This window comes from Vespa crabro, chromosome 11, assembly GCF_910589235.1.
Source record: "Vespa crabro chromosome 11, iyVesCrab1.2, whole genome shotgun sequence".
Lineage (NCBI taxonomy): Eukaryota > Metazoa > Arthropoda > Insecta > Hymenoptera > Vespidae > Vespa > Vespa crabro.
In genome coordinates, this window is record NC_060965.1 from 88919 (window position 1) to 580000 (window position 491082).

Here is a 491082-nt window from a genome sequence, read left to right on the forward strand (position 1 = left end):
TGGAAAAGTGTACGCGAAGAAAGACAGACGATACAGGTGGTTATGGAAAAGGGCCACCTGCGCTCGAACGACTTCCAGGAGCAGAGTAGTAGCTCTCTTCTTATGGTGCATACGTACTCGCCGGCGTGCCCGCATTCGCGTTTTGCCCTTTTCTCTCTCTCTCTCTCTCTCTCTCTCTCGTCTTCTTTTCACGTACTCGCACGCTCTTCCGATTCCAAAGGTATTATCTGGATTTCGCTCGAAAACGGCAGCCGTTTCTTATGAACTCGATTACGTATCTTGGAAACGCGATTATCCTCTTTCTCGATTTACTTCCTCGGTGGAAAGGAAATTCGTCGATGAACGGAGAATTTCGTTTCGTTTCATTTCAATTCGTTCGAGTAATCGTCGCGTTTGTTGGATTATCGTTGTGCTCGTTAAAAATTAACTTTGCCACCGGGGATCCGCAGTAGTCGTGGATGCATATGTGCGACTTAAAGTTAAAAATTACGTGTCCGTAGTTTATTTCCGCGTCATCTCTCGGGTAGAACGGTATTAATCTTACCGTGGCACTCGTTACCAACGTAACGAGCCGCCGACTAATATTGCGTCCTTAATTTTGTCAGTGTTCGAAACGTAAGATTAAATTTCGCCGGCGAACGGTGCAGATTGCTTCCATAACGAGCAATCTCTCAGTCTGCCGTACGAGCGAAGAAACGCGCGAGACAGGCTATTATGTAGCTTTGAGAAAAGAATCAAAACAGGTGCAACGGCTGCACTCTTCATTTAGCCACGCTTTATTTCATTCTGATTTATCGGATCGCGCTAATTGCATACGATATTTTCTTACAGGAATAACTGTATCGCCTCGAGACAATATCAAATTTGTCAATGGCCGATTAAGGGCAAGATCTTTTCTTGTGTTATTTTATAACTTAAAGATCGATCGTTCTTAATTATCGAGCATTTTTAAGTTTTTATTACAAACGGGCTGGACGCCGTAAGTCGGGTAAGCGTGGCGCTTCGAGGTGTCGATTAAACGTCAAAGACGAAGGAGAGAACGAACGAAGATTAAAGGACTGAACGAGATAGAGGGAGAGAGAGAGAGAGAGAGAGAGAGAGAGAGAGGAGCCTGGCAAAATGTTCTCGCATACAATTACGAGCGCATAAATAACGTCGACATACGAAACTCCCTCGTATCGCGCATAAGTACATTACATCTTATCTGTCGCATTTTGAAAGTATGAGTCAGGGTTACGTGCATGCGTAAATGCCTACGAGAGAGGAAGACAGAGATACGTCGCGTGCCGTTACGTTTGCCAGCCTAAATTGTAGTCGGCGCGTATTTCGTGCATGCGTCTTTAATTACAACGGGCCGCGACGTTTTTTCAACACGAAATGTGTGGCAAGTAATGTAAAGCCATTTGCAATGCAGGAACGTGCTTTCGTTGGGACGCGCTTAATTGGTAAGTTAGCTTTAGGAAGTCAAGCGTTACGAGTGCTCACGTTGTGCACCCACGTCGTTCACTGTGCTACCTTAATATATTTATACGTTCAAATCAACCCTATGGTTTATCATTATCTGATAGCGCTCTTTCGAAAACTCAATCATTTTGCCGCCCTTTGTATCGCATACGATAGGAAAAATGGTTTGCGCTTTAAGTCATTTCCCTGATACGAGACTGATTTATAACGAGCTAATTTTTTTAGCTGCGTTAAAAAGTTCTGCTGTAGATAATTCCCCGTGACCGTCGATTATTTCGATCGTATATTATTCTCATATTATAGTAAAGATACAAGTCGAAATCTGCTTGACAGGTTGTTTGACGAAAATATTTTTTAATGTTTTTAATCTTCTCTCGCCTTCTTTCTTTCCCAGCAAAATCTTAAAGGCAAGAAGGAAAGATAGAGGCCGTACGTACGTCAGCGTCGAATTTATCACGCGACACTTCCTCAGCGGATAATCGTAACGTCCGACGCGTTCGCGATCTCTCGAGTAACATTAAAAAAGCTACTTTATGCGTATTGTACCGTGCGTAAGGATTCACTGTCGTTGCTGTAGTCGAGAAGATCGAAATCGCAGCTATTAGCATATCGAATGAGCCATCGAGAAAGAAGGTAGGAACGATTCAACGCAAACGGAATCAGCCCAAATTTGCCATAATCTCGATAAGCCCGTAACTGGTAGCAAATCCTCATTTCGATCGGTCTTCCTCCGTGCCGATCAGATATATGCAATTAAAAAGAGAATCGCGCTTCGAGCGAACGCTATCTTTTACTTACGTTTATATCCTTTCCCAATATCTTAATGACTAATCCTCGATGCGACATTTTCAGGAGTTTCCTGAAATGCAATTCCATAATTATCAATACTTACTCTCGATAGTACGACGTAAGAAAAAAGAAAAGAAAAATAGCTAGGTCATTGCTTTTGCACGGCACGCGTCTCGCCGTTGCTTCTCGAACTAGGCCAAGTGTATTGAAGATAATAAATAATTCGCGCGACTCGAAAGATCCGGTTTGTCACGGGAGCGCTTGGCGAGTTTCGCGTGTGCGTTAAGCACGTGCGCGAATGCTTCCGTACGTTTGTATCGAGGCCTTCATAGAGAGGATCCTGGAGGTGGGGTGTGGGTGTGCGGGTTGGATGGGGAGGGGAGATCGCCCAGGGTAAATACGTAGGTGTGCGTGTGCAAATACGCGTTCGTGTTAGTGTCCGCAGGTGTATGTCGTCTCGAGTAGTAACGCTGTCGCTTCGCGGTCATGTCGATATGCATGTCGGAAGACAGATTCGATTTCTCCAAATATATTGGTCCAGCAGCATGGTAGCGGTATGTCGGCCGCAGCTGATCGATTTCTTGCGATAACGACGACGTTCGTGGATGTAAAAGCGAATAAATCGAAGACAATTCATGATACGTTTCACGAGGGACGACTATCTCTTGTCCCTCAAACATTTATTGCCCGAACCTATTGCTGTTAGCTTCTTGTAATCGACTTTTTTTCTTGGCCATCGAGTCTTTCTAATTGGAAAATATTCATTTAATATTTTTTAAGAGACTTTCGACTCGGTTGCCTTTGCTTTTATGACTTTGTCATTTTCTCACGCAGGCATAATTCACTCATAGATATACGAGATGTTTCTCGACGTTCGACTAACTTAATGTAGATAAAGAGGTGTCCATTTATTTTAATAGCCGCTCATTTGTGCCCGCTTATGGGAAGACAATGTGCTACCCGGATGGCCGTTACGTTGTCGTGCTGGCACCCACCGCTACTACAAATCGTAAATCGACTAGGTACGAATAAAAAAAGATATATATATATATATATATAAGATATGTATATATATATATATATATATACATACATACACACACACGTGTCTCAATTTCCTCGTGATTCGCGGATACTTGGGGGACGGTTTAAGGACACCGCGCACACGGAAGCCGGAGGACTCGCCGAGGTTCTTACACTGCGCAGCTGCACTTTCGAAATCTCTCTCTTGTCCGATATTTTCTCGACTCTCTTTTCAATGTCTGTCCGCCGTCCCTCTCAAAAGTTCTCTCTTTGTTCTTTGCGTACGTTGTTCTTACATAATGTTTTTTACCCATTTACAATATTATATTGGTGGCTCTCGTTACCATTATAACGACACGGAAAGTAGTATAAACGTAACAAAATATGATCGAGAGAAATCGTTCAATAATGAATAGGACGAACTTGTGGCTATATTCCGAAAACACGACAGATTTATTTTCTAGACAACTTTTATTACATATCAGAATACGATCTACGAGATGATGTCAGTTTGTAAATTAGATACTTATCGATATACTCTTAAATATATAAGTAACATTCGGCGTGCTTAAATAAGAGACATTGCCATTTGTGTCTGTTAAAAAATAGGAAAACTGACGTAACTGGATAAAAAATAAACTCGAAAGTCGTAATGCACGTCTATCTTTCTCCCTGCTATGTTCTTTATATTATCGAATAGAAAATGTTTTCAACCTGTGTATGTACGTGTATTCTATGTGCGTGTGCGCAAATTTGTGTACGTGTGTGTGTGTGTTTCGATGTGTACGTAAATGAACATCGTAACGACGACGTAAACTCGATAATCGCGGCCAATTGGGTACAATGGAGTACCTCTCCCTCTCTCTCTCTCTCTCTCTCTCTCTCTCTCTCTCTCTCTCTCTCTCTCTCTCTCTCTCTCTCTCTCTCTCTCTCTCTATCTTTTCTATCAATCCAAAATCACGATGTGTATGTCTGTCTTTTCTCAATTATGTCGAGGAAGAGCCCGTGGCAGTGAACAGAATGGGTATGTAATATAGCCTACGATTTATAGAATATGCAATTTGATACATTGGTTTTTATTATTTTTTTTCGCATGCATTGTTAATGATATTCTCGCGTACGTGTGGTTTACTCGTTCGTGTGTGTGTGTGTGTGTGTGTGTGTGTGTGCACGCGCTTGTTTGTATGTTTGTTTGTTTTTTAATCGTGTTACTTATCATAATTCATTATATTTTCCTCTCGTGTAAGTTCAGCTAGCAAGCATATAACGATTGATTTCTCTTCTTCCCATTAGTTCTTCGTTACGATTGAATTCCTTTTTTTTTGCTTTCTCTCTTTTTCTCTCTTTTTTGCTTTCCATGATATGACGTATCAATATGTATGTAGTTAAAGTTTCACACTTTTCAGGAGATCGCCAAAGCCAAAGAACCCATTAGTAGTAACTTTATTCACAAAATTCAGCTATACAATGGTATATATCAAAACTTATAAAATAGAAAAAACCACTATGGCGAGTCTCCTGGTCCTGTGTTTACGCGACAAATCGTTTATATTATATACCATATGCTCTTGTCTTTTGTGATATGCATTAGAGCCAAAAATTTGACGATATCGATCATTCGTGCTTATGATTATGTTTTCTTGATATTGTAAAGCCGATGATATATCAGCGCTTGATAACTAATATCTTCCTTTTTTCTATTTTCGTGCGTATCGAGATGCCGATGAAAATAGTTTAGCACAAAGGTTTACATCCTCCTTCGCTACTTGAAAGCCGGAGGTGGTGCACCCTGACCATTTGTCTTGGATGAATCTTCACTGGTCATCACTGCTACTAATTCCCCGACTGCCTTTCCAAGGTCACCTTTGATAATGAAATTGACAAACGTGAGTAATAATGTCGATCGATTCGATATACATATATTATATAAGTAAGACAATGTTATTTTCCTTTTTGGCGCATACCATATTTAAGCGCAATATCTTTAATAATCGTTAATAATGTTATTTCTTTAGAAAGAACGAAAGATAATTAAAAAGGATTTACTTTTAATTACCCCCTTACCTTACATCCAGGCTGTAGCGTGAAAGCAAAAAGGTTTTGTTAATGCGACACTAAATCTCAATGGAGTATAAGCGACGCATATAAAGATCGCTACTTATTAATTATTTATCGAGGATTGACCAGACATGCAAAGTTGCTATTATGCAGGGTGCATCGAAAAACGTATACGTATACGTATACGTATAATAGAAATAGGTACTGACGGTAGAGTACTGAGAATCAGACGCATCAATGAATGGGACAGACAACTTTGATAAATGGTCAAAGCCTCCAAAGATTGAAAAGCAAAGCTTTGCGCGATTATCTTTCATACCTACAAAGAGATAGAGAGGGGGAGGGGGGGGGGGAGAGAGAGAGAGAGAGAGAGAGAGAGAATGTAAATGAAGATGACGAAATTTGGAACGAACCTGCCATGTTCAAGAGATTACTGTGAGAATGCGGCGGGGGTGGTGGTCTCTCTAAGCTGCCCACTCTGCCCTCGTTCGAGCCTCCACCACCTATATACCATATACCCAATGGCGATAAGCAGAAACTTAAGAAATGTCTTGGTCGTTAAATATTTTGGATTGTATTTGTACGTGTGAATGATATCGACTATCTTTTGCTAGGTACCACATATTGGGTGATATCGATGTACTTAAAAGTTACAATATAGGCATAATAATGTGTTAGTTGTGAATATCGCCCAGTGTTAATAATTATCGATATTGAATATGGGTTTTGTAGAATCGACATCGTTTAAGACTAAAACAGTACGTATAGATCGATAAAAGTACCTGGAGAATCGTGATAATGGCCATTTATTTTTCCTGGCGAATCGGTCGCTAATTGAGACGCGGTAACGCTCCGAATTTGTAGAGTACCCGTCTTCGAAGGCGAAGATGCGTTTGGCTGTTAAATAAAAAGTTATCCTTTTCTTTATTAAGACAAACAATAAGAGTAAGCATAATGTTATTATCGTAATACGCAATTCTAAGGGAGCACGTGATAAGTGCAAAGTGTTACCTCGTCCAACAATTGCCTGAGTCTCTGCAATTGTGCTTCCAATTGGCGATTGTGATCTTCGAGTATTTGCATACGAGCCTCCAATCTTCCTTTGTGCTGCCTCAACAATTTAGCCTCGGCGATCATATCGCAATCGGGCTGTCTCGTGCCATGGCCATCTTCGGGAGTCGATCCTGGTGTCTGTTTGGAGCGCAGCCTCTCGTATTCGGCCTGCAACGTCGCATTTTCTTCCTCGAGCTCGCGTATCATAGCTTCGAGTTCCTCTCTTTGTTCGGCATCGATTGCCGCCATAACTTGTACCGGGCTTCTAGGTACGTTAACGTTGTCACCGCCGTTCAAACTCTGACAGTAATGGGCTATCAACTGATGTTCGTCGTCGCTGTCCGGAGTGGAATTGCTTCTCGTACGGGACAATTCAACCTCGGCTAATCTTGACGCGTACATCTCTAAACGAGAGTGCATATCCTGGCTGAGCGAGCTGTGCTGCGGCGAGGGCGCTGGACTTTCCAAAGCGTCGCCCTCGAGCACGGTTTGTACCGGCAGATATCCGACTCTGGGATGTTTCTTAAAGTATCGCTTCGACTTGAATTTGTTGCGCAATGCTCTCGTAAAGTCTCGCACGTCCTCGCCCGAGGTTGTCTGTTCCAGAAAGAAAATAATTAGGATAATCAATCATCGTATGATTGTATCGTATATTACATTATATGCAATTCTAATGCTATATGGTGCTATATAATATGAATCAATTCATACAATGTACATATATATATATATATATATATATATATATATATATATATATATACGCGCGCACGTACGTATATGCATATGCACACTACTTACAGCCGTGCAATATTCCTGCATCGGATGGGTCAATTTATGGTTCTTCGCTTTTCGACCGGAGAAGAAGCAATTCTGGCACATGTCAAAGTTGAAGCACTTTAAGCATCGATATCTGCGAAAAGTAATCGAAAAGTAAGAAGGTTATCTTTAATCCTCCTACAACACGCAGCCACCACTCTATAGGAGGATAGAGGTCCGCTTACCTGAAACCTATAATCGGATATTCCTTACAGATGTTGCATTTTGCCTGATGCTTGGCGCTCTCGGCAGCGGAGAGTCGATGAAGTACAGGCAACCATACCATACTCTGCGGTTCTTGTTGGAGCCAACTGAGAAAGTGTACGGCCTCGATCTCGTTCTTGTCCTTTCCTGCTTTCTCGAAACAACTGCGTACGCTCGGCTCGATATTGGATCCCCCAAAGGCTGCCACCTCGCCCAATTGTCTCGGTACTTGTATGCAATCGTGCAACAGCAATCCCAATTTTCGTTGATCCACCAGTCTATTAGGATCGGCGATTAGTCGAAATAGATCTGCGAAATGGATAAGAATTTTTCAAGGATGTTTCATCTTTGGTGACGCGTGCCGCTCGTCGTTAGACTAATGACGAATAGGATGTACTCACATCTGTACTTTTCTTCTAGGTGGCCCTTGCAAAGCAGCACCAGACCAACTTTGAAGGACAGCACACGAATTTGGCCGGTTCGTTGGCTGAAACGAACATATATTTGTAATCAATCTTTTTTCTAATCAGAGATTTCAACGATGATCAGACGAATAAGTTTTCGATACTTTTCTTTTCGGATAAAAAAAAAAAAAAAGATTTTGTTTATCTTGTTCTAATTAACTATAGTTTTTTTATCAGGTGCTCACCTGTCGTATACGTTAAGGAGCCAATTTATCGCCAGATCTATGCACAGAGGTACGGATACTTGAGTCGGATTGTCCGCCGCTATGATCTCATAGAGCGACGTCAAAACGGTGACCATGTCGGGAATGTCTATCAGTTTGTCGTTTTGCGCCCGTAGTCCGTGCGAATCGAATTGTTCCAAAGCGGTGGAAAGGCTCAAGAGGTCCACTGTGAAACGAAGGTGGAAATCGTCGTGATCAGTGTGACCGACGACGAGCCAAATTAAATATTTTTCATCGGCGTTTATTAATTAATCAAGAAAAACACCACCGTACTCACGGCACAATCGTTTCTGCACGGTGCGCAATTTCATTGCCGTTCTGTACGCCGAGAAACGAACTTCGTTCAGATCCGCGAGCGAGGACATCAGCTCGATCATTTTCGGATGATCCCAATGCGTTGTCTCCAGTTGGTGGCTGGCAATTACAACGACATTAGATTCATCATTACTCCTTCGGAAGAATATTTTACGGCCAAAGTAATAATAAAATTAAAGGAGAGAACATTCTTCGACAAAAGGATTCTTTTCCTTTTTTCAAAAGATTCCTCGTTTGAAATCAAGCAGAGATTTAAAGGAGGCGAAAGGTACGTAGCATGCGTTCGATCGAATAAGAAAGGAAAGGTAAGATTACTTGATATAGTAAGGCACTTTGGCGGGCGTGAGGGCTCTCTCCCATGGTAGTTCTACGCTGCTCGCAAGGAAAGCCTGACTACCAGGAGTGCTGCCGTCCTTTCCAAATCCGCTTAGCAACTTGTAACGCTCGTCAACCGCCACTTGCAGCACCTTCCATCTACGAAAACAGGGAAAATGAAGTAATAACGTTAACGCGCGATGATATCTTACGCGTAGAAATTATATTACGAGAGGAAATAATCAGGAGATAGGTATGAATTGTAATTGGAAACGTCATTCTATAATCGATATGACATTACATGTCATATTTATGTAATATCTCAAGTTTGAAAGGGCAATTTGGAAAGTTTCCAAATGATACATTGACACGAATCACTCGAGACGAGTGCGATAGGATTAGTTGATAAGTTCATTTGCACGTATGTATGTATGTACCTGCTATTGAGATCTTCGAGTTTAGCCAAAAGGGCGTGAGAAACGATGACGCTGCTCGACGCAAAGACGCTAGCTTGATCGTTCGTATCCTCGATGTTCCTCTGAATGGGTACCAATCGTTCGCCAAACTTTTGCAACTGTTCGAGCATTTCCGACGCCTCGTTCGCATCACTCGGATTTTGCCAACCGCTTTGGATCGCCTCGGCTGCTGCCATGCGGGACGAGAGATCCTCAAGACACTTTTGGAAGACACATATTTTCTGAAAAGAGAAGAACGATTAGCAACTGACTATTGCAAACTTGTCCTTGCTTTGCTACGTTCGACGTACGTAGATACTGATATTAATTCTCCTTTCAAGCTCTTTTAAGGAGTATTCTTTTAAGAAGGTGGGAGAGATTAATGATCGTGAATGCAAAGGCAAAAAGTACACGCGCGACCTACATAATTAACTTAAATACCTTCAGCTCCATTCTTTTCTCTTTGCCATCGCTCTCTCTCCCTCTCCCTCTCTCTCTCTCCCTCTGCCATCTCAACGAGTAGGATTAATTTAATAAAGTAATATCTGTCGAAGAACAAATACTTGCTTTATTACTTTGTAACGATATCGAAGAAAGAAGAAGGATCGTTCTCCGTGTACTCAATTAAAAGCATTGTTCGGCCGTTCTTTTTAATACGTATTTCATTATCCTTAAAAGCAACAATTTTCCTACCTCTTTTCTCTAATATAATCGGAATGAAATCAGAAGGCGTACTTTGTTCTACTCCACGTGAAAGTAATTACGCCATCGAAGTCGTTAGGTAAAATCAATAGGGACTCTTTTGCAAGATTCTTAATATCGAACGGCACCGGGATAATAATATCTATTAAACGAAGGAAAAAATTCAATGATTTTAGCCGCGGGAAGTGAGGCGGGTAGAGTCGAGGAGGTCCAATTGAAAATCGTCAGGGGAGAGAGAGAGAGAGAGAGAGAGAGAGAACGGGTGGTCGAGTAATTTTTCTTCCGACTTGGCACGGTGTCTGCGATGTCATTTATTATGTAGCCAAGCAAGCAATTAAAGTTCACTCGTCCGTATTCACCCTCCTCCTCGGCCGAAACGAACTTCTTCGAATTTATTCAAGTTAATTGTCTGGCGCCGTCCAATATCCACTGTTGCACATAGACCGTGGTCCATTAACGGCAATTAACCGTTACAAAGGACCTCCGAATCGTTTCTTTATTTGTTCGGTATTTTATCGCAGCGAAATCATGCGCAACGAACCATCTATAATAACCGTTTTGGAAGGGGGAAAAAATAAAAAGGAAAAGGAGGAAAATTTTAAGCGATATCCAACGTTTGCGCGATTATACGGGAGTGTATCTCGTTAGACGATATATCATCCATCTGGTGGCAAATGAAATGATCCTCTACGTGAAGGTCATTTTCGCGCAATCACGACATTGAGAGGACAAATGAATTCGCGTAAACCGATTTTGCAATGTACGATAATGTCCCGTGCGAATTTCTATTCGAACGCGTTGATTTAAACGCGATAAAGCAATTACATTAAAATATAACCTACGATCGAGTGGTCTTGGAGTATTTCGTCGATCGAACTTTTGTGTTTTGGTACGTTATTCGGCGCGTTATTTATCAGAACAATTTGATGGCCGATTCGAATCGAGCGCACAAATGGGACCACTTTAGCAATTGTTTTTGTTACAAGTTTATTTTTCAGCTAAACTCATACGGCGAGAACATATTTATATGCGTCCTTTTTCGCATTGGACCATCTTATTTCGAAACGAAACAAATTGTTTTGAAAATGATTTTAACGTTTCACATCAAATTTATTCGCTTTTGACAAAATCGTCGATTATGCAGTTATTTCGATGGCCGAGAGAGAGAGAGAGAGAGAGAGAGACAAAGGACGAAAAGGAAGAGCAGCGGGCTGGCGGGGACTTGGTCGTAAATAGTGGCCGAATCTCGTGGCGATTTTCCGTTATTTATTGGTCAGCGGCGCCTAGTTTTCTGGCAACACGCCATGCGAATCTATTATAAGTCCGGGCTCGTCGCGCTAAAACTCGCCACCAGATTCGTTCCTCCCGCGAATCAACGAATTTTACCCTAGACCTTAACCTCGCTTAAATCTCGCTCTTACCTTGGAAAAGATTCAAAGTCACGTTAGCCAAAGTATCGTATCGAACGATTTTTACGTTTGAGAACGATCATATTTGATTGGTATTAACGTTACGTTTACAAGATATATCGAATATGTGCGAATAGTAAAAGGTTTATAGATTGAACTCGAGTACGGATAATTACGATAAGACGAAGAGTAAAATGAAATAATTAAGATCGAGCCAACAAAGTTTATAAGGCAGAAAGTATATTTTCGAAAAGAAGTCTTTAAGATCAAGTCCGACTCCAGAATTAATTGAGACGTCGAGGTGTGCTCTTAAAATTACCAATAAAAATCTCTCTTCCCCAGTCAACCAGATTTAAGCGTGGACTATAAATGAATCGATGAGAAACCGAGATTAATATTAAAAAGTTGCTTAGATCGATCCAAAGTTGAAGCGAAGAAAATTTTCGATACTTTACTTTCTTGAGAGAGAAGTCGGATTGAAGTGCTCGCGAAAGAAAATAGGTAAAATCAATAGAGCAAAGAGAATTATATTTGACTATTATATTTTGCCAAACTTTTAACCTGATTTTCTTCCGTTATTCTCCTCTTCTCGTGCTCTTAATATTTTCTTTACTAAGATTCCAACTTTGGAACGAATTTTATTCGAGAAGATCTCTTAATTTATAAAATCAATGGGCGCGCGCGCGGATCTACGTAAGAGCTTTCCAGTTGCCATAAATAACGAGCGTGTCGTAGAAGGGGAACACGCAAGTGAGTTAACCAAGAGAGCTCATCTTCGATTCATGGAAGCGCCGCGCCGATTTGAAAACGATTCGAAGAAGAGAAATAAGAAGGAGTGCAGTAGTAGAAACACGAGCCGATAAATCATCTCCTTTTCTAGCTCTCTCGCTCCCTGTCTCCGAGATCACACTCTCCTTCCTACTCCTCTCCCTCTCACTCGGGATCGAAATCTCTTCGGCAGCGATCTGGTTCGCATCGGCCACGGCCGCCTTATTTTCTCGCAACGTGGCTCGTCTTAGCGAGTTGTTAATGGCTTCTCGTGCATTCGATCCATAATTAACGAAGCTTCGTTAAAAAAGAAGCGGTGCCGGATCGCCGCTAGAGGACGAAGCGAAACGAAGAGAAATAAGAGAAGAGCCATGGAGGGCCTTCGATAAGAAGGACGATGAAAAAAGAGGAAGGATAAAGAAAAAGAGTCCAACCGGTCGGAGGATGCGGGTGGGGGAAGGGAGAGAGAGAGAGAGAGAGAGAGAGAGAGAGAGAGAGAGAGAGAGAGAAATTGGAACGCACGCGGTTGTTGCGCGTGTCCTAAAGAAGAAGAGACCGCTATAAAGAATTAACATTACGATGATTTCGCGCTTTTTTCTTCGCGTATATTATTACAAAATTAAATTAAGTATAAATATAATAAAGCGAACGAACGCTTGTGGAGAGAAAATTGCTCTCTTCTTCTTTTCTTTTTTTTCTTTTTTATTTTTTTTCAAGCGTCCGTCACATGGATGGACGCAATAAAAGTATATCGATATTTTTAGCGTTAATATGACGGCGACGCGAGGACGGTGTCATTCTCAAACGATAAAAAGGACGATACGCGAGGATTCATGAAGCCATAAACCGCTGAAATATTGGACGAATTTGCGGGCGATCTCACGACAGATCGCCGTTTATTGTTATTATTATTATAGCTTTTCGACGAAGTAATATGCAAAATAGCTCTCGACGACGTTCTTTTATCGTAATCGTTAGTTTCATTTCTTTACGAACTCGGACTCGATTAATTCGAGCGCATTTGTCGATCGTACGTAAGCCATCCGTGTTTCCTAATATTTTCTATCGATCGAACGTGACGTTACGTCGCACTATTACATATTTTCCATTTCTAAATTCGATAAATTTCAAGCGGAATGTACCGCACGTACTCGTAAGGATATCCCATTTCGCACGTTTGAAGTCTGTCTCTCTCGCACTATCGGTCGCATAAAGCGATGAAACATTCCGTACATTTACGGTATAAAGAGGAGAGAGGCGCGGAAAAGAAAGATATTTCAACGGATCATCTCGTATCGTGGAACATCCGTCAGAGCGATAGAATTTCACACATGAGAATGGGTGATGGCATCGAATATGCAGGCTCATCGATAAAAACTTGCCATTGTTGCTGTCGCTACATCCAAGTTCTAGATGCATTTCTCCTCCTCCTGATCCTCCTGGTTCGACGACATCGAGAAAGGACGGAGAGTAGGAAACGTTATCGAGGCCGGCCGCATGCCGAATACGATTTACATAGATACAAAGGACGAGTCGCGAAATTATTTCCGACAATGGAGCTCGATCGTATTTCTCTCTAATGTACGAGAGAAAGCGATGAAACTGTCGATATACGTTGCGCGGAATGATCTTTCTTAGAAATAACTGCATGGAATAACCGCGAGAGGTAAATAACAATGCGTGTAACAAGACGCGATGTATGCCCTCGAGGCAACGGCATTAAGTAATAATCGCGCGTTATCTCGCGCATTTTACTCTTTCGTTTCTCTTAAATCGAGTGAGTAGAAAAAAGTATCGATAACAACGCATATATATATATATATATATATATACACACACACATATGTGCGCGTAGGCACCGATGTACCGATATAGAAAGGAAACTGTCCATCAGAAATGATAAGAGAAACGACCATAAGTAGGAACGTACCATTCAGCGCGATATATCCACTGAATAATCACGAAGCGTGAAGACGGAGGGCATGCATATTTCAAGATAATTTTCCAGTTAGAATACTTTCTTCGTCTTTTCGTTGTCCCGTTCACGTTAGCTTATATCTATGGTAGGATATAGCTCTGAGCTTAACTGCACCGAAATAAAGAGACTACCTCTCTCGCCTTGTGCCGCGTGAAGAATCGAACGCGTCGTACGCGAAGTATCGGATTTGTAGTCGGAGATTAGTCGTAGAGCAATAGTCGGAGAAACGGTAAGAGCAATTTCCTCGATAGGGCCGGTCGAGAGTGCGCGCGACCGAGAAGGACTAACAGGAGATGAGAGAGAGAGAGAGAGAGAGAGAGAGAGGGGCTCGAGGAGAGACAAGCCCGACGCGCTTCGGTGGCTTTGCTCTCTGCCGAACAACGAGGCCGACTCCGGTGTTAATTACCTGCAATTGTCTCTCTGCGTCTCTCGAAAGCGAGCCCTCTCGAAAGAGCTCTCTATCTATATCTATCTTCTATGAGAGAGTAGAAGCGCGTTCGAACAAGTACAAGCGCGTCGTCGGTAAATACGGTAGCAATAATAATCGCCCCCCTTTTTGTCGACTTTCCATAGATTCCGCGTTCCCTCTGGAAATTAAACTTTATTAAACTTTAGGCACGCTCGAGGAGACACCACCTATCGAAAATAATAAATAAATTCGAAAGATACAGATCCGTTATTTCCTCTTTTTCTCATTTAACCGATCTAGAAAAAGCTAATCGTCGACCGCGCGCGATTAAGAAAAACCATGTAGAAATCTCGTAGGTTGAACGCGACGTCTCTAATCGAGATAATTCGAGTACACTCCAGTTAGCTCGATCGAAAACTAGTCTGACCATTTTTCTTCGCCGATCGTTTCTCTCTCCTCCGTTTTTGCTTCTCGTTACGCGAATAAATTGCCTACGAATCTGTAGATAGGCCTTTGCCAGTTACGATCATTTGTCAACTGGAAAGTAGAAAAGGAAACTCACGAAGAAGAAGAAGAAGAAGGTAGGAGGGAAAAAGGTGCGACTCGTCTCCAGAGGCGCAATCTCGAGTAGTAGGTATTTCCGATTGCACGGACGTCTTTCTCCTGCATAGTTTGCATCGCGGCTCGTTTGCTGTAAGCGCGTTCTTTCGACGAAGAACAAATTACATTCCGTGCGTGCTTCTCCTCGCGCTCACCCACGTTACGATCCTCGTTGTTGTTGTTGTTCTTCTTCTTCTTCTTATTGCCATACTCTCGTCATTTTCCTTCGCATGCGAGGACTTATTTGGGAAATTAGAATCCGGACCTCGAAAGCGGGTCAAGATGCAACGCGATGAGATTCTCTCCTTATTACGAGGGAAGCAGAAGAAAGAAAGAAAGAAAGAAAGAAAGAAAGAAAGAAAGAAAGAAAGGAATGGAATGGAAAGGAAAGGAAAAGAAAAGAAAAGAAAAGAAAAGAAAAGAAAAGAAAAGTTGGAAAGAGAGTTCGAATAAAGAATCCTCCTCGAAGAAGGCGAAATGCGCTATAAATGCGGCGTTCGCCGAGCCAGGCGCCATTTCTTATTGACGTAATTAAAACTCTCACGGCTAAGTAGAAAGAACGTTAACGATCGTCGGTTTTGTTAAATCGTCTTCAGGCTAGTCGTGCTAGGTAATTTGATCGTTAAGCACTTGAAAATATGGAACTTGGATTGAATCGCAATTGGGTATATCGTGAGAAGGAAAAAACACTCTTTTTAGAATTTACGCTCTGTCCATCTATGGCGTGACCCGGTTCGAGAGACTTTTCTCGTACATACGTACGTACTTACGTGAGTCCTGTTTCGCACTTAATGGGCCTTTAACCCCTTGCCGGTAGAACGAACGAACGAACGAACGAACGAACGAACGAACTCGTTCCACGGCGCACGGAGACTTCCGGTACAATTTTCCCATTGAGCGGAGGCCCGTTGCCCCATTAAAACGCCCCTTCTTCCTTCCTCTTGGCTCGTACACGAGCTCCGGGAGAAAGAGAAAGAGAAGAAGAAGGAGAAAGAGAAAGAGAGAAAGGCTCGTTCTCGTTCGTTTCGACCTCGAGACGACCATGATGAATGGGGCTGAAGGATCGGTACCCCGCTGCCTAAATCGAGCGACGGCGCACGGTTCATTGATCTCCACCTTTTTCCAAGCCGTCCAGTTCGGTTCAGTTAGCTCGACGCCGGTCGACTCAACGGAAATTACGCAGAAAGCGTTTCTGCGCTCTAACGAAAGAGGGAAAAAGGGAGAAAAGTTTTCGTTACGGAAAGGGAAATAATAAAGTGGATCGAGAAAATAGTGCATATATATATATATATATATATATATACTTTCGGAAGGAGGTTTGCAGAGTCGCATGTAAAATATTTTGAGGAAAAGCACACGCAGAGGGGATTGTCGTTGGCGATGCAGAAACAGGTCGCGAGCAAAAGTAAAAGTAACGCGACGGTGAATGGAGTGGACGCTTAACCCTTCTCCATTCTTATTCCATGTTCATCTTCTGTATTATTTAGAGCAATTTCTCCCATATACATGTACGTATGTACATCGTCCGAAGGGGGCAACGATGGAAGTTACGCCGGCAAATACAAGATGGAATCTAAACGCAGATGTTACGATATTTGCATGATACGTAATCTTGATGCATCTTGTAAAACCATGTAACTCGCTCTAACGAGCCATTTTGAAATGGATCTCGTGCAAGAGTTTAGTTCGTTGTTCGAACTAAATCTCATAGTAGGCTACCGCTAGATCTCGTGGTAACCGCGTAAGACGAGGTGAAAGGCCATTTGAAATGCGAGACCCTTGGCACAGCTGTCCGTTTCTATAATATCTGCCTAAGCTCTAGCCTTCTCGCATATAGAGTTTAGGTATATGTGTGCCAAACGATAGAGGAGTCAACGAGGACTATGTACTCTTGATAAAGGAAGCGTCGATTATTAAAACCCGCTTTGATATTTATCCAATCGTGGTCTCTTCTCGGCTCTGTACTCTTCGACCGCTCGACAATACGTCGACCTTTTCTCTTGATTCACGATTAATTATCAATTTTTCTCATAAATTATACCACATCATACTTATCCTATGAATTATACATTTTCGGAACGACGAAAAGAGGTAAATTATGCGAAATGATATATGTGTGAAGCGGTTATAATTCGAGCGAATAATTGAACGCGTCCAATGAAGTAAGACGTAAAAGTTGAAAGAATAGTTTTGCAACGATTAATCTTCCACGTTCTAATCGACGAAAGATATAATCGATTACAATTGCCTCGATTTCTTGTCTCGTCGTCATAAGTAACAGTAAGGCTAGAACGAAATTGACTCGGAGCATTTCGTTTTTTTTCTTTTTTGGCAAATGCCTCGAAAAGAAAAGTGCTTCCTGCCCGGAGTGGATTAGAGACGATTACACCGACGGGCAATTTTCGTATCGTTGACGTTCTCCCGATATAGCTATTTACTTTTATATTTTCGTTTCGTTCTACATAGAGTACGATAAGGATCTAAAGTAGCCAGATAACAGAGTCTCGCGTTTTGTAAGTTAAAAGAAAAATGAAGAGAAAAAACTCATTTTCACTCTCGGTACGTTTTTTCTTTTCGTTGGACATCGCTGCCATCGATGCTACGGGGATAATTGACATTCGAGTAGTTGGGACTCTATTGTATTTCGCAGACTGCACTTACTTCGAACGTCGCCCTCGTAATTGTATTATTCGATATAAACTGGCAGCGCTCGGCCCTTAATGGAGCAACCTTTTGCCAACTCGTAGGTTCTCGTAGTCGCGGAGAGAGAGAGAGAGAGAGAGAGAGAGAGAGGGCGTAGCGCGTTCACAAGAAAGCGAAAAATGGATGCGAAAAATGGATGCGAAAAAAGCAAATGTCACTCGTGACGCGTTTTAGCGACGTGCGTTGTTGATCGTCCGCCAGGTAAAAACGGCTCGGTCTGAGATGAGGATTCTAGGACGGTCTTGCGCATACGTTCTTCCCACGGATCGAAGGATGCGTTGTTTTAACGGGCAACTGTGTTTTATTTGCTCGGACGATTTTTCTTTTTCGACGTTGTTGTTTCAAGGTTTTCCTCGATAAGGTAAGAGAAACGTGGTATTTACCATTTTTACGCTTGGAATAACATAGCTACGCTCGAAAAGAAAATGTACTTGCCGCGTTACGCTTCGGGATGGAGGAATTTTTCGAAATAACATCGATCCATGACGTTCTAATAATAATAATAGAGAATCCTTTTGGAATCACCATTATGTTCAATGCGCGGATATATCGTGCCTCGATATACCTCACCAAATGGCCAGACGCAATTATGCTGACGTTGATTATTACTTTTGACTAATTGTAAGTTATTTCTTCTTCTTCTTTCTCCTCCTCCTCCTCCTCCTCCTCTTTCTCTTGCTCCGACGACGAGTCGAGGGAACGAGTCGAGGCGATATTCGTAATTGCAGCTGCGCCCGAAATCCCTCGGTACTCGAGCCGACTATAGCTTAGTTAATTATTTACAGTTATACGAGGACGATTACGGCATTAAATTCTATATACCTTTAGCGCAGCGAGACCATTACTTTAGAATATTTGGAGAGGAAATTCATTCGGTATACGTGTTTCTGGCCACGAGAAAGGTTGGTTCGATCCGTTGCGACGATGGTCATACGAATTGTCGCGTTGCAACCCGTAGGTGGCATATGCGCCAGTAGTGCACGATAACGCGGACGAAGAAGGTGTAACCGTTCGTGCACGAGCGTGCACAATCCGCGCGCGTACAGCGGGATTCGTGTCCCCACTGTTGAACGAATATTACATTTATTATGATTTATGATGATATATATATATATATATATATATATATATATCTTTTATCATTTCATTCAAATTTATCGACTCGACCGTAGAAAAATATTCTTTTAGCTCGAATGATCACTGTACGGGAGGGAGAGAGAGGGAGAGGACAACGCAGAGAGAATCGATACGAAATGGTTTCGTCCATTCGCATTTCTCTAATTAAAAACTATTATGCAAATAACGATAACGGAACTGGGGAATAATTAAATCGCACTTTAACGCTATCCCGAGGATGGACGTTGTTATACAGCAGGTGCGACGTACCGTCATAAAATCTAGAATTCGCCAAGGAAATTTCACGGGTAAGAGAAATTGCTGATACGAAAGAAAAAATGTGTGTCAAACTGGCAAGTCCCTTGTAAATATTCCTTATAATCGTTTTCGATAACCATCGATTCTGGTATTCCAATACGCTAAGAGATATTTCCATGAAATTTCCTTGTACCAAGCGAATTACGCTTCGAGTTTATTCGATATTTCGACATTTGCGCGTCGCCGCGTTATACTTTCATCGAGTAATCGAGAATTTTATGCATTTTCGTTGAAAGTTATGCATATCGTTGGGCAGGCGGGTGAGAAAGGGGAGGGGGGGTAGAAAAAGAGGAGGACGAATATAAGATAGTCGAAAGTACGTGAAATGACTCGAAAAGGTGACTCAATTTCGAGGATGGGCGTGAACAGGCTTTGTTACAGGCAAGAATTAATACGGTGATCCTATTAAGGGGAGCCTATTAACTAACAATATTTATTGCGTCGTTTTATCGGGCAACTGGTTCGCCTTGAGATCTAGGAGAGGCGGTCATCCCGAGATCGAGGAGGGAAAAGGCCGACGACGGCCGGATCCGTCCCAACGTACGAGATTCCGCTCTCGTATTCGAGATAAAAGGGACGCCAACCTCCGGGTCCAGCCAACCACCAAGATTATTCATAATGCTGGCAATCAATTTCGTAGATTACGGGGAAACGACGACAGGTCGAATCCCGTCCCCTCTTTATTCGAATAATAATCGCTCGTCTCGCGCTCTCCGTTACGAGCTACGCCGTTATTAGTTATAACCTAATTGAAATTAAATTTTATTACTTTTTCCACAAAGCTTTTTTTATTTTTAAATTCATCGAAACTTTATCGAGCTCATTTCGAAATATCTTTCGCACGTCATATCATTTTAGTTTCTTCGATCTATTTGAGATCTATGGCGTTGTTACGTTTAGCGTAATAACGACACATTTAGCCATCTCGAAAGTTGCTCATCGGCGTTATTCGCCGACTCGTAATTCGAGAAAAATCATTCATGAAAAATAATACCTCTTCTTGCTCGAAGGACGAAATAACTTCGTAGTAAAACTGCTCGGCCATCGAGAGATCGATCTTAAGAGAGGTCCGATCTTCTTCGTCTCGACGATCCTTCTCTTCCCCATCGTCCTCGTCCTCTTCACCTTCCTCGATCTTGTAATCCTTTATACCGGTCCCCCGACGAGGCAACACGCTATCGGTCACGCTATTCTTCATCAATTCCATTCTCGAAATTATTGATCACCGTGACACGTCAATCCACATTGACCCGACTTTAAATCTCTTTATCTTTTTTTCTCCAACTTTGCTACGTCCACTCGTTTTCGAAATCATCGAGTAAAGATCGCCGATTCTTATCGCTTATTTCTTATAACAGCCGATTCGCACTTTATGTAAATCGTAGAAGAACTTCCACTCCGCGTATGCGTTCGTCATTTTCTCCCTTGAGAAAAATTTCTCTAGTTTGACCGTCTTCGACCCGAGACCGCTCGACTCTCTATGCGATTATCGATCTTACGGATCGCGAGTGACTCGACGACGATTTAAGAATTCCTTCTCGTACTCTTCTCAAACACGTAGACTCGAAGAGGAGCGACGAGCACTCGACGCGTATCCACCAATCGTTTCGAAAGCCATCGAAAACAGTCGCGCGTGCTCCTTGCGATTGTTTGCGCGTCTTTTCTTTGATGCACATGGATGAAAATTTTCAACTTGACTCTATTTTCTCCCGTTTTTCGAATGGCTATAAAACGTAAACGAGTAAGAAAATCCAATGAGATAAATATTCGTTGATGGCCTGGAGCCGAACGCTATCTCGTGTGCACGCACGTTGGCAAGCGCGAGTGAACTGAAGCGAAGTAACGAAAGAGCACGTACAACCAAGCTGTCTTTCTCTCTCTCCCTCTCTCTCTCTCTCTCTCTCTCTCTCTCTCTCTCTCTCGTGCCCTGTGTCGGTTCGTTAACGCGGTGTCAACCTACACGCTAGATAAGCCCTACCACGAGTCCTCCTCTTTGTAATAGAGGGGACAGACGTAGAGGGGAGAAGAGAGAAAGAGAGAAAGAGTTTCTTCATACAAGGTGACCATGAAAAGAGGAACGTTTTTTCATCCGGTGACTCTTTTTATGCGATCAAGATGATTTTGGTTCATTCGATATAATTCGGTACTACCGGTTATTCGTCGAAAGATTAAAAGTCTTGTAAAGATTGTAAAAAGATATAATGATAATGGACTCTGTCAATGAGATTGCCTAATTAAAGGCATGCTTCAAGAAGATGTAATTAAAAGATGTGCCTAACATCGAAGGCTAAAGATAAAAGGAGCGTGCGTGAGAGAGAGGCTAGCGAAACGATAGCTGTTTCAAAATAGAGAATAACGCTAGTAGGATCGTTTAACCGTGAAAGAGAATACGACGACGCGGGCGTTGTCGAAAAGCTTTGCTCCGATTTCGTTGCTTTTAATAGGCGAACGTAGAGACAAAGGAAGGAAAATATGTTGAAAAAAAGAAAAAAGAAAGAAAAAAAAATTAAAGAAAAAAAGAGCTTGCGCTTGGACGTGCCAACAAAGATTAAAAGAAAAACATCGAGAAACGTATGTACTCGATAGTCGTATCTCGTAAACACTTTTAACAAGGATATATTTATAAAGAAATGGAAGAAAAAGAGATGCGAAAACTAAACGCGTCTGGGCTTGGCTTCGTTCTCGCTCGGCTTAAAGTCGCACCGCATGGAATTTCTATCCTGCGAGAGTACAAAGAGGATAACAGCGAGGTCCGATCGTAGCAGGAAATAATAAAGCGTAATCTATACGCTGATATAGCGGTAACCACGCGAAACTGGTTTTCACTGCATGCGAAAAGTGAAAAGAGATTCGATCTCTCTTTAGCCCGACTCTTTCGTTCGTAAACCGCGTTAGCGACTACCAAATATTACGCTCCTGCCGTATTCTTCTTCCAAGAATTTCCGAAAATAATCTATTTTATTCTTATACTTTTAGTAACTAGTAGAAAATTCATTTCCTACTCTATGATTTTAATAATATCTCTTTCTTATGAACTAATACACGTAGACCTATCATTCGTAGCATGCTTATAAGAGACGGTGGAAAGGGAGTCTAAACGGTTTAGAGGAAGCCTCTCCTAGCATGCAAGTACACGCGATCGGTTATGACGGTAACTCGATACACGCACTCACGCTGGTTGGTTGATCGACGACAAATTTGTCGACCCATCGAAAAAGAAAAAAATGCAACTCCGAAAGTCTCAACATTTTTACATTTCTTATTTAGATATATTCTCTCTTTCTTCGGATATAGCAAAAGGAAGAATGAGATAGGTGCGAAGAGAAGGAAAGAGAAGGGCTCGACAAGAGGTCGTTGAGAGTCGTCGAGTCGTGTCGTCGAGTCGTAAAATCGCATATCTTCGATTCGATGTGCCGCGTACGTGCGTGTCTATCCACGCACGTATACATACGCATACACAGATACACACACAGTGGAAGCATGTGTGTATGCGACACGTGTGCACTCACGTGCGACGATAAAACGACCAGTGTTCCTCGAGAGGCGCAGGATACGAGTCGCTGCACCTTGCATCGCGATAAAACCTTTTCGCGAACGAAAGCGTACAAGGATGCTCGCAGCGTGCTCGTTTCTCGTTAAAAAAGTGTCATGATTGGGAAAAAGTAGGAAGAGTATTTTCTCTCACGGCATATGCCAGTTTTACTATCGAACGATGCCATCGAGCTATCGATCGATGAAAAACGGTATCGAACGAATCTTCAATTTCCCTTTTATGCACCATTTTTAGAAACTGATCAAAGCCGAACGATAATCGTTTGCTTGAAAATATAAAAATAAGTAGGACGTTGCATCGCATCGTTGTTAGCGTTTAGATCGTGAAAAAATATCCTTATGGAAGAGCGTTCTTTGCGTAATCGCGAAGAAACGACAAAAGACAACGATCTCGTTAGGATGGATCCAATTGTTTAAAACGACAAAGAGGGCGGCAATCGTGTTAGCGAGCAACTTGCAAGCGAGATTAGCAGTAGAGCCATTTATGATCGCGAACGAACTCGAAACGATGCTCTTTAACCGCGTCGGACTTAATCCAATCAATTTAAACGAAGCTCGGTAGTCCACGGAAGTGGAAAGTGACCAACTGGGGGTCAACGGGCAATTAGATCTGGAAAGAATAAAACGATAGAAGCTATATCGGGAAGACGATATCATAGCGTACGAGTAACGCGACTTTCGTAAACCTCGTTTCGATCGTGCCGATTGACCATACCAACGTTGGAAATTTTTCCGCTTAACGACGTGCTACGAAAAATCTAAGATACGTATAAACGAAAACCTTGTCCAGCTTGGTTAACTCGCAACGCTTTCAAAGTGCTGATTCCACGAAAGCACTGAGATAAAGATAGAGACAGCTAGATAGAGAGGGGTAGAGAGAGAGAGAGAGAGAGAGAGAGAGATTATTAAAAGTTCGCGCTAGTTCGTAGAAACGCCAACGAAACCGAGGGAGGATTCGATGACCCGATTCTTATGCATCGTTCAATCAAATTAATCCGACAATATCCGCTTTCTCGGAGGTTCGAAGAAAAGAGCTCGCCTCGAGCGTTCTCTCCGAAATTGATTACGTTTCCTCGTGACCGAGGTGAATGGAAATAAATGTTTCAAGTGATGGCGAATGTACCGAGTAGAAGGTTTATCGATCGATCGATCGATCGATCGATCGCTAGATCGATAGATCGGCTGGCTAGGAAAGAAGCGACGTACCGTCGAGTGCCACGGAAGGATCGTAACGTAATTAAGATTCCAATGGTGGGTGGGTGGGTAGATACGCGTGTGCGTGCGTCAGGGTCTTTTGCTCATTCAAGACGAAGATAGAGGAGAGAGAATCGTGACGGTGAGTCGTGGCTTGGCACGGTACAATCTCTTCCTTTGTCTTTTCTTCGTTGGAATTTAGTAAAGAGGGTATACTTGTGTGCGCGCGTAAGAGAGAGAGAGAGAGAGAGAGAGAGAGAGAGAGAGAGAGAGAGAGAGAGCAGCGCGTGCATACACGATGCTTCGAAAGTGTCTTTACATATGCGTCGCAAAACGAATGCGGCCGCGATTGCGCGCCTCGCGAGAGAGCAAGCGCGCTTCGAAATAATCCGAGCTCGAGTCTCGACGAAAAAGGAAGGACGGAATCTCGTCGCGACGCTTCTGTATTTCTCAACGAGAAGAGAGAAATACTCGGTTCGCCGAATATACCGGTAGATAGGAACTTTGCCAGAGTGGCTCGAGAAGTGGCAGCGGAGATGTATTCGTAAACGGCACGAGGCAAAACAATTTAAAGGATATACTTGGAACCGTCTGCCTCTTTCACGCCACCCACACCAACTACCCATCTACCCATGATTCATCGTTGAGCGGTGGTCGGTGACGTTCTAGAACGATTCGACCGTGACTCGTTCTCCGACCGATCGATCCTTACTAAGCGATAACGCATGGCGGACGCTTTTATTCTGTCCTTTTTTTTCTTTTGTTTTCTTTTTTTTCTTTTTGTTTTTCAACGAACAACGAATCAATGAAATATGCGCGAATTCGAGAAGATACAATTATACTTAGCGAGGCAAAGTACGGTAGACGGACCGTTATGCTTGCGGAGCACATTGCGAAACGACACGAACGAGAATGAATGAGAAATGGGTCAAACGATTCAACTTGTCGAGCTCGCATGCTTCTCGCATGCCTCCTCCGTCCTTTTACTCTTCGACGCTCTTTTCTTCTTCGAGCCGGATAAGAGAAGATGCATTCAATGACTCGGACGTTCGTTCTATCGAGGCAACGTGCCTGGCTCTGCAAGCTGGGACAATTGATATCTATGTTATTTAGAAACGATGGTCAAAAGTAGAAAGAGATTCGAGCAAGTGTATGAATCGCTCGGGCGATACTAACGGAACGGAAATAAAACTTCTTCCTCGGGAGGTCTATCTATTTTTACGATGATTGTGCCAGTACGTAAGAAAAGCAACTCGAGACGTGCCTTTCGGACGTTCGACCATGTTTACATTCAAGTCCCACGTTCCAACGACTCTCGTAGAAACGTATGTAGGAGCACTCTTCGTGGATAGAAACGATAGAAAAGCTCGGTGCGCTAGTAGAGTCGCGCTAGGAACGCGAACTGGGTCTAGGTCCTATGTAACGCGTGCGAACGCAACTCGCTCTTTTTCTTAAGAACGATACGAAAAGAAAGAGAGACGGAATAACGTTTTTCCTTGGAAATAAATCCTTCCTTTCTTTTCTCATTTTTTTTCATCACGGTCGACGGATCGCCCGAGAAGTGGCTCGATATTAAGGAGAAATTCAAGTGGTTGCGAACGAACTCGAAGGAAAGACGACCAAGGACCGTTTACGACTTGTAAAGTGATCCATTTCGACGAGTAGATACGAACATCGACAAATATCTTTGAGACGGTGAAACCACGAACCGCGCCCTTAAGCGCGCGTCCTAGAATGCTCGAAGCCACGAAACTTCTCTTCCTGTCGGTCCTTCAACCATGCCAAAGTCACGAGTGTTCTCGAGGAATTTCTCTCTTTCTCTCTCCCCCTCTACCTCTCCTCCCCCCTTCTTCCTTTCGTACGCGCGCATAGTTTTTTGCAAAAGGCTCGAACGAAGGTCTTCTCCCTTTAGCGAGTTTTTTCAAAAATAATATCCTCTAGGTATTATTTGTTGAAATAAGAATAACGAGAAAGAAGAGATTTCTCAGCGTTTCGTTAACTTCGAGGTCACTTTTGTTTACCAGAGTCAACCAGGCTCGTCAAAGTTTTTTACGAGAGAGCTATTGCGAGATAACGAAGCTATAGCGGATCGAGCGACGCGTTTACAAGGGCAAAAAAAAAAAAAGAGAAAAGCTAGTGTGCTCCGAAGGAGAGTCCATAACGAAGTAGTATCCTTTCCAGCGTTCCTTTTATTCTCATAAAAAAAGGGCTCGGTGTGTGGCCATAAGAGATGCCTTTGATTGGTGCAACGGGTATATTCGAGTCGCTGAAAGGGAGAGAGAGAGAGAGAGAGAGAGAGAGAGAGAGAGAGAGAGAGAGAGGGAGGGAGGGAGAGTACATAAAAATAATATCTTTTCCGGTACTTGATATAATTTCCTCTCTGTTTCAACCTAGAACGAGCTCGTTATATTAAACGCTTCGTAGTAATATATCGTAGCATGACGCAGTAACAATTGCCTTTCTCACAAATCGCCCTCTACATTTATTAATATCTATACAAGTATAATAGTATCTATTCTGTAGCTTTGCCTTTTGGGTTGCTAACCGTCAAGGACCATAGTTCGGATCGTACTTCTAAACGCTTTTGTTCCCCTGGGTCTACTTACAAAGAACGAAAGGTTCGTGAGAACCTTGTGAAAATACAAAGGTACGATGGGACCAATGGTGCGTCTCATGTGAAAAAATCCTCTCAAGTACACATACGTATAGATATGACACAACCTATTACGATTTTCAATGTTTCGGAAACGCAGAGAGATTTCTTCGTGAAGGATTAAATTTTGAATACTTTCTACGGCTCCCTCTTTCTCTCTCTCTCTCTCTCTCTCTCTCTCTCTCTCTCTCTCTCTCTCTCTCAAGGCCGCTACTCAGACAAACACGCACGTGTAAACTGCATAAAACGTTTGCGCAAAAGAGTAATAAAAATAGATTTTCTTCACTGGAAGGCGTAACGTCAGCGACGAAAAGAAACGAAAAGGAACGAACGAAGAAGAAAGGACCCACTTTGAAATACACGCACGAACCGTCGGCACAAAGTGGAAGCCGTCGCGCGACTGGTCCCCTCGTGCCGACTTGCCGGCCGCTCGGCATCTTTCGTCTTTCTTCGTGCGTTCTCGACTGCCTCTCTAGGCAACTCGTGCTTTTTATCCGTCTCCTCCTTCTCCATTCCTTCCCGAGTTCCGAGCATGGTATTTTTCTCTCTCTCTCTCTCTCTCTCTCTCTCTCTCTCGGATCTACGCCCGCGTAGTCCCCCTTTGACCCGTGCACGCTTTTACGACTTTTCAAGCATGCGTATTTAACACGAGAGAAGAACAAACTATCAAAATGATCCGTCAAGAGAAGCTGTTTTTCTAACGATAACTGTTTATGTGAAAAATTAAATAAATTAGAAATAATGAGTAATCAAAATAGGTACTTTTAGAGAGAATAAAAGTTTGAATAAAAAGCCCGTAATCGAGGCTTGATTTAATTTTACTGGGCGATTGATCGAACATCTATACTATTTATAGTAATGAAATTTTTTGAACGAGTCCGAAATGGTAGAAAGTCGAGTGAATTCGAGGGTAACGTTTAAAAAGCGTTACGTTTAACAGCCTACTATTCGTGCAACGAATTTTCCCTTTTATCGACCGAAGCGATGCGCGACGCATGTGTTGCCGATCAATCGGCGATTAATTAAAGCCTCGATTGCACGCGAATTTGCAGTTAAGGCAATAAGGGTTAATTAACTATTAATTGGCGCGCCGTGAACGAGCCAATTAGCGGTATTTTATCGTCTTATGTGCGGCCAGTGCGTTGGTCGACGGACGATATACGACGAGTATTCTACATACTCGAGGGTCGCATCGTTACGATTATTAGATAAGGGCCGTAACTCGTGCGACTTTCGTTATTGAAAAATTCGTGCGCGCGAAGGAGCAAGAAAAAGAAAAAAAAGAAAAAAAGGAAATACTCTTTACGACGAGAGCCATTGGATAGACGTGTTTAGATAGACGTAATACGTGTTACCAATCGTTCGAAACGAGAGGGCAATTTCGATAATAACTCGTCGAATCAACGGCATCGATTATCGAAGGAGCAACGTTTAACGTCCTTCCACGATTCGTTTATCGCGCATCATACGGCACCGCTTTATATCCATATATCATACTGTATGCCACGATTTATCACCCCGGCCAATTGATTGGTTATACCTATAGTCATATTCGAGATGCGTGTCTACCGTAGGTACGCTTACGGTATATTTCGCGCACTTGAATTTTCTCCTTATTTATTTACTTACTCAATTAGGATGAATTATCTTTTCAATATATCTTTCTCTCTTCGATGTATCTTTCGCATAATCGATTTGTTCGAGATGAAAATAGTCATGTTTTCGACGTGGTGGTCGCAAATATTTCTCACCTGAAACGTAACTAATGACAATCCCATCTGTGTTACCGATCTCTATTTATTCGAGGCAATAGCGCTAAAAGATTAGACTTTTGAGACGTTGATACGAATGAAGCGAATGAAGATAGGTGTATATCCCTATCCTCCAATGAGCTAATTGCTAGGACGAGCATCGTATCCAACGATTACAAATCTTTCTTTTGTTCGAACGGAGATATCGAATCTTTCGGGGCAGACGTAACAATCCGAATGCGATCTAGCGATTCCTATACCATGCTCGCGACGTATCAATCTTAACGCCGTCTCGTTCAATTACCGAGCACATAAACATAATGTAAATTTAGGAGTAACGTGTCAGGAGTAAGAGGTATAGAGAGTACATATCGGCATATAACTCATGTATAATGCAGAAACACATCGGATACGACGTTACAATGCGATATTGCACCGCGCACCCGTATCGATCTCGGTTTCCAAGTTTCCCTCGGATCTCGTACGAGTATCTAACGACGAAATCCTTCGAAGCACGATATAACTCGAACCAGCTCGTAGTACCCGTTATTATTATCTATCGTCTTTTAGCTCGCTAATCGATTTGAACGAACGAGTAGAAAAACAAAAAAAAAAGGAAAAGAGAAAGAATATTGAAGGATCATTTTCAAAATCGAGCCAATACGAATCGTCACTTAAGGAGACTCTAATTTAGGCATTAATTTTTTCCCATTGATTTTCGACTTTATTCCTATCTCGGATGGGAAGAGGGTGGACGGATTATGGTACGCGATCGATCGCAACCATAAGAAAGGGCCGCACCTTTCGAGATCGACGATATCGATGGAATGCAGCTTATCTGATTATCGATGGAATCCAAGGCTTTCGTCGTGTCTACGCGTAGTAAACTCGCGGGAAGGTCGTCAATCGCGGGAGCGAGTGCGTCGGACTCTAAACAATCACGTGCGTTGTTGGATTCGTTGCGCTTGAATTAAAATTTAGAATTGACCTACCTTCCAATCTTTCTCCTTCGAGTTTTACCTTTACATAATCTATTGTACGATAGCGAACAAAGTTGTTTACGTTTACGTGGAATGGGGTTTAGCTCGTAGCTGATATTATCGGGGGTAATATAATAACGGGGCAATAGAGATGATGATGATGATGATGATGATGATGATGACGACGACGACGACGACGACGACGACGACGACGACGACGACGACGACAAGAATACTGCTGCTGTTAGTGACGGCGATTATAACGTTAACAGCGAACCATCAAGAAGATTATACTACCAGCCCGTGTATTCAGAATTTCTTGACCACTTCGTTTCAAAACGAAATAAGGCCATTTATACCATATAGATTTACGTATATGCGTAGAGTGCTCTTAAGTCTAAGTCTAGTTTGCTCTTAAAGGATACCCATCGATGGGTCGCGTCAATGTAAACACCAATATAAACTTTGGCGAACAAACATGAAAGGAAACATTACCTAGGCTTTGATCGTGACCCAAGGAAATTATTAGTTTCTCGACGAAAGGAATAGGATAGACTCGTACGAGTTCAATAGGGTAGTACATTCGTAGATAGGACAAAGGGAATTACGCGAGTCTATCCTTATCCCCCTGGTGGTGGTAACCGGTACCACGATATTACTCACTTTCCCAGCTACAAATTTACTTAGTAATTAAGCAATTAGCGGGCTACCGCTAATTGACTGATTAAGTAGCCCATTCGCGTCGGTAGCTAGATTGATACCGATGGGGCCGTCGAAGCGGATCAACGTCGCCGGAAATGCTGTGTCGAGCCAGGGAGATTGAGACTGGGACGCGTCATCGTCTCGTGTACTTTGTCTGCTGGCTCTGTATCTGTGCTTGTATATGCTTGTATATGCTCGTATATGCACACCAAAGGTTCGCGGTAGCGTTAATTAGCTATCATCGATCCGAAAATGAGTTACCGTTCGTTAGTGCGATCGTCACTGAATTTCTATTTTGCGAAATTCATCGAAAGAAATTTGCACGAAGCATCGATCATGCGTCGCAAATCTATCTCGATGAGATATAAGAACGTTATCCGAATTTGTTGGAACGATTGAATTCTGATAAAACGATGTAATTCATCGATTTTACCTTAATGGAAAATGCAGAATTTCATATGATATTACAACTTTGTGATTTTGATCAAATAAACGTAGAGAAGAATCGTTTATACGTTGCTTAATACTTGCTCACACTTTTACGTCGTTTCTAGCTACGATCAGGATTTTACGGGGGGTAAAACGCGCGATTATACACATATAATACCGAGAAAGATAATCCGATAGAGCACGGATATAATTCGAAAGGCGATGTTTGAGTTCCCACCGGGGCCTTGGACTCGCATATGCATTTCCGTTCGTTTGGTCTGGCTCGATGCGAGAGAGAGCCCGTGTGTACGGACACACACACACATTTATACATAGTAGATATATTCTATTTGCGAGTGCACGCATACACACGTAGAAAACAGACAGAGGGATGTGCCAAGCTATACGGGGCGCGCTGCCTGTTGGCAGTATTCTCTGATTGGGCCGAGCCAAGCTCTCTCTCTCTCTCTCTCTCTCTCTCTCTCTTACCTTGCTTCCTGCTTAGCATACCTAACTACGGAGGAGAATTCCTCGGCGGGACGACTAGAATCGCTCCGATTCGGTTTAATTCCGAGCTTAAACCAGGATATCTCACGATCTCGCCTATCTACGACATCTGGACGTTCTTTCGAGCTGCCAGGAGGTGTACGTGTTCTCCGTACGTTTCCTTTTTCTCTACCCGTTCTAGTATCTTTCTCTTGCGAGCTTAATGTACTTTAAATATTCTCGATGGAGTAGAAACTTTAAATATTCGTGTCACATTGAATATATAAAAATATTACAAAAAAAAATAATGCCTTAAAGGAATATTCAAGTATAAGAAAGAAGGAAGAGAAAGAGAAGCTATGCGTTTGTTCGTGAAAAGTGAAATAAGAATAATAAAAAGAAAGTGTTGCTGGTAATTACTAGATAGCTGATAATTAAAGCGGTGGAAGAAGGGAGGTAAAAGGAGCAGGAATGGAGCATCGCACGCCGACGAATTTAAAAGTTAAATTGTGTTTCGCTCATGAATTATGCATTCCGAAGGAAAGACTTTTGATTGCGCGGAAAGTTTGATCTTTCGGATATGGTATATCGTATTGGTCAAATAACCCTACGAGAGACGATATGCACTTTTAATCGGCCAGATCCCTTTTCTCTCTCTTTATGGTCCTCCAACTTTGGACTCCCCTCTTCTATTATACCTTTTCGCCGAAATTTCCAGCAACGAGCGGACGAGAGAACGTTCGTTTCGTTTCGTTTCTAAGCGACCAACGGAAAACTCGTGGCCGTCGTCACCTTTTTTTTTCGTCGACAGAGAGGGAGAGAGAGGGAGGGAGGGAGGGAGAGAGAGAGAGAGAGGGAGAGTACGGCGACGTCGAAACGGGAAATATTTTTTAGCCGGCTGTCCATGTCGCTTCGACGCAAGCGACGAATTGAAATAGCGAACTGGGATTTAAATTTAGCTGGAAGTTCACGCGTATGTATGCACGTACATAAATATATCGCGTGTGTTTCGTTTTATTCTCGTCGAGATATATCAGAGGATAGATAGATTTCTTTCACCCCGCTAATAGTACGATAATTATTTAAATGATGGGTCAACCAGGAAGAAATAATGAAAGTTGGAAAAATCCCGTCACGACAGGGACTGACGTGTGCCGATCTAGGCTGACTTTAGTTTTAATTCTAAGATCAAAGAATCGTATTACGGTACGATTCTTTACATCGCTCAAGTCTTAGGTCAAACGAACGAGGCTTGTCGAGGCATATGCCGTTCGTTAGAAAAGAAAGGCAATATAAATGAAAAATTGAAGGAATATGCTAGAAACGCGAAAAGCTCCTTCCTTCCTCTGATCTCACGTTTCCCCGAGTCTCTCTCCCTCTATTTCAAGCGACATCTCCAAGAATCGAGGCAATAAATGCGTTACCACAAAGTCGTTACCACAAATGGAATGGCCATGCGATAGAGAAAATTGCGCGGCAATAACAAAGCGATACCAAAGGGAACGAATCGAGTTCTCGAATGGACAAGAAACCCCTACTCTCCTATAATTCTCTCCCCATCTATCTCTAGTACACATTACTCCTTAACAAAATACTTTTCTCATTTTTAATAATTTCTTGATAAGGTAAAAATATTACTTATTCTATTATGCGCACAGAGAGACGCGCGCTTTCTACCGAGTTCATAATCTTGGTTCGTATTCGGTTTTTCTGTATCGGAAGGTACAGGAGATAGATTAGGAATATAAAAATATCCAGGGAGATATAATAAGGTGAGCTTTTCTCCTTCAGATAGATCTCGATGTCTAACTGTATTAGCTGTCACTTCTCCGTGAAAAGGAAAGAAAAAGAAAACGTTGTACTCACGTTTGCGGTGTCATCGAGTTTCCGTTTCCACGCATCGCTACGCTCGATCAAGGCGTTCCATTGCTCCGAAAGTTTGTTCACTTCTCGACGAATGCTGCGCGTCAATTCTCGAGCTTGTTCCTCGGCGCTTCTGTAACCTCTGGAATCCCCATCCAGCTCTCTTCCGGCTGCGAATCGAGAAAAATAAATAATTTGAGCGGATAATGCGTGAGTAATGTTCAAATTTGCGGAAAGAATAGCGACGAATTAAGAGGGATCGCGACTTTTCTTTGGATGGTTGCAACGATACCGGTATATGTATATATATATATATATATATATATATATATATATATATATATATATATATATATAGTAGAGCAGAGCTGCTGCTGCGTGTCGATAAAGTGCGCATTTAATCGCGCGAAAAAGCGATAAAACATAAATCAAAATTACGGTTGGACGAATGGAGAGGAGGAGGGCTGCCTAATCGGGTAAAAGCGATGGTTACCTAAGCCGTTATCGGTGTTAAAACACATGCGCGCCGACGATAAAAAGTGTTGTCAGCTGCCATCGCCGACGATTAATATCTCGCGATAGTTCTCGCGTCCTGTGATTTTCGGCAACGCGTTGCCATTAACTTTAAAAGTCTCATCTGCGTATCTTTCGTAGACTCTATTTGTAGATTTAAACGGTTTATAAGAATTACAAAGTTACGATGTAAAGATTGTTGTACGCCATGCGACAATGCCGCCGTGCACGTTCCACGATTCTCTATGGTGCGACCGTAAGCATGCACCGAGGGCGTTAGCGTTGCCTACGTTCCGGCTCTCTCGACGTTTCCTTTGAACGCGTACGTTGCGAGGAGCGGTACAACCATCGTGACTAACTAATATCTTACCTCGTCCTATGAATAATAATTGAAAATGAAAAAACAGAGCGCGTTCCTAGAGGACCGTCAAAATTATATTGCGATTAAACTTTTTAACTTTGACTTTTCTTCCGGTAAACTCGTATTATAACTTTCTAATTGGATATTAGATATCAAGTACATCTACGAGTTTGTCATCATTTATTCGCAGAAAGCACGTAACAGTTTCAACGAATCTTTCGTTGATATAGTTTCAAGAAATTCAATCCCTCGAAAGTTTGAAGGATGCTCTTTGGTTGATTAATAATACGAATCTCAAAGTTCCTCGGTGAGCGGTTATTAAAAGAGAAACCTAAATAAGAAGAGTAGTAGTAAAGGGGCTGGGTAGAGCGACTGTACCGTTCGTTCTCGAAGGACTCGGTAAAGTCCTAGCGTCGAGTTTTCGGAGCCCTCCGGGACGTCTTTCTCTCTCTCTCTCTCTCTCTCTCTCTCTCTCTCTCTCTCTCTCTCTCTCTCTCTCTATTTCTGGTTTAAAGCCTGCAACTTTCCTCGGTGCCTCGAGCTCCTCGTTGCTGCTCTTCGATACCAGGTAACTCGATTGAGAGCACGCTCGCATGGGATAGAGTTTCTTATCCATCAAAAAGTTATTTTTATTTTTAAAAGAGCCGTCCCAAAAAATTTTCTTCTTCTAATCTTCGTATAAGGGCAAAATACGTCAAGGTATACGCGTAAATATGAGATACGTGAAGCTTTATATCTTACGAATAGCGAACATATTTCATCCGCGAATATCACAGCTGTCTACCGCGAAAGTAGCTAAATTCGAAAGAGACTTTTTCTTTGAAATTCCAGTCGCGTCAAAATGTGTGCGACGAGCTTCCGGCTTGTAATACGCGTTATAAGTTAAACCGCGGCCATATCGCGCGAGCGTAAAGCGTAAAACGCAATATTGTAGTAGTGAAATACGCGTGGAAGCTCGTTTTCGCGTGGAACCTCGAATAATGGTGGGGTACAAGCTTTGCGCGGCAAGCTTATCCTCCAAACGGTGCGAAAAATCAAATGGATTCAAGGGTATGGAAAAGGCACTATTTCTCTCTCTCTCTCTCTCTCGATCGTCAACAATTTCATTAATGTTTTCAACGGCGTCCTTCACGAAGGATCAACCAACTGGTTCGTACCTGCAGAGAGAGAGAGAGAGAGAGAGAGAGAGAGGAGGAGGATAACCGACGTAAAAGAATACATTTCTATTCTAGGCGAGTCTCGTTAATGCTAATGGATAATGGCACCTCGAAGGGAGATGGCCGAGGAAATAAATTATTCATCTTATCACGGAATTCTCATAAGTCGGCCAAAAGTTTCCTAAGATGTCCAAACTTGGATTTAAAGTAACGTTCGAGAATATCGAAAGCGCAGCGCTCGGATCATTCAAGTTTCTCTTAATTCTTGTGAAAGAAAATTGAAGCGTAAATGTCAAGTTCATTCGGCATTCTATTTTATTCGGAAAATCGTATATAAAGATAGCAATTGGTTTACCCTCGGAGTCAGAAGTGTCGGAGAGAGGTGGCTCGTTGGCGATATACTGACGACCGCTGACCAAATTGTTCTCAACGACCGGTCGCTTGTCCTCGAGCTGCCTTCTGAAGCCACGATGGTCGTCCTGCGAACGTAGAAAGAAGGATAAATTAAGAGGAGAAATCATAAAACCCTCTTGTGAGAGCCACGATTTCGAGACGGACGAGTAGTACTTTTCGCGTTATTTCGCACGAGCTACGCTCAACGAGATTATCTCCGCTGTCCTTTGCGGACGTTTTAAAAAAACGTCTTTGCAAGAAAGACGACGTTTCATTCTTTTTCCCCGTTCGTTCTCTTTTCCTCGCGCGTTTCCTAAAGCTACCGTTCTTTACGATTTTCTTCTACCAAAGTAGATCCCCTTTCACGAAAGTTCCTCGGCGAGGTACGCGTCGAAAAAGCACCCAGCACTTCTTCCTCGGCTAAAATCAACGCGCGACCTCCTCTCGTGAACGAGAAGCAAAGCTTGTGCGCGTCTTCCCTTTTGCCTCGTCCCCGTTCCCAATATTGGCCTCTAAACACCCGCCCCGTATCCGAAAGATGTTTAGCGATAAAATCCCTCAAAATTCCGTCTCCTTTCATCGCATTCGAACTTTCCCTCGCATAAGCGTTAAAAGCTCATACTCGAATTATTGAAATATTAACGTTCCATATTTTCCTCTTGCTTATTACGCGTGAATTTGATTTAAAAAGGAATTAGCGCGAAAGAAGTCGCTAAACATTGGAGCATTGTAAATAGTTGCTCGTCTTCTCAGATCGTATCGAGATAATTGCCTTGCGAATCGAAAAGGGAATTAATGACGTTCGATAGGAAAAGGTTTTAAATTTTGTTAAACGTTTAATAACGTTTACCATTTTCGACATTTAATGCGTTTTCTAAGGGATTTGACAATATCTCGGATGCAATTACGATAAGACCTAATATATATTCTACTATTATCTCAAGAGAGAGATCTATCATCGACGAAGCCCAATCTTGGTTTAAAGTGAATGCGTGACCAAACCGTTTTTATTCACGCAAATAAACGTTATCGTAGATTCGTTGAGGAAACCATAAGAGAATTGGAGATAGAGACGAGCAAACCGAGTTACGTCAAGGTAAAGGTAAAGATAACGATAAAGATAGGTGTAAACGTAGGAGACAATGGAACAGATTATCTGGATACAGAGGCGAAATGCACCACCTTATCGTTCTCTCGCACTCGCCCCAATCTACGGTACAGGGATATAACTCCGAGACGGAGGTACGCACGTAGTACGTAAACGTGGACGATTTGCGCGCGTGGCACCAGCAACATGCGCGATCTAATCTCGATTAGAACACGAGCGTTGTGCATCGGGACGCGTCAGCATTTGGGAGAGCCTCTGTCCCCGTTGGTACCACGATGTATCTTAATATCGTAGATTCGCGCTGGCCCCGAGACTTAAGAAAACGATCAATAACGAGAACGATCGTCAATATTGCGTCTGGGTTGCGAACTCGACGCGTAATAATAATTCTCTATGTCGTTGTTGTAGTAATTTTGTATTTGCTTACTTGTTGTTTCTGTAACGCAGCAACATCGCCGCAAACAGGTCCCAATCCTGTAAGTTCGGTGTCTTTTCTAATAACCCATTCGATTAATTCGCGTAACGATAACAGTAGCGCGTTCCAATGTTCCGTATTACTTTCCAGTCGATTTCTGCAACAATAGTAAAAGAACATTATGACAAATATTTTCTCTCAATTTCCTAAAAATCCGTTAAAAGTAATAAGAGATTGAAACTCATAAATCGCCGCTTCTATACCTTACGCTTCTGTCCCGTCCCATTCATTTTTCTCCCGCGTACGTACATTCGCCGCGTGTCCTTAGAGAACCAACAAAACTAACGTCGTCCTCGTATCAGGCAGAAGCAGACGCCGCCCGGCAGAATTTATTTCCGTAATTATTATCGTCGATGGAAAGTTCCCGTAGTTTTGAAATAAGAATAGTTACTCGCTAACGGCTATAAAAAAAGATCAGAGAAGAAATAGGAGTAACGTGAAAAGTTTACTTTCCATGGCCGAAAGAAGGTACTCGAAAGGTTCGACATATGAAACATTTATGTTTCGCGAACTTAACATCGGCCTGGAGAAACGATATTCCCTTATGAGTTTAGAAGGATAACGCTAAGAAAAGAGCGATAAATTCCTAGTCGGAGAAGTCGAAAGGAACGAGTACTATCGATATCGAACGAGATCGACGACGTAAGTTGAATCGAAAATCGGGCAATTTGGTCTGCCGGCGAAGGGAGCTCGTCTGGGTCGTTCTCCCTGACGCGACGTCTATCTCTGTTTAACGGTCTAAACGCAATAAAGGCGGAAAATGAAATTGTCGAGAACGAGAGAGAGAGAGAGAGAGAGAGAGAGAGAGAACGGGTTATAATTCAACTCGAGGGGACGATTTAACGGGACAATTCCAGTCTAAACGGGCGCGCGCAAACCCGATTCAAAGTTGTACCATAAACAAGAAGCGTACCGTTGGAGCCACCGAGGAGTCCGAGGCAATCGTAGAATGTTGCCAAGCTGGCGTTCCTACGTGTTGCCCTTTCTCTCTTCCCTTAAAATCTACCCTTGGAAGAGGATACGCCGGCTAGGGAATAGACGGATACCAGGCGCAAATCGCGCCACGGCGCATCGATAGATAGATAACCTCTCCTTCGTTTATTCGTTATATATATAAAAAAAAAAGAAAAAAAAAAAAAAAGAAAGGAAAGAAAAGAAAAATGAACACCTCTCTTTGAATATTTCTACTCTGATAATTTCGATGAGTCCTTATTTCGATATTCTCTTCTTCGAGGAACGAGTATTATCGTCAAGATACCGTATGCTACTTGGGTATACTTCGAGGAATCCATCTACCATCTAACTAGATCCCAGAGTCCGTGGTTCTCTCGTAATTAATTCTCCGATCGCAGCCTCATTAGCGTGCAACCGTTCGGATTAACATCTCGCCTCGCGGAGTACTTCTTGATACGGAACGCATACATCTCGGTAGCATTGATTATATGCGATGTAGGTACGTGATCAATCCACTTTATGGGTCTGCAGGGAAACCAAGACCCTTGAATCGGCTTGCGGCATTGGTTAATGAGAACGCAAATATCGGTCGAGACTTACCAACCGAGCGAGCCTGCGTTTACCCCTTGACTTTATCGTGATTCGCAATAAATACCCGCACACTTTGTTCCTCTCTCGCAATTATCGTGATATCTCCCGATAGAGGACGAAAACTGAGAGGAAGAGACCTTTACTCGACATATGTACATGCATATATATATATATATATATACATAATATGTATATATGTATATGGGAGCCAAAGTCATCTTTAATGCTCCGCGAAAGTCGGATACATTTTCGCTACAGTTTCTAAGAAAACGCCGATGTTTCTTTGTTCTTTCGCTCATACAAAAGTCTCTCATTTCGCGAATACTCCTCCTCCGAGATTCGAGCCCTCGAGATGGAAGACGTCTTTTGGATTCTCCGACTTTCTTCGCATCCGTCATCGTCGAGCTTTTGCCAGTCGCTCGTAGAAAGGAATCCTTTTTGGGAAATCGTACGACGGTCCGATCGGAAATTAGAAAGCTGACGTAGTCAACCATTGACAGGATCGTCATCGTCGAGAATCGAGATGGAAATCGTGCTTCGATCAAATTTCAGCCGGCACGATACGGCACGATGTCGAACGAAACATTATCCGTGAACCAAAGAGCACGAATATTGGGAAGCCGATGTTGGACGGTCGGGCCTTCCGATCGACGGTGCACCCCGTCGTCCTTCCGATGCGATAAAGCGTTACCGTATTTACCCGCCAATCGCAAAAGCTTTCATCGACGGAACTTGCCGCATTAAACTTCAAATTTTTCATCCTTTCCATATTATCTCGGCTTACGTTTTTACGTTCCACTGGAACTTGATTTTTCTCTTCTCTCTATCCAATTTTTTTTCTTTCTTTTTTCCTTCAATCAAAATACATGGAAACTTGCTCGCACGTAAACGTGCCAACGATAACGATCGCCGTTCGAATTTACGATACCACCTGGACTGTTATCATTTTGCGTTACCGGGATACGACTCTCGTAACTCTTTACTTTTTTACCCACGAGCTAGTTTCCAACAAAATTCTGTTATCGTTATCGCCTCGCCGTTCCTTCTTATTCCATGAAAAGTCTATTCCGAAGAAAGAACCGTCGAATTGAAAATTTCATATTAGCTACGGTATGTACGTTACTTCGTAACGATTGCGATGGCCACCACGATCTATCTCGACGATTAGTCGATCTTAAAAGATCGCTCGGTGAAGGAAAGAGAAAAGAAAATAAATAAGGAGAGAGAGCCCGTAAAAAGGGTTTCGACGAAGAAGGGTTTCGGCGAAGCCCGAAGAAGGGGGTCGACGATCGGAACGAACTCATGACGCAAACCTACTTCTTGAACCTTCCACATTTCGTCGGCCGCATTCTTTAAAGTTCTTTCAGCTATGGCTGCAAGAGTAATACGTGCTTATATTCGTATAAAAGTGACAACGCAATTGGAATTATCGAATGCATGACCGTCGAATCGGGTCCGACGTAATTCATTTTTGTTACGGGCTCGTGACTAGCTTGGGACGACGCGTAAGGATAAAATAAACGACGGGACGCATCTGGCGCGAAGGATGCGTAACGAGCGTCGAATATATCGGGCTCGCGAGAGAGGATAAACGCGAGCATTTAGTAGATTCAGAACAGACGTAGGATCATGGAGGAGTAGGGCTCGACCTATCGACGTTCTCTCTCTCTCTCTCTCTCTCTCTCTCTTCCCTCCCCCCCCCCCCCCAACCCTCCGAAGGGCATTCGCCGTGCAAAAGCTTTTCCCAGAGATTAACGCTAAGCTACACCTTATCATACTTTAAGCTTGTATTACTGTTACGTACGGGGAACGATACGAGCCTTGGAATAGGTGCAACAACGTAACTGCCGGACAGTCGTAATGAGTTACGATCGGCTTGGGGATTCGTCGAAAGTTTCGAGAGGCTCGCCAGCACTAGCAGGAAGCAGAAACTAAACTCTGCTCTATTCTATCTCGTCCGGTATTCGATGCGCGTTTCGACTTTGCGCGTTTCGTGGCAATAGAACATGTAGAATAGAATCCGACGCAGAGAAAATGAATTGCAAACTCTTTCTCGAGAACTTTTCGCAGAGGACGGATTAATCGATCGTTCTTCTCGGGGGAAACTTTTGAAACGGAAATAGGAGAGGAAGGAGAAAGAAAGAGGCGATTTCAGTGACGAAGAGGCGAAAGTGCCGAGGGATTCGGCTGAGCGTGTAGACGGAGGTCCGCACGCGTGAACGCACGGCTGCGCTAATCCTCGAGTCGGGGAGTGTAATGGCGGCCGGTGTGCCGCAGTACTAGGTCCCAGCCTCGAGACACCTTTAATTATTCCTCCCGATTCCTGCTTCGCAGTTGACAGGCATTGCTTTGCTCTCGCAACCGCGAGATGCGCCTTTGGCTCTGTTCGCGCGCGCGCATTCGAACCGCAGCTCGCAAGTACACATCTACAATGTACAAACACCTATACGACGTATTCTCTGCGTGGAACCGCGTCGCATAAACTCCCGCCATCTCGCTCGTTCCTTAGACCTTATTCTCCGCTGGATGCATGCGACTTTCCGCGTCTGAATTGCGGCTGTGGATTGCGTCGACGGTACTCGCACCTCATAAATAAGCCCCAGGTGTTGCTATAATTTCCATCTCCTCGGACGAAATATCGTTGCTTCTCTTTAAATCGATAAATGAACTCGCCCCGTCGACACTGCGGCTTAGACTCTCGAATTAAATTCGTATAAATCCAATGTTACGCGGTGATAAAAAAGGAAGAAGAAGAAGAAAAAAAAACTGCGGGATTTAATTTTTGTCGCGCTACAAGCGAAACGCGCGATGGAAATACGTACGAATGAGGTTAAATGGCGATTTATACTATCGCATAATTTTCCCTTTTATACGTTGGAGAGCTTAGACATGCGTACGCGAATGCGGTTCGCATTTGGGGACTCGCTCGTAATTGCGTATACCTTGTCCACGATTTGATAGAGCTTTTATTATATGTATGCGATTGAATAATGGAACGTGAGAGATAGGAAAACTACGAAAGAAATGAGATCGAAAAAAAAAAAAAAAGGAAATAAATAAAACGAAGCGAAGAAATATATCAAATATGTATGAGAGAATCGTGACGGAAGCAAAAAACGCATTCGAATAAATTGTACGGAAAAATATGCTTGCTTTTAACGCCTGGCGTATTATAGACGCGCGTCACTTCGACGGTTTTATAGTAGAAGACAAAAGAAAAAAAAAAAAAAAGAAAAGGAAATCGTTCCAAGAGGGAAGAGAAATTGTCGCGTTTAACGATATTACTCGTTTTTAAGAATCTTTCCGTCTCATCCTTTTCATTCTCTCTCGTATAAAAGACTACCAATTCATTCGCTTTCTCATGCACGTTGCGTTCACGTTTCATTCATGCCGCAACGTAAAGTAATTCCCCGGGTCCATAGTAAGACCATCCTGCGTCAAACCCTGTACGATGGAAAACTGTGATGGAATATAAACCTCGATAGGTCCGAAACTTTCAACGCGACCGCTTTTGTTCTTCTTAACCTTCATTCATTAGCCATCCCGTCCACGTTGATTGATTACGATCTTATGAACAGCTACAAGATGATCCTACCGGTATCGCGACGGATAATTAATGACGCGTGTGAGATTGGAATATCCGATCGTATTAACTAAGCTTCCGCAAGAACCTACATCCAGAGACGTAGCCCAGTAGCTAAAATACTTCCATTGTGTGACGATGAAATATTAAATAAAATTTGTTATAATGCTATTTTCCACGCAAGCTCTCGTATACTTTTCTCTTACGTCTCTCTTATTAGAGAGAAGAACTTTGATCTAGCCTCAACATATGTCTCACGGATAACGTTCGAATCTATATCGTCTGTATCGTCTGGGTCAATTGCATCCCAGCCCATATTCTTCTATCTCTATATTCCTCTTCGCGTTTCGTGCCAGGAAGGATCGTCGGCTGAATTATCAGGATCCCTGTTTCGAACCGGTATTTGTGGCCTGATTGCGGGCCGACCTCCCGACATAAAGAGAGGAAACGTTTGAAAAGAGAAAGAAGTCCAAAGGCAAAGGGCCACACGAGGCTTTGGTTACCGATATGTGTGTGTGTGTATACACACATAAGCGCGGTTGCGAATTCTTTCTCTCTCTCTCTCTCTCTCTCTCTCTCTCTCCCCTCGATCGCTTCCGCCTATGGATTCCCTCGATCGTAATCAAGCTATACGGATTTTGCCAGCAGTTTGGTCTACGATATAATGCCGGTTGATCGATTCTATCCCGAGAAATCGATTGCTGATTCGGCTAGATTGAGATATTTAGTCGACGATAAGTACGACAACGTTTCATCTTTTCACTAGGCCGTTTGTTCGTTCGTTCCACCAATGAAGATACAACTATTACATAGAAATGGTAATAAGATCCGAGAGAAATAAATATAATATTTTCGAGATATACGTAAAGTTAGTAAAAGATGCGAAAACAGGAAGCCCTTCTTTTTACGCGTGAAAAAGTATCGTCCAATGGCCTCGATTTACTTTCAGATCAATTTAACACCGCGATACTCGTTGAATTTAATGCCGTCCGACGTTTTTCGGCACAAATCACGGGTAAAGAATGCAAAGCACCAGGACGCTCCGAAACGTCGGCCCAGTTTTATATTCGCGCGTATCCCCCTACATATTCCTATTTGGAATATAGCTAGCGCTATGCTTGTATATTTTTTTCACGTTATTTTTTGATTACGCCGGAGGAAAATGCAATATTTATGGGAGTTGGAATCAAGGTTGCATAAATATTGATTTATTCCTCGACGGAGAGGTGTCTAATAAAAAATGAGTAAAAAAGAATGAATAATAAATACAATACGTATTTATTATGCCGAGCGTCGATTCTCGTAGGAAACGTTGATCTCGTTGTTCTCCTCTCTCTACTCTAAGAATAAAATGAGCTAATCGATTTCGACAAGATAGCTACTTATATCGTATGCCTGTGCATTTTTGCCTGAAAGGGAGGAAGAGAGAAAAAAGAAAAAAGGGAAGAGCAAAAGCACGCTCACCTGATGGCCATGCTCTTCGCTTTAAGATGATGCCATCTCTGATTCATCTCGTCCAATCGACGTTGAAGCATAACCGCGTCATCCTGACTGGCTAAAGAGCTCAACAGCTTGCGCCCCGTGCCGTTCAACGAAGCGTACACGTCCCGGTGCGTTTCGATTTCCGACTGGAGATCCTGCAACGATAAACGTAGAGTCATCAAATGGCACGTCTCGTATTAAATTTTCTTTATTGATTTTATACTCATTAATCCATATGTAAATGTATAACATTACAATAGATATCTACTCCCTCGAAAATAAATCGATAGAGAGATGTTTGATTTTTGTTCAACGTCGTTTCAATCTTCGATTCGTCGCAAATAATCGAGGGTCGATCGGGTTACGGAATCGACTTCGGTCATGAATCTCGTTCGGTTGACTTTTATGATAGGAAGAAGGGGAGACACGAGAGGTGACGGAAGATAATAGAACGATGTGACCGAAGGAAAGAAGAGAATAAATTTAACGGGAGTAACGTGTAAAAGGCGAAAGGAAAAAAGAAAATCGTCGAGGTGGGAATAATAATGAGGAAATATATAAGGTAAAAAGAAAAAAAAGCGAAACGCATTCAAGCCCTTTCCGTCATCCCCTAGGACGCGTATCGCGGTTAGAGCGCGTGGATGGAGATGATTTATGCGGCAGCTCGGTCTTGCCTCGGCGTCGCGTCCGTGTGCTAGAATCTCGTTTGCGTTCGAAAAGCAGCCACTCCCTGACACGGACGCGTGGTGCCACGCGCTTCCAGGCCGACCAATGAAAATAAATCGTCGACGATGTCAGTGAATTAAGAAATATTCGTCGCGTCGAGTCGCGCGGCGTTTGAAAACCCGACGAAAGTGCGTTTCTTATTTCCCTCGCTCTTGCGAACTCCTCGCGCGGAACGTAAATTTCAATTCAATAATTGACATTTTGTCTTATCTATCCGCGTAGATGCGGAAAAATTGGCCGGATCGCAATTCGAATCTTTTCCCTCTCAATCTCTGTCGCTTCTAGTTCTCGCCGATTTTGCCGATTTTGCCGGAGTAAATATTTTTTCCGACTTTGGAAACATTCGTTTCTTAAATAACAAATTGTACGAATATAGAATATCGTTCCGACTGACGACGAGAGCTGGGATATTGAATAACGATACCCTAGACAATGTGGAAACGCGATAATGTAACGGAATCTCATTTACGTTATCTTACTTGCATATTAAGCATATAATCAAGGAGTATCTCATTGAAACGTTCCTCTTTGAATAGAGGAGTTCTCTGAGATAAGCTCGAGCAACTTTGAGGATAAACACGTCTCGTGAATGTCCTTTAAGATGCTTTGGATTACACTAGACACGTGGATATACACGACTAAGATCCTTCGAATCGAGATATCACGAATGACGATTGATTGACAAATTGAATAAAGTTTGCTTAATATTTCAATTTTCTCCCCCCGACTCGAGCGACCTAGAAGGTAACGTCGATAGCGTAGCGCGGTGACAGAGCGCGGCGTTGTTGGCCGTCGAAGGGATGTCTCTTTTAGGCGTTATTCTGGAGAATGTAAAACGGGCAAAGAAAGAGGGAGGAGGAGGAGGAGGAGAGAGAGAGAGAGAGAGAGAGAGAGAGAGAGAGAGAGAGAAACGATAGAGGACCGATCCTCGTGCTTTCCGATTCTGTCAAATTTGTCAAGGCTGTCCAAGCTCTGTCACTAAACGTCGACAATTTCCTTTCCCTTTGATTTTTGCAACTCTACGGATCGACGCTTCCAAGTTGCGCTCTCTAGCCAGCTCTCAGAGCCACCATTAGCCGCACCCTTCGACGCATGACGCCCGTTATTTCCATCTGTTTCGCGGTACGAGAGAGGGAACGAATCGGCTCGCGATATTTTCCAACTGCGGCTTCCGCAAACGTTGACACGGTTGACAGTCGATGCGAATCGTCGAGACGAACGCAATAAAAAATAAAAGAAGAGAAAGAAAAAAGTTAGCGTGCATCGCACCGTGGCTGGGTCTACTCGATACGACGTAGCAATTTTCGAGCAGCCGTGACAGATCGATCAAACGGCTACCCTAACATAACGCTTCTCTCTCTCTCTCTCTCACCGCGTATTGCGCTCGCGTATTACGAAACCGTGTAACACACCGCGTGCACCATGTTCGCTCGAGAGCTCTTTTCTAATCCTTCTCGACATTAATGAGTCTACTTTCTTAAATCTTTAAGTCATCCGTAAGAAATTTTGCCTCAATAATACGCCACGAGTATATATAGAGATAATATCGATGCTCTAATTAACGATCGAAAGTTAAAACGCAGAAAATTTCTATCGAAGAAATCCTGGATGGATCGTTTTAAATGAGTCGAAAGTCTTAACGACTTTTGATAAAGGAAGGAAGCGACAATTGAAAGATTAAATGACTAGGATAAAATTATTATTCTGCAATTGTTTGCGTGACAATTATGTATCGCATCGGATATACAAGCCCTTTCAGTCCTTTAATGTCGCAAAAGCGATGGTGGAATAAATAGATCAATCTGATGTAGGTTGCGTAGTACCGAAAATTCAATCAGAGACGCGAATCCCAAGGCTGGTGTAAACTTTTGGCTCTCTCTCTCTCTCTCTCTCTCTCTTACGACGTCTCGAATATCCCAGAGTTTTCCAGGTTGTGGAATATACCAATGACACGTATATAGAACTAAGGATCTTACTAAAACTTTCGAACGGTCCAATTTATCTTTCGAGTACCGAAAATCTAGTTTCGAACGGTATCTTCTTTATTCGATGAAAATTGAAATTGTTTTCTTTGTATTTTCATTGTATTTTGCAGGTATTGTACACGTGGACAATTTCTGTTATGACAGAAAATAATTCTACGAGCTCGGTATACGAGATAGGTATTCGCGTTGGCAAGCATACGATTAATCTAGCTAGGATCGAGTAAACTATTTCTCATCGTTCAACCTGCAACTTTAACAAACTTTAACTTTGATGTTCGATCGAGCGCAGAAGCGTTAACGGGAAAATTTTCACCGACTTCGACTCGTATTATACACATATTATCCCGTTAAAATACTTTGTTCCTAGTTGCTGCGAATTTAACGATATTCGCTCAAACTTTGATGCTCAATGATAAATTGACTGAATTTCTTTCTATTTTTCCCGTTCGTGATACTTTATTAATATTTCACAACCGTCCTAACGACTTTTCTCATCCACGATGATGAAGTTCGCGATGAAGTTTACGACGCTGGATGCATAGAACGAGTCGAACTTTTCTCAAAGATGTTAATTATGAAATCTTTGTTGCATCCTAGACAAGGGAGATCTAGGCAGCATTTGCAACGAGAGCTCACCGTATATGTAGGTACATTTAATGAGATACTTTGCGTGTATAATGATTTTCCAACGATTAATATCTTTTCGATGGAATAATCGTTAACTCTATTCTTACAAACTTACTTAATTCTAACGTCTCTTATACTATGTGTGTGTGTGTGTGTGTGTGTGTGTGTGTGTAGAAAAAAGATATAAAGTTTAGTTGAAAATCATTGGGGAGATTCTTTACCTGTTCGAAGAGATGCAGCTCGGCTAGGAGCGTGTAGGATATGTAGATGTAGCGTGCATCGTCGGCTTTCTTTCGGGTACGTACCCCCCGAGGAAAATTCCCCTGTAGGGTGGCACGCCCCCCGGGCCAAGTGCCCCCCCTCGGTCCGCGTTGACGATAATCCACCGTAATTAAAAACCCTAGACGCGATCCAAAGCGCTCTCATCGGCTCACATTCACTTTTCCTTCCCTTCTCTTGGTAGTCTCTTTCTCACTTAATTTTTATCATCGAAGATCATATTTGTTCACAAGGAAAGTTCGGATCGCACACTTTTTCATCGAAGAGCTAGCTTTTTTCTCGAGCATTGTGAAGAAAATTTCCTTCGAAGAGAAATACTTTTATTCGAGATAATGTATTACATCTTCATCTAGTTTATCGCGAGTTTAACTGAAATTATGAACGCACTTGAATTAAAGTTGGCGAAAGGATATTGAAAATTTTCTCGATAAATATATCGTAATCGTCCCGTCGACGACAAAGAAGAAGCGAGTTTACGTAAACCACAGATAACGGAGATCCAACGAGCGAAGAGTAGGAACTTTTCATTCGCCTGACTAGGCTAATTAAGTCCAAAGATACTCGATACTTGAAATTCGTCGTTTCTTCGTAGGATGAAGTATTGGTAAAGTTTTCTCGCTCGATTTCGATGCATCAAAGAAGCTACCGGTGTATTGGATTGGCCGGAGAAGTTTTCACGAGATACGACAGTCGTCTCGGCCTTAGCTCGAACTTGAATTCCAAAGTCTTCCCTTTCCCTCTTCTCCCTCTCCCCTATATATACATATACGCATAATTATCTAGACGTGTGTGTATATATACATACATGCATATATATATATATATATATATATATATATATATATACATATATATACACATACATATATACCTACACACGTAGGTACGGGCATATAGATACCTCTTGGTATGTATGTGCAGGATGACGTGCAATGCGATTTCCAATTAAATTCAAAGCTGAAACTCGGGATCCGGCTCTTGCCACCAACGACGTGCCGTATTCAACGTTGTTAACGAACTTTGCTATCGATGTTAAATACTAGAAAGCGGCTCTGTTACTATGCTATAAGCCGGGTTAAGATACGCGTTATGAATATATAATAATTGCTAAAATTATAGAGAGCGCTTGATATTTTACATTTCGGATCTCGACCAAACGACGGAGCAAAGAGTAACAAACTTTGATGGATTGGTCTCGTAGCTGTACGCAAAAAGAGAAAGAGAAAAAGAGGGAGAGGGAGAGAGAGAATAGATGAACCTAAGAGGCTTGCGAATGCATCCTCTTACGTAGTTGATACCCTGATTTTCGATCGATTCTGATCTTCTAGTTTATATCTGCTTTACTCCATCGAAAATCTCTAGTCGTGAAATAATATTTAATTTCAACTCGAAGATAAATTCGTAGTTTATAATTTTTAAAGCGATAGGCCAAACTTGGTTCGAGTAATTCTATTGCGACTCTTATCTTAAACGTTCTCTCTCCTTTTTAGATGACCAAAGCAAATTCAGAATAGAGTACTCTAAAAGCTCTCTGAATACGAAGAAGAAGAAGAAGAGGGAGGAGAAGCGATTCCGGGTAACTTGATCAGCAACACTAATACCATCAACTTAGGAGCAGCGTACCGTTTGGTAAAAGTGTCAACGATATTTATTGTTCTTTCTGAAGACGATTGCTCTTGAAGCAAGAAGGGTAGCTCACCAGAAATGTCCCGATGATCTTTTATCGAGCTGAGAAAGCTTTTAAAGCCATTTTATACGATTACTTTGACCCTATTCTACCTCTTTTCTCCTACGAAATAGAGAAATTATAATATTCTTCCTTCGAGTACTATTATCTAGCACTTTTTTAAGATAGTATCAGAACTTGACGAAGAATCTTTTAACTTATTATCGCGATGAAAGAAGAACAAACTACTATGGATGAGGTTGAAAATTGATTCGATAAATCGATCTAGACTTTCTTTTTTACATTTCTTTCCTTTCTCCCCCCCCCCCCCTGTCTCCCTCTCTCTCTCTCTCTCTCGGGTCCTCGCGTTTCTTCGGTCAATCTCAAAGATTCATTAGATCCATCGAAGAAAACGCAAACGCTTGCATCTCCCTTGACAATTCACAGAGTCATCAGTCTTACACAGGGTCTCTATTTTTACGATCGACGAAAAGAGACCTTGCTATTCGATCGATCTATCCAGGAATCCGTTCTAACGGAGATTGAAAATATATTTTCCACATTTATATATCTATTCGTATGTTTTCTTTTTTTTTTTTTTTTTGGTTTTGTTGCGTGTGCGTAAAACTGTAATATTTGTGACGAATAAAAGTAAAGAGGGATTTAAACGCGGACCGTTTACGATAAATCATTAATTTGAAATTTAACCTAGTAACTTTGTTGAACGAGATAGAGGACGAAAGCACGCACGAGTCGAGTGATGTACGTGGTAGGTATCTACGTACGTACGAAGCTCATTTATCTCATTGTAACTCGCTCGCGGCTAGAAATAATGAGGATAATCCGTGATAAATCATCCGCGATGCGTCAACCATTATATTTACGTGATTTCCACCGTCCGAATCAATTTCGAAAGAGATAAATGCTCGGGACCTTTGAAACGAAATTATGGACTCGCTTACTAAATACGTTCGTGTGCTATTTCGACGTGTACCTATAGATATAGCGCATCGTGTAGCCGGGTCTCTTTTGAAAATTCTCCTGATCGACTGCGTAATCCACAGGTCGTGGTGACTTTCACACCGAGTCGCGATTTTAAATTAATACGTTTATTGGAAAAATTTATACGAGGGATCACGATCAAAGATGAACTACTATTGCTTTTCCTTTCAAAATGGGCACAAAAGTTTATCGCTTTGCTTATATTTCTGTTTATTCGTCTCTGGTGAAATCGAACTATTCGACGGAAGTTGTCTCTCTCTCTCTCTCTCATTCGTACTTCCGTACAGTTAGATAGGCAGACATAATCGTACGTGCGTACCTATTCCCGCTAATGTAGTTACACACCTGTGCACCACGTCGTCGAGTTCCGGCGAGTTCCTCGTTACCTAGCTACCTACATACGTTTACGTATGCACATGTATATGTGTATGGAGGATGAGCGATCCTGTTTGTTCCGAACAGTCCTAGAACATCGCCATCGACATCGCCTACCGATTATCGTATAACTAACACATGCGTTCGTCCTTGTCCGACTCCACCCACTTGGATTATCTCGTCCCGCCTTTTCTCGTCCATTCTATATATATATATATATATGTATGTATATGTATATGTATATGTATATGTATATGTATATGTATATGTATCTATATACATTGTATACATGTCCATGCGTATGCCTTGGTGTAATAAGAGAAGCTCGTATTTTCATTAGACGAAGAAGATTTGAATAATTAATCTTCCAGCGACGCGACGCTGGAGGAAGGCGTCGTTTGAGATTGAACAAAATAAAAGGCGATATTGAAAAATAGGTAGAGAAATGGCGAGACTGGGTAAACCCTTTATCGAAATAACGGGCTTTGAGGAAAACGTCGAGGATATGGACAGGGAAGGAGCTGCGTCGATTACTCGATCATCGATCATTGCCGTTTTCTTTTCCGTCGGCTCGTTCCGCGCCAGGTAATAACGTTGGAGCTTTGAACCCGTTGTAACATTTTCGTACACAAGGGTATCGTAAACTTAATTAATTACGCTCGCCTCCTACTCTCTACATCGATCTTCGGGTACGAACGCAGAGGATAGAGAGTAAAATCCTCATAGATGTACACCATTGTATGTGTACATCTTGAAAAAGACCGCTTAAAACAGTATTTGATTTACGAGGCTTGTTCGATTCGGCGGCGATCGAAAACTTCCTCGCTATCCTATCCCGTGTAGATCTTTTATATAAATATATTTCAATGTATTTTACGGCTCTCCAATTGACGCACGTTTTGCGACGATAAAACACAATTTTAGAACGTTACGACGCAATTCTGACGATTTGTTCTTTCCTTCGGATACGATATTATTGCATTATAATTTTATAATTTCATCTCCGTCGTCTCGGCATATTTAATCGAGTTAGATTATTACGCGACGGCGTTTTCCAGCCGGCTTCTTCGTCTAATGCCTTTAATTTGTATCCTTTGCTTCATCACAACTGTACCATCTCTTTTTACCTTGAAGCCTTAACGCCACTACGATTAACGTTCATTCCACGGTTGGAAAATTCTCGACAGGTTAGAATTCGATATAACGACAAATTCCATTCTATCGATATTTCGTTCTAAGAGGAAATTAGAGTTTGTCGTAAAAATCCTTTCTAAATGATAGAAAAACGATAGAAATGTGTGGTTTATAAAAATAATAACGCACCGCGGACGACGATCACCTTTTATACGTACAGTATAGTATAGTTAGGATACGCAAGTTGTCTATCTAACTCTTAACGATTGGAATTAATCAATCGTTCGATAGCCGTAACGAAACAACAGCCTTAAGGTATATATACCCAACGTCGATAAGCGTCGATCTTTACGGTGTAAAAGAGAGGAAAACTTTGGCATTTTCCTACGTTTCCGCGTCTCATTCTCGTCTATATTTTTTGTCTATACTTAATGGTTTATCGGGGGAGAAATTGTTTGTCTGAAAAAGATAAAAAAGATTCGACGTAAAAAATTTCTACGTATTTAGTAAATTCTACATATTTAGGAAATTTAGCGTATTAGGAGAACGTGGTAAACGCCGAAAGGCGAGAAACCGGAGACGATCCGTCTCGGCGAATCGACGCCCAAGGGCTAACGCTATTCTCCTCGCGCATAATTGCGATCGCAACGGTCGACCCGTATCAGTCCCGAGTGCACAAACGGTCAGGTGCGCTTCGGGCGAGCAAACGGGATGCGCATCGAGCGCGAGAGCAAGAGATAGCGTGTACGTATAGCGTGTGCGCGTGCAAGCAACAAGGGGGACAGAGAGTTCCTATTAACACGGATAGCTCGCTATCGGAGATGGGAAGGGAGAGGAGGGACGAAGGGGGAGAGATTTGGCAGGGCCAAATCTACCCTTGCCGATAAAGGAGGGTCGAGAAAGGAGGGAGGAGAGGGCGGTTGCCGATGCTCGCCGCATCCATTTCGGTACCGCAAATGATTACATTGCGGCCATCCACTAACTGGCCAGTGACCCTATATCCCTATCCCTCTTCGCGCCCTCGCTCGCACTGTCGATCAACAACAAGGGGGAATGCCGAGTTGGGTGTTGATGTCTGCGGTTGAACCTCTTCGGTTCCGTTGCAGCACCGTCCTTCGGTGCAAAAAGAAAAAAAAGAAAAAAGTGAAAAAGTGGTAAACGAATCCACGAGAAAACGGAGAAAAATTTGTCGGAAAGTTTTGAAAAATTTAACTTAACGATATATCGTTTTAACCGAAAGCTACGGATCCGATGGATTATCGTTAATTACCGTTAATAAAAAGTGTCACTTAAACGTATGACGCGAGTAGATCTACTTTAACGGTTCAACTGTCTTAATAAATTCGATGCCATCGAGTTTTTCGAACAACAAACGCGATCCACTACGTAACGCTCGTCGTTGTTCTATTTGCCGGTTTATCTCTATAACGGACTAGTAAGAATAAGGAAAAATAGTTTCCAATGTAATAGGAAATCTAATTTGAAAGCACCAATTCGTCGTTTCTCGCAACGATTCCAAGTTACGAAATACTACGCGAGAGTAAAGTTCCGAGGAATATGATCAAAGTTGTATAGGAGGGAAAACCGACATAAGTACTTGGATAATTCAGTTTGGGTAACGAATGTAGCGCTCTGTAACGCGCGTTCGGGAATTCCGAAACAACTACCTTTTGCAAATATCTGTTGCATTTTCGACTCCATGTTTCGCGGCTTCTCAACACAATGGATTTGATAATTTTCCATTGAAAATAAATCTCGACTTTATAATCGATTTACGACTCATTAAAATAAATTAATCGAATGAAAGGGCATTCTTCTTATTCCAAGGCGAACAAAGCGAACGAAATAATATCATTATTACGACTCTTTTGATCGAGCACGTATCCTGCGATAAGGAAGTTACATAGGATACGTGCTAGTCTTTAATTAAAATCGATACTTAAACGGATTGCTCCGTACGACGCTTTTAGATAACGACGGTATTCCCGAGAGTTGAATGCATTGATATATCGATAAAATTCTTTCGCGTCTAACACCTGTCTACACACCAACGAATATTATGACAAAGGGTGTACGGAAGCTAGCCGAGAAATATAGCCGTGGGTAGACAGAAGTAAACTAATAAACTTGATAAGATACGTCTAACGCGACCGATGCAAAGATCTTTTCTCTTAATGTTATTATCGCCAATAAATCTGAATATACTAGTGAGTCACCTTGATAGCGCCAATATCTCGATAACAACAAATATCTTTCTTTCGAAGAACCGTATGTACACACACACACGCACACACACACACACACACACACACCTTCGACGTTTCTCCGATTTGGCACTTCTCTTCTTCTTTCGCTTATGCCAAAATCGTTAAGTAAAACGTGCGTGGCATATTTCTTACTTTAACCGTACAAGCGTGACTATTATTAATAACAATCTACGTTCAAAGAGTATAAGGGATTACATTGCTTGAAAGAAAATTGGTGTTTGAAAGACAGCCGCAATCCTAGAGGAGACGTTGGGAATAAGATAGAGAGGTAGCGCTAGAGAGAGAGAGAGAGAGGGAGAGAGAGAAAGAGACAAGCTGATGGATCGTCAGTGAATCTAGCACTCGGAAACGGCTAAGGAATGATGGATCGCTAGCTGCTTAACTAATTCATAAGTAACTGCTGCTTTGCTGGCAGCTCGTACGTACTCACGATTCTAACTGCAATACGCTTGCCGAGCGATAAAAGATAAAGGAGATTATGGGAGATGCGCGTACCGGAAGCTGCGTCTCTCGCAAGATTTCATCTGCTACTTCTAGACGAACAATAGAACGTTATAATGGCGTTTACGATGAAATTAGAAAAACTTTACATTTTTACCAGCTATCTTATCTGTATGATTTATCATTGAAACGAATTCAAGAAAGATTAAAATTAAACGAATTTTTACGAGCTCTCACGAGTGCTTACGAGAAATGATTAAAAAATTTAATTGTTACTATTACAAAGAAACATTTAACGATAAAACTGATGCTCACCCATTTCACTAGTAATATCGTCGAAAAGAAATAACTTTGAATATTTTCCGTCGTAGAAAAGCTCTCGTAAATTAGAAAAATGGTTGGATAAGAATTTTTCCGAGTTATAAAGAGAGGAAGATGGTCTAATAAATCGATGATTTACGGATACACGGATATTTACCGAGGTAGCAGGTTATCTAGCGACCGATGGTGGCTCGATTTTCTCCACGGAAAGACGATTAAATCGGTTCAGCGGGCGCATGGACGACGTTAGCAAATCGTGCAAATCTATGCGACCGCAGGTGTTTTCTATCGATCGGTCGAAATAACGATGAGTTCTCGGACATCCAGTCCGATTGCCACTTTGCCTCCTTCGTAAGAGGATATGATGGTCGTATAAAAGAAAAAAAGAAAGCAAAAGAAAAGAAAATCCAAATAAAAATATGAAAGAATACCATCGATATCGAATCGTTGCAAGTTCTTTTTTCCATCTCTTTTTAGTCCTATTTTCTTTTCAAAATACTTAGAGAAAGAAGAGAGAGGATGCGCGCGCGCGCGCGAGAGAGAGAGAGAGGACAGGCGCGGGATAATCGATAATGTTAAGCGGATGCAAACGTGGCAAAAATTTTTCACCGACGAGCTTTGAATCTTGCGTTAAAGAGAACTCTTTGAACAAAAGCCGCACGGTACCCTTCTCATCCCTCTCTTTAATGGTCAAGATCTCTGTCTCTCTCCTTTTAAACTCGAGAAAGAGAGATATTGCAGATACCTCAGAGTTAAAAGACCGAGGAGCAACAATGTTAACGGCAAGAGGTAGAGAGGATCTCGCGTACCTCTATCGACGATTCCTTCTCCCTTTGTCTTGCGCAACCACAAAGTACACACCAAAGTGCTCGCGTTAATTGCCACCACTGGTAGGTTCGTCTTTGCCGTTAGAATATCTCTCGATTCGCAGCTGGAAAATACCTGGGTGAAATGTCGTCGACTCTCACATAGTAAATTATTACGTAGTCTTTAGAAGCTTTGAAATTAAACGGAATAATTATTTACGAAGTGAAATAATTATTCCAGTTAATGTTTTGTTATATTTTATACTTATTTACGTTGAATGAAAATATGTCAAGAATCGAGGGAACGTTCTTTGATGAAAACGTTGGAAGGTAGCAACGATTTTGAAGGGTTCATCGGAAATCGAAAGCGGTAAAAAGGTTTGCGCGAAAATTCTGGCCATTATCGTGACGCGACGTACGTGCGCAAACATTTTTGTTTAATGCAAATGTAAAACAGGCAGTTAGATATAATGAAGAAGATTACGCGGCATGTGGTCAGCATAGATAACGAAGGTAGGAGAGTCGACGCACAGCTCGTTTCTCTGGACACCGAATGTGTCCATGTACGTGCGCGTTCGAATCTCTCTATGGGCGTGCTGCGTGCGTGCGCGCGCGCGCGCGCGCGCGTGTGTGTGTGTGTGTTTCTCTGTGCACGAGCACAATTTCGCTCGTAAGCGCTATGCTAATGCGCCCATAATTTTATATATTATCGTATACGATGTTCCATTTACGCGATGGCACCAGCCGGTACATAAGCGTGTTTCTAGCGCGTATCGATCTTATATCTCTCGATGGCCGCGATCAAAAATACGAGCTGACATTTCGTAAAAAAATGTTTCTTGTTTTTTTTTTCATAAACGAGAAGTCGCGATACGTGTAAAATGGTTCATCCCATTGCGCTACAAATGTTAATATCGAAAAAAGCTTGAAGAACGATCGCGATGATCCGTGTTCATCCGAGAGATAAGCAAATACCAGAGTAGAGAGTAATTCGTTGTTCCATCTCTCAGCTCGAAGAGTCCAATAAAACGAGGAAAAAGTATCGACACCAGTCGTCGTTGAAAGGAAATCTTTACGGCGCGCGATCCGTAGTCGATCGCGGAAAATGGAAGCGAATGTGAAAACAGGAATTGCCATCGAAAAAGAAAAGCGTCGAAGAAGGAGAGGCGCGTAAAAAGATAGCGAGGGAGATCGAATCTATCGAATGTCTAACGGGTAAGAAACGAATCGACGTGAGATGGAGAGAGAGAGAGAGAGAGAGAACGTCCCATCAAGAGGCTCTGCTACGAATCTCGTAAGAGTAATTATCGGTGGAAGAAGAAGAGAAAAGGCTTCGTTCAAAATCTGAAATGGCAAGAGAAAACGTTTGCTCTGGAAAGAAGCAATAAAAAGACAAACTCATTTTCTTTCCCTTTCATCCTTTCGCGGATCATTAATTATTTTCTTGAACGATGTAAGATAAGACTAACAATAAGACAGATTCTGAAAAATGCAAGATCTCGTTCTAAAGCCTAATAATACGGTGATACATAATTAAGGAGCAAGAAGGAAAGCTCGCTTTAGCTCGTTCCTGCATCACGATAAATCGCAAATCGAGAGCGATTTTGATCCGGGCAGCTGCGTTTCATCCTGTAAATTACGCGCACACGTGTATCGCGTGATATAACGGAAAAAAGTAGGTAGGATGGAGAAAACGTACGTAAATATCTTGTTCGATCGAGAAGGAGGGAAATATACTTTACGTCGTACTTGTCGACATACGTTCTCTCCCTCTCGCTTCATCTCCTTCGCGTAGTTCCTATGGAATAACATTATTACGTCACGCTGTGAATCTTTAATTCGAGAGCGTAGGATCGACTGGCACTAACTACATAACAAATCTTCGTAAAATTCATTCCGTTCGATATACGTAGCTGCTATATGTGATGTTAGTTTATATTCAATTTACGTTACGGCCTTTATCAATGGATCTTTTAAGCGATATAAATTAAAATACGGGAGGACACGTTTCTACAAGCATAATGGTGCTCTCAAGCACCATTCCAATACGCTCGTATTTTTTTTCTTTTTCCTTCAAATTTCTTTGGACTCGACAGAAATGAAAATATTTGAAAGATTTGACTGATTTAAAGGGAACGAAGCAATAGTTGAAAGCGATTAAGCGATCCATTCGTTGATGTACCACCGCCTTTCTAGGATTGATGAACGAGATGAAGGGAGAGAAAAAAATAATGCGATTCGAGGAAGCTCCAGGCTAGAAAAGTTTCTCCTTGTAAAAATCCAATTTCCAAAGTTTCGCTCTCGTTCGCTACCATTCTTATCGAATGGAAAATGCATTTTCAATTTGAGCTAATTTTATTTTGAAATTGACAATTAAGTGTATATCCATATCGGTAGAAAAAGATTAGATAATAATTATAAAATCGTATATGGAGTATAAAACAGTCGATATAGCCAGCAGAGTATAATGAGTGTGTATCGCCAAAGAGAGAACGATTATTAACGTCGGTTGTGAACAAACGGAATAACTAATTCTCGCGATGGCACGACGTAAATGAAACGCGCATAGTAGCTGCGTCGAAAATGACGTAGTTTTCGGCTTGAAACGTGACAATTTGATAATCTGTGCGCGAGGGCTCTAAAGGTCTCACCAAATGAAATTCATGGTAAGATCACGGTTCTATGATTTTACAGACGTCTACAATGCTTATCTTGCTTGATCTAGATCATTTTATTAGTCTTAGCTTATCTCATCGAATGGTAACGTCTCCGTTAGGGCACATTTCTAAGGACACGACAATATAATAATATATAAATGAAATATGGAAACGATGAAAAAAGCTAATGCTCGCTCACTCGTTGATAAAAAGTAAACTTTGTGCGATCGAGAGGTATGGGGTCTAGAATAACGTAAAGACTATATGTATATAGAAAGATGATAGAGAGGAAGAAGCAGCGAACGGTGACCAAGAAGAAGCTTGGAGAAAACTTTATCAAAGCTATTGTTTTCTAACCTTTTATCGACACAATGGCTCGGCGGTGGCGGCGGCGGCGGCGGCGGCGGCGGCGGCGACTCTTCCTTACGGAACCAATATTGGTTTTCTTCGAGCAGCCGCCGTACTACGATATCAAAGTTCATCCAAGAATTCAGAGAAGATAGGACGGCGTTGGGAGAAACGTTGGGAGGATATATTTACAATAGAGATGCTCTGGGTCTCTGTCGAAAGTCTCGATATTCGTAGGAGGCAAGGAAGGAAGAGTAACGAAAAAAGAATCAGACGTCCCTTTATTCGAGAAAGAGCGTATCGTCGGACGTGTGGACCTTTTCGATCGTCTATAAATAAAGGATCGTTCGCTCGAAGAAGAAGGTACTCTGTACGTTTACTTCGGTACATGGATAGCGAGCGTTCAACACGGTGGATTCCTCTTATATTACGTACAAGGAGAGAGGAGAGCCGCCTAGAGCGTTTGATTGAGACGGATAACGTTGCTCGATCACCGCCGCCGGGGCTATACCTCGTCCAATTGCCCGAGAAAAACCGATACCATCCGGGATGAAGGTGCATCGCTGCATCTTCCTTTGAAATTTCTCTCTCTCTCTCTCGCTCGCTCGCTCGCTCGCTCGCTCGCTCGCTCTCTTGCGCTTTTTCTCTGGCTTCGTCCACCTATCAATCTCTATCTTTGTTTCGATCGCAAAAAAGCAACAGCCAACTACGATGACGATATATCGCGGAATCCCTTCTCGAAAAGTCTATCTCTCTTTTCCAGTCTTCGTCGCATCGAACCTTTTTACGTTCGTTTTTAGTAAGAGAAAGAAGAAGAAGAAAGAAATCCACGAAAGATTCTTTCGTTCTCGTCAATGACCGGTAACAAGTTGGAGCACGTTCGAAGAATCTCCGATAAAAATCTATCTATCGTTTCTTTTCTTAGGACGATGAAAAAATTTATCTAGATATCGGATCGATAAGATGTCGATCTCGTTCAGAACACTTCGAAATATGACGGTCTTCAAACGAAGAGCTAACTGAATTTATTGAATCCACGTTATTGGAAAACTAGGGTCATTTTTTCGTATCGATTTATGTCCGCGAAGCACAAAGTACGAAGATAGGTCCTATGTGGATACTTTTTACGAACGTCGACTCGATGGAGTACACGCCAGAAAGATATGAACCAGCGCTCGTCTCTTTGTACATCGATGACAAAAAAGTCTTTAGAAAGAGAGATCCAAGAAGATAGGAAAGAGTCGAGGAGTCAATGATCTAGCCTCGCCCAAAGATATTTGAGCGTCGCGAATTTAGTCCGTAACGTAAAATTCAAAAGAGAACGGCCGAGAGGAACTATAACGACGAAGAGATCCGTCATCCGACAGATTCCCTCTTAATACCGATCGATATAGAAAAAAAAATTTTTAAATCCTTGAAAAATGATCGTTTCATCCTCGTACGAGGGAGAAGGTTTATTAAAGCGGATATGGGATATCGAGGGGAGGGGGGAGGGAGAGAGAGAAAAAGTTTGATAAGCGTAGGTAGGATGAAAATGGGAGTTTGGTAGCGAGCGCGAGAGATCGGCCCAAAAATGCCAATCACAGCCTCGGAACAATCGCTTCCGTCGATAGAACGAACGATGGACGACGATCCGTCATCGTATAGCGTTTCTACAAGAAATTGCTACTTTCCGACCTTCCATCTCCTCTTCCATTCTTACTATTTTTCGTCAATCCTTATATGTAGCAAGGCAAACCGTTCAAACTTACCGAGAATAAATATATCGATCGACGATAGTCAAGAGCAAATGCGAATCACGTCGATCGTTTTTGGAAGTATTAGCTCTCTCTCTCTCTCTCTCACTTCACATGGCGAGCTGACTTTGGAGATACTTTGGTCTTTTTCTTCCTCGTGACCTCGAAGGACGAAAACTTTGGAATATTTTTCAAACATCAACAACGTAAAAGTCGTGGAACATGAGGAATTCTCGTAACGCGCATAAATCTATATTATCTCCATCAAGGGGATTCAATTTGATCAAAAATGAAAATTAATTCTGGATCCATAGAAAAAAAGGATCGTGAACGAACTTATTCAAATCCATCGCCTTTTGTTTTATCACCGAGAGAAACTTGGTATTTAGAGGGTTAGCTCCCCCCTCTCGTTCGGTTCCGGTTCGACTTAATAAGAAAGTTATCGGTTATCGAGCTTACTAAATCCGGCAGTTAGCGAGCGTCACGGGCCATATTGGCTCGTTTATCTTACATGCTCGACCGTCTACTACCCCGGGAGCTATCGGTCTATTTGATATTCTACTCGCGAGCCTCGCCGCATCTACGACGCGACGACGAACGAACGTCTGCGAAGCTCTCGACGAGAAGAGAGGGGAGAGGACCATAAGTGTGTCTCAAGCTATTACACGAGGGAGAATTGCTTCTCTCGTTTACCGCTTTATCATTCCGTCGACTACCGTCGGCTTCCTATTTTCTCGCCGATTTTCCTTTGCGCTCGGATATGTCGCGACCTAGAGAAAATGGTCTTTTCGTAGGATAGGTCTGAATAAAATTCGATTGGAATTTTTCATAAAAATTTGTCCAATCTGTATTGCGGGGCTGATCGAACGGCTAATACTCGTAGGATCGCTTAAAGACCGCGGGGCTCTTTCGAAAGTCGTAGGAGCAACGATTTTAAAAAGAGTTTTCGAGCAAGAGCTTAGAAGAGGCGCTATCGAAATTCGAAAGGAAAAAGGACGAGTGCCGACGACGACGACGAGCCAGGCGGAAAGAAGGAAGCTTTAAATACGAATAGGTATATGGATTTTTTCCGCAAACTCTCCACTCGTCGGACTAAAGAGCTCTTTTGCGTTACGTTTGATCCCTCGCGTGCGATTCTGCCCATATCTACTTACCAATGTAGGTAGAGTACGTTTGCCATCGTCGAACAATCGAGAAAAGGATCGTTCGTTTTTCCACAGCGTTCGACTATTCTTTTTAGCCCTTATTACATACGACGTCGAAAAAGCCCAATCCTAGTAGGTTATTTTTTATAAGTCCGGAATGGCGAGCTATAACGTTTCGCTTTTTATTCAGAAAAACGATGTGTACTCTCGGAAAATGTGGCGTTCTCGAAAGAGGAGGAATAAACGATTTTCGATACCGATTAGAAATATTTTCGATTGATTCCGCTTTTAAGCGAGATGTCGTTAAATTACGATTACATCCTCGATAAAGGAAAAGTCACGTACGAATCTAGCGCGGAGATCGCGCAGATGGAAGATGTGTTCTCGGTAGAAGATTAGCAAAATGAGATAATGGAAAGAAAATAGTGCCAAAGTCGTAGAGATAGAGGAGAGAGGGAGGAGAGCTAACCTTATCGCTTTTATGTATCGGTGGAAACGACCAAGCCAAAGTGTACCACTTCCAAGTGGTAAGCTCGAGAATAACAAGACCTTGCGGTTGGATTAATTGAATCGAAACCCGTACGTATCGCACACCGTCGTATCGATGTCTCTTGACTTTCCTTCTCCAACTGAAAATAGAAAAGCATTAAAAACGAAGGGCTATTGGTTCTTAAAAGAAAAGAGAATTCTCTTGAAATCGTTCCGGCATGACAGCGATACTCTTTCTCTATGACGGGTAAAGATATCAAAGACGATATACCTTTATGTGGTATATATTTCTTTACAAACGATCCATTAGTACGACGATAAAAGAAAAGAAAAGAAAAGAAAAGAAAAGAAAGTGGTCGAGCGATGCTTCTTATTTTTCCCCCTTGATCCGTCCCCGTCTATCTAATTACGTTTTATAGTGCTCTTAAAGGAAACGAAATTAAAAGTGCCGATATTATTCTTTCTTATTCTTAATTATATCGCATGACTTTTAATTGATTATCAATATCATCTAGAAACAATGCACTAATGAAGGTACTGGATACCGATCGGAATAATGAATATTTCAGCGCGAATCAACAGGAGCGAGCGATCAAGGAGTAGGGGGCCTTACGTAAATAGAAATCTCTATTTAATTCGATTGCAATATGTGCCAAAACCCATTAAAAGCGATTACACGATGAGCGTGAACGCGCGTCAACTGCGAAAAGGTGTCGATGACGGAGGAGAGTACGGCCCGAAATGTTCTTTTTTTCTCTCTTTTTTATTTCTGATCGAGTTTACGAGGCACTTTGCGTCGGCTTTAGCTAGGAAAGTACATATAAAGGAGGAACGATGACGATTCGTTCGGCTTAAAAAGAGGTAAGTAAAGAGGTAGGTAGGAACGAGAGAAGGATCTTATAAATAAATCGTTCCGGTGAGTGCTTCTCGCTGTTGGACTATCTCGCGAGCGTCGATTCGCGAACGACGTTAGACGTTCAAACTTTTATTATTTCCCGAAATATCTTTATCTATCCGTATATGTATATAAATATATATATATATATATATATATATATATATATATATGTGTGTGTGTGTACATATCGACTACTTATCTTCGTTTCTTGAAATTCTCTCAAGGATTCTAATGAGGAAACGTCCCTTGACTAGAAATGACTCTCGTTGGTAACGTTATTATACTTGGCGCACGTTCTCTGGTAACGATACTCGAACGATAAACGTCACGAAAACTTTGAGCTCGGCTAAATCGCCACTACCTGTCGTACGCCACTACCGTTCGATCCAATAAGGATGGCTACTTGAAAAGCACGCGGATGTTAATTACGAAGAGATACTAAAGTAATTGCGTCTCGATATCGGACGGATATGATGCAATTACGGACGTTTCTTGTCTCGATTTCCAATATAAGTCGACGATATGGACCACCCGTCAAAGCGATACTCTTGTTAACCCGACTGATCATCTTTATCGCCATCGTCGACGTAATTACGCCGACGTCGTCTCGAAAAAGCAAAGGATGGAACACGACGAGACGCTGCTTGAACCTGATAATCGATCAACACGATACCACCACTTACGATCTTTTATCGTTTGATATTTTCTAATTAATTAAATAACAAATTCGTACCGAATCACCAAAAAGTTGGAATCTAAACAAACTGTCTACAAAATTTCATCGATTTCTAATACACCAATATTTTCATCCATTGATTATATAAAAGAAAAAAAGCACGTTCCATTCGGATTTGTCTATCCTCTTTCCGACATTTGGTCTTCTAAAAGGAGGTCCGACGTATCCTTTGGGACTGTCGCGAGGGAGGAAGAGAGAGAGAGAGAGAGAGAGAGAGAGAGAGAGAGAGAGAGAAGCACGGTCTCACGGTAGGAGCTGCCACTGGCTTCTCGTCGAACTGGTCGAGAACAACGTTGAACGCCTCCGCTTCGTTTTCTCACCGTTGGTCCAGCGAAGCTACGCTGAGCGTCGTTAAACGAGAAAACTAGAGAGAGAGAGAGAGAGAGAGAGAGAGAGAGAATCATTGTTTGCGGCCTAGTTCTGCCCATCCAGCAGCGGCTTTCCATGCCAAAAGTCCTATATACCTGGACTCCTCTGTCTGTTTGCTTACTTGCCAGCCTACTGGCTCGTCTGTCGATAACTGCCATACTTTCAACCATAGGACGTTGTTCAAGTATTACCTCGTTACGTCACGTAGCGACCGTTCCTGGACTCGGCCCTGTGTATTCTCCTTGTTGCTCGTTCTTCTCGGGTTTAATGGACAAACATGAGGGAGAAAAAAAAGGAGAAAAAGGGACGAAGAGACGTATTCACGCACCGTCAAACACGTTGCTCAACGAGATAAAAGTAGTTTTGATGTCCGTTAATTAGATGAGAAATAAATAACGTAACACAGCTGTGTCACTTTGTGCCGATAATGGACGAAACAAATTCGTATTACGTTTGGGTTGCTTCCTTTTAATACTTTCTTCTTTTTGTCCTTTCTTTTTTCTTTTTTCTTTTTTTCTAGCAATTACGTAAAACATCATTTCTTCGCTAGAATCTTTGGAATGCTTTAAAATAAAATTTCAAAAAAATCTACTTTGAACGTAATTTTTCACAAGCCGTATCTTTCCACCGCAGATTTCATCTTCGTATATCGATTTTGCTCACGCGAGAACATATAAGAAGGGACCCCGATGCTCTTCTCTGCAGCAGCAAGTCAAACGTTACAACATTTAAAAAACATTAATATTATAAGGATAGATACAACGTAAAAGAAAGTTTTATCCTCGAACGAAAGATGGAAAGAGAAAATGGAAAGATCGATCGTCTAAATTCTTTTTTTGATTTCACCGTTCGAACTCATTAGTCTATCGCGGTCGTTTACGGTTTTGTCACGGGCTATTCATCGAGGAATAGCACGCTCAACGACAATGGCTCGACGTGCACCAGCTATTCGTACCAACTATGATTTCTCACGGGAGTCCACTCCGCGAGAAGTGCTCTCTCTCTCTCTCTCGCTCTCGCTCTCTCTCCTAGTCGACTACTCAGGAAGCGGTTGCGAGCATCAGCAGATACAAATCAAGTTCTGACTCTGGCTGTCACGCATGTCGGGGATTTAAGTGCTACGCCTGTCGAATTAATGACGATGGAAATGGCGACAAGGGAAATGCCGCGACCCCGACAGAGAGAAATCTCTACTTTCCTTTTCGTTTCTTATCCTTTCAATCCTCTTCATTTCTTTTTGTTTTTTCACGACTCTTACGAATCTTATATATTTGCACGTAGGTATCAACGCCTTCTATTGAAAAATTAACAAATGGCTACATAATTATTTTTATGATTATACAGATATTATTGCCTTGGAAAGTAGAATTAAATAGAATTCTTTATCATAAGCGATAGTCAGGATATTTCTTAGATTCGATATATTGCGCATATCGAGAATGTATACCAATGGATTCAGGATTTCATCGACTACGAGAGAGACAACTTATATCTTAGAGACTTGAACCAAGGATCGTTGATATCCTTCGGGGATTGGTCTGACTGCAATATTAAAGGAGAATCCACGTTTCATTGTGCGGCTTTGGTCTAAGCTCTAAATCGCGTGCCACGATATCGTACTTTTCTTTCTCGAATCGAATCGGAAAAGAATATGGCAGCAGCAGTATCGTGCGAAACACCCAAAGACTTTATTTATTTTTCCGACTCGACGTGCGAGATCGTATTTCCTACTCGGTCTATCTGCAAATTAATTCAAAAGAGGAAGAAAATAATTTAGTTTTAGGCTTTCGCGTTTCGCTCGAAAAGAAAACGGGGAAAAAACGGGGAGAAAAACGAGAGAGAGAGAGAGAGAGGAAAGGAAGGAAGGAAGGTGTCGCGAAGGGCCGCGTTCGTAACGGTGCACGAAATATCGATTGACGTTCTTTAAAGACCACAGCTCTTTCGTTCTTTGTTTTCGTCACCGAACACGTCGTCGTCGTCATCTCTCTCTCTCTCTCTCTCTCTCTCTGTCGTGTCCTTTATCTTGCTCGAGCAATTCCTTCTTACCCGTAGAACGCAAACCGGTAGACGACTCGCGACACTCGTCCCCTCTCTATTTCCCTTACGTTTGCATGGTTTTCACATCAAAGAAAGCTATTTGTTAATGAGGCATAATTATACGCCGCGTACAACAGACGACGGCGACACCTCGTCGTGATACAATCGATCGAGGGACATGCCGAGGATGCGTAAAAAGGGTAGAACGAGTCCGCGATGAAAAGGAATGAAAAGGATGCTGAGGATGAAAGAATTGGAAAGAAAGCGGAATTACCCCGGTCGAGTTGACTATACTTGTATATTAATATTCGATGAAAACAAAATTGACAAACTAATTTTATTTCGTTGTAACGACACGGCATCTATCACTGCCGGAAGCGTATCAGAGAGATGATACGAGGAATCGATCGATCGAGATGTCTGATAATCACCGAACACTTAAATTAACTAATCGAAGATCGTCGCGACAGCGTATAATAAGCGAAGCGTCAGATTGGGCCGCAGGTGATCATCGAGCGATAATGGTATTAATACATCATCGCCGTGGCATAGCTCGACGCACGCTGATTGCTCGCGAACCCGGCTTGCAATCTGCGCTTTCTCACCCGAAACAAGATATAAATAAGGAAGTAATAAATATGTAATCGCGCGTTTAAAATCTATCGAGTCGCGAGACAATTAAAGTACCTAATTTTATGTGATATTATAAAAAAGATATATAAACAATTTTGAAACAAAAAATTTGCATATGCACGTAAAAGGAAGCGCAGGGAAGAGGATTTGGTATATCTTCTCGTCAAAAGAAGGAAAGGAAAGAAAGAAAGAAAAAACAGAAAAAAGCTTCGATCCGATACGGACGCATGCGCGCACGACTACATCGAGTAATGGATTAGCAACGAGCCGGCAAAAGAACCGCATAGCAAATGACGACCGTGCGCGACTCGTTCCCCTTTTTTCTTTCTTTTCATACATACACACATCCAAACCTACATGCATGTGTATATATATATATATATATATATATATATATATATATATATTCTTTATATATTTACACACACATAGCACTGCATGTATAGACGCGCTTTAGTACGGCGTTACAGGGTGCAGTGCAGCATCGGCGAACGCGTTAATATCCGATATCTACGGCGATCGGACAGTCGTTTTCTACAAAAGGACACCGCCAGAAGCGCTGTAGGACACCGAGATTTCCGACTTCGACGTGGGTATCCTTGCACGTGCTTTCGACGAGGAAGGGCAATAGAGAGGGGGTGGGGAGAGAGAGAGAGAGAGAGAGAGAGAGAGATATTATCCGAAGGAAGAATCGGGAAAAAAAATAGGTACATAGACTTTCTCTATCTCTCTTTCTGCGAGCCAAGCTTCGGGATATAATCTTGCACAAGATCGGAATTCCACGGCTACATCTTCGAGCCTCCTCTCTTTCTCTCTTTAATAGAGATTCGCTCGCGCCATCTCGGTCTTTCTCGGCGACGTTTTGATGCCCCTAGCAAACGGCAGTCCTGGCGGCAACGTTTGTAAATCGCTCGGTTCGGATTATCTGAGGTACACACACAGATCGACTTGAGTTTGCCCGACCCACGCAAACCTTTATTCCTCTCACTTCTTTTTCTGTAAAATTGTATTTTTATGGGCGAATGTAAATCTCTCGATTGATGTATAATACATATATATATATATATATATATATATATATATATATATATCAGAAATCGATTAATTATTGAAAGTCATTGAGACGCTCTGGCAGAGCAACTACACGTCCATGCGCATTCGATGGATTTTGCCTGACATAGAGCGTAAATTCAACGCTTTTTCTGCATTAACTCCTAATTACATTAACGACCCGCGCCACGAATCGGCAACGTTCGCGTCAAATTCGTCCCGCAGGAACGGTTGTATCATTATCGAATTTATACCCGTTATAAATCTTTAATCGGCTTTCGATATGCGTGATGCCGTGTGGGAGGGGTATGGGACGAGGAATGAACGCGAGGTACTTCGCGCATGTACGCTCGATAACATTCGTTCGGCAACGAGGAGCATGGCAAAAAGGATCGTTCGTCGATCGTTCGTTCGTTTCTCGGCTTTAACAGAGGCATCGTTGTCGGTGATCTGCAAAGCGTTAAATCTCGTTTCGAGGCCAAAAGTTAAAATAAAAAAGATTAATGTTCCGTTTTATAAACATCTCAGAAGAGGAAGTTCTCTAACGTTCTTAATTTTATTCAATCGACTGCTGCTGCTCAAGTTATAACTTTAATCTTCAATTTTTACTTCTCGGTTTTCGGAATATTCTACGTTTTTACAGAGGATCATCACATTTCTCGTTTTTTCTTCTTTTTTCCCTTACGTATCTATAGAAATATGTAGCTATGGTTATATATGTAACTACGGTTGCATATATAAAGCCACCGTTGAAATTTACAAGAAAACGAAATTTACAGGAGGTTAGAAGAGAGGCAATTAATAAAAGATAAGGGAGATGAATAGAGTTAAAGGCACTGAAATGGTGCCAGAGACAAACGGCGGAGTGAACTAATTGCAAGTACTTCTTTCGATTATCGGAGTCGAATTAACGCGATTAGTGAGTGAGATGGTTCTTGACCGATTCTCTTCTCATTGTTAAATTACCCTTTCGTTTTTCTTTAATACATATGCCACCGTTGGAAAATCTAAGAGAAAATAAGATCTCGCGAGATCTTAAATCAAATGAAATGATTCCTCAAAAAGGGGCATAGGTGAACGAGTTATTAAGAAGGAAATAAATAAAAAATAAAAGAAGAAAAAATCGATACGCCGCAGCTTCGCTGCTTAGACGTCTTCGCGAGGTTGCAGATATACATAGAACGTGCGTAAAACGTCTGGTTAATTTCAGATGGCACGTACCGATGATACTTGAAAAAGTCTGATACGAGACGACGCGGTAAGCCGCCGCGTCTCGAGTATGCCTTCGACCAGAAATAAAAAGAAAAGTATGGAAGCGACGAGAGCAATTGTATTTGGTGGTGTATCTCCTAGTCACTTCGAGTAGCAAGGCAAGCTAAAAAAGAAAAATAATTCTAAATTGATCTTTTCTTTTATTTTGTTTCTTTTTTTCTTCTTCTTCTTCTTCTTCTTTTCTTTCGAATTCGAGAGACAAAACGGAAGGAAAAAAAAAAAAAGAAAAAAAAAAAATCAATTCCTATGTTCCCGCGGGAAGCTTTAATCGGAGAGCGAGGAAGGTCGAATTACTTACCGCGTGGGCGCCCCTTATCGTCCTAGAATTTTCCGATAGAACGACTGATTGCGAAACTTTAATTAAGGCCTACACCGTGACCTAATCGTATGGCAGCGACTATCGACGCACCGTAACACGAAACGATAGAACGAAAGATAGAAAAAGATGGAGAAAATCAGCCCCTGTTCTAACCGCAAAACTGACACGCGCCATTAGTCGAATCAAGATTAATTCGATACTTCCGCGCCTACGCGAAAGCACGTTAAAAAAAGGCGTACAGGTGTGGAATAGAAAGTAGGCTTGGGGAAAAAGTTTTTCTCGTCGACGAAGAAAAACGTAACGCGTACGTAATCGTGAGTCGTAACGATTCGCCCGTTTCCCCGAGATCGACCTTTTTCATCGGACTAGATTTCTTCAAGACGCAACGACGACGACCCTTTATATTCAGCATCTATTTGCTCGTTGGTTCGTTCGTTCGTTCCAACGGCCAGAAACGCAAATGTTGATATGCATGTACATATATACTTGGGCTTTGCTGGAGAAAATGAAATTTGTACGATCAAACTCTGTCGGAAAGTTCGTTAACAAAACTTTGTCCATTCGTAGGGTGCAACTACTTTTCTAACTCGCCGGGTACAGAGTTTAGTATGTGGTTGGTAATAACAAAGATTAACCACCTCGTCCCATTACGTAGAATTTTATCTTCCTGACCGAAAACTTTTCTTCGTTAAACCCTGGCTAACGAGTTTATGCTCGTAATGCCTCGTAAATGCCTCGAAACGTATAGAAGAAACTGTAGCCTGTCGTTTAAATCGATTTCTTCGTTGTCATTGTTGTATGACGTTTCTACGATCTTGTCTCTTTCATTAAAAAATGAAATCTCTAACGATTTTCTACGTGAAAATTTGTTACGAATATTTCTCGTCGAGGATACGAGAAATAAGCAGACGAAGTCAGGGCGATTCGTTCGATAATTAACGTCCAGATTCCATTGCAATGGAAGCAAAGAGAAAGAGAAGGCGCGCAGGTGTCGACGACGAATCGCATCAATTTCTTACGCAAGTTTGCCGGAGACGTCGGTGCCTTTTATTCTTCGTATCAGCTTCTAGACTAGATTACATCATCGGCTAGCCATTTAACAACGTTATGCACCTGCTGTCCCTAAGATAATTCCGACGGACGCGAATGCATAATAATGAAGTAAATTGTAATAATAGTGATGTCGTTTCGACATGTCTGAAAGAGAAAAAACAAAACGAACGAACGAACGAACGAACGAACGAACGAACGAACGAACGAACGAACGAACGAACGAACGAACGAACGAAGAAAAAATCAACAAAGGGAGATAAAGATTTTAGTAAGCAAAAGATAAGCAAAGAGTGGAAGGCAACATGTCGGACGACCATTGACGAGTAAAAGAACGTGATCGGAATTCGAAGGCGAGACCGCACGACGAATTAGCTTGGTCAAAAGTGGGTGGACTTTGAAATGAGTCGACGAGGAGAGCCGAGTATCGATCGAAACGGATTCCGATAATCGAGATACGATATTAATAACTTGGACGGGATAAGCGTGGGTGTGTGCTCGTATTGGCGCGTGTACATTCGCAGAGAGTCAAGTCCAATATCGACTTCGTTCTCGATAAACGTGATGTACATCCGAAACTTTTTCGCTAACGGCGCGACTAGCGAATAACGGCTAGCGACGATTTCGTCTACCATTTTCTTTCCTCCGAAGTGGAAGAGCGCTAAATTTACAAAATATAGATAGAAATCGAAGAACGTTCATCCGAGCAAGATTTTCCTCGCGAGGAAAGAGGCTCTCTCTGTACTCCGGAAAGGTACTCTCTCTCTCCCTCTCTCTCTCTCTCTCTCTCCCTGAGAAACTCGGAGCAAGATAAACCGATCTATGTTGGCGAAGAGCACGACTTGGCTCGTCTCGGTCTCTCGAAAGAGGCTAGAAAGACAAACGTATCCGAACGGCGATACTTTCTCGGCCGAGTCATCCAAATTTTCTAAACGAATCGATTTCTACGTCCAACATTGCGTAGCGTCAAACACGTATTTGCAGAGAGCAAATGTAATTTCTTCTTCAACGAGTGGAAACGAGTTAAGTCGATCTCCTAAAGTAGGAATTCACGCGGAACCATCGATCGTTTCGAGACATCGTTAGTCACATGCCGCGAGGTTAATATCGAATGCATTCAAAAGTTAGTCAAAGTGGGTTGGAATTCTGTCAAATTTATCGGTGCTTCTCTATAACCATCGGAATAGAAAGGAAACGTCTCTCAACGGGGGTTCAAACAATGAACTAATATCGATCGCGACCCTTTCTGCGCGTTAATCCTACCAAGCTTTTGCACGTAATCACGTGCAGCAACGCGAGTAAGAACGTGCGCGCTGGCTCTTTCGACGTTGAATGCTCCCGCAGTACAGGCAGTAACAAAAAGTTTCCCGAGAGATCTCGTTGCACCGGCTCCATCCACCGGTTCCAAGAAGACGTCGTCGAGGTCTCGTCCCGAATATCGTCAAGTTATCGAAATTGGCGCCTTTTAAACGAGGCGCCACCTTCGAATCGAACATTTCAAACGTTTGTCGCCGCGCGCACTCCCAGACGCCTATTTTCAGACGCGTCATCGTGCACTTTTCCTATTATATCTTTTCACTTTGGTGACATTTCAACACGATCGATTTCACGTATCGTTCCTTCCTCCAGCTCGCAGACGAAGCTTCAACGACGAATCCACAGACTTTTCCGCTCGACGACGTCCCGCTACTCGCTTCGTCCTACCTCCGTTGATCTTCCCGTTCATCTCTCACCCCTATAACTTGGTTCCCTCTCGAAGCAACCCCCTACACAATTTCCTATAGTTTGGTCACCTCACGAACGGGCTCCGACGGGTTTCACGACAAAGTCAACGTTCGTTTCTTCGATCGATCGATCGAGCTCGTCTTTAAATTCATCCTCTTTTTTCTCTGCAGAAGAGAAATACGACCCAACTACTAAATCTTTGATCCTTTTAGGGATCGCGCGCTCCCTCCCTCTCTCTCTCTCTCTCTCTCTCTCTTCCTTTTTATTTCCGATAAAACTCACAATCCTATCCCAATGGAAGTAAAACCAAGTAGAGCGTTTTTTCTCGAGGAAAGGTTTGAGCGGCGGAGCGAAAAACGCGACGCAACGAGACGAAGACGGCACGACGGACGGATAAGAAAGAATTCTAGAGAGAGAGAGAGAGAGAGAGAGAGAGAGAGAGAGAGAATGTTTCGTTAGAGAGAGGAACGCGAGAAGACGCACGACGCAACACTCAACGCTCGTGTTGAACGGCGTGGTGTGTACGCGGCACTGTCGTCCGTACCCTCGGCTCCGTATGTACTCCGCATCCGCACTCCTCCGAACGAGTGCGCCTTTCTGTGTGTTACACGCTGCGGCCCGACACACATCTAACTCGAGACACACGGGCACACATTACGTGTGTGCGTCTACGACTACGGTCGTACTTGCACGCCGTGCAAGTTACGTAGGCGGCTACGTGTTTACGAGAGAGAAAGAGAAAGGCTGCTTAGGGGAAGGTAGAGAGATAGGAAAGCGAGAGTGAGACGAACAAAGACGATGATCCAACTTGGAGGATACGAGGGATTGCCAGCCATGGAAGGAAAGGCCGCGGGAAAGAGAGGGGAGGCATAGAGAGAGGGAGAGAGAGAGAGAGAGAGAGAGCTAAAAAACGACGTTACTACGTGGTCTCGCCACAGAGACGAGAGATCCTGAGAGAGGTGGAAAAGAACGCAAAGCGTGCTTCCTCCTTTTGTGTTTTTATACGCCTATGCGAGCGCGCGCGCGCGTCTGTGAATAGAGAAAACGTTTAACTGGCTGATGTTCGACTCGGAATTCTTTGCTCTTCCTCGATCGATATCGAAATAATCTCTATCGAAATTCTTTTCTCGAGATCACGTGAAATACAGCTGTTATATCAATTAAAGATAAAATTATAATATAAATGTCCTTATCGATAGACACGATGTTAGAGAATGTATATTCAATTCTTCTTCACAATTCTACGAATCTCACGCGATCTTGACAGTGATAAGTTAATTGATCGTACTTTTATTCATCTCTTTCTCTCTCTCTCTCCCTCCCTCCCTCCCTCCCTCGTCGTATTCTTTGTCGTCTCTGAGAAGTACTCTTCTTGCATGCGTTTACATTTGACGCGCAGTTGGAAACACGCTCAAGCTGTTTCACCATTCAGGAGCGACGGATTCTGAATGAGGGACGTACGAAAAGAAGAGTATGAGAGAATAAAGACGCGTCGCGAAGAGTAAAAGAGAGCGCAAGGAAAGGAGAAACGCGTATATTGTGCTCTAGGAGACGAAGAGCGTTGCAATCAGTAGTTGTCTGGACTCAATTTGTAAAGAATAAAGCGCGTCTAGCAAAGTCGATATACGACTGCGATGCTTAAAGTCGACCTATCCAAAGTCACGCTCGGATGTGTCTACCGTCGAAAGCTTATTTACGTACTTCGATAGTTTTCGATAAGTATCGGGCAATATATTTCTTGGAAGGATATTTTTCTATTTCGATTTTAATGAAAAGAAGAAAAAGACGACTACAAAAGCGTATATACGAATGAGATGGAAACTCGAAAGATCGAAAAGTTGGAACATTAGAACGAAAACAACGAAAATACGATTTGTATAATGCGACTTGTTTTTTTAATACTATAAAATGACATGAAAGTGGATATAGCGAGAGAAGGAGAATATAGTTTCTCTAGTAAAAGATAGAGAGGTCCGATGCATCGGCATGATTCCGCTTAGATCGTAATTCCGTAATACATGAGTTATGCGCATAATCGTAAAAGTGGGATCATGCGCAAAGCGGAGCGACCGGTCGATCGTGTTGTTACGCTCCGACCAAATTCGACATCAACGACGAGTAGAAGATGAGTAAAGTGTTGCGTAATTTATAATCGATCATTTCCCTCTTTTCTTCCTTTTTCTCTTTTTTATTATCTCTCCAGACTTATCGTAAATCTATCATAAATATGTGTAGACGAAAAATAGTTATATATGCGTCGCATGAAATTAGCGGTTTGCGATAATAAACAAATCGCTTTCTCATATTCAGAGACGTTAATTATTATATTTCTAGCAAGAATCAGGTCCGGCGTATCGACCATCGGTCGTTAAAACTAATATATACGCTATCGGCAGAGAGTAGAAGAACGAAAAAGAAGATCGAAAATAAGACAAGTTCGCCGAGGCGACGAGATTTATTTACCTTTTGCCCTTCCCGCGCGACCAACGAAGAAGAATTTTTCTCCTCGTGTCGTCCCGTTAGAACTCGTTTCGCTTCCCTCCTTTTTCTTTGGCTTTTCAACTGCCCGTATATTATACGAGGACGTACAGCATTATGCTACACTTTCGACTGTCTATAGGTTGCACTAGGAGCTGCCAGAGAACAGAGAGGAGAGGGAGGATGGTGGCGTACGGTGTATTATGCCACACCCACGCGGAGCGTCCTCGCGTTATTTACGCGTCTCTCGTGGTACCATTGAAAAATAAACTACTACGTCGAGAAGAGAACCTGGCGATACGAAAGAAATCCTTTGTTACGATGGGGGACAGGTAGTAGCTAGCTCTCCTTTAGAAATCTGCTCTATGACGAGAAAAACTAATATTATAATGATATTATATCAAAGGAATAAGAAATGTTTATGAAACTTTTTAAATGCTCTTTTTAAATTCGTGCCTTCGTACAATAAAAGCATTATATTTATATTCTATGCGTGAACGTAGAACGCGATTTTCTTCCCATTTATATCCTATAATATCGATCAATGTCAAAAAATCCGACCACAAAAGCTTTATCGAACACCAGGTAGCGATCGCCTGCGAAAACTTTGTTATTCGTAACAGGAAGTAGGTACGGCGAGGAAATGATGACTCTTGCATTTAACGGTTAAAAATCGCTAGAAGGATGAAGGAAACTTGTAACGAGTATTAATTCATTGATTTACGCTGTTAGTTTCTGAGTAAACTATTAATTTTACAACTGTCTCGTTGTCGTCTCGGATGAAAGCATCGTCGAGTAACTCGTCGAACGGAGGCATGGCTTTCGCCGTGAATGGAACGGCAAGATTTACGAGTGAGAATAAAATTGTCGAACAAATTTATTACCGGTCGTGGCGATTTAATTATTTTAGAAAAGGTAACTAGTATATATTCAAAACGTTATACCGTCCTAAGCCGCAAGCATCCTCCCTCCCTCTCTCTCTCTCTCTCTCTCTCTCTCTCTCTCTCTCTCTCTCTCTCTCTCTCTCTCTCTCTCTCTCTCTCTCTCTGGTTACTCGCAAATTGATAAAAAGGTGGCACTCTAGGTCCGAGTTCTCAGGAGCTTTTAGTCGGCAACCAGAGACGCAAACCACCGACGTCATCACGAGCATCGCTGGTAACACGACTACGAGCAACCTCCCTCCCCAACGACCTTTAATTTCCCTCTCACAGACCGTTTCTTCCTTTTTCATTGTCATCCACCGGAGTGAATAGTGGATAAAAGGACTCTACTCGAGAGATGGTCGAAAAGTCGATCGAGACGAGAGGAGGTCTAGTTAAAAAGATTACTAGAAGGGGAGAAGGTGAGAGTAATCACGAGGAAAAATACGAAACGAGCTAATTCAAGTTGCACGAGGAGTTTTCTCTCCCTCCCCCCCCCTCTCTCTCTCTCTTCTTAAAGCTGACTCTTCTCTCCGGCAGTTTAGTAGAAAACGACGAAACAAATCCACCCACCGATTCCGTCTAATCGAGTAAGAAATTCCTTTTCCTCTTCTCATTTCTTTTTATAGAATCACCTCTATTCTTTGTAACGATACCAAGATCGCGGATCAACAAAGACGAATCGACAACGTTTTTCAAAGGATTGTAGATTTTTTTTGAGTTACACCGGGTGTCATGATTTTAGATCCAACTTTACCTATCTCCCTTCCTTCTTTCTTTCTTTTCATTCTTTCCCACCTCGCAGCAAGTTTTCATCGTCGCGCAACAAAACATTACACGGAGAATTATTACGTCGAGTAGGTCAACGAGGAGATCATAAAGATGACGAAAAGAAATGGTATATCGTATCTTATTTCGATTAATTCGCGCATACCCTTCCTTCGTACGTGATATCAAAGGAAATAATTAGTATCAGGGTGAAACGATTAAAAGCTATATTAGGGGGATTTTGCGTCCGAGGAGAAGTCCGGACGATAATTTGCTCGATTAGGCCTCCGAAATATGATGCAATACTGTTGCATTCTCGTTGAATCGTATTTCTAACGATATATATCCTCGGAATAGGTCCCAGCAAGTATTATTCATAAAGCAGATCGTTCGTTGACTTTTACGAAAAGTTAAAACTCTAGACTTTTCGTCGCGTGGAAAAAAAGAAACAAGATAATTGTCGGAGCAAACACCCTTGCGATGACACTGGAATTGTAAAAGAGTCGGATGAATAAAAGAGGAAGGACGACAAGGGTAGGATGGTTGTGAAGAGGGGAAAAAAGAGAGGATCATTACAGTGTGATTTGAATGCTAAGAGTGAAGCGCTTCGTTAACGGGATCCACTTGACCCGGTAACGAAACGTAACGATCCTCAATGTCTTTCGTTTCTATTCTTCGAATAGAACGGAAGCGGTAGAGTAGCGTTGTTGATGGATTTCGAGAGGTCGGCGTGCTTGCACGTATGTTTCTAACTTTACGCATTCTATAAAACGTATCGACGTCGTCGACGAAAATAAAACCTATTGCCTTTCCTCTGAGAAGATGAATGAAATAGCGGAAAGTAACATCGGATTGACGAAAGCTATATCGATCGATTAGAGAAATTCATTTTTTGCTCTCTATTCTTAGAGATCTTTAAGAAGTCTTTTGTCTTGTTACCTCTTATTTCGGAACATTCTCTATATTCGCGTACACCGTGGGAGTGTATGTAACGCGTAAGCGCGTTATACGCCAGTAGATCGGTCCGCCGAGCCACTTGACTTTCTTATCCGTCTCTGTGCCGTATAATTCATCGTCCCTGAAGTACACCGATGCAGATATCGGCTCGTTATGCGGCCGACTCGAAAGCACCCTTCGCTACCCTCTCCCGACTCTAACCACTCTCGATTCATTCGACTTCTACTTTTGTTTTATGCAGTTTTCCCACCACGGAGAGTTCTCTGGGCTACATCGGGGAGGGGGGGGGGGAGCATTAATTAATCGAAATCCATAGAGGATAAGATATCGTCTCCTCGGCTTTATATATTTTCCTGTTTTCTCTGTTTTATTGAATTTCCTGCTCTTTGGAGGATAACTAGTAATTTTTTAATAACGCCGTGATAAATGATTCGTTTGGACGAACGAAAGCAAGTTAACGAGGGCCTTGCGTCTGGTTATGCATCAAAGTCCTTAGTCTTTCGGCTCGATGAAAACACGAGAACGAAGACCCTAGGAGTCGATGAGGGGAAAAAGAAAATCGTGCACGCACGACGTCTAGCTTGTTCTAAAAGAAAAAGAGAGAGAGAGAGAGAGAGAGAGAGAGAGAGAGAGAGAGAGTTGATTATAATATATGAATATTCAGTGGTGCGAGTCCGCCTTTGCTATTTCTTCCCATTCTCTTCTAGGTAAGTCTGCTAACCACGTAACCCCACTCTACCACCGTAGGCTACCCTTCTCGAGGAACTTTTGAAAGCAAGCTTAATTAATTTTCCCAAAAGATAAAATTCCTCGTTAACGCTGTTTCGTATTAATACGAAACAAAATAATACGAGGAAATGGACGGGCACCTTTATATCGATGCGATCGTAATCGTTTAATAATCAAAGACAGACGGGAGACGTTAGTACGGGTAATGATGAAAGAGAAGGATTATGTATGGAGCCGTGTATACGTCGGCGGCTCAGAAGGATGCTGCGCGCCAGATAAACGGAAGTTCGGAATTCAATCAACGTTTGTCGCTGGTTCGTCTGCCTTTGGTTTACCTTTGTGCCTTTGGGTTTATGTAACTTACGCCGGACAAGCAAAGTGTACGTAGCTGGATAAACATTCCAGGAACGTTAAATTTATGCGATAACCTATCGAGCTACTTGCTTTGATCGCAACTAATAGTAAGAATTTACGCGATATTAAGAATTTTACGATTCCATCCAGGCTTCTTTTTTCTTTCCTTTTTCCTTTATCCCTTCTCTTTTTCTTTTCTTTCTATTTATGTTTTCCTCTCTTCTTTGATTTCGCAGGAAACCATAATTGTATGACTTTGGTCGAAACGATTTGTGAACCATTTTACATTTATCTATCCAAGTTTTGAAACGATAACGTGTTTACATAGTACATAGATAGGCGATTAGATACTCCATACCGGTAACGCTGTTTGCGAAACAATCGGAATGCTATAAATTCGCAGCGGCTCAATGACAAGCTTTGTATTTTCCGTCGAAAGAGGCTATTGGCTATTAACTGTGTATGCGTGCACGCGACCGGCGCGCCGGAGAGATAAAATACAGGTAGGTAGGTAGGTAGGTAGGTAGGTAGGTAGATATATACATACATGCATACATATATATATATATATATATATATATATATATATATATATATAGGATATCGAGGCCTTGTTAGTAGAGATACCAGATAGGCGATACGAGAGCGAACCGAGGCAGTTTCGTTTGCGAAAAAGACTCTTCGAATCTGTACCTACTACGCCTAGTTCCGAACGAAGCGAAATGAAACGAAACGAAACGAAACGAATCGAATATATTTGAGAGGCTAGACCTCATTTCCGGGCGATGCGTTTAAAACCGACAAGGAAACAAAGCGGCTATTGTATCGTTGCTACCTTTTGTCAGACAACGACGCGCGTCAAGCGAACTTTAAATTACTCGCGATCTTGTACTCTCGTCGAGTACAATCGATTCGTTTGAAACGCGCGTCCGGGGTACGTCTTTTTATAGGAGCCACGTAGAACGAAACGAAATACAATTGCACTAGTTGGTAGCAATGTTTGGTAGGAAAAAGTGAAAACGGAAAAGAGCTACGGGTTGGAATGGCACATTAAAGTTAGCTTGGTCTTAAGGACGAATCCTACAGTTTCCTATCCCAAAGGGGAAACGCGTATAAGCTCGGCCAACAGTGCTTTGTTCCTTTGCCGTCGGCCTTTTTCTCGTTCACGAAGCCGTTGATTCTGTGCGGCATGCGTAAACGCATCGGGAATGCTAAATCTATGCAATAATCTATTCCCAGAGACAGAGGTGCACGTAGGCGAGGGGTTGCGTCGAAGCTAATGCGCATTGACGTAGAGGAGAAGTCTACATCGAAAGCTCGCACAAGCGGCTAATCCATGCAAATGAGCATACACATGCCTGACGGACTTGTGCGGTAGCCGGTCAAAGGACCTTCCCTAGATACTACCTCACCCTTTCGCGATGCTTACGGCAGGCACGCGCGAATGCACATGTATGCTCGCTCGTACGCACCTACACGAGCGGGCACCTTACAACTACAGCAAACTCGTATTACTCCTCGTCGGTAGTATTTTACTTGGAGAAGGTAGATAAGTATCCGTCGAGATCATAAATCTCCTTGGTATCGATAGTCGGACTTTTCGACGACCTCAGTGTCTCTTCCCGAGTACAAAAATTTCCCTTACTTTTATTACTCTTTAATTTATTTATTTTTTCTTCTCTCTCTCTCTCTCTCTCTCTCTCTCTCTCTCTCTCGGCGTTAAAGAAAAATATTATGCTTAAAAGATATGCAACTTTGGGAAGCACAGCGGAAAGTTTTTAAGAAGAAATCCACTCGTACCGAGTAGATATTCGGTGTTATTTATTTCCCTCGCTCTCTCATTCAATTCTGCTTTAGAACGATCCTCTGCAGTTATATCTCACCAACTTGAATACACTCTATGTACGGGTATATACAATGTCCACAAAAGGATCATACATATTCAGAGCAACGTTACATTTATTAACAACGATGGTGAAAAGGACGAAACTAAATTTACGGTCGAGATCATGGCGACGTAGACGTCGTTAAAATTCTTCCTCCTTGCAGACTTTTTATTCGCAAGACTTTACGGACGTTCGATCGTTAACTTCTGACCACGTTTTAACATTCTTCCGGGACTCTTATCGCTTTATTATAATCCAATATGACATCGTAAATCGACTAAGGGGGAAAGTTTAATGCAATTGAATTAAAAGGATCGACTTTGCAATTCCACCTGGTGTGCTCGATAATCTCGTTCATTTCGTTACGATATAGATCGATCGATCGATAACTATTCGTTCATACGAATTATTTGATTTTCTCGACTCTTTTACGATACTATTTCCACGCCGTTGGAATGGGATAGACACCTGGATAGGCTTGGATGGACGCGCGCACGCACGCATAGAGCCATGCTTGCTCCGAGAAAGGGCAACGAGGGAAAGCTTTTTAGCAGCGGCTTTTTCGCAAGAGAGTAATTATTTCGTGAAAGAACCGACGGACCGATACGGGTTCGATAAGGGCGATCTTGTTGCGTGTGGCCGTACACGTACAAATCGCGCGTCTCTTACAAATTCGTGAAATATCCAAGCTCTCTTTCGTTCTCTTTCGAAAGTGAAAGGGGGAAGGAAAATAGAAAAATAAGGAAAAGGAAAAAGAAGAATAATCGGAAGGAGGAGAAATAAGATACAATAGAGAGCCGGAAAAGCTGAATTCCGGTGAATGAAACGAAAAAGGGCGTTTGTCCATAGGTAATAATAGTACCACTCGAGGCAATAATTCTTTTAAAACTTTCGGGATATTGAAAAAGCGAGGGGAGTCTCCAAATCGATGACAAAAGCGTCGAGGTTGCGGACGACGATCGAAGAATCAAAGTTTTCTTCTAGTAAACCAAACGAAAACGGAAATCCGATTGATACTTATCGGTATTTGTAGATCGAGGTATTTGTAGATCGACGTTTCAACATTTGGTTTCGTCTATCGACGAAAGCGCTCGTAATTGAATCTACCGAAAGGATTTCCTACGTTCCGAATCCGTAAACCTTGCTCTCTCGAAAGAGGAATAGATTCGGTGAAAAAGCATTGATCGCGTGCGAAACGACCGGCTTCGCCTGATTTCGAATAAATGCATCGAGTCTCTTGGGTGTGAAGAAGGGAATCTTCTAGTGGAGTTTAGGTAGCGAAATTGGGCGATATCGTGTTAGCGAGTGGGTGGGGAAGTAGGAAATAAAAGGCAGCGCAAAGATCTCCTTTCGATCTCCTTTTTCTTATCTTCGCTCCGTGTCTCCTATCGTCGCCTTGGTTAGCCCCGAGAGCGAGAAAGTAAAATAGCTTGGGTTAGAACACACTAAACCAGTCTCGGGGCCAGTCCATTACCGTTGGACGTCACGTATATCCGAGAATCGAGCTACAAGTTGTTTCCACCTAAACTACGCGCGTTCGTTTAGTTTTCACCCAACGAACGATCGGCGGTTTGTAGAAGGAACCGATAAGGACGTCTTAGGTGTAATTTCCTCCTTAGCCGTAGCGCCTTAGTCCTTTACCTTCGCCTCGATAATCGATAGACGATAGAAAAAAAGTCTCCGTCTTTTCTCGATATCGTTTCCCCCACCTTCGACCGTCGCGGGGCTCCTTATAAATCGATCTTCTTTATCGCTATTGCACGCGCACACACACACACACATATATAGGTGCGCCCTAGTCGTAAGAAAGAGAAAATTTTCTTTCTGCTGGATTCGATCGCACGAGGAGAAAGAAAAAACTTTTGCTTGGTCGGCCTAAAATGGGAGAGAAAGGTGAAAGAGAAAAGTCGAGATCGCGAAAGCCGGTATATTACGTTTGCATGAAGTTACTCCGCCGTTGGAGTTTATTCACTGTGGTACAGGTTAATGGTACTCTGCAATTTAGCGTAGCGCCGACGTTGAAAACTCGAAAATTGTTTAGAACGTCTGCCTGGGTTAGCGGTGGCACAGTTGCATGCGCACGCTTAATGCCAAACGCGACGACGTTGTCCACTCGCTGCCGCTCTTCTCGCTGATTAACCCCGTCCACAATTCGAGTGGACAATTTTATTCGAGTTTTCGCCTCTCCTAGCCGAAATAGAGTCGCCGCGGTCGAGCCTTTTGCCCGTGACCCGCGATCCTCCTTGTCCGTCTCCTCTTACTCCCTTCACAGGGGCTACGTTATAGAAGAGAGCGTGAATTTACAATGCAAATTCTTCTGTTTAAATAAACATTGACCGAGCGGATCGTGACTGAAACACCAGAACGGCGATGCTTAAACGCCGTACTCCTATTGCAGTGTATCCCACCACATAACTCTCCGACTTCTATTCCCCGAGTAGAAAGGGGATATTTTTATATATGCCCCGGGGAAACGCATCGAGAAATTTTACGCCTCGATGACGACCGACAAATCTCTATAATGCATATTCAACTTCGTAATGTCCCCTCTACGTTCGATTCTCGCACGTAAAGAGTTCTTTTCCACTTTCATCCACTTCGTTCGTTTCTATTTTCTCATTTCGCCGAATCGAATCACTTTCCTCTATTCTTTCGTCCGACGTACACCCTCCAACAACGTTTCTACCTTTCTTTTGCTCTTTGCATTTTCTATTACCGTTTTCTCAAACAAAGAGAAACAAATATACTACCTTTTCTCTTTGCATTCGCAAACCGTGCTGCTAAGAAAAGTGGATGTGCTATATTATTATGTGGATGTGTGATTTTCGGGCTGCGATGCGCGTTAGGTAACGCGTTCGTTAAACGAGTCATCGTTAAAATGATGACACACCGTACAAAAGGGAGAAGAAGAAAAGAAGTAATTATCGAAAGGACAGGCACATTGATGGCTGATTAGCCTGACGTAATCTTGTTACTTTGTAATTGAGAAGGAAGCAGTGTTTTCGAAGACGCACCAAGCTTTAGAATATCGTTGTTAACGAGCAAGCGGGATGCGTCCGCGTCAATTAAGACGCCTCCCGTTGCGTCGCGTAGTCCTCTGCTAATAGGATTCCTGTCACTTTTCGACCAAGGTAAGATATATTTACCGCGATTATGACAATGGGAGTCTTGAAAAAGATTAGTGGAGCAACTATGACTTCGCGCATAGCGCTAACGGAGATGGATGTTGAAATTAAAATGCCTATAAAATTTTCCAAACGAGATTTATCGTTGATTTATAATCATTTAATTCGAATTCATCGTCTTCTTTGTACTTATCCAAAAGTGGACGCGCGAATAGAAGAAATCCTAGACAAGGATCAGTAAATCTAAAGGCACGTAAACCTACTCTTCGACGCGGAGGATAAAGATGAGAGTACGAAGAGGAGTAGAATGAGAGTGCCGGAGATAATAAAAGCAAAGGAAGAGAAGTAGAAAGAAGAGAATTCATTCGTTAGACCTCCGATTTTCGCTATAGAGGTAGTCTAATTACCTTGGAGAAGGTAATTAATGCGCGAGAAAAAAGCTCGGCAATGAAATAACGAGGGAAATGGCAGGGGCAGAGGGAGATGGAGGGAAAGACAGAGAGAGAGAGAGAGAGAGAGAGATTCGTGCGGTTTTCTCCGGGATTTTTGCCACTGTCACCGTACCAGCGTTAACAACGGTGTACTTGGAAACGTGTAACGACCAGGATGTCTCGTTTGCACGATTCCTCCTGCTTTAAGCGCGCTACTACAGGTAGTATAGAGTACGGCAGCACAGGCAACCCCTATTCGACGGCTAAAATATCGTCCTCCATAAATCGCTCGACCGGTCAGCCGAATGGCGATGGTATTATAAAACGATGCTAAATTAATTTTGATTCTAGCAGAGAAAGTAGTCTTTTCTATCTGTCCCTCTTTTCTACCCACCTCTCTCTCTCTCTCTCTCTCTCTCTCTCTCTCTCTGTTGGCAATAGTATCCATCTATCTTTATCTCTCTCGTTGGTTTCGACACTTGGTACGACGCACGCGCACGGTTATTAATTACCTTCGAGTGGATATTGAAATAGGGATTTACGAGCAACAGGGAGCAATATCGTATCGTTCCTAGTACGTATATACATATGTCTATGTACGCGAAGAACGACATCCGCGTATACAACATACCTGATACATATATATGTACCTACCGCGTATTCTTCATCTCGCTTTTCTTTTTTCTCTTTTTGCTTTGTTGCATTCTTCTTCTTCTTCATTTTTCGAAACACCCTCCGTATACACGTGAAACCACTTTAATTCGTCGTTCGATCGTTCCTCCTTTTCCTCCTCGGCAAGCTCGCAACGCGTTGTGAATTATGCAACGAATCGCGAACGGAAAACGACAAGAGAGAGAGAGAGAGAGAGAGAGAGAGAGAGAGAGGAAGGAGAAAAGTCGGTATTACCATGTACTCGAGAAGGTGTCCTAGTTGCCGAACGTTGAATATCGAGGAGAAACGACGAATCTGGTTGAGGATACACCGAATCTCCAAATCTTATCTCGCAATTTTGTTTATCGACGAAATCTCTTCTGGTCGAATGGAAAATTCTTTTTTTTCCCCCGCCCTTATTCGATCTTTCTCTCAAATTGAGAGAGACGTCTCAATAAAAGGGTTCGCGCGAGCTCGGAATCGATCCTGCCGCGAGCGAAACGTAAATCGACGAATAGCACTCTCTGATGGAGTCGTCATAGTTATCAAGAATTTCGAACAGCTCGTCCTTTTGCCTTGAAACGTTCGCAACCCGATCGATCGAAATCGTCATAAACTCGTGTCGTTTCGAAGCTTTTGTACCTTCGACGTCAGCGAGAGTAGGGAAGGGGAATAAGAAGCCCGAGGGCAAACGATTCTATTCTCCGTCCTATCTCACATCGATTCTATATTGTGTCGAGGGATGGCACAAATATCGCTGATAGCTTCATTTAAGAAGCTAAAATATGATATAATCCTACTTTCTCTAAAAGTTTGATCTTGAGAGGAGACTCTAGATACGATGTCTGACTGAGAATATCTTGCTTTGTGAGAAAAAAATGTGTTAACCGACATTTAATTGAACTTTTCTAGTTAGCAATTTTAAGACGACAAATTTTGTGTTTTAGATTTTTCTTCAAACTCGTTTAATTGGAAAACTTTCTTAGCGTCGATTCAATTAATTTTAAAAGCATTTTATACGTATGCCAAAGTGATCTTCCATTTATGAGGAATTACTTAACGTCGAAATATTAGAAAGAGAAAAATGTCTCGAACGGAGTGATATTCCCTCGAGAAATACGACATATTATGTGAAATTCGGATTAATTCGTTTTTTCTTCGGTCAGCTTCACTCATCACTGTGTATTCGTCTATAATCATCGAACGAATTACATTGTTTAAGTGCCGCGCCCTCTCTTCGGTTTGATTATTTTTTCTTTTCCCTCCTCCTCCTCCTCCTCCTCCTCCTCCTCCTCGAAGAGAAATCGACTTTGCGCTCCGACCAACCCACGATTCCACGACGATGGAAATCTCTGTCGCGGCCAATTTCACTCGCCGAGCTCGTAATTCTCTTTTCTCCTAGTTTTATTATCTTCGTAAACCCGTCGACGTCAGGTGCATGTAATTTCTCCGAAATAGGATGTCGAGAAGGCATTACGCCGATAGAGAAGCAACGGCCACCTTTCGATTAGCGAAGAATGTCCTAATGACCGCGATATCGCGGCCAATGTCCTTTTTATTACGTCCCACTTGTATAACGAGGTACGTTGTAAAATGGCAGATATCGGCAGATATAGAGGATAATTATAAAGGTGGTATACGTACGCGTACGTAGAACGACGCGACACGAGAGTTCTTTCGTCTATTCGTCTATTAACGAGGAATCCCCTTCCGACGGGAGGAGAAAATCGCAAGTGTTTGTAGTATTTAAACGTGTATAAAGGAGAATTTATATAACGAGAGAAAAGAGAGGGCAGGGCGATTTCCCGTTGACAACGATCACAGCCTGATTCAACTCGCTAAGAGGAAATCGTTACGCACGAGCCGTCTCGTTCCATTCGAGACGCAACGATTTACCATCGGGCATTACGACAGGAAATATAATTCTAGATTGAAACTGACAAAGCAATTTCGGCTGGCCATTTCGCGGAGGACCGCTCTTCTGACCGAAATATGACCGAATGGGGATTTATTATCGGTCATTATAAACCATAATAACCCAAGTAAGTTTACTATTCGGCACGTCCAACGAACACACGCTCAGGACGAACGGATATCCGTTTACGTCGTTCAGCTTCGTCGTCTTTGTTATATAGGAGGGATGAAAAAAGGGATGAAAAAAGTTTCGAGGAGTACAATACGAGGTTGTAACGTACCTACGAAAACGAATATAAGTGGTGATACTTCGAAGGTACGATTTCGAGACATCGGTGTAGTCTCGATAAAATCGATCCAAGCTCTTCTTTTCAAACTATTATCAGCCACCACGCTGGTAGAATATTCCCTTTGAAATCGTGCCCTCCTTCACCGTTTTCAAGTTTTTAAATGCGCCCTGTCCCACATATAACTACTACGATACGATTCGGTGTTTTACCGACGACATTTATAATAGATTTTCACTTTGTGAAAGGTGCTCGATGGGATGAGAAATGCATTGTTACCAAGTGCCAGGCGACAGAAGGACTTCGCTAAAGTAGATACCCCAAGAGGGATGCAAGGTGAAGATGAAGGGCCTCGAGTACGATTCTAGATGATGCGAGAGGGAGAATGAGCGAGGGTGGACCTTTCGAAAGAGGTTGCGATATCTCGGCCGGCTTCGAGTGCCATCGAGTGTCTCTCGCCAAAAGATGATACGACACGGCAGCTCGACCGATTTTTTAATAATCTCTCTTTCCTCGTCCCATCGATTATATATAATCGAACGAAAGAGAATTTATTTAACCAAAAACGAGACGAAACGAAGCGAAACGGACGAACGTACTATGTTTTATCGGTCGGAATAATAATCAAACGAGAAGGATGCTTTCGATAATAAATTATCTGAAATTTCGATCACGCTCTTTATTTCGGAAAAAAGGCTACTTTCAGCGGTACACGATGCATACGCATACACATCGACATTAATTCTCTCTAACTCCTTTTTAACCCACTTAAATACATTCGTACGGTCTGAAATCGTTCTAGGAATGAATCGTCCCATGAATGAACTGATAATGCTACGCGTTACCAGTACAGATGGTTAGATTCGTTAACTCATCGGCGTTTCATCGGCGAATTACGGAACCGCTTTGAATACGGCAAAGATCCACTTTCATATTTACAAATCTTGTTGACTTACCGAAAACGGCCAAGACGGTCGGACAATCTCTCGTTTACGTACCTGGAACAAAGAAGAACGATACCTTTTTTTAATACGACGATGAATGGTCTCAAAATTGGAATGAGAATGAAGATGAAATTTTCATAGTACGTAATTGTAAGCCACGCGTTTGAAATATCAAGCATGGCGTTTTATCGATGTCGCGCGACAATAGATCGCTGATTGACAATGGTACATGGGTAATCGAGTTTCCACCGAACTGAGAAAAGTGAAAAAAAAGAAAAGTGAAAAATTATTATTTTGTGGACGGCAAATGTCACGTGGTGTAATAGGGTACAAGATTAATAACACCAGTGATATCAGTTTATCGAGTAGATGGAATAAAAGAAGAAGAAAAAAAGTTCGACGAAAGGAAACACGCTCGATGGACACCGGGGTGGGGGTGGGGGGGGGGGGGGGTCGATCGCGTTTATATAGAAATTTTATCGATGAGAAGCACTCAATGGCGAACGGAGAAGGATATTCCCCTTTTGAAATAAAAATTACGGGGACGATTAATTAAACGGATAAAGTGATAGAAACGCGAATTATAACTATAAACTCTGAACGATTCCAGTTAAGCCGTAACCCAACCAAGTAGATACACGTAGGAAAGTCATGCGATCGATCTGGATTGTCACGTTTGCCATTTTATCGATTCTATCCGACGAGAGGACAGGTTTGAGGCCACAAACTCGACTCGGATTACTCGGGGGTTCGAGAGCGCGAACACACCGCGCGAGGAGAGTTTCAACGAGCGCGAACACATCGTTGACCCCTTATCGTTGTTTAATGCTCGTTGGATCTCGTTGCAATAATAATGTGTCTACAGGTTCGCTAACCCAAAGACTCGGTTTGTAATTCTAGTATCCGGCAGGTAGCTTCAAGTACAACAAGAGTTAGAGAGGACCGAGCGAAAGACGCGTTAAAGCTGAACTAACATCTCGGAAACTGTGTCATAGTTCTCGTCGATTAAAACCAACCTTCGTTCTTCGCCGTTATCTCTCTATCATCGTGAACGTTATCCGCGAAGCATAGACCAACTCGAACCATAGCTCGTGTCACGATTCGACTAGAGATCGTTCGGACGCATAGCTGGTCAGAAATGTCATTGTACCGGTGCCATTTTCCTTAATGAAAGTGACACCGTCGAAACGAGCATGAACTTTCCTCCTACTTGCGAGACAAACGTTATCGAACGTTTCTCTTCAGAGGCACTTCCAGTCAAATAACGAAGCTTTAGCCTCTCGTACCTACGAAATTCTATTGAAGATAGGGGAGGGGGGTGGTGGTGGTGGAGGGAGAGATGCGTCGGAGATCTCGCAAGCACGCTCGGCGAGCGAATCCTGAAATATGCGCAACGGGCTATCATAGTCGTGTATACCATCCCGAGCTCAAATCCCGTGACTCCCCCATCTCCTCCATATATCTGTCTCTGCCTCTCCTTTTGTTTCTCATACCACTCGTCCACTCGAGTGGTGCAATCGCGCTACTCTCGCGTTACTCGGTGCGTCCTACGATGTGCGCGTGCCTTTCTATATAAGCATCTACGAAGAAAACGACGAGATATATTATAAATATCGCGATTCCCTCGATCGGCCATCCATCAAAATCATCCGGTGAAGAATCGCACGCTGTATTACCAGGCTTTCCTTACGAAATTCAAAGTGTATAATACTTTGATGCTGTCGGCTAAGAAAATAATGTCTTTTCTCGGACGTCAAAACCGAAAGAAGGTGTCTATGGTAGAAACGTTAAAAGCGAGGAAAACTAGGAAAAGCAGTAGCGACCGACTTTTGAGCTCGAAACGGTCTAACTCGACGCTTTGACTCGTTATATTTTTGACACGAAAAACGTCGTCGTCGTCGTCGTCGTCGTCGTCGTCGTCGTCGTCGTCTTGATGGGCTGAATTACACAAGCGTGCGTTTGCGAGACGCTCCCGCGGTTCAGGTAATTGCAAATTTCTGCGCGAGTCGGTCTTTGTCCTGTGAAAGAAGAACTTAATTAGAGCATTTCGTTCGAGGGACGACGTCTATGTGAGTCTAACGTCTATGTGCATCTTTGTAAGCGTACATACGCGTTCTCACGTTCACTGGCCGAAAAGCGTGATCGACGAAAATTTTCACCGAATAAATTGTCTTTCGTTTTGTCACGTTATTCTAATTATTATCCATTATTATCAATATTAATTGCATCTTTTTTACGAAAACGTGTCAAGCCGACGGATATGGATTTCAACGAAATGTATTAAGGCGAAGAAAATTCTTTCGAAGAAAAAGTATACTCGCAAAAGTATACGGCGACGCTGAGAAGAGACAGAAAGTTACTTTTCCTGTTCGCTCGATCGATAGGAAAATATTATATAAAGGCCACGGTGAAAAACGAGGCAAGAAATGTAGGAGGTTTTGTGAAATTGCTCAAGCGTGTGTCCCTCGTGCGAATCTACATTCGATATTGCTAGCAGACACGACGACCCGTAAAATGCGATAAAAATCTTTCTCGTGGTTTCGTTTTGTAAAAGGAGGCAACTTTTTCTCTCTCTCTCTCTTCCACTAATAAGATTGGACGCATTTGCAAGAACGCGCTAGCTTTGTTCTCGACGACGATGGCCGACGTCGCGCCGGGGTAACATTATTGTCGACATTCTCGAGTCGAGTGGGAATCGCCTAATGGCTGGAGTTAGAGGAGCAGGAAGGGACAGGAAAGAAAGAAGAAGGAGAAAATAGAAGGATAGAGCAAGAATGTCCTGTCCTTGCCACGAGATTGCTTCCAGTCGGAGAACGAGATAGGTGGATGGGCACTTAAGATGAGGAAACCGTCATTTCGAAGGTTCGCGCGAGCTTTTCCGGGAGCCCGCGGCTGATAAAAACTCGGATCTGCTTTCTCGATACGAGCGGCGTGTCGAGGAAATGGCGGAAGAGCTTTCTCTTCTTTCCTAACACATTCGAGGAAAGTACGATAATGAAATCGGACGGTACTTTGGCTCTGCGAATTAAAATCGAAGACATTTCGTTATCGATACGTAACGACGATCGTAATGAGACACAACTCGAGAACGAGTTAAGGTTTAGCAAGAAAATAGAAAATGGACGATCGATCGAAACAATTAGACTTGGAAAATATCCATCGTCGATATTCTAATCGCGACGAATGGCATGTAAATATAATGCATTGGTGCATCGACTCCGATCGTTCGACTTTTTCTATCGCATCTACAAATGTTTGAATGCTTTTACGACGTATGATTGTAATAAAAATAAAATAATGAAAAAGGAAAAAGAGCAAAGTTTAGAATTGCTATTGTCGATGGTCCAGAGGTACAGTCGCGAAACGCGTAAACGCTTCGACGTGTACCTCCCCGCCATTACCGTGTGACAAAGCTCCGCTAGCACTCGGCGCTACCACCGACGACGCGACGGGAACATAGCCTCCGGTGGCGAACGCTCGGACAATGTTTGCTCGTTTAAAAGGCCGATTCTGGTTGGCGTTATAATCAAATTTGTGCACGGAGAAGATATCACCGTATTGAATTTCAATACAAAAGATGCGGTCGAACGAAACCTGATGCATGCTTTTTTCTCCCCTCTATATCTTTCGATCGCAAGTTATAAATCTCTTTTCGATTCGATTAAGAAATTTCTACTCGAGTTATTCTACGTCGGTACAAAGATGAAAGTTGAGTTTATTAAGTTGAATGAAATTCTTCACGTGCTCTCGCTCTACGTCTATATGACTCGCTCACGGTCTATTATAAAACAAAGCATCCAACGATGACAAGACTCCGTTGTATTATCTTGCGTCTAGTTATCAACGTCTTTTATAAGTCGGAGTCTTCCGTTGCATATTAATTATTAAGATCGGACTTAATTCCAGTCGATAGCACGTACAGAGTGCGATAAAAGAAGGAACGTCAACGCGAGAGTCTTTACGGTACAAGTGCTTACGATTGAAAAGAAAATAAAAGCAAAGAGAAAGAGTAAAAAAAGGCAAGAAAGATATGGATAGTCGCGAAAATTTCATTTCACAATGCATGAAAGAAGATCGACGCAAACTGTGCTGCCACCAGCACAGTACCAGCAGTAGCAACAACAGCGGCGGCGGCAGCAGCAGCAACAGCAGCAGCTCGATATTTGGAATCGAGCGAACGAGTAATTCGCAGCTCGTCGAATTACGCAGGAGGATTCTATTACCAAATTCTATATAATGACGGCAACGGTCCCCGACATCGATCAAGTTCGCGTTCTTTCTACCTACGCGTGAATCCATAGAAAATCCTTTTTCTTATCATTTCTTCTCTTCGAGATCACATAGGGCGAAGCTAATTGTAAGCGATATCGTCTCTCGAGAATTTCTCGGGCAAATTTAAGGAAGACCGAGGAAGGAGAAGCGAACTTGGCGCGAAACTTTCGCGAACGCGATAATCTCGCGAGAGATATTTCGATCCCATTTACGTCGAATTAATATTACGATTCTTTAGAAAAGTCTCCTCGAAGTCATTGAAAGTTTAATCGAACGCGCAAAAACGTTCCCTTCGTATTTTATTAAAAATTGTATATTTATCATCTCTTTCGATAACCACTGCTACTACCACTAGTAGTTGTTTTTATATCTCGAGGAATGGCAAGGTTCATAACGAAATAAATAAAGCAATCAGACGGACTTATTATTAGAAGATAAATCGTGCAAGTGTCCAAAAAAATAAGTCCTTTCGTTGCACTCGTTTCACTTCGCGTCGTCTTTCTCGTCGCAGATGAGATGAAATCGATGGAAATAATGAAAATGCGATGAGAACGAGGTAACGTCGAGTATAGGCAGGTAGGTAGGTGTAGGCGACTCTTTCTCTTTCTTTTTCTCCGCGTCTTCCGTCGCAGCCACAAAACCGATACCGAAGAAATGGTGAAAGAGTTTGGGTTTGAGGAAGAGGAAACTAGGGCACACGCAACTTCTCGATTACTTGGATTTTTAAGGCCTCAGCGTGTTCATGCACACACGTCAAACATAGAGAGAGAGAGAGAGGGGGGGGGAGGGAGGGAGGGATAAAAGAGGCATGTGGAAAAAGAAAGAAGAGAATTCATTCTAGTTCTCTTTCCCTCCCTCTCTACTTCAAGCCTTTCATCGTCTCCATTTCTCCAGTTCCCAGGGCATCCCTCTCTCCAGGCCACCGGAAAGCTTTCCTGGCGGCAGTACTCGAATGTCGTTGACTTTGATCGATCGTTCGCATTGTATTAATTAGGAGGCAAGCTGCCGACGAGTGGCAAGCCGGCGCGACGTTCTCGTCGTACCTCATCGTCTAAAGCGGAAAGCTTCGTTTTACTTTCGTCGTCGTCGTCGTCGTCGTCGTCGTCGTCGTCGTCGTCGTCCATCGTCCGGAGCGCGTACACGCTCTCTTTTCCTTTTTTCTTTTTATCTTCCTGGAGCTTTTCTAACGAAAGAAGACGCACTTAACCTGGTTAACCAATTCGCTCAATGGAAGAGTCGCTTTGGACGAGCATGCTCGCGCACGCGTCGGAGAGTCCGTATTTTCTATGGTCCATGGAATTGGACCGTTGCCGAGAGCAGGCAGAAACGTTGAAAGATATTTCTTTCTTTATTACTTGTTACAAAAGCTCGACTATAATCGAAGCTCTCGGTTTGGCCAAGCTCTCCGTTCGGATCGCTCGAGAATTGTCTATGGTTTCGTTTTACAAATTCACTCGACGTTGCTCGATTTTACTTTACGAATCGAATATACCGAATATATCAAATGTGGATCAACATAATAATCTACGCTACGATAGTTAAACGTAGCTAAGAAGGAATTAATATCGAAGTTGATCGAATCGCAGTTAAGAAGAAAGGATAAATCAAGTTATTTTCTCATCCTCTATAATGTTACTCTCGCACTTTCATATCGATAAAAATTGGAAAACGTGCGCGCCTCGTCTAAAAAGCTTCCTCTTACGATTCCAAGCTCGTTGTCGCGAACCATTCGTCATACTTTTTGGCCGGGAACCAATTCTAGCCGATAAGAAGGCACTTAGTTCGAACACGAGGAATCAATTTGCACCTACCCGGTTGGTAGTTTCCACGAAATGCACCGACAAGGTCCTCGTCATTTCGAGACGAAAAGGACGAAGAGATCTTCTTTAAGATTTCCGTTTCCTCTCTGCTAAGACGTCCTCCGAGATCCCTCGAAGAGTGATCCTTCGAGTCCTCTTTTCGAGTTCTCTTTTACCACCACCTTTTTCGTGCCACGAATCTCGTCCCTCGTAAAAACGGCCCCAGCTTGTGTCGGCGATAAACCGGCGAAGAATAATGTTTCGTCGAAATTATAGAGCCGATTTTGAGAGAGAGAGAGAGAGAGAGAGAGAGAATTCAAACTCGCGACTTTGTCGTTTCAATTATTTTCAATTATTATTTCGACGGGCACGAACCGGAACGAATTGTACCACGTTTCATCTCGCTCTCGTCCAAAACCATTTTTCTAGATCCGCCTAAAAGAAGCGGGAGAAGAATGAGAAAAACAGCGGTACGACGAAAGGATGATTATATCGCGATGATTACGCGATTGGACGATGGTACGCAACCACCGTTCCTTCTCGCGCGCGTGCCACGCGCTAAATCATAATGGTGCTTGGTATTAAGCCCCAGGCTCGAACCAATGGTTTAGAAAGCGGACGAGATGATACGCCCGGATAGCTACGCATTATTGTACCGCGGAACACGCATTAATAAAAACGAAGCGTAGTGTGTACGCGCGGATCCTAGCTGGCGCAGTCGTTAATAAATTAAAGTGCTGTTAGCGGATACAGGGAGAGCGTTTATCTATTATGTCGCCGTTCCATCCAGAAAGTGTCTACATATTTATAAAAGCTGCGTCGACTATGTCGCTCGGGTGTTATCGATATTTATGACATTGTTATTAATGTTAACGACAAGCCTATTCGTTGTCTCTGCGATAACGAAGGGAAAAATAAAAGACCGTCGTCGCAACACCTAATTTCACTATGGCGAGCGCAATTGTTTTTTCTCCTAAAAAAATTCGAGTGGGAACGTCAAATATACGTGCTAACTGCTGTTTCCATTTTTTATCGTTAATTAACAGTATCCAAGAAAATGGATCGACCGAGAGAAAAAAAGAGTAACCGCCTGGAATGGAGAACAAACTTTTCCACTCTATTCTTCTTTTCCTTTTTTTTCTTTTTTTCCTTTTTTTTTTTCTTTTTTCTCATGATGACAAGCGAGCGGGAGGTAAATATTATCTCGCAAAACGATATACTACTTTGCACGATTCGACGAGGTTTCCCTTTTCGTTTTTCTTTTCTTTTTTTTTTTCTTTTTTTTTTCTGTGAGACTGTCTTCGTAGGAAAAAGAAAAGAGAAAGAGAGAAGCTCGTGCACGATAAGGACGCCGGCGAAGTAAAAGACGAATCTTACGACTTTACGATCTGCTGCTGCGTGTAACGGAGAAAGAACGAATGAAAGAATGGAAGACGGACTGATAGAAAGATAAAGAAAGGGAGAGAGAGAGAGAGAGAGAGAGCGGGGATGGTATGAATATTGTCAGATGCGCGCGAACACGGACAATAGCGCAAACTATCGGTGTCCTCTGTCCTAGAAAACGCTATTATATTGGGATGGAGCCCGCAGGCTACAATACGCTAGGAGAAAGGGATTTTTGTAAGCTCGAATACCCTTTCTTCCTTGCGACTTTATCTCTTTCTCTCGTTTTCCATCCCCCATCCTTTTCACAGGTCCTTCTTCTCACGAACGACGCCGTCCTTCTCGTTAAGATAAACGTAGCAAATTTGCCAAATTTCCGTAAGTTAGCTCGATAATGGTAGACGAAAAAGCTGGTCGTACTGATGACCGTTTTTCTCTCTTTCTCTCGTAATTTTCTCGAGAAATCCGTTTAAGACGAATATCCTACATTTGACGAAACAAACGAAAGAAAATTCTAGTTCCATTTGTCTTGTCATGCATTCGCGGCCGACTCGAAGCAGAGTCGGCGTTGAATATCCGCAGCATATGGCCGCCACGAATCTTTGCGAGGAAACTTGCAGCGAATTAGTACCGCTTTGTTGGCTGCTCTCTTCGATCCGACCTTCTAGACTTCCCGTTTCCGTTTCTACGAACGCATCGAACCATCAACGTGAGCTCGCTCTCTCTCTCTCTCTCTTCCGAACTCCTTCTCGTGTATCTTTCGTCGTTCGACGACCCGAAAAAGACGACATGGTAGACGAGTAAACGATTACAATGATACGATTTATTTTGATTTCACAAATTTCCAACTTTTAAAGGGAAATTGAGAAGCGAACAAAGTACGTAGAGTAATTCTGGTCCCTTCGACCAGAATCCCATTTCTCGTAGTTGCATCATCCATCACGCGAGACACCGCGTTATCAAAGATCTTTCCTCGACTTATCTCGCGACTCATCGTGAAAGCGCACGTAGGAGGGACCGAGATAACGAGAGAGAGAGAGAGAGAGAGAGAGAGAGAGAGAGAGAGAGAGAGAAAGGAAGCTTGTGATATTCACGAAAGCTCGATTGCATCGGTATTATAGGCTTTTCCTATTCACGCTCAGCCAAAATGGTGGTACTGCTTGTTAGAACGGGAGTTGTTGGAGTTTCGAAGGGGTGTAAATGACGAATTAGCACTGCTTTTGAGATTACTTAACTCCGAAAGCAGAGAACAGAGAGAGAGAGAGAGGGAGACGTCAAAATGGGACGCGCACGTAAAAACGACTGAAATTGCTCTCAAATGGATTTACTCTGGAAAGTCGCAGAGACTGACAATGAGAAAAGAGGTTGAGAGAGTAAGAAAGCGAGAGCCGATCTCTCGAGCCGCCGCTACCACTCGACGACGACGACGACGACGACGACGACGACCATTCGAGCGTGAACGAATCTACCCTGTGCCGAGACGACGAAGACTTAACGAAAATCTAAATAAACACTGACGAATTTATCGCGAAGGAAAGACTACTCCCTTTCCTTCAAGAAAGCCAACAAAATTTATACGTTACTTCTTCGCGCGAGCCGATGAAGAGACAAAGAGAGAGAGGGAGAGAGAGAGAGAGAGAGAGAGAGAGAGAAATAAATACAAACGTTTCGGTTAACTTTGGTAAAAGTCACACGGATGCGCGAACAATGTCCATTAACTACATTTTAAAATCGGCCTTCGGCGCTCGCTCGGAATAAAGTTCTCCCGTTGCATAAGCTATGAACTCGGCAGTAGGTAGGGCTTTAAGAAATAAGAAGTGATTATCTTATATTCAATTCCGCGTTCGTGAGAGAACTCGAAAAGAAATCCGAAAATTGTGGCAAAACTCGCTCAGAGTTATACGAGGCTGGATTATCATCTTTCGGACGAAAGTTTTCTTTCTAAGAAAACTTTGAGCAACTAATCGATATATAGATCGCGATTATACGTTCTTTTTTGTACCAACGTCTTCGATACTTTTTACGATTAAGTCGACGTCGATGAGGAAGATTTAAAGACCGACCGCCGATCGTCGTAGCCATAAGAGAGAAAAAAAAAGTCCATTTTCTTTCTTTATACTTTTTTTTGTCTTGTTTTTTTTTTTTTAAGTTTCTTTCTTCCCTCTCAGAAACTCGATTAACTCGTTTAAAAAGACTTTTTGCCCTTTTCGTCGACACGCGCGAACTCATCCTCGACGCGATGGCGCTTTAAAGGTATTTAGCCGAGGGTCGAGCTCTCGAAAGCGTTTTGCAGAGAAAATAGCGAAATGTCGCGACACTTTCGCGATTCATCGGAAATAGATGAAGAGACGGGATATGCCGTTCCGAGCAGGAAACGAGCAGCTTCCATTAGACTTATTGGAGGAACTAATTCCGCGGCAGACTTAACAGTCTCCATTTCTGTCCCGGATTGTTCGGTATATGTATTCCGAGTGACCGAGTGCAAGCGCGAATGAATGCAAAACGCTTTAACCGGTATCATCCTGCAGCATCCCTAGAGAGAGATATGGGTCTGCCCATCTGGATAACGAGTGCTTCCTGTTTTGCCCTCATCCATCCAGGCACTAATGATGCTCCGCCTCTTCCAACAGCTTCTCTCTCTCTCTCTCTCTCTCTCTCTCTCTTTTTTCTGTTTCACTCGGAGCGTACGCTCGGTAACCAGGCTTCATTTTGCACCAGAACCGATGAAAAGTTTCTTAATATCCGATGAAAATGGAACCGTTAAACGCCGAGGAAAGTTCACAGTCGAATCGAAGTCGGTCTTTCTCTCGGTCCCCGAGTCTTATATATGTCAGGACAATTCCAATATCTCATCAACGTCATATTAGATATTTATATCGTAGCTCCAAAGTATTTCGTATCTATCGTACGAGGTATTACTCCTTTCGAGTAATATTTCTTTGGCAAGGAAACGGAGAAAAGTCCTTTCGTTTTTCCTTCGAACGATTCTACGGGCGACGATTACCTCGTAATTTTCTGCACGGTGCTTCGTCAACGTGAAAGAAAGCTGAAATAGGAGACGAGGAGAGGAAGGAGTAAAAGTAGAAAACCGAGTAATTCGATTTCGAAAAGATGGTTTGCGAACGTGACGATCGTTCCAGAAGAAGAAATCGTTTCGTGCTCGTACCCAACGATAAGAAAAAGACGAACGTTTCTGCGGGCCCTCGTAGAGAGGACGTAAAACTGGTTACAAGTAGGACAAGTCTCTTTGTCCGTCCTCTTCTGAGACGACAGGGAAGGCTCGTCGACGCGTAAAAGTAACAACGGCATAAAACCTTATCGCCAGCGGGCCAGACGGTCGCGGCCCTGCTTCGGAAACCTGCTCGTTGACCCGAATCATCCGTCAACGCGACGCCTTTTATTACGACGACGAGGAAGGAGTTTTTACCCTAAACACGATATATCCACCTGTATATATATATATATATATATATCGAAATGAATTTCCGTCGTCGACCATCTCTCATAGATTACCTCTGGGCTGCGTAGACGTTTCCGACGTGACAGAGAGACCGGTCCCTCCTCTTCTCTCTTCCTTTTCTTATGAAACTAGACACGGACCGGGGATATCTACCCGAACGAATATCGTTGTTTTTGAAAAAAGAAGTTGGATCCGAAAGAAAAGTTAATCATTGAACGAGCGCGAATCGGGAGAGATCTATTTTGGGATATCGGTTCGAATATAATGAAGACGCGTCAAAATTCCTGGCATAGAGCAAACATTGGCGATTCGGTCGAACGAGCGTCAAATAAATTCGTTCATGAATGACCGAAGCGATAACCGCATAAATAACAAAATTTTCGCTCCTATTTGAGATTCGAATGCGAATTATCGATACGGAATTATCAGCGCGGAATCCATCATCGTTTGGCATTACGCAGAATCGTTTACATGGAAATTGTAAACCGTCTCGTCGACGAATTCGACCTATTAACAAGGATTATCCGACATCGTAAGATAATATGAAATATATTTTATAGATATGAAGGCGCTAGGATGGAACGAATGATCCCGATATCGCGCTACGATCGAACGGAACGCGGACCCCGTTCGAATTTAGAAGGATTCGCGTTCGCGCCAACATAGAGGGCATCGTCAAGATCGTCGATAAAACGACGGCTGAGCTCGGGTTTTACTCGGAGCAGGCCGAGTGAAAGCCGGTCTTCTTTTATACGCTTTGCCCGACCCTTCCTAGACGTTTCTCCTTAGATGCTCGATAAACGAGAGAAAAGCTCGTTTCGAGTCGTCCGCCGCTCTTCTGCGAAATCTAGGTCAGTTTTCTGAGACGACGTCGTATAGGCCACTCGAAATAATTTAGTGGCGATCGATGTTACCTGGCTGAAAATAGAGAGACGCTACCGGTAGAGCGAGGTATAAGGGAGAGAGAAATGGCATTGTTATTTAATCCTATGTCGACAAACGTAGCCCACAGGGATGCGGTCGGACAGCGCGTCGTGACAGGGCGCGCGTCTTCGAGGCGTTTCCAACCGCTAACCATTTTCCTCCTTTAATCTCGAATTACCGTGCGAGAAAATTGCGAGAAAATTGCGAGAAAATTGCAGTAACGGTCGGCGACAACCAACATCGTCGCAATTGCATTCGCTTTAAAGTAATATTACCAAACGAGTAAGCGATCAACGAAACAAACACGCCGTTCGAGATCGAAGAATTGAGACGAATCGCCGCCCTTAAGAAGGAAGGAAGAAAGAAAGAAAGAAAGAAAGAAAGGAAGGCCCCTTTAAGTATCGAAGGAATGAGACGACAAGATAAGCGTGGACCTAAACGTGACTAATTGATGATTTACTACATCCACGATATCATCCCACTTAACTCGAACTTGAATTTTTCGAGAAAGCGATATCGGATCGGCGAGAAAGAAAGAAATTTTAGCAAAATTCATCGCGTCTATTTGCAAAGATCGTCTCGTTTCGTTACCACGAATCGGATTATTTTTCTTTTTCTCCAAATTTCGTTGGGTGCAATAAGAAAATGGCCGTTACGAGTAAAGCGCCACAAGCAACTCGACTGGCCACTACTAGGCTAATTTGCAATAAAAGACTCGTTAGGGGAAGTGGCTAGCGAAATAAACGGCGAGCATCGTGGCTAGCCGAAATCGCGATTGAATATTCATCGGCGTACGTGCGCCACGGGACAGAAGAGCCGGCCCGCCCGCCCGCTTATTACGATGCAGTCGTCGTTTTGATTATAACGAACACGCTAACGTCATCATTATCGTCATAACGATGCTCGCGATGCGACCGGTTTATCAATAATTGCGTCCCATCTCTATGTCCCCTCGCGTCTTCGCTTATTCCTCTTTCCTCCTACGTCCCATTCTCGTCGTCTCCGCCAATCGGTTTATCGATGCAACGACGACACAGCGACGACACGTGGCTGGGTAAAAAAAAAGCGCAAAGTAGGGGTATACCGCAGTTTGAAGGAGAAGAACCCAGAAGAAGAAGAAGAAGAAGAAGATAAAAGGACGACATTTCTGAAGAAACACGTTTCATTGGGTGGTTCTCGCTTTGGTGTGATCGTTAGCGCGAACGCTAACTGTTTAAATCTTCGACTAGAAAATTTTTGCGCACCCTGTATAAAATTGCACCCTTCTCCCCACGCCCTACTACCCGAATACTATCCCCCACCATTTCGAGCGTGTCTCTCCCCACTACCTCGATCGATACGTTTCGTTCGTTCGTTTGCCTCTTTCTCTCTTCATGCCGAGAGAACCTATAACTGTTGCGCCCCGTAATTTTCGCAGCCGAGAGGGCACGTATATACATATGCCAATTAGTGGCAAGGGTCCCTTGCGAACCTTAAACCATCCTAATTATGTAACACCATCGATCCGCCGCTCGAGAAACGGCCAATGTGTCGTGGATTACAACGCGCAACCACGATATACGCGTACGTGTATTCTTGCCTTTTCACCTTTTCTTCTTTTATCGGTAAATATCAAATTCGCCGCATCGGTTATAATTACTTCAACAGGAAATTTACAACGAGTATTTCATTATATTGAAATGAAATGTTAATGGAGAAACGCAAACAGCTAATTCCTTTGGTCCTCTACAATTTCGACTATTTCGCTTATTATATTTAATATCGCCGTAGAAGAAGAGACAGAAGTGTATCCGAAAAAAGTGCGGCGGCACATGTATGCACACGACAAAGTAATTGTCCTTTACGAGGCAGAAAATAAGGTATAGCCGATGAAGAAAGAGAAATACAAAAGAAAAGAAAAGAAAAGAAAAGAAGAGAAAAGAGGCAACGCGAAAGAGTGAAAAAGGGAGATGAAAAAAAAAAAAGTACGGGCGATAAAGAGAGAAATTCCATTTAAAAGCCTCCGTGCGATTCGACACGCTCGACGAGAAATTTTTGCGCTCTGTTACGAGATGCGCTGGCGCGCACTGAAAATATATATTCCGTTGGAGATCGTCGCCGTGGTCGATATTTGTGTGCATTTTACATGAAGCGACGCATTTCTTTCTTTTCTTTTGTTGTTTTGTTCTTTTCTCTTCTTTTTTCTTTTTCTACAAGCCACATAAATCCAGCACGTCGTATTTAAATCCCGGCCGAGCGGCATTCATTACTTTTCGATGGTAGTAATGCCTTTAGTTTTCTTTCGATACAAAACTCCAAACGCATCCTTCTTCCTTCTCATTTATCTTCCTCAACGTTTCGATATTATACGTATCGATCTATAAGCATACAAACGTACGAACGAAAAGGATTTCTTTGAAATATTAAGGGTAAGAGAAATCCAATTTTCCAAGGGTACATTTATAAACGTTAAGACGGGTCTAGAGACTCGTTCGTCGAATGCGAAGAAAAGCGAACACACAACGGTCGAAGGTGGATCATTTTCCTCTTCGTTTTTTTCTCTGTTTCTCTTTGTCAGCGAACCCGGTAGAACGGGATAGGAGGACGCATCAATACCGCGTGGTAAAAAAGTAGTCGAACTAGCGAGAGTCTCGCGTTTCCACTTCCCGGAACCCTTTTCCGACCACCCTGCGCGACCGCCGTGCGATAATAAACACGCGGCTCATTATCGCACTCGTTTATGGAATATTCTTTGTTCGGGATAAATATGCCGACGGTGACTCTTTGCTTACGTTGCTCTGGCAAGGATCCAGAGATTGAGCGACCAAGGTTGCGCTGCTTCCGACGGAAGCTGTCCTAAGATTTATACAGATATTATATTTCCATTTAGCCGCGATTCGCGAAGTCGCGTTCGGCTTTCTACTTTCAACTTCGGTAACGTCGTTTTCGTCCTTCACGACAGCGAAAAGGTAAACTCTTACAGAAACTTTTTGATTAACTGTCCTGCGAGACCGCGTAGACGGTTTGCACGAGGAATGGAACCGACAAAGGAAGCTCGTGCAAAACCACGGTGGTTCGCACGGGATAGAAAAAGAATCGACAATTCGCATTTTTACCACGTTTACGTTTTCCAATAGAAAACGACAAAATTTCTCAAACGATGGAAACGTCGGTCCAGCCACGACGAAAAGTTATTTCATAAAATTCCTAGTAAACGTCTGCAAAAGGAAATCCTTGAAAATAATTTATTTAGACGCTTTTGAATAGCATCGGATAAAAATTTTGTTCAGCGACTCGTATCGTTACGCTTCGTAAAGCTTCCGAAACATTAGCGAGGTACTTAACGGGTTCATTCTTTTAAGCGGCCACCATCTCGAGCGACCCGTCGAAATGAAAAAATAATTTCTCGTTGCCGCGCGATGCGGGGGAAGAAATTTTGAAGAAAGTCCGTTTGGCGATTGAAACACATCGACGTAACGTAATTACCAAGGGGAATATTTTCGACCGATTAAAAGTGAGAGTGCGAAATGAAAAGAATAAAAAATGGAGAGAGGGAGAAAAGCAATGAAGGTATTAATTCGCAAAACTCGCGTATTTCAACCAAACTCTCAGAATTTCCCTTAATAATTTGCGAGCGAGCTGCGAAACCTATTGCAACGTGCAACCCCGTGCGCCGGAAAGCCCGTCGCGTTCAGGCACACTTGCTACGAAAGCAAAAGCCAGGGCTTCGTTAGGCCGCGATATTTGTAACGTTTTATGAGTTTAGATTTAGTGCGAGTCGCCCCGGCTTTGCGACTACAAAAGCAAACCCGTTTATATCCGAGTTCGTGTTCGGTTAATGATCGAGCGTTTTATCACCCTCGCGAGTATCACGTTATAGGAACGTTCTCCAATCCGTGAAACCGAACGTTACTCATAAATCCTGGATAGGATATAATAAAGCGAAATGTTACCTTCCCACCGTATATTCCGTGACGACGGATACGTTTTTCTCTCCGTCTCTCTCCGACAGAAACAGGCGTTAGTGCGCGCGCGAGAGTGAAATCAATAAAAGCATATGATAAAGTTGAGGACGATCGTAGAAAATAGATACGACGAATGGAGCCATTGAAAATGATGGGCTCGCGAGGAATATCATTGGCTCGTTTTACCAAATTTACGAGGCTCGCGTCGAATTCGTATTAGAACGGGGATATAACGTATTCTCGATCGACGAGTCGATTTTACGTCGATCGAGTCACGCTTTAACGTGAAAATCGAATTAATATCGCGAGTCTTTGCGAATTTGAAGGAATCGTCAATACGTCGGGTAATTTTATCGTACGCGAGAATATCGAAGGAAGGAAGATCGTCGTCCCTTTGCTACCTTAGAAAAGCGAACAAGACGAAGTTTATCCGACGACGACGACGACTATACGACGGGCACGAGCCACCGAAACGTTTACGATCGAAACTACACTTTCAACTGACACGACGTAGTAATTGCCGGTGCATTATTTCTCTTATTGCTCCACGCTATAATTCAATGTTATGTCCTGCAATTTCCATGCTGACCGCTTACGACACGGACCTTCCGTCCGTCTACGGGATCTACATCTCGTTGCGTAATTATGCGCATCCAGCCATTATTTAGAATTACGTCTATCCATTTTCCGCGAAAGGAAAAGAAAAAAATTTCCTTATAATAGCTACAAAAGATACGGAGGGAAGATAGTTTAACCGACAAAACTTTTCCCTTTTGCGTTCGTACGAGGAGAATGGGGAAATTAAATAGAAAACTTTCGACGATTTTAATTAAAAGTATAACAAGCGATCGACAAGGATAAGAGAGAGGGAGGGAGAGAGAGAGAGAGAGAGAGAGAGAGAGAGAGAGAACGGGGAAGAGATAATGGTATGGCTCTCGCTTATTCGCATACGCGTGGCAAGAATCCAGAGCGATCTCGCCGAGCAGAAGCGCACCACGGAATTCGTAAGGTTCGGTCTTCGTCTTCCACTTGATTCCACCGTAACGATCGTTCGTGCTTACGTAAACTATTTCTCGGTTGGAACAAAGAGCGAATTCCGATCGACGTTCGACCGCTTTCGCTAGTATTTCGAGACGTAAGAAACGATTGATATCGATATTCTCTTATTTCTCTCTTTTCCCTACTTCTCTCTCGCCTACATAAAATAAGTAAAGCGTATAACCGTATCTTTGAAAGAAACATAAATTTCGATCGAACCTACTTAAATTTCGAATTCCAATTCGCTTGCTGCCTGCCTTCTGTCGAATCGACGTGGGCAATAAAAAATGCTGGTGGACACGAAATGGCCAAAAGTCGGTGCTAAAAAATTTTCGAGTCCTGAAAGTTACAACTCTGTGACGTTGAGAAAAGACGACTCAGTCGTCGGTTTGTCAACTCCCCTCGGTGCTACCAGTAAGCGAATTATTCCGCGAATATGGATTTATGGTAAAGATCGGAATAACTTGGATAGGCGATGGCCACAGTGGGCCGTAGTGTGGAAAAAACAAGATCGTTTGACTTAACGATAGTTCGAAATGAAAAATTAAAAAAGAAAAAAATATATCATAGAAAAAATTTAATATACTCGTACCGGAAAGGTGACTTTTATATATATATATATATATATATATATATATATAGAGCTCGATTGTAAGGGAAGACGCGAGTACTATGGCCGCGCTGGAAGACCGACACTCTCCCGAGAATTCAGATTACTGATTTACGAGCTTCCGTTACCGGTTAGAACCGATCCCTCGGTTTTCGAGAAGAGGCCAGAGCAGTAGCAGATGCCACGAATGCGCTTCGAGAGAGGTAAATCCTATCAGAAGTACTTAGAGTTTGGCATTGCCACCCTCTTACTCCGTGCTTCGTCGTCCGTAACTGGCAGAGCGGTTCTACCCTAGTTAACTCCTCCTCCTCCTCCTCCTCCCCCCGCAGGATCGACTTCTATTTCTCCCTATCGCTCTTGATTGGGATATGACCGAGAATTAACTTGCTCCGATGCGTTCTCCCAACCCTTTTCTACTTCAGCTACTGCGATCGTCGCGAATTCAAACTCCAAACTAGTCCGAGAGATCGACTATTCATTACTGCCCATAGATTATCGCCCGTTATTTGCATCGATTCTGCTCAAATATTAGGGAAGAGTTGAGACGAGTTGCTTAGAGGTAATAGTTTTACCGTTGTCGTCGTCGGTAGCACGCGGCACGAAGAAAAGATGGAAAGACTATTAAAGCAGGGCGATAGGAGAATGAGTGCATCGGTCCGCATCGAGATACGAGTAAATGGTGCATCGCGTTACTTAGCTTTTACTATGAGATTTATGCCGAGCGCTCGCGGCGACAAAAGTGCTCCGCACGAGCGTTCAAATTTACGCAGATTATTACGAAGAATAATGCACGCTCGTACCATCCCAGAGGGTTGAGCCATCCTCTTTCCTTCTTCCCCCCTTGCCCCCTATCCCTTTTTTTTCCTTTCTTCTTCTTTTGCTTCTGTGATAAATGTGTTGTGACGGACGTTTTAAAGAATTAAACGTTCGTGAAAAGCTAATCCTGGCGAGCGAGCGAGTCCGGTCGTCATCTCTGCTTGACCGCCTACAGTCACGAACGAACAGCACGTATTAATAAACGTCAAGCGCGATGCAAATACGCAATTGAGTAAATACGATGATACGATAAAGAAAGTTGTAGAGAAATTTTTATTAATAACGTGATTCGATTTTATCGACACTGGTTCGAGCAAACAGACGTATCGTAGGCTTTCATTTAATCGATCGCTTTATATCCCAAACCGTCCGTCCCTCGTAACACGATAGAAAAATCTAAAATATCAGAGAGAGAGAGAGAGAGAGAGAGAGAGAGAGAGAGAGAGAGAGAGAGAGAGATTGTGGAGTTGGATTCGGACGATTCGCGATAGAGATTGCAAAAAGTATGATCACGTGGCAGTCCATCACGATGCCAGGGATATCTCTTCGCGCCTCGACGTAACGTCTGCGACGTAACGCCTGCGACATTCCGTTCGTATTGCTAGCTAACACAGGTAATTCCTCTCTAGCTAGCGGCGAGACGTGACACGTTCGACTGCGACGTTTCGAAAGTTCCTCAAAAAGCTAGCTTCGCGAGATAAAGGAATATCTAAATTCATCCTCAATCCGTAAATGTATCTAAGCCGACTTTACAAACGACTCATTATTTCCATCGATAAGCCAAACTTTATACATTCTCGATTAGTAGTGTATTGACGTATAACGGGACTTTATTAATTACCAACCAACTAGACTTATAATAAATAATTCGTTGAAAATATTCTTGCTTTGATCGCTCGTTTGAAACGAGCTCGCCGCCAGTCGATAAGAGCATTTAAAGCACGCAACGGGGCAATGCGATTTCTCTAATTTCCCGTGGGTACTGTTCGTCGTGCTATTTTACCTAGCTATTTCAAAATCTAAATTATTATAGGAAAGAGTGCATTAATTTAGCTTTAATCAATCGGCGATCGAATCGCCCAGGTAGTAATAAACTTTCGATCGGTAAAGCTTTTTTCGACCTATTACTTACTCCCTCGTCGATTATGTTTCTTGGCCACGCGAATACGTAACGTTAATGCGGTATCTTACGTAAATGAGGTAAAGAAATGAGGGACGAATGAGGCGTTGAAAGCAGTTTAATTTCGCCGAAAATATCGCGGACATATAAATTAGCGGAATAAAACGAAGAATCGCGGCAGATAGAAATGTCAGCGCGTTGGTAATTAATTGGAGAACGGCCGACAATTCCGTCGGTTAAAGGAGCCCCACATGATGCGGTTTCGAGAGTGTAAAACTTTGAATTTTGGCGGTGAACGCGGTTGATCGATCAGTAACATTGATACGTCATTTTCGGCGAGCCCGAGCAAACGAGGAAGCAAGTACAAGCACGGCGTCTATACTCGCTGCTGTTTTACTCGATTCCAAGCGAACGGAGAACGAACAAACGAGTTTTTTGTTTGTTTGTTTGTTTGTTTGTTTGCTTGCTTGCTTGCTTTTCTCTGCAAATCGCTCGAGCTCGAATGAAAACGCGAAAGCAATTTCTGTTCTTCACAAAACGTACAGTCCAAACAACGAACAGTTGAAAGACTCCTGCTCGTACGAACGTGAAATCCACTACGATTTGAAAGAACGCGAGCGAAAATACAATGGTATTTTCATCGAATTTGTTGCGCGATATTAATTAGACCTTTTCGAAAGAAGCTCGTCGTCTCTTATCCTCTCTTATATCTCTTTTCTTTAGAGACCCTACCGACGAATTCGAGTTAGTTCGGTTAGAAGAAAAAACAATGTTATTATCGTACGTGCGGAAAAATCGGAAATGACTGAAATACCTAGCACCTGAGTTACTATAACTCGTGCTGACCTCGCTCGCGATATCTAATTATATCCGACTAGAGTCCAACGCTTTAATGACTTTAATAATAACAACGATAATTAGGAGGAGAACGGTCCAAGGGTTCTTCTTCTACGAACCGGACTATCGTGGCTGTTCGACGAAAACGATGAAAAATCGTTGGCAATGTCAAAGAGATCGCGTTAAAATTTGTTGCGAAAGAACGCTTTGGGAAGAATCAAAGTTCGGAAAAGTCCCTGTGGGACTCGGAGAGTTATATCGCTTCGATTCGATGTATCGATAATTTTTCACTACGTTGCGGTCTTGGACGCAGCACGAAGCCACCTTTTTCCTGCCATTATCTGAAACGCGGAAAAACGATGGAGCAGTGCCATTAACGCTATCGATAACCGTTATTTAAGAGAGAGGGGGAGAAAGGATCTTTTGCACGAAGCAACGAGACAACGTTCGCGATGCAGAAATGGAAAGAGAGGAAAAAGATAAACGGACGGATTTCGCTATATAACATTTTGCGATGATTTTTTCCTTTTTCCTCGCGGTTATCTCTCTTATGAAAAGCTGAGTCACGAGTTGGTTCTAAAACCAACGAAAAGAGAGTAAGGTGCTTTGAGGTATTTTATTCAAACGATTGTTTGAACGTGCAAAATCAATCTACGAACATTTTTTAGATTTCATCGTTAACTCGTTGATTAATTCGTTGAAAAATTACGCGATTTACATAAGAAATTGTATTCGAACGGATAAAAAGAAAGAGAAAAAATAGAAAAAAATAAAAAAACAATAAATAGTAAAGCGAAACGATCGAGTTAGGTAGAACGCATAGATATGGTAGACCGCAACAGCGGCTAGAATTAATCACCTTGATAAATAATAATAACCAACGGCGTTCTCGCACCTAGTTAGTTCGTTATTAATACGCAATTCATATTAAACGTACCCTTTGACCGCGAGCATATAACTACGTAAGTGCGGTGAGAACCTACTTCTCTCTCTCTCTCTCTCCCTCTCCCTCGACCAGTTCTAATCTTCAACAGCATAGCCCTTATTACTGCACTTTGTTTCCACGTTATGCACGTTCTTCTCCCGTGCGTGTACGCGTATATTATACGTATGTCCGTGAAGTCGTTACTCTGCGCTACTTTAGACGTACCTCATAATTAACGCCTAATAATTAATCAACGACGAGTGAGAAAGTTTCCCCGAAAGTTTCTCGTTTGCACGAGTTACTCATACGTCGTACGATCTCGAGTGTCGTAGAGAACGTCGGATGAACGCACGCTTATCGTATTAATCGATGCCTGAAATGGGGGACTGCCCATGGAGATCGAAGAGAAAAGAAAAATTAATAAAATGAAGTTCGTAACTTTTCTTTTTTCTTCGTATCAATATCGCATTCGTAGGAGCGAGACCAAATATGATTTACGACGGAGAAGCAAAGATCGAAAAATGGATCGAATTGGATGGAGCGCCGAGAGAACGGTGAAAAAGTGTAAGCGTCAAGAGAGACATCGCCACGATATTTCGCGGCGATCCGACAAAATTTACGATACCGAAGAGGATAGATACACGTTCGTCGTAGCTTCGAGCCTCGAATGAATATTACGTCCTCCTCCTGTTGTCATTCGTGGTAATGAAGTTATTGACGTTTAATTACGGGTATTGGTATATACATATCCAATTATACTTGGATATGTATATGTACACGTACGTATACATGTCCGAACGACGATATAGATATGCTTAAGTCTTATTAACGACTTACGTCTTGTTACGTTAAATTTTTGTTTTCGTCCTGAATCGAATAGAAATTGAATGAAACAAAGAAACGTAGGAGAGAAAAGAAGTTCGATGACAAGAGAGGAAAGAAGAGATGTGACGAGCAAACAATGGCCCGGAATCAACGTTCAAACAATTACTATTACTGCAAAGTCGGTGGCAGTGTACTCCGACGTTGTTGATAATAATTCCTCTGGTAGACAATGCCTCGAGCTTGGCACGAGCAAGAAAGATAGACAGCTAGAGTGTGTGTGTGTGTGTGTGAGAGAGAGAGAGAGGGAGAAACAAGCGGTAGAAAGCGGTAGGAGCAGGGTGAAGGCTTTCTAGGAAAGGACCAGGCGAGATAAGCTTTTAATTTTCGCTCGGGAGCAACTTCCCATACCACCAGCTACCACCCTCTCTCGACAATGCCTCCAAATTAAAGCACCCTTCGCTTACGCTCGTCCTCGATGTGAGCGACGCTACGTTTTGCATAATCATTTTACGAGCGGACAAAATCCGCAGGATAGCGCGAGCTCCCTCGGAAGACTTTTCCTGCGAATAAGGCTACCTAGGAGGCTAGCGTGGAAGGCGAAAATCCGTGCGACTTTAAGACGGTATACCTGGCTCAATCGCTGACGATATCGTTCGAGCGTGCAACGTCGGCGCTTCGAGGATATTTTTATAACTGGATGATAGAGTACTGGATCGTTCGTCGACCACTACCGAATAAACTTTAAACTTTATATAGCCATTTTAAAATTCTCACTTTAGATTTTAAGCTACCTTTACCTTTGAAATAACAAGGATCAATGAAACAATAGCGATCGTGCGAATTGATCTAATTGTTAATTTGTACTTGCGAGACGAGAGAGAGAATACGTTCTTACACATGCTCGATCGTAGAATCCGCTTGGTTACAAAATCAATGAGAAAAGAAAGAGAGACGAGAGTACGCGAGAAGAAAGAACGAGTTAACAAATATAAAAGACGCCGGATAGGGAAGGTTTCATTTTTCACTCGACTCTCGACGACAATGGACTGGAATTAAACTGAGGCATACCGAGCTTGCGTAATTGTTTTACGAGCGGATAAAATTCATGAAGGTACGGGGGGACAAATGCGGGACAGCTATTTTCTTCGGGGACGAAAAGTTTGCGGTAAGGAAAGCATTTTTAACGTATTTACGTTCGATTCTACGCTCTCGTCGAACCATTAAGTATCCACCGATGAAGCCAGCTAATACGCCTCATTTCGATTTCGATCTTGAGAATCTTGCTAGGCATTTTTATTCATTCATTACTATGGATTATTACGCAGTAACGCGACGATAATTAACAAAAAGAAGGGCCTCGATAAGAGTTCATCGAAATGTTTCTCAACAAAAGAATGCTCCACTCAACGAACGCAATGCCAGAATTGGTAGTGCTTTGCGTTCGTCTCTTCTTTCGTTTATTTGGTCCATCGCGAGGGCATCACAATGTAATTATCAATTTAATTAAAATGCGCCCCAATTATCATAAGACTTAATTGTTTACATACCACGATGGTACGGTCTAATAAACGACGCGGTTTTGTCTAACGCTACGGATATACAATCATAAATCTGCATTCCGTTACAGTCACACAAATCACGAGCGAGATAACTTCTGGAATCTACTGCGTACGTTTTTATGTAAACCGCCAAAATATGTTGGGTTAGTAAAAAGAAAAATAAAAAGAAAAAAAAACAAAAAAAAAAAAGAACACGATGAAAATTTATTTTATAATCGATGACTAAAGCCGTCCGCGCGCGGTTATCCTGATTAATCTTTTTCCATTTACGCACACGGAAAAAACTTATTCCACGGCAAGACAATCGTATAACTTATCTTTTAGAATAATTAAAGTCCCAATTATTTACACGATAAATACATTTTCTGGAAAGAGGACCGATGGTGGACTTCGATTCGAATCGACTAAATTTGAATAAATGAAAGCGTAAAGTTTCCCGGTTGACGGTAACGCAGTGAATGATATAGCGTCGTATCGTAAAAGTTGGAGCTAATAGGACAACGAGAAGAGGTATAGGTTTTGAAGGGAAAGGAGAAGTCTCGGGGTAAAATGTGTCTAAAGTTTGGACGTCGGCACGGCGACTTTAAGAAGTTGTTTCGAGAGAGAGAGAGAGAGAGAGAGAGAGAGGCGGAGGAAAGGAGAAAAAGAGAGGTTTCATTTTCTTTCGGACGGTTTCGCTTCTTCGCAAGATGAAATCCATCGTCCCATACGGTAGCTTTGCTAATAAATTTCAACTGCAGCGAGCTACGAGATCGGTAAAGACCGAATAGCAAGAGAGAGAGAGAGAGAGAGAGAGAGAGAGAGAGAGAGAGAGAGAACTCGTGAATAGCTCTCTGACAACGAAGCAACGCATTAGCTTTTATCAAAAACTTGCTCGCACGAGTTTAACTCGGCGTATATTGGCTTAGTTCTCAAACATCTTGTCCGAATAAGAGAGACACACGCATAAACTATAAAGTTAGCAGCGAGCCACCTTTCAAAAGCTTTCTCGTATGCGACGACATCCTTACAGAGAGGAGAAGCTTCTCCTACATTGTGCGAAGAGAGGAAGAGACAAGCACCCAGCCAACTGACGATGGAGGAGGAGGATCGTCTTCTATCGATCGGTCGATATCCACAACGCACCGGCTGTTCGAAACAGCGTTCTCTACTCAAGGCGGTCTTTCAATGAGATTCAACGGCCACGATGTTTACGCGAGGAAACAACCGGGTGTTTCAGAACTACTACACCTCCGAGTCTCGATCGTCCTTCTCCTCCCTCCATTCTGGAAGATCAATTCGAACACCATTTCGTCCTCGTAGTACTCTCGGTCGTATAGTCTCCTCCCTTTCTCTACCAGACTATTAAATTTAACTTTTGAGATAGGACATTTAACCCCGCACGATAATCATCAGCACGATAATTTCTTTTCCGGAAAGATTTCTAAAGCAAAAAATCAGATAAGAGTTCTCGATGATATTAATGGCGAAAGAATATAAAGATCTTAAGGGAATCGTCTAAGCGACCATATATTTTTCGCGAAACGCTATTTCCGAGATGCGGCGCGTATCAGCTGGTCACGACTGCTAATTTCCTTTCCGTCTGTTTATTCGTAGACGTTCGTTTATTGAATTCAACGGGAGACTTCCTTCGCAGCATCTATACCTAGGTCTTACTTTCACGGTAGCTATTTTCTTTCATTTACATTAGAACGTTGCGAATCATTTAATCGACGAATCGGTCTTCTCTTAACCTTTGTATAAATAAGTCGAATTATTAAGTATCATGTTTCTAAGAGAGTTCATAAATAAATGACCTCGTATCGATCACGTAGAGTTAACTGTGTCAATACTATCTCTTTACTGGATATATATAAAAAAAAAGGAAAAAAAAAGAAAAAAAAAAAACGCAAATTTTAATGCAACGCGAGTGACCAGCACCGTCGTTAGATTTTCCAATTCCTTTGCTTCATTAGATCGTTTTTACTCTTCCAAAAGGAAAAGAAAAAGAAAGATCAAATTTGGCGACAAAGAAAAGTGCATGCAACGTCGTTATTTCGTTATGCATGCACGAAGAAAGATATTGGAAAGTTTTAATGACTAAAATTGGCTGTTTCGCAATAAATTTTTAACATGGAAAAGAAGCAGCTTTTCTCACTTGGTTTCAATTCGATCCCGTGACGATAGAAATTTTCACGGAATTTCCATCAGCCTGGCAAATATGATTCTGTACTCGATAGTGTAGCACAATCAGCCAGTGTGTGTTGTTTCGAACTAGCCAGCATCGTTGCTACCTCAAACTTTCTCTCCTCTCGGTCATCTGCCTTGCCAATTATGGGAAATCGAACCTTCCAAATTTTCCCAAAACTTGTACAAAAATTCGAATCGATGTAAACAGTTATCGAGCATCCTCGCGAAGGAAATATTTCCGTTGAAATCTCGTACGAGTTTTACGCTCGCGTAAAACTATCGAGCATATATCGAACACTTACTCCGATATCGCTGAGAATTTGAATAAAAAATCTAACGAAAATAGACCTTTTCCTTCGAAGAATGAAAAATAATTTATATCAAAGAATATTAACGTTCTCACTTGCACAGCACCTATGCAACAGGACACGAAAAACGAACTAAACTAAATTCTTTGAAACCTATTACGTGGGAACGAGAGATTATTAAGAGAGAGAGAGAGAGAGAGAGAGAGAGAGAGAGAGAGAGAGAGAGAGGGAGGGAGAGAGACAGAATCGCATAGAGATTCACGAGACACGTCATTTCATTATTCATTCATTGTGACCGCGGATACACCACGCGCATCATGACAAAAAACATTTGGGTCTCTTTCTTCTCTCTCCCTCTCTCTGATTTCCTCCAACCAAAATCTAAATCTGGTTTACATCTGCATTCGAGGTTTGCAAAGCACCGCAGTATTTTTTTTCTCTTGTGGATCGTAAACCGAAAGTCCTGTCTCTCGCGCTTTGAAGCACGATATTAAGGCTTCCATTAGGCTTATATACCAGCTTGAGAACTAATATCCTATTCGGTAGCTTCAGGACATTCAAACGTGTCTACTCTGTCTGGTTGACTCGTTCTAGAGTCGTGGTCGCACACTCCGAAAACTAGAGATATCGCTACATTCTACGATAATCAAGAGAGAGGGAGAGAGAGAATCTTAGCAAAAGCTTCTAGCATCTATCATCGTTCTTTGAAACGACGAATTGACTTAGGGATATACTGCTATTAGAGTACTTCTAAGTGGCTAGGAAACGCGAGCTATGAGCAATGGGAACGTCGGGTGAGCAAAAGACAGAAAGCAGTCTAGCCGGAGCTTAGAATTTAATCTTCCTTTTACCACTAATTTTCGCGGTACTTAATACTTCATGACTCACGCTCGTTGCACTTTCGTTGCGGCTGGAAAAACTGCCTCTCTAGATTGCAGGTGAATTAGAATTTTCCTAAGCATACTTTCCTCTCATTGCGAACCGCGTAGACGCGATTTTAATAAATTTTAATAATGCTCGATGACGATACGTATAGTTTCGATTAGATCAAAATAAAATCATTGTGATAGATACGACTTTAAATTAATCGATTCAAAATCAAACAAAAGAGTATTTAGAAAACAATTTATTTATCAAAGATTCGCGAATTAAAGTTTACCATTTTAATACTTATACATAGTCGTCTAGTGGACTTGGACAGAAACTCGGAGATAATAAAAAAGGATTGCGTCTTGGTAGCATAAGACGGTCGCGTGAAAGGTTTTACTGAGAGAGCGTAAAGAGTGTCTCACGTTTCGTGTCTCGAAGCGGAAATATATTTTTCAAGGAAAAGAAACGACTTGTTTTTCTTTTCGTCGACATCATCGCAAGAGGAACCGAGCTTCGGACAAACTGCACAATCTCATTATAACTCTTTCTGCATCCCTCTTTCCAAAAGAAAGCAGGATGCAAAGAAGAGTGCGAAAAGAGAAACAAAAAAAGAGAAGCAACGAAGGAGAAGAAGAAGAAATCGGGTAAACTCGTGTAAGTCTTTCCAGGTCCTTTTGCAAGCAGCCTGCTCTCTCTCTCTCTCTCTCTCTCTCTCGCTCTCTCTCTCTCTCTCTCTCTGCTTCCCTCTTTCTCGGCGAGATATCCTTTTAAAAGCGTTTAAACGACCGAACGGGAGCGACGAAGATGCTACGAAAGTGTAATCTACAAAATTATTTGCAAAGGATGGAAGGGACGCATGAGGCTTTTCCTTGCGTCGTGAAAAAGCACGAGAAAGCATATTCTCGGAGAAAGCGTGGGTACTCTTAGTCGACAAATGGTCGGCAATTTGTTTCGCAAAATATACAATACACGTAGTTTGCGTGAATGCGAAATATGAGTTAAGGTCCGTCTTGAATTTTTTTAAGATTCTACAAAGTTAGATAAAATATTCTCTATAAATCGACCCTACCTGTAGAATTACCGGTGAATATATAAAATTCTTAATTGGAATATAGATGCAATGTATGAAAAATAGGAAAGAAAAAGGGAAAAAAAGAAAAGAAAAGAAGGATAATCGAGCATGTTCCTTCCTTGCTCGCAACCATGCTAGATTCGAAACTAAGTTTTTGCATCGACTACTTCATTCGTTATGCATTGTGTGTGTATGACACACAGTCGTACAGTCGTTCCAGGTAATAGTGTCGGTACATCGGCACGAAACTTTTGTTGCTACGAGAGTTTCCATCCTTTATCCCGCAGCTGGTAGTATCTCAAAAGATGGCCAACGTCGAAATATATAAGCTATCGCGAGGAGAACAGCAAATTCCCGTTTCCTAACAATTTTTATTATACCTACTAAGCTATTTTTATAGGTTATTTATTATAGGAACTTTCGAAACGAGTTCCATTAACTTAGCTCGGCTTCTCCGCAAGACTTTCGGAGATGCGGTAAGGATCGATTGGCCGATCGATCCCCATCGATTGAGCGTAAAAATAGAGCTACGAGGGCCCTGTCTCATTTATTTTTCAAAATCTCCAGATTTATGTATGACTCGCCATCGAAGTTGAGACCTAGTCATAGGGGTGGTTACCCCTAGATAGGATTATTTCTCGTCTTACTCGTGAACGCTGCGTTACAGAGCTAAAGGATGAAAGTAAGTTAGCCCGTAGTCGAACGAGCCTCGAATTCGATAAGGGCCCGACGCTCGCCCTCGTATAGCCGACGCTTTAATCTCTTTCTCTCCTTTAATAGATAATTTATATTCGGAAGCACGATAAAATTCATGCTCGTGATACTGGCGTGCACGTGTGCGAGTCTCGAGAGCCGTCCAAGTTGCGTATCGATAGTCGATACAAGCCAGCACCGAGGCGTCACGATAGTCGCCCTTTGATTTATCCGAGGCAATATTTTTAAACGATCAAAAATAACTCGTCTGCCGAGCTACGAACACGGCGAATAAGAGAACATCGAGATGTACTGGTACGAGGTATGGTTCCGTACTGCTTAACAAAAATAAAAGAAAAAGATAAAGGGGGAAACAAAAAAAAAAAAAAGGAAAAAAGGGAAAACAGCGTTATATTTCGTTCGGTGGATGTCATGGTATCGAGCTAGCGAATATATTTCTACTCTCAACGCTTGAAATGTCTTAATCGTTTTACTTGTTGCCAAAGAAAGGATATGTCTTCTTGGCCTTTGAAATTCGAATATATACGGGCATTGATTAAATATTTCTAGCGATATTTTCGTTTAATTCTCTGTGTAAAAACAGTAAAACGAAAAAATAGAAAGAAAGAAAGTTTCGAAAAGTTTCCTCGTTAATAAGATCAGCAAGAGATATCATCGTCGTATAGAGCGATTTGCGCTCGTTAAAAGCGGCTCGTCAAAGCCGTGGACCTTTACCACTGACCTTAGCGAATCGTTCTTGCGTGTCGAGGATCTCGATGAAGAGCGATACCTTGTCGTCGACGATTTTGAAGCCGTTCCGTGGTTGTGCCAGGAGCTGTTGTATCGCTTGCGACGTGGTGAGAGGCGTGGCTGGACTAGTGGCCGGCGTGGACGCTCTCGTACCAGTGCTGCCGCTGGTGAAGCCGCTGCCGGAGCCGCTGACCGAACCGCTGCCTGACCCACCACCATGTAGATGAGTGCATCCCAAGAAAATTGGATTACCGTTAGGCGAAACTCCGCAGGTAAATGGTCGAAATGGAAGGCCGTGGAAAGTCGGGCTCGGTCTTGGTGCGGTGGTACGAAGAAGAGTTTGGGCAGATGGAAGAGAGAGACGCCTGACGGCACTCTGTTGTTGTTGTTGTTGTTGTTGCTGCTGCTGCTGCTGCTGCTGTTGAGTCGATTTGTTGCGTTGTTGAGATCGCGACGGGGATTTCAATATTTGATAATCACTCGAAGCCGAGGGTAAAGATCTATAGCCGGAATCGGAGGGTGAGGCAGGTGGAATCGGTGCACCCTGTGGAGTGGAAGCTATACTATGGGGTCTGGCGCGAAGTCCAGCACCAGGTGTCCAAGTGTTTGAATTTCCAGGATTGGTGAGAACGCTCAAGCCGGGCCCTTGTGTCGTGGGCGTTGGTGGTTGTGGATGTGGAAGGGTCGAGGGATACGCCCTGCGAGGTATGGGTTGATGCAACACCATCCCTGAGGAACCCCATTGTATGAGCTCGCCTGGTATACGAGTGGATGAGGACAAGCCGGCTGGTGTAATTGCTGAAGATGAAACAGGCGTGCCTGTTGAACCTGTAACGGGTGTGGAGGCGATGCTGTGTGGCCGCCTTGGTACGGGCTGTTGAAGTTGACCGTTCCACAAAGATTGGGGTGGTATAGCGCTGCGACTCGAGGATACCACGGCGATGCCGTTCTTATTAACGAGCGTTGTTGACCCGTTGCTTCTTGAGTCCTGCTGAGCTGTGAGGCTGCCACCGTCATTGTCGTCGTTGCAACCGGTGGATAAAGATACTGGAGTACCGGCGACCGAATGGGCACGCCGTTGTACCATCCCGGATAGACCGTTTGTTGATGATGGGTTTGTTGAACCGATCGTTGCCCAAGATGTATCTGTTGCTGTTGCGGTTGCTGTTGTTCCTGCTGTTGCTGCTGTTGATGATGACGTTGATGATGATGATGATGATGATGATGATGATGATGATGATAATGTCGACGATGTTGTTCTAGAAGGGAGCTGACCGTATGACTGGTGGAGAGAGGCGACTCCGTGATGGTATGGTGGAGCGGCAATACTATGAGGACGTCTCGGTGCTGTTGCCTGTGGTAATCCGTTGGGAGTAGAGCGAATTTTATTTGCCCCGGATGCTGGTATTGGAGCTGGTGGAGTGTAGAGGGGGAATCCGTGACCATTGTGACTCGGGCTACGGGACAGCTGACTGATTGCGGATGATTGTAGATTGTTGTGTTGCTGTTGTTGTTGTTGTTGTTGCTGCTGCTGCTGCTGTTGTTGTTGTTGTTGTTGTTGTTGATGATGATGCTGTTGTTGCGACTGTTGCTCACCGAGTGAATTCGTTCTGGTCGGTATCGCAGGGTGTGATGGAGCAGGTGGGGGCGGGGGCTCCAAGAAATTTTCAAGTTCCGCAGAGAGAGTCCAAGCTGGGAGCAATACTCCTGTCGAGTGTAGACTCGTTGATAATTGCTGATTGGTACTCGATGACGTATCCCCAACACCGGGCTCGTTATTAACGAGAATGGGACTCGGTGAGACGGGTTTCCCAACGCGTGCCGTGTGTCCACCGCCGATGATAGCGGTAACGTGCTGTAGATGACGATCATTCAGGCTTGCTCGTCCATTAACGTTCCGATAGAAAGTTGGACCGGGCGCTAGATTGAGGCTCGTCGGCTTTTGCTTTACTCCGCCGTTGGGCTGCGGAGACGAAGCGGGTTTCGGTTCGCCCATTTGGATTAGATACCCGACTTCGTGATCCTCCGAAGCCGGCACGTCCGATCCATTCGATCGACGTCCAAACTCCCTTCCTCCCCCCCCCCTCTCTCTCTCTCTCTCGCCTCTCGATCGGTCGATCGAGTTTTATCAGTTGTCTCTTTCGCAGACGCGCATCATTGAAAACAAGGACGAAACGAATCTCCGATTAGAGAGGAAACGTAGTTGGCTATGTTTAATCGCGTATTTCACGATGCCACTCGACGCGCGCAGATCCTTACATTCTCGTCGTACTTGTCGCTGTACTTATCGCGATATTTCGGGACATGTTGCACTTGTTTAAGATCGATACGTTCGCGGCCACTTTACCGTTTTTATCTTACCGTCGTTTCTTCTATACTTTACTTCGACGAACGTTCTATCTCTTTTATTTACTACTCATCACGAGTTCTTTTTATCAGGCACTCGATAAAACTCTTCTTTCTCGCATATACCAAGATGAATACGATAACAATGGAATACGATCCTTGACTAGTAACGTGCGTCGAATATCCAACATTAAACTGTAAATAACACTTTTATTTGTGTATATATATGTATGCATATATATATATACATGTTTGTGTATATATATATATATATATATATCATCTATACTTTACTAGTCGAAAAAGCTAGTGGTCCGTTTCTTCTTTCTTCGTAAATTTGCAAGATTACTAGAGATAAATTTGATTTCACTAACCTCAACAACGTTTATTAACTAAATTTGTTAAATATTTTCTTCGTTAGAATAAGAGAACAACAACGTGTCTCGTCGATGTACGCGTAACAACGGAAGGCCCTTGTTTTCGATCGTTACATTAATCGCATCGAAAAGAGATAGAGAAGAAATGATTGAGAGTAAGAGAAAGAGAGAGAAAAGTGCCGGTCGCGAGGCGAAGTCTACGACTTTTCTATCTTGGCACGTGGCCGATAGACGATTCACGCCGTACTGCCGTTCGAACGTCAGCTTTAATCTACCGCTTAATACGCTTCTCTAACGCGTAGCACTAGCCGTTCTATCTGCGATTAATACGAAAGATAAAAGAAACAAAAATATAAATAACCTTGATACTCGACAAAAGTCGATCACCCAACACGGCAAACCATATAAATTCTTTGAAACACGCACTGTTTACGATTCTCCACTGCTCGGTCGATCGTTTGTTTCTCTCTCTCTCTTTCTCTCTCTCTCTCTCTCTCTCTCTCTCTCTCTCTCTCTCTCCCTCTCTCTCTCTCTCGTCCTCTGGGAGATGAAAGAAAGAAAAAAAGAAAACAAAGTAAGAGAGAACGAAGACGGATGGCCCGTCAAGCGCGAACGAAGAGTCTATTGAGTCACACAATTCCTTTCTATCTCATTATCGCGTTGCTTCTAGGACTCTCGGTTGAAACTCTTGTAGAGGATTTTGCTCATAGCGAGTCCAAATTGGTGAGTCGGAGCTCATTGGTCTTCTTTTTCCAACGTTCCACCGTTCTATTCTCCATCCTCATGTCTCCTCCCTTCAAGACGACCTTCCAAATCATAGAAAGCAATGGCAGATCGGTAGGGCGTCCCTAACCGAGTTCGAAACAATTCAATCGTTGATCTTTCCTCGCGAACGACGATCCAAGTAGATGCGAAGCTGTCCCTTCAGATCGTGCGACTCGAGTTTTCCCGTTTTCTTCTTCTTCTTCGATTTGGTCGTAGCCGGCATCTCGAGTCGAGTCTCGAGAGATGAAACACTCACGAGGAGGACTCGTCGAGCGCGCGCGCGTCCGCGCGCGCGCTTGAAAGAGGAAGAGGGAGGAAGGGAGGGAGAGAGAGAGAGAGAGAGATTCCTGTCCTAGCTCGAGGTCGACGTGCACGTCGGTTAGCTCGCCGACTGACTCACGGCACAGGGCACACGTCGCGAGGAATCGAAGGAGCAAGTTAGGGACAGGAGGTCAGTCGGGTGAGAGTGACGCGTGGCTGCCGTGCCGGGGGCGGAGTGGCGTGTTCCTCTTTGGAATACGGCGGGATTCGAGCCGCGAGGAGGCGCACGCCTGCGCTCCGCGCACCGACTACTCCGTTCTCGCGAACGATGCCTCCTCCTCTTTCCTTCTCCCACTCCCACTCGCGCGTTCACCTCCCTCCACTACCATCCCCCAAGAACACCGGTACCTCTCTGCACCCTCTCCTCCTCGTCTCCCACCCCGCGCCCCCACCTTCTATGCAACCCCCGGCGTTCACTACCAAGACGACATTCCGCGCGGTCGTTCTCTCCTCGTAACAATACTCCCACCACCTCTCTCCCTCTAACGGCGTTTCTATGATACATTTTGTGATACAAGAATCCATGGTAAACGAACTTGACAAACTTTCCAAGCGAACTGCTTTCTAGATAAAAAAAAAAAAAAGAAAAAAAAAAGAAAAAGAAAGAAAAAAAAGAAAAAAAAAGAAAGAGAGAAAAGGGGGAAAGTAAAAGGAAGAAAGAAAGGGAAAAGAAAAACTATGTCGAAAGAAAGAAAGTGTTAACTCCGTAGCCAATGGAAATCACGCGAGAGCGTTTAATCGATTTTTCTTGAGATTCCTTCCCAACTATGTTTTGAATTCGATTCAATGGAGAGTTTGGAAGAGAAAGTTTCGAGCTCGATAAACGCGGAAACAAAAAAAAAGGGACGAGATTATTCGCGAAACGCTCTACGAGGGCATCAACCGGCAGCAGCAACACGTCGTTGCGTTGCTGCTTCCCATTCGTCCACATTTGATATGGATGTTTCTCTCTCTCTCTCTCTCTCTCTCTCTCTCTCTCTCTCTCTCTCTCTCTCTCTCTCTCTCTCTCTCTCTCTCTCCATCTACACACTCTATTCGCCTTCTCTCTCGCTTCGCTAATCCCATCCTCTCGCGCATCCATTCCTGGTGGTTTGGCAGTAGGTAACGCGTACGGCAACAACAGCGTCGACCGTCAGCCTCGTATTCCCGATTTGGGTATATAGAGCTCCCGAGGTGATGACTGTGACTACAGGTCGATGACGAGTCCAGTCTCCAGACTGGCTGGACGTTTATGTATTTATGTTAAGGCCGTACTCTCGGGTCTGCTACCATAACGAATATCGCTCTCTAGACTGGTCTCGATATGGAAAATACAAATTTTCCTTGGAGAATAATCTACATTTTATGAATTATAGAAATAGGAAGAAAACTAATTTATTTTAGTTTCTTTGAAGAACAATTTTATTTTTCTTTGAGATATTGATTCGCCATAGTCGATTCTACGGTTCTACATCTCACCTCGCATTGCAAATTCGTCCGCGTTGCGTTTGAATAATCGATACCTACGTCCCGTAGAATTTTCGGACGGTGGGTGACATTTTCTATTTAACGATTACCGCCACCGACGGATTTATATTCGGCAGAAAAATACAAACCGTCGGTGGCGCTGCGTTGAATAATATAAAGTAGACCGTGTGCACTGTTTCCTCTCATCTTGAAAGGGTGAGGCTGTGGGAGCTTGAAATGTTTAAATAAAATTCTGACCCTTCGCCGCTATAATCAACGACGCCTCTTAGACGGCGTAAAAGCAACCGCGAGGAGTTTCCACGCGAAACGATGAAAAAGAACCTTCTAAATACGCGCCTGAGAAAAATAAAATTCAACCTCGTATCTTAGTTTGCCTTTCTTCATTCCTTTTTCTTTCCCACGATACGGCCGCGTATGAAAATATTAATGCACCCCGACGTAACTTGCCCTCGATTTATTCTCGGTTACTCGCGACGTTCCCCTATATAATATTCGACGTGAAATAAATATTCGGGAAAGGAACGAAAGAAGGAAGAAAAACTAGAAGAAAGGTGAATTATTCAGCCGTTAACGAAATTTTTCTTACCTCAATCGAAAAGGATTGAGAAGGAAAAAGTAAAAGGAGAAACGGTACGATCTGGTAAATTGATCAATTCAATGAAATCAGTGAATACGTAGATTTGCAATTAGGTTCGACGAGAATCGAATGCATAGATGAGACGTATCGGGTATAATCAACGTAGAGACAGGAATTATTACAGGATGCGCACAAGTCCCTGCGCGTTGCTCGTTAATGACTGTGCACGTACGGGAGTTCGATAATATATATCGTTGGTATAATCTATACAAATGGAATCAACGTATCATCTTCGTTGATACACCTACGTTGAGATTTATTCGATTAATTTATCAAGCGTAGTTGGATCGAACGAGATCACGGCGAGTTAGGACGCTGAGACGCTGAAGACTTCGTTGATGCAAGTAAGATAAATAATAGTGCCTATGTGTAGGTAGGGTTAAAGGGAAACAACGGATAGGCTCAATTCTACAAAAGCGAGAAAATTCTGAAAAATAAAGGAAAGACGTGTAAAATTTATCGGAAAGAGCATAGATGGATAAAAGGTCGTCGTCGTCGTCGTCGTCGTCGTTGTATACGTCAAAGTATTCGACGCGAGGTATTCGACGATGGTTAAGGGACAGGAAGGATTAAAACGGTATGCCGAGCTTGTACGAGACAGGGTAACGTTGTAATCCATCTAGACGAGCTCGCATGACTGCCGACTACCTTGCTCTAACGGTTTGCGGTTTTCGATCGTCGGCTATCCGAGCTCGGTCGGTGCGACAACGGTGTTCCTCCAAAGATCCTACGGACTAAATACGTAATAAATATAAATTATAAAGTACGATTTATTTCGTCCCAATCGTTAATATTTCGAAAGTCTAGTTTGATGTAACGCTCGTCGTATCGATCGTTGACGGACGATTAGAATCTCCTTCGTTAGAATCCACAGAGATAAAATAATGCATAATTTAAATTTAATAGAAATCAGTCGAGAACGGAACGGTGAGGAGAAATTAAACGAATGTCAATGCGACGAAGGAATATCGACGGAAATTAGGGAAGTAAACATTGATCCTTCCACCGCAATGGGTTCATTAGCGGATTCCTCGGAACCGCAAAGATAGACGAAATGAGGAAGGAAGAACGTTACGGGTATTGGTGGCTAGGGCTCTCTTTACGAGGTTGCGATTCGACGGGCAGTTTCTAAGCTTCGATATTCCGTCGAGTCGGACGGTCGGAATAGCCACGAGACGGAAGAAACGAGAGCGTCCATTTCGTTGAAAGTTCGGTTCTAGGATTAAGGCCGGTAAGCCGTGGATAGTAGTACGGTGCATTTGCCCGCCAGCAACATGCAAGTTGTTCGGCACGAGTTCACCTACGCTCCCAGCGCTTTCTACATCTCTGTACCGCGTTTGTGATCGTAGCTACTTGATCGCTATCTCGCACGCGCACGCGTTCTCTCTCCTGCGCTCATATCTCCGCACAAGATCGTCATTTTAAGTAAAATATTACTAATTATTCAAACGGCGGAACAGTTTCCTCTCGAGTTTCGAGGATAAGGAAACGAAAAAGGGAAGGCATTCGTCGTTGATCGCGCGTTAGAATTCCGCCGGTACCTCCCTCCGGAGGTACCTTCTTTTCCTAGAATAACAAAGAATCATGTATTATTGTCGCGTTGGATAAAAGAAAAGCCGGAGCATACGACGGCCGAAACTTTTGTTCCCGAGATTTCGCGTCTTTTGACCCTTCCTTTGTGTGGGACTAGAAGAATAAAAAACTCCATGAACGCGAAAGAATAGAAATTTTATTTCTACGGTCTAAATATGTAAGTATACATGCATTTCTTACGCACTCGAACGACAAATTTATGAGTAGCCGAGGATGAAAAAAAAAAAAAAAACAAAGAAAGATAATTAAATAAATAAAAAAAGAAAAAGAAAATAGATCGTATAGGAAGAGCGTTACGCCGCCGCGATTCTTCGTAAAGTTAAGAGTGCCCTGGGCTCTGTCGACCTCGTCCGAGTATTTTTGTGCGGAACGAGTGGCTTTGTGAAGGAAGAATGGCCGAAGTAAGTGCTCCCGTGAAATATGGGTTACCGAGTTAAGGGGTAGAGATGACAAGGAAGGAAGGAAGGAAGGAAGGAAGGAAGGAAAGAGAAGGGAAAGCAAAGAATGAGAAAGAAAGAGAGACGCTCGCTTTAATGATACATCCGGGCTCGCTTCTTTTCGCGAAATCCCCCTCAATTAAATTTGAAGCCGTGCTTGGTACTCCAGAGAGAAAAAAGACGAGAGAGAGAGAGAGAGAGGGAGGACGATAAAGTGGCGGGAACGAAACTGCTTCGTTTCTCGATACGACTCAATGAAATGCGAATCGTGTCTTATAGGATGACCCTTACATTCTTTCCTCTTTTACGAATTATAATATAATATAAATATATTTGTATAGTCGCTCTCCGATGTCTACTCGAGATTCACTGGGTCTTTCGGCCGTCCCTAGACAAGAATCATCCGCGTGCACGTGCACACGCGCATCCGTCGAAAGAAAACAAGCGATTCTTTGTAACCACCAACGGCATGCGCGCGGCCCCTCAAAAATGCATGGCCGGGAGTATTAAAAGTCTTACAATACTCGTCTCATCTCGTTAGCTTCAAAGACAAACGATAGAAGCTCTTCTCTTTTCTTTTACACGTTCGTAGTACGTGATATTAGACTGGCAAAATTAAAGTACGCACGGTCAAGCTATTCGCTCGTAACGAACAACGCACAGCTGCAGCAAATTTTTCGCGTTTTGCAAGGAATTAACGGGCTGGCTATGCGTTGGCGCGCTACGAAATATACGAGGGTGGCTCGAGTAAACGAGGGATCGCTTGTTTGGAAACAAAATAGCCGGAGATATCGATTTGTCGAGAGACGCCGAATACGAAAGCGCGGACAGCGAAGGGCAAACGAGTTCGTTTCAAGCATACGAATTTATATTTTCTAAAGGACAACGATATATAATTAGATTTGTAATAACATACAAAAAAAAAAACAGAAACAAGAAAGAGACTTGCGCTCTCTTGGTTCATTCGACCTTAATTCCAGAGAGTGATGGGAGCGGTGGAGGTGGGGGAGTATGGGGGGGGGGGGGAAAGAAATATCTCTCATATCGTCCATTAGCGCCTAATTGAAATTCTCTTTCATTGGACCAAATCGTAAAGCGCTTTGCTATCGAAAGGACGAGGGCGTTCCGACCGAGGGACGACCGCGTATTTTCGAAACTGAATCTCAGGTACCTTTCAATTACCACCGAATGCAATTAAAATTCACGAGACTATCGTAAAAGTTAACGATTCGCGGGGAGCCTACGAACGTTTCAACTTATTCGCACGGGCGAACGAACGAACGAACGAACGAACGAACGGACGAGGAGAAAAGAAACAGCAGTATCGAATCCAGACGCGAGAACGCGGAAGGAAATTTCGCCTACACGATCTATACCGATGAATTATTTCGATCGTAAAGCGCCGGCGCTTATCGCGTATCGCATATTCATAAATCAAATGTAAAACGATCTAGGTATTCTAGTCTCGGTGATAAATCAGAGTGCCTCGATGAGGAGAGAATTCCAGGACTCGTCGATAAGAATTCCAGGATTAAAACTCTTCTTTTCTCTTTCCCTCTTAAATATATAATTAAGAACGTTTTTCTTTCTAGATCACAGTTAATTATTAAATCGTTGCACTTTCGTTATTTCTTATATCTTAGGATTAGTGACATTCAATTTCTTAAACGACAAGTCGAACGTTATAGCAGGACCATAAATGATACCCTTTCCTACGTTATTCGTTCGTTTCGAATTAGTAGGATATTGGAATAATACCGCGATGGGAGAAAAGTAAGTGGAACGACGAGACTAAATTCGGAATGAGCTTCGTTACACGCGTTAGGAACAATTAACGGAATTGGATATCAGAGGGACTGTCGGCATGAACAAGAAGAGAGAAGAAATACGTCGTTACAAATTTCTAGAAAAAGATGAAGATGGATCGACTTACCGCAACGTCCTGTCAATTTGAGTGAACGGTACTTACCTGTAACAAAAAATCGAATTAAATGAAATAAAAGTTTATTAGAATTTTTTAAGTAATTAATACGCGTTAAGTCTAAATCTTTGGCGTACAGGTGCCTCGCCGAAGCCCAGCAAAATCGTGAGAAACGAAAATTCCTGCTCGATTTACGGCTCATAAAATGAAATATTAAAGTCGTAAAAATGAAAAAAAAAAAAAAAAATGAAAAGGTAGACTATTCCGAACTCTACGATTAAACCACCGCAATTATAAGTTTTACGTGACCGTCGGTAGTCGCTCGATGGATTTCGACATTCTCCGAGGATTATAAACCAAAATCAATGGGAGGAAAAAGCGATTCTTGTTAATCGTTCCGAGTTAAAAGAAAACTGTAGATAGATAGTCGAATTTTGCACTGAAAAGATATATATGTATATATGTGGAAAGAGAAAGAGAGATAAGGACAGCTCGTTCGAAAGGGTCGAAAGTCCGATGGTTGAAGAGGACTTCCGACTAGCCGCAAAAAGCAAGTTCTATCCATTAGGCCTCGATCGGAAAGTACTTGGAGGTCAGCGCTAACTTTTTCCATCGTTCGAATCGATATTTTCTTCCTTCGTCAAGTCATTTCCTAGAAATTGGAAAGAACGTTCGAGCGTGCATACATGCACGTGTATAAATTTCGTTAAAAAAAGATGAAAGAAGGATAAGAAAAGAAAAAAAGCGAAAGAGAAACAATCGTTCCAGAAGGACAACTTCATTCGACGAATACCGCCGCATCGGTACATTCCATTCGATTCTAGAAGCTTGCATAAATTCCTAGCGGAGATATGCAACTAGATAAGGAGAAGAGTTCTTGCCTGCGACACGAGTCTCCTTTGGAATTTTTCATTTCCTTCGTGGCGATCGCTTTCGAGCGAGCACGTTTCAAGCTATCTCGCTGTCTCTTTCTCTATTTCCGTACAAAGCCACCCAAAGTTCAAGAATGTATACTATATATATATGTGTGTGTGTGTGTGTGTCTTATGAATATGTACGTCTATACGTACCTATTTATATAGCTATACATATACATGCGCAGACACGCGTTCTCTTTATACCCCCGTCTGCAGAAATAAAGAGAAATTCGTAAGACAAGTTTTCCTTTCTCGTCGCGACATCCCTTTGCAATATCACTCTGGTCGAAATAATCGAACGTTTTGTAAAAGGTATGATTAAAAGCCAAGTTTGACCGATCGATTTTGTTCCTTTCAACGCAACGCCTCTTTTCCCTTTCTCGACATTTACACATTTTGTTCGTTTACTCGTAAAACTTTATATACGGCTTCATTTGCCACATTAAATGTAGGCTATGCGCGACGAAAAAATTAGAAGCTTTGTTAGCAAAGGGGAAAGGCACGCGAAAGCCGTGCGCGACGCAGGGAGTTTTTACGGAGCAAAGTTATCGGGCTTTTCCAACATGTCCGACGTGATAAGAGCGACAAAACGATGTTCAGGTATGTTGCAAACATGTCACGTTGTCCGTGGAAAAAAAAGTAGAAAAAGAGAGAAGAAAATATAAAAACAAGTGCAGGACGAAATAGCAGGAAAACGAGCTTTAAAAAGCGAACCTCGCGTTATCGCGTGCAAGTGCTAGCTGATAACACGAATGTTCTTTTTTTTTTCTTTTCTTTTTTCATCGATATTCGAGCGAACGATCGTTCGACAGTGTGGTTCGTAGCCAACGAACGCTGATTTGACAACATTTCTGGGTCTAGTGAAATTGTAGCTCTTTGCTATCCTCTCTCTCTCTCTCTCTCTCTCTCTCTTTCTCATCTATTTTCCTAGCTCACGCGTGCTCGTTCTCGTCGAGCAACAGGCCATTGTGAGGATTCCCATTGTGTTAGGTTCGACGTGTTCGCCATTATCAGCATATATTTTCAACTGCACCGTCGACGAAGAGGAAGTCCTTTTCGACGTGAATTTATTATTTTCCACGAGAACATTCGATGCTTCTAGTTGCTAAATTTTATCACTGCTATATGCGTTCTAGTTCGAAGAAAATTTCGTGATGAAGGTACGAACTCGTTATTCTTCGATTAAAATCGAATGAAGGTGCGAGAAAGAAAGTTGAAAATCCGAGAGGAAGGCGACAAGGTTGGCGAGGCATCGTTAACAACAGTACATCGAGAAGCGAGTGCCATCGGTTCCCTACTCCGGTCCGGGAGTTATTCGAGTTGACGACGTGCGTTTCATTAAAACGAAGCGAGAAAAACTCAAGTCTTTGTTTCGATATTAATTACGGCTAATGCCGTCGTCGCGGAGGACGCTGGACGAGCAACGGTATTAAACTAATCCTTTGATAAGTTTCCGTCGATTTAGAAACGATTTTCCTCCAGTTTGAAATAGCTAATTAGAAATTTTAAAAGCGTTTGAAGTTTGATTTCTCTTTTATAAGGAAAACCTCGATGAAACAGATAGCATATGGGAAAAAGGTAAAAAATAAAGGGGGAGAAAAAGAAATTTAATAAAGTTGAAGGTTTTTAAAGAAAATTAGCATCGCGGCCATGTAAGCATGTCGCGAGTTTGTTCATTGGAATAACATTTTCTAGATGAATTTCATACCGGTTGAGGCTTTTCAAAGCGCCTTAAAAACGCGGCTTAATTACGACTCTTCTCGAAAGAAAACATTCATAGAAATATTTCTATATCTTTTCCTCTCTCTCTCTCTCTCTTTCTCTCTGATTCTCGCGCGCGCGTCGAGTACCATAGGACGGTGTCAGAGGGATCCTTAAAACGACGAGCATCGAGCAAGCATTCGCAAGATTCTAATTAAAGAGCTCCTTTAAACGTTGCAAGACGATATCTCAACTGCAAAGTCTCGTCGGAAATATTTCTAAAAATATTTATTCCTTAAACGTAGCAAATGCTTGAGTGCCTCTCGCGGGAATTCGTCGTTTATCAAAGTCCGCCTTCGTGCAGCTGAAGAGAATCGCTTCGGAGGAACTGAACGAATTTATCCTGAAAATTTTCCTATCCCGCATTATTAATTCATGATCCGTTTTCGAACGAAGCGCTCGAGTAAACGAAGCTTCGCTAAATCTCTATCGAAGCTGGCAGAGGACTTGGTCACTTCGTTTCAAGTCATAACTGACCAGTCATCATGTGCGGACTTATTTTGCGACTACAAACACGCATATATATATATATATATATATATATATATATATATATATATGCATACGTGCATGTATATTGGAGAAAATCGGAGAAATTAATCGACGTTCTACGTTCTATCGTACTTTCTCGTAGGACGACACCGGTTCGAAGAACAATTTGTCGCGGCGAAGAAAAGCCACGGGACGAGAAAAAGGAAGGGATGGAAAATGGGAGATGTTTTTCAATTTAGCGTACAGGAAGGTACACTAAAAGAAGAGAAAACGAGAAAGAGAGGTGGAGGGGAGGGAGAAAGAGGGAAAGAGAAAAGAAGGAGAATCGTTGAACCCACCACTCGTCGTCGGGAAGATAAACGACGGAAGGGCTTTAAACCTCGCTCGAGAGATAAATTAGTCTATCCGGCAGGTGGATCCGTTTTTTAGAAGCTGCTGCCCACGAAAAGGAACTACGGAAGCGACTCGGCATTTCCATGAAACTTGATTCGCACGACGATAGATTATGTGTACACGACGGACTGGTTTGACATATATCGGTGTGAATAAATTTATGGACGACCATTTAGATTAAGTAGGTAAATAATGTCAACGATGAGGAGGATCTTTTTCCTATAACGGGGAAAAAAGAGAAGGAAAAAGGAAAGAACGAAAAGTAGAGACAGAAAGATCGTTGAAAATGTAACTAACTAATACGAAGAAGGAAAGAATTGGAGAAAAGATGACGACTTTGATATCGAAATAATCGAGTTTACATTTCCTTTCGCGGTGCAAGGACTCGCGATTCTTTCTTGCTCCATAATGAAGTCCTTAATGGCGCGACAGCAGGATCGTCTTTTCTTTCGTTTTACCGTTTCTTGTAATTACACGATAATGAGGAAGACGGCCGGTGTGTGTGTGTGTGTGTGTGTGTGTGTGTGTGTGCGCGCGCGTGTAATATAAATGGTGAAAGAATGAGAAAGGAGAAGAGAAGAAAAGCGCGGCGCGGTAGAAAACGAGCATAAAGTATGAATGGGTTTCTGGAGTGAGAATACGCGTAAAGGAAAGGAATGGAAAATAAAAGACGATGATACGTGAAGACTAAAGAATAAAGATTTTAAGACTGGACAAAAAATTCGACGTAACGTTCGATCCAATAAAATAGTTCTATTAAATCGAGATTAATTCTAAAATGAGAACCATTGATATTCCTACAAATAATATCTTTTTATTTTGTAATTGAAAATAAATACTTTTCAAAGAGAATATTATTCCTAGAAAAAGACCAAGCTGCAGTGAAACTTTGAGCATCTGCTTGAAATTACTTGAGAATTTAATTTCCTCTGTTATACCCACGATATTGGGCATCTTGGATTTGAAAGAAAAAGATGAAAAGTTTTCAGGCACGCGTTTCTCGTCTCTCTTAACGTCTTGCAAAGCGATCATTAATTCTTGGCGCCGCTGAAGCGCGCGCTCTTATTTCTCCGCGTTCTGGTAAGCATCGGCTCGATGAAAAACCCCGAGGAAGAATCCTGGGAGAGAAAAAAGAGAGAGGGAGAGAGAAAGAACGGGGGGGAAGCGGAGACAGAGGAAGATATCTCGAGAAACGAACAAAAGCTCGAAATGCCGAGCGCGATGAAACGAAGTATTCAAGGGGCGTACCGGCTCGAATAACTGAATCCGATCCTCTTGAATATCGTGATTTCGTTATGCTCGAATCTGGCGCGAGAATGTACACGGTTAAAGCAGCGGCGCGAGATACATCGATATGCCGGATATTCCTCCTCGGAAATAATTCGCATTCCGAGCCGCAAGAGAGAAACGGGAAAAATATTAATTCGCCGTCTGCTCGAAGCTACGTACCCATCCCTCGTACCCTTCTCTCTTACCTTCTTTCTTTCTCTCTTTCTCGACGTATCTTTACAATACCAAAGATTCGTATTCGCGGAGAAAATGAACTACATTCAAAAATATTGCCCGATTTAGCGAAAAGAAACGTTTCGTTAAACGGATCTTAGATAAATATAAAATATGAAAATTGCACTCTGCGTGAATATAAATAATATCGATTATAATGTAATTGCAATCTTATTATCGTTAAGAAAAATTTTATGACGATACGGAATGTCCAATGTTGAGGAAAATCGATAATATCTATCAAATATGTACTCGAGTACCGTGGCTATGAAATATTTACGATAACGATTGCACGGTGACACGATAGCTAGATAAAATGAGAACATTTTTCCCTCTAAAAGGATTTTTGTTTCGTGTTTATACGACTTCCCGTTCCGAAGATGAAACGTATTGAATTTTGTCATTCATAAACTCAATTAACAGCTGTCGGGAGTATGCAGCGTAGTAAATAATGAGAATTGTTTACGTCGGTCAACTGGCATGCGTAAATTCCAAGAATTTATGTAGATCAGTGTGTATCGATGATTTCATTCAAAAAAGATTATGTAGGTCAATGAACTTTGCGATTTTTTTTTATTGCGCGTTTCTTCTGCCTCCAAAAAAGTATGCAAGGAGAAACGCGCGTATGAATCTCACGGTAGCAGACTCGCATCGATTTCTCTTGTACATTTAAGAAAAGCTTTGCCAAGGTTGAACCACTCGAGAGAGAGAGAGAGAGAGAGAGATGTCGCGACAATGGAGTCGTCAAAAAATGGCAAAGTCATTGAGTACGCCTAGTTGTAAATACGCAGTCTCCGAGTAAAGAAAAGAGAGTACCAATCTCCGGCAAAAATACACAACCTTCAAGCTCACACTGACCTCTTCCGATAGGAAGTAGGTTGCAAACAGTATTCCACGTCAGTCGTTCGCTTTATAGCAAGGGGTAATGATGATACGCCGTAAAAGCTAAAAATGAGGCTTCGAACATGCGCCTCTCTTCATTTTCACCGCAATTTTTGTCTTTCGAATTCTTTCTCTTTACCGAAAAATATTACACTCTAAGAATAGCTCTACGAGTTATTAAAAATTCGACGAATGGACGAAGAGAAGGAATAAAAGTAATGATCAATAAGTGAAAATATGCGTATTATTATACTACTATAATTTATTCTGGCCCGAGGAAAAAGAGACGAAGCGAATTACGTTCTTTTCTAGATAACTTTAAGACGAGTCTACGTATTTTCTCCTGCGGGTCTTCGCGACGTCGTATAAAACGATGATGCTCGCGAGGTACGCTCGTTATACCAACGAGAGGAAAGGGGTTAAAGGGGAGAATGGAGACTAAAGGACCACCGAGAACGCACCCGACCATTCGTACGCGCTTCTCCGCAAGCGCGAACATCGCTCCGATCTTCCGCCTCGATTTTTCTGCGGAAAAAATTCATCTTCTACGAGATTTTTCTCGCTCGAGAAAAGTATTTCTCGCTAGAAGCACATGCATATTTTGATATATATGATTCGCGATCCGAATGAAAAGGAAAGATGGGAAAAAAGAGGAAAAAGTTCGAATACATCCCCATAGATCTTTCAGCAATAAAGGCAGAAATAAAGAAAGTTATCAAAGATAGGATGACGTAAAAGTATGCACTCCCAAGAGATACATTCTCTTTTGATTTTTCTAGCGCGAACGAGACGTTTAAATCCTCAGCTCAGCCACGTTTTAATTTATTTTCGTCGTCTTCGTCGACGTTAAGAAGAAGGGAAATGATACTAGTAACGCAACGATACGCAGACTGGAGTAATAAGAGAATTCTCGAAGCGATAGACGCGAAGGGATATATTATATTATCAATACTGACATATTCTTTTCTAAGCCCAAGGAAGCCCATCCCTCATCTTCGTATCTATCATCTAATGTCCTATAATACGAGGCATTCCAACCTGGAATTTAAATAAAGCATCAAGTTTATCCTAGAGCGAAACTCAAGGCAAGAGGCCGCGGAGCTTGCCTTCGGCGAATAACTCGACGAATAGTTCGAGCCGCATCCCCTCCCACCGCATTCCCTTCCTACTATCTTATACCTCAATTTCCTTCCCTCCTGGGCCTTCCTTGTCGTTATGTTTATAGTAAAACATTTGTTTTTGACTCAAAGACATATATATTAGGTGTTTTATTGTTACACATAATGCTTACCCTTTGTATCGTCGAAGGAAGCTTTTATCAATTCTCTTCCCAAAAATGACATGAATTCAACACGTCGAAGAGGAAAAATTTAAGAAGGATTTCAAAACGCGGCTCTTTAGAAAATACTTCCCTGTGCTTTTTACGTTTACTCTGATAGCAATCAAAGTTTTGCTACTGTTATTTTGTGAACACGGTTACAGTTTGTGTTGTAAAAGAGATCCGAAAGAAAGCACGATATCGTTAACAAAGCCCGATTCAAAGGTTCTTTTAATGCCGTTTCACAGGCATGAACGAGATCGCAAGCGTCGCATTGTTTCACCATTCGATACTTCCCACAGATAGAGATTTAGATCTCTCGCTTTTAAATTCAATGAACGACAGCGCGCTTTGCTCTGTCCAACGAGATTTCAACGGACATCGTACAATTTTCAATTCGTTAAAGTTCGTTCGCGTTTAAAACACGTCTTTTGTTCGAAACTAATACGAGAGATTGAAGTAAGGACTGGTATTCGGGCTCGTCGAGTCTCTCTGATTTTTCCAAAGAAATTCTTATCTGGCACGTTTGAAACGCGAGAAAATCGTCATGGGACTCGGAACATCGGCTTTTCAAAAAGACGAACGACGAAACGATCACGATGTGCGTCTGCCCTGTCGTTGGTTGACCCGTTTTCTTACGAGTGGAAATGATAAAGGAAAAAAAAAGGAAAAAGAAAAGACGGATTCTCCTTTGATCAAAATCACTTTGTTTTTGTTTGCAAATTTCAAATTCTATTTCGTATCATTTAAGGTTCCTCTTTCCGAGTATCAAGAAAAATCTCCTCGAATGTTCGTTCATTATATCAAAATTAATCTGTCCCTAACGTAAAATAGGAACTCTCTGATCATTTTTCGTTTCTCATTCGTAAACAAATATCGAAATTGTTCAAAACCCCTGGGCAAATTGAATTTTTTTTTATATATTCGAGCTTACGATGAAAAGAACTTTCATAAATTCGGTGTGCTTTGATATATTTTAATATTTCAAATCCGATATAATTGTAACCTTTGTGATCTCTCGTACTGAAATTTCTCACCGAGTATATAAAAATGAAAGGAACTAATTCGGTATTAACTAAGCTCCTCCAACTAGTACACGCTACACACCTCTCTCTCTCTCTCTCTCTTCCATATTCGCCAGAAATATATGTGCGTAAAGTTTGAATGCCTTTAGAGAGCTTTTCAAAAAGGACCATTGTTTCTAGGACTAGAACTTATAAAAACATTTTCTCTTGTACGCTTTTATATACGAACAAAAAAGGCGAATTGGAAAGTTAAAATTGTTAATATAAAAATCATAGATACATTTTATCGACAACTTTTACATATTCGTTCAACGTGCATATATCATAAAACCAATGTCTCGGCGAAGGACAGAGAGAGAGAGAGAGAGAGAGAGAGAGAGAGAATAACGAGACCGAAACAAAGAGAAAATAAAGAGGGAAAATAAAAATGGGTCGAACTTTTGTCCAGGATTTTTTCGAGCAGAAAGCATGCCATTCTCGCAGAGAACGCAGTTGGCAACGAGAGCCGAACATCTTCCAGTCTTCGCAAGCACAAATTAATCCTTCCTCGGAGCATACGAGACAGTCTCTACCACGTGAATACTAAAACTGTTATCCGTCGAGTTAGTTCGAGGTTCGCGTCCCCATTTTCGAATGTTCCCGTACAAAGAGAGCTTCTGTCCCGGACATATGGCCTGATATCGTCCAGAATACACCAGGAGTCACGTTACCTATCCTTTACTTCGTAGTTATACACGGCACAATCTCGATGCTACGTGTACATCCATGATATACATAGAATTTGGCTTGCGGTATTGTAAAGTTAGCGGTAGAACCGCCAGGCGGCGACATCTGCTCGCAACGTTATCTCGAAGGTACTCCACCCTTTCGTGCAAACCCCATCCTATCTCACCCTTCTCCGATCCTTCTCCTACCCTTTTGTCGAAGTCTGATTCGAAACTACAAACTATCGGATTTGTTAAGCCATCGACTGGAGATGCAGACAGTGAGAAAGTGGCAGAGAGAGAGAGAGAGAGAGAGAGAGAGAGAGAGAGAGAGAGGAAGATTGACGGAAAGGTACTACATCGATAAAGTGAGAAAAAGAGGTGACGAAAAGACGGGACTCGAGAGATATTCAATCTTTCTTTTTTATTCTAAGCATGTTTGAATTCATCTAACGTCTTTTTGTTATTTCTTGAAAAAACGAAATTACGAAGAAAATAGCGAACAAATTTGAAAAATGTTAAAACATCGAAAGAAAAGTTGGTCGAATAAAATCGAATTTCTTTCACGATTGAAGAAGATAAAATAGAAATGTATAGTAGCCAACGATCAATTAAAATTCCCGGCGCTCGCTTGTCCGTCGCGTTATTTAATCAGCTAATCGAGACGCAGCGGACAGCCGTTAATCGATCGGTGTACGATCGTCCGACGACGTGTACGACCAAAAATTCGACGAAAATTTAATCAGAACAGAATTTACAGGTTATTATGGATTTATCCAACCGTCATTCTCGACGCGTTTTTACGAAAGAAATAAGAGAGGAAAGGGGTTAGTAATAGTTGACGCGATCCCATTAAAAATCTCTTTACGTTCGAACAATGCTCAACTATTAACCATGTCATCATCGAATTAAAGAGAGAGAGAGACAGAGAGAATCGCAGCGTCCGTTAAATCGGGTAGGCGTTATTTACGATTGTCGAGAGGATGCTATTGTTAACAAGAACCATCTCGTTCGATAAGGGTAATGCGATAAAAAATGCGACTAGCAGAAAATTAATAGCTCGCAAGAATGCGAACGATTTTGAGTATTTTTTCATTGGAAACTTTACCGTTCCATCGGGCCGATCGTTCGCATACTTTCGCAGGAGATACTTCGATAATTGATTTTCAACGCGATGTGAAATACGAAACGACGCAAAAAAGAAAAATTGCAATATCTCGACGACGCGTGCCTGAGGAAAAAAATCAGTGGTCTTGCGATCAGAAAAGTACATGCTGCTATTGTTCATCGATAACATTATAAACTGTGACATTTCGATTCGCAAAAATGATTAAAAAGAAACGAGTTCTATTTAACACTATATCATAAGACTATTATAGGTCGTATTTTTTTGAAAACATTATTTTATATATATATATATATACATTTTAATAATATCTTAATCTTGATAATCAACGGACAGATCGACGTACGATAATAACTTGAAATGCGGTAGGATATCAAACGAGTTTGTCAAGATGGATAATACCACCCTTCTCGGAATAAATAAGACGGATGATAAAGTAGACATCGAAATATAGCAAGCAGCGAAATAACTTATCGCACATCTTCTTTTATCGACGAGAGCTAACGTTTTATAACAGAGCAGATATCAAAAGCAAGGGGAAAGAGACGATTAAGCCAGTCGTCGATAAGCAAGGAACCGCTTAGTTCTTAGATAGAAATATCGAAAGGGACGAAATCATCCCCTCTGCAATACCGACATTACCGGGGGTTGAAAATAATCTGCAGCACGCTGGTGCCACCTGGACGAACTGAGAGCGCATGCGCGTACCGTTTCGATCGAGAACACCCCATCCTTCTATCGAATCGCGGCTACCACCTGAACCATCCACTGGCGGCTGACCGAACACAAATAACTGACATGGATTGGACGGCGGCTTATTTGTATGAAGAAGGGGAAAGAAGTGGACCCTGGAAATTCGAATTATACTCTTTAACGCTGAAGAACAAAAGCCGAGGATGGCTTAGTTTCGTTATTTTTCTTTGGCGAAGAGAGAAAAATAGTAGTTGGCGCGAAGATATGAGAGATGAATCTGCATGACGAAAACGAAAGCTGCGTTCGATCGTAAAAAAGGGATGAAAGGAGATCGGGCCGAAGTCTACGGTATTCGTAGACTATTCGTCAATTACGAGCTTATTTGCCTCCTTTCTCTCCTTTTTTCTTTCCTCTATCTTCAACGAGAAACACCTGCGACGTGAGATAATTGCGAGTACACATGAAGAAGTTCACGTGACGATTCAAATTTCTAACTGTTCTACATAGAGGGAGGGGCGGTAAATTGAGGTCACACGATCGGACGAACAGACTTTTGTCCGAACGATCGATTAGGCATCGTTCCGAACGATCGCGAGGTGGCATCTTTCGATTTCCCATAGGTTAAAATTCACGTCGCATAATTCATGACGCATCTCGTTCGATTCGTTAAAATTCATGAAACTCGAAGGTCCTCCGCGGATTTCGAAGAGCACCGCACAGATTGGTGGAACAATGTCTATCGAAGCGAGAGAGAGAAAGATAGAGAGAATGGAATATTATCGGAGTTGCTCGATTCCTCCGCGCGAAGGGTGTAACGAGGGGTGAAGGGTGAACGGCGGTGGGTTGGCTATTGATCGTTTGGCTGCGTTTACCGCGATGAAACCGGAAAGGGAAAGTGGTCGACGACTGCGTTTGCCCATTCTTCCGCATTTCTCCTTGACCTTCGAGTAGGGCCACCTCGCGAGGCGTTACCGTTTTTCCAACGGCTCGCCTTCGATCCGGTTTACCCTCCCTCCTATATTCTCCGCTCCTTTCTATTAACGAACTAACGAGAAAGATATATAGATACCTCCTACCTATTCTATCACAATATGTAATTTTAACGTAAAAAAATATATATAATATAATATAAATGGTCTATCTATCGTAAAAATCGCAAAAATTTGGCTTATTCGAACGTAAAAGCATATTAGTGGTTTAACGAGAGGGAAACGTTTCTATCTTAAATGAAGAACGCGTCGGAAAGCGAGCGAGCGGGCCGTGACTGCTCTCTCTCTCTCTCTCTCTCTCTCTCTCTCTCGGCGGTCGTTGTGCCGTTTGCGCACAATGATTTAATCGTGATCGGAAACAATGCGGAAGGGTGCGATGCCTCGTCTCAACGAGGGTTAACTCGCTGTGATTCGATGAGAAAAAACAAGTGAAATTGCGTTAAAAAGGATTAGCCACGACAGGCTTTATTTAACGAAGCGGAGCATGCTCCGCTACGTTTACCACGAGTATGAGAAAGGGCTGCTCGTCCCTTTGGCTGTTCCCCTCCGGTACCCTCTCACTTCGTCTAACCACATATAGTAGACGAAACGAAAGTTCAGGTCACGCTAAGCGCAACCCCCGAGTTCTCGCGCCAACGCTCGATGAAAGTCCACTTTCCGTGTAAATGCTTCCTAAAGGCATTGCCGTGCCGATAATACGAAAGGGAACGAGTAGAAGCCTAAATAAAGGCATTTTCGCATCGAAACCAGTTACGGGACCGTCGTCTCTGACCTAATTTCAATTATCTCCTTTAGTTCCACCCTCCTTTTCCCTTACTCGAACGACATCCTCAACACAGGTACCCCGATTTACTTTCGTTTATCTCTGGAGATAAGCGATCGCTGGAGAGTCAGTGACTTCTTCGATCCCCTCGAATGTTTTCCACAGATCATTCCTCTCGTCTTACTAACGAACTTGGTATAATAAATTCCACAATTGATTTCTCTTATTTCGTATATAGAAGAAAATGAGCAAAGATCCGACCATAGAGTACCGTCTAACCATTCGAAAGGACATTCATCGTTCTTGCCTTTAGCCGTCTAATGGAGAAAAGTTAAAGGATAAAATGTGTGACTTAGATATACTTTCTACCGAGCGAGTATCGGAGCGAACTTCGTTCGACACGTTCCGCTTCTACTTAACCCCTTCGAGGGTAATTCGAGCTCGTCGTGGAAGACCACCACCCCTAGCTTTCGATCGTGTTCGCGCCTCTACACTCGTCTTCTGAGAAACTCTTTGCCACTAAGCCCCCTTTTCTAACGCGACACGAATAAAGATTTTAACGCGACGCCTTTAAATATTCCGAGATCACTTCATAGGAGAGGGGAGGGGGAGGGGTAGGCAAGTAACTAACTGTACGTTCTAATTAACTCGCTCATCGATCGACCTCTCGCAGAAATTTTATAAATTCGATTTTACGAATTTGACGTTGCAAAGAGACCTATAGACTCAAAAAAATCGAAGAAAAAATACAAGGTAAAAAAAAAAGATAGAGGCTCGGAGAAAGACAGGCGATGACCGATCGAGTGGGGTTCAATATCCGTTCGATGTTAATCGTTGAAAAGTGGGTCACTGAATGAAAATGGAAAAAAAAAAATGAAAAAAAAGGAAGAAAAGGAAAGGAAAAAAAAGAAAAATTGTTCGCACAAAAGGAGCCCAGGCGCATCGTTAAAACGTTATTATACGGGAATTGCTCTCGTTAATTTTCCATTCAGCGTCCATACCCAAGTATTATACTCGCAATCAGTCTCGTAAAGCATCGGGAAGCTTTATTCGATCCTCGTCGTTTCTTCGAGGATCACTCGATACACCGAATGCCGTTTGAAGTTCAACGGCGACTTATTATGAGAAGCTAACGAAGAAATTTCTACGAGGAATAGAAAAAGCATCGAGGAGGATGGAAAGGTGGAAAAAGGTAATCTTCGTCCCTCCTCTCGACGTTTGCTCCATTTCCATTTCTATTGTCGCATGTAAATAAGCGCATAAATAAAAGTTCTGCGGCAACGAGAAGGAGAACGAGAGAAAACGAGAAATAGAAAGAAAGAGATTGTTCTACCGTTCGCCTATTATTTCCCGGCTTTAATATCTTCGTCCTCGAATCTCATTTTCCCTCAAAGTCAAATGCGTTTCAATGGATTCGGCAAATAGGCACATGACTAAAGAAAAGAAAGAAAGGAAGGAAATAAAGAGGGCCAGAGAGAGACAGAGAAATTGGAGGAAAATAGTAGTCAACTCATTGTCGGTTTCGGTCGCGTCGATAGATAGGGTTTCACGCCTGGGGCGAGATCGTGATCTATGATTTTCCACGGGGTCACGAGATTCGAGCGTGGGCTAAAGAGAAGCGGATTACGGTGAGCTCGACGCGACGTCCGGAATGTCCACGATGTGCATGATTTATCGTACGATTGATTTCAATCGCTCATTCAATCGCTAAACGAACACACTCGACGCATCCAACCTTTCGACCTTTTATTTTCTTTCTATGATTTTTAAACGAACAACATTGTATAATAATATCGTCAGAAACTTATGGTCTCTAAACAAAATAAGTATCGTTTCTAAATAAGTTTCTTTTTATCTTCACTCAAAACGCGTACTAACGTAATAACGATCAAATATCATTTGTGTAAATGAATTCCATCGATCGTGGGGTGGGTCTATTCTCCTACAAAATTCACGGGAACGAAAATTCCAAATTAATTCGATGTCGAGATTCGAATAATTTATACGGGTTCGGATTAAATCAACGATTATTATAGAAACGTAGACGAGTATTCATTTTTTTGCCAACAACTTGCACGCCACGGATCGATAGATCGATAAATTGTAATGTGTAACTTTAAAGAACCCAGGTAGACGCGCGAGATAAAGAAAGAAAAAAAAAAACAAAACAAAACAAACAAAAAGATGAAAATAAAAAAAGATAACGTTTAACCGTGAGAGAGCAATGATGCAAATTAACGCGAATGTATTCTCTCGATTATGCTAACGCACCACGATAAATACAATATTATAATCTAATAAAAACGAATATGCGCGAACGTTTGATACGATTATTCGTTATTCCATCACTGCACGATCGCAAAAATAAGTTGATGAAGCGAGGAGGAACGATTCTGCAATGGCAATTTCATAAACAGAGCGCTCTTTGCCGCTAACACCGTACCCAAGCAAGACCCAAGTAGTAGATTTAATATGGTCCCTGTTGACCACTCCTGTATAGTCAATGGTGCACTTCAATCAATTTGCTCTCTCTCTCTCTCTCTCTCTCTCTCTCTCTCTCTCTCTCTCTCTCTCTCTCTCTCGTGGTAAACCACGGCGGTCCTCGATTCGTATTTTGAACGCGGTTGTCGGGTGCATAAACGACGACGATGATTTAACGAGGAGCGCAAAGGAAAAAGAAAATACATAGACAGAGTTTATCCATCTTACCTTGAGCTGATGTTGCGGTCGTCTGAGAGCGCCCTGATCCCGTCGTCCACCGAGTCGATCCGCTTCCGCCTCCAATCCTTCCATCGAAGACTCGGCTTCGCTCAGCCAGGCCAAGAACTTGTCTAGAGACCGGTCGAAGTTGTGGAGGGAGTTCATCGCCGAGTGCAGCAGTTTTCCTCGATTGATGATGCTAGGAAAAAGAAGTGTGGATCGTTGAACGTCTACGAACCTGGCTCGTACCAAATACGGATGATATCGCGGACGCGATCGTCCGACGTGACGAGAAATAAAAGTAACTAGGTCAGACGATGAATATTTTGCAACGTTCGACTCGATTCCTTTTTATCAAACATTGCAATTAATTAAAGATTATCATAGAGTTACAATTTCGATTAGAACGCGTACGATACGTCGATTAGAGCTTTATACTTTACTTACCTGGTATTTAAATTGTTGTATCGCTGATTAATCGTTTCCGTCATTTTCTTCACGCGAGTCGTGTCATCCTGCTGATAGACTGCTATTAACTTTTGGGTAAGTTGATTGAAGAGCTCGATCTGATGCTTGTACTGATGTAATTCCGCGTGGAAAGACTGAAACGAATGACAAAGGCATAGAGAAGGAGGCGAGAGAACGAGATGAACGGCTAGTCGTCTGGCTCGCACTCGTCTTTTACGAGAAAGGGGGAAACTTCTTCCATCTAATTCCAGCCGCGGAGATATAGAGAGAGTTAGACGAAAGTCCTTTGCTACTCGAGAGCTCCGATAACTTAAGGAAGTTAAATCTTTCTGGGTAGAAGGCAAGTTTTATAAGCGTATATCCCGTCGAAACTCTCTAACCGAAGTTTCGTCCTTTTCGTTCGATACGCTCGATCGACTGCCATATCGCCGGCTCCCATATGCCATCGAACGAATTACGCGATCGGATTTTTTACTCGATCTTTGTACTTACCTAGGCTATAACTTATGGAAACGTTCGCGTCATTTAAAATTAAACGAGACATTATGAACGATCTCTATGTTCGAGAAGTATTTCCATTGAAATACATTTTCACGATGCGCTACGTGTGCGTGGCGTACGCCTAAAAATATAATGAAGAATAGAACGTGACACCGTATTCGCGATATCTAGGATATAAGGGGATAAAAATGGATTGATCAACGTGCCTCGCAGGAAGAAGAAATTACGAGACACAGAGAAAGATAGAGAACGATCAGGGAAATAAATTATTTCTCCTCGGATCCTGGCCCTCCCCGTTTGATCTATTGCCTGCAAAAATCTCTAGGAAATTCGACGCTACCTTTTTATGAACGATCATTTGTTTCTAGTGGTTTCTCATATTACGTATTTTTTCGATAAATTGAGAAAACGTGCCCCTCCTCGTTATAGGGCGGCTCCGACCGGCGTAAAATTAAGCGTGCGAGCGTGTGGAAAAAAAAGGAAAGGAAAAGAGAAAAAAAAGAAGAAAAAAGAAAAAAAAAAGAAAAGAAAAAGGAAAGAAGAAAGACGATGGTCTGTATACATACCTTTTGTTCTCTAAGTTGCGCCTCGAGAACGTCGGCCGTATGGCCGACGGCCCGCATTATTTCCAGTCGAGTTTCCATTCGCGCGAGCCAGACCTCCACCTCGTTTCTCTTCGCCTCGTATCGCTGACTATCACCCAGCATAGCATCCAACTGCGTCTTCCTTTGCATCACCTTCGAGTTCGTTTCGTCCCAGTGCTCCCGCAACTTCGTAACTGCAACGAGAAAAAAAAATTTACGCTAAAAGAGTGTCCCCCTCTTCGTTCTGTTTCTTCTGCTTGCACTTTCATAATTTACCCCATAGATTTTCTTTTAAATTTTCCCTTCAAGGGAGACTCTCGTTTCGAACGTACGTTGCCAACAATTTCTTTTCTTTCTTACTCTTTAAACCCGACGAATTTTTCTTCTTCGCGTCGGGTATACATACATACGTACATACACGCACACATATATAGATATAGTCTAATATGAAGGAAGAAACGAGTCGAAGGAGCGCTTAGATAATTCTCTGCTCGAAGAGAGAAAAAACTCTTTAATCGTGTTTTACGCGATCAAGAAGGAAAGAAGAAAAGAGAGAAAAGCATTGTACGTGCTCGTTGTTTCAAGGAGCACTCTTCTCGAAATGGACGAGACTAGAAAGCTCGCGTTGAAATTCGCGCCGAACAGAATCAGACGGGGAAACTCTGGAAGCTGTCCAAGCTCTTACTGCGGGTGAGCGTGCAGCTGGAAAAGCAGAACGTAAAACACTGCCAACGATTCAACCTTTTCAGACAAGAAAATCCGCAAGCGCGTGCAAATATCTTCGTCTATCTTTAAGACGGATATTCTTATGCGTTAAATCCAACGATACGGCTCGTCCTCCGACAGAAAATTATTCGCAAAACAATATATATATATATATATATATATATATATATATATATATATATATATATATATATATATACACATACAGCAATCGTACGTCACCGTTATGATTTCCCCATAGAAAGAGCTCACGATAAGATTTTCTTTCTTTGCGGCAAATAAGAAATGATATCGATACAGAGGAGCTTACGGTGGACCGAACTTTAATCTCAGGATATCTATCAAAGGTGTATTCATACAAGAACGTATTCCTGGAGAATAATTCCAAAGAGGACACGTCGATAGGCAATCGGATCGAAATCGATATATGGGAATATATTTGGACGTTTTACCGCAAGCATCCCCACATGGCCCCCGTTAATATCGATTCGCTTAATATGTTCAGGAAAGCTGCGTATGTTGTGCAAAGGGGCACATAGATCACAAGAACCTGATGAGATATGATTAATGTAACGGCACAATTAATCCCATCCCATACTAGAGAACAACCTCTAAATTTTGAGGTAGAGAGAAAGAGCCGCTCGTTTCCTCGTAAATCATCGACGATAATATGACTCTGGCGGAAGAAAACGGTCGACTATTAAAAAGTGAAACGGAGCAAACGAGGAAGGCGAGTCAAAGTTTCCAGGAAGAAAAATATGAAACCTCTCGGAGGCGAAGGTTCTTTCAAGAATTTAGATAATCTGCATAGGAATTATCCAAGTATTTTAATCTCGATGTAAATCTCGACTCGAGACGAACTTTGCCTTGCTTTTGAGAGAGAGAGAGAGAGAGAGAGAGAGCTCGAAAAATGACGCAAATGACGCATTTTCAAGGTCCAACCGTTATCGCGATCGATAACAAAGCGATATAGTCGTTAAGCATAAAATCGTTGGAGACACAATTTACAAATTTTCGCCTCTTAAAATATAGCCTGAGAATTGACGAGTATCAGGACTCGCGTGCTACGCGCATACGCGTGAGTTCGACGGATGCATCTTAACGGTAGACGTCGTATCGTGCAAACTCGCATAATTTTCTCTCCCTCTTCCTATTTCCTTTCACGTTCTAGCATAATTATTCAACGCATGCCCGTTGATAAATGCACGAGTCCTCGCGATATATATTTTTCATTCGGTCCCAGCGGAGGAGTGACGTCGTTAAAACTCTGAACGGGAACTTTGAAAATTTCCAAGAGTTTCCGTTCCGTTATTCTCGCGATGATATAACGTTTCGGATATTTCTCGCGGTAAGACTCCTACTATCGAAGGGTACATCGTTCGGACTCGTTTTATTACTTGGACTAATCACGAGATACCGTTGATGACGAAGAGCAGAGTATAAATGGTGTCGTACGAAGGACATTAAAAATGCAATAACGTTAAAAATATTCGGTCTAACTTTGTTCGAGGATTAACCTCGACACGATCAAATTTAACAAATATACATCCGAAAGAGCAAACGTGAATAATGGATACTTCGATGAAGAAAACTGCGATAAAAATCTATATACATACCGAGAAACAATAAGGAAAATAAAAGATCATACTCCGTCCTCCTCCAAATCGAGTATAAAATCCTCTTTCGCATTCATGCTCGACCTTTTCGATGGAATTAATCTATATTTATACGTTAATCTTAGTAAACGTACCTGTACTCGGCAAACTGATGCGATTACGTCGACTAATCTATCTGTGAAATGAAACTTGCATGACGTAAAAACGATCGATAATCTCTCACGATAAAGCTCTCAGTTGCATGCACTTTCTATGCTCTGTAAACTCGCACGTAACATCGTTTCGCGCGATAAAAACGAGAGCTTATAAAGAGAGAAATATTATTCTTTGCAACGTTTACCGTCCTCCACATAGAATCAATCCTCGAAGATGTTATTCTCATCGGCGATTCCTTCTTTTCGGCGTTAGATTCTTTGCCATAAGATATGCGTGAAAATGAAAAATTCTATGGCAAGGGACGAACGTCAAAGGTAAGAGAGGACGATCGATTAATCCATGATGATCGATTTTGTTTTACCAAATGCCTCCCGCGGTCGTCCTCAAGGGATTCTGCCTCTCGTATAATTCCGTAACACGTGAATCAATAAATTTCTCCAATCTAGAAAGATTTAACGCAATGCCGCCGGCGAGCGAGTTATCCAGGTCGTTTGATATTCGACGGCGGAAGGCAACGGCAACAGCCTGAATTACGAATAACGACGAGCGAAGCATCTAGGGAGAGAAGAACCCCATATACGTATATACCTATAGTCGCGGTCTAACGATAAGAAGAATGCCAGATCGATATTCGGTCCGCGTTCCTTCGGGTACGTTCGCCACCGCCACCGCCACCGCCACCACCACCACCACCATCTTCCATGGCGACTTTGTCCTCGTCGCTGTCGTTTTACTCCTCGACGTCCAGCAACAAGACACTGGCGTGCACCGCGACGCGACACGGATAAGATCCGTTCGCGTGTCCTTCCGTGTCTCTAGAATCCCCTATTAAATCGAGATGGATCGTTTGCTAGATCGAAATTGATGCCTTTCGTTTTGTGCCCTCGTTTCGACGAACGAAGAGTTATTACGAAAGGATACTACGACACTCGAAGTCGAAATAAATGCCTTATCAGAGTTTTCATCGTATCATATTACGGAATTCGGCCCGAAAAGGGGGACTTTTTTTATGGGCGCGGACTGTACAAAAAAGAAAAGTGTAAAAGGAAGAAGAAATCAAATTCGTGGATATGTACGATTAAATGATGATTCGAATTTGCAAATTTAGAAATCGCGCGTACCACGACGAGAAGCGCACGGCTCGTTTAATTTGCATGTGAAACTGACCGTATGTCACCACCGCGACCACGAAAGCTCTCGTATTCGGAGCGCTGAAGTTTCTCTTCCTCTGGGTGCCATCCTAGTCGGAGGATAGTCCGACACCGTACAAATTCCCGATGTCTTATACGTCCGTAGATGCTAACATCCAGATCTTTCGTGTCTTTTAACCACATTTGTCCTCTAATATCGCGTCACCGATCAAAACGGCAGAAGGAACGCATAGCCAAGAGAACCGCCATCCGCGGGTATTATATCTCGATATTTGCGAAGAAATAGAAGCCGACAGAGAATGTAAAGCTGGGACGGATCGACGATGAGAAAAGATTGACAGTGATAGAGAGGAACGCGAATGAATGGAAGCAATAAGCTAACGAGAGTGTGCCGTGATTAGCGAACGAACGTGAGCGCGACGTGAGAGAGACCCTGAAAAAGAGGGCATGTTTGTGAAACGTTTGAAATAGAGAATCAAAGAGGGAGAACGATTATCTATCACAGATAACTATGTGGGAAGATAAGCTACATAGACAGCTCTGTGTGCCAAAGGCTTGGAACGATGAGCTTTCTTTGTGTTATATTTGCACTACGCTTTTGCGCGCGCGCATGTGTTCGTGTGCGTGTGTGTGTGTGTAAATATAATACCATAATATAGAGACTGCGGAAATGCGAGTGCGAATACTTAAACGTCCGATTGGACGAACGGAATAATTCCTAGGTTCCGCTCCTTTTATCTCTTGTCGGAGAGAAAAAAAGGGGGAAAAAGAAAAAAAGAAAAAACGATAACGACGTGGATAACGGAGACAGCAAACTATCTCTCCATTTCGCTTTATTCTTTTCTTCACCTCGAGTAAAGCTAAACTCTCTCCAAACTTCGTTAGCCTCGACTTCCTTCGAAGATTTCCACGAGACCATACAAGTGGATTACCTTCGAATGCGACCGGACAAAAGTTGTCCGAAAGTTAGGCGCTTTGTTGTCCTTTATGGTCGTTGAAAGGCGTGAGTATTCCGATATTACGTCGGCTAAAGGAAAATGCCGTCGGAGTCGATCGAACGAAATCGCTCTTTATGTGCATCCGTTCGGATAACCATATAGACGATCTGTCTTCTATCTATCTATCTATCTATCTGTCTATGTATGTATGTGCGCGTGCATTCCTATTCGTATATATCTTTAATACTTAAAATAGTACATCAATTGGCGTGATATTAATTATTAAAGGTATCCAAAACGATTCGGAGAATGAACCGGTTTATGTTCCATACGCCGAGATTTAATCAAAACTTTATTCAAGAATCCTCCGGTTCAATTTTAGTTCGATGTCGTTCGAGAACGACGGGAACATGAGCGATTTCTTTTACGCGATGACGACGCACCGTCTCTACATGAGAAGACGTTTGATTTCGCGACAACTTTTGAACGAGTCCACTCTTTATCTCGCTTTCGCGCGTACGTCGATAATTACGAAAAGATATTGTAATTTAAACATAAGAAATTATTTCATGATTAAACTATAAAAGATAGTGGATATATCGACGTCCAATTATCGAAATATCAGCGCAAAGTAATTTGGCAGGACATTACGAAAGGACACAAAGTTCGAAACTTTTAATATAATACATTTAGAGAGTTTATTGTTTCCCTGGAGTGTAATGCTTCGGAAGGGAAGTTGTACGAATATGCAAAGCACGCGTTCTCTTTTTATAACCTCCCATCGTGAACCGTATTCGCAACACGCTGTTGCCCCTAACGACGCTCCCTTGTCCTTAGCTCTCAACGGTATCAACAACAAGCCTGACGTTTCCATCCTTTCTCCCTTTCCTTCTTTCTCTTTCTTACCACGGATGACCTCCGGAACGGGGGGGGGGGGATCTACCTCTCTTGTTAGCTACTCGTATTTCTAACAACGTTTGCATATATCGTAACTACTTACTCGCAGTGATCTCCTTCAAAGGTAAATAAAATATGAAATTTCTCGACGACGAGAATCCTTCCGTTGAATGTACGTAGTAGCTACTTTGAGAGAGGATCGAAATAGGGAAGGAGAAAAAGCAGAGCATAGGATACTTTGCTACGATCGAAATGGAATTTCCGATAAACTTGAAACGACGACTCGAAGTCATCGTTCGCTTCGTAAGATAGCCTGGTTCCATTAGCGCGCGACTCCTCCACGATTCTCTTTTTCTTCTTCCTCCCCCTTTTCCCTTCCCCTTTTTCCCTTCCTCTGCTCGGTCGATTGCTTTTTCCGCCATCGCGTTGGAAGAGGAAAGAAAGGCAAACGTGGTAAGAAAGGGAAAATAAGGCAAGAAAAGACTATGGCGTATCTTGAAAGTCGAGACAAGAAAATCGTGAACTGAAAACCGGGGAAGTTGCCCTCGTAGGCAAGAAACGGAAAAAGACCGAAAGAAAGACGTGCGGCGAGTATATATAGGTGAAACATTATATTCCCATGACGAACACGGTTAAATGCATTCGCCGGTGAGGTGAAGCTACGCTGCGAATTACGGCGATATAACTTTAATTTTTCGCGCCATCCAGCGTCGTATAAATTTTCTCTTGAAATTTTCTCTTGAAATTTTCTCTTGAAATTTTCTCTCGCGTCGCACGAGAAGACACACTCGAGCCAGGAGAATGAGGAAAAATGCTAAGAATTTTGAAATCGCTTCAACGCGAAGAACGAAGAAAGACGACGATCAAATTTTGATCCCTGTTTGTCCCCCTCAGTGCGATCTATCATACATATTAATTTCACGTTGAACATAAGGGACGAATTTTTTCGAATATCTACGAGCCGACGGATCTTACGAGCTACGAATATATATGGCCGAAGAAGAGCTTCGAAATCATTTCTGTTCTTTCCCATCTCTTTGAATTAAAATATCATCCCTTTTCGTCTAAGCGCCTCTCTCTCTCTCTCTCTCTCTCTCTCAGCGTTACTTTGAAATGCTTTCTTAAAAAATCAGATTTTAATCCTTCATCCATCTTTTTCCATTACTCAAACCCCAGAGACGCGAGGGTTTTCTTGAGTCGCATATCTCAAAGATTTCGAGTTTCTCTTTTCCGGCCTTGAAATTTCACGTAGGCCGATAATTTATCTCTCGTCGGGAGATAATCTAGAATTTGCTTTTTAGAACTCGTCCGTATCCTTATATAACAAGGAGAGGACAGTGTTTCCAGTTGAAAAGGGGAATATAATATTAGAGAGAGAAAGAGAGAGGTGAGCGAGCAGCAGGAAGAAACTTTGGCAATATTATTTCACGAGAAGATTTCATTAAGCGTGCGTACGCGAGCTCGGAATCTCGTTACGCGAACGCTCGTGTTATCAGTGACGAATTGCAAGGGCACGCCCATTTCTTTCGTGGCACACCACAACCGTTATTAACTCCAAATCCAGGAAACTCTTTTCCACGCGCGGAATCAACGCTCCGAATACTTGAACGAACAACGCGAGGTACGCTTTGCGTTTTTTACGCAGCCCCGTATTTTCCCTTTCCCCTTTCTCCAGAGTCCAACGACGAGTCTTAAAGGGCGCGCCATTCGTCGACTTTTTCCAATTAATTCCATTAATTAAGTAAAAAAGTTATTTTTGTGGATGAAAAAAAGAATATGGAAACGACGAAGGAGCCTGATTTTCATTTTCATGATTTTTATTTTCTCGCATTAAACGTTTCATTATCGCGTAATTAAATGATTTTCGATGTATGTACCCTGCGCGTACCAATCGATTAAACCATCGCGCCTAGTATCGCATTTCGTATTACATAATTCGATCGAGCGATTTAACAAAAACAATTTGTTCGACCGAATGAATGAATAAGTAAAAGAGATAGAAAGGATGGATTATCCTTGACCGCGCGGAATTACTTTTTACAACCCTAATAGCATTCATTCTCGCAAGGAGCCGAGTAATCCTCTTGGATAACGTTTCTCATTTTTTCCATGACATGATTCATCGAACCCGCTCGTCGTTCTGGCGCACACTACTCTCCTAAATTACCTCTGCAATCCGTGCAAATTGTTTGCAAATTGCGCTCCGTCACGTTACACGATACGAAAAGAGAGAGAGAGAGAGAGAGAGAGAGAGAGAGAGAGAGAGAGAGAGAGGGAGAGAGGGAGAGAGAGAGAGAAAGTAAAAGAAAAAAAGCCTAACTTATTTCCGCTTTCCTTCTAGGACGGGGAAATAATTGATACCAGTAAAACACGAATCGGCACGAAACATTCGAATGCGATTATCGACAACGAGTGAAATTATCGACAGGAAACTTGTTAACTTTCTTGAAGATAGGAAACCTTGTCGTTTCTGTTTTTCCAACCAGGATTCACCATTCCAATGGCCTCCGGCGGCTAATCACGAAACGTCGATACTTTCCTCGCTTATACTCCTTTATTCTTGTCTCTTCTAATTTATCGATGCAAAAATTTTATCAACAAGCGTATCAAGAAGAAAATTACAAAGAAAGAAAATTCCGTGCAGCGAAAGAAATTGACTCCTTGGTTTATAGTTTCAACTTTAAATTAACCTTCAGAACTCCTTTTTCCACGTTTAACTTTTTCCGAAGAAAATCGGATAAAAGAGCTTATAAAGTTTTAAACGTCGGGAGCATTAGAGAGACAAGAAAAAATTGGTCATGCCTTTTACGTTACGTTTAACTTTCTTTCCTATTTTCTGAAGAAAATTTGCAACGACGCAAATACATGCGTGTAAATAGAATGTATATATATATATATATATATGTATATATGTTTGTAAAGCTACGTAACTTTTCGCATTCTTTGACAAACTTTTCAAGATCTTATCGGTTATGGCATTTCTCGATGTTGCAAAATAATCGCACTTTGTGGCGAAAACTTTATCGAATCATTGAACCAGTACAAAATCGGCATATGGTGTCTCGAAGAGCCAAGTTTTTCATTTCTATTGAATAAAATAAAAGGAAGCAACCACTGTTTCAAGTCGGTACCGACGTTCGACGTAAAAAAATTACCATTCCTAAAAGTTTGAATCCTACTACGAAACGTAATAGAAAACGGGATCGATTGCATCCTTCTCCTCCTTCGAATGAATTTCGTCAAATTAAATAAATCAAGCTATCGCTCGCCGAGATCACTTGATTTATATTTTTATATAAATTCTTCTTCGTTATACTCGAAATTATTCTTAAAGCTCCAAATTCAGAGACAATTCGTTCAACGTTTATTTGCTTAACAACATCTTCGAAACTTGCAGAATTTCGAATTCGCAGGATAGAGGAGGCTTCTCTGTCCTTGGCAAACACAAGAATTCGAATGCCTCCTACTTCGAGCGATCTTTGACCGAGAATTGCTACTTTCGAAAACACCGCACGTCTTTTCCCTCCACTTTTTCAGTCTCCTCGAGAAACGGAGATCCATCCTTCTTTGGAACCTCATAAAGTCAACTCTTTTTTCTCTCCTTCCCCCCTGCCCCTCCCCCAAAGAAAAAACACTTCTTCTATATATTTCGGATTAAAAAGAAATTCGTCAGTCCAGCTAGGAAAATTCATGTCGGTCGGGAAAACTTTGATCGATATTGGTACAAAAAAGAGAGAGAGAGAGAGAGAAAGGATAAACAAGATATAGGAAGTAGAGACTTGGTATTAAAGAGCACACACGAACGCGATGAACGTATTTAAAGCATGCATTCGACTAAACGCATGCGTGTGACAAGTTCCTTTGATAGTAACTTTTAGCCGCATATAAGTAATACATAGCTCGAGCATGTTACAAAGCCACAGACTGTCAGATCAAAGGGCAACGCGAGGTACTATGAGGTTTTGAAAGGACCTCACGAATGAGAGATAAATACAGCAAGAGAGAGAGAGAGAGAGAGGGAGAAGACTGTTCGTTTCAGATGCTTTTGCGATCAGCTCGATCGAGAACTTGTTCGTTAAATTTATAATCGCGAAGCAAAAAAAAAAAAGAAAAGAAAGGAAAAGAGGGAATCCGTCCAAACGCCTCATTCAAGGCGAAGATATAATTAATTGAAATAAGAGGATAAAGTAAGGAAATATAAGGGAAAAGAGGAAACGTACCCTGATGAGGGCTGTAGTCGGATCGTCGTCGTGCACGAGCACCAGGTGATCCGGAGGGATGATGGTGACCTTCCTGGATCGAAGAAGGCCCAATAATGACGTCGGTAGAGCCACGTCTCGACGATATACCACCGATCGGTGACGACGAAGACGAATGTTCCGAGTCTCTACGGTGTCTCGTCACATGCGGCGAATCCTGTGGCGTCCCATGACCAGAACTCATCGGCGTTCTCATCGGAGAACCGTGCGAGGAATATGGCGAGCCCGAGGACGACGAAGTCGGTCCCCCCTGTTGCACGACTTTATCGCTACCTTCAAGCGAACATCCGCTGGATGATGATCATGGACCGTTCGTCATCCGGAAACGAGACGAAAGACCGCTGGACTATGATCGTCATCGAATTCGAAAGATTCGAATTCCAAGGATTCCACTGGTATATATAAGTACGGGATGGAAAGAGGATGGTTAATCGATACCCACGTTGAAGATCAATAAATGTCATTCCGAAAGACTTCCGCGTACTCGACTCGCGACATCCCATCGACCACGTTCTCGGGCGACAGCTCGAAATCTCTTTTCTTGGCAAACGGCCTTATTTTTTTTTCTCTGTTGCGCCAGATGCAATAAAGTTTGGTAGTTGCGTCTAAGAGACGAGAGCTAAGAGAAAATTCAATCGCCCTACGCGATGGAATTCTCTTAGTACGCTTCCGTCTCGTTAAACGGTCGAATGCTCGATTAATTTCTCAAACGAGTTATGGCGTCAAAGCTACTTCGACCAGACGTTCCTAGGAATTTCATGTCGACCGTGCTGTAATCGTCTCTTCTCTCTCGCTCTCTTCCCGCATATATACATATATACATATATATATATATATATATATATATATATATATATATATAAAATATACGCATACACACACACAAATCGAGTTATCGCGGTAAACGATTAAAGTACCTTAAGGATATTTTCAATTGGAGAGAAATCCGAGTCGCGTTTTGTAACGTTCGGGACACGCGTAGAAAAATGATTTCGCAGTAAGGTTAATATCGGGTAGCTCGAACGAAGAATCGATCGCTATTCGAATCGATTATCAGGACGCAAGTTGTTGCTCCCCGAAGAATCGAATAAAAGCGTCCGTACAATTTGCTTCGAGATAACTATTCGACAAAAAAAATGTTTGACGTTATAAAGAATATTTTATTCGGTTAGCTTATTCCTAATGTCCGATTCGATTCAGTCGTCCCCTGAAAATAATGGGCGTATTTCCGAACGTCAGGTATCTATCGATCGAAAATGCAAAGTTGCAAGTCCATTTGTAACATTCCCTTTTCCAATAAATTTCAAGAGAAAGGAGTATCGATAAAGGACTAAAGAGAACCGACAAGAGAGGATAAAAGAGGTAGAGTCCAGTGGTCTTTCGCGTATCCTGGAATGAACCGGCAATCAGAGCCGGCGTTCCGATACCTTGATGCGCGGTCTCTCCCGGACGATGAGAAATTCCGGATACGAGCGCTGTTGGATGCGTGGGAGGTGGATGAACGATACCGGCTGGTCCGAGTGGATTGACAAACCCATGAATTGGATTGCCATGCATCGGGCTGCCGTGGATCGAGCGCGATGGTACCATTCCGGGCAAAGGTATCCCTCTCGTTTGAATCTCATGAGCGGAGATGGGAAGATTGTTAGCAGGAGGATGACCTGGAACGGGACTAGCTCCGTGTACGGAGCCTCTTCGATGTTGCGACATAATTGGAATTCGATAGCTACGAGATGCTCTCTACGGCTGAGGGAGGAAACGAGGCTAACGGAGAGATGCCGGGATGGATCTTAATACTCCCACGAGATCGACCACATCGATGAGAGCTATATATATATATATATATATATATATATATATATATAAAGAGAGAGAAAGATAATACTATCTCGAAGGACTCCTCTCGGAAGCTTTTCAATTAAGGCCCGATCGAGGTCACCAATGATCCCCGTCAAATATACCCCCTTAAGCTTCCTTATTTTATACTCTCTCTATCTTCCTCCTTTCGTATAATTCGTCTTTCATTTGAATTCGCCGTTAATAAAATTTCTTTCTTTAATTTTTCTCGAGCTCAGGTAATTCGTTAACAACGAAAGGCAATAACGGAGGAAAATCTATTCGAAAGTGCCGTCTGGCTGGCTCCGGTCCGATCGTTGCTATAGAATAATCGACCTCGTTGGATCCGATGGACAGTCCTTCGAGAGATGGATCGTTAGGAAACGTTCATGCGTTATTTTTTCCTATCGTATACCCGGACGAATTTATATCGTTATTTTTATTATTAATAACAAATGTTCAATCATATTCGATACGCGAGATAGATATTCTTCGTGAAAAGAGAAATTTTTCCGATGAATGGTGTGACTCGATCGTCGAGAGAAATACGATAAATACGTGAAAAAGTGGAAAAACGTGTTCTTTTTTAAACGTGATATACTTCCTCTTCTTCTCAAAACAATCGACTTTCGTGACTCGTTTGAACGCGATACGAAGAGCACGTTTCTCTCATCGATTATCGGGACCGATCGCGGGAGGAGGATCGCCAGTATCTTTCCCCTCGTAGAAAGGAGAACGTTCTCTATTAGCAGCACAGCAAACTCGCTCGTCTAGATTTCCGCTCGCTACGACGACCTTGGCAGCTCGGACTTGTTGATTTAAGACACTTGTTGGTTTTAGTCGCTCCTCATCGGTAAGGCTTCTTCTTACAAGTTGCGATATGCGCGTCGATAAAAAATGATATCTCTCTCTTTTTTACCCGATCCCATTTCGTTTGATATGTCTAGGACGTTGTTTGATATCAGGACGAGTATTCTGGCCCTTGAAATTATAAAGCTCGAACAGAATATTGTGCGATAGGGGTAGAAATTTTCTTCAAACTGTTCTCTGTTAACGATCGAAAACTTTGTCACTTCGTTTTTTCTTTCGTCCAAGAAACTTCCTGCGGGAGAATACGATAGAACGTCGATAATCCGTAATAGGAGAGCCCTCGGCTTAGGTAACTGTCAAGTAAGATCAGAATCAAGCCTCAATCTCTCTTAAAGAAAGGAAACACGTCGCGTCGCGTCGCGTCGCGTCGCGTCACGCACCACGTCAGGTTAGCACGGAAAACGTACGGCCAAATTTTACATATATATCGGACGATCTCGCACTATGTCGCTACGAAAGAAGAAGGGAAAAAAGGGTAATAAGGAGGAAGATAAAAAGTGAGACGAGCGAAGCCGGCGGTTGATCGGTGACGGCGCGCACCGAGCACGTTTTCGGCGACGACAGTTGGAGCGTCGCGACGCCGGCAGCGTCGGGGTGAATAGTCCGTGTGCGACAGGGAGCGGCCGCGCGAACACTGGAAGCAATCCATGCCACCACCACCACCACCACCACTAGCACCACCCACCACTACCAGCGGCAAGAGCAATACTACGAAACGAGAGTCAACGTCAACCACGTCGGACTCTCCTCGGCAGCGCCCTATACCATCCCCTCTCTGGGTCTCCCTTTCTCTTCGCGCCGGCACGTCGATGTGCGTCTGCGGCGGCGGCGGCGGCGGCGGCGACGACGACGACGACAACGACGGCGGCGGCGCAACCCTCGTCGACTATCTCCCCGCCGACTATCCTCTCGCAACTAGCGGCAGATAGATACCGACTATGCTGCTACTACTACTCGCTCTTTTCCACCCTCCCCTTCTTCCACTATCCTCTATCTTTTTCTCTTTCCGTCCTATCTCTTTCACCTTTCTTCCCGCCTTGCCAACTTCCTTCGTACATACCCTTCGACCACGAGTCTACTACACGCTACTACGCGCTGTAACGTAGGCGCACCGCACGCGTTTACACTCGCGCGCATGCACACAACTTTGTTAGTCGGCTACACAGGCGCGTTAGGCGTGCGTAATTACTCGTCGGCGTCGTTACACCCACGACTATACCAACGACGCTTGTATGTTAATGAACGCCCGGCTGCATTAGTTTCTCGCTTTACTACAGGTCGATAGACTTTACAAAGTATCTCTCTTTTCGTTTCCTTCTCTTATATGACCGATCTCGATGGCGCACTCATTTGACCAACCGAAACCAAGAAACAACGACGTGGAAACTTTTGTCCTTTCAAGAGTACGTCGAAAATGAAAAAGAGTAAGAGTTTGAAACGTCTGCGTGAATGAAATTCTCGTCGTCGTATTCTACAACATTTTTCTCAATGATCTACTCGATCCTATGTCGACAATTCGATCCTATCCTTTTTTTCTCTTTCATCGCAGACTCGAATCGATATAGTGTATGTTTCGATAATACCTCCTTGTCAAACGAGAAAAAGGGCAGAGAGGGAGAGCACTTCACTCCGGTGCGAAAGAGAAGCTTCTAAGACGCACGAAATCCCTGAGGTCGTTTATTAGTCGGGGTAGAACCACGTGGAATGACTGCGAACTTGAAACGTGAGGACGCGGATAAGAGAAAATGTGGCTTCCCTTGGAATGATTGCGTGTGTATGTAACTGTGTGAACTAAGGTTAAGAGAGAAGAAAAGGAAAAGGCGCAGGCGCACGACGATAAGAACCAAGAGGGACCGATAAACGAACAAGTGCTTGGTCCACGGTAAAGAGAAGAAGGATGAGATAAATGGGCGAATTATCTAGATCGTACCATACCGTGAATCGTATGCTCGTTCTCACCTTTTTTCTTATCTTTCTCCTACGCGTTCTTCTTCTTTAATCTTTTTCAGCTTCCTCCAATCGCGTGAAATCTTACGCGAAGAGATACACGCGTAAATCATGGTAAGTTAGTAAAGTATGTTATTCGATCGTTCGATCGAGCGGCGCTTTTTTCCATCGATAAACGTTAATAAAATTTCCACGTATTCGTGAAATAGTAGCAAATCGTTGCCGATCATTTCATGCGCTAAATAGATCCGATGATAGTCATTAACTTCGTTGGGTAAACCTACGTAGCGGAAATGCGGTGTAACAAATTGCTTTCGCTCGGTGTGTATGTACATCATTGTAATTTCGCATCGAACGTGGTACGAGAACCTTCAAAATTGAGGACGAACCGCGGGCCAACTCGTTGCTCGTTGTCGAGCATCAACGCCGCGACCTTTTCGCCTCTCTTCTCCTCTCCCTTTTCTCCGATCTATCCCCATCGTAACGTCGCGATAACGTCAATCAGCAAGGATTCTACGCTGTGCAATGGCGATTGTTACATTTTCACGCGCGTCTCTTTCCGCTCGATCGATGGATGGATAGTTTCCAAAATCCGATTCCATTGCTCAATTTCACATTCGATGGGTTTTATGTTGGACGAGATATTATATGAACGTAATGCTTCGACGTTGCAATTTTTCTTTGCAAATCTACCGCTAATATTCTTAATACTTTAATTCGCATTTAATTGCCCTACGTAAAATTTCGTAAGGGAAAAGATTTTTTTTAAATTAAGTCAATTTCTTTTTTTTTTTTTTTTTTTTTTTGTTGTTCACTACTCTAACTTTACGCTCGCGTCCTCGTAAGTAATAAACTTTTCGCTATTTATGAAATGGAATTGGAGGAAGATGGAGAGAGGAAGAGGGAGCGCGAGTCCAAAGTTACAGGAACACAAAACGCTCGTCACCGGTGGTAAGATTTCTAAAGAATTCTATTAATTCACATTCAACGACAGAGCTTGCTTTCCAATCAAGTATGATTGTAACTTAACTCATGGCTTTGCGATTAATTACTTATTCGACGTTTCTCAAATATCGCTCTTATTTGAAATAGGTAAGAAATTTTACTATGAAGCTTTTTCTAGTATAACAAAAGAAAGGGAGGCAAAAGGAAAATAGACGACATTTTTGAAAAATACTTTCTCAACAAAAGTGTTCTTTTCTCTGGACGGAATCGCTTTTGGCACTGCCAAGGATATTCGGATGGCGATACAAATACAATGTGAATAAAACATTGCGCGTGCCTGTGATACGTGCACGCGTGGATCGAATTCAAAAGCAGCAGCTAGCTAGCATGGCTGCCTTGTCTACGATGAATCTCCTTGCGAAAGCCTTTTTTCCTTACCTAAAAATCGTCGCAATAAAGTTTATCTCAAAGATCCTAATATACAAGAAGATCCCCCATGATTGCGGCGTCCCTTTCAACGTGAGCAAACTTCCAACTTGATCCTAGGATCCTAGCTTTCATTTTATTTGACTATGAGTTTGATCGTAGTTATTTCAAAAGGTACGTTAAAAATATGGAAGAACGTTCGAAATTAAATCGGATTTCGCTATCCAAAGGTACTACCTTGGCGCTACTATCTTGAATTTTCATACCCATGATGCATTAATTCTCTAGTGCCTGCGAGCAATAATGACTGTCTCGGTCTCCTTAATAACGTAATGCAACATCCCGATTAATTTATCTAATGCCCTTGCGTACGATCTCGTTTCGTTATCACATAGAGCCTATTACGAGCGAGCGCCATTAGACAGTATTAGTAAGTATTGTCTGTCTTCTCGCAACGGAAATCCTTTCGATAGCCAATCCGATGTTTGCTGCGCGCTAAACAAAACCGCTTATATCCACTTTCGTAATATTTTTTGTTATCGTCAAATATCATTTGCCGATCTATATATATATATATATACACACACACGCGCGCGCACACACGCGCACACATATATAGTTAAGAAAAATCTTGGTGCAAACCTAATGGACTAAAGAACCGTAGGAAAGATAAAAAGCTCATGGTAGACAGGATGAGAGAGAGAGAGAGGGAGATAGGGGAAGGAAAAATCATGTTCCCACCTTCCCGCAAAGCATTACACCGGAAGCGACGAGATAAGCCTTTTACGTGGGATGTGAAAAAGAATGATCGTTGCTGGATCAAAGTAGGAATATTAGCTCGGGTCTTGTACGCTGCTTCTCGACAAATGGAAAAGAGAGATCGTCGAGTGTCGCTTAGTTAGGAAATAAGACGAAATCTAATGGTGTCGTAGAAATGTAATTGACGACAAGCAGGATGTACATGGATAGATTAAAATGAAAGTCATAAATCTCGAGGAACATTGAGCGCTCTTGAACGTTCGAAGAAAAAAGGAATAGAACGTAGAAAGCGCATTGATACGCTCTGGGACGGATTCCCTTAAGAGCGCCGCAAAATCCCGTTAGTTCGCCTGTACGACGATGGAGAGATTGCCGAGAAGAAATGGGAAGACACGATATTACAGCATCATATATAAATCATTCGCAAATCAATATCCAAGCACGCACGCTGGTCCACGCTGTCCGTATGAAATTGAAAAATCTTCGTGTTCGACGGCGATCAAACCCCCGCTCACCTCCGATCGTTACGCTAGAATAAATTACGCTCGGATAATCGAAAGAAAACCTAAACGATGATGTATCGCCTCTATCTACACGTACATTGTTAGTTATAACAAATTGTTTTTAACGTATATTCGCGTATTTACCTATACAAAGATTATGCGCCATTAATAATATTAACGAAACAATTAATAATTATAATAAAATTTATTTATATCCATATCGTAGTGTTCATTTAAGAGAACAAAATTTCCGACGAATTATTTCTAACAAATTGCTTGAACAATCGTTAAAAATACAAGGAGAAAGGATAAGGAAACGATTATCCTTTACGAAGGTTCCTTTTTTTTCTTCGAATCTCTACGATTTCCGATTCCGAGAAAAGATATTTCAATGTAAAGTTACCTGAGCTACATAATTTTTTTCAAGAGGTCTCATCGACGCGCTTGGAATTCATAAATTCTTGGAATTACAGCTAGCTGATGTAAACAATTTTCTCTATTTACTACGAGGCGTACACACGTAATATTTGTACTCCGTGTTTACTCGAATTATGAATTGCGAATAACAAAGCTGCATATTTTTGGAACGAAAAGTCGTAGAAAATTAAAAGAAACATCGTTTTTTCCCCCTCCCCGGAGAAGAAACTCCGCTTTTTGTCTAGCGTATTTGACAACATCTTTATAGTGCAATCGTTGTCGTAAATCTTTCAAAGCCACGTTTATTCTATGTCGATTTTTCTAAATATTGGACACTCTATCTTCGCTATACTATTTTTTATATTAACGATCCAACTATAAAAATGTAATTTTTTACGTGATAATAAAGAAAAATTCTAAATAGAATATAAAATAGGAGGATGAAATAGTCTATCTTTATATTAAATTTTGTTACGTTCTGGCGTCTTTCTTACCTCATAGCTGGAAACATTCTGAAATAAATCATTATCAACTTGCTGCATTCCTTTGATACTAGATCGGACACGGAAAGCATGTGCATCGTTTGCCAACAACAAAAGGGGATTAACTTCCGACGTGATAGGTCCTAGTCTCCTTGCAGAAAAAGCGGCTTTCTGCAAGGAGACACGCCCTTTATTGCCCGTGGAACAGCTTTTCTCCCATCGCGTGTAATGGAGGAGGCATAATGTCTCCATCAACGATTTCCCATTATACTTTCGGACTCTGCTCCACTTATCCTCCTTCCCCCCCCCCCCTCCCTTTCCTACCTTCGTCTTCTTCTTCCGCCTTGATCCAAACGTTCTAGGCCTTCCTGCGATACGAAATAAAGACTTCTCTTTCTTCCTCTTCTCCTTCTTTTCTCAAATCAAAAATTGCTTCTGCCCTCGACGTACAACTTTTTAGAGCCCTCGTTTCAACTCAGATAAAGTAACTTGAAAAAAAGAGAGAGAGAGAGAGAGAAATAGCTCGCAGTAAAGAGAGTTAAAAGAGACGAGCCATTAACCGTCCAGCTTTTATCTTTTCGCGAGACTAATTAATTATACTCCGTTTACTCTCGGTAACTCCACTGTTAATGTACTACGAACGTGGATGTGCGAAAACGCGTTAATTATAAACTAAAGATAAAAAAATATCTCTGTCGCACCATAAGACCAGCTTATTTAAGATGACTTTTTCGCAATTAAAACGAGAATCTGAACTTGTAAGATTTGTTTAGCACACGGTCGATCCAACTTGACCTAATTGAACAACGGCTCACGGTCTAATTACGAAACAAAATTGCGAGAAAATAATTAGTAGTGCGAGTAATCGCCAAGCTATAACTTTAGAAGATAATTCTGTCAATGCGATGAAACATGTTATCGAGGAACTCGTCGATACAGCGAATCGTTTTCGTATTTAATTCGAAAAACTTCCATCGTTCACTCGTCCTATCTCGTAATTTTATTTACAGACGGGAGGAAGAGAGAGAGAGAGAGAGAGAGAGAAGAAAAGCCGGCCGATCTTAATGCGATGCAAAGTACACAGACGAGAAAAAAAAGAAAAGTATCCCTGTGGCTGTCTTCTCAATTCTTCTGAAAGCTTCGAGTCTTTATCATATTATTTATCCCTCGACACGCACACCATCCGAAAGCCAACAATAAAACGGTGCAATTTTATTCGGGATGAGCGATGCCGTTTCGCTCTGCTTCCAAGATTTCAAAGTAAGACGAAGAAGAATGGGAATAGATAAATGAAGAGAGAGGGAGAGAGAGAGAGAGAGAAAAGAGAAAAATGAGAAAGGACAAGTGGGAGATAAAAAAAAATTGGTCGAGGAAAGCCAAATTCTAGTCGGTCGATTTTATATTTGCACAAAAGTAACGAGAGTAATGGAAAGTTTCTCGCGATGAATGAGAGAGATCACTTATCTCTCTAGTCCGCTCATTAATTGACATAATTAAGCAATTACGGGAGGAGTTAGGGATCCTCGAGTCAGGCGCAGTAAGTCAGGCCTAAGTGCGTGCAATTTGGAACGATATGCAAAGTCCTAAATTGCAACAGATTCGAGGTAATTGCAAAATGCCAAGGAGCGAGGATGCATCGTCGTTAACGAGAACGTCCCGCACAAACTTTTATCTCGGTTGAATAGTTCTTGTATGAATCTATCCAAAACGAAACAACGTTCGGCTTTAAAAGAAAGATAATTATTGCGCTATTATTATGAACGAAACTTATTTATCTTGCTTCGATGATTCGACGAGTCTCTAGTTTAAAAACTATTAGCAACGATTCGATGCGAGGGCGAAACGAACGACGAGAAGGAATAAGCATATTTGGGCATTGTCCAAAAGGAAAACACTTGGTTGGGCGATTGTCAAAAGGGTCAAGCGTCGAGCGAGAGTGATATGGACGATGCACCTTGGTAACGTGACAAGAATGGGCTGCATTATTGACATAGTTTAACCCCTGGGGTAACATATCCCTAACCATCGAGCCATAATACATACGAAAGTACTTGCATAAGAGCTCGTGTCCGGACCTTTAAAATGTCCTTTTCATTGATTCCTGCCCATTGTGAAGGCCGAACGTTATCGCCTCGCATCGTCATCGCGTTCCTGTCGCACAAGGGCTGCATATACAAAATGGAAAAGCTCCAATTTTAATGACTCTCCGGACAATGCCCTCAAGATCGTGACTAGTTTGGCACCCTCGTAGCATCGAAAGATTCGTCTTTAAAAATCGAACGACTAACTCTTGAAACTCGACAATTTCATTGAAAATTCGGTGAATTAACCAAGCTCAATTTGCTACCCCGTTGGAAATCCATGAATCCTTTAGCCCTTTCAAAAAGAAGGTCGCTTTTTGAAAGCGAATCCGTAATTACTACAAAGAAAGATCTAAAAAGACGTATAACAATGTAGATAGTACCACTTTGGTCTCGAAGACGAGAAACGTCAGTCTCCATTATCAAGAGGAATGTGCTCCGTAAAAGGAAAAAACGTTAATTCGACATTCCTCGAAAACTTCCGATCGAAGAGACTTCTCGTCGCGAATCGCTGAAACGATGATCGTGAAAAATGTCGAAAAAAGAAAACTGGTCTTGTACAAGGTGGATCAACCAGCGTGGAAAATCAATTTCCTTGTCCAATTTCGTTTCTGACCGCATATAGACCTTTCTACTTTCTACTCGATCACCTTGCAACAGATCCTATTGTTCGCTTTAACGGGAAGCGTGTTAAGCCAACGACGGATTGCGAAACGAAGTTGTCGCGTTACCAGACGCAGATGAGTGAGAGACTGGCAGAGAGAGAGAGAGAGAGAGAGAGAGAGAGAGGATACGTTAGCTACGACGACACAACATATGTCGTGTATGTGATCTAACGCGATAACGTCGTTGAAAAAAAAGCAATTTAACTCTCGATTCGATGGAAATACATATTTCCATATTTCCAGTCTCGAATATTTTTCAAATCACGCGCATCGAGTAAAGTGTTTCGATAATCGCGTGACGGACGATCTACGCGTGAAAATCTACATACGAATGATAGATATCTTAAAACGGTGTTGTCTGAAATTTGTTTCTGAGCAAAAAAAAAAATAATCGGGTAAAGAAGCGTGAAAGGGTTGAAGAATAGTAAGAATAAAGGGGGCATGAAGAGAGGGAGAGAGAGAGAGAATAAGGGTTTCAAGCCTGACCCCAAACTCGGCCCTCGAAGCGAGCTAGCCAAGAAATTTGCAGAGGCGAGCTCAAGACCGTGGGCACGAGTTAACGCCACATAAAACAAGCACTCGAGGAGTCTTGGCAAGCATATAACTTGCCGTAGAATCCGTGACAAGACTGAAAGGGTTACATTGAACGCGCGCGCATTTTAGCATGTCCCATATGTTTCGTGCACGTAATTAAAGTGGCCAGCCATAGGTAAGACTCCGCGCCATCGAACGATCTTTTTTCATTGCATTCGTGTTCCCGTCGTATTTCGATGGTGCGATTAGTTGCTCTACGAGTAAATATTTCTACCGCGTCAATGCAACCAAGACACTTACGTATTCCAAAGAATACGTCGTCTCAATTTTCTAACCAACCTTTCGGCTCCCTAAAGCTAGACACCGAACAGACGCTCGGTGGGAACAATGAACGAAAGAATCGTCCGACTATAAGATAACAGGCACGAAACAAAACGAGAGTGCCATGTCGCTAATACAGAACGAACAATGCCAGGCATTGAGGATGAGAATTTTCCAAGATCCTTGAAACAATTAACGTCACCACCGGTAGGTAATATCCTGCTCAACTTTGAATTTCGTACCGGTACGCGTACGAAAATTCAAACTCGCTCGAATCGATATCGCGATCTGCTTGACGCATCGTCGAGAAATTTCCTTGATTGCCTCTGATACGCGCAGATCAAATTGAAATAAAAGTATTTGTAACGCGTTACTACGACGAGGGAAATGTAAATTTTCGTAGAACGGCGTTACACTTGAAGGCCGTAATCGATATCGATGATTGAACTTGCGAAATTCGTTCGTATACTGGAAGTGCTCGGCAAACGAGGAACACGCCTGCACCGGTAGTATCAATTATGACGACAGAAACTCGTTAAGATCGCGTCGATTAAAGTTTGGATGAGCTAAGTAATGGAATTTGTTGCTTCTTGTTTCCGATCCGGCAGCAATATCGCCGGCGTCTTAGAAAAATAATCATACCTGAATGTATTATTTTGCGAAAGAAAAGAAAAAGAACACTTTACCTTTGCCATGTAATTGTTGCCTGTTCGTATCGGCACGAAGATTTTCCGCAGTGTGAACGAGTTCGTCCAATTGTGGCTTTTTCTGCTCCAACTCTCGCAAGACGTTCTGGAAAGGTTGAAAAGTAGTTATGTTAAAACCCATTAAAAATGTAAAATTCCTCGCATAAAGATCTTGAATAAAGATTCCTTAAAGCGGCAATGTCCTTCCAAAATATCTCCCCGGTCCGATCGTAAGGATTATTTTATTCTCATGTCGGTGTAATATTCAAAAGCACCGAGGTGAGAAAATGTGCGCCGCGCTGGAAGATTTAAGAGGATCGGGGAAACAATAATAGTGCGATGTCTTGTTGAACCTCGGTAATACGAGATAAAAGAATAGAGAATGGAATATATTCTCTTTGCCATTCGAAATCTCTTGTCGGTCCTAATGCCATTGCTGCATTCGAAGTAGGCTTTAAATTAATCGTCGTGGGATTTGGCATAGTTTAATCTCGATTCTCTCAATGCTTTTTTCCCCCCTCGGCATTTTCTCTTTCCCGGCGTCGCGTGATTTCATTCGCATAAGTAGCACATAACGTAACGATAAGGGTAATCAAAAGGAGTAAGTATAAACACGTGGATACGTCTGTAAAACTTCGTCGTACATGCATATAATAGAAAGGTAGATTCGCAAGTAGGTTTTTTAAAATGAAGAGCACAACCTTTCAATCTCGCTAATGCACTTGAAAAAATGGTTGGCGAATAATATCGGAAGTTGATTAGATCGAAAATAAACGCGTTCGAACGTTCGCGTTAATTTTTTTCTCTAAAGAAGAAAATTCGAGCGAAAATACTCGGTCTAATGACTCTGATAAATCGAACTCGAAACAAAATGGGTCGGTAATCGATCTATCGATGTCTAGCGGAATGACGGTGCGGGACGCTTGGTTTTTACTCGCGGCGGTGTAAGCCGCACGCGTATGCACACACATTGTGATCTCGACTACTCTTCTCTGCGGTATTCCACGCTATACTACTTGCACAGGAGGGTATATGCATACTCTCGCAGCACGGTACTCCAGGATCTATGCAAACTGCCGGTGGAATATCACCGAGGCCACGTTAAGCGCCGTCCTTTGAACGTACGCATTTTCAAAATCAGATTCTCTTTTCGTTTATAACGAGAAACGTAGACCTCTCCCTCTCTCTCTCTCTCTCTCTCTCTCGCTCTCTCTCTCCCTCTCCTTTTCGTCCGTACATTTGTTCTTACATCTTTTACAAATTCGTTCTCGCGTCTCACGCTCTTGTTCACTTATTACAGCTAAATTGACTCGATGGTAAGCGCGTTAAGAATCAAACGCGAACATGTTTCCAGGGCGATGTAGTACGCTCGAATAGACGTGAGTTATTTACGTACTACTCCTATCATCGATCGTAGAGTACTTCCGTGTCACAACCACTCGGTGAGATGCACGCGCGTCGTTCTATAATAGTCGACGTCGTCGTCGTCGTCGTCGTCGTCGTCGTCATCGACCGGGCCACCCGCTATATAAACGTCTCGTAAACTTACTTTCAACTTCAAGTTAAACGATAAGGATTATTAATAGTCCCTATAATTATTATCCTTATTGTTATATTTTATATAAGATTATATTCTGAAAAGAAAACGATGCAATTTTAATAACGTACTTCGTTATCTCGAACGATCAAAAGAAAGATTATATTTTATTACTTGAAACGCGAACTTTGAATGTATCCTTTGAGTGATCAAAACGCGATGACAGTCTTGTTAACCTTTGGCAGCAATAAAGTTGCCTCTGTAATCTAAACTTTTTCTTCGGCCAAAGATATCATAACGAGAAGAGAGAAAAGGCAAAGACCGGTTTTTAATGTCCGAATCCAATTAAAAGGGTAATTGAAAGGAGACCAATGGTGTCTTATATCTTAACGCGAACTTCCTCCGAAGACCATGGGATACACTTTTCGACTATGCGGTTACCCAGATAAATGGTTGCAGATCACTGGAACAGGCCAACTCTCACTTCCGCTTTAGCCCTAGAACGACCGTTAACTACTTCTCCGACTATGAAAAATATTCTCCCATAAGCGAAGACTTTTCGTAAAATCACAAGACTTTTCGTTACAGACACGAGGTAGAATATATCAGGTAAGAGAAATGAAGGAGGACCGTAAGTAGTTGGTTTCTAAGTCGGGGTGAGTTGGCGAAAATTATACGATCGCCTAATGTATTATTCAATACGTTCTTGCATCTCGGTAAAACTTTCGTCATATCCATGGGAACGTTCGTGCGATAGCACGCTAGCAAAAATCGTTGCGTAGCTCCAAAATGGGATATAGCGAACGTATCGATAGGCAAGTAACGAAACGCGCATACGCGAAGATACGTGTAGCTATCTATCTGGCTGGATGGATGGATGGATAGAGAGAAGAACTTGTATCGGCCAGGATTTCGAGGTAGCACGCGTTATCCCCTTCAAGATAAGAAAGATATAGGTACGAGATCCAAAAGAAATGCAATACCTTTTTGATCAAATTCGACGCACGAATCGATATTTGAACGCGTCTAAGAAAAGAAAGGAAGAAAGAAAAAAAAAAAGATCCATTCTTATGCATCTTTCGAATCCATTAAAATTTAAAGGAATTAAAGTTTTAAAGTTTCTTCCATAGGATTATCCGTAAACGTCATCGTATTTTCGTTGACGCGCGTGCATTTAGACGATAACGAAGGCCAAGATTAAGCATTTAAAGTGGTGAAAGTGAAAAAAGAAAAAAAAAAAATATATATATATATATATATATAAAAATTGCAATTTGCGAGACACGAATGTACAACTTCGATCGCAGAATGGACTACTATTTGAAGCAATTCCTTGGCGTATATTTTCTATTATTGTAACAAAGTCCAATAAAAAGAGATAGAAAATAAAAGTTTGTTATTCTATTTCTTTCTCTCTCATGTTTCCTCGTATAAAGTGTCAAAGCGTACCTCGACCGCGAAAGAATTGCCATGTTGCGGCGAACAGAGCAAGGAGAAACGAAATTATTGAACGACAAAACTGTCTGAATTCTTTTAGAGAGGATACGCCGTCTGAAGGACATGCGCCTGGAAGAGATGAAAGAGGAATCGCGAGAAGGATAGGATAAAAAGAATGGTAACAGTTTTTTCCATGCTTGTATAGCATAGAACGTGGTACGAGCAGCATTGACGACAATTTTCCCACAATTTTTCTATGCTTTAGCAAAACGCTTTGGTTCAAAGAGTCGTCTGCCTTACGCGACTTAAGTTAAAATCACTTGAGAATCCTTGAGTTTTCTTTCCCTGCCGGTACACTTTTTGCGATATCAGAAAAAAGGTTAGGAGAAAGAAAAAGAAACGGCTAAGAAAGTGTCTATCGATACGAATTATATGTCCTTCGAGTGGTTCGTTTCTACTTTTTTTTTTTTTTTCTTCTTCTTTACAATATACTCACGTTAAAGCGAAGATGAAGTGTCCCGGTATAAGGAGATCCAGCGGCCATACTAGGCTCCGAATTTTTTCTATCCATGCTCGAATAAATTAACGCGATTTATGCGCACTACGCGATAAAAGTTATCGAACTTTCGTTAAGTCCCGCTCGAAAACGTGTGCTTCCTCGATTAACGAAAACTTCGTCGAAGGAAGCAACACGATATGGTATACCGATACGCACGTGTTTCTTCCATCATCCTACATCTCTTTATATCATTTGTCCTTGTCTTGTAAAATGCATAAATAAAACTAAACAACGAACGTTCGATTGCGAATCGTATCAACGAACATAAAAATCAACGATGTAAAAACGGAAGGAGAAGAAAGTAGTAATAGAGTGCCTTTCTCTCGTGAATCGTTTCGATCTTATTTTCTTCCTCTTCTTTTTTCTCTAAAAATAAGAGAGAGAATTTTTAACTCGCGGTGAAACGGTAAAGTATATCGATGCACCCTCTCGCGATTCTTTATTTACGAATAGAAAAAGGAATCCTCCTAACGTAGAGAAAAGTCTAAGAGAAATCTTTTATTAACATTCGTTTCGACTTGTCCTTCGTGTTTACTCTTCTTTGCTGCCTCTTTATTTTTCGACCGTAAAACATACGACCAAGTTTTTTCGAATTTAATAAAAAAAAAAGAAATATGTTCGAAAGCTAGACATAGGTAGCTCGAATGTAAGCCTAAGCGCAGAATACTTCGATATTTATTATCAGCACTCTATTTATTTATATTTATTTCGGAAAAGTCTCTCAGACGCACGTTTTTTTTTTTTTCTTTTCATCGTTTTCTGTCCTCGAATGGCTGCCATGCGGAACATCGGATTAACCTCGATGGAAGAAGAAAATCGAGAATGAAAAGGAAAAAGAAGAAAGAATAAAAAATAAAAGGAGCAGGGAAAAAAATAAAATTAATATAAACAATGAAAAGGCATGAGAAAAAGAATGAAAAGAAAGGGCGAAAGAAAATATCGATTTTCATTCGGTTCCCACATTTTCCAAGCTTCCATTACTGATTTTCATCGCGGTATCCTCCCATGAAAATCACATTATCAGAGGGTCGCGCCTGGTAATTTGCTAACCTTTGACACGTTCGTTCACCGAGATTAACGACGCATAGCACTCGACGACGCGTCTAAAAGCATCGAATAGTACGGGCTAAGCTGCTCGATGAAATCGATGAGAACACGTTTGCTCGAAAAATTTAAAACGATCCTGTCGCACAAAAGATCTTTACAACTTTATTTTTTCTTTTTTTACTTTTTTGGGCTTTATAAAAATTATGCAAAGGGAGAAGAAGAAGATTGTAAATAAAACGAAAAATACGGAAAAGAGAAGAGCCACTCGAGATAAAGATAGATACAAATTTTCCTGATAAATACGCGGGAAAAATATTTCCAGAAGAAAATTCGAAGAATATTAAAGAACAACGTCGCGTCAATGTCCGTGCTTTATCGCCTTCATGTTTCTTCTCTCTCTCTCTCTCTCTCTCTCTCTCTCTCTCGAAAAAGAAGAGAGTAGAATAGATAGAGAAGAAAGAAATCTTAGTTCGTTTCTCCTCCCAGAAATCAGGAGAAGAGGACGGAGCAAGGTGCACAGTCAGCAACGTAAAGAACGCACGGCATTCAACAAAAGCACCATCTACTTGAGTTTCGAAAGGGATGCTATACCAAAAAAATATTCTCTCCCTTCCTTCCCTCCGCTTAGCTCTTTATCAATTATTTATTACGATTTCGCGAGAAAACTTAAAAATGCGTCGTCCGCGTCGATTTCGATCAAGCTACGTCGAGAAACTGAATTGGACGAAATCGACTACCTCATGGCTATCCCAGGCTTGGCCGGGTTAGCCATAGTATATATATGTATATATATATATATATACACCATCCTATGGGGTAGGCCTACGGGGGTGCAAAATTCTCCCTACCGCGTGAGTGCCGTCTAGTGTTTGCTCTCGACGAGCCACGAGTCCGAAATAATAATTATCTGTTACGCGTGTACTCTTGGCGGTGCTCTTACTATTTTCCTTGTCTCCTTTTTTCTATTTTCTCTTTTTCATTTAAGTCTTCTCTTCTGGCAATTTTTGGCAGAACGATACGGCGTTATATCTCTTGTCGGCGTATTTCGATGCGTTCGTTCAAAGTTTTAAATGGAAAATGCTTGTCGCTCGAAATGTTTCGCAGCGAAACATTCGAAGGATCTGTCGTATTTAAAAAAATTTCGATCGAAAAAGCGGCTCGGCGGTAGAACGAAATTTTACGCACGTTCGAAGCCTTTCCTAGCGTTGTATCTAATCCGATGGAACAAGGGTCGAAAGAGAGAAGATGCGCACTGCGCATACGCAATACACCCCACCAATATAATTGCCAAACTCAAGAAAAGTCTTCGTGGAATAATTCTGCTGGGCTTTGCCCTGAATGTAAAGGAAAAAACCTGTTAAACAAGCGTTAAACGGAAAGCTTCCTTCCGATTCTTCGATGATATCAATGAATTAAATTAAGAAAATTTTCGGAATGATTTCATTTATACATTTGTTTTATAATTTTTACGAAACGAAGAGGAACGCGAGTACGAGTCGGTTTCTTATCCAAAGTCGAAAATAATTAAGACGAGAGTTATATTTAACGGAACATATCAATCGGATTCTGTTCTAGTTTCCGTGTCAACGTCGGGAATGTACTCGTATTTTCACGATGACCGATCGATGTTCAATTTCCAACGTTATTCCCGAACAGGAAATCAAAGACGAGTAGTGGTCGATTTACACGCAGTGCCCGCTTAAAGACAAGAGTCATACGAATAGTACAAAATAGAAAAATTCTATCTTTCGAAAAGTTACTTTTACACTCGATCGATTTTATCCTATTCGTTGCACACGAAATCAATTTCGGGGAAGATCCTCGAAAGAGAAAAAGGGACGAGATTTTCGAACGATTACGAATGAAATAACGAGGAAAAGGTAGGCGGTGGGAGAGGGGGGGGGGGGGAGAGAGGAAGAAAAAGAGAAGAGAAAAGAAGTCAATTGGCCAGATGAAAGCGTAACCGTGAAATTGCGAGGTCGACTTGCGACGAAGATGAGGCAGGTTAATTCTTCCTAACAATCCGTAGACGGAGCAGCCTGCTTTGCTTGTTATTATTACTCGGTGAATCCTCGACGGAACGATGTTATAGTAGACGGACAAAAGGGAGAGAACGATTTTGGCTATCTGATCCCAGTCCAGCGCACTCAGGCCCCTTTGTAAATTCCACGAGCGAAATATAAGGAGAAAGCGAATCTACGATGCGAGGCTGAGACTCGAAATGCAGCGTTATCGGAGGGACAGGGAATAAAGGGAATGCCTCGTGTGCACCCTGAAAATCATCTCTCAGCCGAGATTACGAGTTTCTCCGTGTTTAATGGTTGACACGAGAGTTAAAAGATTACCCGTGAGAAGGATGGGCCGTGCACGAATTGTAGCAACGGAAGACGATCGGCATGTGCAAGGTAAACTTTGTGCCTTCGAAATTTCTTCTGAAAGCGCAGGTTAAACGAAATTCGAAAAAGAAAGTCAACGAACGCGCGTCCTATCAGCGCGCATAGACGCGCTAAAGAGAGAAAGTCGAAGCAATTAACGCTTACGTATAATCGCGTCTAGTGTATTTCGTTTGCCGTGCCCTCTTTTTTCGTGAACTTCCATTTTCCATGTAAATTTCACGGAAACCGAACCCGTCGTCCTAGCTCACGCTTCTTGCTAGGAAAAAGGAATAATTTCAAGTTAAAACCAAAAGGAAGAAAAGGGGAAAGAAAGAAAGAAAGAGAATTATCAACTACGACGAGATTAAAAATAAAGTAACTTTCCTTTCATTTCTCTTTTTATTACGTTTCTTTATTGTTTTCTTTTTCCTTCGTTCTTCTTTCCTCCTTTCTTTTTATTTCAAGCATGTTATCGCAAAAAGATCCTCTCCTAGGTCGTGTCCTATAAATCCTCACTTATTTCACGTTACATCGATTTCCTTTTTCCAAAAGAAAAATACACGAGAAAAATACTCACATTTCATAAACGATATCATTCCGTGAAAATAATTCGATCGATTTTTATCACGGCCGAATTTAACGATCTCATTATTATTGGCCGCTAATTGGCCAATTGGTTCGCCTGCCGCTATTTTTCAAGGAGTTCGCAAGGACGACACGTGTCCACATTCGTTGTCGTTGAATCAATTAAAAACGATCTTTCTTCCTTGATGCTTTCCTTCGGCCGTCAAGCACAACGTCGAGACGCTATCGATATTATTATATTTTGAAAAAATGTTTTCTCGAAAAATCTCTTGATCCGTTTTCACTCGCGCATTCTCTCTCGACTCTTCACATTTCTTACTCGGTCTTCCCAATCGGAAATCAATAGCGACACGGCCGTAACAAGCCCATTGTTTCCGGTCACTCGCGAGTCGCCTCAAAGGCGAACGATTTTATTTTATTAGTCCAATTATTGTCATTCCAATGATTTTAATGGAAATGCGACACGAACGACGAACGAAACGAACAAAGTACGACGAGAGAGTTTCGTCAAAGTTATAGGAGAAAAAACGGTTCTATGCTCGAGCGCGAACATTGCGAATTTTCACGGGATAACAAAAAGAAAGGCAAACGATAGTGCGCTCCTCCGGTTAGGTTAGCCTCGAGGAAATTTACGATAGACGCTTCCATGTTATTCCTACGACAATATTTTTTTTCTTTTTTCGAAACTTATCTTACGGGGAAAAGTGGTAGAAAAGAAAATATAAGCAAGGTAGAATTCTGCTAGAAGACACGTAATTCTATTAGGAACGAATTCTATTAGGAATTATAAGTAAGAAAGAAAATACTAAATTTATCTATGTAGATAAATGTCTGGAGGGAAGAAGGAATATATATTCATATTGTGTTTAGAAGAAGCGTTCGAAAAACTCAACGGAGAAAGGCGTGGCATCGTTCGTCGTACCTTAACACCAATGCCAATGTGCCAATGTCAGGGTCTTCCGCGGTCATTAACCCCCAACCCATCCCCCAACAGTTGCAACCCCTTTAGACGACTAAAAAACGACAGAACGCGCTCTACTTTCTTCAAGGACAAACTTATCTTTTCGAGATGAAATCAATGTCGCTAGGATGATAGAGCGTTTACCATCTGTTAACTCGACCTGCTTACACGCGGGATAAGTGACGTGAAATTATTGCACGTTGGTACCCTTTGTATCGTGAAAAGTGGGTAAGGTAGAGATCGATTCCTTCAAAAGGGGCTGACTATCTGCCTTACCTACCTACGGATTTTCAACCCCTTATTGTTTTTAGCATTAACTTCCATCCAACTTCTTTACCGACTTTCAACGAATTGGATCGATAGGGAAAAGGGAGGGAAAAAAGAAGGAAAACTTCACGAGAAAGATGGAGAGCGAAAGAAATAAAACGAGGTAAAGATTTTTGTTTGCCGTGTTCTCTAACAGTTTCTCGTCGTACTCTATGACGGTTTAATTTTGCTTCCGTACTTGTACCGGCTGCTTTCTCGTTTCCTTTTCCCTTTTTTCTCTTTTATATATACGTGTGCGCGCGTGTGTGTGTGTGTGTGTGTATACATATACATATACATATACATGTAAAAGTAACGAGAACGTGGTTCCAATAACGTCGCGCGAGGTAGTCTCGTCGTACTAGATGGAAACCGAGGCTCGAACCTTAAAGGTCGCCTTTCGCTCGAAAAATTCAAAATTCACAGGCATAACGTCGACAATCGAAAATGACGAAAAGTTCATTACAAAATTATTATTCGCGAAAAGAAAAGAGAAAAGAAGACAATCGATTGAATCGATTTCCAAAAGCTTACTTTCTGTTTGTCAATGAGCTGTATGATTTCGTCGACATCGCCGACGACCACTGCCTGCTGTCGTAGCATCTCTTCCTCGACGATAAGCCAGTCGCGTATCTGAAAATCAACGATTCTCATTATTAATTATTTATTTATGGGAGTAGGGAATGAGGCGAAGGAAGAAATTCGAAAGGAAGCAAGGTGTGCCCCGATTAAAAGAGTCCTTCGATTACCTATAGGAACCTGATAGAGTTGTCGTTGTTAAAGGGTCTAAAGCGAAGCGTGACTTTGGTCGCGAAAGAAAATATCAAAGTGACAGAAAGAACATCGATAGCTCAGAGAGACGGAAAGGGGAGAAAAAGAAAGGGATGGGGAAGGGGGCAAAGGGAAAAAAGAAAAAAAAGGCAGCCCGGATGAGTAGTCTTCGATCCGTCACACGCTTTAATAACAGTTATCGATCAAAGAGCGACGTTGTATCGTCGACGTTGAAAGGCCGCTGATTGCAAAACGAGAAGAGAGATATACGTGTCCGTTCGGCAAAACGTGCTCTCAAATGAGATGGAAAGGAGAATCGAGGAGAAACAGAGGAAACGGGGATGGGAACATCGCGAGGAACCGGAATTGGGGATGTTTACTGGCGGAAATTAGCTGGGAGTGTCCGTTCGTAAAAGGTCCACTTCGATTTGCTGCTTCGTAAACGCGGAATGTCGAGCTCGGATGAAGGATCAAAGACATACATATATACATATACGATTGTTGGCTAAATAATCGATCCGCGTTAACGTGTGCCTCGGGCAACGTTTTAGTTACCCGCTGGATCAGCCACCCTTTCGAGAAGTCTCGTTACAATGGAACGTTTTTTTTTTTTTTTTTTGTCGACGCTTGTAAGTAGTACCAACGAACGAGAAAAAAAAATAAACGTAGGAGAAGGAAAATTAGTACGTTTGGATTTCGATATTTGTCAGTAGAAACTTTGCGATGCCAGAAAGACTCGTGCCAGAAAGAGGACTCCGAAGCTAGGAGAAGAGTCGATAAATCGCGGAAGAGATAACCCGGGGGATGTTGCAGGAAATGAAGGTCTCGTCGTTCCTCTCGATGTTCTCCGAGTTTGCGCCAAGTTTCATGCTCGAGATGTTAGAAACGTCGTTACACGCGTACCGGATGTCTTTTCTACATAGATCTCGAACGAAAGAACGGAAGCAAACGTCCGCGTCCGATCGTGAAGATTATTGTCGAGGGATAAACGAAGATGAATGAAATGTGCCGCGTATCATCGTGAAATATTGCGAAATAAACGATCAAATATCGACGGTATATAACGTACGTTCGATAAAACATTTATATTTCGCAGACACCGCGCTATTTTCCAACGTCCTCCATATTTCACGTATGGTCGAGATGGATAGAAAGTAAAAAAAAAAACGCCCCCTCCCCCCCCCCCCTCTATACGCTAGTATTTTTCCGAGATTCAACTCGCGTATCGACAAAAAACGAGCAAACAAAAAAGGAAAACTAGAAAGAGGTAAAAATTAAAAGGGGGTATAAAAAAAAAAAGAAATAATGGGACGACGATATCCTCGGAGAGTCGTAAGATCATTTTCAAAGGTAGATATTCTCAAGCGAGTTTCAATAAGTTGCACGAACGTAGACGCGGAACGACTACGTTGAATATTCGTAAGTTGGGAAAATGACGAAATTACTTAACCTCCACCGGTATTCTCGAACGGATGGCAAAATATTCGATAGATGCGCGGACATTTTTTTCCCCCGAGGACGATAAACACTAGAAAGTTGGTGCATCGAAGACGCACTTTGAGTAAACTTTTCAACTCGCTCGAACTCGAAGCGTTCCAAACGATCCGTCGGAGCTTCCATTTTCATCCTGTCCATTTTATACTTATACTTTCTCTCCCCTCCCCCACCCCCTCTCTCTCTCTCTCTACTACGTACGCGCACCTGACCATCACGTATAAACAGTTTCGCTCGCTGTATCGTTTAACTTTCCTTTAAATCTACGGGAATTTCTAGTCGATCTCTCTCGTTTCTTACTACGCGCGACTATTAATTAGCCAATAATTGTCACTGAGGAAAATTCTCTGAGAAGACTATGGAAAAAAGCGTCGCGTATCGTTCGATTACGAATTTTTAATTCAGGACTCGCTCGTGGTGGAATGTAAAAGGGCAAAGATCGGTGAGTTATTAAAACGAATAAAAAAATACTTAAATAATTGGAATTCTACGGACGAGACAACGCGTTGTTCGGCAGGAAAGAGAGAGAAAAAAATAGAGGATCAGGAGGGAATATTCTCATCGCTCGATAAGTAATAATTAAAATTTTAACAAGTAAACAGTTGGGAGACCCAAACAAAGCGATTTCTTCGAACGAACGAAGCTCTGCTTATACTATATCGGACAAGAAAATCGATAAAGTAAGCAAAATCAGCAAAACTATTCGACGTTACCAAAGAGGTATTACTCGAAATACTATCCTGCAGGCGCGCGAGCGCTACGTTTTAATAAAATTTACTTCTCTTCTCCTCGTCTAATCGTCGTTTCGACTTTTAATCAACGAAGTAATTTAATGAAGCTCGAAAGGACGAAACTTTCCGTGACGTAGCTTTTAAAAAAACTTTCCTCTTTGCGTCACCTTCGCGAAGATTAGGATGGCTGGCTGCTAGTCGGGAAAACTACTAACCAGTAAATGTTCACCTTTTCATGGACGAACGCAGAAAGGATTTGTTCGAATCAGAGGGAGATGGATGGAATCGTGATCGTTTCGTCATCTTTTTCTCTCAAGGTTTTCAATTTAATGGGTCGAGATCTTAGAACGAGCGACTGGTTATCGCCATAAAACGCGGTTTACCACCGAGGAGAAAATAGAATTTCATCGGGAACTCGATTCCTGCTCCAGTCTCGTTACCTCGAGGCCTCTCATCGCTTTATGCAAACAGCACAATACTTGTCAGCGAGACAGCATAGCCGGAAATGGAAGCAGGGAGAGATAGCTGTTATGACGTCGGTACTGGCTGCTGCAGTCCTAACTGTTGACTCGGCAAATAGTGAAAGCTCACCCGTCGAAGCTGCGACGCGAGGAGACCAAGAGAGGAACAAAGATAAAGAAAGAATCGGGAGAAAAAGAAAGGATGGAAATCATTCTTGGTAGTCCGAGAAGTGCGAAAATTCAGTAAAAAGCGTAATCGTAAAGGGCAAAGCTACCGTTGTATCTATCCTTATAGGAAAAAAAAAAGAAAAAAGAAAAAAAAAGAAGAAAAAAGAAAGAGAAAAGAAAGAAAAAAGAATTAACCTTTCCGTGCGTGCGCGCGCGTAAGCAGGAATACTCGTTGGTGAAAATCGACGATAACCTAATAGATGAGAAAAAGATTCGACGAACCGAATGAAATTCACAAACGCAAAGACGATCGCCGCGGGGAAGCGGATACGACCAACGATCAAAGAAGCATCATCGAGAGAGGAAAGAGAGAGTAACTCGATAAAATTGACCAAGTTAGCGCGAGCTCTTTCCTTCTTTCTCATTGTTCCCTAGTGTCAACGCAAATCTAATTCCTGTCTTTGATAACCGCGAGCTCATGCTCGCTACAAGAATAAAATATTCGTTCGAATTCGCTCCCTGTCTCTCTAAGATATTCGATTTTCTTCCATTTTAAGCAGGTAAAAATGTGAGAGAACTTTTTTTGGCGAGTAGAAGGACGATGGACCGGAGTGAAACGCGTCGCGCTCGCATTCCATAGCACCGTCCCCTCGCGACATCCCCTCGGGCACGTCATCCCGCACCCGTTGCCACATTCTCGTCAGAGTCTCTTTCCACGTTCCCGTAATTTATGCGCTTTAATTAGCCAACACGGCCGCGAGCGAAGGTGCTCTAGCAGTAGCTTTAACTCTCTCTTCTCACTTCTTCTTTTCTACTCTTTCCTTCCTGGTCTCTCCTCTTTCGCGAATATTCCGATGCCGAGACGATAAATTCCATAACTTTTAATCATATCTTAATTTTATTCCCCGTTCAGAACAAAATTGGATTCTCCGGCAGAGAGAGAGAGAGAAACCCTTTGCCCATGAACGCAGCTTTGGGAGATTAGCGAACGCGTTTATACGTTCCCATCCCGTATTATTTATTTCATCCCTCATTTCTTCGAGGATGCAAATAACGATTCGATTTGGAGAAAATGCAAATGAAATATTGCAGAGCAGGTCGTTGTTTCGCTCGACGCGAAAAAGGAAGGGTAGAATATAACAAAGGCTGATCTTACCTGAAGCACCGATTTATCGAGTCCCGCAAGAAGGGCGGAGGTCGGCGAGGAGGAGGGCGAAGGTGAAGACGAAACCGAAGAGGCCGGAGACGAGGCAGAGGGGCTAGTCGCGGCAGAGGTCGTGGGTGTCGATGGGGCAGGAGAGGGGCCAGGGGAGGGGGCAGGGGAGGCCGCCAAACCCTGAGGGCCCCCTACAGCTGCACCCGCCGACCCCGGTGCTCCACCTACGCTCCTTTCCGTTTCTGCAAAGAAAAAACAAAATGTCATATAAATGTCGGCCTTGCGCTTATCGTCTCTCGTTATTTCTTTGCGGACTAGGAACGTGTCTCTCGGCGACATTAGAATTATATTTCCATATTTTGATACGCGTATGCGCGTACGAAATTGTGCACACAATTTCTATGAAAAGTTCGAACCATCATACGTCGCAAAATACAATAAAAGGAAGCCCCTACCTATCAGCTTTATATTCCTTTAAAACGCGTCGCGTGCATCTCCCTCGATCTCGCGAAAAAACTTGTAATTTTCCGGTTGGTTTGCGCCCTCGTATTCTTTCTCACATAGACCGAACAGGATAGATAATAGAAGGGAGACGATCCGAAAGTCGATCCGAAAAAAGAGACTCGATAGCCCGAAAGCATTCTCGGAGCACGTTTCTGCCAAAAAAGGCGCGGTCAATTCATTGAATAAGAAACTTAGTTTCATAGTTTATAACTTTGCTCCTTTCATTTTTTTTCTCTCTTACTCTTCTTCTTCTTTTTGCTCGATCGTGGTAAATCGTTCGCGGTAAAACGATCGAGGCGAATGGGGAGAAAGATCCAAAAGGTAAAAAACATCGCAAAAGGAAGAGGGAAGAGGAAGAAAGTCCCCGATACTCGACTCTAATGTAATTGAAAAGTTCCACAAATACGTTTTTTCTTTTTTTTTTTTTTTTTTTTTTATCAACGTTTTCTAATGCTCTTCTCGGTCGCAAATAAATTCTACGTCATATCATATCTGCATGCTCTTCTCTTTAATTTTCCTTTTCAGATCGTTCAGCGATAATACGAATCGTACTTCGATGTTATTTTCCGACGTTTGACGCAGACAGACAGAAAGAGAAATAGAGAAACAGGAAAACGGAGAAATAAAAAGGAAGAGAGTAATATCGTTGCTCCACTTTGTTCTGTATTGCCGTGAAAAGTGAAAAGCAAGACAGTTCCCTCGGCGTTACATTGTTACTCGGAGAATTTCAGCGAGAATTTCCGAAGTCGGTCTTCCGTGATTACGGTCTTCGTGTCTGCTCTCGCGTTGGCGCGTATTAATCTCATTAGCGATTATACGACGTGAGCTAGCGGTCTCGACGGTGTCCAGCACGTGTTATACTTTCTCGTTTAGTTTGAAAGCACGACGCTTAAACTTTGATCTATACTAATCCGACCTTTATCATTTCTATCTTTACCTTTTTCGACGAGCAAGCAAGATAAAAAAAAAAAAAAATGCCTCCTCGAGGAGATGCCGAAGCGTCCGTAGCTCGTGCATAAAATACCGAGGTCAACTTTATACGAGACATTAGAGTTCTCGGGAGGACAGGAACGTGGCTGACATTACCTTAACAGCTGGCACTGCTTCCCGTTTTATCTCTCCTCGCTTCTATCCTACACGTTTCCCTCGCAACAATAACGCGAAGCAGGAAAGATATAAAGAGAACGGGAAAAGAAGAAAGTGCCGCTGGAAGAGGTTTACTCACGAGTAATTACTCACGGAGTCGGAGGAACTTCCTTGTGAAAGTAAAAATATTTCTTCGGCTCGACGATATTTCTTAATGCATTCGGCAAAAGTCTAGCGGAGTCTCCTTTTATAAGAAGATCCTTTTCTTTTAATTGACCTCGAGCGAATTCCAAAGTTTAAGAACGCCACGTATCGCTAATAATAGTAATAATAATAATAATAATAATAATAATAATAATAAATGTCCGTTTGAACAATTCATTCTTTACTTCGTTAAATCGAGTTAACAATATTTACACGCGCATTTACAAATACGTTCATACGTTCGAAATAGAAGGACAATAGTCAAGAGTTTGTCGTGACCTGTAGATAATTTCAGAGTTATTCCCTTACGAGTAACGAGATATAACTCGGGTGAAAGACATATAGAGTCGCCATCTTTGTGTGCCTACCTACGAAGGAGGAGCCAACGAATCTGCCCCGACGAATTTCGGAACGGTCCTGTATTAAAGCGTATAGTCCTTAGAAAGTTCTGGCATAAGTTGTACGGACTTCCTGGCAAAGTCCCTTTCACGAAGGGATGACAACTCGGTTGGACAGCCGTTACGCGTTAACACACATACTAATATCTACTTATTAGGTATGCTAACAGATAGCGAAACTTCAATATTATTCGACAATGCGCAATGTGTATTGTTATGTATTCACGAGGGTAGATTATTTGCGAATGACAAACAAGCGATTAACTTTTCATCAAAATGGGATGGGACTCTGTCGTCCGATTTATTGCGTAAACCAAATTTAATGGTTACTAATAACGTTTACATCATGTCCGTACGTACAATGGCGTACGGACGAATTTCACAAAAGCAGGCACGCACGCGAAAAACAAGCGAAAGGATGAGCTTTCATTGTATAAGGCATAAAAAGGCGGCTATCAGGGCCAAGTTCGTATCTCGGCATGGCACAATCTCGATGTACATTCCTAACGGACCAGTTGCAATATCTTTTTTAATTTGAAAGATATAAGGCAAATGACGATGCGCAGAATAGTACTTGACAAAGGGAAAGAAAGGCGAAGGATCCTGGAGAGGACATTCGTAACACTTGTCGCTGCAGCAGATGTCGAGAGGGAGTTATTGCTCTCGCAATACCGACAACGGCAAGTGGAATCTTTCCAAAGGAGCACAAAGGGAAAGGGGTTGGGTCGCGAGTTGAATGAAAATTCTTCTTTAACAAAAATTATTACCATCTTTCTAGATAACAAAGCAAAATATTTCAAATTTCAAGTCGTTATTGTAAAGAGTCAAAGGAGAAACGTTTGTTCGATATGAAAATACAAGGGGAAGTGTGATTTCTCCGTGAGCTCGAACGGATATGCGAATCACGTTGGAGTGACGAAAATTATGCCGTACATCGAGTATAGATATACCATAGAGGGAATACGAAATGACGAATTCTCAGACAGTCCGGGGAGTGTTTTAAGCGCGAATCGACACGAGTAAGTAAATTTTATGCGTCGTCTGGTAATATCAAAGATAATTGTTAATAGTCGAACGATTAGCACGATGGCTAATTATCAATTATCAATTTTAGGCAAAGCAAATGTTTCCTTCAAAGAAAAGGATATATTTCTGAGAAAGAATTCATTATTCTTCCAAGACGAGATTTATTCTACGTCCAGTGGCGATAGGACAATAGTAGTAGCTCGGCAATATCGAGGGGAAAATCCCTTGTTAGCAAGGGCATTTTCGAGCGAGCGCGAAAAACAAAAGGAAAACCATCGGTGAAGAGAAATAGAGAGAATATAAGAAGGTGAAGCCACGAATGTCGGACCGTCTACCGAGGATAAGCGATGTGACAGTGCGAACGGAATTGGAGAAAATGAGACATCTTAGCGAGGGAAGAAGACTAGAATCAGGGAGAAAGAGGGAAAAAACGGCTACCGCCGCGGGGGCAGTTGGCTTCGAAGACGAGGCCATTCGGTCGGAATTATGCGGAGGAAGACTGATAGATTGCGCGCCATCGCCCACTGACACACTCTTCCACGGCAAAGGGCAACCGAGGCTATTGTACTGCACGAGACAAAATGAAAGATGAAAGACCCACATATATTCTTGGCCTTTTCATCTTCCCATGCAAATAAAAATCTTCGTAATATCTTTAGAACCTCCCCACCACCCCCGATAAAATTCGCGAAATATGTCGGATTAGACAGGTAAAGATGTCACCCTTCCCCAACGGAGCTATCACGCCGTAGAACGAATTAATCTGGCTTCGCCCAAAGAGCGAAGGGCCCCTCCCTTCTGTCCTACATTTTCGATGTAATTGAATCTCTCGTCTTTGCCAAGGCAATTATTCCACCTTCCATTTCCTCGTACTTCCATTTGCCCCCACCTCTCGTCCGTCGGATACTACCAATAATCCCAGGGGCCTTTCTAATACCGCGCAAAATTAATCTTTTCTCCTCTTCGGTAGCATTTTCACATCAATGAGAAAAGGACAATAATACGATTCTAAATCATGAATGAAAGATTTTTCGTTAAGGCTATCTTTCCTAATCGTGTTATGCCGCCTTCAACAGGAAGAAAAAGCAAGTATCTGGCTCGTAATAATTCAAAGAAAATCGAAAGGACGGCCTGCAAAGTTTCCAGGTGGTTTAAGTGAGAGCTTTGATCTAACTAATACAAGTGGAATTAGAGGGCGATTAATCGCTTTCGAGGATTAGATTCCTTAAGTATCTTAAACCGATCGATCGCAAACGGGTCTCTCGCGTACTATCTTACTCCTAATAAATAAAACAATCTTAGAAGAGGAGATATCCCTTTACTCGTTCGCACCGGCTTCGCTTTGCATTGGCTATGGGATAAATCGCACAAAGGACACGTAATAGGATGATAAAGCGTAGAGTTAGCCGCGGTACCTCGCTTATTTTCGAAGATGAACGTCGAAGATGAAGCAAAAGAAGGTGGAGCAGCCGCCAACGAAACTCCATTAAACCTGACGATATTAGGATAATAGGATTGCTTTTATTATGGTGTCCTCGAACAAGGATTTCTTTTTATCAGCAGGAGACACTCCCTTCTTCTTCTTCTTCTTCTTCTTCTTCTTCTAGTTCTTTTAGCGAGCTCGAAGGGCGAACTCAACGACAGACGCGATGAAGATAAAGAAAGGAACGAGACGAAGACAACAACATTTCTTCGTCGTGCAGAACGAATTTAATTTCCCTAAATGTAACCAACAACTCCGATCACGAATCTTTACCTCGTTATTTTTCCAAGACACCACCACGACGTCTACATTAACGTATTATATCCATAAAATATTCGCATTTCTTATTTTCTTTTTTTTTTTTTTTTTTGCGATCCAAAGAAAACGATGATATAAATGAAAGGTTCCTATTAAAAATCGTCCAATCTTAATTATGTTAATTCGAGAGCAGGTAGAGAGTCGAGAAAGCGTTAAATAACAAATTAACATGAAGGATACTAACACTCGGAACATTAGCATATTCATAAAATATTTATCAAGACGGTGTTTCCGAGCATCCTTCCGAAAACACAGGGGCCAAGCCGAGATGCTAATGAAAGTTGCTAGACGTAGTTGCTAGAAGCAGGTAGAGAGGAACATCGTTTACAACGTCGAGCCACGTTAGCGGAAACTGTTTGAAAGCTGTCGAATGGGAAATACCAAAGTAGAGCCAGTTTTAAGCAAATTTAACACATGAAAATTCTTCCAATTCTTTCTCGCTAATAACGAACTATTTCGTATACGTATACGTAATACGTAGTACGTATATACGTAAATATTCACACGTAGGATAGGTACGTAGTAGTTTTCTCCGGATTTCATATGTGATCCAAAGCGGAAACGTTCCGACGTTCATTCCCATCGCTATACATCATCCCTCTTCGTTTCCTTTCCGCGCGAATACGTCGACGTTCTATGCATAATTCAGAAATGCGTATGTCACCGTCGATACAACGGAGAACGGCACAACGTATAGTTATGCATATGTTTCGCGAGGAGAGAAAGAGATGGATGCTGCTAGTATCAACTCTTCCTCTATTTTCTCTTTCGTATGCACTCGAGCGATTTTCTGGCCCGTGGCCAACTGACACGAGAAAAGAATGTGACGTTCTTTTTACTATCTCTCTCTCTCTCTCTCTCTCTCTCTCTCTCTCTTCCTCCTACCTCTATGCTTCTATCAAAGAAAGCCATCTTTTGGACGTCACGTGATTTCGAATAGGAGGGAGACTCTATAGTGGTCTGAAAAGAAGAGGGAAAGAATCGCGAGTAATTAGGATTGTACGTGCATCGTCACGATTCATCGTGTTTCACCCTTGACTCTCTTTTCGAAAGTCTCTACTCTTTGAAAAATCTTTACTAATTGCAGTTATATGAGTAATCAGGAAATAATCGGGTTCCTCGTCTAATCCTAATCCTCGAGGAACGAGGGATTAAGTATCAGCAGACACTCGTATCGCGGTCGATGCGCGCTCGTCTACGTACATATCTATAGGACACCGTCCACGTTGAGTCGTACTACAAAGGAAACGCTCAACCACGCCACTCTGGTAAATAATTAACAGTATAGCCAGAGCTCGAGTGTTAGCTCCTCGAGTGAAAAGGATTCTCCCTCGTCGGCAGACGCGAAGATACTTATGCGCATTCCAGGCTCTAATTAAAATTATCGCCTATGTATTTATTTATATGTCTACTTGCATCTATAAGCTAGTGTCAGCGTATCGTGCAAGTCTAATAACTCGGAGTAACGAAATTCTATTCTGGACAGATCGGAAGGAAGACCTCTTGGGAAGACCAACGTGTAGAATTTTTATGGTTGCAGCCAGTGGCCGGCTGACACACGACTTATATTTTTACGAGACAGCTCGACGACGCGATTTACAAGCTCTCGATTCAACGCGATTTATTACGTATGACCTTGTCAGTTTCTTAGAAAAACGAAAAAAAAAAAGTAAAATTATAATATTTTCTATGGTCTATACATAAAACGTAAAATTTGTGATTTAAAATCGGCCCGATAAAATATTCACGTTCGAGCGTAATATATCCGACGATACCCTTCTTTGATCGCAATTAATTATCAATTGAAATCATAATTAGATTATCGTGAATGACAGAAACGATGTGAATGCTCAAAGTCGTCTCGAGAGCGAAGAGTTAATATTACTCCGTTAATAAAGTTAAGAAGCCATAGTCCTTAGAGGATGTTATATGGTCTCGAACGTCAGCTGAGATGAAATAAATTCGGTACGACGATCCTCTCTCTCTCTCTCTCTCTCTCTGTCGACGAGGAACAAAGAATTGTGGAAATTTTGTATCATAAGCTCCCGACAGAGCAGGTGGTGCTTTTTAGTTTACGAGCCTCGCGTTACTATTTTATCGGGTGTGTCGAGATCGATAACGTCCTCGCTATAACGATATATATTTCGCGACGTTGATCCGACCGGTAGCTTCGATAAATCCCACACCAAGGAGAACCTTCTTCTTTTTCTTTTTACTTTCTTCCTATCATCCCTCCTTGCCGCCCCTTTTTAAACCCCCAATACACCATATAGCCGAGCGCGTGCTCGGAATTTAAATATTTCCTTTCGTTTCCTTTCGAAGATAACGTAAATTCTGGAAACGCGTGTAAATTAATAGTGACTACTAATATGTCAAGGATCCGTTAATCATTCTACCGAAATAAGGACAGGCATATATGCACGGATACGTGCCATACGCGACACGTATAGGTGGGTCCTCTTGGTACGTTTAACGTCAACGTAAAAAGATCGGAGAGGAGAAAAATCGATCGTAAAGTATGTAACGCGTGACGTCGTAAAACCGTCCGGGTAACTTTACCGCAATTGATTCGAAACATCGATAGCACCAGCAACACGTTTCGTATAAAAATTTCATCGTAAAACGGTCCGGTTTAAATTTGAACTTTTTAAATATATAACAGCGAGGCAACAATTTGCTCTCGACCAATTCTTTTCTAGAATCGAAGAAAAAGATATTCGAAGGTACGAGAGACCGTATACTACGATAGGACGAAAAGTTAGGAGAAATTCCGTAATACCGTCGATGGCAGGGCAACTCGATCTAATAACGTTCATAAACACGAGCCACTAGGTGCGCGCACGTGCGCCTCTCAACCATTAGCATTAACGCACTTTCATGGTTGGTGTTATTACCGTAGTCGGGCAAGTAACGCGCGACGACGGCCAACGTACGGCATCCCTACCTATCGCAATCGTTGAAGTGATTATCGACGTTTACTCGTTCCACCATCACCCTCTGCTATTTCCTATATTATGACGCCTATACATAAGCAAATCCGTTCTAACGTATTAGACTTAGACACCTATTCTCCTCTTACGTATCCATACGAAACGCGTTGCGCAAATTATTTCGCATAAAGGTACACACTCGCGTGTATCGTTCCATCGCGGCCAAAAGTGACGGACGATTCGATGACGACCGATCGTTATTCAAAGTCTTCTCTTTGTGTGTATTCGAAATGGTAATAGTCGTTAAGAAACGACGATTTACATGAGAGCAAGTCATCGAAGAAAACAATATGGTAAAGAAAAAATGAGGAAAGAGAAAAGAAAAAAAAAGAAAAAAGAACCAAAAAAAAAAAACGCAGTAGGTCGTCGAACGTACAACCATTCGTCGCGATCGAATTGGCTCTCGGGATTTCTAACAAAGTAACGTACGTAGGTGTATGTGCGTGCGTGCATGCGTGCGTGCATGCGTGCGTGCATGCGTGCGCGCATCTACGAGACGGTGGATGCATTCAAAGCGTGGAGTCATCGTGCAAATACTGATTCCAAAGGTATACCTTTCTGTTTGCACGACTTCGAACACGCCTATTGCATTTCGTTTCCCTCTCTACTCTGCGATTTCAAATTTCTACTTTAAATTACGTGAAACGCGCCAAGGATCGCAACGCGTCTCTTCTCGTATATGAATAAACTTCTTTTGATCCTACGGAACATAGGCGTTTATCGTACCGTAAAGTCGGAGAGAAATTAACGTCGATTGCGACTGCTGGGAGTCGTCATGAAAAATATTTACGTACTTGTGTGACGCGTACGAATCGATGAAAGAGGAGAAGACTTTTTTGACAAAACACGGCAATTCGTCTAAAACGAGAACGAACGAACTCGTTGAGGTAATGTAATAGGCAAAATATATAACGTAATAGAGAGAGAATGTAACGAAGAGGATCGAGGATAAATGATGGTCCCAAACGTTCCGCGAAAGAGTTACAAATACGGAGATTTATAATATTGTCATTCGTCTGTTACACGCAGACGTTAACTATCGAGCGAATAGACGCAAAGAGGTGGAAGGATACACGTCGGCTAGATTACCATTCTAGCTGCGTTATGCCACAACGTTTTGTTCGTAACAACCCTTCCTTCCATCTGTCACGGGCTAATCAGCGTAACGGATGTCGAGAGGCTGCCGAGAAGATGCCGAGAGGATGCCGAGAAGATGCCAAGAAGATGCCGAGAAGATGCCGAGACACGTTATCCCTCCGTTGAATGACGGATGGAGACGTATCTCCCGTTAAGCTCGTTCGTTCGATGGAAACGGAATCTTCGCTTCTTCCAGTGGATCCGACTTTATCGTTCGCTCGACAAGACGAATCGTTGCTCGCTAGATCAAAACTAGTTTTACAGAGATGAAAAGAACTACGCTAAACCTAACCTCCAACATTTTCTATCAGAACTGTTTGCCGTGCGTTTTCGCTAAAAAAAAATAAAAAAAAAAAAAAAAAAAAAAAACAATAGAAATGAGAGAGCTCGAAAAAAAAGCAAATATCCAAGGTGCTTTTCTCGCGAGATCGCACAGCATCCGTTTCGTTCTTGTTCTTTCTAGCGAGGAACCGCCATTAGAGAAGGTAGGTACAGGTCTACCGCATGAAAAGGTAGGTATTCTCTTTCTTACCGACGTAAAAGCAGCTCGCGTTGGCTCGTACAAAAGCGCGAAATGCATATTTCAGGAAATCCAGCGAGCAATGGCACGGACGCGAGAGAAAGAAGCGAAAGGAGAAGGGGATGTGGAGAAGAGGCAAAGAAGGACAAGAAAAGGCTCGCAAACCTTTTCTTCTTCCCTTCGGAGATGCCGGCCATAGTAGACACACGAGCACTTTCGTGTCCTCGTGAATTCTCGTCTTTCGCCTTCCACACTCTTCCTTCCACCGGTCGTCGCGACGAGACGAAAGAAAGGGTTGCGTCTCGCTACGAAACATATCAAAAAGAAGGGGAGACGATGCTTAAGCTCCCACGATCCTTCCTTCTGTGTGTGGTTTTTCGGTAAGATAATCTCCCGTGGCTTCTCTTTTCCCGAGAACGAGAACAAGCGAGCGGGGCTTGGTGCATCGAGTAGAATCCAATCGTATCGAATCGAAACGTCGTTGACGAGACTCGTTTGGCTTCGCGTCGAGAGAGAGAGAGAGAGAGAGAGAGAGAGAGAGAGAGAGAGAGAGAGACAGAGAAAGAATCTCTTTTATCGCTAATCTATTATCTGTTCGTGCTAACTCTCTTTCTCCCGTCGCTGCTAGAACATTGAGAAACGTTCATATACGACGTGTTTATGCAAATTTACACTGAAAGAAAGACGAACGTGAATATAATGTATACAAAGTGAAGAAATGCGTTAGAACGAGAGGAGAGAGAGCGATAGAAAGAGGGAGAGCATGTTCATCCGATAGATGTATGAATAATGCATATAGTACATTTAATATACAAACGTATGATAGATGAGACTTCCGCTCTACGCAAAAGATACAAATGCATAACTCGATATAACCAAATAGATACGCCGTTACTTTTGCTCGTGTATTTGTACATTTACCCTTCCAAAGAGGATAACGCTCGTTTAAAATCGAGTCGACGTCGGGAAGTTTGCCTATTTCTCTCTCTCTCTCTCTCTCTCTCCCTTTTCACTCTTTCACATCATCTCTCGATCAATGCGCGTCCTAAATAAATTTGCGAGACGCGAAAAGGAGGGGATATATAGGCCGTCGATAAATTAAGGGCGAAAAGTTCAATTTCGTAGGAGGCAATGTATATGTGTCACTTTGTATAATACTATCCTTGAATCTATTCAAAGGAACAAGACCATTTCGATGCACGTACGTAAGCAGCGGTTCCAATTTCTCCCAATAGATACATTTTCGCATTTAATACGACGCAAAAGATAAAATGTAAATGACAACAAATAATAATAAATGTAGATATTATTTGAGAAAGAATTTGAGAAAGATTTAAGCTGAGGTTTTGAGAACCTCACGAGAAAGACGTTTTCTATTCTTGAACGAGGAGCCTGATAAACACTGGCGTTGTCTTCGACGATTCTTGAAAACGACGCTTTAATGCACCCTTCGGGAAGGAGGAGGTGGTACCCCGTCGCTCTATGGTTCTATGGAAAGTAAAAGCGAGGTAGGGGAGACCGGAAGGCGGTGCATCTGGCGCTATTAGTCTCTGACATCGTTCTTACGGAAGAAAAGTCTTGTTCCTGGCACTCCCGGTCTAAGCTCCTTCCCTCGGCTGCCGAGCAAAACGACCGGGCGTCGTTTTATCGTGCGTAAAGAAAGCCATCCACAACGAGCTATCGTTTTTTACCCAACAACGCTAAGATATCCGCCAGAAAGTCCACGTCGCGCGGATTTTAGATGACACCTTGACCGATACTACCTCCATTTTATAAATCTCCTTTTCTCTCCGAGACAGCAGCAATCTTTTCGCGAAGAAAACGTTTTCATGTTTGCGCTATCAAAGAAACGATTCTTTCTAGTCAGATTGATTATCGACGCGAGTTTTATATCCTTCCAGTATCGAACCAAAGAACGCGCTTGAAACTAGCGCTTACTTTTTCCCTACAATACTTATCTCCACCACCACCACTCTACTACCATCACCTACAACGAATTAAAAAAGAAGAGAGAAAATTCGTGTCTGGCTTACCGAAGGTAAACAATGAAAAGGGGTTCGTTGGGTACTTTTTGCGAGCTACAAGCGTCCGGATTACGGGTCGAATGAAACATCGGCTCTGAATATGTAGCTACCTACGTACGCAGTATGTAGTGCGCATGTAACAAGAAAGGCAGATAAAACCAGTGGATCATGAGAAAGGCACTTTTTATCGGTCTAGCGAATATGGACTAAGTTTTAATTATGCCCTATTTACTTGTTAAATAAATTCCATATCAAATGCCTCACCTCACCGAACTAGATAAGAGTCTTATCCAGTTATTATTTAGCTGAAAACGTACTAGGGATCTAGTAATCGATTAAGCATATAGATGAAAGAAATAATAAATGACGGGCAAGTTTTTTCTCGGCGTATCTTTCGCAACGACTTCTTCTGCCCAACTATTTGCAAATTGATTTGTACGAGCGCGTTCTATTTTGCTCGCATCTACGCATAAAGGAGATCCAATTTACTCGCATTATTCGTGAATACTTTCAATAACTTTTTCTCGGATTAATTATAGCCCTACTTCGATTTCGTTCTGAAGGCAGGGATTTTAGATTCGAAAAGGGAGACGCATCAAATTATCAAGTCCAACGTTGCGGAAATATTTCGACGTAAAAACGTATAATTCGAATTACATCGAGCGTGAATTTAATACGAGCAAAAGCAGCTTCGAGTGAAAAATAATTAAAAAGCGACGGTTAAAATATTTCCGTGAAAAAAATTTCAAGTTGTTCCCTCTTTAATGGCTTACTTTTACTAGCTGGGTAACGTACGCAAAGTTAAGCGCACGAGATTAGAAGCAACCAACGGCGGATAGCAGACCTCCAAAATTCTCGATCGATATCGGTTGAGTACGGTCAGCTCGTATTTCGTCTCGTCTTACTTAACGGTTAAAGTTAGCCTCTCGTGTATTCGTATCGATCTCAATTAGATACGTCGCCGGAGGAGGGGGAGGGGAGGGAACCAAAAGAAAGACACGACGACCCGTGTCTAATAACGCATTTACTGGCTACGAAAATGCTCATCGATTATTGATTAATGATAACAATTAAGCTCGAGGACAAAAAGATACACGATGTTTCTCATATTTTTGGCTGTAAAAAGAATTAAAAATCAATTAGAGATACGTTTTACGTTTCTACCTTAAGTTAAAAGCTTCAATTATAGGACGAATCGTGTCAAAAGAGAGAGAGAGAGGTGTGTTCTTTCATATTTTATTCTCAAATCAAAAAAAAGAAAAAAAAATGAAAATAACGTGGAAGGTTTTGTAATTACAATGCCTTTCGTTGAAATACAAGAGAAGAGGAGGACAAACAAAGTAGTACAAGCGACTCGTACTACTGGCAAAGACTGAAAACAAGGGCGGTTCATCAACTAAAAGCAACAGGGTGCCAGCTGTTGGCCCACATACGAAGCGAGTCGAGAAAACTATCGTTTCTACCGTTCTCATTGTAATCTCTTCGTTCTTTCTACGGATAAAGAGTGTGTATGTGCGCGTGTGTGTGTCTAGATGAGAAAGAGAGAGAGAGAAAGAAAAGTAACCGTCGAGGAAATAAGAACAATATGAAAAATCTATGCTGGAATGCTTCCTCTTTCTATCATCGTTCAAAGTTTTCACCATCTCTACACGCTTGTTCGCTTTTTTGTGTCACTCGTTGGAGGAAAACGTTTGAAGCGAAAAAAAAGGAATGAACGGTTCTAAGAAAAATAATGAGGAGGTTGGATAACACAAACGCTTATATATGTGTATAGGTAAATTTTTCGATATAAAGAAATTCTTGTGCATTAAATTGGAGTGCGCGCTTAAGTATTTACGGACATCTTTTTGTTTCGCAATTAAAATTTCTTTTTTTTTCTCGCTCGCTTTCTCTCTCTCTCTCTCTCCAGTTTCGTGAAAAAGCGAATAAAAGTTCGTCTTTTCTACGTACATAACCGTCAACGTATTACGATCGAGATTACTGAAATCGTTCTTTTCGAGATTTAACCCATTCTCCCTCATCCTTGAATATTTTTTTCTTTCTTTCTTTCTTCCGACCGAAAGAATTTTCTGAATCGCTAATGGACCGTCTCGCTGTACATCGATCACTAGAAGAAAAAGACTTCTTATCGTATTCGAGATAGATCGAGACGATCAAGCTCGAACGAATAAGTCCGAAAGGGCGAATATTTTCTTAGAGGACTAAGTACGCATTATATAAACAATTTGACAAGTGTCCGTACGATATCGCTTCGATTGTCGTCCGTAAAAAGTAATTTCGTTATTAATAATAAAATAAAATAAAATAAAATAAAATAAAGTAATGTTAAAACATGTACGTACGGGTGAAATAGCCTTCGAGCGAGAGCAATCTTTCAGATGCGTTGTTACTCGGACGAAGGTTAAGAGATTACTAAACTATATATATATATATATATACACACGTGAAACTAGAAGCGTAGAGGAAAAATCGATGTACACAGAACTCAAGGACGCCTCAAAGCATAAACGGAGAGTAATAACAGACCCTCGACGGACGAACAAATACTACATAGTCATAATAGATCAAGACTCTCGAGTAATCGTAAAGAGGAAAATAATGTCTTACAAGCACATTAGTGACGTATCAAATGCTTATTACGCTCGTACTTTTTACAACTACCAGCATTACGTATGACTTATTTTTGAAGAAATTACAGGACATCTTTATGGAATATCCTAATGGAGATCGTGCATGGGGTTTCTCATAAGAACGAACTCCATCGAGTCGCAGGGCGTACGTTCGTTGAACGACTCTCGAGAGAAATCATTACAACGTATAATACTAAGTTACAGTAAGCGCAAAGTACCCTTCGATATTCGCGTGGGATCACACAGACGTATCGACGTTATTTCGACGAAATTACATTTGGCGATTTTCCTTCGCCGTATAAAAGGCATATCTCTATCGTCTATACGAAAATGATGTCGTGTATAAAATACGCTCATTGAGGCGCATAAATAAGATGGATATATCTTGTCCGATAGAGAGAAAAAAAGATGACTTCTTTATCTCTGGCGAATAGTTCGAAAAATTAAAATATTCGATCATTGTACCTTCAGAGAAAGTAAGTACCTTCGTTCGCTTTGGTTTCGCCGAAAGATGTATCGATGTTATTCGATGATGCAAAAACTACGAACGAATGCGAAATGAAAGGGAGAAGAATTTGGTTGTATCTGGAATTAATCGACACGGGACATAATCGATGAAAGGAAAGAAATTCGTCGATGGAGATGAAAACAATTGGAAAAATACGTAAGGGAGAGGAAGAAGGGTATGGAAGCGTGCAAGAGATAGACTGTACGCGACAATGCGTGTACGGTCGTATCAGATTAGAAAGCACGCGCGTCGGAGTGGTTTACGAGAAGCAAACACGACCGAATGTTTCGCACAGTGGGGTCGTCGTCGGTTAGATAGACACTAGGAATCTCCTTCCATTTGACGTGCATTCTCCGTGGTTGCATCCCGACATGCATTATCTGCCGAACGTAGAGATAACGCCTGGCCGAACTCACCCTCCAAAAATCTACCCTCTGAGCGTACGAACACTCCGGCAAACCGATTAATCCGTGTTCCCCCGGAACAAATCCAACCCTAAAAACGTACACCGCGGATGCGGCTGGTATAGGCGAGTAACGCGGATCGGTGATTAAGAGATATTTCAACGGAGATCATTGAACGAAGCTCGTTATATACCTTTACGTCTTGAACGTATTAATCATTGAAATTATTAAAATTGGAGAGAAATATTATTTTCTCCTCCGTGTCCCAGCAGTCGTTGCTTTTCGTTTCGTTTTACACACACATATATATATATATATATATCTCGTATACCACATGTATTTCAGGGAAGAACGAGTTTTCGCCGTTAAGGGAGTAATCGTGCATTGTTCGAATCGCGTTTCGGATGGCCGATTTTAGGGAAGAATCGAGCATTGTTTCGGCCGATGGTGGAGAAGACGCGAAGGGATTTGTCGGCGCATTGTCTCCGAATTAGCGGTGTGGACACGGTCGAACACCGTTTCTGTTTTCAACCTAAATTACTTAGTTCCATTAGACGCGACGAGTCGGCCTTACGTGAGACCGATTCGCGCTGGAAACTTTTCCAATGTTAAAATCCAATAACAAATCGAATTACGGATACGAATACTTAATTAACGAGCTTGCAACTCGTTTCGCTAATTTCACAGGGCTAAAGTTTCACTCGATCTATCGTATCGGCAATCTATTTGATATATTATTTATCTCCCTTTATAGACAAGTCGCTTGATAGACACCGTGCTAGTGGACGTTGATGGAAATAAAAAGAAATAAACTAATGGGCACGAGAAACGACTAATCGAGTAATTTGCGAATTAAGAGGAACAAGGCGCGAGTATATACTCGTAACGATATCGTCGAAATTTATTATCGAGAAAGATCCCGTTCGTTAGGCGAGTAGAGCGGCAATACCAGGAACGATACGATACCAGTATCGTACGAGGGAGAATTTCTGGGATAAATCGAAGCTAAATACCGGGGCGCAGGTGACCGAACCACGGTCAGATGGCTCTGCGCACGATCGAAGTAAAATACGGAAAGGTCGAATTAACGAGGCTGGTGTAAGTTTAACAAACGCGTAATTCAATGGCCCGGATCGATGCCTTTTGTTTCTCGCTCTTCGTTTAACGATGTTTCTGTGGTTTCCATCAGCGAATGAATTTTCACAATGTATTCAGTAATAAAATGCTATCCTAAAAAAAATCTGAAAGCTTCCGCTTATGAACGCGTTCGCAATTAAATGAAAAACAATGAATTACTCTACTCCAATGTACGACTATTTGTAACATCTTACTCGAGCCGATATAAGATAGATAATAGACAAGATAAATGAGATAATATTTCAATGAGATTTTCTAGACATTTGTCATCCCCGAATTCTCTTTCCTGAGAAAAATCACGAGAAAAAAAGGACGAAAATAAAAGGAGCTAAAAGATAACGTGATATTAGCTTTCTCTATCGCATTCGCGTTTTATTCCATTAACAAGTATTTAACCGCGGAATTTATGAATCCATTTTCTTCACCGAAAGAAAAAAACGAAAAAGAAAATCGTCAGCTTTCATCGAAAAATGTTGCGATAAAATTGCACGACAATGTACCTTGCGAGTAAGAGGCTAGTCTCGAAAGCAAGGGAGCAACTACAATGTCACGTAAATAACGTTCCGAAGGAGAGCCAAGAGTAGAAGAAGAAAGTCAGTCGGAATATTCGTAGGCGGCGTGAACGCCACGTGCGAGCAATTTTACCCTCTCTTTCCTTTTTTTACCTTCGATCCACACACAACAAGCGAACTTGTACTTCGAGACACGTGCCATCTTCTCGCGCTGCATTCCACTCATCCTCAACAAAATCCATTCGTGATTGCGTCCTCCTCCTATTCCGTCCTACTCGATACGCCCACGTATCGATGAACAATCAATATTTACCGGAGAAATCCAAAGTTTCAAACCGGTAGGCAAGATTGCTCTCGACTGTCTATATAGTATACTAGAAATCCATGAAATTCCATTTCTACTTCGATCAACGGCCACTGGATTCACTCCACACTCTCGTTACCGCCGAAAAAACAATCTAAATTTCGTCCGGGAAACAAATTTACGTTGCATTGCGAAAAATAAAAATTTTTTTTGTCTATTTCTAAAAACATTTCCTGTCTATTACAAAATCGGAAAATGAAAAGGCAACTGATAGAATTTTTATCTAAAAATGACAATTAATTGTTAAACCTTAAAGTATCGTCAAATCTACTACGATCGATTACGATCAAAATGACAATGCCAAATAAAACGTTCTAAATTCGTTTTATTACACTTGTCCAAATGCTATATGACCGACGAATTCCTATTTTTCGAGGGCGTTCCCCCTTTTTTTGCGAAGTAAAAAGAGAGAAAGAGAAAGAGAAATGATGAAGAGCAGGAATTCAATGGAAAGGATGTATCGCGTAGAGTGCGCGTGTATGCGCGTAGCTCCTACACGAATACGAGAATATACGTGTAGAGAAATGCAAGATCGTAAATGTGTTGCGTATGGATAACGGCGACCGTGATCCGCTCGGTTTTTAGACGCTTTTGCTGGTATATCTAGGACAACATCGCCAGAGCCTACCGTTTTAACGGCTAGACTCTGGCCAAAAGCTTTTCATCAAAAACTCTCATCTTTTCTACCGTTTAATGAAGCTTACCGCTTTTTCACGACCTCGTTGTTGCTCTCGTCTTAAATTTTTCTCTCCCTTTCGAACGGCATATATCCCGAAACAAATGCATTTGCGTTTCGCTAACTTGCAAAGGTACGTTTATCTCGGATAAGTAAGAAGAAAGAAAATATCTTATAAAGTTCTATTTTTTTTTCTATCTTTCCTTTTTTTTTTTTCTCTCTTCGAGCCGATAAAAATGAACAAGCGAGTAAAGTTCCTTCGTCAAAGATGTTATGAGAAAAATAGTTATGAGGTGGAATAGAATTCGACGTGGTTGGAAATTATTCTACCGGAAGAAAGTCCACGAGAGGGGAAATCAAAACTTGAATCATTACTATACCGTTTCCTTTTGTTCGATTAATTTCGTATTGCGAAGGAAAGAAAAAAGGATCAGATTGTAGGACGAACGAATGGTCTATTTTCAAATTAATAATGCCGTTCGAATTAATCTCTCGACTCGTAGAACAACTCGTTTTTTCTTTTTTGTTTGAACTATGACTGGTAAATTCTGGCCTTATTCTGGTCGATACAAAGCTAGCTGACTTCGACTAAATCCACGCAGTGATCAGCTATGAAACTTGGTCGAATCCTAATTAATATCACGGTTAATTCGATTAGAACGTTAAGTGTTAAATTAATTAGGTACGCGTAATGGGTAGACATGTCGAGCGGCTCTCTCTCTCTCTCTCTCTCTCTCTCTCCCCTATTCCTAGAAAAGAAAACAGGAAAACAGGAAAACGGATAGGGTGCAAATTCGCAGTATCTATATTGACTCGGTAATTAACGATTTAATCAATATGTGCTGTTCATTCGATCTGAATCGTCAAATAAATGAATTCAACGTTGCTGAATTACGAGAGCGTGTGCTTGTGACGACATTAATAAAAAGGGGCATAGCAATAGAACGATGCTCGATAGATGTTCGGACCCATCGCGAAAACTATTCCATTCCACGTGAATTTCCAGAACAGTGTACTCGAAAATGCGAACGACATCACATTGTTGTTGGAAGAACTTTCGGTGGCCATACCACGTTTCACTTAGGGAAATTCATTGGCAAAACGGAGGGCAATGGTGAAAATGCTGACGTCGACTGTTAAGAGAAAACGAGGCCATTCGCAATCGTTCTTGAAATCGATCAGGAAGATGGGCATTTTCGGAATATTCGCTGAAGGCGGATGTATCGCTACTCGACCTAATCCTCGATTGACTTTTCGATCGAGTAGTAATAGTAACAAACTATATATTCACGTATGTATATTACGTATATGTACGATATAGGTACGTAATAACATCTAAGGATAGCCGAGAAAATTGATTAAAAAATAAATAGGCAATAAAATATTTGTTACAATGAAGAATAGATTCGTGGGATCATCTACCGTTATCGCTCTCGATAAGCGAGAAAGATCATAGTTATCAACCGAGAGTAGACTAATCGAACGATCGATAGAACGAATTCGTCGCGTAAGAATTTACGATTATGGCCGCGTACTTGCCGTAAGATTAAATAAGGAAACTATAAATACGTAAAAGTTTAGTTTTATCGATAGAGAATTTAATTAGAGAAAAGGACATGGAAAATATACGAATTGATCTGCTTTTAACAACGAAACAAGAGGAAAACGGGTAAGCTTTAGAATCCTGACGAAGTAAAGCACCTTTGCTCGTGACACTTAATATTAACGAGGAATCCTGTAAATCTTTAATGAAACACGAGCTTTCGCTTAGGCCGCTAACAGCTTAATGCACTCCGGGCCAAACCCTCGTGACCAAGAGCCTTTACGTATCTTTCACGACTTAAAAAACGGGTGTTGCATGCACGCACACCCAAACAGGCCCGCAGAGATATTTATTTTCTTAATACTTACACGAGATATTTCATATCATCGAATCCATGTAAAACTCCACGCGTGATATATCGGAATTTCTGACACGTAGCTGTTACACTGTCACCCACTAAAAAGATAAATACGACGAGGAAACCTCGTTACACGGTTGACACGCGCGTTTCAAAAGTAATAAGACATAATATAACGATCGGTTTGTATCTTGTCGCGCGCTTCTCTCACCAAGAAATTCTTTTTCTATCCTCTCGTCGATATATCCCTTCTCCCTTTTTTTTCTTTTTTTGTTTCTTTTTTCGAAAAATACGAAAAAATCACAACTCGATAGAGAGAAATAAAAAAAGACGTAGATATGTATATAGGAGTTAATGGAAAGCGTCAGTACCGGTCGTCGACGGAAGAAACATCGGTGAACCGTCGTTACCCCTTGATCGTCCGGGGTCGTACTGTGTTTTACCCCGTCGCCCCTTCCTCGAGCCACCCGGCTATACGAGAGTGGTCTTCCAAGCGCAAGCGCCGTTTCCACGCGCCAGCGAAAACCTTCGCGAGTCGAGCCAGCACCAACACCACCGTATCACGGCCACCTCGTAGCCGGCATCATCACGGGGGTGCTCTCCCGCGGTCAATGTCACCCAACATCCCTGACTCGGGTTCCTGACACGGAGATACAGCCACTTTCGGTCCGTTCCGGCCGTTGGGACGTTTCTTTCTACGGCGACGTCAAACGTCGAAAAAGAGAAAAAAAGAAAAAGATGGAGGAGAACAAACTGCTACTCTTTTCGATTTCGACGAAATCGATAAGAAAAGTAAAATGGAGATAGATCTATCCTTTTTATTCGATTAACATTTCTCTCGTTACTCGAATGCTTTATTTCTTTTCGTGAAAGATTCCTTTCGCTTTCAACGTCTTACGAATTAATTAAATAAGCTCTGTTTGAATATAATTGAAAGTGAACATTTTTACGATCGTCAAAAGTAAAATGTGTGAACGAAGCCGTGTTCCCTCCCTCCCTCTCTCCTCTACTACGACTTTTGTTTCATGGTTTAACGATAACGCGATTTTTCTAGGATTTCCTTGGATTTCGCGTATGCCCGCATGAGAGAGAAGAAAACGCTAGGTCTCGAATGGAATTGGAGGATTTACGACGCGTCCCCGAGGAACACACTGATTTCAAATGTTTCTCGGCGTCTTTTCTTTCACATCTTTCTCTTCCATACCGTTCTCCTCTTATATTCTCCTTCCTCCGTTAGACACCTTCGACGATATCTGGTCGAGAAAACTACTAGTTCGAAGGATTCGTCACCCTCCGGTTATGAGCTTCCTCCTACCTACCTCTACCTATCTAGTCGCAATACCTATATATCTATTTCCCTTCGCATCCTTCTGTCTTATACTATAGTCTTATCGGGACTTTGATATCTTCTTCTATTCCATCCTAAGTATTCCCTCGTCGATCGATAATTATATCTTCCTTGGGAATAACGTGATCGATCACTGATCGTACCAGGGATGAGTCTCTTTTTTCCTTTATTTTTCCTTCTCTTCTTTTGTTGTTTTTTTCTTTTTCTTTTTCTTTTTTTTCCTTTGTTTTTCTTTTTTACCCAATTCAAATCAGAAGCGACGCTGACAAGTCAAGCACTTCGTCGCGATAAATTTACGTGGCGCACCTGCTACCATCCGTGGAACCCTCGCATATTCATCCTGAGGTAACACCGACGAGGGGACGAACCGTGAAAGAGTAAAGAAAGAAAACGCGGCGGAAGGAAAAAAGAAAAGAGAGAAGAAGAGAGGATGTCAACGAAAGTCAGGGATTTTTCAATATCCTATTATTCGTTCCGTCATGAGAGAGTGTAAGGGAGCCATACAGTTATGGAACAAACGTGTGCACGTTCAAACTATGCACGTCTGGAAATTAGAAATTGTCTTTAAAAAAGATCAAAATAGAATTATCGATTTATTTAACTAATTGGTTATCGAAATTTTATCCCTGAATATTCCTTTCCTATTTCTAACGAGTAAATAATAGTAAAAGTTTACAAAGTATTCCACGGCGATGCTTTATCTTTGCCTTCTCCTATCGTACCTGTATATCTACTCGCTTTGAAAAGATAAATAGATAGATAGAGAGAGAGAGAGAGAGAGAGAGAGAAAGAAAGGGACGGTCTCGCCATTAGACTATCATAAAGCACGCAAGTATAATAACGGTGAAAATGAATTAAATCTCGGCACGCAAACAAAACGGCCATCCGACTTTTGTCTCGTAGCAAACGTGTATAGACACAACGGGAACAATCGGCTGACAACTCTATCAATGAGAAAACGAAAGATCAGAGAGAGCTGGTCGTGGAGTTTGTAAATATCACATATTTTCGATCGTTTGTCAAGAATTCGTACCAAGACCTTCTCTTCCTCTTTGTCTCTTGATCAGCGCATGCGTCATTTACCATTAATCTTGTTCATTGTTCCCCTCTTTAGGTGGAAAGCCCGGATTCTGAAACTGCCTCGTACCGTTCTCTCCCTTCTCGCGCACCCTTCTTCTTGGCTTCGACTATTACGAGGGTGCCTTGTTCCAAAGTTTCTAGCGACAGAGAGAGAGATTCTTGGGATCTCGTCTATTAAGGATCGTATTTTCATTCACATTCAGAAGCATATCGTACGAAATTTCGCGTTGACCTGACGTCCGTGTTTAAATTTTCGAAGGAAACTTTCAAAATTTAATAACCGATTGATTTCTTTGAGAACCACTCTTTTTTCCCTCGTAAAAGATAATAAATAGAATGCTGATGTAAAAGGGAACGATTCGAATCTCGTTTATCGTATAAACTGTTAAGACCGACATAGAGTAAAATCAATGAAAAACTTGGCTTGACAAGAAAGGTAAATCGCCAAAGTACGACAAAGTACGACAAAGTACGTCCAAGTTTAAATGGTACAAAAGAGGGGGGGGGGGGGCGAATTTAAAGGAACAAAGTCCTCAGAGAAGCGGACAATGCACGAGTTTAAACGGAGCCTGATTAAACTAAAACCCTCTACCAATGAGATATTTCTCGAAGAATGTTCCACTCGGCAAGAGACGAAAGGCGTAGTCGCCTGCAAAAGTATCCGCGTAAGCGCAGAATCAAAGTTTCCCGAGCGCAACTAAGATATATCGGTGAGAGGAGAAAAATGTATATGTATGTGCGAGAACCAAGGGAAGAGGAGGTGATTGTACCTCTTCAGGAAATATCCTTTTTCACCCCGGTCCAAGAAGTTTTCCCCTGGGGACACGAGAGTCTCGAGTTAATTACGCCGCTTGGAACGTAGGAAGAAGGGAAGAAAAAACGAGAGAGGAAAAGACTCGGCGGCGTAGAGAACGAATACATTTGTAAAAAAAAAAAAAAAAAAAAGAAAGAAAGACAAGTCTAAAAAGAGAACTAATAACCGATAAACGATGAAGACGAGCAAATAAGTAAAATCGAAGTAGATGCGACACGCAAAACGATTCAAGGTTGGTTGTTTGGCAAACGCAAAGTCATCCCTGATGCTGACTTCCTTAACGGCTCTTGCGGGGGTTCCTCGGACCGCATTAGCAAGCTGGTTGCTTCCTATAGCGTGGCCACTAACTGCTTGCCCGTCTTAATGGACCGTTTTACTCTGACCGACCAGACGACCGACCACCGTCAGATTACAAGCTCGACCAACCGCCCGGTAGCTTGTGCCTGCGTTGAACCGACTTCTACCTCTGCTACCAAATCCCCCTCCGTCTCGTTCTCTTTCTCCCTTCTTCTACGCAAAGTTCAGCTTGATTGTCAGTATAGTAATGAACGTGGCTTAAACGCCAGCTACCAAATCAAGAAGCAACATACACTCTCTCTCTCTCTCTCTCTCTCTCTCTATCTATCTATCTATCTATCTATCTCTTCTGGTCCCTCGCTCGCCTTTTCTTGTCATTAGAGTCTCTAACGTAACAATCCCCTTCTATCCTTTTTCTCTTACCATGCTCGTAATTGCTAGGAATAATGTTGCCGAGTCCGCAATTGCTCGTAACCGTATTGATCTACGATGTTTACGGTCCACTGTATTCGCTCGGTGATCTCTTTGTGTTACGTTCAAATAATTTCCTCCCACAATGGTAACGCAAGCTAGTACACCTAGTAATTGCATCGATTTATCTCAAAGGTCTATGAGGATTCGTGCGTACAATGTTTACAATTAAACGTACTATATGCGCCTGCATGAATGGAAGGGATATGCGTTCGAAGTGATTTAAAAAGCTCATAGATTTCGCCGTCGACGGAAAAAAGATCCGCTGTATAATCGAGCGTGAGATAAGTCCTCGAGGAAATGATATAAAATGAAATTCTCTTTCTTTCGGCGAATTGGAGATCGGTTTTCTCGGAAATCCGATAAAAAGAAGAATCGCAAATGCAAATCCTTCGGAATAATAACAGTAACGCGCGTAGATTCTCGAATCTTTTTGTTCGCCCTTTTAAATATCGACACCAGATTCGATATCCGATCGAGAAAGAGTTCCACGCGGAGGGATTGGGACATCGAAGTCAAATAACGCATCCCATTTTCGATCGGTCAATAAAACTCGTTCGCTCGCAAACCAAGTTACAAACCAAAGGAAATAATCTATGTATAAGAGAAAGGAAGAAAAAAAGTTAATCCATCGTGCAGCACGTTGAACGTAACTTTAATCTTTTGGCTTTTCATTAAATTAACGCACGAAAGGAACTTTTGCGTATTTATTTCTCTTTCTCTCTCCCGTTTGTAAAGTTTCCAAAGTGATCGAACAAAATCATTGATACAATGGTTCCAATCGATATTCAAATTTTCTATATCGACGATCAATTAACATATAATTTTTTCGTCTTATCGGTCCTGAATAGAAAAGATCTATCTATTATTCTATTTTTCGCGCTTGCCTTTCCTCCTCGCAAAGCTACCTATTATCGTTCCCATTAGACAGAGCGAACGAGACTATAAAAACGTGATTATCATTGAAAACGTCATTATCATTGAAATCGCATTAATGAGAAGGGTTCATTGTTTATCGAGCTCTCGGCGATTCTATGATGAATCGGTAGAATGAGAGGAGGGAAAATAAAGAAAGCTGTGTCTGTCGCCAAGTGGATTTAGGTGAATAAATTTCTTCCCGTCGCATCCTCGGTCTCGAATGCCTCATTATCAGCCGCAATAACACCATACAAAAGGGGCAGAGAGAAGAGGAAGAGACTGTAAAATACGACGAAGAGACTTCAAATTTAAGGTCGATAAATACGATTAATAAATGCAATCTATTAGTAAAATACTTATTAAACGTTGCATGGTTGGCCGTAGAAATTTCATTCGATTGAATTTTAATAATACGTGCAACTTCTTGGATGAGTTCGAAACGGTTAAGCTAATTGCAATGGGGTAATGAATTCTCTCAGCGAGAGAAATAACCGGGAAATGAAATCGACTCAGTGAGTTGGAAACATCGAGTTTTGCTGTACTTACTTTCTACCTCGTCTTTCAACTTTGTCTATTCTTCCTTCTTCTCCAATATCGTGCACTTTATCATAATACTTTTTAAACACGAACACGGACACATAGTACTTTCAACGACGTAGTAATACGTTTCACATTGAAATATATTCGAGTCTACGATTGATTACTATTATAATTATCCTATATGCAACATTTTCTACTGAGTCGTTAACGTTGCCCCTAGTTGATAGACAACTCCTTCGCGCGTATGTATTAAAAAGAATCTCGAGGAAAGTTTCTTACCGACAGGTGGCGCTTGCTATCAACATTATCGACAAAGTATGGGGTGAGATCAACTTACAGGGGCAAAATCTTATATTTGTATAAACGATTTGAGAAAAATTATAAACGAATAGTATGACACCAGAGAAGAAATATATATATACATATATTTTTTTTTTCTTTTTTTCTTCTACTTTGAATATAGTCGAAGAAAAAAGGTTAAATATAGTAGCATGGATAGAAAAAAGGGATAAGCGAGATTATTAAGAAACATTAAGCATTCACACGTACGATCCTCTTAGATCTCGTTCTTCGTTGTTCTTCATCATTTTCCATCGTATTCCGAGCCACGCGCGCATGCAAAAAAAAGACGTCGTTAGGGTATTGAAGAATCGTCGTTACTCGTGACAACGTAAAAAATTACTATTAATATACAATTGTTCGAAGGACGCACGTATGATCGAATTATGAATCAGTTATTAATTAAAATCAAAAAGTTCGCGAAGCGAAAAGAAAAGTATAATCTCGTAAGCTCGGCACGGGCTAAGTGTGGCCACCGTTTGAGAAAAGCTTCATTGAGAAAGGGGCCACACACGTACAGAAAAACATTATTTCGGCCATCCTTCCAGCCCCTGTCTTTTGGCCCCCTTTTCTTCCATCAACGCCCGAAACCACCGTAACAAATTAGGTAGAGGCGTACACGTGCGACGTGCGACGTGCGACGTGCGACGTGCAAAAGGAAACAGCGCGTACGACGCGTCACTAATGTATGGCACGACAACGAAACATGCTACCCACGACTCGATGGAGGCTTTCTTGCGGTACCAATGAAATTTCACGGCTGTGAGCCTGTGAAATGGAGCGAGAGATGAGAAGCGATAAGGAGGACAATAAAAACCACAAGAAAAACAGCGACGACATCGTCGTCGTCGACTGGAATGAGACACGTTTCGACATAATCAAAAAAAAAATTATATATATATATATATATATATATATATATCGTCTTTTTGCAAAATATAAAATAACCATCGCTTGCAATGTAATACATTCGTAGAAATAAAAAAATCTTGTAATCACTTACGTTTAGGTTCTACCATAGTTGGATCCGGTAAAGTAGTAGTTACAACTTCTCGATTTTGACCGTCGCTAAAGTTCTTCACAAACTGCCAATCTTCTCTCAATTTCTTTAACTTTTCCTACAACGCAAAAATTGTATTAATAACAATGCTTAAGGTCATCGTTATTAGTACTAGCAGTTATTAAACTCACTTGAAGTTCAATGGATATTGGTTGTTTGGCCGCTTCACACTCCTTTTCCAAATTGGTATAATTCTCCAAAACGTCTTTTACTTCCATCTCGCGATCCACGACATTAAGCTATAGACACCATCAAAACGAATAATAATACTTTTGTAATATTTCTTTCGTTTTCTCTCCAACGTTCTCAAACACGCGCAATTAATAAACTTACCCTAATATTATCAACTACTTCGGTTCGCTCGTTCTGCGGCAGCTCCTGCGCGATATTTAATCTCGTACGGACCTCCATAATCCATGTCATTACGGTGTCCAAACAGCTGATATATTTCTTTAAAGAAGTAAGCTTACTTTCGACATACTCACGATGGCTCGAAAGATTCGATTTTGCCTAATAAGGAAGAATATGATAAATCGATGGATAAATCGATGGATAAACCATAAACTGACTATTAGAATCGACTATACCTTATCCATATCGGCTAAAAGTTTACCATACACATCTTCCCCTCGATGATTACTTTGCTGATTCATAAGTACCTGCGTATCCCTTTTCCGCGAAGAAAGTTCTTCTTCTCTCGCCTTAAAAATAATTTTCACGCGTGAAACGATCGATATTTAATATACACGTTATAATTAATAAAACGAGACAAATATGAAGAAACTACGCGCATCGGAACGTGCATACGTAAGATAAACAGGAGTGAGAGTTTAATGCTATTTATATCTTGGCACACTTTCGCCTGCGCAGTCAAGTCATGAAATTTGGCGATATTATTAGGACGCATCGTAGTTCTTTTAATTGTAATACAAGATGAAATTTTGCATCGTTGTTGGAGAAAACGTCAAACATTTCATTACGGAATTGCAACGACCTTATCCATTTTCCCGTATTTAACGATTTAACGATTACGAGGTAAAAGAGACAAGTCATCGGTGAAAGATAATAATCGTCGTTACGTACCTTAATCAAGGACAATCTTATTGAAAGGGACGTCTCGTCCGATGGATTAGCCATAGATAGTAGCAACGAATTCACTTGCTCTATTATGTGATAAGTAGCCTTCGTAATCCTACTCTCGCTTGAGACCTTTCTTTCCATTGCCAAGTTTCTTCAAAATAGATCAATTTTGTCAGTACGATTGATAAGAATGTTTAAATGAAATAATTGCAATCGCCGCGAAGACGTTTAATCGAACGCAACATTGTCCATTTCAAATCGAATCGCTAAAGGGGCAAATAAGAACGATAAAATGATTCGAGCTATTTTGTGCCGAGGGACATTGAAAAAAAATCCTACGTGTCAACGTGGATTTGTTATCGAAATTACGTCGACATATGGTGCACGTATGAATATATTCGTAAATGAAAAATTATTTATTTCTTATTCCTCGCGGATTTATTCGGCGAATGAAAAAGCGGTTCGAAAGGAAAAACCTGTTGCGTACCTTTCTTTGTATGCATTGATTTCAGCCAATAAACGATGCCATTTATGTTTGATATTCTCGATCGTATTATGCAATTCTGCAACATCTTCGGAAGAGGCTCGACTCGATATATCCGCATACGAAGCATTTATGTTGTTCTTGGTTCTTTGCATGCGCGAAACTTCTTGCTCTAGCTCGAACATTTTCGTTTTCGATACCTTGGAATAGGGGAGCGAAAGTAATTTTTTTAACGCGTCCTCGCTTTTTTCCAACCACTCGGAAAAGGCGCGACACATATTTTGAAGTTCGTTCCATGTTTCGAAGCATTTACTCCAACGATTATATCTCTCGATATAACGTTCGTTGATGCTACTCCAATCGCCGTACAATTTTTCGATCAAACACTTAACGTGCTCCACCTGCTCCTTTTTCGATTGGCGAGCAATGCTTTCCGACGCAGAACTCAATTCGTCCAAGTTCGTTTTGAGTATATTTATCGCATTACTTATCTTCTTTAAACACTCTTCTTGATTGCCAAATAATTCGTAGTCCTTGCCATTCAATGGAGCAGAGTTTAAAGATCTCGACACGGTCGACGTTGCATCTTTTATTTTGTTGGCTCTCGCTATAATATTTTGAGGATTGGGTCCTCCTACGTCCTGAGAGGAAAAAAGGAAAAAAAAAGACACATCACAGTTAGTATTACGCCGTGACGATACACGATTTATATATGTGTGAAGCACTTGATCATCGTATACCTACCAATTCCATCTTCTTATCGGTCACGTGCTTATCCTTATCCTTGCTACCACTGTATCTTTTAAATTGCGAACTGATCTCTTGCCACTTGCTGTTGATGTTATAACGAGTGCTTTCGGAAAATGCAACGTTGAATCGTTTCAATTCTACGCTGAGCTCGTTAAACTTATGAATCAATTCTTGCTTCGCATCAAACTCGACGGTGAACGATTCGAGCTGTCCCTCGTAATTATTAGCCTCTTCTAATTTTTGCGGTACGTCTCTGAACCACTCCTCGAACTCAACGAGTATTCTATTGTACTGTCTCAATATTTCCTCGGCTCTTTGAGCTTGGTTACGCCGTGACTCGGTTTCCGTCATCACCTGATGCCACTTGCTTCTTAATTTATCTTGAAGTTCGTTATTTATTTTCTCTGCGCGTACAGGATCCAACGTATGGACCGTCATAATTAAACCGTCACCCTTGCTAATCAATGCCGCGGCGTCGGGAGCAAGCATACTAATTTCGCCCTTAAGTGTCTGCAATTCGTTTGATGAGTAACTTAAATACGATCAAATTTTACTTTGATCATCAAAGTTTTAATATAGAAACGAACCTCAAGACGTTTCGTAGGATCCTTTTCATTGCTGATACTAGTAATAGTCATCAAAATGACGTCCATTCTGTTCAACATCAATTGCGCCGATCGTTCAAATTCCAAAATTCTTTTTTCTAAATTAGCTCTAGACGAATTTGAAAAATTACTGTACGACCTTTTCTCACCGTAAGCTCTCTGCTGTTCCGTTTTCTGTTGCAATACATGTTGCGAGTTTTCGAGCTTTATCTAACAAAAAAGAAAATGTTTATTATATGAAATGAGGATGTATCATTGAATGAAAATGATATGAAGAAGGATATCATCTTTGAGAGTTAAATCGTATTAGTCAACCTGGAAAATGTCATTGATTAAGGGAGAAGAGGAAGAGCTAACGTAAATCGTTATGCGATAGTATTATTTCTGGCCTAACGATACACGCGTCATATTTTTTTTTTTTTTTTTTTTTTTGCCAAAACCTTCAAAATTTCTTTTGCCGACCATTAAAATTACCTTGTCCAAGAGGTGCTCAACATGCTCTCCCAAATTAGGATCTTCTCCTTCGGAACTAGAACTAGCTACATCGATTTCTGTATCGTCGGAAAATATCAATGCATCGTCCGTCTCCTTGTCGCTCCCGTAGAAGCTTTCGCAATCCTCCAGCGTATCGTCTTTCGAAAAACTCTTAACGCGCTTTAACAAAGGAGATTTTTTATATAGCCTCTCTAGATCGTAAGTCGGCGCTCTCGTTGCTGTCTCCTCTCGTTCATCCTTCTTTTTAATCGTATTCTCGTGAAAATCGGCCATTTTATTATTTTCATTTTTTTTCAAAATCGAACAATTGGTCTTCTTGTCGTCTAAAATCAAATATTCCGCGACACTTTCCTTATCCCTCAAGGGACGACTAGCCGCCGTTGTTTCCACCTTGTGCGATTTATTATCCGATACGTGCCTCGGACTTTGCACGCGATCCTTGATTCTAGATTCTAAAGCATTGTGAACGTTCGACGTAGTCGAATTACTCTCGTCATTCGTATCCAATTTAAGGGTAAGCTTTTTAACGTTCCACACGTTGCATGGCTCGGCGACCGATATCTTCTTCTTCAAAATCGGTATCAGTTCTTTCTTCCTACCAACGATCCCGCTATTAATACCTATCGCCGTGGATACTTTATCTCTGCTATCTCTATCCTCCGTATCCGTGTCTATAGATTCGGGCTCCGTCTCGGTATCTTCGACAATTTCTACCCTTTCCACGGCTAATGGTATAAGACCTACGCTGACATTAGCGCTCGGTAAAATGACATGATCCTCGGGAGACGCTACCGATTTGACTATTTCCATTTCTTTCACTTCTACGATACGAAAAGGATTCGATTGTACGTTCGACGCATGAAATGGTTTCGATTCCGTAGCAGTCAACGTATTGGTGGACACTTTAAAGAACAAAGTACTATTTTTCGACAAGAAAAATTCTTCCTCGTCTGGCGTACATGTTTGCGCCATGTCGCAGGACAAGAAACGAGTATCGCGCATATCGTCGATGCGTACGCTTTGAGGCTGAGAAGTTTGCACGACGTCGGGTATCGAGCTCATGTCCAATTTACGTCTAACAGCTTTGTTAACGTCTACGATTCTAGTTTTCACCTTGTCCGACTTTGTTGAAGATTTTCTACTTCGATGCGGGATCTCGATGGGCGAACTTTCGGGCGTCCTAATGATCGCACATTGATTGTCATCGAATGCTGGATTAAGATAACCGATTCCGTATACTTCATTGTTCTCATCCAATAAACTTTTTTCCTTTTTAACTAAATATACCGAAGTCTGTTCCGATTTCTTAGTTAACTTTTCATTCCCGTAATTGTCTCTCCCCTTATTATTGTTCTTCTTACTTCTCATTAATAAATTCTCTTTCATTTTGTAGATCCGTTCCTGTGAAAATATGATACGTAAAATGGTTTCATCGAGAGATGACGGTTAGATGTAGTAGCATGTTAATGAAGTGATAATATCAAGCATGACCAAGTGTAGGAAGCGACAATGCGTTTCATTGTGCAAGTGTAAAGCCGAAATCCTTGCGTTTATCCATCACCGATGCAAGAATCTATATGTTCACTTTCATAATCTCTTTTATCGTAGTCTTTCTTGAAGCTTCTTCGTGAAATATAAAAGTCCTGATAGAAGGGGAGAGACAATATATGTATATATATATATATACACATACGCGCGCACACACACACGCACGCACACACGCACGCACACGCACACAGACACATATACAGAGAAAGAGAGAGAAAGAGAGAGAGAGAGAGAGAGAGAGAGAGAGAAAATAATGATGGCAAATACGTGTAATATTGTCCATTCACCAAAGAATTGTACAAAGGATTGTACAAATCGCGTGATACATTATTTACATAGGCGGAGCCACCTCTTGGACGGTACGACATTAAGCGACTTGATACATATGTATTTGCATACGATCAAACAAAAATTATTACAATGTCGATTAAAGATCTTATATACAATATACGAAAGAAAGGTCGAAATATAAATCGTGATCGAAATGAAACGTAAGATACGCATAAACGTTCTAACCTATAGCATAATATACGTTTGTCTGGTACGAAAAAGTCTTTGAACGATAGTACGCAAGCCAAGTTATCCTTTCATCCTACATACGTATGAGGGTTCTACTACTAGTGATAATATAGAGATTTATGAATATTAATCGGAAAAATTCTTTAAAAAAGATATACGTAATGGTACTATGAAGCACAAGCATTACATATACCAAACGTTAAAAAGTGTATAAAGCAAAGGTACAAGCCATGAGTGAATAAGCAGTGCATGATAAACGTTCAAATTCAAAATTCTAGATAAGAGATTATATCATTGTACCGTATCATTATTATAATATAATATATCACATACTTGGATTTTATTAGAAATTTCTTCCCACTTATCACATACTTCAGCTATTTTCGGGTAAAAGGCGTAACGTTGAAGTTGACTAACTTTAGGCTTGGCTTCTATTATTTCACTTTGTATAGCCTAATGGAATACAAGAGAATTGTATAATTCCAATCATATTAAACAAGTGTACACGTGTTTTACCTTGCATTGTTCGAAGTGGTATTCCGTCAATTGTTCCATTGGGATCGCGTCTAATCTATTTAATTTCTCTTCAGCTTGTAACAACCACGCCTTTATCTCGTCGACATTTGGTTCCTCCTTACGCGAAACAAATAATTAGACTAAGATTAGGGTACAAGATTAATGTCATAAAAAAAAAACATATACCTCTGAACTATTGCAAAGACGTAATCTTCTCTCTGTATTCGCTAATTTAACCAAAACGTCCGATAATTTTTCCTTCAGTTGCTCGAGATACGAAGAGTCGCAGAGCTTTAAGAACTCGTCCTGCGATCTTAACAATTTATCTTTCACGACGTTCAATTTTGGTATAACCTCTGTCAGAGTTTCCTAAAGAAGCGTAGACAATAATTCATCAAATCATCCCGACAAGCAATTATTCGAATACCAGCTTTTATAGTTATTCCGTATATTTTCAATCCCATACCCGCACGTATATCGCATTAACAGGTAGATCAGGCATATTCTTTTGTGCATCCAATTCCTTGTTGATACTATCCAGTGATATATTCATGTAGGACAAACTTTTATATATATCACGAGACAAATCTAACGCTGTTTCTAATATCGACTTTGACTCGGTTATCTGTAGTCCAAGCTATAATAATGACAAAAGTAAGTATTCGGTTTCAATTCTGGAATAAACCTACAAGTAATTGATTATACGTGTGTATATAGATATATATATATATATATATATATATATATATATACACGCACACGCGCGCACACACCTTGTTATACAATTCTTTTAAAGTGTCAATTTTTTTCGAAAACTTCTCCGGTTCACTGACACTTCTCTCTTCGACTAATTTTCTACCAGCAACTATAATGTTCTCGATCTCGCTTTTAATTTCGCTTAAAGTTTGATAGAATCTCTGCAAAACGAAATATGACTTTACAATTTCTAAACCGACTACTCTAGAAGAAACATTCAAACCGATGAACGAGTAATGATCATGTTACCAGGCAATGTTTGAGTTGTCCTTCGATAACTTCCGGATCTTCTGATGATAATTCCAACAGACACGTTGCCTCTTCTATACCTCGAAGTTCTCTCAAAGCTCGAGAAAGTCTAGGTTCCAAATTGGTGGAACAACGAAAACGTTGAAACTTTTTCTGAATTTCGGAGAATTTTTGCTCAATCAGAGTCATTTGTTCTTCGAGTCTGTGCGCAGCCTCCTCTTTGCCGGACGATTTATACGTTTCAATTTGCACCGTCATTTCCTTAACCGTAGCACTTTGATGTTCCATTTCTTGCATCAATTTCTGCGAGCATGTTACGAGTAGACGTATAAAATTGATGCTCGATACTTAACAATTCTCCTTGTAACGCGTTAACGGGTCTTGTTGGTATTGTATAAAACTAACGAACTAACTTAACTATAACGAGGCACAACAACTTTGGCTAAAAATAATCGTAACGTCATGCTATCTATGAGTAAAATCGTCCGTAAAATTTGACACACGTACATAAGTATTGCGTAACATGTATGTATTAAATTTGAAGCATTAAAGGAGATCGTGATATCTTGTTAAAACACACCTTTTCGATTAGCGGGGAGGGGAGAAAATGTAACATAGTCAAACGTGATTTGAACGTGATACAAAAAAAAAAAAAAAAGAAAAGAAAAGAAAAAAAAAGAAAAAAAAAAGAAAAAAAGAAAACGTGTCGAGTAATATCACATAAAACATATAAAAAAAGAAACAAGATAGAACAGACCTGATAATCATGTGGCAAATCATCGGCAGTGAGATCGCAGTCAAGGCGTGCAGTTAGTACAGAGTCTACTTGCGTTAGGGAGTGCTGAAGAGCAAGAATTCGCCCTTCCGATTGTTGCGCTTGCTTCACCGATCCTTCCAACAGCTTGGCTCGCTGACCTGCCTACTCAAAAGAAAACTCTATCTTTCTGCTTAACTTCGAAGAAGCTGATCTAATTATTCTCAAGTTTTTCGTTATTACGAGCATCAATCAATTATTTTCTTAACATAAAACAACGATATCTCTCATTAGTACATACATATTATTCCATGCGATTGTACGTATTCATGTTCGATATGAATTCATATACGAGCTAAATTTTGTTTACAACACAATTTCCTTGCACATATTTTCTTTTCACATTCCAAGCTTTTTTCAACGTATACAATTCATTGAATTACTATGAGCCTCCGATGATATTGATCATCAGGCGCATATGTACCGCAAAAGATAGAAAAAGAAAAAGAAAGAGACATACCTGTCCGTTTAGATTTTCCCAACGATTTGTTAAATCTTCTACATCCGTTTGTATAGACTGTGTCATGATGTTACTATCGATGAGTTGCTTACCAATTTCTTGAATTTTTTCTTGTCTAGACTCTGGATGATTTCTTATATAATTTTCCAAATCCTTTTAACAAACGTTTATAATTATTATAACGCTCCAATTTGAGGATAAATGAATATTAGATAATTGTAAAATTCATTGAAACTCACGTCAAGCTCCTCCGAGATTTCCTCCGCGTCGGCGGCACACTTGGTCGATTTTTTTAATCTTTTCTCCAACTTATCCAACCAATCACTCTCCTGAGCAACCAAGGCACGAAATTCTCCGTACTCGTGTGTAGCATTCTGCAGGTGTCTATAGCGCTCATAAATACGATCCGTGACGTCCGTCCAACGAGCATTTAAGAAAGTGAACCGCCTTCCTAGTTCTTTCACGGAGGAACCTTCCGAGCTTAGAAGTTTATCGTTTCCCATTTCATTTAAATTTCTAAATTCTTCTACCCGTTTATCGATCTTGTCTTTTAACGTCTGATATCGGCCACGAACTTGAAAAAGTTCAACCGACGAAGTTATTTTAATGTCACCTGGTATATCTTTCTCCAACTCCGATAACCACTTGGTAAAGTCATCGATACCGTTTACAATCTGATCATTTAAAATGATTTCAAAGATTAATGTAACACAAGAGTAGACGTTATCAACGAGCAAAGGAAAGCTAAGGGATCAGATCAACTCACCTCGTCGTTCTTCTTCAAAGCGGCTTCGTATTTATCAATCAAACTTTTAACATCGTCCGTAACCGCGTTCCACTTGCACGAAATATCTTCAACTTTGTTATTCAATACACTGGCAAAGTTAGGCTCCGAGTTTTCAAGCAACTTGTTCGTAGATATCTGAAGAGCCTCTACTTTCGGTTTCGTTTCGTCTATTTCTCGAGAGAAAGCCCGTAACTGTTCTAATTTATATTCCGTCATTTTGATGTCGTTCAAATCAATATTTTTCGATATTTCTTCGAGATGCGCCATCGACTTGTCGAGCCAGCTTTCAAGTGTACTAAGCTCCTTGTCGAACGTCTCTAACAATTTTATATCTACGAAACATGTTATAACATATGTTACAATATAGATCGAGATATCTACAATTTTATTAATGGACATCGGTACTTATAATTTTGACTACCTCTTAAAAGATTTTGTTGTCTTTCTTCCAATATTATAGGAATATCGCTCCATTTTGTATTAAGATCTTGCAACTCGTTTCTCAATATTTGCGCTTGAGAATCGTCGTTCGTTTTCGTTATTAGCTCATGACCGGTTGAATTTACGTAATCAAACGTATCTTGATAATTTTTCAAGGTATTATCAAGATCTTGAAATTTTTTAACTTGTTCTTCCATAGTCTTTTTGTCAGATATAATCGTATGTTCGGATAATAATACACTCTCGATATTGTTGACGAACGTTATAAGATTCGTGATAGATTCGGTATATTTCTTTGGTGGTATTTTTTCAATCTTATCAGTTATTTCGTTAAGCCGATCGGACAATCTAACATTTAATATACTTGCGTGAATAAATAAAAAGATATTCCAATAATAAAATAACATTTACTCACAATTTCTGCACTTTTTCCCAATCAGAGAACAACGTTTTCGTGTCGGCCTCTAATTTATTACTTTCATCTACTACCGATTGATTCTTCTCTAAGAGTTCTTTGGCTTTGTCAACTAATTTTTTAACACGCTCGTCATGAGATTTCATCGATTTCATTTTTACCTAAATAAATTGACAAAAACACGATAAAAAATATATAAACGATTTCAAACGAATAGATGAAATCTTCGAGAACGTAAACTACGCTCCCTCCTTACCCTGAAAATATCTATTTGATTATTCGCTTTATTCGTCTCGAACCATTTGGTATAACTATCTAACATCATATTTAAGCTATCCAACTCGTTACGAAATTTCTTTATTTCCTCCAAGTAAGCTATGCGATTTCTTATTTCTTGTAGCCGATTACTCGTTGCCGACCAGCAATGTTGTATATCATCTAATTTCTTTTTCGCGTCCTCGCTCGATTCATTCGTATTTTCCAGTTCTTCCACGAGCCTTTTTCCCAACTCGAGAACCTTATCGTATTCGCTTTTGTGAACCTCTATGTCTGCCAATGTATCCTCGTAAACGACTTTCTTCTCGTCGACGCTCAATTCGTCGAAAACGCCCTCGGATCGGCCAATCTCCAAATCGATGTAATCGAGCCATTTGTAAAGTCCAAGAAGCGCAGATTCGAATTCGTGTTTCGTTGTATTATCTAAACGTCGTTTTTTCATATCGCTCTGAGGTGTCGACTAAAGTAACAAAGCTAATGAGAACGATCTTATATTAACGAGATAGAACGAATTTTTATTATTTTTCTCTATGACGTACCGTTGCGGCGATCTCTTCTTTATAAGCGATACTCGTTACTGTCTCCGACATCCATTCGTTATTACTGATAATAGTCGTGTCCCTCTCGGACTTTAAATCGAATTCAAAACCGGAGCTAGTGATCTAAACGCGTTATAAAAGAAAACAAACAACACGTATTTACGTTATATTCCATCGAAATCGGAGAGCAACGTAGAACGATTTTTGCGCTAAACGTAGCTACACCTGTTAATTAAAATTAAATAATATCTGCTCGGAGATTCTCATCGCAATAACTAAGCATCGATGAGTATTACTACGATTACTACAAGACACACAAAAATTAAAAAAAAATTAAAAAAAAAAAAAAAAAAAAAAAAAAACAGCCTCTAAACCACAATAATTTTATTATAAATGCAATACAAAAATCCGATTTATATTTTTTAGATCAACGGTTTCGTGAAATTCTCGCTTTGCTCAAGTGCAAAAGTGACGGTTATACAAGATATTGATTACATCGTTCACAAATATTTTCTTCTACACAAAATAACAAACAAGCAAGTTCCATTTTAACGTCCGACCATCACGAAGAATCAAAATATATCATTTCGATCACAGTGTGCATCATGTAGATCGTCCTAAATGGCTCCACGACATAAGAATATAATAAAAAAATATTAATATCAATAAATTAAAATAAGGCAGAAAAAATCGTTTGCGTATACTTTCTAAGATGAAATAAATATCGCAAAGGTTGGATCAAATAATAATAATAACAACAACAACGATAGTAATAATGATGATGATGATGATGATGATGATGATGATGAAAAAAGAATGAATCAAATTGACTGTTTAATTGTAATATTCTGCAGATGTATTCTTTACCCTTTGGCTCTGAACTTCCATAATTTGTCCAACAGCGTCCCATCGATCCTGCAAATTCTCAATTTTTTCTAACATATTGACGCTATCGGGAGAAGATCCTTGATTATCCAACTCTAGCATGGACTCTTGCAAGGATATTACTTTCTTTTGATTTAGATCCATCTCCATTTTTAATATTTGCAATTTTCTTATTCTCTCTAGTACCTCGCCGATCTCACTAGCTGGATTAGCTTCCATTTGCTTGAGCGTAATCTCCGTTTCATTTAACCAAGCAACTAACTTTTTATGATCATCGATAATAGTTTGCCAGAGCAAAGAAAGAGACTGAAGTCGTTGACGTCTCTCCTCTTTCCATTGACAAATGTGAGCCCATCGTTCTCCTAGAGCCGATAATTGATCTTCCATTTCCGTATAGACTGCCTCCGAGTTTTCTTCGTCCACGACAACCACGATATTTCTCATACTATCTACGACATCCTGTTGCGCCTTTATATCCTGTTCTAATTCATTCAATCGCTTTATCTGTTCATCTAGACTAGATTGATTCAATTCGATCGCAGCCATTAAAGAAATTCTATCTTCGGTTTTCGTCAACCATTGTCTCAGCGCATCGATCTGCGCCTGCTGCATTTGCATCAAGACCTATATCGGAAGATCGTGTCATATAAAAAAAAAAAAAAAAAAAAAGAGAAAGAACATCTAAAAGATGATCAACATTAATGGGAAATGCAAACCTCGTGGATTCTGGTCTGCGTATCCATCGCTCTCATTCGAAGTCCCTCCCATCGCGAATTGAGAAGCGACATTTGAACGCGTACCTCGTGCTCTTCGTCCTTGTGCAAACCACCCTCCGCTAACAATCTCGCACCTTCCTCCAAAACGGCACCGACGCCATCCTGATGCCCCGTCAATTCTATCAAAAAGGCTTCGTGATCGTGAAACTGTTGCTTCAACGTTTCCAAACTCGTTCCGAGTTCTGGCGCGTGATTCAACTTATCCTCAGCCTCTAACAGCCACGTTAAAACTTCTTCGAGAGCAACCTGATAACCGCCGAGTTCAACTGAAACGTTCGTCGCTAGACTCATCGGACGTGACGTTGGCATTCCAAAAGTTGACAAAGACAACGTGTTCTACAATGGAGATAAATTCAAACTAATCGTTTCTCCTGACAGGACCCCGCAAATCGCGTTTTCTTAGGCATACCTCCGCGCCTGGTGTCGTCGCAGGGCTATTATCACTCGCGATCGATAGATCCAAATCACCGGCATCGTCTCCGGATTGAGTTAAACATTGGAACAGGCACATAACGTACATCATTATTGATTTCTTGTCCGGTACCGACGTATTGACATCTATAATTTACGATTAAAAGAAGAGAAAGATTCACATACATACATACATACATACATATATATATATATATATATATATATATATATATATATATATATATACACACACACATATATATATATATACACACACACACACACACACACACACATTAGTGAGGTAAAGTCGTAGGAACGTAGATACCTTCGGGGTCCAAAAGTCGTTCTATCCTAAGGTGTTCTTCGGCGAAACGGAAAGCGTGGTCTAACCTGGCATTGGGATGCTTTCGGGATATAGAGTTGAAATCGAACAAGTGCGGTTTGCACCGATGTAAAAGTGCATTGAACGCTAGTCCATCGGACCAAGAAGTTGTAAAATTCTTTATGTCAACGCCAGGATAACTCTAAAAGCGAGACAACATGTCTATGATATATCGAAGTATCACGATCCGTATGTTCGAATGATGTTTTACCTGAGAGTTTTGTCGGCACCAAGCGAGAAGAGTTTTTTCTAAATTCGTTTGTTGCAATTCCGTCATCAAGTCTTTTAGATGATAATGTACCTAGGTAAATATTTTAGTTAAGCAAGAAAAAGTTCGGCTAGAATTGCGAAATTTGATAACAATAACGACATACCTGCCAATGCAAAATAATACTCCATACTAAACCAAGTGACAACTTTGGATTACCATCTACGATATCATTGCTACTAATATTTACAAGCTTCACCTAAAACACAATTGCAACGACGGCAATTATTTGTCAAATTCTTCCAACGCTCGTGTTAATTAACTTACATTGTTCTGTTCGAGGATTTGCAATGCTTTATTAACATTATTAAGATGGTGAACCCGCATACGACCGCGTTCTCTTTTCTGAAAACAATGGTGCGCATATATTAATGACATAAATTTATATGTTCTGTCATATCGTCCCAAAGTCGAAAGATCTTATCTTCTTTTTTTAAGGATACGCATAAAGATAAGACTCAAATGCATTCCTTGATCCTTTTGTAAAACACGATGCGCTAACCGTTAGAGCGCATCTACCACGAGACAATAAGATCAGCTATGCCACGCTTCTTATGTTTACTCACGCAATTGAATGGAGAGAAACGACTAGCGCGTACAGTCGGTTAGGAAAATTTTCCTATTCTAATTAATAAGACGATTTGTTGGCGTCTATCGGTACATATGGAGAATCGCCAGTTATTACGGCTGTGCTAACAAGTACAGAGTATTCTAAATAATCTATACGAAGACGTAGATTATTCTCCACGAGCGAACGATTTCAGGTTTAACTTGAAATTACTGGCCTCTGGTCTGGATCCACGTGCGTACTATACACCTGCGAGGTAGTAGTAAACACCTGCATGAACTAGAAAAAGATACAGGACGGCACGTATCTTTCTTTTCTCTTTTTTTATTCTCTTCTTTGTTTCTCCTCTTTGTTTCTCCTCTTACGAGTACGCATAAGCATTAATAAACAAGTGTCTTTGATGGACGGAACTCATCTCCCTTGTAACCCTACATGAACGTAATTAAACGTGCCAGCGAACGTCGGGATAATAATCGTCGAGGCACGGATAGTCATTTACGATAAGAGAAACGAGGCGAAAGCAAATAAATCCAAAAGGCATGGAGAAAAAGAGGATGATTTATCATGAGAAAAAGGCTACGTATGTAGGTATTTCAGTCGGTGGTACGTGCATCGGAACCGAACGTCGTGTTGGCACGAACGGTGAGGTGAAACGATTCTTTCACGGACAGGTAATACAATCGATGTACTTACGTAAACTTTCGACGTGAGTACCTCCAGGAGGGACAGAAGCCGGTTTCCATCTCTTAAATCGACGAACAGGTCGGATATCGGTTCGTGGTGATTCTGGAAAATAAAAAGAAATATGTAATTCAAGGTCTCTTATTTTCACCGAGTCAAGTACGTATTGACAAGTTGCGCTTGTTCATGATCGATCAAAGAAAATTGTACACGTAGAAAAATATTTGAGGAAAAAGTAAAATCCGCGTCTTTCCTTCGGCGTTATAATTACAAAATAGAGAAAGAATGTGTCTCTCACTCTCTCTCTCTCTCTCTCTCTCTCTCTTTCTCTTCTGCACATCGAGCGCGGTCTAGCCAGTAATTCACGAATTATGATTCTTAATTCGCGACAGTAAGATTATCACGTGACTTTCAGAAGCAACATTTGATTTTCTATCTTTTCAGATTACGGCAGTGGCGTTGGCGGCCTTGATAAACGAGGCCAACAACCAGTCGCTAGTTATTGCGTCCATGATGTTAATTAAGAAAAGAAAAATCATTCTGAAAGAAGATGCTCTTCCGACGATCACCCACTCAAAAATCGTTCCTTATGTTTCAATCTAATCGAAAATTAAAGTTTTGAGAAAATACCCACCTTCAAGAGCTGCGAGTTGATCCATTTCGTAAAGGTTTTCTTCTGCACGTCTTCTCGTTCATCTGAAAGAAATATACGACGTGTCATCGTGAATATTCACTTTAGATAATATCAAATAATAAAAAAGATATCGACTTAACGAGATCGACGAAAAACCAACGTTTTTCCCCGGCGGATAAAACACGCAGTTGTCAATAATGAAAAAAGTTTTAATCATCCGGAACGAAAGTTAGACCCTAACACGCGTTGAGTTGATTGTAAACTTCGTATCTCGGCAACCATTTGTCAAGAATTCTAGCTGCAACGAGAGCAAGCCGTGCTTCGTTGTAGATAGATACCGTCGTATATAGGTATACGTCGTATATATACGTATGTATATACGTCGCTGCGACGACTTATCGAGATAATTACGATCGTATTTCGAGAGTACCCGTCTTATTAAAGTAACGTTCATCGAACTCGGATAAAACGATATCAAACTAACTATTATCGTCGATGCGAGAAACGTCGAAATTCATTAAAATGTTCATTTTATCGCGGAATTATTATTACCAACACCAATAGGGCCGATTCGTCATCTTCGAATTGACACTCGTTGACCCTGCTACGGTTCGCAGCAATAAACTCACCGATCGGTTTAAATCGTACTTTTATTCGAACAGAGAGGCGAAAAATACGGCCACCTGCACGTACGAGAATCGGATATCATTCGTTAATCAATAGATTATCGTTTTTATTTAATAGCACCGAAGAAGGTTCGATGTCACGAAGATCTCGCGGAGAATTGCCATGCAAGGGATAGAAACGGCTCGTTAAATATGTAAATGTAAACGCATTCGCAAATAGAATAGAACGTGCCTTCAACGATCTACGACGTCCACGATATAAAACGACCACCGTCGTATTCTTTTCCTAACGCAGGAAAAGAATTTTCCAGGTAAATTACCCGCGGCCGATCTTAACGATATCTTGTATGATAGAACGATAAGATTATTCGGTGAAAGAAAATCGCACAGGTGCCAACGCAGCTCCACATCGGGGAGCTGATAACTTCCGCATTCTGATTAAGATTGAATCGCGTGAACGACACGTCGAACGCCACTCTCTGACTTTCTGCTAAATCTAAGCGATCATCGCGAACGAGATGCTTCTCTCGTTGAGAGGCGATAATCCGTAAAAAAGAAAAGAAAAGAAAAGAAAAGAAAAACTATCCATTTCGATTTCATATTGTTCTCCATTAAAAGACAAATTACGACGTAAGGTCTAATTAATGGTATCGAGAATGTTATGCATGCGGTTATGCAAAAACAATTATGTTACTTTCAAATTGTTACTGCAATTCGATTATTTCACATATCCCGAAATATGTACGTGTTGCCGACGAACTGCTGCTGCTTCCTAGAACGTATTCTTCTTTTCCTTCTCTTTACTCGATTCTATTCGTTTAATCGGTTCGCGTTACATCAGCGACTGTATCGTTTACTATATGCTACCGCATTAGTATTATATCGCATTCATTCACGTTATTACCACGGGAGAAGTGGTAACTAGAATGCTGCAGGTACTACACACATACGCAAAGACTTTGAACTTAGGCGGTATAGTATAAGTTCCTTTGGCGATCCTACGTTGGAACGGTGGAACATACAAAGTATCGCGTTTCATTAGACGATCCTGATAAAACTCTATATAAACATTTTCTACCTTATGTATGATCTCGGAATAATTGAAATTAACTCTCTGGTAACGATACCGAGAACATCTTTATCAGGCACGATATTAACGATCGTGTAAAAGCTATCGGTAGGTGTTTAAACGAGTTTCAAGGAATTATTCCTAATACGTTATACTTCTTTAAATCTTTGCGATTTAAAGTCTAAACCAGCAGAATCGGACGGAACGGGTATGTTGCTCGGGTATGTATACCTAATGGAATTGGATCGATCTGACAAAGAATCACATGCCACACCTATCGATCCTGCAGCCATCTAAATGCGAGCTATTTCGTCGATCCGACGACCTACGTGTTGCTTTATCCTTTCCATGACTTTGGCTAAAAAGAGATGGGCATGATGTCAGTATATTGTGTTACATCATCGATCGTAAATCCGGCATGTGACATGCATGCTCCTTACAAACGATGCTTATTTTTACGCTTCGTGATTAAAATCGATATCACCTTTTATCGTAATTACATATATCGATCCAATTATTAAAAGTAATTGACCTCCCGAAAAATATATTTTATATCGCTTTTATTATAAAAAATGTTTTATCACTTTCCTCAAAGAGATATCCACCAACGTATATATTATAAAAGTGATCTAAAGTAAATAAACAATATTCTCGATAAAACCTTCACGGTAGAAGATTACAGGAATTCTTTTCTCGAGTTACGGAAAGCATTACGGAAAAGCACGAGGAATTCAAAGACAAGTAATATCATTTCTTAGCTTCCCTTACGTAATATTTCGTCGTTTGAGTATTACCTTTAGCGATATGTTATTAATTATACTCGTTGCTCTATTACAGTCGTTATGAAGTATAAATATTACAAGTAACGTAGGAATAGTATCGGAATCAAATTTTTTCCAAATACCTACGACAATTATTTCAATGATAATTCTATAAAACGTTAAACGATAAATCATATTCATAAATCTGTCCGAATAAACGATAAGTAAAACGATAGTTAACTTGAATTAATGTATAAAAATAATGTTAGACCAACGATAAATCTTACGTTTCCTTCCATGTCCCTTATTACGTGTGAATTATCGTTTGTGTAACGCTCGTACATTGACCGTTCTCCTTGACATATGCATTTCACGTGTCATGAGAACAAAAGGTTTACAGATAAGATAAACCGGACTGTCGTTTAAAGTAAAACTTCCTCTCATTGCGAACGTAGAAAAATTTTAACGTAAACGGTAAAACGCCATCTTGAAAAATTCACTCAGCGAATCGGCGCGAAGAAAATAGCGTTCGAATTTTCTGAAAAAGAAATGGCGCTAGAATATGAAAACTTAGCGCGAGAACTTAGGTTATGCCGTTATCGGCAGAACCGAGAAGGCGAGAATGAGCGAGTTATTGATAATATATTGGTAAACACAGACGTAACTTACTTATCCGACGTTCGACATATTCGAGTAGAGGACAAATCGAGTAACAAATACATAAGACGCTTTCTGTATTCCGTTGGTTAGATGAAAATCGTGTTTCTCATCTGTCGATGATGAATCGCCGTCGAGGAAGGCACATTTATAGGAACTGATATAGATCACGGCACGAGGTCAGTTATGGTCGTGTTATAGATTAATTCGAAGAAGAAATTAAAGAGTGTGGAATGGAAGCAACGTACCTATATAGACGACTTCCATCTTGAGATGCAGACGAAAGTGGCCATCCACGGCCACTTGGTACGATCGACGACGTGTAACGGTCCGGCCTATCCGGTGTCAGCGTCGATCGAAACGTTACCGCGACGAAAATCGATTTCTTCGTAGTAGCGAGTACAAGTGTGAGAAAAGAGTTGCTCAAAGATCGTCCTGAAAGGGCGAGCAAAAATCGAAAGTCGGTTGAAGCGCGACAAGTACTCAAACGACACTTGTTGATTCCGCACTGTCAAGTACACGCGGGGGATACGACGATCGTCTACGGTGAACACGTCCGTCTAGATATAATACACGCGCGGTAACACTGCATCCGCACACGCCGCTCTTGTGTTCGGACTTGCGCACGCGTGCACAATACACGCGCGATACACCGCACACGTGCGCACACGCACGATACACACGACTTTCTTTCCTCTCTCTCTCTCTCTCTCTCTCTCTCCCTCCCCCTCTTCTCCTCTTTCTTGCTTTGTCACTATCGTCGTCCTTTCTTCTCCGACCGCTATTCCTTCTCCCTCTTTGCGTTCCGCTTCTTCTTCTTCTTCTGCTCCCACTCCTCCTCCTCCTCCTCCTCCTCCTCCTCTCCACCACCACCTCTTTGCTTTCTCCTTTTGCTCAGGACCAACGTCGTGGCCGAAATTCGTCAAACGCGACGCCTCTCGACATCGCGATATTTCCTTTCGATGGAAAGAACAACAATCTTCAAGGAACAAAGCACAAGAGTTTCAAAGAGGTAGAGATAAACTGTTTAAAAATCGTCGTAGAAGAAAACGTACGTCCTTGCCGTTTAGAAAAAGCAAAAAACGCGAATGAACGTCGTCAGGCTCGTACTAACAATAACACACGCCACGAGAGCCACCAGCGAACTGGCAACTACAGCAATAAGTAAGGCCCAACTTCCCCCTCCACTTTTGTCTCCTTCTCGCTTCTCCACGTACGCAATCATTTCTTTGCTTCATCACGTAGTACCACTAGTTTACTAGAATGTGATTCGTTGCGAGCATTAATCCTCTTCTTTTCAACCAATAGCATTGGGCCTTTTCTCTCGATGCGATTGGTGGGACCAGTCGCGTCTTCGTAGCGGGAATGTGTAAACCTATCACAAAGCATTATCCAATTGTTAAAATAATACGAATTTTTATAAAACGATTAAGTAAATAATAAAACATTTACGAAAGAAATAATGCGCATGTAAAACAATCGACTTACGGGTCAGTCGATTTACAAATGTAACTTCGATCGATACGACCTATGAACATAGGTATATATTAATATGTTTATCCTTACGATAATGTAGTTGATTTACTATTGAAAAATTGAATCTCTAAATGTTCGATATGTCGAATTAGTAATTGCCAAGAAGCTTCGCGAGGTTCTATTGTATAGATTTTAAGGCCCCATGTGTCGCAAGTAACCAGGGATACAGAAATGCGACGGAGCGAAAGCTAACCATATACAGGTAGACACAGGCCCAAATGGTGTTTACAATGGCATACATCTATATGGAAAAGGAATACGTAAGTAAGACATGTGACATTTTATTACGTCATAGCACAATACAAATATTCTATTTTATCATGGAATAATATTTAAATATTCCTAATACATTTGAGATATAGATAAAAGTGTAGGTTAACACACGAGTTGTCTATCATTAAAGAGTTATTTAATTAATTATGTAATATATTATATTACTTTTAAATTTATTCGTTGAAAAAAGAAGATGTTTTGTAGAAACTTTGGCATTCACGTAGTTTAATATCATACTTAATAAGTAACGATCGACTGGCACTATCAAACAATTATAAAAAAAAAACAATTATCGATATTTACAAATATCGATAAAATATATGGAGAATATTTTTTATATTAATTTTGCTTACGTTAATCTTTCATTAATTGTGTTTGACACTAATAAAACGCACACATTCACGAAAAATTAAAAATTTATTATTTTATAATTTATAACTTTTTACTTTTATCGAGTTCAAAGGAATGTAATTGTGCGCATGCGTCAATTTCTCTAGAAAATCGAATGATCGACTGTACTATACCATACAGTATCAAAACACGTTTCGAGAATATAAGTTGAGGTTAGCTTTTCTATTTGTTAGAGAACTTAATTTGTTAGAAAAATGTATCTAATGTATTATTTAAATGAAAATGGGGATCGTATATATACGTTAAAAGTAAGAGCATATATTTTATAATAATATTCCATATTAACTAAATTATATTGTAGTAATAATTAGATCATTTAAACTTTCTGTATACATTTATTTTACAGAAACTTGATCCAAATGGAAAACCGACTATGTCTGCACATCCTGGTAACATTTAGAGTAATATTTTTTTATAGATTTTTATTGTATCTACATAATCTCTTAAATTTCCAGCTAGGTTCTCACCAGAAGACAAATACTCTAGAGAACGAATTACGTTAAAGAGAAGATATGGTTTACTTCTAACTCAGGCTGCGATGCCAATTTACTAATCCATTATTTCAAATTAAATAAGATAGATAAATGTTAATTATTATATTATTAGAAATATGTTGCTTATGCGTTTCATCCAGCCTTTGACACATATGGAATGAAAATTTCTTTTAAAGTTTACACCAATAGAAGCAAATATTGCACCGTGTCATTTACAATGTAACATACATCATTGTTTCATACAAATCTCTTTTATTAACGTTTGATATATAGTTTGATATTATATATGAAAAATAAACTTACTTTATCGTACAGCAATTTCAATCAAAAATATGGTAAAACTTTGCTAGAAAACTGTGCCAGTGAAAAAGTGTACATTTAATCAAAACAATTTCATGAGAAAATATAAATAACCGAAACAATATGTGTAATTAGATAATTGAAATAAATCAGAAATACTCGTTTTAGTATCTAATCATATTTGTTATAATATTATATATAAAACCTTTACATTTACAATATAATTCTATGCAATTGCACCAAGAATAATCTAAGGAGAGCTTTATATATTTTATTTGGTACTTTGACTATATATACAATAGTATATATATATATATATATATATATATATATATATGTGTGTTTCAGAAAAGTATACTAACAAAACAATAAAAAAAATAATAAAAATTATATGGAGAGTATAAATAAATTGAATAACAAGAAATTTCAGACTTATTAACATTTTTTGCCAGTATCTTCAAGTCAAGGATTATTCAATGATCATAAGAAAAATAAATAATTTTTTGTATAATATTTTGTGAAAAATCTATAAAAGAGAAGACACGCTGCTTCTTGTTAATTTACATTTTATGCACCTGTGTACCATGTACATATAATATTTTTTCCTTTTTTAAAACAGTCACATTGGTATAACAATTCTATGATACAATACTAAAATAATATAATTACAATATTTCTTTTTCTATTTTATAACTCATTATACAAATATTAAATAAAACATATAAGTGCAATTATTTCTCTTGATATGACAACAGTATCCTTTTGGTATTTCAAAATATTATCAATTTGTTTATATATGCAGATATTTTTACTTCAGCACATAAAAAACGAAATTATTAAACATTCTTAAGTAATAAACGATGATTATAGATAATGTTTATATATTATGCAATAGAAAAAATGAGTTAATTATTTTGATATAATACCAAATAAAAATATCTTCCCACATTTTACAAATGTATATTTTATACTACTATAAATACTAAATAATTTTTAGAGCTCTGATAACGTATAAAATATATAATTATCACTTATATAGAATATTATAACATTTATCATATTTACATCTTGAATAAAAAAAAAAAATTATATTCAATCAAAACTAATCTATATGCAGAATAACATGGCAACATAAATACATATTAATAGAACACGATTCTGTATACCAAGACATAAATTTTCGATGCAAGTACTTGTAAATGTAAATCTGTTCTGCTTTTTACATATTTATAGTAACTATGAGTGCAGTGAAAGATACCAAGTTACTGACTTCTGATTAAATGTCTTAAAGCTTACAGACATATAATCTTATTCTGTCATTACAAAAATTGCTCATTTAATTTAAATTAATACAAAATTTATATCTCAATTTATTAATATTAACTATTTCTATAACTCATGTATATATATACACACACACACTCGCGCACGCACGCACACACACACACACAATTTGAGTTGCATTTGCAGAAATATACATATAATTCATGCTTTTTAATACAGTTATTACAGTAATGTTTTTAATAGATAATCTGATTTTAATTACTATGTAAATTAATATCGGTCAAACAAATGTAAGGTATTCTAAAAATGATTCTATGTATTCGTGTGAGAACTTAAAATATTAAGGCCATATTCAAATTGAGTAAACAGTTTGTTGTGTAAAATTAAAATGTTATAGTTATATAGATGTGATTCTACTTTTTATATCACTGGCCAATAACTAGATAATTTAGAAAAATTAGTATTTTAGCACTATTAATAATATATCATTTTTATAACATTTTCTAATAGGCACTACTGCTCTATTACTTTTCTTTATAATTTAGATTTCTCGATATAAAGTAAAAATACAATTAATTGTTTATAAAGATAAAGATAATAATATAATTCATTATATTTCAATACTCTATTCTTCTAAAAGTTGAATTGCTAGTAAATAAAAAAGATCATCATAAATATCACAAAGTTTTGAACGTTTGTAAAAATAAACAAAAAGAAATATAATTAAATAATGTGATAGAAAATCTATGTGTAATTAAAGTGAAAAAAATTCCTATATTGGCACGAAAGTAAGAATATACAGATACTTCTACCTTCTTCAATGTTAATTTTTATCATATTTTTGTCACACATATATGCGGCGCGTATGCAGACCGCTTTTATCGATCCTCGAAAATATTCGATGTCATGTGTACAGATTAGATTTAATGAGTTTTTAGATCAATATTTAGGGCAAATTGCGAAGAAGCACTTATTGGATTAAGAATGTAACTATCATGATTGATGCAGATAATATACATTATTCGATAAAAAACTATAAAACAGTTTTATATTTTAGTTTAGAGCACAGGTACCATATATCTAAATGGTAAACATTTCATTCAGAATTATACTCTAATCTTTTCCCATATTAACATCAAAGTGGACAATCGATATTAAATTTACTTCTTTATAATAATAGTATGATAAAAGTTAAAAATATGAAAATACTACAAAATTTTTTATTTTATGCAGCAATTACTTTTTTTTTTTTCTCAAATACAAATTAAAACCAGATCATAGATTTTCATTTTCTGACATCATCTCACAATTACCTAATAAAGATAAATTTCATACCGATTGTTCTCTTCTTAATGCGTTATATAAATTCTTTACTTTCTTATGCTATGTAATAAGTATGGCATCATATTATAATACATAGCTCAACAGAGTAATTCTCTCAGAAAAGAAATATTATAAATGTAGTTGGATGAAATAATATTATCATCATTTGAAATTGATCAAAAGAAAAAAGAAAAATTAGCATTGAACATCTATAAATTAAAAATAAAAAGATTTTTTTATAAGACATTAAATATATCTTATTATAATGTAAGGATATTCAATTTTGTTTACAATGTTTGTTGTACGAATCTATTAATCTAATATTAATTCTATTTCATTATCACGATACAAATAAAGAACTTTTTCTCCTTACGTTTGTGGTTGTCTATTGTCGCATTATTACTTTGTTTTTTGATAGGACTTTATAAGTAAAGCAAAGAAGAAAATGCTGAATGAAGATCAATCATTATGGTACAGTTTAGAGAGAGAGAGAGAGAGAGAGAGAGAGAGAGAGAGAGAGAGAGAGAGAGAGAGGAAGTTGTATCTATCATTAATTTAGTTATAATCAAATCTCATTCAAGTGAAAGTATTAATCCTTTATACCAAGAAAAGTTTGCATGAGAAGACAATAAAGACTAATAAATTGCCTTTCAAATTAACTTTTAAATTTGCTATACTGATCACACTAGCGAGAATTTATTCTTTGAAACCAAGTTATATAATATGGCTTTAAGAATAGCTTCTAAACTTAATTAGAATCTGAAGGTGCAGCAGGTAAAACATGTACTTGTTGAGCTTTACTAGCATTATAGACTTGTCCTGGACTGAATGGCTCCAGTCTCGGACCTGATGTTACTTCACCTTTACGTGTGACATCTTAAAAAACCAAAAACAGAAATGAAATTAGTATTATAGATACTATAATGAAATATGATATAAATATTGTTCACACAAAAAAGCAATATTAGGATACATAGAGTTCACACGTGTACACATTTTGTTAGAGTACTTACCTGACTTACTTTCTACTGCAGGAATATATCGAGACAATCTAACAACGGGTAAAGGTAAATAACCGCTGGTTAGAGGCATAACATCTAACGTAACGCTTTGTTTTTCTACTATTTCTAATGAAATGATTCCTGCAGTTCGGCCACAAACGGCCCACATAGTTTGATCAGCTAATACCTCATACATTAGTTGAGGTGGAGGATTAGGATTAGGAGTATACAACATACGTGTCACTGTAAGATAAAGATGACACATACTACCGGCACGGCAAAATTCTCCTCCACCTCCACCTGCTTCAACCCTTGAGGAGACTGTAAATAATGTCTGAAAAACGTTATATGGGAAAATCATCATACTGATATATACTGATATATATATATATATATATATATATATATATATATATACGTATAATCGGTTGATAGCAGAGTTATAACATTTTCTGCACTTACCACGTAATCTGTGACATCGAAGTTACATCTATATACACTAGAAGCTTTTTCTATTTTTTGCAAATGATGTATATGTAAAGGATCATCATTCAGATAAGTATTACTTGTTTCCTCGGTGTCGTTAATTGGTACATATTTTACACGAAAATCAGTCTTAATGGGTACTGTAGTTTTTTCATCTTTGCCAACTTCAACTTCCCACATAAATGATACATTCATTCCACTACCTACCACTAATCGTTGGCCAGCGGTTGGATTTAAACTTCTAAAATTTAAATCCATTGATGTATTTGATGCCAAATGAGGATCAGATAATTGCAAAAGTCGACTAGTTAAGCCTGTAACAATTATTTGAACGAATTTTCTCTGCTTAGCAGTATGCAGTTTCATATTTGTCATTAAAGGTGGACCAAAGTGCAAAAGGATATTCTCTTCTGTACCCCATGGACATTGCACGCTAAGCTGAAAAAATAATATCACTTGTAATGCGTATATTTCACATTAGGAAAATCTAAATCTATTAATCCTAGTAATTAATAGAAGAAGTTACTTTATGCTCCATAGAAGAAGGATCTTTTTTGGGTGGGAGCTCTGCTAAAACTTTTAATCCCAATTTTATTGTTTGAAATGGTTCACACGATGGCAGTGGCGTTTCCAATTCTTTAATCATTAATGCTTCTGCGTCATTTAATTGTATCATTAATCCTCTAGATGCACGTAATTTTAATTTCATTTCTTGTGTTATCCTAATACTTCCAGTTGATATAACTAATTCTATATCTTGTATAAGCCCAGCCAATAAATCTCTTCCACATTTTAAAGAAATTACCGGTTGGGTTTTTGCAACTTCATAGCATAATCGTGGATTTAGAATTGGAGATAGAAATTCTAACTTCTCTTCAATAACAAGCGACAATTGACCAACTTTGTAAAGTCCAGGACAATCGACCCGCCTGGTCAATGTAAATATATTTATACCTGGTTTCATAACAAATTCAGGAGACGATAACGATTTGCTAAAGTCACCTTTCATATTTATCGAAGCTTTTCTATGTTTAGCACTATCTGAACGTCGTACCATAGGTTTAATATTTTTATGCATAACACTAGCAGAACCTATACTCTTGTCTTCTTTGCAGTTCAAGTAAGAATATACTTGTAATAAAGCTAGACTTGGATCAAGTGGCTTCATATCTTCTATAGTACAACTTGACAACCTAATTATAACATTCGAAAAAATTCAAAAATCCTTAATATCTTATACCACCCACAAGGTTTTCAATCGCTAATAATAATAATAATAATAATAATAATAATAGTAATAATAATAATAACAACAATAATAATAATAACAATAATAATAATAATAATAATAATAGCAAAAGTAAATACTCACAATTGTATCGGTGGCTCCGCTGCCACTTTTGAACCTTTTTTTTTATTCGAAGCCAAAGGTTTTTGAACTTCTTCAACAGAAATATGTGCACCTGTACATTTTATTTCTCTAGGAAACAAACTTTGTACACTAATCACAATATTAACTACACAATCTTGCACTACTTTGTCCATTACGTTAACTTCCATACTGAGTATTATAAAAGAGTGTCCAAGTTCCGTGAGTAATGGCTGTGGCAAAGTTAACATCTTCATATATCCTAACATCTCTTCAAAATATGTATTACGTACAGTAATATGAAGTATATTGGTACAAGAAATTGCAGCACAAATTTCTATATATTTCTCTACATCGTCCATTCTTTTGTAACATTGCGCTAATTCTAATTGTGTTTGTGCCGCTAAGTGACACCACCCTTCATCCATATATGTTTTCAAAGCATCAGATAAAAATGCTACAGCTTTCTGATTTTCTCCTAATTCACCATAGAATCTCGCTAATTCTTTGCCTATTAATCTAGCCGATCTTATACGTCCAACATGTTTATAAGTACCCATAGCTAATTCTGCATGCTCCAAGTATTGTTTCTTAAAAACTTCTTTAGATGATAAAGCTTCCTTCAATTTATCTATCGGAGTTGCTTTTCCTTCTTTTTGTGGTTCTGAATCTCCCATACCTGCTATAAGGTAAACAACTGTGTGGAGTTGTTCGCTAGTTGGTTCGCTACCAGGCATGAGACCACATAATTTTCCTAATGCCCCTAACTAAATAAACAAACAAAACATAATTACACTTAACAATTAAAAAGAAAAGTAAAGTATTTTAAGTTAACAAAGTTTACCTTATCCCGTGCAAGGGCCCATAAACTTGCAGTATGTAAGGAGCAAAGATCCAACTGTTGATTGTTATCTATGCTAAAAGCTGATAATTGACATGCTTGTAACACTTCCAATGCACACAAGAAAGCCCAACACTCAACAGATCCTTCTGGTCGTTGAATTTCTAGAATTTGTAATTCACTCAGTGTATTGTGAATAAAAGATAAGCATCGTTGTGCAACCTGATTGAGGGAAAATCAATGATCACATTTAAATATTTCGTTAGACTTGAATGAAGAAGATAATTTTAAAGAAATTTGATCGCACGAACCTCCCATGGCTTTTTAAGGAACAAAAGCATAGAGCATTGTCTGCTAAATAAATAACTTCTAAAATCCAACAATGATGCTTTGCATTCGGCTAAGAGAAATCTTAAATGATGATTAACGCCATTACTTAAGTTTACACCAGCCCAATTATTAAGAGGTGTCTGGAATAAATTCAGCCAAGCTGGTGTGTCTGCAACGAATAAAAATAATAGTGCATACAAATGGTATACTGGTGAAAATATTGATAAAATTTTCAATTTAAAAACTTTAGTATGGAATAAAAAAGGTAGTAACAAAAAAAGAGATAAATGAAGCTTTTAAGTATGAAGATAAATTAAATTACATTCTAAAACTTAGAGGGACATTTCAACTGTACCTCCTACATTAGAATTTAATACGAATTGTGTAAAGAGAGCATCCAATTCATCATATTGTACCAATGCTTCATCATATAAACCCAACATTTGCAATACAAATGCAAGTTCTTCCTGAAACATTAATATAAAATAAATTAATTTTATATAACTAATACAATTATTATTAATACAATATAATCAATACAACTTAATCCCGGATATAAGAAGAAAAGGAAAAAGAAAAAAAATTAGAAGCCGTTAGAACATTAGAATGTTTTTACCTGTAAAAGGAAATAATGGCAAAAGTTCCAACCAGGAAGATTCCGGCTTTCTCTCTGTTCTCTTATAATATCTTCGAATCGAGAAAGAGTTTTGTCATATGCAGTAAGCATCAAATGGCGAATACGTCCAATTAATCCTCTCCAAGTATCCGTTGAACGAGATTTATACTTAATAGGATTTATTACAGCAAAGCATCTATATGACATGGCAAATAACAAATATAATTATCTACGTAAATATGACTATCTAATAATAGGATATAAATGTTATTTTTCAATATTAATTTAATACGATCTATATTACCTGTCGCCAGCTTTTGAGGCAAAGTCACTCCTAATCTTATCTAAAACAGTAGTTCTAGGTAATAATTTGGTACTCTTTTTTGGATCATACGTTTCCACTATTACAATCATCCAGTCTTGAATGTGATAAGAAGATAATATCTTCAACCAAGCATCTATGTCATCTCTAACGCTCGTTTTATAAACGTCAATATCCTAAAATTATATTTTCCATGGATTTATTACGAAATAAGGAATGTTAAAAACTAACAGAAAAATAATATACACATATGAAATGCACGTGCACATTTCAATTTCATTTTCAATATCACTTACGGTACATTCACTCCAATAAATGTGCAATACAGGCTGATTTATGAGATGCCAATCCTTTTCATTCGGCAAGATATCTCTGGAAAATGATACAAAAGATGCTCCAAGTTTAACCTGTTTAATAGGTCTGCCAAATGATCTACGCCACTCGACCGTGCTCTCAGGAATAGCTTGAAGCAAACTATTTTTCAAAGTGGAAAATAATTCTTCATCTCCGGCATCTATAATATCATTAAAAGTACTTTATAGTAATAATTCATGTGCAACAATCGTAGGGAGTGAAAATTATAATTAAAAAACAAAAGATTGACTATATTGGCTATATTCGTAAAGTTGTTTCATTTCTGACAATTCATGTCAAATGCCTTTATTAAGAAGTTGCTGCACATTAATCAACATATGTTTCTTAACTTTATGATTACTGCAAGGGGAGAAAAATAAATCTTAAAAGAAATCATTATTTCAGTATGATAAATGATTAAGTTCATTATGAAAAGTATAACGAAGAAAAAAAGAAAAGAAAAGAAAAGAAAAGAAAGAAAAAAAGAAAGAAAGAAAGAAAGAAAAAAGTGCTAAGAGACCGAGCTCGTATCGAAAAGGGGGCGTTGATAACAATAATCATTGATGATCGTCATCGTAAAGAGGTTAAGTGTAAACATTCATAGAAACGAACTTACAGGTGACGATAGGTTTGCTATCCATGTAAGAATTGACCCTACGTTTACCATCCAAAGACGACTCTCCATTGCAATTCATTTCTACGAAGACTTGATTGTTTCACAAGCTTGCTTTCAATCATTACAATTTTCCGTCAATATCGTCGCTTTCCACAAAGAGCCAACAGCTTTGTCAACTAGAACGACGATTCTTAAGTACCTTAAAAGTCGCAGTAAGCTAAACCATGAATTTAGTTTCTCGTACGATGATCCTTTTAACTGACAAAAGTTAAACTTGGAACGATACGCCACTTCGCGCCACATTTTCAAAGTTGTCCACAATTTCCGTCGATAAAATCACGCATGTCGATATCGATAACATAGTAATAAATATGGCATATTTCATTCATTATTAAATACTTCCAAACGAAATATATTACATATAAAATATATATTAATAATAATCTCTCTCTTTATTTGTGCCTAATCTGTATCAGTCCAATTATTCGATTATGATGATATTTATTTTCCGCTTTTTTACATTACAATTGTGTAGTATCCAAATGTATCGACGACATCAAAAATCCCTATAGAATAAGAAGAGTTCTATAATGTTAAGAAGCACGAAGTGTATCCCAAATGATTCTAACCTTTGTTACGTGCATGCTTACAGTATTACGAACTGTTGAGTTTCCTTATTGACAATCGTACGTAAAGTGTTTCAAAAGTAATCTCTAGCACAGGAAAAGGAAAAGGAGAAAAAAAGAAACATTCGCAAATGAATATGCCCGTATTTATATGAATTTATTATAAACATAACAAACATTTTATCCCATAAAATATGGTATTTTTTGAAGTGACAGACAGGAAATATTAATCACCGCGAAAGATTTCAACATTAATACTGACACCTATATATTGTATTACATTGAAGAGTATGTCAGGAAAAGGTAAACAAAGTTCTAAGAAAGCTGTTGGCAAGGTACGCGAGTGTGTAAAAACTGCAGAAACATCTGTGCTTAATGCCGACATGAGTCCAAGCGGAACAGAATCTATAATGTCAATACCTATTTTAAAGATATCTGACAATAGTCGACTTCTTCCAAGATACGCCAGTGTCTTACAGCGTACAACAGAAGATAGCGTGGGTATGGAAGATTTGGATGCTTTACAATTAGAACTGGAAACCTTACTTTCGTCTGTCGTAGTAAGACATAGAATGCTTCAGGATGAAATAGCGAGTTTATCTTCGGCCGAAGAACGTAGGGATAAAAGATCTAAAAGTGGGAAAGGTTTATCGCTTCTTGATAGAAAAGTTAGAGAAGAAAAATTTAAGCCTAAGGAAATAAGCACTAAAACTCAAACTTCAATATCTACTAAACTTGTAAAACAAAAAACATCTGGAAATTTAGGAAACCAAGCAATTCCAAATATACATGATATAGGAAAGATCGAAGGATCTAAATCTGATGCTCCAAAATTATTATTGCCAAAGAATGATACGCCTAATAAATTTTGGGCTTCCGTAGATCCGTATTGCACCGACATTATGCCGGATGATATTAAATTATTGGAAGAATTAATTGTAATGCACAGCGATCTAAGCGAATATAAAAAGATCCCACCGTTAGGTCGTCACTATAGTTTACTTTGGGCGCATAATGATTTATTGCAAGAGGAGGATGCAGCTAATCCAAACAGAGAGAAAAAAAAAGGTCGTACGGACGTGTCTCTTTTGGTCCCTAAAGGAGATAAGAAAATGAATGGAATTGCTGGTCCTTTAACCCAAAGGCTTGTTTCTGCCTTACTAGAGGAAAATGTATATGTCGCAAATAATAATACAGATAACAAATTATTTAGAAATAATGATCCTCCAGTGCTTAGAGATTTAACGATACAAAATTCAATGAATTTGGAAATAAGAATGCACAAAGAATTAATAGAACAAGGCATACTGGATTCGGATGGGCAGAAAAAAAATCAAGACGACGACGAGATACTTACTGAAATCAAAAGATGTCAACAAGAACTCTCCGCTTTGTCTAATCACAATGTCACGCAGCTAAAGAGGCTGTTAAACCTTGCACAGGAGGAGAGTAAACGACAGGCACTTAAAAGAAGAATTACTGCGGCAGATAATGAAGTGATAGAAAATTATAAAAAATTAATCCTTTCTAAACAAAGAAAAATACCATTAACCAAGAAGGAACAAGAAAAGGCTTGGATGTGTTTACGCGAAAGAGAGAACTTATTGAATCAACTTAATATGCTACCACAAAACAATCTTGATACTTTGAGTTTTTCTAATAGTTCAGTTTAATTGTCTATGAACTTGATATAATATATCGAAAAAAGACCACTTGTAAATTTATTGCTCATGATGTACACAATACACTCTTTATTCAATCATAATACATTTTATAAATAATTCATAATCAATATACTTCATTCTTAAGCATACAGATTGTATACTTAAAACAATTATTCAGCATACTTTATTCTTATCGTGAAGAACATTAATTGTGATTAGATGATTATTCGTGTATATAACGTGACATAATAATTGCGACCAGATGAGCAAAAAATAGTGTATTTGTATATAGTATGATGTAATTGTATTAGATAGTATGAGAAAAATTCTAATTTGTAACTATTTTCAAAAAAAAAAAAAAAGAAAAAAGAAAAAAAAATTATAGCATTATTTACTTTAAAAAAATCTTATTTATAATTCTTTTTTTTTTTTTTTTTTTTTTTTTTTTTTTTTTTTTTTTTGTATACATCACATATCCATTAAACAGTAGTGACATAAACTAGTTTCGTCGAAATAAGAGAAATGAAAGTTAAACAAATTATACGTAAAACATATGTACATACGATGATCGCTTTCACAGTATTAAATTGGTATTTTCTTTTGATTAATATAAATTGGATCTTCATAACGGCGAATATCGAAATGTAATAAACATAGCAAAATATGAACAAACGTGTTAATGGATGATCTCATTACACATTAATACTTCTTGATAGATCAATCTATTAGAAAGAGTACACATGTAGGATACTATAAGAACGTTTGTAATATAATGGTGCGTAATATTTCAATACAGCACAGTGAGTGTAGAATCATATAAAGGCAACTATGTCGAGAAATTTAGCTAGCGCTTTTTTCCCTTTAGAATTAATTTTGAAATTGTTTGCACTTGGAAATTTCGAACATTTTCCCGGACAACTAAGCATATATTTCACTAACTCGTATATAATAATTGTCTGGCTTATTTATTTCAGCTTTGCCATTTATTTTGAGTATAACAAGTTCATTTGTAAAGATATCATAGGTTTTATAATGTTCAATTCTAAATTATTCACGACTGTGACAATGGTGATGAGTCTCCAGTATTATAAGCAAGTATGGTATTTATTATTTCAAACTATTATGCAACTATTCCAAGTATTCATATTAGAGATGCATACTTTCGTATACTATCAGCTAGATATTTTATTATAATTACACATTTTTTTACATTACGATTAATAAACATTTTATCGAATAGTTATAACTAAGAATTGATCTATTCTTTTGTTATATGTCAGACACGGAAGCGATGCTTGGACAAAATTACATTGATAAACGATACATTGGAAAGACTTCAGATTCCAAACAAATATCAAAGTTTACATAATAGAATAAAGCGTAATATTCTCGTATGGATATTAATTACTGTCAGTATAAATATAACACAATTGTCATGGTACAAGGATAACTTAAAAGAGATCAAATCATATTTGCTTATATACACAATAAATCATCCTTCAATTGCTAATAGCCTGATGCACATGAAATATGAATCTGTTATTTGGTATGCATCTTTGTAAGATCAATGATTTCGTAAAAAAGTGATATTTTAAAGAAACAATATCCCTTTCTCAATAGGTCACAATCGATATTTTGTATAAAATAAAATTTTAATTCTTGATCATCATAGAAAATCGTTAAGAAAAAAAACTTTTATCTTAAATGAATTTAATGAATGGAAATAAAAATTGATAATTTAGTACACACACACACAGACACATATATATATATATATATATATATATATATTTTTTTTTTGTATATATAGGTATACGGCGTCGATTTTTGAAAAAATTAATAAATATATTTTACATCTATCCTTGAACAAAAATAACGATTCGGAAACATCGAAGCGGACAAGCGAAGCTTTTAAAAGATCGAATTACCAACGTCTCATTGATACTCCTCAGTATAAACGAAGTTTATTAACAATAATGTAAATATACAATAATTATTGTTTATTTATAACCTTACGAAATATCCCTACTTAATCTATTGGAAATATATTACCAAAGGCACGTACACCTGGAACTTTCAAAAATATGTTATGAATTCCACAAAACATTTGAAATAGAACTAACTATTGAAATGGTGACTCAATTTATATATATATTGGGATATGTACAGGCACAACATATATATTTTAAATTTACATTATCCTATATGTTTGATTTTACGCCTGTAGTATTGTCGATGGTTATATCATTGTTTAACGTGATATTTATAAATAACACAATCGAAAAATGTTGCACAAAGGTAATAACAATGATAAATAAATGTATTTTACTTGTTTACAAAGTAATAAATACTTTTTAAAATATATAAGTGACTACAATGTAATTTAGGTGAAACGTACGGAACACGCGCTTCATATTTTAAGAGATTTCACGTACGATCCAGAAAGACAAGAAGAGGTAAGATTAGCTTTATCGAATGAAATTATATAAACGAAGATGAGAAATGTCGATGACATTATAATCGTCCATAAAACTTTCTGTTCTATAGATTTTCCAATTTATTCTACAAATTACACAAAAATGACTAAGGCTTTCCGGGGTGGGTCTATTTGACTTTGGCCATCACTTCGTTTACAAGGTCAGTAACCTTAACACATTTTAAGTTACAATCTTGTTTTGGTTTATATCAATTATTAATAAATAATTTATTTAAAATGAAATTTTTCAGTATTTTCTATTCATGATGGATTGCATTATTATTATTCAACAATTGAACGATAGCTCAAATTATCCACCGTAAACGTTCTGTAATATTTATGAAACTACTGTTCTATATTATCGTTTCCGGCAGTAAGTATAATGAAATTGATATCTCCGAAATAGTACTTTCTTTCAAATAAATTTGAATGTTAAAAGATAAAAGTTAATATATAACATACTTTTATTAAAATAAATAGTAATAGTAATTACTGAACACACTTATAACTGAGAGAAGTTTCCGAATATAAATACAACACTCGATATAATATAATATAATATGTCTACTTACTGTTAGTTCCTGTATAATTCATATATCTTAACTCGTAGAAAAAACTTTTTATAAGAAAATTATTTTGTCATATCTAAGTATGTAATAATCATTATTTCAATCTCTATCGATAAATCGAAAACGAAGAGGTTTATCAGGTACATTCATCATATAAAAACTTGTTCCAATATCGGCGTAATTATATTCGATTTTGAACTCCCGGACCAACTAAAAATATATATCCAAATTGACAATAGATAATGGATTTTGCAGCATTTTCATATTTACCTTTGCCGTAAGCAATGCCATTTTTATTTCCGCCATATGTCTTCCCAGACAAGATCGTGCGCCATGTCCAAATGGTAAAAAACTATACTCTTGAAAATCATCATCCATTTGATTCGTTAACCATCTTTCCGGTCGAAATTTCTCCGGATCTTCGAAATTTTCTTCGCGTTGTGACGTTATTTGACTGGCCATTATTACAAAAGTCTAAATATTTTAAATATTTTGAAAAGTGAAAAATATATATAAAAGGAAAGAAATGCGATATATGCGTTTACCCCTTTTGGTACTGTATATCCATGGAGACATATCGAGTTTGGTAATAGTCTGGTAATGTAGGGAAAAGCAGGTCGCAATCTTGAATAAAAATTTAGTCGCATCGTATAAAAAATCCAAAAAAAATTTAATATTTTTATTGATATTAGAATATTACGATACCTTAGACTTTCTTTCAAGCAAGCTTTTAAATACGGCATGTCTTGCAAATTAGTTTCGGTTATCGAAGATTCCGCGTTGGGAATAACAGATAGGATCTCTTCGTATAATTTTTTTTGAACTCTGGGACTCTTCGCCAAGAAGTATAAAAGAAACGCTTCGCAGTTTGTCATCTGAAAGCGTAAGGCTAATAGGCTAATAGGGCCTAATTTGATTATTTTTAACGAATTATCTTTACTGCTTGAACTCCCAAAATTGCCATGTCCATCAATAAAGTGGAAACATCGTCGGGATGAAGACGTTGAGCTAATAACAACTTTTCTAGAATGGGCGAGGTTTCATCGGAACAAGACAACGGCGATCGAGTTCGAAACATATTTTGTGCTTGACGAATGTATTTACTTATAATACTGCAATAAAATCAATTAATTTGGTATCACAAATTGATATAAAACGATGAGTAGCTTACCCATCGATAACATCGCACGCGGAAAAAAGCCGTTTGGAAAAGGGAGTATCAAAGAATCTCCATACTTGAAAACCAGTTTCGCAACGACTTAAATATTTGTGGGCGGTCGCAAGCGCATCAATGAATATTGCTGGCTCCGAAGTAGGATTCTGCCCTGTTGAATCAAGAAATCCAAGCTTCTTATCGAATATAAGGGTGAAGAAACATTCCGAGCCCCAGCGAGCAATCTCTTCATTAAAATTATTAGGAACCTAATCGTTCGTAAAAACGTTCGTTCTAGCAATTGGATTTCGAACTTGTTTGAAAACTACATACGTACTTCATCCTGTCTATTACGTATTTTTCGTATTTGACCAATAAAATCTTCGGAAATTATTTCAAGTTTTCTGAGAAACTTTGAGTCTATCTTGTTGAACGATTTGTGTACTTTTTCTTTCAATTCTAACCATTCCGAGCATTGCCTATGACAGAGAACGATTTTGACCTTTCCCTTTTGCCAGAAATACCCACACACACACACACACACACGTTACGATATAGAAATATATGTACGATACTAACATTGAAAAAGCACCTGCGAGACGATATTTTCGATAGTGAAGACGATAGTGCTCGAGAACGTCGATACCACTGCGAATAGGTGCATCGCCTTCTTGTTTAAAAACTTCTCCTATATGTTCTGGTCTGATGGATCAATCCGAAAGTAAAATCAATATTTTTCAATATTTTTCACTTATGCAAGTAATAGCGTTAATACCTATGAATCATGACAATATCACCGGATAATGGACCACTGAGTCTTACGATACAACCGTATCTATTAAAAAGATATTTAACCGGCGTAATGTTGCGATTCCAACTTAAACGTCCTAAAAGTAATAATAAATATGCAATAACTATACGACGTGCTTATTGCGATCGAACTTGTTTTAGTAAAAGTATCAAATGTAATGACGGAGAAATAACTAATAATATTATATATATATATATATATATATATATATATAGATATATATATATATCATGGAAAAATTAATCTTTCAATCGAGTCTCCAAGCGGATCTCGAACTTATGACGGATCATACCCTGGCTGAATCTGTTGATTAGCAGACTGGAAAACAGTTGCGTACCGAAAATCGGCACGTATTTCCAATATTTTTCCCAGAGCTTCATTATTATGGGACCTGGTATCTGATCGAAGGATAATGGAGCCCTATCTTCGATAGTAGGTCGCAAGAATTTACTCGCTAATTCAAAGGTTTCCGACATCACTTCCGCGCTCGTTGACTCCATCAAAGGTAGCGTGTCATCACGATTTAAAGTTTCGCTAACGGCTGACGCTGCGTGAGATTGAGCCATACGTGCCGCTTAAAGTATATCATTAATTGTGTTTACGAGTATTAAACAGCAAATATTAAATTATTGCAAAAGCAATTGTCGTATTATAAAAAATGATGTTAATAAAAATGGCGTGACTTACATATAACTTCATTGCTATTTATATCTATGCATCTTTGATTTTCCACATTCGACAATACCGGAAATTTAGTAATTCCACGGCATATATTGCCATTCATACAAAATGAATAGAATCTAAGGTATAGCGGCGTAGAAGGTGACAATACTCGGCACATCATGATTTAATCAAAATGAATCTTTCGGTTTTTTCTTCTCAAGGTCAGAATTACGACGTTAGGCAAACAAAATTTATCGAGTATTCCTATGTCTTACATGAAACGAGAGATTTAACGAGTTAATATTGAACAAAAATAAATAATTAAAATTTACATACCTGATATATATCTTGCTCTTTTAAGGTATAACATGTATTATATAAGCGTCAATAAAAAATTGATAATAAGTGCGAACAGAATCGGTTGCCTTGGTAACTATCAAACAAAGTTCGAACTTTCTATTTCACTATTGTGAATACGTGTATATACGAATATTATATTTCTTCGGTTCTATAAGCCATGTACATGGAATAAAGCAGATGGTCAGATGACGTGTGTGTTTAAGAATTGTACGCAGTAAAACGAGTTTCTTTGTATACATTACGAACAGTGTATTCAATATTATTTTGAACAGGGTATCGAGAATTGTATTGAATTCGCATATATTACGTGCGGTATAAATACTATCTATGTGCTCCTAAGGAACACCAACAACTATCTGTACATTATATTTCATTTCTTGGTAACATTACTTGGCCGATAATCTTACAGATCTAAGCCACGATTAATAGATGAAGAATCATTAATCGAGGTAATACGAAAGAAAATAATTTCGCTATTGTCTCTTCCATTTCTTTCTTTTCTTTTTTTTTTTTTTTTTTCTTTTCTTTTTTGTTTCCCCTTCACATTCCTTCTTAGCAATCCACGTAATAGAGAAATAAATAAATATATCAGTTTTTGTATTCATAGATATCCATGAGAGAATTAGTAAAAAACATTTTTTATTAGCGATCAAAGTCTCCAACTTGTTAATAACTTATACATATATACATATGTATTATGATTCCTCTTATTGACGCAAAATGAAAAAACGATATATGTTATTGAAAATTCATGGAAAGAGCGTCGAAAGCCTGAAAAGCAAATAACCGAACTCGTTCAATTGTTTAAGAAGAAGGAAAAAAGTGAACATACGTTGTGGAATTCCAAAGAGCAAGGCCATAACCCGTCGAATTGGAATAGAAGATTCTTGAAGGTAAAGTTTAGCCGATCAATACATAGATCGAAATGTTTTATGTTCTCTATGTATTACTTACGTATATTATTTCCTATGAAAAATTGGAAAAGCGACAAAAGTATTAATAATTAATTGATCGTACATGATACGTGCTCGAAAATAAAATTTTGCGAGTATATTTGCATTATGCGCTTTACTATAAAGGAAAGAGTACGCGCGTGCTGTAAGTTAATTGCGTTTTCGAAATAATTCTTGACGACATCGACAAAAAGACTGATTTTACGTCATAGATCTGGCGAGAGATGACGCTCGTAACGTCACGTGACCTTTTTATGCATATAACGAAGCTTATGTTATCGTACGAGAATGGCGCTGCTAATCAACATCAACGATTTTCCACTCTATCTCGTCCTCCCCATAACTGTGACTCTTACCCAATAATCTGATCGAACGATTGTTTTTTTTTTTTTTTTTTTTTTTTTTTATTACTAAGGCACTAAGAGGGGCAGAGATATTAGGAAGTCCAATCACGCACGTTTTTCTTACCTCGCGTGAAGCAACGCTTTGTGACAGTGTAGTGTAAGAGCCCGAAAAAGTCAGCTGTCTCGTCGCTTCTTCGTAGACGCATCATTAAATCCACAAGATCGAGCATAATCCTGAACCATGAATTATTCCGACATCACGTCAAACGTCGACAGCACCAGGTACGAATAATTGTTATATTTTCTCGCTTTCTCTTGCTCTTTCTCTCATTTCTCTCATTTTTATCCTTTAAGTCCCTTCGAATAAGATCGTCGTCGTAGTAATTTTGAAAATACGTCACACTCGTTCTTCTAATACGGCTCATAAAGAAACCCCAGAGCTCTTGATAAATAGTAAATTAGGCCAATTCATGATCAAACGTGTAATTCTTTTTCGTAGCAGTATCTATTTCGAAGAAAAATCATTCGTTCATCTATATCGAATGCACCAAATTAGTCATAGCTTATGACGAGGATAAAACGACGTCATTGAGGATATTGTGTCGCATTTCTTAATTCGGTTAAATTCAATTTCAAGTTTGACGAGTTACAGGGGATGAAAAAAATATGTCGAGTTACATCGCCTGTATCACGCATGAGAGAATCAAGAGATGTCCAATGATGTGGCTTCTTTGAAACGAGGCTATGCCACGTGAATCCTTCACTTTCAGATATATGTGTATATATATATATATGTATATACATATATATATATATATATATACATATATATATATATATGTATATGTATATATACACACACACATTCGCACGAGATGATTTTGAATTTATAATGCTTTCTTTGAAATATCAATGATATATCATTCAACAATGAATATATCCAGTTTGGATTGCTTTTCAAATTTCAGAGGAATCAAAAATTCAATTTATTGCAAAGTATTGCCGGAAACAAAGATATTGCTTAAATTAGGAAACTCCTTTAAATTCGAAATTCAATGTACGCCGGAAAGATATAATTCATTATCTTTTTAAGTAAACTCATCTTCTATTTACTTGTGTAATGCGTCGAAAATAAAATTTCGGATATTTTCAAAATCTGAGATATCGCCTAACAATTATAAAAAGGTAAATCGTAGTTTCGCTTAGGCGGTTAACGAATTTTTTTGTCAAATTAATATGATAATATATTCTTTCATAATAACTTCTTTTTGATTCAATCTATGTTCCAAGATCTACGACGTAAAAATATTTTATTGAGATGTTATTTTTATTCGAAAAATATAAACGATAAAGCCGATAACAGTTTCGAGATTAAATTGTAGAAAGAAAAAAAAAAGGAGATTGATGAGAGATATAACGGAAGAATAATGTTTCATTATACAAACGTAAAGTATAAAAAAGATAAAAAGAGGAAAGAGAGTCAATAGAAGTATAAATATTTTTTTACTTCGTTGAAATTCACGGTAACAAAAATGGAATTCTTTTAAAAGGATACTATCGATGATTTTTTTTTTTTTCCCCCAATGATCAGAACGACGGATGTATGTAATATTCGCTCTACTGAATGAGCTATACCGAAGCCCTTATTATGAAAACTAATAATGCCTTATTAAATCTATGTTACGTAGACGCGTTGGGTCGATACTATCTGTGTGCGACGTTCTCGAATAATTGAACGAGTTCAAATTTTTTAAAGCTTTATCTATGATGCGCAATATCGTAACTACGAATTAAAAACTTTAGATTAAAAAAATATAGTTATAGATAATAGAACGATTTTATATACCTAAGGTACGTTGAATACGAAGCAATCTTTGTAAATATGTCGCAGAAGCGAGATTGAGACGGTGATACTCATTGATATATGTATATTAAAAGGTAATCGTATTCTAATGGTGTTGATTGAAAATCAACTCTTTTCGTTAAACCAATCAATTACATTAGTTTTACTATTGCTGAACGTTTGTCATCTCATTTCGATAAAGACTGTATGTTTATTCAAGAATTCCGAACAAAATATTTATAAGATGTCCTTTCGTAATAATCATAATTTCGTACGAGACTGTTGGGGAAAGAGAGAGAGAGAGAGAGAGAGAGAGAGAGAGAGAGAGAGAGAGAGAGAGAGAGAAAAAGAAGAGCGAGAGAGAACGAATTGCAAGTAATAAAGAATTAAAATTAATAAAGAATTAAAAAGTTGATAAGTTAAAGACAATTTAACGACATTAATTAAGCATAGTGCGATTGTATAGCTATAGGTACAATTATTCGTATAGCATAGAACGATAACGAGTGCTCGTGTACTCGCTCGTACGATTGCAACTACCACCTCCATCTTTTATGTACATACGTACTTTCTTCAATAGATTCGAAAATTTAAAGCGCTATTCAAACGAGCCAAGTAATTACTTGAAATATATGATAAAGAGAATTCTCGATGACAAATGTAAAGACCATAAAGACGAATAAAGATACGAAAAATAATAAGTCATTGGATATAATGATGAGGAAAAAGTTTTAATAGATAACAAATGAAAGTTACATTTAATATTTAAACGGAAAAAGACCAAGGTCAAAGTCGAACAAGTGCAAAGAAGGACACATCGTAGGAGGGGGTAATTCGATCAGCTATTTGCATATGTATTGTATATATTTATATGGAAGAGAATTAGACTCGTCGATATCGATTCATTATGTAAGATAAACAAGTATATAAGTACGGAGGTTACGACCGATGACGTTCGTGCCTATTCGAGGGACGCGCGTCGGTCAAAGGTGTCTCCGGAACATGCAACCCATGCTATATCATGCACATACCTGTTCCCCCTTTCTAACGAAAACGCAATCCGTATGGATATATGAAAAAATTATTATATGATATTAATCAATTTCATTATCATACGATATCCGTTACTTCCCTCTACTCGATCCTAAGTACATTTCCATCGGAAAAGGTAATGTAATAATGTATATGTAATGATGAATATGAATGCTTAAAAATGAATATGAAAAGTATAAGAAAGATAGGAAAAAATAGATTTGAATTTATGTATCAACGTAGTATAAATTATGTACTTATGTATATACATATGTTTATACGTAGAAAATAATGCTATTTACAACAAAGTTGCACGTCATTGTAACGTTCAATAAAACTCGACACTTATCATTGGTCGAAACTCGAGTCGATGTTCGCGGTCCTCTTATAGTGTTGTAACAGAGAAATCGTCAGTGTGCGTACGTCTAAGAGCAAGTTAAAATGTTGCGTATGGAGTATGTGTAATGTTTTCCTTCTATCATCTCTCTCTCTCTCTCTCTCTCTCTCTCTCTCTCTCTCTCTCTCTCTCTCTCTCTCTCTCTCTCTCTCCCCCCCCAATCAAAAGAATTATCCTTATTGGTGGTGGTAGATCATTCACTTTTCAGCGCGTTGAGTTGCGCTAAACGTTGCTCCCTTTGAAGCAAAGATGAAAGTAATGGGATAATAATATTATGTGTTGTAGGACGAGTCTGCGTAGAATCGCGCGACATGACGAGCCAGAGTTCAGTTGCGCGAGCATTTTGAACAGCATGGAAAGATTCGTCAAGACCGTCAGCGAGATGGAAGAAACGATCTTGATACCGAGAAGACTATTGGATCTGGCCGTTGGTGATGCTGGTGATACGATTCGTTTGAAAGCCGGCAATAACGTGAAAGAAACGTTAGCCAACACGGATTTGTATCGTTTGTATCACATCGTCAATCAGATGAAAGTCGAATTGCTCTGGTCGAAGGAGGATCGTATTCAATCTCGGGAGGAGGAAGATGCCGATAAATCGGTCCTTGTTTATCAAATGAATACGGAAACCGGCAATAGATTAGGACACGCTCGTTGTCCAAGCACTACCTCGATGCAAAGCATACAGAGCGCATCCTCGATCGCGTCTTCTCTTTCATCCGATTCCGAGTCGGATATCGGAGTCGAAAATGATTCCAGTCTAGAGAACGAGGAGTGCATCGATCTAGCCAATTCTATTGCCAACAATTTCAGACATCATTTACGGGGACTTCATCGTAGTATCAACAGGATGACGGATGTTGCCCAATATCTTACGCTTCGATATCAAGTCGACGTAGACGGCCAAATCTGATTTGGTAGTTGTTCTATGTTTCGATAAGTTTAACGACCATTGATCGCATATAAACTTGAAACAAGTTTATTCTACTTTTGTCGACGCACGAACATTCAGATTATTCAAATGCATCTTCGAGTTCAACGAAGCGAGATCATCTCACCTCGAATCTAACTTAGGACGACTCACTTAGTACCATTTAATAAAAAATCATATAAGATTTTATTGTTGAAACTACCTAAGTAATTATGTTGTTATCTATCGACGAATTTTATATAACTTGAAGTGCACAGAAAATATAATCAAATAGATTTGGGCTTCTTTTTTCTGTCGTGTGTTAACTCGTTAGAAAAGTTTATATGGCCAAGTGGCTTACAAAAAATATATAATTAACGTCGATTGGCTCTTTAGAAAAGAGCGTCGTAATGTAGATTTTTTTCTTTTACGAATGGTCGTTGCTGTCGAAGCATTATTATTTTTTAAGTTGATGAATTATATTGGAAGGTATTGATAAACCATGGGAGTTCATTGATATAAATATTTTGCGTTAAAAATTTCCTGTTAAAAAAAGAAAAAAAAAAAAAGAAAAGAAAAAAGAACAAAAAAAAGGACGTAAAAAGAAGAAGGAATTCGTCTTTTCGCACGATTCGTAATAAGAGTTCGTGTGTCGATTAGAACATTCATAAACTGCTGAAAAGAATATAAGATTACTGCATTGAAATTATCACACGCGCTATAATATTTCTACCAAGATTACTGGCGAGCTTAATGAACATTCCATACATAACATCGTTTCAAAATCGACTGATTTCACTTTATAGCAAGCAAAATCGAGTAAAATATGTATTTGCAAATTCAATTAAAGTCCGAATAAATGAAGCAAAAAATACACTATAGGCTTTTCTATAATTTAGCGAATATACGCATATGACAAAATGTCAAAATATGCAAAGTATGCAATTTTATGTACAAAAAATTATATTTTTCCTTATATAAATCTCGTACAAAGTAGAATGCTGCATTGTGAAAAGATCGCATCTTCGACAACGGAATCAAACGGGTTACTTTTAAATGAAAGTACAATCATATAAATTTCAATTTTATTACTAATTAATATAATTAACACTCATGCGATTTATTGTATCAAAGTGACATGTAAAATCGCATGATCTGTTTTGACTATAAAGAAAAATATCAATCAAAATTGCAAATGCGGTCATGTAAAATTATTTATATAAGAAAAACTATTGAAATTTGACGCTTTCTTTTTTTTTCAGTTTCAACACAACCTTTTTATTTGTGCTTATTCATATATTCTATGTACATAGATATGGCCTTACTATTATTTATTTTCATAGTAATATTAGTTGTAATAAAGGCTAGTATATCTCTAATTTATCCGCTAAACAATTGAAAAAAGTTTCAATTGTATGCTTACATACGTACGTGCTTATATTTATTTTTATTGTCTAATTTATTGTATTTTACTACATATTCTTTTTGTCAATTTTGCAATGTTAATTGCGTAATATTGTTGTTAGGTGCGATTATAATTGCAAAATTAAATGCATATTTATTTAAAATTTATAAAGCAAAGAATCGATTAGATTGGAACAAAATAGTTGTTCCGATTTTTATTATGATATCTTATTTCAACCAATAAACGCTTGCCGCAAATGTTTTTATTATATTATTAACACCACAAAATGATATTTCGATACAAAAGTGTTATGTGTATAGACATACGTACGTACGTACGTACGTACGTACGTGTGTTTAGCGCTATATCATCATTGAATAACATCGCTCTTTTCATATAGACACACAGGAAAATAGTAATACATTAAACGAAAGCAAGCAAGGAACATGTGCAGATTATATTTCTCTGAAGGTAGGTTGCTCGAAAGAATTAGTTATATGTACTTGTACAAATTTTATTCTTAAATTGAAGGAAAAAATGGATATGTGGACCTTATTAGAATTCGTTGTAAAATAAATAAAGACAATCTGGAGAAATATTATTAAAAAGATGGTAATACAAACCAAAATAATCATCTGTCGTCTATAAGTACGCACAAAGTATTGAAACAGTGTCAGGAGCATTATAACAAATGTGAATGATCTGTACAATTATGCATTATTTTAAATTATATTGTTTTGTTTTTCTCTTACAAAAATAAATGTGTAAAATTCGCGCGTAACAATTTCAAATCTTTTTGCAATCGCTCTCGTTTAAAAGTTTTATAAAATTTTTCTTGCGTTCTTCGAAATAATGTTCTTATGTTCTAATCCTCCCATATAACTTCATTTATGAGACACCCCACACACATATATCGAATTCAAAGATAACAAGTCAATTCTTAAACTCCATTATACTTCATTATACTTCATTATAAACACTATTATAAATTAAAATTGTATAAAAATGATAATTGAAATTTAAAAGAAGAAGAATTGTGCGCTTAAATTCTATCATCATAAATAATACATTACGTCATTCTATATTTTTCTATTTATCACCGTAATCTCGCATATGATCTTTTAAAAGTACGTTCGTTGATTTTTTTTTTTAACAATGGTATAAAGAAATAACGATATTGTGTATTTCAGATATGTGCTTTGTTATGTTTGTTTTAAAGATAATTTAATTAATATTCTATCCCGGAGAAAAAATAATTTTTTCATGAAGATCATATTGTATATCATTTCTAAATTTTATGAATATTTATCAGGACCTATCATTTTTGTTGTAGTTAAAAGTAATTTACGTTACGTGATATCTTTTGTTAAATATAAATGTGATTAAATAAATAGTGGACTCAGTAAAAATGTCAATACCTATAAAAAATTCTTCGTTTTTATTAAATTTCTATGATTTCCTAGCACATAAAAAATATTAAATTCGTTTAAATATGGGATAGCTATCGAGACGTGTTAAATATAAAATAATTTTAAACGTATTTATCATGTACTTGCTTATAAAGAACGCTAATATAGAAAATTATTATATTTTATAAATGTTGATAATAATTTGTGATAAACGTACAAAGCCATCAGAAAAAATATCGTACATTTTTTTGTATATCAATGTTATTATTTCTTTTCGAAGAGAAGATATATTATTTACAAATCCGTGTTAAAATAAATATACTCAGACTTTTCGAAATATTGTTGTATTTATATGTAGATGTATATGTGAGAAAATTATGTATGGATATTCGCATACGTATAAAGTTTTTTATAAATGCTTGTGTGTGTCACTCAGAACGGCATTAGTTTGCATGTCTCTCTCTCTCTCTCTCTCTCTCTCTCTGCAGAATCTGTGTGAGAAAATAGTTATTTTCCAAGAAATCATATAGATCAGTGAGCCAAATTTTTTCTCGAAATTCATGTGGATCAGTAGTGCTCAAATATATGGATCAAAACTTTTTTTTTCTCATATATTTCTCGTATATTTCTAGTTATTACTTTTCCACGTATAATGTCGTTTCTTTATCCAAAGACAATGTTCAAGTATTTCTGATAATTTTCGACTGCTATCGAATCGTGATATATTATTATTATTAACACATTAATTATTTATTATTATTAATATATTATAAACAAAACTTTTACGTAATATTTTGTTGAAATATTTACACGAGTGACTATTTGGTTTATTAATTGAATAATTTCTTCGGGCGCGATTTAAAAAATTGGAGGGAAGATTTATGTATGTGTAATATTTACGTATGGCTATTGACGATTACGATTAATAAAATTTCTCGTGGATTTCTATATATTATCCCGTCTTTTAATGATAAGTTAATTAATAAAATTATTCAATAAAAATTTGGCTTATTTCTTTTGTCCTTTTTCTTTGATATATAAGAGATACATATGTATCTATAATAGATTGAAATTGAATAATATAATATAAAAGTTGTCATCGTTGATCCGTGGGTCTCCAGAAGCGGCAACCTCCAAGTGGTGAGACCTGGGCAATTGATATTTTTGTCGATGCAATGTATATTATATCTTACATAATATACATTCCACCGAAAATGATATCGAGCTAATGGCTGCTTAATGTAAAACATATATAATGTTATAATGTAAGCATATATAATATAATAATGAAGCTTTTTATATAATTTTTTATTCTAAAATGACTCATCTTCTGAACGTTAATTTAAAAATGTATCGTTCGTTCATTTAATTTATCCTCGTCATTTGTTCTATTTATATAATATTACTAGCTGCACTCTCTCATATTGCGTAATAATCAGAATTTATTTAAAAGAGACGATATTAAAAATAAATATTTACTTTCAGGTTAATAATATAGGTCAGATATGGTCTCGGAGAGAATAAATAAGATATAAATATTAAACAATTCGATGTAATTTTTATTAGTCGCGGTGGGAGTCCAAGAAAATGATACCGTATGCAACAATATATGATTTTACAATAGAATATTTTATATTATACAAAAACAAACTATTACTGTTGCATTATTTATGAAATCCTATCACCCAACGCAAAAAAGCATATACATTGAATTATAATAATTCTGAACGTTAAGATACGAAGCATATTAATTGATATAATCAAAGGAATAACAAAAGATATAGTTATGTGAAATAACATATTTGATGGCAAAGATTTAGTAATTCACTGAGCCTATACGATATTTTTCTTAAGTTAAGACTTTATTAAAAAAATATTCATTATCCTAATTACGAATATTTATAATATTATATATTTGATAATCTTATACTAATATCACAATTGCTCGAGACAGTCAAGATTTCCAGTATTTGTGCACGTGATCTTAATCTATGCTTAATCTACGCAACTGCCTTAGTAATCTATTACATAATTATTTAATATTTCTGAATTTTGTATTGTTTAAATTCAAAGCATATTTAGTTGCATGAATAAAAAATGCACAATCAGTGACTTATAATGCAGTGAGAAATACATAAACTGCATGTAAAGGTAACACTTTCATAACAGAGTATATAATTATATCTTAAGGTAATTTTTAAAAAATTAGTTCTAGTTCAAAATTTTTGTACAATTTTACATAGTATTTGTATTTTAAATATTATCACTGCCAGTAATGAAATAATCCTAACTAAATGATTGCTTAGACATTTATTCTAATTGATATCCATCTTAGAATAAGTAGCACAGGTATCTCTTCAAAGTAAGTGTTAGGGTTTGTAAAGGCACTGCCTCATTTAATATAATTTACAGAATTCTAAGAATAAGAATCTTTTTATCGTAATTAGAATTAGTGTGAATGATTGAATAATTCAGTGAACTAAATTAGATTTACTTAGTGCCTTCAAGAGTTTGAGTACAGAAGACATAGTTCTCAACTGATTAACATTTTCTTATTCTATTTATTCCTTTTTACACAACTTATTTGGTAAATAAATGTCAATATAGTCAATTTATGTCTTCTGCTCTCAGACTTCTTTAAGAAGATTATTAATTAAATATTTCTGTCTATAAAGGAAATCTTAGTAAATACATTACTCGGATCAATATTTTTGTAATCGTAGTGTACATTTTTTAAAAAATTTTTTAGGATTTCTCAATATACATATAATGTATCTTAGAAATCTATGTATTAAGACTACCATAAAAATCCTGTATCTCTTCTAATTTTAACGATGTTTCTACAAAATATTCAAAAAAGCCTGTAACATTGTCATTTACAAAATGTTACATTCAAGTTTACATTTAATTCGGTTCGAGTAACAACAATGTTACTGTTTGCGTAAAACATCATAGGCGTGTATATATGTATACATATATATACATATATATATATATATATATACACACATGCACACACAGAGACATACACACACGCGCACACACACACTCACACACACACACACACACACATATATATATATATATATATATATATATATATATATATAATCACAAGTACACAATCTAAGTATTAAATTAAGTAATATAATATGCATATATTCGGAAATTAAATTCATATTGACACAAGTACAATCATTAATGATTTCATAAAGGTACTTCTGTGCATCTTAAAAGATAAATTGTAAATTTTCTTAATAATTCATATAAATGAAAATAATTTTTGTCAAGGCTCTATTATTTCTACAACAGAATGATATTTTTATTAGCCAAGATAAATAAAATGTTTATAAAAAATATTTTTGAATTGTTTCTCTTTGCTGTTTTTTTACTGTGCAATCAAATTTTTAAACGAGCAATCAATATAGTTGATATTATCAGATCTGAGTAAAAAAATGCAAAAACACAGATGCTTGAAATGAATCCGCATAATTAACATCAGTATGAAATCAATTACAAACAGAGGTTACAGTGCAGTGCAGTAAATAGCAAATGTAAAACAGGTCTCTTTAAACTCTAAATAAAGTGAAATAATTTTTTCATTCCATTCGTTTCGAAGATCAGCAATTAACATATATGAAAATATGATCATCCACACTTCTAAAATCTTTAACTGTCTTTTTTCAATTGATTCAAATGTCATTAAATAATATAGACGTGATAAGAGTATTATAGGGCGGATTACAGTGCTTTCATTTTCCTTTCATTTCTTTCTCGTAGTCTTTTTACACTTGCACTTAAACGTTAAAAAATACCTTTATTTCTCTGTCTCATAATAGTGGAAGTACATTGTTGCAGGAGTATTAAACTCATATTGCTGTTAATAGTTGTTTCAAGTATACACTTTTTTGCATATGAATTTCCTGTAATTCTCAGGCTATACATCTGGCATTCATCTAGATATTTTTCATATAGTGTTATCCATCTATATATAGATACACTATCTTCAAAATGTGAATTTTTAAATTGCATATTAAATTATCATGTTTTTCTTTATGTACAATTGCAAATTGATTAGAACTCCAATGTACATCTTATATTACTAACATAGAAGATGCTGTTAAGGTCATTCTAAAAGAAAAGCACGTGCACGAGCTGTCATTTTCCTCACTCGACCCCTACTACTTATGCTAATTCCAGGTTCTGGTATACTTTCATCACTTTCTTCCGCATAATAACGTCGTTTTATTTTACGTCTATTTCTCACTGGTACTGTACTACTCTCATCACTTTCTTCATTATAACGTGCACGCTTTCCACTTCTCCTAGAATTTGATAATACATCTCGATGGTCAGATTCCCTACATGTACGCGATTTTCTCTGTGATGTTGAAGGTTCTACAAGTTCATCTGTATCATCACTATCTGAATCTTCATTGTTAGTACCATGATGCAACTGTTCCTCCTCCTCCTCCTCCTCCTCCTCCTCCTCCTCCTCCTCTTCTTCTTCATCATCATCGGAATGACTTTCAGAGGCATTATTTCTTTTATTGTTGGCTGTATGTTTTGATCCTGCCGCATGTGGCAGCTTTCGCGATCTTGTATTACTTCTATGTATTACTTCCTCTTCGCTTTCTTCATCGGAAGACTCCGAGATAAACTGATCTTGGTCCTCTGCATCGTCTTCTGCATCATCGTCGGGAATAACAAATTGTTTAGAATTCGATTTCACTTGTCTATTATTTTTACTATTTTTACTTCGGTTTTTACGAGTCTGTTTTCCACGACCACTAGGAGTATAAACCTCTCCAGAATCATTATCTGTACTCTCACTGCTTACTGCTTTCCTTGCTCTAGTTCGTCGTACAGGAGGACCATGACTGCTATCACTTTCCAATGATGCTTCGGATTCACTTAATTCACTGTCACTTTTTTTAACTTTCCTTTGCACCAAAGATCTAGGAATCCTCAATTTTATCATCGAACGCGTTGAGCTACCCGATTGTTTTTGAACACCATTAGTCATTCGGGATGGACCTTTAAGAAAAGTAAGATTAGTTTGTATTGGCTGGTTAAGCATAATTTAACATTTCTTAAGCTAGATTATATATATATATATATATATATAGACACACATACGCGCGCGCGTATAATAAAGCCAGCCATATATACCTGGTTCGTGCAGATTAGTAGGCTTTCTTTTTTGTTGCACAACTGTTCCTTCATCTTCTGTATTTATATCTTCATCTTCGGTACATATAAACTTTCCTTTGGATGGTCCTATTAGTTAATAGTAAGTACTTTAGTACAATTGTTGATAGACAAAAATACATAATTTAAAAAAATATATTTATGCATGCAATAGCATATAATTCATGGTCTAAACTCTTGAAAGAACAGAAATTACCAGTGCCATTTGTTAAACGTTGCTTTCGTTTCTGTACTTTCGTTTTCACATTTACTTTCGCATTATTATTACGTCTCCTTGCCGACTTCCAATTAGAAACAATTTTACGCATGTGTTCTTCAAACATTGCTGATAATCTTATTGTCATAGAATATATCTATAAATAATAAAAACATGAAAGAAAATCTTTCTACAAATAGTAAGAATTTCTTCGATAATCTCTTTTTACTTACTCTTGAACGTTTGTTTGTATTATAATTTCTACTATTTGTAAATATTAATTTCATATCTTTTGCAAATTCCAAAGGTGTTTCATAGTTGCCACCTAACAAATCTTCCTTTACAGTGCGTAAATCCATTGGTGTATCTATTATTTGATGATAATCTGGATGTTCCAACCTATCGACTGGTTCTCTATAAGATATATAAAGAATATTAAAACGAACAAATTTTTTTAAAACAATCGAGACTATTATCGTCATTATCAATATAACACCGTACCTGAAAGGGATTGAATCTTCGCACTGCCATAAAGTATCCAATAACTGTCGACATGCCAATTTCCAATCTTGCGATATTTCTTGCGATCGAAGATTTCTACTAGAGGTTGATCTTTGTGTACTCGTTGAAGGTTTATCTTTTGCAGCCATATCTGTATCAGATTCCGAAGAACAATATGTATCGACTAATTGATGATATACCGCAGGTACGTCTAACTCCGTGGTTTCTCTGGGAAGAGAAAAAAAAAAAAAAAAGGTAACAATCAATATATTCCATAAATAATCGATGCTGCATTGTGACATACTTGACAATAGTAAATTCATCACTTACTTTATTATACGCAAACATAAATCTGTGATTATCCTTGCACATTTCACTATCCCACTATGAGGTTTATTAAATATCTCAGCATTTGTTGCTAAATATCTAATATCAAATTGAGCAGATGTTATTCTTCGATAAAAATGATTTTCGAAACGAGCTTTTATAGTTGATAAATCGATGGGATATTGTACAACAAATGCATAACCAGGATAAGCATTGAGATCTACTGGTGCCACAAAAGGTTCTGCTATCGCGAGGCTCATTACTTGGTCAAGGCCTCGTATAATTCTACGACATGTTGCAACTCTGTCACCCATTGGCCATTCTTCTGGAGTAGGTTGATACAATATAGCTTGTATCTCCTCTGGAAGCACAGGAACTGCTCCTCCAATTTCAGCAGGCAATCCTTAAATATAATTTTATTTAAATTTCATAGCAGCACTTTGTGGAAATCCTAAACATCTTATCATTTTTTATTAACTGTATTAAACTTAACATAGAAATAATAATTAAGCGGACATATACGTTAAATAATAAACTTACTATCTCCATCAATCGGTTCAAGATCCCATGGACTCATTCGTTCATATTCTCCATTATCCCAACGTACACGGAAACACATAAAAAATGATTCGGGAAAATCTTCATCTAATGGTTCCATAGATTGAATTTGTCCCATCCACCATCCATCATCGATCATACAGCGAAACCTATCACCTTCCGACCAACTGCGAGCCAATGCTATGTCAAACGTTTGACGTAGAACTAAAAAGTCCAACACATCTGGCATATCATGATATTTTATTGTAAAATTTTCTCCAGTAAATCGGCCTTCTTCATCCATTAATGCAAGCTTTAAACAACAAAGTCTGGGTGGACGAATTATATACTTTATACCTACTACTTTCACGAACTCTTGCGCCTAAAACAATATGTATTAATGCGTTATGTGAAAATAACACTTTATAAAATAACATTAAAACCAATTAAATTTAATCCTCACCCTTATGCGCATTTTAGCCCATGGCTCACTATTTGGACCTAGTTCGTAAACTTTCTTATTTCTAACAGCATCTAAATAAAATTGGTGACCTTGACGAAAATATACGATTTCATCACCCATTTGTGGATAATATGGAGCTTTACGTGGTACTACTTCGGTGAGCCATTCGGGAGGTCGAAGAACTTCAGGAACTTCAGTAATATCTTCACTATAAATATATGCTTTCTGATAAAAGAAATTGATATATGGATTAACAAAAATGTGATCTATACGTAAATGACTGACAAACTAAAAGACTGAAATAGAAAACTTTACCTTTGCTGTACGACCTTTATTGCGCCTTCTATCGGTATCGCTTGGTGGAGTAAGAGACCTTTTTTTAACAGGCTTACGTTTACTGCGTTTAGGAGGTTCGAGATTTAAACCATGATCTGCAATCCAATCTGAATATTGGGTACTACATTCGGAACTAGAACTATCTGAACATAAATCTTCTTCATTTGCAGTAGAATCATTACTATTACTACTAGCCGAACTTCCTGTGGTTCCTCCGTTTTCAGGATTCTGTGGATAAATAATAACAATGAAGAGATAAGAATAAAATAAGAAAATATGTGATAAAATGAATACCACACTTGAAATACCTCAAATTCTTCATCGTCCCGTTCTTCGTCTCGTGCCGCTCTAGTTCTATATCCGTGTCTAGCACCTCTATTACGTTTTCTATTTGCTACTTTATTCCCTATACTATCCTGAACAGCTGCAGTGTTCAAAGCAGGTTGGGGTCTACTTCGCATTTCTCGCCTCCAATTTTCTAATTCCATATCTGCCATAGCACGACTGGAAATATAAAAGATCTATGTAAATATTTTCATGTAGAAAATATCCTTTGTCCGTATTTATAAAAAGAGCGATTAACACGTAAACATACAGCGAATTAAATTGTGTTTCCCTAGTAGCTTGGTTCATAGGTCGAGCAAGAATTGGTTTGTTCCAAGGTGTGGTATTGTCTCTTTGCCAATTACCACTACTTTGCCTAACACCTTCAACATCGCCTGCTCTCCTTAAGCCTGGCCTACTACCGCGAGGACTAGCAATTTGACGAATTGGTTGTTCTCCTGCATTATCTTCTCTATCATTTGCACCTAAATCACCATCTGCGTCAATATTTTGTCTCTGTGCAAGAGCTTCAATCAATCTATCAATATTGGACCTTGGTTCTTGCACAGGAAGACCTTCTATAACTTCTTGCATTCCTATTGCACATCAAAATATGTGAAATTCATTTTTTCCTTTTTCACACACAATCAAGTAGAGAGAAAAAATTACAATTGAAATTGCAATTATTTTACCTCCAGCGCCTACTGCTATATTAGGTACCAATTGTTCCCCACGACAATTTTCTCTACCAGGGACTAATCTTTGTAATGCAGGAGGGTATGGATTTCCATCCACATCAACGAGGAATGGAGGTGGCATTAAATGGGGTGCTGTTTGCGTTTGTTCATCCAAAACATAATTATTTATATCTCTAAGTAATGGCCTATAGTCTGTATGAAAGAAGAGTTCTTTTGGTACCTGTAATTATATTTTTTCTTGCATTTACAATGGATATTATTAAAGAATATATATCGTTTAGCATTGCAAAAATGCAAATGTTATCGCACTATAAACAAAAAACTTACTATTTTCAATTTTTCTACGCCAGATCCAAATCCATACATTAAAAGGTGACCATGAGAATCGGTTGCAGCGATCATTGTTCCATCAGGAGACCATTTTGCATCAAAAACCGCACCATTTCCTTGTCCCTCGATAAAATTTTGAAAACAAGCCACTGGTTCTGTATTTAGAACATCCCATATAATGAGCTGTCCATCGTGACCGGCACTTAATATAACACGAGGATCTATCGGATGAGATTCCAGTACAAACACCTCATCTTTATGACGGCGAAGGACTTTTATTAATTCTCCCGATTTTGAGTTCCACACTTTCAATGAACTATCATTTACAGCGGTAATTACCCATTCGTCACTTACGTCCCAACAAACCATAGTAACTTTAGCCTTCTTATTTGTGTCTTCGTCCGTTTCTGGCTCTCTACAAAATTAAATATTCGTAATAAATATATACATCTGTGTATATACGTGTATACATATATATATATATATATATATATATATATATATATATATATATATATGTACTTATGTATGTACGTATGTATGCGATGTAAGAGCTTTATCGAATAAATCTTTCTTATGGTTTATTTACCCGGGGAGTCTTGTGGTCATAAGAAGACGTTTATGCACCCACTGCTGTTGTTCAAAATTCCATACATTTGCAGTACCATCTTTAGATCCAGAAATAAATCTTAAACCACTGTGAGCCCATTGAATACTATCAACGGTATCAGAATGTGCCTCTACTTCTAAAACTCTACGTGGTCCTTCGTCCCCTAACATTGCATAAACTCTCACATGGTGATCGGCTGAGCCTGCTGCCATGAAAGCTCCACCAGGACTAAACGATGCACATATCATTTGAGCTTGGCCAGGTCTCATTTTTTCATGATATTGAATCGGCTTAGGTCTAAAAATTATATTAACCACATTTAATCATATTTGTCAATTAATAATTGATCTATCGTATACAATTGCTAACTTACTGAAATATTGCTCTTTCTTTTGGCTTTTTTGTATGAGACCAGAATGCAACTGAACCATCTGTACTGGTGGATACCATATAATAAACACCATTACAAGAAATAGGACAGAAGTTAATAGATGTTATCATACCAGAGTGTCCAGACAAAACAGCCACCTTAAAACATTAATATAAATTTAAATCAAAGACTTAAATCACTTATAAGATAAATAAGATGAAATTAATATTATAAATAAAATTTTTCTAGTAAGTAACTCTATTATATATTACATACAGGAGACATAGTTTGAAAACACCAGACTCTAAGTATCCGATCTAAACTGCCAGCTGCGAGTAACGTGTTATCGAAGTTTATTGCTATATCCATAATCTCGGCTGAAGCACCTCGAAATGTAGCTAATAGCCGACCATCTATAGAACTCCATACTTTAACAAGCAAATCATCTGCACCAGTTACTATGTATTTTCCCGTTCGATCATACAAAACGCAATAAACTGCTGATAAATGTCCTAATGTATGTCGATAAAGTTGCATTTTACTATAAAATTTGGTTGGTATTGCTTCTTGACGACTCATAGGACCTGAGTTTTCTCTTCCTTGAAGAACACGCACTGATAGAAAAATAATATACACGTTATAAGATACTATCAAGATAAAAGAATAAATCTAAAATTTTAATTGTAATGAATATATAAGATATGATAAAGCTCATTGCTTACCTATATTAGTCACTGATAAACTATAAGGAAGATCCATAAAAGGCTTTCCTCCTAATCTTCCAGAACAAGTAACGATACCACGTGTTCGACGGGATAGATCTGCCATATAAGAATATTTATTTAACGAAATGTTTTGTTTTTTTTTTTTTTTTTTTTTTTTTAATATATACAGGGTGGTACCTTCAACAGTGGTACTGAAAAAATAAGTCGAAAATTGTAGAGTACAGTTTTTGCGTAGAAGGTGACATTTCAAAAAAAAAAAAAAAAAAAAAAAAAAAAAAAAAAAAAAAAAAAAAAAAATGTACTCTGGAATTTTCGACTCTCTGCTCGATTGTATCACTATTGCCAGAACGCTCTGCATAATATATCATATGTAAAATTAATGTATACCTTCGTGCGTACGTAATAAAGATTGTCTGCCTGCTCCAAGTAATGATACAACTCCTGGAATACATGGCGGTACCTCTTTTTCTAAAACCGGACCTATTCTTGCACATATTTGCAGCAAGTATTGCGATCCTATGTGAGGATATTTCTTTTCCTGTTGATAATAATTGATTTGAATATTGTATTTGAAACAAATTGTTCTTTAAACCGAAAATTCATATCTTAAGAGTTTATAGAATGACTAGACTATATACTTCTTAATTATATAAAGAATTAAATTTTTATAATGTTTAATAGTCGTTAATTAGAATAAAATTATAATTCTCTTTTAAATGGAAAAGCTTTTTATAATAATTTGGAAATAAAGTGACATTAACGAATAAAAAGATCGATTAAATCACGTCATTTAGGAAAAGGAAAAATGAGTTGAAAAAAATACGATTATCGATAGTTCCCGCCAATATTTAAAATGAATTGTAAAGTAGTGCCTGGTATTAACCAATGAGCGCTCGAAAGAAGGAAGACATCCAATCTTGGCGTAGCACTCGTGCACGAGATCAAGTTCTATAAATAAGCCGTAGGCACGTATATTCATTGATCAGCTCACGCAAGATGGCTCAAAGCAAGCGACCATTGGCACAGGGAACAAAGTAGTGGGGAGAATCTTCCGCAATGGCGACGCTAACTCTAAAAGAATGGACGAGGAGTGGGATGGAAAAGGGGGTAGCGCCCCTCAGAAAGGGATGCACGTACTTCGATATTATTTCGGCCAACGATTTAACGACGACAGAGCTAAGGCACATATACGATGCGACGCGGTAACCTTAAATCTAGGCCCTTTGACCGGGCGATTAGAGAGACTGATCTAATGAAAATCAAAGTCGCGCAATAGCGATGATGCTCGCTGTAATGTCGCGATGCACTCTTACCAATTCTTGGAAACTTTGGCTATGCACATTTCCCTCCCAATCGAGTCTTTCTGGTAAAACCTGAAAGGAGAAAAAGAAAATATGACGAGGATCGATCGATCGTCGGATCGATAAGGTCGTACGAAGTGATTAATTTATGAAGAAAAATCAAGATCATCGACCCTGCAATTCTAATGTTTTGACAAGCAGAAACCACGTGCAAACCATGTGGGAGACGATTGCTATGTATAGTGTCAGTCCGGCAAAACGTCAACTCCGGACCAATCTCGTCTTACCTTCGCTCGCTCCAAATCGCGCTTCAGCGTCTGAAACAAACATACACGTTCTTTCGTTACGTTCGTCGCGTCGACGGTCGCTCGACGTTAAATTCGATCGAATACTCACCGTAGCAGCCTCGTGACATGGCCCTGCCGCGAGAAATTTTGCTATCAAGAAGTAGAGCTCTGAAAAGAACGAGTGAACGGCGATTAGAGGGGAACGAAGCGCACACACACGGCCACGGTTAGGCGGCTTTGCCGACGGTTATGCTCGCTTATCGCATCTCAATCGTTACCTGGTGCTATAGCAGACTCGTTTCTCGATACACTGGCATCCATTTCGTATGGCGAATCCATCGTTATTCACTCACGGACGTAAAGAAAGATTTATTTTTTTCGGGTCATAGCGTGGCGATAACCATTTCGGATTTCATTTTCTCTCGCGAGATCTCGACCGCGAGACGCACACGCACGCTCACCTCCTCGACGGAAAGTAGTACCCCCGCCTCCTCGACTTCCCCTCTATGCCTCTCCTCCCTTCCACTCCAACTGACGAATAGCAAAGCAGCTATCCAGGGATGTATTTCTTATCCTTCGAGACCCTCACCTTCCTTATCGCCTTTTTTTTTTATTCTTTTCTATTTTTTTTTTTTTTCTTTCTTTTCCTTTTTTTCTTTTTTTCTTTATCTCTTTTTGTTTCCTTTCTTTACTCATTTACGATCAGATCTTTCTTTCACCTTCATGATCCTGTGTTTTTCGTTAAGTTCCTCGCAGCTCGTGCGACTCTTTTTAACCATATTTTCAACATTTCTCTTCCCTTTGTGATAAACAATAATTACGGACGAAGGATATATACTCGTATACACATACACGATGTGATTTTTGTGTGGATGTGCTCATGCTATTTACACGTAGTAGTGTAAACGCTTGCAAGATAGATTATTGGGCTAAACATCTCGCGATATGGGTAATGTTTTGATACATTAGCGTGCACTCATTTCTAAATGATTTACAAATAACATAATCCATATGTGCTTTCAATGGATTTATACGACGTTTCATGTTCCTTTATTAAACTTGAAGAATTAAAAGAGAAAGTAAATGAAGAGGAAGAAAAGAACTTTTTTTCGTTCATTAAATTACCCTATTTCGTCTTACGTCCAATTTATTGTGCAATGCCAACTTCTATGACCGAGGTTCTTCGATTGACGCCATTATTTTAAAAACGAAAACTTTCGAACGATAGTCATATGAAATCATAGTACAATACCGCACGGATCGAAAGATCGAAAAGATAAAAATATTAATTTTAATACTAAAGTAGATGAATATATGTCGAATAATACATGCACATCTCTAACAATTAAGTGACACATTTCACAATATCATTGACTGTGCTTCGTCATTGATAAAGCAAAAACTCGAAAATAAATATTGAGATGGAAATAATTATTTTGTTATGCAAAAAAAATTAATAATTTTAGAAAGATGACATTGATATAATCCAGTCTGTGCTTGATACGTATTAAAAGATTTATTACGTGAGGTTACTTTAGGTTAGATTTTTTATAACTATGTACGTGTACATGTATTTAAAACGTGCACTTTTTTGTTGGTAAGAAAGAAAAATGAAAATGTCGATAATAAAAGAATGAAAGACTTTATAATCAATTATATGTTTCCTAATGTAAGCCAGAAGTGCATACGTGCTATTCTTGTTACACACGTATATATATATATATATGTGTGTGTGTGTGTGTGTGTGCGTGTATTTTGCCATTTGATTGTAGAAAAGAAATAAACAAATTATGCTAATGTAAATTATAATAATTTGGATAAAGTATACAATCATTATACTCGTTATACCTTATTAGAAACATTTTTGCTGAAAAGTGTTATATCATTAATGACGTAATCCTTTCCCTCTGAAAATGTGAAAAAATGATTAAGCGATTAATGTTATTGTCGCTCATGGCAAACAATTATTTAACCTTTTTTGTTATCACGTAATAGTTTGCCTCGATTACAATTATAATCTGATCGTAATTTGATGTTAATCCGCTTAGACGTGTCGATCATCTTTGCATGATTAAGAGTTGAAGAAGGTAAAAGAAAGAAAAAAAAGAAAAAGAAAAAAAAATCATTATGAGGTAGATATTCAAGATGGTTGCTGCGAAACTTGAAACAAACTCGAAATCGTACATGTTGCGCGTGATCATTTGCCGAGCTCTTCTCGTTTCCCAAGATGTTTCAATGAAATTAATAATGAATCAATGCGATTTAATGCGAAATATAAAAGGCGATTTATAGTCGAACGTTTTGTATATTCAAAATGTCTTTATATTCTATGATGATGCAAGTATTTAATGAACTTACGAAAAGGCTGATCGAAGATGTGTCGATAGGATAAAATTTGGTGTAAAAATTTCTGCTAATTAATGTGTATTATATCATTTGATAAAATTTCATAATTCACAAATTAAATTTTGCATAAGTGATCACATGAATATCATTAATTTTTTTCTATTCGACATTGAAAGAAATAGTGTAAAATTGTTTATGATAACGTACTTTTAAGTAAAAATTGGACTAACTTATCTATAATAAACGTAATCAACTGTCTCTAAATGAGGCTTTAGTTGATAGTGTAACCTTTAAAAATTTCTTCCAACAGTGTCGACAATTTTAGTGTCTTACAAAAACTATTCAGGTACTTGCATGCAACAAATAATTTTGTTAAATAAATTAAATGTTCAGCTTTTATTACGTGTTCCAAATTATTAATTTATTTATTTAGCAAAATAATAATGTTTGTGATTTAAGATTCAAAAACATACCATGTCTTGGATAAGAGAAAGTACGTTAAATTGTCTTCAGTACTTAGCTGTAAAGATTTTAAAAAGTGGTCAAATTCCTAAACATGTAGCATTTATTATGGATGGAAATAGAAGATATGCTAATAAAAATCATCTTGAAAAGATAAGTGGACACACGCAAGGGTATGCATATGTTATAAGAAAAAAAAAAAACATTAAATTATATATTGTATTAATGAAATAATTCATCTAATTTTTATGAATGATTAGGTTTCACAAATTAGCAGAAACTCTACAGTGGTGTTTAGACCTTGGTATTCCAGAAGTAACAGTTTATGCATTTAGTATAGAAAATTTTAAAAGGTCCAAGGAAGAGGTCAGTGGACTTATGGAACTTGCTAGACAAAAATTTCAAAGTTTGTTAGATGAGAAGTAATTATCTTTTTTTTTTTTTATATATACACATATATATAATATTTCTAATACCGTTAGGATTGATGATTATTCCATTGAAATTATTATGAAGCACAATTTAGAATTGTTTTGTTATCTTTAGAGAAAAGTTGATGGAACACGGTATATGCGTGCGTATTATAGGAAATTTAGAATTACTTCCGGAGGATCTACGTAAATTAGTGGCAGAAGCTATAGTCATTACCAAAAATAATAATAAAGCATTCCTTAATATTGCCTTTGCTTATACATGTAAGTATATGTTATTAGTTATCAAGAAGAATAATTCGTTTCAACGGTGTGTTACTTATGATTTGTTTAGCAAGAGACGAAATGACACATGCAATTAAAGATATATTAAGAGGTATTAATGACGCGGATCTTCTACCAGAAGATATAAACGAAGATCTTATTTCCAAGTGTTTGTACACTTATAATTCCCCAAATCCTGATTTACTTATTCGTACTTCTGGAGAAATTCGTCTTAGTGATTTTCTTATATGGCAGGTAAACTCTACAGACGTCGTATTATTTTCATCTTATTTTATTTATTAATTATTCCATGATCATCCAAATGTTTGCAGGTTAGTAACAGTTGCATCTATTTCGTTGATGTATTATGGCCTGAATTCAGTGCTTGGGATTTACTTGGTGCAATCTTTTATTATCAAAGATGTTATACAAATTTACAAACTATTGCAAAAGCACAAAATATAACTAATTATAATAGCAGAGTTACTAATTATCTTAATAAATTATATCACGAACGGCAGACTATGCTGCAAAATATATGTGCTTCAGAAATTCTAGCATACAATGGAAATAAATGATCCAAAAATAGAGTATATACAATTATCCACCAAAAATATAATTATACAGAGGAACAAAAAAAAATATGTTTTTCATCTTATTTATTTTCCTTATAACTATTTTGTTGATATTTGTATTTATTTTTATTCAATTTTTTTCTCAAAAATCTTTAATCACGCAATATATACGTTTTATTTATTTGTGATTTTATGGTCAAATATCTGTATAATGGGAAATAATATTAATAGAGAATTACAAAAAATTATAGCCAGGTAATAAATTGACAATTACAATTGGTTAGTCATGTGTATAAATAAATGTTAATACAATCTTAAATAACTTTTAGCATATATGTACACAACTGCGTAAAACTAAAAACTCAGGGATGTATTAATGTAAAATATTACACATTACACAAAGAGATATTTTTATTATATTAGATATTAAAAACAAATTTCACTTTTCAATATGTGGCATCTTATTTCTTCAGTATTATATATGATAATAGTTGATGAAAGTGATATTTTTGTATAACTTTTAATACACTGCATTTGTTCACTTTTGATAAAATTACATTCCTCAATAGTTTCGATTAATTTCTCATATTCCATAAATTTTTTAATATCTTACTACTTTCTTTTGATAGTAGGCAGAATAGTAATAATAATAATAATAATAATAATAATAATAATAATAATAATAATAATAATAATAATAATAATAATAACAATGTTTTAAATAAAACTTAATTATTATTTATGTATAATTATGGAAACCTTTTAATAATGATATACTTTGACAAAAATTCAATATTGAAAGCTCTAATACATTTGTAGTAAATATGGAGATTGTGATACTTGTACTATATAGATGGTATATTTAATTTTTAGCACAAAATGATAATATCTTATTATTAAATTTTACAATATTTACAATAAATAATTTTACATATTATGTTATATCTGTACATGTATATACATATGAATGTAATATTTATAATAAAATAAATTACATCTGTGTGTAATCTGTAAATAAATATATAAATACATTCGTATAATGTATAAATCACATAAAATAAAATTATATATTAAATCTAGTATTACGCTAAAAACTTTTCAATAAGGTATATTTTGTCTCATTTTCACTTAGAATTAAATTGCGGATAACGTCGTGCCGAGGGTTGTCTTTGCCTGGCAAGAAAGGATTGCCCTTGTCCCGAGCTAAGTGCTACAAGATGTTGATCTAATGCTTCCCTATGAGAAGACAACCCTAAACGATAAAATGCTGATATCATTAACTTTTCTTCCATTTCTCTGACCATTTTGGATTCTTTCAATGATCTTTCCATATCTTCAATTATTTTACGTTGTTCTAAAATTTGATTACGTAAGACAACAATTTCAGAAGGGGAAGAATTATTTTGCTTAGGATCTAAACTTTTTATAACACTTTTTGCTTTCTCAATGTACTTCTTATAACGTTCTTCGAGTGCTGCGTTATCATATTCACGTCGTGTCAATTTTTCTTGCAATGTAAAGGCTTTCTGTTTCTGACTCTGTAATGCATTATCTCGATCCTCAATTTGTAATACCAAACGGTCTCGTTCTACTTGTGCTCTTCTCAATTCATCCTGCAATTGTGTTATTTTTTGTTGTAGCGTAATATTATAATTTTTAACATCGGTACTAGATTGATTCCCAATTGCTTCTTCCAATTTATTTTCTAATTCAATTATCCTCTGATTAGCTTCATGATTTTGTCCTCTGAGAGTATTTAATTGTTCTTCAGAATGTTCAAGTAGCGCTTGCACGGTAGGTAATTTATCTTCATTACCTTTTTCTGTTAATTTTAATATTTTATTCTCATATTGTAAAAATAATCTCTCTTTAATATCAAACGGAATCATTTCTGTACTATCTACCGCATCATCTGATACAGGCTTAGAAACATTTTCTGCTGCTTGTAATTGCGTACACTTTAATTCCTCATTTGTTTCTTTCAAAGCATCTCGTTCTATGATTAATCTATCTCTTTCTCTTTGGACGGAACTCAATTTTGCCTCCATCTTTTTCCCTTGAAATTCGAGTCGATCACATTTATTACTTTGTTCATCTAACTTGTGACTAACTTCTGCAAGTTGCTGTTTACACAGTTCCAAATGATTGCGCAACATCCCAGCTCGTTTTATCTCCTCCTCATAATCAATCTTGGCTTGTAAGTATTCCATATTTTTTTCTTCTAAAATTTTTACCTGTCGCCTCAGATCGCTCAGATCTTCCATCTTTTTTTTGTAAGAATCTATAGTAAGTTCGTACTTTGCTACTTTGTCTGCCGTTTCGCGTAATGCATCTACTTCATCTTTTAGGATATTGGCTTCGTCCGCTGATTTTTGTAAATCTTCTTGCTTAGTCTGCAATTCTAATACCTCTTTCTCTAACAGTTCTATCTTTAATCTATAATCATCCCTAGAGGTCTCCAATTTAAATACTTCATCTTTGAGAGCTTCTACCTGTTTTCGAAGACTAGAATATTTTAAAATAGAACCTGAATCTTCAGGATTTTCAAATTCGTCCAATCTTTCTTGAAGTTTCTTATTTTCAGCGATTAATCCTACTTTTTCTTCCTGAAGAAGAGAAAGTTGTTGATCAAGTTCATGGCATCTTTGTTCTAATTGTTCTTTCATATCAACTGCTATTTGCAATTCTGACAATAATCTTTGTTGAGCACCATCCGTTGCGTCTAATGATTCAAAGTTAAGACTGGTGCCCAAGCTTAATCTAGGACCATGCATACTACTTTCCAATGTTTGAATACTTTGCATTATAGCTTGTTGCACGGACTCCTCCATACTCATAATTCTGGTTATATATTGTTGCTTCTGATTGCAGTTTACAGCACACCCAAGAATAAGTTGCAATAAACGACATAATTCGTCTCTGTCGCAGTGCTCTCCTATCTTACCAGCATCCGGCTTTACATAGCCTGACAATTGTTGATTCAAACACTCTATATAATATTCCATGACAGCTTCAATAATTTTTTTAAGATTACTGACTTTGAGACGCCAATTAGAATTAACATCTGTCTTAATTTTTGCCCGCCAAACTGCTGTAAACCATTCTGGTGCTATTTGAGCTAGAACTTCGGCCAACGCAACACCATCACTTATATCTTCTAGCGATGAATGAGCAGCTTGAAGATCAAAGGTATCTAACCATTTGATCAAGCAAATTATCTGCTGATCACCCATCTTTCAGGACAACTATCCAATAAAACGTAATCCTTGGAAATCCTTATTGTATGTTTAGTGCAAATGAATTATTCCATATGTATTGAAAAGACAACATACATATAATAAATAATAACACGAAGGAAAAGCAATTTATTCGCTGTATATATAATAAAAACTCTTGACATAGATCTATGTTATAGATAATGATTGTTTGATATCAAACAGATACGAAAAAAAAAAAAAAAGAAAACAATAGAAATAAAAGACAAACTTTACTATTTGTTTAACTTATTAAAAAATGTACTGCACGTCATCTTTAGAACAGCAAACGTTCAGACAGGCAACGTGTATCGAAGCACAGTGGCAAAACCGAAACACTGTTACCATATTTTTCCCATCAAAATTTCTGGAATTCTTTATATCTGAAAAGTTCTTCAATAAAATGGCCATAAATTTTTTAACCAAACATTAATATGATTTAATTATGAAATAGATAAATGCAAATTTTTAAAACAATTTCATTTCTCACAACATTATGGATCGAAGTAGCGTATCTTTTTATAGCTAGGTATATTAAGCAATCTTAACGTGGCAGCAATGGCATGTTCAACCGTCGTAATAATTGTTCTTTGTTTAAAAAGTTTACTAACATCCATTATCATTATACGATAAAAATAACGTATCTCAACGTATATCGAGTAACTGATTTAAAAAAAGAAGAAAAAAAAAAAGGAATCATGTTACAACTCTTTAATCATTATTTAGTTCTATGACATGGAAGAAATAGAATCTATAAAAGTGTTATTACAGAAAAGAAGAAATATTTATCATGAAAAGTACGAAAATGATACGAAAAAACAGATAGAGGAACATAATAATTTAATGAAGCAATTGACAACTTTACGAGGTAATTGAAGTTTGTTTTTTCTTTTTTTGTTGAATAAGGTAACAAATGTTTTTTTAACATTTTTCCTGTAGTATGATATAGGATAATGACTCATATTTATGCGTTTTCAGAAGAAAGTGCGCAATGTCAAGAAACCATCGGTAAGAATTGCATTAATTTAATTACAAATGAGAATGCAGTAAAGAAATTATTATATGATTCAAAACATGTACCGGGTTTACCAATATCTCATGACTGTCATCAGTATGTTTAATGCTATTACGTATAATTTTTATTACAAAAGTATCTTTCTTCGATATTTATATTTATTATAACATTGTGTGTTTAGACAATCCATAGAATTTTTCTCAAGTGCTTTAGACTTTCTAAATAACTTTCAAGCATCTGACGGACCTTTAGAAATCTTACAAAAGGATAATGTTGATACTGATAAATTAAATAATGATATTGTAAGTAAAAATATATTAGTCATATAAACATAACTCTATCATCATATTGATTTTGATTTTGTAGGTAGCATGTACCAACCATATAAGCAATGAATTTTATAAAGCAAAATCTGCATTTCTGCATGTAGAAAAAGTCAGAAATAATATTGAAGTGCTATGTGATTTTGGCTCTATTTCTGACGGTAACTTTTTTCTTTCATACTTATTTTTTTTTTTTTTTTTTTGTATATATTTGACAAATGTAATCATGTATAAAAATATTTATATATAATTGTGTGTATATAATAATTTTATGTCATATATCTACATATACATATATAATATACTTTTTATATTTTTGGGGATTTTTATTAGATGAAAATGCAGAGTTAAGTGTATCTGATTCATAATCTATTGACCTCATATGCAAGGTATGTAATTTTTCTAATAAATGAATGGACATAATATTTGTACACAATTATGTTTGATGTTTTATTAAATACCCATTGTTTCAAGGCATTTATTGGTGATATCTAGCTGATTATCCAAATTTAATTTTAGCATTATTAATTGAGGATCAATAGTATTCTGAAACATTCAAACAATAACAAATTATTAATTTTTTTAGTATTTTCTAAAAGGACTTTTTAATATTTTAATAACTCCATGGTAACCATTACCATGTAAGATGGTATAACTTGTGAAGTAGGAAGTTCTGATAAAACTGCTGGATCCTCTTCGTACATAGAATGAATATTTATTTTTACGTCTTTTACTGGTTTTTCTCCTTGAGAAGTTCTTAATGCTAATCTTTCTCTATCATAAAAGAGGTATAATTTTTAATTTTATTAATTGCATGACTTTTGTAACTTTATTTTAACTGAGACATGTACCTCAATATTTACCTTGCTAAATGTAGTTTCTCTGAAGCAACTTTAGTTTCTCTTTGTGCTAATGCTTCAAGTTGCAATTGTAACTGACCAAGTCTTTCCTTATGCTGATCATCAATTTGATGTGCTTGTTTTAATGCCTTTATTCCTTCATCTCGTTTTGTTAATGCGAACTATTCAGCAATATATACAGTATATTAATATAAAAAAATATTTTTATTTTATATTTATTTTTTTCTAATTAATAAGTACAATATCTTTCACCTGTGTTAAGTTTTCAAGCTCTTTAGCACGCACTATAAGTTCATTTTCTTTTCCTTGAATCTGATACTGTTGTATTTCGAGTTCTCTCATTTTTTCTTGCCATTTCAGTCTCTCCTGATTAGCGCGATTATTTGCACTTTGAGCAGCTTTTATAGCAGCTTCTAACTACAAATAAAAAATTAATAATATTTGTAAAATGTAAATACAATCTAATACATCTTCCGATACCTCTGCCTTTGCCATATCATCACATTTTAATCTATCAAAAACTTCTAATTTTGCACGTTCAGTTACAACTGCTTCTCTTTCTCGTGCAATTGCTTCTAATTGTCTCTCTTGTTCTTTTATCCATGCATCCTTTAAACTCTACAAGCATTATATATTTATAATCGTACGTACATAAAAAGGAATTGAATTATGTTTGAAAGTATATTATTATACCTCTAAATGTTTATGTTCCCAAATTACTTTTTGTTCAAATATTTCTCTTTCTCTTGTTAATGTTTGCTCTTTTGTTTTAAGTCTTTCTTCTGCCTCATCATATTGTAGGCTTCGTTTTTGAATATCCGACGTAAGCTGTACAAATTGTAATTCAAGCTTTTTCATTGATTCAACTATTTCTTTACGTTCTTGTTCCAAGATTCCCTTTTCCCTTTCCGTACTTTGTCTTTCTGCTATAATTATTTGTAAAAAGTCATAAAATAAATGTAAAGAGGTATTATTATAAAATTATTATTAATATAAATTTGTTTATTTGACTTTATTTTAAAGCATACCTTCCAAATATTCCTTTTCTAATTTCAAATATTCGTCTTTTGTTTTATCAATTTTTTCGTCCTTTTTTTGTAATTTTTCGTGTACAGTTATTATATCGGTGATTAAAACACTAGTTTTATGCAACATCTCTTCCATATCTGATTTCAGAGTTGTTACAGCTGTTATTGCTAAATTTTCACATTCTTTAGCTCGAGATATATTTTCAAGAGTTTGCGAATGTTCCTTTTGCAAAATATTTATATTGATAGTATGCCTTTCACAAATTTCTTGAATGGACTTTACATGTTCTTTCTAGAAATATATAAATTAATTACTGTTTGTTTTAGAATCCATAGTATTAATAAGATTTAACGTTACTTTTAAATTTTCTATTTCTTCCTTATACGCCATTTCTATTTGTATTTTCTCTGCCTTAATTTTCTCAATTTGTAATTCATACTCATTTTGTAAAGTTACAATTTCATGACGAAATCTTTTTTCAAGTTTGTCCATTGTTTCTTGAAGGAATGTAATCTGCCTTTTACAAAAAGAAAATGACGCATATATATATATATATATATATACATATGTACACATAAACTATATGTATTTCTAACATTTCATTAAATTTTATTTAAAATACTTATTTGTATGAATCTTCATGAATTATTAATTCGTATTCATGTCTTTCATTTAAGCCTTTCAGTGTATTTTCCAGATATAACTTTTCGGATTCTAGTTTATCTACAGATTTCTCTAAAATAATTTTGTCATCTTTCTCTTCTTTAGTATTCTCTGTAGTTTGATTCATTGAAAAATTAATGGGTATTGGCAAAGATGTGGGTTGAGCCATCAATGTCTTAAATATGAAAAAAATGGAAAGAAATCAAATATGGAGATAGGTTAAAACTTATGTATCATTTTTAATAATTATTTGTCATTTCTTTAAATATGCAGTACATATATATCACTTACCTGAATATAACGATTAATACGCTCTTGTTGTTGTTTCATTTGTGCTTCAAGCAAGATTTGTCTGTCCATTTGTTTTTTAATAAGCATGTTAAATTGTTTTTCTTGTTCAGTTAATTTGTATTTTTGAGTCTCTATCAATTTACTTAATTGATCGTTCTGATGAGATAAAGTTGTAGCTGTTCTTAGTTCATGTTCTTGCTGTTGCATAGTCATAATTGCTGCATGTTGATCAAACTGTGTACTAATTAGTATCGGTAACTCCTCATGCTGTACGATTGTATTATTCATGTCATCGTTATTTGTCTCTATTGCATTGCTTGTGGTGTAATTATGACCTTTTATCTGAGAATTTTCCAAAGAATGCTTTTGTTGCATAATATCTTGTTCTATATTATGCAATGATGATTGTTCAACTTCCTGTAACTTTTTATTATCCGACATCTTTGTTCCACCTAGCCATTCCGGTAGATCTTGATTTGCTGATTTCTTTTTATTTGTATCTTCAGCAGTTTCAGCTTTTTTGGATATCTTTATAATGAAAAACAATTTATTAGCCTAATAATATAGATGTATATTAATAATATTTAAAGGAACTTAAAAAAAGATTACCAATTCTGCTGTATATTCAGTTTGAGGTGAGGTAAGTAAGCCTAAAGGATCATGAATTACATTGGCGCTTTTTCTTCCCCTACGAGATTCTCTAGAAGCAGAAACAGTAGGGGCGTATCCAAGCATTGTAGATTTAACTGGATTATCTTCTTTGATAACATCTGTTGCGTATTCTGTAATAGTTTTTGTACCGAAACTATCAAGAGTCTGTTGAGAGTTGATATTCTGGATAGACGTCGAATGTTGTCTGTTTCCAAATAAGTCTTCTATTAATAATGATTTCTGTGATTTACCAGTTGCTGATTTCAATTTATTAAGAGAACTCGCTGCAGTACCATCGTTAATATAAGAAGTACTTTGAGTTTTATGTATATTTATTTGCTTCAATGGCTTGTTTTCAGAAATTATGGATTCATCTTTCAAATCTAATTGACTATCTTGATTTAATGGACTTTTTACCAAATTAATGTTATCCGTACTTACATCCGACAATGGATGTATAGGTTTATCGCTTGATCTGATACTGGACGCAGAACTGGTTATAGTTTTTATACCAAATAAACTTTCCATTAAAGTACTTTTAGTATTTTGTGTAATTACATTCTTTTGCTTTAATGGTATTTCTTCTTCATCTGATATTAAATCTGCTAAAGGATCTTCTTTATTGAAATCTGTGAAAAAAAAAAGTTTTTATTTTCAATATATGTTCAGAACAAAGTATTTAATATGATTCAAACCTTTGAATAGAACCTTTTTCTTGATATCTGTATCATTTAATAATGTAGAATCTTCAGTATTTATTTTAGTGCGACTTGATTTTTTAAATGAACTATTAAGTAAACTGTTATCTAGATTGTCGATATCTTCTACTATACGTGCAATTTCTTCCGGATTTATATCTGAATCATCAGAAAGATCAGCCATCTGTAGAAAATATAAAGATTTCTTGTTACCGAATAAATTTTAATAATGAATTATTAGATTACATTTATAAAATAAAATTTATCTTTATATTGTAATTACCAAGAGCAAAGTTTACCTCGTAGACAGTAAGTATAAAATTACTATATCAAATTATTAAAGAAAATCGGAGAAAAAAGTAATAACTGTGTAATACATAACATTACTCGATATCGAGTATACATGTGGTATTCATGTTTGACGGTCAGGTAAAGCTATCGTATTCGGATAGTAGCGTCTGTTTACATACACGATCAGCTGTGTCATCACCATGGTAACGAAATTGCGACGCCCCTGACATATGATGATTGGTTAGCTGAGAGTCACGTGACGCTAAAAGGGAAGCGAATCATTTGAGAAAGCATGACGTGGGTAATCATATGTTCATCTTCTGCAATATAGTTCGTTGTCAGTGAAAATGGCAGACGTTATCTTTTCTCCTCGTGCTTATTGTAAAATAATCTTGCACGCTGCAAAGTATCCACATTGTGCTATCAATGGTTTGTTACTTGCTAGATTAAAAAATAAAAACGATGGAAAATCCCCGGAATTACGTATCGAAGATGCAATCCCGCTGTTTCATATTTGTCTGCATGTTTCGCCAATGGCGGAAATTGCACTTACCCTTGTAAGTATTTTATGAGTACTTTTTATGTAATCATTTCCTTTAAGGTCATATAGGAAACATTGTATTTATTACCATCAATTAGTATCAATAGTAACGTATCGATAATAGTGTATAATATCTATCCTAATCTAACTGTCATATTTTGAGGTTATAGTTCTCGAGCGACTTATGTTTTGATTTAAACGATATAATTAATCGTTATAGGTGGATCAGTTAGCTACGAGTAAAGGTCTAATATTGGCAGGTTATTATCTTGCAAATGAAAATATTAATGATTTAAGGTAAACATCCCTTTTGTATAGCCAATCGTGTATGTTTATCTTTTTTGTTACTTTCTATAATAAATATATTGTTATTTCCCAATACAGTACAGACAGACCAGCTCACAGAATAGCAGATAAAATAGCAGAAAACTGTAGTGGTGCTGTACTTGTTGTGGTAGGCATAATCATGCTTGTATTACAATTATATCATTACACCAGTTTTATCCTTTGCTTTTTTACTAGGTAGATAATAAAGAGATGACACTTAATATGACCTCAAGCCCGTTACGTATCTCACAGTATGTGGATGGAAAATGGAAAGTCAAAGACAAGTCCAAGTAATATATTTTATAAGATATTCGTTTATAAATTATTTTTGATGTTATAAAAGGTTGCTTAATTCCTTACAGCATATTTTATGAAGGGGGAGTTGCTCCTACGGATGCGCTATATTCTTTATTGGAGGGGGAACAATATCGTAATCTTGTTGACTTCGATAATCATCTGGACAACATTACTTTGGATTGGCAAAATCATAAACTTAATAAAGTTATAGATGAAACTGTGGAGGAGCATGAATAGAAGAAACCAAAAAAGTGTTCTATTGGAAAACTATCATTTTATTTGTACCTTACACCGTATCACATCTGTATCTTATCAAATTTCGATAAAATAACAAATGTACATATGCCATAGAGTTTATAAACAGCTATTTCTTGTTTTTAGATGACGAGGTTTCTTTACTAATTCCTTTCATATACTAATTATACTTGGATCCATTAAAATAAAATTGAAAAATGTCATAATTAAAAAAATGTTGACCAAAAAGGTGGAATAATGAAGAATGCAAAGTATAAAGCCTTAGTGCCAGGAACAAATTTTTATTAATTGTCTCGTAGCTTCGATATAGTTTTTGTAGTGTATCGATCTATAACGAAGTACAAGGACAATATTTTATGATAAATGAATATCATAGTCCATTTTACTGGATGTGAATGCCCCTTTGTGAAGATAGAAAAATTTTCTTTTTTTTTTTTTTTCTCTCGAACCTATCACACACCCTTTTTCTATAAGCGTATAATGGATCGCGATACGGCTTTGCATAGATTCAGGTACAGAAATTTTTTCAAAGTTTCGTGCGATTTGTCGATTAGAGGAAGCGAAAATATTCACTCCATTGATTTTTATAGATTTATTATAAATGCACATGGAAAAATATTGCATGTTTTTGCTTTAACGTTTTAACTTTGCTCTGTGACTAAAAGCTAACCAAAAGTATCTTCCAATAATATACGATATGAATTGAACTATGCAGTATTCGCAAAATTTGGCGATTTCTTTAACGATTGCACTTGCATAGTTATCTTTCTTCGAACGTTTTTTCGGCAGATGTTAAAAAAAATATTTCTTGAGTTTAGTCATTAGAATCCTTTTAATCCCTCCGTACACGTATTTTCTTACTTTTGTGCATGTATAATTTTGCATATCTCACTTTAAACGCGTGACATTCCAAGTAAAGTACTTCTCTCTCTCTCTCTCTCTCTCCCTCTCTCTCTCTCTCTCTGTTACACTCCTGGATTTATAAAAATGTATGAAAGACGTGTACGTTATCGAATGAAAAGATTAACTTAAGATGAAATTCGAAATGGTTTAATACATGTAAAGGTAAACGAACGAACATAGGTTTTTTTTCATAGTGATGGTTATGAAATTATATGTGCTAAGCTTTCTCAAACTTTATTTCTATTTCAATGATGCGAGTATAATACTTTTCAATTAACATTAGACAATTCATCGAGATGTAACACCGACGAACGATGATATGAAATGTAGTGCGTTTAAATAAGACGCATCACAGATTTATTCGGATGTATCAAAAATACTTGAACGAATGCAACGGTGCATTTATGTCCATCTATGAATATCTAAAACGATTGACTTTGTAAGCTGATCGCATGATCGACGTATGTGTATATGTCGATATATGTATGTAAAATTTTTTATATGCTCATCTCATACATATTTATAGTTATCAACAACGTATAAATTCAACGTTAAATTGTTGTTCACACAACAAAAATGTTGTTCACATTTGAGCGATTTGTTTCATATATCGCTCCATTTCACTATAAACGATACATATAATAATCGAACAGTTTGGATTACTTCGCAGGTTGGGACGATCGTGAAATAAAATTGTAGACTTCACACTTGTACATTATAATGAATGGTATAGAGTCGTTCGAATATGCTTCATAGTCGTGTCATGGTCGTTTAGAAACAAGATTCGAAAAAGAGATTAGATTACATTTCAATGAAATAATTTCAAGTAGTATATTCCTCATGAGACGAGTACGATTCGAATGGAATTATTGAAAATGAACTGCATGCGTAACGTTTACATTTCTTAATAATCATGATCAGCATTTCTAAGTTAAATCATAGAATATCTTAATTGGTAATTAGCCATTTCTATGTGAGTAACAAAGTTATGTGTTAGGGCGTAGCATTTAATCGTTCATATTGTAATTAACATTCCATATATTCTATGCATTTATTCTCCGAGAATAGATGACAACGAGAGGAGGAGGAGAGAATAGAAAAATAAATGAAGTAGATTGAAAATTTCATGTAACATCATTAACGACGTTCTTTGTTATTTCATTAATCTTTGTTATTTCATTAAGCCAAGAATTTTGAATCGCTCGATATAACCGACGTAATAACCAACCGTAAAAAAATAATTGATACCGTCTCACGAACGCGTACATATGTTGATTTCAAAACTTTTATCGACCAGCGATCTATTGATATGAAACAATGATACAATTTTATATAGTTTCGTTATAGAAAACTTTCCTTTCCAAGTGCTGCTTCTAAACTTTGATATTTTTTAATAAAAAAATCGCACGTACTTGCGTTAAATAGATATTTTCTTCTTCCGATCGATATTTTTATAAATCCTCGACACAACAATTCGTCGTTCTTTATTACAATTTCGAAATTTCATTACACACGTTTAGAAATTGCCAAAGAACACGAATAAAGTTTTCATGGAGCATCTATGTACGTAATAAATATTGCGCGCGATTAGGGCACGCGAACGCATTGTAAAAAAGTAGAATATTGCAACAATAAAATATGTTACTTTTTAGGATGTTTTGTCTGCGCTTTCGAACAAGCGGATTATTCGAAGAGCTTTTCTTAGATAAGTACGAATTTTTAACACGTTTTCTTCGTTTGATTTTCTTAATATAATGGCCAATTAATTTTTCACTTGTATATTTTCGTTTCGACAACGAAATATTTCGATCAATAATATTTTTACGCGATTCATCGCACCGATCTACTCGCATTAATATTATATATTTACTTCAGTTAAGCCGCTTGTCCGTGAAAATATAACAAGTATACTACAGATTCTCGTATGGTTAATGTTTGACAGACGATGGAAAACCTTCTTCGAGAATGTTACTCTTCGATTTCGAAGCGATCTGACGCATCGATATCCTACTTTCTAAATATCTATATACGGGAAGAGTCGTATATGATCTTTACGCGACAGTAATTAATTACAGAGAGATATAGTAGATGCTTTTACTTTTTTTCTTTCTTTTTTCGAATCGAAAGCGTATCATGAAGATTTCGCAGAAAGAATGATCAAACGTTCTTTCTAATTTTCGAAAGGCGCACAAAAATACGATTACAATTTATTGCATTTATCGTCTAGTCTACGCGATCTTTTTTTTTTGGTTCCTTCAGTATCATCGCAGCACAGTGGAATTAATTGCCCTAAATACACAGTGATTGCTTGGATAAAAACATCGCTTTACGCCGTTTTTACTTTCGCGTTCATCTTATTCACTTAGCGAATACGCAAGTTCCTATGAAAACAATAATATATTCGGTGTTATTACAAAATATTACAACTAATATAACAGCCAGTATCCGGTACTTAAATCGGTGGATACATATTTATGTATGTATTTGTTAATATGTGATTGTTAAGAACGAGAAAGTAGTCTGTACATTTCCTCTTTAATCATTGTTTTTCTTCTAAATTTATAGGAAAAAGAAATTTCGATAATTGCAAACGCAACGATGAGAGACTATTTGTAAGATAAAGAGAAAAGAATCATTTAATAAATAAATTTGAGCGAGTCTTAAAAACACGCATGCCAAATTTCGCGCTACTTTTTTTTCCTCTTTTCATTATATATCAATCATTACTTGTAAATCGTGCGTGTGCTTGTGAAATATATATATATATATATATATATATATATATATATATACATATTTTACAATATATATATATATATATGTATGTATGTATGTATGTATGTATATATATTTTTTTTCATTAATCTACATATAACTACGTATTATTCTCTTTGAAAACCCCTCGTAACAACGTGACACTCGGCCATGTGTATATATATATATATATATATGTACACATGTTTATATGTATACTTTTCAGAGTGTCAACAACGATTCGCGATAAATAGCGCGATCCTGCTACAAAGCCAACAATTATTTGGACGGTTGCGAACAAAATTGGTGATGGGATAACGTGATAAAACAACATATCACACTTTGCTTCTAGAATTTCCTTCGAATTCTCATCGTATGTTTACTTATCAGAAAAATTTTCTTTTGAGTAAAACCTTCTTACTTTTTTACTCGACCTATTGAGTTTTTTTTTGTCTTTCGTACCGATACCACGACGATTAATGATTTTACAAACGTACAAAATCGGTCAAAGTTTTTTTCTTTCCCATCAATGTATTATCAATCTCGCGAATTACCAACATAAATACTCTCGACCCGTTAAACCCGTATGATATACAAATTAGCCAGCGTTTTTCTGCCTCTTGGCCGCGGGATGTCATATTACTCATTGACATCGTATAAGGCGACTGATTAACCCAATAAGTAGTAAGTATACACCGAATTCGAGGTGAAGCGGAGATGCAGAAACGATCGCAGATTGGCGGATTATTATTAGACCTATTTTAAAAAAAGCAGTATCGGTCCTAATATTTCCCATGGTCTTACTTGACGATCGTGAAGCAGCCACCTTAAAATTAAGAAAGAAAGAAAAAAAGAGAGAGAGAGAGAGAGAGAGAGAGAGAGAGAGAGAGAGAGAGAGAGAAGGAAAAAGTTGTCAAGGAAGAGAAGAAATTCAAGACAAAGCGTCTTGAATACAAGTTGAAGAGATCTGCACCGTTTCTCTCGTGGATGATGTTTCTCGGCTTCATTCCAGAAGACTGAAAAGAGTGATCTTGTTGTGCTGCTACGTCATCGAGGAATGAGCTTCCGATGGTACAGGTAATTGCGGTGTTTGCCGGGAGAGTCGCCTCGGCCATCGTTGAGGCGATACCGGAGGTGTCGGCCTTGGTGTGGTCGGTGCTGATCCCGCTGTTAATCTCCAGTTACTACCGGAAAGTGTAATGGACCTGCCAACGGCAGCTAAATTCGTATTACTGCTACTGCAAGCTACGGCAGCTGATAAATCCACCCTCGAAACGGCCCTATGAATATAGATTTTCTCACATTAACGTCTTTCGATGAATTTCATTGCCATTGTACTTTTGACATGTTTATAGATAACGAGATAATTTATGAATTAATAAATCTTATATAATCGTGGGTTGCGCGTTCCATCATCGATATGAAATTTTTGTCGATTCTTTTTAATAGGCAACGTACTAGTACACACGCGGTGTATTCTGTTGCCTATCATGAAGAATCAAACAAGTTTTTACCGATAGATAGTGCTCGGGAGCAACGTTATCGACGAAGTACGAAGTGCGTTCTGCTTTCAGGCGCGGGACATTAAAAAATACAAGATTGTGGATTACCTGGAGGGAGGCGCAGATCCGGTGTAAGAATGTAAACCTGCTGGACCGCTTCTTGGCCGAGTAGTAGACATAACGCTGGCTGATCTAGGTAGGGCTGGCGAGGGTGGTGCGGATGGAAGCATTCTTGGCGTTTGTGGTGGTGTTCTACCAGGTGTCAAATTTCCGGAACTACTGGAGGACGATCGTCTTCTGGGAGTCCTTTGAAAGGGAGTTGAAATTTGGTTTGTAAGTACTTTATTGCTCGACGATCAAATGGTTCAATCAATTTTTATTTCAAATGATATATAATAATATAATAAATAGAGGAATACAGGGTATTTACCTCTTGGACGGTTGACGGCAGAGACCAGTGGGACAAGGTCGGCCCATGGCACATTTGCCTTCGCAAACTTCTCGTGCTTGCACCAACGCCTCGTAATTTTTAAGAGTGGCTCTACATGCTTCCGCATCGGATTCTGCGAGTGCGAGACTAGGAAATCGTTCCTTCAATCTTCGTCGTTCCTGTCGATCGAATTAAACGATTACGTCGTATGCAAGTTTGCAAATTTTATAAGAATTAATATTAAGAGATTTATTTTTGTAAATCATATGATACGTTTCTTAAGACAATTAAAATAGAAACTTGAATCGTTCGATTTGTAAGCGAGGAAGAACTTCTTATTATGAAACTTGACTTGAAGAAAGGCGATATTATTGTATTTCCACTTCGTATTCCTTTGTATTTCCATTTTTTAAGGGGCAATTTGTAATGCAAATTCTCAATGTCTCCGTTATTCTCCGAAATATCAACAAGATTTCCTTGTATGTGAACGTACCTCCTGAAGACGGCTCGATTCAAAGTCCTCGAGCTGTTGTTGAAAGCCAGCGTTTGGGTTGGCGATAGAACGACCTACTCTCACGACCTTAAGTGCCTCCTTCCAGGATAGATTTGTGGTGCTCATGATATAGGCGACTGCGACCGTCACACTTCTCGACATGCCCGCCAGGCTAAAAGGGATAGTATCTTATCGTGCTTGTTTGCAAGTAGTTCTTCTTTCCAAATATAATTAAAAACGCACCAATGTATTAGAACATTGCCACCGCGCAAACGAGCAGCGTGGATGAAATCGTTACAGAGAGAAAAATATTGCGATAAATTCTGATCCGGCCTATCGGCGGCTAAGATGCATAAGTAATGTTTATTCTGAAAGAAAATACATCTCTCTCTTTGTTTTATTTTATTTCATAAATAATTAATACCGAAACGCTTATCATTTATCTTTAGACGATAACTTACAGAATGTAATCGACGAGCCGTGTCGTGAATCGCCAGGATATGAGTTATCTCGAACCTTTCCAGTTGATCTGCGTCCTTACTGTCCTGGTAATTACCAACGTAAAGGCCGGGAAGCACCTGCACACACATTACAAAGGTAGAAATTAATAATGAATATATTAGTAGAAGTTAGCTCGTACTCGTGGCATGACATTTTTAACGACCGAACAAATGTAAATGATTTTTAAATCGCAATACATCTCTACTCTTTATCGTCATAGTATGCGTGACATGTCGCTTCAGAATTCCCATAGATGCTATCAAAAAATATTATCAAATATTATATAATTTTAAGAAGATTAATAAGAAAAGATTAATAAGTAATATATACGATATACCTATCGTATATACTAGAAAAAGTTTGATGCCCTACTTCGAACTTTTTTCTTACCACAAGGCGATTTTACAAGGGTACTTGTCAAAATTTTGCCAAGAAACTTTATTAATTGACGTCTGCACGCGACGAATAATGACACATTGAAAAAAAAGAGAAAGAAAAGAAAAGAGATCTTAGATCTTTAGCGTGTTGTATATTTTTATTGATTATACCATTCGAATAAAATAATTGCGTATCGCTACGTTATCATATAGATATATATCAGAAATCAAAATATATCAATCGTGACACGCGATCGTAAAAAAGAAAAATAGTACAGCGTTTATTGTAATGCTTTAATAATATATAAACTACGTAAAGATTTTTCACATTAGATAAATTACTAAATGTATAGGAAGGCAAAGTATGTAAATTTTCTTCTTCATAATGCACTTTTACAAAGAGCTAATTAAATGTGACAGCTAATTGAAAGGATTTAATGATACCTCCTTATTGTAGAAATAAAACATATTTATATTAAATCTTAATTTTTTTCCTACGAGACGCGATAAAATGTCTCGTTTTGTATCTCATTGCATTAGCAACGAAAGAAAATCCTTCTTTGAAGTTCGAACGATTTTTTGGAATTAAATGATATAAAAATAATGGAGGATGTATTATATTTAATAATTATATTTAATATTTAATAAGGATGATTATGAGCGATGTGTCAATCGTTATAACAAAAAGATAATTGGACCAATTTTTGTGTGTGTGTGTGTGTAAAATTTAAAGATCGAACGAGCATTGCGTTCGACTGGAAGTTTGCCAACGATATTCGTCAGTTAACACAATACTACATAGTATGTAATAGAAGTGTTTTGAGAACTCGTGGCTTTCGTTTTGCGCACGATAAGTCAACATATTTTCGTGAACTATGTCAAAGAAATTTCAGGGTTAAAGCAAAAGGACGTCAGTGAAATTCATCGGCACGAAGGAGCTCGAACGATGCATTTATTAAAGTATCGTCGAGAGAGTGGGAATAATTAATTGGCCATAGGTTGTTCGGTTGCTTCTAATTTTTATTTTGACAAGCACTGTTTTTCTTTATATAAAAATCATGCTTCGGCCACTCGACCGTAACCGCTTTTTTCATTGATTAGATCGTCGACCCGTTTTCTCTAGCGTCCTCGTTTATTTCACAATGTATCGTACTGAACATTTTCCGCCCAAGGATATTGTATGCCTGCGACACGTAATTCCGCACCATTTTCCATCATATTTTGCGGCTGATTGCTTTACTTGTTGAACCGTTGTCAGATTATTACGATTACTATAATTCAAGTCGTTTTGAAAAGCGACATATACCTAGCTTCAAAAAGTATTATCTCGTGTTACATATTTAACAATGTAATAAACAAGTTTCTCCTTCTCTCTCTCTCTCTCTCTCTCTCTCTCTCTCTCTCTCTCTCTCTCTCTCGTTGACTACTGACTCATTCACTTTCTGCTTCCTTTCCCAGAACGTTTCTGAATAAAACAGCATATTCGTAATGTATGTCCAGTTTGAAAAGCACGAGCTCGAATGTCACTTTATATTGATTTGCATTTCTTTTCAGGAGACCGACCGCGGCAGGTAGCTAATACTAATTACCTCACTTAAATGAAGCAAATGAAAAGCGACATTTTATGTAAAAGTACCTATACTTCAAAGTACAAATACTCTTGATATTTCAACCTCCTGTATGTATATACGTAAATACCTCGCTCCTATGATTTTTGTCTTTTAAAAATTAAAATTTTATTATTATCTCACCTTATTCATGCCATTCCCCATGTTGTCTACGTTGGATAAAACGCCGTCGTCCTCAACGTTATATCGTATTATAACAAGAGAGTTTATCGTCTTTAATCGCAAGAATCCGCTTCCCCAGGACTTACTTTTTCAGCCTCCCAGGGAGTCCTCAGCCCCTTTAACTCTCTCTTTCTCTCCGACGAACCGATTTGATCCTCGTTATCGCGAAGATCGCATTGTTCCTGAAGCACTATCCTCGACCAACACATCACCAACACATAAGCTCGTATTTTGCTGGCGAATCGCACGAATCGACGATATTTAATCTCTTCCCGTTTTTCTTCTTAGCCTCTTCTGAGTATTTTATGAGACGGTCGAACGTTAAAATCGAATTTTAAATTTTCGAGTTGTTCTTAATGATATCGAAAGTCTGTCGGATCGGCAGAAGCCATCTCCCCAAACTATTTTCTCTGATGGTCCTCGCGCTATCATGATTCGTCATGGGTTATTTTTCTAGCTGAGTATTGTTTCTATTTCTATCTTCTCTCTCTCTCTCTCTCTCTCTATGTATATGTATATATATATATATATATATATATCTATCTTACGTTCTTCGAAGCGACGCTCGGAAGGCTTGGTCGCGATTTCGATAGCGCTTATAAATCGACTTTATGTAAGAAGAAAATTGACCAACGAGCGAAAGAGATACATTCCGTTCACAGAGAAATTCATTCGCTGACTGGAAGCTGGAAAGCACAGGTTCAGAATTTCCTTTTGTATATCTGTCCCAACCCACCTCCCTTGCTGTAGCTATCTCCTCTCGAAGCGCTTTTTTTCAACGAGCGAGCATGATTAAAGACCAACCGTTCCTCTTCGTCCCTCTGCTTGCCTCTGTCAGATGAATGAGAAGTAAGCCAAAGTTGGAGAGAGACGAAGATAGAAAGCAAAGAAAAAATAAAAGAGAAAGAAACGCTTATATGATCCAAAAATAAACTTTTTAATGAGAATAAAAACTTTCAGCGAAAGCATAAAAACGTTTGAGAAATTCTCCAAATTATTCGGATACCAGAGAAAAAAATTCATTGAATCCTAGAAATATCTTTTATTTTTCTTCTTTTTTGTCGTACACATATCGTGTGTAATCGAAATATCGATCCGTCTTTTCGCGTTTAGCCTCCTTTCTTTTTTTTTTTTTTTTCGCGAATCCACAAGAGTATTTAGCCTTTGAATAAATGTAAACGTTCGAAAGTGGCTCTTCCCAAGGGAATACACACTTATTCACAATCAACGAGGGATTTATATTTTAAGACGAAAATGTGAATAAAACTGATTGTAAACGTTTGACATAGAGATATAGTCACGAAAGACAATAGATATAGGATCAAAGAGGCAAGAGATGAAAGATAATGTCTGATTTAAATCCTATGAGAAAGAAGAAAAATGGGATGAAAGAGAAGAAGCATGGACGCAAGGAATAAGGAAAAAACAAAAAGAAAAAAAAAGAACGAGTTTCATTTGAACGACGTACTGCAATAATATCGATTACAGTCAAATCGATAAAATAAATTACGCGGCATTGACGACAGACGATTTACTTGGAAACGTGCCAACCTACTTTAATTTAGCGAGATATCTTTTTCTTTACATTATGTTATATGTATATACGTATTATATGACGAGTGTTTTCACGAACGTATTGATCGTAGATATTTCCAAATTTTTCGAACTTGGAATCCGTGCTGCCGATATCTTTAGAAACTGTGCTAAAGCGTAAAGCATTGCGGGCATCGACGATGCTTGCCATAAACTTTCCTAAATTTCGAGAACCGGAAGCCCGACCTTTCGCCAATTTATTTCTATTTGCGATCTCATTTTCATGTACATATATACATATATAATTTTTAAATACGACAGGAATGTTGGCATGTGCGTTGAATATTGGTACGATTCGAGAAAAATTTAACATCGATCTATGCGCAATGTATCGTGAAGAAGTAAACGTGTTTTCCTATCGTACGACACGACACGAAATATGTTTACAAGTTTGTAGGAGGACGATCATTTGTACAAAACCACAATAACAGCGAGTCTCTGTCTTTTTAGACATTAAAGTAATTTTTAATAATTTTTCTTTTCATTGAATTAGTCATCTCTATTATTAACAAGATAAACAAATCTATAGGTATTTAATTAAAACCATTTGCGGTGCAACGAAATGCGATAAACGGTGAAGACTTTTTAATGACGTTTAAATTGATTTTCAATCTACCGTGTACAATGAGAAAGAATCCGAGTGAAAATAGAAATAAAAAAGAGACTTGACGGTACGACGAGGCGGAGCTTTACCATGCGTATCACGAGTCTTCGCATCCCTGAAACCGAATGAAATTAATTATGCGACGTTAATGAGAAAATTGTAAACGGGTAATGCCATCCTTTTATAAGAAAGCATACATAAGCGGTTGCATATATTCAATCGTGAGCCCGCGATACAATTTTCAGACTTAACCGAGAATTCAAATACCACGATTTTTCGTGAATGTGACTTTATTGGATAATTCGAACGTAACGAATATAGCCCGATAAAGAGATTATTTTTAAATGAATGAAAAAACTTTTTCTTTCCACAAAACGTCACGATCGAATGAATAGTCAGGGCAAAAGCAAGGGTGCCGATAACGTGTGTACAACCAGTGTATTCCTTGAAAGTGATAGGTCGCGTATAAACGAGACTATTTGCTAAAGATCGAAAGGATAAAGCGTCGTCGTTAAAAAATCCCTGAACGTTCCGATGATCCGTGAAATGTGCCTGACAATTGTATTCGAGCTCTTGCGATCGAGGCATCCATTTAAGTGTTTTTTTATTAATAATTTTGCAAATAACAAACGATACGAATTAACTTGACCGGTAAAAAGTGTCACTATATTCGTAAACGTGATGATCAGTAGTCATCATTGTGTCAATTCGAATATATCAGACATTCTTATATTCCAGTAATCAAGCGTTACTATGCTATTAACATGCTAATAATTACTGACAATGATGCGCGCATTAGTCGAATTTCATCGTCACGATTTAATAGACGTAATAACGATCTATTAAATATTCGATAGTTTCCTTGATAAATTCATAAACAAAGGTGTCAAACGTTATTTCGAATTTGTTTCAAACAAAGTGATAAAATTAGAAGCGAGAATCTCAATCCGGCCGACTTCTTTATGGTTTCACACGCCATTGCTTATTTTATCTCTCAAATGCAATCCTTCCGCGTCACGATAACGAGAAACATCACGAAATCGTTCCCCTTATCGATAAAGCGGAAGCATCTAAGAAAAATTGTAAGAAATCACCCCACTGATTGATCCAGACTGGTACATGTAAGAAATCACCCTGATTGATTCAGACTGGTACATGTCGAAAAGAAGAGATAGGAAAAATAGAACGGAGTTGTCCTATCACATATTTTGGCACGAAATAGGCGCACAATCATGCTCTCCTTCTTACTGGCAAAGGAAATAGAAGAAAAAGAAGAGGAAAAAGCAATGCTCCTCATTCGTTTGGTATTCACCGATCCATAAGAAGTACTTTTCCCGTCATAGATCCTGCAAATCACATCTCGTCGGCACGACACGGATCCGATGATTGACAACACACGATCCGTGCACTAATGACGGACGACGATAGAAATGGCTTAGCCGTACTTTCCTCGTTTGGTAGCTTTGATGGAAGGGCGCGTCGGGCGAAAACTATCCCGCTCACCGTATAGGAAGGAGTGTTGCGAGGATACAGGGACACTGTCAGGTTGGGAGCAGCGTAAAGGCGTCCGCGAGAGAAAGAGAGAGAGTGTCTGTGTGTATGAGTGTGTGTGTGGGTGGAAGGGTGTGTTTGTGTGCGTCGGTAGAAGGGGAAACATCAAACCGTGAAAGGGGCAACGGCAAGGGCCACGTGGTGGGGAGGAGGTAACGAAGAACAAATTCGCATTTTATACACGTCCTTTCTAATTTACCTTGAACGACCAAACGAATAGCAAAATCCGAAACGATTCTCGGTGAATACCAATGAAAATCATCAAATATCCGTATAGGAATTACATCTTTCAAAGATAAATCTTCACGATAAAAAGAAGGGAATTTTACAAATTTTCTGACAGCTGAAAAAAACTTTTCTAAGTAGGAAATTTATGCAAGACATGAGAAGCGTTGGTCAAATCAATTAACGAGATCACGAACCCCAATCGAATGAAATGATTATGGTCTATTGTCTAATAGAAGAGTGAGAGAGAGAGAGAGAGAGAGAGAGAGAGAGAGAGAGAGAGAGAGAGAGAGAGAGGAAAACTGATTAGGTCCTCGTCGCGAAGAATTTCATGTTGCCGGCGTTGGTCTGTGTCTCCGGTGGTTATGTGGTAAGTCGCAAAATCGTGGATCGGCATACCGAACAGGTGGAGGGGTGTATAACGTGCGAAGAAACGTAGGGGTGGAGCGCTCGAGGACGGGACAAACTGTCCAACGTACATCGCTGTAGCTCGGGTTGTCCTCGCGCAGGCGCCGCTCGATAAAGAACTATCCACCCCCACTACCCTCCTCGTCATCTATACTACCCCCGACCCTGCTCCACAAACCGTAAATCTGGTCTACTAGGGCCAGTCAACGAATACAGCTAACTGGGCTACGTTCGCAGAGTAATGGAATGCTGATAGAAAATGGGACGGCCGCTATACTCGCGCAACCTCTGAATGAACGCTCGCTACATCCTGCTCTCTTTTTCTCTCTTTTTCTCTTACACTAATATCTCTTTTTTCTTTTCTTTACAATCAATACGCGATCAGTTGTTCTTTTCCTCTTTCCATCATATATTTGCTACTTGCTAACGTAACGATGGCTCTTGGTTTTCTTCTAGATATATCTCCGTCTTTGTAAATTTTCACATGAATTTTTATCGATGAAAAGCCTTTAGGAGAGCGTACATTTCTCCTTTTGTTCTAAAGCCACGCGTCGATTCGATATCCGTTTAATCTCTTGACGGATTCTTAGTCGCAGATGAATACCTAGACGAACAAAAAGATTGTTTGATTCAAAGCGGCATAAATATTTCTCTTTCACTTCTGTACGGTGAAAGCGATGCAATACGTATATGAAATTCGTAAGAGGTAGAGAATACTCATAAGAGAGAATTTTTTTTCTTCTCTCTTTTTCTTTTTTCTTTTTTCCTTTCATCCTCCTCCTCTTTCTCTTCTTCCACTATTTCTATCCGGTAGCACTAGAAGCACGGAGACCCACTTTACTGTGCTAAAACAAGCGCCTCTCCATATACTTCTAGACTCGTTCTTTCTTTCTTTAACTCTTTCTCGCTCCGTCACTCCTTTGCTCACTCCTCGTGGTTCTTTCTGCGCATTTCATCGACGAAAAGACCGCGTATTCTATTAGATTTTAAGAGAATTACGTATCCGTACGTAACGAAAACCTTCGTTTATTAATGTTACCTTATTAATCGTATGCGAAATAACATATTGTACGTGACAAATAGGTAAGCAAAAATGATCATTCTCATATATACGAGCGCTGTCATTTATTTAAAAAAAGGCCGACCAATCGGTCGCTGATAATTTTTTAAAGAAAAGCATCGAGTCATTATAATCAACGATATAGTTCAATATCGTTCCAATTTGAAACTTAACGCTAAAGTTACAGAATAAGAATTACGAAGGAGAGATTAACGTGGAGAGGTTTCTGTCTGGCCGTTCGAGTGCGTCACGATAAACAAGTTTCGAGGCGTGACAGCGTTTGTAAAAATATCTACGAATGCAGCTACTATCACCAACCGGCATTCTTATGCAAATAAAGTTAGCGAGAAGGTAGGATAATAATGATTGGCATGATCGGGCTCTTTATCGGTTAAAAAGACGAAGCGTAAATACGCTAAAGTTTCGATCACTTTCCTTCCCTCCATCTTTTATCTTCGTTCTCTCGTAATGCCTCTCGTTATTGCCTCTTGGCACGTGAGACAAAATCATCGTGGATGGACGGATGCGCCGTTGATAGGCGAGCAGTCCCTTGTGCATTTGTGCATGAATGCGTAACGAGTTACGCAAATCCTACGACGATGGCGTTTTGCCGCAAGGGAATTCACGATCCCTTTCTCTCTCTCTCTCTCTCTCTCTCTCTCTCTCTCTCTCTCTCTCTCTCTCTCTCTCTCTCTATCGTATAGGGCCGACGTGTTCACGAGCAACCCAGGCGCGATAATTATGTGAATTAAAAGTGAAAGAATATGGGTTCTCCTATTGTACCCTCAATAAAATTATCTTTTATATTATCTCTGTATAACTTGATACAATTTACATTATTAAATCAAACAGAACACCCTTGCTCATACGTTTGCTCATCTATAATTAAGTAAAGAATAAAAAAAGACGTTAAACGTGAAACAACTTTGGTTTACCTGAGTAACGATCTGAGTCACTCGTTCCTCTTACAAAGTCGACTGCAAAAATGCTTTCTGTAAATTATTGCTGTTTGAGCTTCCGCTGCTGGCTCGTAGAGTCTTCTTTGTTTGGTGTATAACAGATGAGAATCAAACCGAGGATTACCAAGGATGCACCACACCACCAAGTTAAGGAGGTCGACTCGCCGAATATTACAAAACCGAGGAACGCCTTGAAATTAGAAGAAAAGTATTTAACGAATTAAAATTATCTATAACTGGGAAACATAAGGATAATGATAGCAAAATATGATATCCAAAAGGAATACCCTAAAAATTAATCAACGTGAGTTTAATCTTTTATTTATCTTTATTTCTATCTTTATATTATACTTGACAATTATTGAAAGTAGAAAAAATCAATTATCGAATATCGTCGGGTATGCAGTGTATCCATGACGTGTAGATTTGTAATCGCGTAACGCATATTCCGCATGCCGTTATTATGCAACAGGCAACTTGTCGACGCTCTTCACGTGAGCATCGTTTTTAAAGAGAGTACGAGTTATGTCCGACATGTCTCTCGATCGCGAATTACGAGGTGTACGAGTACTCACGTAGGAGTATCGTTGTATTATCAGATCTACGGTAATTGCCACGATCGCATTATACCGGCTCTCTCGTAGATCTCGGTGATACGTCTAGCTTGCGGAACACCTTTCACTCTTGCCAAGCTACTTCTGGGAAAACGTATCGGCACAACGCTAATGTAAGCCCGATGAATTTATTCGAACTAACTAATACATGGAACAGTGATGGTGTTTAAGAGAAGCGTGAAGAGTGAATACAGTGATTACTCTTTTATACTTTTACATCGATTTTATATAACGGTGAAGAAAAATTTCGTCCAGTTCAGAAGATTGAAGAAAATAAGAAACTACGAAGAAAGATATAACATATATATATATACATATATATATATATATAGGAACAATTAGAAGACAAATATCGTATCGACGATAATTATAACTTTCCATGCGATAGTTACTTTCCCAACGCACACTCTTATAATGAAAAATAATTTTGTTCGAATACGCGAAGAAAAAATATACAGATATCGTAGACAATTTTTAAACGAGCTTTTTAAATTGTGAACCATTGGGAAAACTAACTTTTGGATAAAAGTAAAATTTGTGATTCAGTGCGAGGAGGATAGGAAAGTGAGGCTTTTATATTCGAAGAGTACCCACCAATCGTTAACGTACGAATCGAAAGCACTAGTCGAGGGTAGAGCGTGAAAAAAATCAAAGGCCTTTAAGAGACTCGTGAGCTTACTCGATGTGGAGATAAGTGCGCGATGGTATTGATAGTACGTTTATCGTTATCGACAGAAATGAGAAAACTAGAGATGGAAACTATGCCATTGTAAACAAATTAGTGCATTGATACTTTTCAAATTTACTTTGGTCTTACCACTTAGAATACTTTCGCGAAGAAAAGGCGCGATTAACACGTCGTCTGATAATATTCGTGCTAACAGTTCTCGACGGTGAACGGCAAATACATCGATTACTCACCGAACAAACATAATTCATCGCTGTACTGGCAACCGTAGCAGGTAAAGAAGATTCACTTCCGTTCAGAGCTTTTACGAAGAATGTGCAGCCTATTGTGTTAGTCACGACCATGAGCACGAGGAGGCTTACTTTTAGCACCATCGGTATCTTTTATCAGAAATTTATCATTCATTTAATTTATTACCTTCATCGATCGAAAATTTAATAAAGAGAAAATATTAACCTACAAGGTATGTAGAAAATTATATAAAAGGTAGCTTTAATATATTCAAATGTCGCGCCACTCACCAAGAAGACGAACTCAGCGCCACCGGCTAGCTTGCCAAACAAGCTACCGCAGGTAGCGAGAATGCCGCTGCACACAGCCAGGTGAATCTTTGTTTCTCCTTGCTCCATGAATTTCGTCGATAGTTTAGCGTCTTTTTCTTTCACGAAATCCATCGGGCTGGGAACAATGAACAATATTTTTAAATTAATAGAAATGTAGCATAAAGTATGACCACTTGGTGGATGATGTGGCTTTATCGATCGAATGAACTTCTGTTTGTTGCATAATAATGAAAAAGAGATAGTGGGAGAAATAAAAAGGAAGTAGATATATAATGTATATAAATGATGGGAAGGAACAAACAGTATTCAAAGTAGTAGCTTCAGAGTAAGAAAATAAGTATGTATGATATATATATATGAATGGAATTAAATTGTTGGACGAATTATACATTATGAGAAAAAGCATAACAGGGGAGGACGAATAAGTGGTTAAATGTATAGTAGAGAATATGAAAGAATATAAGGGCAAAATACTTTTCTATCGAGTCTTTTCTAATCGTACAATAATGTGTAACATAAATGGCGTATAGATGTTAACCCTTTCGCTTGTGAAATAATGTGTTCGCTGTAGACGTTGAAAATTTTCGATGCCGACGTACGGACCGCTAACGATGTTCGATACGCAATTCGTATTTGATCGTCAGTTTATCGATGGCGTATATAATACGCCTTCTTGTTTAAGCGTTCACTCTTAAAAAGGCGTATATTTACGCCATTCGAAGCGAAAGGATTAATTGTACATGTTTAACTCGTTAGTATTTTTAATTTTTCTCTATTAATCCATCTAAAGGAGAGTCTTATTGTAGGAAACCTCCAAAACTCTATTTCGAAATAATTGGCCCGTAATATTTTACCTTGAACATGAGGGAATTCACAACGAAGTACCGCTTTGACGATTTATCCCTTTCATGAATATTTTTATCTATACTTTACTATAAAAATAAATACGTCGGAATATTCTACGTAAGGATGTATATAAGTCACATAGAAAGTAACGAACATCTTTCTCACCTTCCCCTCCAACGGTTGATAGGTTTTGCACATAGAATTTTTTTCATTCGTCGGTGCTTCGCAATTACGTTTGATTGCGCGGCAAATTCAAAATAAAGAAATAAATCGCGGGTGAAGGATGGCGCGCGAACGCGAAATGTCTACAGGTAGTTTAAAAATGGCGACAGACAGGTAAACGTTATTGGAGGGAGCGCGCGCTGCCACGAACGATACTGATAATAAGGAAAGGCCAAGTCGTTGTTAGGACGAGAGAATTGTTCCTTATAGAAAACGCGTTCCACGAATAAATTTGATCTCTTCTTTTCCATCATTCTTCTGTTTTCCTATATCCTATATATATCTATTCTCTCTTTGCCAGCGTGGATGAAAATCTCTTCCTCCGTTCTCTCTCTCTCTCTCTCTCTCTCTCTATCTCTATCTTGCTAGAAAAGGAAGAAAGAGGAAAGTGTTGAACAAGATAAAAAAAAATGCTGTCTTTTCGCCGGTCGAAAAGCCGCCGCGCTTTTCTCGTCGCGTGATATCGAACGTCGTAACTTCGAAGCCGCGCGAGAGAGTAACAAAAAGGGAACGAGGAGGTGGCAGTGGAGGCGGAGGAGAAGGTAGAAGAGGTGGCGGAGGAGGAGGAGAGTCCCCTTTGAGTCGCCGTGTGCATGCAGGTGCGTAAGGTAAACCGGCCCGTCGTCGTCGTTGGGTACGTCGAGCCAATGTCTCTTCCTTATCGTGCTCTACGTTCATTTCTTTATCGTACCGAGGACGGAAAGTCGAACCGTCTCGACGTCGACCGACACTCCGATTTTTCATCATTGGAAAATTCAACGACGACAGCGACGATGTCATTTTCGGTGCCGACTGACCTACCACAATTTTTCTTTCGTTCAAACACCTTTTAAATACGGGACACCAAGTGCCTTCTCTGCAATGAAACGAGCGTTCTAATTTTTGTTCTACCTATTCTGTTATGTGAGATTAGGTCTTTATCGTTCACACACGATCTCGAGTTTTCCTTTTCTTACAGATAAGAACCCTAATTCAACTCTTTGTAATTTCACTTGAGATTCGATTCGGTAAATTAATTTTTCTCTTTTCTCTCTTTTTTCCTTTTTTTTTTTTTTTTTCTTTTCCATATTTTATATCAGTGTATATGTCAATTTTACTTTAGCTTTTATATAAATTATTATTTCTTCAAAGGAAATCTAAATGAAATAAATTATTCAAAATGCTGTGCTCTCTTATATTCAATGTCAATTTAAATGTATTTCACAAGAGACAAAATATATTACACAGACATCTGTTTTATTTGCTATACTTGAAACCACATTAAAAATATAATAACAACTTGGAATTATACCTAATTATTATATGATATCTTCTTTGATCTGATCTTAAGACTTTAATCTTCACACTTGAGCCAATATACCTTTATCATTATAACAGAGCTATCAAATAGAATGTATATATTGGCATGTTATTTTTCAAGAATAATTTACATATATTATGATTATTTTTTTCCATATGTAGCATTACTTTCTTATATATAATATTTTCTAATAATATAATAAATACACCTTTCGACTCGTTAGAAGAATATCTTCATCCAAGCTTTTCTCTAAACTGTTCCAGCAAGAATAATATTGACATATAATCTAACTGACATTATTCTTTAGAAAAATATCTTATTTATAATTTCTAAGAAAGCTAAACAGATATAAAATTATGATCACTTGTCCAAAGAGATATTTTTGTATGTGCTGAAACATTTGTGCAAATATACGTTTATCTACCTGAGTAATTAATAAGTTTATTTTGGCACCAGGCTAAAATATACTATAAATTCTCTAGCAGTCAACCAAAAATATATTGCTCAAGTTATATATACATTATTGAAACAACTAAATCTCTGTATTATTTCAAGATGATGATGAGTATTTATCAACAAATTTTCAAGTATTTAAAAATGAAATCATGGTGGTATAAACATAGCGGTAAATTTATCTTGTTTTGTAATCCGAACATATTTTCTTCTTATTCGTATAATAATCATAATCAAAATGTACTTACGATATATTCCTAATAGTTATTATACGAGCTGCAGAATTGAGGCAAAATATAAAATTACAATAATTGAATTTAAAATATTAAATTGTTGTATATAATTCTATGAACAATTAAACATTTTTTCTTTTAACAGGAAAATACAGCTGTAAGAACTATAAGCACATAACAATGGAACACGCGGATTTGGTAGCAGATATGGTCCGTGTAGAAAGGCTCACTACGCAAGAACGACTACATCTTGCACGACATCGTAGACTTCAGCAGTTAAAAGTGTGGCGTCAGCGTGAGAAAGAATGGCTACGGAATCAAACCAGACATACAAGCAACAAGCGTCATATATACTTCAATGATAGTGTCATGTTATTAGAAGCTGCTGCAAGAAATGATATAGATGAAGGTAACGATAACAGTGTGTATAATTTGGAATATAGTTCCACTATAAAAAAAGTAAAATACTTTCTATTACCTTCAGATTTTATTAATGTATGATAAATGCATTTTTAGTTAGGAGACTGTTGAAAAAAGGAGTAAATCCCGATTCAACAAATGAAGATGGATTAACTGCATTGCATCAATGCTGTATAGATGACAATGAAGAGATGATGAAGTTACTTGTTGAATTTGGTGCTAATGTGAATGCTGAAGATAGTGAAAAATGGACTCCGTTACATGCTGCTGCTACCTGCGGTCACTTACATCTTGTAAGGTATCTGATAGCTAGAGGTGCGAACTTATTGGCTGTTAACGCTGATGGAAATATGCCTTATGACATTTGTGAGGATGAAAAGACATTAGATTGTATCGAAGGTTGATGTCTTATTTATATAATTAATATAAATGATATATATTTTAAGTCAATCTCTCGAAAATCTATATTATTTTCATTTTAGGGGAAATGGCAAGACGAGGCGTTACACAGGAATTAATAGATGAAACTAGAGCGTCAACTGAAGTTCAAATGTTGAGAGATTTGCAAAAAATTGTTACCATGGGTGGAGATCTCGAGTATAAGGATCATCAAGGTGCTACACCTGTATGTTCAAATTCCTCTATTTTATTCTGAAATATAATTTTATTTATTGAATTTATTAAATAGTATATTACATATCTTTTGCAATATAATTCTTATAGCTTCACATAGCATCGGCAAATGGTTATTTAAGGGTAGTCGAATATCTTCTCGATCAACACATTTCTACAGATATAGAAGATAATGATAAATGGCAACCTGTCCATGCAGCAGCATGTTGGGGTCATGTAAGTGAATTATTAACTATTCAATATTTGAACCTTAAAAAATCAATTTTAAAACATTTCAGTTAGAAGTTCTAGAACTATTGGTACAAAATGGGGCTGATTTAAATGCAAGAAATAAGCATGACGAAACTCCTGCTGGTAAAGATTCATTTAAATATAAGTAGAAGAAATTTTATTTTTGTCTTTTTGAATAACTAAGCTATACAAATTTTTTATGATAACATATATATAACAATGAACTATAGATATTTGTGAAGATCCTGAAATTAGAGAACGTATAGTTGAACTTAAAACGGAACAAGAGAGTAAACGATTACGAGAAGCACAAGGTCGGCGGGTACGAAGATCGCAAAGTATAAATACCCGTACTCAAAGCGTACGACGGACATCGATCAGAGACAAAGTTCTCACAACAAAGAAAGATGCTCAAGAGGAAGCAAGACTGAGGTTACAAGCACAACAGGTGAAATAATCTAATTAAACAATCAATATATATTATAATACAACATTTTTAATTGTAAATAAACTACAAATTGTGCTTATTTCTACTAGCTCATCAAAATTACATTAGAATATTTGATTTATTTTAGACATATGTTAGTATTCCAACTCCTAATCTTCCACAAACAGAGAACAGCACTAATACGCAAGATGTGGTAAATAATGAAACTGAATCAAGTACGCTGACTCCTGCTGTACGCAAAGGGCCAGAAGGAAAGGATAATGATTCTTTTATGCATGAAGATGTTGATAAAGATTCAGGTACATTCCAATTCTTTTTATGCTTGTATTGGTTGTGGTTTAGTAGAACATTGTGGTAAATGGTAGCTTTTTCCCAAGAATCATTAAAAGTGAACATTTTCTTTTTTCTTTTTTCTTTTTTCTTCATGATCTTCTTAATATTCACACATAACTATATTTTATTATCTTTTATAATGTACAAAGTAAGATTATGTTATGTATGTATATTAAGGTATATTGCATCTTTCTCTGATTTTTTTCAGTCAATAATTTCTTAAATTTAAGTTGTGTTATGACTCAATGATTATCTCATTGGATGTAATTTGGATATATAAATGACAATAATAATATGCTGTGATACAATAATGTATCTTTAAGTATCTTCAAAAGTTTTAAAGTCTTTGAAAATGAAATTATTTCAATATATCTATGTTAGTCAGCATAGGTTAACATTTATAAATATATATAAATGATAGGAAGACTCTGCGTGTAGTTTATGAACTCTGCGTGTAATCCAAATACGTGGTCCAAATATGTTAGTTACCTATCATTTACCTGCTTTTCTCTTTTTCATTACTGCGTGCTCCTGACTAATTCTGAGGTTAGTTTTTTATGTCACTTTCCTATTTCTTTAATCACATTTTTGAGCAAATTGTATTGATTGATTTTTTCAAATCTTGTATATACATTGCAATCATGCATATATAATTTATATTTGTACAACATATATAGTACATTTATCTACCAATATGCTCTTTTGTTTTGTAGAAGTTCTATACTTTAACTAAATCATTTCACTGGGATAATACGTTTGCTTGGTTTAACAAAATTTTAAAAATGATAAATATCAATTTAAAATGATCTAGTAATTAAATAATTATAATTTTTTGTTAAATATGAAGTACTTCCCATGTGTTTGGACATACTTTGAAACTCGGAAATAATAGAAATTTTTTAAGGAAATTTTATAATAATGATTAAAAGTGCAATGATAAAAGATAATTTATTACTTAGCAGAAATCTATATAAAATATACTCGCTACGAATTCATAGGTCTAGTGTACATTTAGAAAATTATTATTGTTTGATACATTAATAATTTTATTAAAAATACCAAATATTTAATGGCCTATAGTGTAGTACAGCATGATTATATTACAATTTTGTGAGCTTTCATATAATTTACATTTATCACGAAGTTTCTATATATTTTATGTATATAATTGGTACTTAATAAGTACCAATCTTATCATCTTCTAAGGTTATTAAGGTGAATAGACGAATAGTATTGAATAAAAACATATTAGTCAATTTAATAAACATATCAGTTGTAGTTTGGAGATATAAAAAAAATATTTACAACAAACTTGCTACAAACTGATATATAAGATTTTGTTATACATGAATAAAATAGCCTTATAAAAGATTATTATTCTAATCACTATTTTATCTCAATACTACTCAGTCTACCATGAGCAAGCATAGCTAAACTGTTCAATTATGGTAGCTTGTTAAAATGCAGTACAGTTGCTTTAGTAATATTGAACTTTTATAATAATGACATCGTGTTAAAAAAGTATGTTATTATTGTAATTGCATCATTATTATATGTAGAAGCATAGAACTGGAACAAAGAATACCAAAATCTAGTTCCTTTTTTGAATCTAATATATAATTATATTCTATATACTCATATACACATTGACTTAAAAAGACTTTGATCTGCAATATGCTATATACTGTATATGCACACTGGTGACATGGTACTTCTTTATGCAGTGTTTAACGCTTATGCTCAAGCATGTCATGCTTAGTGCATGAGTCTAGTTGAAACATCATTTCCAACCATAATCAGTGCATAGCATATAAGGGGTTAGGTGAAGGGATCGCAAAATGGATTTACAACGAAAAGAAGTTGAGCTTGAAGGAAAATAGCACTGGATTTACCTATTTGCCTCAGCAGTGACAGAACCTGATGTACCAGTTGGCAGCCAGCAACCTATTTACTCGACAGATGATACCAATGGAAAGATCAACATACATGTGTCTGTAGTTTTTGTCAAATCTCTATCAGATTTGAAAAAGAAGAGGGCACAAAATCGACATATATCAAGTGGTTCCGTGGATACTAATGGAAATGGTTTTCCAGTTGTACCAGTTTCATCTATATCCAACTCTGATTTGGGCACAAGTGACTTTCAACGATTTACTGGAAACACAAGTGAAATTATTGGTGATAACCACTCAGAAAAGAGTTGTTGTACTGTCATGTAAAATGTACATATACGAAGATAAAGTTACACGTCGCTAAACTAAATGTTCCTTGAACATAACATGGTAAATATATCTATTCAATTTTTAGATAAAATTTAATTGCATTGATCATTGTACTTAATTCTTCTTAGACTTTTCATAGATCAAAATTCATATGATATTAGAAATATACTTTTATATATACTTAATTATCCTTATTGGGATTCCTGAATAAGCATTACATTCTCTGTAATGTATGTTATTAATAATAATATTTTAAAATGTTATAGAATCAATTTTAGAAATGTTATCCTATTTTGGAATGATTAAATATGTACTTAACAGTTATAGTAACAATGTATTATAGTTAAATTTTTGACATATATTATTCTGCAATTTGTACATAAACTATCATTTGTATTTACACCGTTAATTAGTTAATAATATTAGATATCTTTAACTATTTAGTTAATAATTAGCCATCATTATAAAATTTTAATAATTAATTTATAAGCACGATGGTCTTGTAAAAAACTGATTGCGAGATATTTCTTTTTGCTTCTATTATTATATCTCTTATGTATGTGATAATAGTATCGCACTTGTCTTTCGAAATATATATTCATGCAAATTAGAAATAAATTTATAAGCAAGCCTCTTTTTGATTTAAATGTTTCATAGTGCTTTAGAATCTCTCTATTATATCAGTTTTTCACATGACCTTTGTTGTACAGAATTTTATTTATTTAAAAAAAGTATTCTAAATAGAGAGTAAACTTATATACATATATATACATATATATATATATATATATATATATATATATATATATATATATATATATATATATATATATATATATTTATTCTATAAAAAATTATCTTCTCATAAGCAACAGCCAAACATAAGACTACACTCAATATCTTCCAGTCTTTTTTATGAATATAAAATATAATAACTATATAAGTGCTAATTTTATATTAATTTAAGCAGCCAAATTTTTATATCTACTTCTGCTTATATAAAATATAATATATATCTATATTAGCATGTTAAGTATTTAAAACGATGTCTTCAATTATAAGGGAAAAAAAAAGGTAGAAAAGAAACACCACTGTAATTTAAATATTTCACATTGTCATTCAAAAATGTATTAAAAAAATAATTAGATTTTCCAAATTACATGTTACAGTGGATATAACGTATATGTTAAATGTCTATCTATGAACTAAAGACATCTATTTTTTTAAAAATATGTGTTATGATATAATCATCAGATAATTATATTATATCTAAATTAACAATATATAAGAATGTGATTAATAAAACGAAGAAGAAATTTTCTATGACATTTAAATAGAAGAATATATCGATATTCTTTAAAAATGAAAGATATCTGCTGTAAAAAATATATATGTATACAAAATATAATAATTTTTATTTTATCATATTATCAGAGCACAATTGGTACTTTTTCTTTGAGTTGTTAGTTCAAATCTCAATTGATGAGAAAAGAAAGCCTATTATACTACAAATAATAAATTATATCTTCCTATATAATCAGTATCAATGTGTTCAGAAAGAATAATAGTTCTAAATATTCTTGCAATAACAATAATTTTCTTAGACTTTTACGTGTAATATTAAAGTTGTGATGTCATAATGACAACTCTCATGTATATTTTAACTGCCCTAACCAATTATCTTAATTAAAATTCAATATAGATATTATTTAGAATTATAAAACCTATTAATATTCATATTCATTGAAACAAATTTAGTGCTACAATTTTTGCAAACAACAATGTTCTTTAGATAATCATTTTTATAAACAAATGCAGATATCTTCCTAGCTTTTATGAATAATTTCAATTAAACTAATAAAATATATACTATCTTTAGGCAGGCGTTCAAATGTAAGACCATTATTATGTCTTACATAACATAACTTGTCTATATATCACGACAATATATATCAAAAATTATTAAGTAGAAAAAAAAAATTAATACTGAACAATATATGTAAATGTATCATCATATGCACTTTTTCGATATTAAACAATTAGATGATATAAAATGTGTTCTTTTATCATATATTAATGCAATGCATAATGCTCGGAAAACATTTTATTTATTTATTAGGATTTTCTTCATTAAGATTATGGGAGGAAATAAGATTATTATTAAACATTTTCGTATAATTAAATAACATTGTCTTAACAGAAAAAAGTTACGCTTTTTTTGTCTGTAAAAAGCACAGTATAATGTAAAATATGTAATGTAAAATATATAAGATTATATTGTAATGTAAGTTATTATAAAATATTTACTAAACATTCTGAAATGGTGCTCATCATATAAAATAAAAGGATTGTATACAATAATTATTAGATATTAAAATTGTATATAAATATAACGATCAGTTAGTTAAGTAAAATTGAAAGATATTTTTCTTTTTTATAATAATATTCATCTCATATTATTTCACTTTTTATATATACATATATTTTTTTATTATTACGCTATTTCATTCAAAAATAATGTGATTTAGGGGTTTTATCATTATACTCAAATATTAGAAACAATATAATATAGATTTAATTTGATTATCATTACAACTTAGATTTTTATATGATAAAAATTCTATGAAATATAAATGTTCACAATATAATAAGCACTTTAAAATATAATTTCATCTTCTCTGTAAAGATACTTTTACAAATGTACTACCTATACTCTATTGTACAGCTACTTTTCTCAATTGGTTTAATCGCTATTATATTTGTATTAAAATATATTCGTGATATTTAAAAATTGCTTCTGTGTAAGTAATATCTTTTTAAACTATAGCATACAAGTACACTATTATATAGCACTGTACACTTAATGATGGTTTAAAAAAATTCAATGAGAACACGTATGTTTCTGTTTACGTTAACACGTCATATATATATATATATATATATATATATATATATATATATATATATATATATATAATATCCATGATGGTACTCTCTTTTATTCTTATACTCTCAATAGAAGTATGGATAATACTGTGGATGTAAAATAACTAAAAATATGAAATATCATCATACATGAAAAGAAGGTGTTTGTAGTATGCATAAAACTATTGCGTGTAACTTTAACTATCTATATCTTACAACATGATATAAAAAGAGAAAAAAATATGATTTGCTATAATACTATTATTTAGATTTTATAATAAATACGTCATATTTAATTTGAGCAGAAGTAACATTTTGTATCTATGAATCAATTTATAACAAAGTTTTATAAATTAAACTAAATTAAACAACAGATTTCCTTGCAGTAAGGAACTAATTTCGTCAGTCTACGTTTTTCCAGTAGAATTAATTTCATTTATTTAATAAACTAACAATATAGACCAGTTCCTTGATTTTTAATAAGATATTTTTTTATATACTGTGCAGCTTTGTCACTAAGTCCAAAATTTGGTAAATCTTTTTCAAGTTGCTCTAATGATCCAACTCCTGCTATATACCCATTCAATTTAGCTGCTAAAGGTGAAGTACGTAATATCTCACCTGTTGTAAGACCGGTAGTTTCGATTAACCATGGATGATTTTGAAGACGATACTTTTGATGATAACTAAAAATCAAAACAAATTGTAATTCAATTAATTACACCTATCATTAAAAGCACCTATTACTAAAATAAAATTACTACGAATGACTTTTATTATCAAGTTCACATGTGACTTACTCTTCTGCTGGATAAAATTTTTCAAATGGTTTAATCTCGGTGACAAATGTTTCTCCACGTTCACGTTGTTCGTGGTCTTTTGATTTTTCAGCTATCATCTTTTGTTCTTCATCGTGATATAAAATTAATGACATATACTGCAAATTTCAAGATATTAAAAAAAAAAGGAAAAAGAACATTTAGAAAAAAATTTAATATGAAATAAAAATTTAATCAGGGAAAGCCAATTACCTGTCGTTTAATTTTTGTTATTAAACTATATTCATGGTTATTCCAAAATATACTAAGTAATTGCGCGTATGATACAACATCTGGGTCAAATTCAATATCAATAACTTCTGTATGGTCACCTCTGTAATAGAAACGAGAACAGTATTGATAATCGTATAAGCGATCAATTATAAAAATTGAATGAAATTATAAAAAAAGCATATTACATGTTTTTATATGTTGGCGTCTCCTTAGTACCACCGGAATAACCTACACAAGTCCTTATAACACCGGGTAATGCTCCAAAGAGGGAATCACCAGCCCAGAAGCATCCCATACCAAAAGTGGCATGCTTTCCTTCAACTTCCTCCAGCTGACCAGGCATTTTCTTTGGCAGACAAAAGTTACATTCGTACACATCGCTACTGCACATGTAGTAGGATATAGAACAGTTACCCAAATAAGAGATCACCGTTCGTGGTAAAGAAAATATGAGTAACATCGGCAATGTTACGTCAATAACATTTAATTTATTCATTTCGTTAAATTTTTTTCTTTATTATATACACTTTAAAAACTAAAAAAGAAAGAATATTCGTAAGGATAATTTAAGTTCAAGGAACGCGATACACGTGCGAACAAACGCGTCCACGTATCAAAATAAGTACTTTAACTACTCTGGCACCCAAAAAATGCGCGTGATCTAGTCAAGGCTAATCAGTGATATCTACCGCGAGAAAGTATTTCATTTATTACGGATTTTCAAAAGTCTACTTAAAGATTCGTCATTAAAAAAAAAAAAAATTTCATTAGCAAATGAAAAAAGATCTCGTGTCATTAATATACGTCTAATGATCTTTAGCGAATAATTTATATCGTTCCAATATGTCTTTGATCGAATCGTGTGGAAGCACCTTAACGTTTCAAATCACAGACCATCAAAATAGAATTTGAGAACCATCGAATTTCAATTTGCTTGATCATCTTAATATCGTTCGTCCATTTATAATTTTTTGCAACATGTTTCACATTGAACCATCTAATTTAATAAGCCTGGAAAAGAGTCGACATGGTTTACAATAACGTTCGGCATTAAATTTTATTTTATTTAGTGTGAAAAAAATTAATAGTACTATCACTATATATACTTATATTAATAAGTAAAAAATATCTTAGAGAAAGAACTTGTCAATGTTAAAAAATATACCAATGAAGATTATACCTATGTTACGTAAAATTGTATGTGAGATCGAATATTGTAAATTTACCTTTGTTGTTTATGGAACAAATTAGATCCGCACAATCTAAAAGAAGAGCGTTCGTCCGGGAGTCAAAAGACGAATTCTCGATAAAGCGAAGGCACAAGAATTACTACCAAACGATTCATCGAGCTACACTTTTTATCTGTGTTTAAGCCTTTAGTATCCCCACCACAAAGTTCGTCTTCCCCCATTCTTCGCAGGTCGTCTTTCAATAACTGTTCCTCACGTGCACGCATTGTTTTTTCGCAAGATGCTTTTCTTTTGTGAACATATTTTTTCTCATATTAAAATATATAATCACAGATTTTACAACAACTGATAAAAATTCAAATTTCGTAGCAAACTTCACAGAGGATCGCTCGTTTTCGTACATCTTTATGTATATATAATTAAACCGACAATTTTTGGTATAATTACAGAGAATATAATATAACAACTATAGAAAATATAATATTAAGTTTAAAAACTGTGCATATAATTTAGCTAATTTTTAAAAGGTAAAGTTTTCTTTGTACACTTTCTAATATTCTTTTTTTTTTTTTTTTTTTTTTTTAGCCACAATACATTGTTCCCAAATGTGCAACAGCCAATTAGATGAGCTAAATATAAATCGATCGTAGCAATTGATATTTATTCAGATCAAATCGAACAATCGAATTTGTAGCAGAATAAAGAAAAGCGAGGGATAAGTGCAGCTTACCTTAACATTTACGTTGAAAAAGCGAATTTGCGAAGGACCACCACCAATTTTCGTTGTCTTTTTACAAGTCTTTAAAATAACCCGTGACGCCATTGTCGAATAGTTTTAATTTTTATAAATAATTACGTTTCGTAAAAAAAAAAGGTTAAGGTGTTAAGCTGTTACCTTTTTATGATCGTTTTCTTGAAAAATTTCTTATTTCTATATAAGTCACGTAATCTTTCTTTATATAATTAAAAAATATTGTACATAATAATTTATAGTTAAAAATCTTTTACAGATGACCGTAAAAATGTTGAGAGGTTACGCGTAATACGATCAACCCTAAAAGCTTTCACTGTTTCACACTACTCAAGGTAAGAACTATCGGCGCATGTACCGAAAATATAAACTCACATGCGTAAAAAGCATCGAGTGTGGTTAAGTATATCACCCTTCGATACGTGTGTATACTCTTTCCAAATTAGCATGCGGATTGTAATACATTTGTATATTATATTGTAAACTCTGCCATATCATTTTACTCTTAAATTAGTTATATTGCCAATCTCTGAATAGAGTAAGATAAACGGATTAATTAATTGGATATTAAAATTTTTAAGATAATTTGTTAACAACGTCACAGACGAATTGTATAAGGTTGCATTAAAAGTAAAAATACGCGGGAATTTATACGAATTTCAAATCTAACTTTATCGAAGCATGTTCAAAATCGAATTTTCGATATTTTCGATTGTAAATAAAAAACGATAATGGACATTTACATTTTATTGTTTTGAACTATTTTAAATAGCGAAGATTTTAAAGGTAAATACTCAAATTCGATTCACGTGGAGATCTTTTGATTGATAGATAGATCGATAAATAATTGATTGTCACCTTACGGTCACTTCGTATTTCTTTCAATAACGCAGTAACAACAATTGACGATTTATGAAGTTTAATAATCTATGATTACTCATGAGTTGCATCAGAAAAAGCAAGTGGTAAGTTTGATTTAAATAAAATTGCGGAACACTGACTGATGTAATCTTCTTTCTGATAGTACCAAGCTTCTGCTTACATATTTACATCCTATTACACATTTAAAGCAATTCTATCATTGATACTGTTATCATTCATTTCCCCGCAGTACCGCATTCATTTTCCGTTCATTTGAAATGCTGAGTAATCAAAACTTTTTTCGCATCTTTATCAAACCATTAAGATATCAAAATGTTTATATATATATATATATATGTATATATATATATATATATATATATATTTTTTTTTTTTTTTAATGTTATTTTATCATATCATTTAACATACAAGTTAAAATCTTCCCATTGTCTTGCAACAATATTTTGTATCTATTACGTATACATAAAATTGTTGCATCAGATCTATTTCTTTGTCAGAATTCTTCGATCCAGTTTTATTATACGCAACTCATTGTTTGTCTTACTTTTTCAATAAGTTTCTTAAAAAATTTATTAATATTTACAAGATTTTTTTCTTTTTAAATAATACTTTTAAGCTAAACTTATACAATACTTAATTGTCTTCGTCATGTACTTCCTGTCATGCTTTTGAGGTTAGAAATATTAGGGACACTTATGTTTGTGTGACTAATGCACGTGCACGATCTGTATTAGTACGTATTATAATATTTTGTTCAATATTTCTTTAATGATGGTACAATATAAATGTTTCTTTTTTGTTTTTTTTTTTTATAGACTATAATACAAAACAGTTTTACATAAAAGTACAAGAATAAGATATCATTGGAAGTGATAGAAATATTAATTGTGAAACTCTATTTTTATATAAATAATTTTTGTATAATCTATTATAATATGGTAACCTTAATGGATTCTATATGTAATACTATTGGTATCGATAGAGTGGATATGCATGGAAGAATGGTTTTAATCGAAGAGCAACATGGCTCTGATGCAAATTTTTTAGTGAATGCACTTATTTCAAATGCATTGAAAAAGGACTATGGAATTTGTTTTGTACTTTTTCATAATACATTTAGTCATTATCATAATGTAAGTATGAGAAGTGGTCATAACCTAATGACATTAAAAGAAAAGGGTAAAGTAACACTTGTAGAGCCCATGAAAGAATTAATGAATAATATAAATGGAATATACATGGATACCGATACTATGGACGTTAGTAACAGAATTTTCTTTGATTTAAATGTTAAAGTGTCGGATAATAGCAAAGATAATAGATTAAATGGTATGACTGTGGTTGATAACATGTTTAAACTTTTAAGAGATAGCTATAATGAAGTGGCAAATAAAAACAAAACAGTTTTAATAATTATAGAGGATATTTCTCATCTGTCCGATTTAGGATTAACTCTTAAAGATTCTATGTACTATGTAAGATATATAAGATCGCTTATGGAATCTTATCCTATGACACAGTTGTGTGTTACAGTGCATACATACCAAAATGATGTACAAAGTTGTACTCCTAATTTTATTTGTAATAATCTTAAATATATGGCAGATCTTGTTCTTATAGCAGAACCATTAATGACTGGTCATTCTAATGATGCTTCTGGAAAAATAACAGTCTGCTGGAATGTAGATTCTGTAAGAAGCGAATATCATTGGACAGAAAAAATAACATATTTATATAAATTGCTAGGTTGGCATGTAAAAATATTTGCACTTGGTGCAACAACGTTTGTGACATAAAAAACTTGCTTATGAAAACATCGATGTATTATATTATTTGTATTATTCTTGAATTAATCCTTTTATTGTCTTTGAATTTGGAGACTCATGACAGATAATTTGCATACTTCACTTAGCGATATTCAATTTTAATTAATGACATTTATTCAAGATAAAATTTGCCTATTGGTTTCTGAAAGTGTTGAAATAATTAGAATAAGATGGGTATAAAGCAGAGCAGATATGAAAGTAGTTCTATTCAAAATTATTATAAATTATCATCCGAGGAATATTGGTTAATTAAACAATTATGGAAAGAGATTGAAAATAAGCCTCAGCATTATGGAAATTTATTTTTTACAAGGTTTGTCTAATAACTAATATCTCCAAAACTATTACCAATTGAAATGATATATGTTTAAAAATAAAAAAGATCTTTAGTTTTCTTAGAACCCATCCACAGTATATAAAGTATTATACCTTGAATCCACATGTTCCTCTTGGCATGGACATTCGGCTTTGCGCGAAATTCACACTGATTATGGAGGCTATAGGATACCTTATATTAGATGTTTACAAAAATCGAAAGCAATTGGATCATTTGGTTGGTTACGTCGCTATGGTTCACAAAGATATGCGCTTAAATAAAGAAGATATGACAGTATGTCATTATGGTGACTAATAATAATTATTGCTACATAAGAATGCAATTCAATAGTTTATTACTATATAAATATATAATACAACTCACGAAGACATCTTTACAAAATTATTGAGCGCGTTATTAATTTTGTTAATGAATATTCGACTATTATCTAAATAACCATTAGTTGTCTAATAGTATCATCAGTAAATGCGTATACTCTGTTCGTAAAATTATGAATATTTATTTTATCTTTAGAATTTCGAGACAAGTTTTTTGCAATACTTGGAACAAACATTTCCAATGTATATGACTGGAAAATGCCAAAAAGCAATGAAAATGTATTTCAATAGTATTGTAAATGGAATCGTAAATAAGATGGAGAAGTTTCGTTATTACGATATGACCGACGCGGAAATAAGGCCGAAATCGGTAAGATCTGCAAATATTTCTTGGAAATAAGCTTTTGGCTTAACGTCTCTATATGCAAATTATATAACCACCTATCATTTTATTTCTATATTATCGCTCAATTTAATTGGCAATCGATTTACTTCGATAGTGTAGTTCTTCGGTCGTTGTACGTTATGTGTCGGCAATTTGATATTCGGTCAAACCATAACATATTGGAAAGACAGAAAAAAAGATTGGAATATGTTATTGAATATGTGGAATATTGAAAATTCGACCTTAGAACAATGGTTGATTTCATCGAATAACAGGGACAACGCGACGGCATACACATCGATGACCAAAGACAAGACGATCGAATTACCTCAATTGAAAGTAGTACGTGATGACAAACACGAGAAAGATTCTATTAAATTAGTTACATCTTCCTCCGTTGAAAAAGTGAGAGTATCTCCTTTTAATAGTCGCTTTATATATTAGAATTGTCCAACTCGTTTCTAGATTACTATTCATGAAAAATATCATCTTTTATAATTGTTAAGTTAAACGGTCGATCAACAATCATTTCTTAGACAACGAACGATGATAAAAAAGACGAGTTCAAGAACAAATTATCAAGAAATCATAAGCGTTCCACGGAGAGCAAGTATCGTAGAAAATCATCGGAGATATTTAATGATTGGACATTGTCAATATGGGAACAAGCGTATTCGCCGAACATGAATCCTCGGGAAAGATTTCGTGCTTTTAGTATCTTCCGTGAGATCATCGATCCTCAAAACGATCCTAGAAAACTTCGTAGAAGATTGAAAAGCAGTCGTATCAGATCCAATAATCAAATCATCAATCAAAACGACAAAGAGGCGATTGTTGAGCACGTGGAACACCGTAAATTTGAAAATACGGCGCGTGAAAGACGTCGAAAGTCTCAAAAATCCAGGTTCGATCTGAAATGAATAATAGGTCAGTGGAATGTTACGAAGCAACGATTTAAGCAATATTTAAATGTTCGTAAAAGAAATGATGTGTTCTTCAATATTTTCTGTACAATCGATCCAAAAAGTATATATCATCTCGTCGACGATATTCTAAATTCACTTTGACATTTATCGTTATCTAATCGTGTCATACAACTATGGTTAGCTTTACTTCCTTGGAATATGAATCGATTAATATTGGAATAAAACAAATCGACGAGTTGTCTTATAAAAATAATTCATGCTTACCTCAGCTCGGCGTTTCTCGTTCGTCCGTTCTTCTTAATGCATTATATCGCATATTGTTTCCTTGTGAAAATCTTACAGAATCCATGCTATCGTCGCTGGCTATGCGCCGGAGTTTTCTAATCCTTTACAACATAAAAATCGAAAGTAATAAATGCCTTTTTCGTTTCTCTTTAAATCGATATTGTCAATGTTAAAAAAGAAGAAAGAAAAAAGAATTATTAATTTATAATAATACTTTCAAAGTAAATAAAACATACGGAAAACATACGGCCCACTATATTCTTACTGATTTCTCGAGTTTGAGGATGGAATCGGTGGGAAGAGAACTGCTGGAGAGATTAAAGGCTGTACTACGGGACCCATTACTCTTTCCACATCGGGTGGTTCTTGAATCGGTGGTAAGGGCGATTGATCCCAATCAGAATCTGTAGAACTAATTACATACACACACACACACACATACATACATATATATATATATATATATATATATATATATATATATAACGTTATTATTAACATACATCAAAGTGACGTCATTCGTTGTTAGAAATCCTTAAAAGAACACTTGATTGCGTCGTAATACTATTGTCGATGCGCAAACTATTTCAATTTCTTTTCGATATATCGTGAGTGAATGTGTAATATGCTAGGTAAACATAAAAACGCGGTGAAAAATCGATGATGCGTTTGTATGTACGAAGGGAAGAAAAGTTTACACAGTTGGAAAGTATTACTTTGTACTTACTATGCAATACGATCGATAACGCACAGAAAAAAGGGGTCACCGACGAATTTTCTTTATTGTACACTTGTTTTTTTCAGAATCCATAAAGATACTTTTGCGACTAGTGCAACTTTGGAGTCTCGGTAAAAATACTTTTTATCGGAGTAAACTTTGCTAACATATTTTATGAATAATCATGACTACTTTGCCGCAATAGAATATCAAGGCGTTCAATAACTACGAACACGCTATATAAAAAGAACAACCTAATCGATAATATTCATATTATCGGTTCCTGTTATTGCTCATACCTGCTTGGTATTCTGCTGTCGTTGTTAAAAGTGTCATAACTCAATCTACTAGATATAGGTGGAAGTTTAGCTCCAAATGCCAGGGATGAGAATGTCAGATCTGCCAGATTACTGTCTACATACGTAGCAGCTTGTATCTCTTGTTGATAGAGCGCATAAAGATTTTGTAAATCCGGTGGCAGAGTCAGACGTCCATCTGTTCAATTGAAAGATCGATATATTGAGATTTATATTAAACGATTCGTTATAACGTACCCTCCATTATTCGTCTCTGTCTTGTGATTATCTCATCAGAGATTTGCCTTTGCCGATCATAACGAAGAAGAAGAAGCTCTCGTCTTCGAAGTTCGTGTTGCTTCACGAGTCTCTCGCTCTGAAGCATCATTTTGTCTGCTTCCAGTTCGTGGACTCTTAACATCAATGCTAAAAGCTCACGTTCTTCGTCCGAATTTATACGGGATGGAAGTTCCTTCAAGAAAAATAATCTTTCTCGTTGTTTTTCCAAATTTATATTCTTTTTTCTTAATTACGATAACATAAACTTAATACAATACTTACGTCTTCTAGCGCGGCACTTCGTTTCCTACAAGCCTCTAGCTCCTTTTCCGTAGCGGCGCGCATTTCAACGTACCTTTCCTGTTCCTTCGAAATCTCTGCCAATTCCGCCCAAGCCTGCTGTACCAATGAATCATCTTCGAAATCAATATCCTCTAGAAGATCTAAGAACGACATATTTTGAATGTTCGTTTTAAAAGGTACTGATTTCTTTTTTCTTTTTTTATTTCCATAATGAGACATCCTACACTTGCCTATGTCATCGACTTCTTCCACTTGATAATCCGTTCCAGGACGACGATTTACCGAATCTCTATTCGACCCATATACTCTATTGTTCCTCGATTCCCACTGAGAGATTATCGAATGCTGTTGCTCCGCAGCGATATTTAATCCCAGGAGATGACTATCCAGTTCCATAAGTTTCTTCCTGTTTATCGATCATTTTTAAATGAAACTGCAAGTAATTATTTTTTCTAATGTCGATTTATTGAAAATATTACCTCAAGCGCATTTGTTCTTTAAAAGCGGATACAATTTTCTCTCTCAAAGATCTGAAATCTGAACCATGACCGTCTTGCTCCTTCTCCTCATATTTATCCGAAGGCCTATCTTCCTTCATTTTATTACGCAGACGCGATATCTCGCTCTTCAGATCACTGATTATGTCCTGATATTGGGCAACGTGAAGATAACTAACGTCAAGAACATTTCTTTCTACCTTGTTCGAAATCTTGTTCGCTCGATCCGCATAATTCAAAGTGTTTTTACTCTCATCGCGGTGCACGTTCGCTGGTGAAACATGAGCTATCATAACGGTACGACAGTTACCACCGAGAGCTTCTTTAAGCAATCTGGTCAATTTGGAGTCACGATAATTCACGAATCTCGCTCCACCGGATAATGCCTTGATGCAGTTGCTCAGTGCCAATAATGATCTGTTAATATGCGCACCCTCTTGAAGACGTTTACCTTTGTTCTAAACACATGAACGCGATGTTAACTGGATTCGTAAGAATCTCTTAGATAAAGGGATAATCCGTAGACGGGAAGAAAATTAATGTTTGATTTGAGAAGGAATTTGAAGCGTCTCCTGCACCTGAGTTTGTTTGGCTCTCTCCGAACCAGCGAGATCTATCATGAAGAGTCTACCCTGCTTCAATTTCGTGCGAAGACGTTGCCCGGACTCTTTAACAGGAGAAGAGGATTGTCTGACTGTGACACTAAGGAGAGCGTGACTCCTCGAAGAGGTTTCGTTTGCAGCCGTCGGCTCTACCATTCTTGCTTTATTGCCTTTGTGAAGGAGTTGCATGACCTGTCGATGCACGAAACATGCTTACGAATAAATAATTATCTCTCAACGATGATATCGATCGTCGTATCAAGTTACACATTCAAAGAGTTACGCGTGCTTAGGTTCGTTCAAGGGAACGAGATTCGATTTACGAAATAATCCATTAAGGATTGATTCCATTCGTAGGTATAACTTGGGGGAAAATTCCACGACTTACTTCCTCGGTCGAATTAGTAGACACTTCCGTAAGACCCGAAACTTGAACGTTGCGACCTCGAGAATCCTCACGCAACTCCAAATATCCTGTGGTAGGGTTCAACAGATCGCGGATGTTCTCATTGTATATCTCTACGTATGACATAGTAACCTGTAAATTTAAAAAAACGAACTTAAATTTTAATCTTTAAATGAAAAAAAAAAAAAAAAAAAAAAAAAATCTGTAATTATGTAGTATCGATGATCCTACAGTAAATTCTACGTTGTTCATTAGTTTCTGGGTCGTTAGAAAAATGTCGTTCAAAGCTCGAACCATGATCCCTGGATCGGACGAGGTCCCAACCATGGTGTGCGTTTTTCCAGCTCCCGTAGCTCCATACGCAAAGACCGTAGCATTGTAACCATTGAGAACATCTTGGACTAAATTTTTCGTTGTACCTTCGTATACGATTTCCTGTTTGGTAAACATTTTATTTTAATATTTCTCAGTTCAATTTTTCTTACTGTAATAAATCTTTTTACCTGTGTTGCATCTTCGCCAAAAACAATGTCATAAAGATATTGTCGTGGAAAAGAACGTTTTGACTTCTCACCGATCACTTCTTCTAGCATAACCATCTGCATATTTTTATATCTCGTTAGCTCTCGTTTTTATATTTCCATTTTATATCATTAAATTTAATTAATGTCAATTCCTTACCTTATCGTTAATAGCATGAAGAGTTCTACCACAGGTTTCGCCTGGTGTGAGGGGCCTTATACGTACAGCGACCTAATCAATAACATAATTTATAACTGATTATTGTCTTATGCATATACATAAGTTCGAAGTATGTACACGAGGCAATAAGAGAAATGATGAAATCTCTGGGAACGTAATCTTGCAAAAAAATAAAATAAAAAAAAAAAAAAGATATAAAATCGTCGATTTCTAAATTATTAACAAATCATTGGACTTATCGGTAATTTGTCAGCAATTTTTCAAAGCGATTCTTTTACTATCACATATGCACAGGATTAAGCGCAACGACCCATGCTTAATTTTTTATTACGTCTTTCTCATTTGATACATGCGACATAGCGTCTGTCACGCTATTATCAAGCATTTGCCGATAAATTATTTGCTTTCATCATTTCGTATTAACTTTTCTTAAATAATTAAAATCATACCAATTCTAATCGATCGCGAGGTTTAATGCAATGCCAAAAGATAACTACGAATATGATCGATTTATGTTCTTCGATCAAATATTTAAAAGTCGTTGATGTTATATTACAAATAAGGGAAAAAGAAGACTGTTTTTATTCATCGATTCTAGAGATTAGAAAGAGGTATATATTAATATTTACCCACCCTTAATTTTTCTTCGATCGCTTTCGATGATCGATCTTTAAAATCACGATGGCCATTGCTACTTGTGCTACTGCTACTTCCACTGCTACTGTACTGCGTCATCTTACTAATTTCTTAATTCGTAATATGATAAACAAATTAATAAAGTAAAGTTGTACGATAGTAAGATCAAAGAAATCTTTCAGCTCGAGTATCATAGAAAACGTACTTTTTCTTTCCTTTTTACTCTCTTTCTCCTATGGCACAAATTTTTTCGTATTAATAATTATTTTTTTTCTTTATTATCCTAAAAGTTCTTTATTGGTTTGATCGTAGAACAAAATTATTAAAGTGTTGTATTAATATGTTATAAAGAGTTTAAAAAGCGAATCGTATTTTCGTTTTGTATATTTCACAAACGATGGTTCGAAACAGAAAGATAATCATACGCACCACTTATCTAAGGTTTTTCCTTTAATTAACTAAAGTTCATAAATTTGGAGAATTGTTTGTGACAAAAGAACGTGTGAAAAATAACGAGTGAGTCATGCGAAAAAAATAGAATCTCTTGAATTCGTATCTTCTCATAGTAGGCTCGAAAATGTTATTTAATTCTATAAGGTTTTTTTTTCTTCGAGCGGTAAAAGAACGTTTCACTTGAGCATATTTTAACGCACGTTATCGGTTAGAGGTCAGACGGCCGACTGAAGCGCGCACCTGTCCACCCTCTGGAGAAACGTGTGAGCTTACGAGTTACTGCTTACCCTTAAGAATTACGAACTTTCTACTACGTTGAAACTTTTCGAGAAAGAAAAGGATACGATTTAAACATTCTTCCATCGATCACTTGCTAACTTCGAATTATCAAAAGTCACGTGTTCCTTATTTCTTCGATAGTTGAAATCATTCTCAAAACATGACTGCGTTAAAGATGAGATATAGAAACAAAAATATTTTTTCCAGCAATAATTATATTTCAATTGGCTTAGAGATAATGAGAAAAACGGAGGAGTCCTGTCGAAGGAGCATTATTTGTCTCAAAGTTCGATAATCATAAATCAATCGCCGATCATAAATAATTTTTTTGACATCCTTTCACGTGTCGAGTTACAAATAAACATTACGTTTTAGCATTATGCCTAGACGTTATATGATTTTACGGTCGTTAACCAGTACTTATGGTTGCACTACGCATAATTATGCGGTTTTACTATTCTTCCGAAGAGACAAAAATAATCAATGCTGAATAAAGTTAAGCATCGAGGTCAGAGCTAGACGGTCAGATACGATCGATCGATATTACGTATGTGGAACATTAGTTGGCATTATGCGACGCGCTTCGAACGAAATGTTTTTAGAGTGACATCAAATTTTTGGCCATATCATGTGTGACGTCCTAAGAAAAAATAAATGAAAAGATAGATAGATAGATAGAGAGAAAGAGAGAGAGAGAGAGAGAGAGAGAGAGAGAGAGAGAGAGAGCGAGAGAGAGAGAGAGAGAAAGAGAAAGAGAAAGAGAGAAAGCGCTTCATTCACAAAAGCATCGTCTCACAGCGGCGATATTTTGTTTCCATAAAATTTCAATATTGCAATTTACGATGTTCTCGCGGAATCTTTCGAATCGTATATTTGATTTATAATACATACATAAGTGTATGCGGTTAACACTGTTAAATTCTTAAAAATAAATTTATTGGAAAGCTAAAAGAAAAATCTATATGCTTGTCTATGCATATATGCATAAAGGAATAAAGAAAATATGGAAGGATAAATAAGTAATTGCTTGCACCCTGAGAAAAATGGTGATTTTCACTTATAAAAAGATGTTGCGTGAGACACGCACGTTTCCTCGCTTAAAACTCTTGATAAATAAAAAAAAAGTACCGACCTTCAACATTCTCTTTTTACTTTTTTGAATATTTATGAAATAAACTCATGCAAATTGTCGTTTTGTTACAAAAAGGATTCGTATGGAATCATGCCAGAGTAAAATCCATTCAAAATTGCATTAAAGTTCTTTCTTACTTTGTTATCGGGAGCTAACATTTTGGCGATTAAATCTCACAACTATTTACTATTATACTATCACTATTATACAAAATATTTGAATGTTAATATGTCCGAATAAATAAGATGTTGTTATATAAGTTTAATAAGATCTGTTATATAGCAAATTAAACAATATACGTATTGATAAGATCTAACAATTTAAATTCTACCGGATAGCTTAGATTTGATAACAAAATATGCGTATGTAAATTATTTTTGTAATGCATATTATACTTCATATTTTCACATCCCTATTATCGGCGACTCATCATTTTTTATAAGACGAGACAACTTTTGAAGAACAATTTTTCGCGTTTCTTTGTATTTCTTAAAACAATTACAGGCAATGAGAAAATATTAGATATTTAAATCCAAATAAAAGACCAATATAGAATATTAAATATGATGAACGCCACAGGAAAGACTATTCTACTTCGTCGGTCGATCCATTGAGCTATTTCTTGGGGCGTCATAGTTGTGAAATTGTGTAATTGTGCTAGGGTCGGCCGTCTTGTAAAAGGTTTCGGCGGTGGAGTACTGTCGATCGTCATGATGCTCCCCACGGAACATTCTTGATCCTTATCTTCCTCGATCTTTACCGAAGGTATATTGATTGTACTCGGAAAGCTCTACACAATACGTTAATGGTCAAAGTTTGATTAAATTTTTGCTTATTACTTTAAATAGAAACTAATTTTAATTACTTTTCATATATAATATAAAGGAAATTTTATAAATACATAGACTTACGTGTACAGTGAGGTAATTTTGGCTTGAATAATCTTGTTCGTTGATAGTACCATTGTCGAGCGAAGACCAAGAACGCGATCGTTCTAAACCTACCGTATTCTTTTGAAATTGTTTCCTTGCTAATTTTGGAGTTAAAGTGGATTTAAGTATGTACTTGCTGTTCACCTTTTTTAATGGCACATTTTTTCTGTTCGAAAATATTTATCAATTTTACTTTTATTTACTATCCTTCTATTTGTTATTTCAAGTGACAAAAAAGGTCTTATTAATTTTATGAATGAAAATATTATAATACATACTTTCTTCTGTAAATCGTATTTACGAATGCAAATTCAACCATAGCTGAGAATAAGAATATTGTACAACCAAGAAACCAAATCTCACTGGCTTTTATGTAAGATACCTTTGGTAAAGAATTTTCTACTTTAGATGCAAGAGTCATAAATGTCAATATCGTATTTGTTCCTATTTAAAATTATATTAATTTATATTAATCTTTCCTTTTAATATCATATGAGAAGCCAGTATTATTGCTTTATAAAATACCTAAAACAATTCGAGGAGGACCTGCATCCATGTGTAACCAAAAGGATACCCAAGATATAACAACAATTAATATGGATGGTATATAATAATCCATCATGAAGAATCCCATTTCACGAGCTAACTTAAATGTTATGGTAATTGAGCTGAAATTACCAGCTAAAATGATGAGAATGATAATATATTATATCAAATTAAAATTATTTTTTATGCAGACTGCAAAGTAATGACACCATTACTTTTTTTTATCATCTATTATCCATATCTATTATTTGTAAATACCTGGATAGCTGATACCTGATTTGTTTTTTCTGCTTAACTAAGTACTTACCAAAATGACCGTAATGCTGTTGTGCAGTGGTATATGAAACTTGAGACTGGTTTACCCATTTTTCTACAAGTTTATACTCGGTTAAATGTAACTCATCAGCAAGCACAATTGGTTCATCATCCCAAACCAGTTCCATATCTTGTACATTGTATGTCCCTGTAGGTAAAAATACCATTCATTCCAAGCAGCAGACTGGAACAATATAGTTCATGTGGCATTAAAACAACAAAAATAACATCCTACAGCTTTCAAAAGCTAGTGGGCACTCCTGTACATCAAATGGGAATTTTTCTAAACGAAGTCCACAATTAAGAATTGCCTCCATTCTGAAGAAAAAAGAAAAAAGAAAAAAGAAAAAAAAAAGAAAAGAAAGAAAAAACATTAATAAATTATTACAATTATTATATTTACGTATAGAACAGGTATAGAATTTGAAAATATTCATATACCTGGTATTCAAAACGACCATTCCGGCTGGATTAATGGAGATTAGCAAATCTTTAACACTATTTCCCACAACAGCAGAACTTCGTTCGTTAGCTACATACACGGAAGGTGTCCAAATTAGATCATGTGCCACTTTTCCGCCATATATTTGAGTTAAATTTGGTGCAATATCTGAGAATTCCAATCGTTTATCCACATATCGAAATTGTAACATCATATTTACACCAAATTGCTATAATATAATATAATGGTTTAAGAGAGTTCTACATACTTCGTAATAAATATAATGCTCTTAGAAAATGTTTGATGAATAAAATAAAATATATAATATCTACATTACCAAGGTCTTAGCCATATTTGATCTAAGTATATATATGTATACTCTTGTATAAACTTTTATAGGATCAGAAGAATTAATTTGACCCGGTGGTCTAGCCATTTTATCGTAACGACAATCATGGGTTAATTCTTGTAAAAGTTCAGTTTGTGTAACACTGCCAGCAATTTTCATAGTTGGGCAAATTCCTGCTCTGTGAGAAAACGGATAAAAATATTAAAACAAAATATTATCGGGTTTAAAAATATTACGATTTTTTATAAAGATTTTTTATATTTTAGAAGGAACATATAGCTATAGATAATAGAAAATATTCGTAAAATAATAATTGGTACGTATATACATATATATATATATAGCACACACACATATATATATATACTATATCTATTTTGTATATATATATAATCGAATTATAGAAATAGATATAATAATTCTTATATTGGTTCTGAAAGAATTAACATAACAAGAATAATACATAGAAAAGGTCTTCAAATTAATATTCTAGACCTTATCTGTTTGAAAGAATGGTTCATTGCTGCTTTGTAACAATGCAGATGACATAAGCATGGTGCATGTGACTCTCTTACAATATACAAAGAATTTCCGTACTATTGAATCTACGCGGAGAATTAAACGGAGAAGATAAATGTTAGATCTAGACTTTTCTAAGAGTAAAACTTAAATAATAGATAAGTAATAATTTATTTTACTTCTTAAAATATCATATAATTTTGGCATTAAATAAAAAAAAATGTAGATTATAAATTTAATGTCAAACAAATATGTATAGGATAATTTGCTCATTATAAAATGTTATCGTCTTTGCATATAGACCCACAAGTATGTCATCGCGTACTCGGGAGAAAAATAAAGATTGTTAAATAATGACGTAGTTTATTCTTAAATCTTTAACAGGAAGAAAATATAGAGTAGCTTCTTATCTAGTGTAATGTCAAGAGTTTACAGTATCACATTTTATGCTGTTTGAACAAGTTATCAATATTTAGATATCTTTGTTCTTAAAATGATAAAGATTAAAAGGAAAATATTATTAATATATTTTTAATATTATATAATCTTCTTTAAATTCATTGTTTCGTGAAAACATAGTTAAATTACAAATGTTACAAAAAAAAAAATATATTATTTCAAATCTAATGCATATTTTATTAATGTATTTTTCATTCAATATATTCAATGATAACGATATTAAAAAATTTGATCAATGCTACTTGATTGAAAGAAGATAAAGTGAACATTAAATTTGAATCCCTCTGTTTAAACAAGTGGTTTCAAGTCAATTCTTATTTTCTATTGAAATGCCAGACTCCAAGTGAGAATAAATCAACAACATCTTATTTTCATATACATTACAATATCTTTTTTCATAAAATTATACATATTACTAATTAAATATATACTAACAATAAATGTTTGTTATAATGTTATAATGAATTACCCTTTAAATAATAATAATTCAAATAATAGATTTTAGTAATGAATAATATACTTCGAAATGATTACAACTTAATCGAAATATTTTCAGATTCATCAAGTAGCATTATACTTTAATAACAATTTATAAATTTATTAAAATTTATTGATAAAAATAATTATTGTTCAATAATGAATTAACATAAATTATTTAAATAACATTATACATACGTATATGTATAATATGAAATTTATGCAATATTAGCTGTCCTAAGAAATTCAGTTAAATATAATGGTTGAAAACAATAGAATGCTTTAGTAGCTACAACGTAAAATTATTACGTATCAGCTATTTACAAAGTTCAACTGAGATACTTATAGTTCAAGACCTTATTAACTCTCATTCTCATATCATTCTATACGCGCATTAATACACGAGTAAGCCTAGAAATCCCACTAAAGCATAATTCGTTAGATCTTATATTAATAAATGTTTATATTATAATGAATTTTATATAAAATTTTTAAAAACATTTGTAATTCAGCATCATATTATAAAAATATTATATAATATTAAAAATATATTTGAAATGTCAGAATATAAATAAATATAGAAAATAAAGCAATCAAGGGAAATATGAAATTATGATTAGCACAATTAATTTATTAAAAAAAAAATATAATAGGTTTATAATTACGATTCTACTTACATATCAGCTACATTTGCAAATAATACTTTTGGTAGGGAATTTAAAAGAAACACAAATAAAAAAACTCTTCCTCCAAGAGTCATTTTCAACTTCTTTACCACTTAACTGTACTACCGGTAGTCATCAACTGATCTTTGCTTGAAGCCAAATGTAAGTACTTGGGTGAGCAAATTTACTGGAAAACAGACACCAGCCAAACATTGGCTCCTACTTACATGCTCTCCTGCTTGGAGAATACACATGCACTGACACATACAAGCAGATGAAATTAGTCTACATACACATACTTATTTCGTGTGTTTAAAGATTAACATTGTAAACTCTTACGATATATGATTCTTTTAAGTATTATTATATCTTCAAAATATTAAGTAAGAGAATATAATCCACTTATACAAAGTAATAATTATTTCATATTATAAAATTTTATTACATCATCTTAATATACTAATGTAATTACATTTATATACTCTCTCTAATTTTTTTTTTTTTTTTTTTGAGCACATATTTTACTATTTATATCAGCATTATTTATTGCAAATTTAATATTCAAAATAAATTGAAATCAATAAATTTGCTTTGTTTTACTACATATATTTATAATATTTACATTTATGATATTTAAATTAATATAAAATGTAATAAATATGTACATTGAATCCAAATATTATGTTTATTTTGGATTTATTTAAGTAACATTTCTTATATTATCTGTACCATTTAATGTAATATGTGGTTTCATTCTATTAACAGTGTAAGTTAATAGATGTAGATCTTGCATAAGACGAGTCAATCTTTTGAAGTGACGTTCTGTATAAGGTATCATGCCTTCAAGAGAAGACAATAAACCTGTAGTTTGAAGATCTTCTATATCCATTTCACTTGTCAATACATGTATAACTGTCTGTAAATTAAATAATTATAAAATTCTATGTTTCAGACAAATAAGATAATTTTTTTGTATTTTAATTATTGTTACTTGATATACCTGAGCAGCTTGCGCATTTTTACTGTTAGTATTCCATGTAACCGCACAACGCAATAGAGCTTCCTTACAAGAAGGTGTCAATTCATGTATTGTTTTTTTTAATTCATTATTTTCTCCTTTTAAGATCCCTATATAATTGTAAAGTTAGATTATAAAACTTCTATATAAATTTTTTTTATAATTTAACTGTAGTGACTTATCCTTGTGTTTAATCCTCTTTTTTTTTTTTTTTTTTTTTATTAATACAATTATATATTTTTTATACCTTCTACAATCTTTAAAACTTGTAATGGACGCTCCAATTCCAAAGCTATTTGTAATGCAGTAGATAATTCATTCGCTTGAAGTAAATTTGCTAATTTTTGTTCTTCCAATATAATTCGTTCTTTTTCTGCAGCAATTTGAGTCTTTTTCTCTTCAGTTACATCTTTCCAAATTACCAATAAAGAATCACTTCCACCACTAATAACATGTTTTTCGTCTTTACTAACTAGATAAAAAAATAAATAAATGAATATAATCAAAGAAAGCTTATACAAATATATATTTAGCAAATATCCAATATGTAAAATAATGTAAAATAATCTAACCAACAAGTGCCCATACACGATTCTCATGCTTATCCAAGGTGCAAACACATTCGGATGTTTTAATACTCCAAAGTTTTAAAAGGCCGTCTGCACCTGCGGTAATCAATTGCATACCACGAGACATAAATTCTGCCCTTAGAACAGAGGATTCATGTCCCTGCAAGGTCTAGATAATATAAAAAAAAAGAAAAAAAATTATATAAACAAGAAATGTTACATGAACATAAATAACATAATGTCTGAACTTTAGGTACCTTTAAACAAGAAAGATCAGACAATGACCATATCTTAATTGTACAATCCGCGGATGTTGTCAGCAAAACTTGATCGATTGGCGAAAATCGTACACACCATACACCTCTGCGATGACCGTTAAATACACCAAGTAATTGAAGATCATCAGCAGACCATAACTAAAATATATTCAAAATAGTTAATTATATGGAAGTCATGCTATATTTTAATATGTTACTACCTTGGCTACTTTGTCTTGAGATCCAGTTGCAATGAACTTATCATTTGGTGAAATTGTTACACTGTTAATATCTTTCTGATGTGCTAACACTGTATGAGTTGCATTCACAACAATATGTTCAGCTGTAAATATCAACCTTTGAATAATTTGGTATATGTGTGTGTGTGTGTGTAGTAATATTTTGTTTAATTAGTGTTACATTAAAATTTTAAATGTTGTTGATCAACTTACATGTAGTTGCCAAATTTTCAGGTAAAGACCAAAGTTTAAGACATGAATCCTGACTGACCGATGCAAAGAATTTCGCTGATAATTGTGAAATAATAACAGAGCCAACAGAAGCTGTATGTCTAATAGCAGAAGCAATGCATGTCATTTTAGTTGTTTCCTTATCCATAAGCCATATTCGAATACTATTATCCTAATAATAATAATATAAATATAATATATAAGCAATATATACATTCGCATATTAGTAGATTTAATAGATATAGAAAAATAAAAAAAGCAATTAAACTTTCATTACCTTAGCTGAAGATATAAGTAATTGTCTATTGACTGGAGTTGTAGCAAGAGATAAAACGATGTCAGTATGACCAGAAAGTAATTGACAATTCATGGAATTGAGTTCATATAATTTTATATCTGAACTATTACTCGCGAGTGCAATGTGTGAATCTTCATTTCCAACATAAGCAATATCTAATATTTCATCCGTATATCCTACTATCTATAATATATTAAATTTTCTTCATATTAACAAAACATGATAAATAATATGAAAATATTTTGTAGATATATAAAAACATACTTGTTTTGTACATTCAAATGTATTCATAGAATGTATAATTATATTATGATCTGCAGAAACCACAGCAAAGCTATTAATAACTTGATTATAAAGTAGATGCATAATGGAAAGACCCCCTTCCTCTTTGGCTGCAGATACCAAGGAATTTTGTTGTGCATAACATTTTCTACCAGTGTTCATTTCCCAAATATTTACAACACCTAAACAATTAAAAATAGAAATGTTATTCATTTATTAAATAATGTATAGAAGAAAATATTCAAATGAAAAATATCGAACCTTTTTCTCCGGCACTAGCTACATAAATAGAATCTACTTCTATACCATCTGGGCAATTTGGAAAAGAAATATTATTTGGTACAATAAAAGCCCCTTCTATTCCTTCATATACTGGTAGAACACGGACTGAAGTCGCAGAAGAAATGTCCCACAAAATTAATACTCTGTCTCTTCCAGAACTATACATTTTGAAAAGTACATAATTTTAATTTTATAGAAATATGAAAATATATTGTTATACGTTACCTAATTAAGTTGATGCCATTTTGATGAAAACATAGTGATGTTACTTTACTAAAATGTCCAGAAAGGAGAATCTTTTCCTGGCCAGTATTAATATCCCAACCATGTATCTTGGTATCGTCGCCTGCTCCAAATAATAATTCTTTTTTAGTATCAGGATGAAATGCTAACACACTGAAATCAATATTCAAAAAATAAACATGTTTAATTAAATAAAATAATAGAAAATAATAGAAATATAGTAATTATATACCTAATAACACCTTGTATTCCTTTGATATTTTGTGTGCAAGCATGATGTTGTAAATCCCACAACCTAATACTACCATCGCTTCCCCCCGAAGCCATCAAATTTTTTTTATTTAAAAAAGAAATCTTTACAACTGGTCCTTTATGAATAGATTTCCATATTTTTATTAATTTATTTTCTAAAATAATATAAGATTCATAAGAAGACAATATCAAGATGAATTTATATTTATAAGAGTACACAAATAAAATAATAAAAATATTATTTTTAAAATACCTTTCCAATTCCATAACTTAAATAGACTACTTTTACAGTGAGCTAGTATATGCAAATTGTCATCGCTGACAGCAAAACAATGGATTGTATCCTCATCTTGCTCTTGTTCTTCCTCTGTTGCTCCCAAAGATTGAATCACAGTACCTGTATCTACTGATAACACAGATATAACTCCGCATTTTTGGCAAAATATGTATTTTCCGTCAATATTCCACTGTAAACACAATAACGATATATATTTTTTGTAATTTTCACAATTATTAAAACTAATTACAATGTAAGTTTTTATAACATACATAAATATCACCTCCTGTGTAAAAAGCACCATACATAGATTCTACTTCAAAACTGGAAATAAACAATAATATTTTTTAGGTTATAAAAAAGGAAGAATTATAGAAAGCATCAGTAATCACAAATAATGTAACTTACTCTTCCTTTAAAATATTTTTGCTCATTGTTATATTAAACAAAAAAGAAAAGAATAAACAATATAAAATCTTAGGAGATTATAGTTTTTGCTTATGGGTTATTTTAATATGTTAAATTTAAATGTGATGCCTTAAATACTACAATTAAATTAACCACGTGCACGTATCGATGTTAGACTCATCTGGTAAGATTTTTAGTACAGAATAACATCGCTGGAGAGCGCATTAATAACTGTGCATTGACTACATATAAATAAATATATTTCATATACAATATTAACTGTTTACAATTTTATTTAACGTGATTTTTTTTTATCACACAAAGTAAATTGCCGATCATAATTAATGGATAAGTAAAATTCATAGAAAGCAAAATGTTCGGTCTCCTAATTAAGCAATGCATGCGGACATCGGCTTATAGAATAAATAATGTTAAGATTGATATAAAATACTTAAGTCAGGTTCCAATAAAAGAAAAACAAACTCTACAACAGACTTCTACAATCAATGATAAAAATTTAACAGAATCGAAGTATCCTGAATATGAAATAATCTATAGATTTTCTTATATAAAATATATAAGTTTTTATCATATATCTAAACGAAATATGTTAATAGGCAGTGGTGTAATAATACCACTAATGCTTTTATTATCTCAAGGAAGCATAATATCTGAGGTATCTGCTACTTTTATATCAATTATTGGTAAGCTTTAATTATAATAAAAAGTAATTCTAACATTTGCATGTTTATTTCAAGTAAAAAATGATCTTTTCTTATATAGTAAGTGGATTTACATTGTCACTGTACTTGACTGGAACACTTTTTACCAATCAAATTGGTATTATATATTTTAAAGATAATGAATCTATAAAAATTGCATATGTGAATAAATGGGGCAAAAGGATAGACGTAGACACTTCGATTAATGAAATTAAACCACTTCAAAGCATTTCTTCTCCAATAGGAAATAAATATTTTAAAAATGTATATATTAAATCACTTAAATATCCACTCAAACTATATGTACACTTCAATACAATTAATAATAAAGAACAACTAGTGAACATATTAGGTGATTATGAATAATATCTATATATTTAGACTTTAAATTTAATGATTTAATGTACATATTATAATATCCAAATATATTTAATTAAACAAAATATTTTATTTTTATTATTGCTTCAACCATCTAAAGTGAGCATAAGCACGATTCGCATCACATTCCTTGTGCAAATCATGCTTTCTTACAATAACACGACCCTGTAATAAAAAGATAGAAATAAAAAAGAGATAATAAATAATACTTAAATAAATTCTTGTAAGAATTATTTGTAACATATGATAGTAAAAGAAATAGACATAATATAAAAATTATATTAAAGAAAATTGATACTAACCCGTTTATGAAAAGCATCTATAAACTCTTTTGCTAATTGTTGAGGAAAATGTACAGATTTATCTTTACTTTTTGCTGCTTGTATTAACCAATTCATTGCCATAAATTTAGCTCTATTTTCACTTATTGCTACAGGAATCTAAAATATAATTAATTATTATTGCCTCGTAGTTTTTTATAACAATATATAAAAACAAAAGAATAATAAATTTATATAAATTACCTTATAATTTATACCACCTTTTCTATGATTCTTTAATTCTAAAATTGGTGTAACATTCTCAATAGCCTTACTAAAAATTACTTTTGGATCTAATTCAATATTATTTTTTTGACTAGGATCAGCCTTATGATAATGCTGTAACTGTATTAATTTAATAGCTTCAAAAGTTTCTTCCAGTAACGATCTTGCTAATTTTTTATCTCCTTTTCTCATAATATAATTTGTGAATTGACTATAACAGAGAATAAAATGAGGGATTAAAAAATTATATAGAATTATTATAAACATAAAAAAAATAACTCTTGTATAATGTAAAATATTGTGATGAAAGCACTTACTTTACAATATTATCATAAAATACTGAACATGTATCCGTGGTTGTTGCTGGTTTAATAGATTTATTAATAATTTCTTTTATTTCGTTTGATACACGTATATTTTGTTGTTCTTCCTTATTATATATTGGTTTAATATAACGAAGTGGAAATACACTATAATATCTAATAAAATAAAATTTTAAACTATTGTATAGAAGAAAAATAAATAAAGCATATATTTTTTCTTTTTTTTTTTTTTTTTTTTTTTTTTTTTTATATATTTACATATATCCTATATAATTTTAACTATAGCATATATACTTAGATATATCATACAAACAAAATATAAATAATATCAAAAGTATGCCATACATTATTATACCTTTGATCTTTGCATAAATTTAATAAATTAATTGTTTTTGTAGCAAATAAACGTAAATTTGACATAATTATATCTATATATTGGCTTCAAACAATTTTATTAGATATATAATTGACAGTTCGATATTATTCTGTATTATTTATGAGAATCGAATATTAAGATTTCTCGTTTAATCATAAATATTATAAAATAATCCACATTAACGATACTATATATCCTTTTAATTTTACATAGATAAGAAAGTGTAGAATTAAATTTTTCACATGTAGAGGACGCAACGAATCTATCGATTGTTGCGTCAAAAAATCTCGATTAGAATCTTCATTGAGAGATCAAGGCAAAAAAGAAGCACGAGGTATATTTTTTTGTTTACAATAAAATTTATTACAACGTATTATTCTCTAAATTCTACCTAAGTACTAAGAAATATTTAAAAGATACGAAGTTTTTTTTGTTTCATTATCTAGGAACTTTTATTCGCAATCGAACTGATGTATGTAGGCTTAAAGCGACCTCACGTGAATGTATGAAGTACATTCGTTTGCAAAACTGTTTAAAGTATATATGTCTGACAAGTTTATAAAATAAAGACGTTTTTATAAATTTATGAATGTTAATTTATTTAAAAATCATAATAATAAAAAGTAATTTATAAAAATGGATGAAGGCAAAGCTCTTAATATTTGTGTACCTGGTAAATGAACATTTTTTTATTTTATATACAAAGGAAAATTTTCAATATCGTTTAGTTTTTAATTATTTCCATAAACACATAGATTTGTTGTCATAATAATGATCGTTTTAGGACAAAGATTGTGTGCTTCTGATAAAGTTATTATATCAGGAGCTGGAACATATGAAGAACGAGGTTATATTTATTCTAAAATAGTTGGTGTTGTTAAATTTATTATGGAAGAAAATGTATGTATAAAAATGATTTAACCTTTTTAATTTTATTCTTTCTAACATTACAATTTATGCAGCTTTTTTTTTTTTTTAGACACGTACTATCGAGGTGCATGGTATTACAGAACAAAGTATAGTACCAGCACCAGGCGATATTGTTACTGCAATGGTTACCATTGTTAATCAAAGATTTTGTAAGTGTAGTATTAAATGTATAGGCGACGTAGTATTGACAAGACCATACAGAGGAATTTTAAGGAAAGAGGATGTACGCGCCATTGACAAGGATAGGGTGGAAATGTATAAGTCTTATCGACCTGGAGATATTATTCTTGCAAGAGTTGTATCCTTCTATAAAAATCTAACATTTCTAATTACATAGCTATATAACTATATATTATTTTTTATATATTAATTAGTTACCAATGACAGAAGCACATACTTATCAACTTAGTACAGCAGAGAATGAATTAGGAGTAGTGATAGCCCATAGCGAAGAAGGTAGTCTTATCATTTTTTATTCACAAAAATATACTTATTTTAGTATTCTATATAGATTTTTTTATTAACTTTCAGGTGTAGCAATGATACCTATAAGTTGGACCCAAATGCAATGTCCAAAGACATTATACAAAGAATATAGAAAAGTTGCCAAAGTTGTTCCTGAACATATTATAGCAGAATATTAAAATAAAATTTATTATACACGAATAAGATTTTTTCATTTTACCTATAAAAAGTAATGTTAAATGGAAGCAAAGATAAATAAATAAATATATTGAAAAAAATTTCTTATTTAAAAACTTTATTTCGAAGTGATATATAAAGATTATAGGGAATTTCGAACAATTATTCCAAGTAAAAATTCTCTAAATTAATAAAATTCTATTTGAAAAATTTCAATAAAATTTAAATCTTTTCTTAAAGCTTTAAAACTTCCATTGAGAAATACTAAAACATAACATATTTGGAAAATGAACTTTGGTTGAATATGATTGAATAGTGAAGACGTCCATCTTAGATGTTTTTATTGACATTCATTTTATAATGAATACAGTCCTAAAATATAATTTACAAAAATACTAAATTTGATATAACTTATTTAACAATATTTCATTACTGTTTGTCCAATAAATAATAATATTACTAATATTATACGATAAATTAAAAATTTACATATGCAATAATTTAATAATTTTTGCTTATATATATATATATATATATGAATTATATTCTAATGTATACGATTATATTATTTTATATTATTTTATGTAACATTTCAAATTTATATCAATAATGTTATAACAAATATTAAAACAAGTTTTCTATCTTTGTACAACTTTTTAGTTAATGGCTGCCATTTCTGACACATACTTACTTCGTCCATCTGAGCCTTTCGAAAAATCTCAAGTCATTCGATTTCCTGTATACCTGATTGAATTATTTTCGTGTAAAGTTTGTTGAGGATAATGGAAGAAATTGGAATTGTTTTGCCGGACAAAGTAAATACGTCTTATTATTATTATTTTATTTTATATTCTTCAAAAAAGGAGAATTAAAAGCCAAATAAATTATTAATACTTTTTTCATGTGGTTGCTCATAACCTCAATTAAGAACAATATTCACTTTTGGTTTATATTCTTTTTTTCTGATCTTCTTTTCTATTAATTTAGGATGTTACTGAAATCGATTCCAAACCAGCAATTGGTCATTATACGGGAGCTGGCGATGAATTAGATGTCGAAGATTTATATACCAAGTACAAGGCAAGAAACAGATAAATATTCTTATTAGATTTAATTATTCCTATATGCACAATTGTTATTATATATTTTTAACAGAAATTGCAAAGAATGTTAGAATTTCTGGAGGTACAAGAAGAATATATTAAGGATGAACAAAGAAATTTAAAGAAAGAATATCTACATGCGCAAGAGGAAGTCAAGCGTATACAGAGTGTACCTTTGGTCATAGGACAATTTTTAGAAGCTGTAGATCAAAACACTGGAATAGTGGGATCGACGACAGGTTCAAATTATTATGTCAGAATTTTATCTACGATAGATAGAGAACTGTTGAAGCCTTCTGCGAGTGTAGCACTTCATAAGCATAGTAATGCTTTGGTTGATGTTCTTCCACCAGAAGCTGATTCAAGTATCTCGATGCTTCAAGCAGGTGATATTCGCTTATGTATAGATATTTGCAAAGATACAAAAGTGAATTTTATTAATTTTTTTTTGCACATTTATGCTTTATATAGATGAGAAACCAGACATTCAATATAGTGATATAGGTGGAATGGATATGCAGAAACAAGAAATTAGAGAAGCAGTGGAATTACCACTGACACATTTTGAATTGTATAAACAAATTGGCATTGACCCACCTAGAGGTGTGTTGATGTATGGTCCACCAGGATGTGGAAAAACTATGCTTGCAAAAGCAGTTGCAAGACATACTACAGGTATTAATCTTACTGTATATTAGCAAAAATTTAACTATATAATTTAAATTAATACAAATTGTTTCATATAGCCGCATTTATACGCGTGGTTGGCTCTGAATTCGTACAGAAATATTTAGGAGAAGGACCAAGAATGGTCAGAGATGTCTTCCGTTTAGCTAAGGAGAATTCTCCTGCTATAATTTTTGTTGATGAGATTGATGCTATAGCTACAAAAAGATTTGATGCACAAACTGGAGCAGATCGTGAAGTACAGCGTATCCTTTTAGAGCTACTCAATCAAATGGATGGTTTTGATCAAACTACTAATGTGAAAGTTATAATGGCTACTAATAGGTAAAATAAGTGCAATGCAGTCTGCAAGTGTTTATTCGTAGTTTTAATTATAAATTATTTTATCTATATTTAATTCAATTTTACTTTCTTTCAGAGCTGACACTTTAGATCCAGCATTATTGCGTCCTGGTAGATTAGATCGTAAGATTGAATTTCCTCTACCGGATCGTCGACAGAAACGTCTGATATTTTCTACAATTACAGCAAAAATGAATTTGAGCGAAGAAGTAGATCTTGAAGATTACGTGGCTCGACCGGATAGAATTTCAGGTGCTGATATAAATGCCATTTGCCAAGAAGCTGGTATGCATGCGGTTCGAGAAAATCGCTATATAGTATTGGCAAAGGACTTTGAGAAAGGTTACAAGAATAATATTAAAAAAGATGAGTCTGAGCATGAATTTTACAAGTAGAATGGAAAGATTAATTACGTTTTATGCTCATACTTTATGTTATAATATGTATTTGCAAATTCATGTATCGCTATAAATGTAGTACTCAATATATCTATACAAAATTATCATTTTCTATTGCATATATGTGTATATATATATATGTATATATATGTATACACGCACACACCTTAACACATAACCTTTTAACTACTTTTATATACATTTGTATGTTCGTAATTATTCATCCTTTTTACCATTTAATCTCGTTTTTATAACCAGATAAATACGAACGAATCATGAAAATTATAATGTTGCTTCTACAAGTCAAAGAAAAGCTTTTTCATAGCACGTTATATATTGGGTATATTTATAGAATATGGCGTTTAGTTGTTTCTGAAGAGAGCGGTTTATTTATATTTATCGTTACGATTAGTTTATGGCGTAAATATGAATTTATTTTAATTCATGTATCTTTAAACTGTGTTCGAATATTTCTCGAAAATAATGATTATAAACTAAGTTATAAAGTGATTAGGATTGTAGTATTTGATTCGGCGTTTCTAACTTAACCTTCAAGGGTAGATTTTGGAAGATTATTATGCAGTTATATTTCCAAAAATGCCTTTATTTTCAAATAAATTTTCTCCAAAGAAAACACCAACGAGAAAAGCGCCAACATTTTTAATGAATAAAGATTTAAGTCCTAAGAGAATAGAAAAAGAATTAGGTCCTGATATAGGATCTATTCGTATAAGACTTGGAGACCAAGAAACAGTTTTCGAAAATGGCTCATGGATACCAGGTACAGAAACTATATTATTCTATTATTATTTCTATATATTTATTGTTATTTTCATAGAATCCGGAAAAGTAAGTGGTACATTTAAAGAAAATGAAAGACTGAAAAAAGAAATTAAAAGACTCGAAGAAGAAAACAATTTATTAAAATTAAAGTTTGAAGTAATGTTAGACATGGTAAATATTAGACAGATAGTAATTATGTTTTAATTCTTGTTTTTTTTTTTTCTTGTTTCTTTTTGTTTTTTAATGTAAATATAAAATGTACTTATATTGTCGTATTGCAGTTAACACAAACTACAACAGAAGCTCAATTTCAAAAAGAAGAACTGGAAAAATTAAGGAACGGTATATCATCTGATAGATAATTAAAATGATATATTACAGAAGATACGATATTTTCAATAGTTTTATTTTGAACAATTTTATTTTGTGCTGTTTTTGTGCACTCTAGTAATATTATGCAAATAAAGCTTATATCAAAACAAAGAGATTAACTAATTTCTAATCTCAATAATAAATTTTACATTCTTTAAAATAAGGCACAAATGATCGTAATATGTTTATCACTATAATATCCTTTACTTTTAATAAACTTTGATTATAGTTGTACGAAATGTATATAATTTACAATATTGTAATGTTATGATTAATCCATGACATTTTCTGGACATGTTTTGCGTGTATGACCTATTAAAAATATAATAAAACATACTAATGTAAACTTCAACTTCTACAGTATTGTAATTATATAGAAAATAATTTGTTTTATAAAGTACAAACCTTCAGTTCCACAAATGCCACATTTTCTTTTGGCACGAGTTCCTTGAGATCTACTTGAAGTAGAGCTATTTCCTTTGTGCTTAAAATTATTATTTCTGTTCCCAAAATTTCCTGAATCTGTTCTTTCATTCATATTAACATTTACATCTACATCGGCCCATTTAAAAAAGTTACATGTACTGTCCCTACCTTTAGGACAAGTATAAAAGGGTCTACCTTTATTTGGCCCTTCTTTTTGAACTGTAAGTCTATAAAATGTATGAAAATAAAAGTAAAACTTTATAATAAAATATCTTTTATTAACAGTTTTTTACTTACTGTTTAGCTGGTTCATTACAAATACACATAATAACATTATTTGTTCCTGAAACACTAGTATTCATCCAATCAGTAGAGTTACTACTAGTACTAGGCTGTTGTGTTCGATTTTGTGTCATCCAAGATTGATTTGAAATTTGATTACGATTTGTTGTATTTTCTTCTTGTGGTCTATCAGAAGCCCACAGAAAGAAATTACAGCCACTACCCTGAGGTTGTGCACATTTATAAAATTGTCTTCCTACAAATATTAAGAATGTTTAATTTTGTTGTACTACGTCATAGTATTTTAAATCATTATCTAGATATAATTTACCTTGGTTTGGACCATCCTTTCTTACTGTTAATTGAATTGCATGCTGGTGGCATTGACACATTATCTCAGCATCATTATCTATGTTCCCCCAGGATACAATATCATTAGTGTTTGTATGATTACTACCCAATCCTATTGTCTGATTGAAATTATCAGTATTGTTTTTCATTTTAGCAGATGCAATATTGTCTTTTCTTCGATTATTAGGATTTCTTGAACGGTTTTCACTTCTTTGAGTTATCGTTCTCGAATTTGATATAGATTCTCCCATATTATTGCGCATTTGAGTCCTGATCAATACTTCTGAACTGCTATTCGTGGTTTCATAGCCACTATCAGTGATACGTGATATTTTTTTAATATTATCATCTTTGATATTTATTGTTTCATTAAAATTAGGATCACAACCACCTATACAAGTTGTATATGTACTTCCAAAAAGATGAAACATATTCCGTGCTAATTTAAATTCCAGTTTACGCATGTTTCCAGTACACTGAAGGAACAAAAAGTTTATAGTTACGAATCATAATTCTCTGGAATTATTGAACGATAACAAATGGACAAGTAGGCAGACCTGAGTACATGTATTTTCCAATACTGTAACATTTTCAATCGATTGAGGAAACCATATAGCATTATTGCATGATGGAAATCCCATGCAAGTTATATATTTTCCTGTACCTTGTTTCCTATCTTTTAATATCATATCAGAACCACATTTAGGACATTTGAAAACAACTGTGTTTGTAGAAGTATTAATTATATCAGTTTCTTGTACTTGTGCTGGTTGTTCTTCAAGATATTCTGCTATAGCATTATCAATCAAATTAGCATGTTGCATTGCTAATTTGAATACATCACGATATTTTGCTATCTGGTTTTGTAGGACTAGTTTCGGATCTTTTTGACCATCACAAATTCTACAGATAAAAAGAGTGTTTGTGACATATATATATATATATATACATGTTAAAATAGAATTTATAAATAAAAAAAAAAATGAAATTTTAATAACATACAATTTAAGATCTTTTTCTAAATCTGCTCTTAAATTTGGCTTAGACATTGCAAATCCCATATTATCATAACCCATTACAAGTCCAATTCCTAATTTTGAAGGCATAAAATGTTTACCATCTTGCAAGCCCACATATTGTCTTGACTTTATTGTATCTATGTGTTCTGCATGAGTTGCATCAGTTCCAATCCCATGTTTATCCATTAATGCGATTAAATCTGCTTCAGTTAATAATTTAGGAGGTGAAGTTTCTTCTTTTATCATTTCAATGCTAGTCGGTTGAAATGTTTGCCCCTCTTGATACCTATGTATTTCTTTATCATTCCATTTTTCGTATATGTACACATCTAAATAATTTTTTGCTATGATCTGAAGACCATTTGCAAGAAATTTTTCTCCAGCTATATTAATTTCTACTATAGTCTCTTGTCCTTCTGCATTTTTTGATACACAAGCCAGAAAGTGTCTTACAATAAATTCATAGACTTTTGCTTCATTTCCTATTATAAAGTATGAAGTAAAAAATTCTTATCTTTATATAATTCTAGATATGATTCATACCTGTTAAAGTAGAACTATACTTCGTTGGATGAATAGGAGGATGAGCTTGATCGCTCTTTTTGCCTTGTCTAGGAGATACTCCATCTTCCAATAACCGTTGTGCAAACTGACCCCATACCGGACTATCTCTATGTTGAGTAACTAAAGATTGTAAATTCATTTCTTTCGGAAAAATGTTTGTTTCTGTACGCGGATAGCTAATTAAACCTTGCGTGTATAATTTTTCTGCTATCTTCATAATTTCTTTTGCATTTAAATTCAATTTCCGAGAACCCTGTTTTTCTAATTCCTAATAATATAAAGAAATATAAAGATAAATATAAAGGTAATATAATAAGTTTGATATCAAATATAAACTATTGTAACATTATTGATTTTGTTACTTACAACTGTATCTAATGGTAAAGGTCTCCATTTGCTTTTGGGTTTACTGGTAACTTTAATTACAGTAGCAATAGGATTTTCTTGACAAATATCAAGAAATATTTGACAAGGTAATTCTTCAAAAAGTCTTACTCTGTCCCAACGAAATTCAACAGAAATGTCATTAAGAATATTCATTACTTTTATTTTCCAATATGGTTCTGGTTGAAATCTTTCTATAGCCAGAAATCTTTCCACCACAAATCCTAATGTTGGAAACTGACAACTACCATAACTTATAAGCATGTCTGCAAGTGTTCTAGGAAATACTTTTTGTAGTCTTAATGTTTGAAATCTTGTAAACGCAGCACCTAAACCACAATTATTTAAGAATAATATTATACCCAATAAATAATATTATTGCAATAGTGTATATATGCAATAACAAACGAGCATCGAGAAAGTGATGCTAAGGCGTGCGAGCGAAAAGAAAATTAATCATGTATCGAATAGGCCACGAGCAGAATGTATACAAATTAAAAAACGTACTTTTATGTATATTTAATTAAGTAAACTAATTGTGTCCGCATAATCTTACTTTTCCCGTAAGTATATTATATTAAGGGCCACGGTGAAATACTACAATTATGCTTGCTTTGCAAGTGCAATTGATATTGCAACATACCTATTCTTAAATCTAATTCACTTCTTATGTCTACAGCATCACTGACAGCTTTATTTGGTGTATCTAAAGTTTGAAGAGCTCTGTTTATGGATATTTGTGTGATTTCTGAGAATTTTGCTCTACAATAAAATATATATTTTATGTTATAATTTAAAAATAACATAAATAATTGATTATTATCTAACATATACTACCTATATATGCGTATATCTGGTTTAACTGCCTGGCATACTTCTATGATTTCAAATCCTATGTTTTCTCCTTCTCGATCACAATCAGTCCAAATGATCAAAGCTCTGCAGTTCTTTACTTCTTTTTCTATAGTTCTTTTTATTTGTGAATATTTGTCATCTATGCAATCTTTCATAACAGGAGCATCAAATAAACTTAAAGGATGACATCCTTGCCATTTTTTATAAGCACCTACAAATTCATAGCTCAACAAATGTCCAGAAACAGATGTCATTATCATTTGACAATCTTCATTCCACAAGTGTACATTGAATTCATAAATTTTATTATAGACTGATAAACCCTCCCTCTGAGAAACAAATAAAATTTTTAATTTAACTAGACATTAAATCCATGACTCTGTAAAGTTTTCTTTCATTTTAAAATACAAATAATAATATTTACTTTTCTACAATTGCCGCGTGACAAATAAGCAGCAATGTTTTTCGCGGCATCATTTTTTTCAGCGACATTAAGAACTCTCATAATATGATTAGTACTTTTATTTCTGCCAATATAAATTGTATTCTTTCTTAATTTAATCGCACTTATCTTTATATTCTTAAAGGAGTAAATAAAACTAACATAATGAATGGTATATCTTATCATTATTTTCAATCCCAAAGTAATATATTGATAGGTTTATAAACTATTGTTATTATCATTTTTAACAACACAAACCACTTTAGCATTTTAATAAAAATAAAACAAATTTATTTTTTATACAACACAAAAAATATTTTCAGAAATGTTTTTCACTTTTAAATCATCCTGCATTTTGTATTGACTGATGCAGAACCCGCCATTATAATGCTATTTTAATTTATAGATATTGCGCGTGTAACATTTGGGTATATTTACATGCATCTATATATGAGATGCTAAATTATTACATGGTTTTACATAGTGTTACGTTTAAATCGCAAATAACTTGCTACGTGTTACGTTTAAATTCTACCATTTACTTAAAAAATAAAATTCTCAGACTTATTCGAAAGTAATTATTAGAACAATGAAAATCAATCAGATTTTTTTAGAAACTTGCCTTTAAAACATGTCAATTCGAATAAAATAGAAACTAATATAAAATCTTAATTTATTTTTCAATATGACAGTTTTTAGTGTCTCGTAAATTTTTTCATAGGAAATAAGTATTTCTAAATATAATACAAAATTATAAACTATATCGTAATTAACTTATACCAATTCTGATCAGTTTCAATGGTTCTTAGGGTAGAAAAATTAGTTTTGCTACTTTAAAATAATGTTAAGGGTTATTGATTGTGATATATTAATCATGAAAAATACTATATGCAATTAACTAACCTAACTGGTTAAGCGAAAGGCAAAAATAATGATTTTAAGATATTTCTGGTTAAGTCTTTTACTTGCAACTATTTATTTACTTTATTCACACAGCTATTTTACAATAATATGGTACTTTCTTCCCAAAGAATTGAACAATGTAACTCATATATTATTCAGTACATCAGAATTGGAATTATTAGAAATAAATGAAAAACAGAAAATATTTACTAGAGACGAATTAAAAAAACATAATAATATTGAAAATGGATTATATCTTTCAATATTAGGCCAAGTTTTTGATGTTACGAAAGGAGCAAAGCATTATGAACCTGGAGCATCTTATCACATATTTGTTGGTACAGAAACTTTATTATAGGTTACAAGTATGTAAGATTAAAAAATTTTTAACGAAGTAATTTTTTGTTCATTATTAGGGCGTGATGCATCTCTAGCATTTGTCACTGGAAAGTTTGATGAGAAAGAAGTAACCGATGATACTTCTGTACTGTCTGCTCAACAAATTAAATCATTAGATGACTGGGTACAATTTTATAATGAAAATTACATTTATAAAGGTATACAATATTATAAAAATTATATATTAAACATTAATATAAACAAAAGATAAATTTTTTAAAGGAAAATTAAGTGGAAGGTATTTCAATGAAGATGGTACTCCAACGCTTGAGTCTATAAAAGTACAGCAAAAATTAATAGATGCAAAAAAAGAAATAGCAGATGAAGAACAAAAGAAAAAATTATTTCCGACTTGCAATATGGAATGGAAAGTCGATATAGGCACTACTGTATGGTGTTCTAAAAGAAGGTAATAATATGACAAAAATGATATATATATATATATATATATACATATATATATACAGGTTAACGAATAATTTATTTGTTTAATTTATAGTGGTGGTATAGAAAGAGATTGGATCGGTGTTCCAAGAATGTATTTTGAAATGCCTAATTCAAAACAACACAGATGTGCTTGTATTAATCTTGATAGTAAAGAATATAAAGAAAATAAAGGTAATTTTAAAGAATACAATGGTTGTGCAAGGAGTTCGATAAAGTGTAATATAAAGTAATTTCTATCTTAGAAATATTTTTGAAATCTGCTTATTACACAAGAGTATTTTATACTAAATCTATTTTTACTGGTATAAATGAAATGAATAAACAGAAAGCAAAAAAAAGACCTTAAAGAATAATGTACTTTTATATTTTGTAAGAAATTCATTTTTGTAAATAAAGCTGATTATATGAAGTTCTTATTTTTCATCTATTAAAAAAATTCTAAAAAAAACTTTGAACATTCTTATATATACTATGAAATGACTCGTACGAAAAAAATATAGGAACTATAATATTTCGCAAAGTATTATTGTGGTAGCAAAAAGTTCTTTTTATCATGTTTGATATTATCCAATATACTAATAGCTTATAAGTGTACAAACAATTAATTAATGTGAATTGTCGTCATTATATCGACTTAATATATGTTCGTATGATATCAATATAAAGTCTTATATAGAATTATAGAACAACATGTCAGTCATTACTACTATCGAGTGTTTAGAAATTTTGAGATTACAAACACTGTAATATATATGAAACATATGTTTCAAGTGTTTTGACTAATATTAGAATATAGATACCAAATATTAGATATGTATAATTTTAAAAATTGTATTGATTCCACATAAAATACTTCTTAATATTATATTTTTTAAGATATATAAATTCACATGTCATTAATGTTTATAAAAATAGTATAAACAAATATAGCACTACTAAACACTTACAGAATAACAATCACTTTGTTTCACTTTCAGAATTCACTGGTGAGTTAGATTTGATGTAATTTAACTTATTAAGTAATTCTTGCATTGATCTATGTCTAAAATTAATCTTTGATCCAAACACTTTTTTAATTTTAGTTCTTCTCTTTTGCAATTTAGAATTATTGGGTTGTTGTTGAAACTGGATCATCCTTTTGTACCTTTTTACACTCATATATAAAGAATTTTCATTTCCATTTGTTGTTTCTTCAAAAATTGTTTCCAAATTATTTACTTTCTTCTTAAAACTTTTATCTAAATAATAATCTTTAACATCTTCATCGCTTTCCATTTCTTTACAATTTCTTTTTTTTGGTCTAAGACTGCATCTAATCGTCGTGTAAATAAAAAGAAAACTTTAAAACAAAATACATATAAGTGCATATATATATATATATATATATATATATATACATATACTTGTAAATACCTCCTATTTAAAAGTTCTGCGGAAACTGTTTTTGGCACTCTTTTTCTAAGATTCCTTTTATTTTCTGACATTGAATGTAAATTAGTATTTACTGTTAACATTTCTAAGCTAGCAGTCACTGCTGGCATATTAACATCATCTATAGTATGGTTAAGTTTACTAAAAAATAATATAGTTATCACAATATTACAAAATTCTGATATATGAATATTGAATGTAAGTTTCACTTGTATGTTTAAAGTTATTAAAGAATTAGAGCCATTTTCTTTCTTAATAATTCACATATAACATATATATTTCTTAAAGTACATAATATTTATATTATTCTCTTATTATTTATTTTATTTTATAAAATAAATTTATGTAAAAATCATATACATACATGTAAACGACATGTACATGCTAAATGATACATTTATGTTACTTACGCTGTTTCAACAAATTCTTCATCCATTTGTCCAGTTATCAATTCAACTGAGAAACCATTGAATAATTAAAGATGAATTCATTCCTTCATTATATATTCGATATTTATTTATATTTATATTACTACAGCCAGTATAAATGAACCAACTTGTCCATCACGATTTCATTGAGTACATTCTTGTATATAGTTGGTACAGTTTCAAAATGAAAGTTTAACTTATAAGAGTTGATTGGTATTTATTATTTTATTTCATATTTACGCCTTTAATATAAATTATTTCAATTTCATCTATTCTAATTCATTATGAATTGATTCAATTTAAATTGATCTTTCTAATATTTGCATAAATCTTTAATATAATTAACCGATTATTTGAATTTAAAATCCATTCACATAATTGGTTGATAGCAAGTCCATAGACTATGTAGTATATATCATACAACTATATATACAATATTATAGATACTTACTATAAATAAAGTTACTAAAAATCAGAAAAGCCTTTCAGGCTATTCACCAGCTTTCGCTCGTAGAATATGAGACTTCAGCGACAAGTGGACAAAATATGAACTGCAAGCATAATGGGGACATTGTCACCATTAAGGACCTATTGTATCGATGTATAAGTTGTGTAGGTTATACACCTTTCGAGAATAAACCAACGATCGCATTAATTTGCGAGATAAATGTTTATATATAGTAAAACAGTAGTACATCCTTCAAATGCAACGAAAAACTATATGCTGGATTATACTCTATTCTGAAAATAGATCAATTGAGAAGTATTTATTAATTTTACAAATTTTATATTTTTTGTTTTAGTTAAATTTATACAAATGCAAAAGCGTATTTAATCATCCATTAGTAAATATTATTTTGTTAAATATTCTATTGTACATTGTTTAAATGTTAGTAAAATAATTTTATTTATTAATTATTCCTTCCTGATTTCGCAATTCCATGACCTGGAATTAGCTGAAAAAAAAATAAGAAAAGAAAAAAGAATATTTATATATGTATATTACTTATGTGAAAGATAAAGTTTTGCATACAAAGCAGAACTATACCGATAGTTGTATTAAAATTATTTTTAGTTTCTCAAATATACCATTAAATATTAGTTTATTTTACTCTGTGTACATTAAGGATGCGTCTTAAGAGCTCTTCAATCTTTAATGGAATGTACGATTGTTTAAATATTGCATTGTAGCATTTCATGTACATTGTACATTATTTAAATAATTTGAAAATGATCGTATCTATAAAATGATTGAATGTAGCGGTACGGAAAGAGTGTATTTCGACATTTAATTCTCGAAGTACGAGAATGCTAACTCGCATTGTCCTTTCAACGATACTTCTTGTTAATATTAAACGATCGACGTACGCTGAAAGAAAATTATTCTAAGTCCAACGCTTCTTAAGGGCTATGCAGATCTTTAACAGGATGTGGTGTTGTTTAAATATTGCATTATCGCATTTCGTGTACATTATACAATGTGTAAATAATTATAAAATCATCGAAACTGTCAAATGTAGCCGCCGAGAGAATATCTCGATATTTATTTCTCGAAGTACGTAAGAAAACTAACGTGGTAATTGGCACGCTTAATATGATCTTCGTTATTGTTGATTTATTGAACAATCGATATATATCGAAAGAAAATTATTCTATGTCTAATGCGTCTTAAGAGCTAGACGACATTTTTACGGAATTTAATATCATTTAATTATTATTTCGTTGTACTTCAAGTACATTGTACATTGCACATTATTTAAATAATTAGAAAATCATCGTATCTATAAGTTTAAATTAAATGTAGCCGTATAGAGATTGAAAGAGAGAGAGAAAGAGAGAGAGCGTGTATTTCGATGTTTATCCCTCGGAGTACGAAAGGAAACTAACGTGATAAATCGCAAAGTCTATCTTATGTTCCTTCTTGTTGACATAAATGGTCGACGAAGTCTAAAAGAAAATTATTCTATGTTTAACATGTTTTTAGTATTGGATGTCATTTGGCGAATGTATGTAAGCATATGTTTAAGCGAGTGCTGTTGAAATATTAATTTATTGTACTGTTTTTAAAAATTCTTTTGTTTTTTGATTTTTAAAAATTCAAAGGAGGTATGTTCTTATTTTAAATCTTCATTTTTAAAACATTTTCATTTGTTTATCGAACTCTAATGAAACCATAGACTGCTTTAATTTATATTCGCTTTTGTTTTCTTTATTTATAACACTTTAATATTCTCTAGTTCCTTTCTCTCTGTATGTCCAGATTTTGTTTTCTCGATTCGGCAACGGAGCTACAGAGTATAAACTATGTTTCTCTATCTTTTCTTTAGTCAAGCTTGGTCGGTAATGGCGTCGGACGTTTGTTATTAAAGAAAAGTGATTTTCTATGAAAGAACAATGAAGAAAGAAAGAACGGCTGATAATAGTAGACCATATAAATTATAAGTATTTTTCTTTTTATATAATATAAAAGTATATTTTATATAATATAATAATATATTTTAATTATATTATTTTTAATTCAAAATTGTTTAGGTTATGTTTTCGATAGTTTTGTTTTACAACTTATACAATTTATATAATTTTCTAAAAAGTTATTACAAATGCATTATTACAAATTTCTAGATTCTTATGATAAGGATATATAATATAATACCTTATTTTAACATTTTTAATTTGAATTAAACATGAATGCATAATTTTGTATTTACACATGTGTTGTTTTTATTCCTAATGATTTTATAACCAAATAATTATTATTTTACAGCCCATCAAATAGTGAGCTTAACAGGCATAAGTTTTCCAAGGAAAAGTATAATTGTAAGTATTCACATTTATTAAATAATTATATTAAAACATATAATATTTTATCTTATTAACAGGGTTTTGTGGAATTGACGGTAGTTCCTTTGAGAGATACTTTGAGACTTGTAAAGCTTAATGCAAAACAATGTAGAATATATAGAGTATGTTTAAATGATACATATGAAGCACCATTTCAATATTTTGATCCATTTTTAGATATATGTCAAGGAGATGGTAAACAGTGAGTAATTTCAATGCCATTCATTTTTTCTATTTTATATATTATTTATGCAGTTATTAATATTTATGTAGGCGTTCATTGGAGTTCTTTTCGAATCTTCATTTAGCAGCAGCACAAAAAGTTGATCCTGATAACAATGTAGGTGAATTAGTTGTACAAATTCCACCAGATGCAGCACATTTGGTTGGAGAGGGTCGTCCTTTAAGGATCAGTATTGAGTTTTCATTAGAACAACCGCAAGGTGGAGTACATTTTGTAGTACCAAATTGTGAAGGCACTCTAGCAGAGGTACACGTATATAAGTAAATGAAATATTTTATTAATATGATAATACATCATTATCTGTACTTTTTGCAGAGAGGTGCTCATATGTATACATATAGCTATGAAAATTCATCAAGATTATGGTTCCCCTGTGTCGATAGTTTTGCAGAACCTTGTACTTGGAAATTAGAGTTTACTGTCGACGATTCTATGACTGCAATATCTTGTGGAGATCTAGTAGAAGTTGTTTATACTCCTGACATGCGCAGGAAAACCTTTCATTACATTCTTAATACTCCAGCTTGTGCTCCAAATATTGCTCTTGCTGTTGGGTAAGTAATCTTATTGTTTTAACGAAACTATATAAAAAATATTTTCTATTGATAGTCATATCATAATATGAACATTGTTTTTGCTATTTTTCAGACCTTTTGAAATATTTGTGGATCCTTATATGCATGAAGTAACACATTTCTGTTTACCACATCTGTTACCATCCTTAAAAGTATCTGCAAAATATATGCATGAAGCATTTGAATTTTATGAAGAAACATTATCCAATAGATATCCATATACCTGTTATAAACAAGTGTTTGTTGATGAGATAGATGAAGATATCAATGCATATGCAACTATGAGCATTTTAAAGTACAATGAAATCTTTTAAATTTGTTAAATTACAATTATGAAAACTGATTTCCCTTTCTTGTAAATTATATTATAACATAATATCATTTTTATAGTACAAATTTATTGCATTCTACTGCAATTATTGATCAAGTTTACATCACAAAGAAAGCAATGGCACAAGCAATTGCAGAACAATTTTTTGGCTGTTTCATATCTATGCAAAATTGGTCGGATACTTGGTTGCCAAAAGGTATATCGACATATTTAACAGGATTATATGCAAAAAAATGTTTTGGTAATAACGAATACAGAGAATGGATCCAATCAGTGAGTCATCAATTGTTCACTTCTAATTTATATCATAATGATTAAAATAAGTTTAAATGTATGTTATAATCTTAAAGACATTATAATCTTTGTTTTCAGGAACTTCAAGAGGTTGTAAAATATGAAGAACAATTTGGAGGTATAATATTGGATCCATCTCAACCGCCTGCTCCATTGCCCATTGCAGCAAATACTCCAGCACCAGCTCCTAGAGCACCAGACCCTGGTTTTTATTTTCCTATAAGGAATTTGCATACTATGTCACCGAAGTACATTGAAGTACTTCGAAAAAAAGCTCATTTAGTTATAAGAATGTTAGAGCATAGGATAGGCCAGGAATTACTTCTTCAAGTATTTATCATTGATCATTATTACTATATATATATATATATATATATTAAAGTATTATACTTATGTACGCACACATACTAGTATTTCGTGTGTGTGTGTGTGTGTGTATGTTACATAAAAGATAGAAAAAATACATTATTTAAAAATACTAATTGTAAATTTTTTATTTCATAGGTTTTCAATAAACAGCTATCACTTGCTGCAAATGCTGCACAACAAAAAATTGATTCTGGTCTGTGGTCTCACATGTTAATTAGTACAAATGTATTTACAAAAGCCATTTTTACAGTGACTGGAAAAGATATGGCTGTTTTTATAGATCTATGGGTCAGAACAGGTGGTCATGCAAAGTTTAGTTTAAGTTTTGTGTTTAATAGAAAAAGGTATCTATGAAAAAAAAAATTCTAAGAGTTCCTATGCTTTTGTTTTGCTAAATAAAATATATATGTGTTGATAAATATATAATAATACAAATACGATCACACAATATATAGAAATACAGTTGAATTAGAAATTCGACAAGATACGATCCATCAAAGAGGGATTAGAAAATACGTAGGACCATTATTAGTGAATATTCAAGAATTAGATGGTACATTTAAACATACTTTGCAAATTGAAGGTACTGCGGCTAAAGCAGATATAACTTGTCACAGTAAAAGCCGTAGAAATAAGAAAAAAAAGATTCCACTTTGTACTGGAGAAGAAGTTGACATGGACCTTTCTGCTATGGAGTAAGTAATAATTAAAGTAAATAATCTTATAAAATTATATGATCAAAGAAGTCTAATAATTTGATTCTTTTTTTATAGTGATTCTCCAGTTTTATGGATAAGATTAGATCCAGACATGACTCTTATGCGTGCAGTTCATATTGAACAACCTGATTATCAATGGCAATATCAATTAAGACATGAAAGAGATGTAACAGCTCAGTTGGAAGCTATAGAGGCATTACAAAATCATTCAACACCTGCAACGCGACTTGCATTAACAGATACCATTGAGAATGAACATTGTTACTACAAAGTACGACTTAGAGCAGCACATTGTTTAACAAAAGTAATATTCAGATTCTATGTTTATAAAGTAATTGTTATTTAAAATAAATTTTAAAGATTTTAATCATATCTTTGATATTATATAGGTTGCCAATGCAATGGTAGCAACATGGGCAGGTCCACCAGCGATGTTGGCAATTTTTCGAAAATTATTTGGTTCTGCATCTTGCAGAAGAATTATTAAACAAAATAATTTTTCAAACTTTCAACATTATTTTTTACAAAAGGTAAATTTTCATTTTCTTTATGTATCTTCCAAAGGATTAATGTATTGTGCTTTTATATATATATATATATATATATATATATATATATATATATATATATATATATATATATACATATATACATAGATTTTAAGATTTCATCTTATTTATTACATATACAGACTATCCCCGTTGCTATGGCAGGATTACGTAATGCTCATGGTATTTGTCCTCCTGAGGTTTTAGCTTTTCTAATGGATTTATTCAAATATAATGATAACAGTAAAAATAGATACTCAGATAATTATTATAGAGCAGCATTAATTGAGGCACTTGGAGCAACTGTAACACCAGTTATTAGTGTACAACAAGGGTAAAATATATTTTTTATTTTTTTTGTAATTTAAAATATACTATCAATCATATAAACCTAATTTTATTATTCATTAAATTTGTTAGGACAGCTATTACCGCAGAATCTTTATCGATTGATACAAAAGCTATATTAGAAGAAGTTACAAGGAATCTGAATTTAGAAAAATTATTACCTTGCTATAAATATACTGTTAGTGTAGCATGTTTAAAAGTTATAAGAATTTTACAAAAATTTGGCCATCTTCCAAGTAATCCGCATTTATTTAGAGCATATGCAGCATATGGACAATTCATTGGTATGTGCATGAAATATACAATGCTTATATGATATAATATTATACATGTTTATATTGTGTGTGTTTGTATGTGTATGTAAAATTTATGTATAATCCAAATATAATTATTTATTTTTGTCTTTTCAATGTAGATATACGAATTGCAGCTCTAGAAGCTTTAGTAGATTTTACAAGAGTCGATGGTAAGTGGGAAGATTTGGAATTTTTATTGGACATGGCAGAGACAGATCCACATCCTGGAGTACGTCATAGATTAGTAAGATTAATGGTTGAAAATCCACCATTCGAAAAAGTTCAGAAACATCATTTAGACAAATCTGAATTAGTAGATCGTATTTGGAACTTAATAAAGTATGTATAATTAAATGTCATTAAACATAAATTTGATTTTTTATTCCGATTAAATATAAATTTATATAATATTTTTATTATTTAGTGGGATGCTTTCACATGACGCCAAATTGAGATGCGATTTAGTTGATTTGTACTATACTCTATATGGTACAAAACGTCCTGTTTGTCTTCCAATTCCAGAACTCGCACTTATTACTAAGCCTAGAAAAATTGGTCTTCAAAATAGCCCAGAACGAGAAGTAAGTTTCTCCTCCTATGTAATTTCGTTATAAAAAAAATATATTGTCATAGAGATAATTCATTTAAATAACTTCATCCAATTATATAGATAAAACCAAATATTCAACATATAAAAAATGAATCAGTAATTGAATTAGATAATATAAGTGGAGCTAACAAACGCAAAGCATCGCCAAATAAGGATACACCAGGTCCATCTAATTCTACAGATTATAACCCAGAAGTAAAACGCCTAAAGCAAATAAACAATGTATGATCATTTTTTATTTATTGTATGTATAAAATATTATAAAAAATCACATAATATCCAGGAAATGTGTAATTTTATTCTAATAGGAAGGACGTGTTACACCAGTATCTAATGATGGTAAAGTAAAATCAGAATATTATAGCGATAATTCTGCATCTTTACCAGGTATTATGGGGACACAAGGTCCTGTAGGTTTTGAACCCGGAATGTTTAAAAAAGAATCAGAAGAACATAAACAAAAGGCTGATTCAATTAATAAGGTAATTTTTATTATATTTGTTTATTTTGTTTATTGTCTATCTGTTTGTATATTTGTGTATGTGTGTGTTTGTTATTTTATTATTATTATGTAATTATTTTGTCAGAATAAAAAGAAGAAGAAAGATAAGAAGAAGCACAAGCATAAACATAAGCACAAGCATGACCATAAACATGGAAAAGATAAAGATAAAAAAGAAAAGGATAAAATTAAAGATAAGGAGAAAGATAAGGAAAAAGAAAAAGAGAAAGACAAAGATAAAAATAAAGATAAAGATTCATCCATGCTTAAAGTTAAAGAAGAAACTCTGAGTTCTGCAAGTTCCAGTCTTAGTCCTGATGCAACTACTGCAACTAATGAATTTATTTTTCCCTAATAAAAATTTGTAAATACTTTTGTTACTGTAAATATTTTATACAGATTAAATATTATTATCTATTTATTACGGTATAAATAGAACATTTAATTGTACATAACATTAATTTAATCATATTGATCATACGAAATAATTTATTTCACGCTGTATTATAAATTTAGATATGTTTTACAATTTATAATTTTTTTTGTTATATTTTTAAAAATATTTTAATACATATAATACACATTTTTATGTATCACAAAAATCTCGTATGTCATTTTCATTGGGATAAAAAGCTATAAGCATTCTCTCTTTTATTTAAAGAGAATTTTTGTTTAAATTATATGAAATTAAATTAATTGTTAATTTTAAAATGAAATAATCCATAACACATTGGTATAATTGAAAATTAATTCTAACGAGAAAATGTATCGATACTAGAGACGCGCTTTTATTTAAATGCTATTTATTCAATGCTTGGGATGGCGTCCGAGGTGTTGCGGCAATTTCGAAGAGGGTAGTCTGTTTTGAAAATTTTGACAACGGTCTTAAAAATGGCAGATAATCAGCAAAGTAGATTTGAAAAATCTCTCGGTTTACTGACTACTCGATTTGTTACTCTTTTGCAAAAAGCGAAAGACGGCGTTCTCGATTTAAAAGTCGTAAGTACTTTCACTAAGTTGCGAGACAAAAAGTTAACTTGTATACGAGGTTAAGTCGTTACGGATGTACACGCCATTTCTAGCTTGCGGGAATTTTGAAAGAAGTATACCAATAATATGATAATTTTTATAAAGTCTTGTAAATCTCTTTCTAAAGAAAAATTTAAAGATGATAAAACTTCATTTCTACTTGTCTTATCTTTTACATCAATAATTTCTCATTATTCAATATGTGGGTAAACATAACCTAAACATAAAGAATTACGAATATGATACCATTATTTTATATCAATATTATATTTATTAATTAAGATAAAAAAATGTCTACTTGTAATATTGCAGGCCGCAGATATTCTAGAAGTTAGACAAAAAAGACGGATTTACGACATTACAAATGTCCTTGAGGGCATTGGTCTTATAGAGAAGAAAAGTAAAAATAGTATTCAATGGAAGTATGTATGCCAATTTATTATTATATTTCATTTAATTTCTAATATTTTAAAGTAAAATTTATTAATAAACACTAATTTTTTATATCTTATGTAGAGGTGCAGGTCCTGGTTGTAATACGCAAGAAGTTGGTGAAAAATTAACAGATTTGAAAGATGAAATTAAAAAATTAGAGGATCATGAACACTTATTAGATACACATACACAGTGGATTCAACAAAGTATAAAAAATATAGAGAACGATATAGTTAATAAAAAGTATGCATATATCTCTTATGAAGATGTCAAAGAAAATTTCCCTGATGATTTTGTATTAGGAATTCAAGCTCCACCAGATACAGAATTAAGTGTGCCAAATATGGCTCAGGTGAATGTACGTGAAAATATATTATATCATAAAGCACCATCTATTCATTATTGAGTAGTAACAAAAGTGTTTTATTTGTTAGATAGCAGAGGATGAAGAAAGAGAAATAAATTATGAAATGCTTTTAAAAAGTAATTCAGGTGAAATTAAGGTATATATGGTTCAACCAGATTTAGCAAAAACTTATGATAATAAAGTATTAGAAATGAGGTTACAAGAAGAATCAAAAGGTATGAAGAGAGTAAAAGAAGATGATGAGAAGAAAGAGGAGATCAACGTTAAACCAAAGAGAAAAGTAGGAAGGTAAGAATTTTAACAAATAAATTATATTATAAGGATAATTTAATAAATAATTGATATTAAAATATATATCTGTGTTGTTTTCGTAAGAAAAATATTTGCTCTTTATGTATCAGTAATAAAAAAGTAATATTATTGATCTGGTCAGAGCAAACAGTAACAATATCGGTTTTATAAGGGGATGAATAACTATTGAGAATATGTTGTTCATTTGGTATAAAACATACAAAAATATTATTTTATTAATTATTCTTTGCATAGAACAAAACATTCAGTAATTAAACGTTAGAAAGTATAGATATATGTAATAGCATGTAAATATATGTTTATAGACCACCAAAAGGTATCAACAAACATGGCTCTACCTTATCCGATGAAGAAGATGAAGATGATCCGGAATTAATAGAAGCAAAAATAGTTCTTCGTGATGTAAATACATCTGGTAAATAGAAATTACTCATAATAATTCTTTAATATTGATATTATAAATAACTTTTATTTATCTTTAGTTAAAATTAATTTATTTTATTATAGATATTATTCAAGGAGAACTTGAAATACTTGATCAATTTTATTCAGACAGTAAGTAAATTTTTCAGTTAATTCTTTTAACATTTTCTATATTATAATGTTTTATCAAATTCATGTATTGCTTATTTATAGTTTGTGGTCCACTTGTCAGATTAAGTCCACCGCCAGGAGAAAAAGATTACCAATTTAATCTTAGTGAAAATGAAGGGATTTTTGATTTATTTGACATCGCAGCAAAGTGAAAATTACATTTAGTAGTTTTCAAAAATCAATGGACAACTTAGGCAATTGAATATTCACAGCATCAGTGGAATTATTCTAATATTATTAATTGATGCTAATATGCAGTGTATATAATTTTAAATAATGGATGTAAATCACGAATATTAGAATGTGCAGTATTTTTTTATCATTAAAGGCTAATGCAAGGTGATCAAAAAATCTGTATAAAAATCAATTCATACATGGTGTATTTAAAAATAATTCTGAACATTTGACACGGTATATGATAAAATGAATGATGCAAAATTTATATCTGTATTTACACAGAACCCAATTTACTAATATTATTTTATATCGTTTAATCATTAAATATTGTAAAGCAGCATTTTTGAGTTGAAGTATAATTATGCAAATTAGCAATTTTTTATTTAATTATTTTATGTTGACAAAAATATATGTACATGTTTTGCTTTGTTTTTGATAATTATTTTGATCCATATATTATATATGAGACAATATCACATGAAATGTACATTACGTATAATTATGGAATTTTTAGCTTTTTGAACTTTTTATAAAATTGATATCTATAAATATCTATAGATAATTATTGAGTTATATACTTTGTACGATATTGTTTACGTAATAAAGGAAAAATTATATATTTGGAAAATATTAGAAAGTTTAAATTAAAAGTTAACATTTTTCTTCCAAACAGGGATCTAATTGTATTTAAATCGTTAAAAAAATCGTTGAAATAAACGTTTCCTTTTATTACGTACTACGTTTAGAATAGCACGTTTATGTTAATAATAGTACACGTATGACGCGTTTAAGCGTTACCATTTGTATTTCGAAAGAAGCTTTATCGAAACGTCAGACATTATCAAATCTAAGATTTTCTTTTTTGGATTATCATGCATGAAGCATCACCATGGTAACAGAAAATGAAGAACTCGTTGCTTACGCAACGGTGAAGATAGAACCAAACTCAACCAAGACCGTGGTTAAGGACTACCACTGAGTAATCAAGGACAGACAAGAATGGATCGACTAATTTCGTCACCGGCGGGAGTTTTGCGCGTGTCGCGCATAAGTCTTGTCTGTGTCATTGGGAATATGCGCGAGTTTTCCGTAGTAGCGAATCGTTTCCCAATGCAGCGATATTGTCAAATAGCTATTTCTTCGATATCTTCACAAAGGAATATCGTAAATTGGTCTTGCAATAATTTTTTCGATTAGATACGAACGCCTATTTTACGTATATGTTACTCTAACTGTTATCAATATAAAAACATGTGAAAGAGAGAACAGTAGATTTGCATTCTTCGTTATTTGAAAACGTAATTTTTTCTTTTTTTTAAGTTATCCTTTTTCTACATTATCTGTATCATTCCTCATTACTAGTACATTTAATATTGAATTGCATAAAGTTTAACAAGAAATAAAAACATACGATTATTGAAGTGTGCAAGATGAACGTCAAAAAATAAATAATAATGAATAATTTGTTGTTTTAGTGATTATATATAAAAAAAAAAAATGCGAATCATTTTAGTAAAATTTCGTGAAGTATCCCAAAAATATCCTATTGTACGAGGTATGGCATCTTATGCTATTATTTGGCCAACCGCAAGCTTATTTCAGCAAAAAATAACAGGTAGACCAGAATTGAATTATACAGAAGCATTAAGATTTAGTTTGTATGGTGGCTTTTTTGTAGCACCAACTTTATATTGTTGGTTAAGATGCGCTTCACATTTTTGGCCAAAATCTGATTTTAAATCTGCAATCACAAAAGTAAGTTTCACAAAATATTATATCGCGATGTAATTGAGTAAAAATGTGTCAGTATACAGACATATATATATATATATATATACATATACATATACATGAATATTTTACAGGCATTGGTAGAACAAGTTACGTATAGTCCGACTGCTATGTGTTGCTTTTTCTTTGGAATGAATTTACTAGAACAAAAGTCTATTTCAGAATGTGCTGAAGAAGTAAAACAGAAATTCTGGCCAACTTACAAGGTACACTTACTCGTATAATAAAAACTAAAATGATGAAATTATAAATAAAAATCATATTTTGTTTTATTTTTAGGTCGGAGTATGCGTATGGCCTATTTTACAAACTATTAACTTTGTATTAATTCCAGAACATAATCGTGTAGTTTATGTAAGTGTTTGCAGTTTCATCTGGACGTCTTTTCTTGCATATATGAAAGCGCTTCAAGCCAAGCAAGAACAACAAAAAATGGCAAATGATAGTACGAATAAAAAGGAATTTTTAGAAAGCACGCATAATGCAAAATCTATGATTCAATCGGTTGAAAAAAGTAAATCAAGTTCTTTATGATGTAAATTTTGTAGTAAATTTTACGATATTAGCTCAATTTATTTGTATAAATTTTAATTTCCATATGCTTATATAAAAAATTTTTGTTTATATTTTATCAATGTGAACACGTGGTAATTATGTAAAAGCAAATGGAAAATTTATTATCAAAGTAGAGTTTCGAACTCAAGATTCCATTAAATATTTATACAAATGTATAGGATAATATCATATTATCACGCTAACATAAAGCTAGTCATTTTAATAAATGTTAGCGTTTATATGAGACAAAACATTTCCGTATTTTTGGAAGAAAATATAACCGTATTTAATAATTAAAATAGAAAATTATATAGAAAGTTATTAATATAAGTTAAAAGATATAAAAGAGATACATTGAATGATCTCATAAATTGAAAGTATATGAAGGTGTTCATAATGTTTAAAAAAATCAATTAATATTTAAATGTGATTGACAATAAATTGTATAAAACCCTGTATAAATGGATAAAATATATTAAACTTATTGAATCGAATAAAAATTTCTCCTATCACAATTTCAAAATTGAAGACTTTTGTATATAATAAGAAATACTTGTTTTTTGATGGTACATTTTTTCACCCTTAAATATACACACACACACACATATATATATATATATATATATATATATATATATTCTTCTGGAGGAAAAGCGTACTAATGAATTTATATTTGTTTAAGAACAAGTAATATTCTCTTGTATGTTCTTGTATAAATCTGCTGCCCCTGCATTGTTATATCATTACGGAAAGTTTTAAAAGTATTGAATGTGATTGGTTATTCTATACGAAAAGTTTCTTTTCAAGAAAAACCCGTACGATAATTGGTCCAAATTCTGAAAGCCTATTCGATGATCTTGCATTAGTTTACCCAATCATAATAAAATGATAATAACAAATTGTTTTATACAATTTCATATACCAACAGTATATATAAAAGGCAGATTAAGATGAATCGATAAATCTAAGGTTCGATCGAAGAATCCGAAAGAGCAGCAACTTCGCATAAAGCTGCAACGATAGCGAACGAGTGGTCCTGCGCAAGTAGCGTAATTATAGAAAATGAAATAAGCGAGTAGTACATTGGATATGGATTGTATATCTAACATTTAAGTTTTTGTGATACCCGTCAGTATTAACTTAATTGGAAAAAAATTATTCAAAAAAATATTTATATTATATCGAGCGATGTTAACAATTTAAAAGAATTTGTGGAAATTTTTCGAAGAGGAACGTCTAGAACGTATATAACGTTATATATATATATATATATATATATATATATATATATATATATATACACATATATATATGTAATATATATATAAAAGAGAGTTTACCTATCGTATATCACCGTTTCCAAATCCGTTCCGCGTTTGCGCCGCGTCAGGCGAACGTCAATAATGTCAATAGAGTCATAAAAGAAGGAGAGTTGATAAAAATATGTGATGTTGTAAATACTATTGAAAAATATAGAAACTCGCGTGAGAGTCCGTAATCGCGTCTAGTGGTTTAGATTATGAAAAAGTCGACTAAATATTGGACGGGTGTGGGTAATATTTCGACAGTGTGTTTGTCGGAGGTGAAGAGGGACCGAGGAGACCTCCAGGATAATCTTCCAACATTTTACATGAAGGAGCAGGATATACCCGAATATCTGGAGGGCTGTGGTCTGACAACTTGCACGGCCGGCGACATGCCCGAGGCCGTGGAGGTTTTACGAGATAACAGGGAGCACTTGAAGGAGAAAAAATTATCTAGTGCTTCCATAGCGGGACCTGATACGAAAAAGACCGTAACTGTCAAACATCCTGAGTCAAATAAGCCTAAACCGACCACTAAGAAAGGAAAACCGATTCAAGCTGACTTGGATGTCTCGAAAGAATTCGTAAGATGCAAGGACGAATGCGTTAAGCGTCTCGATTTAAGTAAATCAAGCATCACTAATCTACCGAGCACGGTTAGAGATTTGACGCATCTAGTTGAGTTCTATCTTTACGGTAACAAATTAGCAACTCTTCCGGCAGAAATAGGTTGTCTTGCCAATTTAGAGACTTTGGCATTGAGCGAAAATTCTCTTACGAGTCTACCGAGTACATTGGAAAATTTGAAATCTTTAAAAGTCCTTGATCTGAGGCATAATAAATTGAACGAGATACCTGATGTTGTATACAAGTTAACATCTCTTACTACATTGTTTTTACGCTTTAATCGCGTCAGGTATGTTAATGAAAATATACGAAATTTAACGAATTTAACTATGCTTAGTCTGAGAGAAAATAAAATCAAGGAACTTCCAGCCGGTATTGGCAAACTTACTAACTTAATAACATTCGACGTATCTCATAATCATCTGGAACATTTACCAGAAGAAATAGGAAATTGTACCCAACTATCTACGCTCGATCTTCAGCATAATGAACTACTGGATATACCGGATACAATTGGAAATTTGGTATTGATCACGAGATTAGGTCTTCGATATAATCGATTGTCTAGTATCCCAAAATCATTAGCAAACTGTAAATTAATGGATGAATTCAGTGTAGAAGGGAATCAGGTCTCCCAACTGCCAGATGGATTGCTCTCGAGTCTTTCTGATTTGAAGACAATTACATTGTCCAGAAATGCATTTACTGCATATCCGTCGGGAGGACCATCTCAGTTTACAAATGTCTACTCTATCAATCTTGAACATAATCAGATTGATAAAATACCTTATGGTATTTTCTCTAGGGCTAAAAACCTAACAAAGCTGAACATGAAAGAAAATCAATTGACTGCTTTACCTCTGGATACTGGAACATGGATCAACATGGTTGAATTAAATCTTGGTACAAATCAGCTAACAAAAATTCCAGATGATATTCAATGTCTTCAAAGCTTGGAGATCTTAATTCTATCTAATAATTTATTGAAACGTATTCCTGCCAGTATAGCAAATTTACGTAAACTCAGGGTCCTAGATCTTGAAGAAAATAAAATAGAGTCTCTTCCTAATGAAATTGGATTTTTACGAGACTTACAAAAATTAATCTTGCAGTCAAACCAAGTAACTTCATTACCACGAGCGATTGGGCATCTAACAAATCTAACGCATTTGAGCGTAGGAGAGAATAATCTTAATTATCTACCTGAAGAAATTGGCACGTTAGAAAATTTAGATTCCCTCTATGTTAATGATAATGCTAATTTACATAATTTACCTTTTGAACTGGCTTTATGCACAAATCTTAGTATTATGTCAATCGAGAATTGTCCTCTGTCACAAATTCCTCCGGAGATAGTTGCAGGAGGCCCATCATTGGTTATTCAGTTTCTTAAAATGCAAGGTCCTTATCGATCAATGTAACAAATCTAGCCTTCTGTATATCACATAGATGTCGATTCTTAATGCACGTGATACAAAGTATGATATTATAATGATCTCACTTAAATAACAACGTATTAATGTTACTGATATGCATTGTATAAAGTGAGCAATATTTTTATTGTTGCAAAATGGATAATACATATTTGTAATGTTTTCAATATAAAGAGGAACATATACATTTAATATGTAACTGGTGCTGAATTGGAAGTTTATTTTGCAAATAAATGATGAGCTATTTTAGATACTACGATAGCATGAATCACACTTATATAACATTGTTAGTACAAAAAATATGTAAAAATGTCTAATCATGATAGAATCCTGCATATAAGCTTTTAAGAATATATGAAATTCAATTGCGTTTATCCTTGAAGTATTTCCTATGTTATGTGATGTTTTAAAACATAATTAAATGATTTAAAGTCTAATGATAAGTAAATTAACAGCTTCTTTTTATTTTTATTTATTTATCTTTGATTATGTTTAAGAGAGTTGGAAACATAATATGGTAATGAGTAAGAACAAAGTCTATGCCTGAAATTCTGCGAAAGCAAAAGGTTTATAATATTAATATGTTAAAAAAGTAAAAAAGTTGGATGCATAAATTTTATCTTCCCAAAATATTAGAGATAATTTACTTCTATTCTAATTTTTTTTATTATATATGCAATATTTGTGAGGCTGAATATTAATATGTTTGATTAAAATTTACAAATTTGTAATATCAAATGAATGTTGATTCTACTTTATACTACATGATTAAAGAAATATTAAGAATCGACATCAATGATATCACACTATGTTTCTTATATTGTATTGTTATTTCATTGAACACAATTTTGCCAATTGTATACATGTATTACAAATTTCTAGAGGTGTTTAAATTTTTATCATCATATACATTATATTTACTTCTAACCATCTTGTTCTTTTTGCGAATACAAACATATTGTCATTTTATCAGGTATAAAATTAAACATAAGAGATTCAAGACAGAGGTATTCTTCTGATGACTAAAAGAGATCTATTTATCTAATTTAAGTAAAATATGCTAAACAGCACATTATTTTTTTATTTTTGACAGTATAAATATATATGCAGCTATAGACATAAGTATACTGATTCTAAAAATAAGGAAAATAAAAGTTCTAATTACAATTATTATTTCATATTTTATGAAAGTTTTTATTTGGTAACAATTTTATTGTAAGCTTTTAAATCTTAAATCTGTTTCTTTAAATTTTATGAATATTTGACATACACAGTATCTATCTTTTATTATATACAAAGCATAAAATTATAAATTGTAACATTATTTTAATAAATATAATAAATAGTTGCTGAAAGCATTTAGACTAGAAGTAACATATTTTATGTATTATCATGTAGTGTCAGTCAAGAGACATTTATAATGATAGTTTCATTAATTTTTAATATTGAAAGTATTACAAATTATAAATTGCTGATTTTATATCGTTAAAGGGACTAGAGTATTTATTTTAATACACGCATTTACACGCATATGTTATGACAAGGTATTAAAGAGAGTATCATTGAGGAGCATATGTAGCATTTTCAAAGTATAATAAAAATCATTTCAATTCTTTTTAGTTATTATAATAATCATTACATGATGTTCAGTCTAGATTGTAAAATTAATAATTACAATACATTATCATGACAAGGGTTAATGCTGCCAAACATAAACATTTAATATAATAATAAATATTAAGTACACACGAGCATAAAATTGTATTTTTCTTATTGTTTACAATATTCTCTTGACTGTACACAGAGACATAGTGCCAATATAAGTGTTAAGTAATTGTATACAAATGTTCTTATGAATATCCATATGTGCATTATATTGTTATTTACAGACAAATATATTGTTAGCTCTTTGGCTGATGTTATATAAATAAGATTATATTAATAACACTATAATATTCTTATTTGTGTAGATTTTATCTTAATTCTGATATTTGCAGATTTCGTGTTGTGCAAGAGTCAAATTTATGGTGTTTTGCTATTTACACATCAAAAAGCTTTTATGATTAACGTATTGAAGATATTACATTTTATGATTTGTTATCAACATTATTCTTCTTAAAATAGATAATATATGAGCAATACAATAATATTGCATAGAAGTTCTCTTAACAATACTGCTCATCTTTATATGTGTATCTTAAATATTATTTTCTTTTTTTTTTTTTTTTTTTTCTTCTAATGTAAGATTATTCATAACTTAAGCGTAAGACTTCAATCGACCAATATAATTTTATTAATAAATTAAAAATATTATTTAATCATTAACATGCTTTATAAATATGATTCCGTGTACTCATAAATATTATTTTAGGCAACATATTACGTCCGTACACATTAAATTATACATTTGATTGTATTTCAACTTCAAATTCTGTTGAATATAGCTATTTACATTTATGTAAGTGCATAGATGTGTGGAAAGTAAATATAATTCTATTTGTTATCTATTGTCTGTGGAAGTATATGCAAAGCATCGGACTCTTTCTGTATTGTTTAATATTTAATTTAGAAAATAAATATGTGTGAAATTAACTTTCATTTATTTTTCATTTTACAATAGAAAAATATTGAAGAACTTTGATTAAATGTTTTAATAAATGATAATTTTATTTTAACTTGTACTTTTCTGTAGACATATATATTGTAATATCATTGTTACAGCAAATGGTTGTGATAATGACATGCTATTGAATTATTTTGGTAAATATTTTCCAAAGTTTGTATCATATATTACAATAATAAAGAAATGTAGCATATAGAACAAAGGAATACAGAAAATTCAAATATAATTAAATGAAAGAATTTCTATGCTATTACTAATTAAATATGTATTATCATATTAATATTTAGAATCATATTTTGTTATAAAATTCATATAATTCCGTATATGTATGCATTAGTGTTTTGGAAAAAATATACTTTATGAATAATTTATCTTCATAATACTTAACAAAATAAAAAAGTTTTCTCAAAGAATATTATTACAGTTAGATACTATTTTATACATATATATGATATTTTTTCTTTAACTATAATTTTTATAAACCAATTTAATTGCATTATTTACTCTAATTATTCAGTTAAAATTCTTTAAAGGAAGGTAATTTATATTACTAATATCAAATAAATTAATATTAAAGCACAAATATTTATGTAGATATTATGTAATATTGTTTTAACAAGCATTTAATTAACATAAACTCAAATTTAATGAAAATTGTAAGGACCTGCATGTATTACAGATACACGTGTATATTGCCAATATTAATACTACAATACAATTTGTTGTGATAAACTGTTTAACAGTTTTAAAATAAATAAGTAACAAAAACCTATGGATTAGAAGTCGCTAGTTTAAATGCTGTTTGGTGATAGAGAATATGGCTATTCTCAAATTGTGTTGGATGGTATGTTGGGCGCAATATTATGTGTATAATTTAAAAAATGTAATTCAGTGTATATTATATAATCATATAGAATCCTGTATAAATATTTCTAAATATATAAATATACTATGTAGTAAATGCCTTATTTTTTACATACTTTTTATTATACAGGATGTATATTAAATGCACTGTCACATTTCAATTACTGTTTTGATTGTTTAAGAAAAATTTTATAGGACTGGATAAATGGCATTATCTTATGAATTATTGTAATTAAACTTTTAATTATTTTTTGTGTGGAATAACAATTATACAATAATTAAAAAATATAAAGATATATAATTATCAGAAATATTTCAAAAGTTTAATGTAAGGAAGATATATTAACATTTTTTCCCTTTTTCTTTAAGACGTCGATTTTGCTCAAACTTTATAGATATATTACTTTGTATTTTTAATGAAAATTTGGTTTTTAATTCTTTTTTATCATACTGAAAAATAAATAAATGAGATATCATTTAAAATTTATTTCAATCGGTTTTGATTGATATAACATTTATGAATAATGTGTTTGTATAAAAAAGTTATATTTACTTCAATGAAATTTTCTATTGTGTTATTATTTACAGCCATTGTTTTTGATGTTGTATTACTGTTTTTAGTTAAAACAGGTGAACGTGACTTGAATTGCTCAAGAAGTTTTTTTGCCGTAGTAAATGTCAGCATATTATCTTTATTTGCACGAGCTATCAAGTTGTTATTTTTGCATTCTAAATCTGTATATTAATTTATAGTTAATAATATATTTTAATGTATATATGTGTATATATATATATATATATATATATATATATATATATATATTGCTTAATTACAAATTTTATTGACCATTTATTCGATGTAATATATTTGAAAAAATTGAATGAAAATGTGCAGAGTAAAATGTACATATATTTACCATTATTTTTACATTTTTTATTATCACTTAAATTTTCAGTAGTAGATATTAACCTGAAAGTAATTGAAAGTCAAATTCCTTCATTATAGACAAGTACAAAAATAAATTAGATGATGTATCTAATAACTGTTAATATATTGAAATAACCATTGAAATATACCTAAGAAGTTCTATCATTCCTTCTGAAAATAATTTTAGTTGTTCTAATTTTATGGACAAATTTTTTATTGTTATCTCTTGTGTATTTCTATTAATATTAATAGTAAGTATTTTTTTCGTTAAAATAGCAATTTCTTCTGAAAGCTTCTGAATATTTTCATAATTTTGCATATCTATATAAGACACGAAAAAACATTTACTGTGTTACTGACATAGCAATGAAAAAAGTAACATTGATTGAATTTGAAAAATATTATTTAATTTATCAATTTTATTCATAACTAGCGACCTGCTCTATTATCTTTTTCATTTTTAATACTTTTAGCTTCATTAATGTAAGAACAATTATGAGGTTTAATTGAATTTATAATATACGGATAATGTTGAAAAACTTTTGAAAAGTCATGATCATGTGAAAATTTCCACACTTGACAACAAAATTGATCTCTTATAGTCCATTTTTCTTGGTCAGTATTATTCTAAAAAAAATATCTTACACTATATTTTAATAAATTTCAAGTTATAAAAACATATTAAAATTATTTATATTTTATATAAATCGCTTACCAATTCAATGTTCGTATTATTTAATTGCATTTTTTTCTGTCGAAAACTTTCTTCAAACATATCCATCACGTCTTTTATAATATTTATTTCAATATTCACAGGAACTTCATTTTTTATTCTATTTACAATTTCGTTTGAATTAAAGCGTTTACTATAACAATTATAAAAATCTATTTTTTCATATTATTATATATAAATATGTATTTATTCATATTTGTATTACAAAATAAATTTCTGAAATGGCGCCAATTTATCAAATACCGCCATCTACCAACTTAAAGATAAACATTTCATTTCCTTTCATATTTATCCACCCACTTTTGTTTTCACACAAAATATCTGTGGAATAACCTCTCGAAGTAATCTTTCTTTATTTGTAAATAAACTTATCGAAATTTATCGATGCTATATGAAAAGTTTAATTAATTCTGATAAATATCAAATAATAATCATAAAGAGAAAATGAGTTCGAATAAAATTGAAGTAATAAAGAAAACGTTAGTAGATTTTGTATATATATTATTTATTAATATGTTGGCTTATTCTGTTGTTATATTTGTTTCAGTGAATTTAATGTTAATATGGATTTATGATCATATTATATTATCTTTTATTAACATTTTATTTAATTGTAGCAATCTATCTCCTCAAAGAATACGATGTCAAAAATGTTTGGAATTTGGACACTGGAGTTATGAATGTAAAGGAAAACGGAAATATCTACACAGATCTTCTCGTACTGTACAACTTAAAAGAAGTTTAAAAATACAAGAAGAAATGTATATATTTAAAAAAAATTATATATATATATATATACACACAGACATTAAGATTTATAAAGATAACGTAGAACTTATCATTTATTTTCAGAAAGGAACAAAAAGTGGAAGTTAAGAAGTCTCATGGACAGAAGAGAAAAAAAATGAGAAAAGAATCAAGTAGTTGCAGTGATACAAGCTCTTCTAGTGTTGACAGTAGCAGTTCTAGTAGCAGTAGTGAAAGTAGTAGTAGCAGTTCTTCTTCGGACAGTGAGTCAGACTCGAATGATAGTGTTTCTAGTAGCAGTAGCAGCAGTAGCAGTAACTCTTCACACTAAAATATGTGATATATTTAATAATCATTATTCCTGATATACTATATGCTTATTTTTGTAAAATAGCACTTTTTATTTTCTCTGAAAAGTACTATATATGTTTTTCTATTTTAGTCAGTAATACAAGACGACATTACGGAATATCCTTAATATCTTTTATATATTACATATTTTATTACAAATTTATCAATTATTTGCTAATGAAATGTTCTCTTTTTCTCTCTTTTCTTTTTTTTATTATTTTTTTTTTTTTTTTTAAATGTGTTAAATGTGAAATTAACACATAAGAAACAACTAAGTGTAATATAAATTTGAAATAATAATTCTTATTACTTGACTTTTAAATGTATTTTTGTAGGATCCTTATGGTACCAGAGCTTTGGGTTTGAAAAATTAAAAAAAATATATTATCTTTATTAGCACGCTCTCGATGTTACTTCTCTAAAGTCCAATGACACTCCGATTTTTTACACTGCTCGCTCTATTTCTTGTACACTCTGATCTCAATTACTCATCGCTCATCTCTTCTTTTGTTTCACGCTTCGTCTTGGGCTACTATTTCAATTCCAACTTCAATTCCATGTGCATTTTCGGAATTTTACATCGATCACTTTTCACAGTAATCGATTGCGGCTCATTTAAATCATGCATCAAATATTCACGCTACTTTCGATCAATTTCTTCTCAAAACAAAGCACATTCGCAGCCAATACAACGCGCTTGTCGCGTCGAAAGATGTAATTTAACAATATTTTGTTAGCACTCCGCCATATCATATTTTAATTATTAAAATGTTGTAATCTAATAATTTCATTACATCTAGAGATTGTAAGAGAGTGTAAGAAGGATCAATTTGAAAAATGATCAACATTTCCTTCAAACTGCTTCTTTTTAATATGAAAATAAATCTGTAGTTAATTTTATATTAAGTAAATTTAATTTAATTAAGAAAAAAATATAGCCCTACTAGAAAAGGAAATATATTTTTAATATTAGTACAAATATATAAATAATATTTTTGGCAATATATGGCTATGTAATTTTATTTTTTTCTTTAGAGTGAAATCATTATTATAATACCGACAAAAGTAAATTTTTAAGACAAATGTATAATGTAAAATAAACTTTATGTAATTCGGTAAATATTTCACTTACAATTATTTAATATTAAAATAGTTATATAAACAGTTACATAAATACATATAAAATGTCTACAAAGTAAAATTTTATTAATTCGTAAAAATGCATTCATGATAAAAAAATTATGAAGTATTATTTAAAATAATTAAATATTTCATGAATTCCTCAGTCATCGATAGTTTCAGGAAGAGTTTGAATAATTACCTTTCTTCGAGAATCATATACAAAATTATTAGTTTTAAAAATATCACTTTCATAAAATGGATGTAAATTATGTATGTCAATCTGTTTAGCCTGAAAATTTTTAATAAAATTAATATAATCTCTGATTTACTATAAATATTATAAATAGCTACAATTATACGCAGTATTTTATTATCACATTTATATATTTTTCCAATCAATATAGTTTGTATTACCCTGTCCAATAAATCTTTTTCCGATATTTCAAGAGTTGTAATTCGACTCCCATGCAAGGCTTTTTGGAATGCTAATGTATCCAATGTAATTTGTCGAAGTATGTAATACAAAAGTTCACTATGATCTTTCTTGTATGATAAGTATTTCTGAAATGTCTGCAATAATAACATGTTAATGCAAATTTAAAAAGAAGCAGTAAGTAATTATAAGATAAGAGTAAAATAATTTGCATGAGTATTGGTTAAAATTGCAACTACATTCACAGTTACATACTTGCCGCATGCTTTTCATAACAGAGTATTTTTGTGTATCAACAAAGCTGTCTAAAATCATTCTAATGGCAAGATTAATATCACCTTCTTGTACATGATCTCGTAAATACATTTTTGCACTAGCTTCGGCCATACGAATTATGCTTTCAATGTGTCGTACTGTTATAGGTAAACTTCCTGTAGCCTAAAAGATAATGCAGCATTGGTGATTTTTAAATTAGTTTAAAAAATTAGTTTAGTAAATTATTTACAGCATATAGATGTAAAAGATACATTTTATATTTCTTTACTTATTGCTGCTACACTATTTCAACTTACCAAACTTTCTTGTCTTAAACGACTATACAATTTAGCTATTTTATCTTGATCAATATTAGTTAATTTAGGATGAACGTTTTGTTTTGCATAAACAATATACTTTCTAAGAAGATCTTGAGGAATAGGAAGATTTTGTGTTGTCTCCACTGATTCTGTTGGTACTGTTTTTTCTGAATTAGTTGGATGATGTTTAATATGTGAATTTACTACAAATTTAGCCAAATGTCTATCTTGCATAGGATCCACTTCATCCTTAACTATACACAGTACATCAAATCGGGAAATAATTGGTTCTGATAAATCTACCTGCAATAAAATGGTCCAAAATATAAACTCATATATGACATACTTTATAAAGGGTAATTTTTAAATATAAGTAATTTTTTACATTTTCTGAAAAGGTCATACTAGCATCATATCTGCCTCCAATTGGATTGGATGCAGCTATTACTGAACATCTAGCATGCAATGATGTAACGATCCCTGCTTTTGAAATAGAGATACTTTGTTGTTCCATAGCTTCATGTATAGATGTTCTATCTTGATCATTCATCTACAAATATAATATTAAAAATTTGATATAATACAATATATAGCTAATATATAACCTTACATAGTATATATCTTATATATTACCTTATCAAATTCATCAATTAGACAAACACCATGGTCTGCTAAAACTAAAGCACCAGCTTCTAATGTCCACTCTCGTGTAGTAGGTGATCTACGTACATATGCGGTTAAACCTACAGCAGAAGCCCCTTGACCTGTTGTGAAAATTGCTCTCGGTGCTATTTTTTCAATGTATTTTAAAAATTGAGATTTAGCTGTTCCTGGATCACCACAGATTAGGACATTTATATCTCCTCTTACTTTGTGTTTATTACCTTTTTAAAATAAAAAAATATCTCAAGTAATGCAAATACAAGCTTTCTCTTTTTTTTTTTTTTTTTTTATGTGCTGCAATTAATTTATCTAAGATTTGTAATTTATTCACCAGGATTTTTTGCTTCTCCTCCAAAAATGGTTAATGCGAGTGCTCGTTTAATATATTCATGTCCATATATAGAAGGAGCAATACTTGCAACAATTCGATCAGCAACACGATGATCTTTACTCAAAGCAAGAATACTAGCAATATCTTCTTCAGTTAGAGATTCTACAATTTCTTTAGAATCCTTCACAAATAAGTAATTAGCCAATAATACTGTAGAAAACACTGGAAATCCCTGGTCAAGATCAACAATTATAATTCTTTATATAATTCATAACAACGATTTAAGAAATATAATAAAGCATTATTATTTAGTAATAAATTGTATTGAATATATAATTTACCTGTTCTGTATTTAAAGAACCATCATAATTGTTAGTATATATTGCAGTAAGATCTATCTCATCTCCTGGTTTACATCGATCACAAATATCAGATAATAAAATACAATCTTTACTTCTTGGTATTCTGCCTGCAGGTACTCTACCTGGAGATTCTTGAATTGTTATTCTTTGATAATTTCTGTATATTGTTTGTTCCATATTAATCTAAAAATAATTTACCAAAGTATGTTAAAAATGATCTACATTTTTAAAACAAAATATATACTTACCATGAAAGGACCAAAGCTTTGACATTCTGGACATGAACTTGGTTTAACTTCTGAGTTTTGAGATTGTACAAAAGGACCAAGAACATATCCACACTTAGAACAATCATATTTAACGACAGATAATTGCGGAAGCACTCCTGTTGTAGCTGTTACAACACCAAGAGTTCGAACTAATTGATTAAGGTGTAGCTTCCTGTATTTTCAACATATAATGTCAAATAATATTGGAAGGAATACAAATATAAATCATATAAAATTTATAAAAAGAATTTATAAAAATTTATGAAATGAAAGCAACTATTGCAGTTTTTACCTAAATGTACGTAATTCTTCTATTAATGGAAGTTCTGATATTCTAACATGAATTTCGCTTGTAACTCTTTCATAACTAGGGAAAATAGTTAATACCAATTCTTTGGCTACTTCATCAAATATTTGTAACATTTGAAATGGAGCTTCTGGTAAAAAATAAGCCAAAACATGTTCTTTACTTGCAAGAATGGGGAATTCCACAATAAAGCTGGACTATTAATAAAATTTGTAAAAATTAAAAGACTATTATCGAAATTAATTATAAAAAAACCAATATATAAAAAATTATACAAAAAAAAAGATGTTTTTATTCCATTACCTGATTGCTTTCACACATGTGACGAATACGTTCTTTGTACATATATTGTCCTTTCGAATTTGTGTGAGTACGTAAAAAACTCTTAAAACGATTGGAGATCTCTGTTCTTGGTCCTAACATTGTGACCCATTCCTTGATAGAATGGCCTTTTGTATCTTCTAAGTTTTCTATGGATTCTATCATCTAAGATCAAAAATAGATTTTCTAAACAATAATATAAACAATAATATTTGTAGAATAAATAATAAATAGAGATTTTTACCTCTATGTCATCAATTGCACCAGTAGCAGCCTTTTCAGCCATGCGTCGCTTGTGAGTTTGTGTTTCATCTTCATCGGTATCATCTAAATTTATTCATTAAATTTGTATTATAATATATGAATATAAGAATATTTAATAATTATATAATCTTTATAACTAAAGGTAAAAATAAATATTTCTATAACTAATGTAATGATGTAGAGATAAATTTACCATAAAGTAAATCTCTATCATCTCTTATAATTCCAGCTGCGCGATCTCTCTTTCGCATTTCTATTTCAGCTGCTATACGTTCTCCTTGGGATAATTCAGAATAGTCATCATCATCGAGCATGGCAGGATCATATCTATCAAGTGCTGGCATGGGACGGTAATCACTGTGCAATACAATATATGGAATATAATTAAAAAATGAATATTTTAATCTATAAATCTATTATTGCATTACATATATGATATCTTACGCCTCCATGTTATCTCCAAATAATTCTTCTCCTTCTTCTTCATTATTAACATCATTATCTTCATTAAGTAATTCACTTTCATCTTCAAAAGGTTCATCTATATCAGGTGCAGGGGATGTCATTGCATCCATATTTCTATCGGATCTGGGAGGAGAGCTATTTTGATTCTATAATAATAATAATAAAAGAAAATACAAACAATTACAAAAAAAATAAAAAGGTTTTCGAATAAAAATTAATTACTTTCTCATAAGTATTTGAGCATATCTAATAAAATGTTATACTTTAAATACTTACATTTTCATTTATTAGTTAATTATGTTTAGTAATTAATTACTTACCATAATGTTTAATTCACAAAATATAAGAAATGAAAATTGTGAGTAAGTAGAGTTTAGAGTTTTGTTTATTATTGTTTAATAAATAATGGTGAAAATATCGTCATTTATTTAAAATATGAATTTATACGAGATATACGAATACACATGTACTTATGACATATATAACCACATAAAACAGGGACACCAGGCGGCGTTGAATTAATAAATTTCCCGCCAAATTTCTCACTTTTCGTTAGTTCCCGCCTCAAATTCTGTACAAATCATTGAAGTTGATTAAAGTTCATTCAATGCTATTTTAATCATTTGAATTTTAATTAATAGCTATTTCTTGTAAAGATAAAGTCAATAGTTCTTTATATATCGCAGTAAAATGTTTTCTTATTTATAAGAAAAATGTAAATATTTATTTGAAAATGTATTTGAAATGTGTTAGAAATTTGTATTTATATATATATATATATATGTATGAACATATTTTATATTAGTTTTTTTTATTGGTAGAGTTTAATAAATTCAAATAAAAGCTTATTGTAACGAACTTCCACCAGCGGCGCTGTAAACAGTGAACCAAGCTAAATAGAAGGGAGATATCGGATTTGATCAGACCCTTTAACCTACTAACAGTTTGTACTCATTTGTAGTGTCGACTTGTCGTTTAAATAAAATGTCTGACGCTTTTCATTTGCAAAGTTTGTTGAACATTGGAAAATAGTAAAAACCAATTTACTTATATTATATTAGAAATACTTTATCTATTAAAAAAGTTATACTTCATAAAATATTTTAACAAATTTTGCAAAAAATGTATTGTTCTGTTACTTAAGTATATTGTTATAAGGTAAGAAACAATCATTTGCACGATTCGTTATTATATATTTGGTTTTTATGATCTAAAAATATTTTTGCTATGTAACAATATTGTTTTAATAATGAAATTATATTTTCACAATTTTTTATTGTGGAAAAAGCAAACTGTAATCATACAAATTTATCTTAACCTGTTTAATGTTTTTTGTTTGAATATGAATTTCTTTTTTGTGTAATTTAGTGATAAAGTAAAGTTAGTAAAGTTTCTTTAATTTTCTGCCATTAAGATGTAATTAAAAAAATCATTTCTATATTGAAGTTTAATAATTAATTAAATTTTTAAAGTAATGTGCAGCTACGAATCTTTTGGCAATAAAAGAAATATGTAAGTGTAACAAATAAGGTACATAGTGAGTGTGCTTACTATTTTAGTTTACTAGATTTTATAAATGTTTATTCAATGAATTTGTTATGGCAGGAGCTTTGATATTTTTAAGCTGAATTTGAAATTTTTCCTAATTAAATAAATATAAGGCTATAATAAAAATGAAGTTTTAATTATTAATAAAATTAATAAATAATTACAACAATGCTCAGAAGGGAAGATAATTTTTAAGAGTCTTGAATTATATTTTGTATATATATATATATATATATATATATATATATATATATATATATATATATATATATGTGTGTGTGTGTGTGTGTGTGTGTGTGTGTGTAGTCTTTTACTTTTAATCTTATTATGTTTCACATTTATATCCCCCAATTTTGTTAAACTAGCTTCAGGAAAAAGGCATAATGTCTGGAACTGAGGATGCTTATGCCCCAGAGGAGCCTACACCGGACATTTCAATGTCTTTAATAGATATACAGATGCCTGAAACGCCAGAAAGTACTAAAGGCCAAGCAAGTGATGGAGATACATGTAGGTTAGAAAGTCCAAGAATGCTTAAACCCGTTCTTGGTAAAGTTCAAGCTAAAAAGCGGTTAATGGCATTTGCAAATAAGTTTAATGTATTACCAAAAGCCTCAAATAAATCTTCTGTACCTCAAGCGCAAGTTATTGGTACTATGAAAGATAATGCAGACAATGAAGATAATACCAGCGATACAAAATTAAAGACAAAGATAGAACATAGCCAGCATTCATACAATCGTTACTCAAATAGTAGTAAATTAAAAAAGAAAACAGGTATAAAAATGAAATAGATCTTTTATTTATTTAGTTTTCTTTTTTTTTTTTCCTTTTTTTTTTCTTTTTTTTTCAATATTAAATAGAATTACATGATTAATATTTTTTATTTAGAAGAAAAGGTTTTGGCAATAGAAGAAATTAGAAGAGAAGAGTCTAAAAGTAAATTATTACTGGCTGAAGCCATGGCTGCAGGTAATTGTACTTTATATAACATGTAATTATAAATTTTTATGCATTATGTAATTTCGACATGTTTTTGTATAGCAAGTTTGGAAGAAGAAAGTTTTAACAGACATAATTCAACAATGTGGGAAACCTCTAGAAATTCGAAAGGAAGGTCTAGACAAAAGGACACAGTTTCTTCCCATAGGGTTTCTAATAAATCTATGATGGAACGCAAGTATGTGAAATAAATATTAAATTATTTTTCTATTTTAATTTTTATTGTATATTATGCAATAAAATGAAGGCAAAGGATCAAGGTATAATATATAAAATATCAAATGTTTTTAAGGAGAAAACAACATAACAAAGAAGGAAAAGAAGGAAGTGTAAATAAACAAACAAAAGAACGGCATGAGAGTAAAGAAAAATATTACTATAAGGCGTCTCTTCAAAATAGGGAACAACAAAGAAAAGATAAGGAAAAGAAAGATGATAAATGTAAACGAGATGAAACCAAAGTAGAGTTAAACCGCGATAAAAAGGATGATGGAAAAGATAAAAAGGAAGGCCATAAAGACAAGAAAGAAGAAATAAGAGAAAAGAAGGAAGAATCAAAGGACAAAAAGGAAAAACAAAATGATTTGCGAGAAAGTATTGCAGATGTAAAAAGTAAAAAAGATAAAAATAAATTGAAAGATAAAGAAAAAGAAAGAGAAATAAAAAAATATGGGTCATGGGCAGAAATGAAAAAGTCAGGCGTAACTCTGGATGAAGTCATTCAATTAAGAAAACCAGAAATTTCAGAACGATCCATAAAAAGCAGGTTTGTATTTTTTGTTTAGTTTATAGTTCTATTAGAATTAAATAAAGAAATAAATAGAATGGAATAGCAACGTTTATATTATTGCAGGACAGTGCAAGATTATGCACGTTACTTAGATCAGATGTTGATGTTGAATAATTATCGTTTGAAACGTACTGCCTTAATTGCTGAAGGACTAGATGGACCTAAAGAGTTTCCCCCTGAATCTATCAAATTAACAAAACGTGGACGGCAATTAGTTTATTGTGAAAATCCTCGTGTTTCTCTTTTATTAAATCAACAGCAGTTACTTCAGGCTGTTACATTGGATCGTCGGGAAAAGCTGCGAGATATATGTGATGCAACATCTATACAGTATAAAAAATTTTTTCTTCTCTATTTTTTTCCTTTGTTTTTAATAATCTAAGTAGCCGTTGATTGTTATAGAGTCAACATAGAGGATAATGAAGAACTATTGTGTTCTCGTAATTGGTATAAGAAAATAAATATAATTAAACCTAATAGTGACTCAAAATGGCAATTATCCATTAATGTAATACCACCAAAATCAAAGTGGGATAGTGAAGATGAAGAAATTTCACAAGAAAATGATGAAATAGAAAATGAGGAAAAACAAATGGAAATAGAGAATATTATTGAACAAGGTTAGATTATTAATATATTATTTGTAATATATAAAAAAAAAGTATAGAAATTTTGTTATAGATAGAAAATTTAATTTTTAGGAGACAAGGTATCAACATCGATTTCTGATTCACCTGAAAATAGCAGAAATGTAGAAAATACAGACAATCAGAATAATTCTGATGTTATAAAACCTGAAATTCTAGATAAAGCATCTGTATCTCCAATCTTATTATCTGCAGGAAATGAAAAATTAGCTTCAGAATATGAGCAATTCATGAAAATGGTGTGTACGGATATTCCTTTACCAGATGCAGTAAAAACAGTACAAAAATTTTCTTCAGAAAAATGTTTGCTTAAATCTGTATCTCCATCAAATTATCATGAATTTAATATAGAATTAACATCATTGGAAGATAAATATAACACTTTTTCTACAACAAAAAGTATAGCATGTGAAAATCAAAATAAAATTACTAATGAAGTATTAACTGAGAAACAATTGCAAGAAAATGAATGTCTAGAAAATTCGTGTCTAACGTTTCAGCATTCTGAACATTCCAATTTATCAATAAACTCGCAAGCTCCTATGCAGGAAAATGAAAGAATATTTGAAGATGCAACTATTTGTGAGGAAAAAGAAATAGAAGAGTCAGAATCTATACCTAACGATTGGGAAAATGTTCGGATCAAAGTAGAACACTTGAGCGATGAGAATTCTGAGTCAAGAAAAAGAAGAAGGAAGAAAAAACGCTTACAAAATAAGACATCTAGTAGCGAATCATCTAGTAGTAGTAGTTCCACAGATTCTGAAGATAAAAAGACAAAACGACGCCGTAACAGAAAATTATCACAGGATTCAAGTTCATCTGATTCTGATAGTAGCGAAAGTAGTAGTACTAGCAGTAGTAGCGAGTCTTTCAGCTCAGATAGCAAACGAAGAAAGAAGAGGAGGAAGAAAAGAAAAATTGGAAAAAGAAAAAGGAAAGCAAAAAGAATAGCTAGAATTAAAAAAAGACGTAGAAGAAAAATAAGTTCGCCATCGAGTAGTAGTGAATCTGATGAAAGGAGAAAAAGGAAAAAAATAAACAAAAGGAATTTAAAAAGCAGAAAAGTATTGAATGAAAAAGAAATTGATAGCAGAGAATTAATAAATGAGGTTTCAGATTCAACTATTAAACATACATTGCAAATACAATCTGCATCGAAAAAGATTAAAGAAGAAATGAATGTGGAAATGGTTCAAGGAGAAAAACAAAATTTATGGGAAAATAAAAACAAATCTGTAGTTAACAAAGAAAGTCAAGACAAAACTGCAGATAAATTCTTAGAAGAATGGGAAGTAAATTCAGTAATTATAGGTAAACGATTTGAAAGTCAAATTTCGGAAATGAATCGCGATGTGAGTAAGTTAAAGGATGACGAGCAAAATAAGCTTAAAAAAATGGACAGAGTAGACAAAAATATTATCGCAATTGAAAAACTGAATGAGAAGCGATCTGATGACAATTTCTCAGAAGGAAAGCAAAAAATAGATAATGATTTGGATGAAAAAAAGAAAAGAAAAAAAGACAAGGATAAGAAAAGTAATACTGAATTTCTTACTGATTGGGAAAGAGAAAGTGAACGTATAGCACGGCAAATAATACAGGATGATATGAAGTTATCGAAAAAGTTGGAGAAACACAAGAAGGAAAAATGGAGAGAAACAGAATTTGATACTTTGAATGTACCATCATTAACGCAACTCGAAAAAGAAGTTAGTAAAGGGCAACTATTAGCAGATGATTGGGAAGTAGACAGTTTAGAAGCTATTGCAGATTTAACTGTTAATAAGAGAAGAGCTTCTCATAGTTCTATAAAAAAATTGGAAAAAGAAGTGAAATATGATAAAAAAACGGATACATATATTGCAGTGGACAAAGAAAGTGCAAGGGAAAGTAGAAAGAAAATAGAGAGATTGTGTACTATAAGAATATGGGAAGATGAAGAAGAGGAAGGTGAGAAAGAAGCAATGATGCTCGTACAAGAGAAAAATAAAAGAAAGAAAGATGATTGGGATATTGAAGAAGAATCATTTATGCGTATTAATGAAAAAGGCAAAGATAATATTGATACAAGTAGTATAACCAGTGCTACTAGCGCTGCTACAACTATAGTTAGCGATATTATTGATATTGCTTGCAACGCTCAATCCGATTTACCCATTAATTATGTTAAAAATATTAAAGATAGAAATAGCATGGAAATGCTTGATAAATTGAAGGAAAATGAATTTAATATTAACAAAAAAATTAAGAAAAGTCGTTGGGATATAGGATCACAATCTGATGAGAAGATGGAACTCAAAGCTTCTGTTATGTGGGAAGAGGAATGTGTTGAATGGTCAAATCGAACTAAATCTGAACATACAAGTAATAGAACATCCTTGGATGTATCTGAAAAGATTTCATTAAAAGATAAGGTCAAAGATGATATTTGCCATGTTGTAAATCAACCATTAAATGTTGAGGCCTTCAGTTCTAAATACTCGGAAAATCCTACAAATTTTCTTAAAAGAAAACAATCTTGTAATTTGAAGTTGGAAGATAAAAAATTATTAGAACAATCATGGAGTGAAAATGCAAATATTGATACAATTATAGAAAAGACATCGATTATGAATAAAAAAAATCCATGTACAGAACGGTTGAAAACTATTCTGGATATTGATAATAAATTAGGTCAAAGGAGCATAGAGTTATACAGTCCAAGTTCTCCAGCGCCGTCTCAGAAGTCTGAGGATATTGAAGCTTCTTCTAGTGGCATTAATTCAACTTCTTTGAGCAAGACTAGATCACACGAAGACAAAAATAAAGAATTATGTCAGATGGAAGAAAAGTCATTATCTTCTTCCACTATACCATTACAATTAAAGAAGTTTCATGAAAATATATGCATAGCTCCTAAAATATCAACATCAAAACATAGTCTTCAAAATATGACTGTTCACTCAAAAACAGAAAAATGTAATACAGTTGTTGCTGAAAATTCTGAAAAGTTGCTTAATAATTTACTTCTCAATGATTCATGTTCAGATGCACATTCATCTAAATCTTTACAAATGGATATGTTTGCTGAATATGAAACGGATATATCTTATAGTAATGAAAATGTTCCGCATGTTGATACAAAAACAGAAATTAATATAAAAAATGATGAGACAAATGAAGAAAAAGCAACTTTTAAACTTATTCCAAAACAATTTTTAATTCGGCGCTCTAATGAGCATGATAAATCAAAAAAGACTGAAGTGCCCTTACTTGATTCTGCACAACAAGTTGCAGCTCTTTTAACAATCCAGAAAAAGCTCTTACAATCGCATATACTAGACAGCGACAAAGAAGATACAGAATTTGTATCTATACATGTAGCAGATGCGAATAAAACTCTTGATGCCAATATTATAAGTACTGATGAATGTTCTTCTACTGATCATCCTATAACTGCCACTAATGTTCAATTGGGATCAAAAGAAGAAATATTACAAAACGCCCAGCTACAAAGTACTCATACAAAATTTCAAACATCCAACATGTATTCTGATCAAAGTGATGAATACAAAAATCAAGATAAGAAAAAAGGTGAAAATACTAAAACAAATAAACTTACTATTATTGAAGATAATAGTGATACAGACATACCACAAAGTACAAAATCTTTAGATAGAGAGGAGAGAAGAAAGAGACCTCTTAAGCAGGAAGATGATAAACGATACAATGATCGTAATAAGGATAAAAGAGATAGAAAAAGTAATGAATTGATGAGAGACAGAATTGATAAAAGAGATTATAAAGAGATCAAAAGGTTGGAATACAATGAAAACAGAAGAAAAATAAGCCCAATGAGAAACAAGAGAAAGCACGTCGATAGTCCGTGTACTTCTTGGGAATGCGAAGGAAGTGGAAGTGGTAGCCATAGCCGTAGCTGGAGTCGAAGTCGAAGTAAAAGTCCAAGAAGACGGGATGAAACTAATGTATATATTCGAGATAGAAAATTAAGTAGATCTACTAGAACAAGGAATACAGACGATCGAAAAGATAGATTTACACGAAGTCCAGAAAGATCAATTACTACTAGTTACAACAAATGTAAGTGTTCAATCCGTATATTATATTGTATATTTTGTTCATTATGCAAATGCATAATTTAAAAAAAAAAGAATATATATATATATGTATATATATTTATAGCAAATAAAAACAACCGTGATGAATGGAATAAAAGAAAATATGATAGTATGGAGAAAAATCGAGAGAAAGAAATGAAACCATATGATCCAATCGAAATTTTAAGGGAAAGAAATATGGAACTTAATAAACATTCTGAAAATAGGTATTGTTTTAATATCTAACTCGATTATTATAACTCGATTATTTGTAATCAAATTAAATTAATTAAAATACATTAATTCGATTGTACACATTGAAATCTTTCAGAGTACAAATTGAAGAAGAAACAGATCAAACATTTTGGCAATTTGAAATGGATAATGCTTTACGCGATGGAGAATCTTTGGATTCATTTAGTAATCAACAGGATATGAACTTAGATTATAATAATAGAACTTACTATAGAGATGAAAGCTTAGAAAGAGAAATTATGGAAGGTCCTATTTCCTCTAGGCGAAGGTACTTTCTCCTTGATGGAATGTTATAATAATAATAAAATTGACAATTCAAATTATAAATGGAAAAATATTTTTATACTTTCATTGTTTAATTTAGTTTATTATTTAATTTAATTTCAGCAAAAAACAAAGATTAAACATACGAAGAGATATGCAGTGGGCAAAAGTAGGCGATTCTATGCGAAGAACAGAAAAACTCCAGAAAAGGTCACGACTATCTCCATGTTTAAGACACTCACCATCCGGATTATCCGTGGACAGATTTAGATGCGTATCAAGATCGCGATCAAGATCGTGGTCTCGATCAAGATCGCGATCAAGGACAAGATCAAGGTCAGGATCAAGATCAAAATCACGGTCGCGATCGAGGTCATGCTCACGATCAAGATCAAAATTGCAGTCAAGATCTAGATCAAGGTCTAGATCGACATCGAGAACCAGATCGAGGAAACGAAGTCCCGAATATGAATTAAGATTATCTGAAACACTTCGTCTCTCTCGGTATATGATCATTTCATGAGCTTTTTTTTTTCTTTTTTTTTTTCTCTCTTTTTTCTTTCTTTTATTTCCCCAATAAGATTTTCATCAATTCATTACATATGTATACATAAATGTATATTAAATCATATATTCTTATATAATCAGGTCACCATCTTTATTAAGGGATAAGATCAATGGAAGCATGAGAGAAAGAAAAGAAGGAAGAGATAGTAGACAAAATTGTGAAGAAACTGGTAGACGTATAGAGACAATTGTGCAGTCAACATCCAGTGTAACGAGGGTAACGGCAGATTCTACTGTTATGGATACAGAGATGCAGATTAGTAGCGGTGTTGATAACGTACCTTCAAATTTTCAATATTCCGGTGTGAACGAGTCTAGTAATGATTACTATTATACGGAGAATAACTTAACTTATCCTCCTTGCATAGATGATACTGTTGCAAGTTCTCCAAAACGTTTATCGCTTGACGACAGGTAGTGATTATAGTAACACAAATCTTTAATTTTTCTATCAATTTTATATTTTCATAAGTTAGACGTTTTACTAGGCCTAAATAATTTATATTTTACGTTCTTACATTAGTAGTTATTTATTTAATTGCAGATTGGAATTAGAATTAGGAATTAAAAAGCAACATGAACAAGAAACAAATATACTCTCTGATTATTCCAATAATTTTAATCCAAATACTGTTGTATATCCATCTCCTCCACCACAACAGCCACAACAATTGTATCGCCGTCAACCTACAGTATTGCAGGTAAATAAATATTGAAGCGCGTGTGTAATTAATAAATATTACAAAAAATAATTATAATTGTATAGGTGGGCAATGTTTTACAAGTGGTACCTGCAGATTATAACGGAATATCTCCAGCACGTACAGAAATACCTGTTATTACAACACCTCCAATCGTACATGGATCCAGTCAAGTTGTACGAGTTGGTAATGTCCTTCAAGTAGTACCAACGTCTTTAGATTGGAGCGGTGGTACACAGTCAACTGTAGATCAACCAGGAACAACTTCATATTCTACTGATCCATCACCTTCTCCTGTTTCAGTTCCAATTTCCGTTCCTGTACCCGTTCCTGTCCCTATGCCCGTACCCACTATTCCTTCTGTAGTATCAACGCCAACACAAAGTTCTACCTTGTCCCCAGTGCCTTTATCTCTATCAATTCCTGTACCTGCACCTGTACCAATACCTATTTCTGCAGCAACATATCCAAGATCAGAAATTACAGTACAGAGTAAGTTAAATTTTTATATGTCAAATTTTATTTATAAACGAATATAAAATAAAATTATACTATATATATATATATATATGTGTGTGTGTGTGTGTGTGTATATTAATTGTAGAAGTATCAGCACAACCAGTATATAATTATGAAGCAATACTTGAAGCTCGCCGAAAAGAAAGAGAAGAACGTAAGAGATTGCGCGAAATGCGTAGAAAAGAAAAAGAACGCAGACGAATAGAAAAAGTTAATCGAAGAGCACTTCGACTTCTTGAGAAGAAAACAATAGGTACACCGCAATCAGAGAATACAACTTTATCAGATAATCGAAAAATACCACCATCTATAGATCGATCGGTTATAAAGGCTCTTCATGAAGGAGATGAAGAAGCTACTTTAGATGGCCAGTCAGTAAAGGAACCAGATAATTCAGTTTCTTTAATAACTTCTGTAGAAGAAGAAGAAGATGTTGCAGGAGATGATGACGAGGATGATGAGGAAGAAGAGGAAGCGGAAGGAGAAGATGAAGATGAAGATTACGAAGATCCTGAAGATGATGAAGAAGAAGAGGAATTAAATGATCAGAAGTCAATATCTAAAACAGACAATCGAAAGGAAGAGATTAAAGAGATAGAAGTGCCACTAAACGATATGAACACAAATCAAGCAGAATCCAAACCGAAAGATTGGCCGTTATTACCTGTAGCACCTTTAAAAGGAATACTTATATCACCTGGTTTTAGGTATATAAAGTTTTCAATATAAAAATATTCATCTATATTTATTTATACGTATATTGATGACATATATTTTCATTACAGGAAAGATACATTTTCTAATGGAAATATAGATAATCTTTCTACAGTAGATGGGGAGAATGAAGATTGTATAGATAAAGACGAGGCTGATATAGAAAAAACAAGTGATATAAACAAAGGAGATAATACCTCTGAGAATAAAATTAATATGACAAAGCATAAAATGAAGTTAAAGATAAAAGTATCGCAAAAGAAAAAAAGAACAAAAAAATCTGTGCAATTTGCTGATGGTGTGAAACCTGGTGAAGGAACTAGTCCTAGTGGTGGAGAAGGAGATATGCCATCTCCACCTCCTCCTTCAAGTACGATTTCTCAAGACAGTCCTTGTGACTTAAAAAGGTCACTTTCTAAAAGAATAAAAAAAGAGAAGAGAGCAAGACATCCCAAAACAAAGAAAAAAGTCAAAGTATGTTAAAATAAAATTAAGAGTTTTTAATTAAATTTTTGCAATAGTTATATATGCAATAGTTATTCTTAATTTCTAATTAAGAATAAAAATTTATATTGGACAATTTGTTGTCAAAATACTGTTATATACGTCTTATATATATTAAAGTTAATATATATTAATATTTTAGGTAAAAATAATTAAATTAAAGAAACCACGCGTCACTCCTTTGTCTGCTATGATGATAGAGGATTCTGATGAATTGGATGATCTTCCACCGCCGCCGCCACCACCAGGTTCTCCTCCTCCTCCAAATTTATGGCCCAGTTATCTTTCAGCATATAGTGGAACAGTTAGAGCTACTGAAACACAATCAATTGTTTCAACACCAACTCCAGTACAAGCTCCACCACCACCAACTCCATTACCACTTTTAGTTCCTCCACCGCCATTAAATTATACGATACAACCTTGTACTAAGGCGTAAGTGTTTAATCGCAATATGTCTACTTTTTTATTGGAACTTCGATTTTGTCTTACTGTACAATTCTTTTATATAGTAATTATGAAATAGCCAATTTATACCAGTTTTTCTCCATGAAAAAATAAAAAGCAACATAGGATATTTGGTATGAAGGAAAGTAATGAAGCATTCTCTTGAATACTGTGTGATGAATGACAAAAGAGAGAATGATTATTTGAGACAATGCAATTTATTGCTTTTGTAAATAGCAGGTCGATTGCAATAACTAGGGTGATATAATATTCTAAAAAAAGTTATGTTAATCCTTGTTCCAATATAAACTACATCCTGTTTTTCATGTTCATTGCATTCGTATATTTTTGATAGCAAACGAAGAAAATACAGCGATAAATGTTTACAATATGAATTAAAAAAAATCTCGTTAAAAATATTGCTAATATATTAATGATAAACATATGTATATTTTATTTTTGTAGTTTATTAACATTGTTCATTTTTTAAATTGTGAATAATTTAAAATTAGCCACGACGAACTTTTCTCTCTTGCTTTGTAATTTTTATGCAAAAATAACGAAATTTGTATATATATATATGCGTACATATATGTGTACGATTAATATTAGAAATAATTCCAATTAAAAGTAATCATTTAAATAAAGGAACAAGGTAAATTTGGATTTTGTTATTTAACCATTTCATTGTAAATACCCAATAATCTTTGAAAATGGATTTATTAAATCAATTTTGAAAATAAATACGTAATATCACATGATACTACTTGATCCAAGCATGTATTAATTTATACAAATAAGAATAGTGCATCAATACAAAGCTAAATCATTTTAGTTTCTTATTAAATAAATGATTATTTTAAGTGTCATTTCATATTTTTATTTATTTATTTCTTTTTTATTAATAATTGTGTATCATTTTATGTATGCTGCTTATGTAGATTTAATATTTAGACCAATAGAATGTTGAGCTGTAATATTTTTTCGCAGATAACAATTTTTATTATCTCTTTATTAAAGTGATAATTGAACAGTAAAATTCTTCTTTGAAAGAGAAAATGAAAATTGCAGTTATTGGAGGTGGTGCAGTGGGTTTAACTACTGCACTACAAGTACAACGTACATTGCGTAATGCTCAAATAACTATTTTTGCTTCCGATTTTGATAATATTGTTAGTAATGTCGCAGCTGGAATATTTCGTGTCAGTTCATCATATAGTGGACCTACCGAAGAGATAACAAGGTAAATGATATAATGTGACTTTTTTTTCCTTTCTTTCCTTATTTCATTTTTAATATTTTATTTAACTAAATATCGAAGTAAGGATATTTTCAAAATTATGTCTTTCTGATGATCACGATGATCAAAAATTAAAAAGATGTGTCCTGTTACTAATTGCATAATTACTTTTAATTGCATGTGTTTAAGTATTAAACATTTGATTATTTCAACATTAAAATTACTTTATTTATTTATCTTCATAAATAAATATATCTAAAATTCAGTTATATTCGGAATATAGTGAAATTCACAAGGAAATGCAATTACGAATGATCTTTTTGTAGGAAATGGATAGAAGATTCGTATTCATATTATGACAGTATATGTAAAATGTCAGATGCATCTCAAGCAGGAATAACAGCTATCTCGGGTTATATGTTTGCTAATTCTCCAGGCATTACAAAGGTTTTAATGAAATTTTGTTATTTACAAATACATATAACACATATATGTATATATACACATATGTGTGTATATATATATATATGTTTTCGAGTATAACAAAATGTAATAACAACTACTATTGCGTAAATTATACCTTTTTTTATAAAAGATTATAATCGTTTTTTTATTAAAATCATTGGTAAAAAGAACCATTGGATGGAAAAATTGGTACCAATATACAGAAATGTAACAGAAGAAGAATTCCAATTAGTGAGAGGTAACTGGAAATATGGTTGTTTCTTTACAACACTACTTACGGAATGTAAATTATATCTTCCTTGGATATTACAACAGTAAGCTATTTTTATGTTGCAAATTATATAATAAGATAATGAATGAAAAATTGAAAATATTGTTTTATAGATTAAAACACAATGGAGCCGTTGTAAAGAAACAGAAAATAGACTCATTTAAAGAATTAACTACAGAATATAATATAATAATGAATTGTACTGGTCTCGGAGCTAGAAATTTATGCAGTGACAGACATATGGTTCCAATACGTGGACAAGTCATTAAAGTATATTTTATATATGAACATAAATTATTATTTCACTTATTAATAAAGATTAATTTTGCATACATTTTCTATGGATAGGTTGCTGCTCCTTGGTTAAAAACTTTTTTCTATGGTGAGCTAGATACATATATAATTCCTGGATTTAATGGAGTAGTTACTTTAGGTGGAACTAGAAATTTTGATTCTGAAAATATGAAGATATGTCCATATGAATCTGCTCAAATTCGTACACGATGTGAGACACTTGTGCCATCTTTACGAACGATTGAAAATATACGAGAAGAAGTAGGTTTAAGGCCACACAGAGATGGTGGTGTTAGAGTAGAAGCAGAATTCACTGCTAATGGATATACTAAAACTACGGTTAGTATCTTTATCATATTTGTTCACTAAAGATATGAATTGTAAAACAATTTTTATAGATAATACATAATTATGGACATGGCGGTTATGGTGTTTGCACAGCTCCTGGTACTGCTCAATATGCTGTACAATTAGCTATAAATGCTCACAAATCATCTATCGCAAAACTGTAACTGATGTATAATACATGTTAATACTCAGAATTAATAATTAATATTTGTAAAGATATCATGTTTTTTGCCTGATAAAATATGGGTTGATAAATATATATTTTATTACCGAATCTATAAAAAAAAATTAAATACTAATACTGTATGATATCACACCAGCTCTTTGTTTTGTACAAGCTATTTCAAATTATATAAAAAATTCTAATATTTAATTTTTATGAACTTGAAAAACTATGTTGTATGTTTGTAGGTAACTTTTTGAAAATGATATAATTATTAATAAATAAATATATTTTATTTTGTTTTTTAATTTAAAATGTTGTGATGAACTTATAAAATTCTAAATATTTTACAAATTTCGAAAATTTCAATTACTATAAAAGTGTAAGCTACAACAAATGAACAAAGCACTCCGTATCAATTTTTGAACATATATCAAATTTATACGATCTTTTCACATCTATATATAGCTTTCATAAAGAATTCTATAAGATTAATATTATGAGTATCACTCTATCTTTAGTTTTACTTTATTCATAACACGTAACTAGTCAAAAAAATTAATAGATCACTTTTATAGTAGCAAAAATTGTTGAGTTAAATCGTTTCACGTTTTACTTTTTACCAGGTTTCACATTTTTTCGAGGTGGTGCACCCCATCTTAATGCACTACTATCTACAGTAAGTCTGGGCCTTTTGTATTGACTACTTTTTATGTGTTCTTCAACCAATTTAGGAGTTACACAAATTACATGTTGACCTTTCCAATATTTTACCATATTCATACTTTGTAACGTTGATATGATGTCTGTTTGTGAAATACTAGTCATTTGGCTGAAAAATGAATCCTTAATCTATATATATATATATACATACATATATATATATATATATATATATATATATATATATATATATATGTATATCTTTATTTTTGATGTAATATACTATTATTATCAGTTTACCTTAAGTCTTTAATGCTAAGTGTTCCACGGAAATCTCTAAGAATTTCTAAAAGTATCCAACTCCAATAACTACGATAAGATAATTTTCCTAAATCACTTAAGGGCTTTTCTGGACTTCCAACGGTTTGTTCGATTCGACTAAGTTCATAACTAAAAGCAATAAGCAATTTTCCATATCCTTGTCTTTGAAATGGAGGTAATGTTAATATACAAGCTACATTATTGCCATCAGGAGACTCTTTTTCCTAGAAACAAAAACGACTTATATACTTGAGAAAATATCACCTATTTGATTAATTTTAAAAATAAAATATCTATTACTTTAGAAAAGTATCCAACTAAATGTGCTCCGTGTTTATCCACTTCACACAAAATATAGAAAAGAAAGGGTTCAACATCAAAATAAAGTGTTTTATGATCCAAGAATAATTTTGCTAATAAGCAAAGATTCTGGCAATAAATTTTATGTTCTCTACCATCCACCTCCCAAATGCTCAGTGTTCCTTTACGATATATTTCTTTCCCAACAGGCTGTCTATGAGTACATTCACTCTGAGAAAAAATAATTAATGTTCATGAAGTGATAAATAATATATGAACAATTTAATAAAATAGGCCTTACCATGTGATATCTATATGTTTTTTCAAGACGCATATATTTCAAGCAATATTCGCAAATCCAAAGTTTTGGTTGTTTACCATATTCTTCTGGATATGGACTGAAGTACCAAGTATCAATTTCATATTTTCCTATAATGAAACTTCTAAAAGTCATGAGACTTATTTTACGATAAATATGCATTGTACATAAATATGAAAAATACATAAATCAACACTTACCAATTTGAATTTTATCAATATATTTAACCTTCGTTATAGCTTCGTGTTCTTTTTCCAAAGCAGCAGTCGTTGGGTCCATTTCTGCATAAGTCTATGAAAGTATAACAATAGAAGTTAAAATGTTCATACAAATATCATTTGTAGTAAAAAAGTAAACATACCTTTTGTATGTGATTAATTTCATCGTGTCTTCGTTTTTGATTTCTTGTAATTTTACGATCAGAAGAATCTGCTAATAAATCATTGCTAGAATTTCTATCTCCACTTTTCCAACTTCGATCGCTCATATCAAATCTACTGGACATAATTCTATCACGAGGTACCCATTCATCCAGTCTTCTATTATGTCCTTCGTAGTGAACATAATATTCATAATGACTTTCGTTTTCATTATAACGTGTTTGTATAATTTCAGCAGGATCTAAATTCAATAATTCATGAATAACAAGAATGAATAATTTAAATTTCATTTTAATTCTATGATATTAAAATGATAAATAATATATATTTATGTATTTATAAATTCAAATTGTCAATTGTTTTATATATACAACTTGAATCTACGTATTATAATATAATACATGTAAATATCTTAACATTACTATTATTATCAGTGAAAATGAATTCTACAAAATTATTATTCTATACCTTATCAGTATAAAATATATCAATTATATGTATTTCTCGAGATTTTATAAAATCTTGAAAGTTACAACGTTATAACCATTATTCTTTGGATTTATTAGAATATTCTTGTTTTTTGTATGTTACGTTAATTGAATACTAGTACATTGTTATTTAATTTCTGATGAAAATATTTACATTATTATGTAAAAGCCGGCAAAGTAAGAAACAAAAACTAAAGAAAAATAAAGTAAGAAAATCAAATGAAATTAAATAAATAAGCATGCTATGATATTATTTATTTACGCCACGAATCATCGGATCTTCGAACAAGATAATGTTCGCCAATATCCAACGGTAATTCTTCAAGACTGTCTGCGTCATCGCCGGATCCCTTCCCGCCATTTGTTAGCGTACCCTCGCGTTTCTCGTGCTTCACCATTACATCTTTTAATCCAGCACTTGTATTTTCTTTACTCTTTTGCTCTTGTGGTTCAGCCATTTTTTAGTAGTATATTACTACACGATAAGACGATATTCGTCATCTAGAATCGTCTGTAAATAGATGATCATTGCATTCACTGACGCCATCACCTTCACCTTCACGTTTAGACCGTGCTATTATTCACGTGGTGCCCTCTGAAATTATTTATCTTAATATATACTACATCTGTGACCGATTTCAGACATCGCTCTAGACTGTGAAGTTGTATATGTATGTATTATTTCACTATATTAACTTGTACCGCGAATACTCACGTGTACGTAGTTTACCGCGTTTTCTCCTAATGTTCGGCTCGTTTCTAAAATATTTATGAAATGGCGAAACTCAGTTCGTATTACACATTGTGTCCATTGATCGACCAACAAAATCTTTTAGGAGTCCAAAAAGATTCAGATTCAGGTTGTGCTATCGTTACTCTTGGTAGAAATATTGTGATAAGATACAAGGTTAGATTTTCTTTAAATATTAATGAATTAAGAATAATAATACAATTTCTTATATTATTTTATGCAATCAATTGGTTTTGATATTAATTATATGTTTCTAAAACATGATGTCTTTGCAAAAGTAAATGAGTAAATAACTTTAAGATCCGCATGAGTAAAAGAGAGTAACAAGTTTTCTTTCTTATTGTTTATATTAATGGCTTTGTCCAATTTTTAGATATTTTTATGTAAGAAATTTAATATTTCTTAGAAATAAATAATGCTACGTGTATGTGCGTATAGAAATAATATATATATATATGTATATATATATAAATATATATTTTCAGTTGCAAGACTTGAAACAAATAAGTAGTTGGTCAAGCAAAGAAAGACTTACAACTTCAGTAATTTATGATAAAACAGCTCATCGATATGCAGCTGTATTTAATGAAAGGAAAGTTAAAGTATGGTCTGTTGAGGAGTCTGACTTAAATAATGTTAAGGGATATAAATTTCAATTTCCCTTCCATACAATTTTAGTTCACGATGATTTACCACCGGTACTGGTACAACAAAATGGAGCTACAGCATCTTTAGAATGGGCATTACAGAATAGAAAATCTTGGTGCAACAAAGGAATTTTAAATTTTGAAGAAAAATTATTAGACTGTCAATTAATATACTTGAATGGTAAAGCAAGTTTATGCGGATTAACAAGAATAGATCAAACATATAATTATATTATTGTTGAACTTAATAATGATAACTGTGTACAGTTAGATCATATTAAAAGAACAGAATTAAAACGTACTTCGGAAGAACTTGTTGCTCATGTAGTCATGCAGAACAAATGTAATGCGTACCTTTTAACTTTGTGTAAGTGAATAATTTGATAAATTAATCAATATTAATCATAATTGTATTATCGTCCATAAAAAATCACTATCTATCCAATTTCAGGGTCTCATGGTAGATTGTACAGTCATTCATTAATGGATGCCTCTGATTCAGAGCCAAGTAAATTACTCAGTGTTATTACAAATATTGATACAAAGTATCCTGTTATAATGACAGCTTTGAATGAAACAATGATAGCTGCTTATGGAGCAGATGTATCAGAAGAAGGTGCTATTCTAATGATATATAATGTACAATTTAAATTAGTGCAAGCAACCCAAAAATTAAAACTTTATACGAAAGAAGCTAAATTGTGGAGAGTAGAGGACAAACTACTACTTGCAGCAAATAGACATTTAGCTGTTGCTCCGTATCGTCTTGCACCACAGAGGATAGCAGCTATGCTGGGTTCGTCTGTACGCTTTAAAAACAATAATGAAAATGAAGAAGATGAAGTAGTTATTGTGCAAGATTCAATAATAGCTCAATGGGAAAATACACAACCAAAACTATCAAAATTTTTGGAAAATGACATACCACAAAATATATCAAAACAAATATTATCTTACATAAGCGAAGGATTGAGTGATGCAAGAATACAAGAAGTGTTAATACCACAGTTAATTGAATCTAAAGACATTATTGCAATAAATTGGTGTTTAAATACTTTCAAGGATTTACCTGAAAAATTATTAACAGATTTATTAGCATTTTCATTAAGAACTTCAGATGACATATTTATTCCTTTGCAAAATGGTATGAGTAATGGTATGTCTGATCAGAAAACTCTTTGTACAAGAAGTAATTTTCTGGACAAAATCTTTAGTATTAGTTATTCTGATGTTTTTTTATTATCATACCTAAAGACAGGCTTAAATTTTAATGAAGTACTTAGATTGTTAAATTATTTAATTGAAAAATTAGATATTCAAGAAACTGTAAATAATGCGCTTGATACATTTGAGCCAAATAACAAACAGTTATATGATTGGTCTAATCTTCTTCTTGACTCTCATTATCAGCATTATATTTTATCACAAGACTCTCAAGTTTTAAGTCTTCTTAATAAATTGAGTTTAATATTGGAAGAACATGTAAGTATTTTTAGAGATTAATAATCAATTCAACTTTTTATATTGGATCAATTCTTTTTAGCAATAAATTAAATTATTAACATATTTTTTTTAGTTTCAATTATTGAAGGATTTGGAAAATTTGAGGCCTATGTTACAAAGAATAATAAATGGAAAATCGCTGAAGCCTTCTGTGAAAAATTATAATAAATTTTATTCTATAGAAGAAATAAAATTTTATTAAAAAGTATATAAGGACTAAATTACATAATAATTTATATTATCAAAGTTATATTGGATCTGTAAATAAACAGTAATGTAATTTTTACTTACATTGATAAAATAAATTATTATTTTCCTTAAGTTTTTCATTTTTTACGGATTTATATTTTCTACAAAATTGTTACTCATTTGTCTTGAGATCAGTTTGTATATGATAACTTGTACATACCTAATTATTATACTGTTGAAGTTTTATTGTAACACATATATACTTTAATATATTTTTAAAATAAAAAAACAGGATAGTAGTATTTATTTTATTTTTATTTGGTATGTACAGAAGTATTACAATACAACTGTAATGGATCATGTATATACTGTTTTTAAGAACTGGTAAAAGCGTTCATTCGCTTTATGAATCTGATGTTTATTAACAATTGGACTAATTTCGTAGGAATATCAGGCTTAATATCTAACTCAATTCATCTAAACTTGGAACACTGCAAATATCACCAATTGCAGCTAGAGATGGTTTACCAGAGCCTAACTTTCCAGCTACCTAAATAAATAAATATTAGAAATTCAAGAAATTAGTGAACTATTGTATTTATTAGAAACATTATGTAAGATCCATTTAAAAAATCTTAATCTTTGTGATTTACATACATTTTTAACATCATTTGCAGTGATTTTATCTACACTTGCAATAATTTCCTGGGGCGTACAAACATGGCCCTTAAATAATGCTTGTTGCCTAAAGATTTCTAAAAGTCCACTATCATTTTCAGTAGCATATGAAATGTCAGCCTTCAATGCATTTTTACCACGACAAATATCAGCATCTGACAAGTTAAGAGACTTCAGCATCTTATAGGTACATGCTGTTATCTGAAATATATAAATTTGTTTTAATTGCGTATATTAACGTATTTAATAGTGATAACTGTAAGGATGGTACTCACTGATCCAGCTATATTAGGTTCACTGCAGATTACAATACCAAATAAACCGGAATCAGAGTAAACAGCATTAAAGGCGGAAACAGCAAATGATTGTTTACCAGCAATACCAGACACAGTTTTGTAAAGTGGACTTATGCTTGATCCCCATTTCACTTGTGGTCCAGTACCCAAAGCTCTTTGTAATACAGCCAATGCTAAAGCATCTTTTTCCTTATTCAAACCTGCAGATTCTACAGCTATTGCTACACTGGCTGTTGACGAATTACGTTCCTTACGAAGTTCTCCACCATAATATTTTGTAGGTTGATCAGAAGCATCACTTGATTTTACATTTAAGGCTGAAGCAAATGAACATACTTCAGAAAATGGAACACCTGTTGCAACAACAGCACACCTTGATCCCGTAAACCATGAACTGACAAAATGCTGTAACTACAAAGTAATGAAGATTTATTACTACCATGTATATGCATTATTTCGTTATATATATATATATATATATATATATATATATATATATATCTCAATTATTAATATGGGTGCGTTTATACAAAAAATAATAAATTTAAATACTACTTACAGTTTCAGAATTAATTTTTCCTACTTGTCGCTTAGGTGAATACAAGGAATTGCCAAGACCTGAACGATAGGCAGTTCTATGGAGAAGTTCAAGTAAACGTGTTATATCAGGTATTTTTGATAACTCATAACGTAATCTAGGTAACTGATCCGATATTTCCCATGGCTTAAACGCTTGTTGTGTAGTAATATCTTCTAAAAATTGTAAAGCTTGATTCCTAGTAAAATATAAAAGTATATGGACTTCTTTTTCTCCATAGACTTAATGAAATATATAAAGAAAATAACAATGTAAATTTTGCTTACAAATTATTTCGTGTAACTTGTAATGTATATGCAATACTTTCACGATCACTTGTAGCGATTATATTTCCTCCAAGTTGCTGTATATTCCTGGTTATACCAAAATAACTGGAACGACATGTAGTCAAACCAGCTGCAATACGTAAATGATGACTAACACCTTGAGTGTGATAAGTTTCATTTCGTGGACCAGCCCTTAATATAAAATTTATTTGTTATTAGTTTGTTATATAATATATATTCTCTAACAATATCTTAAATAATACATGATATTTAATTGATTATGGTTTTTTAGAAATTGCTAATTAAAATGTTATATTTTTTGTGTTATCACATTTATAAAAATATTATAAAAACATGAATGATGCTTTGTATTCATGTTTTCAGTTTACCTGAAGATAACAGAAACTTGTGATATAGGACTATTATTATCAAGAGATGCAACTACAATTTTATTATTTAGTACTTTAGTTTCAAGACAAGTTGTGGCACAAGTCTGGGTAGCAGTAGCAGTTGCATAATGTCTCACCTAAAATATAATGGATTTATTAAGTTATATTTATTTATAATATTTTAAAAATATGAAAATACAAATATGTCATATCAGTTACTTGATTGTAAATGAGGAAGAAAATATAATGTATATAATGTTAGTGCATTTTATATGAAATTATTAAAATAAATAATAGAAATAATTTATAAATTTCAATAATAATATCAGATATTTGAAGACTGTATTACTACATTAAAATATAAAGCGAGATTATATCAGTTGTTTATTACAGACATTATTATAGAATATTTAATTATTTTTACACCGCATTTTAATACTGTATATGATTTTATTATTTATTTTACACAAATTCTTTTATTTTTATATTTATATATCTAATAATATAAAATTAAATATTTTCCACGAATAATACATAAACATTATTTTCATTATAATTTTACTAATTTTATTTACATTAAACATAATATTTCTACAGTCACAAATATGTAATTAAAAAATTACAAATGATATGTAAAAATTAGAGTATTGAGTACAAGACAGAAATTTAAAAGATATGAAATATATGACATAAAATCCATGAAACATTTACATAACACTCATACTAATCAGAAATACAATATTTCAACAGATATGATTGTAGTTTACATTTGACAAAAAAATTGACATTGTCTGTATATTTATTTTATAAATAATTATAAATAAAAGTATACAAATTAATAATTACCGCAGAGTTACGGAGAATAGGCGATCGTACGGCGGAACAAGCCATTTTCGTGTTCCTTAAAGACCACTTCACGAAAATGTAAAAAGACGACTGTGTGTGTTGCGTGGCGCTGGAGCGAGAAAGACATAATCAAATATCGATGATCTCGATTTGAGGCGCGAATTTTTAAATGTCTGTCATGTTATTAAAGTTTTTAACATATAGAAAATATCGCTTCAATATAATAAATAATGGGATAAAGGTAATAAATGAATAAAGACTCAAAATATATTATTTTGGGTTGTTTTATGACTGCTGCATTCTATTATTATTACAATATTAATAAACCCGATACAAATATATTCTGTGCCACATTTGTACTCGTGAATTTTATTCTTTTGAATTTTGCATAATTTTTACGATATTTTTCATCTTAAGCTTCTTTTTAACATTACGTATAATATATAAAATACACTTTTAATTGAACTGAGTACAATTAATGTAACTTAAATTAATTGAAATCATTGATTTGAAATATTTACTACAATGATTGAAATATTTACTGTATTTTATATTTTTATAATCCCATTATTTTTAAAAAGAATATGAATAGAATATGAACATATGACCAATTTAAATGTAGATTATATTATAATTATAAATATCCCATAGCAATAGCTTCGTTAATTATAATTTAACTTTTCTAATGCAATAGTTATAATAATTATAACACATCATTATGACAATCGGATATGTCTATCTTCAATCCACATACTTTTTAAAAAATTGAATTCAAAGATTTTAAAGAAAGTTTACTTATTAATATTTTATGCCGAATTAAACAAAATTGTTTGCACTTTTTATAGAAATAATTATAAAAATAAAAATATAAATTTACAAATTATATACTGTACCTTTCATATATAACATATATAAATGTGAAACATTTTTACATATCTTCATACAGTGTATATATATATAAAATAAAATAATCACAAAATTTGACAAAATATCATAAAATTTTAACATTATTAAGATAGTATTTCTTTGTACACCTATAAAGTGAAGAAATGATATTTATATTAATTAAAGTTGTATACATAAAAATGAGCGCCTTGAAATTTGGCACAAATGTTACAATAGATCTAGATCTTTGGTTTCAATAAATGGCTAGTGAGCGCAATCATAAAAAGTTGGAAGCTACACGCAAATAAATATGGATTTTGCAAATGAGTACATAATGAATACATGCGTGTTATTAAATAAAATATACGAATAAATGTTTATTATATACAAAATTATATGTATACTTAATACATATATTCTATCAAAATGTAATAATTGTTCCATAGTACGATTAATAACATCAATTAAAAAAAATATAAACTTGTACTATGTTCTAGTACTTCTGTACTTTAAGTTTTTTTGTTTGAGCATTTCTTAGAATAAATCTGATGTGATACTGAAAAGATAATATTAAGAATAAACAAATATGTTTAAGATAGATATTTTCAAAAATTCTATGTATACATTATGCTTTGCACTCATCTGCAATAGCCAAACCATTCATTACATAGCTAATGTGTTATTACACATATATAATGACTAGAATAAAAAAGAACATTGTAATTTGTTATCACCATACAGATGTATACTTAGTGCTACCATTAGGCATCCTGATTGAATTATTTCATAAATTTTAAAATCCTGGGTAATACTATTCACTACAATCTTCTTTTGTACATTTAAAGTAATTAAATCATTTGTCTGCAACTTTATGTATTATTAACGTTATATAGTAATGTTTTAAATAATTAATTAAATGTGTTATTTTCTAAAAATTGCACACTAATGAGATAATAACTTTAAATACATATTTATAAGCTACAATTTTCTTCTTGAATCATAAGTATAATATTATATGTTAAAACTGTTTCTCTTATATACCGCATATCTTTAATTTGAAAAATATACATGACAGCAATGTCAAACTACCCAGGATGTTATTAGTATGAAATAGTGACTAATCTCATCTTATATGGAGTATTTTTTGTTGGGAGTATATATCTGAAATAGAAGAATATAAGCTAGAAGCTAAGTAACAACTTTTTATAACATTAATTATCACGGACGTGGTACTGGATCATGATATCTGAAATTTATCTATCCCAATGATCCATATTAACAGGGGATAACCATTACATATGGCATGTTTCGTATAAAAATGGAAAAAAGAATGTAATAAATAATAAATCTAATAGCTACATAACCAAAGAGAACTTAATAATTTTTAACGGTTCATACAGCTTAAATATCTAGAACAGAGCTATTCATAAAGTTTCATTATCCAATACCTTAAAAAAATAATATTGTTCAATTTAAAGGATGCATACATACATGTATCACTCTTATATCACACACATACTGTTGCATCTGCTGAGCTATATATCTCTCTTTCACACAGATACTTTGGAAATGATATAATGTTTTATCTTAATGCAAATATATTTTTTTTGTGCATAATTCAGATCCTAATGTTATACTGATAATATAACACACATATATATACATTTATATATATATTATGTCATATTATCCTTTTGATAAAAGCCTCCTGTCCTTAGTTTGAACATAAAATTTTTCTAATTATAAATAGAAATAAAAATATATAAATTAATTGATAAAACAATACTTTTTTCCCATTGCTAATGAACAAGCTATTGTAGTATGTAATAATCTATTTCTATCTTAGAAATACATGTATCAAAGTGGCAGTTTTCTTAATCAATCTGATAATACAACGAGTATTATCTGTTAAAGTGAATTCTCAAGAAAACAATAAAATTTTTTGAATCCTAAAATGCTGGTTAAAGTAATGATATGACAAAATGACATAGTGTCAATAACAAAGACTATAAACAAAACAATATTTTTCTAAAATCTTCCATTTATATACATCATGTATGGTTGTTAAGATAAAAATAAAATGGAATAACGATGTATAGTTCCATTATATCGTATACAAACTGCAGACTTGAGCTCTGTATATGAATTTACTTTGTAATTAAAATGTAATTTTAAAAGTTAAGGTTTGTGATTTACGTTACGATTTATTAATAATAACCAGAATAATGATGGTATGCTGGCCTAGGAGGATGATATGGAGCTGGGCTTACAGGATAACTTGGATTGTATCCCGGTAAGGGAGGCGGGGGTGGAGATAAAATTCGTCCTTCAATTGTGTCAGGTACTATATGCGGGGTAGAAGAACTAGCTTGTTGCTGGCTAGTAATAACACGAGTTCCAGAACTGTGCAAATGATGTGATCTTGAAAGACTTAGATCAACACTGTGCCTTCCACCAGGTGTAAGATCTAAACTAACAACCCGCAAAACATCACTATGAGAATAGGGTGGAGGAGGTGGTGGTGGTGGTGGTGGAGACATGGAATAGCCACCTGTCCTACTGAGATCGACACTTTGCCGTTCGGTTATTTCATATAAATGATGATGATGATGATACCTTGTATTTTGTACTTGAGCACCAAAACTATGATGAAATCCTCTAGCTGACATATCTAGACCTTGAAGTTCCCCACTATTCAGTACAAGAGGCTCAAAGTTTGATCTTTCTCTACCAAAATCTGATTCAAGAGGATCATACTTATATGATGTTGACAAATCTAGTTGTAAAGCTTTCTCTTTGACAGAAAGACTAAGATTTTGAGCTACTGAGTCACCTTCGTCGCTTGATAAATTATCAGTGGGCATTTGATGGTGATGGTGTATATCTTGATATCGTGAATTTGGTGTAGCTGATGGAGATACCAAGTCTTCTTGTGGTATGTGAATATAACTATTTGGAGAAGAAACACGTGGTAAATCTTCGTGATGTAGATACTGTTCGATATTATGTGTTCTTGATGCATTCATATAATCCACAGGTCGGTGAAGATGATAATCCACATGCAAGTGACTAGGCGGAGTATGCCGATTATCCGGTGTAGGTGCTGGTGACATTAATTCATCTTGTTGCTGAATGTATGAGTCTAAATGATTTGGAGATCTTTGTGGTAATGGTGACTGTAATTGTGTAGAAATAGAATATAAATTTGCATCACGATCATTGTCTTCCAACATTGGACTAGAAACTGCTCCTATGTCTCTCTCAGCAGCATCTAAAGCTGCTTCAACAAGTAAGCTAGCATTTGCACTTTCTGTTCTTCTGTATACACTAAGACCCAGCTTACTACTATCTATTAGAGATTGTGTTGTAGCACTTGTAGAGACTGTTTTTTCTTCTTCTTCCTTTCTGCTATCTTCAAATTCATATACATCTGGTGGGACAGGTGGTAAATGCGAAGTTGGTATGTCCGATGTTGTAGTAGGATTATATTCACCCAGCCATTTTTTGCTTCCTTTACTTTGTATCCTTGATGCGGCATACAAATCTACATCTGTACGTACATTCTCTACGTTCGTATCAATACCACTTGGTACGGGCATTGTAACACGTGCAGAAGCACTCGATACTTTAGTATCATGCTCTACTGTATATTTGGGTGTAGTATTTGTTCCACTTGGAAACTCCATTATAGCAGGATGTGTAGAATTTGTATTTGTTTCAACTTTTAAGCTACTTTCTGAACTACAATCATCCAAAGATGGTAAACTGTTGCTATTATCCTGCTATAAGAATAAATATTGCTTACATTTTCGAATATTTCATATATATATTATTACAAATATATCACACATACTTGTGAATTTCTTCTACTCAAACGAGGAGTTTTACCACGTCCAGCATCTTCCACAAGACCACCACTATAAGCATCGAAAGTGTATGCAACCGATCTTTCGATCTTAGGCATCATTTCCTCTGTGAGCCCATGTACCTTTTTATAATGAAATTGCAAACATTGCTTCGTAGTAAAAGCAGCTTTACAACAATTTTCTTTACACCTGTAAAAAATATTTTCCATTAATAGATAGAAGTCATTTTCTCAGAAAATATCATATAAATATATATATATAAAGAATATAATGCAAAGATATTACTATTCAATAATAATAATATTTGTATTAACACAATATTCTTACTTGAAAGGTTTAACACCACTATGAGTCAACATGTGTATTTTTAAATTACTTTTATTTTGGAACATTTTTCCGCATCGATCACATGTCGCTGCTCCTACTACATCTTTATGATGAACCTCTTTCATATGTCGTTGAAGAGCTGCACGAGAGCCCAAAAGCTTTAAGCAAAGTTTACATTGGAATTCCCTGAGTACTTCGGACATATCTATTGAAAATAAATAAATAAAAATTAAATAAGAAAGTTTTATGTATAAAATATGTCTACTTGTTTATATATATATATATTGTACTCTTACCACTATGCATTCTTTTAATGTGTACTTTGAGTTTTTGAGGTTGACAAAATTTACGTCCACAAAAATCGCACAATGGCCTAGAACGTTGCGGATTGTGTGCACATCCATATGTTCTATGCATTTCAAGATAGTTCAGTCTTAAAAAAAATTTTTTACAATACTGACATTGGTATGCACCACGTCCTGCATGTAATTCCGCCGCATGTTTCATGATATTGTCTTTTCCTAGAACAGCAGCTCCACATACCTAATACAAAATCTTTTGTTATATGTGCAAAATATAATGTTATGAAAGCAATATGCAAAATTATATTATTATGAAAAGCAATATACATCTTACCTTACAATGGTATTTTCTAATAGTCAAACTATAATTGGTATCATGAAAAACGCAACAATGCAAACGATAATACATAGGATGGGCGAAATTTAAATTACATCCACCACAATCTAAAAATAATCAAAGTTAAATTAGTTAATTAAAAAGTTTATTACATTATTGTACTAAAATTAATAAAATAATATTTATATACTTGTTTTATCAATTTTATTCTTCCTAGTCCATGCTGAAGACAATGAATCTGCCCAATAAGTCAGTTCCATTCCAGACATAATGTTTTGTGTAGTGATAAGATGTAATTCGCCTTGTTTTGTAATTACTGTTACACTTCTTCCTTCTTTTGTTTCAGCTGGTCTCATGTAACGAATCCAATTACTTTTCAATGGATTAGTGGTACTGATATACGAAGCTTTACCATTATTATCTATCTAAAAAGAAAATAAGTAATCTCTCAATACAAGAGCTTTGTTACTTATATTTTTTTTTAATACGATAAAAAACTCATGCATTCAATTTACCTCCCAAATATGTCTCATAGGAAAATCATCTGGTATGTCCATTTCTTTTACTGGTTTACCAACCAATGGACCTAATTTGGCATACATGGGAACTGGGTTCTTGGCATAAATTCCAAGACCATGTTCTGCTGTTGTAATTTTTAATTCAAAACATTCAGGTAAAGAATCTCTAGCGTACAAAGGTTTGTCTGAATCTATGAGTAATTGCTTTTCCTCCCTCTGTATCTTTGCTTTCAATTTACAATGATCTACAGGTATTGAATCTTCATCCGACTCAAAACCATCATCTGGTAATCTTCCATAACCTTCTGACATAGGATCATCAGATTTTAAAGCCTTAATTACTTCAAGGTTTTCCTTGTATTTATTTAACCAATCTTCATACGTTATAGAGTCTGTTATAGTATATTGAGGTGTATTGAGTGGACATGCGTCTTGCAAATGCCGACTGTTACATTCTTGGCAAAGTTTTATTGTAATTGCCAGCCTATGAGGCTCTGATATATTACCATCGAAGTTTACGTCAATTTGAGTTTTATCTATTACTGAAATAACAGATTCATTTTCTGGTGTATTCGAATTTGAAGTCTCTTTTTGAGTAACGATTCCATCTTGTGGTGCTTTTCGCACATCATGATGCTTCTTATTTTTGTGCTCACTAGTATGCTTGTGCTTTTTTCGTCGATGTTTGTGCATAGCATCATCCAAAAAATCATCAGGTGTATCTCTGACAATATTCTCCTCTCCATCAGTTTCATGTTTTGGTCTTTTTCTTTTCTTTTTTAATTTACGCTCTTCTAAAGCTTTTGCATTAGCCGCTTCACCTAACACATTAGAAATTGAACTACTATTTTCCTGAGATTCTGTGTTTTGTTCCTTAGGTAATCTGGTTTCTGTTTCATGAATTTTTTTATTCTCTGCATTTTCCATATTTTGAGAGCTTAATATATCTTTTACAACTTTGACAACAGATTCATTCACAACATTCTTTTCAGGAGAAGAGACAACTGGAGTAGTTTGTGGTTGTATATTTTTTTTAGACGTATCTTCTCCAATCTGTGCTACTCCATTAGGTATATCGATACCTTTGCTATTGCAATTTAACTCGTTCTTTTCACTATTTACATCCTTTATAAATCCTATACTATCTATATGCTCAGTCTTTGTCATAACAGATTCGATATTTTTTGGAGCGTCATGAAAACATTCTACATCTAATTTAGATTTAGTATCTGCTTCTGTATTTATCTCGGTATTACAAATAACTGAATTTGTATTTTTATTGAGACTTTTTTCTTCCTGTAACCTATAATCCTTACTTGTTTCTACGTTCTGTGCATTTTTTAAGTGTCTTCTTTTTTTGCGTTTGTCTTTATGATGTTTAGCCTTATTTTTATGATGTTTAGATCTTGAACTATGACGTACATGGAGCTTAATAATCTCATCATGTACTTCTGTTTGTAAAGATTGTATCGTGTCGGTAGATGAAACATCAGGTTCTGGACATATAGAAGTACTCTGCTTTCTTAGGCTTCGACGAAGAGGTTCTTCCGTATCATCTATTGAATTTTCAGTCTTGACAATTTCTGAGTCCCTTCCTTCTTTGCCATTTGTTTTCCATTCTTCAAGACCATTGCATTTATTATCTTGTCTAAAAATAACAAAATCATTATGCACAAGTATCTTTATAATCTACTCGTATAAATTTCATAAAATTAATAAAAATTTATATTATTTGTTGTACAATTAAATATAATATAGTAAAAATATTATTTCGATATATATTTTCAATTTCATTCGTACTACACGTTATTATTAAAAGTAACATTGATTCGCGTCCGTGTGATTCTCTCTTCTTTATTTTCTTTAATACTTAAACAAAAATCTATAGCTATGATGATAGTTAAAATCCTTGAAATATATAATCTTTCTTATCAGTTCCTTCCAATAGAAAGTATCAAAAAGAAGGATTGACATAAATATGACTAGATAAATGCGATTGACATAATTTCGAAAAGTATTGGAAACAAGACCATTATCCCGCGCTTTTGATCAGATATCGATCATCCTCCCTTGCCCCTCCGGCGCGTTGCGGCAAGATGGCGATTCAGTATAACAGACGGTTGACAGTAGAGGGGAAACCCCGACAGAGTGACAGCTACCCCATGCGCATAGAGAAAGAGAAATCTTTGATGCAAGTCGAGATGTTTAATGCACACCAACAACGACGTCATAACGATTGTACAACCGTTGAACCTACCTGACGATTGATTCAGCAAGATCGAGAAGATAAACTGCGAGGTCTTCGTCCGTCGACAATCCCAGCCTTTTTTTAAGAGATAACCAACGCTTTCCATTTGTAACGCCAATGTGAACACTTCGAAAATGCTTCACTTTGATATCCTTACTCGTGCCGGAATCACAACTGTGATGGGAACTTTTCGTTATCCCAGATTCCTTCACATGCTTCGTGCTTTTCTTCGGCATAACTACATCCTCGTCTCCGCCGACATTAAAGTGGCGAAATCGAAGTTAGCGAAGAGGACGCGCGCACACCGATATTATCCTATCCTCTTTATGCTCAACCGCCTGATCGCCGCCCACCCTCGCCGACACCCCAGTCTACCCCCTTCACGGCCATATTCCTGTTTTATCGATCCAGTTCTACTCGTACAAATTCGTCTCGATTCGCCCGAGTTTCAACGAACTCAATTCTGATTTTGAATCAAGCAACGCACGGTAACGCCACCACCCGTATACCATTGGAAACTTCATTAGACTCTCCTTCTTTTCCTTTTGTCAATTTCCTTTCTCTCCTTCGCTCTGCATTTCCTTAAGCCTATTTCGCATGATAGTTTCAAGATGAATATTATATTTGAGCGATCAGATTAACTAAAGTTATACGAGTCACTATTATACTAATATTTTGTTTCTCTTATCTACTTGTAATTTAATTTTCAATTGCTCAATTTAAGCAGAGAACATGTTTTTCGATAAAAATAAATTATATCAATTCTAGTTAATTTTTATTCCAAGTTTCTACATATATATATATATATATATATATATATATATATATACGTAAACTGTATAAAACCAAAACAGATATTACGTGGTCTTTTTAGGCTGCCTGCCTGCCTGCCTGCCTACTCTAGTGTGGCTCTTGGTGCCTCTGGTTCAAAGTGCCGTAGACATTAAACATTGTATTTCATATTAAACGTAAAAAATGTCGCGAAGGGCGATTAAAGCCATAAATTGGGCAGCAATAGCAGAAAGAGTTCCAGAAGAACAGAAACAAGTTTTCGTGGCATTTAAAACAAAATCTGATCAATATTTACGTCGGTTAGTCCAAAAAATAATCTATTATTACATAATATAATATTTTGTAATATTTTAGTGTATATAAAAGAAGTAACAATAAGCAAATATGTTTAATTTGATTTAAATGAAAAATCATTATATATATTTTAAATATCCTTTATAGTATGGTGATATAACTGTCAAATGATTTATTTATAAGTCCTACTTTTTCTTACATTTCATTTTTTATTACAGAATGATGGCAAATCCTGAATCTTCACCACAACTTAACTGGGATTACTACAAAAAGAATGTGACAATACCTGGTCTTGTTGAAAAATTCAAGAAAGAGTACGAAGCATTAACAGTACCATATCCAGCTGACAAATATACTTCTCTTATTGATAGTGAAGAAAAACAGATGGTAAAGTATTATTCAGTTATATATAAGAAAGGTAGTTTAAAATATAATATAAATATATATATGTATATATATATATCGTATGTCTTTTTGATGTATATTTCAAAATGTTTAGCTTATTGATGTTGAAGAATACCGCAAAAAATCTGAAAAAGAAATTGAGAATATTAACAAATCTATTAGTACTCTAAAAGTCATGATGCCATATGCTGAAATGACAATGGAAGAATTCGTGGAACATCATCCAGAAACTCATAGTGGTGTAGTAAACAATCCTTCGATCTGGCCACATACACCTGAAATGAAAGAAGCCGAAGAAGCATCTCTAAAGCCTCCTGGACAAGATCATGATCATTAATTTATTTCTACAAGTTTATAGCAATATCGTAGTCTATAAATATGTAAAGAATATTATTGGCATACAACAAGTGATGTTTGAATTAACCTGTATCCACAAAAAATTAAATCCTAATACATTTTAAGAAATGTTTTTGATTTATACATTATTGTAAATAAATACATACAGCATACAGCATGATATAATGTTCTATGTGTAACATAAAATATTTATTAATAAGGTACTTTGTAGTTTTTTCTACATATTACAAATGTTTTACAGAAATATATAACTCTCCGTGATCCTTCAATATATACTAATTGCAATGAATGATGAATGATTATTTTAAACAAGTGATTAAAATATATCTCAAATAATTAATAAAAGTTTACCATTTATATTTAAACGGCAGAGAACTATATCCATTGGTTATAATGGAATAAATAAAATTTGGTTTAAATGCAATTCTATTCATATATATATATATATATATAATTTTATTCATATGTATATATAAATTTAATATTTAAACGCTTGGAAAATCTTTTCGTAACTGAATAAAAACATGGGATATATCTGTTTTCCTTTGACAATATGATATAATTCATTTGTAAGTTCTGATTGGCTATCTCCATATTGGCAATTAAAATAATTTTTCGTTTATAAATTTATAATTTTAAATTAAATTAGTTAATTGAAAAATATATTTAACAGATATTTCCTCATATTATTTCACATAATCAGTATTTTGTTTATTTTCAATAAATATTGTGAATGCAACCTTAAAAGAATATCGATCATAAGAACGGACTTAAACTTTGTAACGTACAGTAATAGAGTATCCATACTGTGTACTATTTTGTTTATGCATATGTTCAGTATGCGTTTGCTACATGGTTTGCGAAAATCACGCATGTTGTGCGCTGATTAGCTTATACTTCTTTTTTGATTAATCGATTGCACAATATTTAGTACATTTTACGAAAAGTTATTGTCGAAAAAAGGTAATATTAATGTTAATAATAAATTATTTCTTAATGTTATGCTTTATAGACATAGAAGGTGTCTACATTTTGATACACATAATTCTTTATAATTCGATCTGTCCGTTTCCTTTATAGTTTAATATTAAAAATATTTCTATACAAAAGTATATATATATATGTTCATATATATTCATATATATTCGTATACATATGTATATATATATTTTTATATATATATATGAAACTTTAATTTATCTTATAAATAATTTTATGTTTCCGTAGATGTACTTTTGTCTATTTTTTTTTAGAAATAATCCATTCAATTATATTTTACTTTACGTATTTGGTTATGATACGTTGCTTTTTTCGTAATATTTGTCCTAATCAAGTTTATTTGTGTAAAGAATTGTTTTTTATTGAGAAACTATGACATATATCAAATTGATATAAAAATATAAGCTATGTGACTTTAATTTTCATTTAGCAACAGAAGTACGTTTTTTTTTTTTTATAGTACATAATGCATTTATGATAATAATTAAAGAGTGAAAATAATTATGCTTCTTTGAGAAAATGTTTGAACATTAAAATAGTTTTGTGAAATAATATTATGATAGGAGGATGGTTGTGTAAACAAATTGAAATATCTGTGTATATTTGTGTTTCAGTGCGTTTGTAAGATTAATTTATTTGATTGGATCTATTTATGTGTGAATTAATGAATATAATATAGTATATATAATACATTTTTTTTACTTATATTTGAATATGCCTAGATATTTTGTATTTTAATTAATCATAAGTTATATGCATGAAATATATAGGTCATGCAGACCATCCGCAGAGTAATGTAATGAATAGCTGTGGGAGCTTTAATACTAACACGAAGTTACGTGGACTGAGGAACTCAGAGACACTTGAAGAGTCTCCTTGTAATAGTCAAGGAAGTGATATTGAAAAAGGAGACGGAGGTACTCTGACCAGCTACGGTATTAACGATTTTAATGTCCCTCGTGGCACTTTGGTCATTTGCCAACGAAATTCCAACAATTATTTATCAGATCATTCATTCTCCAAGTTTAAACCAAGGTATATATATTTTATTTTGATAAAATATATTTCTTCATTGTCTTATCATTTTCATATAATATTATACTATATTTGATAACTTTGAAAAAAGTATATTATAATATTTACATATTATCATAGAATTAGTGGGATACCACGCAATGAACCTCGAATGGCTCGTGGTAGCAGTTCAGGAGATCGTGGCAGAGGAGGCTTACGTGGTCGAGGTTTTAAGAAAACATCTGAACGTGATGCGAATACAGAGTCCAGTTATCACTCTACACCTAAACCCAAGTTTCAAGAATCGCTGAAAAATCAGGAAAATTCACAGAACAAATACTATGATGACAAAAGAATAAACGGTTTAAATATATTATTTTCTATAGATATATATTTGTCTTTTAAATTCATGTTAATAATAATTTTGTTGCATCATAGAGGACTCCAGAATTTCCAAGCTTCTGAGGCGGTTATGCCGTGAGGATGATTATGATCATTTCATGATGCTTTGCAAACAAGTACAAGAAGGTATACTAGCACCTGAAAATCAAAGATATATAAGACGGAACTTGGAACATATCTGTGAAAGCTTATTGGATATTTTACATTCTGGTCCTGGACCAGATGCAAAGCAGCATGTGACAAAATGTTTAGGTCGTATCGGATATGTCGTAGATCAAGATTTCAAAAGGTATTCATAATAAATTATAAGTTTATAGGTAGAAAAAATATTTATCTTCATGGTGAAGATTAACTTCATTTTTGTTATTTTAGATTTATAGAATGGACTTTTAGTAAGTATTCCTTGGAAAGAAAAGATGACATAAAATGTCTATTAATAAAATCTTTTGTTGAAATGCTCAAACTGGATGCAGAAACACCAAGATTAAAGGAATTCTCAGTGGTATACATAAAATAAATTTCTTCTGATATAGAAAATATATTTAAAAAAATATATGTTTTATGTGTCCTTTGCATGATGAAAACAGTATACATATACATATATAATTTATTTATTTATTTCAGTCTATGATGTCACAGTTGCAATCAACATTGGAAAATGTTGATAGATCGGATTTATTAGTGGCAACAGTGGATGCCATATTATTGTTAATCGAATCATATCCTGAAACTTTTTCCAATCATTTTCGTGATACAGTTGATATTTTAGTGGGTTGGCATATAGATTCAACACAGCAAAGATCCATTGTAGCTTATGCTAGTAAAAGCTTGCAAAAGTTACGAACATTTTGGATTGCAGATTTGCAATTTACGTTGACTTTATTAGGACAATTTTTGGAAGACATGGAAAGTTATGATGAAGAATTGACTTTACCTGAATTTGGCAGAAATTCACCTGGCGATGAAACATCACCAACACCTAAAGAATGTATACTTCGTATTACATCTTTGATATCTGTGTTCAATACTGTAACTAAAAGTATATCTGATCATTTGAATCCTAATCTTACACCTAATGTACAATGGTCCTTTTTAATGGATTGCCTATCAAAAATGTTGAAAACTGTAGTAAAGGCAATTGAATTGAATGAAGGTTATGAGGAGTGGTCGCAAAATCTTATTGCACCATTTGAAAATAGTGAAAATGTAATTAAATGTGCAAGACATATGCATTCATCGCAAAAGTATATTGAAACACTTTTAAAAAGTTTTAATAAGGAAGAAATTAGTGAAGAGAATTTAATAAAGATGCTCAAATGTTTATATATTAACAAGAGAAATGATAATAAAAATTCTAAAATTATGCTTGATAAAGATATCTTAACAAAAGAAAAGGAACAATCTTTGATGAATATACTTGCTTCAATGGAATTAAAAAGAAAAAAAAATGTCGATCTGTCAGAAGAAAAAGAAGAATTGATCATGGTTGCAAATGAATGTGCATTTTTGCTCCTAGGATACATTCAAAGTCGTGTAACTAAAAATCACGATCTTCTTTATAAATTTATCGATCTTCAATTGCAAAGAGTCAACATTTTTTGGGATGATACAATTATTTCTATGTTGAATACTATTTCAAAAGTGATAAAAGAGGTATCAGCCAATTTGCCTTTGGAACTGGTGCATAAGTTACTTGGAAAAAATTCAACCTTATTAAAATTAAGGTTCAGAAATTCAATATCCATACAAAGTGCTAGCCTTGGTGTATATCATAGTCTCTTGAGTTTGAAGAATATTCCGTTATTACAAGAGGCATATAGATATATATTAGCTGATTTAGAAATGGCTTACAAACTTATTCTAAGAGATATTGATTGTTTAGTCATAGACAATCCTTTCACTAATGTGCAATATAAAAAGTCAGATGCAGAAATTGTTATTATTTTTATTCTACGTGCACTTTCAGATATAGGTAAAGTATAATAAAAATAGAGACATGTATAATTCTCATTAATGTTAAAATATTTGAAATCTTTATTATTTTCCAGCAAATGCAAGTAATTCAATAATTGGAATGTGGGCATTAAAACCGACTATTTTAGAACTCCTTGCTGTTAAATTAAAACCATATGACCCAGCATTGTCTATTGCCAGTCCATTGTTACAGTACAGCATTTTGTATCTACTTTATGCACATTGCTCTAGGTAATATATTTTTCATATTCTTTTTGTTTCTTCTTTTTTTTTTTTTTTCTTTTTTTAAATATATGTGAAAAATATATTTATTTTTTTATCAATTTAAAAATGCTTAATAATTGTTAAATATACAAATTTAATAGATTTTTTATTAGAAGTTTTATTTATATAAAATTGATTATTTAAGTATTAAATTTTTGTTAAATTTTTGTAAAGTATTTTATGTAATTTGAAATTCTTGCAGGTATAATCATTTTGTACCAAGCTCTAGCTTAATAACAGGAATAACTGCATGCCGCCCAATAGATATGTTTCCTGGAACGTTAGATGTACCAACGACGTCACCTACAAGCGGTCATTTATCTATAATACTTAATCTTATAGCAAAGACATATAACAAAAGAAGTCCCAATAGAACATTATTACTTTTATCTAATTGGATGCAAGAGATTTGTATACAATCTGAAAATTACATTGGTATTTTGAGTAAAACTAAGGAATGTGAAAATGTTATTACCAGTTTAATCGCTTGTGGTGCTACAACTGATCATGATATTTTAATTGCTATTTGTTCTATTTTTGAAATTTTATTGAGTTCGAAGAATGTTGTGTGGAGACAAGAAATTTATTCAAGTATTGTTGACTTTGCAATGTTACATCTGACTTCATATGATAAGCATGTACGTGAAAAGTATAGTCAACTACTTATAAACGTGCCTCTTAATATTGTTATTCCAAAATTGAATAAAGAATGCTTACCGTCAGAAACAAAGGTAAGTTGTTTTTACGAAACGACATATGAAAGGTTCAACATTTATTTTAACTATAAAAAGTTTCTTTTTCATTTAAGTTGCAACTTTATGAAGAATAAAGATAACAAAATTTTATATTTAATTATTTTCCTGTATATATTTTCTATCATCTATAGTATGTTTTGTGTGTATTTTGTACGTGTATATTTTTTAGAAATTTCAAGAGATTGAGAGTTATTCATTAGAATCTTTAATTCTTGCACAAAGATTACACATGAGAGGTAACAACAATGGCGAAATGCAAGCACAATATTTTAAAACCTACATGGCATTTTTATTGCAAGAACATTACATTGATGCATCCGGTTTAGCTGAAATATTTACTTTGTGCTGGCCAACAGTGTAAGTTTAAATTCTTAATTTTTATTTTTTAATTATATTATTTATTTTTCACTAACTTCTCAATTATTTATTAATTTGTACTTGAAGGTCTGAAAATGAAATAATGACAAAAATGTATGCGCTGGCACTTGCAAATTGTTCTTTCTTATTTTTTTGGTGTGGCCTTGAGGCTGCACAACATTGTGTGATTAATAAATTGCGTACTTCTCTTGGGAAACCGCAAGAAACATTTACAAGCATTGAAGGAGCCTTGAAAATTTTGGCTCGCGAGATATCATACAATCCAGAAATAATGAAAAAAGATAATCGTGGCTTAGATTATCTGTTGCATGAGCATACACGTGTAAGGCTTTTTATAGAATTCCTGGAACATTTAGAAAGAGTTATTCACAATGCTGCAGAAGGATGTGCCGTAGCATTATCACCCTTATCAAAACCAGTACGAACTTTTTTCCACACTAATAAATCTACATGTAAGGAATGGTTAAATCGCATTCGTTTGGCTTTATGCGTTGTTTCATTGCATTCGGGATTGGCAACAGCAGCTCTAAGAAATGGTCAAAGACTTTTAGAAGATCTAAGCATTTGTGAAAATACTCAAGGTATTGAATTTGAGAGAGCAACTCTTTGCACAGCTCAAGCTATGGTTATGTTAGGAGAAGCAGAAGCATTACAAGGTCTTTACATTTATACAAAAGAAAAGGATAGGAAATTTCCTTGGCTGAAAGCAGCAATGGAAGAAGCTGCTGGTCATTATGAATCAGCTGCTGAAAATTATAAACAAATTATCGAAGAGCAGTGGTATACCATGGATGAAGATATAAGAGGTGCAAAAATAGACGGTGACAATCAAGTAGCAACATTTTGTATGCAACATCTTACGAAGTGTTATAGAGCTGTTAACGATTGGTCGCAGTTGGAAACATGGAAAGTGATAGAAAGTGATATCCTGTCTCAAGAAAAGAATATGCTTTTAAAAAAACAAATGATGGAAAATATAGTTCCTCAGCAGGCAAAATGTCTAAAAAAGTTTGAAGCTGGTGAAATTATTTCTCTGGAAGAATTATCTAATTGGAACTTATTGGATGAAGAAACAAGAACAAATTGGAGTTGTGCTAAGACTCTTATAGAATGCAACAACACTTTAACTAATATTGCAATGAGTGCTCATATCAATGAATATAAAACTTCATTTGACAAAGACATACAGAGATGTCAGAAAGTAGCAGCAAAAACGATGGAGGAAGGCTTAAGAAATGTACCTTCAGAGTACCTAAGTGATTCTGTATTAATACAATATTCTGCTACTAGCTTGAAAAATTTATTAGCTGGGAAACAAAACAATGTATTCGAATTATATAAAGAGGATAAAATTAATAACTTGAGTACTAGTATTTTGACACAAATTTTATGGTGGTCAGATTATTTCTGTAAAACGAATAATGCTATTTCTAATGAAGTGGCTAGCTTAAGATTACATGTGGTTCGAAGTGCAAGGAAAGAAGGGAATTTTAATTTAGCAAAACGAGAAATGGTTAAGTATTTCAAAATTGAACAAGACTTATTCCAGATCAAAGATATACAGGGTTGCACTTTTACAGAGATTATAGAAAAAATGCTTACAGAGTCTATGCATGTGAAATGGTCTAAAAATAATATGCGTGCGTTTAGAGAATTTGCAAAATTGTTATATGATATGGAAAATATAGAGGAAGCATTGAAAGTATGTAGTGCCACGTCGTTAGGAATTTCTCAATCTATTGTAGGCGGAGAACAATTGGCAGATTTAAGAGAAACAGGAACTAAACTTTTACTTACTCTTAGTAAATGGATACAACAAGATGCGAATATAACTGATAATCATCAATTAGAAGATTTATTAAGATTTGAAGCTGTTCACAATGATGGTTTAATGAATAAATTGTTCGGAGATACAACAGATTTGATACCTACGTCAGATATGATAATTGGAAAATTAATGCAATTAGGTGTAAATCAATGTCCTGATCTACCTTTAGCATGGTCTAGCTTTGCAGCATGGTGCTACAAGTGGGGTAGAAAAATTGTTGACAATTCCAATTCTGGCCAACTTACAGATACAGATCGAATAAATATACAATCTCTGTTACCTATAGATATTACGGAAAATGATCTTAATGCGATTTTTTCAATATTGAGTCAAAACAAAACCATTCCAGAAGATGAGGGTGATATAGATACGAACGATATAAATACGTCAGAGATGATAGAAAATCAATTACGAAATGTTCCAATTTTATGTCATGCCAGTAATGAACACCTTGGCATGTTAGTTGATATATGGAGGCAAGCTCAGAAACGAATTTATTCTTATTACGAATTATCTGCGAATGCTTATTTTAAATATTTGCAATTAACAAATAATGAAAACAACAATTGCGATACTATCACAGCTACATTAAGGCTTTTACGTCTTGTTGTAAAACACGCTTTAGAACTTCAGAATGTACTTGAATCTGGACTTTCAACAACACCCACTGGTCCATGGAAGGAAATTATACCGCAACTATTTTCAAGACTTAGTCATCCAGAAGCATATGTGCGAACCCAAGTTTCTGAACTTTTATGCAGAGTCGCAGAAAATTCCCCCCATTTGATAACTTTTCCTGCTGTGGTGGGAGCTGTTTCTGGTCAAAGAAAAAATTATGACAAAGTGGTTTATGAAAGGGCAGAAAATGATACATCCCAGCATAATGATTTAGATTATATAGAAGAGGATAATGAATCTACTTATAATGATGAAAATCAAGGCTTTATGGATGCTTGTTTTGCACAATTGGTTGATTGTTTATCTAACAGAATCCCAGATTCCGTTAGCCAAGTGAAAATACTTGTTAAAGAACTTCGTAGAATTACTTTGTTATGGGATGAATTATGGTTAGCAACATTATGTCAACATCACACAGAAATTAGCAAGAGATTTGAACAGCTTGAATTCGAAGTTCAAAAAGTACAAGACAATGCTTGGCTTACCTCAGAAGAGAAAGATAAGTTAATTGCTGAAAAGCACAGGATCATTTTGAAACCAATTGTATTTATCCTTGAAAATCTTTTAGCAATGACATCTGTGTCAGCAGAAACTCCACATGAAAAAAGTTTTCAAGACAAGTTTGGCCCTACAATACAAGAAGTAATTAGTAGATTAAATAATCCGAAAAATCCTGCAAAACCTCAAATGGCTGGATTGTCTTTAAAACATTTAGAAACAAAATTAGCACAACGTGTACAAAAACGGACTACTTATTCATTGTCAATGACAGATATTAGCCCAGTCCTAGCTAATTTAAAGGATACATGTATTGCTATGCCAGGTGTTGCTGCTATTGGCAATAAAGTTGTTACTATTAAATCTGTTGACAATAATGTACAAATATTACCAACTAAAACAAAACCTAAAAAGCTTATGTTTCATGGTTCAGATGGTTATACTTATACATATTTATTTAAAGGATTGGAAGACTTACATCTTGATGAAAGAATCATGCAATTTTTAAATATATGCAATACTATGATGTCTAAAAACAATGATACTAAGAAAGTTTACAGAGCACGTCATTATTCTGTCATCCCTTTGGGCCCACGATCTGGTCTTATACAATGGGTTGATGGTGTTACGCCATTATTTGTTCTTTACAAACGTTGGCAACAGAGAGAAAGTGCCATGGCAAATAAAAGTGGTAACACAGCAATTTTGCGACCTTCTGAATTATTCTATAATAAATTAACTCCATTATTGAACGAAAGAGGTATTGCATTGGATAATAGAAAAGAATGGCCTCTTCAAGTGCTTAAACAAGTATTATCAGAATTAATGGTAGAGACTCCGAAGGATTTATTAGCTAAGTTAGTAAATTTTCTAAACTAAAATTCAATAGTAATATTGAATATTATTAAAAATTTATAAATGATCAATATTGCTTATATATAAACTTTGTTGAATTTTAGAGAAATCTGGTGTAACAGCATTAATGCAGGATGTTGGTGGCAGGCAACTAAAAATTATTCATATTCTGTTGCTGTTATGTCAATTATTGGTTACATTATAGGATTGGGTGATAGGCACTTAGATAACGTATTGGTTGATCTTAATACCGGAGAAGTGGTACATATAGATTATAATGTATGCTTTGAAAAAGGAAAAACCTTACGTGTACCAGAAAAGGTACCTTTCAGGATGACGCCCAATATTAAAGCTGCTTTAGGTGTAACTGGTGTTGAGGTCAGTTAATGTAAATTGGTATCTTTATTTATATAATAATTATGTTTCCTATTTTATCTTAGTGCTATTAGTATAATTATGTTACAGGGTATATTTCGGTTGGCCTGTGAACATACTCTTAGAGTTATGCGTAGAGGACGAGAAACATTACTTACTTTATTGGAAGCATTTGTATATGATCCTTTAGTAGATTGGAGAGCTGGAGCTGATAATAGTATTGCAAGTTATGGAGCATGCCAAGCTAGGGCGAGATGTACTGGTATAGGACGAAAACAATTAGAACAGGAACTTACACGAGCTATGTTTGCCGTTAGAATAGCAGAAATGCGAGCGGAATGGCTTGCAAACAAGTATATTCATATTATTGAGATATTTTTATTTAGCAATTTATATGTTAATTTATAACATATAAATTATATACTTTATTTATTTTATAATTATATGTACGAATAACTTATATATTTATATAGGGATGAATTAGTTAAAACTTTTCCTTTGCTATGTCATCACTTAACATGTTGGATTGAGGCAACTGAAGCATCACAGCAGTGTCAAGATTTATTGCAAGATAGACATCAACAACTTGCACTAGTAAAAGAGGCTCAGGCAATGGGACGTAATCATGCATTATATTCAGTGGTAAAAAGATATAATACGTTTAAGCGAGCAAGAGATGCGCATGAAAAAGCTAGAATAGGATTGAAGGAGAAAATAGATGAATGTGAGAAGCAAATTAACATGCACAATGTAAGTTTCTTTTTTTCTTTTTTTTTCTTTTTTTTTTTTTTCTTTTTTTTTTTGAATATAAAACATTGTAAACTACAATTCATTAAATTTTACAATTGATATTCTTAGATTGCATTGGCTTCTGTGAGAGGACCACAACTAGGCCAATGGTTAACGGAATTAGGAACGTCAGCTACACGAGAAGATCATGTTGTTTTTGATCTCGTTAAAGAATTTCTACAGAATGCTGGTCAAAATCAAATGATTCTTCAGTGCGAGCAATCTGAGAATGAATTAACACAATTAGCTACTCAACAGTCTATTCTTATTCGAAGTTGTTTGGATCTTATGAGTCAATATTCAGCGATATGTAATCTTTATCCAATAAGTATTGTTTCACAACATCGTACAGTTGTTTACCATGCTTGGGCAAATAAGTTGCTGGCATCAGGAACGGTGGAAGCTTGTCATGAAGTTATTACTCAATTTGAAGCAAATTTTGGCCAAATAAATGGAAATAATTCTCAGGAACAACAAATAGTGACATTTTCTTATCATATGCAAGCCATCTTGAATGAAGCAAATGAGAAGTTTAAAAAAGCTTATGAAAGGATGGTATCCGAGGGTCTACCAGAAGCAATTAGTAGAATTGAAAAGGCGTATACGGAATCAAGAGTTCAGATTACAGGATTTTTAAGACGTGAAAAAGGTGCGGAAAGAGCACTTGAGTGCGTTAATATAACAGCGCTTTGTGCTTTGAACAAAAGATATTTAATGATGGAAGGAGCTGCTAAATGTGCAGGAGATTGTTTAGTTGATCTTACATCAAGGGAAGGAGATTGGTTTTTAGATGAAATGAGATTGATGTCATCGTTAATATCTGAACTTGTTACGTTGATACCCGAGAATCATAAAACGAATAACGATCCAAAAATATCCCTTGTATTGAAATGTCTCAAAAGTGCCGATTCTATCTATAAAGGATTACAAGAACTTAATTATAATTTTCATACAATTATTTTACCAGAAGCCATGAAGACGATTATTACAGAGGAACCAACTGTAATTAGGATGATAAACGAATTAAATGAAATAATCATGTCGACAGGAATACCCCTAGGCGATATTCTTAGACAACTGGAAATACATCTTAGATTTACTGTAATGGAAATGGAGAGTCCACATGCTATGGTACAAAATTTAGTATCCAACATGAGATCACGATTCGAAACGTTACTATCTAGGCCTGCAGATATTCAAGAACTTAATCACGATGAGACATTAACACCTGGTCAAATGCTTTTAATGGGTTTCAATGGATTATTTGAAAAGTTGCAAATGGAAGGTAATGCTCTGGTGGTTACATTGAGTTCCCTTGATATTCCAATAAATTGGAAAAAGATCGACCAAATTAGAGAAGCTAAAGAAATGGCTGCGCCTATATTTAATAAAGCAGCGCGACAAGTTTTAGAAGATATTTTCCTGATAAAGAGATTATATACAATACAGGAATTTTTTATAATGTGCAGAGATATTGCTACAGCATTTAGAGGGGAGATGGCAAATGTTTATGACGACGAAAGATTAAACAAACCAGTAAGAGTATTTACTGCAGATTATGTCTCGAGACAACTCCTTGGAGTAATGACCCAAACACTTGCCATTGCATTATGCTTTTTACTACAAAGAATGGGATTAAATGTTACTACTGAAATTGAACAAAGAGATATTGGAGCAGAGAGCAAAGTTTCAATCGAGGAATTATGTAGAAAAATGGTTGATTTATGTTTAAAACAAGGTTTGTTTACGGGATCTGTTCTAGCTCAAGCTAGTGCATTGAGTAGTACATTAGAGAGTGCTTGGAGAAGAAAACAAAGTGCAAGACTGGCGCAACAAGGTGTTGAATTAGCACGAGCTAGCGTACAAAGATTGCAACTCCAGCTAACAGCACATAATTGGTTATACGAAGATAATTTTCTACTGAGATCTAATATGAGTCCCATGAATCCATTAAGTAAGTTACGTTGATATGGTATTTTCAAATTGATAAAATCCCGATATATATATATATACACACACACACACACACATATTTTTTTTTTTAGATCGTTCTGCCTTTATGTTGGAATTAAGAAAAACAGCTGCAGCTCTATCTAATTTACAATCAAGAGTATGCGAGGCACGAGAGCAGCAACAAAATCTGGTGTCCAGCGCTATTCAGCGTCTAAAATGGGCTGCTGGTGCAAATCCAGCATTAGGCGAAGTCATGTCGGCATTCGACAATGCGGTATTATCTTCGTGTGAAAAATTAACGCAACAACATAATCTTGCGGCCGCTGTTATCAATACTTGTAATTCTATATTACATTACGAAGCATTACGGACTAGAACATCGGAAAGTGTTACCCACGATGCAAATTTTATCAAGCTTGTTAAGCATTGGGAAGAGAGTTGTTTATTAACAATTAATTTAACAATTACTGTTAGTCCAATAGAAGAAAGTCTTATTGAATTATTACAGTTAGAAAATAATGTCGATGCCAACTGGTTGAAACAAGCGGAGAAACTTATTTCTGAGGCGATCATCGATACGCAAAAGAAATTGCAAGAAAAGCAAGATATTTTGCACAATGCACATGATTGCTTAAGAGGACGAGTGACGAGCCTTCAGAATATACTTGCAGAACATCATAAATTAATGTCCGATGTTCGAGTTCTATTAAAGACTATGGTTAAACAAGAAAATATTATCGGACTGCAAGAATTTTTAAATACTTACCGATCATTCACCGAAACCTTATCTACGGTTGTAAAAGAATTAGAATCAGACAATTTAGATCCCACAAGAGGCATTGGTATAAAGTCTGAATTAGAGAGTATGGCGATTATAGTACCGAACTTATATAACGAGTTGTTGGAATTTGCTAGTGAACACAGATTAAATCCAAATAAGGGATCAGAGAAAGAATGTTCTCTTAAAAAGAAAGCTAAATTAATGAGACAAGATAGCGTATGTCTTAGTCCTAAAAAGGGAATTCCTTTAGCCAGGGATCCAACTACAGGAAAAGGTATTTATCTCTTTTATATATAATATTATTTTATATGGTTAATGGTCGGCATAAATATATAATATTATTTTATGAAAAAATATTCTTATAAAATAAATAATCCATTTCATTTATTCACAATAGCTGTTCAAGAACGAAATGCGTATGCGCTAAATGTATGGCGACGCGTGAGAATGAAATTAGAGGGACGAGATCCATATCCAACGCGCAAGTATACGACGGCCGAACAAGTGGAATACGTAATACGTGAAGCACAAAGCACTGATAATTTAGCTCTCTTATATGAGGGCTGGACACCATGGGTTTGAAGGAACGAAAGCAAACGCAAACGCGTTGATGGTTAAACTCTCGTCTCATATGGTACTCTAATTTGTACCATTCGGTGGTCTACAACGTAGAGGCAAAGACGTCTGTACGATCAGGTGTTATATCACCTAGGAGAAAAGTCAGCACAAGTCCGGTTAATGGTCGGCTGTGCCAACGCAACGAAAAATCTTGCGAGCTGACTAAATCTACTCTGGGCTCTGATTCTATGATTATCTCAAAACGATCGTCTATGTTGTTCATACAATCCTCTCCTATCTTACTGGTCATGGTCTTCTATATCAGATTGCTTAATGCTCTACTTCAATAAGCTCTATTGTATCTTTCGTCTTTGTTAAATGATGCAGAAGAAAACATATGTTTTTGAAAAGTTTTAACAGAGTAGAGTTCAGAACATAACAATGTTGCAAGTAGGGTGATTATTATTGAAAGAAAGGGAAAACTTGCAGAATGTATCGAAAGAAATCTTATTGAATGTTAAGCCTGCAAAAGTTTCGACAAATAAAGACAAAAGTATAGTCACAAGTAAGATGGGAAACTCCAAAAGTTGAAAATTGAGATAATACAAGTGGAACGCGGTGGTCTGTGTGAAAAGAAGGTATATAATAAATGATTAACAAAAAGAGAAAATAATATATTAATACCCAATTGGTACAGGTAAATATTATGTTTAAAGTCTAATACATTAACGTTGATACGTCACTTACAGCTGAACAACGATATGGGAAGAATATTTTGATCGACATTGGGTATTAAGTTTCTTTTTCCTAAAGTTTAAGGTATTATTTAATCAAAGGTTTATAATGTTTGGGAAAAACATAGAATCTGCCGGGTGTTTACAATAATGAAGTATCAATGAGAAATATTAATGAGAAAAATGTTCAGCTGAGAATCGTATTGAGAAGATCTATAACGATGTAAGTGTCAACGACTATGATGATCGTGATAACAGCATCTATGAATATAATGTACAGCATGAGAAGCACTTTCTTGTCAGAATACTATAAATCTGATGTCGTTATTTATGAGTTTCATTACTGATATACGTTTAGTAGAAGATCACTTTATAATTTATAACAGAACAATTTATAATTTTATACGCATGTATGCAGGAGCGACGTGCAGACAGGGTAGTAAAATAAGATCATGGATAGAATTAAAAAGTATAATACTTCACTTTTCATATGCAAAAAAGTACATCTGGGTATTCAAAGAGGGACCAAGGAAACGTTGCTATAAAATTAATAGATTCTCCAATTTTTAAATTCATGTATGAACGCTCAAACGAAATTCCGTCTATACTGATTTCATATTAATACTAATAATATTAAAAAAAAAAAAAAAGAAAAAAAAGAAATAAAAAAAAAATAAAAAAAAAAATAAATAAAAAGAAAAGGGAAGAAACAAAAAAAAAAAAAGAAACAAAAAAACAAAGACAAAAAATATATCTATAAAAAACAGATCTAATATCTTGAAAACCTATTAATCTTCTTAATCTAAATTAAAGGAATCAAAGTTTTTTCGTTCATTATTTCCCATTGGCAATAGTATGTGTGAATATATATTTTTTCCTATTGATCACTGTTGTAAAAATCCAATAAGTTATTGATAATTCTATTATATTTGATATACAGAAGAACAGAATAAACTACCCAGAGTGCAGAAATTATTGATTATTAAATAAACCATTAAATGTTAAAAGAATTTATATTTCCGTACAATGATTATGAATTTTTGTCAAGATTCTTATTTTAGATAAAACTTGGAGATTTTATTCTTTGATGTTTATCCTGTCACACGTTCTGTGGTATACATGGCATTGCAATTTTATTTAAATGCAATATTAATGTTACAATCTATTCAGTTATGAACTCTCAATCATTTTCACATAACATAAATATCTTTTATTTAATAAAATTTTAATCCTCCTACACACACGATGTTGTACATTGATCAGTGATTTTATTTTTACAATTATTAATTAATAATAAAAATATGAAGTTTTATTTATTTTTATAGCACAGGAGGATTATCAATATTTTGTTCCATGATGAAATTCAATTTAAAAGAATTATTTAAAAGATCTTCATATATTTTTACAAATAGTTATAATTATTTAAGAAAGAAGAAGGAAAAGTTTAATTCTATTTTTTCCCTTCATAAATGAATACCCAATATAGAATAAATAATGGAAATTGCAATATTAGAAAATAATATTATATTTCTCTTAAGAAATTATAGAGTATTAGGAAATATAAATATAATTTTTAAAAGTAACGTCAAGCTATTCAAAAACATTACTCTTCTATTTTGCTATCTTTCATTAATATTTTGTGCATTTTTAAATATATATTTTATTTTGAAAATATCCTAAATATTACTTTGGATAGAGACAATTTGTAATAACTTTACTTTTATAGATCATCAGTTTCAATTAATCCTATTATATGGGTATTCAATCAAGGGATAAAATAGTTTTTATTATGTATTTTCATGTATTAAAATGTCATCAATATCAAATAGAAAAAATCTTCAAAATTGTTTTTACATCCAAATTTCTATATTATCAGTGTGTTTTAAATGATCTATTCTATAAAAGCTTAACTAATTTTCTTGAGAATTTATGTTATGTTCTATACATTAAAATTATTTTCTTTTATTTCATACGTTGTTTAAACTATCTAATATTTGTAACAATAAAATTGAGAGCAAAATTAAATCTTGCTTATAATAAAAGTGTTTGTTAAAACAATAGTGCGTTTATTTTGTAGAATTGAATATTGCTGTATCAATCATGATTATACTATAATTATGTTAGTTTTCTACAAGAATTTTTGATTGCTTATCATTATAAATTTCTGGGGAGGGGGACGGGGGTGTCACAGATTAATTAAAAAAAAAGAAAAAAAAAAAATATTAGTAAAATATAATAGTTTCAGGTATATGAGAAATAATGTCATTATATAATGAAGTATATTTAGTTTTATGTTTGTACACTAATGCAATTCCAAATTTGATTATGCAATAAAATTTCATTGTAATCAGTATGGTAACAGAAGGTAGGACAGACGAATATGAGTTTGAATAAATTTCATTGTAATTCAAATTGTACATTATAATATTCAAACATAATATATTCCCATGTCCTCATTCCTCTATTCCTCTTTTCATCAAATAGGGACAATATCATGTACATACATATAAATATACATTTAATTCCCTTATGCAAATTAAAATTAATAATAATAATAAATGAAAATTTCTATCATATAATAAGTGCGTCAAATAACAACTATAGGAGGATTATAGACAATATATGACAAAAAATTCTGTTATTAGATTTCGTTATCCATGACTGACTCTCTAAGAAGAGACTCATTGATTCTTATAAAATGATTTTCCTATATTTTTTATTTATATTATTAATAACTATTGTTATTAAGTTTCTTAATTGTATATTTATATATTTTGTTGCTGTCCGATATTATTTGCATATTTTTATCTTAAAATATCTTCTGATATGCAAACGTGTAGAAACAATTGAGAAATTATTTAAATTGCATAGATTTCAATACATTTCTAGCTCAATGTAAATATATAAGGCATATTAAATATAATTCCTCTTTTTTGTTTAAATCTACCTGGCCAGCACTTCACATGTATGTATGTATGTATATATATATATATATTATTCAAAAACATTTTTGATTAAGTATCCCTTTTAAGAAGGTGATCAATTTGACTTTTATACATATCCTTGACGTCTTCGAGATCTAATCGTAGCTCTTGATTTTCTTCCACTTTTTCTCCATACATTTGCAATAGGGCATCATATCTAGTTTGTATTTCATTTAGGTTTTCATTTAGAGCTTGTATTTCTACAATTTTATTGCTCAAATCTTCCACTTTTAAAGTTAATACAGATAATTCTGCATTAAGTGCATCCCTTTCAATGTTACGTCGTGATAATTCCCATTGCAGTTGTTGTATTTCGCCTAGAGATTAAGAGTATATATATATATATATATATATATATATATATATATATATAAATGAATTACTTATAAAAATATAAAAAACGAATGCTTCCCGTACCATCCCTTTGCTTTAATTGCGCTTGTAAGTTTTCGAAAACAGACGTACTATTGGATCCTGCTCTAAGATTGCCATAAACTGCAGGGAACCTTCCTGATCCATTATCAAATACTGAATCGCTGAACTGGAAACATTATAATATGAAAACATTTGTTTATTGTGATATGAAAGTATTAAATCTTCTAACTACAATTAAATACGAATCTCAATATACATACAGCTGGCCATACACTACTTGCACTACTCACAGAGTCTCTCTCAATACTAAGAGTAGGGCTAAGTCTAAGTTCGTCATCGATATTTTGTTGTTGTTCTAATATAGCATGATTTTTTCTTTTTTCTGCATCTGTAGCTGCACGTTCAATAGCTACTTTATTTTCTAATGCATTTATCTCTCTTTTAAGATCTTTAATTTGATTTGAATGAGACTGTTGAAGCATTTCCACAATTTGCTGATGACTGCATAAAAAAATACATTAAAACTATTGAAGAATTTTTCTCTTACCATTTCTTATTTTCGTAATAATCTCCTACCGTAAACTCTCTTCTGCAAAAGTTTTATTTTCTTCTACTAGTTTTTTATTTTGCTCCTCCAATTGTTCTTTCTCTGCTTCTTTAGCATTCATTTTTGATTCTAAATGAGATATTTTAGCTTTGAGATTTATATTTTCTTCCTTTAAACCACGATCCATTTCTAGTAAATTTTCTAATTTTGTTTGTAACTCTGCATTATTTTCGTTAAGTACTTTTTCCTGTTTCATGAAAGTATTTGATTTGTGTACTAAATTTGCTTGAAGTTGTTCCAATTGTCTTAATAATGGTTTTGTAGCTGTTGAGACAGATTCAGATAATTCTTCACTTCTTGCTTCTGCATCTGCTAATCTTTTTAGTAAGGTATTATTCACCTGTTTAAGGAACTCTTCTTTCCTATATTATTGAAAAAAAAAAAAAAAAAAAAAAAAATATATATATATATATATATATATACATATTTACATAGAAATATAGACATGTATGTATATTTAAATGATAATTTAATAACAAGATACAACTAACTTAACATTTGCTTCTTCTGTTTGGCGCAGCTTAATTTTGAGCTCTTCTACTTGTGCAAAAAGTTGGCACGATTCACTGGCATTGTCTACAGCTTGTTTGAGTTCCTGTTCTGTATCTATTAAATTCTTTTTTGTTTCTGTTAAATCCCTATAGAATAGAAACTGACATATAGACATTAAATATGAAATACTTATTATTAAAAATTACGCGAATAAAAATCGTTAGTGTATACTAACAATTTTGCAACTTCTAAACTTTTTTTGTAAGCATCCATTTTATGCAATGCATTATCTAATTTTTCTTGTAAAGTTAAAATTTCCTTTTCTTGTTTCTTTGTTTTTGCTGTCAATGTATGTACAGCTTCTATTTGTGTTCGTTCAACTTCTTCCTTTGCATGTAATGATCGTTTCAATCTTTCCAACTCTGAATTTTGTTCTTCAATAAGTTCTCTGTAATTGTGTTGAGAAGATTTAAATAAAAACTACAAACTGAATTATAGTATATATCATGATCTAACTTATAATCTATAATAGTGTAAAATAGTGTAAAATAATGTTACTTTACACATACATACTTTTGATGTTTGATAAGAGCATCATTTTCTTTTTCTTTAACTCTCAATTTTTTTATTATATTGCTATGCAATAATTGTTGTTTACTAAGTTTCTCTCCTTCTTCTCTAAGCTCTTTAATAATTTCATCCTTTTCTGCATTAATACTGGACATTTCTTGGGACGACAATCGTGTTGCTGCTTCTTGTTTTAATTGTTCTAGATTTTTTCGTAACGTATCTCTTTCTCTTATAGCTTGCTGAAATTTTCTTTCCAATGCTGACAAGCGTTGCGTATACTCGTCTGTGATTTGATTTAAGCTTTGACTTTGTTCTGCACGTTTTTCAAAACTATCCAATTGTCTGAAATTGGAAGCACGAATGATGTTCTTTTTAGCAATGAAACAATCCTTTGTTTAGCTATTATTAAGTATATATCTTTTTAACATACTTGAAACTAATACTTACTTCCTTAAACTATTGTTTTGCTCGTGCAATTCCATATTTATTCTGCTAACATCAATCAATTTCGATTCTCGCGCTTCTAATACTTCAGTCATTTCTTGAATACGTTTTAATAATTTTTCTATTTCTGAATTGGTTTCATCTGAGCCTATACTAATTTCACTAAGTTCTCTGGAATGACCTCTTGTCTTCAATGTTTTTGTCAACAGATCGTTTCCTTTGGATATCTGTAATTTTGCTGGACTTTGCCTTGACTGAGTGGAGCTTGAATCTCCATTAGGGCTAAATAAAAAATATTTTTAATACATTGCCATTGACGTTAAATAATTTTACCATTATTATGACATGATGTACCTTGATATTACTTCAATATCACTCGATGTTGTAGTTTCTAGTTCATCCCCGCTTGTATGTCCACTAGTCTGATCAGATCCAATTTTTACCAAATCAGAACGACTAAAACTAGAAAATACAATGTTGAAACATATACGAAAAATATGAATATTCTAAAAGGCACGAACACACACCTTTCTGAAGAGATTGGTGAATTTTCACGTGCCACATCCGTTGAATGAGCCTGCACATCTATAATTTCATGCTTTTCTACCATCGCATCTGCTAACATTGTTTTTACATAGGAGCTAGTTGTTAAATGGGTTTCAACAACTTTAGTAGCAGCAGAAGAAACTAATGTTGCATTATCTTCAGAGCTGCTTTCGATCAGTGTTCCTTCGCAACTAGAGTCTGTTAAAATTAAAACTTGATCGGTACATTCAACTGGTTCTGTTCTCTGCAATTGTTCATTTTCATTGTCACCTTCAACTTCTGGTGGTTCTATCGTTAATTGACTAAATGGATCTACTTCCATTATTTTGCTTACAGACTCTAGATGTTCTGATTTATGAATTGGTTGAGTTGTAATAGGTTCTAATGGTAAATGTAAATTGTGTTTTTCTTTTAAAGAATCAAGACTTGTATTTAATTGTGATTCCATAGAAGATTTTAATAAACCTTGCTTGCCTTCCTGATAAGATTCATGCATTTTAACATTTATACCAGTAAACTCCAGTTTTTGTTTTGTTTGATCATATTGTTGAAATGTTTCCATAATAGTCATCACAGTACTTTCAGATGCAGAGGTATAAGAATCTTCAGCTAGACTTAATTCATCCACGTCATCAACATCTGGTATTATTTCAACACTTTCTGGCGAAGCTTTATTACTGTCTATGACAGATAAACTATTACTTGTTTGAGAAGTGACAGAGTTATCGTGTAATGATGCATTACTAGCATTGTTAGGATCTGTTTTATTTTTCTCTATGGATGATAAATATGGAGATATATTCAAAGATGATACATCTTTTTGGATAATATTACCTTCATCTCCCCACATATTAATATTGTCTTCACAAGGAGTAGTAGAATCATCTCTATCTAATATAGAAGACGATTCAGAATGTCTTTGTTCTATAGGCGATAAATAAGGACTACTATCACTCTTCCATTCTCCTAGAATTTCTACAGAACTTGGAGACGTTACCAGACTATCTGGCAATATTTCCACTGATTCTGAATTCACTTTAAGACCTACAGCACATGGCCCTATAGAATCACTAACCGAATTAGCATCAGATTCTGGAGTTGTAGTGCAATCGGTGTTTGATTGAGAGCCAAGAATTTCTACACTTTCTAAACTCTTTTTATCACTATCAGAAGAAATGATAGATATTCTATTTAATGTACTACATATATTTGATTCCTCTTGATTATCTTCTTTCTTCTGTTCTTCCACTTCATTTTCACTGATATTTCTTTTATTATCTTTTTTATTAACAACATCGTCTAAATTTTGAGTAATGTCGTCTTCATTCACATTACATTTTACCACATTAATATCCTTTTGTGTTTCATGTACTTCAACTTTAATAGTATTTGTATTTTCTGATGAATACTTTTCGTCTTGTTTACTAGATTCTGATGGAATTTCATTTGTAGATTTTTTTAATGCATTAACATCAGATTTTTCACATGATACTTTTGAAACATGTATAGGTGATTCTTCACTATCTTTCAGAATAACAGAAAATTCTTCGCTAGTTAAATTCCCAGGAAGAGACGACGACGGTGTAAGCTGACGTTTCTCTATATTTTCTATTGACGTACTTTGTAATGACTTGGAATGTTTAATATTACTTGTTATACTTTTATCTCCAAATTTAGGAATTTCAAAAAATGATCCTGTGAAACTTCCCCATATACTGCTAGTATTCTGTTGTTTTTGACTTGATACTTTAGTTTGTGAATTGCCTTCTTCGTCGCTTTTTAATTCCCAAGTTGCAAAAAAGTCTGATGCTTCATCTAAATGAGTTTGAATTACCTTTTCCTCTTCATCTTTAATATCTAAAGCTTTATCTATAGTTTTCTGAGCTTCTTTGAGAGCAGATTTTGCCAAATTGGCAAATCCTGTAGCATCAAACCAACTCATTCTTCTTCATATCTAAAATGGATTAATATATTTCATTGAGGAATATGGCTAGATAAAAATTATATTTGTACTCAATAGATATTAATAATTTAAAAACCTTGACTACCATTAGCAAATAGAATTCTATTGTTGAGAAAGAACAATTTTATAAGATCAATGTGAAATATAATGTAAATAAATAAACCAAAGGATTTGCTTGTATCTATTGGAAAAAAATGAAAAAAATGATAAAATTATCAGCGCCACATTGTTCTCAAATATGAAAAAAATAAATATTTAAAATTATTAACAACGTTACTTGACGTAGTCGAATGAAGAATCATTAGATGAACCTTGTATTAACATTTTTTTTGGGATAACGTTCTTCGAATATCCTTTTTTTCACAATATCAAAGTTTTTACGTGAACCTCTCTTCGCATAAAAAAAAGATAAATGTGACTTTTGATAATACTTAGGTAACAGCTACGTGTACTTGTCAAAACATAATTAGCAGTCGACAAACTTGAGCAGATCAGTCTTGTCAACCTATTCTTTTATTGCCAACATTATTTGTGAAAATATTGGATTCTTCGATTTTCAATGTATTGTCATATGTTTTTCTTTATCGTCACTGTAATTCCGATTATTTATTCAATTTATTCACCTCATAATAGTAATAGTTTCAAAACATGACTGGTTATATGTACATATTTATATGACGTAAGAATAAATAAGTTAAAATAAAACAATTCGCGTATCAACATTATACGCGATGGAATTGTGATTAAGGGTACACTTTTTACAGGTTATTTTGTAAGTTTAAAATATTATCAATTTGTTTTATGTATATACACGTTGTCTATCGACGAAGCACATAATATATATATATATATATATATATATATATGTATATGATATGCATATGTATGTGTACGTGTATGTGTATGTGTATATGTATATGATATGTTATGTACATATATATATATGTATGTATATATATATACGCACGTAGATACAAATCAATGTCTTGCAATCACTAATACAAACATTCTAATGTTTCTAATTTATAATGTTATTGATTTGAAGTTAGAATTCATTACATAGGATCACAATTTATTCATTTAATATTATTTCGAGGAGATTATTTTTTTTAGATTAAGTTCCCGATCTTGTTTTTTTTTTTTTTTTTTTGGCGCGGAATGCATTTTACTCAACAAAAAAGATAGATTCGTTTAATATACGCGTATCACGAAAAGAACAAAATATATTTCAAGAAAGTGATCTTCGAAGGCTGCTCATCATCTTTGGCCCATAATGTATATGATTTCAGCGACAATTATGGACAAAATATGAACTATAAGCGCAGTAAGGAAATATTATGCATCTATTGTACATAAAAACCTGATTACATTCTCCCGAATATAGGTAATATTTATTATAATTAATTACAAATAAAAATTTAATTTAAACAATTCTTTATTGATCGATACTAACTGAAACTATTTAAAAATTGATTAGAAAAATTCATTGACGGGATATTTATTTAAAACAAATAAAGCTTTTTCAAAAATTCGAGAAAGTCGTGTCTTCGTTTAAATCTTCATCTTTAAAATGAAATTTTGTTCATCGAAATTGGTCAAGGATTACGCCTGTACTCATTGTTAGCGTAAACCATTACAAAACCAAGATTGATGAATATACTCAAGATCAATTATAATATTGTTTAGATAAGAAAAATTTGAGAATTATAATCAATGCATTAATAATAAAATTTCGTATTTGAATTCGTCACAAAAAATGACAAAATAATTTTTATTGTTACAAAGTAATATGTATGTAAAGTATGTTGAATCGATTTGTTTGACAAACCTTGAAAAATGTCAAATCATTTTTATTTGTTTCACATTTGAAAAATATTATTATGCAACTTTATTTAAGATCTACAATACATGTATATTTAATTGTTGGACATTGATCTACAAATTATTAATGTATACTTAAACGAAATGATCGTGAATATATATCTACGATAAGAGTTTTCCTATGATTTTGATCTTTTCAATAAAAATCTTTCATGATTTTGATGAAAGAAACAATAATAAATTTTCTATTACGGTAACGATTTCCATATATGCGAATATTTTTTAATTTTTTTTTTTTTTTTTTTTTTATACCTTTTCGATGAATTTTTGTTTAAAATCATTAATTGCGATGATTAATCATATATAAATAAAAAGAATATATGATCTAATAATTTTATTTTTAGATTTAACGAATTTGTAACTGAAAAATTATTTTAGCGATCCTCTTACCAACTGCTCCAGTGGCGCAATTGGTTAGCGCACGGTACTTATAAGACAGTGTTCGTGAGCAATGCCGGGGTTGTGAGTTCGAGCCTCACCTGGAGCAATTTTTTTTATTCGCTTTTTTTTTTCCCTTTTTATCACATCAATAATAACATTTTTTGTCACGCGTGTAATTCGAATAAAATTCTATCATTTTGTTATTCTAATTAGTCCCCTATAATTGTAATTTAGTTGTAAGGTTTTTTTTTTCTTTTTTTTTTTTTTTTTTTTTTGACAATGAGTTTAGAATAAATATAAAGGACAAGAGAAACGCAATTAGAAACCATTCGTAATTCGTACATATGCGTCTCGTGTAATCTTTCTCTTGAAAGAAATTCTTTGACCCGAATTGTTTGGAATATAATACCATTGGTTTATACGACGAACGAATACACAGACGAACGCATACAGAGTAATCCGATATCGACGTTAATGGGGGACGCGACGTTAAAATCGAGGATACAGATAATGTTTTATGCTAAGTACTCCTTCATCAGTCGAATCACGAAAGATCGTATGTACCTAATAATGGACATCGTTGGTGTCCCCATAAATTCACACACCACGAACAATGTGACAAAGGTATCGCTTGAATAAAAGGAGAACCTTTAAAAGCGTTCATCAAACTCTACAAGTTTGCCAGTCTTTTGTAGTTGATCTTACGAAAATGACACGGTCCTTCCACGATTCGATATTATTACATGTTATCGCAGAGAAATTCTTATCGACGCGAATAGGACAGGTGGAAAATTTATAGTTGATTATTATTTCGAACGGAGACGTTTATTTGTCCTTTAATATTCTATCGATCTTAAGAATTTTAATTATTTTCTTTTCTGTTCGATATCATAGACGCGTAACTACCTGTTGCTGATCGTATTAACAATATTGTCGTTCGACTGTGCGGCTTCCTTAGAGCCGCAGGATACAGTGTTGATCAATTTCTCTCGAAAATACAATGACTCCGGAGTGGTGAATCATTATGTACCGTTCGAAGAGACAACGAATATCCCTCGAATAATGGAAATGGACGAAACATCGAAGAACACGTCGTTTTCTCTAACGATCGATTCAACTGCTATGGAGAACAACGAAGAGATTCCATTTGGAGTCAACGGACGAGAAGGTCGATATTATTATCGGCGACCATCTTCTCATTTGCAAGTCAGATCTTCTCAACGGGTTCACTCGAGTACGACCGAAAGCATAAGTAATGCCGATATATCGTTATCGCAAGAGAATGACATTCAAATAGAAGAAATATCTTGTCGCGATACGGACGACGATGTATTTTTTAAGTATGATATTGGAATAACGGTTTGAACGATATCCCTTCCGTAATGGTTATCTGACAACATAATTTTTTTTTCTTTTTCAGAGCATCCGTAAAAACGACTACGTCGATGGAATCGCCCGTGATAGATAACGTAGAGGATGAGGTATGTAAATTTACAAGAGTGAAAAACGAGTACACGATCAATTTAGAAAAGGAACGATTTCGACATTGCGGCGTTGTTGCATGTTCGACGGAAACCGAAAGATTCTACTGTCTCGATCTGAGATTTCCACTGATACCGGGTCTTAGATTGAAAGACGACACGAAGATCACTTTGCGCTGCAAAGTACAAGAAAAGACTGTCTCTCGTACGAAAAAAATCAATGTGAAGACTATCGATACGTGAGAACAATTAACGTAAAGTCGATAATCATGATTTTTCGTCTTTACCATCGCATTATATACGTTTGCTCTTATATTTTAGATCGGCGAGAATGGTACCCCGCGTTTTTACTGGTGGCTCTCAAAATAATTTGGAGATCGACGTTGGACTGTTTCGAAAGACATTTCATTCCGAGAAAGTTTTTGACACTAGAATACAGTCCGGAGATACCGTTATTTTGGGAGAAGAAGTATTATTGCGCGTTCTCGTGCGTGATGGGAATGGTAAAAATGTTCTTTAATGAAAAAATTAATGAGATATGCGTAATAGAGATCGATAAAATTTTTTTTCCAGGCTGGCAATACTCGAGGATCGGTGAATTGACGGTTCATTATATAGAAAAGAGACAACGAAAGAAAATAATGAACAGTTTATGGATTTTGGATACCAATGGATGTTTGAATCCGGATGTTCGAAAGATTTGTTCGAGAGAACAGTATCGAATATCGCCTTTGGAAACTTATCTTATCTTTCAAGCTTTCATGTTTGAAAATATGAGAGAGAACGACGAGATATTTTTAACTGTTAAGGTAACGGGTTGTTTAGAAGGACCGGATTGTATTTTGAATTGTCCAGCAGGTCATAACAGAAGATCTAGAAGCGTTAAAACTCATAATAATACCATCGATTGGGAAAATGACATTTCCTTTAGAGTTAATCTTCCCAAAGAAAAGATCGTTCGAGAAGATCTTTTTCATTTTCACTTGGTCATCCCTTATGTCTTCGTTGCTTTTGCGTTATCGATTATAATGGCTTTGCTTTGTACAATTAGAATACTTTTGAAACGAAAAATTGCGAGATATTAAACAAATGTTCAATCATATTTATTTTTATTAAATTGATCTTTTTTTTCTTTCTTTTCTTTTTCTTTTCTTTTCTTTTTTTTTTTATTCTGTTCTTTCATTCCTTCGTAAAAGTTAGCCTAGACTTTGTCAAGTGCGATTGGGTAAGTACCAGCCATATAATTCCGAACATAGTTTTATACCAAAGGAGAATAAAATTGCGGAGGTTAATATACTACGTACGAAACGATCTTTTTTCAAATTATATATCATACAACTAAGGGAACAGGTACAAACGTCGTCGAAATAACTTAATCCTGTCGTCAAATAACGATCCTTCTTCTTCTTTTCTTGCAACAACTTTTCGGCATGTTCTAAAAGTCGAGAGAAAAAAAAAAAAAAAAAGAAAGAAAAGAAAAGATTTAGAAAATAGGTATCTATAAGTCGTATCTAAAGGATTCCTTAATTCTTGCCTTTTAATACTCTTGCGAGACAAGCTTCGTCACAACCATCGTGTGGCCAGTCGCTAGGAAGTTCCTTAGGTGTATATTTGTAATAACTATCCGGGGAATCGTCTCTACGTTTAATTTTTATCTTATCGTCCACTTTTTCGCCGATTCTTTCCTGCTCCTTTATCGTTATTTTTCTATCAAGAGGTATCCTAGAAATTTCTTTGTGATCGATTTCTTTAGAATCGATCCTAGAATAGATTATTGCAGTATCGTCCACCTGTTCTTCCTCATAAATCTGATCTTCGATCGTACTTTCGATTTGTTTTTCTTTCAGTATTCGTGGCTTCGATACTTCAGGACTAATTCTTTCAACTATCAACGGTGAAGCTCTACGAGTGATTTCCCTTTCTTCCGTATAATAAATAGTTTCTTGTTTCAATGAAGCCAAAGGAATTTCATCCTTATCGATAACTTCTTTGTAATCAGTGATACGTATAGAATTTTGAACTATTTTATTGGGATAATCTGCCCGTTTATCTATCTCCTTATATCGTTCGTCATGTTCTATCGTTGGCTCTTCGGTAACCCTTCTAAGAGAATTTATTGGTATTCTACGTATTCCTTTACGTGAATCCGGTTTCACCTTTCGGTCCCAATCCTCTGCGATGTCCACTCTCTGAACATCGACGATGTTTCGCATATATTCATCTGTCCAACCTGATTTTTTAACTATGAAACATTTTTATTTTTATTTATATTTATTTATTTATCTTTTTTCCTTGTTTTCCAATCTTATTCGCAAACATTGAATATTGCGTTAGAGATAAAAGAAAAAATACCTTCTTCCCTAATTTGACGTCTCAATGTGGGACATTTTGGAGAACAACTAAGCATTTATGTGCCTCGATTACTTTAATATGTCTACGGATAAATTTAACAACAATTTTCTACATAGGCTATGTCACCACAGTTTATCTGAAAACTTGAACTTTTCTGGACAATTATAATCGAAGATGAAGCATCCTTCATTTAGATACATATTTTAATAAAGTTTTTTTGAAAGCGCAACGTTCGATATTTTTTTTTATTATTATTATAGCACTTTCTTTCATATTACAATTTTGCACGAGTTTAAATGCCGACGGGACATAACGAAATGTGCTTCCGTTATTGACACATTAATTACGTTTCGATTGATCGATCGCGTACTTTGATTTATTTTTCCTTTTTTGTTTTCCTTCGAACGAATAAAAAAAAGAAAAAAAAAAAAAAAAAAGGAAAAAAAAGAAGAGATGATTTTATTTGAATAAGACTAATCATTTATTTAAGTAGGAATGATGTTTTCTAGATTAGCCAAAGAATATATCGCCGGGAATGAAATTTGTTCTGGTTGTTATCAGGATGTAGAAACTAATAATAATAACGTTCAATGTCAAAGAGCAGAAAGTTTTTCTTTAGAAGAGTTAAATATCAATGATAAACAAGAGGAAAATTTGTGGCAATCTATTATCGACGAGTACGAGAAAAAACAATCAGAGTACACCGAATGGAAAAAAGAAAAGGAACGTTCGTCGATCGTAATACCTTATCAAGATGGACTATCTAACTATTTGAATAGAAAAATATTTCCTTTATTATTACCAGCGATGGAAAATATGCTAGTCGAAGCTCGTCGATGGGACGCTCTTCGAGTAAATTATACATATGTATATCTTGTCACATTGAATATAATATGTTCTATAAAAAGTAATTGTTTTTACAAATTGTATTTAGATACAAAAGTGTCGATTTAATGGCCTTGATTATTTGGCTGAAATTTTGTGGAATCTTAATCCAAAATATCCAAAACGTGCACTTAAATGGCACACGGTATTTGAGATACCGCAATTTAAGTTATTATTACGTTTACAGTACGGTCGAATGAGGTAGGATAATTAAAGTATTATATAAAATATTTAAAAGAATACATTCTATAGTCCGAGACCCATCTTTCCATTGTCCTGGCTCTTAACCAAGGATGAAGCAGCTTTGTATATACAAAAATATGTCCGTGGCTGGTTAGTTAGGAAGTGCGATAATGTACAAGAAATGAGACAATTTTGGAAGGTATTTGGAATTGTACTTACTGGATGTCAATATTATATTAATGCCTTATTGTTGTGGATATATTGTAGGCTCTTGCAGAGGAGAAAGCAGATATTACTAAGAATTTCATGGACGAAGATTTAGGTACTTTTATATTTATAATGTTTCTTCTTATCGATCTAGTAAAAAAAGTAAGAAATATGAAGGAAATAGTAAGTAATATAACTTTAGGAACAAAGGAGAAACCGAAAATGGAAGGACAAATTGACGATATGTGTGAATATTATAAATTACTAGGGAAGTGTAAGAAAACAATATAATATTACTTTGTTAATATAATAGAAATAGAACTATAAAGGTACATTAATATCATTTATTAAATCTAAATCTATTTTAAAATAAAGTACCTTTATATATATATATATATATATATATATAAGAGAATATATATATATATATATATTCTGTAATAAGTCTTTAAGTCGATGATTCTCTTTTGATGTTCGCATAAAGACTAGGACTGCTAGGTGTTCCAAGACCTATTACAAAGTTTACAGTTGGCGTTTCTCCTTCTTCTGCTAATCTGTATCGTTTAACTCCGCACCAACGATAGACAATTTCCATCTTTGGATCTTCATCGTCCAATAATTTTTCTGATTTTTTTTGTCGTTTTATTATTTCTTTAAGAAGAGGTGGATAATCCATTGTTCTTGGTACTACTTTCATGTCAAATGTTTCACTGGAACGCAAATATTTATCCTCCTCATCCTTAGGTACCAAAATAAAATCTGCTTTATAAGTTGATCCATCTATTTGCTCTGGTTCACATGTTTTTCCACGAAAGGTATTTTGAATAAGAGCTACGATCTTACGCTCATCCTGTATAATAAAGTTAATACATTACAATATATATATTTATATATATATATTGATTTATACGGACAGATATAATGAATAGTCTTATAATGTACACTGGGTTTTTTCATCGTTGGTGCAGGTAGAGTAGCAATTTTTAATATCCTCATGTAACAAGGTTCAGGATATCTTTGAAATTTATTGCGTATTACCATTCTTCCCACACCAAAATTTTTTAAATTTCCTAAAATTTCCCACAACGTCTTCCCTTTAAAATCTGTTGTGCGACCAATATATTTTATAGGCATTTTTTTTCCAAGTACCTGACTTCGATATGATAAAACGTTTACTGTAATATTATTTGAGTGAGTATTAGTATGAGCAATACATTATTAACATTAATCATTCATTCTGCCTTACCTATTTAGGTTGATTTCTTTTTTTTCATTAACAATTAACAAGTATTAAAACTGTTAATATTACATATATTACACATAACCTAAATTCTTGACACGAAAAAAGTTGCGAGAGATATTAATAGAGTCATCTAAAGTAGATAAAGTGGGAGGTAATATTATCGACATATGTAATGCCATCTAACGGCGCAATTTGTAAATAAACTACACAGCTGTTCAAATAACTCCTCGGCTATCATACTTTCCTGTTAACATTTTGACTGTCGCGTCATCCGTATTCGGGTGACAGCAAAAGTTCTGAACAGGCCGTGTCATTCGTATATGAGCGTCACTTATCTTGACTTCTTACGTTAAGATCATAGTAAGTATTTGGAAGGATATTGCATAAGATATAATAATTTTCGTCGTAATATCTGACAAGTGGCGGATAGTCGTATATATAGAGACATATCGAATAAATATGAACCCATTAAAGAAGCTTTCTTTCAATTGTTATAGTTTTTTTAATTGGTTCCAAACCAATTGTATGATCGTGTGATAGATACATGACAAACATATATATATATATTATAAGATGATTATTTATTGATAGAAATATAAATAAATTGCAAAGAAAATGCATTACTTCTCGATCCGAACTCGCTCAAGTCCGAATCACATTTTTCATCAAATATTCGATGTCACACGATAACAGCATGAATCGAACAAAGTCATTAAATAAACATATCTAAATATAAGCCCGAGTTATTTCCAGCAAAATATATACAATAAATTATTTCTTAAGTATAACATTGTTTCGGAGGAATGTATTATAAAAAGATCAAATTAATATCGAGAGAAGAATATTTGTAGGTATCGAAAGAAATAATGAAATTAGTTTCGATTGCTAATTCGAGAAAAATAATAAAAGCAATAGGTGAAATGAAATTTAACTTCGAGAGAGAGAGACGATTTCGTTCACGTAGGTCTATCAAAATAAATAATAGTAATAATGACGTGTTTCACAATATTTTTTCGATAGGGAATTCGACTCCGAGAACTTATTTCGAGAAGAATAATTCAATTCAATGAGTGGTTAATATTGATCGATCACTTGTCGTATCCAATCGAGATAGAAGGAAACGCGAGAATAGACACCAGGAACACCCGCTTGACCGCATCCAATGCCCCAAGAAACGACGCCAGCAAGTTGCCATTGTCCATTGCGTTCGCATACCATGGGACCACCGCCGTCGCCTTTGCAAGCATCTTTGCCTTCCTCACCTCCGGCGCAGATGAAGCCAGGATGAAGATTGAAGCTTGTTCCGAGTCTCGTTCTTCTCATTTGACTTTCACAGACTTGATTATTTATTATAGGCACGTCGACTTCCTTCAAAATATTTTGATATTTGCCAAACTCGCCGAAAGCATCTTTACCCCAACCGGTCGTCCAGCATCTGAAGAGATAAGAAAAAATATATACAATATATACATATATACATATAAGTAAAGGATAATCCTAGTTGAAATTATTATCAAATAGTGTTCCACATACCTTGCTCCGTTAAAGTCGTCACGTTTGTTTGGAAGACAGGCAGGAGTGATATGTGGATTCTTATCGAAATCGATTGGATGATCGAGTTTTAGGATGGCGATATCATTGTAAAGAGTGCCAGCATAGAACTCGGGATGTACGTAAACGCTAACGATATCTCGTTCGATATATGGATAAAATTCTACGTCGTGATTGACGTCCCATTCACCTAGACGAGCTCGCAAATCACGTCCAGCATAGGTTTTCACGCAATGCGCAGCAGTAATGATATGTCGGGGAGAGATCAATGTTCCACCGCATACGTAAACGCTCTCGGTAGAATCCTTTTTCAATATAGCCACTTGCCAAGGATATTCACCTAAATATATGTATGGATCAATATATGTATGACACATATCTATTATTTTTGTTTACAATGTTTTTATCTTACTTTTAAACCAAAGACTCACCGAATTCAGAATCTCCGTCGATGTAAGCTGGCGTTTTGATCCTAGCGTTAACGCCTTTCGTGTATCTGGTACCGCATTGGCCAGGTCGTGGTCGCGAACCAATTACGTGGCTACTTCGGCAACATACATGACGTGGACCGCATACTGGTGGACGACCAAATTGTCTCTATTGGAAAGAAAAAACAAAACAAAAAAAAAATAATATGTATGAAGGTAATATTATTAATTTATTTATTTGACCTTTAATAAATAATTATGATTATGTCCGTAATTGTGTCTCGAAGGGTATTTTAAAATGGTTGCATGAATGAAGCCTTTATACTTAAATGGTTTGTACACTAGTGCGAGACAATAATGACGATGTATTCTTGCGTTACTCGATAGCACGTCATTTGGTTCTCGTCAGGTATCGGTAATCGTGCTGTTTCTCTAATGATCCTGCAACACTTTGGTGAATCTGATACAGAGGATGGTTCAACGTTCAAGCTCTTACCTCCTCCGTTTCAACGATCGTTTTCACGTCGCGCTTCTTTCTATCTCGAAAAACAATCTTTCTGCTTTGCTTTCCGTTCGATGAATTCTTCGCGGAGATAGGATAATTTTGAGGATCATCGTCGTAGGACGCATTGGTACGAGCATTTCTATAATAATCGTTATAATCTTCCAAACTGTCTGGATCGTAATCGTAATCGTCGTCATCACGATAATTATTAGGATAACCACTTTGATAGTGAGGACTGTTATGATAAGAGGAATGATAGTAATTCTGATGATAGGGTTTTTCGTGGATCGTTGGGTAATAGGGTTTGGAGGGATAATGATGAATCGGTTTTTCGTAAACCACTGGCCCTGCTGGATAATACTCTGGCGCATAATTGCCCAGTAAACTTCCTTTCTTATGAGCAAGCAAATGTCCCAACTTATAAACGAGTCCTGGGTTTGGTGTTACGTGGAGATTCACCAGTGGTTTAACCACTTTCTCGCCATACTCATCCTTGGTAACTTGAACGGCCACCAAAGGATTTACGGATACCAAACCGAGATTTATGCCCTGTCCAACGTATCCATCACCGAATGGATTTGTCGGATTAATGTAGCTTTGAGGGAGACCAAAACTAACGCCCCAAGTAGGCTTCACGTTTAGTTTCGAGGTGTCCACATCGCCAACGACCAATCTCTGCAACGAGAGAGTCGAAGAGTCACTTAGAGATCCGAGCTTTTATTTTTTTCTTTAGAAGAGACGCCCTAAATGTTAGCAGCTCTACGATCCGTTTCTTTCCCTTTCTCTTACCGATATTTTATCAGTGATTTTTACATTTATCGAAACTCGGATCGAAACTCGGATCGAAACTCGGATCTCTTATAACCCACCTCAATAACGTCGAACGGAAGCCTGTTAAAGCGTTAATCATTGGATATGTCGAAATAATAATGAATTTCCGAGCATTCGGTTCGAGGCGAGCATTCGTTTTCTTCGTACTATTAAATTTCATCAAACATATTAAAATACATGTGTACGAATAAAGATAAAGAAAGATATAAAGAGTACGAGAAAGGGAAAGTGTAGAATTTCGCCGATTCTCGCTACGAACAGATAGCTCGTCTTCAAATATAATACGATAAAAATTTGTCTGAACTTACGCTTTGAGCTTCTACTTTATTTTCCTCCTTTTGTTCAGCCCTCTTTGTGGTATCCCTCTTCGTTCTCTTGTCGCTTGCGACGAAATCATTATTTTCCTCGGAATCTGATATTTCACCGTTGTTATCTTGTTCTTTGCGATGGCCAACACTATTAGTTGCGTTTACTCCCTTCGGGACTTTTACGATACTCATTGTACCATTTCCATCGGTGATAACAACTTCAACGGTTTCAGCTTCGATATTTTTCCCAAGATTACGAGGATCGATCGCCAGGTAAAGATCGTCCTTGCGACCAACATGGTCGATGGTTGAACATTGTTCGTAAGGTACGCACACGCAGTCTTCGTAACTCGACGACGACAATCCATTGTTGAAAGCATTTTCAAGTGATCCAAGATTACCGGCGAAGTTATTACCATTCGAAGCAAAATTATTATTGGCTATGTACGGATTGCTTGCACCGAAACCAGGATATTGTTTTCCTGTATGCAATGAATTAGATCCACCGACTGTGGAATCACCCTTCACTTTTTCGTAAGTTGAAAAAGCATTCGCGTAACTATTAGACGATGCAGCTTCGTTCAAATTGTTACCCGAGCTAGATGTCTTGATTTTAAAGTTCTTTCTATAGTCCTCGAAGTCGTTGATGGTGCCAGCGTAAGAACCACCGTTGCCATAGCCATAAGCGTTAAAACCATTGTTACCAATAGGTCCAGGTCCGATTATCGGAGTTGACCCAGCGTTATCAATCGAATCTCCATGGTGATAGTGATGATGAACGTGTTGTTGCACAGGACCACCTGGTTGCTGTAGGATCACTTGTTTCTTATTTAGATATTTATTCTCGAAATCGACCTCAGCGTCCAAGCCAGGCTCATAAATTGGTTTCGTAGCGTAGATCGGTCCACCACCGGGTTTCTTCAGACCAATCTGTGACCCGAGAAAACTTGATGGTGGTCTTGAGTAGATTGGTCCATGTCCAGCTCCAATGAAAGACGGTGGTGGCCCTGACAAAATTGGTCCAGGAGCGAAACCAGGCGATAGTGATTCTGGTTTTCCAAATCTATATGGTCGTTTCACAGGCACAGCTGGTAACGGACGACCAACGGGTTTTATCGTCACGGGTTGAGCATAGATTACGTCATGAGGATGGATATCACGGTGAGGCGAGTAGTATGGACGACGACCTTCCAGATTTTCGCACTATATTGATCAAAAAAAAAAAATGTTTTTAAATGTTTATAAAGCATCGAAATATTAATCAAATAAGAAATGGTCAAACTCACGTTCATAAGACCGAGAGAACATAATTTCTCTTTGATGTAACTACGCGCTACGGTATCGTTCCCTAATTGAAGAGCATTTTTCACGTCTGGATCGGCATAGAGCTCATCGTAACCTTCGAGATTGCGTCCCTGTCGATTATAGATGAGAATATTATCGATCACAGAATCTACCTGAAAATCAAACATTTTCGTTTATTTATTTATTTTTCTTTCTTTACATTTACTTATCTTCTACTATATTTGAACTATTAATATTTTCTTTACCGTTCGTTGGTCGAATGCTTCGGCGACTCCGCTCGATTGCGATTGAACATTAGGGTTGTATGGTTGCTGTTGTTGCGACTGTTCTTGTTTGACAGCATCGGGTGCAGTGAACGAAACAGGATGATAAGATTCTTCTTGCGTGTTAGGAGCACCAAGTAAATCTTGACCTTGCCAAGACCATTGTTGCTGCTGTTGGTTCGTACTGCTGGAACTCTGTGATGAAGATGACGTTTGATATGTCACTTGAGTTGCCAGCGTGCATGTCGTTAGACACGCTAACAGAATGGGCCAGCTTTTCATTCTAAAAAACGAAACAAAAGAAAATAATTTAATTTTCACTCGATCATTTTCATCCTTTAATTATTTTACATACTCGTAGCTTTCATTTTTCAATGGATATCTATTTATTTAAATCATTAGAAAGTTCTTTATACTCGAGGATCCATAACATTCTTCATAATTATGTTTATGCGTAGGTGCGATCTGATAGTTCGATCGTGTTTAAAAAGAAAGTACAAAACAAGTTTTGTTGCATTTTTAAGGCAATAATAATCTGATATCTCATATCACATCTCAATGATTATTTATTCTATATATATATATATATATATATATATTTTTTTTTTAGTCACTTTTGACGCAACTTCTTTCCTTCTTTTTTCGTCATTCTTATGAACTTTTTAAATATGTTCATACATAGTCGTTCGTAATATCTAAGTGCTAATTTCAAATTGCTAAACGTACGATTTACATAATGTTTATATGGTTAAGATTACCAAATTCGTGGACGCCCACTAACGATCTGGGTTTTACCGTTCGTCTACTACGTCGTTTCTTTAATCCAAACAAGTCTTGTGAAAGTGCATCTTACCTTTCTCCGATCAGGTTTTATTAACCGGTGAATGTATTACTGACGCGAGAAAGATGCACTTGTAGATAAAAAGAAAAAAGGAGAAAAAAAGAAAATAAGAAAGAAAATGAGATCGAAGATCAAGAGATACGAATTTAAATATTAACGAATATTCTTTCTTTCTTACTTTTAATTAGAATTTATCTCGATAAATTCGCGAAAGAGTTTGATTTACTTTCTGACATTAACAAAATCCATGATCGTTGATTTATTATAACGAGTAATTAATGTAGAACAAGACGAACAGTCTTTTTTTTTTATTAGGAATTAATTGGATGTGAAAAGTACGATCAGTTTAAAAACGAACGATGATGTGATCCTGTAACCGATAGGGTCAACGAAAGTAAGAGGAAGTTGAGAGAAAGTCGTTTAACCGGTCGTAGAGCTATATCATATATATATATATATATATGTATGTATACATATATGTATGTATCTTTTTTATATGGTATATATCAAGAAGAAGAATGTTTCATTTATTCTTTAAGACGTTATTTTGACTGGAGAAAGTTCTTACGTAATAACGGAATTAAATGTTCTCGATGATCTTTGTCTTTTTTACCGGAATATAAGCAAAGATAAAATAAAAAAGTTGAGAGAGCGAGAAAGGTAAGATAGTTGAAGGTATATGTATCTATCTATCTATATATATATAGGTCACGAAAAGAAATCATTGTGTTAAACGTTGATCGTTAACACACAATGGCTATTTTCTCAGACAATATCGACAACTCTTACATGTGACATACAGTGAGAAGGAGAAAGTTAAGAAATCATTGAACCCCGGCGTATAGGTAATTCTTTATATCTTCTTTCTCACTTTCTTTTATAGTCAAAAAATAAAATAACAATATCTCTCTATCATCGATTTGTAAATTAAATCGATATTAATTTAATTTTAAGATACACAAAGTCTCATATCATTTATTCGCGATAATTAAATTTATAATGAATTATTTTTACGAATAATTAAACCTTAATGTTTTATTATAAAATTGTAATATTTTTAATGATAATATTGATTTGATTATATTGAATTTATATTATATACCTGTTTTTAATGAACACGCTGAGAATAATACGGAATTTCTGAGACACCTTGTGAACGTCTTACGATGTCTGTTCACCACGGAACACTTTCTCCGTATACAACACTGGTCTGTGCTTTTACCGAGACCGCTCGAATCTTATATACTTTCGTACCTCTTTCGGGGATGCTGAGGCAGCTACGCGATTGGAACGTTATGGTGGGGTAAATCTACGTGACTCATTCTTTACACGAACATCCGTTTTTGGGATTCGTTTTTAAGTGGAATTATTTGTCGCAACCCCTTTTGTTTTATCGAAAATTTTACAACGAATTTTTACACGATTACATTGTATGCTTAATTATTATTTAAATTATTATTTATGAAATTAACTCTAAAGATCGTAAAGAGTTAAAATTTGGGTCCACAGTTTATATTACGAAATATGATAATATAATATGATTAGGCTACTATTTATTCGAACAATATTTAACAAAATGTTTTAGTTGATATTTTAAATAAATTTTTTTAATGAAACATCGATATGCAATATTAGTGATACCGATCAATACAAGAATTGTTAATATTTTAATTGAAATATTTGTTAACGTAATAATTTAAATAGACGATCAGTATCAATCAATATCAATCTTGAGATTTCATTATATATTTATATTATCCATTGATATTTTGTTATAAATACTAATGTTTACACATAAACATATATATGATCATTTATTTTACAAAATATTGTCAAAATAAATAGAAATGATATAATTATAAGATAATTTCGCAATTTCTAAATATTAACGATTAACAATGTAATAAAATTGCATTTTGCACAAGATCGATTTCAAAGATTCAAGGTCTTATGAATGGAAGTCTAGTGAAATTTCGTATCGTTCGTTTCGTTTATACGTTTCATTTTTGATCGCAGGTAGAAGAGCGGAACCGAGAGATCATTAAAGTTCGTCGGTGTATATCCGTGCGGTTGAGGTCTCCTCAGGAAACATTATACACGTGCGTATTTACTACCTAGAAAGAAAAACAATTCATGGATGTTACAGACGAACGGCGTACGCTTTCTTTTCGGTGATCCTCTTCGTTAACCTTGACATCATCCTGCCTGAAATTCGATCGGACAGTAGATAGTCGCCTTGCTAATTTCAAATGATTTCTAAGAAAAAGTTCAAAAATATCGAAATAAATTTTTCAATAAGATCGAAAAAATGTTTAAACATTTTTCACGCATAATAGCAAGTTGACTTAAACCGAAGCAGAATCGGAGTTCCTGCGGTTAGTGTTTGTATTTCAGGTTCCGGGAGAAAGTATTCCCGAGGATGTCTCAGAATTAACCGAGTGTAATAATAATATTCGAATAGAGATCGCTTTTACGAATACATTATGGATATATTTGACATTATGAACGATTCATAAACATTAGTCCTTTGTCGTTTGATAAGTAAAATATAAATCCACATTATTATCGAGTATTTTCATGTAACGCTTATAAGAACAAAAAATTTGACTTCGTTCATTCATTTTTCTTTTGAAAGAAAGAATAAATAATGAATGAAGAAAAAAGGATCACGGAGCCGGTTTTGTTATCGGTTGACCGGTCGACTTAGTTCGATGCACTCATTCGTTTTCTCTTGCACAACAGGGATTTTCCCGTCGTATACTTTACTCCGATACATGTTGTAACTATCTCTGAGAATTTTTGTATGACGTATTCCTCTTTAGCATGTTAAAAAAAAAAAAAAATGAAGGTAAGATCGTCTTGACCTATTTACAACAAACGTCGAAGGCGTTTGTTCGTGATCGTCGAACTTGAGTAATAACGGAATAGAAAAAAAAAAAAAAAAAAAAGAAAAAATAATACTAATAAATAAATTCCTTTTTCTCTTTTCTAATTTTCTACGATACTTATTTATGAGACTTATGATCGACGGACAATTTCTGTCGAAAACATTGTTAGGCTGGCGTTTATGTTGAATATTATGTAACGATGAGTCCGTTCAAGGTACAATGACGTCGACGAACGTGTTAAGAGTTCCGATGTTCTCGAGAAAGTTTCCGATCTTTTCACTTTCCTTTTCATCGCATCCTGTGATCAGCGACACCGTTATCATTGAACTTTTGTGATTCAAACTCCTATTTATGCTTTCATGTATAAAATGGGGAACAAGGACGAGACTTTTTCTATGCGAGATATACTTTATGGACTCTAGTTAGCCTCTTCTCTCGTCATCCTTATTCTCGGTTCAATGCCTTTTCTTTTATTTATTTTTCCTGTGAATTATTCATAGGAACATAAGGCCGCTTTTTAATATTTTCAAGTTTATAAAAGATGAATATTTTCTACTGTAAGGACAATGAAGGATATTTTCTATTGTAAGGACAACGTAGCTATGGAACTTCGATCGGACAATAATGGCCATTAAATAATGTTAAATAAAAGAAATGTCACAAATTAATTTTCTTTTTGTTTTTTTTTTTTTTTTTTTTGTGCTTTTTTTCTTCTAATATTTGTTTCGCGTGAATGACTTTATCAATATGCGATACATGAATGAATTATTGGTGAAAGGTAAGGTAGTTCTCTGTAATGTTCATGCTTTAACTTAGGTCAATATTCAAGGTGGTGATAAAAGAATCAGTAGGTAATGTGGTATCCGTGCTGTTCGATCGAATAAGTGGAAGGTGCTGCGGCTATTTCTACAGGCGCAAGTGCTGCTGGATAAGCGTAGGCGTACGGTGTCAACTGCGAAGAAGCAAGATTCATTGATATTTTAACAAAGATAATATATGCAATTAATTGAATCGAACGATTCACTTGGACGACAGATTGGTTATCAATACATTTTTCAGTTAATGAGTAAACAATTCTGACATATTGTTATTACGTAAAAGTAACAGATTATTAATTATTCAATGCCGGATTGTATTCGTTCAACGTCATTGAATAGACCGTATACATTTATCGGATTAATTATTTAATAGGTGATCCGAGAAATCGATGGAAAGTCTCTGGTGGAATAAACATATGTAGAAAATTTCAAGGAAGAAGAAGTGATAAGATTACAAATTTAATCTAGTACGTACTTGGGGTAAAAGTGCTACGCGAGAAATCGATGAAATTAGAGGCGTAGCGATTGGTGCAACAAGAGGTGTCAATTTAGCGGTGGACGCTGGTGTTTTGATGTCCGTTATCAGCGAGAGAGGTTTCGGTGCTGGTGCTGGTGCTGGTTTTGGTGCAGGTGCTGGGGCGGACCAGGTCAAGCCAATTAGCGCAATCAGAATTAACTGTGAACATATCAATCCCAATTTTTTTCAATATTTTTCATTTACGCAAATAGGAATTAATACTCGAACAATTTGGAATTTCGTTAATAATACATTTACAATAAATAATATGTCAGTCAATGTATTATGTAAAATCGATCGATTTCTACTCACGTGTTTGAACATGTTGGCGGATTTTGAAGAGGATGAACCCGTAGGAGTGCGTTCGATGATTCTTCTGTATTTCTGTGCGAGAACGCTCAAGCCCTCTCGTACTTATAGGGGTTCCGCGAGGGCCAATGAAAAAAGTAGACTCGTCCAGTACCTATGAGAAGCGTCCCTACGCACACGGCGCATTCCTTTCTGGTACCAGATACCTCTGTTGCGTGTGAATAGTTTTCTAAACAGGGATATGCACGATCACTTTTTCATCCTTTTACTTCCTTTTTGCTTTCGGTGATTATCGTTCCTTTAGATCCTACGTAGAATCGAATAAAAGTATGCTTTTGAGTATTAGAGTAAAGAGTAATCGAGTAAAAAGATCGTTAGGCCGTGATCTTGAGCGATCGCCAAGATCAATCTAGTGGTTGGTACAACGTATCGCTGTACGACTCGATTAATTGACGATTAAGTTACCAAAGAACCGGTATTTCGACTCACTTTCAATTTCTTAAGATACTTATACGCGAGCAACGTTACAACGTTCTTTAAATGTGACTTCTTTTTTTTTTTTCTTTTTTTTTTTCTTTTTTTTTTGTTTTACATTAATCAACTGCAAAACAACATCAAGGTATGTATTAAATTAATGACAGATTGGTATCGAATGACAGTAAAATTAAGATTACCTGAGAACGATGTAAATTTGAAGGGTGTAGGCACAATCGAGCAAAACGATCTTTATCGGGATCATAACTCGTACATACGTATATACTCGAATATCGATTAATTAATATTAACGGGAGGACATTTGTTCAATTACTCGATGTATCTCCTGGTTGGTGTTACATAAAGGTATTTAATTATTAAAATATTCGTCGAGTTAACATTATTCGTAGTTGCAGCCAGATAATACCATTTTTAAATTAATAACGTCGAAGGATTTTATATATATATATATATATATATAAATTGTCGATTAATCATGTCTCGTATTTCCTTTTTATGGCAACTGGCCTATATTTTCCTCCTGTAATTCCATCGGTAAGTACGTTCTCTCGTAAATGCGGCTATCAGGATTCCTGAAAACGAACGAGGCAGAAGAAGCTGATAGGTCGAGTAGGAGCCTCTACAAAAACTCCGAGAGGAGACGAAGTACATCGCAATTCTCCACGTTCGTTCACCCGAGACCTTGGATACTCGTAGATATCCTTATGCGGCTTTACAACTGGCGATCCAGTCAATGCATAAGTCAGACAGGAACGGGTACTCGGGAAGGAACAGCATACCTGGCCGATAAAGTTTCTGGAGTTTAACAACTGGAGTGGTAGAGAGGGAAGAAAGATGTGAAAAGAAGTGAAAAATTTTGCACGAAAAAAACAAAAAACAAAAAAAAAAAGAAAAAAAGAAAGGAAGAGAAAAAATGTTCCCCCTAGACAATAGTACAATACAAATTTATTATTAACTATAAATATATTATTATTTTCTCAACGAGAGAATATGACGGAAATTTTATTATTCGACGAGGATGAAAGCTAAAGAAAAAAGAAAAAAACAAGAAAACCAAAAGTAAAGAAGAAAAAGTAAAAATAAAAAAAAAAAAAAAAAAGAAAAGAATGACGTCGCTGTGGATTTACTACCTGCCGATATTTCCTTCCGAACGGGTGGATGGTTCGGTTGGCTTGAAAGAAGGGATAAGGGCGTGCCTAGTCAGACCAGAAAAATACGGACTATCTTCGTGACCAGTTTGCGGATCGTAACTCGTAACGATCGTGGATCGGCGAGTACCAACATCCTTCGATTTTACCATACCCGACGAACTATTGTCTGTATCTTCGAACGCTCGAAGCCGATTCTCAAAGAATAATTCTCGAGACGAATAATCGAGAGAAATATAAACGAACATATTCTAAAGAATCATCGAGGATGACGATGCGATTATCAAAATCGTTCGAACATTTTTATCGGGTTTCACGGGTGATAGACAATTACGAGAGTGATTCGACGAATCGATTCATTCGAAACGTCGATTTATTTGCGACGTTTTCAGAGCGAATCTTTGCTCGGTAGTCGCATAACTCGGAACGTTACGTTTCTTTTCTTTTTCTTTCTTTTTTTTTTTTTTTCTCAATTCGATCGATAGAGACGTGCTCTGGACCGTGAAACGGCTTTTTCGTTGATCGGCCGAACTAAATTCATCTCTTTCCACTTCGAGGTCGAAATTCTTGTAAATGAAGTTACAAGACAGCCAACGACATATATCAAAGAAATAAATCGTTTAGCGGAAGCATCGATGATGGCCTTGACGATGGTCTCCCTAACTACTTTTTCCCCCCATTTAATCGATATACTTGATACGTTTGTTCTGACGTATTATAAGTTGTATAGTTAGATTTAACTTTTATTGTAAATCCTTGATACTTTATAAAAAGGGATCAGAAAAGGTTTAAGAACGTAAAATCGTTCTAATGATAAATGTATTGAAGTATAATAATCATAAAAGCATGAAGTAGTACGTATACAATGCTTGATTTTTGTCCTTTTTCTTTTCGTACACAAAAGTATCGACGTTTCGTACCTAAGGCTAATACTTAAAAAATAATATAAAGCATATCGAGTCGCAGTCGGGCAGCCGGTTTTTAGGCTCCTCCTTTGTCCTGGGAACGACGATGATCGTGAAAGATTTTCAACATGCGAGCCTCGAAGACGAGGACGATTCTCGTTGCGCCTGAAAATTCGAAAATATGCAAGGACTCAAGAACTTCGTTCGAGCTCCTCTATGCATCTAACGAATAATGCGCATAGAAGAATGCATCGTCTGAGAGGTGAAAATAATAAAATTAATAAGAGTATTTAAAGAGAAAGACTCGAGAAAAAAAGTAAAAGAAAAACAAAGGAAAGGAATCACCGATTGAGTAGAGTTCGACAGTTCGCTAGCTAGGTGGTCCATACGCAAAGAAGAAGTTTTGACGAGGGCATTGTTGTACGTTGTTTCGTCAATTTATCGTTTTGAACGTGATCGTTAAAAAAATGTAGGGTCAACGATAAACGAAAAAGATATTTAGCTTATAACGGAAGAATCCTTGATAATGATGATTTTTTTAAGCGGCATGAACGATGCTATGGCCATAACTGGAGATGGATTTTTCAGCGAGTACAGCGGCTGAATAAGGATAATAATAAAGATGTGCAGCAGGGGCAGAGGCTGCGTAAGCGAATGGTGCAGCGTGCAACGTAGCGTGTAACAATGGTACAGCCTCCTGGATCGCACTATTCTCGAGAGCTTCCAATTTCTCCGTCAATTGCTTCGTCTGAAGGGATTCCGATTTCTCGACGACGTTGTCGGCCTTCGAGGTATGAGTGATCACGCTCGGTGCTACGGGTGTTAAAGCAGAAACGAGGGGAGTAGCTGCCAAGTAGGAGAGAGTCGCAGGTGCAGTCTGTTGATGAAGGATGAGTTGTCCGTAAGATTCGCTTTTCTCCGAGAGTTGTCTGCTCTTATCGGACTCGTTTCTTTCTTGAGACTCGGATAATTGCTCCGTTCTTTCCGAAGCCTTAACGGCTACTGCCGGTGTCGTTGAAACGTTGGAAACATTGGTATTAATCGCTTGTCGACCGACGTTCTCGAGTAACTGTTTGTTCCGTTCAGAGGATTCCAATTTCTCCGAGGTCTCTTGCGTTTTTTTCTCAGATTTCTCTGACAAATGTTTGATTTCAGTTATCGCGATTGGTGCTGCTGAAACAACAGGAGTAGCCTGTGTTAAGTAGGAAACGGCCGTTGCCGGTGCTGAATGATGAACGATCGAATGTCCGTGAGATTCTATTGTTTTCTCAGCGACAATGGCCGCAGCCTTGGCCACTGGTAACACCGGTTCGATGGTTTTTACCAATGGAACGGCCGGTCCAACCACCGGCGCAACCGAATGAACCACACTGTTCCCGTGGGATTCGATGCTCTTTTCGGATATGAGATTTCCTACGATAGCTGGCACGATTTCGCTTGGTTTCGCCAGCGCAACGGCCAACAGACAGGATAGGACCACCTGTGAATAAAACAAATTGTTCTGATTTCTCTAAATTTATGACATTTTTTTCTTTTATATTTTTGAAGAATCCATTTATAAATAATTCGATCTAAATCGTCCGACTTGTGGAGAAATTTTTGGAATCGTGTAAGCGGAAATTGAAAATATCGGACATCGTTAGGTATTTTCATCAGGGTTCGCATTTTTCATTTAAACAATCGTTTTGTAAATCGGCTCACCAGCTTGAACATGTCGGAGCTTCTTCGTTTCCCAGCTGCGCTTTGAGAATCTGCGACTGATCTGCACGGATGAGGTTCTCCAAGGTTTATATAGTAGAAGACTTCCGTGCTCTTCGAAAGACCTTCGGATACAGGTCTGTTCAGTAGTAACACCCTGTCTGGTTATATACTACAGCTTCGTCAGGATCGAGTAGATCGAGTAAATGACGAATCGTAATCGCGCTTGGTTATTGAAATTTACATAAAAGCAAAATGTCTAAAACTTTTGTAAATTCTCAAGCAAGTCCTTAACGATATAACTATCTAGTCTATATGAGTTTAAATAAATTAATTATTGCATATTGGAGTAATTAACGTAATTTTTTAATATCCTAAAGAACGTTTATTCGGATGAAACGATATATTTCTTTTAGAAATATTATATTTCTAGAGGCGAATAAACGTTCAATTGTATATTATTTAACGATATTATAAAAAGATACATTGAGAATATATAAAACATAGGAGTCGTTGACCGAAAACGACTGAAGATAGTTGCTTACGTCCGAGATTCCATCAAGGACGTATCGAGATCTCGATTAGATAGAGGTTGACGACCCTTCTTAAAGATCATTTGTAAATTTAAAATTTAAATTATTTCAAGCCGATGATATTCTTCTCTTCGTTATCGGTCCACCAGGATATCCTGGTAGCCCATGAGCTCGTGTCGATTTTTCTGCGAATCGATTCAGTCGAGTAAAACCGGACCTCTCTCTCTCTCTCTCTCTCTCCCTCTCTCTCCCTCTCCCCCTTTCTCTCTCTCTCTCTCTCTCTCTCTCTCTCTCTCTTTCTCTCGCATACCTCGCGTGATTTTTCCAAGAGGACCAACCTTCTTGCTTGCAAGGTCTGCATTTCGTACTTATTTCCCTCATGTCCGTAACTTCCATTGTTTTTATATTCTCGCTTCGTGTATTCCGGTTTCTTTATCTTTGACGGCTCTCTTCGCTTGTCTATCTTATCCTCTTTCGTTTATCCTCAAGGATAATCGTGTCTCGAAGAAAAATTTTTCTTTCGACATATCAAAGATGGAAAATTTAAAATATTTGATCTCGACTGAGGATCCTCGAAATTTGTGATAAAATAAAAAGGATTCGTTTATAATTTGCATTAATATTTTCCCCGTGAATATCGATTACTCATATGAAGCTGTAAAAAACAAAAAAAAAATGTTGTTGTTTTATTTCACGAAGAAGTGCTTAAATACAAAAATCTAACAAAGCTACGAATATGACACATGGCCGACGTGTCGATGGGACTTGCGCTCAAGTGCACATTTTCATAAAGATGAATACATTTCGGATCGATCCAATTACGTAACTTTAATTATATAATCTATCGGAAATGAGTATGTACCTGGATTGTGAAAGAGTTAAAATGTATTTACTCCGTCGTCCTGGTATTAGTACTGAACGTTATTGATATTATTATGTAATAATACTTTGAGCATTCAGAAAAGCGAGTTAATAGCCCGTTATCCTATATGCCGCGAATGTATATACGTGCTGTCTATGTATTTTTTATATAATACGCATAGAACGATAAACGAAGTTTTAAAGTAACGGATGAAAATGTCCAAGAAGTGTCGGTCGTTATGCGACCGGAATAAGAAATTCGACATCGACGAGTCACGAAATCGATCGTGTTTCGATTCGCGTTGGTCAATCTCAATTACATAAGGTCAAAGTGTATTTCTGTGACTCGAAGAATTCCTCTTAGACAATAGATACGTTATCTTTTCGGATGAAGTACTTTGAAAAATGTTCCTATAGAAATTGTCAAACTCCGATAGGAAGGGATAAGATGGGACTCGGATCTTGGAGAACAAAAACAAAAAAAAAAAAAACGAAAAAAGAATAAAAGAAAAACAAAAAGGAAGGGAAAAAAAAGAGCGAGAAAACAAGTGAAATAAACGAAATAACAAAAACAAGATAATTTTGTGAGGAGATAGAAAAGGAATTTATTGATCGATCATGATAATATCAACGAGGTAAGATCCAATGTCTCGTCCAAATGTCTAAGGTGATCTGTAACAGCCGGTTTGAATGTCGTTATGACTAGAGAATCAGAGCCGAAGTCGTTCTCCCTCTCTGCGTTTCTCTTTCAGTGGATGTATCCAGCGACGAGGGGTGCGTGGGCGGCATAGGCAAGGGGGGCATGAGCGACGACAGCAGGCTGAGCCGCGACGACGGGAGCAGTTTTGACGATCGGGGTCGCATAGGCAAGAGGAGCTGCGTGAGCCGCGACGACGGGGGTGGCAGCTACGAGCGGGCTCTTCACCGAGACCTTGTAGGTATTGGAGTAGCTGGTGGCGACCGGTACGGCGGTATGGGCAACGGCCACTGCAGGGAGAGCTGGAGCGAGATAGCCTGGTGCTGGTGCGCTAGCAACGCAGCCAATGAGGGCGACGAGTACAGCGAACTTGTACATGGTTTCTTCTTGATTCTTCGATATGCGAGACTATTCGAAGTTTAAACGTTGCTCGAGAGCGAGTGATGCCAGACTACGAGAGTAGTCGCCCTTTTATTCGAAGAGACTGACCTCTCCCACCAAAACTCCCGAATGGCTTTCCTGCGAGTCCTGTTGCTACTCGCTCTACAGTTTACCACTCCTGTCTGATTTCCTCCTACCCTACCTTACTTATCTCTCTCTCTCTCACGCGCGCGCCCTCTCTCTCTCTCTCTCTCTCTCTCTCTCTCTCTCTCTCTCCTTCTCTTTCTCTTCCTTTCCTTTCGGTCTCCTTCAGGGTCTTTCAATAGTCTTTCAATATTTTTTTCTTTCCACTTACCACGTTCGAGAAACATTGCCAAGGATCAACAACAAGGGCCCTTACGATCTTCGAGAGAATCCGGGATCGTTATCGTTTGCCTCATGCGTATCTTAGCCTAGGCAAGTTTAACGAACGTTAAAGACACGTTCTTACTTCCTAGTCCCATGGAACGTAAAACCGATGGTTCGGAAATACCTCGAGCGAATTACGATAAGCTGTCGCTTGACGGGCCTTCGCATATTAAATGCTTAAATTATTATTAGAGAGATTATCTAATAGTAATATAATGAATCATTTCTATTTCAATATTAATGGACGCAAACTAAAGACTAATTTAACAATTTACTTTACTATTTAGGTGATATTTGACAATCGTATATTATTCACGTAGAACGATCATCTGGAATGGTCAGGGTTGTGTAATTATGGTAATTCGAGAATTTGCATAATAGAAGAAGGTATAAAGAGATATATAATATATAATCGTTGGCCATATGCAAATGGACACAAGACAATGGTGATTGGGATATTAATTAATTGGCACGATTTCTATCGTAATCGTACGTTTATTTTGGTAACAAGCACAGACGGCGAAACATTGTAGCTATTATGCGCTTATCCCGATGAGTTGTGTACAATACGATATTGAGCAACTTGGCGCGAAACTACTTGAACGCCTACTTACGAGGACATTGTCGTTTCTAGGAGAGCAAGGGAGGGGCTATTACAAGAGACGTTGTCGTGACACAATCCGCGAAAGTAGATGCTCGACTTACTTAATTTCACGTACGTAACGTATGTACGTGAGATGGAGCAAACTTGTTCGTTATTTTTTCGGATACGAAAGATTTCTCCCTCTCTCCCTAATCTCCCTCTTTCTGACCACCTCCCACTTCTCTCGGCGTCTCATAATTATCTTGTTAAATGGCATGACCACGAAAATAAATAAAAACATTAATTCGTTCGCAATTACATAATTTCCCACGAACTTGAAGTATTCACGCGGCTTTTAAGATGTTAAATAGATATCTCGAGGAAAAGGAGAACGCGTGCGGTTACTACTTTCGAGTAGTCGAGTATCGCAAGAGAAAAAGATAAATATTAAAGTCGGAGAGGAGAGAGTAGAAGAAGACGAATCATGAAACGTGAAGAAGAAGAAGAAGAAGAAGAAGAAAAAGAAGAAGGAGCGGTCACGGTCGAAGAGACGGTCGGTCTCGCGTACGCCAAGCCCCTTCTCCCTGATTTTGACAATACATATTTTCGCAACGAACGGCATATACGATTCGGTTTCTCCGGGCCTTTCTTCTTGCGATCTTAATCTCCTAATCGACGAAATTGTAATCCGGAAGTCCTTGGCCCGGTAGTCGGTGCCAAGAGCGTTCATCGAGGAACCAGTTTTTTTACTTTCTTTACATCGATTCTAGGGGCGTGGAGGAGCTATAAAAAAGGCTATGTCTTTTGGGAATGGCATCAGTCAGTCGATTGACAGTATCGTCATAAGTCGTTGCAAATAGAAACGAGTGAGGACACCGAAGAAATTCAACCATGTACAAGCTCGTTGTATTGGCCGTACTCGTAGCCTGCGCTACAGCTGCACCTGCCCCTGCGCCAGGACACCTTGGTGCACCTGTTGTAGCCGCTGCACCTCTCGTCGCTGCTGCACCAGCCGTGGCTTACTCGACTCATCCAGCGAGCCTCGCCTACACCGCACATGCACCGGCTCTTGCCTACACCGCTCATGCAGCCCCAGTTGCCTATGCCGCACATGCATCCCCGGTTGCATATACCGCACACACTTCTCAGATCGCTTACGCCGCACCAGCTGTCAGTTTCGTTCACTAAATCACGAGGATACCGTGGTTATCGATGAACGATCGATCGAATTGGAACGACAATTCAAAGAGAACCACGACTGCGACCGACCGATCTGTCTTTTTCTTTTTGATTTCATCATGAATCTTAATGTTATATACGTTGTTAGGAAAACCTTACGATTATGATAAATATCTAATAAATGTTATTAATGCATTTCAATTGAAATCTATGTTTTTTCTTTTCCTTCTTTTTCTTGTCTTTCGATACCTTTCTCTTCTGTTTCTTTTTCAACCTTCGTTATTGGTTCATATTCTTGGAAACGAATATAATATCAGTTCTCTTCCAAATTTATCTTTTCTATACTTTGATTATTGAAAAGATCATGTCTTTTGATCATGTCTACGATGAGTTACGTGTACTAATTAATAAAGTAATTAATATATGTACATATTATCAAGCGTTATCCTCACGAGTCGGATACATATGTATAAAATAAATCCTGCAGAAAATCTTTTTCAAAAATAACGAAATGTAAGATATTGAACCTATTTAATATTCTTTACTTCTCTCTGTTTTCTCAAAAGTAGAGCACATATATATATATATATATATATGTATGTATGTATGTATATATCATATATGGAAAATAAATGTATAAGATAAATTTGGAACTTCGTTCTGTGCCATGATCGTAACAATTGAAAGATTATAAAAAAATCTTTAGTATGAAATTCTAGTAAAGTTTGTTAAAACAATTAGAAAATAAGATATCTAGCAAGATAATTTGGTGATGATAATTTCAAATGGGACAAGGTACTATTCGTTGAAATAATTTGCAAATAAGATATCTAGCAAGATAATTTGGTGATGATAATTTCAAATGGGACAAGGTACGATTCGTTGGAATAATTTGAAAATAAGATATCAAGATAAAATTGTTGCTTTATTTATCAAAAAGAATAATCTGGTCATGGCGAAATAAATATTAATCTAGAGCATGGTCTTTTTAATGGATGACAGCAAGGGGTGCAGCCTTGATGAGAGCAGGGGCAGCGACAACTGGAGCAGCGTGTACGAGGGGTGCAGCAGCGTGGACGACCGGAGTTGCAGCATGGACGACCGGAGTTGCAGCATGGACGACCGGAGCCGCAGCTACGAAGGGTGCAGTTTTGACGATGGCAGGAGCAGCCGCTACGACCGGTGCGGTTTTGACGAGGGCTGGTGCAGCTACGAGGGCCGGTGCGGCTGCTACGAGCGGTGCAGCTTTGATGACCGGTGCTCTGTAAGTGTTAGCGTAGCTGGTAGCAACCGGGATGGTGTGAGCCACTGCAACTGCTGGTGCAGCTGCCACGACCGGCGCAGCGACCGGTGTTATCAATCCTCCTGGTGCCGCGGAAACGCAAGCCAAGAGTGCGACGAATGATACCAGCTTGAACATCTTCGTAAGTTTTTCTTGACTACTCGTTGTCTTCGAAACTTCGAAACGTTGCTGCTTATCGAATGATGCTCGTTGGTAGAACTGGCCCACCTTTTATATGCCTCGTACCAATGAAATCTGACATTGGCGGCGTCGCGCAAGGTGTTACAACGGCGTCCTTCTCATCGGCGTACGTTCACTCGATTCCGGTCGGGACAAGAACGATCTTTATTTACAGGAACCTTGATCACCGTCTGTACCTATGCAGGATATTATCTTGCCCTTCGATTCTTCCAATAAGGCGATCTGGGTGGAGCCCGGACAAACGATGACCCTGCTCCAATAAAGTATACGCATTGTGGAGAATAAATAAGTAATGCGAATTTTCGAATTCACTCGAGATTTTTAGCCTCCTTTTGGATTCTCGAAATTTTCTCTTACATCGATGTCACGACACGAGAAAAGGGATTGATTCGGATAACTTTTCAACAACAAAAACAATTAAAATTAACGAGTATTAATTAGACCAATGTATGTGTGTCGTGCAAGTTATATAATTGATTTCACTTGCGATACGCAAGTACATGCATAATCTAACATTATACTACTAGGTCATCTATCGTATTAAGAATTTTCATGTATTTTCGTATATTTTTCTTGCGCAATGATCCTTCAAGTACGATAACGAAGTATCAAAGTCCTGTTCGTAAACAAGTTGCATTTCATAATGCTTGAATATCTGTCGATAATCGAAAAGGTTAACGAACGTCGACGGTCGCGATAGAATTTCTTCGCGTCGGTGGAACATTCGAGTAGATTGAGGGTAAATTGATTTATCTCGATCGGATGTCAACTATCAATCTTTTCGAGTTCTTGCTTTCGGTCGAATACACGCTATTATTTGCTTCGTCCCATTTACCCGCACGTACGAGACTCGCTTTGTTGTGCAATCGACGAGAGAATAATAATTCTGTTATGTCGAAAGAATCGACTTTTTGATTTTAAAGCTACCCAATATTCAAAGCTCGATCGAATTATTAAAGAACGGTTTAGTCGAATAATAATTAATGCGATATTAGAATGATTCTTTAACGAAGAACTCGTCCGTGAACGAAATGAAATCGATATACGAGTAAATATGTCTGTTGATAAGAATAAAAATTTGATCATAATGGATCATTGGATGATTTTGAGACGTTGATGGCATTTCACCGTAAATGAAAGAAAAAGATCGATCATGGCGCGTATAATGCCACCGAAGGAACCTCCCTCATCCTTGACCCACTTTCGAATTTCACTTCTCGTCGTCTATTTCATTTTTCTCCTCTTATTCCTTTTTTTTAAACTCGTATCGCAGCTTTTAACTTTTTGACAGGTAGACCGTACACCGGTTCTAAGATAAGCCTATAAAACACCACCGTGAATCTCAGTGATGTTCGAAACATCGACGGAGGCTCGTTCGACTTTTTTTTTCTTCTCTCGCCGATATACGCCGCTCGTATACGTTTCAGGTAAAAAATCAAATAGAGAAAATAACACGTTGTCAATAATTCAAGGGAAATTAATTACATGCATGATATATTTTTCTTTTTCTTTTTTTTTTGGGGTGGGGGGGAAGAGAGATTGGTGATAATCGTAGCAGTACGTGACGGTGGATGGATTGATTCAGTCGTCGCGTGTAGATATTATGTACAATCATTATATATATATATATATATATGTATATATATATATCTTTCTATTAACGGAAACTATCGATTAGGATGGATCGTCGATGCGTTTGAGTTCCGGTATCAATGATAGTAACTACCATGGCCGTATCCGTATCCGTGTCCGAGCCCGTATCCGTATCCCAGACCATAACCAAGCGAATGGCCATAAGTGGTGACCGAAGGTGGGATACTATATCCGTGGCTATAGCTGATGGCTGGAGCCACGGCTGGAGCTGCATAAGTTATAGCGGGTGCGGCATAAGCTACTTTCGCGATCGCCGGTGCCGCATAAGCGACTTTGGTCACCGCAGGTGCCGCAACCGCGACTTTGGTCACCGTAGGAGCCAACGCGACCTGAGAAAAATAAAATGAACAGAATATATATCTTCTTACTCTTCGAGATACTATCGTTTCTTGCCTCAAATCGAACTACTTTGTTTTTTCTTTTGTTTTGTTTTTTTAACGTAGATTCTCTCTTTTTTACCTTGTACGTGTTTGCATAGCTTGTCGCGACGGGGGCATGATAAGCGAGGCCAGACGAGTAAGCTGGTGCAACTGCAATTCCATGACCCAAACCGTATCCTCCATAACCGTATCCACCATAACCGTATCCACCGTATCCCGAATACAATCCGGCGGAGGCGTAAGCCACGAGTGCGAAGATAATGAGCTGAAAATAGATGTGCGCGGATGCATTTTTGTTTTCCTTTTAACGACAAAAAAATCTAAAAGATTGGATTTAAAAAGTTTTCGCTTTATTCTACGTCACGTCGCGATTGAAGATTTTTTACTTACTCAAGGATTATCGTCGTGCCGCGAGCTACAATGTTTAAAGTTCAATTTAAATGTTACGAATTACTCACGTTATTCTCCGAGCTATTTTAAATACACATTGCATACGAGCAATTGGATGGCTTTATCATTGTATGCGATAACGGTCACGTTTTTATATGCGTTACTTACTTTCTCGAAAGTCAAGAAAAATATACACGTATATACATGCGCGACACTCGCTTCGTAATTTCCCCTACTGATTACCATATAAAATGCATCGGTGGGAAAGTACATATATATTTTATATAAAAAATATTATCGAGATAGATTTGAAAAAGAGATTATCGAGATAAATATTTAATTCCTATTTCCACGATCGTAGTAAACCAACTCACCAACTTGAACATGTTGTCTGATTGTTGAATGTTGTCAGTAGGTACCGTAGACCGACTAAAGAGCGTACCTAGTGTATCACTTATATACCCCCAGCAAAGCGTTCTCTCTCTCTCTTTCTCTTTCTTTCTGCATCCTTTTCTATCGTTTCTCGTCTAGGCGTCAAACACGTAGAACGGTGGAAATATGGGAAAAAAAAAAGCTTTTCCCTGTACGGCGAGCGGCAAGGCAAGTTACGAATTCGTAGATATAGTATATATTGCGAGGGATCTAAAGTGTGTTGGGCGGGGTAGCTCACCGGATAGACGAAGTATACGTTTTGTCGTTACTGGTACACGTTCACCTAGATTCGACGAGGTCTTTACGATCCGTGGATTTCTCGATGACCCACGGTATGTGGAGGTGGTTGGGACGAAGGACGAAATCATTATAACGATGCGGACTACCGGTGTAACACTCGAATAACCTGACTCCCCTCGTGAGAAGAACTTCTTATGTGGTTACCTTGACAGCTCGATGTTACGGCTCGAAAACGTAGAAAGAGGTAGAAAATGTGTCTGTGTACGTTTCACCGTAAGTACATATATATTTGTCCTGTGTATATGAGCGCGTTCTCAAAGAAAATACATCGTCCCTCTATGACGTCTCCCCACTTCTTTGCCATGCTTTCAGTAATTATCTACGCGTCTATGATCTTGTCTATGCTCCCTCGAGCGTGAAGAGGACTCTATCGAGCGAACGAGTGTGAGAGAGAGAGAGAGAGAGAGACAGAGAGAGAGAGAGAGACCTCGACCGATCGGATGTAGAATAATCGTGCGTCTGGATTGCCTCGAGTCGAGATCGATCCTCGATCGAACGCGAATACGTTCTTGATCTTTGCTAAATGTAGCAGGATCTTCGATCAGTGAGAAATTTTCGTGCCCTCATGCCGAAGGCTGTGTTGGATATTTTTTCCTCTTTTTTCCTACCTTTTTTTTTTTCTCTCTCTTTTTTCCCCCTACTCAGTGACGAAAGGGAATATTATTTGTGATTTTCTTTTCTTTTTATTTTATTATTTTCACGATTTTCTTTTTTCTTCTTTTTACCTTTTCCATAAGACCAATGTAGATAATTTTGTAATTCTTAGGTAATTATGTGTGATGATCTTATCGTACGCGATTGTCAACCGTATTCTGAACGAAATCAGGGGCTAATATGTGATTTTTTTCCACAGTAAGGACAGGGTATTGAAGTACCTTTTTCTCGGTAACTAATGGCGTAAAGCGACCACACCCACTTATTAAAATTTACGATTTGTACGATCTTGAATAATAACAATGAACGTACGTATCGGCGATCAAGTCTTCTTAGAAATTCCATCCGTGCATATTATTATTACTTTATCTCGTCCTGAGCGAAGCGAAGCCTATCGAGGACGCGTTGAACAGGATAAAAGTCTTTTCTCCTTCCTTTTCTTTTTTCTCTCTTTTATCCTTCGGCGAAAAGAGAGTCGATTACGCACGAATAAAAAAAAATATATATATATATATTATTGCGAAGTTATTTATTCTATACAGTTTTTTTTCATTGCATTCTTTAATAGAACTTTTGATAAACGACAGACACACTGTACTCGTTTCAAGTATTATACATGTGGCTAAAAACGACCGATAATTGAGATACGATCGAGATCGAGGGAAGGAGGAGGAGAAGCATGAGGATCTAAGGGCGGGCGTGGGGTGGAGAGGAAAACGAAAAACAAGAATCAATTGTCAGCGCCTTCGCCCTCCTCCTCTTCGTCGAATTCGCCTTCTTCTTCGGCCGTTGCCTCTTGATATTGTTGATACTCCGACACCAAGTCGTTCATGTTACTTTCGGCTTCTGTAAACTCCATCTCGTCCATTCCTTCGCCTGTGTACCAATGGAGAAAAGCTTTGCGCCTGAACATGGCCGTGAATTGTTCAGAAACTCTTTTGAAAAGTTCCTAAGGTAGGTAAAAAAGATCGGACAGGTGAAATCTCATTGATCGATCGATAAAATTATATATGAACGAAAAGGATCTATCGGCTAACGCGATAACCTGTATGGCCGTAGAATTTCCGATAAAAGTCGCTGACATTTTAAGACCTCGTGGTGGTATATCACAGACAGCTGTTTTAACGTTGCTTGGTATCCACTCGACGAAATAGCTACTGTTTTTATTTTGAATGTTCAACATCTGTTCGTCCACCTCTTTCATCGACATTCTTCCACGGAATACAGCGGCAACGGTGAGATAACGTCCGTGTCGAGGGTCACAAGCAGCCATCATGTTTTTTGCATCGAACATCTGTTGTGTTAATTCCGGGACAGTTAATGCTCTGTACTGTTGAGATCCTCTGCAATGTAATCGTTAGGCTTATTATCGGGAGTCACGATTTTTATATTATATTTTTATTAAACGAATATTCAGCATATTGCGATTTACCTAGAAGTTAAAGGCGCGAAACCAGGAATGAAGAAATGTAATCGTGGGAAAGGTACCATATTGACGGCTAGTTTTCTTAAATCTGCATTTAATTGGCCAGGAAACCTTAGGCAGGTCGTTACACCGCTCAAAGTTGCGCTGACCAAATGATTCAAATCTCCGTAAGTAGGTGTACTTAATTTAAGGGTCCTGAAGCAAATATCGTAGAGCGCTTCGTTATCTATACAATAGGACTCGTCCGTGTTCTCAACAAGTTGATGTACCGAAAGGGTGCAATTGTATGGTTCGACGACTGTGTCGGACACCTGAAAAGAAATAGAAAGAGAGCATTGGGGACGATAGGATCGACTACGTTCGATCATACGTTCGTTCACGCTTTATACGTGTACGCTTTCACATATTTCAAAGGTATTGAAAACGACTACATTCGATACGATTATATAAAATACCTTATAGAAAATAATCTTATACCTTTGGAGATGGTACAACGCTAAAAGTCATCATGATCCTATCCGGATATTCTTCTCGAATTTTGGAAATGAGTAAGGTGCCCATTCCAGCACCGGTACCACCACCGAGCGAGTGGGTCAATTGGAAACCCTGAAGACAATCGCAACTTTCAGCTTCCTTGCGGACGACATCGAGGACGGAATCAACCAGTTCTGCGCCTTCCGTGTAATGTCCTTTTGCCCAATTGTTACCAGCACCACTTTGTCCAAAGACAAAATTGTCCGGTCGAAATATTTGACCGAATGGTCCCGATCGTACCGCATCCATTGTACCAGGTTCCAGATCGACCAGTATGGCCCTTGGAACATATTTTCCTCCGGTCGCTTCGTTGTAATAAACGTTTATACGTTCCAATTGGAGATCCGAGTCACCGTGATAAGTTCCCGTAGGATCGATTCCATGTTCGTCGGATATTACCTCCCAAAACTGTCACGCAATTGGATATAATTAACGCATCAATTTAAGCTAAGATTTGTAATTTACCTTAGCACCGATTTGATTGCCACACTGGCCAGCCTGAAGGTGAGCTATTTCACGCATTTTTGTACAATCACGATAATCTAGTCCCTGTTAATCAATCGACGTACGAAATCACGAAACGAAAAGATGCCCTACGTCTTAGCTGGAGAAGAAATCTTATCGCTAAAGAGAAATGCTAAAAAAATATCGCCAAAGTTGATGATGGGCGTCAACGAGTATTCGTTTGTTTTCGTCGCCTTGGATTCGTTGCTTGAGTCGATGGGACGAGGCGTTGCAAAGAAGGCCATGGGATGAGAAAGTAGATCGTTCGGCTACGCACCGATCGTAATTAAAATACGTCACTCGTATGTATTCGTTACTTTGCGACGAGGAGAGAGAGAGAGAGAGAGAGAGAGAGACATTGAAAAAAAGTGGGAAAAAAGAACGGCGAAAAAAGATCTCACTTTTTTCCTTTTTTTTTTACTACCTTTCGCTTTTCATATAAATCTTATTTAATGGCCGCGTCAAAGGAGCTTCGATCGTAAGCAATTTGGTAGACGATAAACGCTCGTATGAACGTACTAAATAAGTAAATACATACTATGCGAACGAGAGAACAGAACGGAGACAGAAGGACGCAGTCTTGCTTCTTGCAACTCTTTGAAATCTTTCCTTCGTTTTTTTCTTTTCTGTTCTTTTTTCCTTTTTTTATCTCGTTCGTCTTTGAAAGAAGGTAACTCCTCTCTGAAAGGGAGGACTTTGAAGCGAGAGTGAAATGTTAATACATATGTTGTACGAGCTGTTAACATAGAGCAACGATGACGTGTAACGATTAGTTTATAGTTTTTCATCTCGTTCACCAATAAGATACGTCTCTACGATAAGTTCTGCTCGTTTCTTTCGAGAATAAATTTTTGAGACCTTGACGTCAATCAGATCGATCGCTCTTTCATTATGTTCGTCTAATAGACGTGTCGATGATTCGATTCTTGGATAAATTATTATGTCGTTATATAAAATGAGCTAATTTTTTTTTTTCTAACCCTTCAAATAAATAATGAAATCAAAAGTTAATTTATCTCAGATGTCCTTTTATTAAGTTTATCAATATCATTCTGATATCGATTATGATGACAATACGTTTCTTAGATAAATCGCTATGTCGTTACGTAAATGAGCTAACTTTTTGGATCCTTCTAATGTGAATTAATCATTTCTTCAAATAAATAATCGCTGGAATTAATATATATATGTATATATATATATATATATTACAATTCATAATTATTTTCTATGTTTCATACTCTATGTTGATCTCTTTTACAACTTCCGCTTCGTGGGAGGGCTTCGATATCGTGTGAAAGACCCTTTCACTTTTATCGAAGCACATGCATTTTCGTCGGTATAAATCAGAGGCCGATTCGATTCAGAGTACCGTAATCGTTATCTGCATTAAATCAATGATACATTCCGTATTGCAGCGTTTGTGACTCATACATTCTTGATTGCTGTTCAAATTACATAATTGCGGCTAGGCACACCTTGTCGATATCGATGATACCTTACAAATATATATATATATATATACATATATCAATATATCAATAATATATATATATATATTATTATAGATTATTACCGGTTACGACATCTCCTGCCAATAGAGAGTCTAATTTGCTTTGAATAAGGACTTTTAAACCAGATTTTCTATTTATATTTCATTTCTCTTGAAATATTATCAATGATAGTTAGTGTAACTCCTACGAGCGGAAATATCCTATTAAATATCAGCAGACTTTTGTTGATTTTTAATCATCGCCAATTGCATAATCACGTAGTGAAAACAGTAAGATATTATTATTATTATTCAAAAATTTGGTTACAAAAATAATATCGAAACTCTTTTGCGAATAGAGCGACGAGTCTTTTGTTATACCGTCGACTTTTTCTATATGAAAGGAGGTTAACGACGTTGAGTTGTTCACTGTCGTGATACTCGATGCGAAAACTGTCTCGCATGACTTGCATACGTGAGAAGTGGTTCCCTGAACAGTGTCTTATAGGCGTGTCGTTTGGTACCTGTTATCTTTTCTCGTACTCGCGTTAATAGTTAGAAAACGTATGTACGCACAACGAGTTCTTTTGCGAATAGTGGTAATAATAAAAGAGTCGTATCTACATAAGTAAAAATTGAGCAAGACTTTTTGAACGTCGCTATTATGACATTTTATGTAAAAGCCGATCTGTAGCTACGTTTATGTAGATATATATACATATAGTTTGCCGGATTTGGAAATTGGATTTTGAAAGAAAATGTTAAACGTCAAGTACGTTAGAAAGGTCTTTTATGTATATCTAATGTTTCAAAGATTCTCATACTTACACCATACGGATGATTAGATTGTAAAATTGTTGGTCAATTTTCTTAAACGCGTTCTAAGAAAAATTCCCTTTTTAATTACCGTCTTGGTCGAACAACGGAAGGATTCCCATTTAATCGATGTTTCCTTGAAAAATATCATTTTCTTTCTTTCTTTCTTATAATAAGGGTCAAGTAGATGTGTTTTAGGACAGCATCGAAGGATTAAAAAATATTTATAGAGATTTGGATTATCGAAAGAATGATTTATTGATCGATCGAGTAGGAGCGATATGAGAAAGCGAGATGTAGTGTAGAGCGTTGAGACCAAGGCATCGTTCGCACCGTGGTGTAGTCGAGATCAGAACCGGTTTTATCCGATTGCATCGTCGCAGTTAGGATCTCTACTTATCTACGGACGATGCACGGTGATGATCCGATTGTAAAAAAATTTCGATGAAAAAATTCGGTAGAATCTGGTTGTCTTTTATACCCAAAACTTTTGATTCTCTCAATTTGGTGCTATAGGTGAATTAATTTCGTTGGATATCATCTTAAACGTTGAATTTGCCTAATGAGAGATTTTAACGTCTTCCAGCTATTAGGGGTGCGGAATAAGCGTAGGTAGCTGGTAGAGCTGAATAGGCAAAGGGTGCAGCTGCTACTGCAGGAGCAGCGGCTACAGCCGCGGGTGCAGCGATGTAAGGTGCAGCAAGAGCATGATTGATGGCGTGAGCGTTGTAACTCGATGCGTAAGTACCAACCGTGAGCGCCGCTGGAACTGCCGCTGGTACGGCTGGTACAATACCGGCGGAGCAAACAGCCACGAGGGCGCCGATGAGAATCTGAAAGGAAGGATCGAATGAATCAGATTCTGAGCGAATAAATCTAAATCTTTTTTGAAATAACAATTTCGAGAAAATAGAAAAAATAACATTTCAATCAACGACTTTTTCTAGCGATGAATGAATTTTGTAAACCATCGAAGAAATCGATTGAAAATCCTAATCGATTATTATATCGATAAAAAGACTTACAAAGATCTTGGTCATCATTTTGCTTGGAGATTTCGCTTGGACTGCCAAAACTGCGATGGCAACCGATGAGCTCCGTTGTCTTTTATAGCTGGTTTCGCTTTCCAACAAAGAAACTCCCACCCCATGGTCTCCTATCTCACAATACCGAGGATCACGGTCTTGCATACTAGATGACCTCTGCGTACGTTTGGCCACGCCCGTTCGATGCTACCCACTTCCATCGGTTACCCGCGCCTTCGTCTCAAGGAACTTCTTTTTTTGGTAAGTCCATCGAACGATTTAACGAAATTCGATCGTGAAACGAGACGTGAGGCGAAAAACAAAGATCACGTTTCGCTTAGTTTCGTATCGTAGGTGTGCCCCGGTAGGTGATTTGCGAGCGTACCTCATCGGCCAACTTCCGACAGATTGACATTGAAAAGAGAAAGATTTCTTCTTCGGATCTTATCGATCGTATTTTCTTTTAAAATATGTTCGATCCTTCCACGATCGTCTATGTGCTTGCAATCTTTTTAATTGGCAAAGAATATTACGAAATTACATTTGTTTCGAATAATTAACAATATCTTAATGTATTACTTCAAAAAAAAGAAAAACCTAATAAAAGAAAAAAAAGAAAATGTATATCCTACGAATCATCGATACTACGATTACGTATATTAGATGATTACACGTCTATGTTTTAACGAGGTAATTTTAATCATCTGTTGCAACTATCACTCGCTTAGAGATCGTCCTAAATACTTTAACAAGCCTTTCGTACAATTTCTTCTCCCTATTGAGACATCGGTGGGTGAAGCGGCTATCGTCCACCTCGGAACGTGTCTTGAATTTTCTTATCAACGAAACGAATCATTGACGATGTATAAGACCTTTATATATTTTATGAATTTTCTTTCTCAATTTTTTTTTTAACCTTTTTTCAACGACGAGTGGCGCCTTAGCCCTTCGTTTTCTCTTCTCTTTTTTTTCTTTCTTTCTTTTCTTTTTTTTTTTTTTTTTTTTCGTCACGTCGGGATACCGTCGAACGCGATATTACTAACTAATGTCTTTAATACAACATAAATCAAAATCTTTTATTAGTCGGTTCCTTTTTCATTCGACTTCCTTCATATCTTTCTTTTAACTTAATTACCATCCTAATTGACTCGATTTTGTAAAGACGAGATATTTGTTAATGAGATTATTTATTATAGAATACAAAAGATCCTTATATTACGGACTATACATATCTCTCTCTCTCTCTCTCTCTCTCTCTCTCTCTCTCTCTCTCTCCGATTAGATTGTATTATTTACTATTGAATTGTTAAATCTTATAATTTAACGATTATTCTGTAATATATAATTCATAAATTTTACACTCTAACAATCATTTTGTTATAATTGATTTCTTAATTTGTTCTTCGTTCTGTAATAATTTCACGCAAATAGCGAGACTTTCTCAGCGACTTCCCGTCTTTCTTACTCGTCGTCGTCGTATTTCAAAAGCAGGATATAATCTTCAAGGTTTCTGCTGCAAGGTTGAACCAGATCGAGTTGTCGATCGTTGCCCGGATTTCTTTTACAGGACTCACGTTCTTCCTTTTCTTCGTCGGGCCCCTTTCAGGATGCACCGAGATAGAAAGAGAAGTAGTTACAAACGCGTGCACAAATAAAAAATACGTTATTTACGTAGAAGCCTGTTTCCCGCAAAAGGGAAAATCAAGAATATCACGAGTAATTCCTTCATGCGGCAGGATGTATGTACGTACATATTTCTTCGGACCTGTATAATTTCATAAGGGAACTCTCGTTGGAAAGAGCTTAAGGTTGGAAAAACGTAAGTTGCCTTGAGGATTAATTATATCGGGTAATAATTTGCTTTCTCACTTTGCTAACGAAGACGTTGGGACTGACTGGGAGATTTATTCGTAGCATGTTTTCTATTCGTGAGGAAAGAGAGACATCAAAATTGCGATATAATGAACCAACGAGCCCCAACGAGAATGGTATGAAATATTTTTCTTCGCAAATGTATATAGAAGGAAGAATGATTTTAAGAGTGGTAAGAAATGTTTATTGGTGAACGAGCGTTAACAAAAAAGAAAAAAAAATAAAGATGGACGGTCAAAGATGTAATCGTCATAGATCAATCCAATTTCATTTATGGTTTAGCCGAAAACCGTCGGTCCATAAGCCGCAGCAGCGAATTGAGCGAAAGGAGCAGCCAAACTTCCGGCATAAGTAGCTTGGAGGAGACCAGGTGCGGCAATGATCGGAGCTGGTGCCGCGGCTACGATCGGTGCTGCTGGTGCCGCGGCTACGACCGGTGCTGCTGGTGCCGCGGCTACGACCGGTGCTGCTGGTGCCGCGGCTACGAGCGGTGCAGATGCAACTAATGGTGCAGCGATGTTTCTTGACGTGATGTCGACTCTAGACGCGTACGGTGGAATATTGTATGGTACGGCCTTGGCATAGCCAATAGCCGCAGGTGCTGGTGCGGCCACTACCGGTGCCGCAGGTGCGGCCACAAGTGGAGCCGCAGGTGCGGCCACAAGTGGAGCCGCAGGTACCACTCCTGCCAGGGCAACCTGCGCCACTGCGAGCACAGCCGCGATTGTTACCTGAAAATAACACCCAAGTACGTTAGTATGATAGAATTTTATTAGACGAGATTATCTTTTTTTGTTCGTTTCGATGTTGCATTGATCGAACTCACCGTAACGAAAGAGTTCATGTTGTTGTTCGATTCGAAGAAGCACCGTACAATGCCAATGTCCGAACTGGTATCGTTTTTATACCAGTCCCAACGGCCATTCAATACACTTTCTTTCTCCTACGTGATCGAGCTCGCAATGAGCTCTCGATAGATTACGTAAAGGATGAACCGAGCTTCACGACCTAGAACGTTAAAGCTTTACCGATAAGCCGTGACTTTACTGCCACCACGATTTCTATAAATTCATCCGTATCGATGAAGAATTATTACTTTTAGACGGAACGAAATGTCACGGTTCATGAGAATCTGACAAAACAATTGTATAAATTATCATGAAAATTTTTGATAGACATCATTTATTCATTGCATTTGTCTACATTATTATTTACTTTTTCTTTTTCGATGTTTCGATTGCCTCATATAATGAATAAAATAATAATAAACAACATGAGAAGAAAGTTAACAGAACAATTGCATAAGATCTATTTAAATTCAAACAACAATTTTATTCTACTTATCGATATTAGTTATGTACTCTGCGTCGAGTTGCTATCGTCATACGTTTCTACGCAATACTTATTATATCACAAAAGTTTGGATTAATCGAAACGTTATAAATTTGATCAAGGAAGGAATACGAATTTAATGCATGATATAAAATATCTTTGAAGCGTCTTTATCATTTTTAAAATGTTATCAAAGGACATAGTTTTATGATGAAACAATACAGGATTCTGACTAACTAGACGACTATAATTGTACAGAAAGAGGAGCAAGTATTCTAGCACCATTCAATGTCTCTTCGAAACCTCATTTCCTCCCAATGTCATTTCCACATCTCATTTGAACGACGCGTTTTGTTCACCATTTGCATTAATTAAAAACTTGTCACATCTGGATCCAGAGATGTTTGTTTCACGTATTTCGTAGGATCTTTGCGAACACGTTTCAATTGGATTGACGATGACTTGCAACAACGAAAGAGAGAGAGAGAGAGAGAGAGAGAAATATCTCCGGGTATCGGTATTTTATGATACTGGAACGAGATCAGAGAGACGCAATGTTAGGATTATATCCAATAATTACTCTGACAACGTACATGACAGATATTTCATCGATGTCAATCGAGATATTTATAAAAAGCAGTCTTTATAATACATCGAAGATAATAAAGCGAAAGGGATGTGACATTAAAAACAAAGTATGGTCTATGTAGGATGAAAAACTTTTTTATATTTCTAACATAAGATCAGTAGACATAATCGAGCCAGGGAAGAAAGTAGACGTTCTTATTTAAGTACGAGGGGTGCGGCGTGGAGAGTGGGTGCGGCATATGTGAAGGGTGCTGCCGCTGGGAATGGTGCGGTGTAAGCCACTGGTGCGGCTGCAAATGGTGCTGCTACTGCCGCTGGTGCGGTGTAAGCAACCGGTGCGGCTACTGGGGCTGCGACAGCAGCTGCGGTATAGGCCAATGGTGCGGCAGCGAACGTATTGTAATTTCTCGCGATAACCTGGCTGCTTCTAGCAGTGACAATCGGTGCAGGAACTGCCGCAACCGCAGCTGGGGCTGCGATTAATCCGCCTGGCGCGGCATTTACGCACGCGACTGCTACGACGGCGAGGAAGCTCTGAAACAAATTCATTCGTGTAAATACTATCAAAGAAATTAATGAATTATCAAAGAATCGTAAGAGACAATTGCGATGCTTTCACTTACAACGAGCTTGAACATTTTTAATTTGCTTGTTGATTCGACGAGTGGACAACGAGTGACGACGAATCGTCCTACCATGAATTTATAGGGGACATCCAACCGCGCCCCGTCTCGTTCGAGCCTTGCGAAATAATTCGTTCGAAATCGCTCTCACTCGTCGTTGAAAGGATGAATGCAAAGTGGTATTGTTTCGAACTCTGGTTCTTCCGACCGATTTTCGATCGATAAGCTTCGAAAGGAAACGTTCCTTTCGCCATACTACAAATTTCTACTTTTCCTTTTTATTCGTTTTTTCATATCATTCTATATTTCAAAATTTATATAAATCTAATATAAATAATGATACTATTTCTACGTGGAATACCATTTGGATATTTCCTTTCTACTTTTATTTCTTTCTAATTTCGATAAACAATATTGATAGGTAAGTTCTGCAAATGAGCATTATCCTTGCAATCACATTCGATGGCCTTGTTTCGATCGATCCTATATTGATTGATCGACGATATACGTAGGGATTCTTCGACTTTGAAGTTCGTGCAATAGGATCGAAAGCGGCCAATAGAAATTACGTAAAGCTATGTCATAGTAAATGGTTGTATAATCTCTCCGACCGCGAATCGTACTTGGGGACAATGTATGGCAAGGTCATGCACGACTACAAAACGCCCTCAGCTCTCTCTCTCTCTCTCTCTCTCTCTCTCTCTCTCTCTCTCTCTTTTCCTCTATCTCTTTCTTTTACGCGTCTCGCGTATAGAGAAGTATGTAGCAAGTTCTATGCACGATTAGCCCAGGTCTCAACGCCATGAGCTGAATTTTAAAAGACGCAACTCAATGACGTTGCATAAAATTTTCTCGTTAGCGTTCATAGATGCGAGATAAAATAAATAGATAAATAAATAGACACAGAATGACAGAAGAGAATAAAGAAGGAGAGAGAGAGAGAAACCATAAGAAAATCTTCTTGATCGGTCGGTCGGGTAAATATTTGCAGGTGGAGACGAGATGCGTATCCAGCTGCATTCAAGATCCTGTATCTCAAGGTTCATGTAAAAAGAGGAAGAGTCAGAGATTCATTCTGGAGGGGTGTGCTTTGCGATGGGTATAAAAGCGCTTTCCGGTTCGATCAAAGATACAGAATCCACACTCTTCACTTCGAATTCAATCGTGATAGAAAACTTCCTTCAAGATGTACAAGCTGGTTAGTAAATGTTACATTTACCAAGGAACATTTTTGTTGAAGAAGAATTTTTCTAATCTCAATTTTTCATTCTATAACTCGTTATTTTATTTTTTCTATATCAGTGTATTCTTTTCGCCCTTTTGGTTGGCGTTTTCGGTGCACCTGCACCTGCACCAGCACCAGGACTTTTGTCAACGCCGGTCTTGGCAGCCTTGCCATCACCATTGTTGACCGCCACTAGCAGCCAATTCATCGCGAGAAATTACAACAATTTGGGATTGGGACCTATCACTTATGCTTCCGCGCCTGTGGTTTATCCTACTCATGCCGTCGTATCTATTTAGTGTCTGATGTTGCTCTTGCTTTAATGCGATTTGCTTCATTTTGCTTATGAAGTCACACATATAATACATACGAAACTACGTGATATCGCACACGGAAAAATGCCCGTTCATTTGTCATCCGTTTTATCTTTCATTCAATAAATCATTTTCCAAGAAAATTCTCTTTGAAATGTCTAATTTCTTACTCCTTGCCTAAATTAAATATCTATCTATTTTCCGAAAGGAAATAGAATAGAGGCTCGATTCGAGATATTTCAAAATTCACGCTAGAAACGTGCTGGAGTAGTTAAAAAAAAAAAAAAAAAAAGAAAAAAAAATGTATTAAAAAATATTATAAAAATTTGCTACAAATGTACATAACGATAAGGCTCGAACGATTTTTTTTTTTTTTTTTTTTTTTAGATTGATTTTTAGATTTTTCAAGTTTGAAAGGAAAAGTGTTGTCGCGCAAATATGGCAATGACATTGCGTCCGGAATTTGATTTTCATTTAATTAATTGAACAACGCCGAGATAATCTCGATGGCGTGTCATCGCCAAGAGCTCTATAATGCGGTACCATTTTCCGCATACGGTCGATCCTGTTTCGAGCGAACGTTCGCTTCAACCGGATCTCGGTGTGATGTCAGAGAACTTCAAGGCAAAACCCGCATATTTTTTCTCAAGTTCAAGTTCGCCGAGTCTGCTCGGTTCTCATGAGACGAGAAAGAAAGAGAGAGAGAGAGAAAGCACTAGTCACATTATAATCGCCTTCTCTCACTCTCGCTCCTCATTTATATATTAATTTACGAGTTCTACGCACTTGCATTTTTTATTAGTTCATATGTATATATATGAATATTTCCATAATGATTTGCATAACGAGGAGAATATTTAGACGACAATAGGATTTTAGAGAGCTAGCAGATTTTTTATTTGCTTATCGAGATATATAACATTGTTCGTTTTCGATTAGGTTTTCATCATAATGCGGTTGATTTTTCGCACTAGGAAAAGTGAATTGCAATTCAAACGATGATGATTCAAGGCCCTGGCGAGAGGAATCAAAGGTCATCGATAGTTTAAAGGGTCGAGATTATTATTAGACAAGCGTGTAAGCTGCTTTGTAGGCGAGAGGTGCGTACGATGCGGCGTAGGTCAAAGGGGCTGCAAACGTTTTGTATGTTAACGGAGCCGAATAGGAGTACGACGAGCTGACAGCTGCAGGTGCGGCAACGATTGGGGCAGAGTAAGCGATCGGCCCAGCGAAAATTGGTGATGGTTCTGGTGCTGGTGCTGGAGCGGATGCTGCGACGGCCGCAAGGGCGATGAAAATGATCTATAATTACAAATTTAAATCGATTAGATACATGAATTAATGAATTTTTACAATTCCTCATTGAAAGCCAATATCACAAATTTTCCACGAGAATTTCATTTCTTTTCCTTTGTTACAATTTCAAATGACAAAGTTATAATAAATACTTACCAGCTTGAACATTCTTGGAGTATTGATATTTCGACTGGTCACGATGAACTAGTAATAACGTTTCCAATATCGGGGACTCTCTTTTATAGTCGCGAAATCAAGTTGGAACAGTAGGAGAGAAGCTCAGAGCCCGGCTTGGAAGCGGGAATAACCTTGAGGATTGCTACGACCTCCCTACTCGCTACTCTGATGCATGGTCAGGCCTTTCTTGCAAAGCGCCGAGAAACGTCCATCGCGTCTATTGGTTGGTTCCGTCGCGTGGAAAAAAAAAAGGGAGATGAGGAAGAAACAAACTGTTGCTTTCGTTTTCTCTTGTATCTCAAAGACGAAGATGGCGAAGACGACGATGACGACGACGACGACGACGACGACGACGACGACGACGACGACGACGACGACGACGACGATGACGATGACGATGACGACGACGATGAAGACGAAGGGGCGACGTCCTCCACCGTACGATGTCTGAACGACGTCGAGTAGAGAAATTCAATGCGTACGGCAAGGGGGAGCGGGTGTAAAGAGGATCTCCACGAGAATCCTCCTATATAAGAGAGCCGCGTCTCGTATTTTCAGGTATTACTCTGCTACCGCCAATCAGCTCGTACGCTAGAATCAACATGTTCAAGTTGGTGAGTTCAAATATATTATCGAGTTATATTCCATTAGATTTATTCTATGAATTATTTCTTACGAATTATTTCTATGATATTTATTTCATATATAAGACCAATACGAATATTTTAATTTTCTAAATGAAAAATAAACGTTGAAGTGACATTGAATTTTTTATTAGATTAAAAAAAGTTACGCGAAATCAAAGTGATATTTATAAAATTTGACGTATACGATAGAAATTGATAATGATATTTAATTTGGTATAATCTGAAAATCAATGTGTTTCGATTTAGTTCCTCGTTGCCGCCTTGTTGGCTTTCGCCGCAGCTGCACCTGCACCGGCACCCGGTGCTATTTTGAGTGCTCCCTTGGTAACCTCCTATGCTGGTGCACCGATCGTTTCCAATCTCGGCACGCCAGTGGCTTATTCGGCATATTCAGCACCGCTTGCTTACAATACCTACGCTTCACCGTACAGCTACGTACCTTACGCCTATAAAGCTGGATATTACATCTAAAAAAAGGATGATACTCATCACAGGACCCTGGCTACGATTCATCGATTCCCATTTCTTTTTCTTCCTTATCAATTAGTCTTCTTATTACTTTTTTCCTCCCTTCCCACCCTCCCCCCCCTCTCTCTCTCTCTCTCTTTCCTTGCCACCTTCTTAACCTTTCGTTACCTCCACGTATTATCGCCCGAACGTTCAATAAACCGTCAACAATATGTCCTGATAAAATCCTTCCCACACTTCTTTCCATTCCCTTTATTATATCGATCTCATCGATTCCAATCATCAGTGAGCATGCAACTAAAAATCAATAAATCCGCTTGAAAAAGGCACACACCGAGTTGTTCTTCATTTCATTTCTTTTCTTCCGATTTTTTCGTTAAAGTAAGAACCGATTTTCACCTTTTGATATTTGAAAAAAATAATTCAGGCAATGCACGCAATTGCCTTGACTACTTTCTTCGTTCGTGACTAAAGAGAATGCGTATGTAAATAAGTAAGTAGATTTACGATAAATCTACAATTCCTCGATGCGAGTCGATCAAAATTTACGACAGATTCCTGTCACGTAAGCCGACCGAGAGAGAGAGAGAGAGAGAGAGAGAGAGAGAGAGAGAGGGAAAGAGGGACCAATTCGAAAATTCGTAATCGTACGTGATCGGGCGCCGTCCGATTTCTTGGCTTTCATCATGGAACTATTTTTGTTTTGTAGCTTAGACCACAGACGCTTTGTGCAGTGAACGCAAGTGCAGTCATTGCTGGAAGGTAACGCTGGTACACCGGCAATGTATATAACTGAAGTTGTATCGCTCGTTGCCAAGGCCACGAAACACAAAGGAGCAAGATCTGCAATCGTAATTTCATCCACTCGTCAATCACAAATTTTCTTCTCTTTCGACGGGGATTCATTAAAAATTTTTATAGAAACGTTCTATCGTTATTTTGTTGTACGAACGATCGGTATTTCGTCGTTCTTTATTAAAAAAACTAATAAAAGAATAATGTAATAATGTATATGCATATATAGATATATACGTGTGCACTATAAGTACTAGACATTCTTCATTTCGTTCTCAGGGTTCGTTGGCCGTCCCTGAAACTGCAGGTTCGCACCTGTGACCGCGAGTTATTTATAATTTCTTCAAGTAAATTGCTGCTCTCTCGCATGAATTGTTCCTTTTTTTTCTCTTTCTTTCTTTCTTTCTGTCTGACTTTCTTTTACTACGCCGACGAAGTGGCCCTTAATATTATATATTTAGTAAAAATAATGATTTATCTCCGATAAAGTAATAAATATTTAAGGCAAGCTCTGCCAATCGAATATATCTATAGAGGTATTACTGCTAAAAAAATACGTGCACGTATTACCAAAGGAAGGCACATTCTGAAAGGTTTAGAAAGTCGGCTCCTTGATAGTTACAGACCGTTGTTGACCAATAACTTGAAGAAGACGGTCACGTCAAGGAAGACACGACGAAGGAATGATTTCTTTAGGAAGGTCATTTCAAACTTTAAACGATATCGAATGAATTTCAAATTATCACAGTAGGTAAACGTTAAAAAAATGAACTTATCGAATGTCTTAACCACTTTAGTTATCTGATAATTTTATTAAAATTACTTTAATTAAATAATTATATTGCTTCCTTCCAAATGACCTTGTTAAGCATTTATCTAATACGTCAGAAGTTGAAACACACAAATAAATGACGAAAGTATTTAGATAATTAGATACACGATTATATACATATTCTCTGTAATAATAATAATCATACGATATATATTTCTATTATTATCCACTTTATCTTCTAATTGGCATTATTGTGTAATCGTCGTTAACCCAAAAAATTGCTAATTAAATATTGATATAAATTCACGTAAGACATTTTCTAACAATAATATTTCTCGGAAATCTTTCAACAAATCAGATATTATTTCTAAGAACATTATTTCGAGTAGACGTGCCGCGAATAAACGATAATTGTTTAAAATTAAATCGATAATATGAGCTGTTCATTTTGAAAGTGGCCTAAGTCCATTTATTTTCAAATCGAGATATTTAAGGATTTGCATTTCAATGAATTTAAAAATATACGTATAGGATACTAATGAGCCATACTACTTAACTGTATCTAAGGGTGTTAAATTTATATATTCCTATTAAAATAGTGGCAATTATTAAGTGAATAATACGCATTTTCTTATCAAGAATGGAGTTAGGCCACTTTCAAAATTATAAATATATTATATCGATAAACGTTTAAATTTATTTTAATAACGAAGAAACGATTGAATCAGCATCGAAATTATATATGTGCGAAAAAACGATTGCATCAAATTATATATATTATATGATATAACGATTCGATAAGCATTAAAATAATATATATATATATATAAATATATATATTTGTATTGTTTTCTATTATTATCATGAGACATAACGCATATAATTGTGAAATATTCTATTAACGAACGCATAACGGTTTTATAAATCTGATTGAACACCCAGACAGATACGAGATGTGCCAATGGGTAATAATCTACGCAACAATCGCTATTTCAGGAAAGCTTATATTGTATTTGCATCTATTGCATAACCCTTTATCAGAAATAATTATTTACGTTTGTCACAATTCGATATAACATAACTCGGAGCTTAAGGAAAACAATATTCGAAATATTACGTGTAAACGGAACGAGTTGACTTCGAGGAAAGAGGAATAAACTTTTCTCGGTCGTAATATATTATATTAAGAGTTTATATTTATTTTTAATTGAATTTTTTCACTTCAAAAATTTTTTCAACGAAGCCTTCCCCGTTTATTCAAAGATCAAATTAAACAAAAAAATATCGACGAGTTGAATTTGTTTTTTTTTTCTTTTTTCTTTCTTCTTTTTTCTCTCTCTTTTTTCTTTTTTCTTTTTTTTTTTTTTTTTTTTTTGATCTTAGACAAATGCGATCGATCTCGAGGGAAACAATTAAACTCGATTCCAACATTGACTATCGTCACTGGATACATTCGAAAGTACTGTCTATGGTTGCATAACGTAGAAGCTTTTGTTTTTACATTTCCTGAATTAATTATATAACCGATGATAACAATACTTGAGGATTATGTGAATGTAAACACGATGCAACGATTACGTATGATTTTGGTTCTCGTTCTTATAACAAAATAATTTCTATCCCTACGTTCGTTTAATGACGATTTAATTTTTATCATCTATGATAAGATTCATAATAAATGTCATCTTTATCTCTCGTCAAGATTTTCTTGAAAGGAAGAATACAATTCTTTTCTTTGGTTTCAAGGAAAGGGGCGATTTTTCGACGAAAACAGTCATAGATTGCAAAAGAATGAATCTTCTTCGACGATAAAGAGAGAGAGAGAGAGAGAGAAAAGAAAGAAAGAAAGAAAAGAGGCCAAAAATAAAGTATACGAAAAAAATTACGAAGTTGAATGCTTCGTTTTCTTTTCGTTCCTTCCTTAAATCTGTCATATCCTGTACTAACTCACTTCTCGCATTTAAGAGAAAATGGATTGATCGAAGGGCAAGGTCTCTATGTGATGTATACTTAAATTTCTTTTTTTATACCGTCGTTTTTTCTTGTTATTCCTCTTTATCGAGGTCACTTGTAATATTCCGCGATCGTTTGAAAATTACGTGATACGAGAAGAGAGAGAGAGAGAGAGAGAGAGACGCTGCGATGTTTTGCCGTCGTATCCGCAATTGAGGGCACGGATAAATTATTCCTTGATAAGGGGGCATTCATGACCCTCGAACAACCCTAGATTGACTACGACAATCGTGAAAATAATCTACGCCCACCCCGCATCCTTGTCCACCGCTTCTCGTGAAATTACAAAGATACAAGAGAATTACGAAAAATAGATCACGGAGTTGTTGTTACAATCCGTTAATATTTTCGCAAGTGAAAACAAAAATTCGATGTCTATACAACAATAGTTCGTTCGTTTTAAACATTTTACATAATAATTCTTTTCCATAACGTCATAATATTTTCGGTATCAATAATATTTGTATTATATTATAGTTTTTCTAAATATAGAATTATTCGTTTTTAATCGTATGATTCGAATAAAATGATATTTTTCGTTTTAAAAATTTGTCGAACGATCGATTAATCGCCATTTAGTTAAGCCAGAATAGAGATATTGATTATTCGCGAGTGCATACACTCTATCACATTGTTATCAACGGGGCAGCAGCGACAGCAGCAGCAGCAGCAGCAGCAGCAGCAGCAGCAGCAGCAATAGCACTGAAAGCGTCAGTACCACCAGTTCATCCACCCTTTAAGATCGATCGCCAAGTTCAATAGCCGCGACAACCCCAAACCAAAGGACCGATATATAATTCGTTTTCAAATTATTCTAATCTCCGCATAATTCCTGGATAATTCGACAATTAAAATTAAGCGTCTCTACTGTACTCCTCGAACGATTCATTTCTTAATTTATCCTTGGAGACAATAAAAAAAGAAAGAAGGAAAGAAAGAGAACGAGTGCAATGTCATCAACGATCGAAATAAAAGAAATTAGCGAAAGGAGAGAGAAAAGAAAAGTTGCGATATGAAGTTTCTTTTCCCATCTATTTCTTTCTTTTTTTTTTTTCTCCGACCCGAAGCAAGAGTACCAACTGACTAGTAACAAGATATGTACTTTTCGTAGGTTTTTCTAACTTAAGAAGGACCCAAGATACCGCCCACATAGAATATAGCACGGAGGGAGAAAAAAAAGGGACAGGAGAGGATCGTAAGAAGAACCGAGAAGTCTTCAATTTTTGGTGAAACGTAAGCCAGTGTCTTTCACCTTTGAGGAAAAAGTGTAATGTCCTCTTGCGATAAACTTCGTTGGGAACGGATACGCTTTTCTTAATCAAAATTATTGATACAATGTTCTATCGTAATTGCTTACGTTAGAGACGATATGACAGAGAAAGAGAAATATAGAAATAGGATTTATAGGCATAACTCTCAGTCGGATGTATACGTAGTCCGCGTGTTTCTGCACGTGCTACGATCCTACAATACATCTGCCCACATTCTGTTCGGAATACCTTCTAATAATCTTGTAATTATTAATACGTATTTACTTATCTAATCGAAAGGAGCAATCGTTTCTTGTTAACGTTAGATAAATGATAAAGTTAAGAAGAATCGAATAGATCTGACTTAAATGGACGATGACAAATATTATAAGATGTTTCTTTTTTTTTTTTTTTGTGACGGAGACGTAGATGGAAAGGATAATGATGTTACATTCGAGACGAGAAACCTCGACCTACGCTATGTCTCCTCTTCTTTTTCTTATGTATGTCTGAATCTGCTCAGCTGGAGATAGACAGAGAGAGAGAGAGAGAGAGAGAGAGAGAAAGAGCTTGAACTATAGATTAATAAGTTTTAATCCTTTAATCCTTCGAGAGAGACATCAGCACTCGAAATCGACGCTGATCGACGCCAAATATTTGTCCCTTCGTATCTTAACGGTCTAATCCATTCTAAATCCACTTTGCGTCTGAAACAATGTGAACGTACAAATAAATGCCCTAAGTCATTTTATAAATCCTTATATCTTTCGTGCACGTAGAATGAGAAGAACATATCGACGACGTATTTTTATCCTCGTAAAAATTTTTCTTCTAATATCAAAGTTCACGTCGAAAATTTGACGTCGGAAATATTTTGCCAAGCGAACCCTAAATCCGATTTAACGGAAATGCATACTTCAATTCTCGTGACATTTTCCTACACCGACGGCAATTTTATTCGATTCAACGATTGTGAATGTCATCGAAGATGCATCGCGAAAAAAATCTCGAATAAACGAACTCGTGATTTCGTTGACTTTTTTTTTTCTTCTCTTTTTTTTTTTTCTATAATAAAATGTCTCAAAGAAAATCTCAAAGGGATTGATAGAAAGATTCTTGATAAATTCGTCCTGTGTTTCCTTCGGAGTCTTCTACGTTCCTCTATTCATCCCCTCTTTTACTCTCTCACTCACTCCCTCCTCGTCCATTTGTTCATCACCCTCGGAGAATCCCTCACACCCTCACGTAGTACGGCAAGCATGCGCGCGACCTGACATCGCTTAGGAGGGTCTATAAAGGTGCGCGACCATCGCAACCAGCTCAGTTCGAAATCGTAAACAAAGCTTCGACGTCGAGGAAGTACCATACATTGGTCCACTACTCGATAAAAAGAAAAGTTACTTCGAATAATAGCTTGAAAGCTGAAGTGGTGCTTTTCAAAAGTGAAAGGTGTTTCGTTGAACTAAAGAAAAAATTTTCGAAGAAAGAAAAGATCATACTCCGTACGATCGAACGATCTGAGAGAAAAGAACGAGTAATTCACTCCGTACACCTGGATCAAACGAAGAAAAGTTTTTTCCGACTCGGTACTAGCGTAACCGAGTGGCGTAGGTCATTGCCAGTGATACTGGTGCATACGGCTCCATCGAGCATGGAAGATTCAACGAGATTAACAGACTCGGACGAACATCATCATCACCACCACCATCATCATCATCATCATCATCATCATCACGAGTATCGTCAACAAGAGCAACAGCCTCATCAACAACAGCTTCATCGGCAACATTCACGTCAGCATAATCGCGATCCCAGTGGTCATAGATTAGAGCTGATCGACGACGAATGTAGCACCGACAGTGGTTGCAGCAGCGGTGGTAGCAGCGGTAGCGCTGAAAAATTGTCTCGTCGTGGTAGCGCCGAACGTCTCTGCAGAGTCAATAGATCTCCTAGAAGTCATTGTTATCTGGACAGATTTCGTGGACGACCAACGAGATCGCAGGAACGATTGTCCAGCGTGCAGAGAAGCGTCGAGCGTACACGGGCGAAGTCATCGAGATCATGGAGTCCGAGCGATGTCAGGGGACATCAACGCGTAAGTGAATCTCCTTCTTACTCGCCAAGTCCATCGGACGCTCACAGTAGCAGCGATAGCGACAGCATGAAAAGGCCGTCCACCGCCGAAACCCTTAGACGAGCTTTCCAGACCCTCAAAATATCATCGAAATGGGAGAGCAAGGATAAGAAGCACGCGAAAAAGAGCCCAAAGAGAATCCTAAGAAGTCCGGTCTCTTATACTTACGTAAGAGGACTCTCCGGTCTGCCGACTCAAAGAGTACCCAGAAATGCGGCCCAGCAGCTGATGATGTCCTGCACTTGTCAAGACTCGATAGGACTCTATCGATAAGTTTCCTGTCTTTCCATCGTTCTCCGCTTAAAACGGAATTCAGAGTTGCGAAAAATTTGGAGATTTGGACTACGAGAACAATCGTTATCATTTACGTCCTTACATTATCATCCTTTTGATTCGTTCACTTTGCTTTCTTCGTAGCTTAAGCTTTCGAAGAATAAAACGAATTCATTGAATGGGGATCAATTCGTACGTCAGCCTAATATCCCTTCGAGATGATCTTTTTCGAGGAAAAATCTAATCGATCGGCTGCCTATCCAAAAGCTCTTGAAATTTTTCCTACTATCATTCTCGTACGAACTAAAAACCTTCGCAAATACTCTTTCTACGTTTATTTCCAAAGTATTTTATATGACATACCGTATACGTATATGTGATATATTCATACTTTTATTCAAGACTTAAACAAGGAAAGATACAAAAAATTGACGAGCTACGAACTTTTTTCAACTTTCTCGAGTTTATCAAAACTCGAGCGAATCGTTGGATACTCGAGGCTACGTGGAAGCCGAGATTGTAAAGTTTACCGTTGCTTCTAAAGGATGGAAATAATTAAGAAGAAAAACCCACAACAACAACAACAACAACAACAGCAACAACTTTTTCATCGCATTTTTACAAGGATCACGTAGGATCTTTTTAATGTCGTAAAGTTTAACGACCAACGTATATACGATATTTCACGCGATAGGACATCACAAATATTTCACAAGGCGAGATTCGTTTCTGACAAAAAAGTAAAAAGAAAAAAATGGAGCCAAAGTTGCCTCCACATTCACGTATACATTCGTATATTATACACACACACACACACACACACACACACACACACACATATATATATATATATATATATATATATATATATATATATATATATATAGATATATTATATCCAGAGCGCCTATTATCACAATATCAAGGAAAAGATTAGACGAAGTATATACGAAGATATGAGACGATATGACATTTAAATATCGATAGTTACCATAATCATTCGATTATTGATTGAAAGGAGTATTTTAGAAGTCGCACGTACTAATGACGAATTCGTTTGAAGAGATAGCTAGATAAAGTGAGAGAGAGAGAGAGAGAGAATAACAGATAATTACTTGTTCATGCATACATATATACATACATAATTATCTAAAAACAGTTTGGAGTCACGTCATAGTACTACTATCTCTATATTCTCCTTACGTAGCAATTTTATCAATTAATCATTAATTAGCAACGTGTTTTAATCGAATTAATTAGTCGTCATCTAAAAAAACATAAACATATTCTCGTAAGATTATTTAATCTTTCGAGTTACTAGTTTCATTCATCGATGCCAAGCCTTAGGGATTTTAGTCGAACGACGGATCATCGTCACATTGTTAATCCCTCGCGATCCATGCTATTGGGGATGATCGGTATGAAATTAATCAAAAGGAGTAATAATTTAAAGAAAGAACAAACCAAAAGATTTCTTTCCGATCGCGAGGGATTAAAAAGTACCGCTCATGCTTGCGTGTAAGAAGGAGAAAAAAAATGCACTAATGATTGAAAGAGAAAGAGAAATGTGTTTTAAACGTCATCGCGCGCGCGCTTCCTCATCCTATTCGACGTCTATCGTTGGATATATTTTACTTTAGTACGTAAAATAATCACGTACGTCGACGTTTGCTCGCGTCGTCGTGCGCAGCCAAATGTCAATTACATCGATGCGTACGACTGTCGTTTAATTTAAAATGATCGAACGAAACGATTCAAACGAAGGGCCTCCTCCTCCTCCCCACCCCAGCCCCCTTTCCCCACCCTCATCCTTTTAAACGACCAAACAAATATATCTACTCTTCTGTAAGAGAAACGAAAGGAACGTCCTATTCGTAAAAATATTTTGTTAAATTCTTCATAATCTTTAATCTTTCTCGTTATTTCGATCGAGAAATCATCGTCTGCACGTTTTTATTATCGTAAATGAACGGGCGACGAACTCTTTGATTTGGATGAACGAAACTACGATCAAAGAAAAAAGGAAAGATAAAAAGAGAGGAAGTATACCGACTAGATGATCTTAAAGAAGGGTAGAAAAGGAACGCGGTCTTAGCTTTATCAACGATTCAATCAGTACATATCATAACGCGGATAAAAAAGAACGTTACGTCATTTAGATCTTTCAATTTTCGATCCAAAGTATTAAGAAGAGGGGAAAAGAAAAAAGAACAAAAAAAGAAAAATTAATTACAGGGAAATAAGGGTATTTTATCGGTGGATATAAAGGAAAAAAAAAAAAAGAGAAAAAAAACGGAAAGAAAAAAAAGTAAATAAAAAAGAAATAATTTATGGAGCCGCGTTCTTCCCGTCCGACGAAAAAAAAAAAGAGACCACTATCCCCTTCCTATGTGTTCACAATGAACGGAGCGGCACGATGGTGACAATGACGTGAAGAATAGATAGAAAAGAGATAAAGAGATATAAGTAAGATAGTAAGAAAGTAAGAAAGAGAATTTCATCGACGGACTGTTTGTGCGACCCATCTAGTGCCTTGTAGATATCCCCGCGTGTCTGTGCGAATATGCGAATCCATTTCGCGTATAGATTAACGTGAGTCGATTACCAAAAATTAATAATGCGAATTGATGAACGCACGTATGTAAATATATATATATTTATATATATATATATATATATATATTTACATAAAATAAAATAAAATAAACTAAACGAAGGGACGACATGTAACGTTCACGAAGTAAACGCAATTGGTCTTCGTGTAAGAATGAAATTGATAGATGATCAATTATCACTGGACTGAATGTTTTGTATTATTATCTATGTCAACGTAGTTTATGTTTCAAATAAACGTTTTTCATTCTAAAACACTTTATCGATTTTTTCCTTCATTTTCTTTTTTTATCTATCCCCACTGCGAAAGCTATACACGAGTTTCCCCTTTCCCGAAGATATTCTATTCCAAGTGAATATATATATATATATATTATTAATTTAACTTATATTATTAAATTACATTATTAAATTAACAATACATTTCCAATGATCAAGTTTAGAATTATCCGAATATAGATGTTATTCCTAAAATAGCGTTTATTAGAATTTATTTGAAAATAATTTTGATCTTCAAAAAAAAAAAAAAAAGAAAACAAAAAGAGAAACAGAAATAAGGATGAAGAAAAAAATTCACATCGAATTCTTTAATGGCATCGTTATTGCATCGTCGCAGCATCGCTTACGCGGAAGATGCGTCAGACGTGTCCTCGTTCGGCATTCCCTCTCATAACGAGGACAGGAAAGAGGATAAGATGAGAGATGGAAAGGGAAGATCAGGAAAAAGGACAAAGGATAACAAAGTTAATAAAAAGAGAAATGAAAAGAGTTTCCGAAAAGCTTCGCAGTAATACGAAACTTTATCCGCAGGCTATCGAACTCGAAATGCTTTGATCCCATTTAGCTTCTTTCCCTTTCCCACCTCCATCCTCTTTTTTCTTTCTCCTCCCTCTATCTCTCTCTCTCTCTCTCTCTCTCTCTCTCTCTCTCTCTTTCGTGCTTGGCCAACCCTCTTGATCTCAATTTGGACAGATCGAGCTACTCGTTAAGTTGTATATTACAGGCCAGACAAAATGGGAAAAGAGGATGGATTAAGTACGGCCTCGATGAAAGGTATCTGCGTCATAGGTAACTTTAAATTTGGATGAATCGAAACGCGGACATACTTATCGTACAAATTCTATATAACAAATTAATTTCAATCGATCATTATTCGAAATCTCTTTTCATCGAACAATGAAATCAATTGATTCTTCGAACACAAAGATTTCATAAACAAAGTTTAATTACAATGGATACTCGACAATTGTTATATAATCTATTCCAATACCAATCATCGATCATAACCATCTATCTGTTCTCGTCTAAGCTCATTATCGTATATCGTTTCAACTAAAACTTAATTGAAAGCCTTTGAGTTTTCTCTTTGATCAGTATCGAGCTCGAATACATATTTTTTTTCTTTTTTTTTTTTTTTCTTTTTTTTGGAATCGAATAAATCTTCGCAATAAGTATATACAGATTCGAAATGTAGCTTTGTCAAAGGGGAACGTACGTTGCAACCTCGTTACAACGCAATAGCTTGACCTTACATCATCGAGAAAAATTCCAACGAAACGAACCGTCGTATGAAATTTATTCATGACGAATTATTATTATTATTATTATTATTATTATTATTATTATTATTATTATTATTATTATTATCATATATAACAATTTTTATATAAAATTTATATTTAGAGACATTATTACAAGGAGTATCTACTACTCGTGTTATTTATAACGCAACGTTCGAGAATGAGAAAAGATGACCCATATGTGTCATCGAAAATGGTATCGCGCGTAGAACGACGACCTAATTTCTGTTTAGGACCGGAGATGGTCAAGGGACCATAAGTACTTTATCGAGATTTGCGGTAGACGTTCGCGAACTGGGTGTATTACGTGATTCGATTAATCGACCAGCTTGAAACGCGTCAAGTTCCTTTGCAGGTACTACTTTCCAATTAGCATATAGATAATGTTCTTTTACGTTACACGTGAGCTTTACGAGCTCATTCTTTGGTAATTCGCGACAAAAGAAAAAAGAAAAAAAAAAACCAAGAGAAAGACTGAGAACAAAAGAAATGTCGAAAAAAGGAAACTTCAAACAGGTAATGAGAGAACAAAGTAACACTGCGTCATCGCGTACGTACACATTCATTGACGTATTTAATTCATTCAGTATCGGTGCCTATCCAAAAAGCCAAAATAAACCTAATGGAAATAACACAATGCTTTGGTTTCTTTTCTATTGCCTTTCATCTCGTTCATTTAATTGTTTTTCTAATCAAGAAATACGCGCTACGCGTGACTCGTTTGTTCTCTATCAACGTACACGTATATAGAAAACAGAGTACGCGCAGGTGTGAATGTGTGCATTGCGAGCGAGCGAGAGAGAGAGAAAGCGAGGAAAATGCGAGTTGATTTTACCATGGCCATGGCAGAACTAATGTAAGAAATGACCCAGTTGCAGTGGTTTGCACCCTCTGACGGTGACGTCACCTGTGCGCAGAGCAACCCCATTCACGACAGTTTGACCCAGATAAGGAACGCGTCACTCCCCATGAAATATCATAGTTCATTCAGAAATTTATTTAAATGTTTCTTTATCAATACTGGGCGATTGATTCAAGTCCCGTAGACAATTTTTATCATTTCGTTAGAAGAGAAACACAACGTATTATATAGAATAAGAATTTCTGATAATTCATTGACGTAGGAAGTTAACTGGTACGTTCATAAGCAGCAGCAGCAGCAACAGCAGCACGCATATACGCACTCTCAATGACGAAGGCAAAAGCTGTTCTCGTTCTACTTCGCTCTCGCTTTATACATACGTCTCTTTTCCTCCCGTAAAGAAAACAATGACTATAGTTACGATAAATGTTTCTTTCATTAATACACCGTTACAATCTTAAACAATAGCAAACAATAGCTATTATTATCCTCATCGAAAGGGGAAAGCTTTCGTTTCGTAGTGAAATATCTATGAAAAGAGAGACAGATTCAGGGACGTATGCCAAGTCGAATACCATTGATATAAAGGAACCGGTAAAAAATCACCGATGGGCAAAGGGAGCTCGGTTCAAAGCACACTCACGTTTTATTAAGCACTCCGAGTTATTGCGAGCTTGCTTGACCTTACAAAATGTGTCATACGTAGGCACATAATGTCGTATGTATGTAGGAAAAGATATTCGAATTGATTTGGTAGTGGCTTGTGAAGCGAGAAGAAAAATATTAAAGGAAAGAAAAAAAAAAAAAAAAAAAATTGCCATTGGATCATTACGCGATCGTAGAATCTTCTGATTCGAATAGCGCATCATCACCATTAACACCCTTTACCCGAAGCCCGCGCAGCTCCCTCCTCCCCCCCATTATCCATCGTATTCGACCTAGTTTTGATTCTGACGTAATGACGTCAGCACCGTCATTGAGAAGGCCACTGACAACGTGGCCCAGTTCCGGGAACGTGAAGTCTGCCCGAGCAAACTCGGTCGGAGCTTAATCCCATACCCTTTGACTTCTTCGTCGCAGCTACGTATCAAGCTGGCCATTACGTTGCCTCCTTCGTTCTAACTTGTAGCCTTCCAAAATCTATCCCGAACCCGACCGGAATCGACGTCGCGTGTACGCACGCACTATTCGTCGCTGTCCTTTGCCATGACGTACACCATGTGCACTTGCACCGTCTTAATCTGGGCCATTTCCTTTTCCCCCATGGATAATCTCTATTTCTCGAAAGATGAGCTTTCGAATCGGATCGGTGTCTCCAGAGGGGAAGCCTATCTACTATCATCCTCGCGACAAATTTCTTTCGATCGGTTTACGAATTTTTATAATTTTCTATTTTTCTTCTTCTTTTCTTTTTTTTGCTTTTCTTTCTTTCATCTATATATATGTATATAATATATATATATAATCTTCGTCAATGAGAAGTATAGGTATCGAATGTCCGATATAAATCGTATTTTACTACTGGAACTTGCTAGTAGAGAAAACTAAACGGTCCGAGCATCATTCGGATTTACTACTTTGCGATAGCCAATCTGTTCCGATCTAACTCAGCGAATTAGTCCGATCGTTTTAGATCGTACCCTGGTGAAACGTTCATGGTCTTTTGCAGACTGGACGAACTGCTCTAATGGTTTCTCCACTAAATAGTTCAAGTACCAAAGTTTCTATTCGTAGCGCGTAATGTAAATACGTTTTGACCCGCATTCGAGAG

The 491082-nt window shown here is 36.3% G+C and overlaps 61 protein-coding genes, 1 long non-coding RNA gene and 1 other non-coding gene across 128 annotated transcripts; 33 read left to right on the forward strand and 30 right to left on the reverse strand.

Annotated features, from left to right (window-relative positions):
• Positions 1 to 3706: 3706 nt before the first annotated feature.
• Positions 3707 to 225739, reverse strand: LOC124427869 (dystrophin-like). 8 transcript variants are annotated; one of them, XM_046971252.1, is made up of 56 exons: positions 224206 to 225739; positions 220845 to 220906; positions 220223 to 220315; positions 219229 to 219306; positions 219068 to 219160; positions 218905 to 218994; positions 218637 to 218835; positions 218304 to 218452; positions 217835 to 218230; positions 217101 to 217742; positions 216234 to 216356; positions 215675 to 216154; positions 215419 to 215579; positions 214984 to 215351; positions 214542 to 214894; positions 214015 to 214449; positions 213776 to 213928; positions 213259 to 213420; positions 212502 to 212804; positions 212270 to 212413; positions 211963 to 212133; positions 211683 to 211865; positions 211497 to 211613; positions 211314 to 211433; positions 208893 to 210314; positions 208401 to 208628; positions 207808 to 208323; positions 207067 to 207704; positions 206583 to 206730; positions 206087 to 206200; positions 205833 to 206009; positions 205631 to 205738; positions 205443 to 205557; positions 178811 to 179052; positions 174564 to 174662; positions 165223 to 165328; positions 142990 to 143201; positions 141902 to 142056; positions 141464 to 141653; positions 86963 to 87004; positions 43396 to 43568; positions 36756 to 36900; positions 35183 to 35306; positions 32800 to 32966; positions 9166 to 9425; positions 8729 to 8887; positions 8376 to 8512; positions 8060 to 8264; positions 7812 to 7897; positions 7392 to 7719; positions 7189 to 7300; positions 6346 to 6984; positions 6117 to 6231; positions 5748 to 5837; positions 5341 to 5352; positions 3707 to 5139 (listed from the first exon to the last, which is right to left on the reverse strand). In XM_046971252.1, the coding sequence occupies exons 1-55, from the start codon at positions 224222 to 224224 to the stop codon at positions 5342 to 5344; spliced, it is 12357 nt and encodes a 4118-aa protein (XP_046827208.1). In that variant the 5' UTR covers positions 224225 to 225739; the 3' UTR covers positions 3707 to 5139; position 5341. The 8 variants fall into 8 exon arrangements, with proteins under 8 accessions (XP_046827208.1, XP_046827206.1, XP_046827205.1 ...); XM_046971250.1 differs by lacking the exon at positions 5341 to 5352 and having other exon boundaries at positions 211497 to 211610; XM_046971249.1 differs by lacking the exon at positions 5341 to 5352.
• LOC124427883 (protein DDB_G0276689-like) lies at positions 116822 to 120464 on the reverse strand. Its single transcript, XM_046971286.1, has 2 exons — positions 118965 to 120464; positions 116822 to 118865 (listed from the first exon to the last, which is right to left on the reverse strand). Exon 2 carries the CDS (start codon positions 118194 to 118196, stop codon positions 116958 to 116960), a length of 1239 nt encoding a protein of 412 aa, XP_046827242.1. The 5' UTR covers positions 118197 to 118865; positions 118965 to 120464; the 3' UTR covers positions 116822 to 116957.
• Positions 225740 to 226161: 422 nt separating the features above from the next.
• Positions 226162 to 227146, forward strand: LOC124427898 (H/ACA ribonucleoprotein complex subunit 3). Its single transcript, XM_046971317.1, has 3 exons — positions 226162 to 226425; positions 226524 to 226566; positions 226633 to 227146. Exons 1-3 carry the CDS (start codon positions 226372 to 226374, stop codon positions 226728 to 226730), a joined length of 195 nt encoding a protein of 64 aa, XP_046827273.1. The 5' UTR covers positions 226162 to 226371; the 3' UTR covers positions 226731 to 227146.
• Positions 227147 to 227463: 317 nt separating this feature from the next.
• Positions 227464 to 235852, reverse strand: LOC124427872 (trafficking protein particle complex subunit 10). 2 transcript variants are annotated; one of them, XM_046971259.1, is made up of 12 exons: positions 235514 to 235852; positions 234840 to 235057; positions 234526 to 234719; positions 234222 to 234417; positions 233961 to 234072; positions 233587 to 233774; positions 233279 to 233497; positions 232438 to 233201; positions 231592 to 232258; positions 231042 to 231503; positions 230847 to 230913; positions 227464 to 230454 (listed from the first exon to the last, which is right to left on the reverse strand). In XM_046971259.1, exons 1-12 carry the CDS (start codon positions 235590 to 235592, stop codon positions 230327 to 230329), a joined length of 3294 nt encoding a protein of 1097 aa, XP_046827215.1. In that variant the 5' UTR covers positions 235593 to 235852; the 3' UTR covers positions 227464 to 230326. The 2 variants fall into 2 exon arrangements, with proteins under 2 accessions (XP_046827215.1, XP_046827214.1); XM_046971258.1 differs by having other exon boundaries at positions 230592 to 230913.
• Positions 235853 to 235995: 143 nt separating this feature from the next.
• LOC124427882 (transcriptional adapter 3-A) lies at positions 235996 to 237927 on the forward strand. The gene has a single exon (XM_046971285.1). It carries the CDS (start codon positions 236430 to 236432, stop codon positions 237810 to 237812), a length of 1383 nt encoding a protein of 460 aa, XP_046827241.1. The 5' UTR covers positions 235996 to 236429; the 3' UTR covers positions 237813 to 237927.
• A 313-nt stretch (positions 237928 to 238240) lies between these two features.
• On the forward strand, positions 238241 to 240654 carry LOC124427885. 2 transcript variants are annotated; one of them, XM_046971295.1, is made up of 7 exons: positions 238242 to 238898; positions 239084 to 239349; positions 239614 to 239781; positions 239861 to 240101; positions 240191 to 240259; positions 240351 to 240440; positions 240531 to 240654. In XM_046971295.1, the coding sequence occupies exons 1-6, from the start codon at positions 238632 to 238634 to the stop codon at positions 240384 to 240386; spliced, it is 1047 nt and encodes a 348-aa protein (XP_046827251.1). In that variant the 5' UTR covers positions 238242 to 238631; the 3' UTR covers positions 240387 to 240440; positions 240531 to 240654. The 2 variants fall into 2 exon arrangements, with proteins under 2 accessions (XP_046827252.1, XP_046827251.1); XM_046971296.1 differs by lacking the exon at positions 240531 to 240654 and having other exon boundaries at positions 238241 to 238903.
• LOC124427877 (probable cytochrome P450 301a1, mitochondrial) lies at positions 239739 to 245025 on the reverse strand. Of its 7 annotated transcripts, none has more exons than XR_006943039.1 (14): positions 244668 to 245025; positions 243812 to 244606; positions 243500 to 243745; positions 243105 to 243386; positions 242777 to 242888; positions 242581 to 242703; positions 242339 to 242480; positions 242020 to 242270; positions 241789 to 241960; positions 241554 to 241723; positions 241394 to 241472; positions 241119 to 241322; positions 240852 to 241058; positions 239739 to 239876 (listed from the first exon to the last, which is right to left on the reverse strand). XR_006943039.1 is itself a non-coding variant. In XM_046971272.1 (14 exons), the coding sequence occupies exons 4-14, from the start codon at positions 243654 to 243656 to the stop codon at positions 240948 to 240950; spliced, it is 1803 nt and encodes a 600-aa protein (XP_046827228.1). In that variant the 5' UTR covers positions 243657 to 243745; positions 243812 to 243983; positions 244668 to 244721; positions 244790 to 245025; the 3' UTR covers positions 239739 to 240947. The 7 variants fall into 7 exon arrangements, 3 of the variants coding, with proteins under 3 accessions (XP_046827228.1, XP_046827227.1, XP_046827229.1); XR_006943038.1 differs by having other exon boundaries at positions 239739 to 240449; XR_006943037.1 differs by having other exon boundaries at positions 239739 to 240607.
• Positions 245026 to 245226: 201 nt separating this feature from the next.
• LOC124427890 lies at positions 245227 to 250976 on the forward strand. Of its 2 annotated transcripts, none has more exons than XM_046971304.1 (2): positions 245227 to 245414; positions 248690 to 250976. In XM_046971304.1, the coding sequence occupies exons 1-2, from the start codon at positions 245374 to 245376 to the stop codon at positions 249315 to 249317; spliced, it is 669 nt and encodes a 222-aa protein (XP_046827260.1). In that variant the 5' UTR covers positions 245227 to 245373; the 3' UTR covers positions 249318 to 250976. The 2 variants fall into 2 exon arrangements, with proteins under 2 accessions (XP_046827260.1, XP_046827261.1); XM_046971305.1 differs by lacking the exon at positions 245227 to 245414 and adding an exon at positions 248318 to 248462.
• A 2688-nt stretch (positions 250977 to 253664) lies between these two features.
• Positions 253665 to 264855, reverse strand: LOC124427870 (PH-interacting protein). Its single transcript, XM_046971257.1, has 22 exons — positions 264623 to 264855; positions 264454 to 264512; positions 264345 to 264374; positions 264070 to 264129; positions 263144 to 263294; positions 262754 to 262852; positions 262308 to 262645; positions 262035 to 262189; positions 261641 to 261958; positions 261049 to 261466; positions 260716 to 260941; positions 260295 to 260619; positions 260008 to 260203; positions 259679 to 259927; positions 259364 to 259588; positions 258904 to 259282; positions 258367 to 258766; positions 258037 to 258264; positions 257769 to 257949; positions 257536 to 257692; positions 257301 to 257408; positions 253665 to 257165 (listed from the first exon to the last, which is right to left on the reverse strand). The coding sequence occupies exons 1-22, from the start codon at positions 264681 to 264683 to the stop codon at positions 256255 to 256257; spliced, it is 5274 nt and encodes a 1757-aa protein (XP_046827213.1). The 5' UTR covers positions 264684 to 264855; the 3' UTR covers positions 253665 to 256254.
• Positions 264856 to 265049: 194 nt separating this feature from the next.
• Positions 265050 to 268461, forward strand: LOC124427886 (dehydrodolichyl diphosphate synthase complex subunit DHDDS). The gene is made up of 7 exons (XM_046971297.1): positions 265050 to 266431; positions 267001 to 267036; positions 267150 to 267325; positions 267413 to 267574; positions 267699 to 267847; positions 267918 to 268102; positions 268180 to 268461. The coding sequence occupies exons 3-7, from the start codon at positions 267165 to 267167 to the stop codon at positions 268423 to 268425; spliced, it is 903 nt and encodes a 300-aa protein (XP_046827253.1). The 5' UTR covers positions 265050 to 266431; positions 267001 to 267036; positions 267150 to 267164; the 3' UTR covers positions 268426 to 268461.
• A 347-nt stretch (positions 268462 to 268808) lies between these two features.
• On the reverse strand, positions 268809 to 272098 carry LOC124427876 (protein Hook homolog 3). Its single transcript, XM_046971270.1, has one exon. The coding sequence runs from the start codon at positions 271653 to 271655 to the stop codon at positions 269547 to 269549; it is 2109 nt and encodes a 702-aa protein (XP_046827226.1). The 5' UTR covers positions 271656 to 272098; the 3' UTR covers positions 268809 to 269546.
• Positions 272099 to 272270: 172 nt separating this feature from the next.
• LOC124427896 lies at positions 272271 to 273739 on the forward strand. 3 transcript variants are annotated; one of them, XM_046971314.1, is made up of 6 exons: positions 272271 to 272544; positions 272655 to 272787; positions 272873 to 272993; positions 273058 to 273175; positions 273348 to 273403; positions 273601 to 273739. In XM_046971314.1, exons 1-5 carry the CDS (start codon positions 272412 to 272414, stop codon positions 273380 to 273382), a joined length of 540 nt encoding a protein of 179 aa, XP_046827270.1. In that variant the 5' UTR covers positions 272271 to 272411; the 3' UTR covers positions 273383 to 273403; positions 273601 to 273739. The 3 variants fall into 3 exon arrangements, with proteins under 3 accessions (XP_046827270.1, XP_046827269.1, XP_046827271.1); XM_046971313.1 differs by lacking the exon at positions 273601 to 273739 and having other exon boundaries at positions 273348 to 273453; XM_046971315.1 differs by lacking the exon at positions 273601 to 273739 and having other exon boundaries at positions 272658 to 272787; positions 273348 to 273453.
• Positions 273427 to 277642, reverse strand: LOC124427873 (repetitive organellar protein-like). Of its 2 annotated transcripts, none has more exons than XM_046971262.1 (13): positions 277506 to 277642; positions 277204 to 277390; positions 276467 to 277137; positions 275858 to 276385; positions 275530 to 275741; positions 275261 to 275423; positions 274903 to 275194; positions 274568 to 274800; positions 274355 to 274492; positions 274127 to 274291; positions 273878 to 274035; positions 273653 to 273788; positions 273427 to 273560 (listed from the first exon to the last, which is right to left on the reverse strand). In XM_046971262.1, the coding sequence occupies exons 2-13, from the start codon at positions 277388 to 277390 to the stop codon at positions 273468 to 273470; spliced, it is 2976 nt and encodes a 991-aa protein (XP_046827218.1). In that variant the 5' UTR covers positions 277506 to 277642; the 3' UTR covers positions 273427 to 273467. The 2 variants fall into 2 exon arrangements, with proteins under 2 accessions (XP_046827218.1, XP_046827216.1); XM_046971260.1 differs by having other exon boundaries at positions 277490 to 277623.
• A 35-nt stretch (positions 277643 to 277677) lies between these two features.
• On the forward strand, positions 277678 to 279042 carry LOC124427893 (ER membrane protein complex subunit 8). Its single transcript, XM_046971307.1, has 5 exons — positions 277678 to 278054; positions 278259 to 278335; positions 278423 to 278492; positions 278561 to 278655; positions 278728 to 279042. The coding sequence occupies exons 1-5, from the start codon at positions 277845 to 277847 to the stop codon at positions 278897 to 278899; spliced, it is 624 nt and encodes a 207-aa protein (XP_046827263.1). The 5' UTR covers positions 277678 to 277844; the 3' UTR covers positions 278900 to 279042.
• Positions 279043 to 280038: 996 nt separating this feature from the next.
• LOC124427884 (dual specificity protein phosphatase 15) lies at positions 280039 to 291862 on the reverse strand. 7 transcript variants are annotated; one of them, XM_046971290.1, is made up of 9 exons: positions 291177 to 291862; positions 289954 to 289979; positions 287629 to 288498; positions 285461 to 285577; positions 285243 to 285367; positions 285000 to 285171; positions 284507 to 284685; positions 284185 to 284382; positions 280039 to 283854 (listed from the first exon to the last, which is right to left on the reverse strand). In XM_046971290.1, exons 3-9 carry the CDS (start codon positions 287647 to 287649, stop codon positions 283617 to 283619), a joined length of 1050 nt encoding a protein of 349 aa, XP_046827246.1. In that variant the 5' UTR covers positions 287650 to 288498; positions 289954 to 289979; positions 291177 to 291862; the 3' UTR covers positions 280039 to 283616. The 7 variants fall into 7 exon arrangements, with proteins under 7 accessions (XP_046827246.1, XP_046827247.1, XP_046827248.1 ...); XM_046971291.1 differs by having other exon boundaries at positions 288674 to 289979; XM_046971292.1 differs by lacking the exon at positions 291177 to 291862 and having other exon boundaries at positions 287629 to 288353; positions 288404 to 288498; positions 288674 to 289979.
• Positions 291863 to 293873: 2011 nt separating this feature from the next.
• Positions 293874 to 297346, reverse strand: LOC124427897 (transmembrane protein 42-like). 2 transcript variants are annotated; one of them, XR_006943042.1, is made up of 5 exons: positions 296944 to 297346; positions 295891 to 296047; positions 295603 to 295749; positions 294044 to 294257; positions 293874 to 293987 (listed from the first exon to the last, which is right to left on the reverse strand). XR_006943042.1 is itself a non-coding variant. In XM_046971316.1 (4 exons), exons 1-4 carry the CDS (start codon positions 296988 to 296990, stop codon positions 294108 to 294110), a joined length of 501 nt encoding a protein of 166 aa, XP_046827272.1. In that variant the 5' UTR covers positions 296991 to 297346; the 3' UTR covers positions 293874 to 294107. The 2 variants fall into 2 exon arrangements, 1 of the variants encoding a protein (XP_046827272.1); XM_046971316.1 differs by having other exon boundaries at positions 293874 to 294257.
• LOC124427879 (protein phosphatase 1 regulatory subunit 16A-like) lies at positions 294256 to 305618 on the forward strand. 9 transcript variants are annotated; one of them, XM_046971277.1, is made up of 9 exons: positions 294256 to 294371; positions 299132 to 299395; positions 299503 to 299805; positions 299889 to 300031; positions 300130 to 300255; positions 300318 to 300393; positions 300501 to 300718; positions 300846 to 301017; positions 302957 to 305618. In XM_046971277.1, the coding sequence occupies exons 1-9, from the start codon at positions 294335 to 294337 to the stop codon at positions 303268 to 303270; spliced, it is 1653 nt and encodes a 550-aa protein (XP_046827233.1). In that variant the 5' UTR covers positions 294256 to 294334; the 3' UTR covers positions 303271 to 305618. The 9 variants fall into 9 exon arrangements, with proteins under 9 accessions (XP_046827233.1, XP_046827237.1, XP_046827239.1 ...); XM_046971281.1 differs by lacking the exon at positions 294256 to 294371 and adding an exon at positions 296054 to 296269; XM_046971283.1 differs by lacking the exon at positions 294256 to 294371 and adding an exon at positions 297351 to 297599.
• A 207-nt stretch (positions 305619 to 305825) lies between these two features.
• Positions 305826 to 309308, reverse strand: LOC124427888 (peptide methionine sulfoxide reductase). Of its 2 annotated transcripts, none has more exons than XM_046971301.1 (5): positions 309171 to 309308; positions 307436 to 307596; positions 307230 to 307350; positions 306999 to 307135; positions 305826 to 306884 (listed from the first exon to the last, which is right to left on the reverse strand). In XM_046971301.1, exons 1-5 carry the CDS (start codon positions 309261 to 309263, stop codon positions 306647 to 306649), a joined length of 750 nt encoding a protein of 249 aa, XP_046827257.1. In that variant the 5' UTR covers positions 309264 to 309308; the 3' UTR covers positions 305826 to 306646. The 2 variants fall into 2 exon arrangements, with proteins under 2 accessions (XP_046827257.1, XP_046827258.1); XM_046971302.1 differs by lacking the exon at positions 309171 to 309308 and adding an exon at positions 308477 to 308628.
• A 284-nt stretch (positions 309309 to 309592) lies between these two features.
• LOC124427887 (elongator complex protein 6-like) lies at positions 309593 to 311887 on the forward strand. 2 transcript variants are annotated; one of them, XM_046971300.1, is made up of 2 exons: positions 309593 to 310156; positions 310889 to 311887. In XM_046971300.1, exon 2 carries the CDS (start codon positions 311009 to 311011, stop codon positions 311867 to 311869), a length of 861 nt encoding a protein of 286 aa, XP_046827256.1. In that variant the 5' UTR covers positions 309593 to 310156; positions 310889 to 311008; the 3' UTR covers positions 311870 to 311887. The 2 variants fall into 2 exon arrangements, with proteins under 2 accessions (XP_046827256.1, XP_046827255.1); XM_046971299.1 differs by lacking the exon at positions 309593 to 310156 and adding an exon at positions 310555 to 310806.
• Positions 311888 to 311889: 2 nt separating this feature from the next.
• On the forward strand, positions 311890 to 327121 carry LOC124427895. Of its 4 annotated transcripts, none has more exons than XR_006943041.1 (4): positions 311890 to 312212; positions 312290 to 312522; positions 312750 to 312923; positions 313054 to 313478. XR_006943041.1 is itself a non-coding variant. In XM_046971311.1 (4 exons), exons 1-4 carry the CDS (start codon positions 312070 to 312072, stop codon positions 327036 to 327038), a joined length of 579 nt encoding a protein of 192 aa, XP_046827267.1. In that variant the 5' UTR covers positions 311891 to 312069; the 3' UTR covers positions 327039 to 327121. The 4 variants fall into 4 exon arrangements, 3 of the variants coding, with proteins under 3 accessions (XP_046827267.1, XP_046827268.1, XP_046827265.1); XM_046971311.1 differs by lacking the exon at positions 313054 to 313478 and adding an exon at positions 326997 to 327121 and having other exon boundaries at positions 311891 to 312212; positions 312290 to 312509; XM_046971309.1 differs by having other exon boundaries at positions 311893 to 312212; positions 312290 to 312509.
• On the reverse strand, positions 312954 to 320304 carry LOC124427875 (kinesin-like protein KIF19). 4 transcript variants are annotated; one of them, XM_046971267.1, is made up of 15 exons: positions 319329 to 320304; positions 318586 to 318698; positions 317932 to 318003; positions 317754 to 317849; positions 317482 to 317685; positions 317233 to 317382; positions 316821 to 317036; positions 316225 to 316700; positions 315976 to 316151; positions 315725 to 315876; positions 315422 to 315635; positions 315167 to 315362; positions 314415 to 314561; positions 314129 to 314250; positions 312954 to 313849 (listed from the first exon to the last, which is right to left on the reverse strand). In XM_046971267.1, the coding sequence occupies exons 1-14, from the start codon at positions 319402 to 319404 to the stop codon at positions 314130 to 314132; spliced, it is 2409 nt and encodes an 802-aa protein (XP_046827223.1). In that variant the 5' UTR covers positions 319405 to 320304; the 3' UTR covers positions 312954 to 313849; position 314129. The 4 variants fall into 4 exon arrangements, with proteins under 4 accessions (XP_046827223.1, XP_046827221.1, XP_046827224.1 ...); XM_046971265.1 differs by having other exon boundaries at positions 315725 to 315885; XM_046971268.1 differs by lacking the exon at positions 312954 to 313849 and having other exon boundaries at positions 314386 to 314561; positions 315725 to 315885.
• LOC124427880 (pH-sensitive chloride channel 2) lies at positions 320694 to 325323 on the reverse strand. Its single transcript, XM_046971284.1, has 9 exons — positions 325169 to 325323; positions 323025 to 323214; positions 322687 to 322916; positions 322481 to 322563; positions 322238 to 322393; positions 321910 to 322065; positions 321663 to 321828; positions 321364 to 321550; positions 320694 to 321242 (listed from the first exon to the last, which is right to left on the reverse strand). Exons 1-9 carry the CDS (start codon positions 325249 to 325251, stop codon positions 320979 to 320981), a joined length of 1515 nt encoding a protein of 504 aa, XP_046827240.1. The 5' UTR covers positions 325252 to 325323; the 3' UTR covers positions 320694 to 320978.
• LOC124427874 (transducin beta-like protein 3) lies at positions 325823 to 329688 on the reverse strand. 2 transcript variants are annotated; one of them, XM_046971263.1, is made up of 15 exons: positions 329513 to 329688; positions 329377 to 329428; positions 329081 to 329294; positions 328808 to 328982; positions 328558 to 328728; positions 328312 to 328490; positions 328033 to 328232; positions 327748 to 327951; positions 327453 to 327642; positions 327222 to 327343; positions 327001 to 327159; positions 326747 to 326912; positions 326422 to 326646; positions 326157 to 326284; positions 325823 to 326072 (listed from the first exon to the last, which is right to left on the reverse strand). In XM_046971263.1, the coding sequence occupies exons 1-15, from the start codon at positions 329536 to 329538 to the stop codon at positions 325857 to 325859; spliced, it is 2427 nt and encodes an 808-aa protein (XP_046827219.1). In that variant the 5' UTR covers positions 329539 to 329688; the 3' UTR covers positions 325823 to 325856. The 2 variants fall into 2 exon arrangements, with proteins under 2 accessions (XP_046827219.1, XP_046827220.1); XM_046971264.1 differs by lacking the exons at positions 329377 to 329428; positions 329513 to 329688 and having other exon boundaries at positions 328558 to 328678; positions 329081 to 329212.
• Positions 329689 to 329730: 42 nt separating this feature from the next.
• LOC124427891 lies at positions 329731 to 330677 on the forward strand. The gene is made up of 2 exons (XM_046971306.1): positions 329731 to 330216; positions 330296 to 330677. Exons 1-2 carry the CDS (start codon positions 329886 to 329888, stop codon positions 330598 to 330600), a joined length of 636 nt encoding a protein of 211 aa, XP_046827262.1. The 5' UTR covers positions 329731 to 329885; the 3' UTR covers positions 330601 to 330677.
• Positions 330583 to 332034, reverse strand: LOC124427889 (28S ribosomal protein S7, mitochondrial). The gene is made up of 5 exons (XM_046971303.1): positions 331836 to 332034; positions 331475 to 331636; positions 331137 to 331368; positions 330915 to 331052; positions 330583 to 330777 (listed from the first exon to the last, which is right to left on the reverse strand). The coding sequence occupies exons 1-5, from the start codon at positions 331898 to 331900 to the stop codon at positions 330691 to 330693; spliced, it is 684 nt and encodes a 227-aa protein (XP_046827259.1). The 5' UTR covers positions 331901 to 332034; the 3' UTR covers positions 330583 to 330690.
• A 78-nt stretch (positions 332035 to 332112) lies between these two features.
• LOC124427894 (exosome complex component CSL4) lies at positions 332113 to 333452 on the forward strand. Its single transcript, XM_046971308.1, has 6 exons — positions 332113 to 332190; positions 332303 to 332529; positions 332641 to 332756; positions 332836 to 333084; positions 333161 to 333242; positions 333318 to 333452. The coding sequence occupies exons 2-6, from the start codon at positions 332493 to 332495 to the stop codon at positions 333428 to 333430; spliced, it is 597 nt and encodes a 198-aa protein (XP_046827264.1). The 5' UTR covers positions 332113 to 332190; positions 332303 to 332492; the 3' UTR covers positions 333431 to 333452.
• Positions 333453 to 334082: 630 nt separating this feature from the next.
• Positions 334083 to 336062, forward strand: LOC124427939 (26S proteasome regulatory subunit 6B). Its single transcript, XM_046971410.1, has 6 exons — positions 334083 to 334243; positions 334416 to 334508; positions 334584 to 334917; positions 335003 to 335206; positions 335278 to 335542; positions 335637 to 336062. Exons 1-6 carry the CDS (start codon positions 334211 to 334213, stop codon positions 335953 to 335955), a joined length of 1248 nt encoding a protein of 415 aa, XP_046827366.1. The 5' UTR covers positions 334083 to 334210; the 3' UTR covers positions 335956 to 336062.
• Positions 336063 to 336212: 150 nt separating this feature from the next.
• Positions 336213 to 337465, forward strand: LOC124427942 (protein chibby homolog 1). The gene is made up of 3 exons (XM_046971414.1): positions 336213 to 336739; positions 336797 to 336912; positions 337023 to 337465. The coding sequence occupies exons 1-3, from the start codon at positions 336556 to 336558 to the stop codon at positions 337101 to 337103; spliced, it is 381 nt and encodes a 126-aa protein (XP_046827370.1). The 5' UTR covers positions 336213 to 336555; the 3' UTR covers positions 337104 to 337465.
• Positions 337284 to 342010, reverse strand: LOC124427938 (DNA topoisomerase 3-alpha). Of its 2 annotated transcripts, XM_046971409.1 has the most exons (12): positions 341599 to 342010; positions 341419 to 341521; positions 340977 to 341323; positions 340783 to 340901; positions 340122 to 340468; positions 339735 to 340023; positions 339175 to 339673; positions 338730 to 339075; positions 338153 to 338648; positions 337837 to 338077; positions 337519 to 337766; positions 337284 to 337425 (listed from the first exon to the last, which is right to left on the reverse strand). In XM_046971409.1, the coding sequence occupies exons 2-12, from the start codon at positions 341497 to 341499 to the stop codon at positions 337385 to 337387; spliced, it is 3054 nt and encodes a 1017-aa protein (XP_046827365.1). In that variant the 5' UTR covers positions 341500 to 341521; positions 341599 to 342010; the 3' UTR covers positions 337284 to 337384. The 2 variants fall into 2 exon arrangements, with proteins under 2 accessions (XP_046827365.1, XP_046827364.1); XM_046971408.1 differs by having other exon boundaries at positions 341419 to 342010.
• Positions 342011 to 342079: 69 nt separating this feature from the next.
• On the forward strand, positions 342080 to 343562 carry LOC124427940 (neuferricin). The gene is made up of 4 exons (XM_046971411.1): positions 342080 to 342677; positions 342756 to 342896; positions 342961 to 343147; positions 343238 to 343562. The coding sequence occupies exons 1-4, from the start codon at positions 342368 to 342370 to the stop codon at positions 343413 to 343415; spliced, it is 816 nt and encodes a 271-aa protein (XP_046827367.1). The 5' UTR covers positions 342080 to 342367; the 3' UTR covers positions 343416 to 343562.
• A 473-nt stretch (positions 343563 to 344035) lies between these two features.
• On the reverse strand, positions 344036 to 345315 carry LOC124427941. 2 transcript variants are annotated; one of them, XM_046971412.1, is made up of 3 exons: positions 345027 to 345315; positions 344599 to 344757; positions 344036 to 344524 (listed from the first exon to the last, which is right to left on the reverse strand). In XM_046971412.1, the coding sequence occupies exons 1-3, from the start codon at positions 345050 to 345052 to the stop codon at positions 344143 to 344145; spliced, it is 567 nt and encodes a 188-aa protein (XP_046827368.1). In that variant the 5' UTR covers positions 345053 to 345315; the 3' UTR covers positions 344036 to 344142. The 2 variants fall into 2 exon arrangements, with proteins under 2 accessions (XP_046827368.1, XP_046827369.1); XM_046971413.1 differs by having other exon boundaries at positions 344036 to 344497; positions 345027 to 345306.
• A 2038-nt stretch (positions 345316 to 347353) lies between these two features.
• Positions 347354 to 354151, forward strand: LOC124427957 (transcription initiation factor TFIID subunit 2). 2 transcript variants are annotated; one of them, XM_046971441.1, is made up of 20 exons: positions 347354 to 347482; positions 347807 to 347861; positions 347924 to 348087; positions 348159 to 348375; positions 348445 to 348683; positions 348778 to 348999; positions 349095 to 349308; positions 349408 to 349659; positions 349834 to 350042; positions 350154 to 350393; positions 350472 to 350721; positions 350807 to 350947; positions 351109 to 351299; positions 351386 to 351597; positions 351729 to 351948; positions 352034 to 352190; positions 352280 to 352441; positions 352528 to 352701; positions 352807 to 353085; positions 354063 to 354151. In XM_046971441.1, exons 1-19 carry the CDS (start codon positions 347439 to 347441, stop codon positions 353074 to 353076), a joined length of 3633 nt encoding a protein of 1210 aa, XP_046827397.1. In that variant the 5' UTR covers positions 347354 to 347438; the 3' UTR covers positions 353077 to 353085; positions 354063 to 354151. The 2 variants fall into 2 exon arrangements, with proteins under 2 accessions (XP_046827397.1, XP_046827398.1); XM_046971442.1 differs by lacking the exons at positions 347354 to 347482; positions 347807 to 347861; positions 347924 to 348087 and having other exon boundaries at positions 348239 to 348375; positions 348471 to 348683.
• LOC124427959 (transcription factor E2F4-like) lies at positions 353613 to 355610 on the forward strand. The gene is made up of 7 exons (XM_046971445.1): positions 353613 to 353720; positions 354063 to 354172; positions 354267 to 354537; positions 354620 to 354840; positions 355170 to 355279; positions 355372 to 355419; positions 355501 to 355610. The coding sequence occupies exons 1-7, from the start codon at positions 353613 to 353615 to the stop codon at positions 355608 to 355610; spliced, it is 978 nt and encodes a 325-aa protein (XP_046827401.1).
• Positions 355611 to 356279: 669 nt separating this feature from the next.
• LOC124427958 (mpv17-like protein) lies at positions 356280 to 358481 on the forward strand. Of its 2 annotated transcripts, XM_046971444.1 has the most exons (5): positions 356280 to 356933; positions 357111 to 357250; positions 357314 to 357390; positions 357501 to 357632; positions 357706 to 358481. In XM_046971444.1, exons 2-5 carry the CDS (start codon positions 357133 to 357135, stop codon positions 357958 to 357960), a joined length of 582 nt encoding a protein of 193 aa, XP_046827400.1. In that variant the 5' UTR covers positions 356280 to 356933; positions 357111 to 357132; the 3' UTR covers positions 357961 to 358481. The 2 variants fall into 2 exon arrangements, with proteins under 2 accessions (XP_046827400.1, XP_046827399.1); XM_046971443.1 differs by having other exon boundaries at positions 356281 to 356933; positions 357111 to 357390.
• A 453-nt stretch (positions 358482 to 358934) lies between these two features.
• Positions 358935 to 363937, forward strand: LOC124427978 (leucine-rich repeat protein soc-2 homolog). The gene has a single exon (XM_046971478.1). The coding sequence runs from the start codon at positions 359501 to 359503 to the stop codon at positions 361331 to 361333; it is 1833 nt and encodes a 610-aa protein (XP_046827434.1). The 5' UTR covers positions 358935 to 359500; the 3' UTR covers positions 361334 to 363937.
• Positions 363938 to 364427: 490 nt separating this feature from the next.
• On the reverse strand, positions 364428 to 366643 carry LOC124427868. The gene is made up of 6 exons (XM_046971248.1): positions 366476 to 366643; positions 366198 to 366387; positions 365910 to 366081; positions 365750 to 365802; positions 365386 to 365567; positions 364428 to 365282 (listed from the first exon to the last, which is right to left on the reverse strand). The coding sequence occupies exons 1-6, from the start codon at positions 366539 to 366541 to the stop codon at positions 365175 to 365177; spliced, it is 771 nt and encodes a 256-aa protein (XP_046827204.1). The 5' UTR covers positions 366542 to 366643; the 3' UTR covers positions 364428 to 365174.
• A 145-nt stretch (positions 366644 to 366788) lies between these two features.
• Positions 366789 to 368542, forward strand: LOC124428228 (zinc finger CCHC domain-containing protein 10-like). 2 transcript variants are annotated; one of them, XM_046972088.1, is made up of 4 exons: positions 366789 to 366972; positions 367111 to 367254; positions 367346 to 367503; positions 367927 to 368542. In XM_046972088.1, the coding sequence occupies exons 1-4, from the start codon at positions 366938 to 366940 to the stop codon at positions 367986 to 367988; spliced, it is 399 nt and encodes a 132-aa protein (XP_046828044.1). In that variant the 5' UTR covers positions 366789 to 366937; the 3' UTR covers positions 367989 to 368542. The 2 variants fall into 2 exon arrangements, with proteins under 2 accessions (XP_046828044.1, XP_046828043.1); XM_046972087.1 differs by having other exon boundaries at positions 367346 to 367990.
• Positions 368543 to 368678: 136 nt separating this feature from the next.
• On the reverse strand, positions 368679 to 373408 carry LOC124428223 (DNA replication licensing factor Mcm2). Its single transcript, XM_046972079.1, has 15 exons — positions 373024 to 373408; positions 372683 to 372849; positions 372432 to 372595; positions 372219 to 372301; positions 371957 to 372139; positions 371639 to 371850; positions 371326 to 371518; positions 371057 to 371260; positions 370716 to 370947; positions 370355 to 370605; positions 370107 to 370271; positions 369719 to 370024; positions 369402 to 369584; positions 369128 to 369283; positions 368679 to 369002 (listed from the first exon to the last, which is right to left on the reverse strand). Exons 1-15 carry the CDS (start codon positions 373024 to 373026, stop codon positions 368874 to 368876), a joined length of 2631 nt encoding a protein of 876 aa, XP_046828035.1. The 5' UTR covers positions 373027 to 373408; the 3' UTR covers positions 368679 to 368873.
• Positions 373409 to 373602: 194 nt separating this feature from the next.
• Positions 373603 to 385830, forward strand: LOC124428221 (repetitive organellar protein-like). Of its 8 annotated transcripts, XM_046972075.1 has the most exons (19): positions 373603 to 373861; positions 374617 to 374761; positions 374891 to 375028; positions 375143 to 375223; positions 375296 to 375431; positions 375546 to 376019; positions 376107 to 376373; positions 376446 to 376663; positions 376745 to 380773; positions 380876 to 381017; positions 381122 to 381313; positions 381433 to 381813; positions 381958 to 382290; positions 382421 to 382577; positions 382643 to 383069; positions 383182 to 383803; positions 383882 to 384284; positions 384457 to 384749; positions 384827 to 384920. In XM_046972075.1, exons 2-19 carry the CDS (start codon positions 374635 to 374637, stop codon positions 384873 to 384875), a joined length of 8469 nt encoding a protein of 2822 aa, XP_046828031.1. In that variant the 5' UTR covers positions 373603 to 373861; positions 374617 to 374634; the 3' UTR covers positions 384876 to 384920. The 8 variants fall into 8 exon arrangements, with proteins under 8 accessions (XP_046828031.1, XP_046828030.1, XP_046828027.1 ...); XM_046972074.1 differs by lacking the exon at positions 384827 to 384920 and adding an exon at positions 385752 to 385830 and having other exon boundaries at positions 374617 to 375028; XM_046972071.1 differs by having other exon boundaries at positions 374617 to 375028.
• LOC124428227 (D-aspartate oxidase) lies at positions 385682 to 387693 on the forward strand. The gene is made up of 6 exons (XM_046972086.1): positions 385682 to 386004; positions 386328 to 386448; positions 386635 to 386780; positions 386851 to 387007; positions 387086 to 387370; positions 387430 to 387693. Exons 1-6 carry the CDS (start codon positions 385820 to 385822, stop codon positions 387541 to 387543), a joined length of 1008 nt encoding a protein of 335 aa, XP_046828042.1. The 5' UTR covers positions 385682 to 385819; the 3' UTR covers positions 387544 to 387693.
• Positions 387694 to 387865: 172 nt separating this feature from the next.
• Positions 387866 to 390610, reverse strand: LOC124428225 (histone acetyltransferase KAT8-like). 3 transcript variants are annotated; one of them, XM_046972082.1, is made up of 7 exons: positions 390276 to 390609; positions 389507 to 389766; positions 389346 to 389436; positions 389128 to 389255; positions 388827 to 389057; positions 388506 to 388750; positions 387866 to 388374 (listed from the first exon to the last, which is right to left on the reverse strand). In XM_046972082.1, the coding sequence occupies exons 1-7, from the start codon at positions 390469 to 390471 to the stop codon at positions 388155 to 388157; spliced, it is 1371 nt and encodes a 456-aa protein (XP_046828038.1). In that variant the 5' UTR covers positions 390472 to 390609; the 3' UTR covers positions 387866 to 388154. The 3 variants fall into 3 exon arrangements, with proteins under 3 accessions (XP_046828038.1, XP_046828040.1, XP_046828039.1); XM_046972084.1 differs by having other exon boundaries at positions 388232 to 388388; positions 390276 to 390610; XM_046972083.1 differs by having other exon boundaries at positions 388232 to 388394; positions 390276 to 390610.
• Positions 390611 to 390691: 81 nt separating this feature from the next.
• Positions 390692 to 393235, forward strand: LOC124428224 (nucleolar protein 11). The gene is made up of 4 exons (XM_046972081.1): positions 390692 to 390920; positions 391250 to 391778; positions 391863 to 392893; positions 392988 to 393235. Exons 1-4 carry the CDS (start codon positions 390789 to 390791, stop codon positions 393114 to 393116), a joined length of 1821 nt encoding a protein of 606 aa, XP_046828037.1. The 5' UTR covers positions 390692 to 390788; the 3' UTR covers positions 393117 to 393235.
• Positions 393236 to 393400: 165 nt separating this feature from the next.
• On the reverse strand, positions 393401 to 396330 carry LOC124428226 (cytochrome b-c1 complex subunit 2, mitochondrial). Its single transcript, XM_046972085.1, has 7 exons — positions 396177 to 396330; positions 395331 to 395467; positions 394942 to 395133; positions 394637 to 394853; positions 394057 to 394488; positions 393761 to 393982; positions 393401 to 393653 (listed from the first exon to the last, which is right to left on the reverse strand). Exons 1-7 carry the CDS (start codon positions 396219 to 396221, stop codon positions 393567 to 393569), a joined length of 1332 nt encoding a protein of 443 aa, XP_046828041.1. The 5' UTR covers positions 396222 to 396330; the 3' UTR covers positions 393401 to 393566.
• An 883-nt stretch (positions 396331 to 397213) lies between these two features.
• Positions 397214 to 405147, reverse strand: LOC124427948. 2 transcript variants are annotated; one of them, XM_046971428.1, is made up of 8 exons: positions 404669 to 405147; positions 402409 to 404059; positions 402084 to 402318; positions 401891 to 402000; positions 401551 to 401797; positions 401255 to 401459; positions 400915 to 401116; positions 397214 to 400840 (listed from the first exon to the last, which is right to left on the reverse strand). In XM_046971428.1, the coding sequence occupies exons 1-8, from the start codon at positions 404893 to 404895 to the stop codon at positions 399269 to 399271; spliced, it is 4449 nt and encodes a 1482-aa protein (XP_046827384.1). In that variant the 5' UTR covers positions 404896 to 405147; the 3' UTR covers positions 397214 to 399268. The 2 variants fall into 2 exon arrangements, with proteins under 2 accessions (XP_046827384.1, XP_046827383.1); XM_046971427.1 differs by having other exon boundaries at positions 397214 to 400843.
• Positions 405148 to 405533: 386 nt separating this feature from the next.
• On the forward strand, positions 405534 to 406667 carry LOC124427950 (ATP synthase subunit d, mitochondrial-like). The gene is made up of 3 exons (XM_046971429.1): positions 405534 to 405750; positions 405964 to 406132; positions 406245 to 406667. The coding sequence occupies exons 1-3, from the start codon at positions 405635 to 405637 to the stop codon at positions 406485 to 406487; spliced, it is 528 nt and encodes a 175-aa protein (XP_046827385.1). The 5' UTR covers positions 405534 to 405634; the 3' UTR covers positions 406488 to 406667.
• Positions 406668 to 407350: 683 nt separating this feature from the next.
• LOC124428204 (serine/threonine-protein kinase SMG1) lies at positions 407351 to 423754 on the forward strand. Of its 2 annotated transcripts, XR_006943107.1 has the most exons (17): positions 407351 to 407470; positions 408277 to 408541; positions 408662 to 408882; positions 408959 to 409211; positions 409295 to 409424; positions 409547 to 410894; positions 410971 to 411127; positions 411363 to 411891; positions 412085 to 412272; positions 412360 to 416154; positions 416257 to 416530; positions 416618 to 416880; positions 417001 to 417277; positions 417386 to 419270; positions 419362 to 420324; positions 420448 to 421246; positions 421358 to 423754. XR_006943107.1 is itself a non-coding variant. In XM_046972029.1 (16 exons), the coding sequence occupies exons 2-16, from the start codon at positions 408306 to 408308 to the stop codon at positions 420630 to 420632; spliced, it is 10704 nt and encodes a 3567-aa protein (XP_046827985.1). In that variant the 5' UTR covers positions 407351 to 407470; positions 408277 to 408305; the 3' UTR covers positions 420633 to 423754. The 2 variants fall into 2 exon arrangements, 1 of the variants encoding a protein (XP_046827985.1); XM_046972029.1 differs by having other exon boundaries at positions 420448 to 423754.
• Positions 423603 to 429938, reverse strand: LOC124428205 (TATA element modulatory factor). 2 transcript variants are annotated; one of them, XM_046972031.1, is made up of 11 exons: positions 429601 to 429938; positions 427342 to 429314; positions 427169 to 427276; positions 426818 to 427096; positions 426374 to 426712; positions 426036 to 426248; positions 425800 to 425946; positions 425278 to 425670; positions 424992 to 425202; positions 424744 to 424867; positions 423603 to 424643 (listed from the first exon to the last, which is right to left on the reverse strand). In XM_046972031.1, exons 2-11 carry the CDS (start codon positions 429300 to 429302, stop codon positions 424357 to 424359), a joined length of 4062 nt encoding a protein of 1353 aa, XP_046827987.1. In that variant the 5' UTR covers positions 429303 to 429314; positions 429601 to 429938; the 3' UTR covers positions 423603 to 424356. The 2 variants fall into 2 exon arrangements, with proteins under 2 accessions (XP_046827987.1, XP_046827986.1); XM_046972030.1 differs by having other exon boundaries at positions 424962 to 425202.
• Positions 429939 to 429946: 8 nt separating this feature from the next.
• Positions 429947 to 434168, forward strand: LOC124428208. 3 transcript variants are annotated; one of them, XM_046972036.1, is made up of 6 exons: positions 429947 to 430095; positions 430613 to 430707; positions 432480 to 432925; positions 433006 to 433305; positions 433388 to 433569; positions 433640 to 434168. In XM_046972036.1, the coding sequence occupies exons 3-6, from the start codon at positions 432648 to 432650 to the stop codon at positions 434149 to 434151; spliced, it is 1272 nt and encodes a 423-aa protein (XP_046827992.1). In that variant the 5' UTR covers positions 429947 to 430095; positions 430613 to 430707; positions 432480 to 432647; the 3' UTR covers positions 434152 to 434168. The 3 variants fall into 3 exon arrangements, with proteins under 3 accessions (XP_046827992.1, XP_046827993.1, XP_046827990.1); XM_046972037.1 differs by lacking the exon at positions 430613 to 430707; XM_046972034.1 differs by lacking the exons at positions 429947 to 430095; positions 430613 to 430707 and adding an exon at positions 431899 to 432369.
• Trnai-uau lies at positions 431600 to 431691 on the forward strand. The gene is given in 2 exon segments: positions 431600 to 431637; positions 431656 to 431691. It is a non-coding gene; the product is annotated as a tRNA-Ile (tRNA).
• Positions 434169 to 434172: 4 nt separating the features above from the next.
• On the reverse strand, positions 434173 to 436757 carry LOC124428209. Of its 2 annotated transcripts, none has more exons than XM_046972039.1 (3): positions 436706 to 436757; positions 434601 to 435308; positions 434173 to 434501 (listed from the first exon to the last, which is right to left on the reverse strand). In XM_046972039.1, the coding sequence occupies exons 2-3, from the start codon at positions 435277 to 435279 to the stop codon at positions 434278 to 434280; spliced, it is 903 nt and encodes a 300-aa protein (XP_046827995.1). In that variant the 5' UTR covers positions 435280 to 435308; positions 436706 to 436757; the 3' UTR covers positions 434173 to 434277. The 2 variants fall into 2 exon arrangements, with proteins under 2 accessions (XP_046827995.1, XP_046827994.1); XM_046972038.1 differs by lacking the exon at positions 436706 to 436757 and adding an exon at positions 435419 to 435542.
• Positions 435914 to 436508, forward strand: LOC124428211 (IQ domain-containing protein K-like). Its single transcript, XM_046972042.1, has 2 exons — positions 435914 to 436270; positions 436353 to 436508. The coding sequence occupies exons 1-2, from the start codon at positions 435914 to 435916 to the stop codon at positions 436506 to 436508; spliced, it is 513 nt and encodes a 170-aa protein (XP_046827998.1).
• LOC124428212 lies at positions 436548 to 437022 on the forward strand. Its single transcript, XR_006943108.1, has 3 exons — positions 436548 to 436685; positions 436754 to 436808; positions 436896 to 437022. It is a non-coding gene; the product is annotated as an uncharacterized LOC124428212 (long non-coding RNA).
• A 72-nt stretch (positions 437023 to 437094) lies between these two features.
• On the reverse strand, positions 437095 to 438099 carry LOC124428210. 2 transcript variants are annotated; one of them, XM_046972040.1, is made up of 3 exons: positions 437940 to 438099; positions 437636 to 437868; positions 437097 to 437543 (listed from the first exon to the last, which is right to left on the reverse strand). In XM_046972040.1, the coding sequence occupies exons 2-3, from the start codon at positions 437825 to 437827 to the stop codon at positions 437142 to 437144; spliced, it is 594 nt and encodes a 197-aa protein (XP_046827996.1). In that variant the 5' UTR covers positions 437828 to 437868; positions 437940 to 438099; the 3' UTR covers positions 437097 to 437141. The 2 variants fall into 2 exon arrangements, with proteins under 2 accessions (XP_046827997.1, XP_046827996.1); XM_046972041.1 differs by lacking the exon at positions 437940 to 438099 and having other exon boundaries at positions 437095 to 437543.
• A 397-nt stretch (positions 438100 to 438496) lies between these two features.
• LOC124428207 lies at positions 438497 to 448288 on the reverse strand. 2 transcript variants are annotated; one of them, XM_046972033.1, is made up of 7 exons: positions 448150 to 448288; positions 443110 to 443410; positions 442846 to 443016; positions 441560 to 442762; positions 439919 to 440084; positions 439470 to 439827; positions 438497 to 439371 (listed from the first exon to the last, which is right to left on the reverse strand). In XM_046972033.1, exons 2-7 carry the CDS (start codon positions 443407 to 443409, stop codon positions 439011 to 439013), a joined length of 2559 nt encoding a protein of 852 aa, XP_046827989.1. In that variant the 5' UTR covers position 443410; positions 448150 to 448288; the 3' UTR covers positions 438497 to 439010. The 2 variants fall into 2 exon arrangements, with proteins under 2 accessions (XP_046827989.1, XP_046827988.1); XM_046972032.1 differs by lacking the exon at positions 448150 to 448288 and adding an exon at positions 445071 to 445328.
• A 6432-nt stretch (positions 448289 to 454720) lies between these two features.
• On the reverse strand, positions 454721 to 455262 carry LOC124428049 (cuticle protein 70, isoforms A and B-like). Its single transcript, XM_046971636.1, has one exon. It carries the CDS (start codon positions 455213 to 455215, stop codon positions 454889 to 454891), a length of 327 nt encoding a protein of 108 aa, XP_046827592.1. The 5' UTR covers positions 455216 to 455262; the 3' UTR covers positions 454721 to 454888.
• A 1776-nt stretch (positions 455263 to 457038) lies between these two features.
• Positions 457039 to 457595, forward strand: LOC124428050 (cuticle protein 16.5-like). The gene has a single exon (XM_046971637.1). It carries the CDS (start codon positions 457101 to 457103, stop codon positions 457395 to 457397), a length of 297 nt encoding a protein of 98 aa, XP_046827593.1. The 5' UTR covers positions 457039 to 457100; the 3' UTR covers positions 457398 to 457595.
• A 750-nt stretch (positions 457596 to 458345) lies between these two features.
• Positions 458346 to 461817, reverse strand: LOC124428141 (pupal cuticle protein G1A-like). The gene is made up of 4 exons (XM_046971877.1): positions 461669 to 461817; positions 460984 to 461169; positions 460587 to 460853; positions 458346 to 458898 (listed from the first exon to the last, which is right to left on the reverse strand). Exons 1-4 carry the CDS (start codon positions 461678 to 461680, stop codon positions 458377 to 458379), a joined length of 987 nt encoding a protein of 328 aa, XP_046827833.1. The 5' UTR covers positions 461681 to 461817; the 3' UTR covers positions 458346 to 458376.
• Positions 461818 to 463205: 1388 nt separating this feature from the next.
• Positions 463206 to 465162, reverse strand: LOC124427994 (tubulin beta-4B chain-like). The gene is made up of 5 exons (XM_046971503.1): positions 465106 to 465162; positions 464584 to 465048; positions 464113 to 464417; positions 463726 to 464023; positions 463206 to 463629 (listed from the first exon to the last, which is right to left on the reverse strand). The coding sequence occupies exons 1-5, from the start codon at positions 465160 to 465162 to the stop codon at positions 463411 to 463413; spliced, it is 1344 nt and encodes a 447-aa protein (XP_046827459.1). The 3' UTR covers positions 463206 to 463410.
• A 2523-nt stretch (positions 465163 to 467685) lies between these two features.
• On the reverse strand, positions 467686 to 471194 carry LOC124428142 (cuticle protein 19.8-like). Its single transcript, XM_046971879.1, has 4 exons — positions 471176 to 471194; positions 470640 to 471080; positions 468478 to 468654; positions 467686 to 468285 (listed from the first exon to the last, which is right to left on the reverse strand). The coding sequence occupies exons 1-4, from the start codon at positions 471191 to 471193 to the stop codon at positions 468025 to 468027; spliced, it is 897 nt and encodes a 298-aa protein (XP_046827835.1). The 5' UTR covers position 471194; the 3' UTR covers positions 467686 to 468024.
• On the forward strand, positions 468688 to 474574 carry LOC124428158 (neuropeptide-like 3). Its single transcript, XM_046971910.1, has 3 exons — positions 468688 to 468738; positions 473884 to 474090; positions 474195 to 474574. The coding sequence occupies exons 2-3, from the start codon at positions 474079 to 474081 to the stop codon at positions 474414 to 474416; spliced, it is 234 nt and encodes a 77-aa protein (XP_046827866.1). The 5' UTR covers positions 468688 to 468738; positions 473884 to 474078; the 3' UTR covers positions 474417 to 474574.
• Positions 472389 to 473039, reverse strand: LOC124428156 (cuticle protein 38-like). The gene is made up of 2 exons (XM_046971907.1): positions 472893 to 473039; positions 472389 to 472803 (listed from the first exon to the last, which is right to left on the reverse strand). The coding sequence occupies exons 1-2, from the start codon at positions 472965 to 472967 to the stop codon at positions 472465 to 472467; spliced, it is 414 nt and encodes a 137-aa protein (XP_046827863.1). The 5' UTR covers positions 472968 to 473039; the 3' UTR covers positions 472389 to 472464.
• A 1339-nt stretch (positions 474575 to 475913) lies between the features above and the next one.
• LOC124428157 (pupal cuticle protein C1B-like) lies at positions 475914 to 477348 on the forward strand. The gene is made up of 2 exons (XM_046971908.1): positions 475914 to 476518; positions 476798 to 477348. The coding sequence occupies exons 1-2, from the start codon at positions 476507 to 476509 to the stop codon at positions 477020 to 477022; spliced, it is 237 nt and encodes a 78-aa protein (XP_046827864.1). The 5' UTR covers positions 475914 to 476506; the 3' UTR covers positions 477023 to 477348.
• Positions 477349 to 483194: 5846 nt separating this feature from the next.
• Positions 483195 to 487126, forward strand: LOC124428155 (lateral signaling target protein 2 homolog). The gene has a single exon (XM_046971906.1). It carries the CDS (start codon positions 483501 to 483503, stop codon positions 484254 to 484256), a length of 756 nt encoding a protein of 251 aa, XP_046827862.1. The 5' UTR covers positions 483195 to 483500; the 3' UTR covers positions 484257 to 487126.
• Positions 487127 to 491082: the final 3956 nt, after the last annotated feature.

Bases quoted from the DNA above. Each gene is read 5' to 3' on its own strand.
- LOC124427883 (XM_046971286.1), bottom strand. From the start codon at position 118,196: ATGATCGTCATCTACAGCACGTTACCGCTATCATCGGCGGTGGACACA.
- LOC124427869 (XM_046971249.1), bottom strand. The intron at 213,421-213,775 runs GTATGTCTCTTT...TCTTTTGAGTAG, and splicing joins GGGAAAATCTAAACGGACAG to GCAGGTCAGCGAGCCAAGCT. The intron at 174,663-178,810 runs GTAAGATCAGCC...GTTGATTTTCAG, and splicing joins TCGATAAATCGGTGCTTCAG to ATACGCGACTGGCTTATCGT.
- LOC124427898 (XM_046971317.1), top strand. From the start codon at position 226,372: ATGTATCTAATGTATTATTTAAATGAAAATGGGGATCGTATATATACG. The intron at 226,426-226,523 runs GTAAGAGCATAT...TTTATTTTACAG, and splicing joins ATCGTATATATACGTTAAAA to AAACTTGATCCAAATGGAAA. The intron at 226,567-226,632 runs GTAACATTTAGA...TTAAATTTCCAG, and splicing joins GACTATGTCTGCACATCCTG to CTAGGTTCTCACCAGAAGAC.
- LOC124427872 (XM_046971258.1), bottom strand. From the start codon at position 235,592: ATGAATTGCAATGGAGAGTCGTCTTTGGATGGTAAACGTAGGGTCAAT. The intron at 234,720-234,839 runs GTAAGTGATATT...ATATAATTTTAG, and splicing joins TTTATTGGAGTGAATGTACC to GATATTGACGTTTATAAAAC. The intron at 233,202-233,278 runs GTAAACTTTGTT...TTGTTTATTTAG, and splicing joins GGGCCCTTGCACGGGATAAG to TTAGGGGCATTAGGAAAATT.
- LOC124427882 (XM_046971285.1), top strand. From the start codon at position 236,430: ATGTCAGGAAAAGGTAAACAAAGTTCTAAGAAAGCTGTTGGCAAGGTA.
- LOC124427885 (XM_046971295.1), top strand. From the start codon at position 238,632: ATGTCGAGAAATTTAGCTAGCGCTTTTTTCCCTTTAGAATTAATTTTG. The intron at 238,899-239,083 runs GTATGGTATTTA...GTTATATGTCAG, and splicing joins GTCTCCAGTATTATAAGCAA to ACACGGAAGCGATGCTTGGA. The intron at 240,102-240,190 runs GTAATAACAATG...AATGTAATTTAG, and splicing joins TCGAAAAATGTTGCACAAAG to GTGAAACGTACGGAACACGC.
- LOC124427877 (XM_046971272.1), bottom strand. From the start codon at position 243,656: ATGATGTGCCGAGTATTGTCACCTTCTACGCCGCTATACCTTAGATTC. The intron at 242,481-242,580 runs GTTAGTATCGTA...TCTCTGTCATAG, and splicing joins CTCGCAGGTGCTTTTTCAAT to GCAATGCTCGGAATGGTTAG. The intron at 241,323-241,393 runs GTAAACGCATAT...TAAAATATTTAG, and splicing joins GATATACAGTACCAAAAGGG to ACTTTTGTAATAATGGCCAG.
- LOC124427890 (XM_046971304.1), top strand. From the start codon at position 245,374: ATGAATTATTCCGACATCACGTCAAACGTCGACAGCACCAG. The intron at 245,415-248,689 runs GTACGAATAATT...TATGTGTTGTAG, and splicing joins TCAAACGTCGACAGCACCAG to GACGAGTCTGCGTAGAATCG.
- LOC124427870 (XM_046971257.1), bottom strand. From the start codon at position 264,683: ATGGATTCGCCATACGAAATGGATGCCAGTGTATCGAGAAACGAGTCT. The intron at 264,375-264,453 runs GTGAGTATTCGA...TGTTTGTTTCAG, and splicing joins CATGTCACGAGGCTGCTACG to ACGCTGAAGCGCGATTTGGA. The intron at 258,265-258,366 runs GTAAGTGATGAA...TTCTCTTCCCAG, and splicing joins TTATGTTTGCGTATAATAAA to AGAAACCACGGAGTTAGACG.
- LOC124427886 (XM_046971297.1), top strand. From the start codon at position 267,165: ATGTCTTGGATAAGAGAAAGTACGTTAAATTGTCTTCAGTACTTAGCT. The intron at 267,326-267,412 runs GTATGCATATGT...ATGAATGATTAG, and splicing joins ATAAGTGGACACACGCAAGG to GTTTCACAAATTAGCAGAAA. The intron at 267,848-267,917 runs GTAAGTATATGT...TGATTTGTTTAG, and splicing joins TATTGCCTTTGCTTATACAT to CAAGAGACGAAATGACACAT.
- LOC124427876 (XM_046971270.1), bottom strand. From the start codon at position 271,655: ATGGGTGATCAGCAGATAATTTGCTTGATCAAATGGTTAGATACCTTT.
- LOC124427896 (XM_046971314.1), top strand. From the start codon at position 272,412: ATGGAAGAAATAGAATCTATAAAAGTGTTATTACAGAAAAGAAGAAAT. The intron at 272,545-272,654 runs GTAATTGAAGTT...ATGCGTTTTCAG, and splicing joins GCAATTGACAACTTTACGAG to AAGAAAGTGCGCAATGTCAA. The intron at 273,176-273,347 runs GTAACTTTTTTC...GATTTTTATTAG, and splicing joins TTTTGGCTCTATTTCTGACG to ATGAAAATGCAGAGTTAAGT.
- LOC124427873 (XM_046971262.1), bottom strand. From the start codon at position 277,390: ATGGCTGATCTTTCTGATGATTCAGATATAAATCCGGAAGAAATTGCA. The intron at 274,292-274,354 runs GTATCGGAAGAT...TTTTATTTGTAG, and splicing joins ATGATATGGCAAAGGCAGAG to TTAGAAGCTGCTATAAAAGC. The intron at 273,561-273,652 runs GTAATGGTTACC...TGAATGTTTCAG, and splicing joins AAGTTATACCATCTTACATG to AATACTATTGATCCTCAATT.
- LOC124427893 (XM_046971307.1), top strand. From the start codon at position 277,845: ATGGCAGACGTTATCTTTTCTCCTCGTGCTTATTGTAAAATAATCTTG. The intron at 278,055-278,258 runs GTAAGTATTTTA...TAATCGTTATAG, and splicing joins CGGAAATTGCACTTACCCTT to GTGGATCAGTTAGCTACGAG. The intron at 278,336-278,422 runs GTAAACATCCCT...TTCCCAATACAG, and splicing joins GAAAATATTAATGATTTAAG to TACAGACAGACCAGCTCACA.
- LOC124427884 (XM_046971294.1), bottom strand. From the start codon at position 287,649: ATGGGGAATGGCATGAATAAG. The intron at 285,578-287,628 runs GTGAGATAATAA...ATGTGTGTGCAG, and splicing joins TGGGGAATGGCATGAATAAG to GTGCTTCCCGGCCTTTACGT. The intron at 284,383-284,506 runs GTAAATACCCTG...TCCCTTTCAAAG, and splicing joins TGCCGTCAACCGTCCAAGAG to GACTCCCAGAAGACGATCGT.
- LOC124427897 (XM_046971316.1), bottom strand. From the start codon at position 296,990: ATGAAAAAAATTCTATGTGCAAAACCTATCAACCGTTGGAGGGGAAG. The intron at 296,048-296,943 runs GTGAGAAAGATG...CATTGTTCCCAG, and splicing joins ATCAACCGTTGGAGGGGAAG to CCCGATGGATTTCGTGAAAG. The intron at 295,750-295,890 runs GTGAGTGGCGCG...TTCTGATAAAAG, and splicing joins GCGCTGAGTTCGTCTTCTTG to ATACCGATGGTGCTAAAAGT.
- LOC124427879 (XM_046971275.1), top strand. From the start codon at position 298,856: ATGATGATGAGTATTTATCAACAAATTTTCAAGTATTTAAAAATGAAA. The intron at 298,926-299,131 runs GTAAATTTATCT...TTCTTTTAACAG, and splicing joins ATGGTGGTATAAACATAGCG to GAAAATACAGCTGTAAGAAC. The intron at 299,396-299,502 runs GTAACGATAACA...ATGCATTTTTAG, and splicing joins AAGAAATGATATAGATGAAG to TTAGGAGACTGTTGAAAAAA.
- LOC124427888 (XM_046971301.1), bottom strand. From the start codon at position 309,263: ATGGCGTCACGGGTTATTTTAAAGACTTGTAAAAAGACAACGAAAATT. The intron at 307,136-307,229 runs GTAATTGGCTTT...TGAAATTTGCAG, and splicing joins TAACAAAAATTAAACGACAG to TATATGTCATTAATTTTATA. The intron at 306,885-306,998 runs GTAAGTCACATG...TTTGATTTTTAG, and splicing joins AAATTTTATCCAGCAGAAGA to TTATCATCAAAAGTATCGTC.
- LOC124427887 (XM_046971300.1), top strand. From the start codon at position 311,009: ATGGTAACCTTAATGGATTCTATATGTAATACTATTGGTATCGATAGA.
- LOC124427895 (XM_046971311.1), top strand. From the start codon at position 312,070: ATGGGTATAAAGCAGAGCAGATATGAAAGTAGTTCTATTCAAAATTAT. The intron at 312,213-312,289 runs GTTTGTCTAATA...AAAGATCTTTAG, and splicing joins GGAAATTTATTTTTTACAAG to TTTTCTTAGAACCCATCCAC. The intron at 312,510-312,749 runs GTATGTCATTAT...TTTTATCTTTAG, and splicing joins TAAATAAAGAAGATATGACA to AATTTCGAGACAAGTTTTTT.
- LOC124427875 (XM_046971265.1), bottom strand. From the start codon at position 319,404: ATGGAAGAATGTTTAAATCGTATCCTTTTCTTTCTCGAAAAGTTTCAA. The intron at 317,850-317,931 runs GTAAGGAATTGA...AAAAATATGCAG, and splicing joins TTCATGCTATTAACGATAAG to ATGGTTATGCTAGAAGAAGT. The intron at 314,251-314,414 runs GTAAGAATATAG...TATGTTGTAAAG, and splicing joins TCCTCAAACTCGAGAAATCA to GATTAGAAAACTCCGGCGCA.
- LOC124427880 (XM_046971284.1), bottom strand. From the start codon at position 325,251: ATGACTCTTGGAGGAAGAGTTTTTTTATTTGTGTTTCTTTTAAATTCC. The intron at 322,564-322,686 runs GTATATGAATAT...TTTTTTCTTCAG, and splicing joins ATGGTCGTTTTGAATACCAG to AATGGAGGCAATTCTTAATT. The intron at 321,243-321,363 runs GTAAGTCTATGT...CGTATTGTGTAG, and splicing joins AAAATTACCTCACTGTACAC to AGCTTTCCGAGTACAATCAA.
- LOC124427874 (XM_046971263.1), bottom strand. From the start codon at position 329,538: ATGAGCAAAAATATTTTAAAGGAAGA. The intron at 327,344-327,452 runs GTAAGTTGATCA...TGATATTTACAG, and splicing joins TGAAAATTTGGCAACTACAT to CTGAACATATTGTTGTGAAT. The intron at 326,285-326,421 runs GTATAAAAAATA...ACAATTATATAG, and splicing joins AGTTTTAAAGATTGTAGAAG to GGATCTTAAAAGGAGAAAAT.
- LOC124427891 (XM_046971306.1), top strand. From the start codon at position 329,886: ATGTTCGGTCTCCTAATTAAGCAATGCATGCGGACATCGGCTTATAGA. The intron at 330,217-330,295 runs GTAAGCTTTAAT...TTTCTTATATAG, and splicing joins TACTTTTATATCAATTATTG to TAAGTGGATTTACATTGTCA.
- LOC124427889 (XM_046971303.1), bottom strand. From the start codon at position 331,900: ATGTCAAATTTACGTTTATTTGCTACAAAAACAATTAATTTATTAAAT. The intron at 331,053-331,136 runs GTAATTTATATA...ATTATATTTTAG, and splicing joins AAGGTGGTATAAATTATAAG to ATTCCTGTAGCAATAAGTGA. The intron at 330,778-330,914 runs GTTAGTATCAAT...TTTTTATTACAG, and splicing joins TAGATGCTTTTCATAAACGG to GGTCGTGTTATTGTAAGAAA.
- LOC124427894 (XM_046971308.1), top strand. From the start codon at position 332,493: ATGGATGAAGGCAAAGCTCTTAATATTTGTGTACCTG. The intron at 333,085-333,160 runs GTATCCTTCTAT...TATATTAATTAG, and splicing joins ATATTATTCTTGCAAGAGTT to TTACCAATGACAGAAGCACA. The intron at 333,243-333,317 runs GTAGTCTTATCA...ATTAACTTTCAG, and splicing joins GATAGCCCATAGCGAAGAAG to GTGTAGCAATGATACCTATA.
- LOC124427939 (XM_046971410.1), top strand. From the start codon at position 334,211: ATGGAAGAAATTGGAATTGTTTTGCCGGACAAA. The intron at 334,244-334,415 runs GTAAATACGTCT...CTATTAATTTAG, and splicing joins GAATTGTTTTGCCGGACAAA to GATGTTACTGAAATCGATTC. The intron at 335,543-335,636 runs GTAAAATAAGTG...ACTTTCTTTCAG, and splicing joins GTTATAATGGCTACTAATAG to AGCTGACACTTTAGATCCAG.
- LOC124427942 (XM_046971414.1), top strand. From the start codon at position 336,556: ATGCCTTTATTTTCAAATAAATTTTCTCCAAAGAAAACACCAACGAGA. The intron at 336,740-336,796 runs GTACAGAAACTA...TTATTTTCATAG, and splicing joins AAATGGCTCATGGATACCAG to AATCCGGAAAAGTAAGTGGT. The intron at 336,913-337,022 runs GTAAATATTAGA...GTCGTATTGCAG, and splicing joins TTGAAGTAATGTTAGACATG to TTAACACAAACTACAACAGA.
- LOC124427938 (XM_046971408.1), bottom strand. From the start codon at position 341,622: ATGATAAGATATACCATTCATTATGTTAGTTTTATTTACTCCTTTAAG. The intron at 341,324-341,418 runs GTAAATATTATT...TTTGTTTCTCAG, and splicing joins CACGCGGCAATTGTAGAAAA to AGGGAGGGTTTATCAGTCTA. The intron at 340,024-340,121 runs GTAAGTAACAAA...TTATATTATTAG, and splicing joins CTTTACCATTAGATACAGTT to GAATTAGAAAAACAGGGTTC.
- LOC124427940 (XM_046971411.1), top strand. From the start codon at position 342,368: ATGATTTTAAGATATTTCTGGTTAAGTCTTTTACTTGCAACTATTTAT. The intron at 342,678-342,755 runs GTACAGAAACTT...GTTCATTATTAG, and splicing joins ATCTTATCACATATTTGTTG to GGCGTGATGCATCTCTAGCA. The intron at 342,897-342,960 runs GTATACAATATT...AATTTTTTAAAG, and splicing joins TGAAAATTACATTTATAAAG to GAAAATTAAGTGGAAGGTAT.
- LOC124427941 (XM_046971412.1), bottom strand. From the start codon at position 345,052: ATGGATGAAGAATTTGTTGAAACAGC. The intron at 344,758-345,026 runs GTAAGTAACATA...ATTATTTTTTAG, and splicing joins GAAGAATTTGTTGAAACAGC to TAAACTTAACCATACTATAG. The intron at 344,525-344,598 runs GTATTTACAAGT...TTTGTTTTAAAG, and splicing joins GCAGAACTTTTAAATAGGAG to TTTTCTTTTTATTTACACGA.
- LOC124427957 (XM_046971441.1), top strand. From the start codon at position 347,439: ATGAAGAAAGAAAGAACGGCTGATAATAGTAGACCATATAAATT. The intron at 349,660-349,833 runs GTATTTATCATT...TTTATTTCATAG, and splicing joins GCCAGGAATTACTTCTTCAA to GTTTTCAATAAACAGCTATC. The intron at 351,598-351,728 runs GTATGTGCATGA...TTTTCAATGTAG, and splicing joins AGCATATGGACAATTCATTG to ATATACGAATTGCAGCTCTA.
- LOC124427959 (XM_046971445.1), top strand. From the start codon at position 353,613: ATGGCAGATAATCAGCAAAGTAGATTTGAAAAATCTCTCGGTTTACTG. The intron at 353,721-354,062 runs GTAAGTACTTTC...GTAATATTGCAG, and splicing joins GCGTTCTCGATTTAAAAGTC to GCCGCAGATATTCTAGAAGT. The intron at 354,841-355,169 runs GTAAGAATTTTA...ATATGTTTATAG, and splicing joins CCAAAGAGAAAAGTAGGAAG to ACCACCAAAAGGTATCAACA.
- LOC124427958 (XM_046971443.1), top strand. From the start codon at position 357,133: ATGCGAATCATTTTAGTAAAATTTCGTGAAGTATCCCAAAAATATCCT. The intron at 357,391-357,500 runs GTAAGTTTCACA...AATATTTTACAG, and splicing joins TTAAATCTGCAATCACAAAA to GCATTGGTAGAACAAGTTAC. The intron at 357,633-357,705 runs GTACACTTACTC...TTTTATTTTTAG, and splicing joins AATTCTGGCCAACTTACAAG to GTCGGAGTATGCGTATGGCC.
- LOC124427978 (XM_046971478.1), top strand. From the start codon at position 359,501: ATGAAAAAGTCGACTAAATATTGGACGGGTGTGGGTAATATTTCGACA.
- LOC124427868 (XM_046971248.1), bottom strand. From the start codon at position 366,541: ATGGATATGTTTGAAGAAAGTTTTCGACAGAAAAAAATGCAATTAAAT. The intron at 366,388-366,475 runs GTAAGCGATTTA...TATTTTTTTTAG, and splicing joins ATAATACGAACATTGAATTG to AATAATACTGACCAAGAAAA. The intron at 365,283-365,385 runs GTAAATATAACT...TTTATTTTTCAG, and splicing joins CAATAGAAAATTTCATTGAA to TATGATAAAAAAGAATTAAA.
- LOC124428228 (XM_046972087.1), top strand. From the start codon at position 366,938: ATGAGTTCGAATAAAATTGAAGTAATAAAGAAAAC. The intron at 366,973-367,110 runs GTTAGTAGATTT...ATTTAATTGTAG, and splicing joins ATTGAAGTAATAAAGAAAAC to CAATCTATCTCCTCAAAGAA. The intron at 367,255-367,345 runs GTATATATTTAA...ATTTATTTTCAG, and splicing joins TTAAAAATACAAGAAGAAAT to AAAGGAACAAAAAGTGGAAG.
- LOC124428223 (XM_046972079.1), bottom strand. The intron at 371,851-371,956 runs GTAATGGAATAA...TTTTATTAATAG, and splicing joins ACATGTGTGAAAGCAATCAG to TCCAGCTTTATTGTGGAATT. The intron at 369,003-369,127 runs GTAATACAAACT...AAAAATTTTCAG, and splicing joins AAAAAGATTTATTGGACAGG to GCTAAACAGATTGACATACA.
- LOC124428221 (XM_046972071.1), top strand. From the start codon at position 374,635: ATGTCTGGAACTGAGGATGCTTATGCCCCAGAGGAGCCTACACCGGAC. The intron at 376,020-376,106 runs GTTTGTATTTTT...ATATTATTGCAG, and splicing joins GAACGATCCATAAAAAGCAG to GACAGTGCAAGATTATGCAC. The intron at 384,750-384,826 runs GTAAGTGTTTAA...TCTTTTATATAG, and splicing joins ATACAACCTTGTACTAAGGC to TAATTATGAAATAGCCAATT.
- LOC124428227 (XM_046972086.1), top strand. From the start codon at position 385,820: ATGAAAATTGCAGTTATTGGAGGTGGTGCAGTGGGTTTAACTACTGCA. The intron at 386,005-386,327 runs GTAAATGATATA...ATCTTTTTGTAG, and splicing joins CCTACCGAAGAGATAACAAG to GAAATGGATAGAAGATTCGT. The intron at 387,371-387,429 runs GTTAGTATCTTT...CAATTTTTATAG, and splicing joins ATGGATATACTAAAACTACG to ATAATACATAATTATGGACA.
- LOC124428225 (XM_046972082.1), bottom strand. From the start codon at position 390,471: ATGGCTGAACCACAAGAGCAAAAGAGTAAAGAAAATACAAGTGCTGGA. The intron at 389,256-389,345 runs GTAAGTGTTGAT...GTTTCATTATAG, and splicing joins TATTGATAAAATTCAAATTG to GAAAATATGAAATTGATACT. The intron at 388,375-388,505 runs GTAAACTGATAA...TTCATTTTTCAG, and splicing joins CTTAGCATTAAAGACTTAAG to CCAAATGACTAGTATTTCAC.
- LOC124428224 (XM_046972081.1), top strand. From the start codon at position 390,789: ATGGCGAAACTCAGTTCGTATTACACATTGTGTCCATTGATCGACCAA. The intron at 390,921-391,249 runs GTTAGATTTTCT...ATATATTTTCAG, and splicing joins ATATTGTGATAAGATACAAG to TTGCAAGACTTGAAACAAAT. The intron at 392,894-392,987 runs GTAAGTATTTTT...TATTTTTTTTAG, and splicing joins GTTTAATATTGGAAGAACAT to TTTCAATTATTGAAGGATTT.
- LOC124428226 (XM_046972085.1), bottom strand. From the start codon at position 396,221: ATGGCTTGTTCCGCCGTACGATCGCCTATTCTCCGTAACTCTGCG. The intron at 393,983-394,056 runs GTGAGTACCATC...TATATATTTCAG, and splicing joins AACCTAATATAGCTGGATCA to ATAACAGCATGTACCTATAA. The intron at 393,654-393,760 runs GTATGTAAATCA...TTATTTATTTAG, and splicing joins CTGCAAATGATGTTAAAAAT to GTAGCTGGAAAGTTAGGCTC.
- LOC124427948 (XM_046971427.1), bottom strand. From the start codon at position 404,895: ATGCCGAAGAAAAGCACGAAGCATGTGAAGGAATCTGGGATAACGAAA. The intron at 402,319-402,408 runs GTAAATTGAATG...TTTTCTTTTTAG, and splicing joins CTATGAGACATATTTGGGAG to ATAGATAATAATGGTAAAGC. The intron at 401,798-401,890 runs GTAAGATGTATA...ATTTTGTATTAG, and splicing joins TTAGAAAATACCATTGTAAG to GTATGTGGAGCTGCTGTTCT.
- LOC124427950 (XM_046971429.1), top strand. From the start codon at position 405,635: ATGTCGCGAAGGGCGATTAAAGCCATAAATTGGGCAGCAATAGCAGAA. The intron at 405,751-405,963 runs GTTAGTCCAAAA...TTTTTATTACAG, and splicing joins TCTGATCAATATTTACGTCG to AATGATGGCAAATCCTGAAT. The intron at 406,133-406,244 runs GTAAAGTATTAT...CAAAATGTTTAG, and splicing joins ATAGTGAAGAAAAACAGATG to CTTATTGATGTTGAAGAATA.
- LOC124428204 (XM_046972029.1), top strand. From the start codon at position 408,306: ATGAATAGCTGTGGGAGCTTTAATACTAACACGAAGTTACGTGGACTG. The intron at 411,128-411,362 runs GTAATATATTTT...AAATTCTTGCAG, and splicing joins CTTTATGCACATTGCTCTAG to GTATAATCATTTTGTACCAA. The intron at 417,278-417,385 runs GTAAGTTTCTTT...TGATATTCTTAG, and splicing joins AGCAAATTAACATGCACAAT to ATTGCATTGGCTTCTGTGAG.
- LOC124428205 (XM_046972030.1), bottom strand. From the start codon at position 429,302: ATGAGTTGGTTTGATGCTACAGGATTTGCCAATTTGGCAAAATCTGCT. The intron at 427,097-427,168 runs GTACATCATGTC...TTTTTTATTTAG, and splicing joins GATATTGAAGTAATATCAAG to CCCTAATGGAGATTCAAGCT. The intron at 425,671-425,799 runs GTTAGTTGTATC...TCAATAATATAG, and splicing joins ACAGAAGAAGCAAATGTTAA to GAAAGAAGAGTTCCTTAAAC.
- LOC124428208 (XM_046972034.1), top strand. From the start codon at position 432,295: ATGACACGGTCCTTCCACGATTCGATATTATTACATGTTATCGCAGAG. The intron at 432,926-433,005 runs GTATGATATTGG...TTTCTTTTTCAG, and splicing joins GACGACGATGTATTTTTTAA to AGCATCCGTAAAAACGACTA. The intron at 433,306-433,387 runs GTGAGAACAATT...CTTATATTTTAG, and splicing joins AATGTGAAGACTATCGATAC to ATCGGCGAGAATGGTACCCC.
- LOC124428209 (XM_046972038.1), bottom strand. From the start codon at position 435,473: ATGCTTAGTTGTTCTCCAAAATGTCCCACATTGAGACGTCAAATTAGG. The intron at 435,309-435,418 runs GTATTTTTTCTT...AATGTTTCATAG, and splicing joins ACGTCAAATTAGGGAAGAAG to TTAAAAAATCAGGTTGGACA. The intron at 434,502-434,600 runs GCAAGAATTAAG...CTCGACTTTTAG, and splicing joins TCTCGCAAGAGTATTAAAAG to AACATGCCGAAAAGTTGTTG.
- LOC124428211 (XM_046972042.1), top strand. From the start codon at position 435,914: ATGATGTTTTCTAGATTAGCCAAAGAATATATCGCCGGGAATGAAATT. The intron at 436,271-436,352 runs GTAAATTATACA...AATTGTATTTAG, and splicing joins GTCGATGGGACGCTCTTCGA to ATACAAAAGTGTCGATTTAA.
- LOC124428210 (XM_046972041.1), bottom strand. From the start codon at position 437,827: ATGCCTATAAAATATATTGGTCGCACAACAGATTTTAAAGGGAAGACG. The intron at 437,544-437,635 runs GTACATTATAAG...TTTATTATACAG, and splicing joins CAACGATGAAAAAACCCAGT to GATGAGCGTAAGATCGTAGC.
- LOC124428207 (XM_046972033.1), bottom strand. From the start codon at position 443,409: ATGAAAAGCTGGCCCATTCTGTTAGCGTGTCTAACGACATGCACGCTG. The intron at 443,017-443,109 runs GTAAAGAAAATA...TTTGATTTTCAG, and splicing joins AAGCATTCGACCAACGAACG to GTAGATTCTGTGATCGATAA. The intron at 440,085-441,559 runs GTAAGTTCAGAC...TCTTTCCAATAG, and splicing joins ATAAAGTAGAAGCTCAAAGC to AGACAATTTGGTCGTCCACC.
- LOC124428049 (XM_046971636.1), bottom strand. From the start codon at position 455,215: ATGTACAAGTTCGCTGTACTCGTCGCCCTCATTGGCTGCGTTGCTAGC.
- LOC124428050 (XM_046971637.1), top strand. From the start codon at position 457,101: ATGTACAAGCTCGTTGTATTGGCCGTACTCGTAGCCTGCGCTACAGCT.
- LOC124428141 (XM_046971877.1), bottom strand. The intron at 460,854-460,983 runs GTAAAAAAGAGA...TATTTTTCTCAG, and splicing joins GCTATGCAAACACGTACAAG to GTCGCGTTGGCTCCTACGGT. The intron at 458,899-460,586 runs CATTGATACCGG...GGCATATAAAAG, and splicing joins ACGGCCATGGTAGTTACTAT to GTGGGCCAGTTCTACCAACG.
- LOC124427994 (XM_046971503.1), bottom strand. From the start codon at position 465,162: ATGCGTGAAATAGCTCACCTTCAGGCTGGCCAGTGTGGCAATCAAATC. The intron at 464,024-464,112 runs GTAAATCGCAAT...ATTACATTGCAG, and splicing joins TTCGCGCCTTTAACTTCTAG to AGGATCTCAACAGTACAGAG. The intron at 463,630-463,725 runs GTTATCGCGTTA...TACCTACCTTAG, and splicing joins GAAATTCTACGGCCATACAG to GAACTTTTCAAAAGAGTTTC.
- LOC124428142 (XM_046971879.1), bottom strand. The intron at 468,655-470,639 runs GTTTTCGGCTAA...AAACGTACGCAG, and splicing joins CTGCGGCTTATGGACCGACG to AGGTCATCTAGTATGCAAGA. The intron at 468,286-468,477 runs GTAAGTCTTTTT...CCTTCCTTTCAG, and splicing joins AAATGATGACCAAGATCTTT to ATTCTCATCGGCGCCCTCGT.
- LOC124428156 (XM_046971907.1), bottom strand. From the start codon at position 472,967: ATGGTAGGACGATTCGTCGTCACTCGTTGTCCACTCGTCGAATCAACA. The intron at 472,804-472,892 runs GTAAGTGAAAGC...AATTTGTTTCAG, and splicing joins TAAAAATGTTCAAGCTCGTT to AGCTTCCTCGCCGTCGTAGC.
- LOC124428155 (XM_046971906.1), top strand. From the start codon at position 483,501: ATGGAAGATTCAACGAGATTAACAGACTCGGACGAACATCATCATCAC.